Raw genomic sequence first — 545949 nt, forward strand, 5'->3', positions numbered from 1 at the left:
ATATGACCAAATATCAGCAAAATGTCGGAGATGACTAAATTTAGTCATTATTGGGGTATGTCTGTGCTGATATCTGGGTGGGTAATATTATATAGACAAACAATTCATGAATCATTTTTATTTTTCCGTAAATTTACTTTTCTTGCATTGTGTTTTAACAAAATCACTAAATATGTTGTTACATTCAAGATTATGTTTTTAATATCAAACCACCTTTCTTAAATCATTGTAGCTTTTAGAGTGTAGTTTATTAATTTCAATTTGGAGAAACGTTGCTCTGCAAAGCATTTACCGCTGACATTGTCTTTAAAGGTAGAGATATTCAGGTTTCGAGATAACCCATGAATTTTAAATGTCACGTCCACCATAGTAATAGGATCAATATGATAAGTTATCACAGAAAAATTACAAAATAATACAATTTCATCATATAAGTTGCTATCACTTGTTTTGTGGTTTGTGCCATCCCTTACACAAATATCTAAATCCATACAGTATCCCCAACATCCATATATACAAATTTAAGTAATGTGAATTGCTGTCACTCCTTAGCTGTCATGGGTAACTATTAAAATACCATTTAATTCTTGAGTACATCTGAAGTCACAAATTGGAACCCCAAAAGAAGAAAATGGATGGTTCTCACCCCTGAGAAACAATACTCTGTAATGCAGGAATCACTGCATTCATGTGTTCTGAGAAGGATCTGACAAGTTGACCAATTTTCCTATCCAAACACTCTTGGATTTAAAGCACTGTTAGTCTCAAGCGTCAGCAGTGCTACAGACCTTCATGGCATTCAGAAGCTGTAACTTGTTTTTAGGAGATTGAGCAAGAAATGAGTAGTATATCTTTGGGGTCTGCACAGTGTTAATCGTGAGAATGGATATGGAAGGTTATAAGTTCCACTGAGCCAGCATTAAGTGCCAGATCCCGAGTGACAGAGGTGCCCATGTGTTCTTTAGTGAATTTATGTGTGTGTATGTTTTGATGAGCAGAGCCCTCTAACGCAGGTCTTAGATTCTGTACTGGCCATGTGGCTCACGTGGGCTCTTGCCAGAGAGGGGCCCCTGTCCACATGTTACCAGTGACGAGAGCTGACAACATGCCCAGGGCTTACAAGCTGGGTGAACTTTGGGTCTGTGGAACCATCCACCCCCAAATCCCTGAAACAGTCTAGTCAACGAGGGAGCAAAACCAGAGAGCAATACCAAAGTTAGCGGAGAGCCGGTACTCCCACAACTGAAGAAGGCAAACAGGCACAGTTCTCTGTGTCCCTCTTACTGGGGAGAGGGAAAAATGTCAAGGAATTGATGGCACCCTGGGCATTGTTAACAAGTTGTTCCTGGGGCCCCGCAGCTGAGGATGGGGGCAGCAGGGAGCAAAATCAAACCAATCTTTGTGGGGCTAGTTCTGTCTCAAGAACTTAGCACAATTGGTTACGCAGACTTAGTGAAATTTAACTGTTGAATGATTGGGTCAAGGTCCAGTGCAATTGCCCACCACCCCATAATAGGCAGGGAAGGGGTGATATGGATAGAGGATAAGTCTGCCATGTAATATACACCAGCTAGGTGCCAAATTGGATTTAACCAGATACCAAAATAATTAGATTAGCAGCAGCATCATGAAGGGACATTTTCAAATATTTGCTCTGTGATAAGGGATACAAAGAGGATTCAAAATGGGCCCCACAATCGTGAAGAGAGACAACATATGGACCAGTAGTGATACTTGTGGCAGCTGTAGTTGGCACTGACACCTACCCAAGGTTCACCTAGCAGGTGGGGAATTAAGGCTGATTGTGTTTTCTTCACTAGATAATAATGTAGATAATGACATATTTAAGAGGTCATGGTGTATTGTACCTACAAAAGAAAGGAAAATCTAGATTGCTAACACGTTAGAGCACCATATACTTGAAGTTGTGAGATTCTCAGCACCCTCCTGCAGAACTCATGCAGTCTTCAGGGTGCTTGGCTTCAGCCTAATAGGATTTACCCAAGTGTTTCCTTTGGAAGGAGGGGGAAAAAAAAGAAAAGAAATCTCTCAAGTGGAAGAAAGAACTATTTCCTTTCTACACACCACCTCTTGTGGGTGTTGTCAGTATTTTGTGGTTCTTCATGAGATTTCATTATGAAGATGAAATTCCAAGTCCAAATGCTCAGTGAAACGGTTTAGATATGTGTATTACCTTTTATACAGTAGGTATTTTTGTAGATTAAGATGTCCAGTTGCAAGTAACAGAAAAACCTGACCCACATTGGCTCAGAAAAGCAAATTTATTGATTGGTGAAGAGGGTTTCCCATAATGAGGCTGTACTGAGGCTGCAACACTGTGACTGGGTCCCAGTTTCTCCACCTCTCCGTATGCCACTTTGGTGCTTGGTAGCTCTATTCTCAGACAAGCCTTCCTCTCTTGGTCCCCAAACAGCTGGAAGCTCGTGGGGTGAACTTCTTGCCCCTTCACATTCTGTAGGAAGGCATTGCTTCTCCAATGCTTAATCAAAAATCCCCTACTTGAATCTCATTGGCTTTGATTGGCCTGACTTTGGCCAGTGCTCATTCTTGAACGGATCAATGTGGTTAGGAGGGGTGGCTCATTGTGACTGGATTAAGCCAATCAGAGCCTGCTCCAGGATCGGGAGGTGGAGCCAATTCCACCCAAACTCCACGGCTGGGAAATCCCAAGTCTATTAGGAAAAGGGAGGTAGAGTACGGATGTCAGAGAGACAACTAACAAACATCCCCTACCCTTGTCTTCCCAAACATGTTTTGAGTTTTGGGAATTACATTTTAAACGCATTTAAAGAATATCCTGCCTTAAGAAAATCTTGTTGTGTGTGCTTAGGCTCTATTAAAATTTTTTAGTAATACTAATAACCACGCCATAATGTGCCTTTTTGTAAATCTACTCTACCAGTTGAAATAAATACAGGTTCCGAGAATGTCTGGAATTCTGAAAAGGAAGAGGGCAGGGAAATTAGCGTCACTCCATTTTCATGTTACACTAGCTTTGCTATCAAACTCAGCCCTTTTACTCTTCTGAAGGTGATGGAAGATTTCAGTTACTGCTTTTAATTAGAAGGCAAATCAGGTTAAGGGTTAATAGGTAAAACTGTACAGCTGGTTCCTTCATTTGTGCTCACAAGTGGGACACTAGCTGGCCTCCAAGGAGGGGAGCACATAGTAGACCTGCAGGGGGTCCACCTGGCTGTCTCTCCAGCAGGATGGATGTCTCCAATGGGACACTCATGCTGCCCTGGAGACCACAGTGGTGACCACGGAGCAGGACAATGCCCTTTTCAGATTGGATACCTCCTCCTGTGCTTTTCCCCAAACCGAACACCCAGTGGGCACACTGTAGGTTTGATCATTGTTCTGCTGCTGTATAGATTCAGGGAAAGACTGGGGATGAAGGCATTGTGTCCCTCTTCCCATTGTTTTCCTCCCCTGGGGAGCTCAAGCAGTGAGGCCTCCTGCTCAAGTCCTTGATGGGGTGTGTCTGTGAGGGGGAGTACAGCTCTCTCTTGGGCTTCAGAGGGTCTCTCACTCTCTGTCTCTCTCCCTCCCATCCCTTTTGCCTTTCTTCCTGCATCCCTGGCCTTTAACCTGTCTCCTTGCTTTTCATTGATACCTGCTGTTCCTCAGATCTACCACCTGTCGCTCCTCCTTACAGAAGTAATGGTGTCTCCCTCTCCCCTGGTCCCTTTTCACGATTTGCACGTTTTGCAGCCTCTGGCGAATGTCCATGACTTCTCTGTCCACTGACTCTGGCTCTGTAGAGGGAGAGGTTGTCTCTGGTTTCAAGGTCTGGGTCTGCTGAGCCCCTAGGGAGGGCAGCAGAGGAGCTCTGGTGCTGAGGATGAGGGAGGGGAGAGGTGTCAAGGGTACGGGAGCTTCCATGCAGTGGGTTTTCTCCTGGAGTGTCTAAAACCAAACGTATCTTACCACTATGATTAATTTCTATCTGGAATCCCCATTTTTATCTAAATAAGAAAATTATTTTCCTTCTTTTCATGTAACTTTACCTTATTTCTTACTAACAATCCTGGGCTTATTATGCTAAGATATTATTAAACCTTTCCTACTTTAACTGACAACGAATGGTGTGTCCCAGTTCGTCTAACCACTAGGCTCCTCCCCTGACTGTAGGAGGAAGGAGATGTGCCTCTCTGTTCACCTAACCACATGCGTGAATCTATTTTGGGTGGAAGCAGCAGCAGCGTTGGCATTGGCTTCTCAGAGTGGATGTGTTTCCAAATCTTTACAGGTAGTCAGACGGTCTAGAGCATGCAGTAGGTACTCAAACCTATTCATAAGCTGCATGGTGAGGGTGAGCGCCAAAGGAGTGATTTGGTAGTGCCGGGGGAGGGAGATGGGGCCAGGAGTCTAATCATAGATTCTGATTCTGGTTCTGCAATGCACTAACTAACTTTGTGACCTGGGCAATTTTACTTAACCTTTTTGAGCCTGAGCTTCCTCATTTTTAATATGAAGATAATCAGTACCTACAAGGCAAGTAAGTGAAATAGTGGGCATGTGAAAGTGCTTCGTAAGCTCTAGGAGCAAGATATTATCTGAATCCATGCAATTAGTTTTCTAATATTTATAATAGCCAGTGTGTCTTTCTATTCATATATTTACTTGTCAATAATATTATCTTGAAATATCCAGCCACAAGAAAATCTGTGTAAATAAACAGATGTATCACATGGAAATGATTAATTTAAACCATTTCTAACATAAGCAATACATGTTTGATATTATTAATATAGCCTGAGGAAGAAGTGCAGATTTTCTTCAGAATGTATAAAAAATATCTAGGTTTTAGAATTCTTCATTTGGATTTGAATTGTTTCTGCTTTAATAATCCATTAACATGTTTTGACACTGCCTGAAGGGTTGGACAAGGAAATCAATAGTATTTGGTATGAAGATTTTTAAAGTGCTTCTTCTATGTCCTGTGTGTGTAACACGTTTTGCACTCAGGTTTTCGATGATCTTTGCAAGGAGAGATACATTACTCATATAGAATAGTGCCTTAGTCATAAATCACGTGTGTTTTGCTCTGAGGTTAAGTTAGAAATTGAGGTGTCCCAACCCAGCCCTCAGCACCAGTGAATTCCCTGTAGTAACTTAAGGAATTAGTTGAAGAAAAAGTTTTCTCTCACTGCAGGTAATGCACACAGCTATCACTTATGCAAATGCGTGGACGTCCTGGAGCTGAGTGTGCCCACTCTCTGGTTTTTCATGGGGCACTCACGGAGTGTTCCCACTGTGTCAGAACAGGGGGTAAGAGCTGGCGATATTTAGACAGAGCCCTCTCATTACTGCGGATGAAAATTGTAGCCAGATATACCTTCATAGTACAATATAGGAAGTATCATAGTAGAGGTTGGTATGAAGTTTGTCAGAATCCATGTAATTCCTAGATTTATTCCTTAAATGATTGTAACAAATGTATACCTTATGAACTGATACTCACCTATTTTCTATTAATTTGTCTATTCTTTACACCTTCAGAGTTAGCATATGGGCCACACAAGAACCCCTGTCTCACTAATTTATAGTGAGTCCTTGATTTTGGAGCCCCCATTAGTCATCAAAGGGAGCTAATCACTATTTCTGATCACTTTGACATCTGTCTTCTAAAGAATATCCATCACAACTGAAGCTATTTAAAATAAAGTGAATACAATTTTGAAGACAATTCCAGAAGAGGAATTCAAAAGATGAAAAAAATATCATAAAACAGAAAGCATTTGTAGTCTCCCAAGATATGTAAAGGAGGAAATATCCGCTACAGTTTATAAAATCGTGTATTTGTTTTAAAAGATTCTATTGAACAGGTTTGCTTCCCTAAGGAAGGTACGGATACGCACACAGACATGTTAAAAATTCATCTTGAAAATGTTCTAAAATTAGATAGTGGTGATGGTTGCACAATGCTGTAAATATATTAAAAACTATTGGATTGTGCAATGTAAATGATGACTCTTTTAATATGTAAATCATACCTCTTTAAAACTTAATTTTTTAAAAAAATCATTCTAAACCACAGGGTTTAGAGTGTACATAACAGTGGGAGAAGGGAGTTCATCACTAGATTCTTTGATTTCATATATCTGGGGAAGAAAAAAAATAGTTTATTATGAAAAACATCTCATCTTAAAGAGTGCCCATCAATCAGGAATGGCTGTTGGCTGCCATCGCTACATGCCCGGTGCTGTGTTAAGACTTTACACAGGTTATTCCTTTTAATTCTCAAAGTAACCCTGTGAGGTGGGCTTTATCCCAAGTTTACAGATGTGAACATAAACAAAAAGAAGTTGGATAATTTTCCCAAGGGCTTGGAGCCAGTAGGGGTTAAAGTAGGTTTAAACATGGATCTTATTGCACACATTGAGTAAGTCCTGGTTGTTAGAGTAAAACCTAGGACTTTCTGGAGGCCTAACTGAGGAGGTACACACACACACACACTCACACACATGCACACCCTTATGAGTTTCATGTGATCTTCTTTTCCTAAAAGTACAAATATCACTTATGTTTAGAAGGTATTTTGAAGACAGGCAAAGATATGATCTCATATATGATCTGATTCACTTAAACTGGGGTGGAGCCCAAGCATCTGCATTTTACCGAGAACCCCAGGTGAGTCTGATGTCAGCAAACCCAAAAAAGTCCTAAAACAGTTGTCTAGACGGCAACTGCTGGAAATCAGAGTGGCTATTATTCATCTTTGTGTCCATTGGCCTGATTTCGTACTCTTAGTGTATGTTTCAGAAACATTGCATGAATAAATGAGTGAAAGCATAACTTAATATATGATTGTGATGGTAAATCATTTTTATATCCTCGGATATGAAAAGTTGTATTATAAACTTAGAGTAAAGGTGTGTATTTAGACCTTTAAAACAAAAGCATGTCATGTAATATCTTAGGAAATTGCATGCATTCCATTGGCTAGTGATTTATTTATAGCTGGAGTTAAAAGAAACTCTATACAGAGGGTAGCCAGCCAGAAGAAGACAGGCCCTCATTAAGGAGGGTAAAGGATGTGGACACTAAGAAATCACTTAAATCCTAACTCTTGACTTTTATTTTTAAATGTGGTTGTAAAGAAGACTCAGAACATTCAGCTGTGTCATGGCTAAAAATGTACACTTTTTCACTTCTTCTCACTCTCTTCACCCTGCCATCTCCTCTGAGACAAAAACAGTGAAAACAAGGGGATATTGTGAGATGACAGGGGAAAATGAGAATGCAATTTATATCCACGCATAGGGAACTGGATGCCCAGATACCACAGGGACTAGTTTCTTCATCCAAAACCAGGCCAAAGAACAACAGGTTTCTGGGCTCAGGAGCATCTTATTTCCTTACCCTCTGAAAGGAAACAGCTTCCAGTGGGCGGGCCCCTCACCTCTGCCTACAAGCAAGGTTAGTTTCCACACCCTCATCCCACCATACTTGCCTGGGGACCTAAAATGGCCTTGTATAAATAAAAAATGCTTTCATTCCTCTAGGCTTAAGATAGTGATTCTATTGTTTTCCTTCGTTCAATTAAGTAATTCAAACAATTTTTAACATTATTTGCCTGTAAGGACTCTTTTTCATACACATGCCATGCGAATGGTTATAGGTACACTAATGGTTCACACCAAGAATGATACATTATATAAATTGCAAGTTATCCTAGATGTTGTCCAAGATGACTCAATTACCAGATACATCAGAAAGATGAGCATATTTTGCCTATAACATGGGCTCATTCAGTTCAGCAGTACCTTTTTTAAGGACCTACTATGTGCCAGCTACTGTACTCTAGGTGCTGTTGGAAAACAAAGCTGAAGAAGATACAAGCCCTGAGACTCTTCTAGTCTAGTGGATGAGACAGACACACCCACAGACACTCTGGTATAAAATGGTTGTAAGATAGAAGTATATGCTGTGCACTAAGGGAGCACAGAGGAGGGGCATTAGTCCATCTGGGGGTTCGTAGAAGGCTTCCTGTGACAGATTGGATAATTGAGCCGAGTCTGGAAGAGAGAGATAGGAGACGTATCGCAGGCAGAGGGACCAGCATGAGCAATGGCATGGACATATGAAGCAGCAGAAATCTTCAAACAGTGCACTTGATCCAGAGTGTAGAGTATGAGGCAGTAAATGGCAAGGGATGAGGCTGGGGAGCGGGGTAGGAGTCAGGGCACAAGGACTCTCTGGGCCTTGCTAAGGAGCGTCCAGGCAATGAGGAGTCAGGAGGGAATTGAGACATGGGCATGACATGGTCAGATTGGTGGGTAGGTGGAAGGCTCACCTGATCTAATATGAAGGGCTAGTTTAATGCGAAGAAGACTAGAAACTTTCCAGAGACAATTGCAGAAAACCAGAGCACTTGCTGCTCCCTAGTGTGTGAAATTGTCAGTTCTCTTTCTGTTGCAAGTGACCAAACCCTCCTCAAAGGGGCTTAAATGGAAAAGGTGCAACCTGAGGGTGGATCTCAGACATCTGCAGGGCTGGATACATGTGTCCACTCAGTGACACCAGGACAGCTGGGCCTTTTTCTCTCCTGTGGTGGGAGAGCAGGTAACAGGAACACTCTTCATTCTGTAGGACAGTCCTGTACATTGCAAGAGTCTAGCAGTCCTGCCTCCAGGGCCAAAAGCATCTCCCAAGCGTTGTAACAACCCAGAAATCTTCATACATTAAAAAGAAAGAAAGAAAAAGTCCTGAGAGTGGTACTAATCCCAATCTTGAGCTGTCGCTGTACGGTGAGAGCAATTCAAGGCCCTTGTTTGCCAGATTTGAGTTTTCTCCACCACCGCCAGCCCTTATAACTCTAAACGGCTGCTGGTCAAGTGAATCTCCCTTCACTCCGTGAGCTAGTAACCAACATTAGAGATCTTCTCATGTTGTAGTCTCTAAATCTAGATCCCACTCCCCACTTTTAGATTTTTTTCTGTGAGCATTGGTCTCCATGCTTGCCCATTTGTAGAGGAAGACCGATCCTCTCTCCAGTTTCTTTTTTGTTTTTTTTTGTGAGGAAGATCAGCCCTGAGCTAACATCTGCTGCCAATCCTCCTCTTTTTCCTGAGGAAGACTGGCCCTGAGCTAACATCTGTGCCCATCTTCCTCTATATGTGGGACACCTGCCACAGCATGGCTTGATGAGTGGTGTCATGTCCGCACCTGGGATCCGAACCAGCGAACCCTGGGCCACCAAAGCCAAACATGCCAACTTAACTGCTGCACCGCTGGGCTGGCCCCTCCAGTTTCTATATACGCATTGTCAAGGATGATTCTGATTGGTACTGCCTGAATCACATGGCAATCCCTGATGCAATCACTGGAGGATAGATTACTCCGATTGGCCAGCCTAGGTCACGTGGGGAGGCAGGAAGGAGGGTAGAGCACCCAGACGAACAGCCCCACTAGACCCACACAGAATGGGGAAGAAGTTGTTTCCAAAGAGAGGAATGTAGGCCTACAACTTACGTCTATCTCAGAGGATGAATAAGAAACAACAAAATATAATTACTGCATGCCTCACTCGCCAATGTTCCATTCTGTGGTAAAGAAAAATTTAAACCCCAAAACTTCCTCCTACCTCTTCCAAAAATTTGGTGGATTTGGAAAATGATCTATTTGAGTAGAACCCAAGAGTAAATTAGCACAACTTTACTAAATGTTTCTTTAGGACATTGATGATGTAAGTGACTTGAAAATCTCCAGGGTGTATTGGTGATGCTGGCGCAGAGCTGTGAAGAACTGAGAGACTATTAGAAAACTGTGGTAGAACAAAGGCTCGGCGGAAATCAAAGCAGAAAAATCAAAAGAGAGTCAAGACACTGGGATAATTGTCCTGATGGAAAAGCATCCTTAAGGCAAGAATAGAAGAGAAGAGAGAGACAGGGAGAAAGGGTGAAACTCCATAATACATGAGTTAGAAGGGCTGGTTTATCCCAATAAAGCCAAGAGGATGAACATCCAGAACCAAGGAAGAGGCTAATCAATTGATTCCTGAAGGTATTTCTCAAGGTCCTTGACCAAGGACACAACTCCAGTGGCCTGAGGTCAGCCGGGTGGACCTAGGGCCCACGTAGGCAAGAACCTGCTTCTCTAGAGATACAGTGTCTAATAGAAAAACAGATAAAAGTAGACTAGAGAGGACCAAGAAAAAAGACACTATCTCTAATTCAGGCTGGTAGAGGAACTTCACTAGGAGGCCAGGGACATCAAGGGTCATCTAGAAGACACTGAACCTGGTTTTGTGTGTTAAACTTCAGTTAAGATCATTGAGTAAAGGCATAAATGTGTAAACATTTTACCTCCAAATTTTCTCACTTCTTAGACGACTTCTGGAGTTACAGAATCTCAAAACTGCATGGAACACAGAGGTCGTTGCATCAGAAACCTCAGTTCTTGATCCAACTCTGGGTAGCTCTGCTGACCTTGATCAAGTTGCTTAACCTCTTTCAGCTTCAGTGTCATCATCTAAAAGCACAAATAATGATAAAGTCTCTGTTTACCTCAAAGGTAAACACAGACTGTTGTGATAACCAGGTAGCAGGACCAGGTACATAATTTATGGGGCCCAGTGCAAAATGAAAATGTGGGAATCCTTGTTTAAAAAGTATTAAGAATTTCAAAATGGTAACCACAGAGCATTAAACCAAGTGCTGGGTGCTTCTGAGAGCAGAGCCCTGCCTGACTGTACAGGTCTCGTGTCACGGAGTCAGCCCTGCCAGGTGGGATGATGTATGTACATCAAAGTGTTCTTAGCAATCTACGAAGAGTTTAACCAACGAGGATTTTCTTTTTTCTTTCTTCTTAGCTCTCCACCATTGTATTAGTTTGCTAGGGTTGCCGTTAAACAGTACCATATACTGGGTAGCTTACAAAACAGAAATTTGCTGGCTCTCAGTTCTGGAAGCCAGAAGTCCAAAATCACAGTGTCGGCAGGGCTGGTTCCTTCTGAGAGCCGCGAGGGAAGGATGTGTTCCAGGCCTCTCTCCTTGGCATGTAGATGACCATCTTCTTATGTCTCTTCACATTGTCTTCCCTCTGTGCATGTCTCTGTGTTCAAATTTCCCCTTCTTATGAGGACACTAGTCATATTGGATTAGGGCCCATCCTAATGACCTCATTTCAACTTGATTATCTCTGCAAAGACCTTATCTCCAAAGAAGGTCACATTTTGAGGTACTAGGGGGATAGGACTTCAACATATGAATTTGGGAATGGGGTCACACAATTCAAGCCATAACAAATAACCCCCCTCTACTATTTTGGAGGCATGTCCTGTAGTGTATAGTCTCATGTGGAGGCAGTGACGTTGGGCTGTGGTAGAGAGAGCGTTCTGCCACCATGGCAGGGCTATGTGGGCCACTGTTTCTGCTGTCTAGTGCTATAGTTCTTATTGCTTGTTCTATAAAGAGACCCATTCTTCAGTCTCTGAAAGCTCTTAAATGTACGCCCAATACATTCCTTTCTGGCTTAAGAAAGCTAGAGTGTGTTCCTGTGGCTTGCAAGAACTCTGACTAATTCTCAAATATTACCTTAGAATTGGAAAGGGTATTGTATTGGACCCAAGTTCTGTGCCTCCCCAGATTTGCTTGGCCCCATCTGCCTGCTGGGCCCTGGGTACTTGCTCAGGAGGAGCCCCAGCTTCCCACTGTGGCCTTATCTCTGCTGCCATCCGCAGATGCAGCCTCCCCAGTGTGAGGGCTGAGGGCCAACTCTGGTGCAGCTGCTATATGCCCACTGCACGGGAGTCACAGCAGCTTTGCAGACCAGGCCCAGATCTCTGAGGAGACCCGAAGAGGTGCTGGCTTTCCCCACCACTTGCAGGCTCACATGAAGCGTCTTGCCATCTTGCACAGAAGATGGCTGCCCCACAGCTGCTTGGAGGGGCCAGATGAAACCCCAAATTGAGGGAGAGCTGAATCCCTGAGGAACCAGCTTTGACCAATGAGAGTCAAGAGATGGAGGGAACCATCTAAAGGGTAAACTCCTCTGCCTTCCTCACTTGCACCCCCGCCCCGAAACCAACAATTCCAAAATGTGATGGTTCCATTTGGCCTACCCAGAGAGTCCTGCTGGCTGAGCTTCAGGCATGGTTTTGGTGGCACGTGGCCAGCGTGGTCACGCATCAGCCTACATTTGCTCTCTCTTTCTCCTTGACTCACTTCTCTTTCCCCCTCACTCTTTTGCTCTGGGATGGAGACCCACACCTTAAGTTTTGCCTTAGGCTGTGTTCTCTATCAATTTCGATCCTGGAAGGCCAGGGCCCTTGGAGGAAGCCTTCAGCTTACAGCCTGGGAAGGGAAAGGAGGAAACCATTTCATCACACCCATGTGTCCACAGCTCTCAACTTACTTGAGGCTCAAAGACGTGAAATGGCAGGCAACCAGGAGTTAGGAACAATGAGACTGGGTATCTTATGAAAACATTAGTTATGTCAAAGCTGCTCAGAGAACTGAAGCAATCGTCCAAGATGATTCAGGACGTTAGCTGGAAAACAAAAGGGCTTTCACCTGAACAGGCTGTGTAAAGCTGGCTGTGTAAATGGAGGCCAGGGCCCAAGTGTGTATTTAAACGGTGTGGCTTATTTTCCCATAATTACAGGTTCCTGAGTAGCAGGATAGAAATAATTTTTAACACTATACAATAGTTTACCACTTCAGTGCTCCCAAGAGCTTCACTCTCTCTATTTAGAATCTGCTTGGTGTTTGCAGTTCACACTGCAGTACAACACAAGGGAAATAATCAGAAATACTACTTCAATGTAGCATTTATTCCTGTTGCACAAGTGGTGACTGGTTAGGTTATCCAGGGTCATGAAAATATATTTATATATTCTTATACCTGCTTTTTCTTTTTTGAGGAAGATGAGTCCTGAGCTAACTACTGCCAATCCTCCTCTTTTTTCTGAGGAAGACTGGCCCTGAGCTAACGTCCATGCCCATCTTCCTCTACTTTATATGTGGGGCGCCTACCACAGCATGGCTTACCAAACGGTGCCATGTCCACACCCAGGATCCGAACCTGCGAACCCCAGGCCTCCGAGAAGCGGAACATGCGAACTGAACTGCTGCGCCACCGGGCTGGCCCCTGCTTTTTTTTAATGAGATTCAAATAGATCTTCTAAAAAAAGCCCCCCCCCCAAAAAACCCCAAAACATATGGAGTTTGTGTCAACCAAGGACAAAAACAAGGGGGAATTCCAGAAGGAAAACAGTTCTGTCACCTACTAGCGTTATGCCTGGGGCAAATGACCAGACTTCTCTGAACTCCAGTTTCCTCTTCTACAAAATGGAGAATATAATAACCTCTCTGTAAGTCGTTAGAAGAATGAAGGGAGCTAGTATGTGAGAGAAACCTAGCACATAATTAGTGCCCCATAAATGTTAGTTATCATTATTATCTTTATTGATTGCTACACGATTGCTTCTCAACACAGAGGTGTGATTATATGTGAGAATTACTTCTGGAAGACCCAGTTTGGAAGTAGCCAAACACACTATCTTAGCTCTGTCTGTTCCCCACACCTCTGAAGGAGAGCACGAGTTTCTATGCCCCAAATTGGCTCAAGGAAATTCCTCTTGAAAGTAATTTCTTATAGAAGGGCATCCACCTGTGCCCTGAAGATAAAAAACTCCAGCAGTGGAATGTTGGGTCCCTAGTCTTCCTTGAGTGAGGCAGCTCTCAAATTTTTGAGAGCATAGGGACCACCTGGTCTATGAATGTAGCTTTCTGGGCCCTATCCTCAAAACTTCTGCTTCAGTAGGTCTGGGGTTTGAGACCTGGTAATTATCATTTTACTCTCATGTGGACATGTGCATGCATACACCTCCCCCCCCCCCCCCCCCACACACACACACATCATGATTCTGAAGCAGAAGGTATTTGGTCCACATTTCCAGAATCACCCTCTGGAGGTCTCAGACACTTTTCCAGCCCTGTGGGAGTATATGTAAACAATAGCCTGAGCTCCTGGAAAACACTTCCAGCTTTCCCTTGGACTGCAGGCATATCTAATTAGCCAGTCCTGCCCAAGCAGGCCTTACTTTGGTGTTAGCACTGGTGCCACAGCTTCAGTTAGAGTATGCCTGCATAGAGAGGTTAAACAGGGCAGTGCATCCCAAGCTTAGCTGCATATTAGAAACATCTGGGGGAACTTTTTAAATTCTACCCCCTCCCACCCCATGTCCAAATCCAATTAGAAAATGGGCGAAAGACATAAAGAAACATTTCACTGCAGAGGATACACAAACGTCAAGTAAGCACATAAAAGATGTTCAACATCACTAGCCAAGAAGGAAATGGAAATTAAACCACAATAAGATATCACTATACACCTATCAGAATGGCTACAGTAAAACAATGATAATACCAAATGCTGGCAAGAATGTAGCAAAGCTCAATCTCTTATATGTGACTGGTGGGAATGTAAAATGGTACAGTTACTCTGGAAAACAGTTTGGCAGTTTCTTAAAAAAAACTAAACATATACTTAACATATGACCTAGCAGTTATGCTCCTGGCATTTATCCCAGAGAAATGAAAACTTACGTCCACAGAAAAACCTTTATACAAACGTTCATGGCAGCTCTATTTGCGTTAGCCCCAAACCTTAAACAACCCAAATGTCCTTCAATAGGTAAATAATAAACAAACTGTGGTACATCCATGTCATGGAATACCACTTAGCAATAAAAAGGAGCAAACTATCAATACACACAACAACTTGGACGGATCTCAAGAACATTACACTGAGTGAAAAAGCCAATCGCAAAAGATTACCTCCTGTATAATTCCATTAATATAACATTCTTGAAAGGACCAAATTATAGAGATGGAGAACAGATTAGTGTTTGTCAGATTGGTTGGGAGAAGGAGGGTAGATGATACTAAGAAGGGGTAGTATAGGGTGGTCTTTGTGATGGTGGAATAGTTCTGTATTTAAATTGCAGTAGTGTTTCCACCAGTCTACACTTGTGATAAAATGGCATAGAATTATACACACACATTGCACCAATGCCAGTTGCCACCTTTTAATATTGTAACCATAGTTATGTAAGATGTAACCATGAGGGGAAACTTTGCAACCTCCTGTGAATCTGTAATTATTTAAAAAGAAAACAACAACAACAAAAAATCCTGATGCCCAGGCTACTCTCCAAACCAATGAAATCAGAATCTCGGGGTGTGGGGGCGGGGCCGTCCAGGCGTCAGCACATTGCAAAGCTCCAGGTGATGGCTAAGTGCAGCCAAGGTGGAGGTCTATACTCATTAGAAACAGTCACCCAACATACAGCAGGGCTATGGGTGCCAATATCGGTTGCATAGCGCTGAGGCTTTTTTAAAGCCTTGAAACAGGGCCGACTGATGATATTTCCCGAGGAATGTTAAGTACCATTAAATCAGTGTGTGGGGTTAGGCCCCAGCAATGGGGAGTGCTGTGGGGCAGCACATGGTGTTAAACCAGGCTGAGGAAGGCCCTTTGTTCCTCCAGATTCCTGGACAAGTACAAAATGCTTTCTTAGATTTTTGTTTGAAGTTCATAACAGATTCCCTAAGTGTAAAACATCTGCCGACCACACTGACGGGCTCTCGCATGAAGATTTTAGAGATACAGACTGGTTTCCTTTGGTGACTACAATTGGTTTCATCTCTATAGTTTTCTTCTCTGTCATCTCATTGTGAACAAATGAAAACCATGGCACAAAATAAAGTGATTGTTCTTTTTTTTCCTAGATTTTTTTATTTTTCCTTTTTCTCCCCAAAGCCCCTGGTACATAGTTGTGTATTTTTTAGTTGTGAGTCCTTCTAGTTGTGGCATGTGGGATGCCGCCTCAACATGACCTGATGAGCGGTGCCATGTCCGCGCCCAGGATTGGAACCAGTGAAACCCTGGGCCGCCAAAGTGGTGCGTGTGAATTTAACCACTCGGCCACGGGACCGGCCCCAAAGTGATAGTTCTTAAGGAGAACGTATTTATTTTTCTTTTTGTATCTTCAGCCAAAATATCTAAAGACTGATCATGGAAACAATAGAACTCCTTTTGCATTGACTGTTTCCCCGTTTTTAGCCTTCGTTTATTTCTTGCTGTTTTATTGCCATAGCATCATACTGTTGCAGAGCTTCATGTGCTTGATAGTTTTAAATGTTTTCCAAAATGAATTTCTCCAGCCGAATCTCAGATATGAAAGCTTTGTTCATTGTAACTGTTCATCGAAGAATAATATGAAGCTTTCCGGTTGATTGTTGGTGGTGTTGAATGAATTACCAAAACCTCTAATATCAAACTGTGTTCTTTCCCATTATATTTCCCAAGATAATTACACGGGTATATCATTTTAAAAAATGGATTTTTAGTTTATAACATGTAGTACATTTAAATAATTACTCAGAATAGTATTGCTAATTGTGACATTACTTAAATATTTATGAAAAGTGAGCTTTGATCTGCCATTTCACTCACAGTAGCTCAAAGACAGTGGAAGACGAGAGTCCAAACCTCACAGCTGGAGGACTACATTTTGCTCTTTATACAAGCTTTAACTGAAATTTACAGTGGCTTTTTTGGTCATTTTTATGTATTCTCAACCAAGTAAAAGTATAAGAACTATAAATGGGCGTCTACTAAATTATTTAACGCCAAAAAGGGGCCACACACTTCATAATAAAGTAATTACAAATGCAGTGGGCATTAATTGATAGATATCTTATACATCTAATATGTGTAGGCGTTATATTATAGTAGATATTTTCTGCTAACCTTATGTTAATATATGTCTTTTCACCCAACCCTCCTTGGGATACTGTAGAAATGCTTTAACATCTGGTATTTGTTCAAATATTAGTAGAGATTTTTAAGAATTGCACTGAGAAATTCTTGTCATATTTTATGAAATTCATTCTGGGAGCATGTCTTTCAATTATAATGATGCTCTGCTTAGTAATGTTTCAGTCAACAATGGACCGCATATAAGACAGTGGTCCCATAAGATTTGTACAGATAGTCAAGGTGTCTAGTAGGCTGTACCACCTAGGTTTGTGTAAGTGCACTCTGTGATCTTCGCACAATGATGAAATCACGTAACGACACATTTGTCAGAGCACGTCCCTGTCATTAATCAACATATGACTGTATACTTCCTGTCCATTTCATATTGAAAGGCCTTTTATCATGTCTTCAATTTGTGATGGTAATTTAACATCAAAGATGAACTCAACCAGGGCAATTAGAAGCGTGACAAAAACATAAAATGATATAACAGTTTGATTCTTCTTAACACTCATCCTGTCTCAAGCCACTTATCACAATAGAAACTTGGATTTCTTAGGAGCAAGAAAGGAAAATTCTTAGGACTCCGCCTTTCTGAATTAGTGGCAGGATCGTTCCTTCCAATGCCACAACAAATGCAGCTCCAGGGGGGACCAGGCGTTCAGAAGATACAAGAAAGGAACCTGAAAATAAAGTCAGAATTCTGCCACTATTGCAGCAAAGCTCTCCTTTCTCTTCCCCAGTTTTGCTCAGAATCTGCTTACGTAATCGGGGTTCACCTGTGTGTGTAAGTGGGATTAAAAAGACTGATGCAGCTCGGGCAGGCTTTCCTGTACTGCATACCCAGGAGCATGGCCTTTCTGCCTGAAGTGGTTGGCTGCAGCTCCATCTCTGTGTGTGGCAATCAGTCTTGCCTGCCTGCCAACTGCTCTGCAGTTACGCTGAGGGAGAAGTGGGCTGTGCTTGTTGAGCAGGTTGCTGCTCTCCAAGCGCAGAAATGTCAAGTGCACATAATTACTACTAATTTGAAAACACAGAAAAGCTGCTACAATTAGGGGGAGAGTGGAGCAATGCCTTTCTTGTTTCAGGAGAGAACTAAAATTATAGCTAGGCAATATATTGAGCTTTCTCTGCCACCTAGCATACACACATCTTTTCTATTTGTTGCAACGCGTAATCATATATTTGTTTTTGGATCTATCCTCTCACCATAGACTTCATGAGAGCAGAGACCATATGTCTGTTTTGTTGACCACTGCACACACCCAGGATAATGTAGGAACTCAGTAACTACTTGATGGCTAATGATGACCATAGTATTTCATTTGTGGGAAAGAACTTTCAAATACGTTTCCCCCATTCATTGTAACCTTATTCAACCAAGTTAACTGGACACTCAGCATAATCTCTTTATTGCTTATGTTGAATTACTGGACCAGACATGCAGGAAGTGACAGAGTGGCCTATTAATATTCTATGTAAGCCGTGATGGCCATGAAAGCTTGCATATAAAAAGCTATAGCCAAGGAAGTACCTTAGATGGTAATCCTTTCCATTTCTTTGTCTCTTGAAAGATTTGCACTTATTCCATATAGGCATAATCTGTATCCAAATGATAAAGACTTCTTGAAGGTTTCATTGCCTCCTGTAATTTATTCTAATACTGAACATTCTTAAAGATGACTACCACGCTGTTGACACATAACAGATGTTAAATAAATATTATTGTTGTTTTTGTGAATTGAACTCAGCAATAAAAATGAAAATTGCAGTTACTAAATATTTGGGGTGAGCAGTAGCATCTCCCTTTAATCTCTGTTTTTAGTTCCGTTGTGTTTGCATATGTTAAATTGCTTTCCTTCTAGTACCCAATTTACGCGCAGTTTTTCTACCAGAGAGGAGCATTTTCCCAGCCATTTGGATTTCGCTCTGTTCAGCCTTTCGAGGTAGGTGGCTCCCGGCGTAAGTCCGATTCAGTCACTGGCTGGATCACTGTTCTCAGGACGCCTTGCAGGGTAGGCCTTGCTGAGTTCTTCCTTGGTTTTCTTCAGGGTATTTAAAAGAAATACATGCTCCTGCCATGTGCACTGCTTCTAGGTTATCACCTCTTAAATAAAACCTATTGGAAAAATCACATTTTTACAGTTCTTGGGTTAGTGAATTTTAGACCCATATAACTACTAAGCATGAAATATTATTGTTACACACACGTTAAGCAGTTAAACACTTCCTATGAGCCAGGGGCTAGAACTATAGCTGTTATGATGATGAAAGCATTTGCTCACCACTTGGCTTACCACCAGAAGTGAAGAAAATGTCACCTCCTCTGCAAAGAATTACTTAGGAGAAGGCATCTTGGCCAAGGTCAAGGGGTAAAGGTTAGGAGTGTTATTTATGGATAATTTTTAGCTATAGCTTTTTTTTCAAGATTGATTGATATATAGTGGACATGCAACATACTGCACGTATTAAATATGTACTATGTGTTGTTTTGACATATATATAAACCAGTGAAACCATCACCACAAATCAAGACAGTGAACATATCCATTACGTCAAAAAGCTTCCTTCTGTCCCTTTGTCATCCCTGTCCCCCACCCCTCTATGCCCCAACCCATCCTCAGGCAACAACTTATCTGTTTTCTGTCATTATAAATTAGTTTGCATTTTCTAGAATTTCATATAAATGCAATCTCGTAGTATGTACTCTTTGGTTTCTTTCACTCAGCACAATCATGTTGAGAGTCCTCTAAGCTGGAGCATGTATTAATAGTTCATTCCCTTTTTTGTTGCAGAGTAGTATTCCATTGTCTATGGATGTAAATTTGGGTTCTTTCCAGTTTTTCTCTTACAAATATTTCTATACAAATATACAGTATTTCTCTTACAAATAAAGTTGCTATGAGCATTCATGCACATGTCTTTGTACGGACATATATTTACTTTCCTCTTGATTAATCACCTAAAAGCAGAGTGGCTGGATCATATGATAGGTGTATGTTTAGCTCTTAAAGAAACTGTCAATTGTTTTCCAAAGTGTCTGTATTATTCTTTCCCAACAGCAGTATATGAGAGTTCCAGTCCTTCCACATCCTCACCTACACTTGGCATGGTCAATATTTTAATTTTAATCATTCTAATAAGTATGTAGGATCTTATTGTAGTTTTAATTTGTATATCCCTAATGGATAATGATGTTGAGCATTTTTTCATGGACTTATTTGCCATCAGTCCATCTTCTTTGATGAAGTGTCTACAAATCTTTTGTCCAAGTTTCTACTGGGTTGTTTGTTTTCTTATAATATAGTTTTGAGAGTTCTTTATATATTCTGGATGCAATTCCTTCATCAGATATATGATTTGCAAATATTTTCTCCCAGTCAGTAGCTTATCTTTTCATTCTTTGGAAAGGCAGAAGTTTTTAATTTTGATGAAGTCCAACTTAATTTATTCTTTTTTGGATTGTACTTTTGGTGTTTTATCTATAAAATCTTTATCTAATGCAAGGTCAAAAGATTTTTTCTTACGTTTTCTTATGGAAGTTATGTAATTTTAGGTTCTACATTTAGGTCTATGACCCGTTTCAAATTAATTTTTGTACATAGTACAAGATATGAACCAAAGTCCTTTTTTTTTTTGCATGTAGATATCCAATTATTCCAGCACCACTTGTTGAAGAAACTGTCCTTTATTCACTGCATTACCCTTGAGTTTTTGTCAAACAAATCAGTTGCCCAGATATATGTAGGTCTACCTCTGGACTCCCTATTTTGTTCCATTGCTCTATTTGTCTATCTTTATGCCAATGGCACCTATCTTAATTAGTGTAGCTATATAATAAGTCTTGAAATCAGGTAGTGTTAGTCCTCCAACTTTGCTTTTGTTTTTCAAAGTTGTTTAGGTTATTCTAAGGCCCTTGCATTTTAGAATCAGCTTGTCAGTTTCTACGACCACAGGCTTCTTGTATTTTGATCAGTGGTGAGCTGAATCTGTAGACAGGCTTGAGGAGAATGAACATCCTAATAACATCGAGTCTTTTGACCCATGAACATGTTATATTTCTTTGTTTATTTAGGTCTTACATATTTCCTGTCAACAATGTTTTGTAATTTTTAGTGTAGAAAGACTTTCATATCTTTTGTCAGATTGATCTCTAAGTATTTCATATGTTTGATGCTATTGCAAATGGTATTTTTTAAAAATTTCAATTTCCAATTGTTCATTGCTAATATATAGACATACAGTTGATTTTTGTATATTTATCTTGTATCCCATGATGTTGTTAAACTCATTTATTAGTTCTAGTATTTTTTTGTAGATTCCATCACATTTTCTACAGAGATGATTACATTGTCTACAAATAAACAGAGAAGACTTTATGGGCAATGTTGGTCTGTAGTTTTCTTGTAATTTCTTTGTTAGGTTTTGGTATCAGAGTAATGCTTGCCTCATTAAGCACTCTTTCAGTACTTTTAGAAACATTGTTGCATTATCTTCTCATTTGCACTGTTTCCAACAAAAACAATCTGTGGTCATCCTTATCTTTGTTCCTCTCTTTGTAATGTGTGTTTTTCTCATCTGGCTGTTACTAAGATTTTTCTCTTTATCACTGTTTCTGAGCAATTTAATCATGATGTGCCTTGATGTTGCCTTATTTGTGTTTCTTGCATTTGGAGTTCACTGAGCTTATTGGATTTGTGTGTTTATAGTTTTCACTAAATTTGGAATTTTTTTCAGGCATTATTTCTTCAAACATTTTTTCTATACCCCATCTTTGTCCTCTTTTTCAGGGACTCCACTTACACATATATTAGCCCAGTTGAAATTGTCCCATAGCTCATAGATGCTCTGTTTATTAAAAGTAATTCTCCTTTCTCTCTTTGTTTCATTTGGGTAGCCTCTATTTCTATGTCTTCAAGGTCACTAATCTTTTCATCTACAGTGTCTAATCTGTCATTAATACCACTTAGTGTACTTTACATCTCACACATTATAGTTTTCATCTCTAAAAGTTTTGATTTGGAACTTTTTTATATCTTCCACATATCTACTAAATTTTTTGAACATATAGAAAAGAGTTATAACTATTTTAATATTCTTATCTGATAATCCTAACATTGGTGTCAATTCTGAGTCAGTTTCAATGGATTGATTTGCCTCTTCATCAAGAGTCACATATTCCTGCTCCTTTGCATGCATGATAATTTTTAATTGGATTCCAACATTGTAGATTTTATCTTTTTGGTGCTGGATATTTTTGTATTCTTATAAATATCATTGAGCTTGGTTCTGGAATGCAAAGAATTTGCTTAGAAAAAACTGATCCTTTTAGGTCTTGCTTTTAGGATTTGTTATGTGGATCTGGAGCAGTGCTCAGTCTAGGGCTAATAATTACTCCTCACTGCTCAGCTGAGTTCTCTTGTACTCTATCAACGGTCTGGGAATCAGGAAGTTTTCTGTCTGTTTTGTGGAAACAAAGGCTATTCCTGGACCTGTTGGAGCACTGGGCACTGTTACCTCTTGTCCTTTTGAGTGGTTCTTTCTCTGGCCTCAGCTAGTTGCCTCACATGCAAACACTGATCAGTTGAATGTGTGAGGAGGTCCTCTTCAGACTGTTGGGGTTTTTCTCGCTGGGTAGCTCTCTCATCTGCAGGACTCTGTCCTGTGAACTCTAGCTGCCTTTGTCTCGCCTTACTCTCAGCTTCATCTCTTCAAATCACAGAATCTGCTGGTGTCTCCTGGGCTTCCCCTCACTGGAAGCCTGGAAACTCTCTCAAAACAATCCTAGACTCACCCCATTTGTTTCTGGTCCTTAGGAGATCACAATTCTTTGTTACCTGATATCTGGTTGCTTTCAATTGTGTTTCATATGTTTTGTTTGTTTCAGATGTGACAGTAAATCCAGTCCCTGTAACTCCATTTTGGGCTGGAAGAAGTCTTAAAATTTTTTGTCTCTGAACTTTAAGCCTGAATGTTTGGTTTTGTCTCAGCCTTTCAAATGCTGTTTTCCTAAAATTAGCGTATGACATGGTATTGGGACTTTTTGTTCGGCTGTATGTTTTAGAAGAGTTCATATTACTGTTATGGTATTTTTTGTGGATGCTGTTCAAAACAGAGATGGGAAATAGTCACGTTAATTCGTAAAATATAGTTATTTAAGATAAAAGAAAAATGTTAACGTTATTATTAGTTATCCTTTTAGTAAATGTTTCTTTAGCCCCTACTATAAGCTAGGCATTCTGCTAGGCTACAGATACAATAATGAATAAACATCATCCTACAAGGAGCTGATGCCCTAATGAGGGAGCAGATGGGTAAACTGACAGAGTGATCAGCAAGTGCATGGCACCTTTAAAAAAGAGTGATGGTTCTTCATAGTTTACAATGTAGGAGAGAAAGATGATTACATAACACAACGTGCTCAAATAGTGTGAGCCCCATGCTTGTAGGATGTGATGATGATCATAACAGCTAATGTGGATTGAGCTGTCCTAACATGTCTGTCACTGCTTTACGTGTTTTCTCATTTAATCATCAGAACAACCATAAGAGGGCTAAATATTATCTCCTTTTTATAGATGAGGAAATTGATCCACAAAGCAGTTAAGTCATAAACCCAAGGCTGAACTCATTGCTCTGGTTAAAGGGCAAACTTATTTAAATTCATATTCTGACCACCCATTTAATAACCATATTTCTTTTTATGTTAGTTAGTAGCATATTCATCAGCGGCAGACCATTCCTTTTGAAAGAACTTTCCATATAATATATAGAGCACAAACCAAGTCGTTTGTACCTGAAAACTTAGTCCACAATCTTATTTCTTCCTAGAACATCTTCTGGCAAAAGATAAGTTCTCATAGATATTTCTATTTTTCTTCTAGTTTCCTTTTCTCTGTGTTGAAGCACAGGTTACGCTTTACCGTCACTGAGCGGTTGGTCCTCTAATCTCTTTCTCTAGCTGTCTTACTAGAATAACCACTGGCTTCTCTTTCCCCTCAGAATTTTCCCTTCAGTACCCTGGCTCTGCTCTGGAAAATCCTAGTCTAAGTTTTAAAGAATGGGGATGGGGTGTGGGGAGAGGAGAGTTGTACAAACCTCCAGAATTTTACTAAGTGCTTGAATTTCACTTGGAGGATGCAATTTGTTTCAAAAGACTTGTAATTTCTTTATTCATGGAACAATTTTTTGAGGGCTGTTATGTGCCAGGTGCTAATAACAGAGCAGTGCACAAACCAAAAAATAAATCATACCCATATGGACCTTACATTCTAGCATATGTAAGGGGGCCTGGGGGAATGGCATATGGACTATAAATAGTTAACATATAGTAGGCTAAATGAAAAGTACGGAAAACAAAGAACAAAGCACAATTCAGTGTATGTGTGTGTGTGTGTGTGTGTGTGTGTGTGTGTAGCATCTGCACGTATGGCTATAATTATCTCATTGCAACAAACAGGCATAAATTAATTGGGGCTTCTCCTGATTTCCCGTCTAGTTTACATGATCTGAACAGGAATAGTTCAGAAATTTGCTTTTGGTAATGTTTTACATTTTATTTCCCTTAATATTTACCTTTATATTCTTATTTACCTTGAAATGTTTTGTTGTAAACATTTTAGACTCTTTTATTTTTTTTAAGCGGGGAAGATTCGCCCTGAGCTAACATCTGTGCTGGTCTTCCTCTATTTTGTACGCAGGATGCCTCCACAGCATGGCTGATGAGTGGAGTAGCTCCACGCCTGGATCCCAACCCACGAACTGGGGCCTCAGAAGCAGAGTGCAGGGAACTTTAACCACTCAGCCACAAGGCCGGCCCCTAGATTCTTTTTACCAAGTTTTCACAATCAGTCTGAAACTGAGTATTTGCTTTACAAATATACAATTGAAGACTAATTGATCATAGATCACTTTATCTCCAGGATATTTTCGCCTATATCTGATGAGTTGCTTGAATAGTATTCATTTTCAAGCAGCACTTCAGTTAGGGTAGCCAGATGTTTACTTTGAGTATGTTCCCTTCTTGAAGATTAAGATCAAGACTAGACAAATAAAACAGGACAAATATCAACAGGAATGTGTTCAACCATCCACTTTGTCTACTCAACGTTTAAGTCTTCTTGGTTAAAGGGAATCAGCAACTTGAGGTTGTCATCTAAAGAAATTTGGTAAAAGTTCCACTGATACTTGTACTGTTTCAGGAACTGACATAAATAACCAAGTATTCACTACTGGGCAGAGGAGGGAACCCGGAAGTGAAGTTAGTGGTTGGCGGAGTTTGTCTCTGATACTCTCCTCCTTTGCATCTCTCTCTCCCTCCATGCCCAGGGCCCACTGTCTGCACCCATGAAATGAGTGGGCATCTGTGGTGTGATTGAGGGGAAAGGAGGACTTACAACTCTGTTCCTTGCCCATCTGTGACTGATGCTCAACATGACCATTCACTGAATCTCTGCTATGGAGGTACTAAGAATTCAAGTAATAACAAGAATACCAATAGCTAATACTCACATGGTAGGTACCAATTTAAGTACTTTACATAAATTAACCCTTTAATCATCACTATACCCTATGAGGTAGGTACTATTATTATCTCCATTTTACAGAGGAAGAAACTGAAGCACAGTTAGCTACTAAGTGGTGGAATTTGGATCCTTACCCAGGCAGTCTGGCTGCAGAGTCCTACTTTGCCTGCTCTCTATTGCCTTTCAAACTGAAAGATAAATAAGACACCACTTCTGCCCTTGGGGTGCCCTGGTCCAGGAGGGGAAACAGATTCAGCTGGTCATTCATTTGTTCCTTCCTTCGTTCAATGTTTACTAAGGACCTGCTCTACATCAAGAACTATGTATCTTGGAGCTTAGCATAACCCTTGTCCCTATGGAACGTACAGGTACATCATCTTTTATGGCATGTGGCACATGCAAGATGGACACAAGTATTATGGGGAGCCCCAGCTAGAAGCAATTAGCACGGTCACTGGGGGTTAGGTAGAACTTGCTAAAGAAGGTGATATTTGAACTTCATTTCACGGATTTTACACCTTCTGCTTAAAATACAGCTCCTGGGAGACTTAGTGTTCTAAGTTGCAACAGTCATTTTACAACTGTTTGGATGGATTCTCCTTTCCTGACGAGCAGAGGGTGAAGAGAGAGAAGACTGCGTGAGCTGGGGCCCAGGAAAGCGGAACCACTGGCTGGAGGCGGGTAGGCAGAAACTTGTGAAAGCAATTTCTCTTGCTTCTCAGTTTCTCATTTCTAACTCCTTCTCCAGTTTGTCCCCAGGGGTCCAATGCTGTACACAGGCTCACCTGCCCTGAGGATGACTGGAGTTCCATAGTGACTATGTTTCTTGCTCTTTATTCTTGGTCAAATTCTCAGTTCTTGGTGGAGAAACCCACTCTTTTAAATCTGTATATCTTTGTTTAAAAGTAACTTCTAATACTGTGTTCTGGGTATGTGATCATCAATTTGAAATCAGAGGTTTTTTTTCAGAGTTCTAACTATAAAAAGGCAGAACTTACTCAAGAACCATTTGTATGAAACTTCAAGCTGTCCATGGGTTGGGGACTTAGGCAGCCAGGAAAATGGCTACTTTCTGATGAAAGGGACACCAACAAGGGGAGTCTTCTGCTGGCATAATATGTATGATCTCTCTCTTCTGAGAGAGGATGGGAGATGGTTTCTCTCTTACACAAAGAGAGCATGGGGCTTATACGGAGCTTATATGCTTTATATTCTAAAGGGGATACAAACAGGCCTTTACAGCACATGAGTCTCATATGAAGTTAGGTAGTGATTAAGTAAAAGGAAGGAAAATAAAACATTAATAAATTTCACAAATAAAGAGTAAGGGAAAACAGCTGGAGGGGTGCAGTTTTAGGTGGTGCAGACAGGAAAGCACTTTCTGAGGAGAGACACTTAAGCAGAGCCCTGCATGAGGCAGGAGGGCAAAGCCATTGCCAAGATGTGAGGGGACAGGGGAGAGTCAGGACAGGCCGGAGGCGGAGCCGAGCTTGGAGAGGGCCTTTGGCTGCACAGACTGAGGGAGCCGTAGCAGCAGGGCACGTGTGGTACACGTGTGGCTTTACCTCAAGGGGGAAGCTGTCTTCTCTAAGAGATGTACCATCTTAGCTGGTTGCTACTACTTCTCGATCTGTCCATCACTACTCCGCTGTCAGCAGGCAGACATCAGGGCACAGAGAACAGACCATAGGATGCAGGACAGGCTGATTTGGATAAGGAGGAAAGGTTGGAAGTGGGACCCTGCCTGACTCAGATAAGATTTTCACGGTTATGGACCCTGGGAGGGTTCCAAAACACAGTACAGAGAGATGGGAAGGCAACAAAGACAAACTTTACATATTTCAAAATTTTATTCCAGAGCCTGGAGCAGACAGAGCCTCCCTCCCTTCCCTTGTCCCTCCCTCTTTCTGCTTCTTTCTCCCTATCTTTCCCTTAGGCACACAAAATTATACAAATCCTGATGTTCATTCACGGCACTCTCTCATCACTGATCTGTGCGGTGTCTTGGAGCAGAGCCTTTTAAAGACTTGGTGTTTCCCAGCTTCTCGCCTTGCTCTTGAATCCGCTGCCAGCTTTAGTCCTTGTTCCTTGAAGCTGACAGTAAGGCATGGAAGCTAGGCGCCTGTAGCCGGCCTGGTGACTGTGGATGGGCGTGTAGGGATGGGGACATTTATGTGCTTTCTGACTTGTCATCTAACTCCACACTGACCTAATTGTCCTTGGAACAACCTTTTGCTTTAGAGCCCACGCTTTCCAAAGATACACTGTGTTGAGACCTGAGAGGGTTGGGTTGCTGCAGGGAGGCAGCCTTGGCCACACCACGGGCTCTCCTGCGGCAGCTTTTTCCATCCCTAATGCTGAGCAGCTGTCAGCCAGAGTGAGCCCTGCAGACAGCTGCCCACCCACGGCAGGCCCAGGGAATCAGCTGCAGAAGTCTGGCATCACGGAAGCATTAGAGGCAGCCCAGCTAGCTACTGCCCAGCCTGCTATTTATAGAAATCTCTCTCTTAGGCAGATAGAGGTACACAAGAGGATTTCTGACCCAAAACTAGGTTTCCTGTCAATTACGGCTTCCAATAGCCCTATGTTATTAATCCTGAAGAAGATGACTTGCACTTTTCACACTTTAGCAGGGTGAACCGTAGTTATTGAAGAAGAAGCAGGAAGGGGCTAGGGGCTCAGTTATGCAGTGAAGGCTCTTGCATGGTCTCACCAGCAGATCTTCCACAATCTCTCGGAATTCATGCTGCCTTGTGAATTACTGCAGAATTCCCTCATACGGGTTAGGATGCCATTAAAGATACACTAACATATTCTTGAGTGTTTGAAAATAGAAGGAAGGTGAATAATTGAACAACTGTGCGTTGCATAGACATATACTTAGTGAGACCCACAAAGCTCCCCATGTGGAACACTTTTGGTGATGGTGTTCCTTCTAATACAGGTGATGATATAGGTAACATTATTTCCTTAGCAGTATCAGTTTAATAAAGGTAGCAATACTAACTGGAAGTAGTAATACTAATAAAGGTATAACAATAAGTAATAATAATACAGGTAATATTTTGTTAGAATCAATTCCATCATGAGGCAAAATAAACTAGTACATTTTCAGAAGATCTTAGCTTATTAAAATAGCCGGGCTCCATTTCATTTTAATAACGTTTCTTTAAGGCATTGAATTCCTTCCAAATAGCATAAATCATGGTGACAACATTTAGAAATAATCCATCGATAAAATTTGTAATTAAAAGTGATCACATAATTCTTAAACCAGCAGAAGCCAGGAGTATGTTAATTATTCATTTGAGAAAGATATAGGTTTATTACTACTTATAAATTTGACTGGGAGCTTGGAGTTTAAAGAGTCTTAGCTTCCCCCTCAATCAATTCCAGAATCGTTGGAGACTGGGTATAGGGGAGTGGTGGGAATATGAGAACTTCAAAGGCAATAAAAGGCATATCTATTATCTTAGTTTGGGTGCCCTAGAAACAGCACCTGAGACAAGGACTTAGGTTTATGTAGTTATCATCGTGGGAAGTAGGAGTTAGGGATTGGGGAGAGACAGGAAGAAGGAAAAGCCAATGTAAGTGCATATTATTGAGGAGGTGGAGGGTATTTGTTATCAATTGTAGTCCGTTGTTAGCTGTAAGTTACGACAAATGTAGTGGTCTAACACTGCACTGTAGAACTGTATTGTCTTACAATTCTTCTGCTCTACAGAAGGTCAGTAAAAAGGTCAGTAGAACTGAGAGACTCAGGTCTCACTGGGCTAAAATCAAGGTCTTAGCAAGCCTGTGATCCTTTCTGGAGGTTCTAGGGGACGACTGTTTTCCTTCCCTTTTCCTTTTTAGAAACTGCCTGCATTCCTTGGCTCATGGCCCTTTCCTCCGTCTTCAAAGCTGGCAACATCGCATCTTCCTGACCCTTTTTCTGTCATCACGGCTCTTTCTGACCACAGCTGGGAAAAATTCTCAGCTTTTAAGGACACGTGATTAGATTGGGTCCACAAGGATGATCGAGGATACTCTCCCCAACCCAAGGTCCTTCATTTAATCCCATCTTTTTGGCCATTTTGCCAAGAAAGGCAAGTTTCACAGGTTCTGGAGTTAGGATGTGGATATCTTTGGGGCCATTACTCTGTCTATAAGAGGGGGCAATGAGCGATAGGCAGTGTGGGGAGGGCTCTCTTCTACTGGTATGCTGAGGAACATCCAGAATGCCAGAACTGTCAACCTGAAGTACAGAGGCCAGAGGATTTATCTACCAGCTCCTATGCCCCATCGGTTGAGGGTTCCTCCTGGAGCTAACTAAACTGCACCTCCAGGCTGCACCTGGACAGGACAAGTGGACTCTGCTGTGTTGGGCATAGAGGGGACTGGACCCTGTCAGCACAAAGTGAGAAGAGCTCACAAGGAAAGTTCTCCCACAGCTGCCCTGAAAAAGAGGTGGCCCAGGAAATGTGAATCAGGCAGCAGGCAGCTGCCACACCCATGGAATGATGGCACCTGGTGACCTAAGAATCACTTAGGCCTGGAACTTGGATACTGGAGCTCAAACCAAGCTCCACCACTCATTGAGAAGGCTTCACAAGTGTTAAGCCTTTCCAAGCCTCAATTTTTTCCATTTGTTGAGTGGGGAGACTGCTATGGAGCACACGGAGCAGTTATAGGTGTTAAATGCACTAACATATGCAAAGCAGCTGATGTGTAGTGACTGGTCATAAAAATGGCAGCAGAAATTTTTACTTATCGATCCAAAGAAACATTGATTGATTGCCAGGTATTAGGGATACAGCTGTGAACGAGACCAACAGGGTCCTCATCCTCGTGGAGCTTCTTCTCCAGAGGGGGAGACAGACAATACACAAGTAAACATATAAATACACAAGGCCTTACAGATTATGCTTGCTGCAATAAAGGACATAAATAGGGTGATTTGATAGAAAGTAAAGGGGCAGTGATGTGGCAGAAACTGTCCAGTGGCCCTCCACTCCCGTCCTCCCTTCTGGCAGAACCTAGTGCATTCAGATGGCATATGGGGATTCCTTGATTGTGAGAGGGTAGCCCCTCCCCCCAACCCCAGGGGTGAATTCTGACTGGTCTAAATCATTTATCTCATTCCCCTGGTGAGTAACTGGCATAAAAGTAGACGCTAGATCCAGTGAGATTCAAGGGGCAGTCTGCCGCTGGTGGTGAGTGAGGCCTCTGTTCCTGCCCGATGCTGGAAAGCCTTTTGCCTTTCCCCTCATTTTTCCTGCCTCAAACAAAATGAATGAGCCATCTGGACTGACAACACCCTTTCTGAGATCATAAAACAGCAAGCACAAAGATAAAAGCCTGACAGAGCAGAAAGCTCTGAAGCACTGACTCCTTGATGATGTCATGCAGCAGCTGAACCAAAGCCAGTGACTACCTCTCAAGAGGGCTCACGTAGGAAAAATAAACCTCTATTTGTTTTCTCCCTGTTTTTTAAATGCTACAGCTGGTGTGGTTTCCCATTGCTTGCAGTTGAACACGTTCTTAGCTGATATAGGTAATCCAGAAGGGACATTTAATTTGAGGCCTGAAGGGTCAGCTATGAAAAGAGCCAGAGAAGAGCATCAGGCAGAAGGAAGAAGAAGTGAGTGTGTGAGGAGAGAGGAGGGTGGGTGGTGCAGGGTGGGCTGCGTTGGGGAGAGGGCCCTCCTCCAGGACCTTGACTTCAGGATGAGTTTCAGAAATAAAGTGAAACTACACAATGGTTTTAAGAGGGGAGTAACGTGGTCACAGGGAATTATAAGTCCCATATTCTTTAATGTGGAAACGGAAAACGCTAAGACCTATAATTTTGATAGGGCTATTAAAATAGAGTTATTAAAAATTATGCTGAAGCCAGAAACTGCAGGCCTCTAATAAGCAGTCGTTAAGAAATAACCTTGGGAAGGTAGGAGACTGATGACTCGGTTGTCTTGGGGAGACAAAGCCCTGAGCTATAAAGCCTTTCACAGCTGATTGTTAAGGAGAAAAGCTAGCAATATTTATAGGACATTTGACTTGGAGATCCTTAGACTATAAATCCTAACCCATCTTGAGGTGAAGGCCTTGTTGTATCAGATTAACTTATTTTGTATTTGGTATATGAAAATGTCCTGGCTAGTTTGTAAGAACTATCCTAGAGATATCAGGACTTTAGAAGTGTAATACTATTTCCCTTAGAATGAAACCATCAATCCTAAAGCAACATATTAATTTATTGGCATAGAAAATTGCACTCAGCCCACTATTTATAATTCCTAAGGGACTTGAATTCTTTTTATTACTATTTTTCCTAAGAAAGTATCAAGGCTTTAGTTTTCTCCCTTCAGTTCTGATTGAAATAAATGACTCTAACATGTTCATTATAATAAGTCTCTCTAACATTTATTTCTTAATAAAGAATTTTTTTGACAGATGTGATCTGTCTGATGCATTTAAAAAATCATTCTGGCTGCAATGTGAAGAATGATTTATAAGGGAGCTAAAGCTGATGTGGGGAGCCCAGTTAGGAGGCTATCACGGTAGCCCAGGAGAAAGATTGACAGCCTGATTTGGGGGGATAGTGAAGTCAACGTGTGGACAGATTTGAGATGTATGTAGGAGGCAGAACTGACAGGACTGGCTGAAGGAACCAAAGATGACTCATAGGGTCTTGGCTTGAGCAATGAGGTAGATAGTGATATGATTTACTGAAATTGGGACATTCGGAAGATGAATAGCTTTGGGTAAATAAACAGTTTAGATTCTGGCATATTGGGCACAAGGTGCCTAGTTGGTATCCAAGTGGAGCTACAAAGTAGGTAGCTGGATGTACATAAGTCTGCAATTCAGCACACGAGGAAGCGTGTGCACAGAAGGAAGCTCAGGTGGGGCCCTGGGGCACTCCATTATTTCCAGAAGTAATACCATTCCCATTACAGATAAGGAGTAGTTTGATGACAAAAAGAACAACGCCAACCAATTTTTCTGGCCTGCTACTCTATTCTCTTTTGGAAATCTTGCATACGCAAAATTTGGCTTAAGCATACCTTGTTGTAGAATCTACCACTTAAAAAAAAAAAAAAAAAAGACCCTCCATCAATCCCTTAGGTACAAATAATGGAAGCTCTTGCTGACAGTGACTACCCAGGGTCAACCACGGACAGTGAAGCCCTATTAACAGGGTGACTCACTATTGAAAGCTGGCTCTGTCTTGGGTGACTGAGACTCCTTTGAAAAGCCTGCCTTTCGAAGAGGATGTGGGGTTTGGGTGTTTTAGTCCTTGGATTTTAGAGCGTTAGGTGGTATTTTTCTGTTCGTGTACAGAAGTCACTTCAAGCAAGAGAAGATGGGTAGAATCAGCTATGCTGAAACCGTAAGCTCTCTCATGTGTTAGCTGCTTTTCATCAATGTGCTGTCCGGCTGAGAATGGTTCCAGGAAATGCACAATCCAGTGTGTGTCAGCCTAGAACAGTGTGGGGGGAAACAGGCTGAATAAAGTTATTTTGGTGATTAATTACTATTTTCAACTGAAGTCTTTGGCTTAATTATAGGTTATAAGTGTGCTAATTTGGCCAGCTGTCTCTAGGTAGCTAACTTTACCCCTAATTTAAAAGCTTCCATATAGAACAGAAGAGCACTTTCTGGAGGAGGTAAGAATGCCCACCCACGAGAGGGGAAGTAAGACCTTGTTATAGTCTGGTGCTCACAGCCTTTGCTAGCCCCCTTGTGATGACTGTAGACCAAGGTCCCCAGATATTCTGACACTCTCCTGCCCCATCACCATGGTGCCATTGAAACTAAGTAGGAAATGGATAGCTGCTATCTGGGTCTTAGTGGGTTAGACTAGCAGGCTTCTTCTTCATGTTCTTGGAATATACTTTTGAAGGCCGTAATTTGTCTTTAGCACACCAATACTACTAATAAATGAGATGTGATGTTTCCATCTTGTGGTTCTGCTTTCTTGACTCCGGTTAGTGCAGGGGCAACCTGGATGTGTGTATTAACATGTAGGGCTTATTATTATTCAGGTATGATGAGGCCAACAGATCAGGAGGCAACTGCCTTTGGAAACAGCTTGTTATACTTCTAGATCCCAATAGGAGGGGGCACATCATGCCACTGGGGAAGCATCAGTGTGGGTCAGGAGCCAGAGGGAGTGGAGAAAATTGGGCAAGGGCCTTCCTTGTGGTTTCTGCGGGAAGGAAGGAGTGAGGCAGGGTAAACAGGCTCAGAATTGGCTAGTTTGAATAATTTCAGTGGACTCAGGGGCATAGTGGCTGCCCCTAGTTGTCTAGAACCCGGCTCTGGGGTGATTAGGGCAGGGGACTAATGCCCCTGAGTGTGAGAGTCATAGAGTAGGTGAGCTCTGGGTTGGTTTGCATATGAAAGGCACATGCTCAAGGGTCAGTCTTCTACTATCTCTAGGAATTAGCTAACCCTAGGAGAGGCAGTCCCCGAAAAGGGCTTGCTCAAAGCATCAGGAACACGTGGTTAATACAATGTGAGGCCCGGTTCTCAAGGACTGTACATGTAACCTTGGGGCTTACTCTGAGTCAGTTTTCTCCTCTGCTAAATGGAGTAATAACATGTGACTCTCAAGATAATTGTTGAAACTGAATGAGATTGTGCGGGCAAGGGGTTGGCACAGTGTCTGGCACCTGCCAAGTGCTCAGTACATGATACACAGGTTTATTTATTAGTGACCAGGTCATGAACCTGGTTGGTTACAGAAGTTTGGAGGTTGTTCCACGGACTGAATGAGGAAGGGCAGACGGACGTGCTCCTTCAACACCTGACTCTCCTAGTTGGAAAGTAGTTCCCATCTGTACCCAGAGTTTTCTTTTTCTTTTTAATCATTTTAAATACTGCAAGAGGCGCTTTGCATATAGGTGATAGTGTCACTTTTATGAGTCCATAGGTTGAACTGAATCCATTTCCTGTGGGGAAACTTTGGACTCGGGAGAGTTAGTGGTTTCCTTAGTTTTCACCAAATAGATGAGTAGTCAAGCCTTTTCTGAAAGTCTTCCATTGATTGATAAATGGATCAGTTTCCCATTAACCTTTAGTGATAAAATAAATGATGCTAGTGAGAGTGAAGTTTGGAAATCTTTACATTTTAGTTCATCTCCCAGTTGTGCAATTTCTTCCTTTCCTTCTTTCCTTCAATGAATATTTATTACGCCTGCGGCACAGGGCAGAAGCAATTTACATAAAGGAATTTAATGGGAGGAAGCAGGACAAACGAAGCTCAGGGGGCCTCACATTTTCCTGCTACCTAACCAGTGTTTTGTTTTAGATTTCTCTCCACTTTTGTGAGCATGTAAATGAAAATACCAAAAGAAGAAAATGAAGTCTAAGGCTAAAGAATGCCTGCCCTGGACAGTAATTAGTTGTGTGTATTTTAAATTTTCCTTTCCTTTGACCTGAAGGCTTCATCCAGATTGTAATTACTTTGCAGTGTCTTCAGACCAAAGGGATGTTAGCTCTCGGATTTGTGTAACAATTGACAGCACAACAACAGTCTGGATAATTAGGACTTGAAATTCACCTATCAGCAATCTCTGCAGCCCCAGCTTCTCCTGGACCAATGTCAGAAGCAGGTCAGGTTCAGATGCAGGGAGACGTTCTTTAAAAAAGGCTGTGATCTTTCCAAACCTAGTCCCTACTGCCTCCCTCCATGTACCCTCCAGCTTGGTCTTTCCAGTCTTTGTCCCTCTTCCATATGGCAATGCCAGCATGGTGTAGGGGAAACACATGTGCTGGGAAGTCAGAGGACCTGGCTTTGGACTTTGACCAATTGCTTAAGCTTTCTGAGCCTGAGATTCTTGGTCTGTGAGATGAGGCTAATGGCACCCACAATCAAATGTGTTTCTGAAAGCGACGAGGTCAGAGAGTCAGGTCCCTGACTCTCCATAAGCCTCCTCTGGGGCTGTGGTGGCTTCCGTTGGTGTTTGGAGCACAAAGCACGTTCCAGGCAACTGTACACTCTTCTGTGTCAGGCAGAGCTTTGACTCAAATCCCTGGATGACTTCCACCCTGGTCAAGCAGGCTGGATTCTGTGTGAGTCTTGAGGAGTCTTTTGCCCTTTTTATCTTAGGGTCAGGCAATTTATCTTTGTTTTTCTTTTTCTTTCTTTTTTTTTTGTCGGTTAGAAAAACCAATCTGTGACAGGGCCAGGCCTCCAGCGTGTTTGCTGAGCCCCAAACCCTCACTCTCTCGTCTACATCTCCATTTTACAGCAGGGGCATGAAACCCAAAGGGACTCAGGTTAGTGGTTGAGAGATTGGTGAGAACTCCACAACAAAACAAACATATACACCACCACCAACATAACGAAAGTGCTCCAGCCGATGCAGGAGAACTTGCTCTAAGGGCGAAGGGCTCCTAGGTCCTTCCGTGTAGATCAGCATGGCGGATGGTCCACTCAGCCAATCTGCTCTCTGGACTTGTTGGATCCTCAGTTATTGAAGCACCCACTGCAGCTCTGCTCCGTGGTCCCTCACAAAAGCCTAACCTCTTGTGGCAAAAAATGAGTGACAGGTGGGATCAGATAGGGCAGCATCCACAGTGTACCTTGCTTGCTGTGTAACTTCTGGGTGAAATCAGAATGTACTCAGCAGAGGCATGGTTTAAAGACGCCGGCAGAGTGCCTCCTATTGTCACACGTGGGATGGCAGTTTTAGCGATGAGAAACTGGGCAAGTCAGCTTGCTCACCCTCCTTCCCTGCAAATGTCTCCATCCCACATCCAGCATCAATTCCTTCAGCTCTCTGGGTGATGCTATGGTGAGCTCTCTAGTTACAGGCTTTTACTGTCCCTGAGGTAAGAGCAGAGCCTTTAATGTGAACAGCTTCTAGCAACTGGGCAAATACCTTGCAAAAAATGCCCACAGCACGTAGCAAGGCATGGTCAAGATCAGAGGACGGCAAGGGGTCAGCTTCTGTTTCGTGAACTGAAGCAAGGGTCAGTTTATGGTAAAGGTCAAAGGTGGGAAGAGATGTGGAAGGGTAGTGTGAAAGGAAACACATCGGACAAACCCTAGGAGTTGTTATTATCCCAAAAGCTTCAACTACATCCTGTGCTAGGCAACCAGCAGTGGAGGTGATTGAAACAAGGTCAAAAGCAGCAGATTTTTTTCAGAGGGCTATGGAGCTCCTGGACTTCATTCATCTTCTGAAACAAGGAGACAATTTGATGGTCCTCTACTTCCCAGGATTGAAACGTAACTGCAAAGGGCACATTCAGTGCCCTCTACACTCTGCCTGTCACGCACCTCCTGTCTCCATTTCCTCACCAATTTTATCTGAAACACTCACTTCTTGTTGCCTATTGGGAATTCTGAGCTTGTGTGTGTGTCTAGACTTTAGGACCCACTACCAACTACATGGGAATCAGTAAAATCTGCCTTGTTGCTGGTGCCTTTTCCTACTCTCCTTCTGGAAGCAGCCCTGCTGGTGTAATGAGCAGCACCCACATTTCAATCAGGCTGAAGCACCCACCATCCCCAAGGGAGGCTCCCTTGCTAAGAGAGACTCGGAACTGTACTGGTCAGATGTGGTCGTCTGAGTCCAGGTATCGATGTATCTGGTATTGATGTATCTGCCTGACCTACGTGACCATCTACCGCTCTCCATCTACCTAAAACAACATTTAAAGGAGTTCTTCAACCTCAAGATTTTGTAGAAATTCAAAAGGTTTTGTTGAAAAGGACGCTTCAAAACGAAAGCTATATATGTTTACTGTGGTTAAGGAAATGTATAAAACAAATTTCAAAAGAGTTTCAGTGGTCATTTGTTATAAATTTCCAATTGTTCCTCACCAAGGAACTGGAAAGGTCTCTTCCCTGGGCTGGCTAACATCAGGGCTTCCCGATCCTGACTGCACGTTAGAATTATCTGGGCTGCTTTAAAAGTGACTAATGCCTGGCCTCACCCAAGATCAGATCTCTGGGATGTCTTGGGTGCAGACATCTGTATTGAAAAGAACTGCCCAGATGCTTCTGCTGTGCAATGTGGGTTAAGAACCACTGGATGAGATAAGCCAACCAGCTGTGAACTGAAGGCAGTGAATAACTCAAGTCTTGGCACCTGGAAAATGGAAAATGAAAATAGAAGGAAAAAAGAAAAAGAAAAATAATTTGCTATCTTTATTCTTTATTTCTTCACCCATCTAAGTGTTGATTATGTGAGCCAGTGCCACTAAAAACCTACCAAAAAATATCCCCCAGCATAAGCCCCGAGGTCTTCTCCGTCACCATTGTGCATGTAGCTGGAAGTTGCCCCTCCCACTGCCCATAATGCCCATTGACACGTTCTCACTCTCCTGAAGCCTCCTCCCCCAGACAACCTTATCTCCTAATTCACTGGAAAAATAGAGACTCCCTAAGTTCCCCACCCCACACAACGCCCTCTCTCTCCACCTACCCTCACCTCCTCTCTTCTATGTTCAGGGGAAGAGGGCTCCCTTCTCTTTTATCAAGGCCCCCCCCCCCACAAGAATCCTCCAAGTTCATCTCCTGCCCCGTCACCTCTTCAGTGGCATCATTATCCTCCCTCTGCCCATCATCTTTAACCTTTCCCTGTACACTAAGTCTTTCCCAGCATACCAAACACTCTATTCTGCCTTCCTAAATCAAAACAAAATTAAGCAATCCACCTCCATCATATGTCCTCCAAGTTCTTTCTCCTTTTCATTACAATCAAGCTTCTTGAAAGAGTAATTTCCACATGCTAGTGATACTTACTCACCTCCCATTCACCCCTCTTTGGTCTACTGTAGTCTGACTTCTGGCCCCATCCCTCCGCTGAAATTCCCCTCCCCAGAGACACCTATTGCCTCTTTCTTGCTAAATCCAATGCCTCACAGCAGCTAGCAGGGATCACCACGCCCCAGGACATGGCTCCTATCCAGCCCCCCAGCACCATCTCTTTACTTGCACCTGTCTCCTGTGGTCACGTCTCTGCCCACGCTACCCAGGATTTTCATTGACTCCCCTAAGTCACACTCACTCTCCTCTCTGTGCCTTTGCACATGCTCTTTCCTCTCCCTGTAATGCTTGTGCTCACATTTTTTATTCCTGAGTTCCATGCAACTTAGCTTAGGTGCCTCCCCACGATCTTTTGATGGGAAGAATTATTTCCCAGTTGAGATGCAAGCAAAATATGGCCTCCACTCCTGGGCTGCACCGTGGGCTCCCTGACACTTCCTGGACAACACTAATAGATGTCTCCCAGCTGTAGCAGCTCAGGAGGTTTATCCTGCTCAGCATTCTACTATGAAGCTACATCAGATCCTTACCTGAATGCAGATTCTCTATCAAAAAGATAACCGGTTTGGATGCTGTAATAGGATTATTTTCTAGGCCAACTTACCTAAAATGGAATTAAATGTGAAGTCCTGTTTAGTGCAAGTACTTTTTCTATAATTCTATGTTTCTTGATTTCTATATTTTCTTGATTATGAGAATCACCTGGTATGTTTGTTAAAAATACAGATTTCGGGGCCCCACTCCTACCTAGGGAATCAGAATCTCTAGGGCAGGGGCTCATCCTTACTCCAGAGTTTTCTAAGATCTCCTTATCTCCTGGGAGGTAGGTCTGTGACTTATGGCTAGCAAAGCCAATTACCTATTGAAAAAGCAACACTGTGCTGGCTGAACTGGCGAAACTGGAACATTGGAGCAACATCTGAGATCAAGGCAAAACTAAACGCTTGTTAAACTACTTCCTCACGAAAGAGCTCTTGGTTGGTACTCTTCTTTTCTCCCAGGATTGGATTTATTCAAATGCATTATTATTATTTTGCACAAGGATGTAGGGGAGGGGAGAGGTGAGCTTTTGTGGGTCCGGGTAACATTTTTCCATCTCAGTGCTGCCATGGAATTGCAACACCTGTGGTTCAAGTTTCAGAGCATCTGGTTGTGTGGGGTTGTTGGCTATTAAAGAGAGGTTGAGCACAGCCAGAAAACCATCTCTGGTTCACTGGAATTTTATGATGTGACCGTGGACATCCCTTCATTGCTTCATTATCAGGGGGAACCCTTCCTCTTGATGAAAAGGCAGAATTTTAAATAGATAGTTTCACTTGTCCCTACCCAGTGAAACCACGTAGGCCTCAGCCACCAGGGGTGGAATACATATTGGAGGTTGTTATGGACTGAATGTTTGTGTCTCCTCAAAAATCCAAATGTTGAAGTCTTAACCCCTAATGTGACCATATTTGCAGAAGGGCCTTTATGAAAGTAACTAAGGTTAAATGAGGTCATAAGAGTGGGGCCCTGATCCAATAAGATTAGTGTCCTTTTAAGAAGAGACACCAGAGAGCTCCACACCCTCTTTTCACGCACTAAGGAAAGGCCGTGTGAGCACACAGCAAGAAGGCAGCCATCTGCAAGCCAGCAAGAGAGCTTTCACCAGAATGCAAATCAGCCAGAACCTTGATCTTGGACTTCTAGCCTCCAGAATTGTGAGAACATAAATTTCTGTCATTTAAGCCCCGCAGTCTGTGGGGTTTTGTTATGGAAACTCTAGCTGACTAAGAGAGAGGTTAAAGCAGAAGACGCTCGTCCAAGCTGGGGGACAAGACATGAAACTGGAGTAAAAGCCTGTTGAGTAGATGGGAGATGCCAGCCTCTGTGTTTAGGGACATCTGGACACAACGAGGTACCATTAAAGCACCAACTTTATGGGAGTCAGCGCTTCTCTCAGAGGCGCCTGGGCCACCGGACTTCCTGTCTCTTATCCTGACCTGCAGCCAGGTTTCTGACTCTGGGGCCCATTTTATTTCCAACTTATAAGAACACTACCTGCATTCATGATATTTAAAGAACACGTGATACATAGAGCAAAGCAAGGCCATATGAACACCCTTGTGGTGAAATTGCGATCCACAGCTTTCTTAATGAATTAGGAGAAATGCCTTGGAGGAACGCATATTTTGAAATTTTGGTATCTGTTGCCAAATTGCCACTTTCTTCCCTCAAAAGGATACCAATATGCAATCCTATCACTTATTTTGTATTTATTTTATTATTTAAACAACCTTTGTCAATACTATTGCCAAAAATAATACATTTCATATTTTACATTTATTTTATTACTAATTAGATTGAGGATAGTTATCGCATCTTTGGGACAATTTGTATTTCTTCTTTTATAAATTATTCTCCCCTTTGGCCATTTTCTTATTGAGGTGTGTATGTATGTATGTATGTATGTGTATATATATATTTACTTTTATTTTTTTATTTTTTATTTTCTGTGAGGAAGATTAGCCCTGAATTAACATCTGTGCCAATCTTCCTCTATTTTGTCTGTGGAATGCTGCCACAGTATGTCTTGACAAGGGGTGCATAGGTCCGTGCCTGGGATTTGAAGCGATGAACTCCGGGCCAGCAAAGTAGAGTGTGCAAACCTAACCACTAATGGGCCTACATGTATGTTTTTATTAATCTGCAAGAGCTCTTAATTTGTAGGAATATTAAAGCTTTTTCTGTTATATGTTACAAATGTTTTCTCAGTGTTCTATTTTAATTAAATTCATTGCATTTCTTCCCATACAGAAATTTAAAGTATTATGTAATCACATCTATTGACAATTTCCTTGTAATTTCTTTGCTGGGTACCATGTTTAGAAAACTACTCCTCAAGCTAAGATTATGTAAATAATTCTCCTAACATGTTCTTTCACCACTTTCATGGTTTTATTTATTTCACTTGAATCTTTAATCCATCTGGAATTTATTTTGGCAAAAGATGTAAAGTAAGGATCTATCTTTATCTAATTTCGCCAGTGGGTGGCCAGTTACCCAACTTCAAGGGGACCTATTATTACCTCAGATCAAAAATGATAAAATGTGATCATTTCAGTCAGCACCCTCCCAGATCAAAAAGCAAAAGAGGAACTTGAGCTGGAAAAGCAAGGAAAACGGAGGCTAGTTCCAAAAAATGGAAGTCGAAGTTTCTGGAAGTGAGCCATTGCTTGTTCCCAGAGGTCTTCTGACTCTTCTTCCACTCAGTATGGCTTGAAAGAGACTGACTGCCTTCACTTGACTGGGTACCGGGTAGTGAAAATGCAGGAATTAAGAACCTTGATTTCCAGTACTTATGTTGACAGGAGCTGCAGGATGCTATCTTAGAATTTGGATAACAATTCCTCTTCTCTTTGCCTCTCATGGATTAAATGAGAAAATATGTTACCTTTATTTCTAAGCTGTAAAGTGCTATTCAAATAAAAGATGTCATTAATACTAAAGACCATTTTTATTCAGAAGATATTCTCCATAGGTAAGAAAGTGAAATTCAGTCACAAGCTGATTATTAATGAATCAGTCAAAACGCATCCTCACGGATCAGAGAATTTCTTGATATTGGTTGACAAAATGGGCATATAAATAGCGTTCATTGTTTTTGTGAAAAACGAGAACTAGTTATATCATAAATATAGTATTGTCAAAACCTAGGACAAGATCTCTCTCTAGTCTTTGGAGGGTGTCTAAGTTTGGTCCCTTGAAGCAGACCCTGAGCAAGAATTTGAGTACAGCTAGTTTACTTGGGAGCCGAAGGAAACACCTGTAATGTGGGAGGGGCGGGCGGGCGGGAGACACAGGAGAGAAGGCAGCTATGAACTGAGTGTTCCTGAGCCAGCTCCCGCTGTAGGCGGCTGGAGCGTGATCCTGCTGGAGAAACTCGGGGAACCAGCATAGAAGTCATGCTTCCAAGGGACATAGGAACTGGACACCAAGTCCTAAGAGTCATGGGTAAGGGATGCACCTGGGGTGTTAATGCCCTGCATAGTTGGCTGACCTGCTGCACAAGTGGACACAGCTAACTTCAGCAAAGAAAGGCCTCAAAGAAACGCCAATGCTGGCGTTGGAAAGTCAGGGCAGCATGCCCTGAAGTGGTGAGAGTGAAGGGATATGAGCTGGCAATTGGCATCATCGACCACAGAGGTTTCTTCTTCATTTGAAATGCATCTTACTTGTGTACACAGCAACACTATACAATATGGGGAAATGTACTTCCTCCATTGTTTCCTTAGAGTGGCAAACCAGGAAACGTGACAAATGCAGTCACAAGTAGAATAGGAATCTTCCTCACTAGGTCTCTGGCTTTCATGCTTTTGTACATTTGAATTCCTTTCCTAGAAATAATGAGAGCATGAGGAAGTATCCAACTTCTGATACTTCTGCTTCACGTTTTACAGTGTTGTTAGTAACAATGGTATTCTCATAACGTTTTTACACCTATCGTCTCAGTTAACTCTCCGAGAAGGCTTGTGAAGTAAGGGACATATTTTCCACCCCACAAATTTCTGGAATATTTTAAACCACATGACAGAAAGCTTGCTTGCTTGAAACTCATCTGAATTATAGGCCCAAGGGAGCAAGGAATGACTCAGATTCTAGTGACTTCCAAGAGAAAAGATTTTTTCTGAAGGTGGGGGATGGCTTTCCTGAGGGGCTTTCCTCTTATCGTGGGGAAGTGGGAAGAGAATGGATTATGGATAAGAGTGGAGCAGGAGACAAGCTCCACTGGGATCTGGGCTTGTCAGGAGCTGTCACAGCAGCAGCCAGACTTTTTGGCCCAGGAAGTGACCCGGAAGTCCCACGAGGCACTTTGGTCCCTGACAGAGGCCTCTCCTTCACCAAGGACATTGCAAAAACATAATATTAAGGATGGTATTCTCTGTTGACAACACTGCAGTTGAATGCTAGTTATGTTCAGTCATTTATTTTCCATAATATAGACTTTATTTCTGAGGAAGCATATTTTCTGTAGGAATAGTAAATACCGATGGAGATTTGCCTTTTGAATGGACAGCATGTCAAACTACATGACCAGATACCCAGCCTCATTATAACTGTTCAGGAATGCATGCTCCCCGAGTACAAGATAATCAAAGGTACTGATAAATTAGCAAAAGCCTTTTGAACAAGGGTCGGTTTAATCAGTAGGTGTGCTGTGCTGTCTGTGTGCATTCGTGAGACTGAGGTGCTGCCGGAAGTCCTGGGCCTTTACCCTCTGAAATTCCCAATTCTCCTTTTATCAAAGATTCAGTGTAGGGTAAAATAAACCACACATTCAAAATTTATGGGGCAATGGAAAAGTACACTTTACATTCTGGGGTCACAGAAGTCTTTATGAACAAGGGAGAAAAAACTCATTTCCAGTAAATAGTATTCATCATCTCAGGACCCTGCCCTCCCCCTTGTGAGAATAATTGTTCCTCCCCCTGGGGATGGTTAACAGGGATATTCCAATTTTGTCTCTGCTTTCTGTTCTCAGGCATGCAGACATTGTGCTGGAATTTCTAGGCTGAGGAATTAAGTTATATTGTTTGGCAAATTAAATAAACAAACAAACGAATAAATAAATTTGTTTTGAATTATATATAGAAAACCCTAGAGACTCTACCAAAAAACTTAGAACTAATAAACAAATTCAGTAAAGTTTCAGGATACAAAATCAATACAAAAATTAGTTGCATTTCTATACACTGATAACCAACTATCAGAAAGAGAAATTAAGAAAACAATCCCATTTATAATAACATCAAAAGAATGAAATAACTAGGAATAAATTTAACCAAGGGGGTGAGAGACCTGTACACTGAAAACTATAAGATACTAATGAAAGAAATTGAAGAAGATACAAATAAATGGAAAGATATTTCATGCTCATGGTTTGGAAGGATTAATATTTCTAAAATGTTCATATTACCCAAAGCAATCTACAGATTCAATGCAATCCTTATCAAAATTCCAATGACATTTTTCACAGAAATAGAACAAACAATCCTAAAATTTCTATGAAAGCACAACAGACTCCAAACAGCTAAAGCAACCTTGAGAAAGGAGAAAAAAGCTGGAGCCATCACACTCCCTGATTTCAAACTATATTACAAAGCTATAGTAATCAAAACAGTATGGTTTTGGCATAAAAATAGACACATAGATCAATGAAACAGAATAGACAGCCCAGAAATAAACCCACGGGCATATGGTCAATTAATTTACAAGAAAAGAATATAGAACATTGTATATTTTGTATAGTTACAAGAAAGGGGAAAGTGCAGTCTTCAATAAATGGTGTTGGAAAAACTGGACAGATACACACAAAAGAATGAAACTGGATCACTATCTTACACTGTTCACAAAAATTAACTCAAAATGGATTAAAGACTTGCATGTAAGACTGGAAACCTTAAAACTTCTAGAAGAAGACATAGGCAGTGAGCTCCTTGAAATTGGTCTTGATGATTATTTTTTGAATCTGACACCAAAGGCAAAAGTAACAAAAGCAAAAATAAACAAGTGGGACTACATCAAACTAAAAAACTTCTGCACAGCAAAGGAAACTATCAACAAAATGAAAAGGCAACCTATGGAATAGGAGAAAAATATTTGCAGATCTTGTATCTGATAAGGGGTCAATATCAAAATATGTAAAGAACTTATACAACTCAATGGCAAAAACCCCAAAAAGTCCGATTAAAAAATGGGCAGAAGATCTGAATAGACTTTTTCCAAAGATCTGAATAGACTTTTTCCAAAGTCATACAGATGGCCAATAGGTACATGGAAAATGCTCAACATCACTATTTACTTGGAAGATGCAAATCAAAACCATAATGAGCTTTCACCTCACACCTGTTACAATGGCTATTATCAAAAAGACAAGAAATAGTAAGTATTGACAAGAATGTGAAGAAAAGGGAACTCTTGTGCACTGTTGGTGGGAATGTAAATGGGTGCAGCCACTATGGAAAACAGTATGGAATTTTCTCAAAAAATTAAAAATAGAACTACCTTATGATCCAGGATTTCTACCTCTGGGTATTTATCCAAAGAAAACAAAAACACTAACTTGAAAAGATTTATGCATCTGCATGTTCACTGCAGCATGATTTACAATAGTCAAGATATGGAAACAACCTAAGTGTCCATCAACGGATGAATGGATAAAGAAGATGTGATATATGTGTATATGTATACATACACACAATGGAATATTATTCGGCCATAAAAAAGAAGGCAACCTTGCCATTTACAAGAACATGGATGAATCTTGGAGGCATTATGCTCAGTGAAATAGTCAGACAGAGAAAGACAAATACCATGTGTTCTCACTTATATGTGGAACCTAAAAAACAAACAAAACCAAGCTCATAGATAGAGAGAACAGACTGGTGGTTGCCAGAGGTGACAGGAGTTGGGAGGAATGAGGGTGAAGAGGGTCAAAAAGTACAAACTTCCAGTTATAAAATAAATATGTCACAGGGATGAAATTCACAGCATGGTGATTATAGTTAGTAATACTGTATCGCATATGTAAAAGTTGCTAAGGGTAAAAAAAGTTTTCATCACAAGAAAAAAATTTTTTGTAACTATGTGTGGTGACAGATGTTAACTAGACCTATGGTGGTGATCATTTCACAATGTATACACATATCAAATCATTATGTTGTACACCTGAAACTAATATAATATGTCAATTTTATCTAAAAAAAAATAAGAACTGGGAAACATGACACAGCTGTCACCTACCACTACCACTATTACCACTATCACTCATGGTAGCAAAAAAGAATTCTGCTTTGGACTTCTCTGTTTGAGGGCAGGGTGGTGGGAGGGATGAGGACTTGAGCTTTTACACATTTAAATCCTGGAAATTTTGCCTGAGAAAATCTTGATGAAAGTTTCAATTGTAAAGAAAGCAAACGTACAAGGTGGAGGACAAGGAGCCACTGGCTGGATGAATGGCTGAGGCTCGGTGGCTGCTCAGAGAGCACAGCACATGATTCAAACCCTTGGAGGAGTGGCTTCTCCTTTCTGGAAGCATGTCCTAGGCTTGGCATTGGTTGGGGGCTCTCTGAGAGTGACACGTTCTGCACACCTGGCTGTGTCTGTGGCTCAGCACCGGTTCTTAGCGATGAATAAAACTGCTTGCTCTCTTAAGGTGTTTTGCAGAGTTGCCCATCAGAGCCCACGCGCTGACCATGCGTTTCCAGGTGGTGTGACTTCGGCTCGGAGGAGCCGGGAGCACTGGCGGATCTCTATGAACTGGCTTGTTCCAACAACTGCTCCTTGTCTTGAAGACCATTGGCAGATCTTGGTGAGTTTACTTTTAGTAGCATCAGGGACTAAGGCCAGTTAAAAAAGACTCTGAATGTAAGTAGATACAACCTTTTGGGAAATAATTAGGCAATAGCTAACAACAACCATAAAAAACATTCATATCCTTTGTAGAAGTAGTTTTACTTCTAAGAATTTATCATAAGAAAATAAATGTTTACATTTCAGGACATATTCATTCTAGAGTTGCTTATAATTGCAAAAAATTGAAACAGCCCAGTTGTCTAATAATTGGAGGTTGGTTAAATATATTATGGTAAATTCATCTGATAGAATGTTCTAGTCAAAGACCTGGGAAACACTCACCATGTAGTTTTTAAAACCATATAAAAAACAATATATACAGCATAATTGTGACTTCACAAGGAAATATTATGTGCATCAAAAAAGACAACACATATATTACTAAATACAAACAGGCTTCTAAGTGATGGGATTATGGGTAATTTTTATGCTTTTCTGTATACCCCAATTTTTCTATAGTGAACATATATACCATTTGTAGTCAATAAAATAATGCTGTTTAAAAACGGCTCCACTCATATGCTGGCTTTAAGTCATCATTCCTAGGAAAGAATCTGGCCTTTCTGGGGCTAGCGCTGACATACCCAAAGTTGGAAGTGGTAAAAAGAGCACCGGGGAACTGGAAGAGAGAGGAGGGAACGTGGTTGGAAGGTAGAAGCCAGGGTCTGGGGGTTTTGCAGTGCAGCTCTGTGGGGAGAGTAGGAGCAAAAAGGAGCTGAATCAAAGTTCTCTGTGGGGAAGTGAGGCCACTTCTTGCCTGGGAGGAAGGGAATGTCAGCATGTTCTGCCAGGAGCTGCTCTGCTCCGACATGGGGTTATTGTGAGTGTGGCAAAAACTCAACAACCCTGTGTACTGAGGAATGACGTCAAGAGGTGCCCTGTGAGGTGCTATAGGAAGCAGCCCCTGAAGGCACAGGATTGCTTCAGTTTCTTCAGGTGCCCCTGCAGTGACTGTTGTCCAGGGAGATAGGCTTTTGGTCTTCTCACAATCTAGGCCCCACTCCCCTGGACCAAAATGGAACCACCTGTGGACCTGTTGCGACCTGGTTGGTCAACCACCAGTGATCCTGATGTCCCTACTTAGCCTGTTACCCCAAGGCCAGCCCAATTTGTGAGAGGTTACGTGCCAGGAAGAAGGTAACAGTGATAATATTTGTATGGCACTTTACAGTTTACAAATAATTTCTGTGATGGTTCGGTTGAGGAGCTGTCAACATTCCTTTCAGACAACACACATTTACAATCTGAGAATAGCCATGCTGGGGGCTTTCTGTTTCCTCAACTGTAATTCCACCTGTGACACTCTCCGCTGCTTTCTGGTGGCTGGGATTATCTTCAGAAAAGACAGATGGATGCCTGTCTTCCAGCTGCTACAAAATGGAGGGAAAATCACTGGGATTAGCGAAGAATTGACTGCCCCTTTATAACGAATCTAGGAAGTGCTAACAAATAATTAGTATTAATGAATAACCTCATAGATTCAGTTAGGTTAACACTAGGAACCCGGAAGAGAGAATCGCCAGTTTAGTGAAGACTTGCCAAAGACAGGTACAATGGATGCTTTTCAGACAGACTCAGTCCCTGGGTGGTAATCACCTGGTAGAGTTCTCATTTGAAAATCAGTGTTTTTGGAAACTACATGAGTTAGGGCTATGCAGTTCAACTTCTGAGCCAGCACAGCATCCCTAAAGCCTAGCAGCCAGCCTCTGTTGAATACCCCCTGTGATGGGGACCTTGCTGCCTCTCTAGGAGAACATTCCATGTTTGCGTAGATATGGTTTTTAGAAAGTATGTCCACAGGACTGCAGTGTGAGGGTCATAAAAGAGCTTTGAGTTGAAGGGAATATGGCTCAGTTTTAGAGGTGGAGGGCATATAGCTATAAGGATGCTGTATGGGATAACTAGATCCAATTTTAGAATGATTTATTATTTTTCTGATAAATGCTATGTGGAAGATACAGAGATGCTTGCATGGTCTTGTTAGGGAGAGTGGTGCTGGGTAATAATATTGGTCTGGTACGTCGTTCATTATTTCGTGGATAAAACTAGAAGCAAGTCCTCCTCCTCTTCATTGACTTCTGTTAGCCTGCCAAACAAAGCTTTAATTACAGGACGTATATGCACCTCAGCTGCCCTATTAGATGGGATTTGCCCTCAAGGAACTGACAATCATAATCTAGACTTGGTTGGTAGCAGACTCAGGAAGGCTACGTGGGAAGCCCAGTGGAATTACAGGTTCATTAATTTGGTTTGTTAGTTATTGACTATTTTATGAATATTATGTGTGTCTCCAATTGGACTGCATATTCCCTCAGGGCAGGAATTGTTTCTTATACTTGACTGTAGTTTCAACACTAAGCGCACACGGTACATCACCAGTATGTGCTCAATAATTATTTGTAGAAACCGTGTTGTAGGTAGCACACTGAAGAGGTGCTGAAGAATTAATACAATAACAATGACCATAAAACTATTGGTTTTATGCTAATAAAACAACATAATTTAAAGAGTGCACTGCATTTATTCAACCCCATAAATTATAGCCCCTTAACATATGTAAAATTTTTGTATTTTTAAAGTGCTTTAAAAGATATTTATTTTTTAGCAAGTGAAAAATAGTGTTCTTTAAAAGACATTTAATTTTTAGTGAAAAACAATATTACTAAAAGCATATTACAATTTGTTCATCGTCTTCAAGAAATGGGATTTTTGTATAAAATATGTGTGTAGCACTGAATGCCAAAAGGATGGGTATATGTGGTTGGAATTCAAAATTAGATTTGCCGTTAAACCCATCTGGATGGTGTCTTAAGTCAAGAGTGATCTTGAGTGGGGAGAGGGAGGTGTGTTGGGTAATCGGTGCTTTCAAAGGTCAATTTCCTCGCTGTGTAATAGGTTTGAGTTAGTGGTCAGGACAGCCATTCAGACTGACAGTCCCCTGGACTTCCACGGCTTCAGTGACAGGGACAGGAATGTGGTTGACTTGAACATTCTTTACACAGCCGAAAAATGATTTCCATACAGGGAGCTTCAGGGTCTGCAAATTGGCTGAAAGAGAAAAGGAGAGGCATTCACTGGAATGATTCGTACTGTCAAATGAGTGCACCCTGTGTTTTAACAGTCTTATCAGAGCTAAAGGGACCTAGGGTCTCAGCCCGCCCAGTCACCTCCTCCCTTCAAGCAGGCACCCAACACACCACCTGCTGTGATAAATCAGCAGCAAAGCTACTCTTCAAGTTCTTCAAAGAAGGAGATTCCAGGGCCCAAATCAATAGACAATAACTCTGAACTCTAGTGCTTTATATGGGTCGCAGAAGACCTATAACGTTAACAAGCAAGGGACATAAAGGGACATAAGGAGAGACATAAAACAAGGAAGAATGACAAGGCTCTTTCCAGGCACAATTCCAGTCTTGAACTTGACTCCATCTCAGCCTGCCTGTTCTGGCCTCACAAAGCTTAATATCTCCTCAGTAAAATTAAACGCTTGCAGGGGAGAGACCAGCTTCTCAGCCCTTTCCTGATTCTTTACTGGTATCAGGCTGTGAGGATAACGCAGACTCTTAAGGGAAACCTATCAATTATAGGCTTGGGACAAGAGGAAGCGGCAGTCACGTGGCCTGGGCTGCTCTGAAATGTGCCCTTTGCTGGCAAGTGAGTTTCCCCACGCGCTGGAGCAAAGGGCCTCCCTATCTGCACCATCCAGCCAATGGCTGCCCTGCTCATAACCCATGGGCTGGGGCGTCACATCTGTTGAGTTAAGATGGGAATGTTAACAGTTCACATGGGGCAACATGGGTGTAGAAGTCAGGGCAAGAGTTACCTGGGACACCTCCAATGTGCAGTGGCTCCCGAGCGCTAGCAGGTGGGAAGGGGAGCTGTCCAGCTGTGTAGCTATTTTCTGTGTCCAGTTCCAGGTGAAGGATGTGTTTTTTTATGGTGACTGGAAAGAAAGGAAGCTGGTCAGGCCTATTACCCGAGGAGAGCCCTGCCCACTGTATAATGTCTATACTAGTGTGTCACCACTGGCTTTGTTTAAACTCATTCTAATTGGACCCGCGGGAGCGCTGTTGGCAGGAATGTGGTCAACCTAGACATAAATTCGCCCAACTTCTGAACACCAAGTGGTGTTCAGGGGCTCCCACACACGTTACAGAACTTAATCCCTAAAATCAACTTGTGAGGAAGATATTATCTCTTCCATTTCCCACGTAAGAGACTGACTCTCTATCACTGAGAAGCTTGACAAGATGGCTTGGCGGTGAGGTTCAGTGAGTTGGGATTCGAGCTCTGGTCCCCTGCCTCCAGCAGCCATGCTTATTTCATGTGATCTCAGCTGCTTTCCAAGAAGACACTACTGAGAACTGACTCCAAAGACAGTTGCTTTTGACCCTTGAAACAAAATTTCTCTCATGTTAACAATCTTAGCTAATTGCAATGTAGTAAGCTCTCAAATCAGTCAAGAAAAGGCCACTTTTTACAAAAAGTATTTTAGCCAATACAGGTTAATATATCACCAAATTAATGTCCATATGTTACTCATACAATGGCAGATTCAATTTGAGAGACTATGCCTGTTTTTCACCAAGTGGTTTGTCTAAGTTATTTGCATTAATATTAATGGTTGTTGAAAAAAAACAACCCAACAATGAACCTTTACCTCACAATAGTAAGAGTAAACACTTACTGAACTCTTACTACATATCAGACACTGCTAACCAAGCACTTCATATGGATTATCCCATTTAATTTTCACAACACTGGGAGGTGTATACTACAGTCAGGTGCCACTTCATGACAGGGAATTGTTCTGAGAAATGCATTGTTAGTCGATGTCACTATTGTGCAAACATGATAGACTGTACTTATACAAACCTAGATGATGTAGCTTACTACACACCTAGGCTATATGGTACTAATCTTATGGGACCACCTTCATATATGCAGTTGACCAAAATGTTGTTATAGGGTGCATAATTGTATTTTTATCTCCATTATGCAGATGAGGAAACTGAAGATAAAGAACAACCAAGTAGCTTGCCCACGGTCACACAGGTAGGGGCTAGAACTGAGATTTCAAAAAGACCTCTGTTCTTTTTGACTTCAGAGCCAAAATCGAAATCACAATGTTTTACTACCTTGAAAATAAACACAGCTTATCAGTTGGCTGGCCTCCAAACAAAAACCGTCTCAGTATGTTATGGAGAACTGGAGGCAGCAGCCATGAATTACGTAAATACACTTGGGGCTGGGAATGGACACATTCTCACCATGTTAAGCTGGTGGGCTGACCCTGGTCAGACTCTAATAGATCGATGGACTGAGGCTGCATTTGGGATATTCAAGTCCAGATAAAAAGGGAGACCATTTCAGTGTGTGAAAAATAGGCTACTGGATGTCATACCTGCCACTCTGTGCCACTGTCCGTCACACAGAGAACGCTTTGGTGTGACCGATGTCAAGATCCCACCTGCCTCACTGTCCACGGAGGCCGTGACCTGGAAAACACATGCATTTTCCTATTTCCTTCAGAAAGGCAGGTGCAGCCAACTTCTCTGGCCAACCTCCCCTCCCAACACTTTCCACCCCGACAGCCCAGAAGCACTTTAGATATAGGTCACCGTTCCAGCACCAGGTGATCACAGGGGCCCAAGGATTTGCAAGAATCTCTCTGCTGCATCCCTTCCAGGCAAGCAGGCTACAAACCCAGGGCCCTGCCTGAGGTTGCTGCCAGTGGCAATGAGCCCTTCCCTCCCAATCTGAGCTCTGCCTCTGTCAGGCCCCACTGAAAGGTGACCATTAGCATCGAGGAGCCTTTTTAGCTGTTAATATGTGACAGTAGCTCTGTTCAGAGGGACATGTGAAATTTGGAGGGCAAAAATACTGGCTGAGGCATTCATGAATTCCATGAATGCATGACTTATAGAGGGATTCTTGTCCAAGGAACTCAACAAGCCAACTGATGGCGCTGGTCCTGGGCACATGTCAGGAGGTAGGCACTCAATGTGCTATAGCGTAGAATCTCGCATTCCCACTCTCTGGGCCAGGATTCCCCAAGGGCTGAATCAAGGTGAATAAACTAGAGGACTAAACTAAGTGTGTTTATAAACAATTTACATTTAATTTGCATATAGCAGGCAGTACAGCCTATTCTCAGGCAATTTTTGGACTAAACAATGTCACTGCTGCTGTGAAGGGCGTCAGGTCTTGATTCAGTGTTCTGCGATAATTTTCCATCCGGCAGCTCTCCCTGGAAACCCTCCCTAACCCCTCCCCAAGTCGGAGCCGCAGGCAAGCAGACAGTTGCTTTCTTCTCTGGCCTACCAGAGGTCCACTCAGACTTAACGGCTGCAACTCCACTAAAAAGTGTTCTGGGAGTTTGGACAGTTTTATTTTCTTCTGAAATTTTTTTCACCTCACATTTAATAAACTGTGGAAGGATGAAGGTGAAAGAAAACGGCACACTATCAATCTTTGCTTTGAGGCCTAAACTAAGAGAAGCTTCCTGGAAGAATTTGGTTTTAAAGAGATTTTTTGAGAAGGAAAGAGATATAACTGGGTGGTGAAAATAAGATATTGACCAGACCTGTGAGTAATGAGAAGGATGAAGCAGAAGAAACAGACACTGAAGGAGTCCAGGAAAAGCCAAAGCAAGCTGGTATGGAGACCTGGTGGCCAGCTTGGCTGCAGGGACCAGAAAGGCTGGTGAGCTGTGTAGGGAGGATAAGAGGATTCTGACACTGATTCAGTAGATACAGGGCCATGGGCATGGGTGCGACATGCTGTAGACAGCTGGTGAGAAAATACATTCCATGACATCTGGTAGTGCCCTTATGAATAAAAGTAGAGATGTGACAAAAGTAAAGGGGAGGAGAGAACAAGGAACATCTATTGAGTATATGGCAGTTTCTATAATCTTGACAAAAGCTCTAAGATATAAGAATTATTATCCACATTTTAAAGATAAGGAAACTGAGTCTGAAAGAGGTTAAGAAACTTCCCTAGGGCCATATAATTAAGTGGTGGGGCTGGAAGTCAGCCCAACTTGTTTGAGGTTTCTGATTTTAAAGATGAAGAACAGAAAACATGATGACAAAATTACTCGCTGAAGGAAAATGCTAAGTTAGTCCTGAAGTCAGGTCTCTTAAATAAATGATTGGGTTCCACTCTCCACCGTGACTTCACCTACTGTGGTCTCCGGAGATGGAAGCTGGTTCTAACGTAAAGCCATATGTCCTTCCCATGTCACCAGACTGCTACGCACCTTTCCTGCCTCCATATAAACACATAAGTGCTTCCCACGTTGACTTCCGATGTGTATTAGGATTCCAGTGAGACTTCTTGGGCGAATGCTGAAAACAAGTTTGAATTCTGGCCCCAACAACACGGAGTTAGCTTCCAAAAGGAAAAAAAAAAAGTTAAAACATCATAATTTAAGGAAAAGGATGGAGTTCTTCAGACTCAAAGTCATAAACTCTTCCAAACTGCACCTTACCTAGGATGATGTGACCTCCTTCTTGGGAGAAATAAATGCCTTTCTCCAAAGAGCCATGTGAGCAGGGAGACACCCCAAAGCTTACAGAAGGGGTAGCCAGGGGTTTCGAATCCAACCGAAGGTTCCTCAGGCAGCCCACAAAGCTGCTTTGGGGGAGGCTCTGCAACCAAGCAGAAGAGAAAGCAAACTTCATTATCCACAACTTCCAGAAGTACACAGGCAGCCAAGGTTAAGGGCAGGGCCAGTTGTCTGCAAAAGGGGGAAGGTGGGGGGGGTTTAACTTTCCTGCTTTAAAGAGTCAGGTGGGCCTGACTGTTCCATTTGGCTCCCTGCCCATAGTGCCAAGAAAAACCTGGATGCCAGGGTCTGGTGGGTGACTGAAGGTTGAAGGTGCCACGAAATGAAGTGGTGTGTGTGCAGAGGGCAGGGGCAGCGGAGGTCACTAGCTAGTGCTGGAACAAGAACAGGGAGGGTGACCTGACCCCGGGACACACAGACAGAGCTGCAAGAGGAGGAAATTTCCACCTGACAGTTCACAGATCTCACTGTCTCTTTGCAGGTACAAACCACTTCTTAGGGCTTCATGAGCCCATATGATTGCTTAATGCAGGGCAGCTGAGTGAAAAAAGAGGCCAAAACATTCCAAAAATAACAAAGTGTAAAAAAGTTCCCTACATTGTTGGGCTCCTGCACCACCAACAAATCACGAACGCCTTAGAGTTAAAATAAGATGCAACGCGCAGCATTGGTGAGCTTGCGTGGAGCCCCATGCCTGCCTGGAGCTGGCCTGGAACAGAGCTCCTCACGTGGGGACCTGGGATGTGCTTCTGGGGTTCTGTGACCCCTTAAACTACACACCAGATGTTCTCTGTACGTGCATTTTCCTGGGGAGAAGGACAGCAACCTTCATGAAATTTTCAAAAAAGTTAGAGAATCACTGAATAAAATTCCTAAACCCCCTTCTAGAATCAATGCTTTTAGGACCTGGAATCCTACACAACAGATGCAAGATAGGATAATTTTAAGAGAACACGGTGATACCAGAGATGCATGGGGTGTCACTGTCAACAATAAACTACCCACTGGGCTCCCTATGAAATTACTAGTTTCTGAAGATTTGTATCTTATACGATGAAGAGCCTGCATGTGAAGTCAAGCTCAGACTCTCCAGGATAGGCCATAACTTAACAGTGAATCCCTGAAGGCTGACTCAGGTTCTGGAATTCAGAGGCAGGCACTGTTTGATGGATGTCATCTGCCCTCTGAAAGGATATGAAGGAAGGTAATCCAATGGTTTGCACCCTCAGGTCGAAGAAAGGCTGCAAAAAGAACCTTGGCTTGTAAGAATGTCGTAGATGGGGTGCTGTGGATTATCCCAGATATCAGGATGCGGAGTGTGGTTTATCCAAAAGAACATCCAAATTGTGCCCTTGAATGGCTACCCCATCCTGTGGTTTCTCTGAGAGGGAAACAGGTGCAGAGCTTGCAGAAAAGTTAACATTAACATTGAAGATCCTCCTTAGCAATTAATGTTACACGCTATATATGTATTATATATTAAACATGCTATATTACGCCATGTGTTATTTATGGCATATATATGCCACATATGTGTATACGTATGTCTGTATGTCTATGCACATATGTAGGTGCATGTACATATATGTATATGTGTGTATATATGTACTGTACGCATATGTACATATATACGTATATATGTGTGTACAAAAGGTATTATATATAATAAAGCAAAACAATACTTTATGACTTGCTGGGGTTTTAGCCCAAACCCCAATGCAAAACTTGAGTGAGCCAGGCTGAGACCTGTGGAAACACCGTGGCCTGGGCCAGGTCAGCCTGACTGCCTCCAATCCATGCTGAGGAAATGACCTGCTTTAATTGTGTCCATTTCCAGGCCCAGCTTTGAGTCTTGGCCCTTCCTCCCCTGCGGCAAGCAAACATCATGCCAGAATGGGCCACCAGCTGCCAACAAATAGGCAAGAAGGCCGAGCATCTGGCAGAGCATTTAGGGGGAGGGCAGTTCCTAGGCCTGAGCTGCTGACAGGACCATCCACACTGTGGGAGCAAAAGGCAAATCTGGGAGAAGAAAGACAGGTGGGTGGGGCGGCCCCGAGGAACTCAGGCCTGATGAGCGCCCTGGCAGTGTGAGAGGAGAGACTGACCCGGGGAGGGCACTCACAGAGCTCACCCTGCAGCCGTGGCCGCATCAGAGCCTTTGAACTTGACGAATCCCGTTATGCACCCCTCCTTCTTGGAGACAGATGGACTTGTGACTTCCCCTTAGCCCAAAGTTTCCCCAAATTTGGTTCTTGAGATAATTTTATTTCAGACACTGAATAACATGAAAACGTATATTCAGTTATTAAGTTCGTCCTTTTCCATTTCTCTTTCTAGCCTTCTGATTAGGGCAAGGAACAAATTTTAGCTTTGTGCTAATACGTCTCAAACATCTCTTATAATTATATGAGATATAACTGATCACTTGTCAAGCTCCCTTTTCTCCAAATGAAGGGAGTACAGGCCACACTATCTAGCTAGACTTTATTAACACTTTTATTTTCACGCATTTATTTTTATGGTTACCTACTCTTTATGGCAAAGGATATTGGGATTCTGTTTATGACAGAGAAAAAGACCTTTTAAAAACGAATTTAAATTAAATAGTGAGTTGACTGGGGGCAAAGTATTAAGTAAATGTTTTACCTGGGTATGGCAAATGCGGTGAAGGCAGCACAAATCACCAAAGTTTGGAAAACTTTATCTTAATCAAAAATCTCTGTCTATAATCCAAAACCTATGTTTTGGCATTCTCTGGAGGAGAAACTAAGAGATTCACGTTTGTAAAGCCATGGAGAAGCCCCAGATTCACTCCTTCAGGGCCTGGGACTCAAAAGGAAGGGATGGAATGGGGAATAGGCACCTTCTCTGTGGGCTTATGAACATTAGGTAGTCAGAAAAAATCATTTGAAGTATTTGGAGATCTTTGAATATCCTGAATATTGAGATTCTTTAATAATCACTTAAAGTCTTTTGAGATGACATTATAGGTGAATTATTGCCATCTACAGCTCTGAGCCATAACTCTTTACCTTTGACTTCTCTGAGGGAGGTGACCCCAGGTACACTGGCACTCTGAGGCTGACGGTGAAACTTCTGGGCCAGCTCCCCTCCCGGGCCCTCAGACCATCCACAACCAAGCGCGCCTTTTCTCCATCTTGCCCAAAGGCCACCTTAAGAGTAGAGAAAATAAGTTAATCATATTTTTACACTTTTTTTTTTTTGAGGAAGATTAGGCCAGAGCTAACTACTGCCAATCCTCTTCTTTTTGCTGAGGAAGACTGGCCCTTAGCTAACATCCATGCCCATCTTCCTCTACTTTATACATGGGACGCCTACCACTGCACGGCTTTTGTCAATCGGTGCCATGTTTGCACCCAGGATCTGAACTGGCGAACACCAGGCCGCCGAGAAGCGGAACATGCGAACTTAACCGCTGCGCCACTGGGCTGGCCTTGTATTTTTACCTTTGACAACTGGTGCTGTATTTTATTAGTGGTCATGGGAAATTTTAAAAAAATGCTTTTCTGTGCCTTCAAGTACCTTTAAAAAATCAGAGTTTCGCCCTAGTACTGTCATCATCATCACTCGGTGAGATTAGGTTAGATATTGAACAGAGTGAACTGAATAAGTAAGCTAAACAAAGGTTACTTAAAAGTGAACTAATAAAAAAATATCATTGATCTGAAAACTTATACAAAAGACAAACAACGGAAGAGCCAAAGGATCACAAATAAACACACACCCATGCGGCAAAGGCAAAGGCATAGTCTGCGCAGAGCTAAGTGTGGGGGAGCCACGCGCTCCCCTGAGCAGGGCTCCTGGAGCAAGGGGCCAGCGGCTACTTCTCTTCTAATAAGAGGAGGAAGTGTGTTAAACTCTTTGCTACAAGTCAGGATCCCTGGACTCTAGGGTGGACTCTGCCATCTCACGGCTATGAGACTGTCACTAATGACTCCCCAGTCTGTACACCCAGCTGCGACCTGTAGCTTCTGCTGCTTCCTGACATGTGGCCAGAAGGTCTGAGGGACAACACAAGCCTCCGACGTTCACGGCAGGACTCCTGCTCTCCCCAGCTCTACACTGCTCCCTCGCCGGTCACACCCGCCTCCTCCCTGTCTTCTCCATCTTAGCACTGGTCCCACTATTGACCCAGCTGCTGGTCCAAAATCACGGGGCTCCATATTGACTCCTCTCTTTCCCACTCGACATGCAATCCATCAGCAAGCCGTCTTGATTCTGCCTTCAGAACACATCCGGACAGTCCACTTCTCTCCAGCCCTCACAGCCTCTCAAAGCAAAGGCCCCCCTATTCTACTTTGCCCCCCTTTTAGTCTCTTCTGCTAAAGAGAGTTTTAACAATATAAATCTGTTTATGTCAATCTCCTTTGAAGGTTCTCTAAAAGCATCGGAGATACTCAGAATAAAATCTAAAATCCCCACCTTGGCTTTCGAAGCTCAAATGATTTGGACCCTGCCTCACTCTTGAAGCCCATTTCTTATTCTTCCTGTTCTGTGTACTCAGCTAATTCCTACCTCGGGGTCTTTGTATCTGCTGTTCCCTCTGCCTGGAACACTCTCCCTATAACTTCATACGATTGTCACCTCCCAGAGGAGGGCTTCATTCACTACCCTATCTAGAATAGTCTCTCTTCTCCCTCCATTACTTCCTTACCTGGCTTTAGTGTTGTCTCAAAGCATTTATGAGTGTCCAACATTATCTTGGGGATTTTTTGTTTATATGCTCCAGGATGGCAGCTCATTAAATATCTGTTGAGTGACTACGTGAGTGCAACTTGTGAAGTCACAAGTTTTCTGCGTTCCAGTTCCCTCATCAGGAAAAAAAAAATAGGTCCCTTCTTGCCTTAAAGTCTATTTCTTTAAGTCTGGGATGCCTTCAGGCAAGAGCGGGGATGCTAGGGATATGAGTCTTTACGCTCATGATATGGAAAAGGCATTGCAGGCTCAGAAAGGGGCCTGGAGACCTGGAAACTGTCTTGAAGGAGAGAAATGGTCCAGGAAACAGGGGTGGGAGTAGGCAGGAGCAGCGAGGCAGGCCAAGGAGGTGTGGAGGGGACTGGAGAAGCAGTGAGTAAAGCCCATCTTGCATTTAGTGTGACATCCATGCATGGGGTGTGCAGCAGTCTCTGGTGCTGAGACGTTGTGGCACTCAGTGCCTCCGACCAGCCCAGCTCTCCCAGTGCTTGCGCCTTCACGCCTGGAGGAGTGCCAACACTCTCTCTGCAGCTACTCAACAGTGAATCCTGCACCAACGGGAGGTCGTGATGCAGCCCGTTCTTACCGTGTGCCATTTCCCGTCATTGAACTTCTCTTTGCTTTTGAGCTTTAGTTTTTTCCCTTCTGCCCCCAGTGCAAAGACCAGCCGTCCTTTTGAAAGATAAAGAGCCATAAAGGAGTTCCTAGTGCCCGTGTAAAACATGAGCCCTCTGGAAGATGTTGTCTGCACGTCCACAGCAAACCGTGACCTGTGGCGAAAAGAAAGCAGTAGGTAAAGAAGGAAAATAGAAGTTTTTAGTGTTTCTCCAAATCTCTGAAACTGAGAGAGGTGAGAAGGAAATCCCCAAACCCCCATTATTTAAATGAATATACTAAAGCATATACTGACTAAATGACCCATCTCTTTGGGAATTTTTAAAAGCCATTATAGGGGCCGGCCCAGAGGCACAGTAGTTAAATTCGCACGTTCTGCTTCTTGGCGGCCCGGGGTTCGCCGGTTTGGATCCCGGGTGTGAATATGGCATCGCTTGGCACGCCATGCTGTGATAGGCGTCCCACAAATAAAGTAGAGGAAGATGGGCACGGATGTTAGCTCAGGGCCAGTCTTCCTTAGCAAAAAGAGGAGGATTGGCAGTAGTTAACTCAGGGATAATCTTCCTCAAAAAAAAAAAAGCCATTATATTGCAGTGTTAAAAGTTTTGTTGTATATTTTCTTGCCGTGCTGGGGAATAAGAGGAAGTTCCATACCAAACTGAGCTAGTGATGTAAGTCCAAGCCCATGACAAAAAAGAAGCCTTACTTAAAAAAAAAATCTACATTTAAAAAATTATGGTAAAATACACGTGACATAAAATTTACCAACTTAACCATTTTTTTAAGATTAGCACCTGAGCTAACATCTGTTGCCAATCTTCTTTTTTTTTCTTCTTCTCCCCAAAGCCCCTCAGTACATAATTGTATATTCTAGTTCTAGATCCTTCTGGCTCTGGTATGTGGGACGCTGCCTCAGCACAGCTTGACAAGCGGTGCCATGTCCGCGCCCAGGATCTGAACCGGTGAAACCCTGGGTCGCCAAAGTGGAGCGCGTGAACTTAACCACTCCGCCACGGGCCGGCCCCTCTTCTTAATCATTTTTAAGTGTACAATTCAGTGGTGTTAAGCACATTCATATTGTTGTGTAACCAACCTCCAGAACTCTTTTCATCTTGCAAAAGTGAAACTCTGTACCCATTAAATAACGACTCCCATTCCCCTCCCCCCAGGCCCTGGCAACCACTATTCTACTTCCTGTCTATCTGAATTTGACTCCTCTAGGTACCTGCTATGAGAGGACTCATACAATGTTTGTCTTTTTGTGACTGGCTTGTTTCACTTAGCAGCCTATACTTTTTAAACCCAGTGAATATGCATTCTGGATGCATTTTGTATACAAGCAAGAAGGGAGTTGTGAGAAGTCGGGGACAACTAGAATAAGAAGGATTTGATTTTAGCATCAGGTGAGCATTTTCTTTCTCTAAGACATATTTAACACAGAGGCACAGAAGAACAGATCTGCCTTCTCCCACCCACTACTGTGTTTCTTGGACCTTAATACCCCACCTACGATGGAATACGAGCTAAGTGAGTATCATGCAGTAAAAGCAGAGAATGAAAGTTAACATTCAGTTGCACGGTGGTTACAGATCATATGCATATCTAGCTAAGCAAGCTTCACTCTCGATGAAAACTCACATTTATCATTCGTTCATCCATCCATCCATTCATTCATTCATTCAACAAATATTTAATGAGTGTCTAGTATGTATAAGGCACTGTGGTGGGCAGTGGGAATGCAGTGATGGAGGTTTCCTTCCTTGAGTTGTTCACGGTGTGTGGATGCACTGAGGGGGTGCCTAAAAGTGCAGTGGGAGGAGGTGGTGGGAGATACAGGTATCAGCAGGCTGTTGTGGACCCACTCCCTGCGGTTTATGTCTAAGCGCACACCAGACAGAGGGCAAGAATTGGGTCTTTCCTGCTTAACGCTGTATCCCCAGAGCCTGGTACACAGTACGCACTCAAAAAACAGTTACTGAATTGAATTAGATGGTAAATGGAAAATCTGGAGGTAGAATCAGGAAGTGGAAGAAAAAAAATTACACTGTTACTTCTCTTTGCTTTTTAATACTGTGAAGCTGAGAAAAAAACTGAGATGCTCTTTACTTCTTCAGATGAGCAAGTTTTCTTGAGGGTAACATTCTTCAAAATGAAAAAGAAATCTCTATTTGTTAAATTAAACCAAGCAGATGGTGACACCACTCAATATTTCTCTCGTGTATCTGTGTGTTGTGTGGAGGTCTGGAGAACGAGGGTTAGCCAATTGAAGGAGGATATTAGGACTTGCTACAGAATTAAAGCACTTTACATATGTGAGCGTGGTTATCAGACTTGACATCTGCTTTCCAGAACTATTTCTTAAAGCAGCTTTCTTTCAGAAAAGACTAACACCCAAAAAAGACGGCAGTAGGTTCCAATCCCAGCATATGAAACTGTAGCTACAACTCCTCACTGCTGGAAGACAGGACAGCAAGACAGAGAGCTAAGCAGCATTTTTATACATTCACCAAAAGGTTAAAATAGTGGTACAGTGTTTTAAAGAAGAGGAAAAATTGCTAGAATATAAATCAGAATGAGAATAATAGAATAGTCCAAATCTTGCAACATCCTGAAAATACACTCTGATTGCAACAATCCTTGGGAGTAAAATAATTAAAAAATTATTCACTGATGATTATTTTTTTCACTTTCCCTTTAAAAATGTTACTTTTTCCATTTATTACACTAATTTAGCATTGGATGGGAAGGTGCTGGGGTTGAATCATCAGAAGAAGCCAGACAACTCACCACACTGAATGTGCTCAGAGAAAGGGGCTGCAGAGGGAGGTTGAGGGCAGGACTGGTGGAGAAGCTGCAGGACCAGGAAAATGGGAGGGAGAGGAGGCTGGAAGAGGGCAGTCCAGGGAGCATCTACAGGGCGATTGCTGTCACTAACGTCAGCTTAACCAAGAGAGCAGTGACCAGCAGTGGGGTCTCCCTGCCAAGAGGTAGCCCCGGGATGGGCTGATAACTGAAGGGACACCACTTCTGCCACCTGCCTTAGTCTCCCACTAGCACAGTTTTGGCAAATCAGGGATCCCAAGACTTTCCATGCGGCCCCTGGAGACCTGGAGCTGCTGGCATCGGCATTCTTCTTCAGAACTGGGCCCCTCCCCTTTCCGCCTTCACATCAGCCTGTGAATCATGCACTTGGCTTACTGAGTGGGTGTCCAAAGGCCAGCTCATAAGCTATTACCTGTCTTCCATGCAAGGAAAGCATTGTCAACTCCATTTAAGTGATGAGAAAATTGAGGTTGGAAGAGAGGTAGTAATTTGTGAAAACAGGTGAGACAGCATAATTGTGTCAAGTTTATGGAGAAACAGCTTAGGCTCAAAAACGTTGAATAACAGCCCGTGATGGCCATGGAGCTGCGGCTCAGAGCTCCCTTCAGGACAGCTGCAGTGGCACACGGGTGACTCCCAGCTGAGGTCTGAGCTCAGCAGCAGAGCTAGAGCCAGGCCATTCATGCCCAACACTGGACTCTTTGAAGGGGAGATCTTTCCTTGCAGACACCCCACCCAGAGCTGCACTGCCATCTGACGCTCTTCCTACCCAGGCCTCCTTCCTTCCCCTCTCCTTTCACAGGCTTCAGGCCCACGTCTCAGCTGAAGGCTCTCCCTGCCAGCTCCCGCTCCCTCCCCCTTTATCTTCCTCAGGAAGAATAAATCTCTTGCATATCTAATTCCATCGTGACATCTGCATCCCCAAGGACCTGAACTGGCAAATGGCTTGAGGTCACACAGCCAGCAAATGGCTGAGTGGGATTGAAAGCGAGGTCTTAAAGCCAGGTCCTTTTGACCCCTGGGCAATTTTCCTTCTGTAGATAAATCATAAAGGAATTTTTGGCACCTTTCTATGTCTCCTTCAAATCACATAAAAATGACAAGTTTTATTTTTCTACTTTTTTCTGACATCCTATCTCTGCTCATTCCCTCCTCCTCTCAAAAAGATGCAACTTGTTAGCACAAAAAGTCCAAATGTATTCCCTAAAAATGATTTATCTGGCACTGAGTCTACCTAAAAGAATGATTTTCCTGTGACTACAGAATGCAGGAGAAGACAGGTGATTTATCATAGAAATAAGCAGCAGCTTGGAAAGAAATATCAGCTGTATTTTTAGAACACTGTCAATTCTAAACCAGAGGCTCGCTGGCTGTCCCAGCCTCTGAGTAGCACACGTAACATGTGCACTCCAGCTGTGGGGAGGGAGTGCACTCAGGCAATCACACCCCAAGTCCTGTGCTGGCCAGCACCTCTTCTCACAAGAGTGTCAGTACTACTTCCCTGAGGGACAGGTGCATTTTGTCATGCCGGCTAGCCTGCCCTGGGGTAGAATCGCAGAGTCAGGTTCTGAGTTGGTGTGGGTGCAGGAAAATTAAATAATACCTGGATTTCAGCAACTCCTGGGGAACTGTGAACAGCAAGTGGCTGGTGGGACTGTCACCAAACCTGAGCGCTCCATGACTTGCCTGGGCCTTGGGAGGTGATGGGCAAGACTGAGCATCTCGCCACCCCTCCTTGCTCCTCGGAGAGGCCACTGGTGTGTCCTGCAATGGCTGCATGGGAGAGAAGCCAAAAATTAGGACAGCTCATTACCAGGGGAAAGAGGGAAGAATATTATCTTGCAGAGCGCCTTGCTCAGTTTTTACTTTTGATCCTCAGAGATGAACTCAATAGAGATGAATTCCTCCCTGGGGGAGGATGCACAGTATTCCCATCCTGCACACCTCTGGTCTCCTTTCAGACCACTGCTGCTCCTGGGACCAGTGGACATCCGGAGCTCCTCACCATCACAGAGGAACCACAGTGTCCCTTGAGAGAGCCAGCGTTTGGCCAGCAGCACGGAGGCCTGCACAGCCAGCCAGTGGCACATGGAGCCTCCAGCCCTCCACTTCCCCTCTGGGCCATTCACTTGGGCTTTTACAGTAGGCCAGTGAAAAAACAGAGCAGGAAACAGAGGTGGGGGGACCACAGCCAGTTCCCACTTTCATCAGAGTTGACCTCCACACAGAAGTCTGTCTTGAGCTGGACGATGCTTTGAATTTTTCAACAGGACTGAGTTTTCATGCAGAAAAATGACCATAACAAATATCAAATGTGACTAGAATAACTGTTGGAAGAAACAGAGACTCTCAGCCCTTCCCCCTTTTTCCTCTGCTGCAGAGTCCAGATTTTTTTTATTTTTTAGGAAGATTAGCCCTGAGCTAACTACTTCCAATACTCCTCTTTTCGTTGAGGAAGACTGGCCCTGAGCTAACATCCATGCCATCTTCCTCTGCTTTATATGTGGGACGCCTACTACAGCATGGCTTTTGCCAAGCGGCGCCATGCCCGCACCCGGGATCCGAACAGGCAAACCCCAAGCTGCCTAGAAGCGGACGTGCGAAATTAACCGCTGCGCCACCCAGCTGGTCCCAGAGCCCAGATTTTGAAGATGTGTCTCCGCCCCTCCCTGGCGGCTCAGAGCTCAGCGGAGATCTCCATCCGTCAAAGGGAAGGGCAGGTATTGACCAAGCTAGAGATTGGGTCAGGAAATGAACACGTGAGGCCCTCTTGGCCAATGAATCTTGAGGGGAAGTAGCAGGGCGGGGCCTCTGAGAAACTTCCCTGCTAACAGAGAAAGGCAACAGATCGGCGCTTACGGTGCTCTGCATGTCCCGTGAGGAAATGAAGCCTGGAACCACACAGGCTGGAGCTGAGACGACTGTGAGGAAGCAGACGCAGTCCTGATGGGCTAGGGCCAGGCCTCAAGCCCCACCTATCCCCAAACTGTCCGTTCTATGACACTATAGATTTCCTTACTGTTTAAGCCATTTTTGCAGTTTTCTGGAGCTAGCAGCTAAAGGCTTCCCAACAAATTCATTCCTTCAAGAGCACGTTTTCCTCTCCAACCCAGTTCCCGGGTCGGATGCTCAGAATGCATGCTCGATACCAGTTATTTAACACATTCTGTGAATACTCATTGCTGAGTGGGGATGTTCAGTCATACCCACCAGAAAGTTAAATGAACTACTTAAAATCCAGCCAAACCTGGATCCTACTGGAGCTTCCCGCCTGGGCCTCACTCTCTCCCTGAAAGATTCTTCTTTGTGTGTCAGTAGCAGTAACATCAAGATGAACAGTTTCAGATACCCTTTGCCACCAACTTTTCCTTTCTTCTCTTAATGGCACCCAGGCCTCACATCTTGGTCATCCTGGATGCCCACCTTCCTTGCCTCTTCCATGCGTTCAGTTTCCATGTCCTCTGTTCATCTCTGTGACAGATTTTGTTTCCACTTCTTCCCTTTCACTCCCAGTCCCTCTGCCCTGAGTCAGGCCCCTGTTTCTCTTGCCTGGACCTTTGTCGTCATTTGCCAGTTTGACTCCTTGTTTCTAGAACTTTCCTAAACCAAACCATCCCACAGGCTGCTCCAAGCTTATTAATCTTTCAACATGGTACTCGTTTCAATGGCTTCATGTTGACTGTAGAAAAATGTCAAAATTACATCAGGCCATCTGAGGCTCACGTGATCTGGCTCAAGCGTGTGATTCTAAGCTTACCTCCCCGAGTATCCATTCTCCACCAAATTGGCCCTGTTCACCAAGCTTTCCAAGCCTATAGAGGCCACGTGATGTGGCTTGAAGAGCACGTTCCTGGGAGGCTACAGCCCTAATCTGAATTCTGATTCTACCATTTACTGCCGGGGTGCTCTTAGGCAAGTTTTTGGGTTTTTTTCTTTTAACCTCTCTGACACTCAATTTCCTGAACTGTAAATTTGGCCTTTTGTTTTGCTCTCAGAGGGGTGTGGTGAGAACTGAAAGAGGCAGTATGAAGACTTATGAAGATCAGAAAGAACGTATGCGACGTGTCTTGGACCTAGGAGTTCCACCCACATCCTGCCTCCCAGCTTAGGGCTTCTGCTCACACAGCAATAATTCTTACTTATCTAAATTCACCCCTCCTGTAGACCCAGTTCATCTGTTACCTCCTCTAGGAAAATTCCTGCCACACCACTCCTGTAGCATGTTTTGTCCCTTTCACGTAGGTTATTAGTGTGTAATAATAATAATAGCTAATATTTATTGTGTGCTTGCCACGTGCCAGGCACCTTCTACGTGTTTTGTGTTTATTACCTCATTTAACCCTCACAACAACACCATGAGATATTACTATTATATATCCTCATTTAAGTTGCAGGAAATAGACCCACAGGGAGGTGAAATAAAATCACTCACGGTCACCCTCCTAGTAAGTGCTACAGCCTGATGCAAACCCAGGAAGTCTGACTCCACAAAGCTTTGTTGCCTTCTCCCTGCTATTGGGCTTTTGGAGGCAGAAGTAATTTTGTATTCCATCTAACCTGGGGGTTTGCACAGAACAGGGGGAAAATTACATACAGTGTGTCCACTGGTGTCTCCCACATCAATAACCCCAGTCCCACCCTATCTGCTGAGGCCCACTCAGAGACACCTGATGGTCTCCTGTCAGCTTTCTCCACTTGGATGTCTTGCAGGCACCTGTTCACTCAATATGCCACAAACTCCACCCATTCACTTTCCCTCTAAGTACTTGTCCTTTTCCCATCTCCCTGAATGGCATCTCCATCCATCCAATAACTAGATTATATGCCTCAGAATTATATTAACTCCTGCCTCTCCCTTGCCACCCACATTCAATTATTATCTGAGTCCTGTACATTCTATCTTCTAAATAGCTTTGAAACCATTTTCTTCTATCTCCACCATCGCTGTGCTAATTCAGTCTCCCAGTAACTTTCAGCCTTACAATGAAAACATGAATATATGACTTCATTCCTGATAGGGCAGTTCTAAAGGTGTTCTTTTCATAACAGTAAAATGACAACCCTTTATGAAATATATTTCTTCTTAATAGCATAAAATATTTCTTATTATGTACTATCTATGCAACTCCACCAAATCGGTGTGCTGCAGGGAAATATTGGCAGACAGGCAGCATGTGGCTGCTGTTAAGTGGAGAGTGAACAGGAGTGCACTGCTCTGAAGAGGGCACAGGCTCTGGGGTCAGGGTGCCGAGGTTTGAACTGTGACTCCACCTCCATCTGTGGGAGCTTACCTTTCTAAACCCTGGCATCCTTTTCTGTAAGACGTGGCTAGCAAGAGTACTTCTCTCACAAGGTTACTTGCGGATTTAGTAAGAAAATCCACTTAAAGAGCTTAGTGCAACGCCTGGCACACCGGAGGTGCTCAATGTTATCCATTAATCATATTAATTGTAACCTCAGACGTGGGGAGGTCACACTGTTGACCTCAGGCAGAGTGAGGAATTCTTTCAGCCCTAACCCTGTTCACTTCATTAGGATGCTTCCACTCCTCCAAACAAGGAAGTTCATTTCCTTTCAACCTCTCTTACTGCAGCATGTTAGAATCACCCGGGAGCTTTACAAACGCCTGCCACCTGCACCCACCTCAAGAGCGTCTGACTTAACTGGGTGGGATGCAACCTGAGTGTTGGGATTTTAAAAGCTTCCCATTTGTTTCTAGTCTGCAGTCAAGGTGAAGCCACATTGGTCTCAGCAAGGCCTGTGTACATGTGTACATCTTGTCTTAAGAGGCAGGACAGAGGGATGTCTGTGGGGAGGAGAAGGGGCGTGGCCTCTGTATTGTAGGGATAATCATCATACCTGAGTCAAACGAGCAAGACATCAGCTACAGAGACTGAGAAACCTCTGTCAAGGTTCTATTTGTTCTATGACGGCAAAAATTGCCAAATTTTCATCAAGGTACAAAATAAAAGCTAAAAGGAAACCGCTTTGACATTTTGGTGTAATCCTACTGTTGCTGACCCATCAATCCTAGAGGCATTGACCACCACAGGACCAGGTGATCTACACCCCTCCCTCCGCCCCACCCACCCCTACATCTACCAGGAGGCAGGATTCTCTTCTGAGAATCCTCTGGAAAGAATCAAAACCCACTGTAAGGTTTCAACACTTGCCTCGTTGATAGAGAAAGTCTTGGCTGTGTTAAACCTTGTAGAACCTTTAAGCAACATTAGAAATGGTGGTTCGTTTAAACTGCAGCCTCCCAGGGACACCTCTCTCTTCGTGGATTTACTGGCCAAATCCAGGACTGCGGGACTCTGCGATGACCTGGAACAAGGGCAGAAGAGAAAGCTGATGCCAAACTCTGACGCATCCAGGAAGACGCATCGGCAGGAAGAACTTATTTCAAAAATACACATTCTTACTGTCATGGTTTCTGGGTAAACTTTCATCTCCTACCTGTACATTACATCTAGAGGAGGCACTCGGCTCATAGGGGACAAGGATGTGCTGTACCCACCCCTGCATTCCCTGAAAACTCCAGCAGAAGGGCTGGAGAAACTTTTCTCCCTCCCTGCCTTTTTTTTTTTTTTTTTTTTGCTGAGGAAGATTCACCCTCAGCTATTGCCAATCTGTCGCCAATCCTCCTCTAATTTGTACATGGGTCACTACCACGGCATGGCTGCACAGAGTGGTGTAGGTCTGTGCCTGGGAACCAAACCCAGGCCACTGAAGTGGAGTGTGCCAGACTAAACCACTAGGTAATGGGGCTGGCCCCTCTTTTTCTTTTTGAATAGCCAGGATTGTGGCAAAGCCAGAATACTATAGTTCTTTCTTTGGGATGGGTGTCATATAGAAATATGGAAATGAAATATACAGAGAGGAGAAACACAGGCACTTACGATCCAGATTGATGGTGAACATCAGGAGAGTGAGTTTCTGGAAGGATTTATCTTACTGCATTTGAGGAGGAAAGTCTCACAGGTACTCTGCTTTAATTTTATGATTGTTGTCCGAACCTTGATGGACAACAGGAGCCCACAAGCTCCTGACAGGCTGTCTGAGGTTCCTGACCAGTCCTGGGCCCTCCCTCTGCCCTGGGGAGAGTTTCATCTCTTATCTAAAAATGATCATTTTGTATAGAAAGAAAAGAACATTTAAACATTTGCACGCAAGCACCAGGCTCCACTCTCTCTGTGAAAGGTCACATTCGCCACTGTGGGCATTTGGTTTCCTGGCATTGCACCCGTTCGTGCAATTCCTTGGCCTCAAAATCCAGGAAGCACTGATTAAATCTAAGCGCATAATCTTGATTAAAATGAAATAAAATTTCAGGGTGAATATTTTCCAGGGCCATAATCCGAAAGTTAATTTTAATTAGACCTTTTCCAAGGTTATGTGCCAAAGCTGATCCTTTACAAAGGGAGGCTGGGCCCATGCGTTTCTGTTAGTTTGTTTTTAATGTCTGTATCTTGCCCAAGAGGGTGTTTGGCGAGGTGGTGGTACCAGAGCCGTGTGCAGCACAAGGTGAGGAATTCGACTCGGCTAACTGACCAATGATACGCCCTCCCTCGCAGCAGGCCGTTCTCACCGGCCACACACACAGAAAAGGGCACACACCTGTGGACGAAAACGTTGCTGATACAACCCTCAAAATGACTCCCGCCCAAACGCAGGGATTGCTGGGAACCTGAGAAGCCTTGTAGCCTTTGGTTATTTTTCAAAGGCTGGTCATCAATGAGAAGCCGGAGTCTGAAAGAGGAGGAAAGCAAAAAAAGAGTGAGACTGTTGGAATAAAGATTCTCGTCCTGTGGTCAACTTACTGTCTTTGACTCTGACTCGATTTCTTTTACCTAAAATAACTTGTTAAACTAGACTTATTTTTAAAGAGCATTTAACTTTTTTCACGTATTCCTTTTTGCACATAATATTTTTGTTAAAGTATTCTATATGTACAGAAAGTGCACATACCTTAAGTATGCAGCTGAATGAACTTTCGCAATGTGAACAGACCAACAACACCAGCACACAGATAAAGAAGCAGCGCGGACCAGCACCCCAGGAAGCCCGCCGGGTGCTCCCTGTCCATCTCTAGCCTTCCTCCCCCTCCAAGCATAACCACTACCTGAATTCTGATAGAATAGATTAATTTTGCCTGTTTTTGAATTTTGCATAAATGAAATCATAGAGATGAACTCTTTTACGTGTGACTTCTTGTGCTCAGCATTACGTTGTAAGGTTCATCCATGTTGTTGTACACAGTTGTGGCTGTTTCATTCTCATTGCTCCTGTTTCATTATCCCATTTTGAATGTACCAGATTATTTATCCATGCAACCGATGAATGACTGATTTGTGTAATGAGGAAATTGATACAGAATGAGGAAGAAGGCCAAGTCTTACTAGTAAAATAGTGTCAGCATCAAGGACAAATATTTCACATAAATGATACTAGAAAATTCCATTAAACTAAATAAAGTAAAAATATTTAGAGCTCTGGCAGAAGTGCCAGTCCACTCACCCAGAGGTGTCGCTTATTACAGATACATAATGCAGTAAACCATCCATGTACGTCTGTGGGGATTTAAAAATTGGGCTGCTGCTATCTGTGGTGCTCAGTTCAATGTGCCCATCTTCCAGGGTGACCTGCAGGCTACTTGTCTGAAATCATCACAGAGTATACCATTCAATGCAATTAATTTGCATTTAAGGATTATGAATGTATCAATACGGAATTTATAATCAAAACTATGTATAAAACAGCCAGAATGATTTGACTTAAATGTTTTGACTTTGCTATTTTGATCCAAAGATTATTTTTGAATATTTTGACTCCATGTTTATGAATATAAAAACTTATGCAAATTATTTCAACATTGGTGAATTTGTCAAAATTATTTTATGGACCTACATTCATAAACCAATTAAACTCTCCATCAATTATATAAAACAGTTAAACCATTTCTAAGTTTGTCTACTTTCACTTTTATCTTGCTGAAGTTATTTTCATCAGGATCAATTCTTTTCTGAATAAATTTTACAATGAAGCCTTGATTTGTGAATTTTTTCACATATGCTTATATCAGTGACATCTTCTCTTCAGCCATTATGAATTTTTAATTTTCTGGTCATAATTTCTAGGAACTTCAACTTTCCAGTGTCAAACTCTACGGATCTAAATTTTGGCAAGATGATTTGATTCTTTCTGTCAATTCTTAATAAAAAAAATAAGTGTAGTTTTAGCAGTTGTCATTTTAAGCTTATTGATTTTTTTCCACCAACCGCAATTTTTGCAGTTTTCAACAAGATGTGATTCTTCAGTGAGCTTTTTTAGTCTGAAACAATTTTTACAGTGTGTGCTTGCAACCATTGTTAGTTTCACTTGCTGCTGACTTTTTTCAGTTGGCAATATTTACTATGACCTGGGTAAAAGACTGCTAATTGATAAGTATTTCTTAGTTGCGGGAAATGTTCCTCAGGTAGTTTTAGGACTCCTGCATTGTCCAAGATTGAACTCATCTGTTGCTAAGCTAATTCTTCCACTTGCTTTTGACCATTTTGTATATTGTGTACTAAGTGTCCCTACGCTTGGCAGAGGAAACAAGTGTTGGGTGTCAAAAGAGCTAGGTCAAAACATCCTGTTTTGATGGAAAAATGATTCTCACAATCTAAATGTTAGCATGTACTTCTTCAGGGCTAGTTTTCAAAACAAGATGTCTAAAGGCTGATGAGCAAAGATGTCAAGAGAGGAGAGGCCTTTTAAAACAGCATATCTACAGAGTCAGTTACCATCCCTCCTTTCAACAAAGACTAGATGTCTGTTATGCTCGGCTATCCTTAAGAAAGAAATCCAAGAAGGACAGTGTTTTATTTCTTCTATTTTAAAATCCTTCTCGTTCCACAAGGAGATTTCAAAGTATTAGTTGACTTCTACGCCTACGTAACCACAGTAGCTAAATCTTAAGTTATAGACGGTACCTCCTTCTGAAGAGAATTTCCGTGGCTCTGTCACATATCAACAATGAGCAAAGGACCTTATTTTCTCCTATTCCCCAGATATAAATATTGCCCAACTAGCTGCTGCTGCTGCAAAAAGGAATCTGAGGAGCTTCTTTTGTGGAATCGAAAAGGAATAATGGAGACACATTCTGATTTTTTCTTAGATCTAAAACTTTAAGCTACATTATTACTTATAACAGTTCTAATTCACCTTAACTGATAAAATATATTTAAAAAGAATGAAAATGCATCCATGAATATACACAAATTCAATTCTGTAAACTATAACGTACCTTCTAAGCCTGATTTCTTTTAGGACCTACCCCAGGATGGGGAATAACTTCCATGGTTGAAGTATACAATAGCATTTACTGTGTGATGATAGATAAAATGCCCAACTAATTTACCTTCAAAATCTCTCTATTGTTTTTGACATCAACCTTTGAGTCAGGTTTAAATCTTTTTCAATATTCATGCAATATTTCATACCCGTGTCTGATGATGTAATAATATGCCACCAGGTTGAAAGGTCTGAAATCCAAAGGAGGCCTGGAAGAGGTTGGGCAATGGGAAGTCCAAATTGGTGAAACTCATTTGTCCTCCCCTGGAGAATGAGGCAGAGCGCACGAGCTGAAATGCAAATATGGAATAAGTTACTGGCATTGTAATCATTTTATGGCTGAAATACAGGATCTTAACCTATGTCACTTCACCTGAGCTGATTCATGTGATTTATGTAGCCTCGGGAAGAAACAGAGTTTGCTTTTGTGCGTAGTAATTTACCAATCATCTGTAAGTTTTTATACGTATAGTTAGTATTCCTACTTTCCTGCGCATTTAATATGCAAACCTGAAGAGGTTCCGTACCTTGCTAGTATGTGGGGAATGTGTATGAGCCAGTTCCCCATAACACTGTGTGCTACCAGAAAAAAGTCAAAAGTTGATGTGTTAATGAGCACCAAAGATGGGTTCGTTGGGGTGTACTCCCTTGCAAGGTTTTGAACTCTTCACTTACCTTCCAATCTTCTGAGCACTTTTTTGTTACTCCCACAGTATCATTCAACCTAACGACACCAGTAGTTTTCTTCAGATTTTTCATGCAGCCTCGGAAAGCCGGTGTAGAAATGTTAAACCTGATTTGGGAAACAAAAAAGGGAAGAGAGGTACCATACCAGGCTTGCCTGAGAATTGGAGCTGAAACACTGCACTCTCTACTACTTCTCACTCATAAACAAGTACATATTTTATGGTTATCTGTTCTCATGGGATTTCTACAATGCTACTTATTTTGTGATGCTGGGAAAATCTATTTCCTTTCTGCCTGATTCTGCATTCTCAGCTTTAATGTTACAACAATAATGTTGACAGATGAATGGACAGTGTCCCCAATAGGTATAGAGACAAGGAAGATGTACAATATCTAGAATTCCCCCTGCCTCCTCCTGGAGGTAGTGCATGCTGAATCAGAAGTATATTAACAAATCAATATCCTATAAATAGTATATAAATATATATTAATAACTTAATAGATAAACAATTTGTTAGAGCCAGGAATGCTCTAGGAAACTTTTTGCTTTTTTCTGGTTCCCTTTTAAATTAGCCACTGTAAACTCAGAAGAAACAAACTGTTACTTTTTGGTTCTAGTCAATTATGAACAATGTGGCTTGGTATTTAGTCAATGCCAAGATGGAACAATGGAAAGCATTTTCTGGCCTCATATGCTGTGTCCACCACCTCCGAACTGTGCAACCTGGGCAAGGGGTCAGTGTGAGGATTAACCAAGGTAATGCACAGGAAGTGCTTGGAACCGTATGTGACAAGTGGTCGTGAACACTCAGGAGGTATTTCTGAGAGGCAAGATAGTGCTGCCCTAGAACTGTGGGCTTTGGAGTCAGGCTGCCTAGGTTCAAGTCTTGTCCCTTTTGCCTGAGCAGGCGACTTAACTTCTCTGTGCCTCTGTTTTCTCATTTATTCAATGGGACTATGTTTTTGTTTTTGTGAGGAAGATTGGTCCTGATGTGTTGCCAGTCTTCCTGTTTGTGTGTGAGGAAGATTGTTGCTAACATCTGTGCCAATCTTCCTCTACTTTATGTGGGACGCTGCCACAGTGTGGCTTGACGAGCGGTGCAAGGTCCACACCCGGGATCCGAACCCCCAAACCCAGGCCACTGAAGCAGAGCACGCGGAACTCTAACCACCTGGCCACAGGGCCGGCCCCAAAGCATTCATTTTTATTCAATTCATTATAAACGGTTGAGCTACATGTAATATGCATAAAATTAAATTTCATTAAGAGGAAAAGGAAGAAAGGAACCACTGGCATTGCAGCATGAGCTTAATTATTTTACAAACATGGCTTTTCGCCTCAGAAGAGGAGGACAGTTCACATTAACTCCTGGAGCTTGTCTATTTCCACCTACATTTAGATCCATCCTCTCTTGGATTTCAACATGTTTTAGACTCATCAACATCGCCTGATGTCCTTCTTTCCATGAAGAACAGGTCGAAGGAAGAAGGAGATGGCAGGAAAGAAAGGCGGCTGACAGACAAGGAGCACCTATTTTGTGGAATGCTATTACTCCATCCTCACAGAAACCTTCCGAGGGAGATATTTTCTTACCTGACATTTACTGAGCACTCCCCCGGCCGGGCCTGTGCTGACTCCTCCCTCGGACTCCTCACAGCACTGAGAGGCGGGCAGGTACTATGCCCATGTGACAGAAGGAGCAAGGATGCCTGGGAGCTTGGGTAACTGCCCAAAGGTCACGCAGCAGGAAAGCAGCCACACTGGGATCTGAGTGGTGAGTGTGTCACACAGCTGGTGTGACTCCAAGCCCTTGCTCCTTATGTTCACAGTTTGTGGACCCACATTGCTGGGAATGGTCATCACTCCCTCCTACAGAACAGTTACCTACAGCAGAGACGTTAAAATGGAAGATTTATTTCCACTACTCCTCAGGGCGTTCTTGTTACTCTGGCTCATCTGAGGGCCTAGAGTTCCACGTTTACTCCAGGATGCGGGGGACGAACACACTTGCTAGAGGGAGGTGACTGTGTAGGGGTGTCAGCTGTGGTATTGAGTTAGTACCGTAAGGTATGTATGCATTCCGTGGGCAGTCCATTCACAAAGCTTAGCCGGGTCCAAGCCCACTATAGGCAGATTTCAGAAAGCTGCAAGAGCAAAATGTAATCCTAAACTCTGTTGGGTAACTTAGTCAATGTTCAATGGATCCTTGACTGATTTTCACTTTTCAAATTATTTTCATGTTAATGCTTTATTATTATACTCTGCGACACAATGGTGTAGGCCCTCAGGAAAATTTGTTGGTTTGAGACCCTCTGGCATTCTCAGGGATGACTTTCTCTTCTCGTGGGAAGCAGATGGGATTAACAGATTGTGACTTCTGACTAGAATCCTAAACAAGTCACTCCAAAATCTGGATCCCCTTTCCCAGAAGATACACTGCAGTGAGAAGGAAGAAAACAGAACACCCACTACATCTCTTGGTCAGAGCTACTTTACTTAGCGATGACACTAGTTTGTTTCACTCCACATCAGTTTAAGAACAAACTGTCTATAAGGGCCTTCCATTTATGCCGGGGATCAGAGCATCTTGCTTCTTTGAAAGAATTGCTAGTCCGCCCCCAGAAGCTCAGCTACGGGTTACCAGTAGAACTCTTCTGCCCACCTTACCCTCGCAGTGACCCACGTCAGAGGGGGTTTCATGACTCCCTGGACCATCAAAGATGTTACCAGAGGGATAAGACAGGGCCAGAAACAGTGGAATATTGCTTAGGATTTTCCTTGAGAGGGAATAAAAGGCCAGTGAAATCTTTTGACTGGCTTCAACCCCCTGGATTTTCCATATTCTTGTGATTTTAATCAAAAATCAAAGTGTAAACTTGCCCCTAAAAAGGAAGCAGTCCCTTGTTTGGAAGACCCTAAGACAGATTACTAGGAAAATTCCATATGTATATCTATATGTATATGCATGACTATACCCGTATATGTGTTTCTTTAATGGATAGAGATGAAGAGGTGAAAAAAGGGTGAGTGCTGACTTAACCCAAGGTCACATCACTCTTTGATGGCTGAGCCAGAACTAGACCATTTTTTCTGATTCTCACTCACTACCTTTTCTAGTAGACCTTGCTTGACTTGCACCCACATCGCTGTCTGGGGGCCTTCTGCTCACACCACACAGAAGCAAACCACTGATCAATGGTTTCTGTATTGCCTCTGAGAATTCCTCACTGCTCTGGGCGAGTCCACCTGCCCCATAACCTCAATGACCACCTATACCCAAGCTTTATTCACCCCTTCTTCAGCCTGGACTTCTCTCCAGAGGTCCAGGCCTTGTGTTCAACCCCTTCTGGGCATCTCCACTGGCTGTCTCTCAGGCTTCTGGAACTCAGCCTGTCTCAGATCGACCTCATCACCCTGCTCCTCCGCTAGTGCTCTCCATCTGCCCAAGTGCCAGATCAGAAACCAGGTGTTGTTCTGGAGCTCTTTTCTCCGTTACTCCCCAAACCCAAGCAACCATGCAGTACTGCCCATTTGCTGTCCTAAATATATTGGGAATCCACTCCCTCCTCTTTAGCTGCACTACCATTTCCCTGGTCAGGCCACCCTCAGCTCTTACCTCTGTTAATACGCTCATGTTCCAACCACTCTACCTGCCTTGGCCCTTCTCCCTCTTAATCCAATCTTTGCTTTGCACCAGAGTGAGCTACTGAAAACCCAAATTTGATCATGTCTTTTCTCTACTGAAGTCCCCCCTGTGGCTCATTACTGTGACTTTCAAGATCTCTGTGTTTTAGTCCCTGCTTCCCATACCAGCCCACGTGTTATCCCTGGCCTGCTTCACGATGTCCTTTAGTTCTTTGAAAGTTCACACTTTCTCTAGCTCTTTGCTCTTCACATATGTTGACTGCTAGTATCTTTCAGATCTAGCCAGAGACCACTTTCCTGATACCCTCAACTGGATCAGATTCCCTCTCTGGCCCCCAACACCCAAGCCTCTTCTCTCATGGCACGCCTCACATTCATGCTGTCTGCCATCCCCTAGACTTGAGGCTCTGCCCTGTTCATCACTGTCTTCCCAACACTCACCACATTGCCTGAGGTCCTAGACGCTCAACGAATACTTGTGCAATGAACAAATAAACGAGGACCCCAGATGTGCAGAGTAGTGCTGACTACCTTAAGTTACTCTATTTTATTACATTTAATTGAATAAAATCAAGATTATTGACCACTGATAACTAGCTATCCATGGTTCAATTGCTATTTAATATTGATTATATTAAATATTAACATCACCTCTTTGGCTCTCAATTTCTTCACCTGTAAAATTCAGAGGTTACATACTATGATCTACAAGGTCCTTTCCAGTTGAAAGAATTTAAGGAGTAAAGACATTCACTCTCAAACTCTATTAAAATGCTAAGCTTTCTCACTTGCATTTTTGCATTTTTCTCACTGACAACTTTAAAACAAAGATTAGTGCCTCCTTACTAAGGATGGACGGATGCTCAAATGTATAAGGATTCTAGAAGAAAGAATACTTGTGCACGACATCTTATAAAGCACATCTAGTACTCTTTCCAACGATTGACAAATTAGGAAAAAAGCTAAGTCAGATCTCATATAAAAGTAATCAAAAACAAACATTCTGGGAGCACTCTTAGCTTAGTCATGAGGCTGTACTAACCCTTCCAGGGTCTCTTCTTTCCCTATATCATCATCAGCTATCTAAAAGCCTTTGGGAGGCCTCAAATATTAACAAAATGTAAAAGTTTTTTTAAGTGCATTCTTGAAGTGTTTTTTTTCTCATTCAGATTAAGTTTTACTTCTTTTCAAATTAATTTAATTCATTCATGATTCATTAATCTGAGAAACAGTTATGCACCTGTTCCATGTTTGATAACATATAAGGGGGCAGGTAATACAGATGTGCCTTACATTCTAGGAGATGCTTCCTGGAGGCAGCAGCCCCAGCTTTCAGTGCCCTGTGCTGCTCCTCGGGCCATGGGACTGCCTGCGCTCTCCAATACTGCCTTTAAGGACCCCAGGGCCACAACCTCCATTCTAAATGGCACATTGTCAACATGAACTATATTCCTGGTGGTTATTCTCCTCCCAAGAATAACAAGGGGGGAGGCACACAGTTCCCCCATTTCACCCCCTCTTTCAAATGACCAGTCCCATTATCCAGTATTTATAGCCTGTTTTACCCTGTTGGCTAACACTGTTAATACTGAGAAGTTAACTTTTTGTGCTTGTTGTTGGAATTAAAAAAAGTAAACTCATCAGTAGCAATCATAAGCACTAAGAGAGTCCTCTGCTTCTGTTTTTTTTTTTAAAATCATGTCTTCTTACCTTTCCCTGATTGAAATTGGAATTCCTCCCAGATAATATGTGCTGAAATCAAATATTTCACCATTAATTTTAATGTCTTCACGAGCCACGCTTATCCTCATAAGTTTTTGGGCTTTTCCAATTCTGATCTGAATCTGAGATAAATGAGAGATGAATCAGCAAGCAAAGGGAAACAAAAAAATCCTATTCACAGCGGTTCAGAGCTATTACGATCTGACTTCCTTCAGATTCAGTTATATAAACGGTAGGAAGACTCTGAGCAGTAGCACTTTTGGATAAAATATAATATTAAAACATTTTAATAGAAATGTTTATATTCAAAATTAATCATGTTTTACATGTTATTTATATGTTGTATATTTCATGTCCAGATGTTCAAATTTTAAAAGGATGTGTCCCTCAGTTAATAACTGTAAGTTCATTTGATAAGAGAAAAGTGTTTTGGGCGCTGACTTAATTTTAAAGGACTAAGAACATTTAGCAATCCAAGTAAACAGACTCAAAGGATGTACCGAGTGATCTTTCCCGTCGTTTATGATGACTCTAATTCCTTTTTCTTCTGGTGATTCTGAATTCAGCTTGTATCGCACTAGGAGACTGCCATCTTCTATATCTAGAGATATGAAGTGATCCTGGAGCATGGAAACAATGTAGATTACTAGAAGACCCGACTGAAGAAGAGCTAGAGTCTGGAACTCAAGTCACTCTCAAGTCACAGACTGCTCTCAGCTTCAGCTGCCTCCTTTGTTAAAAGGACAAAGAACTGTAATACCCAACTCCTGGGATGGGTGTGATGGTTAAATACGCTAAGTCATGTTAAACATAATGCACAGTGGTTGGCACACAGGAAGGACACAATAAATGCTAGCTAGTATCATGATTTTATTTCATACCATCCATAACCAGCATGCAAAAATGGAAACCAAAAAGATACAGATCATTAATATCATTTGAAAATATGACTGCTACCTTTTGGACAGAGGTACAATCTTACTTAAACCCCAGACATTTCCCACCATCTGTTTTCTGACTTATTCCTGGGTCTCAGCCTCATCTGCCGGCTCATCCCCCTTGACCTTCCTTGAAGTGCGGAGGGCCCCTCGGAGGTCCCACAAAGGACCTCTTCTTCCTACCACTCTCTTTGCCTCGCAATCACAGTCACTCTGTGGCTTTGGTTCAGGTATGAGCCCAGGAAGCCCCAATGTGTTTCTATAGCCTAGATCTGTCTTTTCAGGGCCAGGTCTACCTTATTTTCATTGCTTGCAGGACTCACAGATACCTCAAATTCAGGATACCTCAAACAGAACCTATGATCGACATGCCTCCCACCTGCCCAGCCAGTCTCAGCCCTTCACACTGTTTTCTCCTCTTTCTCTCTCACCACTAATCACCGTGCTGAGGCAGCCACAAACCTAACTAGGAGTCATTCTTGATCCTTCCCTCTCTCTCCCAACCAACCAAATCTTGTCAATTCCACCATTTCTTAACTCCCTCTCCATTTCATGCCACCTAGTCTCAGCCACAACTTCTTCAGCAGGACTGCGTGGCAATAGTCGCTGTCTTCCCCATGTCCACTCTCGAATCCTGCAGTCTGAGCAGTCTTTTGAAAATGCTAGTGTGAGCATATTACTCTTCTTTGCTCTTAGGATAAAGCTCTAATTCCCTAGCAGATGCTGTGAGGTCCTGACCACACCTTCAGCTTTGTTTCTCTATGCTGCTCCCTCTGGCTCTCTGTGCCCCAGGCACATGGGCCACCATTGTGTCCCTAAGTGCTCCCTGCCTTCCCTCCTCCCTCCTCTGGGCCTTCTTCATGACTCCCTTGTGTCCCGCCACCCCCCGCCCTCGCCATGGATCATCCTCTGCCCTCTCTCCTTCAATGCTGTCTTCTACTTGTCCTCAAGGTCTCAGATTAGGCATCCTTTGCTCAAGAAACTCTCTTCTGTTATGCATCCTCATTCCACCGCAAATTTTTCCTCTCCATCACTCATTGCCATTGTGATGAATTAATGAACCAATTAATGAGCATAACTTTGTTTAATATGTCTTCTCTTCTAGAATACCAGGTCCTTGAGCGCAGGAGCCTTGTCTATCTTGGTTGTTACTGCATCCCCATCATGGTGTAAGGCACATTTCCCTAGTGGAAAGATAAGCTGAGGAATTTCTCATGTAGGGCCTGAAGCTTTGCTCTTATACCATCATTCTCTAGTGACAAGAAGCCCTCTCTTTGAAGACTACTGCCAGAGTCCTTTTCTAAAAGGAAAATCAGTCCTTATTTGCATCCTAAACCTTGCCCTTGGGAGCCAGTTAGGTTCTTTTTACTATAAACAACAGAAAAACTTCGACTCACTGAGGGCAGTGAGCCTTCCAAATTAACAACAGCACATTAGGTCATTTTCTCTTATCTGGTTATTGATGGCATTTTGTAAGTTTTCTTTTAATCTAAGTAGTATTTCTGGTCCTTAGACTCCAAGACCTTCAAAATGTATACAAAGAAGACCTTGTTTTGGAAAACAACTGCCTTGCCCTGAAGATGCAGTGTGACTCCTCAGCTCTATGCATTTTCAGGCAGGTTGGGACCTTCCCAAACATCAGAACTGATTCAGCCCTGGAATCACCTGGAGGGTCCAGACCAATGCCAGAGAGGTGAGCTGGACCAGGTCTGTGTCCCCACCCTGCAGGTAAAAGGGTCTGGTGAAATCCCAAGCTCCTCATCAATCCCATGTTCTCAGACAGAGATGTCATTTCTCCAGAAATGTTTCCTGTGGAGCCACTACAGAAGGGACTTTTCTCATGGGCAGTCAACTCCAGGCCCGTCTACTGGCAGATGGCACTGATGATCACTTGCAGACTGTCACTTTGGATTTTTCTAAACCAGTAGACTTAAGAATGGCCTCTAGGAACCTCAGCTGCTTGAAAACAGAGAAGCTTCCATTTGGGAAGTCAAGGGTCAGTTGATAAAGAGGCAGTCTGGCCCAGCCTGGCAAGAGTGGGACCAAGATGCAAACAGCAGGAATTCAAAGTCTAGCTCTCAGGGATCCCAGGAAATCTTCACATGTTTTTAGGCAGAATAAGATTATCAGGCAAAGAGTAGTTTTCAATGAATAACACTGACAGTGAGAATAGAATGGGAAAAGGGGAGATTTCTCCCACATTTTGGTGGCATGTTCTCAAAGTCCTGATTACACAGGAATTCCTGAGTCCACAGCCAAAGACAGCAGAACTGGGCCAAGAGAAAGGATGTAGGTAACATTCACACATTGTTTTTCAGATCTAGTTGGTTGCTTATACTAACCTAGTTACCTCAAAATTGCTCAATTGAATAGACATATTTGGTAGTATTTGGATGTTTGTTATACATTACCTGGTTTTCTGCAAAGAACAGCAAACCTCTATCCACAGTGGTCTGAATTGTCTGTACAAAGATTGGTAAAGGAGCATTTGGTTGAGTTGGAATTCGAGCATAGCCTGTACCTTCAAAATAATTTTTGTCTGACTCTTCCTTTCTCCTGTCAACATCAATTATTATAAGTTAGAACACAGCAGCAAAGGACCATCACGCGAGTGTGCTTATTAATATGAGACGCTGCTATCTGAAAAAGAGAGCAAAGTATATGCAGTCTAGCTGTCATGATTTTGTTAAAGAAGAGGAAACACCTTTAAAATGTTAAAACAGCCAGCTATTTCTCCTTGTACTCTGTGATAATCAAACCCTAGCTCAAAAAAGAGAAGAGTCAAGAGTTCTTTCTGGAAATATCTACTTAGGAAGATATGACCTATCAGCTGAAGGTTTTGAAACATAAGAAATTGTTAACTTGAAATATAATTTTATTCTGAGCAATAAATAGTCTGTCCAAATAAGAACATTCTACATCCTTTCAACTATAGGGAAGGTCAGGAGCTCAAGGCAGCAATTTTCAAATAGGTCCAGGTGTCAGAGTACCCAGAAAGTCTTGGTGTACTCTGCGGACCACTATTTCTTTTTTTTTTGAAACTTACAGTAAATTTTATATAATTTTGTGCCTAAATCAGGTACCATCTAATACTGAATATTTTGTGGTAGGAGGCACAAAAAATTTAAGAAAGACTTGTTTTTGTAAAAACTGAGAAAACTCTATTTATCAATCTGACATTTTATACAAATGAGGAAAAGATTGCCATTATCAGATTTTAGAGGTGGACTAGCAGTGTTGCATGCAAGCATAATCTAGGAACTACTGGCCCAAAGCTACCAGTGACATCAACAGCATCTCACTAGCCCATGCCTTTATTATATGTAATATAACTGCAAGTTACCAACATCACAGCTACAGAGACACTAGTTTCTGGTTTTATTTACCTTCTGCAAGGCTCCACCTCAGTTGTGTTGAGATTGAAGGTCTTTTTGAAGTTGTACAAGCTCAGAACATTTTCATTGAGGTCATCTAATTCAATACAACCTTTGTACGGAGGGAATCTCAGTCTACTAGGAAGCTGAAAAAACAAAAACCTTCCACTAAGTGAATGAAGGACAATAATCAGGTTGACCAAAAAATAGTACAGTTGTATCACCTTGAACTGTCAATAAAGCATGGGGGTTAAGAATGTGGACCCTGAAGCCAGATGCCCTTGCTTTGCTATTTCCTAGTTGTATGATCTCGGGTAAGTTATTCAACCTCTCTGTGTCAGTTTCCTCATCTGTGAAATGGGGATGATAATGATGCTTATTTAAATTAACGTACTTAAGCTGAGATCACTACACATAGGAAGTACTCAGTTAGACTTAGCTATTGTCACTGGATATGATTTAAAAATATATATTTAAAACCATTTTATATACAATTGATAATTAAAATAGAGATGTGAGGTCATTATACCAAATAAAAATTTAAATATTTTCACTCAGTGAAATAATATTTACACTTACTCTAAAATCAGGTGGGTAACCTCCAACATAAAATACAGCATTTTCAGGATCCAAATTGAGAAGTGTGTTGCTATTTCCACTATCCATGTCATGGGGTTGAGTTGCTTCTGGTTTACTGGATGTGGCTTTTTTGGTGTAATTAAGCCTTGCAAACTGATAAATTCTGTTTAAAAGTAAATTAGATAATAAAGTTATATGAAAAACGTATGCAAAAGTGGAAGAAATCAAAGTCAAGGTACTAAAAATGGGGTTTACCAACACATACAACGGAAGTTTGGTGAGTGTAGGTCAGATTAACACAAAGCAGTAGTCTATCAGACTTGTACCTCTGAAATTTCACCCGGTCCATAACTGATTCTTGAGTTTCACTCTCGGTCAAGATCTGGTCCACTTGGAGTTCAGCCTCACGCTCTCCCAGGTTGTAGACACATGTGAGCTGGCCATCTACAACTGCCATGCCGATGTAGTCCCTGGAGGCCTGGAGACACAAAGGCCACCTCAGAGCACTCTGCACACTATATTCTCTCAACTTCCCATCCCAAGCGAGTGCATTTCAAATACTAATGGGTCTTATTCAATAAGCCTTCTGCAGGCAGAATAAATGAGGTGCCTCCTTGCATAGCATAATACAGACAGAACACTTAATTAATAATGGCTGAGCTGTTTTTGCTCATGGTAAAGTACACTCATTTATTCACTTGCCCATTCACTTAATATTTGCCAAGCAGCTGCCATAAAGATGAACCAGATATGGACTCAGGTCTCCATTAGGTTTTAGTCTGGTAGGGGAGATAAGCATTTTTGTCCTCCTCATACCATATAACATTCTCTTAACATTTTGTGTCTGCCTCTGTTATAATACCCAGCACCCTATATCCTCACTGTCAGCTATGTATGTGTCTCTCTTCCATGTTAGAATGTGAGCAACTTGAGATCAAAACAAATGTTTTAGAAGTGTGGTAAAATACACAGAAAATTTACCATTTTAGTAATTTTTAAGTATACAACAAGTACATTCAAGAAATAAATTTTGTTTATCATAAATATAGGGTGTAGCACCTAGTAGGTATACGGTATAAGTTTGTTGAAGGAACAATGTAATGTGCATTTTTGTCATAGCACAAAGCAAAAAGTCATGTCATAAAAAAGCTACAAATAAAGTACCAACACCTTGAAGCATGAGTGATTAATGATAGTATTGATTTAGGAATGTCCACTAGTAACAACCAACCATTTCCTAATTGGCCAGAATTTTTGAGAACCGTATTTCAGACATTTCTTTTCCAACCATTGTATCCTAACCCACTCAGTGATTACCTTTTCCTCTGACATTTGTCAAAGAAATGTATTTTAAGAGAGGGATTAAAAGCTAAAACGAACCATTCAAAATGCCTGTAACAGTAGTGGTTTAAAGAATTTAGAATTATAAAGAGATGAGGCAACCAGATTTCTTATTTATTAGGCAGGAGAGGCTTCATTTCGCTCCAGTCCTCATCCACAATAGTCCCCACCCCACAGACTTGAGGAATGGTCTGTGGCTGGGTGTTCTGAGGAAGAGGACACAGTCACAATTCTGTGAGGAAAAACTACTGTTGACTTCCATGAAGCCTTGAGATTGCTGCCCTGGTTGTGTGGGGAGAGGTATTGATCTTTAACCCCAGGTGTGTTTGTGCTCACGTGTACACACACGTGTGCCCACATGCTGGGCTCATAGGGCAAGGCTTCCAGATCTGCCAGCACCCAACAATCTGTGATTGACAAGAGGCCCCCTGTGGTGCCATCAGAGGTGGTGGAGTTTGTTGATGTGTTGGTGGGCTTTCCTCCTGCTATGCCAATGACAGTGACACAGTTGTGTCACGTCTCAAAACCATATTCTGTTTTAAAAACAAGAAAAATCTCAAAAAAATACTTACATCTTTCTTCCCGAGGTACATTACAAACATATTATTAGTTCCCCCATTTTCTCTTGAGTCAGGTCGTTGAAGAAACAAAGAAAGAGATGTGTATCCTTTCAAATCTTCCAGGTCATTTGGCAGCCGGACTTCAACGCCAGATTTACCATTGAATCTCATGGGGACAGCAACCTGTGAGGGATAAGATTGACTGTGTTAACCATGCTACAATGAGGAAAGCAGGTGTCATCAAGTGGTAGCTTGTGACCTGTAGCTACTCCTTTCAACTCTCTATCAGCCTTTCCCAAGCTGTTACGATAAGGAATAAAGGACTGTGAGTGTCTTCTAGACCTGGATTATAAACTCATGAAACTGCTTTAGGAGCTGGGTAATAAAGCTTTCATGTTCTTTCTGTTTATCAGCCAGGGGTCTTTGAGAAGTGCACTTAATTCTCTGTGCCAGAAATAATAATCATTATTAGAATAATAATTCCAACCCTAGAAGGTTTTTGTGCAGATGAGTTAATATGGACGGAAGCAGTTAGCATGATGGCTGGCATACAGCAGATATATAATACAGCAGTCCCCCCTTGTCTGTGGGGGATACGTTCCAAGACCCCCAGTGGATGCCTGAAACCATAGATAGTACCTAACTCTGTATATACTATGTATTTTCCTATACGTACATACCTGTGGTAAAGTTCAATTTATAAATTAGGCACTGTAAGAGATTAACAACAATAACTAGTAATAAAATAGAGCAATTATAACAATATACCATAATAAAAGCTATGTGAATGTGGTCTCTCTCTCTCAAAATATCTTATTGTACCATGCTCACCCTTCTTGTGAAGATGTGAGATGATATGATGCTCACACGATGAGATGGAGTGAGGGGAATGACGTGGCATTGAGACGGAGTGTTAGGCTAATACAGACCTACCAATGACACATGAGAAGGAGGATCACCTGCTTCCGGACCGTGGGTGACCATGGGTAACTGAAACCACGGATAACGGGGGACAACTGTACATGAAAAATATTTTTTTAAAGGAACTTCCTAGGAACCACTAACATTCTACATGTTATGGTTGCATTTATTACAAGCATTCAGTACTAAAAATGAGTGCATCAAGGCTCTTGAAAATGATGCTTCTTAAAATCTGTGATGGACAATTTTTTTTCTCTAATCTGCCGTGGACCAAATCTTTTGTAAAATATATTAAAAATTAAATTACTAGGAGAATGAAATAAAGAAGGTATGCAAAGTACATGCCCACTGATCCCTTGCTTGGATGTTAAGGCAATTCAAACTATTAAAAGTTTTTAAACATTTACTCTCAATTTTATACGTATATATAATGGACCAGTAACAAAAGTTCTCTGACTAGAGCTGGACTGTGGACCAGCCTGGGTAGCTCTGCATTAAAACACAGACAATAAATATTGTCTAGCAATCTGAAGAATAACACTCCTGGAATGATACTTACAGCCACTCTACACATGATCCATCAAGTATTTTAATATTTCTGGAGGACCTTGTATATGGAAGGCATCACCTTTGGGGGCTGGGCGATGCCTGAGGTATAATCCCTCTAGGTGCTCATAACTGAGCTCCCTTGCCTGGACTTAACAAGCTCATTTTATGCCTCTCTCTCCTGGCTTCTGCCCTCCAGTCTACCCAACCACATCCTGAGTCTCTCCTGGCACGCTCTTCTGTCACCTGGGAAACTCCTACGCATTCTTTTTAATTTAGAAAATATTTCATAAATCCAAAAAACGGATGGAGAATATACCTGTATATGTATCAACTTCTTAATTAAGTAATTAAACATTACTGATATAACTGAAGCCCCTTGCCAATGCCAGCTTGTCTCGGTTCCCCTCTCTCCCTTCTCAGGGGTCACCACTATCCTGGATTTGGATTCCCAGACATAGTGCCATGCATGTTTTAATATTTTTACTAAACACGAATTTATCTATAACCAGTAACTAGTCTTACTTTTCACGTTTTAAATATTTTTATACAAATGGTATCTATTTGCACACATCCTTCTATGACTTGCTTTCTTCGCCTCACTCCGTTTTCAGATTTATCCATGTGGATAAACCTAGTCCCAGCTCACTCACGTTTACTGTCGTATGGTCTTTCATCGTGTAAATTTATCATAATTTTATCCATTGCCTGCTGATGGACATTTGGCTTTCTTCCAACTATTTTTTGTGACTATCAGCTGTGTTGCATTGAACGTTCTTACGCATGTCCTGTAGTGCTCTTCTGAGCCTCTCCAGGTAGAAATGGGTGTTTCCAAGACCTGCATAACGCATCTTTCTCCAGCTTCTCAGCCGCATGCAGCAGCTAGTGAGCAAGCCGAGCCCAGGTCTATGGCTTACTGATCTCTGTGTCCTCAGCACCCAGGAAAGTGCCACACAAGCCAGGTGCTCACAGGTGCTTGCTTACTGTTTTTTATTTTATTACTTTCCACTGACAAGGTACTGTTATCCAGGAACTGTTTTACATTAGCTCATTTAATCCTAACAATCTCATGAGGTCCATACTGTTATTTACCCTGTTCTACAGACAAAGAAACAGACACAGAGAGGTGAAGAGGCTGGTCCAAGGTCTCACAGCGCCTAGGTGACAGTGCTAGGATGGAAACCAAGGCAGTCTGGCTTGGTTAACCGGCTCTTAACCGCTGTGCCATCCTACACTTCAAATTCTGTTGGATAAATTAGTGAATAAACATAGAAGGGAAAAAGCTAGAAACTTTGCTTTTTATAAAGTGTGTATGGGTGTGAAAAGGGCAGTGTCATCCAAACTGTGCCTTATGTTCTTTGTTTTCCTGTTAAAGCTTTTATGCTGGGAGTATTTCTCTTTCCTAGAAGAAAGGGCAGACTTTGAGGCTCAAAAGAAGTAATATCAAGACTAGAAATCAACCCCAGTGCATCTAGGGCAGTGATATTTGGACTTAGCTTTCCAACCCTTTATTTCCAAATATCTCACAGAGGGGTGGCTGAAAAATGCAAGATATTTCATTAGTATTATTTTAGGGCAAAAAAATTGTGAGAGAGAAGTGTCAGGAATTCAAGTTAACAATCTCAGGATAAAATGGGAAAGGCTGGTGAATCAGTGTTCTGCCAATGGAAAATTGCTGTAATGCCATGTTCCGAATATTGCCCATGCTGGTAGGAACCATTCCTCCATCCTCAATAAAGGTGGATTCTACAACTTTCACATTACAATAAGAAAGTAGGTCCTGTGCCGTATCATATCAGCACATTCTGATTATGGAACCCTTAACTTGAACTTGCAAAAATGCTTTAGCAACTGGAGCCTGGAAGAGAACCCTTCTTCCTGCCTGAATAAACTCAGTGGAAAGGAAGCTGCTTCAGGTCTCTGACATACCAGAACATTCAGGGGATGAAGGTGATGCACACTTTTGAAGGATGACAAACTTTCATATTTCAAGCAACCAAAGAATTAGGGCAAGAAAGACAACCAATTCTTGAGTAAATAAAGAAGCCTTTCCCTTCTTGATGAATGTGGTAACATATCAAAGAATGAGCCTTGGTGCCTGGCAATGGGGGACACACCCACCTTGTTTGCAGCATCTCGGGCCTGCTGAATTAGCTCTCGTATGCGGTCCACGTTGTCAGAGATGTTGCCCAGTGGCAACAGCTGTTGGTTGATACTTTCAATCTTGCTCAAAAGATCAGGTAGTTTGTTGGTTAATTTCTTCACTGTTGGTGAGATGACAAAACAGAAATTTATAATTGTTAGTTGAGAAAAGGTTAAATATAGTTGTTCTAATTGATAGTACTTGTCAAGTGGTATGTTCGAGGCCCAAAGGTTGGACAGAATGAGTCAGAATCAGGTAATATGTTTTCTAAATGGGCCACAAATTTTATTCTGCAATCTAGATATCAAATCATCTTTCTTGTCCACTATAGAAAAAAATACATCTGTTTTTTGATCCTTAACATCAATCATATTTCAGTACCTCATGATTCGGGGACCTATACCCCTATTCTATAAAAGGGAAAATCAACAGCAATGTTAACACATTAAAAAAAAATCCTACCTGGTCCTTCTCTTTGAATATGTGATCCCTCATACTCTTTGAATATATTATTTGAAGCTGTTTTTTAATGTTTTAATTTCTAAGATCAGACTATCAGGGAACAAGTTAAATTGATCCAAGCATGTAACAATGGAGGAAACAGCTAATATGTCCTAGCCAAAGAACGCCCGATACCTGAGTTATCTGCATCCCCGAGAGCCTTGTTGAAGTCTTCACTCTGAGTGCTCCCATAGGTATCCTTAATTCTTTCCACATCTGTCTGAATGGGGGTGAGCCCATCTAGAACCTCATTAGTGATGTCATTGGCATTTCTGACTATGCTCTTTGCACTATTGATCATACCATCGATGTCACCTAATGCACACATAAATAGAGAGGTGTAAGTATCTTAAATGTATGACAAAAGAAGCCACATACAATAAGTTAGGGAGATGCTGACCTCTCTGTATCCCACGAAGATCATCGCGGATGGTAGTAATATTGGTGTCTATCAGCCCTTTCTGAACTGTCATAATTTTCAGAGTTTGCTGTAGGTTGTTGAGAGCTGGACTGATTTCTAAAATAAAAGAAAGCATCAAGAGGCAATTACCCTGTGGATTTTGATCCTCCATTGGTATTGGTGGCCCCTGAAGTAGCCAGGGTCTGGAAAGCACTGAGCAGGCCTACATCTTAGGGGTCATCCCAGAGATGTCCACTACATGTGTCTAGACCCACAGCTCCACGGTCCTCCGGTTACAGAGGCCAGGAGCATATTAGAATCTATGGTACAAGGCTCCTTAGAAATGCACATGAAAAAAAGGAGAGGCTTAAAACTTAGGGAGGGCTTAACTTCTACTCTGCTCACGGCAAAAGTCTCTGCTTAGTGAAGGAATGTATCTACCTGGTTCACTGCTGTGTCCTAGCGCATGGTGCCGGGACTGGTACTAGTCAGGGCTCAATATTAGTACATATTTATTGAATGAATGAATGAACAAATGAATAATGCAGAAAGGATGCCTCTTCAGTCAGAGTGTAAGAAAGGCGAGTTGTTGAGAGAGTGTCATCCAAGGAAACACCCACAGAGTAGGCATTGCTGGTTTCTGCTCATCGCCAAACTGATGGTTTAAGGAAATTCAGTGAAAGGAACGGAGGTTACAGACACTCCTAGCTGATAATATTGCCACTTTGGGGTCACGGAAAATGACCAACGAGTGCTTTAAGACCATACTGATGATATATGGCTTAAATTATTATTCTAAGACTGGTGTAAATAACAACATAGACAAATGCTGTGTGATCTTTCTTAGATGTGGAATCTAAAAAACTAAAGAAAACAACAAAAAAACCCCAAGCTCATAGATACAGAGAACAGATTGGTGGTTGTCAGAGGCAGAGGGTGGAGGCTGGGAAAAGCAGGTGAAGGGGGTCAAAAGGTAAAACAAACAAAAAAATAAAGCTGGTAGAAAACAAAAGATAAAAAGTAACAATGTAGTTAGCATCCTAATCCTATTTAAAACACTGATCCTCATCTCTTAGCTCAAATGTTGTAAAGAGAGCAGACGTCACACCAGGAAATTTTAATTCTTGAAATTTGCTAGGCAAATGATTGTACATTAATATAATATTTTGTATTTTATTTTTCACATATTTAATTTTTAAAAATGAAAATAGATAAGTAAATTTATTTTCTGGTAAAGGCATCTAATTGGTCTGAAAGGACTAAGAAACTGAGTGAGGGCTGAATGACCGTAAGAGACCAGAGAAAATCAAGAGACAGCATTTCTAGAACACTGGAATTTGGTGAGATTGAGATGGTTCAATTCTTTTCTAAAAAAAATTAAATAAAGTAAGTGGAAAATTTTCAAAGATAAAATTATGATTAAAAAATTCTCATGCTTCACAGTGGCAGTGATTTTGGTAATTTTAATTGCTAAGATTTTAGAACTTAAGAAATTTTGAAGCAATTGCTCTAATGACCTGAAACTAATTATCTTGGCCTTAAATAAGAAACCAGCAGTCCACATACCTCTGTGCTAACTGGGTTCCCAAGGCCATGGTCACACATGGGTTAAATTAAAGATCCCCCCAAAGGCCAGGCCAAAACAGGCAAAACACCCTCAAGATTTATTTATATTCATGAGGTTCTAGTTAATTTAATATATGTTAGAACGTTGGGTAGAAACATCAAATCCATAAAAGAAACCAAGGATTTACAAAGCATCGTCTGCATGGACATTGGGATTCGAGAAGAGCATTTGCTCCCAGGGCTGCTTTTCCAGGTCTCACAGGTCATTTTCAAGACCTTGACTATCCCAGCCACCCTTCCCCCCCATACCTTGCTGTAGCTTCTTCTGCGTTATCTTGGCTTCATTTAACAATTTTTCACTGTTGGAACTCAGGGTTTTAGCTTTTCTTGGAAGATTTTCCTTTATCACTGTCTGAAAGCAAAGTGTTTATCAGCCTTAAGCACATGGGATACCTTAGGAAATATGGAGTAAGATTCGTCATCCTACCTAAAGGCCTTATCTTCAGTCTTTAAAGGATAAGGTTCAAAGGTGAAGAGAGAAGGTTTAAAAAGACTGCTCCTTAAAAGATCCAGTTAGGGCCCTAGGTAGACATCTGCGGCTTGGGGAGGTGGACCATCTCTGGTGACATCCTGACACATTATGTTTTCTCCCTGTCACTTGTACAATATCTTCTGCAATAACTGAAGACAGAACTGAGTTGCCTTCAGGTTTTTACTCTTTGAGAGAGAAAAGTCTTCAACCTCCCAAGAAGGCCTGTCCCCTAATTCTTTGATATTTAATATTTCGTCCTTTATTTTTAGATAGAGGAATATTATACAGTACATGTGAGATCCTATAGAACTCCACAGACATGCCTGTGTGTAACACAGATGACAGGAACTAAGTGGTTATCAAATTGTGTACAAAAACCTCTCTCCTCTTTGGTAAATGTTGATACTTAAATCACAGCTTAAAAGCAGACCTGGTAAGAAGAAGGATAAAATATTTATCACGGTTCAAAACTGATAGTGTAATTTCTATCTGGTTTCACAAATAGTTTTAAAAACTACACTATATACATCAAACAGTCAAGTAAACACAGAAATGACCCATATCTAGAGCAAGTTCAAGTCTATTCTATCTAACAAGTTCTGATTTAAAATAACGCTTTTATATATTCCTCAGTGCACATGCAAAGAAAATAGGAAAACGAGTCCTCTCCAGAGTGCATCTAGAGAAGGTGCCAGTTCAGATGCCCACCTGGTGGGCAGACTCGGAGGCACTGGTGGCCTTGTCGGCTGCATCCTCAGCCGCTTTGATGGCGTTGAGGATGTTCTCGTAGGCGGTGGCAGCGTCCACAGCACAGCGCACCAGCTCATCCCCACTGGTGTTCCTCTTGATCCTGGAAGACAGTGCAGGTGAAGTGCTCCGCAGCCCTCCCCTGCCCGCAGCTAAGAACCCCCCAGCCTCCCCAGTTCATTTGGCAAATAGAGACCTGAGGTGGTGGGCTCCATAGCTCTGCCCCAAGGACTCAGCTGGGAACTCCCTGTTAGAGGTACGGTTTGGACCTGGCCCTGGGTCCCCCCTCCACCCTGTTCTGGAGATCCAGCTTGCCGGGGTTGGGGAGGGGGGGGGGTGGCTTTCACACTAGGCTCCAACAGCAGAAGTCTCCGGGACACTCACTCCTCCAGCTGCTTTGCCAGCTCTTGCAAAGACTGCGCGTGCTTTTCTGCAGCCACCACCAGGGAGGTTTTGCTGCCGGATTTGGAAAGTTCTTTCACTTTGTCCCTTAGTTCATGTTTTGCTTCATTTAAACTGGCAGCTAATTTTTCATATTCCTATTTTTTCCAAGTAAACAGAGACAATGTCAATTTAAACAAAGAATGTATAGGCCATTTACTTGAACTCTGTCATAATTGACATGTCTCTAGGAGGCAACAGGAAGAAATTGTTTTCTAAGCCCACTGACCACACTAATTAATACTTGGTTACTTCAAAGAGTGGCCGTGATAATATTCTCGCAAGTTTTATCACCATTTCAAACATTTTCCTTATGGCGGGTTCCCCTTTTGATAAATTTTATAAGTGTAGACTGTTATCATTAGTGTAAAGTTGTGCTAAACCAAAACACTTTTTTCTGATTTTAAAATAGTGATCCTAATAGACATTTTCAAAATGACCACTGGGCTGCTAAGAAACGTTGCCAATCTTTTATCAGTCCTAAATGTCTTCTGCTAATAAAGGTACGCTTGATGTTTTAAAAAGAGCATCACAATACTTTTATGGTTACCACAAAAGTAACATTTGCTCATTGCAGGCAAATTACATAATACAGATAGATATAGAGAAGACATCATTCACCCTCCCCCTACCAAGAGAGAACCACTGTTAACATTTTGGTGTATTTCCTTCCATCCAAAAGACATATATGGGAGAAAAAAATAGGTTAGCCTATCTCACAGTTTCTTTGCAATATAATGTAAAAGTTTTTCCATTGTTTAGAGAATAAGTTTCATCTCTACCTCCTGGCTTTTCCTCATCAGCTGCAGCACAGCACTGGTTTGCAGTAAGGAGGCATCTGCAGTGGCTAGATACTTGTTGAAGTCACTCTGTAGGGAATTCATTTCTTTAACTTGTCTCTGGATAGAGTAAAAGAACATCTGCCTAAGCTATATGATATTTCGTGAGAAGGCACAGACATGTTTATTGGACAACAGCATACAAGTAATTTCAGAGTCAGAATGCTTTCTTGAACTTAAAAGATCACCTAGGCAACTACAAAATCATGAGAAATCAGTTGTCTTTGTAGAGTGGGGGTGTTGTCATAGTTTCCGCAAACTACATGCCAATGAAACAATCGTTATCACTGTTGAAGAAGGTTTCTACACTGGGGTCAACTCGGCCAATGAGGTGGATGTATAATTAAGGTCCGCTACGTGGATCAAAACAACGGATCTGAGCTAAATAAACCAGCACTGACCACTGGTACACTCTACGTGCCCGTCCCAGTGAGGATGTGGGGGCATGTCAGCATGAAGCCATGTAGGATCTGCGAATGCCACGCTGGGAGGCTGCTGAAGTTCAGAAACTGAGAATACTGGACCTGGCCCCTTCCCTTGGCACAATCAGTGTCTTCCAACAGAGGTGCTTCTATCAAACAGGTTTTGGAAGTTAAGCATATTGCCGTCTACTAAGATATTGCTTATGGTCTTTTCTAAGTTCTTCTTTCTGGAGGTCAGTCCTATATTATTCCATTTTGATCTTCCTGCCATTAAATAACCCTCACACTTTTGTTGTTGTTTCAGCACACAGTGTTCACAGCTGAAATATACACGATAGAATCTTGAGCTCTAAATTCTGTTATTGCAGCTCCTGCATGAGGCCTGTACTTTAACTTTTTACCTGTAAAGCAGGTAATGGCCTAAAATGCCTTTGCTGGTGATTATGATAACGATGTTTACACATATGACACGAAGTCAGTTATTTTAAACAAATATTATGTACTTTGAATTAATTATAACAATATTAATTTGATTTCTCATCTACTTGGTAACATTATTCCTCCAGCACTCTATCAGCCAGGGGTGGGTGAAGCAATTTGCTCTGCTTTTTCTGTGGTTTAAGCCCAGACTCTTTTCTGGCTGCTGAGGAGTAAGAACGACTGATTTTGCATTTAATGTCTCATTCCTGTTTGATTAGGGTTTGATGTACAGACAGGTGCGTACAGACTAGATGTACAGACAGCCGGCTGGCCAGGCCACTTTATTAGACAAAGATCTCTGCTCCCTCATTCTTGTCGTTAATGAAACCATGCAGATTCTGACTGTAAACTCACCTTGATGGATTCCAAAGTCTTCTGGTTTTCTCGGTTGAGGCCAGCAGCCTGCTTTGCTTGGGTGGCTGCCTCTTGTAGCATGGCACGGAGGTCAGTGAGTTTGGCTTCGTATTCATTTAAAGAATCCCGTATACTCTTAACAAGTCCACTGTTCTCTACCTGGTGTTTTTCCAGCCAGCTCCTTATCCGATTCAGCACTGTAATACATCACTTTATGTTTTCCTCTTGAGAGATGAGTACAGTGAAGCTAACTTACAAAGACTACAGAAGGAGAATTAAGTTTCTACTCATTTCATGGTTTTCCTTGAACTTGCAAGGGAATGGGAAAGGAAGCTAACATTTATGCAACACCTGCTGTGTGCCTTACACACACTGCCTCACTTAACTTTCATGATAACCACAGGAAAACAGCAATATCATTCTCATGTTTCACATAAGGAAATGGATGGCGCAAGAAATTAGGTGACGGCCCAAAGTTGCATAACAAGCCAGTCTTGGGACTTGAACTGGATCTCCAGAGTAAAAAGGACCTGCTCCTTCGACTACTAATACTGTCTCCTTGCAGCTAAAAGCCAAGACTAATATTAAATTTAAACAACACAAATGCTAAAAAAAAAAACCCTGCTACTATCTGTATATTAGCTATTGATAATCATTTTACTAGAGAATAAAGATCAGTATTTGGAAACATATGCACCAAACCAATATTTCTCCCAGTTTTGAGCTAATGAGGCATTTTCCATAGTCAAAACCTTTAGATATTTCAGTTAATTTCTAGTACACCCATTTTTTTGTTTTTGTAATAGTAGTGCTAATGTCAATGTGTGATTCAAAATCCCAGAGGTGGTGAGGTGACTGTTAAAAAAGGATGTAATGAGAAAGTTGGGTGAAGTTGAATGAAAGAAGAAGGAAAATGCAATGAAAAAGGAAAAGAGGTATCAGTAACATCTTAGGAGAAGAACTTATTATTAGTAGTATTTTTTCGCATGATGGTAAGATGCTATGTTCTACAACCTCTTGGTAACTTGGAGGGGTACCCATTTTCACCACATGATGCTCTAACAGTAATATGTGCTGAGATGATGGGACCTTCCAACTGTAACGGGGGACTCAATATTGTACTTTGCACACTGTGTTTCAAACCAATTAGAAAGAAGTGGATGCAAGAATGTGAGCACGTCCTTACAGAGCTGAGCGTTTTTTTTTCCATCTTCTGCGTCTTTCAGCTGCTTTCCGAAGTTGCGGGACCGCAGTTCTCTCATCATGCGGTCAGCTTCAGCCAACTCTCTGGAAAAATCACCTAACAGGACATTGTTTCCTTCTCCATTTGTCCCAGAGAACTGCTGCTTCAAGAGAACTAGGAAACATCAAGCAGTTTATTAAACTGGGAATTCTGGACTCCAGTAGACTACTAAAAATAAGGCAGAGATTTTTATAGAGGGTTCATCTTGGTTTTTTAGTATCACTACAGGATCTTTTTCATACTGTTGAATTCTTAAAGGGAAATTCTTTCAGTGTACAACAAAGGCTGTGTAATATAAAGAACATTCAATTGGACTGATGACTCTCCTTACTGTGCACATTCCGGATGACATTTTTAATCTTTGTGTCCAGCTCTTTTGCTCTTTGGGTTGTCCGATCAACATTGTTATGTAATGCTTGTACTTTTCTGGAATTCATTTGAACCTATGTGAATAATAAATTGATTAGCCACAAATTAAGCTGATGGGGGAAAAAACTAACAATATTTTGAAAGTAAACAAACAAAAAAGTTAATTTAATTGACCTAACACGTTACCTTTTCTTGCAAAGTCTCAAATTCATGATTTAAGTTACTCAGTTCTTTTTCCAGGCCATCCATTTTTGATCCATGATTTGAAATGGCAGAACGGTAGTTGAGCAACTGATTCTGAAAGAAAATACAAAGTTAATCTCACTTGAAAGCAGAAATTTGGAGTAAGTCCCATCAACTTGGTAAACCTGGTGATGATATGAACAGATTCATTTAGCGAGACCAATGCTGGTCCACAAAAAAAAAATATGGTTCTTTGAAATACGCTGCATGAAGAATCTACTTTCTGATCTAAGTTGTGATATGGCTCTAAAAGAAGGTAGCAAAATTTAAAAACGTAACAAGAGATACTTTACTTGAATTAATGACCTGCCCTTATAGAAATGAAGGTGATACCACTTATCTGACGTTAATTTCCAGATTCTACAATAAATTCAGCTGTTGTTAACTTATATTTAACTTTATTCCTAAAAGCAGAGCCTATGGCTACTTTACTGAAGGAACCATTAGATTCAAAGAATTTTAGAGCAGAAAGGGAATTCAGAGATCTTTTAACTGAACACCCTCATGTTACCAATGAGACAATGGAAGGCCAAAGAAGGTGGGTGACTTGTCCTAGCCGTGACTGTATAGCTGATCAGTGATTGCTTCAGGACCAAAATCCAGGCCCCTTGATATTTTTGGGCACTAAACTGCCTCATTACTTTTAGAGGGTGACACCCTGTACATAATATCTAGAACAGTGATTATTTTCAAATTTTTGGAAAAGACTGGTTAATACCTTGAAAAAACTTACCAAAAAAAGCAATACTTCAATTTATGTGTGAGAGCTGTGTTGCGTAAGAGAACACAGGTTTACAGCTCAGGCTCAAACCCTAGGCCCACCACTTAGTGGACACACCTCATGGAGCCTTATCTCCTTCATCAGTAAATTAGGGGTTATAATATTAAGCTTCTGGGTTGTTTTTGATGATAAGTGGGCTAATGTATTATAAACTGTCATGTACACATGAGCATTCAAAAATGTTAGTTTCCTTTTCATACTATTCCTACTGAATTTTCACAGTGTTTGTGTGATATTGCAAGAAGATGGTTCTATTTTAATTTTACTGTGGGAAAACTGGGGCACATCATTCTGTAGAACGTTCGTTGAACATCTGGATAAGACGTGTAGTGGGTAAAGCATAGCCTTTAGAAATTGATCTTGGTTCTAGAGCCACCATGTACTAGCTGTGTGATTTTAGGCAAGTTACTTAGCTTTTGCATGCCTGTTAAATGAAAATAACACTAACTTCCTCATAGGATGTTGTGAGACTTAAGTAAAGCACTTAGCACACAGTGTGGCACATAGAACGGGTACCAAAATGTTGGTTCCCTTTCCTTTGCTGGAGAAGTACCGGCTTGTACTGATGACATCAAAGTAACTCAAGTGGCTTCTTTTTCTCTCAAAACATGAAGGCTTTTTCTCCTCTTCCCTCTATATTAAGCCTGTAAACCATGGACTAAAATTATCCTGATGAGATGGAAAGGAGCCATTTTTCTAGCCTTATTTTTTGCTATATGTACTCAGCAATAGCCACTAATGGGTTTAGAATCAGCCCTCATTCCAAAAGCACTTATTAAACTTTCTCCAAAGCCTCTTTCACTATGTCTATGTCTATGTTTAGGGCTTATCTTATCCACTGAATTCTTTCATCTCAATGAGTATATTTTTTTCATTCCCATGATGTTTAATTGGATCTTTTCATATCTGCCTCTTCTTGTTTGGTTTCTGGCGTTTTTCAAAATTTCCTAAATTCTTGTTTCTTCTATTGGATGTTATCCTTCAAAGTAATTTTCAGATTGTCCTATTCTCTTCCTTTTATCTGAAGGGAACTCATATCTTCACGGTTGCTTTCTTGGGTGTATTTCCCCTCGCTATTTGTCTATTATGATTTTTGCGGGCTCATTCTGAGCGCGAGCTCTCTCCCCTCTCTGCACTCTCGGTGCCCTGTCCAGGGACCTTATGGTTATCACCACTGCCACCCCAGACCCTCCAGTGCAGGACCAGTTCGTATATTGGCAACGTAGGACTTGCACACCATCTTGATCTTGAGGATGTCACATTCGAGCACAGATCTTGGTTTGCGAATCTTTTTCTGGCTGTAAGGTTGTAACTTTCCTAGGTTCTCATATAGCCATGGCGCAACAATTAGCATCGGGCAGTTTCAAGGGCACTTTTTCACCTTCATTCATGGGCAGAAGAGCTCCCAGTGTCCTCCAGGGAGCCTGACTCTGGCCCTGTGGGATCCTCTCAGCCACTTTCTTTCCAAGTGCACATAGAATATTCTCCAAGAAGGACCATATTCTGAGCTATGAAACAAACCTCAATACATTTAAAAGAATTGGTATCATGTAAAGTATGTTCTCTGACCACCACAACAGAATTCAATTAGAAATCATAACAGAAAATTATCTGGAAAATTTGCAATTTGGAAGTTAAACAACACACTTCTAAGTAATTCAGGGGTCAAAGACATATCACAAGGGAAATTAGAAAATCTTTTGACCTGAATGAAAATGAAAACACAACATTTCAAAACGTGTGGGGTACAGCTAAAGGGAGTGCTTAGGGGGAAATTTATAGCATTGAATCTTTATATTAGAAAGAAGAAAGGTTTTGAATCAGTAAAATAAGCTTTCATCTTAAGCTAGAAAATAAATAGCAAATTCAACTCAAAGCAAGCTGATGCAAGAAGATATATGGATAAGAATAGAAATCAACGAAACTGAAAACACAATAAAGATGGAGAAAATCAACAAAATAAAAAGATCAATAAAATTAATAAAACTCTGATCAGAATAATCAAGAAAAAAAGAGATTGGACACAAATGAGCAATATCAGAATGAAAGGGCATCGCTACAGGTTTTGCAGATATTAAACAGATAAGGGAAAATCATGAATGATTTTATGTCAATACATTTCATACCTTAGACGAAATGGAAAAATTATTTGAAAGGCACAAATGACCAAATATCACTCAAGAAGAAATAGATAAGCTGAATAGTCCTGTATCTATTTTTTAAAAATTGAATTTCCAAATGGGACTTCATCAGACTAAAGAGCTTCTTCAAGGCAAGGGAAAACAGGATTGAAACAAAAAAACAGCTCACTAATTGGGAAAAAATATTTACAAGCCACTTATCCGACAAAGGGTTAATCTCCATAATATACAAAGAACTCACACTGCTTAACAACAAAAAAACAAACAACCCAATCAAAAAATGGGCAGAGGACATGAACAGACATTTCTCAAAAGAAGATATGAATATGGCCAATAGACACATGAAAAGATGTTCATCATCGCTAATCATCAGGGAAATGCAAATCAAAACTACACTAAGATATCACCTTACACCCGTTAGATTGGCAAAAACATCCAAAACCAAGAGCGACAAATGTTGGAGAGGTTGTGGAGAAAAAGGAACCCTCATACACTGTTGGTGGGAATGCAAACTGGTACAGCCACTATGGAAAACAGTATGGAGATTTCTCAAAAAGTTAAAAATAGAAATACCCTATGACCCAGCCATCCCATTACTGGGTACCTATCCTAAGAACCTGAAATCAGAAATCTCAAGAGTCCGTTGCACCCCTATGTTCATCGCAGCATTATTTACAATAGCCTACATGGAACAACCTACATGCCCAGAAACTGATGATTGGATAAAGAAGATGTGGTATATATACACAATGGAATACTACTCAGCCATAAAAAAAGACAAAATTGGCCCATTCACAGCAACGTGGATGGACCTCGAGGGTATTATGTTAAGCAAAATAAGCCAGTCAGAGAAAGGCGAACTCTATATGACTCCACTCATAGGTGGAAGTTAGAATATTGATAAGGAGATCTGATCAGTGGTTACCAGGGGAAAGGGGGGGGTGGGGGGAGGGCACAAAGGGGGAAGTGGTATACCCACAACATGACTAACAAAAATGTACAACCGAAATCTCACAAGGCTGTAATCTATCATAACATTAATTAAAAAAAAAAAATGTCATATACACAGAATCATGTATGTGACTTTTTGAGACTGGCTTCTTTCACTCACCCGGTCATGTGTTGGGTGTATAAATAAATTGTTCTTTAAAAAAAAAATTAAATTTATGCTTTATTAAAAAAACAAACTTTCAAAACTTCCAATAAGAAAACGCCTGACCCACATGGCTTCACTGGAAAATTCTATCAAACATTTAAAGAACAATTAACACCAATTTTACATAAATCTATTTTTGAGTCTTCTGAAGGCAAGATACTGAGCTAAAGACTCTGTAAGAAAAATTAGCACAGAAACACTCAGTAGGTAAAGAATTTCGCTTAGAAATGTTAGTTTCTTGTGTTCACTAGTACTTTCCACCAGTAAAAAGGAAATCTTCACTTAGATCAGAGGACAGAGGAAAGCCCCTCTGAGCCTCAAACGGAGTCAGTCTCTCTCCTTTTCCTGCTTGAGGAGCACTCATTCAAGCAGCATCTATCCACCAAATCTCTACTCTGAGCCAGCCATTGTGCTGGACCCCCAGAGTATTTACCCTCAGGTCCTTGGTCTGGGTCTCCAAGTGCCTCATGTGCTCCAGAGTGCTTGCGCTGGCACTCAGGCCCTGCAGCTGAGACTTGACTAGGCGGAGCTCACCCTCCATGGTGGCCAGGTCATTCAAGAGTGTCATCACACAGCTGTCACAATCTGTAGGGGCCACAATCAAAGGCAAACGTGCTGTGGGCTGAAGCCACAGGAATGCAAACAGAGCACAGGGCTGCACAACCCAGTTACTATGCACATAGGTCATCACAGGCAATAATTACCATCCTGGACTTCTCTGGGAGGGATGCAGATGTTGAAAAAGGGAGATCTCTAGTCAAGGAGTATTTTAGAAAGAACTCGTGGAGTGGGGGAAATGGACGAAGGGGATCAAAAGGTATAAACTTTCAGTTATCAGAAAAATAAGTTCTCATGATGTAATGAACAGCATGGTGACTGTAGTTAACAACATTGTATTGTATACTTGAAAGTTGCTAAGAAAGTAGATCTTAAAAGTTCTCATCATAAGAAAAGAATTTGTAATTATGTAAGATGATGGATGTTAACAAAACATTGTGATAATCATTTTGCAAAATATATATATATATATCAAATCATTATGTTGTACATCTTAAACTGATACAATGTTGTATGTAAATTATATTTCAACAAAACTGCCAAAAAATGGTGATTCTATGCAACTTGTTGCTTATTTTGTATGTGGGAAAAATAGTAATAAATAGCTTTTATTTATTGAGTGCTTGCTATTCACCAGGCATTATAATAAGGGACTTACAGGAATTTTTCCAACTCTATGAGGTTGGTATATTTATTATGTCCATTTTACAAATGATAAAACTCAGGCTTAGAGAAGTAAGGTCACTTGCCCAAGGTCATACACCTATTAATTGACAGGCTGGATTTGACCCTAAGTAGTCCCCTTCCATCTCCTCCCACTACCGTTTTCTCAGCCTGGAAACTGCATGTCCCAGCATGGGGCTCACAGATTTTAAACTAAACCCCACAACTTGGGAAGGAGGGGGCACTTTCTTATCTCACCATCACATTCTTCTCCAGGGCCATCATCTTTGGGTTCTTGGTTTATGCAGTCTGAAACGAGGAATAACCAAAGAAGATATTGTTATTAAAACTCCTCTTCATCTGCTCTTTAACATGGCTTTTAGAAAAGCTGGTTTTTGGAATATTTTAGTCACTCAACTATCCAGCATTGTTGGCTCTTCCATTTTTCCTCCCTCACCTGAGCCATTGCTCAGGGAGCTTCCTCAACCCCCAGCAGTCTTGCTGCAGGAACTTCTCTTCTGGCCTCTTTGATTATAAAGTCACTTCCTTCTCTATAAAGGGTCATGGCATCCCAATGAAATTAAAACTCCTAATTGTTAGTATTAAGGCTTTTTTTGATAGCTTCCTATAAAACTGTTGATGTCTCTTGGAATGTCATTCAAGAACATTCAATAAACCTTCATCGAACACCTTCAAGCATCCATTGTGTGCCATGGCCCTGTGCTAGGTGCAGGAAGTACAAAGATATCAAGACAAAAATCACTGCAGTTCTGTGGTTTAATGGTCCCATGGGGCAAGGAGACAAATTATACAACAGTGTGACAGATACTGTGAGAGAGAGATACGCATACAATGTCAGTGGACCCCTATCTCCAACTACCACAGATATCAGCTGAATTTTGAAGTTCTCAGCTACAGTCAGGAAAGCCCACTGGTCATCCTTGGATATTCTTTACTCCTTCCACTTCTACTCTTTTTCCCCATACTATGTATCCTTACACTGAAATGCCCTCTCCCTTCCCTCTGAAAAATAGTCTAACTTCACCACATGAAATCTCTAGGCTTGAAGTTTCCCTGGACATGCTATAAAGAGGCTTTCATGATTGTTCTTCTCAGTGACAGGCAATATTCCACACTCTGTGTGCATATATATATATTTTAAACTTTTAATTGTAAAAAAAATAATCTAAGTTCATGATGGAAATTTTTGGACAATAAGAAAAATAAGGTGAACACATCACTCTTGATCTTACCACTCAATGTCTCCTTTCTATATATTTGTATATGTTTTAATTTATCATATATACTCATAGTTTGCTCTTACTCATCCTTTTTAAAAGATCTTTTACTCATTCTTATATGTATATATAGTTGTGTCACTTTTATTTCCTCAATTAGGCTGTAAATACCTGTGGCCAGGAAACATGGTTTTATTTCCCTCACAATCTCCCACAGCGCCTAGAACAGTCTATGGGGGTCTTGGCTTATGTAGATGATTGATTTATCAGTGCAATTTTCTCAACAAGTTTGAGTTTTGACCACCAAGGATTCTATACACTATTGATTGAAAGTAAAAGAAAGAATGAAAAAGAGGGAAAAAGGCTCATAGGAACAAACAAGTCTCATGTGTGAGGATTTTCTTCCATTTTTAAAATGAATAGTTATCATCCCCATTTCAGGTTGTTTATTTTTGTTATTAGAGTAAGGGAAGAGAGGGTTGAAAAGGCATTAATTTCATTAATACTCTGCGTGTGATGTTGAAGCTTCTCCTTGAATACCTCCACTGACAGTAGAACTCATCCAGATGGGCTAGAATTGGCCCATCATTTCCAGCTGTTGAGGACATTTTGAATTCTAAATGTGTCAGAGGAGGCATTTGCTATCTCTCCCAAGTTTGCCATCTGATAAGTGGGTGAGCATGCCTTCTATATTTCCGTTCAAGTCAACAGTGTTGAGCAGGATGGAGTCAAGATGAAGCTCCAAGGCAGGACAATAGATACCTTGTTCTAGACTGGTAATAACCCATTTACTCTGCATTCCTTTGGAAACAGTCACTTGACCAATCTAAGGCACACATCCAGGGTTTAGTTCTTCATCTTGTCCATAACAATAAGATGAGAGCTTTTATCTAAGGATTTGGCATTACACTATATTAATGGCATTTTCTTGATAAATCACATTGATATTCTCTGTCAGAGAAGGAAGAAGACAGTCTTCCTTTTTTGTCGAAGTTGTTCCTAAGGAACCCATCCTAACTCCCAGCAATAGTCTTTTCCTTGGTATGTAAAATCCATCTCAATTATAACACCCATATCCTAGAACATTATTGCTATTAGAGAAAGAGTACTCTGACTTCTTCAGATATACACATGAAGAGAGCTGACGTGAAAGCTTATAATGTCAAAGGGAGATTTTAGCAAAATCACCATAATAGAGCCTGAAGTTAATTTGGCCATTAGTTAAGTTTTAAAAACAATTTTACTTTTTAAAAAAAATCTACTTGAACTAAGTTATTCACCAAAGCTGTAATTACTACCTAAGCATTCCCAAGGTTGTCAAAACAAGAGGACAATTTGTTAGCTGGAACCCTGTCTTATGCTTCCTGAAAACATTTGCTTGGGTTTTTTGCCTGCTATTTGACACCAGTTTGATAAATGCAGGTTAAGAGATGCATGAGTGGATCTTACCTCCAGTCACGGGGTCACAACTGCCCAAGTGGCCATTGTTGTTACAGTTGCATGGTTGGCAGCTTCCTCCAAATTTCTGGGGGTTTCCGAAATATCCCGGTGCACACCTGCACAGAATACGGAAAGAGACGAGAAACATCCAAAGAACTCATGATTAATTCCACTCAATTTTCTCAACCTCTAGCCTTCTGTTTTGCATATTGTAACTCTATGGGAGGAAGGGCTGACATAGATTTGCAGAGTGACTGTGTCTCAGTCCAGGGATGTTCATGACTTGAACGAGAACGGTGAGAGCGGGAGGCAGGCAGAGATTGCTCTCTCTCTCCCTGACACCCAGGACGACAGGATTCTCAATTATCCCTATAGCCGAATTCAGACGAACGAATTGCACACTGGAGCCAGTGGTGTGACCAATATGGAAATCAAGGGTGGCTGAATTTTATGCAAGAGTTATGTTCTTGAAAATATCACACAATTAAATATTCCTTAACTTATGGCTAATTTCCTCAAAGAAAACAATTTAAAGTAAAATTCATATAATTTCAAATTTCCGCATAAAGGGGGATTTTATTAATATTTCCTATTGTACTATTTCAAGTCTGCATAATCATATTTACGTGTATGTGCACAGACTGCTGCAGTGATGTATATATATATAACGGGCTTAAACAACTGAGAGCAGCTACCGCAGCTAATGTTGGCCTAGAGACTTTATTATTCTAGATAATTGAGTGATGAGAACTCAGTTCTTTATTTACAAGTTAAAAGATCATATTTCCTTGATTCTGAGTTTCTGTTTTTTAAAAACTAAAACAAACACATGTTAATGTTTCTGGAATTGGGATGTAAACTAAAATATTTCCGCCCATTAGCAAAGTTCCACTCTCACTCTACCCTCCACAAGTTGTTATTAAATCGATGTGTGTCGTGTATAATCATCAACGGAATTGACAGAATCAAGGAAACAGAATATTTGACTCTCTTCCCCAGATTTAACCTTTGTATCAAAGAACTGCTTGGCAATTTTCATATGCTGGTGATACAGTGCAAAGATTACAGGTTTTGAATCCACAAGATCTGGCTGGGTCCCTGCTTCCACCACATACTATGTAATCTTGGGCTGTTATCCCCATCCCCTCAAGCTTCTGTTTCTTCGTCTTTTCCTCCCATGAACACGTAAGCTCCATGAGGGCATGAATTTTTTGGCTGTCTCCTTACTGATATATCCCTAGCAAGTGGGACAGTGCCTGGGCCCATATTAGGTGCCAGATAAATGTATGCCAAATGAATAAATGAATATATAATTGTGCTAACAATACCTATTTTGGTTGATGGATATGATATAAAAGATAAGGTAGTAAAGAATCTAATACAATGCCTGCACATAATAGAATAAAAGATAGCTACCATTTTAAGACATGATGACATATTCATATGTATATTGTATGTATGTATAATTTGTATCATTTGTAATTACGACATTTCAGAAAGTAGATGGGAAGCAGAAAACCCATGCATTGCCTAATTATCAAGATGGTAACTAAGCTGAGGTGGCTTATCTAAGTCTACCAAGCAGGTTGGTAATATACTAATAACATGGCTTTACTTTAGGTGACCAGCCCTGTATTCTACCTAATAAACCATGTTACATAAAAGATCTAGGTTTAAAATACTTTATTTTTTGATGTCTCATGCACATCTAAACTTTCCAAGCAAATGATACACAATGACAAAACATATTAAAATTACATAAATATTCAGGAAATTTGATTTGCTTCTTCCTTACTCCTGCACAGAAGTAGTTACCAATTACAGGAAATAACTGGTTCTCTCATTCTTATTTCATGGTAGTGGCTAAACACAATGGACTAAAGTCAAACTTTCTGATTTCATAGTAACCTCGCTGCAACAAACAGAGAGAACACGTTTGTCATCTGTGGCTCTGGGTGGAAAACGTGCCCCAGAGCACGCTGTGCGCTGAGAAGCCTGTCTTACTCACTCCCCAAGCTTGGCTGCTCCCTGCTCTGCCCAGCTACCTCTCGCATCTATTCTCACTTTTCCCTCTACATTGTCCTTGTATTTATCATTGCATAGTTAACAACCAGTGCCGGGAATGACGCCTGGCGGCCGGGCACAGAGTGGGTGCTCAATAACTGCTTAACAAATGAAAAATTTTGACATTAAAATGCCATTTACTTGTGAACAAGTTTTTTAAAAAAAAATTTAAGAAACAATAGCTTGCTTTCTTCTGACATCAAGTCTAACAAACATAAGCAGAGAGGACTGTTAATTAAGTATTTCTCTTTTCAAATCAGCAGCCTGCCAATGGATGTCTCATCTAGCCTGTTGCTGTCTTCCACTTCATTGTTTATGAAGGACTCTGAGGAGGATTAAATTAGGATGCCTCTCCCGGGTGGGAGGCCCACAGCTTTTAAATCATAGAGCTGGAAGACCTTTGCAATCTCTGCTCGCCACTCCACTCAGCCTTTCTGTCTCAGTAGAGCTGCCCTTTCCGTCCCTCACCCTTCAAGGCTGGTTGGATGTCCCTCCAACTATGGCCTGACTTAGCCCAGTGATGTTTTCTCTCACTAGTTTAACAGCTCCTTTGTATGTCTGTCCCCTACTAGACTGCAAAACCCTTGAGGGCGGTCTGTGCTCTGGTTGATGACGTGTTTCAAATGCTTAGCATGGTGCCAGGCATATATGAGGCTCTCCATACATCTGTCATTGAAAGAAAGAATGAACAATAGATGTGAGGCAAGTGTGGGCAATGTTCCTCTTGCTGAAATGGGAAACAGAACCTTGAATTGCTCCTTTTTACCACAGGTCAGTGCCCAGAGCCTTAGCTGAGGCTCGGAGTTCCCCATCATTACGCGGTCCTCCCTTCCATGCAGGGCAGGTATCCTCCAGGCCCTTGGGCTTTCTTGAATTACTTTCCTGACCTGAGCCACCTTCCACTTCCACCTTCCAGCTCCACTGGGTTCTAGGCATCCCTTCGACATACCTAAGTCCCACCTTGTCCATAAAATGTTTCAAATAATCCGAGTCTAGAGTGGCCCTGCTTTATTATGAAATCCAGTTGAATTAATTTTCTCTTTTTTTGAAATTGGGTTAAACTCTTCTAAAGTTTATCCATAAAAATAATATGCTGGAATGATCAAAGAAAAACTTTAAATAAGGGTTATGACGGGAGCCTTGCTCGACCAAATATTCGAGGATATTTTATACTTTCAGGAATGATACGGAATTGATAATGGCCACAACAACCAACTAAAAATATAGAAACAAATCCAAGATTATATAGAAATTTTGTATATACACATTTAGCTTCAGTGAATTCAACTAAACGTACCTGTCAAAGAAAGAGCAGGAGAGCAAGAGAGCATGAGATAAGAGAGGAAAACACATCTGGAGCGTCGTCCCCATTCACTCAATGAGCACACATCCTGCAGTGAGCACGACACGAGGGATGTGAATCTGCTATTCCCCCCGTTGGTCTAGTTTCCTTGTGCCTCTCCTGTGTGAACATCTTACCCTACTGAGTGTGGTTCTGGGGTATAACCAAATATTATGTGTATTTCATGCAACCTGGCCCCTGGATTATTGAGAGATGGGATACTGAGATAGTTAAGGTTATCTGAACTCTGGTCAATCTTTGCCGTACATGCTGACCCTAAATCCATCTTGCCATACGAGATGCAACACCTCCAGAAACATAGATTCCAAATTTCACCAACAGGAAGATTTGAATGTAATAAATAAAGCCATAAAAATCCTAAAAGAAAATATACATAGGCATTTACATAACCTCTAAGCATGACACTAATGGCTGAAACCCTAAAGGACAAAATAGATACAAATATAGTAAAACTTAACTGTTGCATATGTAGGATCGACTAAAACTAAACCAAAAAACATACAAAAAAAGAAAACCAAGAAGAATATTTGCAACATATAGTATGAAGGGTTAATTTCCTCTAAAAGAATTTGTACAAATCAATGAAAATATAAAAGAACATTCCACTAGAAAACAATGTGTAAAAGACTTGGAAAGCAATTCAAAAACTAAAATTTACAAATGGTCAATAAGCACAAGAAAAAAAAAATCCAATCTGATTATTAAACAAAGAAATGTAAATTAAAATGACATACAATGTTCCCCTATCAAATTGGCAAATATTTTAAAAATTGATCATTTTTAGTATCCACTGGTGGCAGGCAGTGGTTCTTTTGCTGCTAGTAGGAATGTAAATGATACAACTTTTCTGGAGGGCAATTTTGCAAAACATATCAAAACTCTCTAAAATTTACTTATGCTTTGACCCAAGGGATCCACTTCTATACTTACATCTTGAGGATTTATGTACAGAAATATTTAGCTAAAAGGATTTACTTTTAATGCCACTTTGAATGGAAAATGTAAACCTATCTCAAAGACCAATAGTAAGGGATTATGGAACTTCAGTGGAACTTCTGGGTCCTGACATGACGTTATCAAAGAATACTTATGGACACCGAAAGATACCACTAACATACTATTAGATGAGAAAACAAGTCAAAACAGAACGTAAAACAGCAATCTACTTTTGTTTTTAAGAAAAAGTCTGTGCACATAGAAATGATCTATAAGAATATACAACAACTTGGAGATATCAACATGGCAGCATGACAGGATCCCTTTGTCTCTCCCCTTCAATCTACAGCAAGTAAAACATCCATAACCCAACAAAGGTTACATTACAGTGTCTCACCAGGACACTGGAGAGAGCCACATATCAGTACGTATGAGGTGAGGAGTGGATTGGAGCACACAGAGGAGGCGAAACAAGGCAGAGCCCAGGACCCTGGACCCCCCACTGTGGTGTCTGAGCCAGCTGCCCTTAGCCCCAGAGAACTCGGTGGGCAGCAGTGGAGGTGTGTGTACAACTCTGGCCAGCCAGCTGTGGCAGCACCTGTGGCCACGGGGAGTGGAGCAGCAGTGGAGGTGAAGCTCTGTGATCTCAGGCCCCCAGCAGCTACTCAGAGCCTGGTAGCAGCAGCAGAGGTGCACACAGGACTCCAACATCCCAACTGGAGTGGTGCCTGCAGCCACAAGGTAACAGGCAACAGCAGAGGCAGTGCCCCACAAACCTCTGGTGTACTCTACCAAATATTTAAAAAAGATTTAATACCTATCTTTCTCAAACTCTTCCAAAAAATTAAGGAGGCCAACATTATGCTGATACTAAAACCAGACAAGGACAACACCAAACAAGAAAACTACAGGCCTATATTGCTGATGAACATAGATGCAAAAATCCTCAACAAAAATATTAGCAAATCAAATACAACAATACATAAAAGAATCACACACCACAATCAAGTGGGATTTACTTCAGGGATGCAAGGATGGTTCAACATTTGCAAATCAATCAATGTGATACACCACGCTAACAAAATGAAAAATAAAAAAATCACATGATCATCATCTTAGTAGATGTAGAAAAAGCATTTGACAAGAGTCAGCATTCATTTATGACAAAAACTCTCAATAAAATGGGTATAGAAGGAAAGTACCTCAACAAAATAAAGGCTGTATATGACAAACCCACAGCTAACATCATACTCAATGGAGAAAAACTGAAAGCAGAACAGGAACAAGACAAGGACACCCACTCTCATCACTCTTTTTTTTTTTTTTTGCTGAGGAAGATTCACTTTGAGCTAACATCTGTGCCAATCGTCCTCTTTTTGCTTGTAGAAGATTCACCCTGAGCTAACATCTGTGCCAATCCTACTCTTTTTGCTTGTGGAATATTCACCCTGAGCTAACATCTGTGCCAATCTTCCTCTATTTTATTTTGTATGTGGGTCACTGCCACAGCATGGCCACCACTGAGTGGTGTATGGAGGCTCCTGGGAACTGAACCTGGTCCACAGAAGCAGAGTGTGCCAAACTTAACCACTAGGCCATGGGGCCAACCCCTTGCCACTCTTATTCAATGTAGCATTGGAAGTTTTAGTCAGAGCAATTAGGCAAGAAAAACAAATAAAAGGGATCCAAATTGGACAGGAAGAAGAAAAACTGTCACTATTTGCAGATGACATGATTGTATATGTAGAAAACCCTAGAAAATCCACCAAAAAACTATTAAAAATAATAAATGAATACAGTAAAGTTTCAGGGTAGAAAATCAACATAGAAAATTCAATTGTGTGTCTATACACTAACAATGAACTAGCAGAAAGAGAAATCAAGAATACAATCCTATTTACAATTGCAACAAAAAAAATAAAATGCCTAGGAATCAATTTAACCAAGGAGGTGAAAGACCTGTACACTGAAAACTGTAAGACATTGTTGAAAGAAATCAAAGAAGACACAAAGAAATGGAAAGATATTCCATGTTTGTGATTTGGAAGAATTAACATAGTTAAAATGTCCATATTACCTAAAGCAATCTAGAGAGTCAATGCAATCCCTATCAAAATCCCAACATTTTTCATGGAAATACAACAAAGAATCATTTATATGGAACAACAAAAGACCCCAAACAGCCAAAGCAATCCTGAGAAAAAAGAACAAAGCTGGAGGTATCACACTCCCCGATTTCAAAGTATACTACAAAGCTATAATCATCAAAGTAGCATGGTACTGGCAGAAAAACACACCGAGATCAATTTAACAGAATTGAGAGCCCAGAAATAAATGCATACATTTATGGACAGCTAATTTTTGACAAAGGAGCCGAGAACATACAAAGGAGAAAGGAAAGTCTCTTCAATAAATGGTGCTGGGAAAACTGGACAGACACACGCAAAAGAATGAAAGTAGACCATTATCTTATACCATATACAAAAACAGACTCAAAATGCATTAAAGACTTGAACACAAGATCTGAAAGCATAAAAGTCCTTGAAGAAAACATAGGCAGTATGCTCTTTGACATTGGTCTTAGCAGTATCTTTTTGGATATGTCTCCTTAGGCAAGGGAAACAAACAAAATAAACAATTGGGACTATATCAAACTAAAAATCCTCTGCACAGTGAAGGAAACTATCAACAAAACGAAAAGACAACCTAACAACTGGGAGAACATATTTGCAAATCATATATCCGATAAGGGGTCAATATCCAAAATATACAAAGAACTCATACAACAAAAAACCAAACAACCCGATTAAAAAATGGGTAGGGGATCTGAACAGACATTTTTCCAAAGAAGATATACAGATGGCCAACAGGCACATGAAAAGATATTCAACATCAGTAGTTATTAGGAAAATGCAAATCAAAACTACAATGAAATATCACCTCATCCCTATCAGAATGCCAACTATTAAAAAGACAAAAAGGAACAAGTGTTGGAGAGGATGAGGAGAAAAGGGAACCCTCATACACTGCTGGTGGAAACGTAAACTGGGGCAGCCAGTATAGAAAATAGTATGGAAATTCCTCAAAAAATTAAAAATAGAATTACCATATAATCCAGCTATTACACTTCTGGGTATTTATCCAAAGAACATGAAAACAACAATTTGAAAAAGTAACACATACCCCTGTGATCATTGTAGCATTATTCACAACAGCTGAGACTTGGAAAGAACCTAAGTGCCCATTGATGGATGAATGGATAAAGAAGATGTGGTGTGTATATATATATATATATACAATAGAATACTATTCAGCCATAAAGAAAGATGAAATCTTGCCATTTGCAACAACGTGGATGGACCTTGAGGGTATTATGCTACCTAAAAAAGTCAGAGGGAGAAAGCCAAACACCATATATGATTTCACTCATATGTGGAAGATAAAAACAACAACAACAAACACATAGACACAGAGAACAGCTTGGTGGTTACCAGGGGGAAGCAGGGTGGAGGAGGGTGAAAGGGGCAAAGGGGGACATTTGTACGGTGATGGATGGAAACCAGACTTTAGATGGTGAACAGGATGTAGCACATACAGAAGTTGAAATATAATGATGTACACCTACAATTTATATAATGTTATAAACCAATGTGCCCTCAATAAAAAAGAAATTAAAAAAAGAATATACAAGTTTTTGACAGTGGTTTTCTGCAGGTAAAATGATTATGAATAGGCCTGTAGTGAGCGTATGTGAGCATATAGGGCTATTTAGGGGTGTGGTGGGCCTTGTTGGTTCTTTGCTCACCTGTGTTACATCATTTTTATAATAAATATGTATTGACTTTATGATAAAGTTATTTTAAATTTAAAAATATGGTGTCCATATGATTCATTTGTTATACGGTTACTTTCCCAAATAGACGTGTGTTATCTCCCTAGCTAGATTGTAAGTACCTTTTACAGTCTTCATAATACTGGGCAGTGCCCTATGCATAGTAGCTAATCACGAAAATTTGTTCATGAAAATACTAAAGCTTGGCTCTGTGGCCCTTTATAATTAAGTATATACTTTCCATTTTGCAACATTTATTCTTTTGTTTCATAAACATGACTGAATATGTATTATATGAACAGTACCATGCTGGGCACTAGGGAGTCAGAAATTAATAAGACACAGACTATCCTGCAAGTGTTCATAAGATCGTGTGGGGATAAAGAGAGAGGTGTGTGTGTGCGTGTCTATGAATATCTAGGGCTGCGGATGTTTGTGTGTATGTAGGCTTATGTAGAGTTGTACACACAGCAAGTAGGGACGTGTGTGGGCTGGGGGGAGGTAGAGCTGTGTATACATGTGGGTTGGAGTATGTAGGGATGAGTTCACACGAGGGGTAGGGGTGTGTTGGGAGAAGGGGTATATAGGGGTGTGTGTAGGGGAGTGTATACAGCTATGACATACCGGACCTCATTCTCAAATTTCTGAAACACGTTCAAAACAAGAAAGAGAAGGAAGTTAATGATTTATCAAGTGAGCCGTTTTGTGTTTTTCCCAGGAAACCTTTTTCTAGCCTCAGCGAAAACAAACGCCCAGCTCCTAGCACTGAGCTACAACCCTGCTGAGCGCCACCCACAACCCAGTGCCTGCAGCAACCTGCCCACAGAGCCCACCCCCACCTGCTGGATGAGGGGATGGGAAGGGGAGCCACGGGGGAGGGGCGGGGGGCCGGGGGGAGAGGGGCGGGGAGGGGGCGGGGCGGGGCGGGGCGGGGCGGGGCGGGGGGGGGGAGGATCAGGAAGGGGGAGGGGCCGCACCTACCTTTCGCACTGTGTTCCTGTGTATCCAGGTTTGCAGGAACACTTCACGTTTCCCCCAGTCACAACACAGCCGGTGGCAAAACTTGAAGGAAGACAGAAAAAAGCCCCAGTAAGAACATAAATCGATAGGCTTTATTTTCGTTATTTTTGGCCACAGAGAACTGACTTGCATTAAGTGAAAACAGAGACCAAGGGTCTGGCTACTTTTTGTGTGAAGAAAATTTTGCCTATTGAGATTTGTAGAGCTAATGATGAATTATTTCAGCTGACATTGGGCAAATTTTGGTGAAGACACACTGGAGACACTTATTCTGTTTTATTTTTGGCTTGGAGAAAACATTCCTTCCCTTACGTCAGAGCGAAGTAGCTCACTTTGGAAGAGATGATTACAACAGCATTTTTCCAGGAATAACAAGGAAGGAATAAAACAAGCCCAGGCAGAAAAAAGAACAGAGAGTTCTGATTCTTTAAAAAAATTTTCTCCTCGATTATTCTAGTTCTTTTCTATCGGGTGCATGGCTTTCTGGGAAGAAAAGGTGGTGGAGGGTCCAAGCAAGCAACTTCAGAAGGAACTGAGGCACAGAGCATGCTTGATGCCTAGGTATTTCTGTTGGCATAACCAATGATGATTTTTACACTTTTCAAATCAAGTTGTGGAATTTTGATTCCTTTTCTTTTAGTTCTAAACTGGTGTATATTTGAGAAGCTTTAAATTTTTTTTTTTAATAGACAAGATCATGAAAATTCCCTGTTGCCTTGTGAAATGTCTACGTCTGTGCATTGAACATTACACATGGAAATCTGAGGGAAAGTAACTCCATTTATCCTTTGCTGGTGTGGGGACCTGGAAATGGTCACCCCAAGATATGTCTCTTTGGCATGATGATTATTTGAGGCTAGTAACTTTGCAGACAGGATAGAAACTGAAAAGTAGAATTTACTTACCATTTGTAAGAGACATTTACATTGTAAAGGAACTCTCCATCTGTAAAGATATCTCCCTCTCTGTACCAAGAAGGGGAGATGACCTTGTCTCTAGAAACTCTCAATCAATACCAAAGGCAAGGACTTAAATCTGCATAATAATCTTATTCCTGTTTCTGGTAACCTCCTGTAACTGACTTCCCTCCCCCTCCCAACGTTGGCATTTCTTTAAGGATTAAGCATCTTTCCTTAGGCTAGGAACTGATTGCTGCGCTCACCTGTGATCACCCAGCTCACGACAATAGACTTGCCTCCTGCTCCGCCCACCGAGACAGCAGACCCACTATCTGCTATGTCCATCAAGCACTGTACTGACAAGGCAATCTTGTGACTATTGTGGGAGGGACATTTCAATCATATGTGAAGTATCCTGTTTGGGGGTATATAACTGCTCTGTGCACCCCACTTCTTCGGTGCCCTTTCTTCCTTCGGGAAGAAAGGTCCCGGGCCATGGTTCCTCATAAAGTTTTGTTTAATTTTCTCTTGCTATTCTGTCTCATGTGAATTTAATTCGTTCTCTGGCGAGATGAACCCACTTTGGATAGAGGAAATGTCTTCCTCCCCTACACTGATAAGAGAATTCTTATTTGGGAATCTTCTCGTGGCTTATTACATGGATACAAAGTTACACTCTAAAGGGATAGTTCCAAGTTTGTCAGCAGTATTAATATGGCTGGAAGGAGAATCAGATAAAAATAGGGTTTTATTGATAAATCTGAGGAACTGTGTTACTTCACCTGCATAGAAGCTGGAAGCTGACCTTGATAACAATACGCTTTGCAACCAAAGATGTAAAGCTTTTCCGAAGCACCCCGTGGAAATCTCACCGCTTTCTACTCTCCCCAGCTTCTGTTTGAACAAGTCTGGGCTGGTGTCAAGTGACAGATCCCTTTACAAATAAAGTCACAGGACTGGGCAGCTTTAAGGAGTATCAAATACACAGATGGCAAAGCTGGGTGAACATTTCAAATACGCATCTCCAGAAAAGCCACATTTGGGCTAGTGACTTTGGTAATTTTCAGACTTGGCCACTTTCTATGATACTCAGCTAATATCAATCAGCCTTGGGGTCCACACTTGTTCCAGAGCCTGTGCACTACTGATATTTTATCAGTATCTTCCTGATTTTCAAACCAACTCTTGCTTTACTTAGTAACTTGTTATATTTTGCTTGGACCTACAGTGAACATGTCCTGATGAGCCAGAATATGACAAGTTGCCAAGCCCCAACAGAGCATGGATTACCATGAAAAGAAAATGGTAGCTTTCTACCTACATAATCTGTTGGCCATACTAGAGTCTGAATGACAACTCAGATCACATGACTCTGTGGCTCAGAACTGTCCCATGGCTTCCATTACACTGAGGATAAAGTGCAAGCGCCTTAACACAGCATGCAGGGTCCTACAGGATCTGAACTCTGGCTGCCACACCAACCTCATCTCCTGGCCCTCCCTCCCACACCGAACTCCAGCCAATCTTGCCTTGTTACTGTGGGGACCTGGAAATGGCCACCCCAAAATATGTCTCTTTGGCATGAGGATTATTTGAGGCTGGTTTCTTTCCAGACAGGAAAGCAACTGAAAAGTAGAACTTACTTACCCTTTGTAAGAGACATTTACATTGTAAAGATATCTCCCTCTCTCTACCAGGAAGAAGGGGAGATGACCTTGTCTCTAGAAACTCTTAATCAATGCCAAAGGCAAGGACTTAAATCTGCATAATAATCTTATTCCTGTTTCTGGTAACCTCCTGTAACTGACTTCCCTCCCCCTCCCAACGTTGGCATTTCTTTAAGGATTAAGCATTTTTCCTTAGGCTAGGAACTGATTGCTGCGCTCACCTGTGACCACCCAGCTCGAGACAATAGACTTGACTCCTGCTATGCCCACCAAGATAGCAGACCCACTACCTGCTGTGTCCATCAAGCACTGTGCTGACAAGGCAATCTTGTGACTACTGTGGGAGGGACATTTCAATCATATGTGAAATATCCTGTTTGGGGGTATATAACTGCTCTGTGCACCCCACTTCTTTGGTGCCCTTTCTTCCTTTGGGAAGAAAGGCCCCGGGCCTTGGTCCTCATAAAGCTTTGTTTAATTTTCTCTTGCTATTCTGTCTCCTGTGAAATTTAATTCGTTCTCCGGCCAGATGAACCCAACTTAGGTGGAGGAAAAGTCTTCCTCCTCTATATTACTGTCCACGAACACATCACTACAGGGGCTTTCTCTCCTGTTTTTTCCTTGCCTTGGACTCCCATCACTAAGATATTGTCATGGCTTACTCCATCTCATCATTCCTTGGTCCCTGCCCGACAACTTCAGAAAGCCCTCCTGTCACCCTCTCTAAAGAATCTACTCACTATCAATTGCATAACCCTTTTATCAATCACATAGCCCATCTCTACGTGAAATTATATGTCTTATTTATCTGTTCATGTCTTTATTGAGTGTGACAACTCCCCCCACAGACATTCTCCAGGTCAAGCCTCATGACATCGGAATCTTTGCCAGTTTTCTTTACTGCAGTTTCCTCAGCATCTAGAGAAGACCAACTCCTAGCCCTGTAATGGATGCTCAATAACTAATTGTTTAGTCACTAAATGAATAGCAAAAGGAAAGAGGAAAAGGAAAAACTCAGAAGCATACAACTTGGAAAGACTGCTTTTTCCGTTTTATATTTTTTGTTATTCTTCTCTTTTAATATTACTGCTTTATTGAGATAAAGTTCAGATATTATACAATTCACCCATTTCAAGTGTACAATTCAATGGCTTTTACTATATTCACAGAGTTGTACAACCATTACCACAAACAATTTTAGAACATTTTCATCACCCCAAAAAGAAATCCCATACCCTTTAGCAGTTACTTCCCATTTTCCTCCCACTCCCCACCCTAGCCCTAGGCAATCACCAAACTACTTCCTATCTCAATAGATTATCTTCAAGCTTCCACAGTACCTGTTTGAATGAGGACACGGGCAGACCATACAGGATCCCTGGACGGAGTTCCTATAGTGACCCTCCTTGCAGCGCTCACAGTGGTTCCCAGCAGTGTTATGCTGGCAGTTCTTGAGACAGAGGAACAGTATAATTAACAGCAGCCAATTATACTTATTAAGATCATTATCATCTTAATTGATGATTAATTGTGATGAGTCACATACTTATAACTCAAGTCCTCTGACTCTGTATGGTGATATCAGTTCAACTTGCTGAATATTTTTCCTGCCTATCCAATCATTGTCGGTGTTAAAAATGAGGTGTAAGTGCCCTTCTATCAGCCACTGGTGCTCACCATTGAGAGGTGTGATGAGATGGAGAGAGACGAGCTGGGTTCAGAGCCTTTTGTAGCTGTGGAATCTTGGGCAAGTTCTTTCACCTCTCTGAGCCTCAGTGTTTTTTATAAATCAATTTTATTGATGTATGATTTACATACAATTCTAATTTTCTTAAAATGTACAGTTAGAATCATACCTACTTTCCAAGGTTGCTGGGAGGATTTTAAAAAGTATAATAGGGCCTCAGCAAATGCAGTCCCTTCCCCTCTTCCCCTTGGAATTGCTTCTATGAAAATTAACTTGATTTTACCTCACTCAACAAAGATAGAGCAAAGAGCAATAAAACTGAAATAAGTTTTTAAAACATGGCATTTGTTACAATAATAAAAAGTTGCATCATATCTGAAGAAAGTATTCAATTCCAATGTCTTGAAGAAGCAAGACATTAATTTCATCTAAGCTTTGTGTTGACAAATAAAAATGGCAAGCAATAGGATATACTGGAGAATATGAGGAAGCCATTTGGTATAAACCTAATTCGGCCTGACCTTGTCTTTCCAAAAGGGCCTGACCGAGGCCGTTGAGCATGCATTGTATATCTGCTTTAGAGATTCCCTATGGCAAGAGCAAAAGGCCCTTGAGGTAAAGGTCCAACTTCCCTCCCCCTCCCAACGTTGGCGTCTCCTTAAGGATTAAGCATCTTTCCTTAGGCTAGAAACTGATTGCTACGCTCACCTGTGACCACCCAGCTCGAGATAATAGACTTGCCTCCTGCTATGCCCACCAAGATAGCAGACCCACTACCTGCTGTGTCCATCAAGCTCTGTGCTGACAAGGCAATCTTGTGACTATTGTGGGAGGGACATTTCAATCATATGTAAAGCACCCTCTTTGGGGGTATATAACCACTCTGTATACCTCATTTCTTTGGTGCCCTTTCTTCCTTTGGGAAGAAAGGCCCCGGGCCATGGTCCTTAGATTTCAGCTCAGAATAAACTCACCCAAATTTTCATTTGCAGATTAGTTATGGATTATTTTCGTCGACAGAGTTTATGTAAAAACAACTATTTTCATGTCAAAGTCAGTGTCTAATGAAAGTCATTCTTCATAAAGTGTTGAGATCATACAACTTTGCAACTGAGCAGTCTGTTGAGACAAAGCTAAGTGAATTGTGTTGAATTGGTTTATTTTGTGGAATTTTTAGCCCAGTATAACCTTTCTTGGCTTTCCTCTAGAAGGAAGATCTAAATGCACAAAAAGAGCTGGGAAAACTCCCCTTACTGTGGGCATTCGATAATTCAGAGATACTTTGTGTTAATTACACAGCCTGGAATAAGTATAATTTTAAAAATTTGCCTATACATGTTACCTCTGTATGCAGAGGTAGTGCTGGAGTAGGAACCTTTAATGGATGTAAGTTTTTAAATAATACCTGAACCCAGATTGGGAAAAATAATACACATATATGTCCTAAGTGGGTGTGGCAGTGCTCCAACGGGAAAGACTGTCCCTCAGTCATGAATGTCATCAGTTTGTTCAGCTTAAACAGATCCATCCTTCACCAACCTTTGAGTAACTAAGAATTACACAAGCCACTAAGATGTTAAAATATCTTTTCATTTTTTTTCTGGATGTAAAATCGTGCTATACACACAAGTGTTTAGTAAATATTTCAAAAAACTAGGTGGGTCTTTCAAGTAGGATGCTGCTCACAGATTGACATTTGAGCATCACTAGGAAGCTCCGCCCAGCCCCGAATCCTTCCCTCCTTCCCCAAATGCCACTGCTGTGTGGGTTTCCCCTGTAGGTCTGGACACTGGGAACAAATCCACACTGTGGTCTGCAGGATCCACAGAGGGTCCCGGGGTGTCAGGGGAGGGTGCTGGTAGCACGCTTCACCTTCACTTTGCTCTGATGCCTGAGTCCCTCAGAAAACATCCATTCTTTTGAAGTAATTATTTACCTTTCCACTTTAGTTTCCTTTCTTTTTCAACTCCAAACGACAATGTTAAAAAAGAACATACCTGAAGAGAGATATTTTAGTTCTATATCTACTTAGTTCTGAGCTGTAAACATGGGAAAAACAAGAATTGCAGTGAGGCCATCTGTTTCCTAGTGAAAAGACTCTGAACACTGGTCCTCCACAGGAATGAGGAGAGAGGACTGTGAAGCGGTGGTCAAAACCTGTGTTGCTTGATAAAATCCCATAAGAATGTCTGAAATACCCATCACCCTCAGTTGAGAGCACCTACCCTAGAAGCTTCTTCATCAGTCCTGCAAATGGAGGCATCTGCCTATCAAATTTCCTTGTTTTACTGTGAATAAATGAATGAGTGAAGGAATGAATGAATGAATCCACATCCATTCCCACAGCACATGCTCTCCTAGCACCATCTGACACCAAACATCTGTTGGGCATTTACTGTAAGCTCAACTATGCTACGTATTAGGGATGCAAAGATGGATTGGCACCCTCACTCGGGGGTAGATAGAATATACCAAATATGTGAATAGACAACTTCGATATAATGTGGAAAATACAATGACAAAGGTGTGTCAGTATCCCGTAAGGGCAAGAGGAGCTTCAGGGAAGGAGCTTCAGTGCTGGTGCCTCCTGCATGGAGGATAGAAGGAGAGGAACGAGCTGGGTGGAGAAGTGAGGGAAGGGCATTCTGAGTACAGGGAACTGTCCTGTAGGAGCAGTGCAGTGTGTCTGGGCAGTGTGAAGCAATTGGTATTCTGGGGGGTGAACTGCCAAGGCAGGTGGAATGCAGCTGGAGAGGCAGCAGCCCGGATCAAGGGGGCCCTGAGGCCACACCAAAGAGTTGTGGACAACTGGCCATGAGCCTCAAGGGAGCCCTGAGTCAGCTGTGAGTTTCAGATAAATCATTCTGGGAGTAGGGGGGAAGGTGGACTCAAGTGGCAGGGAATGAAATGAAGGAAAACGGAAGAAAGGAGATCAGAAGAAGAGAAAGGGGAAGGGCCATGGGAACAGAGAGGAAGATGAGGGGTGACTGAGACAGTAGAAGGCAAGGGGATGGGGGAAAGGAGGGAAATGCAGAGAGAGTGGGCAAGAAGAGGGAGGGGCAGGGGCCTGAGCGGAGAGATGGGTCCGTCGCAGGTCCGTCTGCCCACAGCACCCACACAACACATCACCTGCTACTCCTGCCTCTCAACTGGACACACTCTGCTTTCCCAGCAAGGAGTCGCGCTGCTTTCTTGAAACGACATGGAGATTTGCACATGCGTGAAGGTCCAGATTTTAAAAATTGACTTTGGGTCTTGAGAGGTCGAGGCTGATTTGCAGAGGAATCAGCCTGTTTGATGGTGAAAGGTACTTGGTTTCCCCATTACTGTTCTCTGAGAATGAGGGCTGCCTCCTTAACTCCCATGAAATGGTCACATTTGAGAGCAGTGCTGGCTCTCAGTGCCTGCCATTGAGCGGTTAAGTGACTGCAAACACGGGCTCCGTGCCACTGTGTGTGCGCATGCGCATTCCCCACTAGACGGCAAGCCTTATAGGAGTAGCCATCACGCCCGATGGTTTTACCCCCTGCACTTGGCTGTCCCTCCCACGAGAGCAAATGCTCAGGAAGTGTTTCCTGAATGAATCCTTTCTAGAAGCCACACAGCCATTAGGGACAAGTGAAGACAGAGCTACAAAGAAAGGAAATGGAAAAGAAAATCTTCCCATTTGATGAAAACATGAATTATGACTCACTATTGATCATTTCACTGGGTGAATGGACTGCAGAGAAAACCCACTTTGTTCTTCACTCCTTTGATAAAGTGGACTCCACATCTAGCAATGGCTCAATGACAAGATAAATATTTATTTTTCATTAAAGCAACTACCTGTGTTACACACAGCAGACAGTATCAAACCTGGTCTATTGTATAAGAATACTTAGGAGCTGTAAAACAGTATTTCCCAATGTCTTTTATTCTTTTTGAACTTAGAAGGTTAAAATCTTACAGAATATTCTATCGAGTTCTTTACAGCAATTTCCTGTCCTGGCCTGTCCCATCTTGCAGAGGAAGCAGCTCCCTGGGACATGCTGAACCGGCTGAATACAGTGTAGGAACTCAAATAATTGAAACACACTCTGGTTGCATTACACAATGCAAAGGGAATCTGTGCCAGAAGAATGTATTTCCAAACAGCACCCCATGAGTTGGGTCTTTGTATTCTGGGGGTACCGACGCTCTCTCTTTTCCTTGGAACTGCCCATTCTCCTTCTCAGTGGGGACACCCTGGCTGCCAGGGAGAGGACCTCTGATGAAAGGGAGAAAGGCAGCAGAATAAAAACCATTCTGCTTCATTACGCAAAAGGAAAATTTCCTGAGAATCTAATTTTCTCTGGGAGAATTTTCTAAAATATTGCAAAAGAAGATTGTTTGCTGGTGGACGAGCCACGGACAGCAAGGACTCCCCTCAGCTGTCTTCCCACATAGATCAGCTTTGTCTTGGCAGCTGTGGAGGGTTTGTGTTTGACTGAGTGTGAGCCTTAAACCTTTCATAGCATCTCCTTCTACCCGATTACTTTCTTGAGCTCCTGCTCATCTGAGAGCAACAAGGCTCCCCTCCTGCAACCTCCTGCTACCCCAACAAAATTAGGGCCCAAAGCAGTGGCTCTGATTTGTAATATTCCAGCAAGAGTTAAGTCCCAGAATCCACCCATTAAAACCATTTAATGAAGCAGAGATTTAGAAGCTAATGTGTAATTCAGTTGTTCAGACAGGAGTTCTCTGAGGGCACATGTTAAAATGGAAGAAAAAGTGGAGTGTAAAATAATTCATCCTAATCACACTGGAGCCTTCTATATTTACATAGCAAGCTCTATTTAGGGTCTGGCAGGGGATGTGACATTTGGTGTCCCAGAGCCTAGCAGTGGGGAATGGGGAGACACAGATTGCCTGCTGGTAGCGTCAGAGCATCAGTTTACTCACAATACATATTCCTGAGCCATCCTGGCATCGATGTGAATGTCCATTGCAACTGCAGGGAACACACCGTCCAGTATATAAGCCTTTGTTATCTCGATAGTATCCGGGGCTACAACCCTATTTTTCAAACAAAAGGTTTAGTCAATACAAAGAAAGAAAATGATTACCCAAAGCACGTGACAATTCTATCAAGCATTTACTTTTTTATCTTCTTTCCTTTAGTCTGTGTGTGGATTTCTACTTTTAAACACTAGCCAGGTCCACTTGCTTTTTTTTGTCAGGTTCTATGTTTTTCCCATGGCAAGGAGAGAATGTGTGTTTGTGCCCGAGTGGGAGACGTGAGGTGGGGAATTCAGAGAAAGGGGAAGTGTGGAGGGTGGACGTGGGTTCCTCTCCCCCTTACCCCAACTGTTTAGAGGGTGAGTGGAGGGATGGAATGATGAAGGAACAAAGAGGATCAGGACCTCAGTCCTTAGTGGGGGAGGATCTCTAAGCAAATCCCCTCAAGTTCTGTTTGGATAGGTACTCCCTCTCCAAACCTCGGTTTGGGCTGGTGGAGGAAGCAGTGTGGGAACGGGGTATAGGAGTCCTCATTGGGATCTACACAATATGGCAGAACTGGTGGAATCATTTCACTGCCACTCACCAGTCTATGGGCAACAGGGAGCCCAGGGGAGGCATGGCTTTCATTTTCATACAGAACTTTGCAGGGATGTTGGTTCTGACTGAACACACAAAGACCCAGCTTCATGGAATCTTCTCCTCAGGTGTGGTCTTCTTCTCTTGTTCAATATTACTTTCATTATTTCTATCTCCAGTATATTGTCTCTTTCCAGTGTAACACGTTAGTATTTTTCATATGGATGAAAATAATGATGGGTTTCTTTGAATGAACTGATATTTTTTAAGAAAGGATTCTAGTTAAGAATGCCCCCCAATAAAAAAAAAAAGCAACTATTCTTTCGCTAGCCATTAAACATTATTTAGATTTCTGTCTTTAAAGAGAATTATGGATACTTTCCTTATTCTGGCAGAGCAAATCAGTGCACTGACTAAAATCAGATGCTGTCTTTAGTTTCTTTCACCTGTCTCCTCTATGCCTTATCTTTAAAGCATCAGGAAAAATTAACATTTCAAGATAAAAGACCATCTTTTATCTAATCCTCTTCAAACAACACATATGTCTGTAAGACTCTGAAACTACAGTGAAGGGAGACCTTGAACTGAACTGTTTATTCTCGTTCATCCATGGCCATAAATGCCTCTACCTGGTCAAGAGGGGAGAAAGAAGCCAACGTGATAAGGCTGGAGAAGGAAGCCTCATATGCTCCCCAGAGTGGACTATTCCAGTTGCTGCCAGAAGTTTCCTCCAGAATCACCAATGACTACAAATCATACACAATAGCACAACTCTAACTTCCAATATATTTTTCCCTTAAGCTATTAGAAACCATGTTTAGGCAAAAGAACACATTGCAAAAAATTAGATTACTTTATGTGTTATATGAATAGGCTTGTCTAAAAGAGAATCAAAGTATGAAAGGAATGTTCTTTAGCTGAAAGCACGACAAAGAGATGTTTGAGGGAAAGTCAGCCAATGATGGCGTAATCACATCTATGAACAAATAATTTCTACTAATAAGTGGCAAGTACCTTATAATTAGCACCATATATCACATTTCATGCTTATAAAATAATCATGTTTGCTAAGGAACAAATTACCCAAATAAATCAATATATCTGGTTCATTTATGACAACATGCCCGATGGAAGTCTTAATTAAACATGCTTTGGGGGAAGGACAGTCTATCCTGATTAAAGTTAAATCACCCATCTTAATTTCCTTTTGGTTAGAAACAGAGAAAGCAAGACTTAGGTGTCATGTGACTCTCAGAACATTTGTCAGTTACTGAACTACAGCCATTTCCTTACCTCTATAAAGCACTCAAACTCCACATTTTACAAAAAATTCAGTTCAAGCATTCAGATTGCATTGAAGATTTACTCCAAATGAAAATGAATGCATCCTAATATATTATTTCAGTAAAGGAGTTTTGCAACTAACCATTTTTTAAGTGATAATTTTTCAGGCTAACTTTTCCAATAAACTTTCATAGAACAAATGAGAAAATTAGTTCCTATCAGGTTTCCAAGGGTTATTTCAGCAGCCAGAGGATCTCTCTTTGAGTACACATATAACATCCAGGGAGTTTAAGGAAAGAGAGAGCAGAATTTATGAGTGTTTAATGCCTGGCAAATTAAAGCATGTCTGTTAGGTATTATACAAACTTGATCTCATCACTTTTTTATAACACGGATTTCACTGATTCTCATAATTTAATTTATGGGTAATTTTTCTTCCAAGCAGAATTTGGAAGCCTACAGGCATTAGACTCTTTTGTCCTGAGGCTTGGGATACTCTCAAAAGGGCACAAAGTTTCATAGCAGATTAACAGCGCACAAGCATTTAAATTCTTAGCTCTCTCAGCATTCCCAGGTGGGCTGATGTTTATGGGGTTTGTGGTGAACAGCTCAGAAGAGCAATCTGTCAGGCACCGTAATAAACCCTGCCAGTCAACGGGATGGGGAGGCCAGCCGCCCCTCCCCTAGACCACCCATTACTCTGTCATCACCCTAACTTAAAATGTCACAAAGCTGGGAACGCTTCCCCATCCCAAACCAAAATTCAAAAGGGACGTTACCTGGCTGGGTTTAAACTCCGAATAACTTGCTTGCAGATGGCTTTGACCGGGAGGCTGAAGAAACACTACCCTTTGCTGCTGTGAATCGTATCCCAGACACTGCCCCAGGGCTGCCCCAAAGATCCAAAGCCATCCCGTGGACCACCTCACTGCTGGGGGCATCCTGGTCCCTAGGTGTCCTGCTGGCTGCGCACAAACCTCTGCCTCTTCCTCTTATACCTGCCCTTCCTGCTCGGTGCCCAGGCCTGCCTGACTCAGGTACGGCAGGCTGTCTGCGGCAGGAGGCCCCACCTGTAAACTTCACCCATGAGTCAGCCGGTGAGAGAGCACACATAACAGTCCCACCGGGAAGCACACCGCTCTGTAATTCCTGCGAGGTGGGGCAGGCATTACCTTCCACCCACCTCGCCCCGCAGACAGCCCTAGCGATTAGAGCAGCTGTAAATCACAGGCTGAGTCACGCGCAAAGAACACGCCCTGGGCCGGAGGGTGCTAATCCAGAGGTTCCACTCTTTCCCTTGGGCTACGTATTTAATCGGGCTGGAAAAGAGATGGAGGGAAGGGAGAAGAAAAATGTCAGCCCCTGTGGACTAAATGCTATAAGACAGGGGTCCCTGGAAAACCATGGCAGGTAATATATTTGCAGGTTAAACAACTAGGAACTCTTAAGTGCAGATCACCTTGGGGGTTTCCTGCTATCAAGGGATCAGGAGATGAAACGAAGGGTGTCGTCTTAGATGTTGGATGTACGGAATACACAGAATGACAATGCTTGCTATTTCCTAATAATTGTACTAACCATTGTGCTTCCCTCCCTCTCTTCAGGAAGAGAACATATCTACAGCTTGAGATATTAAATAATTTCATTTCATGGCACTTTTAATCACCAGAGAACAAATTGAGTCAATGGGGCCTCAAATGAAGACCTGCTGTGAGCTAGAAAATTGGACTGCGATTTCCCCTCGAAGAATCAGGATATTCTTTGAACTGTAGCTCCATTGCGGGGTGGGTGGTTGGAGGGAGCCCTGGGTTAGAGAAAGGCATAAGAACCCTGGGTCAGCTACTGGGAAAGCAGTGGCTCAAATACTGGGATGCTCACTGGCGGTCTCCTTCCTACTTCTGGGAGAGTCCTGATTTCTACAACCCCCGGATCTATGGCGCTCTGGCGGCTTGCCTACGGACTTTGAGACATTTGTGATTTGTGATATTCAATACCTGGAAGTGGTCCAGGTAAGAAAGAAGCTATAGCCCAGCAGAAACTTGTGCAATGGGCAGAGTGCCCCAGAATGTCCAGTGGTGTTGAAGAGCAGCCAGGAAAGCCAGGCACAGGAGTCCCCCGGGGGAATCTTCTGTTACCGGAGAATTTCCTACCTGACATGAGTCACCAGTGTAGTCAGGGGGACAGGCGCACATCTCTACATTCTGTGCTCTACGTCCACTTCCCGTGTCAGAAGCTTCCTCCAGCCCCACCCCACTCAGAGTGAGCCGCTGCGTCTCGGTGAAATAGAGGCCGCGGAGGCGCACACCTTCCAGTCTAGACAGCACCATCATCAGCTCTTCCCGAGACACCTGGGCCCCGCTGCTGGCGTGTCTGAAGTTTCCCTACATGTGAAAACAGAGAGAGAAGGTCTGCCTTAGGCCAGCTCCCTTCCAGGGCTTTCAAAGAGGCAGATGCCCAGAGCAAATAAATAAAAAAGACAATTAACGACGCATAAGAGAAAATAAAATAAGATGGGTAAGTAGAAGATAGTGGATTTACATTCAGAAGTCAGATGTCCTGGATTATTCCCAAAAAGGGAGAGTGCCACGAGAAAGGGGAAGAAAATGAAGACAGGAAATAAGGAAGAATAAAATGAAATAAAATGTCCCAGTGTTATGCTTATTTTAAAATGCACTTTTGTTTGTACAAGCACAAAGTGAGTGAGAAGGGTATAGGAGAGAAGCATATGGAAATTGAGTCATGCAGCTCAGACCATTAATTCAAGGTGTATAATTGTGACAGAAGGTACACTCTTTTCTTGCATATACACATTCATATTATTTTATTTTTATCATGGTAAAAAGCATATAACATAAAATTTACCATCTTAACCTTATCATTATTATTTTTTTTTGGTGAGGAAGATTTGCCCTCAGCTAACATCTGTGTCAATCTTCCTCTATTTTGTATGTGGGACACTGCCAAAGTATGACTTGATGAGCGGGGTGTAGGTTTGCACCTGGGATCTCAACCTGTGAACCCTGGGCTGCTGCAGCAGAGCGTGAGAACTTAACCACTACGCCACTGGGCCAGTGCCTTAACCATTTTAAGTGCACAGTACAATGGTGATAGCCATATGCCCAGTGTTGTGCAACAGATCTCCAGAGCTTTATCATCTTGTAAAATTGATACTCTGAACCTATTAAGCAATAACTCCCATTTCCTCCTCCTCCAAGCCCTTGGCAACCACCATTCTACTTTCTTTTTCCATGAATTTGAGTACTTTAAATACCTCATATAAGTGGAATCATGTGGTATTTGTCTTCTAGTGACTTCCTTATTTCCCTTAGTATAACGTTCTCAAGTTTCATTCACATTCTAGCATGTGACAGGATTTCTTTTTTTTTTTTTTTTTACTTTTTATTAAGATTATGATAGTTTACAACCTTGTGAAATTTCAGTTGTGCATTATTGTTTGTCACTCGTGTTGTAGGTGCACCACTTCAGTCTTTGTGCCCACCCCCTACTCCCCTCCTCTTCCCCTGGTAGCCACTAATCTGTTCTCTTTGTCCATGTGTTTAACTTCTATATATGAGTGGAGTCATACAGAGATTGTCTTTCTCTATCTGGCTTATTTCACTTAACATAATACCCTCAAGGTCCATCCATGTTGTTGTGAATGGGACGATTGTACCCTTTTTTATGGCTGAGTAATATTCCATTGTATATATATACCACATCTTCTTTATCCAGTCATCAGTTGATGGGCACTTTGGTTGCTTCCACGTCTTGGCTATTGTAAATAATGCTGCAATGAACATAGGGGTGCATGGGACTTTTGGAATTGCTGATTTCAAGGTCTTTGGATAGATACTCAGTAGTGGGATGGCTGGGTAGGATATCTTTCTTTTTTAAGGCCGAATAATATTTCAATCTATGTATATGCCACATTTTCTTTATGCATTCATCTGTTGATAGACATCTCAGTTGCTTCCACCTCTTATCTATTGTGAATAATGCTGCAATGAACATGGGTGTGCAAATGTCTCTTCAAAATCCTGTTTTCAATTCTTTTGGATATACACCCAGAAGTGGGATGGCTGGATCATATGGCAATTCTATTTTTAATTTTTTGAGGAGCCTCAATACTGTTTTCCACAATGGCTGCACCATTTACAGTTTCACCAATAGTGCACAAGTGTTCCAATTTCTGCATACCCTCACTGACACTTGTTTTCTGTTTTTCTTTTTTTTTAAATAGTAGCATCCAAATGAGTGTGAGGTGATATTTCACTGTGGCTGTGATTTGCATTTCCCCAAAGACTAGTGATGTTGGGCATCTTTTCATGTAAAGGCCTGCACTTTTAACCTTTTATATTCTGTTGCCTCCTTTGAACTCAGTTTCCACGTCTCTTAAATGGGCATACTACTACTTAATGTCAGGACTATCATGAGGATTAAAGTATATGAAATGATATAATGTATATAAAGTGTTCGGCATAGTGCCTAGTATGTAGCAGACATTCAATAAATGGTAGCTATTATTAACATATAAACATAATACTTCTACAATTTTAACTTATATTTTTAACAGCTTGAGGTATGATTTACATACAATGGTATTCTCTCATTTTAAGTGTACAATTTTTAGTAAATCTATAAAAGTATACAACCATTACCACAATGTAATTTTAGAACATTTTCATTCCCCCAAAAAGAACCCTTGTGCCCATGGTAGTTACTCCCAATCCAACTGCCAGCCCCCAGCAAACACTACTCTACATTGTGTCTCTACGGATTTTTCCATGCTGGACAATTTGTATAAATACCAACTTGATTTCAGCAGTATACAAAAACTTTGCTTCTATTCACTTCCTTTCCTCCCTTGTTCCTTTGTGTCATACAAATTACATCTTTATACATTGTATGACCATCAACTCACATTTATAATTATGCTTTTATGCAGTTGTCTTTTAAGTCAGACAGAAAAAAAAAGAGTTACAAACAAAAGATACATTTATACTGCCTGTTATATTAACCTATGTAGTTACCAAACCAGTGTTCTTCGTATGTGATGTGGATTGAAGGTACTGTCTATAGTGTCCTTTCATTTCAGTCTGAAGGATTCCCTTTAGCATTTCTTGTAAGAAGGGTTGGCCAGTGATGAATTCTTTGTTTTGTTAAGAATGGAATGTCTTCATTTCTCCTTCATTTTTGAAAGACATTTTGCTCGACATATAATTCTTTGTTGATGGTGTGTTTCTTTCAGCATGTTGAAAACATAATTGCACTGCCTTCTGACTTCCATGGTTTCTGGTGAAAAATCAGCTGTTACTCTTATTGATGACTCCTTGTATGTGAAGTGCTTCTCTTGTGTTGCTTTCAAGACTCTCTTTGTCTTTGAGAATGTTTACTACGATGTCTTTGTGTGTGGGTCTCGTGTATTTATCCTACTTGGAATTTGTTGAGCTTGGATGTGTAGATTAATGATTTTCATCAAATTTTGGAAGGTTTTAGCCATTACTTCTTCAAATATTTTTTCTTCCCCTTTCTCTCTCTCTTGTCCTTCTGGCACTCCAATTATGCACGTTGTTACATTTGACTGTGACCCATATCTTTCAGAGTCTGTTTGTTTTTCCTCATTTTTTTTTTCTTTCTTTTTCTCAGACTGGATAATCTCAATTGACCTTCTTCAAGTTAGCTGATTCTTTCTTCTGCCTGCTCAAATGTGTTGTTGAGCCCTTATCTTAGTTAGCTTAGGCTGCCATAACAAAATACTATAAACTTAACAGAGGCTTAGACAACAGAAATTTCTTTTCTTGGTTCTGGAGGCTAGAAATCCCAGATCAAGATGCCAGGCAAGGGGCCAGCCTGGTGGTGCAGCAGTTAAGTTTGCATGTTCTACTTTGGCAGCCTGGGGTTCGCTGGTTCAGATCCTGGGTATGGACCTAACACCGCTTGTCAAGCCATGCTGTGGCAGGCATCCCACATGTAAAGTCGAGGAAGATGGGCATAGATGTTAGGTCAGGGCCAGTCTTCCTCAGCAAAAATGCAGAGGAGGATTGGTGGCACATGTTAGCTCAAGGCTAATCTTCCTCAAAAAAAAAAAAGATGCCAGTCAATTTGGTTCCTAGTCAGAACTCTCTTTCTGGCTTGCAGTTGGTTGCCTTCTCACTGTGTCCTTACAGGGAGCACAGAGACAGTGAGCTTTCTGGTGTCTCCTCTTATAAGGACACTAATCTTATCAGACCACAGCTTCACCCTTAAGATCTCATTTAACCTTAATTAGTTCTTAACTCCAAATACAGCCACATTGGGGGCCAGGGGTTCAACATATGAATTTGGAGGGGAAATAATTCAGTCCAAAGCAGCCCTTCTAGTGGATTCTTCATTTCAGTTATTGCACTTTTCAACTCTAGAATTTCTATTTGATTCTTTTATATATTTTATATTTCTTTATTGGTATTTCCTATTTGCTGAGACACTGTTCTCATATTTTCCTCTAGTTCTTTAGACATGGTGTTCTTTAGATCTCTGACATATTTAAAATGTTGATTTAAAGTCTTTTTCTAGTAAGTCCAAGTTCTGGGCTTCCTCAGGGACAGTTTCTATTTATTGCTTTGTTCCCCCTGTGCATGGACTATACTTTCTTGTTTCTCTGCATGTCTCATAACTTTTTGGTTGAAAATTGAATATTTAAAACAATATAATGTGGCAACTCAGGAAACCATAGTCTTCCCCTCCCCAGGATTTGTTGCCACTGCTGTTTATTATTGTTGCTTGTGTCTTTGTTGTGACTTTCCTGAGCTAATTCTGTAAAGTCTGTATTCTTTGTCATGTGTGGCCACTAAAGTCTCTGCTTGGTTAGCTTAGTGGCCAGCTAATGATTAGACAGAGATTTCGTTAAATGCCTGGAACCAAAAAGTCTCCTAGTCTTTGCAAAAGTGCTCTGTGTGCATGACGGGGGACCCCTCAACACTCAGCCGGGCAGCTGACAACTCTGCTTTGGCCTTCACTTTCTGCTTGCAGAGAGCCTCAAGGTCAGCCAGAGGTGAGGGCTTAAGGCCTTCTCAGGGCTTTCTGGAGCATGCAAACAGCCCTGAGTATGCATGGCCGTCTACATTCCCAGGATTGTGCTGGAGCTCTTCAAAGCTTCTATGGACATCTCATCCCCCCAGCTTTTTATTTTAAGTTTTATGATTAGCTTCTTGTTTGACCAACTGTTGTCCACTATTTCAGGCAGCCAAGAAGTTAAACAATTTCCTCTAAATGTTTTCAACAACACCCTCAGGAAAAAGGTTTTTCATACTGGGAGAGTTCCGACTCCAGTCAAACGAAGACCGCCTTGGAAGTGGCATCTTCCAGAAAACCTCCAGACAGGTCAAATCATGACAGTTCTCTGTGAATGAGTCTTTGAGAAGCTCTAATCCCACTCTTTCCCTTCAAGTGGCTGCCAACCTGCTGGCTTTCACTTTGACTGTAGGCTGTTGATTTTCAAGCCTACTATGGAGCTGGAAAAGATGACGGAAATAGAGCAAGTTGACTGTCACAAAGCTTGATGTTCTTACTAAGATTCAGCCATTTTTCTTGAATAAATGCTTTCCAGATTGCTGCAAGCCTTTGGTTAATTCCAAGAGTTATGAAATAGTTGTTTCTGACCATTTTCGCCAGTTTTCTATTGCTTTTATGGAAGAGAGAATTTTTGAAGGTTCTTACTCGGCCATTTTTGCTGGTGTCACCCCTCTCATATAAACAGAATCACACAGTATGTGATCTTTTGTGATGCTTCTTTTGTTCAGTGTAATGTTTTTGAGATTCATCCATGTTGTGGTAGGTATCAACACTTTGTTTCATTTATTGCCAAATAGGACTCCATTGTATGGATGGAATACACAGAATATATAGAAACCAGTATAGAAATCTTAAAATGTATTTGTGAGTTCAGGGTACTTGAAAAAGTATCACCTTGAGATATTGGACAGATTGAATAATAGAAATTGAATACTATTTTAAAGGAATTGTCATAACGAAGTAAATGCAATACAATGTTTTCTAACTTGATCAGCTTTCCTTTATTTATCTATGTTATTCTTATTTATTTTGGTGTTAGATGTTTTTGTGGCTTTTCTATCCATTCATCCCAAGCATTTGTCAGCCACTCAAGGAGGCTTGAGGACGAGAGGGAGCTACATCGTAGCATTTACAAGCTCAGAGGGTCATGAGACAAGGATAATTAACTGTTAAACAGGAGAGACACTGCTAAGTGCCATAAAGATAGTACAGACCAGGCCCTGTGAGGATGAACTCTGTATATTTTAAATTTATATATATAAACTATATTTGTATAAATATAATTAATATTTTAAATCATAAGTCAAAATCACAATTGCTTGAAAGCCCAGTCACAGAACAAAAGAATCATCAAGAACCATTTTCTGTATGCTATCCCTTTACCTCCACCACCTGCACTCGCCCGTGATACAGCCGGTCTGGCCGTGGGTTATTTGGCTCCTCATAGACGATGGACATGTGGTGACCCTGTTTAAAGGAAAACATGCATGTGTTAGTGCCTTGATTGGGATGTTGTGAGGTTTATAACTGATCTAAGAACAAATTTCTATGGATCTGCATTACATGAAATGTCTGATTCTAAAAACTAGTCATGAAATGAACTGACAAACGGATTAGTGATGTGGAAACAGAATCCCTTATACAGTGCATTTTCACAAATAGGATACACCAGGAAAATCCTCTTGACTGAAAGTGGCTAAAAAGATGGGAAAGTTAAAAACAAACAAACAAACAACATGCTTTGCAGTCAATGCATGAGGTGCTGTTTGCATCACTGCCTGTAGGACCAGACTGTGGTAGCAGGAAAGTGCTTTGGTGGGTGGGCTGGTGAGGAGGGTGGGCAGGGCGGAAGGGTTGGCAGGGTCGGCTGTTCAGCTTGCAGAGCCAGGGAGCCACAGAGATGGCACGTGGAGGAGGAATTGGCCACGCAGCCTACACCCTGCAGGATCCAGCCTCACTCACTCTCAGCCTCTGCACATCCTTCCCCACTACAGTGGCTCTTGAGGGACTCCTAACAGGGCATAAGGAGAAGGTCAGCACCCACCATCAGCATCCCCACCCCAAACCCCACATGAAAGCCCCAGCTTTTCTGTTGTAGCGCCAAACCCAAAAGGTTCCGTTTCATTAGGGTGGTGTTTCAGAAAGAAGAGCATTATCTGCGATCACAAATCACTGAAAAGCTTAATCCAAGAAACATGCCTCATAGGCTCTTAATTACAGTGGTGTGGAACAAAGCGGCAGAGTAAATGTTTCAAGAGCCGAAATTATTTTCCATCTTTGAAGGTAAGATTAAGAAAAAATTTTGGTTCTCGCTTCTCTGTGAATTCCAACAGTTGGTGTAATAAACTCTTTGGCAGTAAAATATAGGCATGCTAGTGGCCTGAGCTTGAGACGCCCTGCTAAAATAATGAAACTGAAATACAGCATTGCCACGACAAAATTTTTATCGTACAGCTAGTTTTCCTTAGACTGTAACTCTAAACTCTTTGGTGCTTCATTTTCAAGAAGTTTTGCAAACGTTCCTTTAAGGTTTTAAAACAACAGCTCGATAAATTTGGGTGCTAATAAAAACAAAAAGCCACACAGCAGTGGCTGAACACAAAAACCCACCAGAACGTGAGGCCCTCAGCTGTGACAAGATCTGTGTGTGAGACTTGCTAGTCCCTATTTTACAGTGAATGACACAAGAAAACTCTTCAGGAAGCTGTAATTGCATTGCATTAATCACAGCACACAAACCAGAAACAGAGTCAAACTCAGATGATGACACCCCAGTCTACGTTCAAGGCTCTATGCCCTATATTGTAGGGGACTCAGTGCAGGATGTGACATTGCCTGTGCTCCCAAGGAATTTTCTAGATTGTAGTTCTGGATTGTGTGGTTGGCACAGAGTGTGTGACGTCACTTTTCTTCTCAAAAACCCAAAGTGGCTCCTCACTGTCTACATCAGTCCAAATTCCTTATAATAGCAGTAAACCTCCTCCTTCCTACCCTTCCAGGTTTGTTTTCAGTGACCTGGCACACACTGATAATATAGCCAAGTTGGACTGGTCGCCCTTTGAGCCCTGCCCCTCTGCCTCTGTTCACCTTAGTCTCTGCCTCTGGAAGGGTGCTTCTTCTCTCATGCCCAGGCTTAAAAGCCTGGCTCAAAACTAACCTTTTCCATGAAACCTTCTGAGGGCCTCTCACCTGCGTAAGGCCCCACTTGGACCCCAGTTTCACAGTCTCGTTTGGACTTCGCCTCAGATGCTTACTGTTCAGTGGATTGTAGTTATTTGTATATTTCTCTCTTCTCCCCTCTTAGATTACTCTTTTTTTTGAGGACAGGGATCACTTGTCCTTTATGAGCCCGGCAATGTGGCCGTGCAAACAGGAAGGGCTCAAAAAACATTTGTGAGACTAAACTGAATGATAGAGACATAAAAGAAAGTTTAACATGAGGTAGTAACTTATGAGATGCAAGGGTGAGATACAGTTAAGTACTTTGGGAAGGGAGAAAAGAGAAACCATTTGGGGCTGGGACAGTCAGGGGCAGAGGATCCTGAGGAGGTGCGACACGCTGTCAACTTTCCTTTTAGTTTCTATGAAAAATTGGAAATGATTTAATGCAAACTCTGCGTAGGCCTCTTATCAAGATGTCCTAAAGTTGGATCAGCGCCAACAGCAACTGCCACTTCCTGCCACTTGGGTCGTGTTCTGATACCTACAGTAAGCTGCACATCTGGCTTCTTTTCCAGAAGAACCATGTCACCAGGTAGGCCAAAGGACTTGATTTGGTAAGTGAGGAAGCCACCATATGAGGAAACCTAAAATTGAAACAATAGGATCAACAGCACAAGCATTTACAGAGACTATGGCAGTATTAAACCACACAAAAAGTACATAGGCACATAAGATTTGGAAAGATACACAGTCAACCTGTTAACAGTGGTCATCTCTAGAGAATGGAATTGAAAATAGTATTTTGACTTTCTACTCTATAACATTTTATATCAATTAAAATGTTTAGCATGAACATGATTGAGTTTTACATGCAGGAAGAAACTTCTATTAAAAAGAAAAATAACAGTCACAGAGAAAAAGATATCTCTTCAATCTAGATGACTACTAAATTCAAATGTTCATTTAATCCCTAGCTATTCTAAGAAATCTAGGCCATTGGTTCCTTATTTATCTGAGACAATTGATTAATATCTCACAAAACGAACCTCTAAAAATAAATTTTCAAAAAAACTTCCCCTGAGAGCAGATGGTGACTATTATGCGTTCTCCTGGGTACATAAGCCATCTCTGATTACTCCATTAGGTAGACAGACCTTCTCTCAGTCTTCGTAAATAGCATGATGGAGGCGGAGATGTGGAGGTGAGTGATCAAGGTTTCCTGACAGCAACTTCACCTCTGGTCCTAATACCCACCACCCTTAAAGTAAAAACGAATCAAGAAGGAAGGAGTGACCGGGGGATGGAAGTCAGAGGTAACATCACCTCAGCGCAGGCATTGCAAAGTACCCCTACTGGAGAATGCAGATAACTCAGAGCAGGGGAGAAAGAACAGCACTGCCGGGCTCCCAACCCACTGAAGTTCCTCCCTAGAAGCTACAACCTGAAAAAGCTTCACATTATGACCTTAGAGTCTGGAAGAATTCCAAGTAACATCTTGAGTCATCTTACTGAGATTAAGTATTGCCTTTTTGACGGGCTGAGGTGGTTTTAAAAATATGTCCATAAATTCTTTGATACGCTGGCCTGCAAGAGATGGAGCTTAATTCCCCTCCCCATGGGTGGGCTGAGACTTTGCGACTGGCTTCTAATGAACAGAAAATGGCAGAAGTGGGGGTATATCATTTCTGAAATCAGGTTACAAAAAGATTGCAGCTTCTCTCTTGAGTTTTTCAGTCTCTCTTTATCTGTCTATCTATCAGTCATCTATCTACCTATCTATCTCTATCTCTGTCAGTTCTTTAGAGGAAGCCAGCTGCCATGTCATGAGGACCCTCAGGTAGCCATGGAGGGCCTCATGTAATGCAGAACTGAAGCCTCTGGCCAACAGCCAGCAAGGAACAGAGGCCTGCTGACAACCATGGGGGTGAGCCTGGAGGTGCATCCTCCAGTCCCAGATGGCCATAGCCCTGGCTGACTGCTTGACTGAAACCTCATGAGAGACCCTGAGCCACTCACTCCTAGATTCCTGATCCACGGAAACTGTGCAAGATAATAACTGTTGGCTGCTTTAAGCTGCAAAGTTTGGGGGTAATTTGTTACCCAGTAATAGAGAACCAGTACCTGGGCTCACCATGTGGAGGTGAGCAGAGTACCACGTGTGGGAGAAGTGGGGTTACATGAAAGAAGCAACGTTCCCCACACTGGAAGGTCAAAACCCATAGTGCTCTAAGCAGAAGACAGAATTAGAGACCTCAGGCAGACAAGGCCCTCTTATTCAGTCATTCTAAAGGTGAGAATATGGTATCACCTGAGCCCGACCCTGTGAAACCCACCCCTTCTCAAAAGCTCTGCCCTATGCCCCTAGGTGCATATGTCACCTGACGATGTTTCTGCAGGGGCCCACACTCCTGTCCTCGTAAATGAGTGTGGCCGGCCAGGCTCTGGAATAACAATTTATGCAGCAAAGGAAGAGCAACTAGTTTCTAAGCTCCCTGAGGAGGATCTAACTAACCACACATGATTCTGCTAATGAAATCGGAGCACTGCTGGATCCTGCACTTCTTTTAATAAGCTCATGAGTCACTTTTCAGCTTTTGTTTTCCTGACAAGGAGCCTTTCTTCTGCTTAACAACAAAGAATTCTCAGCATTGGCATTTAAAAGCAGACGTGTCCTATTTGAAAGAGATATTATTTAAATGGTTATTTCCCTAGAAGAAAATTCTTCGTCATTAAGTAAAAATCAAGAAAAACATGGTCCATGGCTTCGTTTGCTGGTGAGCTAACGTGTGGGGTACCTGAGGCTCGGACATTCTCAGCCCTCCAAGCAGGAGGCAGCATCTCTTCTGCATTTGTAGTTAACCTAATTTCTTCAGTTTTAGTAACCTGAACTTCCTGATGCTTCCTTCCAGACACCCAGTAAACAATGCTCACACAGGGATGGAGGAGGCACAGCGAGGGTTCGGAGGAACAAAGGGACATCGTTACCTTGTCCCCCAGGTAGGAAAGAGGTGCGACCCAGGACGCACTGTGAACTGTTGAGGGCAGCTCCTGGAGGTCAGCAACCACACTGCTGCTGCCGGGGTTGAAGGAGACAGGGATGTCCGCTCTGTCGGCCGTCTCCAGGCGCCAGCCCCTCATATCCACAAACTGCAACACAGAAGCAAGGGATGGAAACGTGTGCCTGTGGTTCCTCTGGCAATGGCTGAATTATGCAGAATAGAAAGACCCATGGGGTGGCCATTATCCTTCAAAGGCTCCCTTTATGTGTCTCCTCTTGCGCTTGCCCTCAGACTCCCATGACAGAGCCCTCACCTGCTGCTGCCCCCGTCTGACCCATTGCAACCAGGAATTCTCGGGGGGCAGAGACCAACGTATGTGGGATTTATCTTTGGATCCCAGTGCACATCCTGGTTCCTGACACTTAGCAGGCATTCGAATAAGTGTTCGAATAGTGCATAAATAAATGTATGAATAATAACTAGGACTGTAGGCACATTTTAATGGTGAGCTTCTTATAGAGCAAATATGATGTGGAATACAGTGGCCTGCTATCTTTTTCTCTAAATGGAGAATCATAATTAAATATTTCCCTGGTCGTAAAGGAAGTCAGGAGTTAAATTATGACAAGGCACAGGTCAGGAATAATGCTTCTGGGTTCCCTTGGGGTAAGCGGAGGAGACCTCAGAGTGGATTAACAAAGTATTTTTTTCCAATTACAAGCCTGAGCTCATTTCAGGAGGCAGGCAGTAAATACATAGAATAATCTTTCTTTGACTACTTCTTGGACATAAGACATTACTCACACAAAGAAAGCAAGTATGAGACACCTGGCTCATGGAATAATGAAGGCAACAGAAGTTTCAGTTTCATGGAATTAATTTAAAAGGCGACAAAAAAAGACGTGGTAAAATAGGTGAGAAGGAAAGTAAAACAGGAAGACGACAAGCAGCTAAGAAGAAACAAGTGGGAAGAACGAGAAACTCCGTTTATTACTGAGTGTTCGTGGAGCATCTCTATAATGTTCCAGATCCTGCTCTAGGCCCTGGGAATGTGTCGAGGAGCTTCCATGCTAGTGTGGAGGAAGGCAGATAATAAACAAATTTTAGCACTAAATGTATAACACGTCACGGAGTGATAAATGCTATTAAGCACACTGCACAAAGAAGGGGAGGGCACAGAGAGTGCAGGGAGTGGGGAAGTAGGGTCCCTCTGAGCACTGGACCTTGAGCAGAGACCTGACAACTGAGGGACTGAGCATGAGGACATCTGTGGAAGGAATGAGCAGGCTGAGGAACATACGAAAAATCCTCAACCCTCATGTTTCATGCCAATTCATTTCTTCTTCATTTGGAAATAGTAAATAAATCCAAAAAGACTCTAATTCCTTGCATACCTTTGCTCTTCTTTTATGTGTACTGTGACAATGATTGTTTACTCCAAAACAGAAGCAGCTGGTACAGCCCTTGGGATTTGCTGGGTCCAAGTAGAATGATCCTTCTCGACACACATTACATTCTGTACCTTCCACATTTTCCTATTGCAGGAAAACCCAAATCAAGAGATCATTTCTTCAAAGGTTCCCTGATTGCAGTTAGGCCACTTGTACAAATTAAATACCAGTAGAAGATGTGAGAACATGGATGCTAACAAAACATTAAGATACAAAATTGTTAAGCTTTTATACCACGTTAATTGTTTAAACTTTTATACCACACACCAATAGAAGAGAGAATTTCCCAAATTTCATACATTGCCTCTTGGCATCTTGAAGGCAGGAATTAACATCAGAAGGATTCACAATACAGGGGAACCGATTCATCCCACTTACTGCTACCTCAAAACATCTGTGATGACTTGGGAGCTCCCCTACAAGCTGGCAGAACCCCTTGGAGCAGAGGTCATTAACCTGGGGTCCATGGGCCAGGAATAGGCTTCAGAAGAAGCTATGAATGGGAGTTTTGTTTCTGAAATTGCAGACAAAAGTTTGTGTCGATTTTTCTGGAGAGGGTCTGTACCTATCCTCAGATTCTTAAGGAGGTCTGCAGCCCCTCCAAAGGATGAGAGGGTGGAAGGGGTCTTCTCTTCTAACTAGTTCTATCAAGTGAGAATGACTATAAAATGCTACACACATTGTGGAAATCTATTACGGGTCATCCCATTTCCCACATATTTCTATATGTTGACTCAATATGAAGAACTTCCATACTGCAGCAGCTGACATCCCTGGCATTGCACATTCTGTCTTACCTTGCAGAGGCAAGCCCCGGTCCCAGGGTCACAGACTGCTGGCTCAGTCCCATCTCTGTTGCAGTGGCAGGGAATGCACTCGGGGAAGTGGTAAAACCCGGAGGCACATCGGTCACATTGCCGCCCTGTGATCCTGGGCTTGCATCTGTACCCAGAGCAAAGGAAGCAAAAGTTATCATCTCTCTACGCACAGCTCTCAAGTCCAGCTACCCTGCACAGAGCAGTTGCTGTAACAGACCAGTTAAATAGACACAGTGCCTGCCCACAGGGTGCTTATAGTCCCAGGCAGGATGCAGAGAAGCAGATAAAAGGCACTTACACAAAGCAGGTCAAGATGACCATCATCTTGATGATGAAGGGCGTCAAAAGGAACCAAGTTCCAGATATAAAATAAGTAGGTCATGGGGATGTATTATACAGCCTGGTGACTATAGTTAATAATACTATCTTATATATTTGAAAGTTGCTAAGAAAGATTTATTAAAAATTCTCATCATGAGGAAAAATATTTTGTAACTATGTACAGTGATGATGTTAACTAGACCTATTGTATAATCATCTCACAACATATACAAATATCAAATTACTGTGTTGTACAACTGAGACTAATATGATGTTATCTGTCAATTATACCTCAATTCAAACAGAGAGATGACCATCATGGACAGTGCATCCTGAGGGGCAGGCTCAGTGCGAGGCTCTGGGGGGTGAGGGCAGACATGGCCCCTGAGAACGAAGAGCTCCCACAGATAAGTGTTGAGGTAGAAATGTGAACAATATACACACAGGGTCTAAGGGGGTGGTGGTGAGAGGAGCAGCAGCTGACCCAGCCTCTCTGGGGGAGGTGATGCTTAAGCTGGACCTAAAATGTCAAGTATTGTGGGCTAGGAGGTGGGATGGGTGTTCCAGACACAAGGCACAGAGGGGAAACCACCTGGTGAACGCAGGGAACACAAGTGTGCTGCTGCTGGGGCAGACGTACAAGCAGGGGCTGCTGAATCACGAGCCTAAAGAGGTAGGCAGGAGCCAGCTCATGTGAATGGAAGTGCTGGGCACTGTGACAATGTCTGTGGCAGTGGACACAGAGGCCCGCGCCCTGAAGGTGGACTGGCTGGAGTTCTAGGCCCAGCTCTCACACTCATTAGATCTATTATCTTAGCAAGTTATTGAACTTCTCAAGCCTTCTTTTTCTCATCTGTAGGGAGGGGAAATGATAGTTGCTGCCTCCAAGGACTGCTGTGGAGACAAATGAAGAAGTGCCAGGGACAGGGCACGCCCTCAAACAAGGTATTGTCATTTTTGAAAAGCTTTTAAAGAGGAAAGCATGTGGTTGGGTGTGTGTGAAGGTGAGCCGAGCAGGTCAATTCTGCAGCCAGCTGTTGAGTCAGGAGGGAGATGAGGGGGCTGAACTCGGGCAGAGGTATTTGGAATGAAGAGGAGGAATAGGGACCAAAACTATTTTGGGGTGAGGTTGCTGGGACTTGTAATGCTCTGGATGAAGGGGATAGAAGGAAGAGAAGGCAAGGAAGAATCCCAGTTGTCCAGCTCAAGTGACAGAGTGGATTCTGGGGCCTCATCTAAAGCTGGGAATGAAGGCACAGGGTAGGCAGGGAGGGAGACAATGGGCAGACCTGGTGGGAGTCCAGTGGGCAATCGCCTATATGGCCTAGGTGCTGAGGAAGATTCCAGGGGGGAGCTCTGAGCCATCAGCAGGTACATGAACCTGAAGCACAAGAGTGGATGAGAAAACACGAAAGGCTGATGGAGTGAGAAGAGCAGTGGGCTGCCAGCAGAACCGAGAAGCCCAACATCCAAGGGGAGGGAGGAGAGGAAGAGGAAGTGGATGCCAGCTTCCACAGCTCAGTCACGGAGCTCCACAGCTGAAGTCTGGTGGGTTCCACACACTGATCCTTTTTTGTGGCTCTAAAGAAAGCATTAGGAAGTGTGCTTTTTGTTGACATAGAGGGAGTACAATACTTCATTAACTTGCTGTCAAATGTAAGTTATCAACTATCTCTTCATACCTATTAAAATATCTTACCCCAGTGACCATGCAAGAAAGATAAACTTTATATCCCAGTAAGCTGGCCTTTGGTAAATATCTGCCCATAACCAGATAAAGGATTTTGTACTTGACTGAGAACACAAACTTGTGACCAGGTGGCCTAGGTTTAAATCCCATCTCTACCACTTACTGGATGTAGAAAACTGAGTAAGTTAATCTCTTTACAACTGAGTCTCTTCTTCCATAAAAATGGAGATCATAATACTACTTCACAGGACTGTTGTGAGAATGAAATAAAATAACAAATGTTTAAACTTTAGAACAGTGCCATGCACACGTTGGCTAAGGGGAGCAGATGGGTGTCCCTTTATCCCACTGCCCACACCTAAAAAGGTAAAATCAGTTTCACCTGCAAGGCCTGCTGACAAGTCAAATGTTATTTCAGCTCTTCCCAGCCCCACCCCCCTCATCTTCCTCCCTACCTGAGATCTGCAGAAATTATTTTTGTAAAGAAGAAAATATTCTCCAAAGAACACCTGCAGCACTGCAGATGGAGAGGGTAAATGCTCTGCTTGGAGCGATCACTCTAGTGCAGTGGCTTGTATACTCTGCGAGGGGGTCTGGGACCCTTCTGGGAAGCTGGATAAACTGTGGGCTATCTTCTGAGAAAAGTACTTCCCACCTACCCACAGATAACATTCTCTCTCTCTCCCTCTTTCGCTCTCTCTCTCTCACGCGCACGTGTGTACATACACACACACTCTTGTTTACACATGAAATTTTGCATTCACTATCAGAGGGTTCCTGGGCACAGATTAACAACACCTACTCTCTTCTTGTGAATCTCAGACTAGAAGCAATCAGACAGTCTGGCAAAAGAAATGACTGTTCCCAGAGGATTCCCTATTTCTGGAGGGAGCAGTGAGTGTGGAGCACAAGAATGCAGGCTGTCTAGAGATGGGAAAGAAGAGAGTACAGATAACCCTTCCAAATAACATCATGAGGAAGAGGAAGCTTAGATAAGAAGAGGAACTTTGGCGATGAGCTGACTTAGACTGGGGTGGACTCGACTCCTCTCACCTGGAAGGGAGGAAAGGGCGCTGTGCATGGACAGTGTTGTTGTTGTCACAAAGTGTCAGCTGGGAAGCTTGGCATCCCAAGGTCCAGGACAGTTCTTTTAGCAAACATCCCGGGCATTAATTGCATGCTGGAGTCAAACAAGCAACTCAGATATTGAACGTCATTGATGGACAAAGCTGAGAGTGGCCTGGACCTGGGCCTTGAAGGTGAGGACAGGCAGATGGGAGCCTATGTTTTATATTTTCACGTCACTGGAAAAGAAGGAACAGGAGTATTTTGCAGGGAGGGCAGTTGTGGAAGCTGCTCCTTGAGACAAGGAGAAATGGAAGCACAATCATTACTTGTCTGCCTCTTTATTTCAGAACACGTGAGATGATGTGGTGGAGAAGACAGGCGGGCTGAGAGGATATGACCACATCAGTAATATAAGATAAAGCTCTGGGCTGCGCTTAGCATGTAAGTAGCAACTGAGAGCATAGGAGTGGATGAGAAAAAGCAAAAAGCTGTGCAGAGTGATAACAGTACTGGCCTGTGAGCTAAAAACTCTGAGAAGCCCAGTTGGGACTGATAGACAAGGGTTAACCAAAACATGGAGAATATAATGTCTAGATTCCTGAGTAATGCAATGCTTAGAGCATTGAGCATATGAAACCTGTGCAAAAACAACCAACCAAAGGAGTTTTTGGTGGTGCTATGACAACAGAGAATAAAAAGGAAACTTCCTTTTCAAAGTCTGGCTGAACATCTTTTAAAAACAACCTGAAGTCACCCTGACCTTGGCACACTTCTCCAGGGAGATGCTCTGCTACTCAAAGAGCTGCCCTCGCTGCAAAAGCAAGAGGTTCCAGCAGATGCTGCCTGGAGGTGCAGAACGGCAGCACCGGGGATGCAGGTCATGTGAAGTCATCTCTGATGCAGTGGGCTCATGGCCAAATGTTATGCAATAACATCTGTGTGTGTTTGGGTGCTCACTGTGTCTCACAGACAACAAGAAAATCAGGCGTTAGGGTGAACTCTATCCTTTGCTCATTGAACACTGTGGGTCCCTTAATATTACTCTCACATCAAAGTCCTAATTTAGAATCCAAAGTCTACCTTATTCATTCATTTATTCATTCAATAATTATTGAGTGCCTTCTATATATACATCCCTGTGTTAAGGGACAGGAGAGAGAGGGGACAAAATAGAATAAGTCAGTGTTGACCTCGGTACGTTTTCACTGAGGACATAGGACATAGACAGGCACAAAGTTAGGTAATCACATGAGAGATGCATGGCTAAGCATTAAACTTGCTTTAGGCAATGAGATGATGAGGATATCTCCGTGGACTTGTAGAAGGCTTCATGCCTTCTTTGAGCTTGAACTTGAAGGATAAGTACAATTTGGGGGTAACAGAAGAGTGGGGAAGCAGGCCTTTCACAACCACAGACTGAACATATGCAAAACATGTTTAGAGGAAGTGAGAAAACCAAGCCAGAGAAAAAAAGGCTTAAGTTAGGATAGATGGGGGTCAGGTTACCACAGAAAGTTGGCCTTTATCCTATTAGACAACGGGGAGTTGAAGAAGGTTCTAGCACCAAGAGTGATGGGATGGAAGTGGTATCGGGCAGTGCCATGTGCCCCCACAGCAGCCTGCACACAATATGGTGCCACGACACTGCATTGTCGTTATTGATAGTTCCCTATCAGACTGTGACCTTGTATTAGGAGGCATGTGTGCCTTCTGCACAAAGCACAATTTCCAAACTGGAGTAGGTGCTAGACACAGTTTGAGTGATGAAACATATTGCTATTTAACAAGATAGAATGTAAGGCAAAAGAAAAATTCACAAGGAACTGAGGCAAGTGTTTCACCATGGTTTAAAAGAAACATACACCAAGAAGATAAAATCATAAACAACTATGCATTTATCAACATTGTCTCAAGTTTTGTAGAGTAATAGCTCTATGCATTCATGACAAAATTAAGGGGAAAATAAATGTTTAAATCCTAGTATGATTTTGTATTTAGCATATTCCTCTTTGATTAAGGAGAAAAGGCAGGCAGGCAGGCAGGAAAGAAGAAAGAAAGGAAGAAGGAGCGAGTAAACGAGGAAAGGGCAGGTCAATTAGGTGACCATCAATACCATTCAAACATGAAGTGGTAAAAGGACTTAACCAGGGTGGCAGCAAGCCATGGAAAGGAAGGGGGATGATATACACCTTTCCAGAAGTCAACACCTGATTGAATGTAGGGAAAAGGGCTTGATTCTAGGATGATACTGGGATTTCAGGCTTTGGGGACCGGGAGGAGGCTGTCACCATTCAGTAGAATATTTTTTGATTAGCCCTGAGCTAACTGCTGCCAATCCTCCTCTTTTTTCTGAGGAAGACTGGCCCTGAGCTAACATCCGTGCCCATCTTCCTCTACTTTGTATGTGGGATGCCTGCCACAGAGTGGCTTGCCAAGCAGTGCCATATCTGCACCTGGGATCTGAACCGGCGAACCCCGGGCTGCCGAAGCTGAACGTGTGCACTTAACCACTGCGCCGCCAGGCTGGCTCCAGAAATTTAAAAATACAAAGAAAGAAATGGCTTCATAGGCAAGACAATGACATGGGTTTCAGATATGGGGTTAGAGTTGCAGAATTCTGGAGTTGTAAGGGCCTTCAAAGATCATCTAATCTAACACTTCATTATATATATGAGGGGACAGGAGCTCAAAGAGTCCAGGGACTTGTCGGAGGCCACCTAAGTAAAGCCAGGAAGAGAGTTCAGGTCGAACTGATTTGCAACGAAGGTGCAATAAACCAACCATCAAGGAGAGGGCTGAGCTTTGGATCTCGGAATCACCCAGGAGCGGGGCTGGTTGAAGGCAGGAGAATAACTGGGGTTTCAAGGGGACAAATACAGAGGGAAGGAGGTGGATAGCTAAGTCCTTGTCAAATAATAATAACAGCTAACACTTATTGGGTGCTGGTGTGTCTCAGGTACTGTTCTGAGGGTTTCTGCATAGGATATGTAATCCTCTAAAGAACTTCCTGAGGCAGGTGCCTCTAGTATCCCTATTTTAAAGATGAAGAAATAAGGCACAGAGAGGAGACATAACATGTTGGGGTCACCCACATAGTGAGTGCACAACCTTGTGCAAACTCATATCACATGTCCTCTCAGTCTGCGGGCAGAAGGAGGAGGTTGAACCAGTGAAATAGCCAGGGAAGGATCATTCTGAGAGAGAGAGAAAGATGCTCATGTTACAGAAAATGAAGGAGGACAGAGGGAATGCAGGTGAGAACTTTGAGCTCCGTGTGTGTGGCAGGAGCCCAATCCGCCCTGCTCACCATGTGCAAGCACCCACAGCCTGCCTATGCATTCCTGTTATTCCATGAGGGGCATCAAAGGAGTTGCTTCTTCAAGTTGTTATGGCTCATGGATTTATGCCTAGCCAGAGACACTTCTGTTCCAAGAAGGCCAAGTCTATGACCTGGCTGGTATTTTGGTTTTCCATCTAACACAAACATTTGGTAAATCTGTGAGAAGTGGCTGAGATAGAGATCTCCTCAAAGCCTTTTCTTTTGCTACTGCTTTTCTGAAAAGGCATGCCTGTACACATGGCCTCAGTGGATGTCCAGGTAGACTGCCATCTCCTTCAACAGATCTTAAAATAGCCTGAATGTGGTTGACATCACGATAGTGTTTTAAAGCAGGGATTCTCAGCTTCCTTGTATTTGTCACTGATTGATAAAATTTTCCGAGGATATTCTAGCCCTTTTGCTGGTTCAAAGAATCTAACGGCATAATCTCTCATTATTAAAAACAGATGCAAATGTACTTTTTCATTGCTACCATATCTGATTAAATTACTGTGTTGCTATAAAAAATAAACATTTGATCAAGATAAGCATCTTTAAGACCTCAATCTAGATAGAGGTGGTCAAAATAATGGGCTTTTTGGCATTTATACAATATAATTTTGCGGTAGTTTTTATGATAGAGATTGAAGAAGAAATAGAATCAGAAGTTTAAATTTAGGAGGGAAGTTAGAGATGATTTACCAAACTTCATTATATAGATTAGGAAACTGAGACCCAGGAAGGCAAAGTGACTTGCCCAGAGTGTCCTAGCTGGTTCATGACAAAGGTGACTCAAGAACTCAGTTCTCACTCCAACATAAGATATGGCTCCAACTTAACTTATTCCTAATTGTCTCTAAAATTACAATACCAGTTTTAATTCAGTAAAGATTGAGTATTGTGGATTGCTACAATCATTTTTTGTAATTCATTTTAAAGTAGATTAATTTTATAATAGTTTGATTTTCTCTTAGTATGATATACTTGAACATCTATAAATAGTCAAATAAAATTTAAAAATTTTTAAACTTTGTGATTTGTGATAATTTGTCCAACCACAAGAGTCTGTTGTATAATTGAGAAAGGATGTGTTTTTTTAATTGAAAATTCTAAGTATCTTTGATTACTTCTTTTACATGAACTGTAGGTTCCTCTAAACACATTCTTCATTTTCATTAGGAAATTTTCTTGGAGGAATAAAGCGTTCTTTCCTTTCATATTTTCTAAAGAAATATTCTTAAGTAATCAAAAGGTTTTTCAGCATCCACACTGGAATTATCATGGGCAATCTGTGCAATTGACAGTCGTGTAACAAACTGAAAGTTTTTCTTACATTATCTGCCAAGGGCCTTTCACGACAAATCCACTTTGACCACAGACAGATGTGTCATTCCATTGGGTTATTACAGTCTCTTTGGTAACGCCAAGATAAGCAACTTCACATCTTTGTTTAGGTGTGATAGAGGCCAGTGGAATTCCATTCCTGTTGACGTTCTCTCAGGTTTGGGCAAAATTATAGAACATGAGTCCTGAGTTAGGAATCTTCCAGTCCTCTAAATTGTCATTGACTAGTGAAGGTTTGTTAAACACTCTTCAGAATTTGTACCGAAAATACTCTGGTAAATCTATCTCTCATAGATGGTAGCTTAACTGATTATTACAATTTTTAATGCATTCTCGGTTTCCTTTTTCTGTGGCAGCAGCATTGAGAAACAGTGTGTGAGAGTCTGTTTGTAACAGTTTGTTCTGTCGACCAGCTACGCCCTTTTAAAACCCCCCCCATTAGTTCTCAGAGAGTGAATTCTCTGCTTCTCCTGCCTGAAAATTGCTTCTCCATCTCCCTGGCTCCTTTGTGGCCTATGATCAAACAGAGGTACCCCTTCCAGGACCCACACCTGGTTTTCCCGCCTGTGTCCCCCTATCTTCTCCTTGGGGGCCTCACTCGCTCTAACCTATGCACACAGTTCCCAAACCTCCTTCTCCAGCCCCAAACTCTTCACTTGGATGTTCTGCCTTCAAAAGAAAAACCCTTTTGTAGTCATTACAGGAAAACAGAAATTTGCTGGACTTTCCTGCACTTATTTTGCGGCTTAGTAAGTTTTTATTTTTAATTGGATATGGCGGCACTGTAATGTTTTCAGTATTTAGGGCTCTGGGTATCTTAATGCAGCTATGATTGGTGCTGCGACAGAATCCTGGGCTCCAACCGCAGCCAGGATTTCCATTTCCTAATAACCATTCCATGTCCTCTGTTTATCTTCTTTTCCTGCTCTTCCACCTAGTTTCTTCTTTATTTTCCCAATGTTATGCATTGCTTATTCTGCCGTTCAAATGGAACCATGCTCTTTCAGGCCTTTTAATATCCAGATTCCTGCCATAATACCCCTGGAGTGAGCAAAGGATTTTAATGCTAAGACCTCCCCCTCTGCTCATCCTACTTATTTGTCAGACTTCTCTTTCCTCTGAAGGATCTGTGCAAACCCATCCCACATAAAGACGCTGGATTATTTCCTTTGATTTGTTCTTCAAATATATTAATATGAAAACAATTCTTCCTAATTCAACCTGTTTCCCTTTTTACAACTCCCTGGAGTCCCTTTTCTGAAGCCAGTTCAAATTCTACAGTTTCCTTTGGTCTGGTAGATGTCCTGGGGAGCTCTGAGGATTATTTTGTGTTTCAGACTGAAGAACTGCTGAAGTGTTTCAACAGCAACAGACTAGCTTGGTCGACTGTCTTTTGAGTGCTGTTCTAATCCTCCTGTGCCCACCTTTTCAAATCTGAGATGGCACATCTTGTCAGTATTGGTCTTCCAGCTTCACGGAGAGAAATGTTCCATTCTCATTATCCTTGCAGACGTTTCCATTGAGAGACACACGTTTTATTTACAAACGCTTTGGAGCTCTAGTGTCAAATGTTTATGACTATCAGTTTCCTGTCAATAAAAGAATTTTGTTTTTCAAGAAAGGGAGTCTGGCTCCTATGGGAACACAAAAAGGGAGAGGTCAGTGGTAAGGGATGGATGGGAAGTTGCAGTGAAATATTTGCTATTTGAGGGAAGAAGGCCTTGGCAGAGGTAGAAAATAACAAGATGAAAAGCATAGTGGGGCTGTTAGCTGGGAAAGGAAAAATGATACCCATCAATGAAAGAGTAGAAGAAAAACAGATGTAATGGGAGCAAAGATAGCTGGGTGAAATGAAGAGGATGGTGGAGGAGATGCTGAGAGGAATGCCAAACAATCCAGCTGAAATTAGGCAGCATGGCCATGTGACAGAGCAGATCTCCAAGGTTTCACTGTTTGACTAGCTACTTTTTGGCAAGGGTTGAAACAGAGGGATGGAGGCAATTTTCCCTGGAGAGGCAAACCTAGATCAAAAATGAAGTCACAGGACTACACGCAACTTCTCCTCCTCTCTCCTTTCTATAAAGTTGGTTGGGTCATGAGTGGCACTTATAGGTCCCTTTAGCTTCCCACTTATCCACCTTCTCCAGCTACAAGACCGCAAGCAACTCCTGGGCACTGAGCCTCTTTTTATTCTGTAGCATTCCCGCAGGTCCTGGTAGAAGTCTGTGCTTCCACACTAAGTGCCATTCTCTCATACATCAGTAACTTACTGGAAATAAGTTAGAGATTTTCACAGGCCCACAGGTGCATTCGGGCCACAATGCAGAGCCTTCAGTAATGAACTAAGAGCCTGACTTCCTTCCAGAGAATAGCTCAAGCACTGGAGGGAATAGAACCTAATAAATGTTAATTTATTGTGATGAAAACTCTCTAGATATCACCTCAAAATTAATGTGCAAATCACCTTCAGTTTAGGCTCTCTGTTTGAGAAGGATGAGTGACTGAGTTGACTCAGGGAGGACTCACGCCTGTGGTTTTAAAGACTTGGAATGTTTCATGACTCAAGTTCTGAGTCAGCTTCTTACAAGGTGCCGGTAGTAGCACAAAGGAATTGTTAGGCACTGGGCAATAATTAAGGTGTGGTTAAGGGTCTTTCCTTAGAAAAATGAACATCACTGCTATAGAGAGTTGAATTTTGTCTCCAAAAAGATACGTTCAAGTTCTAACCCCCAGTACCTGAGAATGTGATCTTATTTGGAAACAGGGTCTTTGCAGACACAACCAAGTTAAGATGAGGTCATACTGGAGTAAAGTGAGCCCTTATCCAAGGGTATCCTTATAAGAAGAGACACAGAGACAGAATGCCATGTGAAGACAGAGGCAGAGAGTGGATCGATGTGTCTACAAGTCAAGGGGCTCCAAAGACTGCCGGCTACACCTGAAGCTAAGAGAGAGTCATGGAACGGGTTCTCTCCTAGACTCTTTAGAAACAGCGTGGCACTCTCAACACCTTGATTTCAAACTTGCAGCCCTGAGAACTGTGAGAGAATAGGCTGTTGCTGTTTTAAGCCACGCTGTTCATGGTAATTTGTTACAGGAGCAACAGGAAATGAACACAGCTGCCCTCCAGCAGCATCAGCCCTCCCAGCTCTCACAGGGGCACAGCCCCCCTAACAACCATGTGTCTGAGGGCGTGTGTGCGGCGGGAGTGGGGTCGATGGTGAATCACATGCTTTCTCCTGCACGCTGCCAAGCCGGCCTGGACTCTAGAAGCTCTGGCTCAGTCTTCCTGCCATATATCCTCCCAGCTAATTCTTTCCAGCCTCTTCTTCTAGGACAATGGATTCTGTTTTTCATCCCCTGTAGCTACTCCCTAGTCCTGCTGAGATCAATGGCATCACGTGACACTAGCATCTAGTTTCCAATGTAGAGCCCGACCCACTGAACTGAACGTCTTGGCAACACAGCATCTGTCTGAGCGACGTTCGCCACTCATCTCTTAGCAGTTATGCACTGGACCTCTCGGTGGTTCCCTCAAGGGCAGCCCCACTCTCAGGCGGGCTCTCCAGCACGTAGCTGCCCACCCTGCCTCCATCCCCACTGGCAACCAAGCCCCACTGTGGAGGCCCTGGCACTCCTTCTATAACTGAGTTAGGCAAGCCTGAGGATTTCAGACTTTGTCATGCACTGTCCTTAACAAAACTGCCAGCTAACCCTAGAATGAAGTCCCAACCTAAATACACATGGACAGGGACTCACCACAAGCTGACACAGGAGAAGAAACTGATAACTCCATTATGATACATCATGGCACACACTGAGAAGGATGCTGGAGTAAATGGGCAAGGCTGCTTGTGGCCTGAGGCGATTGGCCATTTGCCCACGCAGGCTCTGCCTGGCTACCCCAAACACGAGGGGACCAGTTATCCCACACATGCAATCCATCCTGGGTGGAGCTCCCCCCACAGGTGGACACAGTGCAGTCCTTGGATCTGAGAGAAGTGGGAAGTAATGACGATCAGTGTGTGGGCAACGGCATCTTCCCTTCCTGTAACATAACATACCAGCTCACCTGCACTGCCCATGGTCCCTGTCGCACTCCGGGGTGGCAGCCTCAAGGGTGCCCCTCCTGGAACAGTTGCAGCCTTCGCAGCCGGCCAGGGGGTGGAAGCTGAAGGAGTGCATCTCACACACTTCACACTGGGGTCTGACGGTGCGGGGAGGGCAGAGGCATTTCCCTGTCATCTCCTCACAAAGGTGCTGGTCACAGCTGCATGCTGACCAGGGGACAAAGAAAAACAGTGTAGGGTTAGATGTTGCCTGACCTACAGCAGGACTGCACCAACTGCTAGGATTTCCAGAAGCCTCCAGGGGTCTGGGAGAAACATCTTGCTTCCTTTTTCTATGGCGTTATCGATTGTGGTTGATCTGATAGGCCCATTTCTTGGGGCCAAGACCAACCATACCAAATGCTCATGGCAGATACAGTGTGTGAATGCTGAAGGAGGCACAGCTGGACCTACTGGCACCAAGGTAAATACTCAAAGGAACCCAGTGAGCTCAGGTATGTGCCATTCCAACGTGCAGCCTCTTGTTCATCAGAGGTTGCTGTTCCTCACAGGCTCCATGAAGTGGCTCCACATCAGGGAGGGGACCCTGGGGCACTGAGCCCAGGGTCAAGGTACGGTGCTGCAGCAGCGTCCTCACTAGGCAAAGGCTGGTCTCCACGTGGGGACTATCTACATCACACCTGCACCCTTTCCTGCCCCCTCAGGGCTTGGGCTGACTCTGTCTCGGGCTGACTCTGTCTCAGGCCGCAGGACGGTTTCAGATAAAGATCCATGGGCTTTGTTCAGTGACTACTATGCCCCTGTGGCCCTGGCTCTCCTCCTGTCTCACCTCAGTTTTGGTTAAGCTGCAAGAACCGAAGGGGTTTCCACTAGGGAGGAGGTTGAGCTGTCCAATATTTTGCCTCTTAAGGCTACTTACATTCACCTGGTTTGCCAAATGCATGGGTCACATAGCATGGGAAACACAAATATTTATCTGCTAGAACCTTGTTACTCGAGTGTGGTCCATGGACCAGCGGCTTGGGCATCCTCTGAGTGGTTATAAGAAATGCAGACACTCAGGCCCCAGTCCAGGCCTCCTGAATCAGAATCTGCATTTTCACAAGATCCCCAGGCCAGTCTTTAGCACAGTGAAATTCGAGAAGCCCTGCCCTGGAAGAGCATCATCCACCAGGGACCAGAGATGACCTCAGATGACTCAAACGTGCACTTACGCTTGCAGTGTGGGAATCCGTAATAACCTGTTCGACAGCGGGTACACTGCCGCCCAATGATGTTGGGCCGGCACGGGCACTGCCCGCCCTCTGGGCTGCAGTGATGGCCAATGGACCCGGTGGGGTGGCACTCACAAGGCAGTGCACCGTTGTGGTAAAGGGCCACCAGGGACCTGGTGGAGTTCTTGCAGAATACGGAGGCTGTTTGGGGGCTGTGGAGACAAAAACAACTCATGGTGATATCTCGGCAGGTGCACCCAGAAACCATCCCAACCATCCCCTTCCCACGTGCTGCACCAAGGAGTGTTTTCGGGGAAGGTCTCTGGCTCTGAAGTTTGGGAAGAAATGGGAGAATACCCCACTCCTGGACTCACAGCCGGTGACAGCCACCCCTTCCCCCACCCATCCACTCCAGACCACGTCACAGGACCGATGGGTGAGATCTTTGGGTGGCTGGAATAAAAGGGTGAAAATTCACCTATAGGATGAGTTGTATGGTATGTAGATTATATCTCAATAAAGCTGTTACAGAAAAAATTACACCTATATGTGTAATGATACACCAGTAATAATAATAATGAGGAAGAGGAGGCAAATTACCAACATTTGTTGAATGCTATGTGTTAGAAGTTTCGCCTACATCTTACTTTACCTCACAACCACCCAATTTCACAGACAAGGCACCTGAGGCTCCTAGAAGTTAAGCAACATACACAAGGCCACAGAGCTATGAAGTGGCAGAGCAGGTATGCCAATCCATAGCTGTTTGACTTCAGAGAGTCTGCTCTTAATTTTCTATATAGGAGGCTTCTGCCTACCAGGGCCCCCAGGAGCTCCGGGGTTCCTTAGGAAACCTACTAAAGGGCAAGATGGGTCTGCAGAAGAGAATGGCAGGAGCCAATACTCAGGGCTGCCCAGGCTCTCGGCATTCAGGGACCCAAGGAGAGAGGGTGGGGAGGTCCAAGTCTCTGTGACACTCCCACTCAGTCAGATGGCAAAGGAGAGTGGGGATCAGGGCTGTCATCCTTCTGAGTGGAGGATGCCCTGTGTGGTATCTTTTAGAAATCTGAGTTGGCCAAGAGGAAGCAGCCAAGAGGAAAAGAAACTCCTAAGCAGCCCATGAGTCTCAGCTGGGAGGGGAACCTCTGTTGAGATCCAGGTTGAGAACAGTAATCCTGCCCAGATGTGCCTGGTGAGGTGTGCTGTAGGATGGTGTGTGCAGAGGAAGAGCATCTCCATCCCCAGACCCGGGACTCACTGCTACTCCCTTGGGCACCAAGAACAGGACAGACCCAGGGGACAGCCCCTCCCCAGGCCTTGCTGAAATGGGGGAAAGCCTCATGCATTCCAGGGCCTTTCCACAAAGTGATACTTACTCTGTATAAAAACTGTTTCCTCCACAATTGGCGATAAACTCGAATGACTTGTTCACTGATTTTTTATGAAGTATTTGGTAATCGTAATTCTCCGCAGGCACCACTAGAACACGGACCTAAAGGAAACCCATTAGTATGTCTTTGGATTTCCAATAACAGGGCACACCAACAGCTATGCATTACACTTTCTCTGTGCTAAGATTGACGTTATTTATCATTAAGTCCAAGACCAGATGAAACAGGATTTATGAAAAATAGTCACAAGAAACAACCCTAAGCCAGTGTTAAAGGCTCAACACACAGTTCCTATGTAGGAAATGATACTGAGTGCAGGGGCAGATCCCTTGGAGTGTGGCTCACAGAAGCAGCAGCCTCAAGCACTGGGCAGGGACAGAAGACCTCAGGGGTAAGGAGGGGCCTGTTAGGGTGGCCAGGGCCCCACGTGATCCATGCCTGGGATGCCTCTGGATCTCCAGGGCTTGCTATTTTGCATTTTTAAAGGTGAGCAAACTGCAACGGCAGCACCAAAGGGGAAACTCATACTGTGGCTTGCCCCTGAAGTTTATATCCTCTCTGAAACTCTATCATGGATAATTATAGCCCCGGTCTTTAAAAGTACTGTTTGGTTCTCTGTACCCGTATAAATCAGACTATGCCAGTAACAAATGCTGTAGGAAAGGTCAAAACATCTTTGTCAACTACTCACCAACTTGCAGCTTACAGAGTCTATTGCTGTCATGTTATTCAATTCAATAAACATTTGCCAGGCATCACACACCAGGCAGTATTCAGGCACAGGGGGTACAAAGAATAAAGTCAGGTTCTATCCCCAGGAAGATGACAGCCTTGGAGAAAGAAGGAGGCACGAGCAAGGAACTAGAGGGCCACAGAGCAGAGCCTGGGCAGTGCTTCTTGGCTCTCTGGAAGGCTGTACCAGCATTGGGTAGATAGATCACCATCCTATCAACCAAGGCAATGAACAGGGTAGGGGGCGTGAGGGCTGTGCAGGTAACAGGCTAAGTTTGAGGGACTTGTAAGACCTCTGGCTATCAAGATATGCAGCAGATGGTCCCACATTGGGCCTGAAGCTCAGGAAAGATCAGAGATGAATTCTCAGATGTGGGTGTCACTTCCACAGAGGAGAGAACAGAATCAACAGGCACGGATGACGGTTTCCAAAGGGAACTGAAAGAAAGGAGGCTCAGCATTGAACTGAGGGAACTCCAACATATGGGGATGACGGGAAAGGGAAAATCACTGGAGGAGCACCAGAGAAAGTGGGAAAAACCAAGAGAAAGTAGCTATGGAAACCAAAAAAGAAAGTTTTAAAAACAAAGGAGTGTTAAATGCTTCAGAGAGAAACCAGCCAGACGAGGAGTGAGGAGGGGCTGCTGCAGAATGAGACGCTCACCAGAGCTTATCGCAGGGCAGCTTTTTCTTCCTATTTGCTTCTCTGTTATTCTGATTTCCCTTGATTTTAACTGTCATACTCCCTTTTATTAAAAAAAAATGGAGGCTGCAATTTAAACCTTTTTCTAGAAATATGACTTTAATTCCTTGCAGGAATTATTGCCATGAGCCAAACGACAGACAGAACAGCTGACCAAGGCAACCCCATAAGGAGCAAGCTGAGGGACAAGGGGAACGCACCAATACTAAGGACCTCCCTTCTGGAACCTTCACAGTCACGGCCACCTCAGGCTCTGAGATGTCAAACTCAACCTGATCTTCAGCGATCACTTGGTCCCAGCAGCCAAGCACATGGGGGCAAAAAGAGGCACGAAAGACACCTGGGGACAGGGAGAGCGGAGTTTCTGTCAGACCACTGCAAGGACAGGCCATGCGGGTAGCCACGTGATGCTTGCTGTGGCTCACCTGCCCGCGGCCGCCCTCTGTCCACCGACACCTGCGCAGGAAACGTTGGGTGTGCCGGCTGATAAAAATGGATGACAAAGACGTATCGGCCCCCGTGCGGGACGAGTCCTCTCAGGGTCATTTGGTTCTAGGAGGAAGAAAGAGGAAAAAAATCTCCTCAAGCTGCAGAGCTACGTATAATTAGAATCACAGGATATTTAGAGGTTAAAAACCAAAACAACCTAGGTATTTACCCAAGTGATGTGAAAATCTATGTTCACACAAAACCTTCACTTAAATGTTTATAGCAGCTTAGCCTGTAATCACAAACACTGGAAACAAACCAAATGTTTCTCAGCTGCAGACTGTGGTACAACCACAAGTGATGTTAGAGGGAGCGTGATTTGGTCCAGTCGTTTTGGAAAACTGGCAGTGTCCACCAAAGTTGAACACATAACTGAGCAACTGCACTCCTAGGAGTGTACAGTAGGTTTGCCAAAAGGCTGTACCAGAATGCTCCCAGCACTCGAGGACTACTTGTAATAACCATATAATAGAGAGTCAGACTCCATTTTTGATGTTTGACCATGGACAGTTTTCCAGTCCATCACTCACCTTCCGTCTTTGGCCCTGCACCTAGACAAGCCAGCAAGAAAGCCCCGGTGCTCATTCCTTGGCACAGGTGGGAAGTTCCAACCACACAAATTCTAGACCCTGGGACAGGGAGCTGGCACTCTGGACTCCCCCCCAACCCCTCCCCCTGCCCAAGCCCAACTTTTGCTCAAGCTTCAGTGTGAGCCCTGCTCTCCCCAAAAAGCCTCACTATGTGAGTGATAAGTCTTTTCAACCCCTCAAAAAAAACTACAAGAATAACAACAACAATAAAAGATTATCTTCCAGAGAACAGTGACTTGGAGAAGGTAAGTAACTTGCTAAAGGTCATACGCAATTCTGACAGCAAAACGAGGACTAGAACTCTATTGCGATTTCAGTTCATTTCCCCCTACTATTCTAGGCTGCCTTTCCCGTATGGGATCTTATTAAATTGTCTCTCTCAGATCCTGTTAATTTCCTAACTCGATCCAATGTGAACTGACAGGAGACATCTCTAGGATTAAAAAGACATAATATTCAGAACAAACATTAAGTCCTGCAATTTTGTAGTTTACAGTGAATAAAATGCATTCCCTTACTATATTTCATCTTTGTGCTCTAGATGATTAATCAATTGATGAGAAATGAGAATGTCCTGCCTGCAAGGCACTGTGCTGGTACAGTTAGGGATGCAAAACAATTTGTTAGCCACAGCAGCTTTCTAAAAGTGCTTACGTTCCAACTCGGGAAGATAATCAATAAACTCAACAGTGTGAAATAGCAGTAGCCCATGAAAATACGAGGAATCACAAGATGGACCATGAAAAACTGCCAAATGACTGTAGACACAGACGCAGGAAAGAGAAAGAGCATCAGGGTGAGGCGGTCACAGACAGGATTAACTGGCTGCCTCACGTCTGGGATTCTCCTCAGTTGAGAGTAGAGGTGCTCAAACTTTAGAGGCATCTGAATCCCCTGGAGGGTTTGTTGAAACACAGATCCCTGGGTCCCACCCCCAGAGTTTCTGATTCAGTAGTTCTGGGGTGGGGCCTGCAAATCTGTATTTCTAACAAGTACCCAGGTGAGGCGGATGCTATGGTTAGAGCCACACTTTGAGAACCACTGATTTAGAAACAATACACTCAAGGGGAGTCCTACCTGTGGTGCCTTCAAGGTGACTCCAGTAACAACACTGGCAGAAGGTGAAGGATCCTGGGGCAGGAGAGGGTAAGACTCACCACTAGGGAGATCCAAAATTAGTGCTGTGGGAGGAGTTTCAGGGGCCAGGGAGACACAAGTGGCACTGAAAAATAGAATATTAAAACACGACCAAAATTGGAAGAACTGTCCATTGATGAAGATACAGACTCTGAGTTTAAGACCCTGTAAGCAGCAAAAGGATCCAGTCTCGAGAGAACCACAGGATTGTGGAGATCTTTATACATAGATACTGCGTGCAGTGAATTGGCCAAGTGTATTCCAGCCATCTGCTCAATACAATGAGCTAAAACGGAAAGCAAATCTTAATTCTGAAGGAAAGTAAGCTAGACAGAAACTTATTGGAACTTCCCTTTCTAGAACTGAAATTCACTAAGTGAGATCAATGCAATGAAACACTACTATTCACCTCTGAACATAAATGGTGACACAAAATTATACAAAAACAAAGACAACAAATATACATCATTTCTTTTAGGCATGGCCAGATTTCATTGTCTTGGTGGTTTCTATACTCTTAACCATATGCACAAAGTTTCATGACTGTGTCTATAAATTATTTCTGAATCTATATCAAAACAACCCTCCCCAAACCCCAATAATCCTTGCTAATTCTCATAGCATAGTTGTGAAATAGGTCATTATTTTCATGGTTTTTTAAAAATGAAGAGCCTCAGACACCAAGATTAAAGGATTGGAACAAAGTGAGTCTTTGTGAAGGCTCAGAATAGAACTCAGAATTTCTAACTGCCCTCGAGGGCGAAGCTTAACTATTTCCCCCAGGTGCTTCTGTGTCAGTTTCCTGTTATTATGGAATTCTGGAAAGACTGTCGGGGTAAATGATGTAGCTGTTTTTTGTTACTTCTGAAGTTAAGTATAAAGTTGTAGCCTTACAAGTGTTACAGTATCACTCAGAGCATAAACAAGGCAGAAGGGAAGGAAACACACTACCTTTGATTAATGAATCGCCCGTAACTGGCAATGCATCTGACTTGAGGTCTCAAATACTCAGTTGAGAATTCTTCAACGGGTATGATACAAATCTGATGCTGTTGAGCAAACACAATGCAAAAAGGTACATCGTGTTATCAGCAAAGCCAATGGTACAGTCAAACATCCTCTTTAAAAAAGGTGTTAAGTAAAGAATTCATCCAGAGAAATTATAATTGCTATTTTAAAGTAGTAAAAATTGCAGGATGGCACTCCCTATGGCATCATTATGTGCAACAAATCCTTTTTACTGCTATACAGGATCACGGACTAAATTGCTCTTGGAATAATTATATAAATAAACAAAATCAAATAAAAGTTTGCAAACAACTGTTAGTGACTTTTGGTGCCTGTTTTCTCTCCCGCCCTGGGCCGATGCTGGCTCTTCAGATCCCTTGGCAGGCAGAGGGGGGATATGGCGGGCAGCCAGGGAGCCTGCTGTTCAGAGAGATGGCTGCTCCTGCTAAACATGCTTCTCTATGATAAAGGACTCAGAGGGTGACTCGTATCTCAGGCACATTTGGACTTTGTTGAAGAAACTGTCTCTAGAGCTAGTTTTTGAATCACACAACAAATTCAGTCATAAACTTATCAATACGTTTCAATTTTTTTTCCATTTTTTTATTAAGGTTATGAAAGTTAACATCCTTGTGAAATTACAGTTGTACATCATTATTAGTCATGTTGTAGGTACACCACTTCACCCCTAGTGCCCTCCCCCCACCCCCCTTTCCCCTGGCAACCACCCATCAGTTCTCTTTGTCCATATGTTAACTACCACCTATGAGTGGTGTCATACAGATCAATACGTTTCATTTTAAGTCAAAACTGTATTACCAGCTTGATCACAAAGCTATTCAGTAACAACAAAAACTTTTATTGAACATCTGCTATATGCCAGGCACTCAGACTGGGGAATCCTGCAAGACCAGGATGGATAATACCCCCGCCCTCACGGAGCCTACTTTCTAGTCAGCCTTGACTACGAATGACATTCGGCTATTTCGAAAGGGCAAACTGATGTTTAAAAGATGAAGATTCAGCCCCATTATAATTTCCAAAGATGAAGAGGTTAAGATTCACCTGGATTGTTATGTTTAAAAAGAGAGACATAACTTTTTCAAATGTCTTAAATTAGCATATAATTTATATAATAATTTTTAAAAACTGAATTCCAGGTGCTTCTTAAGAGGGAGCTCAAATTTTAATGTCGTCAAGGACAAATATTTAAAATACACTAGAAAGGCTGCCTGGCATTTCCCAGAGTGTGATACATGTTTAACATTAGCAGTAACAGGAAGCTGCTTCATACCGAGAGAATCTCATGATCCCTGAGATATTTACCGTAAATCTGGCCATGCCTTCCCAGCCCAGATCCCACTGTCTCTGTTTACCAAAATTCTCAATATTTAAGCTGTGTTATTAAAAGCGTGGGCATGAAGGGTATTTAATCTGCCAAACTTGGCATTTTAAATCTTAATAGTATATATCTAATTAACTGAATAATACCCTTTTTGAAACAGAGTAACAATAGTGTGGAAAAAAATACTGGGTGACTACAACCTTGAAAATTTGGAGGGAATTTGCTAAGAAACTAATAGATGTAATAAAATAGTAAAATGGGAAAGAAAATAAACAGTAACTAACAGCATTTCTATACACCAGCAATAATAAACTAGGAAATACAATAACAAATGGTGTTTCATTCATAATACTAACAATGAATAAAGATTAAGGAAAATTAATTGTGAGATGTGTTCAAATATGATGACTAAACTTTATTGGGCGTTATAGAAAAGGCTCAAACAAATGAAGAGGTGAGACAGATTTCTAGCTGGGAAGAATAAACATCATAAAACTGGCAATTCTCCACAGGTTAATTTTATAGATGTAGTGCAAACCCAGCCAAAATTTTAATAAGCTTTTTAAAAACCCAGATATCAACCAAATGCTTCTAAAATTCAATGGGCAAAACAGAAGCATACCAGAAGGAATCGGGCCATACGTGCTTTGAGCCGAATGTCTGCATCTGCTAACAGCTCATACACGGGGATGCGGCTCCTGCCATCAGTCACAGCACTCCGGCAGAGGACACTGCAAGAGGGAACAGAGTTGGCTCAGCCTAACTCCCCTGGTCTCCCTCACTTTGCATCTCCCTATGGGGTAACATTGCTTTTCAGTTTCTCTTGTTTATAGCCGGGTGGCCAATAGTGAAGTTTTCTGCATGACGAGTTTAAGATGGATGCTGCCCCCAATCCCTAAGGGGAAAAGAACCTTCTCACTGTGGTCCAAGCTAAAACTCTCAGAGCTAAAGGCCTTGCTCACTTTTTCCATCAGGCTTTATGGAATACTTGGTTTAGTCATCGGAAGAAAGAGCCCCGGGGTCAGTCATGTCTGATCTCTAAGGCACAACCTTCTGGGAAATTTACCAATATCCTTGGAACTGTTGGCGATTAAAGTTGCCCAATGACCTCACAATGACATCCCAGGCCACTTCAGTAAGTGCAGCTGGCCTTACACCAGCTCTGAGAAACCCAGAGCTGCTTTTGGAAGCTCTGGCTGTTCCTCCTTCCTCATTTCTACCAGTGGTGTTCCTTCCTTCCATGCCATCAGATGAAACACAGAGCTCAGGAACCTTGAAAAGGTCACAGTTTTGAACCAAAGAATATACTCTAATGGTAAAACCCACAAACGAAGTATTTTTTGAGGAATTTTCTGACTTCATACGCTGTAGCAACTTTCCTGTCTGTAGATATAATTTAGAACTAGAGACATACTGAAAGAAAACGACCATCTCTGGGAAATATTTGAAACAATTTATGCAACGACTTTTTTGGTGTAGAAAGAGCCAAGCACACTTTGTAGCATATATTAGAAACTGAATAAATAGTCCTTTTCTTTTCCCTTTCGTGCATGTGTGTGGGGGTGTGAATGTGTGTGTCAATTAAAATGCATTCCTTTTGGCTTCAAGCATAATCTTGGGAGTTAACTATATTAAGCGATTGCCTTAGGCTTAGTTTTATCCTTATCCTCTACGACATTCTTATTAAGAATAGACCAACAGTAATAAGTGAATTGATTTAATCATTAATGAATCACATCCCTTATGGCGGGCAGACCAGATTGATCACAGCACTATGATGAAAAGTGGTATTCCCACTAGCACCGCTACTTTTCTGCTGGCATATTGCTTTTTGACAACACAGTTAGAACTCAGTTGAGAAATGCTGGGAAAGCTGCAACGGTAAAAGGGCTTGTCATTTGAAACAGGTTTTTACAGGTCAAATCTTTTCCAATTCCACCTATTTTTGGATTCCAGTACTTGTAGCCTGTTCATTTTCGCTCGTTCACATGACAGCCAAAGTGGAGAAAAAGCAAATATTTTAGACAAGTGAAAAAACACCATGGGACTTTCCTGGGATTGGTTAAATACAATAAAAATGATTCCTAGCCCAACACAATACTGTCTTGGTATTCTTAATGACAGACACTGGCAAAGGAGAACTTTGGTGTTGTCATGTCCGGAGCCAAAACGATCTGCAGAATATCATGCAGTTCTCCCCCAAAATGCCATTCAGACAAAGGCCATGAAACAATGCTTATGGCTTAAGGAATTCCAGGAGGGTGTCCTTTCTCTCTTTAGTTTTGAAATCACTCCTCCGCTTGGCATAGATATTCTCAGGTTCTGCTGAGATGATTCAAAGAGTCACCAGGGTCATTATAAATGTTTCCTCCTGTCCCTTTAGCCATCTCCACTTTGCATCCTGTGGGGCAGGGATGAAGCCACGTGATCTGGAAGGTGGAAGCAGTGAGAGAGTTGAACTGGAGGGAGGACTTGGATGGATGGGGTATGGAGATCTGCTCCAGGCCATGTAGCCAACAGGCTCCAGAACTCAGGTGGCGAGGTGACCCACCCATCTGGGAGTGTACATTCCAGCGGTTGCTGACCTCACATCTAGATGCAACTACTATTTTCAGATAATGACAGAACATTCTGCAAAACTTTTATGGCCCATCTGGTGCTCTTATTAAAAATCCAAATGCAATTATAGTCTTTGTTTTTTTTATCATCATGCCAGAGATAAGAGCAGATTAGATTTTTTAATAAGATTTTTAAAAGAAGCTTTCACAGTTTCTTTTTTAGAGTCGCTGAAGTGTGATGTTAATTCAATAACCATTTCATCAAGTCTCATAAAAGTTTCCATTCTAAGCTACTAAAAGTAACTCTTTCAAAGTCTTTCATTTGCAAAACAGGGAAAATGTCCCACTACTTCAGGTCATCTTGGGTTTGACAAAAAGCAACATGAAAGCAGAGGTAACAAAATTTTCAAGGCCTCAGCCAAGAAGTGGGTGGGTTCCTTGCAGTCCTCTACCTGCTGTCTCAAGAGACTCTGACTTCCAGTACCATTTGTCATACAGTTAATCTCACGTGGAAACACTCCTTGCACTAATTCTTTAATTAAAGCATGCTCTGAACATCTGCATACATCTCGAGACACTATGCAAAGAAAACAATTTTTAATAAATCCTTGTCAGAGCTCTTGGAAGGGATGAACTTCATCAGGGTGAATTTTAAAATTGTTTGTCAAATTATTTTTCACCTGACAATCATCAAACATTAATTATCCCCAGTTCTGAAGCATGTGTTGTGAAGACAGGTATGACAGAGAATGAGTCTTTTCCCCTATGTCACGCACCCATGTACTCTCCACAGCATTTGAGGTGAAAGCACTGTACTGAGTTCACTGTTCCACACAGGGGTGACAGAGAATAAAATAAAAATGGCGCTGCTTCATGTGAATCTGAGCCAAAATGGTAAGAAGAACATACAGCTTTTAAAGAAAATGCAACATCTTCAAGACACTGCCCACGGAGAAGCCTCCCAATACCCACACTGGGGGTGACCTTGGATCCCACAACTAGTCCCCTGCTTGTTTTTAAGATTGGCCTTGTGAAATTAAAAAAAGAAACTTCAGCTGAATTGGAGTCAGGAAGGCCTGTAGGGGGAGCTCTCAGGAAGAAACCTACACAGGCATCTCCAACAGGAAGTGCGACTGCTTTACTATCTCAGCAGGAGGAAGGAAGATGTCTCTCCCACTCGGCAACAGCCCAGCCAATGAGAGACTGAAGCAACCCAACCAATGAGAAGCCTCCACACTTCTGACGTCCAGTTTCCTCCACTGGACTCTGTTTATTACAGCCTCTGCCAATTCCCCCTTTTCTCTTATAAATGCAAACCCTTCCTTTGTTTCTCTGGATTTGCTTATGATCTGCCATAGCCAGCATATCTGAAATTGCAATTCTTTTGGTTGTTCCTGAATAAACTCGTTTTGCAGGTAAAACAACTGGCCAATTTACTTTTTAAGTTGACAACCTCAAAAAGGAAAAAGCTTTCCAATCCAGACAATAACCAAAGTTCCCAAAGCAGACTTCCTGATTGTTCAGTGACAGAGGGAGACACAGGGCAGGACTGATTACCTGTACTTGCAGCTGTAGATGTCCACCTGGCCTGCCAGGACAGACCCGGAACTCTCCATGTGCACATCAACCACAGACAGCTGGTCTACTTCTGTGGCATACTCAACCAGCAGCACGTATCGGCCAACCTGTGGGACCCGCAGCCGCAAGCGCAGTTCCACCTGTCAGAGAGCCCGAGGAGACAAGTGTGAAACGTATGGATGCATTTACATAGGCAACGGTGAAAATAGGGCTGAGTGAATCCTGGAAATAATTTTATATGTCATCATAGTAAGAAATGTGGTCCTATAGGTGGGGATGCTGGATAAAACACAGGATGCTCACATAATTATTGTTTGCTTCTCTGCAATTCAAATTTAATGGGGCATCCTGTATTTTTATTTTCTAAATCTGGCAACCCTACTTATAGGGGCTTCTACTCTTTCTACCCGTATATTTGCCTTGTTTCTCAAGGCACAAGACACACCAAAACTTGAAGTAAAAATGAATTTCCAATGGGAGATAAAAAGAATGGAAGTATGCCTTGAAGTTCTTTAACTATTCTTTAATTAAACAAGAAACTTTAAATTATAAAGATGGAAATATTATAAAGTGACACACACACCCTGCTCCTAGGATAATGACTAGTAATAACTAGGTTTTCATACTTCCAAACCATTGCTATGCATGAAGACGCACACACATATACTTTTTTTTTTTAGGGAAAACTGTGCTCATGGTAGGCAATCATGGATGCTTTTGCACCATCACGGCAGAGCTGAGTTGCTGCAACAGAGGCTGTATGGCCCACAGAGCCAAACATATTTACTACCTAGCCCTTTACAGAAAAAGTATGCCCACTCCTGACCTTGCCTATCACTTAGGAGCTTGGAGTCTGGAGTCATGCTGCCTCCAGCTGTGTGATCTTCAGCAAGTTATTTAACATCTGTATCCAAGTTACTTAACACAGTATCCTCTTCTGTAAAAATGAGGATAACAATAGTACCACATCTTATGATTATTATGACAATGAAGTGAATTAATATGTGAAGAGCTCTTAGAACTGTATTTGGCATGTCATAAGCATTATATAAACTTTGATGATTTTTGCTTTCTGCCATGACTTGCTTTTTTTATTCAACAGTATGTCATATGTCTATATCAGTATATGTGAATATACTACATTGTTCTAATGACTGCCTACCATTCCATAATATGAATATAAAATAATTTAGCCGATCCCCTAATGATGAGCACTAAGGTTGTCTCTAATTTTCCCTACAACACATAATGCTATATGATCAGCCTTGCATATACATATATCCTTATGCTAGCATTTCTGTAATATTCCTAGAAGCAGAATTGCCGGGTCAAAGTGTGTGTGCATATTTAATACCTGGGCCAATATTAGAACTACATTCCTTAGCAGTTTAACCCACTTCAGCCCATAAGCTTAGGCCCACACTTAATTAAAGATTTTAATTAAGCCACACTTAATTAAAATCTCCTGCCCCTTGCCTTTAGGAAATTCACATTTACTCTTCCTTCTGTGCAGCTCTGCACCACACAACTGCTATTTTCCACAGTGATTTTTCTATCACTTAAATAATAGAAAGACTTCCCTCAGTGAAAAAATGTGGATTATCCACACCACTTTTCTACTCTGGGTTATAGAGTGAAATAAGGCACTGCCATTGGTCCACGTGGGGAGGTTATTACCAGCATTTCTCCCCTGGGCATGTCCAAACAAGGGCTTGTCTGTTTTTACCCCACCACAAAACACATACAAGCCAAGGATGGATTGAGCTTTCTTCTAGAAGTTATTATTGCCTGCCAGTTCTATCATAGCACTCTATTATAAATTTCTATTACTCTTTCCACTCTGAGTCCTGTGAATTGACTTTTGCAAGAATGCTGGAAAGGTGTAAAATATATTTGATGCTAAAGTGGGTTTTGAGAAACTCAGATAAAACACAAAAGACGGCAAACAGGAACTTTACTGTTTGTTCTTTGTTATAAGTTATTTATCTTTAAAAAAGGGAACTTTAATGGAACCAGTGTTAACTTAGAGGAATCTTTCTGGTTTTATGGTACAGAATTGCCTTCACCTTATTATCAGTATTTCAAGATAAAGGCATAAAAGAAGAGTTTATCAAATCTGCTGCTTACACAAAGCTAAGAGGAATAACTAACATGTCTCATGTCAAAATGGGGATTCAAAATTAGTCAGTCAACATATACTTATTAAACACCTACTCTATGCCAGCCCACCAGCAAGGTGATGGGAATACAATGAGAAACAAGACAGACCTGGTCTCTGCCTTCAAACAGAGTTTATTCAAATAATTAGATAATTAGGCAAATACAACGTGAAATTACATGTATGACAAATGCTCTGAAAAAGTGCTATGGGAATATGTAAGGGGCTGCCTGAGCTAGTCAGGGAGATGAGCATGGAAGGGAAGATTTCCCTGAAGAAGCAACAGCTTAGCTGAGTATTGTAGGACAAGGAACAGATGACCAGGCTATGAGGGGAGGGAAGCGAATTCATGTAGAAGGAACAGCCTGCAGGAGGAATGACATACAGTGCTGTAGGGTAGTATATCATGTAGGTCCAAGAGACTGAATGCAGGCCACAGTGGCGAGGAACAGAGAGGAAGAGGATGCATGATAAAATTAGAAGGTAGGAAAGCCAGCCTTATACAGCATTAAAATTTTTTGTCTCTATCCTAAGAGCAATGAGATGTTATTGTAATATTCCAATTGTGTGTGTGTGAGGGTAGGGCAAGAAGTCAGTGATGATTAGATATTTCTATCAAAATGATTATGCTGACGATAGTATAGAGAAGGGATTGGGAGATGCAATGGGCAAGAGCTGATGTGGGTGAGCTAATGAGGAAGTTACTGCAGAGATCCTCATAAAGGATGATGGTGTATTGGACAAGAAAGATAGAAGAAGAGAAGTGGAGATACTCAAGAAAAATTTGGGAAGTAGACTCGGGGATAGGTTGGCTTTGGTGGGAGACATGGGAGAAGTCATAGATGATGCTAAGAATTCCGGTTTATGCAATTAGATGAATGGTGGCACCGTTTACTTAGGAAGGGTACACTAAAACAGAATTTGAGATCCCTTTGAGACATTCAAAAGGTGGTATCAAGAAGGAAGTTGGGTATGCGACTCTGCATATAAAAGGAGAGATATGACTGAACATACCAATTTGGGAGTTATCTGTGTAGAGTTGGTATCTAACACAATAGGCATGAATGAGACTGCTTAGGGAGGAATATAGAGTAACAAGACAGGAGCTAAGACTGAACCTTGACAATTTCCCACATTCAATGGATACACAGAAGAGGATGAGCTGCATGTGATATTTTGAGGAAGCAGCCAGAGAGGTAGGAAGAGAACCAGACTACTCTTAAATTATGGAAAACAAAGTAAGAGAGTGTTTTTAAATGGAAAGAGAAACAAGTATTGAAAGCTGCTGAGAAGTTAAACAAACGAGTAGATGAGGACTAAAAAATATCCACTGGATTTAGTGACAAGGATATCAGTGGAAACCTTGGTAAAAAAAAAAAAAAATAATGAAGTAGGGAGGCGAAAGCCAGACTGGTGTGGGTTGAGGTGTGAGTGGAGGGTAAAGAATTAGAAATAGTGAGTGTAAGCAGGTCTTTGGAGAAGTTTGGCTGTGAAGAGTAGAAGAGTTATGGAGCAGTGGCTGAAGGATTGTGGGGGGGGGGCAGTTTTAATAATAATAGGATAGAATTTAGCATAAAAAAATTTTTTTTAAACATTGGTGCCTGAGCTAACATCTGCTTCTATCTTCTTTTTTTTTCCTTCTCCCCAAAGCCCCCTAGCACATAGTTGTATATTCTAGCTGTGAGGGCCTCTGCTTGTGCTATGTGGGACGCTGCCTCAGCATGGCCTGATGAGCAGTGCCATGTCCTGGCCCAGGATCCAAACCAGTGAAACCTGGGTTGCCAAAGCAGAGCGTGTGAACTTAACCACTTGGCCACAGGGCTGGCCCCAGAATTTAGCATTTTTAAAATGTGTGGGTGACTTCCAGTTCAGATGGCACAGTAAATTCACATTTGCTATACCCCTCCTGCTCCAAAAGATAGCAACTATAAATAAAATGTTTTAAAAGGAAAACAAAAAAATATATTTGGAATTAAAGGTAAACAGACGATGGAATAGTAAAAAGTAAAAGAAAAATTAGAAATGGCACTGGGGCTGAAGTTATAGGCTTGCTGACCTCCAGGTCTGGAAGCAGGCTGTTTTGGTCAACAATTCAGCTCATGCAGAGTAAAGAGAACTGAAGATGCTCCATAAGACAGCAGCCAGATCCAGGCTCATTTTTTGAAGCCAAAGATATGGGTTCCCTCAAATCAAGAAAAGGTGGAAAAAAATTGCTGACAATCTACCACTTGGGTTTTGGCTTTATAAAAAGCTGACGAATTGGGAATCAAAGATCAAAGATGCAGCCTCACGACCAAGAAACTGAGTTAAGCCACTCACTGGCTCAGTGTCTAAATCTATGCTACCCCCAGGATCACAACAATAGAGGTGGCACATTGTAATGCCTGGCTCTAGGCTAAGGGTCCAGAGGACTAGGTAATACATTGCAAAAATAATAGGCTGAAATGGGTGTAGAGAAAAAGGGAAAGGTAAAAACTTCTCATTTAAAATAAGCCAATATGCCTACAAACAAAATTAGCCTTCGAAACATTAATAAATCTAATGTTAAGAAAGATAAGCAACAATATGATCAGTTAGAAGATGAGTTCACGCTAGATGAGACAAACTCTATGGAATAGTCTGACAAAGACTTTAAAATAAGTATAGTGGTCCCTAAGCTGAAATCCCCAAACTCTGAAAAGCGAATCTTTTTTGTAACTTGTTTGGTGGCAAAACCTAACCTAACCTAACCAGTCATCACTTGGTGGCAAAATCTGACTTGAACTGATACAAGTCCATGTACATAGTCTTTATGTATCTCCCTTGGAGTGCCTATTCATGTTTTTCATTGGAGAAATATTAACCTGTTTGATTATAGGGTGTTGCCTAGGACCCCAGTGGAGACGGTGTGTGTGTGTGTGTGCGTGTGCACATGTGCAGGTGTGCCCATGTACCATTTTATCTTTTTAAAATCTTAAGAATTCTGATTTCTGAAATATACCTGCTCCAGGAGCATTAACATACTCAAAAAGATAAATGAAACCTCCTTAAAAAGTTAACAAAGTTACAAAACAAAAATTGGCAGAAAACAAGAAAAATAAGTATGAGAAAAAGCCAATTAGAAACCTTTGAGATTAAAAGTATAAATTAAACTGAATCAATAGGCTGGATAAAACCCTAAACTGGTGATAGTGAAACAGAACATTCACATATTCTAAGAGAGTCTTGAGGAATTCACCCAGAAAGAGCCAAAGAGATATAAAATACGAAAGAGCAGTTTGGAGACAGATTGAGAGGCTCTACCATTCGTCCAGTCTGATTTCCAGAAAAGAAGAATATAAGGAATGGCAGGACAACAACATTTGAAGAGATAATACTTGAGAATTTCTCAGGATGAAAGACATAAATCTTCATACTGAAAGTGCATCCTGAGCACTAAATAGATAAATAAAATAAATCCACACCTAAACACATCATAATGTAACTTCAGAATATCACAAATAAAAGTCCATCCTAGGACATCTGGTTAAATATAATAGATTAAATACACATATTTATTGATACTTCCTTTTAGAAATCCCCCCAAATAAGAGTATTTTTTGAATTATAAACCTACAAAGAAAAAGAGAATAGGGAAGAAGAAAAGAACAGACCAAGAAATCAACACAATTTTGGAAGCTGGAAAGCAAACAGATGTTAACAAATGAGACCAGAGAAAGCTGAAACTTAAATTTTCTGTGTGTGTGTGCAGGGTTGGGGTGGGGGTTGGAAGAAAAGACCAAAGAAGTCTCCCAAAGCACAAAACAAGATAAAGAGACTGAAAATCTGGATTAAAGATAAAGGAATAAATTACCAAAGAAATAACTCAACAAAGTTTCTCAGAATGATGGATAGGACTTTCCAGGCTAAAAGGATCTGCTGAGAGCCCAGCACACTAGATGACACACTACCTATATGAAGGCACATCCTTGTGAAATTTCAGAACACGAGAAATAAAGAGATGATTCCAAAAGCTTTAAGAAAAAGGGAAAGCAAGTTGCAGCCAAAGGATTGAGAACAGAATGTAATTTCTCAACAGCAACACGTGAAGCTAGAAGTCAATGGGAAAATGTCATCAAATTCTGGAGAGAAATTATTTCCAACCTAGAATTCTATATCTAACCAAAGTAAGAATTAAGATTGAGAGTAGAATAAAGATATTTTCAGATATGCAAGGTCTCAAGAAAAAAGAAAATGTACCTCCTATGTAGTCCTTGTCAGGAAGCCATAGGAGGCTATAATCTACCAAAATGAGAAAGCAAAAAACAACAACAACAAAAAAGGAAATTCCAATAGTCAAGAATAAGAGGATCCAATACAGCGGATATGAAAAGTGAATATCTAGGACAGTGGCGTGATGACGAAAATTTTAAGGAGATGGCTGTGCCTCAGGTGCAGAGACTACATTCCGGAGTAAAGAGGAGAGATGAAGGATTCCAGGAGAGATGTCTCCAAGAAGAAATGGAGGAAAGAAAAAAGAAAGAAAGGGAGGGAGGGTATGTGATACATTTGAATTGAGATAAAACTTACTGTAAGTCTATGAGAAAATAAAAATAAAATTTCTAGACACAATAATAAGTTGGAGGTTGGTTTACAATGGGTAAATAAGCATGCGAAGGTCCAAGTCATGTACAAGAAAAGAACAGAATTACTGAATAACTTTACACTTTGTTGGAAAACTTTATACTTAAGAAAGATACTTGTTAAAATGTTCAGGGTAACCCCTAAAAAACTAGAAAACAAAATATACCTACCAAATAATCAGGGAGATAGAGAAAACTGTCACAAACAGAAGTCAGAAAACGATGAAAAATAAAAGGCAAATAAAAAGCTAGTAAACAAAGTAAAGAAGATGGTAAAAATAAGTTGAAATATGCCAGTAATCACAACAAATATAAATGGATTAAAGTCACATCATAAAACAGTGATGATCAGACTGAAATATGAAAAATCAAGCTATACATTTATTTACAAGACACAGAGGCTTGCAGCATATACAACAGGTGCGGCTGACATAAAAAGATGAACTTTCCAGATTCTCTTTCTCAGAGAGAATAAAGAAGGGAGACTCAAGTGGTTAGGAGGTAACAAAGAAGTGGGACCAGAGCAGCCTTCATGGCATGTGTGTGAGACAAAGAGCTACCAAGTAAGCAAAGGAGGCCACTCAGTAGAAGGATTTGTGAACAGACAAACACACCGAGAGAAGAGGAGGCCTCTGTTAGAACCAGGCAGCTCTGTCCCTCCAGGATTTCTGAGAGACCTGAATGCACTCAAAACCTGCCCTTGGAATCCTGCCAGACATCTCTGGGGAAAAAACACCCCCTCACATGAGCTAGATTTAGTAGATTGCTCTTCCTTTCAGCCCAGAGTTCTGACTCTAACACACACCAGCAATATGGCTACAATTACTGGGCCATCACTGTGTGCTGGGCACCCCAATGAGTCCCATGTGGATTATCTTATTTACTAGTACCCATGAGGTAGCTACTATTCTTATCTCCATTTTGTATACTAGTAAATTCAGGCCCAGGGAGATTTCACAGCTAGTTAGTGGTGACCCAAGACATGAACCCAGGCAGTTTCACTCAAGAACCATTCCCTTACCACCACATTACCCATGGTTTCCAAAATGGAGGAGGGATTACTCAGCATTGCTCCAGGTGGCCTATGATGACCAAAAGTTAGACATTATAATGAGCCAGATTTTGGCTTCATATAAAAAGGACTTTCTAATAATTATGGTTTATTTAAAAATGGAATAGGCTACCTCTAGAAGAACTGAGTCCCACATCAATTAAGTATTCAACAGAGGCTAAATGAATATCTAACAAGGATAATGTAGAAAGAATTCTTCCACAGGAAGGGAAATCAGATTATTTCTAAGACCTCTTCCAACTCCCTTAGTCTCTGAATTTTAGTACAATGATCTATTACAGTGCTGTCCAACAGAACTTTCTGTGACGGCAAAAATATTCTACAATCTGTGCTGTCCAAAAGGGTGGCCACTAGACATATGTGATTACTGAGCACTTGAAATGTGGCTAGTGCAACTGAGGAACTGAATTTTTAGCTTCACTTAAGTTTAATTAATTTAAATTTATATAGCCACATGGGGCTAGTGGCTACTGTATTAGACAACACAAGTCTGTAAGCATTCAGATAAAAAGTAAAAAAGGACTGTTAAATAAAACTGGACAGCCCAGGGCTTAGTTTTATGCATCATGCAGATATCATAGCTCAGTGATGTGGCTCTGGGCTAAGTCAGAGGCAAGGACACCTCCTGATGAATCCTTGGCATAACTTCCTGAAGATTAGTCTGTCTCAACTGTACCTCCCTGCTGTCTGCGGAACACACACACACACGTGCCTCTGTATACATGTATGTATATGCATACACACGTGTGTATGTGCATATGCGTGTGGGTATTCGCACAGGTAGGGAGGGATATGGCAGTCTGTTAGTATTAGAACAGAGTGGAAGGAAGATCATTTTGTTTTTATTTATGCATATCTATATATTTTACTTATAAGTATATATTTTTTGTAAAATAAAAATTCTTATAAAATAAAATGAAATAAAGACTAAACTTAAGAAATATCCTTAAAATCTTATAACTGCTACCTTGAAAATGTTAGAAATGTAGTTTACAAAAAGGTACACATCTAAATGTTCAGTGAGAATTAATACCATATGCCTTTTCATTCTACACATTTAATCCCCCCAAATGAACATTTTTCTCAAAGGTACAAATGGAATGGAAAAGAAATGGAAATATAGTGGAGGAAGCTTTTCTTCAGGGTCTTCATTTGGAGGTGTTGTGTTGCGCGTTCTTATTGTTATGATTGATATATAGTACTTCTAACTCAAACCTTAAATTAGTATAGTCCTACGTTGTTTTGAGGTTCAAAGAACTCTTGGAAAAAAGCAACGCCAAGACCTGTGGTAACCTGTCTTGTGAGCCATGAGGGAGGCGCCTTGGGGTGTAGCAGTTCCAGATTCTGAGCTCAAGGAATTCAGCTGTTAGAAATTGCTTAGCCTAAGGAGCTGAAGAGTCATTGAGTGTTGTATCCTTTTAGGGTAAGCTGTTTAGTTTCTGGAAGCCTTTTATAGAGATCTTACCCTGAATCGAGTAGAAGAGGATGCCCCCTTCTAAGTCCAGGGAATCTAAAGGAAAGGATTCTGTGATTGCCCATGTTCCCCAGCAAGTCTAGAAAGTGTTTGACGACCAGCCTTACCATGTCTCAGTGTGGTGCACCACCCAGCCCTAAGCTGAATCAGAGCACTCAGTCCCGCTTTAATTAATACCTCTGAGGAATTCTTGCAGGTTCCCCTGAATTTGAGAAGCTAATATTGCCAAGGGTTTTCAGCAGACACAGACAGGAGGTAGTAATAGCTTTGACAGTAAATAAAAGGCTGCCCCACCTCTCTCCCACTGAGGTCCGCCATGACTGGGTGTGCGGGGGTGGGCTGGCTCATTGCCAAGGGTCTTGGCTCCCCATCAAGCAGGAAGTGTCTGGCCTCACAAGCCAGGGTACAGGGGAATCGGGTCACTGGCAAATGCTGGTAAAGCAAGCAACTTCAAAAACAACAAAATACAACAGTTACAACTGAGAACATAACACAAAGCATCCCCAAGGACTCTTAGCCATTCCATTCATTCATCATTCTTCAAAAACTTTTACTAAGTGCCGACTTTGGCAAGTGGGTGGTAAATTTTCATCCGCATGAGGAATGGAAGAAATAAAGGTCCACAAACCCAAATTCTATCATAAGGTCTTCCCCTTACCAGGTGCATGACCTCGAGGACATTATTTGAGCATTCATCAGCATTTCCACATGCTAGAGGGTGGAAGTCACTCTTAAGGGCCAGCTACAGTGTGCAAAATGCTTTGTGATTCGTACGTGAAAGACAGTCGACTGCCACAGAGAAAAATCACAATTAAGGAATTATCCAGGGCATCCTGCTGCAGCTGTGACCCTGAGGCCTATTGTGAATCCTGGCACCAAAGGCTCCTGAGTTAGAGGACCTGGATGCTGCACCTGCTGCCCATACTAACTTCTCTTGGGGAGGTCCTGCGTCAGCACACGGCTCTGTGACTGGCAGCTGCAGCGAAGATGCCTCATAGTAGTCCCTGGGGAGCAGCACCAGGTAGTCCTAGAAAATAAAGACCAAAAGGACGATTACTCATCCTGGTGGTGGGCCTACTTTAGTAATAAAATAACCAAACATGCTAGCTAAGTTAATAATAGCCAGGTGAAGCTTGCCAGTTAAACTCTCCACATCAGCTGCCTTGTTCTGCCCCACGGCGCACCAGCACACTCATTGCGGGTGCTTTCAGCACTGAAGCTAAGTGCCTCAGGTGAACGTTTTTATTTTCAAATCTCAGGGAAATTTTACTGCCTCTCCTGGGTTGTTTATAAATTCAAAAATAAAAATAATAAACCCTAAATTGATAAAATATTCCTTTGAAATACTGATTGCCTTCATCACTATAGAACAATGAGTTGCAGGTCACATATTATGGCTTTTTGTTCCCACACCAGAGCGATGCTTGCCTGGCTTGGTATAAAAAGTGATGTTTTGTGATCTTGGTGAATCATAGACTGAAACTGGCTACTGCCTGTCCCAGGATACGAGAGGAAGAACATGTTCCACTGAGTGTGCCAAAGGAAGCCCACAACGTAAATTCAGCTAAGCAGCTCTTCAGGAAAGAGCAGAGCTCTGGGCTTCTGACACGTGGATGGTGTGACAGCTTCCCAGCAACCCTGGCATCACTGCCTATCTGCAGAGGGAGGGAGGGAGGGAACTTCTTCCACAAGGAGAGACTCATACACAGGCCATAAGGCTTTTTCTCTCTTCACAGACCTCAATTTGTCTCTAATGGAGAAGACGAGAAATGTATGGGAGGGGAAAAGTAGGGACTCAGTGGTCCACCTCAGTGGTCTTAATACCTGAGTGGGTTTTAATTTTAAAGTGGTTATTGTTCTATTAATAAGCTTCCTTAGGTTGGGACCATATCTCCTCACTACTTTATGGTCCCATACATCCCAAAACAGTAAAGGTTGATAATAGGTGCTCAATAAAATATTTTCAGAGACAATGAGGTCATAATATGGAATCATACCTATGAATTAGTACCCAACTGCAGTGACTAAATGTCATGAAGCAGCTTCCATGCCTATGTAATAACTTTTATAACGAACTTCTTTCCATTAGTCCAACTCTGTACCCATTATTGGACATCTGTATCTGGCCTCAAAGGAGTTTTCCTCTTCCTCATTTCTAACATCTGTGACACATTCTTAAACTTTTTTAAAACAACGAAGCTTTCTACCAAGAAGATGCAAGAAAAACAGGGACTCAATGAACAGCACAAACCTTCACATTTTCTCTGTAAGATCCTAGGTTGGGCAAGGACCTGTAAGGATAAGCATTGACTCTAAGGAAGAAGCAACTGAGGCAGGCTTGGACTTAAGGGACTTGCCTAAGGTTTGCTAATGTAGCCAATCACAGGGGTCGTGCCAGAAGGAAGAGCTTTATGTTTTCCACTCTGAGTGCATGAAACCAAGTATTGCCAAAGACTTTATTGTGAAAGCCCTTGCTACAAGCTAAAGCAGCCATCAAAGAGGGCTCTCTCAGACAGCAGTTTTCCATCCCTTGGACTCCCCACAGCCCCATGGCTTCTCTGGCTATTCTGTTAGTGTTCACAGACACAGCCTTTTCCTTAATGAAGAGTTCTCTGTCCAAGGCAATCTCTTTGGTGAGACTATTGCCTACATTGAAGGTAGAAGAAGGCAGGAAAAGCGCCATGGAGAAGCACTGGCTCCTCCAGTCTCTTCCTTCTCTTTCCACCACCCAGAACTTCACTGATTTTAGGATCTTCTCTTCCTCTAGCTTCATCTGATTCGTTCTACACAATTCCCAGGGAGGCTGATTTTTTTAGATGTCCTTCTGATTCCTGATGAAAAATCCCAAAGACAGTTTTGAAAGGTGGGACATACGGTCATTAAGGTTTTGCATTTATTTTGATATCTTTGAGTCATTATGAGTTATAATTTGTTTTTTGTTTTTTTTTTTTTGCTTGTGAAAAGCTTGCTGGAAGAATATAAAAGATAGTTTAAGTTGGTTCCTAGGTCATTATGTCACGAAAGGGCAACTGTCATCATAGGTTCCTGTGTCTAAAAGGGAACCAGCTATGATTTTGGTATCTTATAGTCACTGTGGCTCACCGTGGAGGGGACCATCTTAACGGGGGGAAGAATCTCCACTCAGAACTCTCTCTTACCAGCAGGACTCCTTCTGCCTTAATACAAGCAATCCATTTCCCTGGTCCAATTGAAAATGGGTCTGCAAAACCATTTCCGGGGACGGTGACAAAGGCTGGCTCCTTACTCGGCAGGAAGATGATTTCTTTGCTTTGAGCAGCACCTATCAGAAATAAAAGGAATTGCTTGGGGCATTTTTCTAGCAGTCATTATTATGATTTTAGATATTCAGGGTTTTTTTTTTGTTTTGGGTGAGGAAGATTGTCCCTGAGCTAACATCTGTTGCCAATCTTCCTCTTTTTGCTTGAGGAAGATTGGCCTTGAGCTAACATCTGTGCCAGTCTTCCTCTACTTTGTATGTGGGACACCACCAGAGTATGGCTTGACAAGGGGTATGTAGGTCCATGCCTGGGATCTGAACCTGTGAACCCTGGGCCACTGAAGTGGAGCATCTGAACTTAACCACTATGCCACCAGGCTGGCCCCTTAGATATTCAGTTTTTAATATTCAGTTTACATCTTGAAAAGTTTAAGATGGTTTGCTGATCATATGTCCCGATCAGATTTATTGATATAATTTTAAGAACTCATATGAATGCATATGTATAAAATAGACTAGAAGGACCTTGATGTTAGCAGAGCCTATGCTGGGATTGTGAGTGATTTTTTAATTTGTTAAATGATTGACTATATCAATGCATGTAAACTGCTTAGAAAAGTTCTTTGCACATACTAACTATTCAATATATTACATTAGATATTAAATTATTTTTTTCCTTTTTGTTTATACGTAATTTAAAATTTTTAGTTTCTAATAAAGAACATGCATTCATTTTGAAATAAAAAGTTTTGGCTTTCTGTTTGATTATTTTCAGGACGCAGTGTGTTTTCCTCTGCACTGAACAAATAGAGGACCTTCTGTAGAAGGTTCAGAACAAACAAAACTGTTGCGTCTGAGTCCAATTGAGACTTTTTATTTATTCAGAAGAAATGTTTACTCCAAATCCTTGCGTTCAGTCTCCCGGTCTACAAACATCTGTGGGGCCCACTATGGGTCAGGCCTGGGACTAGGTTCTGGGGAGGATGCAGTCAACACAGCCAGCACGGGCTTTGCTCCCCAATAGCAGGGACAGGGGAAGTGAGGGGTTACAGACCAGAAAACAGGAGAATACGGTACAGTGTGGACAGCGGTGTTGGGGAGGAGGCACAGGTTACTACAGGAATACACAACCGGGGCTCCTGACTCAGACAGGGGGGCTTAGGAACGGCGTCCCGGAGAATGAGAAAATGAACCAGAATGTATTCCAACTGTTTGAGTAAAGAGAAGGCAAACTGCTGATGGAAGTGTCACCTCGGAGGCAGTGGAAAGAGTCGGGGTCTGACGATTGGGACGTTTGGACAAAGACCAGCCACGTGCTTAGGCAATTGACTACCTCTCAGCTCTGCCTCCTCTTCAACCCTCTTCAGTTCACAAAGTTCTTATCATGTAAAGAAACAGATGCTAAAGTACTCTGTAATCGATAACATTAGACCAGTTTACTAGTCTTACTAGTTCTTCCTGTGGGTTATTAGTTCATCAACCTCCAGCCTCACAAGCTTGGCTGAGACAACTTGGGAGCTTCATTTCTTCCCCCAAGTCTGACTCTGCTGTAAATGCTAAACAAAGAAGCTTAAATTTCTATCCTAAATTAGATTTTCATTGGCGCCATTTTGTATCCTTTTGGAGTCTTAGTGCTTCCTGGAATCTGTTTCCAGAACTGTTGGAAGCCCTAGCTCCTCAAAGAACAGACTTCCAGGCCTCTGACTGTGATGAGATCTGCCCTCTGACTGAGCTTCTCCTCTGCCTTCAGGAATCCCTCGTCCCTGAACGAGGCTGGCATGCTCCTCTCTGGAGCTTTCTTGGGCTTCATGTTTAGAGCGTTTGTCTTAAAAATTCCTATCCTCACCCACTTCTCCTTCAACTATTTGGTTTGCCTGAAACAATGGGAGAATTTAGAGCAGTAGGCCATGGTTTCTCAAATACCACTGCAAAGGTGACACCCACTTTACCATGAATGAGTTATACATTAGCTTTGCCCTGTGGTGATATCATAACCCACAGGGTTCAGCCAAGGGATAGATTTTTTAAATGACAGTTAATGATCAATTTAATAGGAAAATTTAGATAAGCAGAACGTTAGAGATGGAAAAGGCAGCAAATGACACAGCCCCTGGAGAATGGTCCTATTAGACCACGTGGCAGCTGAATGTTTTCCACGGAGGTCAACTTTGGGAAAATTAGAGAAAAAGTTCCACTAATTCATCATTTCTCAATCCAAAAGAGGCTTAAAAATTTACCCACCTGCTTTAGCCCAGGATGGATAAATAGTTACTCGGCCAGATACTGCTTCAGTTCCAGGGTTAATATATCTCAGAATAACACGGAACAAGGTGAGACTTGATGTCCCCACATTCAACATGATCTTTACTTCATTCTGAAAAATATCAAAAAGCCATAAAGTATAGAAGAGACAACTTGTTAAAAGAAATGAGAGCCAAACAGTGACTTTATTCAAGTTTCACTACTGGGCTTCCCGTGTATACGCACACACAAACACACACATTCACACCCACTCAAGCACCAAGTAACTAACTGTGGAAGATGGAAAAGGCAGGCCTAACAATACATTAAAATCACTTACAATTAAAGCTACAATGAAAACATACTCCCTCAGCAACTGAGATCCTCTGTTGACCTTTTTGTAATTAGGTAGACAGAGCGGAATATTAGATGGACAAGGGTTTAGGGAGAGCCACAGCGCTGGGACAACCACCACTGGCTGAAATAGAAAGGTGAGAAATAAAAAGGTGGAAGAGAAGGAAAGGAAAGTGTATTATTTAACACTGTTCCCCTCCCTCCCTTAGAGAGACCATTTGTAAGATAATAGAAAATATATATAGGTCTCCGACCCCTGTTCCTGGCAAATAGCTCCAGGAACCCTTGAAATTTCCTATGTAATAGGAGCACTAGGAGGATCTTTTGTTCTAATATTTGACTTTGACCCTGTCCCTGACATGAGGCTTCTAAAACCCTTGTAAATTCCTAAGTGATAAGATGACTAGGAGCATCTTTGTTCTAATGAGGAGACTCTGGATGGCTCCTGGATAGGGGCCGGTCACCAGAAAGACCCAGCCATGATTAGAAGCTTGGAATTTTCAGTCCCATCGCCCATCCTCCGGAGAGTAGAGAGGAGGGCTGGAAACAGAGTTGATAATTGATCATGCCCATGTGAGGAAGCCTCCATAAAATCCCAAAAGTATGGAATTCAGAGAGCTTCCAGGTTGGTGAACACATCCACACTGAGAGGGTGACACACCCCAACTCCATGGGGACAGAAGCTCCTGTGCTTGTGACTCTCCCAGAACTAGCCCTATATATCTCTTCATCCAGCTGTTCATCTTTGTCATATCCTTTAATAAACTGGTAAACATAAAAAAGCATTTCCCTGAGTTCCATGAGCAGCTCTAGCAAAGTAATTGAACCCAGGGAGGAGTGACAACCTGGGCTTGTGACTGGCCTCTGGTGTGTGGGGTGGGCAGTCTTGTGGGACTGAGCCCTTAACCTTGTGGGATCTGATGCTCTCTCCAGGTAGGTAGTGCTAGAATTGAGGTAAATTGTAGGACACCAGCTGTTGTTGCAGAGAATGGATTGGTGTGGGGAAAAATCCCCACACACTTGGTGACCAGAAGTGAAATGTATTGTGTGAGTAGTAAAGGAGACTCACAGAGAAGAAACACACAGAGAAGCAGGAGGCTGTGTTTTTCCCTACACAGGGAGGAAAAAACTGAGGTTTTCCAACTCACCACTCCAGAGTTCACTTCACACAAGTAAAATTCTAAGTGGTCACAGAAACCGAGGTTGGCCAAGGAAAGGTTATAGACCCCAAGCACACTAGTGATAAAACGTGCATGTAACTAAAACATGCCTGCAGAGTCATACGAAGTTGATCTCAATCCCTATCCAAGAAGAACGTGGGCTTCTCCTTTCGTGGGAGGAGGCTGTTGGTCCCCGGCCCCGGGTGCTTACACGATACTCTGTGAGTGCTGTTGAGCCCATGGTCTTGAAGGAAAGAGTAGACTAGTTTAATTCTGAACTGCAGACTACATGTCCAGGTTCAGCTGTGGCCCCAGGAAGTTCATGAACCTTGGAAATTTCCAAATCGGTGGTTCTTTTAGTCTCTCCTCCAGCCCCTTTGGTTAAAATGAAGGGGACTTTCGTTGAATGAGACATCTGTGACAATAAGTACTGACTTTGGGTAGGATCCTTTATTCTGGGAACAGGAGCTGCCAGTTGACCCACACTGAGCCCTCTTTATTTGACTGAATTCATCTTTAAGTGTTAGTGCCAAGTTGGAAAATAAAAACGGAAAAATGTCTTAGAAGCAGAGTAAAGTAAGCAGTGATTCAAAGGACACCATCAAGGTCCTCTGACTAAAAATATGTACAGAAAATCCATCATTAGAAATTCATTCCTTCGTGTTAGCCGGCTATTCTTTCAAACTATAAACACTTGTGAGACGGTATATACCTTGACTGGGCTCTCAGTCATTCATATCCAATTATGACTCAATGGAAACCACTGCTTTTTTCCAAATAATGAAGTAAGATCAAGCAACTAAAGAAATAGAATTGCTGTATTTGAGGAGAAGGAGAAAATAGTGAGGTGTCTTAAGATCCTAGGTTCTGCCTGGGAAAGGCAGCCTAGATGGGGACTCTGGCCCGGCAAGAAGCAGTGGTGGACCGTGGAGGCTCCAGGAGAACTCGATTGACTGAGGGCTGACTGAGACAGAAGCAGCAAGTACTAGTCTTGGGTCTACTTAGGACAAATACTGGATCGCCCTGGCCACCAGTTTACCTCTTTTACTCTGAATTTCTCCACTGAGAAACCCAGCTTGAAGAGACCAACCTCAAAGAGAAATTCTGAGAACAAAACTACTCAACTCTCTGCAGACATTTTTAGTTATAAATAGCGTATAAGTTCTAAAGGTCAACAGTTAATGTGTAAATTCCTTAATTATTCCAATACAAAGCCAAGAGAGATGGATACAATAGAGAAGAATGAAGGAAAGGAGAAACAGGGGAAAGAAAAGTTAAATAGTTCTAACTAAAACTCCTCATTTATCTCAGTTTCTATTCATAGTAATTCAGAGTTTAAAAAGCAAAGAGAAAAAAAAAAAGCGTTGGTCAAAAATGAGCAACACAAGGGGCCGGCTCCATGTCCCAGTGGTTAAGTTCAGCATGCTCCGCTTCAGTGGCCCTGATTTGGTTCCTGGGGGGGACCTACACCACACATTGGTGGCCATGCTGCGGCAGTGACCCACATACAAAATAGAGGAAGGCTGGCACAGATGTAGCTCAGAGCAAATCTTCCTCAAGCAAAAAGGGGAAGATTGGTGACAAATGTTAGCTCAGGGTGAATCTTTCTCAGCCAAAAAACCCCCCAAAAAACCCCAGAGCAACATAAGCTTTACTGGAATTGTCACCTCATTTTTTTTTTTTGTGAGGAAGTTGGACGCTGAGCTAACATCTGTTGCCAATCTTCCTCTTCTTGCTTGAGGAAGATTGTCACTGGGCTAACATCTGTGCCAATCTTCCTCTATTTTATGTGGGATGGCACCTCAGCATGGCTTATTGAGGGGTGCTAGGTCCGTGCCCAGAATCTGGGCCAGTGAACAATGGGCCCTCCAAGCAGAGCATGCAAACTTAACCACTACACCACTGGGCCGGCCCCTGGTCACCTCATTTTTCTTTTCCACAAATGGCTTTAAAGAAAAATGTCTCTCATGTTAAAATGTAGCCTAATCTTGTTTGGGAAACTGCTTCTTATAAAAAGTCTCCAGAGACAAACATCCTTTTCTTTAATCCCTTCATTTTCTGATTTGGTGACCAAATTAAAGTAACGATAAACTGTGAAATCAATATCTCTGCTTATTAGTTAAAACCCAATGCTATGAGAGCCCCATGCATGTTCTGGAGAAGAAGAATCCTGGAATCAGCTCTGGGGACAGTTCTCCCTTCTCAGGGACTCACTGAGAGTGCTGTGGTGAAGTATATGGAGCTGTTTCCTACTGGCTCCGTACCTGGACTGGGCTCATCTGAGCGTATCCCTTCCAGCTAAACCCGGGAAACTCCAGGGGATCAAATCCGAACCGAAGTTCTCTTCCGTTAGGTGTAGTGCCGTCCTCAATCTCATACTTCATATGATGCAAATCCGGGAAATAGTAGTTGTCTTCAGGTCTTTCATAAATAAAAAGTAAACGTGGATGCAGCAAATTAGGTTTGTGGGTGATTCTGAGTATCTTTTAATCCAAACAGCTATTGCTGAAAGAACTCCACCAAATTGACAGAGGGCGTTAGATAACAACAACTGAGATAAGGACAACACCCTGCCTTTTCTCTAAATTATTGCTTTCACTTGTAAACATTCACATAAAACACACCCAACACCTACTCATTCCAAACAGCAAAATGAGAAAATCATTTAGTACAACCCATAGTGGTAGCATCCTTAATATGTTCTAAATGGTTGCCAACAACTTAGCAAAGTCAAATTAGGTTATTTACTACAAATTCATCCATCCATTCATTCATTCATTTATATACTCATACTCACTCATTACACAAATGTTAACATGTGTCAAGCACTGTTGCTAAGCATCATAGATACAATAGTGAACATGCCGTAAAATATTTCATATGCTAAGTTTCCAGTTAGATACATTTTCTCTATATCCATATATTTGGATCACTAGAATGACTCTTCTATGCCTTGTTTTCTCTTAAACTAAATGCTTATAAATGGATTCCTTTCAACAGTCCAATAATGGTAGTCACAGAGAAGGATAAAAAATATTCCAACGCTTGTGTGACATTTTCTATTCAAACTACTTGAAGTTCTTCAAATGGCACCTTTCGACAATCCAGTTAAACAAGTCTGATAGCTTGTTTAGTCAAACAAGCGGATACCAGTCAGGAGATTTAAAGCCAGAAACACTAACCAATCAAAGGAAATAAAAGGTCAAGCTTGTATATTGCAAGTAGAATTAGGAAGGCTTGTAATTTTTTTTTGGAGAGAATTTATAAAGATCCTTAAAAATGTTCATACCCATTGACCCACTAATTCTACTTCCAGGAATACATTTTAAGGAATGATTTTATATATAGTGTTAAAGAATTAACACAAAAGAATGTTTACAAGAGTGGAAACTTGGAAATGACATAAATATACAACAATTATGAAATAAAGAAATTATGAAATATTCTATTACCATTAATATTTTTGAAGACTAATGATAATGGAAAATGTTTATGATATCATGTGAAGTGAAGAAATTGACACAAATTATGTGAAAAATAAAATACCAATTTTTATTCACAGAAAAAGCCTAGAAGAAATATACAAAAAATATTAAAAGGAGTTACCTTTGGGTGGTGGAATGAAGATTTTTCTTTGCATTTTTACTTTTATGTACTTACTAATACTTTACAATGAATATATATTATATTTATCAAAAAATTACTTTGAAAACAAAGTGAACGTGAATGCTTTCTAAACTTGTAAGAAAAATTAAAATGCTCAGATAATATCATAAACAAATATTTGGGAAGAATTTAGCACAAAAGGACGGAAAGTTTACCAACCTGGAGAAAAGGCGCTATGGCATTTATGTTGCTGGTTTGCTACCCTTTTAGTTCAGTTATCATTTGTCACCAAATTAAGGGGCATGTTCTGAATTTCACACATATTTATTGGGTGTAATGTAAACAGTCAGGATTTTTGCCACAGGGTGGGTGATATAATTTCTATTCAGTTGCATTATTTCAACCTAAAAATGAGCCCATGACCTACATAGCTGGAAGGAGAAAGAACGTACGCTGGTTAAGGAGGGAAAAGCTCACTTTATCAACAGGAGGGTGGAAAATGTTTCTGAACCTATTTGCAAAGTTCCTCTGGTCCACTGTGAGCCTGGCTCATCTGCCGGAAAACAAATCTACAGACGCGTCCTTCTTCACACACGTTTTATTACGCAGCACAGCAGTGAGTGCCATTTAGAAACGACTCACGAAAGCACAGCTGGGTTGCTCTGACTTCTAGAATTCAAACGTTGGAAAAGCTGAGGGAAAGGAATGAAGTGCCAGACTAAATACAGCCAATTTAGCTTAACTACCATAAGAGATTTCTTTGTTAATCCGTTGATAATGCAGAAGCGGTGAAGATGCTTGAAATTTAGAAGAAGTTGCATTTCACAAAGTTTCCAGTGTATGATTAAAAGTTAGAATATTCAAAATTAGTTTTTCCTTGCCCCCCTGAGGGAAAATTATGGATGGATCATAGTTACAAAAAACTATAGGGGCTGCCCCGGTGGCGCAACGGTTAAGTTTGCATGTTCCGCATCTCGGCAGTCTGGGGTTCGCCAGTTTGGATCCCGGGTGAGGACATGGCACTGCTTAGCGAAAGCCATGCTGTGGTAGGTGTCCCACATAGAAAGTAGTGGAAGACGGGCATGGATGTTAGCTCAGGGCCAGTCTTCCTCAGCAAAAAGAAGAGGATTGGTAGTAGTTAGCTCACGGCTAATCTTCTTCTTAAAAAAAAAACTATATAAATTGATAATATAACAAGACAAAGAGAGAGTCTGCTGCCAGACTGGTGATAGCCCCTCTGGGATCTGTCTTTGCTTTGTTCCCTTGCTCATTTTAATTTGCTTCTGCATGAGATGAGGAACTTCTTCCCACTTCTAAAGTTTTCTTCCCTCCCCTTCACCCAGTGTGACAGTCGGGCCTCTCCACACCTTCAGTCATGAGTCCTAAGGGTGACGCGGGAACTGGAACTCCTCAGCCCGGGAACCTGCCCATCTCCTGGGCTCCTCATGCTGTGACTTCTACATGGAGGCCATGGAACCCATCTCATATCCAGCTCTAGGCTCTCTCACCTCGCTTTTTGTCCCTGTCCCTCAACTTTCCAGTGAGGCTGCTCTGTGACCTACAAAGTGGAACAGTTTTCGGGGCAACCTTACTTCCTGCTGTAATTGGACCCACAAGTGTCCAGATTTCAAATGACAGGACAGCTTCATCTGCCCTCTCTTGTTAGGTCTGCTTCTCTCTTCATCAGAGCCGTCAGCATAGACAGGATTCTCTGAGCGAGTCTTCCCATCCATATGGGAAGAAACCTCCTGAAGACTCACCGCTGGCACGCCTTCCCCACGATGTGCGCTCGGCACTGGCAGACTCCGCCGGGCCCACTACATATGGGGCTGATGGCTCCACCAATGTCACACTGACACCCTGCAAGTCAGGAAACAGCAGCGGTCACCCATCAAAGCATCTCCATGCTGGATGCTTTCCCTCCCGCTACGAGAAATGGAAATCAGGAAGCCCACGGCTCTTCTCCCTCCCACGTCTTATACCCAGCAAGTGTTTGAAATGTGTAGGAACCTCCCAAACTGAGATGGCATGTCCCTCCAAAAGTCCACTTGTAAGTTGGAGGTGGACTTGTAGGCCAGCTTGACACTGTTGTCCAATGTAAGGGGCCAGCAGCCCAGGAGCTAAACATGATTTAGCAACACAATGCCATTATAAACAATGTGTGCTAACAAGAGGCTGTGTGAGAGACACAAGGGTAGCATTGCGGGGCAATTGCTCCTGTAATTGTATTATTTAATACAATATTATCTCTAGAAATCTGGTGTGAGCTTTTTTGATAATAGAAGATATATCTTTAAAATTACTAAGTCTTGATGTTATTTACAAAATTAACAGATGACTCCCCCACCATTCCAATTACATTTTTTTATAATTAAACCAACAGTGTGCTGGTAAAAGAGAAGTAGAAGCAGCCCCATTTGCAAAACTAGCCCAAACTAGTTACAACTGATTATTTGGCCAAATTCCCTGGACAAAATTTTTCCATTAGAAAAATTGCATTCCATCAGAAAGTCTGCATGAAGACAAGGAACTCAGGAGAAAGGTTATCCTGGTAGTCTTTGTCCATCAATACTTTCGCTTTACCCAGGATCCACTGTAAGTATTCACCTTGACATCCAAAGTAACTGCTCTTTTCCAAAGCAAAATATCCATCTTCGCATGTGTCGCAGGAATCACCACTGACATGGGACTTGCAGTGACAGTCACCATCTCGCTGCAGAACAATGAGCCGGATGACAAAATCTGGTAAGATTACAGAATTCACTAATCTGCAAGATTTAAAACTGGCTCATTGTATAACATGAAGCAGCACAACAAGGGTCTGAAAATGTCTAAAAAGATTCCCATGCCCTGCACAATTACAGAGGTCCTAACATCCTCCCACAGAAACTCCACCATTCATTCTATAACATTCTACTGTTGTCCTATGAACCATCAGCCCACGTTACCTGCCCACACTCTCCAATTCCGCTCACTGTTCCCCCTGCATGGCACTGGCATTCTGTCAAGAGAAGAGAGCATCCTTGGACCAAGTTCACACAAAGGACAGTTCCCCGGCTCTGGGAACATGACACACCAGCAACACTACATAAGAAGTCACTTCCTAGCACACTTCAGCAGAATTCCAGTTTGCACTGTTGAGGCCTAAAATTGGACTGCTTTCTGGGGTCAGCAGAACAACCAGATCACTACCATCCACCTACACAGAGAAACGGTTAATTCATGACCACTTGAGACAAAAGCAGCAACATCATGGGAATCGTTTAAAAATGAACCTAAAGTCAAGGTCATTACTGATATGCTTACATGAAACTATATTCTGTGTAAGGGTATTCCTATTCACTCCACTTAGCTGCCTTTAGCTCTGTGTTTTTCATTTGCTATCCTGGCTTCGACACAAGCATAAAATGAAAATAAAGTTAAATCAGAAAGAGTGGATTATAAAAATAAGGCAATATAAGGCATTTTTCAAGTAGCTGTCTTCGGAAGCAACAAAATACATATGGAAACAGGATATAAATCCTTTGCTGAGATTTTGAAAATGACAGAAGTTCTGCCAAAAGTGGGGGGGGGGGGACCATCAAAACATTTACACAAAATTTCAGACAAATTGAACTGATTAAATAAAAAGCCCTTTTGTGGGTTTAGTCACTGAGGTAGAGGAAATTAAGAGGAAGTTACAATACGGTAAATTTTTGTATGTAAAAAGCCTTACCTGAACATCCATTGGGGTTTTCTGTGGCTAAATTCCAATATAATGGTTTGCAGATGCTACAAGTAGGACCTTCAACATGAGGCTTGCATTGGCAATATCCCTTCGAAAGAAAGTCAAACTAATACTTGACATCTCAGAATTAAGATACGTTTTCAAACATGTGTTCTGAACAAAGCTTGTGACAGAAATATATTTTGGCTATTAAAAGAAAATTGTGTATCCAGGGGGAATAAAAGAACCAGGCTGATTTCAATAGTCTGCTAACTGCTTTTGTTTTATTATTCATTTCTTTGTTAGACACATAATCCTTATTTGTGGTTAAAACAAAATTGGAAAATACAGAAAAAGAAAAATTGAGAGATCACTCATGTGTAATATTGTCGTTATCTGTTGATTCTGTTACAACATGGGCTATAAATTTAAATGGAAAAATATCTGAGTATTTAACATGTTGAGAATCAGTAGAGGATTCTGCCGATCTGAAAGAACTTTTGTAATATGCAGGCGTCATTGCCTTGCTTAAACATCATCAAGACTCATAGTAAGGATACAGAACCTCTCTGCCACTGTCCCGTCGGTGCCTGGAGGTCCAGCATCTCCAGGCTCCCAAACTAAGAAGACAGGTAATTTCTAAAGTGCTTAGGAAACAAATCAGAATGTCAGAGTATTATGCTTGGACTAATAAATAAATTGTAATTATTTTGTGCATAGGCAGCTTTCTTTAATGTGGACTTAGCCTTGGATTTACTTAATTTTAATTAGGTATGTCAGGCTTACATGCAGGGCTCCGAGGTGGCACTGCCCTCAGAGTAAGCTACAGTAGTAAGAGTTAAACTCTAGGACTCCAGAAATAAAAATTTAAGTAAACCTTATTCTTCTGTTTTTGAAAAAATCACAGTATCACATATGCACTCTGAAAAAGAAGAACGACCTTTTAAGCAGTTTAGCTGCAAGTATTATTTTAATTTACTTTTAATTTCAGGAAGCTCCCCAAAGTGTTAGTCTGTAATAAGTATCAGAATAGATCAGTTAGAATTGTAACCCTCTTATAATCCTCTACTTACCCGACTGGAGTCGAGGGTACCGGCTGGGTCACAGGCACTGCTGGAGCCTGTATATGATTTAGAAATGTTTTAAATGCCTGGGGTTTTAATGTTTGTTTGTCTCTTGGTTTGTTTTGATGTTTTGAGTTATAAAAGTTTTAGTGGTTTTTAAAAATAGTTCATCTACATTTACATTTTTTGATAGACGGGTGGCAAAGATTTTGCATGTAATTCAGAAAAAGGCGATGAATGACCTTTATGGCGTTAATCCCCAAATCACCCCCTTTGCCACTGAACAACTCAGTTGCCTGCTTCCTACTAAAAGTTCATTTCTAACTAACTGGGGAGACGGTGGAAAGGAGAGTCTAGAATTTTGAGCATCTTTAGTATTGTCCAGAAGAGGGCAGTATTGTACCAAGTGACTTTTTAATTGTTAATTAAAAAGATGCTAAAGAATTTTTAAGTATATTTTTTAGTTAACCAAGACTTAATTCTTTAATTATCACAACCCCCTTGTTCCCACCTGTACTAAACTTATTTCTAAAATTAATTAGTTTGCTTTCCTGCCTGCCTTAGTCAATATAGTTTTACAAACCCAATATAAGCTCTCTTCAATAAACTGGGGCCTTGCGATGTCTCATATTACTATTAAACAGCATTGGAAATGGAGAGAGTGTCAGTAATCCCTCTATGAGCCTGGTTTTTCCAGTAATTTAAATAAACCCATAATATGATCTTGTTTTCTTACAAGTTGTTCTTTAGACTTTTTGCCTTTATCGTCTCCTCTTTGTCTTTCTTTGCTTCAGCTACCCACTAGATGATCCTCATTCTCTCTCTCTTTCTCTTTCCTTGTTGATTTTCCCTTGCATGCTTCCAACTTTCCTGCTCTTTGTTGTTTTCCAACCTGGCCATACCCAGCTGTTGGCTCCTCCCCAAGTTCACCAATGTTGCCATCTAGCTCTGGAGAAATCATTCTGGCTGCCCGGCCCTCGGCCAGGCAGCCTCAGCCCTTCCCACAGCACTTCCTTCCACTCCTGGCCCCCTGGAGGCCAGCAGACCCAGCTGGGGCCAGCCTCACATGCAAAGGCAGGCTGCCCTCTCAGACTGCTGGCTGTAATATCCACCAGCAAGAAAACCTGTTGTCTTGAGGATCCTGGTGAGAAAGGTTCTGGGGGATCAAGTTGGAGCTGTGACCCTGTCTTCAGATGGCTCTGAATGAGAAGTTTGAAGTGGTATCAGGAGCAGGAAGGGGTCTGAGAAAACCACAGTCTCCTGATGGGAAGTCTGGTTCAGCCTTTCACAAACACCTCTTCTCAACAGAGAAAGGGTCCTTGGAAAGCAACAGGCAGGAGCTACTAGCCACTGGAGGCAGCGCGCACCAGAGAGTGCAGGGAGATCCCGCAGGCATTTTATGTCTGGGTCCTCCGCCTCAGAGTGCAGCAGATTCTCAATCTCTGGGATCAATGGGAGATGAGTACTGACAACGGCCCATGACAGTGCTTCCTCCTTGGCTCACTCCTTTCAAACCCAATAGACTAGTTCAGCCCACTCTGCTTCCCCTCACAGCTGTGCCGATGTGTGATGACACAATCCCGCAGGAGGCCCGTGGCAGGCCAGGAGAGAGGGGCAGAAACCCAGCAAACGTCCTGCTCTGCCCGTCAGCAAGAGGACCCGTTAGAACACCCCGAGGGGGATTACAGTGCAGCCCACAACTGTGCCACAAGCCCAGAAACAGAAAGAAGCCAAGGTGTCTTGGGAAGGGGGACAAGGAGCACTGAGTGTAGCTAAAAGGGTCCCCCTCTGCCACTCTGCTATACACAGAAAATTTGCATGTGAATCAACAGACACAAATTTATGACACATGGGAATTTGATTTTTTTTTTTTAGGAATCACTTCTGGATTCCTTTGAGGATGCATATCTGACATATGTGTTTTGAATGGACTCAAATTGGGGAGGAATCAGGCAGATTAAGGTCAAACTTGTAAGGGTGACCTGTCTGGGGTCTACGGAGGTTTTTGGCTTCTCTGGAGGCTGGCTGCACACACTTCAGAGAGGAACATCCCCCTCCCCCCGCCCGCAGGCATTCTGATGTCTTTCCTACCTTGGCAGTGGGGGAAATCATAGGCTCCTGAGAGACACCTGTCACACCGCTGTCCTGTAATCCCCGGCCGGCATTCGCACTGTCCAGTCTCTGGGTTGCAGGGCGTCTGGTAGGAGCCAAGGGCTGAACACTGGCAGGCTGGATGGAAAGACCTCAGTCAGACCCAGGGCGGCGGCGTATGGGAGGAGGCAGAACGGCTTCCTGGATACGAGCACAGGGTTGGGGCCAGAAAGATCCAAATGCAAGTTCTAGCTCCGCCTCTTATTACACCTGGAACCTGACACAAACCCTAAGTCTGTTTCCCCTTCCTTAATAGGAATAACACTAGCATCTACTTGACCAGATTGTTGCCAGGATTAAATAAGATAATACTTGAAAGAGCTGGGGACACTGCCTGTCTCATAGTGAGTGCTCAGTAAATGCTCATCTTTCATTGCTGTTGTTAATTTCACGTTCAGCAAGATTGGCTGGTCGCGATCGAGGGCTTTGGGGACGCTTCTTGCATACAGTAGTTGGTATTCACTGGAGGAGGACAGAGGGAACAGAAGATGGAGGATGTGGGTTTGGAGAGGCCATTTTAATTCCACATCCCACTGCGGGTCAGGTGCAAACCATTCCAGTCCAGATTAGGTTACAATTGTCCCCCTTTTTTTCCCTGTTACTTCTCTTCATACCTGGCTTCTCAAGGTCTGGTGTAGCTGAATAATCATGGAAAAAGTTATGCAGGCAGGGTTTGGAATGGATGGGAAAAGTATCCCTGGTTTCTTTCTCCCACCTCACGTAGGTGAATTAAACATGCACGGATGGGGAGAACAGATTCTGGCCATCACCCTGTCTGCTCCCTTCCCACTGGCTCGGGTTCCTACCAGTCTCTGTGTGGCTAACCTCCTACAGGGCGGCAGTTAAGCAGCATCGCTCCCGTTTGCCCTGAAAGAACCTGCTTCTGGGGAGAGGTGAGCAGTGGAAAGGGCCCACTGATTTCCTGAGCTGGAAAGTTTCACACCTTAAGAACTGGAAGGAACTGGAGAGATTATGTCATTGAATTCCACTGTTACATTGTGAAGTTCAGAAGTTAGGTGACATTCCCAAGGTCACTGAATTAGTCTGTAGCAAAGGGCTTCAGTCTCTGGGGCAGACACATCTGGATTCAAGTACCAGCTCCACCACTTAATAACTGTGAGATCCTGGGCAAGCTGCTTAGCCTCTCTAAGCCTCAGTTTCCTCTTCTGTAAACTGGAGCTGATAACCACACCTACCTCATGAGATCACTAGGGAATCACCAGCCACAATACACAGAAAGCACTGTGCACAGGGCCTGGCATAGAGCACGTGCTCAGTAAGTGTTCCCTCTTATTAACATTATTACTGGGGTCACCCAAGGCCCCCGATGCTCTGGAGGTGCTCTGGCACCATCCCACGCTGCGTTAGTGGGAATCAGTGGATTAGTATTCCTGACTTCCAAACTTACATTCACTATAATAAAAAAAAATACAACCTTGTTTGCAAGGTTTCAAAAATTCCATGCTTGTTGAGGCCTAGGGAAAGAAAAGATTCATGAGGTAAAGTGCCCATTCTGGTGATTTATTTGCAGGTGTCCTTAGGATCTGTAAAGCACCGTGCCACTAAGCCTTGGGGTGTGGAGCTCCCACTGGGACGAGACCATGCCATTTTCATTCTCTTTAACAGGACTCGGTCCGGACCTATGTGTGGTGAGTTACTCTGACAGTGCTTTTTCATGATAACGATAAAGGTGGCGTTTGCCCAGGTTGTCACGGGAATCATAAAATTCTCACTGACAGAGGGAATTTAGCTAGTCTCATTTACAGATTACCTGGGATTTCAATGGGCCATGTAACTTGTGCAGAGAGGCACAGTTAGGTAATGGCAGACCCTGAGAATTTCTCACCATTCCACTCACCTTTCTTTTGAGGAAGATTAGCCCTGAGCTAACATCTGCTGCCAATCCTTCTCTTTTTGCTGAGGAAGACTGGCCCTGAGCTCACATCTGTGCCCATCTTCTTCTACTTTATATGTGGGACGCCTGCCACAGCATGGCGTACCCAGCGGTACCATGTCTGCACCTGGGATCCGAACCGGCGAGCCCCAGGCCGCCGAAGCGGAATGTGTGCACTTACCCGCTGAACTACTGGGCCAGCCCCCGACCCTCCTTTTTTTAAAAAAATTATTTTATTGAGGTCATATTGGTTTGTAACATTGTGTAAATTTCAGGCGTGTATTATTATTTATCAGTTTCTGTACAGACTGCAGCGTGTTCACCACCAATAGTCTGGTTTTTATCCATCACCATACATATGTACCCCTTCCCCTCTGGTAACCACTAATCTGTTCTCCTTATCTATGTGTTTGCTTATCTTCCACATATGAGTGAAATCACATGGTGATGTCTTTCTCTGTCTGGCTTATTTCACTTACCAAAATATCCTCAAGGCTCATCCATGTTGTCGCAAATGGCTGATTTTGTCTTTTTTATGGCTGAGTAGGATTCCATTGTATATATATATCACATTTTCTTTATCCATTCGTCTGTGGATGGGCACTCAAGTTGCTTCCACATCTTGGCTATTGTGACTAATGCTGTGATGAACACAGGGGTGCATAAATCTCTTTGTATTGTTGATTTCATGTTCTTTGAATAAATACCCAGTAGTGGGATAGCTGGATCGTACGGTATTTCTATTTTCAAAGTTTTAGAAATCTCCATACTGTTTTTCATAGTGGCTGCACCATTAGCAGTGTATGAGGGTTCCCTTTGCTCCACATCCTCTCCAACACTTATTTCTTGTCTTGTTAATTATAGCCATTCTGATGGGTGTTAGGTGATATATCATGATAGTTTTGATTTGCATTTCCCTAATAATTAGTGATGTGGAAGATCTTTTCATGTGTCTGTTGGCCATCCGTATATCTTCTTTGGAAAAATGTCTGTTCATATCTTCTGCCCATTTTTAGATCAGTTTGTTTGGTTTTTTGTTGTTGAGTTGTATAAGTTCTTTATATATTTTGGAGATTAACCTCTTGTCGGATACATGATTTGCAAATATTCTCTCCCTGTTGGTGAGTTGTCTTTTTGTTTTGTTCATGGTTTCCTTTGCCTTGCAGAAGCTCTTAAGTCTGATGAAGTCCCATTTGTTTTTTTTACTTTTGTTTCCCTTGCCTGAATGGACAATTGCTAATTCTATCCTCCATAATATCAGCTTTGTTATTTAAGGACTCCAAATTTTTTTTTATCTCATTCATTGAGTTTTTAACCTCCAACATTTCTGATTGTTTTTCTTTATAGTTTCTAACTCTTTTGTGAAGAATTCCCTCTGTTCATTAATTTTGTTCCTGACTTCATTGAATTGTCTTTCTGAGTTCTCTTGTAATGCTTTGAGTTTTTTTATGAGAGGTAGTTTGAATTCTCTGTCATTTAGATTGCAGATTCCTGTGCCTTCAGGATAGATTTCTGGGTAGAGGGAGGTAACACTGTCTTTTTTCTCCTGGTCTGGAGTATTAATATACTTATTCATGCTATTTGATGGGGTGGATTTGTGCCTTTGCATAGTGATGGTATCTGGTTCACAGAGTCCACCTGTCTCCACTGAGGGTGAGGGGCAGGAGCTGTGTATTCTGAGCCCACAGTGATCCCTCTCAGCTGTGCCTGTCTGAGCCTTGGCCACTTCTTGGGAATGCGGCAGCCCTGTGGGTTCCCCCCCTGAATGGGAAAGTGATCACATGGGAGCTCAGGGCTGCTGCCAACTGCTCCCTCAGTCCTGCTGAGATGGGCTCCCTCATTCCAGGCCACAGTGGTACTATGGGCCTTTGTGGCAGCCAGGAGCTCATTTGCCTGGGCACGCAGATCTGCCACTGTCTCCTGTTAGGTCGCATCAGCCACTGTGCTTGCTGGCCAGGGTCTCCCCCTGGGTCTGAGCCTGAGTTGCTCCCTGGGGACCATGCCAGCACTGTGGGCTCTCCCACTAGATGGGAAAGCAATCATGTGAGGGCTCAGGGCTGTCATCACCTGTTCCCGCAGTCATACTAAGGCATGCTCCCACCCTTGGGGCCACAGCAGTGCTATGTGTACTCCAGCCAGAAGAGCAGTTGCATGCATGTACAGGGCTTCTGGGGGGCTGGAGAGTGCTCACATATCTCCACTACCTCTCTGGGGATAGTCCATCCCCCCTCAGATGTATAGTTGCGCAGGTCTCTCAGGTGTCCTGATGTGCTGTGTGGGTATCCTGCACTGATCAATGAATGCCCATTTAGTTGTAGTTTGGAGCAGGAGAGACAAAAGGAACAGCCCTCTCTTCCATGTTGCTGACATTGGCCTGTGATGGTTAATTTTTATGTGTCAACTTGGCTAGGCTACAGGGCTGAGATATGTGGTCAACACCAGTGGAGATGTTACTGTGAAGGTGTTTTTACTAGATGTGATTTGCATTTAAATCAGTTGACATTGAGTAAAGCAGATTATTCTCCACAGTGTGGATGGCCTTCATCCAATCAGCTGAAGGCCTTAAGAGAAAAGACTGATGTCCTCAAGGAAGAAGGAATTCTGTCTCCAGACTGCCTTTGGACTCAAGCTGCAACATCAGCTCTTCCCTGGGTCTCCAGCCTGCTGGCCTGCCCTTCAGATTTTGGACTTTCCAGCTCCCACAACTGTGTGAGTTGATTCCTTAAAATAAATCTCTCTAATATATATGTACACACACACTTTATTGGTTCCATTTCTCTGGAGTACCCTAACAAACAGAGGCTCTTTCCTGTCTTAAAGGGAAGTGAATGCAGAGAAACAAACACCCACGTAGACCATTGGGGTAGCTGTAGGAGCCTGGAGCACAATGATGGCAGCTCCAGCCAGCATAATGTGGGTAACGTTGACACTGGCCTCCAGGACCACAGAGGGTGTCCAGGGAGCCTCAGGAGACACAGTTACACTCTGGAGGTGAAAACAGAGACCCAGCCTTACATGCATGTACATTGTTTGAAAATTGTGTATTACTTAATCTGGCACCACACTTCCCATCTCAATCCAGCTCTCAGTGAAAGTTGCCAAACCCCAAACCCCAACCCCAACACTGGCGGCCCTTCTCTCACTCTTGGAAACACTATAAGGTTTTACAAACATTTCAGTTCTGCTCTTTGTGTTGGTCCAGCTTCCTTGGTTTTCTGGAATATTTTACTTTTTCTCGTCGACTCCTCAGTGTTTCTGTTTAACACATTTTTACTCCCAAAGAGTATAAAAAATAAGGATAATCAACATCCAAGGGGAAAGGGAGCTTGTCTGCTGTGCTCCCCAATGTCTTCCAGCATCAAGCACCATCCTCGCCCCTAGTACACGCCAAACAGATATTTATTAAATGAAAAAATAAGAACTATAGAAATCCTGCTATGGGTCCAGCCCATGTAGGTTCTTGACATGCGTTCTCTCACTGAATCTTGCAACACTGCTATGAGATGGGTGTTGCGATGAGTAATGCCAGCCTCTTCTCCATCAGTGAATAAGCTCGGAGAGTGAGGCAACACTCTACAGAGGACACATAAATTACAAGGTAAACAGAGCCCCTTATTGTCTCAGGGGTGCTCTTATTGTCAACCATTTTGGAGCTTTTCCTTCTGTTGGAAAAGCAGGCTAGTACCTTCTTCAGTCAAAGCCACAAAGCCAACAGTTAGTTCCACAATACTTACCACCATCCACCTCTGGTTAACTAGGCTTAGGGAAAATTAAATCTACAGAAAATCTTGAGCCTTCTCCCAACCAACCACCTCAATGTTTTAGACAAAAACTGAATTACAAAGTGAAGTGCCAGTTTGAGGCAAAATTGCAGAGAACTTGGCTTCAGGTGGCCCCCTGCCCAGCCCTGTGTGTTTTGTTTTCCCCTTGGAAAGGTTGAAAGGGCTCTCCAGGGAGCATCTGAGGCTAGAAACCCTCCCCTGCAGCCTCATTCACCATCGGCTGGTGCAGTAGGCCTCTTCTCTTGGTTAGTTTGTCTGATTCACGAGAACATGGTGACAGGCAGAAGGAGGTTAATCCTGCACTAGAAACACATGCGTAAGAGTTTTCTAAGGAAAGACCTGTCACCACAACCCAGACTCCAGCAAACACCAATAGGGCTGGTTCTGGGCCCCGGGTCAGGTCAATGTGGTTGAGGTTTGGGGCAGCTGTACTTTGCAGGCCTTCAGTTCCTAGTCACAGGAGGACCACTTGTTTCTACATTCCCACCCTCCTAGCCACCGTTCTAAGTGCTGACAGTTGCTGCCTAGCAAATTGCACCAGAAAAGGAGGGGGAGGAAGGGGAGAGGAGGAAGAGAGATGGACAGGCAAGGAAGAGAGAAATGAAGGAGATGAAGGCAGGAATGAGGGGTAGAGGAGGAGGAAAAGAAAGTGAGGCTCGGGGGAAGAGGAGAAAGGAAGAGAAAACCCCCCAAAAGACCAATTTCACTGGAGAGTCGCAGTGTATTCTGTGGTTGAAGATAAAGGACTGAACCAGACATCAACATAAATTACAAATACATACAGAAAATTCCCCAAAGTGGCCTCATATCTACGATTTGACTTACATCTATAAGGAAGAAAACGACAGGGCGCTTGAGTGAGTCGAAATTAAAATGAGAAGACACCGCATTGTACTTAGAGAAGTCTGGGGTCAATTAAGTTTATGCAAGACATAAATTCAGGACTGCAGTTGGCAAGAACAACTTAGAAGGGTTTTAAAATTCCTTTTCAAGATTTTCAAAATCTTTAAAGGAACACAGAGCATAGCCGTAAGAACTTTTTTTTGGCTAGAATATACCGGACCATCTGATGTAGCATTTGGGGCCACTCTGATTTGATTCTAAAATTCAATGGGCCATGCAATCAACTTCATCTAAAAAAGATCGCAAATTAAAATACTGGGTGGGACCTTGATGCTAGACCAAGTACAGATTTTACTGAGTCTGAGCTTTAGCCACTAGCCTCAGAGCTGTCGCCAAGGGAAAAATTTAAAAAGATCGCAAAAGCTGTTAGAAAAAGGTGAGAGCAAGAGAAGGGAGACCATCACAGACAGAATGTTGGAACATTCCCAATTCTCCCAGAACCTGACGGTTTACATCTGGAGCAAGGAACTCGCCACCACCCCAGGAATAAGGCAGACGGTGTGCTTCCTGCAGAACTCGGAAAGCAGCTTTTCAGCAGTGGTGGCTGCCCCTTGAGGCTTTGGTGAGGTCCACCGAGAGACAGGACTTGAGGTGCCCGCCTGCTTGAATTCTAAAGCCTGAACAATGCTTGCCCTCTCCTTCCTCCCCTTTTGGGAGGAGCTGAGGAACAGGTGGAAAGCAAAAGAGGGAGTGGAATCAGGGCCCACGATGAGCCGGCGACCCCCCTCCCCCCCCCCCCCACCGCCCGCCCGCCTCACTGTGTGAGCCACGACTGAACCGCAGACAGAAGCCAGCAGAGGCTGACCACACACAGTCACCAGGGAGCCAGCAGAGCGCCTGCTCGTCTTCCTCTAGCCCCTGTCTGTGGCGGCTGTCAATACATCTTCTCTCCTAAGCTTGCTGTTCTGCCTTCTGGCCACGGAGGTCAGGCGGCTTTTGTAGACCTTTGGAAGCAGAGGTCCAAACCAACTCTACTGAAAATATAAATGAGAAGATAAATTCTTATTTTTTTAAATCCCAACTCCAATCCTTTAACACAAGGGATATTGCATTATCTTCATACACGGTAGCTGATTAAACAGCTTTTCACATCAGGTGTCATCTTCTTAAGAAGATAAATGCTACAGTTAAACCTCAGAGGTTTTCCTAATCACTCACTGGACTGGTCACTCTGGGGAACTAAGTTTTCTCAGAGAGCTGAGGATTTTACTGACGCAGAGTTTTGCCACCCCCATTTGGTTACAGCACCCTGATTTTGCTGTGGGGCACTGCTCCTCCCCTTACTCCATCCAACTCCACTCCCACTTCCGTGGACGTGAGGAGACTCAGGCTCGGCCAGTGAGAGCACTGAATTCCATGGCCATGGGGGTTGGTTCAGGAATGGGCACGTGAGGCAGTCGGAACCAGACTTGCCTTGGAGGAAGGCGTACTCTTTCCCTGGACTTGAACCTGGAAGGATGAATGTCTGTGTCTGCTTGGGCTGCCATAACGAAATACCACAGACTGGGTGGCTTGAGCACAGACATTTATTTTCTCACTGTTCTAGAGGTTGGGAAGTCCAGGATCAAGAGGCTGGCTGATTCAGTTCCTGGGGAGGACTTTCTTCCTGGCTTGCAGACAGCTGCTGTCTCTCTGTGTCCTCACATGGCAGAGAGAGAGAGAGTGCAAGAAAGCTCTCTGGTGTCTCTTCTTGTAAGGACATTAATCCTATTGGATCACTACTACATCCTTTGACGTCATTTAACCTTAATTACTCCCTATTCCAAATGTTAATTACTTCAACGTATGAATTTGAGTGGGACACATTTTAGTCATTACCATTATATGTCTAAGAATGTTGGCTATCATCTTACCACCACCTGAGGCCCAAGAATGAAACCAATATACAAGATAGCAGAGTTGAAAGATGGAGAAAAAACAGACCCTACCAAGATGGTTGAGCCTCTGGATCAATCTGTTCCTGAAACCAAATATGCCTGAACTGTTCAATTACAGCCAATAAATCCTTTTTGCCTTAAGCTAATTTAGGTCAAGTTTCCTGTCACATGAAACCATAGAGTTGTAACCGACTTTTTAATCACCAGAATGTTCTCATTTTAAAAGTACTCTTACTGAATAGTGTTCTCCCTTTCTCCTTCTTTCCTCCTGAAACAGGTATTCAGACGTATTTTAACCCCTTCCTTATGATCTAGAGCCCTCATGACATTGCTCATTTACTTATTCCAGTGGGGATTCCCTCAGTACGTCCTGAGCTGGGTAGGAGTATTTGCCCTTCATTAAATGGCCTCGGACTGCTATTTCTTACATTTTATGTCTGTTTCTCTCTTTCCTCCCTTACTGTTACTGTACTGCCTTAGCAATTTTCCCTTCTTTCTAATTTTATGTTTCTACTTTGCCATGGGTTTGGCTTAGAAAACAAATAACCAAACTTACTACAATTATTCTTTTTTTTAAAAAAACTAGGAATAGGTGAGAGAGGGCCTATGGGAGTCTTCTCGTAGTGAAATGCATGGATTTCCGTGCACATCTTTGGGGGTGCACTGCTTTACTGTCCAGAAGCGATAGGGGTTTCTTGCTTCTCACTTTTTTTCTTGCTTGTTTCTCACTTTTGCTCCAGACCATAAGCCAGATAACCAAATTCCATCACGATGGAATAATTCGTCTGCAGTTCAAAGAATTATAGCATACATTTAAAAAGAGCATGTTTTTTTAATTGGAAAAAATGGCCAGAGTTTGAGGTTATTATAGAAATCCATGTTTAAATAGGAAGAGCAGTAAAAATGATCACAGTTCCTAGAAACAGATCAGAATCACGGAGTGCCTTTAGGGAAGCCATGGAAGATTAAGCCACATGGAGATGCAACTGAGTGTTATACAACTAGTGTATTGAACAAGCAAACTCTGGCTGCAAACTAAATCCCACAGCCCCTTTCAACTTTATTCAGTGTGGGCGACTGTCCCCCTGCACCTGGATGAAAACTCCAGTAAGGTCCAGGGCTTTTCAGCACACTCTTAGGTAAGACAGCAATCATTAAGTCAGAACCCAGTTTAAGGTCAAATCTCAGGACATTGACATTTATACCCTCCTTCCTGCTTGCTGGGTTTAACCAGAATAGTAAAGACGAGATTATGGAGTAAAGATAAAACAGGGAATGCATCCCAAATGAGTTCCTTGTGCTCTGTGGCCCTTGCTCCTCTTGTATAGACTGTGTGTAAAAGATCGGACAGAGGAATTATCCAGTGTGTACTGGCACAGGAATATCTTCAGGTGAAAACGGATTTATCAGATTACTGCTGCAATTTACTGAACAACAGTTTCCAGGTGAAAGAGAGACACCAAATTCACCCAAATACTCCACGACTTCAGGCTGTAACTACGTGAGAGTCTGAAGCCACAAGACCAAGGCATAGAATAAAAGAAAAGAGACAAACTACTCAGAATCACAGACAAAATCCTCCAGGATTATTTAACAGAGCAGCTTTTTTTTTAAGCCACATCCACACTAAGAAATAAATCAATAAACACACACACAGATTGATAATGATAGATACAGAAATGGACACAGATATTTATTAAAACATAGATAATTGTAAACAAGAATTTTACAAAATATTTCTTCCCACTACTACTTACGATCCATTCTAATCATTTCTAGCCCATTCTATTTAATTTTATTGCTGGTCTATACCCACTAAATTGATTTCTCCACCCACTAATGGAGAGCGACCTGCAGTTTGAAAACTGGGACCTCTAGGCACTGCAGATGTTAAGGAAGAGAATATAATTCCTGCAGTACCCCAGGCTGGGGGTCAAGACACGTGGGTGCTGCGGATCACCCTGCAACCATGCAGCTTTCATTTACTCTCCTGGGTCTCAGAACGGTTACTGTAAAATAAGTAATTTCAATTCCCTTTAACTCTAAAATTCTCATGCATATTGTTTTATCACTGTTGTAAAAGATACCAGGAGAGATGGGGGTCAAGTTTACAGAAAGATAAGGCTGATGTGTGCCTGGAGAGGAAATGCCCAGCTTCAATACACTGGGTTTTCTGTCACCTTCTGCATTATCTTTTTTTTTAAACAGGTTTACTGAGATATAATTCATATAACATACAATTCACCTATTTAAAATGTACAATTCTGAGCTGGACCCCTGGCCTAATGGTTAAGTTCAGTGTGCTCCGCTTCAGCGGCCCAGGTTCGGTTCTGGGACGCGGACCAAGAGCACACTTTGGTGGCCAGACTATGGCAGCGACTAACATACAAAATAGAGGAAGATTGGCACAGATGCTAGCTCAGGGAGAATTTTCCTCAGCAAAGAACACATAAATAAATAAAATGTACAATTCAATTTTTTAAAATAAATCCACAGGGTTGTGCAACCATCAGCACAAAGTAATTTTAAAAACATTTTTGTCCCCCCTAAAAGAAACCCCATACTCATTAGCAGTCAATCCCTATTGCCCCGACTCTGCCACCCCCACCCCCATCCCAGTGCTACGAAACCATTAATGTACTTCCTGTCTCTATGAATTTGCTGATTCTTGATATTTCATATAATTGGAGTCACACAATATGTGGTCTTTTGTGACTAGCTTCTTTCACTTAGCATAATGTTTTCAAGGTTCATCCATGTTGTAGCACATATCAGTACTTCACTCCTTTTTTCTGTCAAATAATATCCCATAGTACGAGTACATCAATTTTTTTGTCCATTGACCAGTTTTGAACATTTGGGTTGCTTTTCCTTTTGGGCTATTGTGACTAATGCTGCTGTGGACGTCTGTATACAAGTTATTGTGTGCGTGTATGAGTTCATTTCTCTTGGATGTATACCTAGGAGTGGATTTGCTGGGGTTTATGGTTATTCTATGTTTAACTTTCTGAGGAATACCAAAACTGTTTCAAAAATGGCTGCATCATTTTGCATTCCTGCTAGCAATGTATCAGGGTTCAAATTTCTCCCGATCCCTGCCAACACTCACTACTGTGTGTCTTTCTAGAGGACGTGAAATGGTATTTCATTGTAGTTTCAATTTGCCTTGACCTAATAACAATGATATAAAACATCTTTTCAGGTGCTTATTGATCATCTGTGTATCTTCTTTTGAGAAATCTCTCTTCAAATTCTTTGTCCATTTTAAAATTAGGTTATTTGTCTTTTAATTACTGTGTTGTAAGAGCTCCTTATATAGTCTTGATACTAGTGCCTTGTCAGATACGGGCTTTGCAAATATTTTCTTTCACCCTATGGGCTGTCTTTTCACTCTCTTGATAGTGTCCTTTGAAGCACAAAAGTTTTAAATTTTGATGAAGTCCAGTATTTATTTTTTCTTTTGTTGTTTCTATTTTTGGTGTTGAATCGAAGACACTACTGCATAATCTAAGGTCATGAATCTATGTTTCCTTCCAGGGGTTTTATAGTTTTAGCTCTCACATTTTGATTTTTGACCCATTTTGGCTTAATATTTGTACATGGTATGAGGTAGAATCCATTCCCATTTAACGTTACTAGTGATATGGTTGGATTTACTGCTGCCATTTTGCATTTTGTTTTCTATACATCTTATGTCTTTTCATTCCTCTAGTCCTCTTTTATTGCCTTCTTTTGTATTAAATGAAGATTTTCTAGGGCAGCATTTTACTTCCTTTAATGACTTTTAAGTTATTTTTTGAGTTATTGTCTTAGTGGTTGCCCTAGAGCCTATAAAGTACATGTCATCGGAATCTACTTCAGATTTATATTAACTTAGTTCCTGTGACATAGAAACCTTACACCTATGTAGCTCCATTCCCTCCCCCTTTGCTGTGCTACTATACATATTATGTCTCTATATGTCAAAACCCAACAATACATTGTTATAATTATTAATTTATACAATCCAGAAAATGCTCAGCTGTTCCAGTTTAAGTATTGGGTGGAGGGAACGAGATAAACTGCTTGGCTGCCCCCACCCTTCCCCTCCTGCTTTTGTTGAATAGAGCTCATCTTCACTACTCATAATCTTGCCTACTCCCCACATAAGCTCCTCTGGGCTTGGACCCTGGTGGACACCTGCAATGGAAGGCCTCCACCCCACCCTACTCGTGCTGGTTCTTCTTCATTTTGTCAATGGGAGGCTCAGTGTCTCCAGTGCAAAATAGAAATGTAAGCATCCCCAACTTGTGGTTTAAAATTTCATTATTTGGGATCTCTGTCCACAGAAACAATGTTACGTACAAGGATGAGGTTATCACACCAGACCCCAGAGCCAGTTTAACACACAATCCACCTCTAGTATGATTCACCCAATGCAAACATAAGCATCACCTGGACTGATGTTTCCATAGGAAATGCACTGGGCATTCCAACTGCTAATACTGAATTTCTCTGGTTGAAGTCAAGGCAGGAAAAGAAAAGATACTCCCTTCCTTTCCTTACCTTCCCACCTGCCAGGTGACCAGACATCTGGGCAGGGACTGCCGAGAGCTGCTGTGGCTCCAGAGAGGCAAAGGCTGAGAAACAGGTCAGAGGTCTGTGAACAGGGCCTGCCAGGGGGCCAGGAGGAAAGGAGGGGGTTTGGCATAGACACAACTATGCACACAGCGAGATCAATGGAGGTTGGGCTACAGGCTGTTAAAATGAGTGAGAAGGAAGTATGGGGCAAAAGAAGGAGCGTTAAAGAATAATAGCTACCAGACAAGTGAGTGCTTCCCAGGCTCTCGGTACACAGCAGTGCACATGGAATCGCTCCGCACATTACAGGGCGGGCACTATTATTAGGAAACTCAGGAATAAAGGGGTGAGTAACCAGCCCAAGTCGACAGCTAATGCGAGCCTTGTTTTTCACTTCAGTCTCCAGCTCCAGGGAGGGATTTTCCTGCTCCGCCCCACTCACAGCTCCTTAGTGTGGCTGATCTTGTGCATGTGATTGCTCAAGACTGATTCTAACCTCCTCCTGTGCTCAGGGGCTGGAAAGCTAGCAACAGCACTGCCCGGATTCTCTTGGAGCTGGGTTCTGGATGCCAATTGGGTTTTGCAAATAAGAAATAGTCGAACAAGATTAGAAAGGGGAGAAGTAAGGAGGAGGTTGCCTTGCTGTGGCTTCTTGAGCGTTTCTGCAGCTGTGTCCTATCTGGGTTCCAGGGTGCCAAGGGCTAGCCTGGAGGCGCAGGACTGCAGTTCTTGTATCCGTGGGCTGCACTGCAGCACAGGGCTTAAAACTCAGCCATTCACTGGGGGGCTCCTTGGAAGCCCAGCTTAAAGCCTGCTGCTCCAGCCCTAGCAACTCCTCACTTGGTTTGTCTCTTCATATCCCATCCTAGTAAGAGTCACTGAAGGGGATGGAGGGTGGAAGGAGGAGGTATCTGGCCCTGAGCCTAGAGCATAATAGGTCTGCAGTAAAAGTTGGATGAATGAGCAAATGAATGAATGAATTTGCCCATGTTAGCACCTAATCACCTGTAGCAAGTCCCTGCAGGGGCGTTTATTTCCTGCCCTGAGCCCTGACTGGTAATCTTCGTCTTTCCCCTGCTTTGCCTACATTGGCCACTGAGGGAAGAACAAGGGCAGGCAGTGGAAAGAGGCAGAGGGGAAGAACTTGGGCAAGTTCCTTCATTCATTTGCTCATTCACCAACATTTACTGCATTCGTATCATGCTCTAGGGACCAGGCCAGACACCTCCTCCCCACACCACCCTCCATCGCCTTCAGTGACTCTTACTAGGATGGGAACTAGCAGACAGAACAAGTGGGGAGGAGGAGAGTGTACTTTGTGTTTGCTGTTCCCTGTCTGGCATGCCCTGCCTCTTCCCCTCATCCACCTGGCAGGTTCCTCAACACTGTCCAGATACCACCTCCTCTCTGGAGCCAGAATGTGCATGCAGGCAGCTGACTCCAGAGACCATGCACTTAACCGCCATGGAGGAGGAAGGGAGGGTTAGAAAAACAAAAGAAGGGAGGTGACACAGCCCAGGCAGGACAGTCCCACGTAACAGACATACATAAGCCAGCGGCTCATTTGTAAACTGCAGGCCACACAGCTCTGCCAGGAGAGGGTCTGCATTTCCTCAGGAGGAACTTTATCTTGGGGACTGATGGTCATCACGCTTTGTGTCCCCACTTACCTTGGCAAATAGGGAATGAGTAGAAACCCGAGCGGCAGGCATCACACCGAGGGCCCTCGACCCCAGGGCGGCACAGGCACCTTCCTTGGGCATCACAGATTTCGGGGAGAACTCCCTCCAAGTTACAGTCACACCCTGCGAAGGAGAAGAGACTGTCAGAGGGGGTCTCCATCCTCAGTCCTCTGTCAGGTTCTCCCCTCTCCCAGGTTTCCATCATGGAAACACAGATTATGAGTTATCTATGGCTTACAGACATTCTTAACCCAAAAGACTACATCTTAAAGGGAAATAAAACAAATATTCAGAGAAGGTCGGAGATGCCGCTAAGAAACATCTAGGGTGGGCACTAGTTTGCAAAACAGCTACAATCTTTGAACATCTATCCCTGTGAGAAAACATTTTTTCCCACATTTGAGCCTTGTACAGTAACACTTCAATTTAATAGATTCCCATCTAATGACAATCTTGAATTAAACATATTTCTACCTTCCATTTTTTAGAAGAAAAGAAACGAATATAAATTCAGCCCTAATACATGCCAGATGTGGCCTTCACTTGGCTTGTCTGACTTCATCCTCCGGGCATGAGGACTTCCCAGCAGTTAGGCTGCTTCCGATCCTGCAAACAGGTGCTCCCCCACCTCAGGGCCTTTGCTCCAGCCATTCCCTCTGCTATACTGCCCTCCCCTGGTTCTTGCTCATCCTTCAGGTTTCAGTTCAAAGTGAACTCCTCAGGAAGGTCTTCCCCAGTCAATGTGTACAAGCAGCTCCCCTCCCTATTCTCTATCTTAGCAGTGTTGGTCTTTCACAACACTTTAATTACTGAAATCACGTATTGTCTTTGTGACTTGCTTTGGCCAACGGAATGAGGTGACAGTGCTGCTGTGGGATTTCTAAGCCCAGGTCACAACGGGCTTTGTGGATTCTACTCTCACTCTCTGCGAGCCCTGGGACCACCACGTGAGGTGCCCAGTCTGGCCTCCTTGAGAACAAAAGGCCAATGGAGAGAGATGCCCCCCGTCCCATCTGAGCCCCGTCCCAGTAGACCCTCCAGCAAGTCCCGCAGAAAGACCACCCAGCCAACCCACACAACTGTGACAATAACCCTCGTTGTTTGAAGCCGCTAAGTTTTGGGGTGATTTATTACACAGCAATAGATGACTGAAGCATCTAACAGACTGAAAGTGGGAATGTAGCCACAGGCCGACTAGGACCAGTGCGACTGACCCCATCTTACCAACAGAGTAACTGAGAGTTGTCTTTCAGGAACTCAGAGTCCCTCCTTACCTAGTTCAGGCCAGTGGAGACCGCAACCCATCAACTGGGCCTGCGCAAATGCCCCATAAGTGACCCTTTTGACATTAAAGGGCTGAAAACCCCACCCTTAGATCGTGCTAACACCACCATTTTGTGAACATGCGTCCACCCAACGAAGAGGCAGGAAGTTTGACTACACTTGTGCAGATCATGAATTACCTCACTTCTCCTTACCTCCAATCATCTGTCTCCACACTTCAGACCACCCTGCCTTTCCTCCCATAAATTGTGCCCCAGGCCCTAGACCAGCAAGACAGATCTGAGAGCACATGCCCCTGTCTCCTTGCAGATCGATCTCACAATAAAGCCGTATCCTTTTCTCAAAGGCTGATGCCATAATAATTGGCTCTTTTTGCACATCAGGCAAGAGAATTCCCACTTTGTTTGGTAACAAGAACTCCCCTCAGCACTCCCACTGCCGCTATACAGTATTTCTCAATAAATAAATATTTCTCAAAAAGATAGGGCTCCTGCTTGACTTCATTATGAATGGATAAATAATAAAGTCAAGCAAGAGCCCTGTAAGATAGGTAAGCATTTTGTAGTTGAGAAAAAAGATGCTCAGAAAGGTTAATTAACTTGCCCTAGGTCACACAGCCAGAAAAGCTGAGTCAGGATTTGAACTCACATCTGTTTGATTCTAAAGCCCATGTTCTTTCTATTATACTAAGAATATAAGCTGTTAACTGATTTTAAAAGACACGTTCAAGGTATGTCCTAGATTAGCATGCATATTCAAACCAATCTCATATTTAAAACATCTCCATTTCTATCAAGAACATTAGCACCCAAATCTGTAACATGGTCCCACAAGGAAGAGGAAGAGAAAGGTCCTGAAAGACTCACAGATTCGACTGGGTTCACCCTACTTACTAAGGAAGAGAAGTCTCACGCATTTGGGAAAGATTTTCTATAAGGACTAAAATAACAGTTGATCCAAAAAACTAGTCAAATCCCACTCCTTCCCATTTGCCCTAAACCTTTAATCTTTCATATAAAAGGTTGATAACACAGTTGTGGAATTTTTCTAATACAATAATTAAGAAAAAAGGTCGGGGTAAATCAGAACAACTTTACAGTCTTTGCATCATCTCTGACTCGTTCATACTTAAATGGAACAGTTGCCCTAATTTGAAAAAAAGGGCAACGGACACCTCCAAGGGCACACTCATCCCCAGCGAAGCCTTGGAACCCAGGCTGGCATGAGCATCGCTCTGACAGTGCATCACGGCTGCTACACGAAGGCCCAATGCCACCGCCCCGGAGGCTGAGAACACCACAGAGAAAGAGAAAGTTTGACTGTCAATTACAGCCTTGGCGTTAAACCAAGCATTGGAATTCAGTAAGAAACTTGAACTTGACATTGGCATCAAAGTCCAAAGAATCCTGATTTACAGCCATCTGTAAGCAGAAAGAAAGCATCGAGCACCCGTGCATTTTACAAATTCCCTTTCTGAAATTCCCTTTTCAATGTCTCCTCTTCCTTAGCTGGCAAATAGTCCCACATGGGGACACAGTCAGGAACCTCTGAGGCCCCTCCCTTCTCGCTCCCCTCCCCTCCCCGCACTCCATCCCCAGGTCACAGGATTATGTCTCAGGGAAGTCCCTGGAATCCTCCTCTCCTTCCAGTTCCAGAGCCTTGCTCATCCTTGTTTGCCTGGATTATTTCGAAAGTGTCCTAACAAGGCTGTCTGCTTCCCATCTTGCTCCTTCCAATCCACTCTCCACACTGGTGTCAAGAGGGATCTTTCTAAACCGCCAACCTTTTCATATCACTTTCCAGGTCAGATCCCTCAAAGGTGACCCAGTGCCTTCAGGACGCAACCCAAAGTCCTTGACATCTGTGACACAGTAGACCCTTCACAATCTTCCAGGCTGCCAGCAGCCTATGCGGCACCTTTGCACAAACTAGAAAAAGGTGTCCCTTCCTCACGATGCTTTCCTGGTACTTGCTGTAAAATCGTCCCCACAAATATACAAATCTGCTCTGTCCGCAGTGGCTATGGCGCCCTTAGATGAGGTGCAGTTGTGCACTGCAACCTGCACATCTGGGCCTGGCTGGCCACTCTGGTCTTTTCCTACTCCTCTCCTCTCCACTCCCTGAACTTTACCCCCTACCCCTGATTCAGCCCCAGGGACCCACCTGCCATCCCCTGTCCATTCCCGAGGCCTTCTCTTAGCTGCCCCTCTGCCTGGCTAAGTCCTTCATGCTCCGAGACTCAGCTCAGATGCCTCCTTCTCCTGCTCTGGGGAAGCCCTTCCAGAACCTCTCTACCTTCTTCCTTCTTGCCTGCCTGCCTTTCTGCTTTCCTGCCTTCCCTCCCTTCCTTCTGTAAGGGGCTGTAAGGATGCCCTCCTGCACGCTCCCGCAGCTTCATGTTCTTGCCTGCTGTTAGCATTAACTCCTGCCGTTATAACTGTTTACCTGTGTGTCTTTTGAAGCTTCCAGGCAGCAGGGACTGTGCAGCGGGCAGCTGCCCTGGCAGTGCCTAGTACAAAGTAGGCACTTAAGAAAAGTTTAATGAATGAAAAATATGCTAAATATTCAAGGCTACAATTCTCTTTGGTAAACACCATTCTTTGAATTCCATTTTATTGGCAGCTACCGGGAGCCTCCAAATCCAGATACCAGAATTTGTCTGTCCCTCTCTAAGCCTCCTCTGGCAGGTCTCGTGCCAACAGTGACTGCCCCACCTGGGGAGGGACAGAGCGGGGGAAGCACGCCCCCGCGGCTGTTGCCCCAGCCTCCCAGAGTTCTCATCATTAGTACGTGCCCCAGCCCCAACCACACTGACCGCTGAACTCTGGCCATGGACAGTGGCTCCTCACAAAGGGACTGGGGGAATCAAAACCTCTTCAGGACATTGGTCAAGAAACCTCCTATACAGCCGTGTCTTCAAGCCAAATGGCTGCTTCACAGAATCTGCCCCAGACTGCCTCAATCTCCTAGATAAAGTAAACTAGAGTCTTTCTGCAGCTGTTGATTGAACTTGGAGGAATAAAAGTGCACACGTGCCTGTAGGCTAGAGTGTATGTTTCCCATATGCTGTTGTTTTCAAAAGGCACCCTTGAAACTGTGCCTGTTGTACACCGATTTCCTAAAAAGAAATGTTAAGTGGTTATGAATGATCACTTGGACCCAGAAAATCCTAATAATATGCAGGGTCAGAAATATAATGAAAAACCTGAAAACATTCTGATCTGCGACACTCTTCTATGGTTCAGTTCTGCTTCAGCTCTTCAGTGTCTGGAATGGAGAATGTGGATTTTCTAGACAAATAGTTCTCAACTTGGGCTTCACATTGGAATCTCCTGGTAAAACACCATCACCTGGGTGTGGAATCCCGAACTCAGAGATCTGATATAATCCCACAATCTGTAAACTATGGCCCGAGGGCCAAATCCATCTCTGTTTTAGTAAATAAAGTTTATGGGAACGCAGCCAAGCTCACTCATTTACATATGGTTGCTTTCATGCTAGAGCAGCAAAGTTGACTATTTGCAACTTTGCCTACAAAGCTGAAAATATTTACTATCTGACACTTTACAGGAAAGTTTGCCAACCACTGAATAGGAATTTCTACTAACTAGGGCAGTAGTTCTAAGCAAGAGACATACATCAGAATCATCTGGAAAACTTCTTCAAATTCAAGCCTGGGCTTTACACCTGGAAATCTAGATAAAGATCTGGGGTGATAGACAGGAATTTCTATTTTACAAAAGTGAGGGATTCTAAAACACAGCCCTATTTAAGAACCACTGTATGAGAAGACATGAAAGCATCAATGGGCCTTGAAGAATTCAAATTCTCAGGGGTGGAAGGGCCCCCGGTGTTATCCAGCACTGCATGTCTTCTGGCAGTTGAGATGTTTGTGCTTCTAATGTTCAGGGCTGGGAGTTAAGCTGCACAGTGGGTGGTTTTGAAATGCATTAAGAGAAGGCCAGATTGAAGTGGGTATCTATGCATTCAAACTCCCAAGTAAAATCCAACTGCGCTAATTGAAACTCCTTTTCTCTGAGGCCGTGTTCTAAGCTTCCCGTATATTTTGAAACAGACGTTTGAACTTCCCTTCAAGTTCAGTTAAATTTCTTTTCCTGAAATCACCACCAGTCTACCTGGGGAGAAAAAGGAATTAAATAACAAAGGGATTACTGTAAACAGTCCAGGAATGGGGGATCTGAAACATTCTTGTGGAAGAAAACTAGAGATGTGTGTTGGAATCAAGGCTCAAAAGCCGAGTTCCATTCTAGTCAATTACGAAACATTCAGGAAACATTGGCAGATACCTCTTACAGGCAGGAATCCACGGCAGGTACTGTGGGGATTAGAAACCAAGTCAAGCATAGCTACTGTCCCTAAGTGACCGAGTGTCTGACAAAGGCTTAAGACAATACCCCACATAATGACCCACGGCACTGTGGTCTGATCAGAGGAGCTGGGCCTCGGTGGGACAGAGTTGGAACTAGCATAGGAAGGTAAACTGGATGATGTTAGACCTCAGGTGAGCCCTGTGCTGCCCTCAAATCCTACAACATTCCCCAAGCCCATTCACTCCCCCACGTTCCAGGATGAGTCATTCATACCTTCACTCTCCTCATCTCCAAAGCCTCCTCCCCATCCTCACTTTCTGCCCCTGACCTTGCTTCTTATTTCACAAAGGAGAAAAGGAACCACCAGAAGAGAATGTCCACACGTTCCCACCATTGCACCCACCTGACCCTCCTCTAGCCCATGCGCTCTGCCTTCTCCTCTGTTACACTCTTTCCCATCCCAACAAATGGCAGCATCTTCCTTGTTTGTTCCACCCAAAAGCCTTAGAGTCACTCTAGAGTCCTCTCTTTCTCTCAGTCCACATCCAGTCCAGCAAACCCTGGTTCTACTTCAGATTATATCTACAATCTGTCCACTTCTTGTCGCCTCCACTGATACCTCCTGGGTCTAAGCCACCATCATCTCTTCCTCATGGATTATCGCAATAGCTTTCTGTGAGGTCTCCCTGCTTCTTCTCTCCTGCTAAAATTAGTTTTCGACACAGTATCCACAAATATCCTTATGCAACACCATTTCTCTGTGCAAAACTCTCCTTGCCTCATTCAGAGTAGAATGTTAAGCCTTTCCAATGGCTGACAAGGACCTACCATCTGGTCCCCAGAACTTCCCTTCCTTCCCCTCTCCCCTTTCCCCGCTCTGCTTTCACACATCTGGTCTTCTTTTTGTTCAATGAACACCTTGTCATGCTCCTGCCCCGAGGACTTATCACTCGGTCTTTCCTGTGTCTTGATGCTTCTTCTCAGACACCTGCAGAGCTCACCCCTCACCCCCTTCAGGTCCCTGCTTCATTATCTCTTCAGTGAGGCCTTCTCTGACTATCCTATTTAAATTTGCAAACCTCACATTCCCTAACCTCTCTCTGCCTTATTTTTTCCACAGCACTCATGGCCAAGGCTGCCTCCAGTCCACACCCTGAGATACTATATTGTTGCAGAACCTGAACTCCTGTGCCATGGAGAGGTCACCAGAGGCCATCCTCTCTGCCCACCCACACCGTGGACATGGTGGAAGGGCACACGTGCTCACATACACCTCTCACTACCTCCACCCTAGTGAGATGAACATGTGGCCATCAAACCTCTCCAGCCACCCAGGGGAAGGAGAAGCAGACTCAGTGGGTGACCCAGTTGGGGCAGTCACGGGCTGGGTGCATGCAGTGTGTCTTTTGTTGGTGCCCTTCTGATTGTGTGCATCCCTGTGTATGCCATTATGGGTTTATGTAGAAACTGTCCACAGCTCCAGAATCGAACTTAGAGGCCTGGAATCTTCTCATATGAGTCAGTTTATGCATATGACGTGAATGGCTCCCCCTTAAAAATAGCACCCTTGTGCAGGACATAACCCTGCATATCATAATATTACATATTAGAGATCTTACTTACTTAGTAGTTTATATATTATATATGTTATTGTATGAGTCCCTCCACTGGAATATAAGCTTCAAGAGAGTTGAGAATTTTTAAAAATTCTATTCATGGTAAGTCTTTGGCAGCCAGAATGATGCTGCGCACATTACAGGAGATCATAAAACACTCTCAGAAGGAGTGGTGTGGTAGATGTAACACCCACACCCTCTCGATACTCACCTCTCCATCCCAAAGGCTGCTTCCTGCCCACCCCTGCCACTCTCTGCTCTGGGAACCTTCCTGGTTGCAGGAGAACCTCAGCCTTTCTGCAGGCCAAGCTTGACGTGCCTGAGAGTTCATGCCCCAGAGGCAGCCCTCCATTGATGGCAGGTAACTGAAGTCAGCTCATCAGCTGGGAGGACACTGAGCAAAATCTATGCTTAAAGGGATGCAGCTCCAGGTGCTACAGTAGGGACCTGCTTGCTAATGCATCTTCATAATGGCTCCCTTCACTCCCTGACTCACTCCCTTACTGAGGTTTCCTGGAATCACCTCCCAAATAAACTGCTTGCACCCAGTTCCTTTCTCACAGTCTCTTTTCGGAGAACTCAAGTAAGACAGTAGGCAACTGACTGCCACCGAAGGTTTTTGAGCAGGTTAGTGACATACAATCCAAGCTCTGTTTTGTTTCCTTAATGAGGTAGGGCCATTGCGATAGACAGACTGGAGTGGAGAAGGATGGGGGGTGAAAAGCTCAAGGAGGAGACACCTGCAAGACACCCCCCATGCTCCAGCAAGGACAATTTGAAATTGGGTATAGCAGTGTGCATAGGAAGTAGAAAAACAATATGGAGCATAACATTTTCATTGATATTAAACCAAAAGAAAGTTACTTGCCTTTTATTTCTCCAGCTACTGGATCTTCTGGACTTGGAGTAGAAATAGGGAAGATGGGAATTCCTATGTTTAAAAATACAGAGAAGGATTAATGAGACAGAAAAGTAAAACATTAACTTGCAATAACTAGGAAGAAGCCCTCTCTAATTTAAGGAAAAGTAGCATGTGGAGACTAATTTAAAGAAAGGCAATATTGCTATATTTGAAATGCATCTAGTAATTGAAACCAGACTGATCAGATGTTCTGATTTGTATATTAATGAACATAAATGGATATTTCATTCTCACAATAGCTAAGACTCAGTCTAAGCAGGGTTGAGCTTGGTTTCTTTAATGTCTTTACTGACTTTTTAATGTAAAATTGAGGCTAGTTTTAAAAAATGTTTTCTTTCAAGATTTTTTCCCTAAAGTTTTGTTTATGCCATAAAATTGCTTCAGGCTTATTTTTTTTTTAATAAGAAGGCAAATGCAATTTCTGCTGAGCCTCTACCCAATAATTACAGATTCTAAATTGATTAAGTCCCGATTCAGTGTTACTGTGTTTGGGCTTAAAAACTGGTTCCTTTCAATATAAGATGATCATATAATTTCTCCTCTAAACTAGGACACTTAATGGTGACAGTGGGTGCTAGTTTGATGATGACCCTGGGAGGTATGAGCCAGGACATGTAGTCACCCCATTCACGTGTGTCCTGTTCACCTGGCCCCACAACTCAATATGCTTTTCCTGTGATGGTAGAGCTGTGAGTGTGGGATGGGCAAGAACTAATGCGGCAATGGAGAGGCCTCTTCTTGAGACAGTGTTTCCTTGTCCTAACAACCAAGTGCACTTTACACTTTTTTACACTGCTGCAGCACAAACACAACATGGCTCTTGTCACAATTTGCAGAGCTCATTTCATAGAGTCTCCTGCTTCAAATTCTTTCGTGGTTCCATACATACACATTTCTTTTCTCTGAGACCCTGAGACGTTCACTCAGATCACTGCAGTCAGCTGAGGTGGGGCCCATGATAACCTGGCCTATTGTACAGTGGGAAAGAGGGAACACATTCCCCTGGCCACCTGAAGCACAAAACACACTACATGTATGCAAACAGACATCTGGAAGCTCATGACATTTCTTCTAGGTTTATGAAGAAAAATCACACGTGTGGATTACTAAGTTGAAATCGCCAATATTTGACCCTTTGGACCTACTGAGACGGTAATGTCTACAGTACACCTAATATTTTGGAGATAAATGGATATAAAATGTACTTACATAAATTTTATGTTCCAAACTTTTGGAAACATTTTCAAGTAAATACAGCCAACCCGGCTCCATTTCTGTCTCCCCTCACCATGCCTGCCATGCCCTCAGGTGTCATGCACAAAGCCCAGGTATGTGTCAAGAAGGGAGGCCTCTCCTCCTGCAGTGGGTACTTACTCAAGCAAAATGGGAAATTATGGTATCCAGCCGCACACTTCTCACAGTGGTCTCCCTGGAAATTCGGCTTGCAGGTGCAGCGGCCCGAACCCTGCTCACAGTCTTCCGCGTGCTCAGGGTTACAGCTGCAAGCTAAGAGAAATCCCAGTTTCAAAGCACCAGGCCTTCGCTGCACTTAATTAGGCAAATACATCCCCACACTCCTCAGACAACGTTTACTACTTTATCATTGGTCTACTGTTATTCTTGAAAGAATACAGCCTGTTTTCTACTTCACATCTGGTTGATGGTTTTCATTAACTGAACCTCATGGGCTCTCAGAGATAAGCTTTAAGAGCATCCACACTGAGAAGTTCTCAAGAATGTAGTTTAGTATACTGAATACTTCCCAGTTCCCTGTGTAAGAGGCAACGCCTGCAGCAAGTACCATCGGAGGGGCTGGGGGTGTGTGTGTGGTAGCTCCTGGCAGGGCCGTTGGGTGCAGCTTCACCTGGCCATTACCCAACTGTGAATGTCCATATAGTGGTCATCATTTCATAGCTGTGATGCAGACACAAGTGTGGGATGCCTAGATACTGATATAAAATTTGTGGACAGAAAGCAAGATTGCGCCCATAATCCAAATGTTAGATTTGAGTGGTAGAGCTTACTGAAGGAAAGTTTTGCAACCAACACAATGATCAGGTTTGCATTTCAGAGGGACATATTTGGGGCTTGGGGTGTAAAAGGTTTGGTAACCCTCCACTTGGGAGCTACCTTTGACCTGGCGGGTCATCACCTTGGACAGCGAAAATACTATCTTCGCTCAGCTGAGTAAGTCTCATGAAGAACTGGGGGACTGCAGAAGCCATGAGCATCAAGCATACTCCAGGCCTGGCTTCTCCTGGTGTCCTTTGATAAATTTGTTTAGGATTTATGTACAGTAGGTTCTTTATGCTAAGCCTTTCATATCTCCATGAGACCACTTCAGTGACAAAGAAAGAAACTGATGAGAGAAGTGATGGAGAATCGAGGTTCCTAACAAGGTACAACGTCCTGCTTTCCTTTGCCAATACCTATTCATCCTGGGCACCAGGAAAGTGGTGGACATATTTCGTGGGGTGATGTGGAAGAGGGAGGGAAAACAGGAACACACTTTTAACAACTAAGAATGTCCTAGGGAGAAGTAAATCAGAGTTTATATGTTCTTTGGACTCCGATGCCCTCAAATGTTAATGAAACGATGAATGAATTTGGGGGAACAGTGGGCACAGAGGCCAACTTCAGGACTGGAATTGCTTTCCAACTGTGACAACCAGAGAACATAAAAGAACCAAGTACTGAACAGACTATAGGTGACACATGTTGGGCAAAGTCCATAATCTGACCTATGACTGATAATCCGCAGGGAAAAGCCAGTGGCATTTTTCTGTATAATGGATGTGGTATGGCACAGTGGTGCCAGACAGATACGAACTCTATCCTGGATCGATCAGTTAGTGGTTTTGGCACCTGGGCCAAAATATTTAACTACTGAGACCCTTTGGTTTCCCCATATCAAAAAATGAAAATAATAATACAGTATCTAGAGTTTGTTGTGATATTTAAGATATTCGTGAAAGTATTTAGGCAATGTCTTGCATATGGCAAGTGCTCAATAAATCATAGCTATCTTAAGTATTATGACTATAATTATACCCTTGTGAAATCATTACAATGTTGTCTTGATGTGAATTCTGACAAAAATTTGAAATTATTGGAGACCGTAGCAACATGTTAAAACAACAGAAAATGGAGGAACTAATATTTGTTGCAAGTCTAGTGGCAGGCCCAATGCTTAGTATTTTCTTAGGTGCTTTTGATGGCATTTCATTTAATCTTAAGGAATATATTATCATTTCTATTTATATATAAGAAATCTGAGGTTCAGAGAGACTATGTAACTGCCTGAGATTACTTGGCTAGTAAAGAGTAGATCGATAATATGAAGAGAGAGACTAGGAAGGGAACTAGTAACCAATCAGAATTTAGTCCAATGACCTCCCTGAAGCAGACACACCAGGCTGGAATGACACTTACGGATGCAGCCATCTGGGGCATCAAGTGGAACGCCGTAAGGGCGGAAATAACCCTTAGCACACTTTTCACAGTTTACACCAGCTGTGTTATGCTAGAAAGAAACAAAGGAAACTTAGAAAGAAGAGTATTGGAGAAGTCCTTATTTTGTGCTATTCATCCAAAGAAATAATTCTGTCATATACAATTATAATTTCCTAGTCACTGAAAACAAATAAGCATCGATCTTGACCTTGAGACTCTAAGATTTACCACAGGACACTGGCTTAAACTTGGCTCTGGAATTTTTTCCCATTGAAAGAGGAAACGACGGTAAGTTCCATGAACTGGATAGCCCAGGTTTTCCCCTCTACCATAGAACTTGCAAATTTCAAGAGGACTACTCTTCACAGCTTCATTCAAAAGTGATCAATGGAAATAAGTCACCCCTAAGGGGTTAACCCAAGGGATAAAGGGTCATATGTGTATTTTTATCTTCTCTGATTTTGGAAGAAATCACACATACAGATCATCTTCTCTTGTCATTCCAATTTTTTCTGTACTTTAGTCAAGAAACCATTTTTCAAACATTTTTGTTACACGAATGGAAAACGTAGGCATGAGTCTCATACACAGAGCTCATTTTAAAGTACAATACTAGGAGGCTTTTTATATTTCATAGTTAATCCTTGTAATTGCCACAAAATCAAATTACCCAACATGCATCATCAGTTTCCAAGAACTATACACCATGGCTCTAGCTCAATTCTGCCCCCCTCTCTCTAATTTGGAAACAATTAAGAGGACAGTGTTCTTTCATTAATGAAAGGAAAGGCAATAGGAAGTTAAAAAGAACCAATTTAACACACTTTGACCCAAAAAGGGTCTGCATAGAAACACGGAGAGGAGAACAAAGGCCCTTTCTGTATTCTTTGCCCCATTTTTGATTACTTTATTAATTACAGATTTTAATTTATTACCACTTCTTGTCCTGTGGGCTAAAATCTGAATTCATTTTGAGGTCTAAAAACTGCACTGGCCACTTCTCTGACTTCACATTTACATGTGGGAACATTTTGGGCAAATAAGAAACAGCTGTATTCACCCTCTTGCCCATCAAATGCCAATTATCCTCTCAACTCTGTAGTTGCTACTATGACTTAAAATAGGCAAGACACAAGGTTAACTTTGGCTCCCCAATTTTTTACCGTTGGAATAAGAAATGAGGAAAGGTTCTCTGAAGTGGGTACCTCAGGCTTTCCCCGTTACCACAGAGTTTGGTTAATAAAGCAACCGTCACAGAGAAGTAATAATTTTAAGACACAAAGAACAGCGACAAATGACCTGCAGATGGAATAATGCCTGTAGTTTGCCTTCAAGTCTCCTGTGGTTCTCTGGGACCCACACCACACCCTAAAGGCACTTTATCCATGGACACCAAGGTCACAGTTGGACCAAGGCCATATTGGGACTCAAGGAAAGTGGTGGCTCTGTAATTTCCATATTGGAGATGCTGGGGGGAAGTAATCTCTCTAGGAGGTGTGGGTGCTTGAATTTCTATTTGCATGACACTTAACATAAGAGGAGAAAACCTCAGCTGTCCAAGCTAGAGTGGGGTGCATGCTGATGGAACCTATGCAGGAGGTAAGCCCACCCCCACTGACCGCTCCTTTGGCACACCACCTAGACAGTCTTTCGATGGAACATTCGCCTAGAAACCCCAGGGCCTGCTCTGATAATTCTTAGGTCCTAATTCCTCCAAGAAGAACTTTTCCAAGGTGCTTTGCAACCTTCAGGTAAACCTTCTCTCTCTCTCTCCTTTTCTCTCAGTTCCTTGGCCACATCCTCAACACTGTTGCTAGCTTCCATCTCTGTGAACATCAAGCATGCGGAAATTATTGGCTAGTCCACTCATTGGCCACACTCTCTCTGGAAGCCCCCTATCTGATTTTCCTTCCTTAGGCCAACACAATCTGGCCTCTGTTACTTCTATGACTTATCTACCCACTGGCTCACTCCCTTCCAGCCACATGGGGCCCCTTGCTCCATCTCAAAGCCCTTTGTCCTGCCATTTCCTCTGCCTGGAATGCTCTCCCTGAGACAGATGCCTCGCTCATTCTCTCGCTTCTTTCAGGTCTTTACTCAAATGCCACATCCCAAGGAACTGGCCACCCTATTTAAAATGTCACATCCCACAAGCCAATGCTTAAAATAGTAAACCCAAGAAATAAAAATGAAATCAATGCCACATGAGAATATAGCCATCTCTGATAACTGCTTGCCCTGCAGGATAACATCCGGCTGTCTTACATGCTGTTTGCTTGACTACTTTAAAGTGAGGTTTCCACTCCCTGTCACCAGCCCAGCTGATGGTAGATATTTCATCATTCTCCCATTACCAGCACTGTACAGAAAAGGCAGGAAACAGCCAGGTTAGCTCGTGCTGTGGACTAAATGTTCGTGCCTTCTCCCCAATTCATTTGTGGACCTAGTGTGATGGTATTTGGAGCTGAGGCCTTGAGAGGTAATCAGATCATGAGAGTGGATCCCTCATGATGGGATTAGTGCCCTTATAAGAAGAGACACAAGACAGCTTCCTTCTTCTCTCTCTGCTCTCTGCCATGTGAGGATACAATGAGAAGATGGCCATCTGCCAACCAGGATCTGCTGGCACCTTCATCTTAGACTTCTCAGCCTCCAGAAATGTGAGAAATAACTGTTTATTTTTTAAGCCACCAAGTCTATGGTATATTTGTCATAGCAGCCTGAACAAAGACAGCTGGGTTTCTGATGGGCAGACCTTGCTCTAGGGTATGCGTGTTCTATCAACAAATTCAAACTTCATCTTGAAGAATCACCTCATGGCTCACAAGCCCTCTGACCCTGATGTAGGAGCATTCCCTCCCTGCTCCTTCTTTCTTCCTTGTCAAGACTCCTCATGTTCCTCGGTATATGGCATAAGATAGGGTGATATATTTTTCCCCAAATGAAGAGCCAATTGTGCCAATATCATTTATGTAATGTCCATCTTTCCCTTCCATTAGAAATGCTAATTTTGTTGTAAACCAAATTTTAACATCTACAAGAACTTGTTTCTAGATTCTCTATTAAGTCCTTTTTTTTAAATTTTTTTTTAAAGATTTTATTTTTTTTTCCTTTTTCCTCCCCAAAGACCACTGGTACATAGTTGTATATTCTTCGTTGTGGGTCCTTCTACTTGTGGCATGTGGGATGCCGCCTCAGCGTGGTCTGATGAGCAGTGCCATGTCCGCGCCCAGGATTTGAACCAACGAAACACTGGGCCGCCTGCAGCGGAGCGTGAGAACTTAACCACTCAGCCATGGGGCCAGCCCCATCTATTAAGTTCTGTTGAACTATTTATCCCAGCATTGAGTCCATATGCAATTAATACAGATTCATAATATGTTTTGATATCTTGGAAGACAAATTTCTCCAATAATTGTTCAGTTTTTCTAAACTATTTTTCTATTCTCATTTTTTTTTATTGATAAGAACTTTAGAATCAGCCTGTCACTCTTCATAAAAAATTCTGTTGGAATTCTGATTGCAACTGTACTGAATTTATAGATTGGTTTGGGATTAACAGTATAATATTGAGTCTGGAAACACAGTATGCCTCTCCATATAGGTCTTCTTTTATAAACTTCAGTAAAGTTTTATAGGTTTGAATGCAGCTCCACAGTTAATTTCTTCTATCTGTTGCCTCTTGGAGTACCTCCAAATCATTCCAACAGTCACAGCTGTGTTCTCCCGTATGTTTGTGTTTCTGCTTTCTATCTTTTTGGAGAGTCTTGAAATTCCTGATCTGTTGATAACATGCTTTCTTATTTTTCATGCTGTTGAGGATTCCGGAAGGAGACAGTATTTTGCTTTCTTAATCTTTTCTGTCATTGTGTGGGATTTGTTGCAGGAGGGAATGTAGCCCTACGTGCTCCATCTGTTTCTTGATCTCATCTCTTCACTTTGTGTGGTGCGTGTGTGTTTGTGTATGTGTGTGTGTATAGGAGACAGACAGTTTGAAAATAGTGAGACCAACACATCAAGGACACAGGGCACCACAGTTGGGGAGCAGCTCAAGACTTGGACCAGAAGTCAAGTCTCCATGGAAGAAGCTAAAGATTCTGTTCTAGTTAATGGAGATAAGTATCTTCAAACATCATCTCAAACAACATGAGTAATCTTCAACCTTACTTAAGAACATCAATAGTTTATCAAAGAAAAAGAAATCAAGGAGTCAATCCAAAAATGCTGTATTCCTTGCCTTCTTTCATTGCTCTTTCCCCCAATATTTTACTACAAAAAATTTCAAACTTTACAGTGAACACCTTTACACCTCTATATAGAGTTTACCATGAACATTTTACTAGATTTGTCTTATCATATAATTATCCATCTACTCATTCCTCTCTTCATCCACTAATCCATCTTATTTTTGATGCATTTCAAAATAAACTGCAGTTATCACTTTCCCCTAAATATTTCAGATGCATATAATTAACTGGAGTTTAATACTCAATTAATTAGTTGAGTTTAATTAATTTAACAGTGTTTAGGTATTTTTCTTTTGGTATAACATTTGTGTACAAGGGCAAAACTTGCAATTGTTCATTCACTGAGTTATGAGAAATGCACATATTTGTGAAACCCAAATCTCCATCTAGACATAGTACAATACTATCACCCCAGAAATTGCCCCCAAGTCCCCTCCCAGTCAATCCCCATCAACTCCCCAGAGTCAACCACAGTTATGATTTTCTTCCCACTATTGATTAGTTTTACCTGTTCCAGAATTTCATAAATAGCCCTCATATTATATGTATTCTTTTTTACAAGTCTTCTTTCACTTACATTATATGTATCCTTTTTTGGAAGTCTTCTTTCACTTAGCATGATGTTGTTAAGATTCTTGCATGTTCCTGCATGCATCAGTAGTTTGTTGCTCTCTATTGCTCATCGTGTTTCATTGTATAAATATGGCAGAGTTTGTTCATCATTCTACTATTGATGGACACCTGGGCTGTTTCCAGTTTAAGGCTGTTGAGCATAAAGCTGCTGTAAATGTTTTGCAAATACACATTTCCATTTCTTATGGATAAATGCCTAGGAGTGGAATTTGTGAGTCATAGCGTAGGTGTATGTTTACTTTTATTAAAAAAACTGCCAGACATTTTCCCAAAACAGTTCTACCGTTTTTCACTCACAGCAGCAATGCAAGATAGTATGGTTGCTCCACATCCTCACCAAAATTGGTGGTAAGTCCTTGTAATTTCAGTTTGCATTTCTCTGATGACTAATGTTAAGCCCTTTGTTATATGCTTTCAAATGTCACTTTTGTGAAGCGGCTATTCAAATCTTTTGCATATTTTATTGGGTTATTTGTCTTTTTATTATTGAGCCGTGGGTGTTCTTTACATATCCTAGATATCAGCCACTTGTCAGATTTATGTTTTGTGAATGTTTTCTCTCTGTCTGTGGCTTGCCTATTCATTCTTTTAATAGGATCTTTTGGGAGCAGAAGTTTTTAATTTTGATGAAGTCTCATTTGCCAATTTTTCATGTTATTGTTTTCTGTGACCTAAGGAAACTTTGCTCATCTTCCGAATCACCAAGATATTCTCCTATATTTTTCTCTAAAGGTTTATAGTTTTAGCTCTACTTTAGTCTGATCCTTATTGATTTTTAGTTTTTGTGTATAATTTGAGGTAGGGATCAAAGTTTATTTTTTTCCCATATAAGTCTCCAGTTATTCCAGAACCATGTGTTGAAAAACTTTCTCCCCCACCTCCCATTGGACTGCTTTGGTATTTTTTATGAAAACTCAAATGTCCGTATAAGTGTGGGTGTGTTTCTGTGCTCCCCATGCTGTTACACAGATCTATTTGTCTATCCTTATGTCGACATCATACTGTTTTGATTATTGTAGCTTTATAGTTGGTCTTAAAGTAAGATAATCTAAGTTCTCTAACTTTATTCTGCTTCTTCAAGACAGCTTTGGATATTCTAGGTCATTCATATAACCATGTAAATCCACTTGTCAATTTCTACCCAAAAAACCTGCATTAACTCTTTAGATCAATTTGCAGAGAATTGGTATCTTAATAATATTATCTTCCAATACATAAATATGTTATTTCTTTCCATTATTTAGGTCTTTCTAAATTTCTCTCAACAATGTTTCTCACCTTTAGTATAGAGGTCTTGCATGCCTTTTGTTAAATTTATTCCTAGGCATTTTATGTTTTTTGTCACTATTTTACATTGAATTTTTATTTCATTTTACTATTGTTTGTTGCTGGTATATACGAATACAATTAATTTTTATGTACTATCCTTGTATCCTGCAATCTTACTAAATTCACCTATTAGGTCTGGTAGTTGTTCTGTATATTCCTTAGGATTTTCTACATAGACAATCACGTCATCTGCAAATAGAGCAGTTCTACTACTTTTCCAATATTACTGCATTTTGTTTCTTTTTCTTGCCTTATTGCAATGCTGCAGACCTCCAGGGCACTGTTTAACAGAAGTGGTGAAGGCAAGCATCCTTATCTCGTTCCCAGTCCTTAGAAGGAAAGAGTTCAATATTTAACTACTAATATGATGTTAGTTGTATATTTTCATACATGCCCTTTATCAGATTGCAGAAATTCACTTCAATTCCTAGTTTGCCAAGAGTGTTTATCATAAAATGGGTATCGATTTTGTCTAATGGTTTTCACATGATTATTCTTCTTTGTTCTGTTAATATGATTAATTACATAGATTGAATTTTGAATGTTCAATCAACCTTGCTTTCCTGGGATAAACCTTACCCATCATAATGTATTACCTTATAATATATTGCTTAACTCTATTTTCTAAGTTTTTGTTAAATACTTTTGAATCTATGATGTTCATGAGAGATAGGGGTCAGTAATTTTATTTTATGTAATGTCTATCACTTTTTGGTATCAACGTTATGCTGGTCTCATCAAACAAGTTGGGAAGTGTTCTGCCTATTTCCTGAAAGAATTTGTGCAAGGTTGGTGTTGTTTCTTCCTTAAATGTTTAGTAGATTTCACCAGTAAAACCATCTGAGCCTGGCACTTTCTTTGCCAGAACGTTTTAATAATAAATTCAAATTTTTTCATAGATATAGAGCTATTCAGATGTTCTGCTTCATCTTGTATTAGTTTTGCAGTGTTTAAAAAATTTGTCCATTTAACCTAGGTTGTCAATTTTGTTGGCATAAAGTTGTTCACAGGATTCTTCTATTTTCCTTTTAATGTCTGTAGTCACTCTAGTAATAAACCCACTATTGTATAGGATATTGGTACTGTTTTCTCTTTTTTCCTGACCAGTGCAGCTAGAAGTATATTAATTTTGTTGACCTGTTCAAAACGCTAGCTTTGGGCTTTGTTAATTTTCTCTATTGTTTGCCTGTACTCTCTTTTGTTGAATTCTGTGCTTATTTTCTCCCTTCTACTTACTTGAGGTTTATTTTGCTGTTCTTTTACTATATTCTTAGGGCAGAACTTCGGGTGATTGATTTTAGACTCTTATTCTAAATAAGCATTTAAAGCTGTGCATTTTTCTTTAAGCACTGTATTAGCTGCATCCCACAAATTTTGATGTGTGCTTTTATTATTACTTAGTTTAAAATCTCTAATTTCCCTTGTTATTTCTTCTTTGTCTATGGATTATTTATAAGTGTGCTATTTCATATACTGGAGTTTTCCTAGAGATCTTCTTGTTATTGATTTCTAACTTAATGCCATTTTGGTTAAAAAATATACTCTGTAACTATACGATTTCAATCATTTTAAGTGTAATGAGACTTGTATTATGACCCAGACTCAGTACAGTTTGTCTTGGTGTGTGTATCACGTGCGCTTGAAAAGAATAAGTAGTCTGCAATTATTGAGCGTAGTGTCCTATAAGGATGAACTAAGGCAAGGTGTTTGATGGTGTTCTTCAGATCATATAGCTTTGCTGACTTTTTAAAATTTAGTTCTATCAGTTGCTGCTAGGGTAATATTTAAGTCTACAACTGTTATCATGAAATTGTCTATTCTCCCCTTTAATTCTGTCCAAACTTGCTTCATGTATTTTAAGCCTCTGTTATTAGGATTATCTTGTCTCCCTGATGAATTGACCCTTTTATCACCATGAAATGTCCTTACTTAACTATTTTAATGCTCTTTGCACTGCAGTCTATTTTATCTAATATTAATACCACCACTCTATCTTTTTAATGCTTATTGTTTATATAATTTTTTCCATGCATTTACTTTCAGCCTGTCTACATCTTTAAATTTCAAGTTCACCTCCTACAGGCAGAATATAGTTGAGTCTTTCTTTTTCATCCATTCTAACACCTTCTGTCTTTGAATTGCAGTGTTTAGTCCATTAACATTTAATCTACTTATTAATATGGCTGGAAAACAGGTCTACCATTTTCATATTTATTTTCTGTTTTCCCCTTTATTTTGTTTCTGTTTTGTGTGTGTGTGTGTGTATGTGTGCATGCATATGTAAGTTTCAATCCTCTGTCCTTTTTATCTGAAAAAATTAAAATACATTTAAATTTATCTAATATTAGCCTTTTAGCTACACCTTTTTGCATTATTTTGTTAGTAATTGCTTTAGGGATTACAACGTACACCTTTAACTTCTCCCAGTCTGATAGGACTAATATTGTACCACTTCATGAAAATTGTAGAAACTTTACAGTCCTATATGTCCTCTCTGTTATTTATGCTATAGTTTCATAAGGATTATATATATATATATATACACATTATAAGTCCCCCAAGACAAGATTCTACATTTTGCTTTAAGCAACCCAATGTATTTTTAAAAATAGTCTTTTATAAGTCCTTTATATTTATCCAGAAATTTACCACTCTGATACTCTTCATTTCTTTCTGAAGATCTGCATTTCCATCTGGTATCATTTCTCTTTATCCTGCAGAACATCCTTTAGCATTTCTAGTAATGCAGATCTCTTCGGCAACAAATTCTCTTAGTTGTATTTTATTGTTGAAACACTTTTCTTTTTACTTTTCTTCTTAAATAATACTTTCCCTAAATATAGAATTCAGAGTTGACAGTTCTTTTTTTCCCTGTAGCACTTTAAAGATATTGTTCCACTATTTTGTGGCCTTCACAGTTTCTAACGAGAAGTCCATAGTCATTGTAATGTGTTTTTCACTATTCACTTTCAAGATTTTCACTTCGTCTTTGGTTTTCAGCAGTTTGACTCTGTTAGGCCCAGGAGTGGTTTTCTGTGTATCATCCAGCCTGGGGTTCAATAAACTTCTTGAATCTTAGTCTATTGTAAAATTTGAGGGATTTCCTGCCACTGTTGTTTGTTTTTCTTTCTTTCCTGTATTTTTTTTTTTTTTACTTCATTCTCTCTCCTCTCTTCTGGACTCCAATTATAAGTGTGTTAGACCTTTTGATATTGTCCAACAAATTCCAAAATCTCTGATCATTTTTATAAAAGTCTTTTTCTTTCTCTTCCTAACATTGGATAATTTCTATTGATCTATCTTCAAATTCACTGACTCTCTCTTCTATTATCTCCATTCTGCTTTTGGGCCCATCCAATGACTTTTTAATTTTATGTATTACGTAGTTCTAGAATTTTCATTTGGGTCCTTTTATCGTTTTTATTTCTCTGCTATTACTTCTTATCTTTTCATTCATTGTGAACATATTTTTATTTATATTCTTGAACATAGTTATGATAGTGTTCTAAAATCCTTAGCCACTAATTTCAACATCTGGGTCATCTCAAGATTGGCTTCTATTGATTATCTTTTCTCTTGAGAAATGGGTCACGCTTTTTTTGGTTCTTCAAATGCCAAAAAGTTTTGGATTGTATCCTAGACATTGTAAATATTATGTTGTAGAGACTCTGGATTCTGTTATCTCCCTCTAAAGAATATTGATTTTTTGTTTGTTTTATGAGACAATTAACTTGACTTTACTCAAACTGCAAACCGACCCTTGAGTAGTAACTCAAATCTCAAATAAATTATTTTAATCTTAGCTGGAATCTATGTGTGCATGGATGGTTCAAGGGTCAGTCAGAAACTTGGCAAGAATTTATACACAGAATTAGGGATTTCTTTTCTCTTGATTTCTTTTCCTGGACTCTCCACTCACTTTCTACGGTTGTCTCAAGCTCTGCCTCTTGTTCTTCAGGCCAGAAAATGACAGATTTTCTAGAGGAATTTTAGCCACACCACATGGCACCAACTTTGGCTTGCTGTCTGGCTAAAAGGCAGAAAAACATGTAATTCATCTTATGTTGATCTCTTTTGCCAAGTGGCAGCTCCTCTCCAGTATCTTCCTGCTTATGTTTACTCCCCAGTACCTTCATATAATTATGTGGGTGGTGTAGGATTTTTGTTTTTGTATTTTGTCTATAGTCTATAGCTGTTATCTGTGGGAGGGTTGGGTCCTGTAGGAGCTACTAAACCATAACAGAAGCAGAACTCTCTCCTTGTTCTTTGATTATGAATACAATACAAAAGTTAATTATGCTGAAATGTACACTTAAATGGTTAAAATGGTAGATTTTATGTTATGTATACTTCACCACAATAAACAAAAATGTAAGTTAATTATGTTAACTAAATATTTAACTTAAGCAAGGTATTTTAATGGGAAAAAAATGCAATGAGCCTAAACAAGATTTCGATGATTTCATATGCAAAAGAAAAATGCTTGGCAGAGCCACTGTGAAAAAAGAACTATACTGAATGTTTTCCAAAGTACAAAATATAGTATCACTGAGAGAAGGAAGAGGAGGAACAGTGTATTCTAAAGACACATTGAAGGGGCTGGATCCTTCATCTGGAGAAAGGACTCCAGCTACACAACCTAGTCCAGTGCTTCTGCAGCTTGAACGTGCATATGAACCACCTGAGGGTCTTGGAGTGCATAGCCTTAAGAAGATCCTGGTATCTTTCACTTATGCATGAAAACTTGTGATTTATAACAAGCCTATGACTTATATTTTACTTCTACTTTAGCAATGACAGATGATGTAAAATGTGTGGCGTGGGAGATAGATGGAGACTGGTAGGTCTCCCTAAAGGTGTGTAGCCCTGGTTCCATGTAAATGGGCATCTCATGTAAAGAGTGTCTCTTTAATGACAACATTAAACACATAAAGAACACCACTCTAAAAGTACACAAGACAGAGTGATAATATAGACCAAATTCATGAAAATTTTACATGATTATTTCAATGTAGATATACATATACCCTCCTCTCCCATATACTCCTCTTAGCTAAATTCCAGTGAACTTAATTGTCCTATAGAAGGGGTGAAGAATCAGTGTTTCCTATTTGGTGTTGACGGCAGACATCATTAATTGATCATGATGTACTTCCTCACTGATTCAGAATCCATTTGAAAATAGGATTTACAGGCAGCACTGAAGTTGATACCTATTTGCCCTCCTATCATAGAGCCTTTCTACCACAAGATGCATAACAGTCAAGAAGACAGCCAGGAATTCTCTCCATTTAGGTAAAGACCTAAATGAAGAATCTAATCAAAGGAATTTAGGCAAACCTGCATCAGTCCATATTCCTTACAAATTACAAATTCCCCCTAAATTATTTCTAGCTAACAAGGTCTTTTGCATACACAAGTGAAGGAATGGTCTCAGGAGATAGTTTTAATTGCAGAAGACTTTCTTGACATCTTTTTGGAGCAGAGCTTGCTGAATGCTCATTTCTTATGATGACACATCTACTTTGACTTAAATGGTGCCTCACCTGACAATTAATGCAGACCCCTCCACCTGCATAGATGCCTTGGATATTCAGGCTTGCCTGCTGCCTCTCAACATCTGGATCATAGTAACAGTCGATGGCATGGCCATGGCAGTTGCATGCTGAAAAAAGCATACTAAGTCAGTATTCCATCATTACTATGAGACAGTAAATTCCCTAGATAGGATTACTGCTCATTGAGCTGTAATAAAGTCTATTCTGGAACATCAGGGATGCTCTCAGTGGAAAATTTTAGGGATTTTTACGCAAAGACCAGCCTATAATAATATAGAACGTATAGCTTATTTCATTTGATATTAAGTGGGAGAAGTTTCTCTTTTTAAAAAAATAAGATATATAATTACAACAAATTAAGATAAACCAAAATGCCAATTAGGCTTCATGCACAAAGAGAATACTACTACTGCTATTACCACTACTAACAAGAATAATTGAGCTTTTGGTTCACTGTGAAAAGTGTTTTACATGCATTATCTCAATTAATCCACATGATAACTCTCTAAGATAGGTACTATCATCCCCATAGCCCAGATAGGGAGACTGAGGCTTAGAGAAATTAAGGGATGTGCCCATAGTGATACAACTTATAAATAAGAGAGACAGAATCCTGACTTGTCTTTTCCTCCAAAACCTATTCTCTCAGCCAATACTCTAAGCCTTTCATCTCAGCACTATTTATAACAGCGGTCAACTGGAAATAATCTTAATGCCTAATTATAGGGAAATGGCTAAACAAACCACCGAATATTTGGTTGACTGTCAGTTCTATGAAGGCAGGGACTGCTCATGCTTTGTTTGCAGTACAGCACCGTCCTCAGCACTGAGTGGGTGTTCAGCAAACACATGCTGGACACACTTGAATCCACAGAATGACAATACTACATGCCACCAAAAGATGTCACAGAGTTTTTAATAATATGGGGGAATATCTAAAAGTATCAAGTGAAAAAAATCAGGATATAAAATTGTATAGATAATATAATCTTGAATATTTAAAGTATCTGTGAAAAAAACCTTAGAATACCTAACAGAATATTAATAGTGGCTGTCTTTGGATAGTAAAATTATTGGTGATTTTACTTTATTTTCAAATAATTTCCAAGTTATCTACAAGTAATATATAATACTTCTAAAATTAGAAAATGTAATTTAAAGCCCATTTAGGATTTTCATCATTGCTAAGATGAAAAATATTTAACATGAGTAAAATTCTTACTCTTTCTTAGGCAGAATATATATTCTACCTAGATCAAATTTTCCAGGTCTTTCCAGCAATTTGAATGTTTCAATCAAGTTCTCACGTAAATATATTATGGAAGACTAAATGAGAAATTAGAGAAGCTATCCTGTTTTTAACAGGCTAATCATTTTCTTATTTTCATTTTCCCAGTGGTGCCTGAATTAAAAAAAATTCAAGGCATTTATATTTACTACATCCATTATTCCTTAAGAAGTCTGTTTATTTTGAATTGCACTAATTGAAATGGAATTTAGAAAGCACCTAATTAATGGATTTTATTAGGTCTGATTGCCATACACTTTTTTTTGTAAATTTTAACCATTTTAACAAGTTCAAAAAGGTTAAAAATTATGAAAGGAAATTTAAAAAATCTTTTCATATGTGCAGGGGTAGAGTATGTCATTTACTGAAGGGTTCCATTAATCTGGAAAACTAAGCAAATTGCTAATGTTGGAGCACATGTGATAACACGTATTCAATCAAAGTATCCTAAACCAGTGCCTGAAAGCACTGGAAGAAAGGACCCTGGAGGCTGGCCCAGTGATGGAGTGGTTAAGTTCGTGTGCTCTGCTTCAGCAGCCCAGAGTTCATGGGTTCGGATCCCGGGTGCAGACCTACACATAGCTCATCAAGCCATGCTGTGGTGGCATCCCATATACAAAATAGAGGAAGATGGGCATAGATGTTAGCTCAGTGACAATCTTCGTCAAGTAAAAAGAGAAAAATTGGCAACAGATGTTAGCTCAGGGCCAGTCTTCCTCACCAAAAAAAAAAAAAAACCCAAAAAAACAAAATAAAAAGAAACAACCCTGCTTACTACCTTTCCTTTTTTCTGGTTCCATTATCCGAGGGTGAGGAATGGGTAAGTCACTGAGAAGGAACCTGTTAACTATGACTATGAAGTGAGAATGGCCAGCCAGGTAACGTCCCTGGACCTAGAGATGCACCTGAGCATTCACCTTGGCAGCACCAACCCCCTCCAACAATGTTAGACTCTCTCAAAGCACTCTGGGAACTCCTCACTGGAAATACGTTTTGAGTAAGTTTTCTGTTCATAGGGATCATCAGTCTTATTTCTTAATAATTACAAAAAATATTTGGCCAAAGGAGTATAAAGCACAGATTCTTTCTTACCCGCCTAGTTCAACAAACTTGGATCCAAACACTTTTTGTTCATTTCAAAAAAGTAAACCCATCTTCAAATGCTAAGAATATTCAGAAAAAAATAGGGCACAGTCTCCAAAGCCAATAACTAAAGGTTACAAAAATATTTTCAGCAACTGGCATAAATATGTGGCTTCCTAAGGAGATTGGTTTAAAAGAGAATCTTCAGTTAGATGTCTTAGGACTTGTTTGTCAAAAATAATAATTTTCTTACTTTATATTGCACCCATAATTAAGGGCAGCCTCTCGTCTTTTTTCCTTTCTTAACTGGTGCCCTCTGTCCTGCACCTACCTCAACCCTACTACGTACTCCTCCCACTACCCCCCTGCGCCCTCAATGCTTCCAGCTGTTTGGACACCAATCTCACCACCTTCTCCAGACCTTGGTCCTCAAAACACTTAGGGTTCCAATCCAGTAGCAAATCCTAAGCAATAGTGAGGGTTTAAGATTTAATAGTGGCTGCATCATATTTAAGACTGCTTAAAAGGGAGGCCAACATGTCGAAGCCCGAAGCCCACTCGTTGCATATAGTGAGTGCTTAAGACATACTAACGATTACAGTTGTTATTTTTGTTTCATGTTTATATCTGAACTTACAGCGGGGCATTTTTACCTCCAGTCTGTGAGTTTTTCATTACAACAGACAGACCTGAGTCCCTAAGGCGGACACGATCCCACCCTCTTCATGAACATGGGGAAACCCCAGCGTCATGCTCAGGTAGAAATGAGGGGAAATCTTGGGGGTGTGGGTGGGGGACCCTTCCCAGCACCCCTCCCCCAGTGCTCACCTTCACACTCATTGCTCTGCCCCCACGTGCCAGGCCGCCAGCGCCTCTGATTGTACCCAGCACAACAGCGATCACATGTCTCCCCACAGGTGTGGTGCCGGCATTCACATCGAAACCTGGGTGTACGGCAAAGCGCATCTCAGTGACTGAGAAGTTTTGATTACAATCAGCTGTTCCAGTGTGAAAAGCTGACAGTCATCACGGTCACCCACAGCACCATTTACTGAGTCATTACGAGAACAGCACTTGCAGCACTTGGCGTTTATTATTTCAGGTCTCCCCATCCTGCTTATCATCTCCATTTTGTGGATGGTGAGATCAAATTCAGAGATATTGAAACACTTGCCAAAGGTCAAGTGGCGATAAATGGAGGGCCAGATTTCAAACCTGTTTGTCTGGCCCCAAAGTCCCAGCTCTTTCTTCTCTACCACCTTATATTATAATAAGTGAACACACGAGCGAGCAACGGCTGAGTGTGCTGAGATGTGTTGAGTACCACATCTTCACAAAGATCTGGAGTAGTCCTGGGAGAAAGATCTGCTCAGGTTTCTTGCTCTCAACCTGGGGTCATGCACAGAGTCACTGAATCCAAGAGACAGTCACTAATAAGATCTCAGGGGACCCTGCTCCGAGAGGCTGTGCCAGCTGCAACAGCTGCATCGCAGAGACAAAAGCTGAGATTACTCAGCAAGGAAAAGGGGTAAAAACCTAAAAATCTACAATGTTCAAAGGATTATACATCACCTTAAAAATTCTCCAAGTTATAATGTATCAATACTGATTCATCAATTGTAACAAATGTACCCTACTAATACAAGATGTTAATAATAGGGGAAACTGGGTGTGAGGTTTATAGGAACTCTCTGTACCATCATCACAACATTTCTATAATTCTAAATCTATTCTAAAATATGATGTTTATTTTTAAAATAAAAAAATTAAATTAAAAAAAAAACTTCTCCAAGTTAAAATGAAATTGTTGTAGCCATGGCATTAGATTAGAACCCCAACTCTGAGCTGCCATTCATCTGGGCTTGAAAGAGAATTCAAAACAGCTGTCTAAGAAGGCTCTTGGCTGTGCCTGCGAGGAGTCCCTTGACCCTTCTGAGGGGAGGTGGGATGGCATATCTTCAGTTATACTCCTAAGAGAAGGTGTCACCCCTCTCCCAGCTCAGCTGCCTGTTAAAGTAAAAGGATACAGATTTAAATGGAGGCACAGAACAGCTGGAGTCCAAATGGCCTGTTGTCAGAAAGGCAATTTCAGCTCATTGCCAATGAAGTATTTGCATAAACTGGACTGAAAGAATATTTAGGGAAAATTGCTGGAAGAACATACAGTCCAACTACTCTTATAGGGAGATTAAAATTTAGCGTAACAAAAGAAAAAGAGCTGGGTACTCACCTGAATCATATTGGTACCCCCAAATAATTGCTTTTTCAGACTCTCAGCCCAGGCTGATGGTTGATATAGAAAACTCATCCTTGCACCTGCTGTAAGGATGTTATTGAAGATGTTGTGGACTAGAGAGGCCTTCTCATGAGGACCACTCCATCTCAGCCCCAGGGCAATTTCTTATCTGCTCCTAGTGTCGGCAGTCATGCTTCTCCTAAGCAACTGATTACTTTTTAGATTATGATCATAATGAAATATGAAACTGAGCTGGTTTCCCTTCTTAAACTGACTGCTAGGAAGCTCAAAATTAAATTCATGATCCATCCATGTTTCCATGCATCAAGGTCAGCATGGTATGCATGCTTGATTAAAGTCCTCTTCTGCCTCTTCATGGTTTCTGCTTGATTAGCAACTAGCTTTTCCGATTGTCCAGCCTTGGCTCCCTCCATTAAGTCACTGAATCCTCTTAAACATAAGATTTTTTCCCACTCACGGAGGCTTCCATGAATCATTTGTACAGGTCAGCCTGTTGGGCAGAAGCAAACCAGCAGACAGGGGGATGCAAGGCAGTTGTGTCGGTGTAGACCAGTGGCAAACTGAGCCTTTCACCAAAGCATGGGGAGACGGCCTCTCCACTGACAAATGTTGGGAGCAATTCACTGCTCAGGACAGAACCCCTCCAGGTCTGCCAAGGTCAACAGGGCTTGGCATCCCTTCCAAAGAGCTCCACATTCTCCAATGACTTTAGCTCCTCTCCCACATGGCGCCATTTTACCTCAAGCTCAGGGACATTAGACTGACTTTTTCTCCCCCCTCTCTCCAACTCAGGACTTCCCTGACTTGATTCTAGTGTCTTAGGGCCCTACCCTCCAGGAGGCTACATGGCCGCAATGGATCAATCATTAAGTTGTCCTTGCCAATTAAGGGCTAGTCAGTTGATTGATTCACATTGCTATCTCAGATAGCACATCTGATCCCTGAAGAAGTGCCAGCCACCTTAGGGACTGTCACTGGTCAGGGAGAAGGGCTCCACAAAGCACATCACATAAGCCGGTAGCCGGCACCTCTGCCTAAACATGAAGCTAGGACTAACAATGTACAAACCTGAATGTGACTAAAAGTAAAATATATTTCTGGCAAATGCTCATGAGGAATTGTAGAATTTAAATAAAACATTGAGAGAAAACTATTACGATAGCTAGCATCCAGTAACTTCCAGCCCGTGAAAGCATCCCTCTTGTGGTGGTCACACGAGTGTACACAACTGCCAAACACAATATTTAAGATCCATGCACCTTATTTTATGCGAAAGCTACCTCAGTTATAAACAAAAAAGGTAAACTAATGTTCACAGAAGCATTATTCACAATAGCCAAAAGGTGGCAGTAACTTAAGTGTCCATCAACAGATGAATGGATAAGCAAAATGTGGTATACACATCATAAAATATTATTCAGCTTTAAAAAAGAAGGAAATTTTGATACATGCTACGACATGGATGGACCTTGAAGACATTATTCTAAGTGAAATAAACCAGTCACAAAAAGACAAATATTGTGCGATTCCACTTATATGAGGTCCCTAGAGTCATCAAAATCCTAGAGACAGAAAGTAGAATGAATGGTGGCTGCCAGGGGGGCTGCCAGCGAATGGGGAGTCATTGTTTCATGGGCATAGAGTTTTGGTTTTGCAAGATGAAAAGAGTTCTGGAGATTGACTGTACATCAAAGTGAATGTACTTAACACGACCAAATTTAAACCACTACCACCTAAAAATGGTTACTACAGTAAACTTCATATTATGTGTATTATACCACAACAAAAAAAAAGGAAAAAGGATTTGAAAATGTACACCCTTGATTTCATCAGAACAGGGATGACAAACAAGTCTTATTTCTCTTGCCAACTCTAATCAAGTATTTGTGGCTGCCTGGGGCACTGTCTGGGGTGGCGGGCGCGGGAAGGATGTGGTGGCTGCATCCCAGATCATCCATGTGGCTGTGACTGATTAGCTATGTCTGCTGGGGGCTGTTTGGGGGCGTGTGGAAGAAAATGGAGGGCCGGAGGAGGGAAGGCACACACACCACCTATTTGTTGATATTGAAACATTCCTGTTGTGGGCAGGAACTTAGAGATATGTGATGGGATACAAACATTCACTGAAACAATTAGACTTATTCAGAGCAAGGCTAAAAAACTCTGTACAAGATACTTACAGTTTTTCAGGATTGTTTGCATTGCACACGTCAGCATGGCCATTGCAAACACACCGCCCACCAATGCTGATATCCTTTATGCTGTAATAATACTATACAACAGAAAACAGAGCATGTCAGTTTTACTAAACAACAACGTAAGCTTTCCTTTACTAATCTTTAACTCACATCTGTACTGACCCTGCTTCTCTGTCATCCTGTTCTCTTGAGTGTACTTCAACACAGAAGGGAGCCACATTTGGATGGAACTTGTCTTAGAAAATAAATGCATTCCTCAATCAAATTGAACAGCACACAGCCGAATTTGTGCATTTTAAAAAATCAAATGTTTTAAATGCATGGAGGGAAATTGCCTTGGAAAAGAATCATACCCTATAGCCTTTGGGAAAAGAATTAAGTGCTTTCCAGTTTATTTTTTTATGTAAATCTGGGTTTCATAAACCGAATATATTTATTTATCAAAAGTTTTGCACCTACTATGCACAAGCTCCAGGAAAGGAGAGGATGTTTACAAAGATGGATCAGATGCAGCGCTGAGACTGGCAGGGGCCACCAGCACTTCTTGAAGCCTTGCTGGCTCAGGGTTAATGAAACCGAAAGGCAGAAGTGCAAGTTCCAAAAGGCCAGACACAATGAGCTTCAGACCCCGCCGAGGATCAGCTCCTATCAGGCCATAAATATGGCCGTCTCACTGAAAGGCACATCTCCAGTACGTCGGACGCCTCTGCGCTAGCGACAATAAGTGGCACTGGCTGTCAGCTCCCTTACTTCTCAGACTTGCTGGGAGATGCACAGGATTCGGTGAGGACTTTGGGGGTTGTCGAATAATCTTTCTCACTGAGGTCATGCTGCCAGTGAGAAGAAGACCTCTCAGGGAGGAAGTCTTTGAATTCACAAGGACAAGAGGGTTTTTGTATCTTTTAGTTGTTGTCCTTGCCATTTGTCATCTTAAAGCGCCCTATTTACACGACAGGGTTCTGTTCTGATTTCCTCCTCAGACACTGTTGAAGTGTCTAAGCTTCCTGGCAACGTCTTAGTCTGAAGGCATCAACAACCCCTCGTTTAATACGGATACATTCAGTATTAGAGGGCTTTCTGTGACAAGTTGCCACTCAGAGGCTTTTGTGCTGATCACCATAGAAGTTTCTCTCTACATGTGTGTTAAGGGCAGCAGCAGCAAGAGACAGAAGCACTCAAAAAGCCTTCACCTCAGCAGCACACATGATGCATGTGGTAGGACAGCTGGTATTCTATTCCTCCATGCAAGAGGCAACCTAGATTTGAGGGGATCAAGGTTATATAGGTGGTGCAGTCCATAAAAAATCACTTAATGGAGAAGACTACATCCACCTAAGTGAAAAGAAATCTACATACATATGAGTACAAATTGTGCAACTCCCCAGAAGACAAAAGAAAAAAAGTGGTGAGGTATATTTGTGGCGAGGCCCCAAAACACCTGGAAGGATGGAAACACAGTCTGGCTACAGTTTATCAGAAAACCCAGCTCTCCCTTGTAAATTCCATCCTCAGACACCATGTAGTTCCCACGTACAGCAGCTCAGAGAGAGCGAAGCGGGCAGAAAACGCAGAAGACAGGCCATGTACACCCAAGATGTAGCCTTTCTGAAAATCCTCAAAATTGTAGTAAAACTTAGCTTTCCTTTCCCTTCCTTTCTCAGCTCTCTACTACCTACATAAGAATCCAAATTCTATAAGGTTTGCTGGGCATCTCCCATTCATGATTCCGGGCCCACTCGCCACCTCTCTTCACCCTGCCTTTTGCCCTGGGGCTTAATTTTATGGGCTGCAACAATGGAATCTCTTGCCCTCTGGCTTCCTGTTGAGTTTGGCCAGTGGGAGGTGCTCGCAGGGAATCAGAGGGTGGAGAAGAGTAAGCTGAGGGTATTTATCCTGCTGGCTCCCTCTGTGTCCAGGAGTTAGGGGTACTGTCCTGACAAAGAGAGTGAGAGATGTTCAGGCTGCACCCCCAACACAGTAGGAGCACTAGTGCTCACCAGCGTCTATGTCTCTTCTGTTTGGGCTAAATTACCTTACCTAGCCTCCTGCATCGAGGTGGAGCTACACGACCAGTTCTTGCTAATGAAAGTGACCTGTGTGCTTAGGGGCAGGTGGGTCTTCTCTAGGCTCCCTCCCTTCCCTCATCTGCTGACCAGATGCACGGGATCCAGAGGAGGACTCTGAGGTCCCACAGGATGCCTGCACCTCTAGATAGAAAGAGCCTGGTTCTCTGATGACTGAGTGGAGCCGACCCCACCTGCTGACCCACATTAGACTGTGACTTAAGCAAAAAATTAACCTTTATTTTGTTAGGCCTCTGAGCCTCGGGGATTGTTGTTTATAATACCAGACTAATACCAGGCTAGCTATCATCTTTTACTTTTCATTTTTTTGAATAGAATGATTTTTCTTCAACAACCAAATTTCCAATTTATATCTAGTATTTCAGACAAGAACAACCCTCACCTACACCATTACTGGCTGTAAAGATTACATGAACGACTTCAAGGCAATTAATTTCTTAAGGGGAAAAAGTAACAAAAGCTGCCGTCGAGGAACTTAAAAACACAACTCACTCGCCGAGTGACGGTCGGATCTCGCTGTGCTTTGGAGATCAGGTGTCCGAGAAGAGTGTTGGTTCGGAGAAAACGCAAACGGATGTTTGTTGCCTTGGTGAACTCCCTCAGGGTGTGAGAGAAAGTGAAATTTTTTGCACCTGGACGACCATTTATCAAGGACACCACAACCTAAGTTAACCACACACACACACAGGGAAAAAAAAAATCCTTTCATCAAAATTTAGCTGCAAGTAACTAAAAACAACTCACGTGCCCCAAAGCGCTTAGTTTCTTTGAGCCATTAGAGGTTCGTAGGTGGTCCTGGATCTTGTTTATATCTAAAAATATCACTACTAGTTCCATCTTCATTACCAGTTCTGCCACCTGTCCTTAAAACCTGGGCTCTCAGGAGATGTTATCATTTCATTTTCAAACTCTTTGTTCTATCAGTTGTGGGGCTCTAATGCTATGGAATGTTGAAAATATAATGTTAAAATCTATAAATATAAGAAAACAACTTTTTGTCAAGCTGCATCAAAGAAACAAAGCTAAAGTAATCCAGAAACCTCCATGAGACATAACAGGAAGTCTCTAGGTATAAAGTTTACAGTGAAGGGGACAAAAAAAATCTATACAAAAACCCAGGTTTTGTTGTAAAGCTTGAGGAGATAAGTCCAAGGCCCTATCATCTGAGACAAGACCCACTCACTGATCATCGGAACTGAATAGTGCTCAGGAAAGAGAGGGAGGCTGACACCCTTTAAAGAAATTCATTTGAAAGTCATTTCACATTCATGACGGCCTTACAATTTCCATGGAATTCTTCCCTGATTTTCCCGTCTTCTGTTTTCCCATCTCCCGTAACAATAGCCTGGCAGACTTCACAAGGGCCAAATGCAACCCCAAAGGGACAGTAATTCTTTTCTCCCTTACAGACGATGCCCACAGTGCCAAAAGGGATCAGGGATTAGCACTGTCACCTACCCCTCATCTCTTCACTCTTATGGGGGATATTGTGTTTGTCAAGCCGTGGGAGGGATCTTCACCTCAACCACAAGCAACCTGCCTTCTAAATATTCCACCGGAAGAGACAGTTCAAGATATGTGGGCCTTGAATCCGGAATCCTGAATTCTTCAGGAGAGTTAGAAACCTCAACTAAAATTTCAAATGTCAGTTATACCTCAATTAAAAAGAAAAGAAAAGAATTTCCAACCAACTCCTGAGAGTCTTCCAGGTGATTCCTTTACCATTTAGCCCCAAGCACTGGTTTCCATCATGATCTATGTTAGCTCTCCTTGAAAGTGCAAGTTTCACAATTATGAAAAATTTGAATACTCATGTTCATTTCTGAGTCTTACCTCTCATGGCCGCCCAAATCTACTTACCTCACCATTTTCCAAAGGCACAATCCGGGAATATTCAGTAGTACAAAGGACGTCATCATCTCGGGTGACAGCCATATTTGCCTCCCGCCCAAATTGTTCCAAACAGTCTACTTTAGAATCTAGGAAGGAACCATTTTAATATTATAAAATAAAATATTATCATCTTATTGTAAATCTCTTAAGAAATCTTATGTTTCCTTAAGAAAATATATCAAAAGGAAAAGAGAGCATTTAAAATTTTTAGACAAAAGCTTAGAATGAAGTTTTTAATTCAGGGAAGAAAATACTAAGCCACTTCAAGCCACTTGAATTTCAACTTGGAAAAGTAGTTCTAAGTCCTTATTCCTCATTAGCCAAGTTTACCCTCTAAGGAGCATTCTTGGAAAACCCAATGCCTTTGTAAGTAAAATTCCTGTCCACTTCAATTCATCATAGGGTGCAGAGACACTGACATTCTTCATCAGTAAAGACGACAGGGTCAAGGTAAGTAAGACTAAACGCAGGATCCATAAAGGTGCAATTTAGTTCATAACTCTGTGTAAAAGGAAAAGGGCTGGGGCTACGGCCATGGGGCTATGCTTCTCCCTAAATAGTGGCAAGAACTGTTATCACAAACGGCGTTTCAACCTAAGTTCTGCATGTGTGTCCTTGGAATTAATGCACACATGCTTGAGAAATAGGAATGTTCTGAGGGCAACCTAGAGAGTTAACAGTGACCAGTCCCTAACTAGCCTCACTGAGAGACTAATTTTCTGGTTAAATCCATAGTCTTGATCTGATGCAAATAATTAAAGCCCCTCATAACATGGAAGGCAAGATTACTTACGAGCAAAATATTGCCAAGGTGAGTAGGTGCTTCCAAAGTCTACAGATCTTTCCAAGACCCAGAGATCAGGGCGAGGAGAATTTGCAAATTTGATTAAAACATAGGCCACATGGAAAAGCTGAGAAAGCAAAGGAGATACAGTTATTAAAGTCACCTCGTCTATTCACAACCTTGACCATCTCTATATGATGTGATTCCCAAGGCAACACAGAGTCACAACTCTCCTGAGATCCAGATCCTATAGCTAACTGCCCATTGGACATCTCTACCTGGGTGCAGCCTCTCAGGATTATCATGTTCAAAACCAAAATAACCATTCTTTTTCTCTCCACTAAATCTACCCGTTAATCTTTGTCACATCTTAATCGTTACACTGTTGAATTTCAATCAGCCTACACAGCATTTTAAAGTCTGAACATTCAGAGAAGTCTGATGTCAAGCAACAGTTATCGTGTGCTAAGCCCTTCCAGGACTAAGAGGCAATAGGGCAGTCCAGAGTGTCTCCCAGGACTGACAAGGCCCCTGGATCCAGGTCTTGGAGAGGTCACAGTTGCAGTACGGTAGAGTGGTAGCACTTCCTTCTCTGGCACCATCTCCACCTGTCTCCTCTTTTCCTGATTGCTCTCCCTCTTATTAGTTTTCTTGTTCATCCTCATCACTTTTTTCCCCATACCCAGGGCAATTCAAAATTACGGGAAGAGATGAAGTGGGGCTTTGGTCCTGTTTTCTTCACCCTCACACTCTTGAATCCTAGTGTGCCTTCCATGATGGACCCCCAAGAGTCCTTGCAACCTTCCCCTCCCCTCTTCCCTAAAAACTTATCTGGCTTGAATTTTGAACCCTGAGAGTCTATCCATTTCCCAAAGAGCCTGGTATGACAATGACGCAGGTGTTAGGTCTGTTAATGTGTTAATGAGGGAGGACTATCTTCACCTCCAACACCCTCTCCACCCGCCATACTCCCTAAGCGCAAGCGACAGATTCAACAGTGACTTTAAGAAGAGGACTCCCCCACCCGATTAGCTGAGCAGTAGACCCATCTGAATAACGAGCACACTTAGTTAGAGAGAGAGGCAGTACTCAGACTCTGTGGGATTCTTTCATTTCTTGGGGGAAAAAAAGTTTACCTTTATATTTTTCACACACAATAGTATGGTAAGGGTCATGTACATTTTTTAAAAAGTCTCAGAACTACTAGCTAATGTAACTGTTCCAAACATGCTACTAGAAGCCAAAATCTCTAAGACACTGGTTCCCAAATTTTAGTCTCAGGACCCTTTGCACTTTTATAAATTATTGAGGACCTCAAGAAGCTTTTGTTTATGTGGGTTACATCTATTGATATGTACCATATTAAAAATTAAGTCTGAGAAAGTTAAAATATATATATTACTAATTCATTTAAAACAATAATAAACCCATTACATGTTAACATAAATACCATATTTTTATGAAAAATTAATATATTTTCCAAAACACAAAAATTGTAGTGAGAATAATGGCTTTGCTTTACATTTTAAAAATCTCTCTAAATGCTTAAATGCTTCTTAATAGAAGACAGCTGGATTCTTACAGCCGCTTATGCATTATCTGTTGTGATATGTTGTTTTGGTTGAAGTAGTTGAAGAAAATCTGGCCTCACATAGATCTGTAATGGGAAAGGGAGGACCTCAAAGCTCGTGGACCTCCTGAAAGGTCTTAGGGACCCCCATGGGTTCTCAACCACACTTTGAGAACCACTGCTCTTGGCCACAGAGATTACCCTCTGCTCCAAGGCCCTCTGCTTATTTCTCTGTGGAAGAACTGTCACACCAACTCCTGAAAGCCTAAGTTCAGTCAGTTCTGCCCCAAACACCTGTTCTTTGATTTTGAAAAAACTGCTTCCCTGGGCTCAGATTAATGCTCCCAGATTACCTACCACCCTTGGAAAAAATGATCCAACCTCATGGAGAAAAACTAACTAGGAATTATAAGGTACTCTAAAAACCATTAAAAAATATCTGAAGGTAGGAGAAATAATTTCCAAAAGACACATACCATTATTACAGAGTGAAGGAATTCACAGGAATCTAAGAACTCCCAGTTTGGAAAATCAAAACACATATATTTCCCTTAAAATTGTTTGCACATCTCTTTCAGATCACATCAAAATAACTCTGCTATTAGATATGTAACATAAAATATAAATGAAGTATTTTTGGATAGAGGAATCATTCAAAGCATTAACCTCTTCCATGAAAATCCTACAATCATAGCAACCCCTCTCCCCCAAAAAACCCTATTTACTTAAAAGTTTATGATCTAACGGTTATTATGTTCTAGGTATTACGTTAAGTACCTCACAAACATTCTCACATTTAGGCCTCACAATAAAAGTGGGGTTTTATTAAGCCTACTTTACAGATGAGGAAAGTGTGGCTTCGAGAGGTTAAACGAGGTCTTGCAGGTGTAAAAGTCCTGAACCCATGTGTATTCTACTCACTGACCACTAGCTATGCCACTGAACCTAACAAGTACTTCATATTTGACCTGTTTCATCTTAGGAGAAATAAACTGTCAGGAAAGTTCCAAACATCGGTATTTCCAGATATGCTAAGATTCCATTAGAGGGAGCCTGGAGGTGGCGAGCTAAGCTATAATAAATCTCAAGGGTTATGTGAATGCACTGGCTTCCCAAAGTGTCACTTTCTGCTACTGAAAATCCAAATAAATGAATTAGCTGAAGTGGCTCTGAAGGCCACTCTCTTTGTTTCACTTCCTCCCATTCTAAGATAATGTGTGGTCCCTCTGAAGCAGCACAGCGGTTAAAAATCCCCAATCTAGCAGCAGGGAGAGACACGCGGCAGTGGACCCCTCCACCTGTTATATGAACCCATTACCCGGGGCTCATTTAATAAGGCCAGAGTCACCAACTCATCTTCCAGCACCTGTCCCACAGGGCATTCCGCTCTATAACGTTTCCCTCCCACTTTCGTCTTAGGAACTAGTTTCTGAGGTTCCTCAACACATGTTTATGTGCCCTACTGGTAGGGTGCATTTCACTTTTCTTGATGCCATTTGCACTGACAGACTCTATGTTTCCTCTGTCACCATCACTGCTGTGTAACTTGCAGCCGTATTCTTTCCAAGTGCTCCAGCTCTGCAGCAAATCTCGGAGACTCCCAGATTCAAAATGTCACTGCAAGGCAGAATGACGGGTCCAGCTCATGCTTGTTAAACCAACAGGTATGGATTTATTCTCTTCCGCTTCATTATTTAAAAATTATTTGCCTTTTAAATGGCCCCTTCTGTTAAACTCCTATTATCAGTAACTTATGTTTGCTTTTTGGTCACTCAAAATACTTCAAAGCACGCATGAACCACACGTGAGATTCACTGATATAAACGAGACCCTTTATGAAACTAGAAAGCGTCAGCCTATGGAGTTCCTAGAAGCAGAAAAGCAAAGGCAAAGCTGTGCATTTTCAGAGAAATAACAATTGGGAGACAAAGGAGGAAAAAAATGACCGAGAAGATGGAGTTCTAGTCTTCTCTCCATGTGCTTTTGGAACAAGCTAGAAACGGATTTTACTCTGTTCATGATGATTTAGGTAGAGATACAAAGTGGTCTTTTAAATAACACTTTAATGAAGCAGATAATAATCATAAAAGGTGGAATGTGAGACACTTTGACTTCACAGCCTCCCAGGTGAGTGGGTGAGATGAGAAGCACTGTCTGATCCTCGTCTCTCTCCCCAGGGGTCATCACTCTGAAGCCTGTGAAGTTGCAGCTCACTGCAGCCCATCATCTCTTGATTTCAGGGCCTTCCTAGGTTGCATGTAGTAGGTGTTCAATAAATGCCATGAAAGAATGAATGGATGGATGAATGACTGAATAATTAAGTTGTGTAGTTGCTCCAAGTTGCACCAATAAGCAAGCACATAGACAGAGGTGGACCCCAAAGTGGTCCCATCTGGTGACCGAACTTAGTGCTGGACTGCTAAGGATGCAGGAGAATCAACTCCTAGCCATGTGGCTCTAAGTACATCACTGAACCACTCTGAGGTTTTATTTCCTTGTCTACAAATAACATAAAATGATCACAAAAGATATTAAGTAGATGAGGGGCAATAATATCCACCTCATACAAATTTTATACTCTCCATCTAAAAAAGCACTTATCATGCTCTTTGGCACGTATTTGTTTTCATCTGTCATTCCCACTACACTGTGACATATTTTTGTCTTTATCACTCCTGTATCCTAGAGTAGGTGCTTAGTAAATATTGAAGCAAAATGAAACTAATAAACAAGACATATGAAATTGTAAAGTATTATGCAAATGTATTTAAAGTCGCATCCAAAATTACCTTCTCACTCAACTAAATAGTACAACCTCCTCCAAAAAAGTCTAAGTTTATAATGTGAAATTAGTTTGTTATAATAGTTTATAATTTGATAAGCATATTATTCCACAAAGCAGCATTTTCTGATTTACTTTTCCCAATTTTTTATTTTGCATAATTTTCAAAGCTACAGGAAAGCTCAAAGAACAGTAAATGAATATTCATACACTTTTCACTTAGATTCAGCAAAAGTTGACATTTTGCCACATTCGCATGCTCTCTGTGTCTACACACATGCGCGTGCGCACACACACACACAACACACACGCTTTTTTGGAATCTTTGAACATAAGTTGCAGACATCATTATGCTTTACCCCTAAATATTTCAGCATGTGTCTCCCAAGAACATGGACATTTCTCCTACACAAACTCAACATTTTGATGTCTAAGAAATGTTACTATTTATACAAAAATCTTATCTAATACATTGTCTGTATTCAAATTTCCCTGACTCTCCTAGCAATGCCCATGGTACTTTTCCATTCCAGAGTCCAATCAAGGATGATATACAGCATTTAGTCAGCAAGTCTCTTTGGTCTCCTTTCATCCAGAGCAGCCCTCCCAGTTATTGTTTTTCCTTATATTGACATTTTGAAGAGTCCAGGTCCTTCTATCACAGAATGTTGCACAATCTGAATTTGTCTGATTGCTTTCTCATGGTCTGCTTCAGGGTAAGGATTTTGGCAGGATAACTACCTGCAGGATTGTCCTTCTCAGGGCATCATGCCCGAGGGCATGTGATGCCAGCTTGTCCTATTAGTGATGCTATGTTTAATCACTTACTTAGGATGATATCCACCAGATTTCCCCATTACAAAGTTACATTTTTACCTTTGTCATTAATAAGTAACCCATGGAGAGATATTTTGAAACATTTATTTTTATTAACTAAATTATAAATGTTTCCACTATCCATGTAAAATAAATACAAGTTATGAAAAATATGTCCCCAAAATATGGAACCACACAAACTTCCTTTGTGGATGGTGCCCATTTGGAAAACTTATCTAATGAGCTAATTTTATAAAAATGTTTTAATTGAGAAGGAAAGATACAGATCAAGTGAAATTAAACTCCATTTTAGTAACCTTCCTTGAAAACTTTTTACAAAATGAAGTACAATCTTATAAAACAACCAAGGTGAGTAATGAAAACATAACTCAGCTGGCCTCAAAAAGGATTCTTTTAATCGTGGTCCTAAGACCACATCTGCCAATGGCCCGGCCAGGGCACTTCTTTCCTGTAGGTCTATCATCACCCTGTATAAAACCCAGACCCTGGGACCACCAAAACGAGTGTGCTTGGGAGGAAAGGCACTCAGTCCCCCAGCTCCTCTTACTGCTTCCCAGAAGCACCTGCTCACCTGTGAGGAGGGAAAGTAGATCATTCCAGAAACTTATAGGCAGGGACTCAAGAGTTCCCTGGGTCAATCTCTCACCCAGAATAAGAACATAGAATCTCTTTTTGACAGGAAACCCACTGCCTTGCTGACAAGTTCTGGCCATTACACGTTTTCTCTGTGTTTGGTCAAAACTTTTCTCTCTTGGATCCCCCCTCCCACACTTGGGAGCAGCCGAGATTTCTACTATTTATCACACATGACAGCCTGCCCAGAATTCAAATACCAACACCACATCTCCCTAGGTTCTTGTTAAGGAATTCAGATTTAAGTCAGCAGGAGACAAAGATTAGGGTAGAAACTGGAAAGGAGAGGAGAATTAAAGTCTCTCACTTCTTCATTAAAAATAACTATGATAGCCTGAGAAATAAAATCCCTAAACCGAAATTGAGTCTAAAGATTTGGATCACTCCAATAACTTGGAAAATGACAAGCCCACTATTTTTTTTAAAGGAAGAGTTCACGAACAAAATTTAAAAGACAGGGAGAAGGTGAAACATTTGCATCTATATTTTATTACTGATGAATTCTTAACTCTGGAGAAAAAAATGATTTCCATTAATCATGACTTTAATCATTGTTCCTTAAGTAGACTCAGAGGGTAGAACTTGAGACTAACGTATGTTACTCAAGAGCATTTTATCCACAACTAACGATTTACAAATAGATTTGGTAGTGATCTGAAATAAAGTGAAGCCCACTGGAATCCAAGAACTCTGAGCTCATAATTAAGTCTTATATTTTATCCTACTCTCTATATCTACTCTCAACTGTTGGGGAATTTTTTTGTCTAGGACCTGATTCCCCTTGTAAAACTCACTTTTTCTCATTCATGCTTTTTTGCTAATTTATAATAAAGTTGGGTATGACATTTGGTTCACTCACTGAACTGATAAGTAGCTTACAAATCTGTCTGACAAACTATACAGAACAAGGAAAATTATGTGGTCATGTTCTTCCAAGGCAAAGGATCTAACTAACTCAACTTTAATAACCAGTAACCAAGATATCTAAATTCTCCTTGAATCCATTTATGTTTTCTTTACACTCAACAACTTCCCAAAATATATTGATTTATGTAAGATAAGTAACTTACACCATGGTAGGCTTCAACAAAATACTTCTCAGTGATGATGATTTGTCCGAAATCAGATTCCACATGACATTACCATCATTTTTGACAAATACGTCCACATGCTCCATAATGTTCCAGATTCCTCCTCTTGGCCAATATCTTTCTACCTGAAAAGTATTAACATTTCTAGCCTGCACTCATAATGGTCCTTTCCTACTTTTCACAGTCAATTATTCACTCCTTTCTCCCTCTGTTACATCTTTCTCAATGTTCAGCATCCATGGCTAAATCATAGTTTTACCCAAGGCTAAAATTATCCTTTTGGCTGTGTTTCCAATGCCCTTATGAATGACAGGGCACTAGAGAGACCTTTTGGACAACAGCTGTGCATATCTTTGGGCACAACGATGGTCGCTTAAATTGACTCAGCATGTAATAGCTGGATTTTAAGTTAGCATGAGGGAAGCCATCTTAGGGGAAAGAAGCAATCCTGTAACTATATATGACCCTGACTCACTAGTCTCTATGAGTACATTCTAGCCTGTACATAGCCTAGATGATTAAGCATCTCTCACTTTTACAAAATATGTGATCTTCTAGTCCTATGACTCCTGCTTATGTATATCTCCCAACTGTGATAAGATGATAACTTTGTTCTCTGAGTTCCCCAGGAACACGACAACCTCCAGAAAGAACAATTCTGCATTGGTATCCATCATGAATGACTGAAGAAAGAGATCATGTGGCACTTTGAAGTTCGTCATGCTGGATGGTCGACATCCCTAAACCCCCTTCTTCCCTGCCCATTTCCCCTATATGACTGCCTCAAGATCCTGTATGATTTTATGACGGTTCTTTAGGACACGAGTCCACCATCTTCCAATTATGCCAGCTAATCGTATAAACTTTCCTTTCTCAACCATTGGCTTGTTTGCAATTAATTGGCACTGGATTGTGGTGAGCAGAATGAGCCCCTTTTTGCTTGGTTACAAGCATATTCATTTTTACTAGTCAGCATATTCATTTCTGGAATAAGCTGTAAGCTGAAGTGTCATTTCAAATCAGCTGGGCTACAGAGTAAATATTCTTCTTAGAACTCGCCCTTTGGCCAGAAGTTGTCTTTACTTTCTGATCACTAAATCCCCTAGCATGGTAGTTTTCAAAGGAGGTAGTACCACTGTCTGAGGGGTTGGTTGTCACAATAACAACCAAACAGGAAAGAGACCATGCATGTGCAGAGGCACCACCTGCACCTGAGAAAGATCACAGCCAGTTCTGGGTGAAGAGGCTCTCTTGGCGCTTGCATCTGACACCAGGGACTGCCACTGCCGTCCTAAGTATGGCTGGAGTGAAGGCCATGTTGGAGGGTGTCTGTCTTTTGTTTGTTGGACTTTCGAGGATCTGAATGCCCTTCCCACCGTATGAAACTTGCTGGGAACAAAATGTACCTTCCAACTTGGAAGCTGAAAATGCCAGCTTTTCTGGCTCCCCTGGCAGGTAAGGCAGCATGGGTGCATGACCTGGGCTCAGCAAGTTGGATATCTCCTTCTGAGATTTTGCATCTAGAGAAAGTGATACAAAAAGGCAGAGACACTGAAGAATTCTTTCTAGAAACAGCAAAGACGGCAGCACCATCTGGCTTCTGGGGATAGTGGCTGACCCCAGCAGGGGCATACAGAGTCCAGAGTCCAGGCTCAGTGCTGACACTGTCATCTGCCCTAGCTGCAGGGACCAGTGTTCAGCCGTAGCTGTGTCCTTGCAGATGGGACTATGGTTCCAACTGTGCAGAATCCTTTGCTTCTGATTATTTTCTGAGCCTGATTCTCCATGCTCCTCAAACCCCACCCAATACCCAACCTCTGCTCCTTCCACGCTCGAAGGTGACTTCTCTTTCACTGGTAAAACCAGAACTACCAAAAAGGAACTCTCAACCCTTCCCTTCCCAAATCTATGAGCACATTTGCATCTGCACATCCTCTCCTTCTTCCCTCTGGACCAATGGAGGGAGGAGTCTCTTCCCGTCAAAGCCAATCCCTCCATCTGTGCTCAGGATCCCCCTCCCCTCCTGCCTTCTGGTGGAGCCTGGCCATTAGCGTTTACCTTTCCTAAAGAGAAGATGTCACTCCTTCCATCCAAACCTCCTTCTAGTTCCACTCTGCCGCCTTCTCCCCAGCAGAGCCACACATCTTCAAAAGGTGGTGTGCTGCTTGTACCCCTGCCTCACCTTTAACTCACTCCCCTGTCTCCTCCTGTTCACCCAGAGTTCAGCTCTCAGCCTTTTCTTGCCTCATGCCATACTCTATTTCTATCTTACCTCCAAACTCCCAATTTATATCTCCAGCGCAGAATTCTCACATCAACCTCAGACCCATACTTCCACTTAATCTCCACTTGAGATACCTTGCATCCACCTCAGCTCAATATGACCCAACTGCAGCCTAATCCAAGCCCCTGGAGTCTGCTAACTCCTATTTAACCTGTAGGCCTCAACTTAGCCTTCACTCTCCCTGGTTAGTTGTCTGTATTTTATGCTTCCTGGAGCACTGTGCTTTGCCTTTAAAACACTCATTACAGGAGTAATTAAATAAATATTCATGTCTAGAGTGCACATGGCCTTGTGAACAGAGGATGTGTGCTTGATTATCCTGCCCACTCAAGAAGTGCAACAGGAACACTCCAGCTACACGTAGCTGTCGGCCAGGGCAGGGCCCACACTTTTCCTGGATGAGGGCGATGCTGGGAGTCAGCCAAAACACGAGGATTGCACTTACTTGGCATGAAATAGGACAGCTCAAAGTCACTGTCACTGTGATGGGAAGGCCTATCCCCAGCCGAACTCTTGGATCTAGACATGAGATAGCCTCTTGTGTCCCAAATGCTCCCACTTAGGCTCCAGCAAGGACGTCTAGCAGGCACCTTCACAGCAGGACAAACGTGTGGAAAACAGTGATGCCACAGGGTCGGGGAGGCCTGGGTGTGAAGGGTTAGAGCGCGATGGGGTGAGGGCAGGTGGCAAGGCAGTGGAAAGTGTGGAGTGGCTGCCCACCTGACAGGCATCAGGAGGGTTCTGTGCCAGCTCAGCATCAGCCAGGAGTCAGGTGACCTTGGGTGAGCGAGCTGAACTTCTCCAAGCCTCAGTTTCCTGAAACCCAGCTCTGAGCAAGACACTGTTGGAACTAGGGCAAAGTTCAAGCCTGCCCCAGAGGGGACATGAAGTGGAACAAGAGCCAGGGAAGTAAGCAGGATGGCCAGACAGGTCTACCACAGCAGGTGTGGGTTAAACTGGGAAACTGAAGCCAGCGGCTCCAAGCTAATCAGCTCCAGGCACACCTGGCAGGTGGAGCACAGCATACTCCCACTCTGCCTGCTGGCAGAGAAGGGGCCTGATGGGGGAAAACACCTTCCATGCCAGCAGGAAGCATCCCACTAAAAACAATCTCGCCACCCCACAGGGAACGAGGTCTGGGTCTTAAGACAGTGGATGGGGTAAGCAGCTAGGCATTCTGGAAAGGAAAGTCTGGGGCCGGAAGTGGGTGGAGCCCCAAAGTTCCACACCCCCAACCTACACAATGACCTGCCCCCTCTCACTTCCCATGGACCCATCTCTGCCCCCTTCCCCAATCTCTTACTCCCTGGTCTTCTTTCCTTAAGCCTTTCCCCAGTCCAGGGTGCCTTTTCTCCCCTTACCTCAAAAGCTACACGGAGAGGGGGGATTATACCATAATGTTTATACCATCCTATTTTGCAAATGTGAAATATTACAGCTATTATAGCTACACAAGGGACTATATGGATTTTTAAGGCATAGCTTAGGAGGTTCTTATTTATAACATTTTCCTGAGAAAAAATACAATATGAGTTCTAAATATCTGACGTAACTTTTGGTGCACACCTCATTTATACCTATATGTGACTCCCCCCCAGGCAATATTCCAGTAAGTCAGTCAATGAGAAAGATTATCTCACTAACGACCATACAAATACCAACCCTGTAGCAGTCAGAAGCAAGGAAATGGATACACATACAATATCGATGAAGCTTTGTAACATAAATTACATGAATACAGAAGACATCAAACTAGATGTTATATCACATTTATATAAATTACATATATATACACACTCATTCATACAGATACATAAGCACACACACACACATATATATTCACATAAAACATTTCATATTTTATGAGCAGTGTATCATGAGGGTGAGAGGATAGGACCTGGGGCCACAATGTCCAGTTTCTGAGTGGCACAATCTGGGAGATTCCCTTCACCTCTGTGTGCCTTGGTACCCTCATCTGTAAAAATAAATAGTAATAGTACTTAATGTTGGAGTCTTTGAAAGGGCCCAATAAAAAGCAGCCTTCTTCCGTATCTGGTTCAGAACCAACTGAGAAATAAGACAAAGGAGCAAGGGAGATGGGGACAAAATGTCACCTTTTTTTCTGGTGAAGCTGATACTGGAGAAGGCAGGTTGTGTCTGCTGCTGGTTAACCCTGGATGAGCTGTCCTGTGGTGGGCAGTCCCCACGGCTCTGGCGGGAGAAGCAGGGAAGAGTGCATGCCTCTGGACACCTGCTTTCAGGGGATGGGCAGAGCTACGCATGCCCAATTCTTGATTCCACGCTCACCAGCCAGAAGAAGAGGGGACAGAGAGAGGCCTGCAGTGCTACCCAGGTGGAGCCTCCTCCACATGGAAGGAAACATCAGTGACCATGCACCACGGAGGCTGGGTATAAAGAATGAAAGAGTCGATGCTTGGAGAGCACTTGGCACAGAGCCTGGAACAGGTAAGGGTCAGTAGGTGGAAGTGAGCACTCCTCAAGGACTCAGGGGTGTTTCAGCTTAAGTAGCAAAGATGTTACAACAGATGCTTATGAAGGGGGAGGGAACAGGAGTGGGGATTGAGAATGAAAGGGAAATAGAATAGTAAAACTAGAGCGGGGTGTAATGCATAACATGTGATGAGCTGAGAAGAAGGATTAGCTCATCTCCCTGAAGTGGGGACCACATCTCTAAAATTCTCTAACAACTGCTTCCTAAGGAGATATAACAGCATAAAATTAAATGGAGCATCAGCCTTTAGTAATCACAAAATAATATACTGCCACCTGTTTTGGTCAAGTGACTTGGTAAAAATCCAAGGGAGCCATTTGCAATGTGCATCAGCACCTTCTCCTGGTTCCAGGCCAGCAGCAGAAGCCACCTTGTGTACTTAGAGTGGGGGAGATGGCATGACCAGCAGGAGCCTCATAAATGCAAACACAAGGAGCGCATGCACCCTAGAAGCAATCACTTTCTTCTTGTGGTTCCAACAGCCAGTAATTGAAATTTTTTTAAACTTCTTCCTACTGACTAAAAGTCGTAGGTACATTAATGGCCTGACTTGCAAAGAGAGAGGACCACTTCCACTTGAACTGCAATTCAACTTATGGTGTCCAAGGAATAAATCCACCCCAAATTTGGGAGAACTTTCTGAGCTTGAAAATGTCCATTTGGATGGCTTGATCCTGCTCCTGCTGGCTACTCAGATCCCAGGTCCTGCTTCATACCTCCATGACCTTATAACTTCTGGCTACTTCCTTCTTTGATGTTCTTTGCAGGCTGGCAAGACCTTTCCACAAGCCAAGCCCAGGACTAGTCACCTCTTGAAATTTCTGGTTCAGGGGCACAAAGATCTGGGGATGGCCACGGGGGGCTATCTCATTACCATAGTTCAGTCAGAAGAACCCAAGTTTCTGTTTAGGAAGTTCTCAAAGGGAATCCTTGCTCTTTTCCCCTCCGTCAATGCAGGAAGTTCTATGCATCTGACTTTTGTTCTACAACTAAGGACCTGAGGATGGTTAGAGTCACTCTCATTAGAGTGGAGCCTGTGTCATCACGATAGGTTGGTTGCAACAATCAACATGAAAATCACAGTGACTTAAAAAAATAAGTTTATCTGTATCTCACCCATGTTACATGTCTACTGAGGGTGGGCTCTGCTCCAGATCCTCCTCACAAACCACTGGAGACACAGACAATGAAGCCCCTACTATCCGGAACATCACTGAGGTAGGAAGAGAATGTGGTGCATCATGCACCAAAGCAGGTCCCATGGCCAAGCTTTCCTTCAAAGAGACAGGTGAGTACAGCCCTACCTTGAGATGGAAGAAGAACTAGAAATCCTGGCAAGTTAAAAAAGCAGACGTGCTGAAGCTTAGAGGACCCCATTTCATAGCAATTTGGCCCCACTGTCCCTGCTAAGTGGGAAATCAATGGCGGTAGAAGTTGAGATTTCAGAGGTGTTGAGTTGTTTCTTCTTTCGTTCACTCTGGCCATGCTGACCTTAGAGGACAACTGTGGCTGAGAGATCATGTGCCCAGTTCTGGACATTCAGCCAAGTAAGAGAGCAAAATGATGCTCTCAAACTTAAATGTGCATCAGAAGCACCTGGGGAGTATGTTACAATACAGATTCTCAGGCTACAATTGAGACATTCTAATTCAGTATTCTAATTCAGGTCTAATTAGAATTAGAATGAGACATTCTAATTCAGGTCTGCAGTGAGGCCTAGAACCAGGGCCAGCTACATATTTGTAGAGCTCAGAGAAAAATGAAAACACAGGGGCCCTTGTTTAAAGGCAGGAAAAAAAATGTCTTTAAAGCTATTAAAATATACTTCTTCCTTTCTTCCACAGTTTCTCTCTTTGCTTATCATGGTATTTTTTTATTTGTTATCTAATATTGCCCTCCCTTGGGCAAGGGTGAATCCAGACCCTCACACGTGCCAGGGACCCCACTCTGCCACTGGCTGTGTACATGCCACGATCCCCCTCCTGACAGTTGCTGGGTTGACATAACACACCATGCCTTGGCCAAGGGCAAGAAGGTCAAGCTCCCCTTCCCAGGGACCTACCACCCCAACCCTACAGAGGGATGACCCCCAAGGGATTGGAACCTCTTCGCTGGAATGTGATTGGTACTTGGATGCAGCATGGACAAGAGATTCCTCTCTGTCAAGTTGCCCATCACTCTGCTAGCTTGGGACAGAAATGGGCTGCCATGCCCCTCCTCTGCACGGTGTGCATGCAGCCAGCCTTCCCTGTACCTGCTCCCAGACCCCAGCCAGGGGCAAAGGGTGGCAGGGTGGTGACAAGGAGGAGGAGGATTAGAGGGATAAAGGTTCCCCCCAAGGGGTTGGGTGAGCAGGTGGCCGAGAACCTGTCTGGGGAGGCACATCGTCCTTTGTCCCACTGGACTTCGCTTACAAAACACAAATTCAAACATAAAATTACTAAGAATTTCAACATGGCATTAAGCCCCAAGCTTGGGTCCCCCTTCTTAGTACAGGGACTGAAGGTCTGACTTTGAGAAACACTGACCTAAAGACAGGCTCACCCAGGGGAAACAGGTAATCAGACAGGTCTCAACATCAAGGAGTAGGACAAAAGAGTAGAGACTCTGAGAGCCAGCACTGCTCTGGCAGGAAGTGGCCACATGTTCTAGAATTTGATATCCAGGTCCCAGCCTCAGACCACCGGCTCTTGGATAACTGGTAAAAGAAAACACGACTCTAAGACCCAAACAGATCATCATGATGGAATTGCAGGGGTGACCAACCATTCTGGTTTCTCTGGTTTTATTAATGAAAATCCAGCATCCCAGAAAACCCCTTAGTGTTGGGCAAACTAGGACAGTTGGTCATGCTATGACCAAGGCCAAGTATTGGCCCAAGAAACTCTTATTTGTCTTTGAAAGACTAATGGAAAAGCTGCTTCCTTGCAAAACCTTCTCGAAACATCCCAAGCAGAGATAATACCTCCCTCCACGGTGGTTACACTTATCAGAGTGTATCCTAATTCTTTATTCACGCATTTTCTCTCCAAGAAGAATGTGAAATCCCAGAATTCTATATGAATATACAGAAAGAGATTCTGACAAATGCCAGGGAAGGAGAAGAGGGGTGGAGAGGACCCAGCTGCTGTGGTATGATGCAGGGACCTGATGGCAGCGGGACACCCCACGGCTCAAGGCCAGCCCTGAGCTGAGCTAGAAACCCAAGGCTCCTCTGCTTTGCTCCCTGGGCTGTGGCTCAGTTCCAGAACTTGAAATTCTACCTGCTGGGATTAGTGCCCCGAGCTCGAGGAAATGCAGGGTAAGGAAATAGGAAAACTGAGCAGGTGGTTGCAGTAGCAAGTAAAAGGTGGTACCTGCAGGAAGACTAGGCAAGTGGAATTCTTACAATAATGATGAGAAGGAGGAGGAGGAAGAAAACTAGCGTTTGTCGACAATTTAGGATGTGCCAGGAACTAAAGCTTATATGTTTCTGTACCCTTTACAATAACCCTATATACTGGTATTAACATTATCTCTACTTCGTTGATGCAGAAACCAAAGTTTGTAGAAGATGCGGAACATTATCATCACACAGTGAGTGGTAATAGAAAGGACTCAAGGCCGTATCTTTCTGATTCCAAAGCCGGGGCTTTTACTAGCTATGCTGCTGTTGCAGATGGCTTCAGGGCCAGACAGGGCCAAAGTGGGGGAGTCTGGTACATTCTTCAAAGAGTCTTTCCTCCCTGAGTGGTGCTGCCAGTGCCAGAAGTTGCTGCACAGCTTGATTTTCCGGCCTCTGTGTATACCATGCTCAAGAAAGCCAGAAACAGGAGATATAAAGAGTTATCTGGCTGTGAAGACATTTTGCTCCCACCTCTGGGTCTGTGTGTCCCTAGCATAGTGTCCACTGTCACTCTCAAGGCCGTTTGGGAGGCTGTGCTCACTCCTCTTGAACCTTATCTTCTTCACCAGGGTTCTCGCTTCTTCTCCACTGCCCACCCTGCTTCTGGCTCAGCCTTTGCCTTGCTCTCCACTTCCCAGTGAGGTCTGCTGATGAGCAGGGAATCCTTCTAGTCTCTTCTGCTCAGAGTGTGGTCCACAGGCCAGCAACTGTGGCATCAGTGGGGAGCATCTTAGAAATGCAGAATCTATGAGCACATCTGCAACCTTCTGAGTCAGAATCACCATTTGAATGGATGATTCAGACGGTCATTTAAGTTTGAGAAACACTAGTCCAGCCTATAATATCTATCCTTTTTTCCATCAGAAGTACATTTCTGGTGCTGCTATTTCTCCTATGGAAACCTGGTCTCAAGTGAATTTTAACGCAGTATTTTGCTTCTCCCAAACATGTCAGCCTTTTAAGAGCTTTATGCCCAGCTAAAGGAATTCCAGAGGTTGGTGAACAGCCTGCTCCACATCCTGAAAATACAGCATGCCCACAGCTGCCGAACCATCTCTATAGAAAGCTGGCCCTGTTTTTCCCGCAGTGTACTGTATGTTATCTCCATGTCACGAACACAGATCAGCTTGGGGGACAAAATAAATATCTTTCAGTAGCCAGATTACAATCTATTGGTGCAAGTCTATCTTCGATAGAACAGTAGTTGAGCAAGAAATTTCAGCAGAGACCATGCTTTACTAAACTCCGATTGTTCTCCAAAGTGAGCAATAACTTTTAACAGGAGGAGAAATAATGTCTAGGAAGAGGTACAATGTGGGTGGGAAGGGGTCTTTTGAAAGAATGCCTCGAGATATTATGAGTCATGATATGAATGCTTAGGATTCATAAGCATGAATGAATGAATCCCTATATATTTAAAAACAAATCCACTCTCAGCTATCAACACACATATTATTATCCTACTGCCACTGGAAACATTTAGGAGTAGAAAAAAAAATGAGAGAATGAAATAGTACAATAGGTAATGAGGTCTTATAATTAAAGGATATATTTGCTCTAGCAAAAAACATATTGAATCAGTTCTAAAAGGAAACAGCTGAGTAGAAATAGGTTCTTTGTCCATTATGTATCATAAAAAGAAAATTATAACCTAGCATCCACTTTAGACGGCCTTTGATGCTTAGTCATTCTGCTTTATGTTGAGCTTCTCTGTGACAAACCACTCAGAAGAAAGCAAAAGTAAAAACTGAGCCATAGCCAGCTACACAGCTTGAGTGTTTTCTAGAGAATTCTATTATACTTCTTGAAATGACTCAGAAATATCATTTAACACTTTACCATTTAACATTTTATACGAATATACAAATTTTTCAGGCTTAGGATAGTCATAAAGTAAGGTAAAATATATCTTGAGAGTTTATTCTAAGTGGCAACAATACATATGGCTGGAATGAAAATAGTAATTATATTTTACTGTTTCATCAAAATGTTGCTTGTATTCATTTACTTCCTATTTTGTGTAAGAAAAAAAGGGTAGGGAGGGATTTAGGGCCCTAAATCCTAAAGAATGTAAATACAACAGCAATATGAAATTACCAAGGCACAAAATGGAATAAAAGGAAAATTTGTAGGTAAGGATGAAATGTTGAGCCCCTAGTGAAGTTTGCACACAAAATGCAGGCCAGGAAGCTCCAGACACTTGCAAGATAGAGCCATAAGTTGCATCTAGTAGCCAACATAAAGAGGGAAACAGGATCCCAGTGTTCACATTTTTGTTTAGTTTAGTTTTTTAATGCCAAAAAGAAGCACAACTATTTGGGGGACTAAAGAGATTTCCCAAATGGACCTTCACAGGGGAATACTGTGGAAGATGATGGACAAGATACTGAGAGAGAGGTAGCAGTTATAAGCCAGATACCCACATGGGCCATAAGAGTTTCACAGAGCCGGAGTGCAAAAGGAAAAGGAGCATCGTGTGTACTATCATGGCACGGTATCGAAGGCAGGCTCTGCAGCCAGACAGCCTGGTTAGGAATCCTTTGTCCACCCCATGCTCACCTGTGACCATTAGTCATAGCTTATGTAATACTGGAAGGCTACAAAGCAACATCTCTGAGCTTGTTTCCTCTTTGAGAAAATGGGGACCTATCTTACAAGGTTGTAGTGAGGATTAAATGAGTCAATACTTGAAAGGTGCTTCGAATAGTTTCCAGCAAAGTATGTTAGCATTAAACTCATGTTATAGCTGCCATAAACTTAGGTTTTTAAATTCTAAGTTATTCATCTTGGGAAGCAGATGTTGAAGAACTTTTTAAGACTTATGAGCTTATCTACCATACGGAAAAGACCACCATACCTTCTTCCTATCACCTATTTTTCTAAATGTTTAGATTAATATTCTAAATATAAATGACCAAAAGTCCAACTTCTTCATTACGTCTTCAATATCTTCCAAGTTGCAGTGATATTTTACTATCTATTGCATATGTATGGTTTTTGGTGTGTGAGGGACGTATGTAAAGTGGGCATATATAAGCAAGGAACTCTTTGTATCCTCATTCATTCATGCATTAAACATACATTTACTAAATTATTTCTACGCACCAGCTATTTTCCTAGGTATTGGGGATATAGAAAGGAACAGAATACTGTTCCTTACTTCATAGTCATAATTCAATTGAGCTCTCTCTCTTCCTCTCCCTCTCTCCCACTCTTTCTCTCTCTCTCAACACACACACACACACACACACTCACATTATATGTACTTTTTAAGAACTTCTATTAGTCGCCTCCTTAATAATTTCCTTTCATTCTTTCAGAGCAGACAACTGGGGATTTTGGTAAATTTCAACCAGTTGAAAAGCATGAGTGCAGGTGTCATTCAGAGCCCCAGCGGAAGACAGATGACCAACTAAAATGAAGTAATTGAGGGGAGTTTAACAAAGCAGCTGTGTACAAAGGAGTGGGCAGGGTGAGGGAAGACTTCTCATGATGGTGATGCACCTCAGAGCCAAGACCATCTGAGAGCGTTTCCCACCCTGGACCTGAAGGGCGAGGAGAGGAAGCAGAAACTGGAGCCGGAACACACCTATAGCTGTAGGAGAAAGCTGCCTGCCAGGAGCTGAGACCCTTGTCAGAAGAACTGAGATACTGTAACTTACGGGGAGAAGAGATGCCCCAATCTTGCTCTCCTCCCACCCTCTGAGCTGAGCACCTGCATGCACCTCCCACTGGTCAAACCCTGCCAGAAGCCAGAGGGCAGGGGAGCCCGTAGATGCTGCCCCCGAAGGTCAGTTGCTTTGGGCACTGAGCAGGGCGGAGAGTGGATGGGGGAGGGAGGGAGACTATCTGGGTCACGAGGAGGCTTGGGGCTACAGTCTTAAATAATTAACAAATGTATCTTGAACTGCACAACCAAATCTGAGCCAGAGAAGAGACCTGAGGTCACAGAAAGGACAGGCAGACTTTTCGGAATGCAACACAATGGCCATCAATAACTCTGAAGAAAAGCTATGGTACGTGGTCTAGAGCAGTGCTACTCACAGACAGTTTGAGGAACACTGGTCTAAGCAGGGCTTCCGGAATCTTAACGTGAAGCCATCCTTGGGTTGGGTGGTGGTTTGTGTAGCCTTGGGGAGAGTAGGGGGGCCGGCAGCACGTGGACTGGAAGAAATGGGCGAAAGAATGAAGGAAGGAGAGCTGTGTCCAGGACGAGTGGATGGCTGGCTGGGAGAGTAATGAAATGAGTTTAACAGGGGTGTGTGTGAAAGTCATAGCAACCTATTAACGGGGGCAAGCCAGGGCAGCCCAGCAAGGTGGCAGACCCACCTGTCTTAAACACTAGGCACTTTCAGGTCCAGCCCTGCCCAGGCCTGAGCAGAGCAGGGGCGATGCCCTTGCCCTGAAACACAGGTATGTGTAAAACAGCTGCCCTTGCATCCAGTGTCGCTGCCCTCACCTCTCTCCCGCTAAGGAGGCTGGGTTCTGCTTTCGTGCACTCTACCTCACCTTGCCAGGCCCTGGGCCCTGCTCTCTCACCCTGACACTAACTGCCCCACTGCTCTGCCGGTCTGCACCTCTGATAGAGACACCAGGCTGAATTCATGCTGCTGTGTCCCCCTGGATCTGGCGATTGAGATCCTGAAGCAGAAAGAGTATGACATGTCCCAGTTCCCAGGCTCCCTGGCCTGGTGGGCCCCCTCCATCTTGCAGGGAGCTCCTGGGACAGTGCACGCTTGTAACAGGCAGGGAAGGGGATGGTCAGAGTCTGCTGAGCTAGGACAATTGTTAGAGGCAGGGGCAGGGACCAAATGTTCCATTCTGGCTATTCTGGGATGTTGAGAAACTATAAAGGTAAACATACAATCTTATTGCTCAGGGCGCTTGAAACAAATGGATCAGAGTGTGTCACGTATGATGTACTGAATCAGGAATTCCTAAGCTGTAGAATGTTTACACTACTGGTTTGAGAGTTAAAGAGCGGAGTGCAAATAGCACAGGAACTTGCTCTTGGATTAGAGAGAGACAAGGAGCACGAAGCAGCCTTCTCTGCAGGCTGCACAGCCCAAAGACACCATGTGTGGAAAAGAGACAGGAGCTGTCAGGTGGGGCATGGGGAAATGAGCCTGACCCCTCCAGTCTGGAGGGTGCAGCAGAGTCCTGGGGAGGCAGGATGCCCACACTGCCTGCATTGTGAGGCGTTTGGGGCAGGGCCTATGCGTATAGCTGTAGCCAGGCAGCAAGCAGGGTCCTGTGGAGCCCAGCCTCCTTGAGGAGCCCTGACCGGCCGAAATGGCTCAGTGGGCCACTGCTCTGGGGCTGGGAGGAGCGGCCAGGGACACGCACAGTGCCCCTCCTGAAGGCTGGCAGCGATCACAAGAAAAGGTGATGATTTGGTTTGGTTTTGGTTTTTCCCTAAAGAAAGGAAATGCAATGGAAGAATGGAAAATGAAAAGGCAAGAGAGAAGAGAGTCATAGAAATGGGACTAAGGAAAGAAGAGGCCTTGGGAAGAAAAGAGTAAAGGGAGATAGTCTGGCAGCGTACCAAGGCTCCAGGGTCACAGGCATAAGTAGGAGCAGAGGCTCTGTGGGGGCTGAGGGAGATGCCCTGGAGGACAGAGGGCAGAGCAGAGGAGGCGCCAGGGCCCGAGGACTCCCCTGAGACATTATATTTAACTCAAGCACTCATTGGGACATTGTGAAGAATTCATGAAATTCAGTTTTTCCTTATAAATGCTTGCCATTAATAGTAATAGGAAAAACTGCCATGATTTAAGGTCAAAATATGTCTGAAATCATGAAAGTTTCACAAGGGAAGAAATATAAAATAGTTTTCAAGATTAGCTAAGGAATAAAATAGGCTCTTTTAAAAAAAATCAATTTCCATTTACTGGTCATTTTTCTGATTCTGTTGGCATTTGAAGATCTCTAGCAGGCTCGTCTCATTCTGGGATGAAGCAGTCAGAAGCTTATCTTGGGGGGATGGAGAGCATCAGGAAAGCTCCAATTAAGCTTTTTCATCAAAACCTAAAATCCCACCAGGAATAATTGTTTCTTTTGTCCTCTATATTGAACTCTTCTTTTTTCCCAATAGGAAAAATTTTCCCAACTAGTTTTATTGTCTTTCTAGCGCTAAAAGTAATACATGCTCATTGAAAAAAATACAGATGCAATAGCTAACATGGATTGAGTTCTTAGTGTGTGAAGCATAATTCTAAGAGTTTTTTCTGTATTACCTTATTAATTCCTCACATAACTCTATGAAGGTGTACTAGATTCATCCCCAAATTTCAGATGAAGAAACTGACATTAACTCGAAGGTCCAGTGTCACACAGCTAGAAAGCTGTGCAGCCAGATTTGTACCTAGGTAATAACCCAAAGTCATTAATCTGAATTACACTGTAAATGGGGTTTACAGAAGAAAGCAAAAATCATCAGTAATCCCACCATCCAGAGAAAAGAACTCAGCATTTTAGATTCTCTCTTTCCTGACTTTTTTCTTTGCTTACACACAAAGAAAATGTAATCATACCATACTATACATGCAGCTTACACAAAATTTGATATGTTTCTTCACAATACAGCACGGACATATGTCACGTCAACAAAGACCCCTCTATGACATCATTCTAATGGCTGCCAATCAGTCCATTGAATGAATCAGTCCCCTTTTATTGGACACAAGATTATTTCCCACATTACATTATTAGGAACACTGCTCCTGAGAATAGCCTTGCTCAAACCTTTGAGCATTTATCTCATTAATTTCCTTAGAATAAATTCCTAGAAGTAGTAGTTCCATGACAAAGATAGTAATTTTTTAAATGCAAACATTCTGTGAAGATGTAACATCAGTACTGAGTTTCCAGAACTTTAGTGTAAATATGTTCATAGATACTTTACTCACTTAGAGGAGATACGGCAGCTTAAGCTCACTGGAAGTCTGGAAAGGGGGAGAAGGCAAGGGTGGGAGCATCAATGACAATTTCCCTAAGTAGTAATAATATTCCATGTTATAATGATAATACTACTAGTCTATGTTTAACAATATTCCAGGTCAGGTACATTCACAAACACTGTTCACAAGCATCTCTAGCCACAAGCGTGAGTCCCCCTCAACTGATAGGTGAGGGCCTGCCAGGCCCACCACAAGACCCCTTGGTGCCCTGACCCCAGGCTTCCCAGGTTCTATGCCCTGGTCTCTTTCCCACCCTGACCACCCCCATATTACCAAAGGTTGGCACAGCAGCCTGGGCCCCTCTCAAGGAGACAGTGACTTTCCTTCCTGGTCAATTCACAGTTCCACGTAACTTATTATCGGTATCATGGCATGCTGTCTTCTGTCTGAACTGCATGGCCAACTCTCAGAGAAATAGAATTAACATTTTCTAAAAGGCACCAAGGGCTTTCTTTCTATTTTTCTCTCATCAGCATGAGTCGTGACCCTGGCAGTTCTTAAGAAATGAACCCCATGTGTATGTTTGCCGTTTAGCTCTAAGAGAGATGAACACCACGTGGGCTCCTTCAACAGCCAGAGGGCTACCCCCTCTAGTGCCTCTCCCTGCACTGCAGGCTTTGCCTCCCAATGGGATGCCGAACCCTGGCTATCACCCTTCCTGACAAGAAAGATCCCTGACAGCTTTACAATGGCCTTAACCCTGGGCCGTAGTTGAATGCCAGTCATAATAGCGTGTAACCCAGGGTTACTTTGTAAGAGTCACGAAGGAGGTCACAGTGACCTCTGTTTACCACTTTATCATATTAACTTCCATCTGTAGAGAGTTTAGAAAATTACAGAAGAAAAGTGTTGCTGCTTCCTAGTACAATTTCTATTCCTGCTTCTGTTTCTTGGATTTATGTTGTCTGCCTTCAGCCTACTGCATATTTTCGAAGGATGCATATTTAACTCATTTCTTTTATACGTTACACTTGTGGTGCTGGTTATATATGGAAACTAGTAAATGTAAGTGTTAAGAGATCTTTAAAAAAACAAAGCAGGGCTATTCATGATTATAGCAAGACATACAATCCAATGGGATAATATGAAAAGAACAGTTTGGAATTTTTCTTTCCATTTAATTCAGTATGGGTTGAAGACATGGTACGTACCAGGACTTTTAAGCCCCGTGGATACACAGAAGAAGATTATCTCATTGCCCTTGACCTTAAGGAGCTCATGGCATACTGAGCCTTCACAACACAGTGTAGTAAGTGCCTCAGAGTAAACAGAAACAGCCCAGGGAGAAGCAGGCAGCCAGGAGGGTTTCCAGTAGGTGATACTTAAGTTATCTTGGGAAGGAGGTAGCCAGACCAGGCATGGTAGGAAGGTATCCCAAAAGCCATGAACAGCACCAGAAATGTCATGGAGTATTTAGGGGATTACAAATAGGTCCCTACTGATGTAGCATAGAGTCTCTGAGAGAAAGTAGCATCTAGAGAAGAGGTTGGTGAAAAGGCAGGGGCTAGTTTGTGAAGGGTTTATATGCCATGCTAAGAAACTTGGAATATATTCTTAAAGCAATGGAGAGCTATGAAAGGATGTTAACCAGGGAGAAAGACATGTTCAAGTTTTCGTTTCACTCTGGAATCAATGAGAAAGATTGACAGGTAGACCCTTGGAAGACCACCAACTTTAACTGTTTCTACTCTTTCTCATTTCACCTTTAGTGATTCTCTTCCTCCAAGGCTGACTGCAAAACCAGAGGAGCTGAGAGTAGAAGCTGGGAAATGATTTAGAAGATTGGTGGACTAACCACAGGAAGAGCTATCAAGGGCCAAACTAGGATAATGTGGTATCAACAGAGAGGAGAACCCAGACTCCAAGATATTAAGGAGCAAGAATAATCATCAATTAGATGATAAGGAGGGTGTGGAGGGGAAATGCAGGGATGTGGAAGAGACTCAATGCTTTCACCACCGTGGCCCAGGGTTCATTCCCCAGTCAGGGAACCTCTCCACCTGTCTGTCGGTTGTCATACTGTGGAGGCTGCGTGTTGCTGTGATGCTGAAAGCTATGCTATCCGTATTTCAAATACCAGCAAGGTCACTCACGGTGGACAGGTTTCAGTGGAACTTCCAGACTAAGACAGGCCAGGAAGAAAGACCTGGCCACCCACTGACAAAAAAATTGGCCATGAAAACCCTACGAATAGCAACAGAGCATTGTCTGATATAGTGCCCCAAAGTGAGAGGATGGCGCAAAATAATTGGGCAGGGTTTCTCTCTGCTTTACAGAGGGTTGTTAGGAGTGAGAATTCATGGCACTAACAACAAAAAAATTCTCCCACCATAGCTGATGTCATTGAGTAGAGAGCTGGGAAAAGATGCACAGATGAGCTCTCACAACTGGTAGGAGCCACATGTAGGACACCATTGAAGACTGCTTTGCTGGTTAGAAAGCTTGCTTCCTCTTCCTGAGCAACAGCTAGACTCTCTGGCCTGCTCTTAGGCAGTTAGGTGGGGCCATGTGATCGAGTTTTAGCCAATAGCATAAGAACTTGCAGAATAAGACCATGCCCAAATTTGTTTTGAATAAGATCTGTATCTTCTAATTGTGTTATAGCTATAAAATACTTAAATGACATTGCAGAGGGACCCAAGCGTCATAAGTGGAACCAACTACTAACTACAGAGCCAAGGCTGGTCCACTCCCACCCAGAGATTTGGTCTCACAGCAATATGCTTCCACTTGTACTATACCCTGGGGAAATTCAGACCAACCTTGAGTCATCCTTGGTTCTTTCTACACTCAGTCAGCAAATATTTATTGAGTATCTGCTATGTGCTGAATACTTTGCAAGATGTTGGGAGCAGAACATCATGTAGTGAACACAGAAGACTTAATGTTTGGCCTCCTGAAGCTTGTAGTCTAGAGAATTCCTAAGGAATCTAGAAGATTCAGTCAAATCCAAAAGTAATTCACTTTCTGGTTTGAACTGTATCCACCCAGGGACCCAGGTGAGTCAGACTCTCAGTGACCTTGCTTGCCAGGCATCCCTACAACCACATTAGTCTCCAAAGCCCAAGAGCCCAGGAAGAGTCAGAAACTAGCCCAGGCCTTGCCCCTGTCTGAGTCAGAGCTGACAAAGGCTGCAAAGAATGTTTTGGATTCATCCATCAAAGTCTTGAAGAGGACGAGAGAAAAAAAGATCCCAGAAGACATCTGCATACTAAATGCCCTCTCAGATGGTTGGATGCTATATTTGCATCTGGCCCCTGGAGAGTTCGTGATCTATGCTGAGTTCATGAAAAAATAGGTAGAGTAATGGGGAATTTCTCTGTGACTCATTTTTTTTCTTTAGGAATTATAAAGAACTCCCTTTATACTCTTAATCTGAGAGCTTTAGAAACATTTTCTGAATTGTCTACTTATTGCAATTTAAATAACTTTTTCATAGTATTTGCTTGTATGAACATCTAGGAGGGTTTCACGGTCTTAGTCAAGGCCCCCTTTCTCCTCTGTCTTGGTTTGGGTCCTCTCTAATACCAACTCTGAGACAAAGACCTGAGTATAGACAGTTTATCTTGGACTTGATCTCAAGAAGCACAAATTGGGAGAGAGAGGGGCACGGAGGTGGGAGAAAAGTCAATGACTGATGTGCTCATTTAGAGCAGATTCCTATCAGGGCCAACAGGGCTGGGTTCTGGCAGAGACATTAAGAGTTATGAAGAATGCACTTTAGAACTCTTCCAGAGAGGGGCAGGGAGACGGGGGATTCTCCCACCAATTTTTGCCCCCTCTGGGTTGAGGGTTTGCCCCTAGGGCATTAAATCCTGCACTTCCAGGCTGCTCTAGACGCAGGCTAAGAAAGCTCCTGGGGCTCTTGAAAGACCCCTCAGGCAGGAAGTAGAGAGTCAAGTGTAGGCCCTTGCGATGGGACAGGCGAATGAGCACAAAAACCATCCATCAGGGCTGCCCACTCAGTGGAGGACCAGCGGGCAGTGGGCAGGCCTTGGCATCCCAGACTTTGCCTCTAACGAGGCTCAAAGGACTGTCTCATCTGCTGTGCTCCTGCCCCAGCCAGGCCCATTCCTCCAGCAGTCCTGCAGAACAGGGTGCAATGTCACCTTTCCTCTTCATACCTCCGACCTCTGAGGCAGTCATCCCTTCTGAGGTTTGCTGGGAGGTTGTCTATTTGTCTTGTCTTTGTTTATTTTTACTACTCATAGGTTAAAAATGATACTCTTAGGGGCATGACAAGTTGCACAAAAGCCTTAAAAGTCTTCTGGAGACTATTTCCCTGCTGTTCCTTGGAACCAGTGAGCCAGGCTTGCTCTGCTTAAGCTCCTGTCTTGCCCTGAGCTGGTTCGCCTCTTCAGTCCCACCTGAGAGCAGCTCCTCCTGGCCACCTTGACTTCAGGGAACCATGAGAACACCCACGTCCACGTTTTTCCTTATATCTCACCCTGGAGGAGGAAAAGTGGGGGTGAACATAGGGAGTTCGCAGAGTAAGACTTGCTCAGATTCTGAAGGAAATCCTGGAGCACATCCAGAGCTCATTGCTACCCCTTCCTATCTCACAGCAGGAGCTCTTCGGAGGTCACGCCCCACCAGGAGTCCAAGAAGAAACAAACGTCCCTATATTCCAGAAATTCTCCTTTTAAAACCTGGACATCACATTTGCTTTAAATGTCAAAATGAACTCATTATACTTGACCTAAACGAGATGAAAGTTTTTGTAAGAGGTCATGTTCTAATTACTGGTGAATAAAGTATAATCAAATGAACTTGAACAGCCTCTGAAAATGCCACTGCTGCTAGTGAATCGAGAAACTTCCTAACTTGCTACCTTGTAAGGGAGAAAGCTGCCCTTCAAGATCGAGTCTTGAAGGTAAGGTTGTTGTCAAACTGTTTTGTCCAAGAAAAATAACAAAGAAAACCAATGACCAGTCCAAAAGAAGACAGAGAAAAGTGACCCCTTATGACAACATAAGCTGTCAAATCGACTACAGCATATGAAAACCAAATTTCAGTTCTCAGTAGCTGGAAAAAAGTGATTTGGTGATAACAAGTTTATGCCCTCTACAGTATTTCCCAACCATGCATCAACATTCACACTTCTCTAAATCTAAGGTCTTTAGGTCACTTTTCAGTTATGAAATCTAACCTCTGAGTGACACTTTCATGGTTAATTCCAGAAAAAAGAAGAAAACCTAGATGCCACCATTGGGAAATATGAATCTTACAAGACAAAACATGCTTGTTAAAGCACATGTTGCTCCAACACAAAGAAGAAAGAAACACCTTCAATCTGACATAATTTATATTGCTTTTCCTGTTTCTAGAATTTTCTAAAGTATTTTCTAAAGTATTGTATAGAGTGTTTTCTAGAGGAGCAGAAGTTATGAGTCTGTGTGTTTTAATAATGAGTGTTTGTTGAAGTTCACTTTACTCCATTGAATAAATATTTATTTAATAATCACTGGCCTAAAGAGGTTTACGAATGAAGCAGTTAACTTGTTCAACCCTCACAGCAATCCTACGAGGTAAGCACTACTATCATCTCAGTTTATAAATGAGGAAACTGCAACAGCGAGCAGTTAAGTCTGTTGCTCAGGGTCACACAGCAAGTGAGCTGTGCACCAGGGCACAAACTGAGGCGGGCTGACTCCAGGACCAAACTCTCAACCACCTCACAGAGCAGCCTCCCCAGTTTGTAAGGAGGTGGTTGGACACAGTCTTCACGCAGATGTTTGCCATGGCAAATGTCTGTCAGCAACCGGCAAATTACTAAATTGCTCCAATGCTGGTGTTTTTTTAATTCAGCTGTCTTAATTAGGGATTCTTCAGTACATCAAAAGGGTGTTTTTAAAAGGTAGGTTTTTAAAAAATAGCTTTAAGGGAATAAGTCCAGCAGGCACTGGTATGCGCAGGAGACATCATTTTGATAGGTTAAAATTCCCAACTAACCACAGAAATCCTCAGTTAAATAAATGGCACAATAGGTATATCCTGGTCATTACAGGCAAAATTTCTACTGAATTAATGCTAGAGGTGAGCTCTTAGAGGGATAAGACTAATTCATAGTTGAAACTGGGTTACAGAGTCTTTCAAACCATGAAGGATGCCCCTGAATTAAGTCAGATGCAAAGTGACAGTGGAAGTATTCTTAGGAGAGACTAATTTAACACAATCTATGGGCTGAAGAAGTGGAGAGCCCTTCTGTCACCAAACTATCCCCAGCCACGATGAAGAGCACACAATTGCGTGAAGAAGCCTCAGCATCATGCGATTTCCAGTCTGTGGGATGCAGTTCCCTTTTTTATTGCTTTCAGGCAGTATTCTTACATGAACTGTACTCTGTGCACAGCTGTAGCCAGCAGAAAGATTAGTGTGAACATTAGTATTAGTCCTATTATTATTAGTGTTAGTATTGACAGCACCCAGCATATTCACATAATAGCAGCAGCAGTCTTCTCCCTCCTGTTCATATTACCATCTGCTCACAAGCTTGTTGCTCTCTCTCCTATCATGAATGAATGAATGAATCAATCAATCTTCTCTATACCTGACTTTTCAACAACTCTTCCCCCATTTCTCTTCTCCCCGTTGCAGCAAAACCCTTCAAATTAGATCTCAAATTAGAAGTTTCAATTCCTCTCACATTCTCTCTCAATCTCCCTACAGTCAGCTTTTCAATCCTGTCTCAAAAAGTTACCAGTGACCTCCACACCTGCAATGATACATTATTGGTCGTTATCAGTCCTACGTTACTTGACACAGTTGTTTTCTCTCTCCTTTGTTTTTCTTGAGACATACTTTCCATGAGTTTTTTTTTTTTTAACAATTCGATTGAGATATAATTCACATACCATACAATTCACCCATCTAAAATGTACAATCCTAAAGTTTTTGCTATATTCGGAGTTGTCCAATAAATCATATTTTTCATCTCCTTCTCTGCAACAACCCATACCTGCAGGTAGTCACGTCCCAGTTCCCTCCGAAACATCCAGCCCTAGGGAAGCACTAAGCTACCATTCTTTCTCAATAGATTTGCCTATCTCGACATTTCATATACATGGAATCACATGATGCATGGTCTTTTGTGTCTGGCTTCTTTCATGTAGCATAATGCTTTCAATGTTCATCATTCATCAGAAATTCATTCCTTTTTATTGTTGAATAATATTCTATTGCATGGATATGCCGTATTTGTTTTTTTTATTCATCAGCTGATGGAAATTTGAATTATTTCCACTTTTTGGCTATTATGAATAATGCTACAGTGAACATTCACTAATAAGTTTTTCTGTGGACATATGTTTTCATTTTTCCTGGGTATATAACTAGGAGTGGAACTGCTGGGTCATATGGTAACTCTGTGTTTAACTTTTTGAGGAACTATCAAATTGTTTTCCAAAGCAGCTACACCATTATATATCCCCACTAGCAATGCATTAGGGTTCCAATTTCTCCACACCTCACCTGTACTTATAATTATCTATCTTTTTGATTATAGCCATCCAACTGGGTATGCAGTGGTACCTCACTGTGATTATAATTTACATTTCCCTGGGCTAGTGATAGTGAACATTTTTTCACGTGCTTATTGGCCATTTATGTATCTTCTTTGGAGAATTGTCTATTCAGGTCCTTTGTCCATTTTTGAAAATTGGGCTCCTTGTTTCTGTATTATAGAGTTGTAAGTCTCCTTCCTTTTTTTTTTTTTTAAGATTTTATTTTTTTCCTTTTTTCTCCCCAAAGCCCTCCGGTACATAGTTGTATATTCTTAGTTGTGGGTCCTTCTAGTTGTGGCATGTGGGACGCCGCCTCAGCGTGGTTTGATGAGCAGTGCCGTGTCTGCACCCAGGATTCGAACTGACGAAACACTGGGCCGCCTGCAGCGGAGCGCGCGAACTTAACCACTCGGCCACGGGGCCGGCCCCAAGTCTCCCTCCTTTTTGTATACTTTCTTCATCTGGCTTTTAGGACACACACTCTCCTGTTGTCCTCCTCCAATTTGTCACTCCATACCAGTCTTCTTTACTGGCTCCTTTTCTTTTTCCTCACTTTCTAAAGTTGGAGAGCCCCAGGCCTCAGTCCTTGATCCTCTTCTCTTCTCAATCTCATCCAGTCTCATATTCTAACACCATCTATATGCCATCAATTTCCAAATGTCTATTTCAGCAGGAGCTCCACTTGCACAACGCAGTTTTGGATAGTGGGCTGGGAAAGGATTCTCTGCCATGAAGGCCCAGTGTGTCTCAACCCCTACCAAGTATCATGGGTCAGGAGAAGTTCATTCTGCTCCCACAGGCAGCACTAATAGGGACCAAGCCACAGCCGCAGGCACTAGATGAACAAAGCAGACTAGAATAGCGTGTATCACCTCTGAAAACTAAATTGCCATTGGAACCACAGCCCACAAAAGCAGGCCAGGACCTACACATTAAACCTAAACAGGGTGACTGTCTGCTAAGATAGATTTAAATAGGATCCAGAGTCTCTAAATATAACATCTAAAATGTCCAGAATGCAACTGAAAATCATTCATCACACCAAAAACCAGGGAAAAATAACAAGTTGAATGGAAAAGAGAACAGACTCCAACACTAGATGATGAAACAGATGATAGAATTATCTAACAAAAACTTTAAAGCAGCAGTCATAAAAATACTTCAATGAGTAAGTTCAAATACTCTTGAAGTAAATAAAAATATACAAAACCTCAGCCAAGAAATAGAAGATACAAAAAGGAACCAAATGGAAATTACAGAACTGAAAAATAAAGTAACTAAAATAAAAATCTTACAAGAGAAAATAATCAGTGAATTTATTACTTTTGGGGGGAGGGTGAAGAAGATTGGCCCTGAGCCAACATCTGTGCCAATATTCCTCTATTTTGTATGTGGGATGATGCTGTCACAGCATGGCTTCACAAGCAGTGTATAGGTCTTCATCCAGGATCCAAACCCACGAGCCCTAGGCCGCTGAAGTGGAGTGTATGAACTTAACCACTACACTACTGAGCCAGCCCCCAAAATCAGTGAATTTGAAGATAGAACAATACAATTATCTAACATGAAAAACAGAGAGAAAATCAACTGAAAAAAGTAAATGAACAGAGTCTCAGAGACTCGTGGAATAATAATAAAAAATCTAACATTCATATCATCAGAATCCCAAAAGGAGAGAAGAGAGAGGGGCTTAAAAAGTATTCAAAGAAATAATGACTGAAATCCTGCCATTTAATACAACGTGGGTGAACCTTGAGGACATTATGCTAAGTGAAATAAGCTAGACAGAGAAAGAAAAATAATGTATGATCTCATTCACATGTGGAATCTAAAAACAAGTTGAACCTAGGGAAACAGAGAGTAGAATGGTGGTTAGCAAGGGCTGAGGAGTGGGAGAAATGGGGAGATGCTAGTCAAAGAGTACAAGTCCTCGGTTATAAAATGAATAAGTTCTGAGGATTTAAGGTACAGCATGGTGACTATAGCTAATAATAATGCATTATTTACTTCAAATTTACTAAGAGAGCAGACCTTAAACATTCTCACCACACACTCACACAAAAAAAGTAACTATGTGGAGGTGATGAATATGTTAATGAACCTCATCGTTGTAATCATTTCACAAAGTATGTGTGTGACAAGTAATGATGTTGGACATTTTAACTATATACAATTTTATTTGTCAATTATACCTCAACAAAACTGGAAAAGGAAGGAAGGAGGAAGAGGGAAGGAAGATAGGAAAGAGGGAAGGAAGGAAGAGGAAAAGTAAGGAGGAAGGAAGAAAGAAAGGTTAAAAACTTCCCAAAGTTGGTGAAAGCTATAAACCTACAGATTCAAGAAAGTGAGAGATCCTAAATAGGATAAATTCTGAAGAAACCCACAACAAACGTCTGTCTCCAGCCCAGACAGCTTTCCAGACTCATATTTCTAAGTGTCTAGTCCACATCTCCACTTGGATGTCCAGACAGTATTCAATCTTAAGCACATCCAAAATAATTCCTCCCACAATCTCCTCCAAGCCTGCTCTTCCCACAGTCTCCAACATCTCTGTTAACAATAGTTCTAGTTGTTCAGACTAAAAGTCTTGAGAATTTTCCATGAATCTTCTCTTTTCTCACACTCCACATTCAATCCATTAGGAAATCGTGGCAGCTCTATCTTCAAAATATATCTGGAATCTAACCACACACTTCCATTGCCACCACTGGCATCTTTCTTGTGGATTATTGTGAGAGTCTCCTAACTGGCTTCTATCCTTGCCCCCTGATAATCCTCAACAGAACAGGCAAGGAAATCCTTTTTAAACATAAATTAGATCATGTCATTCCTCTGCTTGAAACTCTGTAATGGCTCTCATTTCACTTAAATGCCAAAGTCCTTATCATGGCCAATGGGAGCCCACGTGATTTGGTCCTTGCTGTTCTCTCTCTGACCTCTTCTCTCACCACTTCCCCCTCCCTTACTCTGCTCCAGCCACTGTGGCCTCCATGCTGCCCCTTGTACTTTCCAGGGAATCTCCCACCTTAGGGGCTTTGCAGGGTTGTTTCCTTTGTCTGGGTGTCAGATATCTGCATGACTAACACCTTCACCTGCTTCAAATCTTTGCTCAATAGGCCCTCTCCTGACCATCCCAATTAAACTGCAAACTGACCTCGTCCCTGGCACTAGTGAGCCTTTTACCTTGATATACTTTTTAATTTTTTCATAGCTCTTGTCAATTCTAACATATTATATTTACTTATTTATTATGTATATTTTTGTTTGCTATCTCCTGTACTGGAATATAAGTGCCACAAGGGAAGGAATCCCCCTATCTTTTGTTCCCTTGTGTATCGCAAATGCCTAGAACAGGGCTTGGCACATAGACGGTACTCAATCAACATTTGTTGAAGGAATAGGGTAAAACAGATGGGAGGCACTCTCTGCTCTGAAAGAGTAAAGAAGAAGATGCATTACCTTTCTATTACTGCTTAACAAATTACTACAAATTTAGTGGTTTAAAACAACATTTATTATCTTGCAGTTCTGTATGTCAAGAGTCTGAGCATGGTGTGATTGGGTTCTCTGCTCAGGGTCAAGGCTGCAATCAAGGTGTCCACCAGATGCCTGGAAAGACCTGCTTCCAAGTTTGCAATCATTGTTGGCAAAATCTGCTTCCTTGTGGTTGTAGGACTGAGATTCCTGCTTTTTTGCTGGCTGTTGGCTAGGGCTGCTGTCAGCTTTTAGAACCTACTTTTATATCTTTGTCATGTGGCTGTCTCCACAGGCAATTTGCAACATGGCAGTTTTCCCCTTCAATGTCAGCAGGAAAATTTCTCATGCTTCCAATCTCTTCCTTCAAGGAGGGCCCAGTCCCATTTAAGAGCTCCCCTAATTCAGAGACGTTCCCAGGGATAACCTCCCTTTGATCAAAGGGACCTTTAAGGTCCCTGACTTGGAACCTTAAACACATCTGCAAAATCCCTTTATCTTTGTCATATAATGCCACCTTATTGTGGGAGTGACAACCATCATATTCATGGTATTACCCACACTCAAAGGAGAGAAGATTACACTGGGCATGTATACCAGGGGGAAGGCATCCTGGGGGCCATCTTAACCCACCACATAGAGATAGGCCTGAAGTCAGGGTACCTTGTGGGCCAGCTGGCCAAATAAGGCCAAAAACTATGGTAGTTAGTGTTCACAGAGTCAGGATTTCCAGGAAGAGAATGCTATAAAAATATCTTCACCACACCCATGTTTGTAGCTGCATTATTCACAATAGCCAAAAGGTAGAAACAACCCACGTGTCCATTGATGGATGAATAGATAAACAAAATGTGATATATACATACAATGGTATATTATTCAGCCTTAAAAAGGAAGAAAATTCTGACATATTCTACAACATGGATGAACTTTAAAGACATTATGCTAAGTGAAATAAGCCAATCACAAAAGGACAAATATTTCATGATTCTAATTATATGAGGTACCTAGAGATGACAAATTCATAGAGACAAAGATAGAATGGTGGTTGCCATGGACTAGAGAAAGAGCAGATGAGGAGTTAGTGTTTAATGAGTACAGAGTGCCAGTTTTGCAAATGAAAAAGAGTTCTGGAGATTGGCTACACAATACTGTGAATGACTTAACACTTTGAACTGCACACTTAAAAATGGCTAAGATGGTAAATTTTATGTTATATCTACTTTAACACAATCAAAAATAATAATAAAAAATGTTTTTCCTATGAAACTAGTTAGAACTTTGGGGGTTTTTTTTGGTGAAGAAGAATGTCCCTGAGCTAACATTTGTGCCAATCTTCCTCTACTTTGTATGTGGGATGCTGCCACAGCAAGGCTTGATGAGCGGTGTGTGCAGGTCCATGCCAGGGATCAAAATCCATGAGCCCTGAGCCGCTGAAGTGGAGCACGCGAACTCAACCATTACACCACTGGGCTGGCCCTACAATCATTTTTTAACTCCTTTAATAGACAGGTAGAGGTGTCTGCACTGTGACAGGCACAGTACTGGGTGTTGAGAGATGCAAATATTAATGTAACAGGCTTCACAATAATTAGTGAATTAAAATTGGACTTTGTTTTTTTAAATAATTATTATTATATCAGAAATAACCACAAAAACAATGATCCAAACTGACTTTCCTCATTCCAGTGGAAAGCATAACTTACCTGCCCTAGATCCAAGGTGACATTGACTTTGTTGTACCGTGTGCCTGAGGAGAGAGGGGGGCTTTGCCACCAACGTTCGGATCCATCAATTGCATTGGTGATTGGATGTGCTCTCCTGGGGTCCTCAGAATTGCAATAGTCACAGAACTGGCCCTGAAAAAAAAAGTTCTTTTTTTATTTTCAAGTAACTTTTTCTCATCAATTTAGTAAAGGAGGTAACCAAAACAAAGACTGCTTTATACGGCTTAGAGATGTCACCTGGTGAAACGCACCATAAAGTATTCCAAAGACAGCAGTAAGGCTTTCTCTTTTTCACTTAATCTTAAATCATTATCACTTGTTTATACCTCTATTTATGGCATTTCTTGAATATAGATTCTATTTATCTTCCATCTTTTACATCTATGTTTTTCTTGACCTGTTTGAGACTTTAAGAAGAGCCTGTTGTACTTGGGATGCAAAGATGTGTTCCTTCAGCAAATCCTTTTTACATTTTACATCCTACTTTGTGCAAGTTCTGTGTCAGGCACTGGGATAGAAAGAGGATCCCTGCCCACAGTCCTCTTGGAGGTGCTAGGTATACAAATAATCATAAGGGAAGTGGGCTATGGCAAGAGTATAGAGTGCTGGGTTTAAGGTGGTAAATATTCCATGGGCTCACACAAAAATGTGGAAATTAAACAAAATGCTACTGAACAGCGATTGGGTCAATGAATAAATCAAAGGAGAAATCAAAAAATTCCTGGAGACAAATGAAACTGAAAATACGACATGCCAAAATCTATGGGACACAGCAAAAGTGGTTCTAAGAGGGAAGTTTATAGCAATTCAGGCCTACCTCAATAAAGAAGAAAAATCCCAAATAAACAACCTAACAGCACATCTAAAGGTACTGGAAAAGGAAGAACAAAGCCCAAATCAGCAGAAGGAAGGAAATAATAAAAATCAGAGAAGAGGGGCCGGCCCAGCGGCTTAGCGGTTAAGTGTGCATGTGCTGCTTTGGTGGCCTGGGATTCACCGGTTTGGAGCCAGGGTGCGTACATGGCACCGCTTTGCAAGCCATGCTGTGGTAGGCATCCCACATATAAAGTAGAGGAAGATGGGCACGGATGTGAGCTCAGGGCCAGTCTTCCTCAACAAAAAGAGGAGGATTGGCAGCAGATGTTAGCTCAGGGCTAATCTTCCTCAAAAAAAATAAAAATAAAAAATCAGAGCAGAAATAAATGAAATAGAGACTAAAAAAAACCAGAAAAAATTAATGAAACCAAAAGCTGGTTCTTTGAAAAGATAAACAAAATCGATAAACCCTTAGCTAGACTCACCAAGAGAAAAAGAAAGAAGACTCAAATAAATAAAATCAGAAATGAAAGAGGAGAGATTACAATGGACACCTCAGAAATACAAAAGATAATAAGAGAATACTATGAAAAGCTATACACCAATAAATTGGATAATCTAGAAGAAATGGATAAATTCTCAGAAACATACAACCTTCCAAAACTGGACCAAGAAGAAGTAAAGAATTTGAATAGAACAATCACTAATAAGGAGATTGAAACAGCCATCAAAAACCTCCCAAAAAATAAAAGTCCAGGACCAAATGGCTTTCCTGGTGAATTCTACCAAATATTCAAAGAAGACTTAATATCCATCCTTCTCAAACTCTTCCAAAAAATTGAAGAGGAGGGGAAGCTTCCTAACTCATTCTATGAAGCAAACATTATCCTGATACCAAAACCAGACAAGGACAAAACAAAAAAAGAAAATTAAAGGCCAATATCACTGATGCACATCGATGCAAAAATTCACAACAAAATACTAGCAAATCGAATACAACAATACATTAAAAAGATCATACATCATGGTCAAGTGGGTTTCATTCCAGGGATGCAGGGATGGTTCAACATCTGCAAATCTATCAACGTGATACACCACATTAACAAAATGAAGAGTAAAAATCACATGATCATCTCAATAGATGCAGAGAAAGAATTTGACAAGATACAGCATCCATTTATGATAAAAACTCTAAATAAAATGGGTATAGAAGAAAAATACCTCAACGTAATAAGGGCTATATATGACAAACCTACAGCAAATATCATTCTCAATGGAGAAAAACTGAAAGCTACCCCTTTAAGAAGAGGAACCAGACAAGGATGCCCACTTTCATCACTCTTACTTAGTATTGGAAGTCCTAGCCAGACCAATCAGGCAAGAAAAAGAAATAAAATGGATCCATACCGGAAAAGAAGTGAAACTGTCACTCTTTGCAGATGACATGATTTTATATATAGAAAACCCTAAATAATCCACTAAAAAACTTTTAGAAATAATAAATGAATACAGTCAAGTCGCAGGATACAAAATCAACGTACAAAAATCGGTTGGGTTTCTATACACGAACAATGAAGTAGCAGAAAGAAAAATTAAGAATACAATCCCATTTACAACTGCAACAAAAGGAGTAAAATATCTAGGAATAAACTTAACCAAAGAGGTGAAAGACCTGTACACCAAAATGTATAAAACATTGTTGAAAGAAATCGGAGAAGACACAAAGAAATGGAAAGATATTCTGTGCTCTTGGATTGGAAGAATTAACATTGTTAAAATGTCCACACTTCCTAAAGAAATCTATAGATTCAATGCAATCCCTATCAAAGTTCCAACAAAATTTTTCACAGAAATAGAACCAAGAATCCTAAAATTTATATGGAACAGCAAAAGACCCCAAATAGCCAAAGGATTCCTGAGAAAAAAGAACAAAGCTGGAGGTGTCACACTCCCTGATTTCAAAATATAGTACAAAGCCAGAGTAACCAAAACAGCATGGTACTGGCACAGAAACAGACACACAGATCAATGGAACAGAATGGAGAGTCCAGAAATAAACCCACACATTTATGGACAGCTAGTATTCGACAAGGTAGCCAAGAGCATACAAGGGAGAAAGGAGAGTCTCTTCAATAAATGGAGTTGGGAAAACTAGAGAGCCACATGCAAAAGAATGAAAGTAGACATTATCTTACACCATGCACAAAAATCAACTCAAAATGGATTAAAGACTTGAATGTAAGACCTGAAACCATGAAACTTCTAGAAGAAAATGTAAGCAGTACACTCTTTGACATTGGTCTTAGCTGCATATTTTCAAGTACCATGTCTGACCGGGCAAGGGAAACAAAAGAAAAAATGAATAAATGGGACTATATCAACCTAAAAAGCTTCTGCACAGCAAAGGAAATCATCAACAAAATGAAAAAACAACCTAATAATTGGGAGAAGATATTTGCAAACCATATATCAGATAAGAGATTAATATCCAAAATATACAAAGAACTCATACATCTCAACAACCCAGTTAAAAAATGGGCAAAGGATCTGAACAGAGATTTCTCCAAAGAAGATATACGGATGGCCAACAGGCATATGAAAAGATGTTCAACATCATTAGCTATCGGGGAAATGCAAATCAAAACTACAATGAGATCTCACCTCACTCCCGTCAGAATTAACAAGACAGGAGACAACAAGTGTTGGAGAGTATGTGGAGAGAAGGGAATCCTTGTACACTGCTGGTGGGAGAGCAAACTGGTGCAGCCACTATGGAAAGTGGTATGGAGTATCCTCAGAAAATTAAGAATAGATCTACAATATGATCCAGCTAGTCCACTGCTGGGTATTTACCCAAAGAACTTGAAAACACAAGTGACAAAGATACATGCACCCCTATGTTCATTGCAGCCTTATTCACAATGGCCAAGACTTGGAAGCAACCTAGGTGCCCATCAAGGGACGAATGGATAAAGAAGATGTGGTATATGTACATAATGGAATACTACTCAGCCCTAAGAAATGATGAAATCCGGCCACTTGTGACAACATGGATGGACCTTGAAGGTATTATGCTAAGAGAAATAAGTCAGAGGGAGAAAGTCAAATACCATATGACCTTACTCATAAGTAGAAGATAAAAACAATGACAAACAAACACATAGCAACAGATATTGTATTGGTGGTTACAATAGGGGAAGGGGGAGGGGGAGGGCAAAAGGGGTGATTAGGCTCATATGTCTGGTGATGGACTGTAATTAGTTTTTGGGCGGTGAACATGATGTCATCTACACAGAATTCGAAATATATTACAATGTACATCTGAAAGCTATATAATGTTATACTGAAAGCTATATAATGTTATAATGCAATGTTACTGCAATAAAAAAAGTGGAAATAAAATGATACAGCTAAACAAAATCAAGGAGAATACAAATAAAAAGAAAGCTTAGTAATACTAACATCCCACAGTATAGAATATAATGCACAAATTGTTTTAGTAAAATAAGATGGTATATAATAAAGACAAAGAGCAAGTAAAAAAAATATATACTCTATGGGCTCAGGAGAGGCAGGGTGGAAGAGGCGGAATTTCCATTGCCTGTGTGGATGGATAGAACTTTAGTAAGTGGCAGTGAGAAGCCTACAGGGAAGGTGTTCCAGGTAGAGGAACCAGAATGAGCAAAGGCACAGAGGTCAGCTGGTGCAGTTTAACAACAGCACAAGTAATGAAAGACAAGACTTGAAAGGTAAATGGGGGAGATGTGGCTGGGCTGTGGACACCAGAGTAAGAAGTTAGTTATTAATTCAGTAGGTAAATGGGGGTCCACTTTTACCTGGGGTGATCATCATTTCTAACTTCTCATTGATTTACTCTTTTTTGGAAGGCAGATTCTGTTTTTTTGTTTTGTTTTGTTTTGTTTTCACAATTAAGAATTTTATAGCCATTACCATGTAAAAAGCTGAAGGCAGTCCTTTCTTATATATTGAATATATTTTAACTGAGTCAAAAGATCATGCTTACTCAGTGGTGGACTTGACATACTGAACTACACTGCTCTCAAATTTTCTTGGAGCACAACCATCCCATAGAGGGGGACAAAGAAGAAAACTTACACCCACAGTCTCCACTGAAATGTACAGTGACAAAAGGCGAGCTCTGCCCTAGGGAGCATCTTGGAAGTTAATTCTTAAATGTTCAAAGAAAAATTCGATCCTGATGTCTAACCAAATGTGTGACCAAATGTTTTCATCTAGTATGTAACTTTGGCTTCTTTCTTATGTGGTAATATGTCTATGTACAACTCTGTCTCTTGACGTTATATAAAGATATTTACATAACTCAGAAGCAGCACCTTGGGGTATGCAGCCCCATCAGTTCATGAGGTGAGAGACCACAGTGTCCTGCCCTTCACTACACCACTTCAGTCCAGCACTCTGCCTAGCACATCACAGAAGCCCAATAAAGGATGAGCCCATCGGCAATTTTTCAAAAACATTTTGGTTTCTTTCTATAAAATTTTGCTATTATAACAAGGAGCATAATTAATAACTATTTAGCAAGGACAACTAAACATTTATGGGTATTTTCCCTTCAATGATCTTTATTTTTCCCATTTTTTTTCCCTAGAAAGCATTTACCAGTTTAATTATTTGGTGAGGGAACTGAATCATTACTTCTCAAAATTTAGAAGAGTTACACCAGGTTGGAAGAAAATCTCTTCCAAGGATGTGGACACTTACAACATACATTTATCTCCATCTCTATAGTGTAGATTTGAGAAATGAAGATGATGTTTTTTGTATTGTTATAGTGATTCTCAACTGTAAAATAATAATAATAGTAACAAAAGTTAACATTTATAGAGCACCTACTATGCACTGGGCATCATGCACTTCATATTCGCACCCTAAGATTATTATCACCTCTATTTTACAGTTGAGGAAATGGAGCAGAGAGGTTAAGTAATTTTCCCAAGAATCACACAACTGGTAAAGAGTAGATCCACGACCTAAGCCCAGGGCCTCAGAGATAACATGTCAACCACTACCCCATAACTCTCTTCCTCCATCTACCAGCTACAACTCTGGTTTATTAGACATCGTGGAAACTCAGTAACATACATTATTTCCTGTAATTAGTCTTAAAGGATTGTCCAGTCCATCTGAGCCAGCAGCTGAATGCAGCTAAGTGAGTTACCCCAACTGACATCACGTGGAACAGAAGAACCACCCAGCTGAGCCCAGCCCACCCACAGAACTGTGAGAAAAAAAAATAATTTGTGCTGTCTTAAGCCACTAGGTCTTGAGGTAGTGTGTTACACAAGAATCAATAACTGAACAAAGAATTCTCATTAGAAATATATATCAAACTCCTACAAATCAACAAGGAAAATATAAATAGTTTAATAGAAAAATGGGCAAAAGTAGAAATAGGCATTTTATGAAGAGGAAACACATATGGCAATAAACATTTGAGGAAATGTTCACCAGCACCATCATTAGTGATCAGGGCAGACCACTGTGCTGTACCACTCAACAGGCCCAAATTTAAAGTTTGAGGATAACAAGTATGGAAAAGGATATGGTAGGAGTATGAATTGGTGAAAAAGCTTTGGAAATTGTTTTGGCATTACCTCCTAAAATCAGAAATTCACATTTCTATGACCCAGCAGTTCTACTCTCAAGCTCATAACCCAAAAAGAAACTCTTGCACGAATCTCATGGCATTGTGTTCAAGAATATTCATAGCAGCACTGTTCACAAGAACAAAATCTTGTAAATAAACTAACTGTCCAGCCAGAGGAGCGTGAATGAATCAACAGTGTATATTCACACAACGAATGAATATATGAACAATAATGAATAAATGAATATATACAACAATGTGAAACAACATGAATAAATCTTAGCAATATCACATTAAGTGAAAAAAAAGCATGATGTACTTTTTATAAAGGTAAGAGTAACCAAAATGAAAAGCACTTACTTTTTAGGGATATACAGATATAATAAAAACTATATAAAAAGGAAAAATTAATAAAGGATTCAGGATGATGGTTACCCCAGATTGTGGGAGACAGAGGGATGGGAGGTGGGAAACCACGTGGCTAAACCTAAGTTATCAAGGCCCTATTTTTGGCTTTCATAGCAAGTTTATGGATGCTGTCACACTATTTAAAATCCATCCATCCATATATACATTAAAGCAGAGCATGCAAGGACCGATGGTGAAAGTATATCGTAAACTGAGGGTTATGAATAATCCATAATCCAACTCTGCACCTGAGGTCCAATATTTTTAAAATAATCATAAATAAATAAAAGCAGGACAAAACCTGATAGAAGTCAGAGAAGAGGGGACAGAGAGAATAAGGAGGATTCTTACAGCCTTGTGTTTAATTATTCATTCATCCATGCAACAAACCTGTACTGATAATATACCCTGTACCAGAGACTGTTCCAGACAGAGATGAGGAGACTGAAAGATGAACAGGACAAGGGACTCACACTCTGAATTCTGCCAAGGCTAATATCAGCCTAGTCATACAGGAAATAGCAAATGTAACAGAAGGGGCTAGAGGGAAAGGGGACAGGACCGTTCAAACAAACAAGTAAACCGAGTTGAGTTCCAAGGTTGGAGGGCCCCGGAAGATAAGCCAATGTTTGCCCAGAGGCCCATGGAGTGACCTAGACTTTTTCAGAAGGGTGGAAAAAAACAGTCTCTCCTAGTTGCAAATATTTTTGACGATTCTCCTTAACTAAAAGCCTCTCATGTATACTTTGCAACTGAACTCACAATATGAACACTGTAGTGTTCTAAGAAACTAGAGGTTGATTGTAGCACTGTTTCCTAACATAACTTTGCTTTTATTGTTTGCACATTCATTCATTTATTCAACTTTTCCAAATTGCCTACAATACGTAGAGTACCACGTTGGATGCTGAGGTAAAAATAAACACTAAGAGTTGGGCCCTAAAGATACGCAGTGGGAGAGAAGTAACTCAAACATCATGTATTACCAAAAAGTGCTGGGACCAAGATAGCACGAGAATGTGGGAGCCCAGGAGAGGCACACCACGCTTCATTTTGCTTGATCTTCACAACACTCTGAGGTGTCTAACAAAGTATTCAAAGCTTAAAGATGAAGAAGCAAAGACTTAAAGAGGTGAAATGCCTCGCCTCAAACCTCACAGCCAGGACATGCAGAAACCAGGACCTGTGCGTGGGTCTGGTGACGTTACTCACAGCCCAGAACACTTTCCATCCTGGCCTAGCTGCTCTGCAAGCTACATCAAAGAGCCCTGTTTTAGACTTGGATGGAGTGTGAGGTTACACTGGAAGAGCAAGTACATGATTTTCCAAACAGCTGCCTAAGACCAGATGTGTGGAAAGAGACCCAGCTCAGGAGAGAACCCTGCCTGACAGAAGCTCAGATGCACGCCCTTATGGCAGGCACAGAAAACCCGGCAAGATGAGCATTTAACCATACTCATCCATCAACAGCCCCATTGCATATCACCACATTTGTGCTGCCATGAACCTACTCCTTGCCATCACTCACAAAGGTTCCTGAGGTTATGGGCCTTAAAGGCAATGTCTCAAGTGCCCAAACCCAAGCCAGCTGGAGCCCCGATGTGGAGAACATTCTGGAATGCACCCATTCCAAACTTGGGATTGCTCCTTTAAAAAGACCTTGTTCAGAGCATTCTCCCTTCTGAGAGGCACAAAAGCACATCAATGTGGTTACCACTGATTACGACAAGCATTCTGTAAATTTACTGAAGATCTGTAAGTCTGCACTTGGTGGGGTGAAGGGGGATCACGTATCATGGGAGAGCGCCCAGCTCTGTGGCCCTCACACAGATTTCACCCCACCAGGAGGTGGAGTGTTGCATCTGTGCTGTGCGAGGTTCCTGGAGGTAGGGATTTGAAGCATCTATAAAAAAATAAGCTCAAGTTTGGTTCCAAGTATGTTTTTTAAAAAGGCAGATAAGACAATGTCTGCAAAATTTATACCTATTACTCAAAAGTTGTGTCCCTTCAGGGGCCAGCCCGGTGGCACAGTGGTTAAGTTCTCATGTTTCACTTCCGTGGCCCAGGGTTCACCAGTTTGGAGCCTGGGTGCAGATCTACGCACTGCTTGGCAAGCCATGCTGTGGCAGGCATCCCACATATAAAGTAGAGGAAGATGGGCATGGATGTTAGCTCAGAGCCAGTCTTCCTCAGCAAAAAGAGGAGGATTGGCAGCAGATGTTAGCTCAGGGCTAATCTTCCTCAAAAAAAAAAAAAAATTGTGTCCCTTGAAGCCAAATACTGGAGGTTTTTTCTTTTAACTAGGTTCAAAGAGATGCACTGGGGAGCAGAACGATGGAGGTTCAAATCCTGCCTCTACCAGTTACAGCTTCGAAATTATTTGGCCTCCCTTGAGCTCTGTGTTCTCTTTGTTAAAATGGGCTAACAGTGCAAATCTTACGTGGCGGTTGTCAGGATTCAATGAGACACTGTCCATAAAGTGACCATGCCGCCATTGGAACTGCTGGGGTGTTCACTTAAAATGCACATCTTGGGTCCGGCCCTGGACCCACAGAATCAGCATCTCTGGTGGGAGCCAGGAATGAGAATTTTCTTTTCTTTTTTTTCTTTCTGCTTTTTCTCCCCAAATCCCCCTAGTATATAGTTGCATATTCCAGTTGTGGGTCCTTCTAGTTGTAGTACGTAGGATGCCGCCTGAGCATGGCCTAATGAGTGGTGCCATGTCCATGCCCAGGATCTGAACCAGAGAAACCCTGGGCCGCCAAATCGGAGCGTGTGAACTTAACCACTTGGCCACAGGGCCGGCCCCAGGAATCAGAACTTTTATAAAGCACCCGGGTGATTCTTCTGCCCACTGCAGTCTGGGGCCACGGAGGTCACAGTGACAGGCATGTGGGGGGTGTGCCACTAGCAATGGATCTTGCAGCAGCCATGACAGAAGCAGCTGCATTGATGGCAGGGATGACAAAAGGAAACATCCATGTGCCAGACATGGCACCTTGCACTTGGCATGTGCTGACTCTTCATTTTCATGGCAAATCTATAAGGTGAGCACAATCATCCCTTTTTCAGATAGGGAGACAGAGGCACAGAGACGTTGAGCAATCTGCCTAAGTGGTGGAGCCAAGACAGGAAGGCAGGGAAGGAGGACTCCAGGGGGCGGGGGAGCCATCCAGGAGCAGAGAAGACACCTCAGGGATGTGGGCTGGGCCAGAGAAATGAGTGTTCTCCCACTAGGCAACCTGCCCCACCAAGCAAAGGAAGATGCTTTTGGCTTCTTGATCCACAGACAACAGAATTGTGGGGTTTTTTTCTCTACTGGTAAAATGTTTCACTATATTCCCTCTCTTACTCTCCTAGAAATTATTTCACACACTCCCCAACCTCTTCTGCCTTCTTTTCTTCTCCTGATGAATCTACTGAATTTGCTCACCTTTCAAACCCACAAACCTCCCTGCATCTGAGCCCACACAGTCGCCTTGCCTCCCATTGCTATGAAGAAGCTGTTTGTGCTCCAAAGCGCCCCCTAAACACAAACACACGCTGAGTCCCATCCCTTTTGCCTGTTCAAGGACTTTGCATCTGCAATCACACCCCTAAACACACACATTCTCCTGCATCTCAATTTATCCCTCTGCTGGGTCATTCCCATCAGGAGATAAACAAACAAATGCGCTTAGAGCAAAAGCCTCCCACTTTCCCCTCACTGGCTCCACTCGACCCACACTGAGCCTTTTCCTGTTTCTCATTCACTCCAAGCATGTTCCTCCCTCAGGGCCTTTGCACCTGCTGCTCCCTCTCCCGGGAACATGCTTCATGTTTCTCCCAGACTTAAGTCCCTTTTCTGAGAGGTTTTCCCTAACAACTCCATCTAGAGCAGTGCTGCCCTCTACCATCTGTTTCTCTCCTCTTATGCTCTTTCTTTCTTCTGAGCAGGAATCACTTATCATTTGCTTTATTTACTGTCTATCATCTTTTCCAGATTGTTAAGAGCCCTGAGGGCAGGGAGTTCATCTATTGTTCACTACCTAGAATGGGATCTGGCACAGGGTAGGCACCGAATATTTGTTCGTTTTGTTAATGAATGGAAATGGCATAAACTGTTTTGTTACTCACTTAAGGAAATATACTAGAAAGTGATAAACAAGTTAACTAGTGATGGGGAGAAGGGGTAATCCCAGACACGGACCCTCTCTCTCTCCAGAGAAAGAAATGCGTGTGTGTGTGTAATTTTATCTTTAACGTCAGAAGCTGAACTCCAGATTTTAAAAAATAATATGAGGAGGCTGGCCCCCTGGCTGAGTGGTTAAGTTCGTGCGCTCCGCTGCAGGCAGCCCAGTGTTTCGTCAGTTCGAATCCTGGGTGCGGACATGGCACTGCTCACCAAACCACACTGAGGCGGCGTCCCACATACCACAACTAGAAGGACCCACAACGAAGAATATACAGCTATACCAGGGGGCTTTGGGGAGAAAAAGGAAAAAATAAATAAATAAAAAATAAAAAAAATAAATAAATAAATGTGAAATGGCAGACCGATACCTGTGTCACTAACTCAGCTATTAGAAAGCACAGGGTAACTAAACCTAGATTTGCTTTCTCCATTCTAATGCAAATCTACTTGTTCCATCCCTCAGGCCTCTCAGGAACCCATTCTTAGCTCCTAACTTCTGACCCCTTGCCTGCTGTGGCCAAGAAGTGCCACTCAGGCTCAACTCAGCCTTCCCATCTTTAGATGGAGCCCCACCAGTTTCAGAGACTTCTCAGCTACCCATCTTCCTTGCTTATCTTTCCATCATGGCCAAATTAGAGAAGAAACAAAGAAAGTGGTGGTCATTCTTCTGGCTACAACATGCTTCTTCATTGTGATTTCTTTCTATTCCAAAGAGGATTCTCAGGCACCTATGCCTCCCTCTCCTAATCGACTCCACCCATCACATCCGGCCCCTTTTCTCAATGCCTTGTTATTTTGACTTTTTTACTGAAATAGGTTTCCTAACAACCTTTAATTAGAGTTACCATTTATTACACACTAATTATGTTCCAGGTGCATATGGTTTACTTCATGTAATCCTCAGAATAACCTTATGAACTAAAAGATATTATAGCCCCATTTTACAGATGATGAAACCAAGGCTGAGAGAGGTTAAATAACTCACTCAAGGTCACATCCTTAGGAAAGGATGCTTTCAAAGTGACGTCTACTGATTCTAGAGCCCAGGCTTTTAATTATGGCACCAAACAATCTACTTTGGGGTTCTAGGACCCACTGGTTTCTTCTTGAAAGAGCCCAAGAAGTTCTTTCCGGAAGTTTTAAAAGCCATATTTTAATGGTTTCCATACATTCCTCTTCCTTCCACTTCTCCCTCTGTTCTCTTGTTCCCTATGTGTTGTGTTGGCATTTCACTGGCCATAAGGGGTCGCTTGGTACCTGTGGTTGCATGTAAGTGGCCTGCTTTACAACAAACTCGGGTTGACGAGGGAGACCAGGTCACATTTAGGCCTGCCCATTTAATGCCAGAAACCCAAAGTCCTTCCTCTTTAAAGCTTTATCCAAAAGGCTAGATTTATGAAAACAGGTCTGCCCTGAGAGTTTATGCATTCAAACATCAACTATTGAACTGCAATGAGTCAGCTACTGTCCCCAGGGAGACAGTCTGACCCTGACCTGATTCATTCCTCAAACCAAGCTTTCCCTCTCAATTCCCTCTGTTATTATTTTAATCTCCTTATAAAATAATTACACTCTTTACTGCTTTATCTTCCCATTCGTTCAATTCTCTCTTTTCTTCATCTTACTAAAATTTTATCAGTTGCCTAAATTCTTTTGAGGGCCAGAAAGAGTATAAATATATACAAAAACAGAATGAAGTATTTATAAAGTCTAGAAGGGACACAGAGATGTCACTCAGGGATAACATTCAAAACACATAACCACTAGGGCAGTGTGGCTCTCTGAGTTCCTAGAACACACCAAGAAGGTTCCCACCTCAGGGCCCTTGCACCTGCAGGTCCCTCTGTCTGGAACACATTTTCCAAGCTTCTTCATGAGTCTGGCTTCCTCTTAACCCTCAGGTTTCTGCACCATCAACACCTCCTTAGAAAAGCCTCTCCATCTACTTGATCTAGAGAAGCTTCCCTTCACTAACCTCTCTGAAAAAATCCTGTTTATTCTCTCTAAGACACAATAATAATCCATACTTGTTGACTTGTCTGCTCATTGGTAGCTGTATCCCCATAGAATGCTAGCTCCATGCGGGCAGTGACCTTTTCTGCCTTGTTCGGAATTATATTCCCAGCCCATTATATCCCCATCCTCTGTGCCTGGCACAAAGATGTCAGTAAATCTTTGTTAAGTATAGGAGCAGATGACTATCACACACGAGTGTGTATACACACGTCTGCAAGTAGCAGTTCCTTCCAGAGTTAATAAGAATCTACATTAGGGATCATCCATAAAAGACATTCCACCAGCTCCTGTCGAGTTTCCAGGGGTTGAGGTGGTCAACGAGGACAACAAGACAATCTGATAGTAACAATCAAGACTTCGTTCACTTACTGTGAGGGTGCAGGCAAGAGGTAAAAGAGAAAGGGGCTGACTCCCCAGTTTCCTTTTTTTCCCCATGGAACGGCACCAGGCAAGGGTCAGATGACAGAATAACTATCTCACTGCCAAGGAGTCCCAAACAAAAGACTCCTGTCTTTTTATGGGCCCAGGGTGTTGGGAGGAAGGAGAAAGGAAGGAGCAGGAGTAGAAACGTACTGAGTCAGAGTGGGGAAAAGTGCCTCAGCCGAAGCACCCCAATAAGGAATTGTCAGTAGGCACCTGGGGAGTGCCGCCATTGGAGCCTCTGAGGAGAGGCTCCTGGGCTGAGAAGGCAGACGTGCACACCAGCAAGGCTGATCCAGGGCGCCTGAATCCTTGACTACAGCTCCCTCCAGAAAACTGCAATGCACCCCCTGTGTCCAAGTCTGGTGTGGGGAGGGCAGCTTTCCCTCGTGAGGCCTGCCAGTCAAAGCCTTCTAATTGCCTGTGGTTGCGCCTCAAAGACCACACACAGGATTTTGACCCGAAGAGGGACTTCTCACCGCCCCCTCTTTAAAAATCATTTCAGTGGGCAGCACACTTTGCACGGGTAGCTCTTTTCCATAGCTGAGCTCAGTCCTTTGTGCTGCAACATTATACCCCCCTTTTTATTTTACCTTTAGTGAAGATGGAGAACTGTTGGTTACAAACATTATAATGATTCTGAAGGCCCTTGGCCTCATCTTCCTCATGATTAATCAAATGGTTCTACTGTGATTTGTTTCAGCGACAATCCTCCTAAGCTACAGTGACGGCTGCTATGTGTAATAGCCACAGGAAAACAATACTTCACAACCAAGGAAAGCAAGTGATCAAAGAAAAACGAGGCTGCACGTAACACCAAGTGTGTAGCGGGGAAAGAGTTACTTCAAAGGCAACATGGTGCTCAGAGAGAGGGAATGACGATTTTATCAGGTCTAACCTTTCTATTAGAAAGAGTGACTTTAACAGCTATACTTTTATTCAAATAAAAGTCTACTAGGGGCTGGCCCCATGGTGTAGCAGTTAAGCTCACATGTTCCACTTCAGCAGCCCAGGGTTTGCTGGTTCAAATCCCAGGTGTAGAACTATGCACCACTTATCAAGCCATGCTGTGGCAGGCGTCCCACATATAAAGTAGAGGAAGATGGGCATGGATGTTAGCTCAGGGCCAGTCTTCCTCAGCAAAAAGAGGAGGATTGGTGGCAGATGTTAGCTCAGGGCTGATCTTCCTCAAAAAAATTTACTAAGTTGACTTAAAAGATAAAAATAAAACAAAAGAAAGAAAACTGAACTAATTTATAACAATCTTACCAATAGATTTTCCTAATGAGGTCTCTCAACACTTCCTATTAATTTTTATGGCTTGTTAAAACTTTCAAAGTTCAATGTCACATTAAAGAAACAGTAAATGATCAGCTGTCACAATGAAATAAGAAAGCCACTTGGAAACAGATGAGACACACAAGAAAATTTGAAAGTCTGAATTTTTATGTTCTCATCATATCACTATGCAAACTACCTTGTATAGAATCTTCGCCACCAATGTCTTTTGTGTACACGAATCGTCAGCAATATTTAGTCTCCGCAGAGACAACCACAGGACATAGGGAATTGAGCTTTTCATTTCACAGTCCCACTCTTAGCTTCCCCTGCTGCAGGCCACAGAGCCCCCACTGGTGAAGGAATCATCTGATCACTGCGCTCTGTGCAAAAAAGGGATCCAAGGCTCACAGGCATCCATAGTCCCCAAACTTCCACTCACCCCATTCGCCTTAGGCAAGCCTTACCTGATGCCCCTTGGATATGCTCTTCATATTTAAAGATGACTCTTACTGTGGGTGATCCCTCAATATTTGCTCATCAGAGAGCTCTCCTCATTTTGTTTAGGGACTACATTTTGAGTTATCAGATTGCAAAGCCTCAAAAGCGGAGACCCAAGGGTCACTCAGAGAGCCTCAGGCAGTGCCCCCATGTTCCACCCTCCCATACACAGACAAGACTCACTCACTGAATGGTCAGTAAATACCGCTGACTGACTGAGAGACTGGTTATCTGATTTAAAGCTAAAGTTACTGCTATGGGCTAAATATTTGTGTCCCACCCCCCCAATTCATATATTGAGATCTAAGCCCCAAGATGTGGTATTAGGATGAGGGCTCCACCTACATGAAAGGGATTAGTGCCCTTATAAAAGAAGCCCCAGAGAGATCCCTCACTCCTTCCGCCATGTGAGGACACAGAGAAAAGACAGCCATCTGTGAACAGGAAGTGGGTCCTCGTCAGACGCTGTATCTGCCCACACCTTTACCTTGGATTTCCCAGCCTCCAGAACTGTGGGAAATAAATTTCCATTATTTATAAGCCATCCAGTCTATGGCACTTTATTACGGCAGACCAAACAGTCCAAGAAAGTTACTGTATTAGTCTCACAGGGCTGCCGTAACAAAGTACCACAAACTGGGTAACTGACAACAGAAATCTATTGTCTCACAGTTCTGGAAGCTAGAAGTCTGAAATCAAGGTGTCAGCAGGACCACGCTCCCTCTGAAATCTGTAGAGGGAGGATCCTTCCTGGCCTCTTCCAGCTTTTGGTGGCCCAGACCTCAGATTTATCTTAGCCAGTGCATCACACACTTCTATGTTGAAGTTCACATCAGGGCCACACCTGTCTTCCAAAGGCAGGTTGTTGAAATTCAGGTATTTTTTGGTCAGGTATTTCACTTGCATCAGGGTATTACTATTTTAGGAAAATTCTGTGATGGTGTTGCCCTTTGAACATTTCTTCAAAAAGTCTCTATGAAGTGTCTACGACGAGCTACCACAGGAGAGACAGACATAAGCAGTAAAATGTGGTCCCACCCTCAAGGAGCTCATGATCTAATAAGGTGTCTAATGCAGACATGAAAATAAATGACTCCAAGGTGATGAATGGAATTAGCAAGGTGATGCAAAGTTTGGCTGGAATTCTGAGGGAGGAGTAGTTGGCTCGGCAGTGGCAGCATAGCATAGTGGGTAAGTGCATGAACTCTGCAGCCAGAGTACCTGGCTTTACCACAGACTAGCTGTGTGATCTTGAACAAATTACTTAACCTCTCTGTGCTTCAGTTTCCTCGTCTGTAAAATAAGCATGCGAAGAGCACCTCCTTCATAAACTGTTGTGACAATTAAGATGTCAGTATGTGCTAGGTCCTTTAGAACAGAGCCAAATATCAGTAAGTGTTATATAAGTACATGTGAAATTAATACCCTGCACCAAACAGGAGCCTAGTAACCAGGGAGGCTGTTCTCCCTGCTCACCATTCTGTCCCCGTATTTGGTGTCACTCCTGTATACAGTACGTGCAGGATATGGTGCAACTTGAAAGTAAAGGAAAATTACTTCTTTTCCCCACTTCTCACAGTTAAGATGTCTACAGACAACAGACAATCTAATTAAAACCCATATTTCTTTCTAGCTAATATTCATTTATTTATTCCAGATGTATTTTCCGAGCATCTAGGATGGGAAAATCACGGAGGAAAGACAATACGCTTATGACATTGACAAACTGGCAAGACACATGGGACTCAGTGAGTTGCTTTTCCCCAGGGTAGGTTCCACCCTGTTGGCATGAGGGATCTAATCAAGGCCCTGCTAGCTCAAGCAAACAGCTCACTTTTGTGAAGCAGAAAAAGGCTCCCTGCCTCTGAGCAGATACAGCCTTGCCCGGGCTGGATTTCAGGCCCCACTTGTCTCTTGGCCAGAAGCCTGTGTATACAGCACAATCCTCAGCAGTTCCATTGACTAAGACCACTGAAGTACCATTTAATAATCTTTTCCTCACCAGGCAAATGGTTCTAGAATGTTGAGCAAGAGTTAACACAGGTTTCAGGAAAGCCTAAATCACAACTAGAAATAAATCTATGATCTGGAAGAATGTATTCTTGCCACCAAAATTAACTTCTAAAAACTAACTAATATTCCCCCTCAAAATGTTACTTTAGCTAATAAAAAATGTGTCCCCACATAAACAAATAATATATAAACTGGTTATTAACACAATACCAAAATATTTAACACTGCTATTATATAGAAGGCTATAGAACTCTTTAGGCCTGTGGATTATTTAGCATGTCAAATATGTTCAGTACATATTGCACTGTACATTTCACTATTAAAAGAAGTTTTTACTCAAAACTTTTAAATGATTATTGTGACAAATCATTTTTGTAGCTTACCACTTTAGAATTCCTAACTAAGAATTTTGTCACTCCATTAAAAACACATTTATTGAATTAAAAGGATCTTTTCGGACACCATGTCTTCCCAGACAAGGGAAACAATAGAAAGAATAAACAAATGGGACTTCATCAGACTAAAGAGCTTCTTCAAGGCAAGGGAAAACAGGATTGAAACAAAAAAACAACCCACTAACTGGTAAAAAATATTTGCAAGTAATACATCCAACAAAGACTTAATATCCATAATATATAAAGAACTCACACAACTCAACAACAAAAAATTAAACAACCTGATCAAAAAATGGGCAGGAGACATGAACAGACATTTCTCCAAAGAAGATACACAGATGGCCAATAGGCACATGAAAAGATGTTCATCACTGCTGATCATCAGGGAAATGCAAATCAAAGCTACACTAAGATATTACCTTACACCCATTAGAATGACAAAAATAACTAAAACAAATAGTAACAAATGTTGGAGAGGTTGTGGAGAAATCCCAGCTTAGATGCTCAGAAAATACATCTGGAATAAATAAATGAATATTAGCTAGAAAGAAATATGGGTTTTAATTAGATTGTCTGTAGACATCTTAACTGTGAGAAGAGGGGAAAAGAAGTAATTTTCCTTTACTTTCAAGTTGCACCATATCCTGCACGCACTGTATACAGGAGTGACACCAAATACGGGGACAGAATGGTGAGCGGAGAGAACAGCCTCCCTGGTTGCTAGGCTCCCCTGTTTGGTGCAGGGTATTAATTTCACATGTACTTATATAACACTTACTGATATTTGGCACTGCTCTAAAGCACTTTACACATATTGACATCTTAATTGTCACAACAGTTTATGAAGGAGGTGCTCTTAGCATTCTCATACACTGCTGGTGGGAATGAAAACTGGTGCAGCCACTATGGAGAATAGTATGGAGATTCCTCAAGAAATTAAAAATAGAACTACCATATGATCCAGCTATTCCACTACTGGGTATCTATCCACAGAGCTTGAAGTCAGCAATTCCAAAAATCCTATGCACCCCAATGTTTATTGCAGCATTATCTACAATAGCCAAGACATGGATGCAATCTAAGTGCCCATCAACAGATGATTGGATAAAGAAGATGTGGTGCATATATATATATATATACGATGGAATACTACTCAGCCATAAAAAAGAACAAAATCGTCCCATTTGCAACAACATGGATGGACCTTGAGGGAATTACGTTAAGTGAAATAAGCCAGATAGAGAAGGACAATCTCTGTATGACTCCACTCATATGAGGAATTTAAACCTGTGGACAAAGAGAACAGATTAGTGGCTACCAGGGGAACGAGGGGGTGGGCACAAAGGGTGAAGGGTTGCATCTACAACATGACTGACAGACAATAATATACAACTGAAATTTCACAAGATTGTAATTTATCATTAACTCAATAAAAAATTTTTAAAAACACATTTATTGAGCACTAACTGTGCATCAAGAAATATACTAAGTGCTTTTTATCCTCCCAATAAACCTGTGAGATAGACACTATTACTAATCTTGTTTTGTATATGGGGAAATTGAGATTATGCAATTTTCCAAAGTCAGAGAGCTGGTAGAGTTAGAATTTAAACTCAGGTCTACGTGATTGTAGAGCCAGACTTCTTCACCTCTAAGTGAGAGCAATTTGATAATATATACAATGAGGTGATATTATATTTTCCCTCATTGGAGTTTCCCTGCTCTTTCAAGAAATTAGGCCATAAAAAGGCTGGTCATCTACAGAAAGATTATGTTTGGATCATCTTTGCATCCTCAGCAACTAGCATGGTGCCTGGCATGTAAGAGCCACTTAATAAGTTTTTGTGAATGAATGAATGAGTTAAAATAAAAATAAATTAAAGACGTACAGATTGACAAGAAAGAAAGAACATAATCGTGTATGTAGAAAATCTTAAAGAGTCTATAAAAAAACTACAGCAAGGCCATAGGATACAAGATCAATATGCAAAAATCAGCTGCATTTCTAATGTAGATGTGTGTATATATAGGTTTTAGTAGATATACATATATTTCCTAGCTCTGTCCACTGAAAGGGTCTAGAAGCAATGATGCACCAGCACACCTCATACCCAGATCTTGATTTCTAAACACCACACTCAATTAAAAAAAAAACAGAGCTCCTTGGAAAAATAGTTCCAAGGCTGGACCAAAGAAAATAAAAAATGACTCTGGAACATCTTCTGGTATCAGAAAGTAAGGAAGCACTAAAAAAAAAACGATGTGGGGATAGCACCAAAAATGGCAGAGGAAGGAGCTTAAAGGATCTCTTGCTGCACTCAAGCAATCATTAATCTTGCAAAAACTGCCCGGATGAACTTTTTCAGAACTCTGGAATCTATTCAAAAACCTACAACAAACTACAATCAGCAAACTTGAAGATAAAAGTTGACTGAAATGATCCAGCCTGAGGATAAGAAAGAAAAGAGAATGAAGAAAAATAAGCAAAGCCCACGACCTGTGGAAAACTATACAATGGACTAACATACACCTTATGGGAGTTCCAGAAAGAGAGAAGAGAGACAGAGGCAGAAAAGATATTTGAAGAAATAATGGTCAAAACTTCCCAAATTTGATGAAATACATGAATCTACAAATCCAAGAAACTTAACAAACTCCAAGTAGGATAAAGTCAAAGAGATCCACACAAAGACAGATTATAATCAAACTGTCAAAAGATAAAGAGAAAATCTTGAAAGCAGCAAGAGAGAAGCAATTCATCACATACAAGGGATCCTCAATAAGATGAACAGCCTATTTTTCATTGTAAACTATGGACACCAGAAGGCTGTGAGATGAGATATTCAAAGTGCTGAAAGAAAAAAAGCTGTCAGTCAAGACTTCTATATCTGGTAAAATTATCCTTCAAAAATGAAAAAATTAGGATATTTCCAAATAAACAAAAATTGAGGGGGGCCGGGCCAGTGGCTCAGTGGTTAAGTTCGCACATTCCACTTCTCGGCAGCCCGGGGTTCGCTGGTTTGGATCCCAGGTGCAGATATGGCACTCCTTGGCAAAAGCCATGCCGTGGTAGGCATTCCACGTATAAAAAAAAGAGAGGAAGATGAGCATGGATGTTAGCTCAGGGCCAATCTTCCTCAGCAAAAAGAGGAGGATTAGCAGTAGTTAGCTCAGGGCTGATTGTCCTCAAAAAAGAAAAAAAATTGAAGGCGTTTGTTGCTAGTAGTCCTACCCTATAAGAAATGCTAAAGGGAGTCCTTTGACCTGAAATGAAAGGACACTAGACAGTCATATGAAGAAATAAAGAATATCAGTACAGATAAGTACATAAATAGAAAAGTCGGCATTACTATGTTTGTAACTCATTTTTTCTATATTATTTAAAAGACAAATGCATAGAACACTAATTACATATTTATGTTGATGGGCAACAGTGTGTAAAGATATAATTTGTGACAATAAATTCATAAAGAGGAGGGAAAGACCTGTATAGGAGCAGAGTTTTGGACGCTATTGAAGCTACGTTGATATCAACTCAAACTGGACTGTTATAAATTTAGGATGTTAATTGTAATTCCCAGAGTAATCACTAAGAAAATAACTAAAAAATATACAGAAAAGGAAATTAGGGGGAAATCAAAATGGTACATTACAAAAAGAAATTAAACATAAAGAAGGTAGTAATGGAGGAACTGAAGAACTAAAAAAATATAAGATATAGAAAACAAACAGCAAAAGGGCAGAAATAAGTCCTTCTGTATCACTAATCACTTTAAATGTAAATGGATTAGACTTATCAATTAAAAGGCAGAGATTGGCAGAAGAGATTTTCAAAAAGCAACCATGATTCAAATATATGATGTCCACAAGAGACTCACTTTATATTGAAAGACACAAATAAACTGAAAGTGTAAGGATAGAAAATGGTATTCCATGTAAATAGTAACCAAAAGAGAGGTGAGGTGGCTATACTAATATCAGAAAAAATAAACTTTAAGTCAAAATTTGTTACAAAAGATAAAGATGGACATCACACATTGATAGACAGGCCAATCCATCAAAAAGATTTAACAATTTAAATATATCTGCACCAAAGAGCCTCAAATATACATGAAGCAAAAATTGACAAAATTTAAGGGAGAAATAGTTCTATAATAATAATCAGAGATATCAACACCCCATTTCAGTAACAGGCTGTTTCTCAAAAATGTAAACATACACTTGCTATACCATGTAGCCATTCCACTCCTAGGAATCTACCCAAGAAAACCGAAAACTTATGCCCACACAAAGATTTGTTTGTGAATGCTCATACCGGTATTACTTATATTAGTGAAGACCTAGAAACAGCGAAAATGTCCATCAATTAGTGAACAGATAAAGAAAATGAGGTAAAGCCATACAACGGAATACTATTTTCTGCAATAAAAAGAAACAAACTACTAAATCATGCAACAATATGAATGAACGAACCCCAAAGTCATCATGCTAAGTGAAAGAACTCAGACACAAAAGACCACATGTTGTATGATTCCATTTATAAGAAATTTCCAGAAAAGGCATATCTTTAGAGACAGAAATCAAACTAGTGGAGACAGGTGCACAAATTGAGTACACAGGCACACGAGAACTTTTGGGGCTGATGGCAATGTTCTAAAACTGGATTCTAGTGAAAGTTGCTCAACTCTATAAATCTACTAAAAATTATTGAATTCACATTTACAATGGATGCATGTTATGGGATTTAAATTATGCCTCAAAAAGCTGTTAAAAATGACTCTCATGCTTCAATCTAGTTTTGGTAAAAGATATGAAGAAAACGTAATTTTCACATTCATAGGTGCACTAACGCCATCTTTTTGTAATGGTTTAGATACAGCTTTCTTGTAAGGGGCTGAAATCAATACCCTTTTGTCCTCTCCTTTCTCGAAGACTGTAGATTTCTTTTTCTTAGATTACACACTCTCAATGGCACAAGTAATTCAGAGCGTGAAGTAGAATCTTGCAATTCAAAGATTAAACATTCCCAGTTCCAGCTATTCACCAGGGACCAGGAAGGTCTGTGAGCTTTAGCAATCTGTGATTTGTTGAGCAACTCGTTTAAATTGCTGAGGTTCTGGAGTGTGGAACCACGCTTCTTTGCCGGTAAGAGAACTTGGCTCTCTAAAGGAAAACACACTTATCTTCTTCAAATGATTTATACATAAACTTTCATTGCTAAACTTTGGTTAGTGCCCACGAACACAGAACAACTATTAGCAAAATCCTTTTTTTAAAAAAAATTATTCATCCTTAAATTGCTGATGGTAGTCATTTGTCTGAAGTCTCAAAATAACTCATCATTAATAATTGTTACAAATATATCGGTGGACATAGTAAATTGTCTTAGATTTCTCAGCCCTTGCTCAAGATGTTTACACCAGTTTCACGCAGGAAAAGGCTCTTGTTGAAGTTAACAAACACAATGGTTCTATAAACCGAGGCTTAATGAAGTGGAGTTTCCTGTGGATGGCCATTAGTCAAAGTTACACAAACACACAACTGAGACTGCTTTGGGACAAACACTCTCACTCTTAGCGATAATTCATGTGTATGTGCTTCTCTATCAATATCATTCAGGTTAGATACACATTCCTGTGCATAAACCAAAGGGTAACAAAGAAACATACACAAGATGTGTTTAACTGTCAATGAACAAAATTAAGATCATATGTTTGGTAAATATGTGCATTTCATTCCTTGTGAGTATCCTGTTTATGCCAAGCTAAACCTAACACAAGGTTATATTTTCCACACAGCCTTCCACTTCTATTTTATCATCATCTCTATCAGATGTCAGTAAATAATAATCTCTTTAGATTTCATAAGTAAACTTTTAAAATTAAAGCGCAAAGTGTGACATATTTCGGTTGTAATTACTTTTCAGCAGAATAGAAGTAATTGGCATATTTTTCTTGTCTACTCTTTACCTTAACCTCTTTACAGTCTTCAGCTGTATCTTCACTCTACCATCCTTCCATTCAGCATTTTCTGAACACCTATACTGCTCCAGGCTTTGTGCTGAGCAGTGGGGAGACAGCTGTGAACTACAGTCAGGATCCCTGAATCTCAGAGCTCTCAAAACACCAAAAACTTAATGGCTGAACAGTAACAAATATCCAAAATCTTATTTAATGAATCTTAAGTCCAGAGAAACCACAATGAACATTTTTCACACAACACACAAAATTCAGACTTTTAAAATATCCTGCCTGTTGACACATGCTACCACTCAAGTATCAGCATTGTTATTACAGAATCAGGACCATAAACAGAATTCATTGTAAGACATGACTTTTATTCATTTTTTACATTTTTTGTAAAATTCTTTTGGCCTGAAATTCTAAACCCTGGCTGGCCCCATAGATCTATTTTTAGAAGGTTTACAGAAATAGAACTGTTTTAGTTAACTCTTCTCTATTTCCCATCTTAAGCTGTGCATGAGCAGATTCAAGACAATTATCACTTAGGTACAACCAACTGATTAATCATAATCTCTCTTCCCTTCTCCCATCTGCCATCACTCATCACCGTTCTGAAAGGCAGGTCTGTACCAGCTGCTGCCAAGACTGGGCTAGAGGGAGTATCTAGTAGCCTGGCCCCTTCTGGTCTCTGACACACTGCTCTCCTCCTTGGGTTAGAACCTCTCACATCAGCAATCCGTGCATCTTCTCAAGCCCTCAACTGAAAGCAAAAAACACTACTTAGCAGAGCTTTTGTTCACCCCTTATTTTTAGGGAAGAATATGGCATAACACCAGATAGTGTTCTTTTTCTGAGGCTACACCCCGGCCTAGAAATGCAGTCTGCTGAGTGACATCAGAAAGCTACTTCCTACTCTACACAGGATTGTGAACCCAGGTTTAACGATCAATTGTGGCAAATCAATCAGAACAGGAAAAGTGACTTTTCTGGACGTCCAAAACATTAGTGTCAACCTATGAGCAATCAACAACAAGACCACTGGAAGAGAAGGAGGGTTGGCCCGTTCCCAGGCAAATTTGGGGCAAAGTAGACAGTTGAAAATTTCCTTGACACCTTCTTTCTCCTTGCATTTACTCTCGCCATAATTGGAACAGTTCTCTCCAAAGTTTGGTGTGCCAGGAAATCCAGTGGGGTGCAAGAAGGGAATACTAACACTTGTTTATTTTACTTAAAAATGAAGAAATTCAGTTTTACCAATATTTAATATACAGATTGCTTAGGGGCCTTCAGCCAGTTCACAAGTCAGCTAGTCACAAGGCACCAATGGTCCTGAGCGTCTGTCCAAGGGAAGAGGACGCTATCATCTTATGAGGACACGTCGAAGCTTACATGTGCCTGGTTAAGTGGACATGTGGATTCTAGTCTCCTACACAGCAGAATAGTTACAACCTTGTACTGAAATGGGGAGTCACCAAGAAACTCTTTTGACCACAAAGGTTCACTGGTTATCTCATGGTAAAGTACTTAAAAGACCTTTCAAATTTAAAGATGAGTTACACTTTCTTTTCACAAAAATTTCAAATGTGCTGACTTTTTCTGGGATGACAAGTGGCTGCCAGTAACATACTACCTGATAGATATTTACCCAACAATAGAGGTACTTACTCTGTTCCATCAAAGCAAAGGTGGTGTTTTAACAATGTGTAAAAAAGTAAATACCATTCTAAAGAAATGTTATGTTTTATAAAGAGCGTTTTGAAAAACAGATATTTGGAAATGTTTCATCTTTTGTTGCTGAAAAGATAGAACTGTGTTACTCTAAAAGTTCTCATATTTGCACATTTTAAAAACATGGAAACAATTTTGTAACACATTTTAATATTTTCCAAAAGAAGACTTGCAGTATGTTTTGAATCTATTGTTTAAAACACAATGCCTTCCTACCAGGAAGTACTGAATGCCACTTGAAAAATGAACAGTTACTGGCCAACTTTCTACTTTAAAAAAATTTCAGAATAATTGAAGGATGGGGCAGAAATATGAGTACCATGATTTAGTAAACTCAGACTGCATGACATCTGTGCAGTCACACAGGGCCCCACGCTTGGAAAGGCCCCTCGCTCAGTTCAATGCTCTGTTATCAGCATTTTGAATACATAATTTTTGAACAAAGGGCTCCACATTTTCATTTTGCAATAGACTGTAAATTACACGGCCGGTTCTGGAACTCAGTAGTCATTGAAGTTCTTCCATTTGAATCTATGTATTTTTTGAGGTATGTTTTCAGCTATAACAACCACTAAATTCAAGTACTAATGTAAAGTCAACTTTGAATTGCCATAAGGGTTAAACTAAACTTGTGAAAATAATTATACACATAATTACATTTGTGTATTTGTATATTTACAAATAGTTATGCACAGTCAAAAATAAAATATTTAGAGAAAGCAAAATTACTTGGGGCAGTTAATAAAGGCAATTAAAAGTATTTTTATCATTATTTTATATTTTGCATGTTTTATAGTACACACAATATATTAACATAATACATGCATATAATTTAAATAAATAAGCATATATTGGCATTGCATGTTCAACAACTTGTCATTTATGGAAGTGCAGAGTCAAAAGAGCTTCTGAAACACTGACCTAGATTCTTAATGATAATCTGTGGCTTTTGGAGCCCAAGCTCCAAAATTACTCTCTTCCCGCAATTCTTTTCTGTTCCTCAGCAATACTTCCCAAGAGAGGGAGGGAGGCAATCACGACTTAGTGTAAAGAGGATTTGGAGTCAGGGCTGGGTTCAAATCCAGCTGCCCTACTTTACGACCCAGGCATGTTTCTTCACCTGCTAGCCTGATCCAGTTCCCAGCTCGGTTGTGAGAATCGCGTGTTAAGATCTGCCACACCTACAGATGCTGATTAAGCACCAGCGACACCGTCATTTACGCTAGGTGTTCGCCATAAGAACTTCTGATGGACTCTGAGCGCCAACTCTACCTCTGTCCACTTCAAGTCTCATTCGCCTCAAGTGACTGAATGATGGCACTTCAGGCAGTGGGGTGAAGTGCATATTTTCGGTGACATCAGAGTGACACTACTGCTATAACCTAGAAGTTCTCTCTTAAAATACACCACGGAAGCCAACTGCTGCCAACTTCTCCGAATAAGGTCTGGAAGAAGAATGGCCTCGAAAGGAAGGGTCTGGAAGGAGGCGGACCACCTGGGTGACGGAGGCCTGACGGGACCACAGTTCCAGGCATCCCCCTAGAGCGCTGCTTCGGACTTTCTCCTCTGCTCGTCCAAACTCAACCTCAGCCTTTCCTCACCTCGCGTGCTTTAGCCATCCCTGCCTCTGGCGGCGCGTGGCAAGGGCGGTGCTTCCACAGGATCTGTCACTCCTGGGGCACCGCGCCCACCTCGCCGGCCCGCGCGGGGGTTGGGGGAGCCCTTCCTTCGCCTGGGTCCCCAGTGCGCGTGGGAAAAGGGCCCAATCCCTTCGCCCCGGGTCGCTGGCACGCGCGGGGAGGGAGCCCGCCCCTCGCCCCTCGCCGCCTCTCTCTCTCTCCGGGGAACATTACCTGGATGGTGTGACCGCTGCCCGGGGCGGTGGGCCCCCCCACCAACTTGCAGTAGAGCTCGGGCCGGGGCCGCGCGCCGCCGGGCTCCCGCTCTCCGCAGGTGGCAGTGGCCCAAATCTTCGCTGCCTCGGCCAGGTTGAAGTAGGGCGGGTGCAGGCTGAGCCGGGCCGCGGCCGGGGATTCCCGGGCAGCCGCGCACACGGCGGGCAGCAGCAGCAGCAGCAGCAGCAGGACCCGCCGTGGTGCCCAGCCCCGAGCCCGCGCTGCCGCCGCCATCCAGCCGTGCACGGTCCTCCTGCCTGCGGGGCACCGCTGTCCTGGCGGCAGGCTCGTCACGCGACCAGCGGGCGCAGCCTCGGGTGTGGGCGGCGGCGGATCTGCGGCCTGGAGGCGGCTTTTCTGTTCTGGAACCTGCAGCGGCTGGAGCGGGCACCCGCCGGACCAGGAACTGACAGCGCCCAGCCTCGGGCCAGCAGATGTCGTCTCTGCCAGAGCGCAGCAAACTTCGTGGGCGGGGAAGGCGAAAAGGCGTTCCCCGGCTCCCACTCTAGCGACTTCGGGGGGCGGGACCGCCCCACCTTCCCACGGCCAGGGCAGAAATCAGATCCTTCACCTCTCCAGATACTTACGGTCTCAGACCAGTCACAAAAGCCAGCTCTGGACCTCGGATAAGGGGGAAGGAGGCTTGCAGTGAATTTGAGTGCGACAGCAGAGGAAACTGCCACTGCCTTCAGAACTTACGTCAAAGACATTGTGATCGCCCAGACAAGTCCCAAACGTTAAAAAACAAGTCGCGCCAATTCTCAAACACTGTGCGCCAACGATATCTATGGCACTGCAGCCACATGCTGAGTCTGCGATCAAAGGAGCTCACGGGGCATTGGCAGTGGCGGAACGCACGCATGTAAAAGACAGCCAAAAGCGCATGTTGCAGTTTGCCAAGCTGGAAAGGTAGCCTGGAGGAAATCCTTTAGATGCCCAATCTGCTAAATTTTAAATTTATTTTTTGTCTGTGGATTGTATTAGGTTTCTTAGCCCTGAGTGCCCAGCTTCTCAAAATTGTTTTATAAAAGCAATTTATATATTATTCATTAATGTCATGTCTTTTATGGTATAAATTTTATCCTCCATTTGTTTTCCATTTTTGTTTAGTTATGGTGCTTTTTGCTGTACAAACTTTTAGTTTTTGTGTAGTCAACTTATCAGTCTTTACGGCTTCTCCTTTTGGTGTTATGCTCACAAATTCCTTTCCTCTTTTTATTTTTGAAGAACAAACAGAAGATTAAATAGACACACTTCCTTCCCTCTGCAATGCATCCCAGCGTTTAATAGATGTACTGGTCAGTTCTCTCTTCCTTAAAGCGTACGGGTTTTATCCCCATCTCAATCTTTGCTCAAGCAGCCCTCTCACACCCTCCTTCTTTTTTCCTTCTCCATCCTTCAAAGCTCCAGTCCGGCTTCCTCTGGGCACTTCTGTCCTGTCCTTCCTGGCTGGCAGCAATGACAGCCTCCTCTAATTGTTCAGAGGGCATATGAGGGCTCTGTTTTGGTGACGTGTCCTGCATAGAAGACCAAATCTCAGCCAGGCCAAGGGTGGCTAGCGTGACTGCTGGAGTAATTTATTCAATATCACTCCGTTTATCTGAGAAAACAATATGAGGGAGGATAAGTAGAAAACAAATGAGGGAGGATAAAATTCATACCCCAAATGACATGATATTATGACCAATATAAACTGCTTTTACAAAACAATTTGGAAAAGTTGAGCACTCAAGGCAAAGAAACCTAATTCAATTCACGGAAAAAAAAATTTAAGCTAAGAAGCATATGAAAAAAATGTTTGACCTTCCTGGGAATTGAAATGCAAGCAAACACCAACGAGACTCATCTTTCACCTGTCAAACTGGAAAAGATTTTTTTAAATGATAAAGCTGAAAGTTGAAGAGAATTAAGGGAAGCAAGGCTCACACCCTGGGTTGAAGTGAAAACCTTATAACTTTTCAGGAGTGCTTAGCAAATGACTCCAATGTGCATGTATTTTACCCAACAATTCTCCTTGTGGAGATTTATATCTAGCAAATAATCAGGGAAGTTTGCAAAGACTTAATGGCAAGTACTTATCAGAGTTATTTATAAATTTGTTTTTAAGTTTAAAAGAACCTAAATATCTGGTTAAATAATAAGAAGCTGGTTAAATAAATTGTGGTATATCCACATAGTGAATAATAAGAAGCTGGTTAAATAAATTGTGGTATAGCCACATAGTGAAATATTACAAGGTCATTAAAATGATGTTATAGAAGTATATTTTCTGAAATTGAAAGATGTTCACAATATTTTAATGGAAAAAAGATATAAAATAATATATGTATGTAAAACCCAATTGTATTTCTAAACACTAGCAATGAACAATCCAAGAATGAAATTAACATTAGAACCATTTACATTAGAACCAAGAAGAATAAAAGTATTAGGGATAAATTTATTTATTTAATAAATTATTATTTAAAAGAAGAGCAAGACTCGTACAATGAAAACTACAAAACATCTTTCAAAGAAATTAAAGAAGATCTAAATAAATGGAAAAGTATCCCATGTTCATGGATTGGGAGACAATATTGCTAAAATGACAATATTCCCCAAAACAATCTACAGATTCAATGCAGTCACTATCAAAATCTCAGATGATGTTTTTTGCAGAAATTGACAAGTTGATCCTAAAATTCATGGGACCCAGAATAGCCAAAACAATCCTAAAAAAGAACAAAGTTGGAAAACTCACCCTTTCCAATTTCAAAACTTAATATAAAGCTATGGTAATCAAGACAGTGTGGTATTGGCATAAGGATAAACATATAGATCAATGAAACAGAATTGGGAGTCCAGAAATAAACCCTTATGTTTATGGTCACTTGATTTTCACCATTTTGAATGGTGCCAAGACCATTCGATGGGGAAACAGTAATCTTTTCAATAAATAGTGCAAGGACAACTGAATACTCACAAGCAAACAAATCAATTTGGATGCCTACCTCACACTATATACAAAAATTAACTCAAAATGAATCAAAGATCTAAATATAGGAGCTAACATTATAAAACTCTTAGACAAAAACATAGGAGTAAATATTTGTGGCATTGGATTAGGCAATGGTTTCTTAGATATGAAATCAAAAGCACACACAACAAAAGAAAAAATAAATTGATCCTCATCAAATTTAAAAGCTTTTACTCTTCAAAGGGTACCATCAAAACAGTGAAAAGACACCCCCCAAAATGGGAAAAAATATTTGCAAATCAAATATCTAATAAGAGAGTCTTATCCAGAATAAAGGACTCTACAACTCTACCATTAAAAAAAAAAAGACAATTAAATGATGAAAAAGGATTTGAATAGACATTTCTTCAAAGAAAACATAAAAATGGCCGATAAGCACATGGAAAGATGCTCAACATCATTAGTCATCAAAGAAATGCTAATCGAAACCACAATGACATACCACTTCACACCCACTAGGATGGCTATAATCAAAAAGACAATAACAAGTGTTGGTATGAATATGGAGAAATTAGAACCCCTACACATTGCTGGTGGGAATGCAGCATGAAGCAGATACTTTGGAAAATACTTTGGTAATTCCTCAAAAGTTGTAAACATAATGTTACCATGTGACCCAGCAGTTGCAATCCTAAGTATATACTCAAAAGAATTGAACACATATGTCCACATAAAAACTTATACAATAATGTTCATAGCAGTGTTCATAATGGTCAAAAAGTGAAAACAACCCAATGTTCACCAACTGAAGAGTAGATGCCCAAAATGTGTTATTTCCATACAATGGGATATCACTCAGCCATATACAGAAGTGAATTTCTGATACATACTACAACACAGATGAACCTTGGAGATGTTACACTAGGAGAAAGAAGCTAGACACAAAAGGCTAAATATTGTATGGGGAGTAACTGCTAATGGATATGGAGTTTCTTTTGGGAATGATGAAAATTCTCTGGAATTAGATACTCGTGATGGTTTACAACTCTGTGAATATAATAAAAACCACTGAATTATACACTTTAAAAGTGAATTTATGGTATGTGAATTATACCTTAATACAGCTACTATTAAAAAAGAATTTTTGCAGAATTGAAATATAGATTAAATATAAAAATTATTTATATATATATATATATGAAGATGTGCATGCTCGTGTGTGAAGGCAGACTCAAAAAGATCTTGGAATCTATACAATAGAATGTTGAAGAGTGGATAGGTGGGATGAAGAGAAAAGGGATCATTTCTGTATTGTTCTTTTTGCTTGTCTATATTTTTACATTTTTCCAGTAATGAACTATATCGTTTTGCCAAAATAAGAACTTTCTATATTTTAAGAAATCAACTGAACGAATGCCCAGCCCTACCTGGAATAGTCCTGCCCAAAGTGGAATGGGCCTAAGTCAATGAAAGAAGATTGAGAGAAAGTGAGAAAGATATATTTTACGTACTTTTTATAAAGTCCTTCCAACCACAAGATTATTTAAAGGACAACATTCAACAAATGGCTAAGCTTCCAAAATTATTTTATTAATATGCAAATATGACCGCAAAGGCTAAATTAACGAAGCTGATCTCTACCTAGCCAGTAACTCTTCCACAATGCCAGGCCATTTCACTGAGATGTTCTGAACAGCAGAACTGACCATCTGTGGATTCAGATCAAGGCTTCTTCCTCACAGAACTTCATATTTTGCTAAAAAAGGCAACAATTAAGAGCATGACGTACAAATTTACTATATTACACAATCACTTTATTTCTCTTTGATATATCTTATTATATTCTTTAGTCAGAAGACACGTCATACCACTGACTTTTTTTTTTCTTTTGGTGAGGAAGATTGGACCTAAGCTAACATTTGTGGCCAATCTTCCTCTTTTTTTTTTCTCCCCAAAGCCCCAGCACATAGTTGTATATACTCCTTGTAAGTTCTTCTAGCTCTTCTGTGTGGGATGCTGCCACAGTGTGGCTGATGAGCAGTGTGTAGGTCTGCGCCCAGGATCCGAATTGGCAAACCCCGGGCCCCAAAGTAGAGCACACGAACTTAACCACTCAGCCACTGGGCCAGCCCCTATACCATTGACTTCTCATTGTCATTGCAGTTTTAAAATAACTTTGTGGTGTCAGAGTACAATAAGTGTGTTTGCCCACTGAAAATAACTTTAAACATGAACAAAAGCTACATATCTAAAGTTAATCTCTGTTAGTGTAGTCATCTCTCTAAAGATTATGTATCCAAAACAAACATCCCAGGAACACCTACCCTCCACAGTCCCAGATATGGGAGACATAAGGACAATAACGACACTTTGGTTGGGGGAGGGGAGAAAGGCTGCTCCGAAGTTTAAATGAAGAAATGTGTGAGCAAGTGCTTTGAAAGCCTAAAGCAGCAAATATAAGGCACATATGCTTTTAAGGTAAGATGGGGCTGTTGTGTTTTAATGGGGAAAGATTATGCTTGAAGAAATTAAATGACTTGCTCATGTTTTAAGAAAAATAGGAATAATAAAGAAGACCCAGGGCTTCTGATTCCCAGTTCATGCTCCTAGAAGGACCCTGGGAGGATTGAGGAAAAAGCCACCCATTTGAGGCCTATCTGAAGTATGAAGACTGCAGAAGTGTCCCCAGCACAAAAGAAGCAATTAGTTTACTTAACCCTAGAGGAGTGGGTGAGACAGACGTGGATAGTTGGGTATAAACAAACCCAATCTAACACAGGTGAATTTGGGGTTTGGCTGGCCTCCTAATACTTCAGAAGTGATTCATGCATAGCTATGTCCTTCAGATCTTAAGATGAAAATTCAGCTTGTCATTGTTGAAAAGAATTTCCTCAAGTCACGAACCTAGACATGCAAAGGTGATAAACTGAGTGTGTTGCAAGGGTATAATCAAACTCAACGACGTCCCTTTCATATAGATACGTATATTTTTTTTGTTATTATATATATGTTTTGTTGCTCTTCTCCCATGACTTGGAAAGGGAGAAGAAATTGGACAGAATTTCACTAACTATATTTCTTAACAAATATTTTCTATGTTATCAAAGATCTACATAAATAAGCTATATAGCTTATAACTTATAAGCTATATAGCTTATAACTGTAAGCTAATATAGTTTTTTGATTAGCATGAAATAATTAGTATGACCACGCTGAGCTTAAACCATTCCAGTCCAAAGTGCAGAGAGTGTGCTCCCATTAGCTTGTGTTGTTATATTCTAAATAAAGGTAGGGTTTCTACTGGTCATTTTGAAAAGTTCACATTGCCCCTAGACCCCTGGGCTTCAGAAAACACAAATCTAATGCCAACTACTTTTATTTATATTTAAGAAGTCAAGGTTAAGGGACTGGCCCAAGTCCTCAGTACAACACAATGGTGTCCAGAACCCAGCTGAGTGCCTGCCTGGACTTACAGCTCTCATTTGGTGTGGGGTTCCCTGCTCCAGGCCCCTAGATCTAAGGGTTCTTTGTAAAGTAGTGTTGCTCCCTTGGCTCATGGCCTGTGTCTGGTTCATCTTCTGAGCTCAGAATCCCCAGTGTTAACCAAACTGGAGAGGAATTCTCTGTATTCAGTGTTTCTGCTCACTGCAGGCACATTCTATCTTGGTTGGAACCTTGACACTGGTACCTCCCATTAGGGCACTCCCTCATGGTTAGTTCTGCCAAAGACCCTATGAAGAATTCACATTCCAACTGCATGAATTTCCTCTCCAGCTCTTGCTTCACACACTCCAGTTTGGCCTTTATGTGAAATATGCACTTGGGCAGAGCAAGTAATTTTATACATTTGTCATTAAGGAGGATTCCTTTTCTCCACCCCAGGTGTGTGTTACTACAAGCAGTAGTGCTAGGATAAAAGAAAGCCCACACCTATGTAATTGTACCTTTTCTTGACAATGAAATTTTTTCCTATCAGCCCAGAGCTAATCCTGAAAGGTAAGGGAGTGGAAGGCATTATTCTCATTTTGTGAATGAGTTAAAATCAGGTAGCGAGTAATTAAATCATCTTGCCCAGGATTAGTGGAGATTTAAGAAATGAGGACTTCATTCTCTTGACATGAAGGTTAACAATTTATCTGGCAGAGATTTTGAGTGAAAATTAAAAAGCAGCCTCTAAAAATATCTTCTTGCATCATTTCCACATTTTCTCCATTTTGGTCACCCTAAGTTTAAGGCCTTGAATCCTGTTGAATAGTCTCTGTGACCACAAGAGGTATCACTATTGGCAGGGTTAAAATATGCCACCAGCTAGCTCAGCAACACTGCACTTTGTTTCCATGTCCAAAATGCATCACCTCAGAAACATGCATTTTGGTGAGAATTTGCCCAACTGACCCAATAAAGGGCTATTTAACAATAAAGGATGAAAACTCTTGAGGACAGAGGCTGGCCCAAGAATTTTTTTTCTTTGTATGCATCTCAGTAGAAGTGCTTACACAGAGCAGTGGGTTGGCAAATATTTGGCAAAATTCAAATTGAATTAGTTCCACTTGAGCCCTAGAACATAGGGCTAATAGACAATTTTGTAAACCATATGACCACTGAAATCTCTCATCACTTAATGCTCTTTAATGACTCTCTTAAATAGAGGTGCTGACTTCAGTTTACTTCTTAAGAAGGCAACGTAGATCCAACTTGCTCATTTATGAACATTTTTATTCTATATTTAGATTTATAAAGTACCTAGTTATGTTTATGGTACTTACAAGTTATTTTCTTATGTTATACAGCGTGTTTTTCATAAAAGTAAATTCCAAAGAGGATTTTGAGGGTGACTGGTTTAACAACCAGGCCTATAAGACAACTGGAAAATATTAATAAACTACACGTGTAGCCCTGAGGTGGTGGAAGGAGATGAGAGAAGGACAGAGTAAATGATTTGTAAATAATAAGAAGAGATGAGGAAAAGAAATACCAAAGTCATGAAGACTATCAACATAAAATAGTCTTGTAGGCCACTGAACGGACTTGTGCTTTTTCTTTGAATGAGATGAAACCATAGAGGGTTCTAGGAAGACAAGCGACACGCTATGACTTAGGTTTTAATAGGATCACTCTGGCTGCTGTGCTGAGAATACACAGAAACATCTTTAAAACGTGGAGGAAGAATGCAGTGGTGGGGGGGAAGTGGGTGGAGGGAGGGTTATGAATGAAACCACAAGACAAAGACACAAGAATCCAAGTAGCTCTGCTGATGGAGCTGGAACAGATGGGGACCCCAATGAGCTGAGTGCACAAAGCTACATGGGCCTAATAGAAAGAGTTTAATAAATGCTTTACTATTACTCACTATCAGTTTTTTCTGGAACTTAACTATTTATCTACAAAAATCTTCACTGTACTCTGCATGGTTGAATCAATTTGGATCATTACTGCTTAACACTGGGGAATGATATAGTCTCATTAATAGACCTCAAAACTGAGTTAACTTTTAACAAAGATATTAAAGAATTATCTCATATTTACTCCAGAGCCTGCCTCCCTCTCCATGACCACATCTTTGTTTTTAGTTCATTTTGACACCAGGAAAAGAGTTGAGAGAATACTCAGTCACATTAAGTGACAACTGGGCAGCATATATGTGAATAAGAATACATTTCCAAAGATAATTACTGTCTGTAAAACCATATATCTGGATGAACACATTTTCATTTTGACATAGCATCTCCTCTTGTAATCGTACTCCTAGCTGCGTGATTTAAACACCTTCATGCTCCCAGGAAGGTGAAGCCGCGTCTGGAAGAGCTTAAAGCTTTGCCACTCCGTGTGCTGCCCTCAGACCAGCAGCATCGACTCTCGCTCCTGTGGGAGCTGGGCCAGTCACCTCACTGTGCCGAGTTGGTTTCTTCACTATAAAATGGGTAGGACAGTATGTATTGTCTGCCTTTCTACTTCCCTGGCCTGCAGTGGAGAGCAAACTAAATAATTTGCCAGACTATGAAGATGAAGTGTCATTCAAGTGTCTGCCATTAACGCTTTACAAGAAATGTTACAGTATTCCTTTAATAACCAATAAAGCTTTATTTTACCTAAAGATTTAGGTTATTCTCCTGTGAACTTTTCCTAAACTTATAAGGAAAATTACTTTAGGAAGGTTATATTACCACAGTTTTATGTTTTTTTTAAATGCATGAATCAAAAATGTAGGCTTCTAATTACACTCCCAGGTATTTACTAAGAGAAATGAGCATGCAACGTCCACACGAAGGACTTATGTTGTAGACTTATGTTCGTGACAGCTTTACTCGTGATAGCTAAAAACCCAGAAACGAACCAAGTGTCCAGTAACAGGAGAATGAAAGAACAATTGTGGAATAGGAATAGCCATACGATGGAGCACCACTCAGCCAGAAAGAGGAGCGAACTGATGACACAGCCTCCACCACGGAGCTCTCACAGGTGCCGGCTAAACACATGGAGCCCAGCACTGAAAGGTACACACTGTCTGAATCCACTTACACCAAGTTCAAGGACAGGCAAAAGTAATCCCTGGAGAGAGAAATCAGAACAGTGGATGCCTTGGCATGGGGACGGACTGAGAAGGGGCACAAGGGAAGTTCTAGGGGCGGTGGAAATGTTCTATTCTTGATTATGGTGGCAGATGCCATGGTGTATGTATTTGTCAAAACTCATTGAACTGTACACTTAGTATCTGTGCATGTTAATGAATGTGAGTCGAACCGAAATGAAACAAAGGGCTTTCACTGGGAAAAAACGTATGCTTCCAGCAGCCCCCACGGCTGTAGCATTAATAACATTTACACCCAGTGCATCACCATACGCTGCTAACAACGCGTGTCTGTACATTCCAGGGCTTCCTACTCCTGTCACCTAAGAGACTGAATTTTCTCAATCTCTGCGTCATTCATCCAGGAAAGGCAGATGTGTTCTCTGTGAATCAGATAATATTAATGAGGACTCAAGGAACGAGCCGAGGAGCACAGTGTGGTTTTACCTTGACTCATCCTCTGGAGGTTGGGGAAGGAACAGTTGGGAAGGGCTTTCCACAGGTACAGCACTTCGATGGACGCCAGCACACACAGCCCTGTGCTGGGGGTTTGTTTCCGAAACCGCTCCGCCTGCGAGGAGTCAGAACGATTAGGCTACATTTTTTGAAAATGAATTCAAATTAAGAAAATATACTTCAGAGACATTTAAAAGGGCACAGTTCATTTAAAAGTAAAAGTTCACAGGGGCTGGCCCCGTGGCCGAGTGGTTAAGCCTGTGCGCTCCGCTGCAGGCGGCCCAGTGTTTCGTTGGTTTGAATCCTGGGCACGGACATGGCACTGCTCATCAAACCACGCTGAGGCAGTGTCCCACATGCTACAACTAGAAGGACCCACAACGAAGAATATACAACTATGTACTGGGGGGCTTTGGGGAGAAAAAGGAAAAAATAAAATCTTTAAAAAAAAAAGTAAAAGTTCACACACCCCCTCCTACAAACCTAAAAATGCAAATTTCTCTCTTTATGAAAAATTTTTGCCTTCTAATTTTGAATATATTGGTAACTATGCCTTCCATTCATTATTTAACTCATCTACTATCAAGATCCAGGGTATATTTTGAAAACTTGGGGATGAAACTAGATTCATTTCAGTTCGAATCAATGGAATTTATAAAAGTTGGGTGACAACAACACAGTGGGTTTGTATGGAGGACGTAATTCTAGATATCTTAGTTATGGTTTTATTGACTTTTTAATTTTTTATTTAATCCCGGTGTTCTCGGTGGCATTCCACATTACAATCTAGATTATACTCTAACTGTCATTAAATGTTCATTCAATAAAAACTTATAAAACTAAAATCGTGGAAAATTTGGGATATGACAAGTTGTCATACAACCCACAATTCAGCTAAATTTTACTCTTAAAAGTGTTGAATAAATATGCCCAGGACTGTAGGGAAATTCTGCTGGTGAATTTTGTGCACATTTTTGTTTTTCATTAGGTCAAAATGTGACATGTGCACAATATCAAGAACCAGCGGTCTGTATCTCTTGCCCAGGTTCTGCCAATCTGTATCCTCCTGAAACTCTTTAGAAAAACGCTTTCCCTCTCCAGATATGCTCATTAGCTCTACAGGGCATGTAATGTCTCTACTTGTTGGAAAAAAATCCCACAGCTTTAATTCTTTGCAGCAAAACAAGCACTTTCCATTCAGAGCAGAAGTATAACCATAGGAGTAAATTCTCCCCACAGTGTTGAACTGCATTTTGCATGATAAGTAAGTCACCAGCTTTGAATACGACTTCCTAAAACCTTTCTAAGGTAGTGTTTGTTACAATTGCCCATCATAAATAATCCACCAGGTCAATAGGCTCCAATATACCTTTTTCTCTGAGAACTATTCAATCTAATTGTTTTTTCTCTTGACAAGTTTTTGAACTTCTTTAAAGACAATCTGTGCCTCATCCACATCACCGGTGGCTCCCTGACAAACTGTGAGAAACTGTCATTGTATTTCTTAAGTATTAGGGGGAAAATGCCACTAAGGACTACCTAGATTGATGGTACTTGGAAAATGTTACCCAAGAAAAAATGGGAGAAAATATTTTTAAAGACTGTTACACAAAGGACCATACCATCCTGTTGATCATTGTTCCATTTATTCAACAACTGTTTCCTAGGTGCTGGGCTCTCAGAGCTTTGCTGGGACAGATGGGAAAGCCATGGCCCTAGTCTTTTTGTTGGGGAGATGGTCTTGTACACAACAAAATCCCCAGCTGCTGTCACAGTGTATAATCTAGTGGGAGCCCACATACTCAGAAAGTGGAACAAAGAGAAATCTAGGAAAGAACAATGAGGAGCCAAGAGGATCATGACAGCTTCACTACAGAAGGGGGACATTTCTGTGCCTGGAAAGAAAGTCATGAATTAGTCTTACACAGGTTCATTGGACACCTACCACTGACAAGCCACCAGCAAGAATGTGAAGAAACACACAAGCTTGCACCCCGAAGGAATGTTAATTTCAGCTGGAGAGAGAAGACACACACACGGTCCCATAGCTACAGCGTACAGAGTGATAAGAGCCTTTAGAGTTGGAGAACCAAAGTGCTTTTGGAAAAGCTCAGAAAGAGAAGGGATCATTTTTCTTTGGAGAGATGAGGGAAGCTTTGAGGCGCTAGGAGTTCAGCTGAGCCTTGGAGAATGGTAATATTTGATGGTCTGCACACCATCTTCATCCCACCCAAGCCCCAGGCAAAGACTTAATCACACTCCCTTGTTTCACCTGCTCTCTCCCTTCTCCAAACTTCGTACCAGCTTCAGTTCCACCTCCTTAAGGAAACTTTGCCAACCACTCTTTGTCATCGTCTTCTCAACTCCAATGGCACAGGATACATTTACATTAATTTTTTGTTAGATGCTGTCTTTGTGAGATGTTTGTCTTTGTTAGATGTTTTGCAATCCCCAGTTGGAATGTCTGTTGACTTGCTGGTTCCTCCTTCTTCATTCAAGCACCCCTAAAACTAGGTGGGCCTGTATGCACATTTCTGGGCTTCGTCAAGCAGAGCACAGGGCCATGGCACGTCAGAGGATGGGCTGCTATCAGCAGGGCCAAAGAAACAGAAGCAGTAAAGCTTGGAGAAAGCTGAGGACATGGAGGTGATGGGAAAGGCAGAAGATTTCTACTGGGAGTCAGAGGGGTTAAGCTGAATATTCAAAGGGAGGGACAACCCCATTCCCAGTTACAGGAGCAGCCCTGGTCCAGATGTGGGGATCTGAAGCCATCCAAAATGACCTCATCAGTTCCAGCTATAACATTTCAAAATCAGGAGGAAGCTCAGTGGTTGTTTTGTAAAGCAACCCCATCATTATAGATCAGAGGATACAGAGGTCCAGAAAAGAAGAGTTGCCTAAGGTCACACAGTAAACCAATGAAAAAGAAAATTTCTGCTGCCCCTTGAGGTCTTCCTCAGATAATTGATAACATTCTTATAGAGTCACATAATTTTAAAAAAGAGTGAGTGTGCAAGCAAGAATGAGTGTGTGCACAAGCCCTTGCACATGAGTCATCAACAGCAACAGAATCAGATCTGACCCACCTTTGAAGCTCTACAGCATAACGCTTCAGATCCTCAAGAATACACACCACCGATCCCTCTTGCAGTACAGTTACAGACAGCTGCTTTAAAAGATGCAGATGTTTGAAAGCATGAGTGTCTCTGATTTATCCTAAATCTGAGACCTAAACAGAACTTAGAATGCTTGGCTCTTCCATTAAGACTAAGTTTAGGGGCCGGCCCTGTGCCCGAGTGGTTAAGTTCGCACACTCCACTGCAGTGGCCCAGGGTTTGGATCCTGGGTGTGACCATGACACTGCTCGTCAGGCCATGTTGAGGTGGTGTCCCATATGCCACAACTAGAAGGACCTGCAACTAAGATATACAACTATGTACCAGGGGGATTTGGGGAGATAAAGTAGAAAAAAAAAAAAAAAAGATTGACCACAGTTGTTAGCTCAGGTGACAATCTTTAGGGGGAAAAAAAAAGACTAAGTTTATATCACCCCATAAGTGATATTCTAATCTTTTTTGGTAACTTTTAATTTTTATATAATTTCAAACTTACTGAAAATTTGCAAGAATAGTACAAGAGTATGATCCAGCAATTCCACTTCTGGGTACACACCCCAAGGAACTGAAAGCAGGGTCTCCAAGAAACCCAGGTTCATTGCAGCATTATTCACAGTAGCCAAAAGGTGGAAGCAACCCAAATGTCCACTGACAGATAAATGGATAAACAAAATGTGGTATATACATACAATGGAATATTATTCAACCTTAAAAATGAATGAAATTCTGATACATGCTACAACATGGGTGAACTTTGAAGACATTATGCTAAGTAAAATAAGGCAGACAGGAAGACAAATATTGTATGTTTTTACTTATCTAAGGGACCTAAAATAGTCAAATTCATAGAGACAGAGTAGTATGGTGGTTGCTGGGGGCTGTGGAGGGGGGGAACGGAGAGTTATTGTTTCATGGGTTCAGAGTTTCAGTTCTGGATGATAAAGTTCTGGAGATGGATGGTGGCGATGGCTGCCTGACAATGTGAACATACTTAATGCCACTGACCTATAAGCTTAAAAATGGCTACCATGGTCAATTTTAAGTTACGTATATTTTACCCCAGTTAAAAAAATACTGCAAGGAACTAGGCCGCTGGTGGCAGTGTTTCTGGTCCCTGAAGGCCCATCCTCTCCAGCTCTGCCTGTCCACGTGCACCTGTCCTTCAGGGCCAAGTCCGATGGCAGCTCCTGCAAGACGCCTCCTCTGACAGCTTGACAGAAGTGTCTTTCCCTCTCCCGTGAACTCTCTGTGGTGGCACTATTCACACCTGTCTTATCATCTGCACAAAATGCCCTTGGAGAGCAGAGACTAGAGTCTTTCATGCTTTATCATCTCCTACAACTGGCATTTCATAAGATTTCCAAGATTGCAGAATAAATGCTCCTCTGTATAGTCACATTGTGCATTTACTTCTTCATGTTCTATGCTCAACAAAGATTAGAAGGGAAATACCTGCCCATAATTGACCATGTGACTCAATTACACCTTAACGATCCCCGAGCTGTCATGCAGGCCTCTCTTTTTTGGTTCATCCACCCCTCAATGTGTTGGGCACACTGAGGTGGCTCAATGAATAGCTGCTACTTTCATCTGAGGTGCCTGTGAATTCTATAAAGCAGCTCAAAGTGTGAGTTACAGCGGACTAACCAGGATATTGAAAATAATCCTATTCAAACATCAGCTACAGAACCATATGAAATGGATGCCCTGCAGGGATTTCAGTAAGGTGTGTGAGTATAAGAGGGTTTCATACTGATCGCTAAGGGACTGCAGTTTTAGAACATCCAGGATCTACATACTGGCCCCTGTTAATTCTTTTTTTTTTCTTCTTGAGGAAGATTGTTGCTGAGCTAACAACTGTGGCAATCTTCCTCTGATTTGTATGTGTGACACCCCCACAGCATGGCTTGATGAGCGGTGCATAGGTCTGCGCGCTGGGATCTGAAGCAGTGAAACTTGTGCTGCTGAAGCAGAGTGCACGAACTTAACCACTATCCCACCAGGCCAGCCCCAATTCTATCTTATTTTAAATAGATCAGTTAAGGGGATGGAATGACAGGAGATGTTTCATTAAGTCCAAATATTCAGAGAAATAAGGAGATATTTAAAATAATGTTTGGATTAGGCTTAATTTAAAGTAAAGAATCACTCATGTGACTGTAAGGACAGCTCATCGTTAGAGGCAGAAAATGTACACCACCACTTGGGTCTTTTCAATTCCCACCTCTACAATTAAACCTCACGACCTACTTGCTGCAGCTCAGGCGCAGGCAGGCCTTTTGTCCACCAGGTGGCAGCACGTATTTAACGATCCCATACAAGGGCTGAAAGGTAAGGAAGCCTCGTAGTCACTGTCTTTATGCTTTTCAGTATAACGGAACAACAGTTACATAAAAGAATTATGGAATTCCTAATGTAACGTGACAGGAGAATTTTAGTGCAGTCAGCAAAAAACTCAAAGCAACAACTCTGGGGAAAATCTTAGGTAAATAAATGCTGCCGAGTCTTGTCCTCACTTCATCTCCAAGAGGGAGAAGCAGGAGGGAGCAGCGAGCACATGGGGAGGGCCTTCTGCGTGCGCCCTGCCTGATGCTCATCCTGTGATTCCATCTGAACCTCACAACCGCCACGAGGAAGGTGCTGTAACTCCAATGGCAACTACGAGGGCGGCCACAACTTGTCCCAGGTCCCTGAGCCAGTCGGCCAAGAGCTGGGACTGGAATCCATGGGCCCAGCTCTCTCCTAGGCAGTGTTTTTCTCCTCAGGTTAACACTGCTGAAGGGAGGAGAAAACAGTTCTGAATTCTAATGTGCAGTCCAATGAGGTGTTTACAAATGGTTTTCAGTCAACTCACTTAACATTACCTACTGTCCTAAAATCAAAATGTTACAATGAATTATACAGAAGAAATGAGAAGGGCTGGCCCATGGTTCAGCAGTTAAGTTCACACGTTCTGCCTTGGCGGCCCAGGGTTCCCTGGTTCGGATCCCAGGTGTGGACATGGCACCGCTTGGCAAAAGCCATGCTGTGGTGGGCATCCCACATATAAAGTAGAGGAAGATGGGCATGGATGTTAGCTCAGGGCCAGTCTTCCTCAGCAAAAAGAGGAGGATTGGCAGAAGTTAGCTCAGGGCTAATCTTCCTCAAAAAAAAAAAGAAATGAGAATCATTGAGATAACTATCATCAGTTGTACTTTGGTAACAAAGTCCTGTTATTACAAAAGGCAGCAAACATTTTATAGAGATACAAACTCAGCAGCATTAATAATGAAGAAGTGCACAAGAATGCACTAATACTTGCATGACAAGAGCTGGACATTCAGCTGGACGTCAGCTGAATGCATTCAGACTGTTTCATGACAAGAAGCTGAACAGACACCCATATTTACCAATTTCATAGAGACAGACATGCTGGATTTCTCTCTAATCGACTGCAAGTTCCAAAGCAGTGTGGAAGGAAGTCAAGGCACTGTTGCTTTGACACTAAGGACAAAATGAAAACAGAGTCACTGGCTGACACCTGTCATTAACATCACAGTCATCATAATTCCAAAGGAGCTTTTTCCTTAATAGCTATCTTAGATTAAGCAGTACAGAAGAGAGTGACTTAAAGATTTCCAGAACACTCGACTTTGCCCACGCAGTTGTGAGATGAACCTAAGCACAGGGCACTTCTTCTGCTCAGGCAGGAGATTCCTCCAGCGAGGGCTCAGCTCACCCCCACCTTCCCCCACAGCACCCTCTTCAGACTTGGACAACAGAACTTGTATTAGACGAGTTTGCTAGTCCAGCTCCGTGGGACCAGGTAAGTTTTACAGGGGTAGCGACTATATTCCACCCTCCTGGGTACACCCACCCCGGCCCGGAAGATGGCAGTCAGGACTGAGGGACTGCATGAGCCCTGCTCTGCCTCCCCCACACTCCGCCTCCTCAGGGTCCCTGTGTGCCTCCCTCTCTGCCCCCACCACGCCCTTTCCAAGGCCCCTAAGGCCTCTTCTCCCCACAGGCAGCCAGGAGGGGGCAGGAAGGGTCCTGGAAGAGGGGCTGTGGGCTTCTCTGAGGACCAGCCCCCACCACATTCCTGGGCTCCTTGTGATGCACGGTTCCTGCAGGAGGCCTCCAGCACACAACACACTGCACTGATGAGTCAGAAGGAGATGTGCAGGACAGTCTGTGACTCAGGAACATTGTAGGCCAAGTGACTGCTCACCCAAGGCCACTGCTGGATCACTAACTGCTCATACTCCGTACAACACTTCACTCTGTTGTCAGGAAGGTTCGAACGCAGCGTTCAACCCCTCATCACCAGCCCCGAATGCTGACTGGGTAGCCACGGAAGATATACTTCACTGAGTCACAGGAAGCTTGACATCTAGTTGGAGGGAACCTCACAGAAATGTAAAACAGGTCCACAACTCTGAGGGCAGACATCCACACAGATTGTAAGCACACAGCCAAATACCAGAGACCTAAAAATCAATCAGTGTTTTACGAAGAGTATGTGTGTGCAGAGAGAGCTCTGGACACCCGTTACATCCGTCTCTAACTTCTCCCTTGCTGGATCAGCAGTTCTTTTCCTGCATCATGCAGGCACTTGATTTAGCACATTTACACAGAAACCACAGTGTTGAGAACTCTGCTCTTCACGCATCTCCCCAGTTTTCTAAGTGAATGACATTCAACTGTCACACACGGGATATTACTGCATGGGCATCACTTCCAAGCTGTGCCCAGCTGGGGTTCAGTGCATCCCAGCCATGCCACACTGCCCTTCAGAGGACAGAAAACTACTCGGTGAACATTTGTTGGGGAACTACTATGTGCCCGGGATGGTATTAGGCTAGGAAGGTACAAAAAGACAAGTCAAAACAAGGCTTTGAATGCAAGAAAAGAAAAATAAGCCAAGTAACAATTGTATCAACATTGTTTCTCTTAACTCTTTCAAAACCTCTCTGAGATAGGCACATATTAGGTCCATTTTCAGATGAAGAAACTGAAGTTCAAAGAGGTTAAGTAGTTTGGTCAAGGCCAACAAGCTAGCAATTGACTGGTATCCAAACTCTGCACCAGCTGAGTCCAGATGTGCTCTCCTCAGGGAGAGTGCATGAGCTGTGATACAGGAGCCTGAGACGAGGGAGCGGATCCCGGATTATCCAGGTGGGCCCTTAAACGCAATCACACGTCCTTATAAGAGGGAGAAACAGAGAAAACAGACACACATGGAAGAGGAGGCAGTGTGACCACGGAGGCACAGACTGGAGTGATGTGGCCACAAGCCCAGGAATGCGGGCAGCCGCCAGAGGCTGTAACAGGCGAGGAACACGTTCTCCCTGGAGCCTCCAGGGGGAGTACTGCCCTGCTCACACCTTGATTTCACCCCAGGGAAACTGACTGGGCTTCTGGCCTCCAGAACTTCGAGAGAATAAATGTCTATTGTTTTAAGCCGTCAGGTTTGTAGTAATGTTACACAGCCTTAGAAAACTGACACAGTATATTCTTTAAAAATTAAACTGGGAGGAAAGTACCATCCTCTTTCTGTTACAAGCAGAATTAATAGAACTGGAAAGTACTGAGACCATTTATGGAGCTTAATGACATTAACTCCAAAATTAATTCCAGTTCTAGCCCGACACTCATTGAGGAATTACAATGAACAACCACTAAAGAGTGAAAATATATTTCCCCTTATTTTTCACCTCTCCAAGTCTTGAAGAAGTGGCCTGTGTAGGAGCATTCCCTGTGTAGACTGCGTGTGCTGGATGGCTTTGGCAGGCCAGCCAGGGCAGGCATGGGTCAGGGGAGTTCTGAGGCTTACTGCATCCAAGCCACCTTGGCAGGACTGCTGGAGCAGATGCAGGCTAGGGGGACATCCCAGAGTGTACTGCAGCAGGGCTGCCATGGTGAAATGGCTGGAACTGGGGCGGTGTGTGCAAACAGGCCTGGGTTGTGCTGCACAGGGCCACCTTGGAGGGATAGTTGGAGCTGATGTGGGCCAAGGGCCCAGGGCATGCTGGGGTGGCTTTAGCAGGCTGGCTAGAGCATCTGGACCATGCTCCCACCTGTGCTATTAAGGTGGAGGGGAGATGCAAAAAATGGCACTTGCTGGTGCCTCCAACCCCAGAGAGAGTTCCAGCAGTTCCCCACCTGTTTGGTAGATGATCTTGGGTTAGTAAATGGATTTCCTTCCCATATAGTCTAGATGCCCTTTAAACCACTGTTTTTTCACTGTACCTCAGGGTGGGCAAGATAGCTCATGGACCTCTCAGTGATATCCCTCTCTGCTGTAGGTCACCACATAAGGAATTCGGCTTCCCAATGTGTCTGTGTCTCATACCCATATCTATGTGATCCCTCTATCATTTGTTGCGCAGAAGCTGTTCAATTAACCCTCAGTTCTTCTCCAGGAGGAATTGCTCTATATGCGGGTGTAGATTCAGTGCGGTCTTGGGAGGAGGTGAATTCAGGCTCTTCCTACATGACCATCTTGGACCCTCCCTGTCTCAAGGTATTTTTTGATTTCTTGTCCGATTTCTTCTTTGACCCATTGGTTATTCAGTAGCATGATGTTTCATCTTGACCTATTTGTGAGTTTTTTAGTTTTCTTCTTGTAATTACTTTTTAGTTTCATACCATTATGCTTGGAAAAGATACTCGATATGATTCCAATCTTCTTAAATTTAAGATTCGTTTTGTGGCCTACCATAAGATATATCCTGAAAAATGTCCCATGTGCACTTGAGAAGAATGTATTCTGTTGCTTTTGAATGGAATGTTCTGTATATATCAGTTAAGTCCATCTGGTGTAATGTGCTTTTAAAGCCAATGTTTCTTTATTGATTTTCTGTCAAGATAATCTATCTATTGATGAAAATGTGGTATTATAGTCCCCTAATATTGCTGTCTATTTCTCCTTTTAGGTTCGTTAATATTTGCATTATATATTTAGGTGCTCCTATGTTGGGTGTATAAATATTTATGAATGTTATATCCTCTTACTGGATTAACTCCTTTATCATTATGTAATGACTTTGTCTCATTACATTCTTTGTTTTAAAGTCTATTCTATCTGATACAAATATAGCTACCCCAGCTTTCTTTTTTTTCCCATTTGCATGGAATATTTTTTTCCATCTCTTCCCTTTCAGTCTGTTATGTCCTTTCTCTGAAGCGAGTCTCTTGTAGGCAGTGTATAGATAGGTCTTGCATTTTTATCCATTCAGCCAGTCTATGTCTTTTGATTGGAGAGTTTAGTTCATTTACATTTAAAGTAATTATTGATAGGTATCTACTTATTGCCATTTTGGTCATTGTTTTCTGGCTGTTTTGTAGTTTCTCTGATCCTTTCTTCTTCTCTTGCTCTCCTTCTTTGTGATATGATGATCTTCTGGAGTGGTATGCTTAGATTCCTTTCTCTTTATCTTTTGTGTATCTACTATAGGTTTTTGCTTTGTGGTTGCTATGAAGCTTACATATAACAACTTATACTTGTAACAGTCTATTTTACGTTGATAACTTAAATTTGCACACATTCTAAAGCTTTATATTTTTTACTCTCCCCCCACGTTTATGTTTTTGATGTCACAATTTACATCTTTTTATCCTGTGTATCCCTGAACAAACTATTGTAGTTATAGACATTTTTACTACCTTTGTCTTTTAATCTTCATACTAGCTTTATAAATGATTAATCCACCACCTTTGCAACTTTAGATTATTCCAAATTTTACTATATATTTACCTTTATTGTGAAACTTTACTTTCATATGTTTCCATGATATTAGCATCCTTTCTCTTCAGCTTAAGGAAGTCCCTTAACATTTCTTGTAAGGCTAGTCTACTGATGATGAATCCCCTTAGCTTTTGCTTGGCTATAAAACTCTCTCCTTCAACTCTGAAGGAAAACTTTGCTGGTAGAGTATTCTTGGTTGGAAGTTTTCTTCTTTCAGCTCTTTGAATGTATCATGTCACTCCCTTATGATCGGCCAAGTTTCTGCTAAAAAATCTGCTGATAGTCTTCTGAGGGTTCCTTTGTATGTTACAAGTTGTTTTCCTCTTGCTGCTTTTAAGATTCTCTCTCCCTTAACTTTTGACATTTTAATTATAATGTCTCTTGGTGTGTGTCTCTTTGGGTTCTTCATATTTGGAGCTCTCTGGGGTTTTCTGAATTTGGATGTCTGTTTCCTTCCCAAGTTAGGGAAGTTCTCAGCCATTGTTACTTCAATAAGTTTCTGCCCCTTTCTCTCTCTTCTCCTTATGGGACCCCATATAATGTGAATGTTTGTCCACTTGCTGTCTCATAAGTCCCTTAAATTATCTTCACCTTTTTTCATTCTTTTTTCTTTTGCCTCCTGGATTGAGTGAGTTCCACTGCCCTGTCTTGGAGTTCACTGATCCTTTCTTCTGCTTCATCTAGTCTGCTGTTGAACCCCACTAGTATATTTTTCAGTTCGGTTATTGTATTCTTCAGCTCTGTGACTTCTATTCAGTACTTTCTTATATTTTCTATCACTCTTTTGAAGTTTTCACTGTGTTCATCCATTCTTCTCCCAAACTTGGTGAGTATCTTTATGACTGTTATTTTCAACCCTTTATCAGGTAAATCACTTATCTCTGCTTCATTAAGTTCTTTTTCAGAGGTTTTATTTTGTTCTTTCATTTGGAATATATTTTTCTTTCTTCATTTTCCTTGATTCTCTGTGTTGGTTTCTATGCATTAGATAAAACAGCCACCTCTCCCAGTCTTGAGGGAGTGGTCTTGTGTAGGAATGAACCTTATCATTCAACCCTGTCCTAGCTCAATTGTCTCTCAAACTTTTGTGATTGTCCAAGCAGTCTATTTTATTTTTAGTGGCTCCCATTAGTTGAGGGTATGCCAAGAACTGTCAGTGTCCCCAAGTGGAGGATCCCAGTCAGCACCTAGATTGAGGCTGACTGGCAGCCAGACCCTCATGCAGTGAGCTTTCAAGGATGCAAATATATACAGAGTGTTATATTACAGTGAGACTGCAAGTACATGTCCTGCTGGCTACCAGAGCCAGGTGACTGAGGACCTAGAGGTGTCTCCTGCACAGTTGTTGCAAAAATTGGGGCATCAGATGAGTGTACAAGCTCCTCTCTTGGAGATACAGGGGACCTGGAGCGAGGCAGAGGGTGAGCACAAAGATGGCATCCACTGGCCTCTGTCCCCAGAGAGCACCTAAGTAGGCCCCTAGATGTGTGCCAAACTAGAAGCCTGCCTCTTTTGCCAAAGCTCCAGGACCAGCAAATAGGCCTCTTTCACAGAAAGACTAGGGGAGTGTTTCAGTCTGTGGCTTATGCTGTGCCCAAGTGGTGGTAGCTAGCCAAGAACCATCTCTACATTTGTTACAGTCCCAGGAGACTAAAGAATGCAAGCCCTACTGGCCATTAGGGCTGGGTGATCAAGAGGTGTCCCCTGGGCAGCAGCCGTAAAAAACTAGGGCACCAGAGGCATGTAAAAGCTCCCCTCTGGGGGCTACTGGTGCTCTGGAGCACAGCAGAGGGAGAGTGTGGAGACAGTGCCTGCCCTTCAAGGTTTCCTACCAATTTTTTCAATAAAGTCTTTATGAGATATAATTCACATCTCATATAATTCACCCCTTGAAAGTATATAATTCAGTGGTTTTATAATATTCACAAAGTTGTACAATTTAAAACTATCTAATCATATTTTAGAATATTTTCATCACCCCCAAAAGAAATCCCATATCTATTAGCACTCACTCCCTATTTCCTCCTTCCCCCACCACAAACTTTCAAATCTAGTTCTGATTAAAAAAAAAAAAAAAAGAACTAAGATGCCACATTCTGAAGAGGGATAAGTATCTTATGAAATGAAAAAAATCTCCAAAAGCCTCTTTGGTTTTTGAGCTTATAAAGGCTTATAAAGACTATATCTCTCCATTGTCTAGCACAGCATCTGGCTCATAGTAAATATGCAGTAAATACATGTGGAATTGAATGCTCAGCCACCTGGATTGTTTGTGTGTGGAACTCTACGAAAAAGACATAGCATTGGTGCCATATGTTAAAGAACAATTGACTGACAATAATATAAGGTAATGACCTAGGCCACTTAGTCTAACATTTATTGAGTACTTCCTACACATTAGGCACATTTATTAACTTATTTAAGCCCTCACAACAACCCCATTAAGAAGTTACGATTATTATTCCCCTGGGGTTAATATCCTGCCCAGCCAGTAAGGGCAGAACCAGGACTGGAACCCAATTGCAGAGCCTGGACTCAGAGCCCTTATACTCCTCAGCTCTCACTCTTTAATAGGATGTGAGCTCTGCAGCTCCCTCTTGAAGCCCCTCTACTGCTCACCTGTCTCTCTGTCTTTTTCAAAAATGAAGTTATTGATGTCTTCACGCTGGAAATTGTTCCACTGCCCAGCATAAATCAGCCCAGTGCGGTCTTCTCCTGGCCCATGGCCATGGCCCCAGTTAACTGGCTGTCCGTCTTTCCAATTTCTTTTAATGAAACAGAAATTGAGTGCTATTTGAGCACACAGAAGTTGTCTTTACCCAAGAGCAGCAGGGAAATGTAAAAAATGAAACTGAAGCATGTCGTTTGTCCTGGAATGAAAATGCACTGTTTAAAAAGCCACGCATGCTCTTACTCAGAATAAGAAGCAGCTGTTTTGCAGAGTAGCGTATAATGCGGGACCTCCCTGCAGGCTTGTTATCTTTGCCACAGGGAAATCAACTCATTGAGCTGCTTCATCACAGTGCCAAGGGAGTAAATCCTTCTTCAACACAGTTAGATGAATGACAACTTCCTAATGTGCACTGGAACGCTGACTTCTGGGCATGCGTGTATTTATTTGCGCATGAACATATACGCCCTCTGAGGACAGGATGCACACACTTTTGTGAGAACCCAGAGGGATCCTTGTACATTAAGAGACCTTGCCTCTAAGACATCAAAGCATCAGACAGAGAAAGTGAGGGACCTTTGACATACATTTACAAGAACCTACAATTACAAACACTTAGTTACGGTTGTCTGGCTAAGTTGTAGATGGTTGATTGCTTTAGAAAGAAATAGTAATTGAATCTTACTGAAAATGACTCATACATTGCACTGCCTGTTTTGGGAAAGAGATTCTTAAAAATCAGTTTTCTTTAGGTTGAGTTCACTTGGACCTTGTTCCTCAGATGCCGCTGCTCAAAACACTGCTCTGCCAGGGTTTGCTGTTATTGATTCTATTTGCACGCAATAAATTAGATGTGCTTCCAAGACTGAAAACTTGAAGGCTAAATTTTGTCTAAGAAATAAGTTCTTGTACAGAAGCTTGTGGTTACTGCCTGAAAAGACAAGCTTGTCTCATGTGAAGGGTCTGAAAAAAATCTGCTATGGGAGGTGCTTCCCATAAACGATGACTCCTTACCCTATCAGTCATAGGGTGTCCCAGAGTCACCGGAGGATAGAGCCCATATTGCCTGACATATTTTGACAATAAAACCAGTAAAACCAGAGGGCAGTGGGAAAGGACAGTTGAAATTTACAGTTAAAGGTTAGGGAAACAAGGTAGAATTGACTCCCCCACACCAAATGAATATTTGGGGTTTTTCAAAAATAAAAAGTGACCTCACTTAAATAAATCTAGAGATGAAAAGATAATTTAGATGAAACTATCAACTGATAAGAGTAAAAATGGGATTATACTTAGGATGGAGAGTGAGAAATAGTCATTCATTCACATATTCACTCAACAGATATCCACAGAGCACCTGCTATGTGCCAGGGATAACACTAGGTGATGACAGCACAGCCGTGTGGAGAACAGACAGGGTCCCTGTCCACCTTACAGACCCCTTCAGAAATGTCAACAACGCCTGAGCTGTTTGATCTTGTTGGTGTACCATTTTGTTAATTTCTGCCAGCAATATGAGTGGGTTCAATTCCAATTTTGTTCACAGAATTTGAAATCTGCGATTTCTGGATGTATAATGATGGGACAGTTGATGTTCTTTATCTCAGTAAATTGGGACATGGTATAAGTATGACTTCTGATAGAAGAGCTGCTTAACATTTTTCCCTTGCATTTTCTTGTCATTTTAAATAAGTAGATAAAAGGTACATACAGACTAGGCAAAAATATAACTTATCGATAAGAAAGGAGATAATCTTTATCATCATTCTCCATTTGTTTTTCCAGGTCATTGGAATTCTTCACATCCAGCGCTCAAGGTTTTCCTTTGGGAAAGTAGAGTGCAGGTCTCTGGCTGTGAGTGGAGTGACTAAGGTGAGACCAGTGTGGATGGGTGGTGAAGGAGCCTGAAGCCAGGCTGCAGGGGCAATTTGTCTTGTAGACCAAGTAGCCAGAATCTCAAAGCATCTCTTTGGAAAATCTAAAATCACGTGGAGTGATTTATGGCAAACCCCCTCAGTGTGCGTGCCTGTAATAGAACAGAAGACGTAAGACAAAGAGGATGTACGTATTTTGGAGAAGAGTTTAAGCTTAAATAGTGCCTTAACCTCATTTACAAATAGATTCTGGAAAGAATGGTTGAAGCCTGGCCGACTCCCATGTGATAATACACACGTCACAGAAGTGGCTGGGTAGCAACATACATATCTACTTGGATAGCAGACTCTGAGTAGACCAGGGACCTTGGAAACACTGGATTCACTGTTCCAGTGCGCTGGAAACACACAAACACATCAGCTAGGAGGTGTGAACTTCCCCCAGGATTTGAGGCTTATCCTAATGGAGGCAGAGCACAAACTCTCAATCTTGGGGATAGCCCCTTTCAATCTCACAACTTAGTACTTTGTCATCAACCACAAGATTGACTGAGACTTCATGGCCAAGAGGCTTCTGCTGGTAAAAGCCTGGCTTCAAAGCAGGACAATCGTGGTAGTGAGAAGTGTTTCTTTGCTGTAGAATTTTTCTCCTGCTGCAAGGGTCTGTATAGTGGAAGATTTCTCTCTAATGGTCTAAGCCAGAGCCACTCTGATAGAAACAAGAAGCATGGGTCACAGTGAGTTATTACTGACTTAGATGATGCTGAAGATTCCTTTCTCATCCTCAGGATTCTATGGCTCTATATCCTACGAAACACAATATGTAGTATTATAAGGAGGAGTCTACGTGGACAGAAAGGCAAACCAGATTTTATCTTTGCCTTGTAGAGATGAAAGCTGCTACTCATAACTTAACAGCATACTCCCATCAAATGATGTCCTGTGCAGGGGACCAAGAAGTGGACAAGAGGAATAGAAGAGATTCAAGTGTGCTTTGGGAAACCCTCAGGAGGAATATCACATCTCTGGTGATCTAAGGTGGACAAATGCAAGCAGGGTGGGCAGGAAAGGCCTTAAAAGGCTACCTTACAGTTCTGCTCTGAGCGAGTGGGCAGATTCCCGCATGCCTACCAGGCAGCCTCCATTAACAGTGATGACCTCTGCCAGACGACAGGCTTGCATTTGCTCCATCAGAAGTGGAAAGATCAGCTTTGACATGCTCCTGGTTTCACTGATCTTCTCTATGAAGCCATTTTCTATTTCATTGCTTTCCAGTCACTATTATTTTCTTTCTTCTACTTATTTTGGGATTAATTTGCTCTTCCTCTACTCTCATAAAGTAGAAGCTTAGATCATTGATTTTTCAACTTAAAATTTTTTTAAATATAACCATTTTAAAGTTATAAATGCCCCTATAAATTCTGTTTCAGCTGCATCCCACAAATTTTGATATGTTTTGTTTTCATTTTCTTTGCAACACTTTCAAATTTCCTTTGTGATTTCTTCTTTGACCCATAGGTTATTTATAAGTGTGTCATTTAATTTCCAAATATTTGTCCATTTTGTAGGTATTTTTCTGTTATTGGTTTCTAATTTAATTTTGTTTTGGTCAGAGAACATACTCTGTATAATTCCGGTGCCTTTAAATTTATCGAGACTTGTCTGATGGCTCGGCATAGAGTTTATCTTGGTGAACATACTACATGCATTTGAAAAGAATGGGCATTTGTCGTTGCTGGGTAAAATGTTCCATAATATCAATATCAATTAAGTCAAATTAGTTGATAGTGTCTACTATTTCCGTATTAATTTTTCTACCTACTTGTTCTATCGATTCCTGAGAGGAGAATGTTGAAAATTCTGAAGGCCTGCTCTTGGCCATATCCACAGTTAGGGCTGGTATGTCTGTCTTCTTGATTGTGACATGGTCCTGGAAATCAGACATTTTTACATGAGTAGAAGAACAACATCTTTCACTCATATTGCTGCCTCCACATTCTAGAAAAGACCCTCCAGGCCGGAGCAAAGGCTGGTTCACAGTGGATGCTCTAGGATAATTCACTGAATGTTATCACAGGACTTTGGGCCAGTGGATCCCAATCTCTAGTCAGGGGGATGGCACCAGCCAGGAATGCAGTTTTCACAGATCTGCCATGAAATGAGAAAAAGAAATACAAGGTGTGCATGCATATGCGTGTGTGTGTGTCTGTATGTATGATGGACACCTGTCTTTTCTTGGAAAAGATGGTAGATTCTGTTTTGTTTTTTAATGCTGAGATTTGTTGATAGGTTATTTATTTTTTTAAAAGATTTTATTTTTCCTTTTTCTCCCCAAAGCCCCCCAGTACATAGTTGTATATTCTTCGTTGTAGGTCCTTCTAGCTGTGGCATGTGGGACGCTGCCTCAGCACGGTTTGATGAGCAGTGCCATGTCCGCACCCAGGATTCGAATCAATGAAACACTGGGCCGCCTGCAGCGGAGTGCGCAAACAACCACTCGGCCACGGGGCCAGACTCTGTTGATAGGTTATTTTTAAAAAGCATGTCCTTAATGGGCAAATAAAATCTTGGCAATGTATTTCAGCCCTCCAGTCTTTCTTTGGGAGTTGTATTGGTGTGTGGATCCAAAGCATTTGGAAATCTGTCCTGGGTACCATCCTGAGCTATCACAGATTACTTCTCCTCTGTCCTTTTCCCCGACTGCTCCTGCCCTCCTTCAGGGCAAAAAGAGCCATAGATTCAGCCAGGTCCTACGTTTAAATGGAAATAAACTATAGTTCAGGTCTGTGTGTGCCCTAAGCCTTTGGCATCCCATCCATGTCACCAGTGCTTTTTGTCTGTTTATTCCAGCACTGTCTTTCTCAACCAGGAAAATGGAGTAGAGACAAAAGACAGAGGAAGGAGCCTTTATCCCTCGTCCATTTTCTCCTTAACAGTAACCACAAAAGTCTGAAACAATTTCAAAAGAGCTGTGAGTTGTGTGTGTGTGTGTATGTGTGTTGGGAAGAAAGGGTGAGAGGAGAACAGACAGCCTTGGTTCTCCTGTGGCCCGGGCATGGCCTGGGGAGGGGCCAGGGCAAGACACCATTGCTGGAGCAGGTGCGTGGAGGCCACAGAAGCAAAGAGGAGGAGGGTAAAGGTGAGTCTGAATAGATGGAGAGTATTGGGGGAGACTTATACTGGTGGGGGACCCCTGAGAGCCTGACCCCCAGTCTCCATCCCAGGCCATGGCACAAGAGAACATGGAACAAGAGAATGTTCTTCTTGTTTTCTTCACAAACCTGTGTGAGATCTGAGTGAGGTACTGTGTGTGGCATCTCAATTGGGACACTATAAAATACACAAATGCGAGGTAGTATTATCTTGCAATTACTGACTAGTATGAAAATAATGATGACTATGACAATAATAGTAATAATGCCAATACCAGCAGATGACATTTCTTGAGCACTTCCCAGGGGCCAATGCTTTATATCTATCTCATTTAACTTTCACAATGCTGACGTAGGTCCTTCTGCAATGTTCATTTCCAAATGAGGACACGAGAATTCGCAGGGCTGAGTAACTTGCACAAGGTCAGGCAGCTGTTGAGTGCTGGGTCGAGGCCTGGAACGTGACCTCATTCACTCCAGGGCATGTGCTCTCTCCCCTTGCGGCACTGGCTCTTTTTCTAGTTTGTGCAGTGCTTATCATTATATATCCAGTTAAATTAGCCTTCAGTATTGAGGCCTCATAATATGTCTGCCTAATTTATTTCTGCTTTTAAAGTTTGATCCTGGGGATTTTGACAGGTATTTGTATTCCTTTGGGTGGAAAATGAGAAGCATGGGTCTGTGCTGTGGCCAGGATGCAGAAACCAAACTCTCAGGAGGCCCCAGGGTGGCTGTGACTGGGGATGGAGTTCTGGGAAGGTGTCTGGTGATGTAATCCTCCTCAGGCCCCGAGTACCAATGCTGGTGCTCTCCTCCCAGATTGCATGATTCTCGCTGGAGCCCGGAAAGAGGAGAAAAGTTCCACCTCGGGAGAGCTGGTATAGACAGTGATGTTCCAGCTCAACACACTCCACATGGGCCAATCCAGTTTCTCCTGAAGGAAAGCTTAAGACTGAACTTCTGAGTGAGTCTAACCAAGACCTTTTTTTGCATTTATGGCTGTGAGAAAAGTGGAGGAGACTGATTTTTTTTTTAGCTCCCCACTGACTTCCTTAAAAAAATGATCCTGGTACTCCTGACTGTCAAAGTCACAGATTTATCTTTTCCTTTAATAATCTCTGCCTTCCATCCCTACCTCCAACCCTGCACTGCCCTGATTTTACATGACAACTCTCACAAGGCTTTGCAGTCTCCTGAAGTGCATTTCTGCATGCTGGGCGCTCTCCTCGGCTGTCAGCCCAATTCCCGAGTGCCAGGGCGCGTGCGGGGCGGCTTCTCCTCCCGGAGGACAGGTGCAGAGGGAGCAGACAGGGACCCATCAGGCCAGCAGGCAGACAGCCGTTTGCTCCGGGGACATCTGAGGCTCACCTTTGGAGCAGACTAAAAAGCTTCAAATGTTCTATGTGACATTTAGTCACTCTTTTTTAAAGAAATGGCCTTATTTAGCTTCCACCTATATCCTCTCATCGTGCTCTTTACAGGAAGGATTTAAAAGTACAAAGCTGCTTGTTTGTCTATCCACGTGCACAGTCACATGCATGCAAACATTTTTAAAATTCCATCTGGCCCCTCCATCACCTCTGACCCCTACTCCTCCTTGACCACTGCATGTCCAGCCCCAAATCCCGACACACTGACTTAGACCTGAAACATCCGGCTTTCTCCTTTCCTGGTGCCATGGATGCTGTGGTCTTCTCCAGGATCGGGACACACTCCTGAAGCCGAGATGCCCTCGCACCTGTTTGAGCCTCTGCAGGGCTGGCCTTCTCTGTCTCCAGCAAAGGAAAGTTATTCAGAGGTGGGTTTGTATAGATTCTACTCCATTTGGTACAGGTTGTTCCATCTTTTCCCATCCATTAGAGGCAAAGCAGGAGTATGAAGAAGCAGCTCTATGTTCAGGGTTACTTAGCTACTCAGGACAGATATACTCGGGGAACAAGGGACGGGCACTCACAATCTAGTCGTGGAGCTGGGACTGGAATCCAGGTCCTCTCCTGTTGATGTGAATGGATCTCGGAGGACACTGTTCTCAAACTTTCTATTCCCTGGAATCTCCGAGTTTCTGAGATCTCATGATTCTACATGAATGAGTAAAAGAGGCCCACACTTGCTTTTTCTTTGGAAGCAGAAAGCCTTTCCGGCTGGAAGGGTGAAAGTGCTGGGGGGATGAATGGTGGGTAGGCCTCCCACCCTCAGTTTTCTCTATCCCCCTGCACCACCACTATCCACGAGCTGGTTGGGACAGAATGGTGCAGCAGACTTCCCACCTCCGTATGGGGATCTCTCTGCCCTGCTCCCCTCCTAGGCCCTGATGGACCTCACTGACCTTCATACGTGGCCCCAAGTTCAGCCCACCCATCTCTCCTCTCCTTTAGCAAGAACCCAGGCCCTGGACTTGCTTTCCTTATTTAGGGCTACCCATGATGTTGCCCACGGATTTACTGGCAGCACCCCCTACTGAGCTGTAAGAGAGTTTACACTATACTAGGACTAGCCTCATTGAGACCCTTCTAGGATTGTCTGCTCCATAAGTGCAAGACGTTAGGATGAAGCATCCACTCCGTGAACCCAACTCGACTTCTGCCCACCGACTTCTATTGGCTCTTCCCTATCATCAGGTCTCTTGGGCTCTGGGTCCTTATTTCCATCTCATCATTGGATGGTCCATTTTCTCTGGGATGTCCTGCTGGCACCCCCAACCTGGCAGCTAGGTAGCCCTAGTGTGGGTGTTCTCTCTCTCTCTCTCCCCTCACCCTACTCTGTATTTTTGGTAGATCTTTATGGTAACCTCTTAACTGCTCTTCCTACCTCTGAGTCCTCTCCATTCACCCCATTTTGCATCTTTCTCACATTTGCCTTCCTTACACGCAACTGTGATCTCCACTTGCTCCAGAATGTTCAGTCCCTACTTGATCATCTGGTCTCAAGGCTTTTGTGACCAGGTGTCACAAGTGTTGATTCCATCCTGTTCTGAACTTCTGCACATCTCTTCTCTTAGAATTTCCTCTGCCTGTATCCATCTGGAAAATTCTTGTTCACTCACCATGTAATCCACTCAGGTCACTCCAGATGGAAGTTTTTCCTCTTTCTCTATTCTTTTAGTCTTTGTTTGTTCTTTGGGGACACTTCTCCATCTAGCAGCCAGCAGTGTCTGGTGCATAGTCATTATTCAATGACTATGTTCAATGAGTGTTTACCAGATCAATGTGCACACAGGTCAAAAGGCCCAGAGTGCTAATGCTAACATTTTGGACCCAGGAGAGACTAGAAGGGAGAGACTTTTGGGGGATGGTGACCTGCCTGATGTCCAACAGTTTATTCTAAGAAGTATAGCTTCACTCAATCTATGTGTCAGCTGACCCTGGCTGCCAGTGTGGAATGATCATGGGGAGATGTCTTTCCTCACTATACTCTCACTTAAGAATTGATCCAGTGGTCTCCTCATGCACAATCTGAGTTTTTTTTCTGTTTAACCTGAGGAGGCTCACTGAATAGCCTAGCACACTTAGTAAAGATAGGGAAGGTGGATGTTCATTGCCAGGTCCAGCTCCTTTAAAAAAAGTATCTTAATTCCTTTGTGTAGTTGAGAAACAATGTCCAAGAGATTAATAGTGCAGAAGGTTTCATGTGCATTCCCCCATAATGGATGTAGCACTGTAGAGGGTTCTAGTGGAACAACACTGACAATAAGCCAAAACACACAAAAAAATTATAATTTATTTGGAATAACAGCAAAAATAAAAGCAGCTTTGGGCCAGCCCTGGTGGCCTAGTGGTTAAGTTTGATGTGCTGTGCTTTGATGGCCCAGGTTCGGTTCCTGGGTGTGGACCTACACTACTCATCTGCCAGTGGCCATGCTGTGGCAGTTGCTCACACACACAAAAAGTAAGATTGGCAGCAGATGTTAGCTCAGGGAGAATCTTCGCCAGCAAATAAATAAATTAATTAAATTAAAATAAATAAATAAAGGTAGCTTTTCTTCTCAACTATTTCTCAACTATTGCCTTAAGAAATGCAAAAAATGAAGAAGGTCTGTTGGGAAATTCAAGCGCTTTAGAAATTCTTTATCCTTACTCTCTTTACAGATTTTACCTATAATCAGTGTTTCTCACTCACTCACATCTGGGGCTGGTACTACACTTGCAAGTGTATGAGTTTACCTGTGCCCATGAAATAGGGACTGTTCAGGGGCTTGTCTCCCTGTTCTGAGAAACCAATGTGGCAGGAGTTGTATTTCTTCCAGAACACCTTCCCCTGGTTTCTGACAACTCCAAAGACACACAATTCTTCCTCCCTTGACATGAATCCAAGACGCCCCCACCCAGGGTGACAGCTTTTCATTAATCTTATTTCTTTCGGGTTGGATAGTTTACGGTGTTCAGCTGTTGCCCTCTGCACTGAGGTGGTTCTTGAATGTCCTCACTCACTCCACATAGAAGTTGTGGCTTATTTTAAGAACAGCATCAAGCCTGGATCTCGCAGTCAGCACAAAATACCAGCAGATGCTAATTTGCAGATCTTGTGAAGGAAGGGAATAGATATTGGGAGAATATACAAGTTTTTGCCTTTGACAAAGGTCTAACATCCTACTTATGATGGATTTGCCTGCTGGATTGGCAAAAAAACTGAATTTTTCATATGAAGTACTATATCTGTCATAAATAGGTTATCCATCTCTCTCTCAGTAAGATGAGGTTGAGTACTGGTGGCTTTGGACACACTCCTGGCAAGCACACTGTTAATGCTGTCTTCATCCACAGCTGCCCTGGCCTTGGGGAAACCAGCACAGAGCTGGAGCAGGAAACCGGCGCTCTGCCTTCAGATGCTGGGCTCTGTGAAAATGTACTCTGTGTGTCCCATACATAAGGAGAATCAGATAATGTACTTTGCTCATTAAGACCTAGAAACTTGCTGTTTATTTGTTTTTAAAAATCACTGAGGAAAAGAGCCAAAGCCATTTTAAAAGTCATCACTGGACCCCCATAAAAAGTTGATTATTAATGCCGGGGGTATATCTTTCTCTAGGACCGGGTTCACTAGTATCACTTATTAGCATCTGGATGATCCCAGGCTTTTAGGTCTTACTTGAATCTTATATTGAGCAGTTATTGAAGTGAAAATAAAGTGAAATAAAATATAAGCCACCTTTTGTGCCTTAAAACCAAAAACACTGAGATATATGATATGGGAGTATTTGTGAGCTTGTGCAGTTACAACTTGAATTCAGGGTCAAGAAAATGGTTACACTGCACGTGGAGGCACATGTGATGTCCCAAACAGAAGCAAATTTGAGATTTGCTTTCAGTGCCAAGTGGGTGGCTGCCTGGCTCAGCATTCTGAAATGCCCGGGATACCCATGTTGCTGGTAAAGCCATCCCAAGCTCCAGAAATGCCCAAATACGACTGAGATCTGAGCTCTGAGCAGTCTCTGTTTGCACTGCCAGCTAAGCCCCCTCCCTGTGTTCCCCAGACTCCAGGGCTGGGAGCCGTGAACACCCGAATCCTCTAAACAAGCAGTTCAAAGAGGACAGAAGATTTGAAATCTCTGTGCCGTTTCTGCTTTGGCAACTACACTGCAGGCCTTCAGAAGGGCCCAGTCCCGTGCCCCACCCCTGAGATAAGTTTCCAATTTGTTTTCCAACAAAACAGGAAGTAGAGAAACCACTTTAATTCTTACTGACGTCTAAAATCTTGAAGGCTTGATTTTAGAACCACTAGTGGTAAGGCTGGAAGATAGAGAAAAACAGTAATATAATCTGGTGCATTTTCCTTCTCATTTAAAAATCTACTTGGAATGCAACTGAATTAATCAAACATTTGAAATGTGTTTGATTAATGAAACGTATGAAGTGTGTTTCATTTCTACATATGAAAAAAAGTTATTCTGCTTCACTGAAGTGAAAAGGAATGTATCAATTAAGAGGAAATTTAATAGATATTATTAGGTAATCATTCTGAAGAATAATTTGATTCTTGACCTCATGTTTAAGACAGTCAGGCTTCTGGAAAGCTACAAAAGCTCTCTGTCCACAGACAAGTGTCTAACGTCAACCTCATCATATCTTGTTGCATCCTGAGAGAAACAGAATCCAAGCGGATGTTGGCCAGCGTATTATTCAAGGAGGTCAGATCGTCTGTGTGTTTGGTCAGCATATCCGTGCAAGTGGTCCTGACTTCATTCAGATTGCTGGTCAGTGTCCGAAGGTGGTGAGCTGTGTAACTGATGTTGCTGATGATGTTCACAATATCCGTCTCAAAGAGCTGGAAGCGTTCTTCCAGCTGGCTGAACTTGATGGCCATTCTGTTCTCCGCATCCCTGTGTACATCCTGCAGGTCTTTCAGGTTCTGCTCGTTGGCTTGTGAGGCCGTGGTGATGTTGTCCATCTGACCTGTGAATGAGCTGAGCTGGCTGTTCATATCTCCAGGGTGTCGTTGTTGGCTTTGGCCAAGGCAGAGTTATTGGCAGCCAGCGTCTGCAGGCTCTGCACTTTCTCCTTCAGCCAATCAGTGTCCTTCTTGGCTTGAAGGAAAACCTGCTGTAGATTTTGGAAGTCGTTCTTGATTCGCTGGATGGCCTGGCTCGTGTCATCCACAGACCGCTGCAGGTTAGTGATGAGGTTCCTCTGCTGCACCTGGGTCAGGTTCAGGTTGTTGAGGTTCATAATGACCACGTTGTGAGAATACATTTGGCTCTGCAGATTGCCCTGCAGCACGCTGGTATCTTGTTGCAGATTTGTGACGTAGCCATTGTACGCCTGCAGGGTTTTGTTCACAGTGGTGATGAGGAAAGTGTTATTCTCCAGAGTTTCTATCAGTTGACTCTGCCTGTCCACCAGTACATCCCCACTCGCCTGTAACTTCTCCAGCGTATCTTTGTTCCTGCTGGTCTTCTCTGTGATCTCACGAAGTTGTTGTTGAAGATCCAGAATGTGTGATCTGAAGGTGGAGAGCTCTGAGTTGGCGCTTATAGCTTTCTTCCCAGTTTGGTCCCCTGGAATAAGGCACGTTTGTTACTTAGATTGGTGGTATGGACAAGTGTTCAGGTGAGGTCAAAGGTCCCAACGAGACTTAACTGTTATGCACGGTATTTCAGATATAAAATTTGTGGGATACACAGACCGCTCTGCATTAGTAAAATCCACATATCTATTAAAACTGAGTCCTGAGGAATTGGAAGGGGTGCTGAGAACTAGGACAGACTAACTTGGGTCAACACTTCTCTCAAAGAAGGAGGGGAAGATACCCGATTCTAGAGCACTGGGCAGGGTGTCAAGGAAATAACCTACTGTTGGTTAAATTCACCAAAATTCCTTTCTAAAAAATGAAAACAAAAATCAAAGAATAGAATAGGCTGGAATCTTTCATTTTTAAAATTAATCTCTACAATTCTTCTATGCAATTTAAAATAATTCAAATGGGAATTTACTGACCATTTTATAAAACAGTTTTTAATAAATGGTATTTGTTGTTCCTTTTAATCAGGGCTGGTCTTCAGATTTTATTTGGCACATAATAGGGTTTTGGGGGGAGGAAGTTGAACTCCAAAATTGGTCCTTAACTTTAAAAGTCTTTGAATTAAATCATAAGGGAAGATTCATACAACACAAAAATGTAATGTCCTTCTGGGTGAATGTGAGGTTACAGCAACATCATTCCAAAAAGCTGTCGTCATTTATACAAAGCAGTCAGGGGATTCAACTTTACAGTGACTCTCATTGCAGATTACCTAATTTTCTCAAGTCATTTTCCACTGCTGTGAGCTTGTCGCCACAGGTTTGGCGAGATGTCTCCATGCCACCTGTGACACTGTCCATTTTCTCTACAACTAAGATTTGGAAATCAATGCATTAATAAACATAACTTCTCAAATTTTATTTTTATTTTTCAGTTTCAACAAGAGATTCTTCCATTACAGAATAAAAGAAACATTGAAACAAAGAGTATAAATGAAATCAAATATGGGGGAAAAGCCATTCTTTTAGAAAAATAACTTGTCACAAAACCTAGTGGTAGTTACTTGTAAATCGGAGAATTGTATGTTTTTAACTGCTCTCATGATGCGGTATTGCCTTGGATGTTTTAGAAATTGTTGGAACTGATTTGTAAATTTTTGTGTATATAGAAGTCCTCAATCTGTACCATTTCCTATGTTAATTTCCACAGATGGAAGCATAACACTGTGACCATTTACAAAATTTCATCACTTCTCAGACTCCCCACCATTCCTGGCAGGTAGGACTCACTCACCTAGAGAGAGATTCCACGATGAAGAATGCCTAGCTCGAGTCAATACGCAGTCCTCGTAGAAGGGGTGCAAAGTCAAGAGTGTCTGCCCCTCTCTGTCATGAGTTCCACCACTGAGGCCTGGAAATCTGCTTCTCCTTAGGGACAAGGGAACCTGTAGTTTATCAGTTCCCAGGAAGATGCCTCAGTGGGTTTCCAAACAATGATTTACCAAGAAGGCTTTTTTTTTTTTTTTTTTTTTTAGCATTTTCTCGATTATACATGAGAGGGAAAGTTAGTGATGTGGTGGTGTTAAACAAAAGCTTCTTTTCTTATTCACTCTCAGAAGGCAGTAATTCTCTATGGTTATGAGTTCAAGTTGATCTTTCTAAAATGTCTAATAAGAGTGTATTTCTCCTGTGGGATCCAACCTCTAGCAGCTTGGGAGTATGTCTGACTATTCTTCTTAGTATGAGCAGATTTTTTTTTTCTGCTTTATCTCCCCAAATTCCCCCGGCACACGGTTGTATATTTTAGTTGTGGGTCCTTCTAGTTGTGGCACATGGGATGCCACCTCAGCGTGGCCCGATGAGTGGTGCCATGTCTGCACCCAGGATCCGAACCGGCGAAACCCTGGGCTGCCGTAGCGGAGCGCGCGCGCGCGCGAATTTAACCACTCTGCCACGGGCCGGCCCCCAGATTTTTTTAAATAATGGGTTTTTTAAAGCATATTCATGCTTTGTGTATTAACTGTGAGCCAGTGGATCCAACTTATTGGATTCACCCAGTGTTCCTCCCACGCATGACTGTGTGAGGAGATTTTCCGTGCTCCCACCAATAAGAAGAAGTACACCCCCACGGGTCTGCAGGAGCGGAGTAACAGCTCCTCCGCTCCCGCACCGTGCCTGGAGACTGTCTCGGCTCTCCCTCGGCTTCTACACTCTGGCCTTTATGAGATGTGATCGATGCACCAAGTGCTCTTTCTCACCTGAGCATTTTCACATGTTCTCCTTCCCACCTAGAATGTTCCTCCCTGGCCTCTTCACCAAGCTAAGCCCTACTTGCTCTTCAAGACCCAGCTCGTCACTTCCTGTGGGACACCTGTGCCTAAATGCGTCTTGCCGACCTCTCTCGGCAAGGAGTCCCCTCCCTATTGTGGGACTTCTTCACTGTGTTGTCGTGGCTTGGTGACTAGAAGATCTCTTAAGGCAGGGAAATTTGCCTTCAGTTTTATCTCCAGCTCTTGACTCAGTGTGTGGCATTTAGTAGTTGTTCAACACATACTTACTTATTATGCCATTTATTTAAATAAATGAGAACCTGCCTGCTGGCTGCCGAGGCCTGTGAAAAATTGGCGGAGCCAGAGGTCATGCAAACACACACACAAACCCACCAGCCCAGGGAAGGCTCGGCACCGGCGGCAAGTGTGACATTGAGCTGAATAATTATTGTTTTTAAAAAAATGACTCTGTAGCCACAGAGGTATAGTTACAGTAATCCGCACCTCAGGGTTGTTTGATAGGTACTTCTAAGTCCTTGGGAACTCTGAAGAACAAGATGTTTCAGCTGCATTTCAGCAAAGCTACACTTTTAAAAAATAAAACACAGAATGTTTCCAAGTTTAGGTTCAGTTCTGATGCTTAAATCAAGTCTGTCCTCAAACCACACGCAGGCTCTTAAGTCCTCCCTTTTTTCCTGGAAGCCAAAGAAACCTCTCACTATGCTGACTACCCTCTCTGATTTTAATTCCATGTAAGTTTTAAAAAACACAGAATAGTCATGGACAGACAATTCAGGTTAGCATAGAGTAAAGAAATAAACACATTCACTGAAAAAAACCAAACCTGTTAGGTTTCTCTCCTGGGCAGCAAGGAAACTATTTGTGCCACCCACAAGTGCTAATAAACTAGTTACATGCTCTGGGGCGTTGTGTGTCTGTGTTTAAAAACAGGATTTTGGTATAAAGCTGCAAACTTTAGGGTCGAAAAGCTGGCAGCTACCCACTGCAAGTCGATCTCCATTTGTAGATGGTTCTCACATGAGGAAAATGGACGTGAAACACAGAGGGTTACTAGCTGTCTGCTTCTTCACGGGCTCCCCTTTATTGGAAACTGTTTCTTGACAGAGTTTTTCTTCAGAATATCAGTGCTTCAGGTTACACCTGAAGAGCTGTTCCTCTTCAAATTCCCAAAGCCAACTCTCTGGGATAATCTGACAAGAACACCTCTTCTGTAAAAGCACTTTGTATCGTCCCTTAGCCTGGGCCACTAACCTCCTCCTTCCTGTCTTGATTCCACTCATCCTCTAAGGTCCACTCCAGCCCTCCCGCCACATTGTGCTAAGCCTTCCCTGATGGCTTGATTTCCTACCATACCGACTGAACCTTTATCTGAATGGCAGTAGGAACAGCCTCTATTTATTGAGTGCTTACTCTTTGCAAGGTGCACTGCACCACACTGCAGTTAAACCTTATAACTCCTCTTTAACAGACGAAGAAGCTGAAGCTCAGAGATGTTCAGAAACTTGCTCACAGTCACACAGCTCGGAAGTAACTAAGTGGGATACTAGGCCAGGAGCCCTAACCCCAAAATCTATACTTTCTCTATAACTCCGCATTGCCTCTCATTTAGTATTTCTTTTCCCTAAATCTGGTTTTTTGGCCACAAGGTAGACATTTGATGACTAGGAATCTTAAGTCACAAGAGATTCTTATTGAGAATGATCCAGATTTCTGCCTTTCTTCTTTGTTCTAATTACCCCAAGAAGGATGCCTGCTGGGCAGGACAACTGGGGGGAATTTTCCTGTTCAGGGAATGTTCTGGAGGAAACTTGACCCATTGAACTTAGAAGATGGCTTTTGACATGGAAGCTCCGTTGACTGAGATAAAAGGCCCAGTGCAGAGGATGCATCATGCTGTAACTGTCCAGGAATGTGCTTTCTGTAAAGTGGCTGACGTGCCTCCTGGTCACAGCCACTGTACAGACCTGTCTGCGTGACTCAGCAGTTCTCTGACTTGTTCAGCAAATTCTCTTGAAGGAACTGAAGTTTTATCCTAACTTGTAGCTGTGTAAGTGACATAAAAGGAGAAGCAAAGGACAGTTTTGAAGAAAACGGTATGGAGTTGCCTTTGCTAACTGATAAATAAAGGAGTTTCTATTTCATTTCCTTTCAACTTCTCCTTCAGAGAAACATCTTGTTTCACTAAATATTTTTTTTGTTTTTGTTTTTCTTTTTTTTTTTTTAGGAAGATTAGCCCTGAGCTACCATCCGTGCCCATCTTCCTCTACTTTGTATGTAGGACACCTCCCACAGCATGGCTTGACAAGCAGGGTGTAGGTCCATGCCTGGGATCCAAACCAGTGAACTGCCAGCCACTGAAGCAGAACGGGTGAACTTAACCACTGCACTAGGGACTGGCCTTCTTTTTTTTTTAATTTCTCTTTTTTTTTTTTTTTTTTTTAAATGGAGAGCTTCTCTAGACTGCAAAGGGAGACGTGTGAAGGGAGACTGGGTCTTGTCTTTCTGCCTCTTACAATGTTGGGTCATGAGAATCTCATCAGCAAGAAAGAGGAATCATGTACAAGCAAGGAGAAAACACATCTGGAAAACAGCAACATTTCAGTTCACTGGGGCTGTGTTTGGAAACCAAAACTGCATGTTGTATTATCTTATTTTTGTCAGCAGAGGCCTGAGGGACGGGGGCCTTGAAGGAGGGAAAGAGGGGCCAGGACAGCATTCGCCTGCACTTGTCTTGCTCCCTCAATCTCTTCTCCCCTCCTCCTGCTCAGTTACACCCACAGGGCCGGCCCAGCGGATCCTCAGGATGTTAGGTGTCCAGGTAGAGCTTTGAGGTGCGGCGATTGTGACGGGTCCCTGGGCCTAGATTTGATTGCCTTTCCAGAGGTCCGTCCTAATCTACAACTCATGCATCCATCCATCCTCTCATCAAATTATTCAGTAAACTTTATTGGGCACCTATTAAGTACCATGAGGCTAAGGGCTAGTGGGACACAGAACAGATAAAAGATAGTCTTTTGCCTTCATAGAAGTTATAGTTTGGGTCGTGAGACAGAGAAGCCCACTGGCCATAATGATACAGTGTGAAGGGGCTAAGAGTAAGTAAAGGTGCTAGGAAACTAATGGGGGGCCCAACTCAGCCTTCAGGGGCTTGTTGCAGGACACATGTCTGAGACATGAGGGAAAGGAATGATTCAGGTGGACAGCAGAGAAGAAGTGTTCCAGGCAAAAGGACCAGAACATGCAAAACATGTCAGAGCCGAGAAGGGCTTTCCAATGTTGTAAAAATGGGGGAATATCTGTACTTTCCAAAAGAGAAAAAGAAAAAGAAAAAAAAACCCAAACCCTCTCTTTTGGATTTTTCCCTTCCTCTGTCTTCAACGTTAGCAAAGTAAGGCCAAGTCCTCATGCTGCCATGTCTATTGATTCTTTTCTGCCTTCTTCCACTTTTATGAACACTTATGACTACATTGGAGCCACCTGGATAATCCAGAATACTCTCCCTATTTTTAGGTCAGCTGGTTGGCAACCCCAATTCCATCTACAACCTTACTTTCCCCTTGCCATTAGCAGAGCATATTCCCAGGTTCTGGGGATGAGGGCTTGGTAGACATCTCTGGGCAGCTATTATTCTGCTGACCACGAGGGGCAGAGCTCAAAATGTCTTCTCACTGGGTGGATTTTCCAGGCGTGATAGGTTTATTCCTCCCCTACCACCTGTCCAGAAAAGTGATGGAAACACATGCAAATGCCCTACAGCCCCTGCCTGACTATTCTTGATAAACAGGCCACCTGTGCTCTTCCGAGAAGACACTGTCTCCTCTGTTGGGCTGGCTGTGGACCGTCTGGTTAGGGTAGGGATACTGGAGATAGAAGAGTGTAAGGGTGTAACACAGGCTTCTTTGATTGCTATTTTGTTTTTAATTTTTGCATTTACAGGGCACCCTGGACATCCAGGTGATCACCGAGGTGCAGGTGGTATGGAGGGGCAGGGCGAGGGGGCCCATGAGCCATGTGCGAGCAGCTGCTGGTCCTGGGGTGTGTGAATGGGGAGGAACCTGAGGCTGAACTGGTGGAAACCCACATTCTTAGCAGATGGAGGGGGAGGGAGTCGCAGTGGTTGGGAAATTATCTAGATTTCAGCTTGTCTGAGTCACTACTACTCCCGTGCACATTTGAACGTAGCAACCCATGTGTAAAGTTGCCATACAATGTGAAAGATGGAGGGGGGCATGATTTTGTTCTAATGAACACGTTCTGAATATTATTTCTAAACAATTGATATCTATTTAAAACGTCAGGCAAAAATTATTCAATATCATCCCAGCATTGACATATTTAGTCTACTGCCCTGATGCTTTTCCTGAATATTTGGTGAATTTGGAGCCTCAGAATGGAACACCACACAAAACACCTGACTTATAAAAAAAGTCCACGGGACCCCAAAACAGACAATCCTGGTAACAATGGCTGTTCTCTGATCCTGGAATAACCAGGTGGGAAGGACGTAATGCATTGTTTCCTGGCTTCAGTTTCTGATAGTGTGAGGTAAGCCCCTCCTATACAGAGGCCAGTTATGCAATGTTGTGGCAACTTTGAGAATTTGATTCAGGTGTTGCCAGCTGCAGCTGATATAATTGGAAAAGAGTCAGCGAGAAGGAACCTATTTTTTACATACAAAAAGCCGTGGGGGCTGGACTGGTGGTGCAGCGGTTAAGTGCGCATGTTCCGCTTTGGAGGCCTGGAGTTCACCGGTTCAGATCCCGGGTGGGGGCATGGCACCTCTTGGCAAGCCATGCTGTGGTAGGCGTCCCACATGTAAAGTGGAGGAAGATGGGCACGGATGTTAGCTCAGGGCCAGTCTTCTTCAGCAAAAAGAGGAGGATTGGCAGCAGATGTTAGCTCAGGGCTAATCTTCCTCAAAAAAAAAAGCGCCATGTATAATTAATAGATACAACTTGATGAGTTGTATATATTATATATATTGTATATATATAATATATACAATGTATATATTGGAGTTAAGTATACACCCATGAAACTATCACCACAACCTATGCCATACAACTATCCATCACCTCCAAAAGTTTCCTCCTGCTCTCTTATTTATTATTATTATTTGTGACAAGAATGCTTAATATAAGATCTAGCCTCTTAGGAAACTTTACATTATACAATATGGTATTGTTAACTATGGGCACTATGCTGTACAGCTGATCTCTAGGACTTATTCATCTTGTATAACTGAAACTTTGTACCCTCGACCACTACCTCCTCGTTCCTTCCTCCCCTCTGCACCTGGCAACCACCATTCCACTGTCTGCCTCTATGGGTTTGACCATTTTAGATTCTTCATATAAGTGGGATCATGTAGTATTTGTCCTGTGTCTGGCTTATTTCACCTAGCATAATGTCCTCCAGGTTTGTCCACATTGTCACAAACGGCAGGATCTTAGAAGGAGCCCATTTTATTTTTCATGTCAGAGGGGAGCAGCCTTTTACTTGGCCTAGTGGTCAATGAGAGATAAGTCCAAGGAAACGCCAGTCCTACAGTTACCAACACGGCAATTCTCACTTCTGAGACGCTGTGTCCCAGTCACTCCACAGAAGCCTGAAGACGGTATCTCCTTCTGCCTTAAAACATAAAGCAGCATTGTTTTTCCAACATGGAATATCAGGGGGCCTGAGTGGTACTGGTAGAATACCAATTCTTATCCTTTACAGAAATTCCTATTTGTATAGTTTTGGGTTTGTCTATGAGCATCTTCTATGGTTTTGTGCATAAATGTTATGATAAGGAATTACAGCAGTGATGTCAAGAAGGTCATGGAAGGCACAACATGTGACCTGTTATATGTGACACTAGGCTTCTTCCCAAATTGGGAGTTGAGGAGCCTAGACTGATTTTAAAGAAACCCCATGATGCTCAAGCAGAATAAAGCTGAGCATCCACACGAGTTTTAATAAAGGAGGTAACTGGTTTTTTTTCAAGTTCTCAGTCTACTAACAGTTTCTTTTCAGCTTTGAAAATGTGCTTTATAAAGAGAAAACAGCCTCACAGAGCTCTTGACCATGATGGAAGAGAGATGGTATTTGGCAGACTTCAAAGCTTCTTCTACGACGCTCTGAAACTTTGATTATCCATAAATTGTTACTCTCAGAAACACTGCACAATGACTTAGAAATGTCTATCATTTCCAAAGTTAAACAAAAATTAACTTTAGTATAGGTATCTAAGTAAAAATAATCTTTCTGTACTTGCCTTTGTCTTGTTTTGGTAAATCCTCTATTGCATTCAGCATTTCAGTAATCGTTGCACTGACACTTTGATAAATGGAGACACTGAAATTACAAAACAGCTGGAAGAAGCTGGGAACGTCCCAACTTTGCACAAGATCCACTTTTTTCATGGGCTCTTTGGATAAGGCTGGAGAAAAGTAAGGCTCAATTAAGTCTGTATCTGACATGAAATATGATTGAAAAGCCTGGTCAAATCCTTGCTGCTTCTATTTGAAGATTGTTAAAACTCCTGTTTTAGAAAAATCTCACGTCCGCAGTTAATCGGCTGAATACATTCTCTATTTGGGTCAGTTGTGCATCTTCTTCAACAACCTTCTCACCAATAGGGAGATCTTGTTCATTATCTTCATGGAAAGGAAACACTGATATATTTTGATTGATATATTTTGATATATTGATATATTTTTGATATATTTTCCTGAAAAACTGTTCAACCTGTGGGGTGGGATGGGGGATAGAAATGGAATAAGAAATTAATTTTCTTTCTGGACCATTTCTTACTGTAAAATTTAAAGTCAACTTACAGTAGTCATTTTGAATCAAAAACAATTCTGGGCAAGCAATTCTGCCCGAAAAGGTGACTCACTTTAAGATAATTTATTAACGCTCTTGTATCTGGCTTTGACTTTGACTCTGGAAATAGGATCTGAAATTCCTCCTGGCTTGTGTTCGTGTACCAAAGCCCTAAAAAGGCCAAGTTTGCAATATTGTTGACAAGCCACAACCTGATGTACTGGCGGTGGTTGGCATGCCATGGTCTAAAGGACACCGTGTAGATTGCCCAAAAACTGTGAAGAAGGCTCTTGTCTTTCACCCCTGTCTTAGGGTTTTAGGGTTTTTTTTCCTTTAGTGGAATGACATTAGTGTCCTTATCCTCTCCTCTTTCTTGTCTCATAAATTAGTTCATGGAAAGGAAAAGATCAACACATTCACACTGAACTATAGATAGTTGATACAGTTAAAGAGGTTACTTAGGCATGGTTACACATTAGCAGTGATCAAAGCCCTCCTTGGCTGTAGTGAAAGGAATAAAGATCTAACTGTAGAATTTCCCTCAGTGGGAAAAGATTTTTCAGCAGTCACACCATGCTCTGCTTCATCTATATGACACCTAAGTTCATGCCAGAACATAGTTGCCCTTATATGATAGTGATATGGCTGCACTGAGTGTTATGGAACGTTATTAACTATCAAATATCACCTCTGTGGCATCCCAGTGCTGTTCAAAGAATTCTCTAGAATTCTTAGAGGACTCATGCCTTTCTCAAAAAGTAATCTGGGTGGATCATCTGCCTCTCCCCTCTGCCAGCTTCTGTTTACCTGAATCCATCCACTAAAACAAAACTTTAAAGTCCCAAGAAATTTTCATAAAGTCACACAACTGGCACAGATAGGAATGGTCCCCAAATCTCCTGACTTCCAGCCAGTGCTCGTTCCACCATAGTCTGCTGTATTAGAGAGTAACAGCGGCTATAAAAATAGAGCAGATGCAATGAACAGTGGAGGCAAATTAACTTGGCATATGAGTTATCCTAGGCATTGCTCCCTCTATAACTGGGTACAGCACTGCCATGCCAGCAGCACACACTAATTAGTGCACGCTCTAATATGCAGAGGGAAGCTTCACTCCATATTCAGCTCACTTCTTGAAGGGGAAGGGAAATTCAGGCCAAGAGAATAGGAGCTTTTTATGGGGCAGAGCTCATCCTACTCAGGTCACCACCCTCTGAGATTCCCTCTGCAATTCCCTCTGCCAAGATGATAGCCAAAGGGGACAAAAAAGAAAACCTGCCTATCCTATAGGACACACATGGATCTGGGTAAAGGGGACATGAATGTGTGCACGTGTGTGTGCTGCCACAAGAGGGCGGGTCTAGCGAAGGAAAGACTCAGGAGGCAGAGAACGTCTTCAAATGTTTGGCCTCCGGGGGAAAAATGAAAGCAGGTGGAATTCAGAGACTATAATGCTATTATTCAGAACGCAATTCAGCAAACTCTTAGTAGATAACTACAATGCTTAAAAGAAGACAAATAAGATAGGGTCCCTGCCCTTAAAGAGCTTACAATCTAGTGGGAACATCTTCACAAATAACAAACACAAGGCAGATGGGTCAGGATATTTCTGAGAGAGATACACACGGCGTCACTAAAGGGAGGGACAAACGCTGCATGGCTGTTCTAACTTGTAACTGAATATACACAGGGATTCACACCTGAGCACGAAGGTTAGATTCCAGACTGCAAAAGGCCAGAATCAGATCAGGCATCTCTCATCTAAATAGTAATATAAATTAAACGTTTTTTTAAAAAGCAAGCTGAAGTAGTTACCTTAAGAACTCTGAAATGTTGAGTTCTATTTCCCCTTACTGTATTTTTCATAGAGGTCCAACGAGGTTGGCAGGCTGTATAAAATATCAGGCAGTTACTTTCCAGGCAGGACTTGCATTTGCCCCAGGAATCTGCCAAAGATGCCTGGCACAGCCTTTCTTCCTCTTCCAGATGTTCCTGAACTTCATTCATAAGCTCCAGGGCCTCCTAATTACAAAGTAGAAACAAACATCCTATTTCCATTTCATAAATCTATGTGTATCTTTGTTGATTTCACCCTTTAAAAAAATGTGTGGATTCTAAAGTAATTCTTCATTCTTTCTTCAGGCCCCTGTCAGCTGACAGATTTACTCCAAAGCTTCCTGTTGGGTTAAGAAAAGAGCACTGATTGATCCCTACTGAAGATTGTGCAAATCTTATCCATCTGTTCATTCATTCAGGCAACAGCTGTTTATTGAGTGCTTGCCATGGGACAGACATATGCTGTATGTGGGTGAACCAACAGTGAAGACAACAACAAAGTAGGAACCAACAATGGTCCTTACTCTGGGGACGACTCTAATCTACCTGCTCACTTATCTGTCTTCACATCTAGTCCTTCCAGGATATGGAAAGTGGGTGTTAAGGCTTATAAGCTGACACATTTATTCCCTTCATTGATGCTGCGTTTAATTACTGTATGTTCTTAAACATTGCCAGAAAGCACAGTTCTCGTGTGTACATCAAATCAAATCTGCCCCTTGAGTTACGTTCTAATTGCAGAGATGCTGTAATCTGTCTTCATTCCTCTCGTCCACGTTCTGAGCACGCCCCCTGGTGGTGCCTTGCTGTACGTGGCCAGGTCCCGCTCTGGGTGTAAGGAGCCCAGGAGAAGCGACCCCTGCCCCTGAGGACCTCTGTCCTGCCCCCAGGAGCTCCCCCCAGGCCGGCAGCCCTGCCTAGACGCCCGGCCTCCCTGCAAGTGTGGACTTCTGCAGACGGGCTCCCGCCAGCCCTGAGATGTAGTTCAGAGGAATTACCAGGGATTAACAGACTGCCCATAAGACAGTCTCAGAGCTAAAGGCAACTGCTTAAGTGAAAACCACGTGAGGGAGCAAAGTTTCTGTACTTAAAACCAATTCAGTGTGCACTTTTCCCTAAGGGGATAGGAAAAGAACTCACTCTTTTCTGGTATGGTAAGCCCAAAGAACCACCTGGGCACTGATCTTGTACCTGCCCCCGCCAGGCTCGGATTTTCCAGTTGCCCTTCTGGCAAATCCTGGTGCTAAACCAGATGGCGCTGGCTGTGGCCACATAAGAAAACTGGCAGGGCCCCAGCCTGCCAAACACACCTTGTGACCCAGACAGAATTTTCTTGTCTCCTTGGACTTTGCAGAACAATTCTGGAATCCTACATCTTCTCAAGAAAGGTTTGCCTTATCACGGCAGGCAAGAAGACCACCCAGATTTTCTCAATCAGTCCCAGTTTTAAATATTCTGCTCACTGTCACCATAAACCAAATCAGAATATTTTCAATTTCAAACTACACTCACTGTGTACCTTTGGGCAAATTATTTAACATCTCTGAGCCTCAGTATCCTCCTTAGCAAATAGGAATACCAACAGGATTTACCTCCGAAGGTTTTGTATTAAGTGAGATAAGCAAGCCGGGCACCCAGCGCGTTATTAGCAGTATCGCCTCCAGGGGCATAACAAAAACCAGTTACCAAATTACCAGTGCCAGTTTTGGTAGTACAGTGTTGCCTGGAGGAAGCAGACCTCTGGGTTAGGAACGCCCTGTCCATTCCTTCTGTTTCTCCCTAAATGTCTCACCCACTGGCAGGGTCCATATCTATTCCTGTAGTTTATAGCTTATCAAAGTCCAATCTAAACCTGGAGTGGGACAATTCACTTGAAAGCACTTTAAGGTTTCCCACTTTAGTAAGTTTCAGATGCTCTCACTAAACATGACCAGAGTGGGGCTGAGGAGGGGGAGCGTGATGACGCTGGGTCACCTGAGGATGGGCAGTGCTCTGTAATGGGAGTCTGGGGGCGCCAACCCCCTATTGGCCAATTCATAATTTGTCTGAAGTATCCTTTATTCTAGGTTTACAGAATTTTAGGAGGGAGATTTAGGATTAAACAGTTTTTTCCTTTTTAAAATTAACTTTTTAATTGCGTGTCCAAACCTTAAGAGTATAATTCAATGAATTTTTATAAAATAAACAGGTTTTTAAGAAAAAAAATTCTACTAGTTCCTAGGATTCTTTAGGGCCAGAACTGAAACCAACGCTTGCTGACTTGACCCGCCACTAACTGGAGCATTCTTTTCATAGAACTACACCCTTGGCTTGCCTGGAGGCTGGGGAAAGGGAGAAAAACAGAAAGTCACTGGGTCCCACAGGCACACTGCCCACTGACTTTCTTCCTGGTCATTCCTTACAGTGTTGGGTTAACATGTTAATTAACATCTCGAGCCTCAGTTTCCTCAGACGTAAAATGAAAGTAATAGTTTACCTGATGTTGGAAGGATTATATGTGATAACGTGTTTTATAAAGGGCATGTAAATGACATCTAGTGTCATTATTCCCAGTGGCCAGACTCACAAGCCCACCATGGAAGAATCCAGCTCAAGGGGCTTTCACATTTTCCTCATGAGGAGATATTTTTAATTTCCTCAAAATCTTTTGTGGGGGGCCAGCCCTGTGGCCTGATGGTTAAGTTCGGTGCACTCCACTCTGGTGGCCCAGGTTCAGTTCCTGGGCATGGAACTGCACCACTTGTCAGCAGCCATGCTGAGGTGGTGACCCACATACAAAACAGAGGAAGATTGGCACGGATGTTAGCTCAGGGCAAATCCTCCTCAAGCAAAGAGAGGAAGATTGGCAACAGATTGAGGAAGATTGGCTCAGGGCAAATCTGCCTCAGCACAAAAAAAATCTTTTGATTGCCACCAAAAGGGAGGAGGGCTTGCAGCTGCCAGCCAGGCAATCTCACTTCCTTGCTAGGAACCCTGCGTGACACAGGGGGCAGGTGTAGCTGCAGCATCAACCAGCCTGGTAACAGGCTGACTACAGCTTCAGGGTGAGCCTGTCACACAGCCCTGCTCCAATTGCATAATGGATGTCTGCACATTGCTTGCAAGTGAAGAGAATTCCAGCCACTATCTGGAATTCAGTGGCCTCAATATCGTAGGTCTATAGGTATCGGTATAGGAAGGAAATATAATTTCTATTTGTATTTTTTAATTAAAAATTGACTATGAGAGGAGAAATGGGGACTTGTTTAAAGAGTACAGTTTCAGTTTTGCAAGATGGAAAGAATTCAGGAGACTGGTTGCCCAACAATGTGAATGTACTTAACACTATTGAACTGTACACATAAAAACGGTTAAGATGGAGAGCCTGAATAGCCAAAGCAATCCTGAGGAAAAAGAACAAAGCTGGAGGTACCACAACCCCTGCCTTCAAAATATGCTACAAAGCTGTAGTAGTCAAAACAGCATGATACTGGCAGAAAAACAGACACATAGATCAATGGGCAGAATTGGGAGCCCAGAAATAAACCCATGCATCTATGGACAGCTAATATTTGACAAAGGAGCCAAGAACATACAATGGAGAAAAGAAAGTCTCTTCAATAAATGATGCTGGGAAAACTGGACAGCCACATGCAAAAGAATGAAAGCAGAGCATTAGCTTACACCAGACACAAAAATTAACTCAAAATGGATTAAAGACTCAAATGTAAAATCTGAAACCATAAAACTCCCAGAAGAAAACACAGGCAGTATGCTCTTTCACATTGGTCTTAGCAGTATCTTTTTGAATATCATGTCTCCTCAGGCAAGGGAAACAAAAGAAAAAATAAACAAATGGGACTACATCAAACTAAAAAGTTTCTGCACAGCAAAGGAAACCATCAACTAAATGAACAGACAATCCACCAACTTGGAGAAAATATTTGGAAATCATATATCTGATAAGGGGTTAATATCCAAAATATATAAAGAACCTATACAACTCAACAACAACAAAAACAACCCAATCAAAAAATGAGCAGAGGATATGAATAGACATTTTTCCAAAGAAGATATACAGGTGGCCAACAGGCACATCAAAAGATGTTCAACGTTACTATTAGGGAAATGCAAATCACAACTACAATGAGATATCACCTTACACCTGTCAGAATGGCTATTATTAAAAAGACAAGAAGTAACAAGTGTTGGAGAGGATGTGGAGAAAAGGGAACCCTCATACACTGCTGGTGGGAATGTAAATTGGTGCAGCCACTATGGCAGACAGTATGGAGATTTCTCAAAAAAATTAAGAATAGATCTACCATATGATCCAGCTATTCCACTTCTGGATATTTATCCAAAGAACATAAAAACATTAATTCAAAAAGATGCATGCACACCTATGTTCATTGCAGTAATATTCACAATAGCCAAGACTTGGAAGCAACTTAAGCACCCAACAACAGATGCATGGTAATATATAAAAAATATATATATACAATGGAGATTCACTTTTTGCCACAGGAAAATAATAGATGATCATGGGCCTTTGGAATCACTTGGAACCAATTAAAACCTTGAATGTGAAATCAAGAAATGCTAAAGATCCATTATGATAATCAAAATATTTAGAATTTTGAGAAGCTTTTTATGTTGGTAACAATTTTTTAAAAATATCATGTATTGCGGCTGGCCCCATGGCTGAGTGGTTAAGTTCACGCGCTCCACTTAAGTGACCCAGGGTTTCGCCAGTTCAGATCCTGGGCGCAGACATGGCACTGCTCATCAGGTCATGTTGAGGCGGCATCCCACATGCCACAACTAGAAGGACCCACAACTAAAAAAATATACCACTATGTACTGGGGGGATTTGGGGAGAAAAAGAAAGAAAGACTGGCAGCAGTTGTTAGCTCAGGTGCCAATCTTAAAAAAAAAATCATGTGTCTAGATATCAATAGTTCATGTGATGTTATAAATGAAATAATTGCCTTCAACATTCCATAGAAACACGTTTTAAGCTTCCTGAAGGCCTGTAGCATGTCTTCTTCATCTTTTTATCTCTTATGGTATCAAAGTTAGTGCCTTTCACAGAGTAAATGCTCAGTCAATATTTGAGTTTAATTATGTATGCAATTTGTTGACTTTTCTCCCTTAGTACAGTTGAATTTATGGTAGAAGCAATCAAATTAAGCAGATTCAATCTTACTAAACTCTTTAAAGTTAAATAAACTGTGGCCTTAAAATTCAATGACATGGTGTCTTCCATGGTAGGACTATAGCATTTGGTCTTTTCTAGTGGATATTAAGGAAGTATAGGATTTGGAGCCTTCACTAACATTGTTGTATTGAATGTTTTTTGGTTATTTCTCTAAGCAGTAAAACCTGATACCTGTAATTCCTTTTATTTTTTTATTTCTATGTATCCCTACAATAACAAGTTTAAAAAATTGTCAGGTTTTAAAAATCTTTTCTTGACATACATTAAAATAACTAACATTTTTATTATAGTATTTTTCAAAATACTGATGTATTTCACTTTTTCTTTTTCTCTTTTGATTGCTATAGGATCTTGGTCTCACTACTTTTTGGGAAGACCAGCTTTCCTCTCTCTTATCACCAGCTTTGGCTTCTTATGAATTTGAGAGTGCAACAAGTATATCTGCAGGCAATGAAGAATTTCAAGATGCGGTGAGGAAGGCTGTACCTGATGGTCACACGTTTAAAGGGTTCCCAATACATTTTTCGTGTAGAAATGCAAAGCTTGCATTTGCCACGTGTCTTTGGTAAGATGGAACTTATGAATTCACTAATGTTTCTGGCTTAGGAATCTTAGCAGTCTTGTAGTTATTTAGGAATGACTTCAGAATCACATGGGGAGCTATTATAATGACTTCTCCTCGCACAGATTCTGCTTCATTAGGTCTGAAATGTAGCTCTAGATAGTTGGGGTAATTTTGTCAGCGATTTTGGTGCAATCTCAGTTGATGATCTCTGGTCTCGTCTAACGTAATTTTTTAAATTTATAGACTATGAGGAAATAGTCTATACTTTGAACAGTGCGACCAAAATTACAGAGCCGTTGGTAACACATGATCTTAAAAAATTATTTTAAATACTGACTGACCTGGGAATAAGAAAGTAAAACCTATGTTCACTCGTTAATTGAATAATTTCTTCTGTAGGTCTCGTTTCCGTGAAGAAATAATCCGTTGCCGTGGAGACCAGGTGCGACTGGCAGCTCTAGTCCTAGCGTTTACTTATCCTGAACATGAGTACGCTGTTTGGGTTTCGTTTGCTGGTAAACCTCCCGGCTGGGGCGGGGCGGGGCCGGCAGCGCCATTACGTCACTTCGGGCGGGCACGGGGCGGGGCTGGCGGCGCCATTACGTCACCCCGGGCGGGCGCGGGGCGGAGCCGGTAGCGCCCTTACGTTATCGGGGGCGGGCGCGAGCGAGGCCGGTAGATGCCGTTGGGTTGCTAAGTGGGCGGCGGCAGCGTCCTGGCTGGGACGGTTGCGGCTTTTCCGCCCCTCTGCGCCCTGCCACGGTTACCTGGGTCCTCGCCTCGTTCCCTCTTTGTTCCCCGCAGGGCTGCGCGGCCGGAGTGGACGCAGCTGTTCGGGATGAGGAGGCGGCGGCGCAGAGACGACGCTCCGGAGCTGAAGAGACGCAGCGCCGATCCCCGGGATGGCTCAGCCGGAGGGCGAGATGGGGGGTCGCGGGTGCGGCTTGGGTCCCGCAGCACGCGCTGAGCCTGGGGGAGATCCCGCGGGTCTGGGACCCGCCCATCAACGAGGAGCAGGCGTGGACCGTGGGCTACCAGCGCTGCGGCTGCCGGCCGCCCCCAGCCCCGCCGCCGTGAGCGCCGGGCCGCGCAGATCCTCGTCCTGAGGGACGGCGCGGTCACCCCGGCGCCGGAGAGCCGCCCCGCCGCTCCTTTTTCCTCAGTAGTTCCGAGTCCGGCTCTTCCGCCCCGCGACCCTCTATCTCCCATTGGAGGACCCCGCAGCGGCCCCCTTTTCCTCGCAGTCCCGGGCCCCGTCCTTTTCACCGCGAGCCCCCACCTTCCACGAGAGGACCCCAGCCGCGGCTACCCGCCCGCTCAGCTCCAGGCTCGTGAGCCTAAGGGACCCCCCCCACCCCCACGGGAGACCCGGGAGGAACCGGGCCTGGGGCCCGCGGGGGAGGGCAGTGCGGGCGCTGTAGCCGAGCGGGGTCTCACGGAGGTCAGAGCACGGCGTGGGGGGCGGCCAGCGGCACAGAAAGGGGCTGTGAGGAGGGCGCCCGAGTGGGCCTGGGCCTGCGCCCTCTGCAGGGCCGCCGACTCTCCCGGAGCGCTGGTAACTGCACGGAAGGTCGTGGGTCAGCTGCCCGCGGCTGGTTTGGAAAATGGGGAGGCGGGGTGCTGGGTCCTTGTCCTAAGCGCTGTGTGCTTGCTTACCTGCCATGGCTGTTTACCGGGGGTTGTATTTGTGATGTGATGGTGCTATAAATGGTTCGCGTGAGATCTTGTTAGGGATAGTTAATTCTGACGTTAGAATAATTAGATCTTTCCGAATAAGTAGTCAACTAATAGTATTTTTAAAAATTTGGCAATAATGTTCCTTTCGTTTGGAAATACAAAGAGATCTGAGCCCTGAGGAGACTTCTTCTGTTTTAGGAGAAATGCAAGACAAGTCTAAATGATTTTTAGCTCCTAAAAACTAAAAATAATTCCTGTTTTTATGTTAAAATTTGTTGTGATGGAAAAACAGCTTGTAAGGTAAAAGGTTGACAGGATGTCAGATGTATAGAATGGATTTTAGTTAGGTCATTGTCTAATGTAAATTCTTCAAGATTATCACCTACACGTGAACATAAGCTGGGGCTTACATCAAATATTTATTGCTGCTGAAGGGGGTTAATAATAGGTTTCTCCTAACAGTTTTTATCTAATTCAGTCTTTTGAGAGGAGAAGAGGCAGAATTCCCCCCCTCCCTTTTCCTTCTGGTTCTTATAAGCAGGTCAAAGAATTAAAATGACGTGAGGCAGGTCGGCAGGAGAAAAACAAGTTTAATAACATGCATACATGGGAGAAACCCAGGAAAACTGAGCAACTCGCCAAAATGGCCAAAGCTGCCACCTTAAATACTGTGTCCAGCTAAAGAGGAAGCGTGATGTTGGGGGTAGTGGTTTGGGACTTCAGAGGCAAGGAAGACAGTTTACATGGAGGTGGAAATGCAAATGTTTGCTAAACAAGTTTTTGCTAGGTCCTCTATAGACAGTGTGACCATTATAGAACTGTGACCATTAAGTTTGATGTTAGATGTAGGTTTTTTGTAGATGGTCTTTATCAAGTTGAGGAAGTTCCCCCTCTCTTCCTAGTTTGCCGAGAGCTTTTTCTCATGATGGGTGTTGGATTTTGTTTCATGCTTTTTCTGCATCTATTGATAGGATCATGTGATTCTTCTTCTTTAGCCTGTTGATGTGATGGATTACATTAATTGACCTTTGAATGTTGAACCTGTTTGAATGTTGAACCAGCCTTGCATACCTGGAATAAATCCCGCCTGGTCATCATGTATAATTCTTTTTATACATTGTTGGATTCAATTTGCTGATATTTTGTTGAGGATTTTTGTATCTGTGTTCATGAGAGATCTATTGGCTATAGTTTTCTTATAATCTCTCTGTCTGATTTTTTGTATTAGGGTCATGCTTACCTCATAAAATAAGTTAGGAAGTATCTTCATTGTTTCTATCTTCTGAAAGAGATTGTGGAGAACTGGTATAATATCTTCTTAAATGTTTGTAGAATTCACCACTTAACCCATCTAGGCCTAGTGCTTTTTGTTTTTGGAAGGTTAAGTGTTGATTCAAGGTCTTTAATAGAAATAGACCTATTCATATTGTCTATTTCTATTTGTATGACTTTTGATAGATTATGTATTTTAAGGAATTGGTCCCTTTCATCTAAGTTATCACATTGTGGTCACAGAATACTTTATATCCTTCCTTTATTACCGTTTTAATGCCCGTGGAATCTATAGTGATGTTCTCGCTTTCATTTTCTGATTTTAGTAATGTCTTTTTTTTTTTTCTCAGCTAGCCTAGCTAAGGGCATATCATTTTTATTGATCTTTTCAAAGAACCAGCTTTTGGTTTCCTTGATTTTCTCTATTGATTTCCTGTTTTCAATTTCATTGATTTCACTTTTATTTCTTCTTTTCTGTTTACTTTGGATTTAATTTGCTCTTGTTTTTCCTTAGATGAAAGATTAGATTTTTGACTTTTAGATCTTTATTTCTTTCTAATTTATGCATTCAGTGCCATAAATTTCCCTCTAAGTACTGCTGTTGCTATATCCCAAAATTTTGATAAGTTGTATTTCTATTTTCCTGTAGTTTTAAATATTTTTAAAATTTCTCCTGAGATTTCTTCTTTGACCCAGTGTGTTTTGTTTTCTTTTGAGGAAGATTAGCCCTGATGCTAACATCTGCCACCAATCCTCCTCCTCCTTCTGAGGAAGAGTGGCCCTGAGCTAACATCTCTGACCATCCTCCTCTACTTTATGTGGGGGGATGCCTGCAACAGCATGGGGCGACCAATGGTGCATAGGTCCATGCCCAGGATCTGAACCAGCAAACCCTGGGCTGCCGAATTGGAGCGCATGAATCTAACCACTGCACCACCGGGGCAGCCCCAAGAAGTGTGTGTTTTAATCTTCACATATTCTGGGATTTTTCCAGCTGTCTTTCTCTTACTGATCTTTAGTTTAATTCCATTGTGGTCTGAGAGCATACATTGCATGATTTCTGTTCTTTTGAATTTTTTAAGGTGTGTTTTATGGCCTAGAATGTTATCTGTCTTTTTGAATGTTCTCTGTGAACTTGAGAAGAATGTGTATTTTAGATATTGTCAGATGAAGTATTGTATAAGATGTAGCAAGTTGATCGATGTTACTGTTGAATTCAACTATGTACTTTCTGATTTTCTGCCTTATGCATCTGTCCATTACTGATGAAGGGGTGGTGAAGTCTCCAACCATAATAGTGGATTCATCTGTTTCTCCTTGCAGTTCTATCAGTTTTTCCCTGACATAGTTTGATGCTCTGTTGTTAGGCACATACACATGAAGGATTGTTAAGTCGTCTTGAAGAATTGACCGCTTTATCATTATGTAATACCTTTCTTTACCTTCAGTAACTTCCCTTGCTCTGTCTGAAATTAATATAGCTACTCCCACTTTCCTTTTTTTTGAGGAAGATTAGCCATGAGCTAACATCTGCCACCAATCCTCCTCTTTTTGCCAAGGAAGACTGGCCCTAAGCTAACGTCATGCCCATCTTCCTCTACTTTGTATGTGGGATGCCTGCGGCAGCATGACTTAACAAACGATGCGTAGGTCCGCACCCAGGATCAGAACTGGTGAACCCCAGGCTGCCAAAGTGGGATGTGTGAACTGAACCGCTGCACCACCGGGACAGCCCCCTCCCACTTTCTTTTGATTAATATTAGCATGGTATATCTTTCTCCATCCCTTTACTTTTAATTTATATGTATCTTTATTTCTAAAGTGGGTTTCTTGTAGACTACCTATTAGTCAGGTCTTGTTTTGTGATCCACTCTGACAGTCTGTCTGGTAATTGATGTATTTAGACCATTGACATTTGAAGTGATTATTTATCATTTTGGATTGATAGTTGGATTACTTTCCACTGTATTTTTTACTGTTTTCTATTTGTTGCCCATCTTCTTTGTTCCTATTTTTGTCGTCCACTCTTTTTCTGTCTTTGTGATTTTAATTGAGCATTTTATATTATTCTGTTTTCTCTCCTTTCTTAGTTTCTTTTTTACTTTTTTTAGTGGTGCCCTACAATTAGCAATATACATTTACAGCTAATCCAAATCCACTTTCAGATAACGCTGTGCTGCATCACAGATAGAGTAAGTATAATAACAAAGTATGTCTAGTTCCTCCCTCCTCTCCCTTATATCATTGCTGTCATTCATTTCACTTACACATAAACCATGATCATTGAGTATATTGTTGCTGTTATTATTTTGTACAAACTGTTATCTGCTAGATCAATTAAGAATAAGAAAAATAAAAGTTTTTATTTTACTCTCATTTATTCCTTCTCTAATGCTCTTCCTTTCTTTGTGTAGATTCCAATTCTGGTCTATATTTTCCTTCTTTCTGAAGAATGTCTGTTAACATTTCTTGCAAGGGAGGTCTACTGGCAACAAATTTCCTCAATTTTTGTCTGAGAAAGTCTTTATTTTTCCTTCATTTTTGAAGAATAATTTCACAGAGTAAGAAATTCTAGGTTGGTGGTTTTTATCTCAACATTTAAAATATTTCACTCCACTCTCTTCTTGCTCACGTGGTTTCTGAGAAGTCAGATATAATTCTTATCTTTGCTCCTCTATAGATAAAATGTTTTTTTCCTCTAGCTTCCTTCAGGATTTTTTCTTTACTTTGACGTTCTGAAATTTGAATGGTATGCCTAGGTGTAGATTTTTTGGCATTTTCTCCTTCTTGGTGTTCTCTGAGCATCTCAGGATCTGAGTTTTGGTATCTAACATTAATTTGAGGGAAATTCTTGGTCACTAATGCTTCAAATATCACTTCCGTTCATCCCTCTCTTCTCCTTCTAGTTTCTCACTACACACATATTATACCTTTTGTAGTTGTCCCACAGTTTGGGAATATTCTGTTCTCTTGTCTTTCAGTCTTTTTTCCTTTGCTTTTCAGTTTTAGAAGTCTCTATGGTCATATCCTCCAGCTCAGAGATTCTCTCCTCAACCATATCCACTCTACTAATGAATGAGCCCACCAAAGGCATTCTTTTATTTTTGTTACAGTATTTTTTATTTCTAGTATTCCTTTCTGATTCTTTCTTAGAATTTCTTTCTCTGCTTACGTTATCCATCTCTTACATGTTGGCACTTTTTTCATTAGAGCCTGTAGCGTATTAATCATAGTTGTTTTAAATTTCCAGTATGATAATTCCAACATCCCTCTTATATCTGAGTCTGATTTTAATCTTTACTCTGTCTTTTCAAACTGTGTTTTTTGCCATTTAGTATGCCTTGTAATTTTGTATTGACATCCAGACTTGATGTACCAGATAGAAGGAACAGCTGTAAATAGATCTTTAGTAAGATGATAGTAAAGTGTCAGGGGAGGGGAAGGCATTCTATTAAGTGCTATGATTATGTCTCATCCTTTTAGTGAACTTCTGCCCCTTGGCTGTGACCTTCATAGTGCTTCTCAGTAGTTCCCCTTGGGTAGGAGAGGATGGCTGGGGGCAGCTAGAGTTGGGTATTTTCCTTCTCCTACATTGGTTAGGCACTGATAAAACCCAAGCAGGTTAGGCTCTAGTAAAATAGTCTTTCTTGAGAGCAAGCCCTTTTAAGAAGCACAGAATGTTCTGGGTGTATTTCAAAGGGCTGCTTCCCCCCTCTTCTTGTTAGAAGCCTGAGGAGACTTTTTTCTCTAATCTTTACTCTGAGGACCTGGTAGGGCTCCTGGAGATAAAACTCACAAAAGTGTGGGGGTCCCTCTAGGACTAGACTCCCCTGGAGTTTTTAAGTCCCAGACTTGTCCACATTGAACCTCCAGTAATTCGCCAATTACAGTTTAGATTTTCCTTCTCTGGTGCTGCTTCTCACAGAGATTTCTGCTTGTAGGTTTCTGCTCTGGTGAGTTGTCACTCTCTAAACCCATGTGTTTGTCTCTGTAGTTTTGGGGGCAGCAGTTTGCCCTGTGACCTCAGTTAGGTAGCAAAGCTGAAATGAGTTGTTGTTTTTTAGTTTGTTCAGCTTCTTTCTTATTATTTCATTTATGACATCAATTATTTAATTTATAGCATCACATGAACTATTGATATCCAGACACATGACAATTTAAAAAAATTATCAACATAAAAAACTTCTCAAAACTCGAAATATTTTGATTATCATAATGGATCAAATGGATTTAGCATTTCTTTATTTCACAGTCAAGGTTTTAACTGGTTCCAAGTGATTCCAAAGTCCCATGATCGTCTGTTTTTTCCCTGTGGCAAAAAGTGATAACTTTTAAGCTCTTTACCTGCTGGACCATAAGCTGGAAGTCGTCTCTCTAATTTTTTATCATCCATTTTTAGTTGTTGGTAGGATATTATTATTATTATTATTATTAAGGGCTTTTGAGATTCATGCAGTCTGAGTTTGGAGATTAGAGATTAAAATATTTCAAGTAAACCGTTTGTTAAAAATCAAACTGGAAAATAAATTTACCTGTGTCTTTAGATAAGATTGCAAAGAAAATTGTTTCTACTTTAGGAATTTCCCTACTTAAGTAAGTTCGCAAAGTTTTTCTGACAATTTTCAGAGTTTCACTTGAAAACAAAAAGTACAGGTCTGAAACACAAAGCCCAAAAGAGAAAGAAAGAAAGAAACTCTAATTTATCTACAGTCATTCCCAAGCCTCAATTCTAAATCTAAGCTTCTTCAGCCTTCTGTAAGTATGGGCTACGGCATTTAGCTGTGAGTAAGAACAAATGAAGATCTCAAGCAATGACTCAAAACCTCCATGATCAGGCAAAGTACTTTTGATCATTGTATAAAAACTCTCCTTACTAATGCTTTGGTATAATGATGATTAACTCAGTTAACAAGTGTATTGAATTTGTCTAAAGACTGGTGGTCTAGTGGTTAAGATTCTGTGCTCTTACCACCCCGTCCCGGGTTCCCTTCCCTGTCAGGGAACCACACCACCTGTCTGTCAATTGTCATACTGTGGTAGCTGTGAGATGCTGTGATGGTGAAAGCTATGCCACTGGTATTTCAAATACCAGCAGGGTCACCCATGGTGGACAGGTTTCAGTAGAGCTTCCAGACTAAGACAGACTAGGAAGAAGGACCTGGCCAGCCACTGTGGAAAAAATTTTCCATGAAAACCCTATGAATAGCAGCAGAGCATTGTCTGTGCTGGAAGATGAGAGGAGGGCACAAAAAGACCAGGCAGGACTTCGCTCTGCTGTGCACAGGGTCACTAAGAGTCAGGATCTACTCGATGGCACTAACAGCAAAGCATTGACTGGTGCTCGTGATTTTATCCTCCTTTTTCAAAGCATAATAGTTAGTTATGGGGTGATAGAGTATTCATACTCTAAGCTACAGAAAGCAATGTGGTGAGGATTATAATTTAACTTGTGAAGAAATGTAAGTTAAGAAAATACTTACTAGAGATAGCACATTATTCTAAAATGAGTATGTTTGGAGTCAGAGAGATCTGGGGTGCAATCCTAGCTCTATCATTTGGACAAGTTACTTTACTCCTCTGAGACTAAGTCCCTCATCTGTAAAATAGGAAGTAAGAATCACTCTTGCAAGGTTACTGGAATCACATTGATGAGGATTATCTTAGGCTGGTTAATTTTAAAACTGCAGATGAGAAGCAGGCTCCGAGGAATGGAATTTGCTTGCCCTTTGATGAGAGATGTTTGCATTTGTGAAGGAAGTCTCCATGCCTCCCTCTCTGTGCCAGGAGGAAGTGGGGATGACCTTATCTCTGGAAACTCTTAATGGGGAAGGCAAGGTTTAAGTTGTTTACTGTCTGGCAACCTCATGTAACTGACCCTCCCGCCCCCCAACATCCGCCTTTGTCTTTAGCTGAAGATAGTATTTAGGGTGGTGCCTTCTGGCCTTTACTTAATCCGATTTGATTCTTATCTAAAAGTTATAGGACCACCCAATAGCCAGACCCCACCTGCACTGATACCATTTTAACTTTTTTACATATTCTTTCCTTTGTCTTGTAAAGAGGTAACTCACATACCTATGCCTTAAATTTAGCTTTACTCTCCACCCATGTTTGCAGCAGCAGCTCCCCATGCCAGCAGCATCTCTGACTGCCCGTTGGTCCTGTCCCCATGCAGCAGCAGCTCTGACTGCCCATGGGTCCTGTCCCCATGCTATTCCACACTATTCTCTAAATAAAAGAGCAATACTGCCAGATCTTGAGAGTCCAAGAAATCTTTCTTTCGACTCCTCGGCTCACCGACCCCGCATCAACATGAGACAACACTTGTAGGGTACTGTCATACATAGTTGTGCACTATATGTTAGTCTCTGTTCCTTTCTGTTCCAATGCAATTAAGTGTATGAGTGCTGTTATTAATAGAGAACACAAGTGCCCACACAATGTGTGGGCCACATAGTGTTTTGGGTTATTTTAGTTTGAATTATTTGACAACACTTAAAATTTTTTCACATGAAATCTGGATTTCTGGCTTCTCCTGAAATTTACAATGTCTGGGACCTCCACGGGGCATCAGTCTGTTGGAGCTGAGTGGCCATTTTCCCCTTCCATTTCTCCAGTCTCCACCACTCCTTATTGTCGTACCCCTACTTTACTCACTTGCATGACCTGCCTGGCCCCGGTGAGACATTTGTGTTTGAGACATCTGATGAGAGTAAAAATGTGGTTAAAGCGTAATGTTAACTCAGAAAGGCTTGCTGAGGACACATGAGCCAGTTTTTGAAGAAGATTCATGGGCAAAGAGTATGTGCTTAATAGTTATGAGCTTAAAGCTGTGGATCTCTACCTGGACCTTTATTTGCTTTGAGCAGGCTCTCAGGAATCTTTACTGGGCTGCTTTTGTGCATAAAGAAGATCAGCAGTAAAGTGTGTAGCTTGACATCACTGAAATTAGTTCACAGTGGAGGATTAGAAAGAGGAATATCTTTTCTAGTACAAGCTTAGCTTTTATTGATGCTCGTATCTCTCCCATTCACCACCAACAAAGCCAGAAGCATATTCACTGTCATTTCCTAACTGTGAGGATTAGAGGAATACAAGTAAGAACAGACAGAGAGGGAAGTCTGGTGAACCTGAATTTTTCATAGGTGGAACAAAAGAGAACACAGGCAGTTATCTGTGTAAATTGGTCTAAAGCAAATCAAAGAAATTCAGCAAAAAGGGGATGTTTTGCTTGAATTGTGGAGCTAAGTACCCTCATTATCTCCGTCCTTTACTTCAGTATTGCTGGGAGGACCTGACCTGAGAATGCTTTTCCATGAAGTGACAGATTCAGAAGTGGATAGAAAAAGTATTATTGTCATTGCAGCCGTGGAGCTTGAGCCTGAGGTTGCCTGTGTCCAGAACACCTGTTGAGAACGTCTGGGCCCAAACTCTGGTGCTCAGACTAACATGGTTGGCTGGAAGAAGGGGCTCTGAGAAGATGATCATGGTCTGCATGCTGGTGAGGGAGGAATGCCGGCTCCCAGAGGAGCCACAGTGGCTTACTTTTCAAAATCTTTACAACTTTAACACAGTCATGGAAGTTATAGATGATTTTCAGTTTTCTGTTTAAAAATGAATCTTTTCTCAACAACTTTTAGCAATAAAAAGGGCAACTTATTGATGAAACCCATCTGTTTTCATAGTCTGCAATTATAAGATTATTATAACTACAGGCAAGAAAGCATTTGGATTATGTGGCATTTGGAAATGATAATAAAGATTATCCATATGGTCTAATGTCAGTGCCTTACATTGCATTAGCAATCACCTAATATGGGGGTGATTTTGATTATGTGGCTCATTTTAAATTCTGTGTGGTATGTCAATCAGAGTCAAGATGGTTTACTAGAAATAATTGCCATTTTCTTTCGTAAATGTGGCTGGGTGCATAGGCAGAAAAAGAATAATTTAGGGCGTGATATTTTTGGTATTATGGTGCTATGGTCTTAAACCATCTCACTTTATACTTTCTTCTTAAGCTTCTCTCATTCTATTCTTGTCTGTCTCGGGTGCATAAAACAACCTCCAGTAGTAAAAGCTGTAAAAATTAGTTTCATCTGTTTATTTATATGTCAGTTTCTTTTAGGTTTTTGTGGCTTTTGTTCAGGTATCTGTAACTTTAAATTATAAGCTTTTGGTGGTCAATGAGCAGGGTGCACAAGCCAGGATTAAACTGTCTCCAAAGAATTGGAAATCTCTGCCTTCCTTGACCTTTCTGCATTCTCTTCCACTGAGGGAGGGAATATGAGGGCTTACTCCTCTGCTGAACTTCCTAAGGAAGCCAACCAACAAGATGACATTTTTTTACCCTCTGCTCTGTTAACTAGCCTAGATGGGGAACTTATTTGGGTTCATTTGGGATTTGGTCCAGTGTCATCACCATCTGAGAGTTCAGGATATGCCCTCAGTGATCCTGAGGTGTGAGTTTCTTGTGCTGTGTAGGCTGTGTCACAGCCTGCTCCCTGTATGCACGCCCTCCACTTAGACTGTCTTCACACCTCGCCTAGTTTTGCTCTTTAGTTCCACCATATGCCCCTTAGATTCATCCTTGGATTATTTCAGTTTTGTTTGGAAAATATTTACTAGGGAGATCTTTTCTTTGACATTGAATATGACAATGTAGATAATAATTTAGTAAAAAGTTAATAACTCTGGAAACATCAGTAAATTATGATTGCATTGTACTAGGGTCATTGGTCGTTTTAATTTAGCTTATAGTAGGAGAAGCAGAAAGTAATGTTTTATTCTGTACACTCCTAATATCACTGTGGGTGTGTTTTGAGGATAGGCAGTGGATGTTTTTCATCTCTGTGTCTCTGCAGTTGGCAGAGTGCTTGACATCTGGAAGGCACCATAAATCAACGTTTTGGATGAATATAATTAATTTGACAAAAGTTATTCCTCATCATTGGTCAGTACACATGTTAATGCCCCATTTTCCATTCACATGCAGGTCTATATAATGAACTCTTTGTCCTCAGGAAGGAGCCAAGGAGTGGAAGACGACAATGAGCAGCATCCGACAGGAGATGACCGTGATGGTGGACTCGACAGACAAGAGCTATGTCGAGCAAGGTGCAAACTGCGGCTAGATGTTCTCGTTCATGGACACGCACAATCTGAACGGGAGAGGTAAGTGCTGCACACCTTTCTTAGCTTCTGGTACATCTCTCTGGTTTTCCAGGATTCCAGATAGCACTGGGGGATCACAAAAACAAGTCCCTAAGGAATTCTTATGCCCTATTGGTTTCCCTGTCCCTTTGAACGATCCTGAAAGCTTCTCTAATGTGCCACAGGTTCCTTAGGAGAGATGATGTTGTGAAGATGATAGGGACAGATCAGAGAGCACTGGAAGCCACAATTAAGTTTCTGTAAAGACGAGAGCAGTGACACGAAGGCTTCTCTCTCTCAACGAGGAAAGCGGCTGCACTCATCATCCTTTTTGTTGTTTAGAGCCTTTTTGTAAGCTAGCCAGGTGTGGGATTACACAAGGGAAGCCTGTTACAAAACAGTTCACTAAATAGCAATAACAAGTTAATTGTTAGTTTGTTTAGCTGACTGGTTCTGCCTTTATTATAGGCCTGTTAGTGTCAATTAATAAGTTAAACTGTATTTCCACTTCACAAGTCTTACATTTCCTACAGGTGGGTCAGCCGAGCTCAGCTAATACCTTCCCACACCGGCATCTGTGATCCAGGTACAAGGCATTATTTTAGGACGCTGAGAATTAGGTTGATTATATGAAGTACAAAAGGAGTGGGGAGTATGTGCCTGGTGATCTCAGGGACCCAAAGTAAATGCTGTGATGTGTGCCTGACTGTGGTTCACAGCTCTTCTGGCTTCAAGGTCAGAGGTTTCTTTACCATGTGAAATCCATGTCCGCAATCTTCCACTTACCCTGGCCGCATAATCAAGATCTTGGTCAGCGTGGGGATGGAATAAAAGTGTAATTACTAATACAAGTGCACAAGGGCTAGGGGCCTCATGACTGCAAGGAGCACAGAATTCTGGCCCCTGGGGGAAGAGGGCTGATAGCAGACAGGCTGATAGCTGGACAGCGTGTCCTCATGTGCTGACCACCCATTTGGCTTGTTCTGGTTCTGCAGCTCTGCCCCTCCACTCCTCATCTTTCCAGTCACCGCATGGTCGGTGCCCGTGCCTTCTGCTGTGCCTTGCCTTTCCCCTACATTCAGCTAGACTTCCTAGAAAGGCTTATTCTTTCTGCTTGGAGTGGCTACCGTTGTCCGCCTTATCCCGCTTAGAGGCTCTACGTTTATTTCTTCTACACGCACTCCTGTCCAAAATATGAGGAAGCTGGGGATTTAATTTAGCAAACTACAAAAACATTAACATTCAGAATATTCTTCAAAAGCCATGTGTGAAGAGTGTGAGCCCTTCTCATACTCTTAGTTGTAAAAGATCAGCTCAGTGTGATACTAGACTTTGATAAGCAAAGGCTAGAAGTCTAATGAATTTCTTCATTAAAAATGGTGGCTGTAGTTATGGGTTTTTTTTCCTTCCTTCATGAGGTAAGAATATCTTTTTTAAGTGATAAAAGGGTGCTTGTCCTCTAAAGTACAAGAATTCCCTGCAGACAGCAGGGAATGGTAATATTTACCACATAGACTTCGATACCTCTCTGCTGTTTCTTCAGTCAGGTCTACACCAGCATGGTGTCCGTGTGAGTGATCTCAGAGTGCTGTATTTTCAGGAATTACCTCTCCACAGTCGCTGACTAGCTTTTCCCTTGTTTACAGCTGTGTCTTCACCATCGTCCTTTACATTGCAGACAAATACACTGAGCACATCGGTGCCTAATTCCTATTACCAGATAACAGATTTTTCCATTGTTTTATCTCTTCATAACCCCTGAGCAGTCAGAATCAATCTGTGCTCACTTTGCTGCCCTTGAGCGTAACGTGTTGGATGTATTGTAACCTGATGCTTTCTGTGGCTTTCTAAGGGGAAATCTGGAGGCCTTTTGTCAGTCATTTACTGTTCTTTCTCTCTTTACTTTCTCTGCATTGACCGGCTTGTGATGTATGACAGACCCATTTGTGCCAACTGCAGTTTTAGGTGAGAACATTTCCCTTGATCACAGTTTATTACAGGAGCAATTTAGAAAGTCAGGGGCTACTCTGTAGGAGACTAGAGTTTTATTCTGTATGGTACAGTGATTGTAAGCAGGACATGGGGGTGGTGGGGGGCATAAATAATAAAAAGACTTTTCTCCAAACAGTCTCCATTGATAAGAAGAGTTTGTCACATGTGTGTTGGAAATGATACCAAAAGATTCAAATGAACAGTCCCAGTTCTAGTATTCTCCTTTTCTATGCACAGAATTTAAAGTCAGATCTGATGTCAGGGAAAAGCACAGTATGTCATCCCTCAGCTGTGTACTGCCAGGAGCTGAATTCTGTCCATGTGACAGCCGTAAATGTGAAAATATCTTATTATTTTCATTTATTGCTAAGCACTAAAAACTTCAATTTCAAAAATAGCAGATTTCTGATTATGCCACATGTTATGCAACAAAGTTATCACAATAGAGTTTTGGCCTCCTACCCCTCCTCGGAGCCACTCAGGGCACCTGCAGCATTCCAAAGTGTCTGTCACACAGTCGAATTTCGAAGGAGCTGATGTTCTCAACAGCGAAATGAGAAGATGCACTTTATAATCACATGGTTTATTATGTGTCAGATGTCACTAGAAATGAAATAAAAGGTTAGCCCATTGCGGCAGAATGCATTGAAAATATGAAACGTTCCCAGTGGGGAGTTAAAGAAAACAATCTTATTTGTCCACTGTAGAAAGGGTGAAGAGAAATGGTGTTACCTGGCTTTGATAACCAAAGAAGCGTGACTTCTTGTAGCATGTGAGATGCATAAACAACCTGACTGTGTTCTCTTTCTGCTGCTAACTTTGCTGAAAAGGAGCACAACATAAACAGCTTCAAGGTATATAACAATTCATCGTAGCGAGAATTCCATCCTCAGCTCTTCTGCTTCCTAATTCTCTCTACAAGAGTTTACAGGCGCACCTCTTTTTATTGCACTTCACAGATATTGTGTTTTTTCGAGTCCCTCCACCAGCAAAAGGGTTTTGACTCACTGAAGGCTCAGATGATGGTTAGCATTTTTTAACAATAAAGTATTTTTAAATTAAGATATCTACGTTATTTCTTTAGACATAATGTTATTGCACATTTACTAGGCTACAGGATAGTGTAAACATAACTTTATATACACTGGGAAGCCAAAAAGTTTGTGTGACTGGCTTTATTGCGATTGCAGTGCTCTGAAAATGGACCTGCACTATCTCCTAGATATGTCTGTAAATCTTTGCAACATTGTTTTCCCCCTTGTGCTTCTCTTTTTTCTACGTTGTTATCATTTTTTGCATAGAGGGTGGTTTTTTGTCCTTAGGATGTTTTCTGGGCTTATGCAAGTTTGTTGCCTGAGGAAAAAATAAACTCAGGAGTTTAAGAAAGGACATAAACCATAATTTTTGAATTTGCATCATTTTGAGGGCTAACAAACAAAGCTCACTAAAGCTCCCCTGCCTTTAATACCAACTATAAGGAATAGAAGCCTACATTTTTATTCTTTTTATAAGTGAGAGGTCCCCGGACAATGCAGTCTCCATGCAGATGACATTTGCGGAAGCTTTTGATAGGCAAAGATTTGCAATTTCTTTGTGTGCTGTGGCATTTGTTCTGCAGTTCATCTAGTAGATGTTCTGACCTTGTGGGGGCTGTGAGTTGGGAGGGCTAAGATGTCTGTTGTCAGAGGGAAGAAAATGTTCATATTTCACAGCAGGATTAAGATAAGCTTATTAAACAAATATCACTTGTTAAAGTCGCTGCTTTGTTATTATGAACACTAATGACATCTTTTAAAGTTGCTCAGGCTTCTTTACCAAGAGAGAATCACTTGAACGACAATTCAAGTAGCAAAAATTACGCACATTTTGAAAAATAAGTCAGATTGACAAATAACGGTTATCATGTCTAGCTTATATATGTACCAAGGTAACAAATGGCGGTGCTCGAGGACTGTTCCTTCTACACTGTTAGGTGCAAATATGAATCTATATATTGCATTTTGAGGATTATCACTTGAAACCATGGAAAAAAGATAAGCTGTGCCTCCACTCTGGGCCTTTTTGAGAAGAGTACTATTATAATTTATCTTAAGACAAGACGAAACTTTCTGTTGTTACTCAGAGCTCGGCACTTAAATCCTCTAGCACCGCGACCTTTTAGTCTCACGTGCTTCGGTGCCCAGCCCTAATGTATAGAACTTTAGGATGCCTTTCCATCATTTTCTGGCAAAAAAAAAAAAAAAAATTGTAGAGAGAGAGATCGGTAGAACCACCCTTACCTCAAAAACATAGCACTCATTTCAATTCTAGATTTTCTAGCTGGTTTGTTGAAAATTCAAGATACTTTATTAAGAATATGGGTAGAATTAATTCTTTTCTTAGAAAACCATAAGAACTGTTAGAGGCTTTCCTTCTGGTTTCCTGAATAATTTTTAACAAATAGAGGAAATTAATGACAAATGATATATTTTATCAGTAATAATTCTTTCTTAAGAAGTCAGAAGAAACTGATTAATCACTAATTTTGGTGGAATCCGGAATTTCTGATAGTGTAGGTGACCCAATTTCATAACACACATCACACGAAAAACCTTCTATTGCCTCTTCTATATCCAGGTACTAAGTAGTTGTCTTCTTTTCTTAGATGGCCTTGGTAGTTTTTAAACGCTTTAAGATGTGTCTGTGCCAATAATGAGGCTGAGATGTCATACCGCCGTGGGGGAAGTTACAGGATGATACCTCAGTGGTTCCAAACCACTGCAATAAAGCGAATATCGCAATAAAGCCAGTCACACAAACTTTTTGGTTTCCCACTGTATATAAAGTTATGTTTACACTATACTGTAGTCTGTTAAATGTGCAATAGCATTATGTCTTAAAAAAACAAGGTACACACCTTAATTAAAACATGTTTTATTACTTAAAAGTACTAATCATCATCTGAGCCTTCAGTGAGTTGTAATCTTTTTGCTGGTGAAGGGTATTGTAAAAAACGCGGTATATGCAAAGTGCAATAAAGTGAAGCACAATAAAACGAGGAATGCCTGTACATACACTGGTGACGGTGGTTGCAGCTCTGTGGAGTTAAATCTTCCAAGAACGCCTAGTCCTAGGATCAGAGCGCTGCTAGGTTGTGGTATATCCATTTGAAAGGCCCAAATGATTCATTTAGGGAAAGTTTAGAAGATGAGTCCACAATGGAGGGCATTTAATTATGTGTATCCCAAAAGGTACAAAACTGAGAGAATGAGTGAGGCACGGGGGAAACCAGTTGATGTTGCATTTATTTTCGTGTAAAGAACAGAACTTCCTGCTGGAGTAGCTGAAAGGTCAACAGACTGAGTACTTCAGCAGGGATCCCATATCTCACTTTATGAACTTAGCATTTGCCAGTAAGCAAATCTGATGTGAAAATTTCCCAGTTTATTTGTGACTATTCTAATAAAGTGAGAATATATGAATTGCTAAATTGGATTCATAGGAAATCCAAAAGAAAAAAGAATCATAAAATCCAGTTACAACCCTTTTTTATTTTGTCTTTGTGTCTTTAGCCATCTTGTAGTGATCCAGATGCCATTTCAGCAACATAAAGTCATACTTGTGTACCACCTTCCATACCGTGCATCCCCAGGTGCTCTGTGATGCAGATAGAAGGGAGGTTTCAGAACTAGGCCCAGCTTACCAAATGCATTTGAACTAAATTTCTTTTGGAGCTGAACTTCTCAGTTTATAAACAAAAACAAACCTATAGCTGAATTCCCTATTGATAAACAATCTGGTAATTAAAAACAAAATTGAATGTATTCTTTCTTATATATTTTAGTTCTTTATACCTGAAATCAGTTTTGATTTAATATTCTCATTTTAGGTGACTTAAGCATTTTATTTTGATGAGACACATCCTCAATCACAAAATGGCTAAAAGGATTCAGAATTTTAATGAGTTAACCTGTAGAATGTGGAACTCTTAATCTGATAGCACTTCCCTGCATAAGACATTTTTTAATAGCTACAATTTACTAGTAGTCTTCTGTTAAAATACAGCCTCTTTAGGCTTATTTGACCAAATTTTGACATTAATTTTGTACTATAATTTGGCTGATTTTTCAGGGAATGTAAATGAGAAAAAGTTGTCAAAGACAGGTAAGACTTATTTAGTCATTACATGATTCACTGGGGTTGAAAAGCAATTATGGTACTATTTTAACCTCCTTTTTGTTATTGAGTGCTTAAACACCTCCATCCTGACATGAGAGAATTGAGGCTTTGCCCTCTGACCACCTATGAATAGAAAACTAAAATTAAAGCAGAAAATAAAAACAACCTGGAATTGTTCACTCAGTTCTCTTGCTTATGCCGTTTCCTTTTTCTCCTCCTCTTTTCTTCTGATATGTATCTTCCTAAAAGTGCCAATAAATGGTAAGTTCCCCCATTTGCCCCATGGAAAAGGTGTGAAGGGAATCGGGGTGTGTGTCTTATCTGTAGATTCTGACAAAGCCAGCTGGTTCTGCCCTGTATTGGCCTGCATGTTAGCTCTTGTAGAACATTCCATGCATGAAGTGTGGATCAGCTCTGCAATATTTTGTAAACATTCTGATCCTGGAGCGTGCACAGTGACTCATCAATCTAAGTTCCCTTTTCTTTTTCCGCTTTTCTTGGTTTCGTGTATCAAGTCCACATTTTCATTCCTGGCTATAAGCCAAACCGCTTTGTCTACTTTTATTTTGCTCACACAACATTTGTACAGAGTTTATTTACTTCATCATACAAACCAGTTAACGAATTTGGAAGAATACGCGACTGGTTTTTTTATCAGGCCTTGATGAAGTTTCAGACTGAAACTTCTATAAATGTTAGCACCCGAAAGCTAGAGGATTCTTACTACATAGTTTTGTGAAAGCAATATATTGTTTAGACTGCTTTGTAAAAACAAAGCTTTCTGCCTCATTCCTATCGGTATTGCCAGTTTCATTTAAATTTGTAAACATTTTACTTTTCCTCTTTGCTGAGCCATCGTAAGGATTATTACAGCCATAGGTTGAGGGGATGTCAGCAGCAGCTTCTTAGCGTTCTCAGTGACCCTGATGTATCCCGTTAGTTCTCCCTCACTTTCTCTCTACCTTCTTTTCCTAGATGAAACCCACAAGATGGCCACTGAGACCAGCAGTTTGGTGCATTCCCACACTTAGAAGAAGCACGAGCCGGCTGACGTGCGCTGACAGACCGGAAAGCTTCACCCCACTATCTAGGTGGCAGACCGGCGTCAACATCACACAGATGAACTGCGTAGGGGGCTGCAGCTTGAAGGAGGGATATGAAGTGAGCATGAGCTTCAGGCCAGGGCTCCTTCTCAGCCCTCTGGGGCCTGATGCCAGGGACTGTGCTCCCAGCTTATTCAGCCAGCAGTGGGACCGCATGAGGGCTGCCAGGAAAGGACCAGATATTTCATCCATGGATCCATTTCCTTGGGGCTGTGAGGCTTATTACCTGGAAGCTAAAGTATATTAAATGGAACAAGGATGACCACTTCACCTTTTCTGTTATTTGGTATAAATAGCGAAAACAGAGGCTTACTACGAGGCTCTCTTTCCCATTCTTGATCACCTGTCTTGGCTTTCCTATAATTATGATTTTAAATTCTAATAATTTTGTGGTAATTACCTCAGGAAGAAACTGTCCACTTAAAACAATTTTAGAGCAACCAGTGATGTCATGTGGTAGAGATGAGACAGCAGTAAAGGGACTGGCTAGTGTCATGGCTATGGCAGTTATTGTCCTGCCAGCCCAGAGAGCGTGTTGCTGTGCTGGGATCTAGCACGGACCGCTTTCAGGGGCATTTCCAGGAGCAGTGATGTTCTCTCACCATATTTAAAATGGAGGGCCCACCCCTTTCACAGCCTCTATCATTTGCTAATTCTGTTGGAAAGTCATTCAAGAAATGAAGAGAATTAATTGATTTAAAGAAGTCTGATTCAAAGAAGCACACCAGTACCTGAGTATGTGTGTCTGGTGTGTGTGTGTGAGAGAGTGAGGCGGGGGGGGGGGGGGAGGGCGGAGGAGAGAGGGTTGGATTTCTTTTCTTTTTACCTTATTAAAATTAGTTCACAGTCATTGGTGAAGATAAAGTAGCATGCTTACAGTAAAAATAGGGTTATACAGATATGTGGTTTTTTAAGTCTTAGAAGGTGTTTCTGGTCCTGTATCTACCTAGTAACTAGCTCACAGCTGGGAAACATCTTGTCTGGAATTAGAGGTGTTTTGAAATCGTTCCTACCACCTTCATATCCTGCGAATTTCAAACTCTACTTCCTTCTCCTCTTGGGTGCACACCCGTGATACTTCATCTTGTGTCCCAGATGCTGCATTATCTTGGATTTAGCTCCTTCTCTGAGCTTATTTGCCAAAGATTTGTTATGGCAGGCAGAGCCATGCCTCTTCTTTTCAGACGAGGTCTTTGATTCAACATAGACAAATAGACACACTTCGTACAGCTGATATGTGCGTCCTTGTATGTTGCCAATGAGCTTAGTTCAGAAGACGGCAAAGCCAAGGAAGCTCAAACCAGGCCCCAAGGGTTTGATTTAAGTCCAGAAAATACTTTCAGATGAAGTTCTTCATTTTAGCAATACTGAGAATCTTAAATTTACCTTTAGCAGTTTAATGTATGCATCAGTGAAATTGACTGCCTCTGTGTATTTCCTCATCCACTTTTAAAGGTGAGTTTAGGAATTAATAGGAATAAGAGTAAGACTTCCAAAAGCATTAATATCTTATGAAAAACAAAATCAGTTTATTGAGAAAATATAAGCCTAATGAATAGAGGTGATATTATAGTTCTAGCCAATATTCTGAATCTGGATATTGCTCAAATGTTTATTAAAAATGTTAATGTCAAAGAGATTAGTTATAGGCTCAACTAACAATTCATTAAATAACCTGAGTCCAATTTTTATGGACTATTTAAAAATACCTACCTTGAGACTTCCTGTAACTCACAATAGATGATGTGTATTTGGAAGTATGCAAAAAAATTGATAGGGTGGCGTGCTGGAGCTGGCTCTTCTGGCTCATGAGAGCCTATTGTGCACACCTCTTTCCAGCTCCCCATTCAGTGACGTCATATTGGGAGTTTGCAGTTGGCTGTGATGGAAGTATTTATATCATAGAAATTAACAGATGCTAGAATGCAGAACTTTTTCTGTTCTCTGAAGATCCTGGTTTACCAGTACACAACTGGGAACAAACCTGTGATTGACTGAAGAATTCATTCGATCTGGGGGAAATGAGGTCTCTAAATAGCAATTTGTTAGATTTTAATAGGAAAGTAGTTGTTATTCTTTGCATGCATCCTTTGCATTCTTTGTATGTTGCATCTGCCCAATTACAGTGAGGGTTGCAAGGCTTCACCCTATGCCTTCCCTGTGTTGTTTAGGAGTTCAGTGGCTGAGCATGGTAGTTGAGGAGGAGGGTGGCTAGAAAGAACACTTTTGGAAAGCCCTTTTGAAGGTTAGTTTTTGGTTAAAATAAATACTTTCTGTATTTATTTTTGCATGCATGATGTTGGCGATTGTAATTTATTTTTTGTTTTTTCATGCTGGGAATTGTCTTAGGTGGGATTCCCGAGAAGCAGACCCCAAGACAGAGATTTGTATGCAAGTCATTTTTTAAGAAAGTTTTCCCAGGAGAAGCTGGTTAGAGAGTAGGAGAAGCAAGTAGGAAGGAGCCAAGCCAGGTGGGATTTCAGGTGACTTCTTAGCTTCACCCTAATCCATTGGGGAGCCCTGGGGCCTAAGTTATATGGCGGTCTTGGTCCTGCCTCACTGCATGGCAGGCTTTCCCGCACTTCAGTGATCAGCCAGTGGCTATGGGCTGCTCAGGGGGCCATAAACTCCCAGGTCCCTCCAGCTCTCTGCACATCTAGTTGAAGCAGCTCCAGTAGCTCAGAGATAGTCTTCTGAAGAAGACTGCACACAGAGATGGGCCAAAGGACCTTGGCCAACAGAAGTCCATGTGAGCCTGGCAGGGGAAAGTGTGGACATCCAGGACAGAGCTTGGCTACATAGCAGCCCCCAGTTCTGACTGTGCAAAATTTGAAATGACAGATTTCTGGACATTGAGTTCAGATGTCACAGCCTTGGTGTTGAAGCAGAAGGGGATGGCAGACCCAGGACTAGACTTCAGAGAAATCTTATGGATGGTCACCCTAGCTGGAACAATGCTCCATAGCACTATATTCTTTTTAAGAATCAGGTTTTGTGTGATGCTGAGCTTTTGACACAATGTTTAAGTGTGTCATCCAAAGTCTTGAGAATCTGTGACTGCCACAAGCATCAGCGTTTGGCATCGTTGAGAAACTCTCAGAAAGCAGGCTGGTTCTGGAGTGGAGCAGAAAGGAGGCTGAGAAGCAAAGCACAGACAATGGTGGAGCTGAGGGCTGATCCAGTGTGGAGGGCAGGGACCCAGAGGTAGTTCTGAGTTAGTGGCAGTTGACTGGAAGCAGTTGATGGGCAGGGCGGCAGGTAGAACCCAAGACAGTTAGAACAAGCCATTTCCACAGCAGCTGGCTCTTTATTAGCTGGAAAGTGCAGCAGGCCACAGCCAAGGCTTATGTGGAGGGAAGGTCACACAAATATTAGACTGTTGACTCTTCCAGAAGCTTTGTGCTTTAAAATTTCCCATCCACAACTTTGGTGTTGCAAAGTCCTGAGAATGTGGAGGGCTGGAGGGGCCAGAGCACTCCTGCCTTGGTGGCAGGTGTGGGAGGAAGTTTGCTCTGGAGGGGCAGCAAGCAGGACAGGGATGGGGTGATGTGGGGAGGACAAGTGTGCTCTCTTCTCTCTTCTCTTTTCTTCCATGGTCAGTCTGGCCATCTGCGATTACACCACCACTGAGCCGATAGAGCAGAGGCGCAGATAAGTCATTTCTAGGGAGGCTTGGCCTGGGCAGCAGCATCTGTCAGGTGTGTTTGACTTGACAATAACGTTGGCCCCTATTCCCTCTGAGCCTGGCTGAAACGAGGAAAGAGCAGAGGGGGGGAGTTCAAACGCTCTGTTTCCCAATTCTCACAGCCGTTACTGGGCTCTCAGTATTTCTCAGTTGGGTTGTAGCTACTGCCTTTCTTGGTGGTTTTTCTGACTCCAATCTGTTCTCCACAAAGCAGCTAGAATTAAAACAACAAAAAGCAGTCTGTCCTGGCATTCCTTATTAAAGCTCTGTAATGTCCTCTTAGTTCTGACCTGATCCGCCTCTCCACAACCCTTGTCTCCAGCATGGTGCGCTGCCCTGGGGCCTGGGATCACCTCTTGTCCCTGCCTCAGACCTCACAGTCTGCTTTCTCGTTCTGGACGCTTTTCCTTCCTCTCTCTGAGACTTGGGCTGTCTCACCCTTCCTCTGGGTCCAGCAAGACCACCGCCTCCTTAGAGGTTTTCCTGTCTGACAGGGCCTCCCTGTGAAGCTCTGTCTGTGCGTCCTGTTAATTCACTCATGGTTCTCATCACCAAGCGTGATGTTTGTTTGCCCCAAGTCTGTTTCCATAGCGGAGGTGGCCATCACATTGGTTCCTCACAAGCACTTAGCACACTGTGTGCAGCACCTGTCGATGAGTGAACACGTGGACTCTAGTTTGTTTTCTACAACCTACCCTGTGTTCTGCCGGAAGACTCCACTTGTGTGTTAGTCTCTTGCTTGAAAGTCTTGGTAGCTTTGATTTTTATAGGCTTGAATCTACAGCGTCTCAGTCAGGCTTTCGAGGAATGCAGGCAATTCTTACCACTGTGGCCCAGGTGGGTAGCATCTGCACTGTCCCCCAAACAAGCCAGCTCTTTCTGGATCATGTTCTCTGGCCATGCCTTTTCCCCACTGGACTCCCCTCTCTTCCCTCGACAAGCCTTTTGCTTCCAAACCTTGCCCTCTGATTTCTCTTCCTCTGAATTATTTTCAGGATTTATTTTGAGACTTAACTTTTGTGACTCGATCATATACCTTTTATTCATAATTATTTTTATGAGTGTCTGTACGTCTGTTTTCCTGCAAATACTTTATGTTCTTAAAGGGCAGAGACTATGGATTTTGTACTTTTCACAGTGCCTTGCAGGCATTTCTTAACTTGAATTAATTTAGGAAAACAAAAAAATAATAAAATATGTGATTCCTGCTAGAATGTAAGCACAAGTGATTGCATGAGGGCAGTGATTTTTTTTAAACTGCTTTGATCACTCTTGTGTTTCTGGAGCCTTGAGTAGTGCCTGGCATGTTAATAAATATTAGTTGAATGAGTTAATCTTTTAAAATATGATGGGGAAAATATCCTTATTCCATGAAGCTTTCATATTTTCTAATAATAAAAAAATCAACATGGAAGTAATGCTCCTGACTTGTCCTAGTGAGTAGTTTTGCGTTATTTGGATGTTAGCCATAATTTATCTGCTGATTTCTACCATATTGAATTCAGCAAGTTATCTGCTAACAGGATTGATTTGCCATTTCGTCAAAGAAGTCAATGAAAAGGTCGTATTTGAATTATAGAAATTTACAAGGAAGCATTTCAGGGACACAGTCCTTGGGGAAAGTGGCATATAGTTAACACAATTTGGAGCAAGGGGCAGTGGGTTATGTGAGGTGGAGCTCTGGTCTGAGTCAGGAGACATGTCCCAGGCTGAGTTTTGGGGTTTTCTGTGGCTTTGGACCAGGAACTTAACTTCTTTGGCACTTGCTTGTGTCATAAACATGAGGGAGTTATATTAGGTTTCCTGTAGTTTTAACCTTGGGGGGCTACCTCGTATATCTTCTAACTAGTTCCCTCAGATGCTGATTTTGTTCTGTCAGCTCCCAAACTGTATTTGCTGTGATGCAACACACTGCTTACCAAGGAATTCCTTGCAACTGGGGTTGATGCATTTTTTTGTAAATGTTTAAGAACAGGTTTGGTGCCACATCTTGTGCCCCCAAACTGCCCAGTGAAGTGGGAAAAGCCCTGGTTCTCAAGTAAGAGACCCAAGTCAAGTTTAAGTCTCCATTTTCGTAAGTTTGATAACTGAGGGTTGGCCATTTCACTTTACTTTCCCGAGTGGTAAATCGGGGTGATCTCATCAGTTTCTTCTGCCTTAGAGGCTTTTGTGGGGATCAAATGAGATTATGTATGGGAGAGTGCTTTTATAAAATGCAAATAGTTACATGGATAAAGGTCCTATGTTTAATAATTTAATATATAAATGGTATGCTCTCAAATCATCTTCTCGAATGTTTTCTCTGAAGTATTTTCAAACCCACTCAGTTTTCTTTCCTGTCTCACTTCTCAAAATCTCCTCAGCTTGCTGTCTTGTCAGGGAAAAAAAGAATGGAAAATTTTCTAAATCCTGATTACCTGCTGTCTTTAGCAGACCCCTTGGGTTTGAAGCTGGAAGGGCTCAATTCCTCCTAGTTAGAAGAGGTCATGGTCAATGAATACTTGCTAAGTGATGATTTGACTGCTAACTTTCAGGTGCCCTCCCTGAAACACAGACCCCAGAGAAGAGGCTTGCTTTTTGAACAGAAATAAAACCAAATCCTGTATTTCTGTGTATAACCAGAAGTAAAATAAAATAAAAATAAAGTTAAAAAGCCCTATTTGTAATGTATAAACACAACTGCCGTCTGTGGAGGGGAACTTGGTGCGTCTCGTGCGGAGGACTCGAAGGTTTTCACGTGTGGCTCCAGTCAAGGGAATGGAAGGCTGGGTGGCTCCACATTAGGAGTGGAAAGGGAAGACTTGAGAACACCAGGCTGGATGCTGTATGAGGGGAGATGCTGTTCCCTCCCCCTCCAAGAGCCAAGGGGATGAGACAGGACTTACAACAAAGGTAAAGTCCAGTGTGGACTTTGAGGTTTCTCGTCAGGATCGTGGCCAACACTGGCATTCCATGTTCCCAGTGGAATAATTTGTAAAGTCCACATTGCTCACCAATGCTTTTGTGCACGTTGGTTCTTTTGGGGAAGCTTGGAGAAAATGTTAAATTTCATGACTTGAGTTGATGGGGTATGAGGGGAGTGGGGCTGACCCTGGTGGGGTGAGGAGCACAAGGGACTGAGAGCAAACTCATCCACAAAGAAGGAAGGGTCTGGGAGTCTGCAGAAGTATTAGGAGGCTTCAGTTTTCAGTTCGTGGGGATGGCGGCGGTTGGGGAGGATGTGAAGTTCAAGGTTCTTCTGTAGGGTTCAGGCTTCAGAGGCCAGGGAGGACTCTGCACATGTAAAAAGCTACCTTTTATTAAGGCCTCTCACAGTCGCTCTTGTTCTTCAGAGTTTGAAAGAATAACAAAGTCAGGGAGGTTATCAGTGAGGAAGCTGGACAAGAGAGGAGTTGAAGGGCTCCCAGTGTCTACATCACTGATGTCCTGATATCTGAAACCCTGTGGGAACCACCAGCAATTTTAAGGCTTCTGTCCCCACCAGTTTCAAAGGGCAATTTCAATCTCACTGGTTGAGATTTTGCCTGTTTTTTGTTTTGTTGAGGATGGTCTAAATGTGCCCTGTGCTCTTAGCCCAGACCTGAAGGTACCCAGCTGAACAAATGAAAAGATAGTGGATGGTTAGGTGAAATTTGTTCCTATGCAGTTGTTTGCCCCTTTCCCATCCCTGTGGTCATCACTGAAGACTTTTGCCCTGCTTGCTGCTGGCACCACTGTACCCCTGTCTTCATTTTCAGTGACTTCTACATCCACGACAACAATCCATTCTATACCTGTACTTTTGGTCCTTGACCTCCTTGCCTCCTGTTACAAATATTGTTGACGTTTTCTCCAGCGGTCATTTCTTCTACACTGAGTAACACTAATACCAATAAGTAAAATGCAAATTGTTCAGGTCTCCTGATGCACATGGGTTCAGAGAAAGTAGGCCCATTCCCAGGGAATGAATCATGACTGGAGGAAATCAACCATGGTCCTCCCCTTCTTCTTTGCTAGGATTAGTTGAGTGCGAGGAGGGCATTTGACCCACTTATGAACACTAGGGCCTGAGCAGGTGTCTGCTGTAGGAGGCGGGTGGTGTTTGGGAAAGTTTTGTCTCTTTAAAGAAAGGTGGATGGTAGGAATCAGTCATCATTCTCTGCCTTTGACCTGGTAGGCTGAGTATGTGATGCTAGCAGCTGTAGCAGCCAAAGTGAGCCCATGAGGAAAGAGGTAAAGAGAATCCCAGAGGAGCTGATGCCAAGGCTGCCCCTGCTGACAGGGTGCATTCATCAACCCTGGAGCCTCCTTGTTGGTGAGATCATAACCACCCGCGCTGAAGCCACTTTGGGCCAGAAATTCTGTGACATGAATCTGAAGGCGTCATAGCTGATCCATATCATCTCCAGAATAATCTAAATATCTAAATATTTCTTGTGCCGATTCTACTTTCTAACTGCCAAAATTTGTGTTTATCCTGATGAGACATAAGCCATTGTAGGTCAAAGTCATATCTCCTTCCCTTTGTATCCTCCAGTGTCCTAGCATCTTGCTTACCTCATAGTCAGTGCTAAACATGTGTCATGAATAAAAGTGTGTGATGAATGGTTTACAATTTGCGCCATCAACAGAACACAGCCCTTCACCCCGACCAATGTATTTATTAATGTAAAACAAAACAAGCAAAAACAACAGGGAGATCAAGAACTAAATGATTCAGTGTACTCTGTGTGGTCACTGCTGTGAAAGCAAGCCAGAGGACAAGTCTAGGCCTGGCCCAGAGGAGGGTGGATCCTGAAGATGAAGGCCTGTGGTCCCCGCATCCCTGTAGATGAGCTTCTCATGGGATAAGGCAGTAAGGTGCTGGCAGTTGTTCAGGCAGCTTCTATAATCTTAATGCACACACCCTCTCCTTCCTCTTCCTTAGAGAGCTGTGCACCCATCCTAAGAAGACTAGTCTCTTGTCTTCCTTGAGCCCTGGTGTGGTCATGTGACTAGGTTTTGAGTTGAAGGGCTGTGTGGGATTTCTGAGGAGGATCTGGAAGTGAGGCAGCAGCCCCTTTGCTGCCATCTCTCCTTCCTCCTGCAGGTGTGGAGTGCATGCGTGATGGCTGGACCCCCTCAGGTGATGCCTTGGGGATGGAAGCCACAGAAGGTGATGGAGCAAAAAGATGGAGACAGGGCCCTAATAGAGAATCTAGACTTCTTTCCATGAGAGAAAAATTTCACTTTCTTTTTTCCCAGTCACTGTTATGTCTGCATTTTTTCATATAAAGATGCACTGATCCCCAACTGATCCAGGGCCCCTTCTCAACTCCACGGCTCCCCAGGGAGGAAGGCTGCTAGGCCTGCACCTCCTGAGCAACTGCTGTGGTCCTAGGAATGGGGCTCCTCACCTCCCACACTCACAACTCCTAAAGGCCTCTTCTCTTCGGCAGTTCCCAGAACTGGCCCATCTCCTTCACGCCACTGGGCCTCTGCAAGTGCTCCTCCTTGCCCTGGAGTGTCAGCCTCCCGGCTAGCCCTGCCCAGCATTCCACTCTCAGTCATCTCCTCCAGGGTGCCCTCCTCGCCCCCCACTAGTTCTACCCTCCTGCCTTCTTCACTGTCCTATCACACTTGTGATCACGTATGTGTTTGTGGATCCATCTGATTATTGTCTCCCTTCCCCATGCCATTGAGCAACCTGAAAGGCAGCTCTGTTTTGTTGCCCTCTGTATCCCCAGTCCTGAGCATGGTCCCTGCACACGGAAGGTGCTCACACATGCCGAGTCATGATCTCAGGAGCCTGCAGGTTTCTGCTTCTGTGAGGGTCAAGATGCTCCTTGTCAGCACAGGCAGTGCCAAGCAAGGGTGTGGGCCTCAGTCAGAAGGCCCTAGCATGAATTTTCTACCCCTTTCTTATTGTATAATCTCAGGTAGGTGACCTCTGTGGCCCTGAAAATGGTCATGATGAGAGACCCAGCTCCTGGGGCTGTGGGGAGAATTCTGTGAAGAGCACGTGAAAATGCTCGGCTCCCTGCCTGCTGCAGGTCACATCCTTGCCCATCATAGCCCCAAGGTGGACCATACATGTAACTCTGGATTCCCTTTGCCCAGGTCCTTGCTAGCATGAGAACATTCTTCCACTTTCCATTCTTCGAGGTGGCTGATGAAATTTCGAGGTTGAGGGGCAGTCTACTGGCCTGTCCAGTGCCCAGCAGAGGCTCGGGATGCACAGTGACCGCACCCCAACTTCCTGTCTGCTGCCTGGAGATGCCCTTCCTCTCTTCCAGAAGACGCAGGCTGGAAATCCTGTGGGGCTGGACCCCAGATGGGTGAGGTTATTAGGGGCGGTGGTATGTAGGGCAGTTCGGTTGCTCGCTGAGAACTTGAGGTGGGCAGAGATGACTGAGGGACAGCGGGGAGGATGACATAGCATGGAAGAGGTTCCTGACTGGGACTGACCGTGTGCAGAGTCTGAGCAGATGCAAACCCAGGGGCACTATGTGGGATCTGAGCTCTGTCCCAATTGGCTCGACTACAGCTAAGCAGTGGGTGGGGGAGACATCAAGGGTTGGTAGGTGGTCTCTAGATGCTGCTAGTGTGGATGGGCCATAGGAGAGAGACTGGGGTCAATGGGCGGCACTGGAGGAGTTGAGGTGAGGGCCCTGGGGTTCAGCTGGGACTAGCCAAAAGGCACAAGAGGCGCAGCTGTGAGAGCCAGTCATGCCAGGGCATAGGCAGGCTCTCCTTGGCGTTACAGGCCTTTCTATGTCTGGCCCATAAAAACTCCTGCTCATCTTTAAAGGCTCGGCACACACAGCCCTCCTCCCTGTTCTCCCAATCATGTACATTCCAAGCAGGTCAATACAATCCTATTTAGACTTCACTCAGGGCATTGCAGGTGTCAAGTTGCCACGTTGTCTCCACTACTGCCACACCCTAGCTGTGTGCAGAGAGCTTTGGTCATAATCTCCATTTTCCTTCAATCCCCTTCACCTTCGCACCCAATCAACAGGAAAGCATCATGATCTCCATTGTCCACCAAACCTTCATGGGTGGCATTGTCATAACCTACATTTTTCATCAACCATGTCACCTTCCCAACACTCCATGGGGAAGAATTTTGTCAGATTCTCCATTTTTCATCAACCCACTTTACCCTTCCAACCAATCACAAAGAATATGTCAAATATGAATAAATATCTGCCTTGGATTGCTATAGAGGTGGCCTTGTGTTTTAATGGGCATTTATTCATTAAGTAAAATTGAATTATTCCATTTTTTTTAAAAAGTACATCTCTGTGGCAGGCCATTGGTGCATGTAAAATTGTATTCTCAGAAATGACATTTCTTTTTAACAGATAGTTTATTTCAGAGATGTTTAGCTGAGGAAGGGTGACAGAAGGAGCTCATGCTCCCCTTTGAGTGTGGTTACTACCATGTGCACAGTACACACACACACAAACACACACATACACAATAGCCTCTCATATTTCTTTGAGATAAATGTAATCTTTTTAAGAGACTGCTCAGGTTCTTGTATTGAAAGCTTAAATTGGCCAAAATAATATGTGGATTTTAGAGCACCCCATCAATGTGGAAGATCTAGAAAATTTTTTGGCTGAATTTCAGGCTTGCTCATCCTCCATGAATAATACTGAAATCTGAATGATCTCTGAAGACAAGAAGTGACAGAGAAATGCACATTTTAATACAGTCTGATTTTCCAACAATCATTTGGCCAAAACATCATTTTAATGCCAAACTTTTGTGAGGATCCAAAGCAGAAGCCACTCGAACACACTTCTGGTGGGAGAGTATGTTGGTAATTTGTAAGTGGGTAATTAGGATTAATAAAGACATCTTCTTAAATTTTTACAAAGTTTCTGACCCAGCGAATCCGTTTCTGGTAATTGTTCCTAAATGAGACACAGCAGTGTACAGGAATTAGTAATCAAAGATATTTAGCTCAATGTTGCTCACAAAAACCAAAAAGTTGAAACAGTAAATATTCAGCAAAGTGGGAAATTTATGAATTGTGACATTTACATAAGATAGAATACTATGCAACCGCCAAAAATTTTAGAATAACGACCTGCTGAAAGGAAATAATCCTAATTTCACTTACCTAATATGTTAAGTGAAAAAGTGGATAAAACATACGTTGTGATGCTAAGTGGTAAAAATGCTTGTCTATGCACAGAAAATTCCTGGGAAAATGTATACCACCACGGTGGGGAGGATATATACCAACATGGTGGCAGTGATTTTTTCTCTGTTAGGGAAGAGCATATGATGATATTTTTCTTTGTTCTGTTCTATTTTTCCAGTTTATTCTAATGTCTATCACCATTATTAATTTTAAAAAAAATACAGTTTAGGAAATAATACCAATAATTTTATCTAGGACTAAGAATAATGGAGAGTGAGATATGTCAATGAGAAGAAATTTGGAAAACTGACATTTTCCTGGAATTTCAAAGCCATTATTACAATCACCAAATATTACAAACACGTTTGTTAAATACTGACTTCCTTAGATATGTTCTGATTAGAATGGTGACAGATGAGTTTCTATTACAGATAATGAAGTTATTTATAGTTATGGTTGATACTAGATCTTTGCAGATGAATAAGCTTCACCATGGATGCACATTAGCAGCTTAAGCTGTGCATTTCCTTTGTAAGGGTGGTATTTAGTATACCGTAGAAGTAATTTTAAGTGATACCACAGTATAATTGAAAGATAATGCTTCTCTGGGTTTGCTTAACTCTTACTTGCCTCTGCATAAAGTTGTTTATCACTGGCCCTCTTTCTTAAAGCAAGCATGGCCTAAAAACCAAAAGACAAACACCATAGACTCTGGACTTAGCATCCTGTGCCCTGCCACTTGCTAGTTTTGTCACCTTAAGCCAGTGACTGAGACACTTTGAGGCTCAGTATACTTATAATTAAAAAGGGAAATATGGCCAAGTACAAAGGTTGTTATGATGAAAACCTTTGTGTTCTATAAGAAAAGTATATGAGGAAATAGGAATGTATGAGAAAGTTATTTGTAAAATGTACAATGGCAATTTGGTGTAATAACTTAATTTTTCCCCTCTTCTTTCCCCTCAACACTGTGCATCACTTATTCTGTATATGAGAACTCAAACTGGTTTATCTCAGGAATAGCTAATTGACTCTGGTTGAGAAGAAAATATCCCTCCGCTTGAGGAAAGAGTTCAGAAAGTGCAGATCTTTTTCTCGTTAGGATTCAAGATGTGAGTGACCACAAGCCAGGATCATTCCCTATACCAGGGTCAATGTTCACTTTGTTCAGTGGGGCAAAAAAGAAATGGCCCATGTATGGCTACTCTTAGGTAGGGAGTTTGAACTTGTCTATGGTGAGAATTTAACAAATATTGGCAGGGAATCAGTGACTGTAAAGCAGGTGGCACCATGCCTAGTGATAGTAAGCATGCAGTAAGTGTGCATTGAATCCAAAACCTAAGCATGTAAATTCCTATGATTATTGCATTGCTTGCTGGGTTAGATGTGTATCCACATAGGCATGCACATATTTGTGAATTAGATACAATGATTTTCTGTGGAAAGGTTTTATATTTGCATGGGTACTTTTGTATGAATATACAGAGAATTGAAAAGTGATAGCATTCCAAAATTCCTTAGAACATTTGTGTGCTGACTAAGTTCATGTCAGATACCTTTTATGGGGATGCTTCTTGAGGACTAAGAAGGAGTTCACTGGCACCATAGGCTCTGCATCATCCAGAGCAGTGGGTCTTAAGACTAGCTGCACATTAGAAACACTGGGGGATTTTTAAAAAGATACTGCAGCCTGAGCCTCCAGAGATTCTGATCTAATTGGTCTGGGGCTGGGGCCCAGGCATTACTAATTTTTAAAAGCTTCACAGATGAGTCTAATGTACAGCCAGTGTGGAGAATCACTGGCCTCGACATGGCCCTCAACCCTGAACATGCATCAGAATACATGGAGGGCTTGTTGAAACCCTAGGCCCCACTCCCAGGGTTTCTGATTCAGAGATCTGGGCAAGGGTCAAGAGTTAGCATTTCTAGCAAGTTCTCAGGTGCTACTGAGGCCATTGGTCTGGAGACAGCACTTTGAGAACTACTAGCCTGGTGGAAAGAGCCCTGATTTAGGACTGAGATCTGGGTAGCAAGTTTCTTGACCTACTGTGATTCATCATCTGTAAAAGGAAATTAACTCATCCATGTATGCATTGTTGTAGAGGTTTTTTGAGACAATATTCTGAAAACCACATAAGGAACATTTCTTGTGTTGTACAAGCCCAAGACAGTGCTGTTATCTCCTCATATATTGGGAGCCTCTGAGATAAAGTAGGGTGACTCCTGGGAGCACTAACAGAATAAGGATGGTAAAATGATGAAGGCGACAACAGGGGTAATACCAATAGTCAGAACGGAAACAATAACCCCAGTAAAAGAATTTGTATCTTAAAGGAACAGCAGAAATTGCTTTGTAAACGTGGATAAAAATAACCAAAGTGATAGAAAGTAGAACGTTTCCAAGGAAGCACAAATAATAATAAGAAAATATTGCAATGATGCCTCAAAATGCTTTAGCATCCGTTTGTTGTAATCACCCAAGACAGGCCTTACACATAGGCTCTTCAGCAAGCTCAAAATTACCTACACTGGAGAAGACCCAATCATGGCCACTCAAAAACACGTTCATAAGGAGGTATGCAGACAGACAAAAAAAATCAATATACAATAGAATGTGATGCGAACTGTAATGGTGGGTGAAAATTTGGAGCCCTGAGGAAAAAGAGCTTTTCCTGGGTGAGCTAGAAGAAGTGACATTGGAATCAGTCCTTAAAGGATGTGTGGTGTTCACCAGACACCACACAAAGGAGGTGGTGAAGGATGAGGAGCAGGGCTCTCAGAAAACAGAAGCTTCTCCTCTGGAATTGTTTGTAGGTCTGGCACCTTATGATTCCAAACACCCATTTACTGCCAGTTCTGTCCCCTACTCTAGTAACTGTAGGCACATTAATGTAAATGAGCATTTAATGGAGACATCAGAAGTGTAAGGGAAATGTTCAAAGAGTAAGAATGCCAGTCCAAGTATCTGAGGGTCACCAATGGGCGCTGCCCACAGCTTCTGACTGCAGCTCCCACTAAGGGGCAGGGTCTCAAGTCATGACTGTAAAGAGAGGAGTGTGGGCAAAGGAAGAATTTTATGACTTGGAGCAAGTGATGAGGCAGTGGGGAATCTCCTCTCTAGAGATGGTAAAGGGAAAAACCGGAGAACAAATGTCAGCTCACTTTGGGACTGGCTTAGGATATCCTGCAAGAAGGTTTGGGGATGGACTAGCTTTCTTATCAAGTAGTTCTCTCAGTTTTATAATTCTAGATTTATATCACGTAAGTGGCAATTTTTTTGTGTAAGGAAAGTTTAAAAATAGAAGAACAGTTTAAGTACAAGGAGAATAATCTGAACTATTTGAAAAGATAGAACTAAGAATTAAATGGAATTTTTTCTAATAAAACCTCTCAATTACCAGAAATACTTGGGACAGAGTAGTCTGATTTGTGTATACTGTATATTTCATACATGACTTAATGTTTAAAGGCTGACAATACCTTGTAATGTTACTTAATGCCAATAATACTATGAATAATTTCTTCTTTGATGATTCAGAATACCCTTTTAGGATTTTTCCATGTATGAGAGTCTTCATATAATATTTCCTCTCACTGTACAGTGTTGTGGATACAGGAGGTGAAGGAAATGGACAGGAATGTGTACTGACCTCAGGATAGAGTCTAAAAGTTGCTTTTTGGAATAAACTTGTAACAGCGCGTTATGTTACTTTCTCATAAAATGCACTTTATGTGCAAACATTAGGTGTTTTGAACTTTTAAAAAAGGTGAAGGGGAGTTTCCTACAAAAAGAAAGAGGAAGGATCTATTTGAAGCATGAAGCATGACATTGCATCTCACGTTTAAAGTTTGGAAAGTGCTAGATTATTGGGAGGAAAAATACGTGGGGAAATCTGGCCAGCCATGGATGTCATCAGTGTTGATGGAGGTGCCCTCATCTAATTTTAAAATAGGTAAAATTATCCTTAGGATTGCAGACATCCTTGGACATTCAGGGTCGGGCAGCCTGGCTTCCTTCTGTAGGAGTCATTTCTCAGGTTTATTCTAGTCTTTTCTGGGAAAGGTATAATTTTCCAGCTGTCAGTGTCAGGAGGTGGGAGTCAGTGGAGGAAGGTGGGCACACTGGGATCCAGAGGCAACTGGGAACAGGCGAGACCAGCCAGCACAGCCAAGGTCTGTGCCTGGAGTTACCTGGCAGAAACCACAAAGGCTGCAGTGAGCCCAGGACCAGGTGACAGCCGCAGGTCTGAGCCCATGAATACTGCAGGTCAGAACAGCACAAAGGGTCAGCAACAGACAGGTGTAAACAAGGAGGATTCAGAAGTTTGACTTGACTGACAGAATCTAGGAACTTACCCAGGACTTGCTGCTCTGCATATAGACAGCTTTTTAAAACTGATACTAGCTTGTTTGTCATTCCTCCTTTCTCCTAAACATGAGCTGGCAGGGAGCGGGAGATGGAGGGGAGGCAGAAGTCTAATTGAGTGTGCCAGTCAGCTGGGTACCCATTAATTAAGGATTGATGGTAAATGGATGTTATTTAAGAACTCATAACTAATAGTTAGCTGTCATTCCATTGCAGTGGTCCATGAATTGCCCCGCTGTGCCCAGCAGGACTCCTACAGAATTTTTTGACAGGCACTATTTGTTAAAAAGAATAAACACCTGACTTCAGCCCTTTTGGATATGAAAAAGAAAAATGCTAATGCCATTTGTAAGGCCATGCATGAGTAGTGGTGACTTTTAGCCCTCCTCACTACGTGTGCACACCCCCACACACGCCCCTTTGATATTTTGCTCAATTCACCCCTTTGGTTACAGCTCCAGCCATCTCCCGATGCCCGCTACCACTATCTAGGATTAGACTTTCCAGGGAGCTTCTCCATCCTTGTTGGTTTTCCTTAACCCCATTGGTTAACAGTCTTTCACTAAATGTCTTCAATTATCCCCTTATGAGTGTCTACTTGTTCTTGCAAGAACATTTGATAAGTGCCACTTATTAGCCTTGTGATGTTGGGCCAGTTATTAACATCTTTCTTTCAAATCTGTAAGGTGAGAGAATCTGTAAAGTGGTGGTTTGAACTCTGTCAAAGTGACAATATTTGATCAGTTCTGACCTACAGAAATGGCAATGTCATATGCTGTGAGAACTAGTTAAATGTAAAGCAATTTGACTAGTCCCTACACATTGTAAGCAATTATTCCTCTTAAGTTATGGTACTCAGACTCTATAAATTCTATGTTTGCCCAAGGGTAGCACATCTGTGCTGCCTCCTCCTCCCCCCATCCCAAGGAGACACTGCTCATCTATGTAGGACTCTTCCTCACCGATCCCTGAGGCAAATTCAAACCCTTTGAAGGTAAAAGGCACCGCGTCCTAACCCTGTGGCCCCACTCTTCTGGTCTTGCCCCATTATGGATTTCCACTCCCACTGCCAGCTGGTCTAGTGCAAAGGGCTCTCCACTCACAGTGTGCTCCTGGTATCTCTCAACAGAATTTTTTCATAGAAAAGGTGTAATTTTGATTTTTTTGGAACATATTCTGGATTTCAAACTTTCTATAAATAAATGTAACCTGCATTGCGTACTCGGGGGTTGAGGGGTGGGGGGAGGTGGTGAGCTACCTGATTAGCTGAAAATGTCCCCAAAAGGGCTCAAGCATGGGCTTAAATTGTCCGTAGGTGTGTCAGGGGGTAATTTTCCATGGGTAAGAATACTCCAAATAGATTAAAACATACCTATGTGCCTGTTTGCACCCCGACCGTCCTCATTCTAGTGGTAACCTTGACTTTGCAGCTCAATTATTTCACCTCTGCACTTACTGTGTAAGCTGTCACTTCTAAATATAATCAAAACTTCTCAAAGGCCATTCTTTACTGTCTAGACTCAGTCATCAACTTTCTGAATCCTGCTCTTCAATACTAGGTCCTAGCCAGGTCCTAGGTCTCAGCATCTTTGAATTAAATTTAGAATATGATTATGAAAATGAAATATTAAGGAACTGCAGCATACCTGTAACTTCTAAAGAATTAAGATAATAAAGGTAAAACTCCCCTTCTGAAATAATATGCTAAAGTACAAAGTACATTCAGCCTTATTTTTAAAAAATAAGTGGTACTAATGAGGCCAACCTTTCCTTACTTTTGTTAGGTCTGTGGCCAAAAAAACAGTTTTCAGCCCCGCACACTATGCGGGCTTTGCTGTGCATGCAGCACACATCTCTTAGAGGTCCTGCTACTGTGGTAGAATGAATGGTTTCCCTGCCGCATCAGCAGATGCATTAGGAGTGAACTCATAGCGAGAGAAGTGCTGGATTGGTGTAGCATGTTAATTAAAGTGGAAACACTTTTTCTCCCCTGTTACTAAGGGCTATAAAGCATACCCACCCCACCTATGCTACTGGGTGAGGTGAAAGACGGAGGCTAGCAGCAAACAATTCAGACTGCTGGAGAATGAATGAGGTCGGGGCTGATAACGCTCCCAGTTATCTTTTTTCCTTTTTTGTCCATTAAAATTAATTGAGTTGTCCCCCTATCAACAACTTGATTTTGCCTATAGTTAGGTAAGTATATATAATTTTGACTCCTTTTTACACAGGGAAAGTTTGTGTGCATTTCCAAACCATAGCCAAAATGCAAACTTGAAATACGGTTGTATTTTAAGGATATATAATTTTGCATATGTAAGGTAATCCAAATAATGGTGTAATTTCTTTTCCTATCTCAGAGAAGAGACAATGTCAGTACTAGATTTTAGAGCTTCCTTAGGCATCTTCGGTCTAATCCAGATTTAGCCCACACAAATACTACATGCATTCTAAATTTAAATTTGTATAACGTTTCACTTTCTGGTATATTTACAGTAGTATTTTAAGGCATTTCTATATTTGGGGGACCATTTTACTCTGATTTAAACAGTTTTGTCAGGAGGCTTGAGTTTATTTTTGAGTGTGCTACTACCTAGTTTGATTTCAGAAGAGTTGTCCTCAAGTATTGAACAGCCAAACAATACGAGGCATTTTTGGACCAGAGGAACACTGACCTAGCTGCCTCCGGACTAAATGTGAGGGTGGTGCTTCACTTTCCAACCCAAGAGTGGCCTTTCATAAAGCTCAGATTTTCAGAGTGTGCCTAATGAGTTTAAGGTAAGTTTTTTCATTAGTCTCAGCTATTGGGCTATTTTTAAAACAGTAGCTCTAGACTACTACTCAAGAAGGAGTATGGCTCAATTCTGATAACATCTTGAAGAGCACAAATGGAAAGAAGCTAGTCATCAGCAAGTCTCAAGTTTCTAATCACCAGGGTTCAACTTTAGACTATGGCCCTTCCCCCAGTTCTTTCATGTGATCCAGCACCTGAACCTTGTGGTCCAATTTCAAGATCATTGCATGCTCTATCAAGTCTAGATCGAGGTCTTGGTGGAATTGGGTCTTGACTTAGATTTCATATATGCTTTGAGACCACCCTAGATGTTCTAGAGTTACTGTTGGCCAGCTTTTAATCAGTCAGCTTGACCAGATTGACAGCTCAGCTCCAATACAGGGTGCACTGTCTTTCATCAGGAGTGCACAGCCTAGACAGAACCAGCTCCTAGTTTTTCCCAGAAACATTTATAGTCTTTTGGAGGAGACAACACTTCTAGGATCCTCCAGAATACTGAAATATAATGTTTTCCTCTAATTTCTGACAGTGCAATGCTTGCAGACTCCCTGCATCCAGGGGTGATAACTCCAAGTCGCCTACACATGTTGGGAATTTCAGAATGTCTTCTGTGCTGCTGAGATTTTTACCTCCATTCTTTCCGCCTCTTTTCTTTCACCGTGACTGGAACAACTACTAATGTCCTGACTGTGAAGGATGTAGTCCACTTGAAATGGCCTCTTCTCCCTTTTAAGAAACAAAATCCCAGAATCTTTGATAATCACTGCAGAATTTATATGAGCATCTTACTCCCCAAGTAGAATCTTGTTACACTTTTTTTCTTTTTTAAAGATTGGCACCTAAGCTAACAACTGTTGCCAATCTTTTTTTTTCTGCTTTATCTCCCAAAATCCCCCCGGTACATAGTTGTATATTTTAGTTATGGGTCCTTCTAATTGTGGTATGTGGGACGCTACCTCAACATGGATTAACGAGCGGTGCCATGTCTGAACCGGCAAAACCCTGGGCCGCCAAAGCAGAGCACGTGAACTTAACCACTCGGCCATGGGGCCGGCCCCATGTTACACTTTCATCAAAAAGAAAATTAGCTTCGGCTTTCTGTATACTAGACCTCCAAATTAAAACAGGCTGTGGTCAAGGCCTAGGTGACACATTTAGAAGACAACTGTCTGTGTCAAGTTGGTTTTTGTGTGGGAGGTGCAGTATGGAATGGGGGTGGGGAGTGGCTTTGGGCTTGAATCTGAAAGGGCGAGACCAATGAATAGAAATCATATTATATGCAAATAATGGCCACTGTAAATATGTTGGTGTATCATTTGACCTTTGAAATGCCAAAGATGTGATCTAATATTTTATGAACAGAGTTTGCCACAACTTGCTCTATCCCCATAAAATAAAGTCCAGACTCTTCCTGGCGGCATTCAAGGCCACTCAACAGTCAGAACCTACCCACTTTTTCAGCCTCAACACTAGAGACTTCCGAACACATAGTGCAGAGTGTAGACAATTGAGTCCCCATCTCTTAAGCCCATATTCACACTTTGGGACATTTGTTGATGGTGCCTCTATACTAGTGCTTTCCAAGCTTATTTACTTCATAGCATCCATAGTATGTCATAATGTCGCATGGCATATCAGGTAAAATGGAAGGATTTGGGGATGTCTGTGGGGTTTTATGAAAAAAATATTTTTATATAATTATGATAAAATATAAAGACAGTATATTAGAGGAAATAATTATAATTTTTAAGTAGTATTTTTAAATAAAACATTTTCAACATTAATGATAAATTTTATATGATTCTTTCTATGAAGGTATTTTTAAATAACTGTTTTTAATGCTTGAAATGTTTCTATGTTATTCCCAAACAAGAAATTTTAATGATAATTTCTTCAAATTCTGATAGTCATTGATGAGAGCCTTTTTTTTGAAACTAGGTAATAAAAATTTATAAACCATTAATTTTACAATCTTTCAAAATTTATAAGGCAGTTGATACATTTAAATACCACAACAGCTCTCATATTGACAAATGTATTTTTAAAATTCTTGGGATAATGTTAACAGATTTGTAAGTTCAATTGGTTGAACTTTTTATATCAATTATGTCAAAATTTATTTACTTCTTCAGTTATACAAAAACATCGTTGATCTTTTATTCTTTAATACACTAAGTTCTAGTGATTCAGCAGTGAACAACAGCAATGAAAAATCCCTGCCCTCATGGGGTTTACATCCTAGTTAGGGGAGACAAACAATAAAATCAATATTTAGTATGTTTATATGGTGATAAGTGATATGGAGAAAAATGAAGTGAAAAGGGGGATATTTAGCAATGGCAGTTTGGCCAGTTTTGAATAGGGTGGTCAGAGAAGACCTCACCAAGAAAGTGATATTTGAACAAAGATCTGGAAAAGGTGGAATGAGCCAAGTGGCTGTGTGGCGGAAGAGCACTCAAAGCGGAAGTAAGAAGCATATGCAAAGCCGGAGTTAACAGTGTGTTCATCTTGTTCAAGAAACACGATGGTGGCCATCGTAGATTAAGCAGAATAACCATGGCAGGCAATAGTATGATATGAAACCAGAGAAATAACAGGTCAGATGGTGAAGAGCTCTGTAAGCCACTGTGAAGACTTTGTCTAAGCGAGATGGGAAGCTGATGCAGGGTTGATAGTAGAGAAGGATAAAACATTTTAAAGGATGACTTTTTCTGCTGTGTTGAGGACAGACTATGTATTAGGGTTCTCTGGAGAAATAGAACCAATAGAATATGTAGAGATATATGTAAGCGGAAATTTATTTTAGGAATTGGCTCACACAGTATGGAGACCAAAAAGTCCCCCAATCTGCTGTCTGCAAGCTGGAGAACGAGGAAAGCCGGTGGTGTAATTCTCCAAGTCCCAAGGCCTGAGAACCAGAGGAGCTGATGGTGTAACTCCCAGTCTGAGGTCAAAGGCCTGAGAACCAGGAGCTCCGATCTCCGAGGAGGGGAGAAGAAGGATGTTCCAGCTCCAGAAGAGAGAATTCACCCTTCCTTCACTTTTTTGTTCCATTTGGGCCCCCATGGATTGGGTGATGCCCACCACATTGTTGAGGGAAGATCTCTTTTCTCAGTTTACCGAATAAAATGCTAATCTCTTTCCTCACAGACACACTCAGAAATATTATTTTACCAGCTATCTGAGCATCTCTTAGGCCAGTCATGCTGACACATAAAATTAGCGGCAAAGATTGCAGCAGAGCCCACAGTTAGGAGGCCTTTGCGATAATTCAAGGCAGACAATAGCCTAGGAGAATTAACATTTCACAACACACCTTTTGGGCCATTTGTGGCACACCAGTTGGGAAGTTCTGCAGCATCCGAGACAGCTAAAGGTAGGTATACAGGGATCTTAAGTGTTTCAGTTCCAGATTTTAATTTACGTGTATCCCAGGGACCCTGAATCAAAGCACTCACGTTTGAACATTCAAACCAGAATTCTTGAGCCTCAACATTATTGAAATTGCATTATTTTCTTGTCACAGCCTTAGGTCAATTTGCTCATTCTCAAGTACAAGTGACAGCGTTAGGCTCTGACACCTGCATGATTGTGTCCTCGTCCCTGGCGGAGCATAGTCTCAGGGAGTTCTCTCTGCACTCCCTGCGTTCGCACTTACCCCACGTGGAGAAATTGCTCCTGGGTCCTCTGTGTGGTCCTCTCTATTCATACCAGCAAGACCTTAGTCTAGGTTTTCTTCAACCCAGAGCCTGAGATAAATAGAATATTATATAGATGTGAGTGCAGTGTGTGACTAGGTCAAGGAGAGGTTAGGATACCATGAGTCTCCTGTCATCCTCCAAAGCCTTGGTCCCCCAACCCTGACCCAGATCTGGTTTGAACCCAGTTCCTCATTGACCTACTGCCCCTAACCACCACTCTTCACAGTAAGATTTAGACCTGGTCCTACCCTTTGCCTGCATTTGTTCCATAGTAAATAATGTATTGTTCTCTACATACTGATTGCTGTCTCACACCTCTGTGCCTTTATTCATGCTGCTCCCTCTGCCTGGAGCCTCTGTCCCGTTTTCTTTAACAAGTTAACTTTTACTCATTCTTCAGAGCTCAACCGGGGCATCGTAGCCAACTGTCCGTGGCAAACACTTCAAGCAAAGTGCCCCTTTGCATTCCTCTACTGTTAGATATACAACGTTATATTGAAGGCATTGCTTTGTGTCTTTCTTTCCTGCCGGACTCTAAGTTTTTAGTGGTCAGAGATGATATCCTATCTACCTCTAATTCTCCTGTCCTGCCACACTTAATTAAATGTTTGCAGAACCCAGGCTCCTCTGTCTGGAAATCTTATTTGACAATTTTAAATAGTCCAAATTGATTTCTTCCTTGTCTGAATTTTAACCAGGACCAAATGACCTAGAATGTAAGTTGTCTCTGTTCTTTAATTCTGCTTTTCATCTACTGCCCAACTAGACTTAGGTTTCATGCAGAATGGAATCATGTATTCAGTATATCCTCTACTACCCACCACAACAGTAAGCATATACCATAAACACAAAACACTTTCAGATCGTTTTATGAGCTCTAGTTTTCGCTCTACTACATGAGGAGAGTTGACTGGCTTCTCTGCTTCAGGAAGTGGTTATGAACATTGTTTAGTCAACATTCAAGATTAGATTTGATTCTTAGAGTGAAATGCGGTTAAAAAATACAAAATCTCATTGTGAAAACCTTTGTTCTATATTATATTCATGTTCTGTCCAATGACTAAAGAGAAACCCACAAAGATAGCATACAGTAAATCCAAAACGGAAATGACATCAGTATTTTAGGTCATTCTTTTCCAAGGCTGTGTATCTTTGAAGCTTCATTATTAGAATTGTTGTAAAAGCCAATATTTAGGTATTTACATATTCCATATCAATATCATTCTATTTGCTCATATGTAAATATAATTTGATGGCTATTACAATCCCCAAAAGTTAAAGATTTCAACATATGAAAACATCATATACGATAAAATTGCTTAACATCCATTTTTATTTTGCTTGTTTGGGACAAAAAAGATCCACTTAATTAGTAATTCGAAGAAGAGAAATAGATGAATTTTTTGGATGCTATTGTCTAACATTTGGAAATTTTCCATATACATCTTACTTAATAGTGTGGGGAAAACGCTTAAAAATATATAGTAAGTTTATTGAAATTGAATATTGTTGCCTTTTTCAAAAAGAGAATGATCACAGGCCATTGTTTAATCTAGAGGTAACTACAAACTCCTAGCAGCCTAAAGAGTTTGGAACAAAGCTCGCTTCTATGTAGTTATTTTTAGATGCTTTTATTATTGTTCCTGACTCTATTTAACAACCATCTGTCAAATCACTGTGCGTGTTGTTTCATTTCACCCACTTAGAAAGTGACAGGTACTTTAAATTTTGAAAAGAAGCACCTACTGCAAGCAGTAGAACAGATGAGTTTATTTAACAAGAAAACTTCCCTGGAAACACTTTGGTAGCAGGTAAAGAGCAATTACTGCATCTATTCAGATAATTCTAGTACATTTTTTTGTATAACTTTTTCAAATGACTGCCTTTTTAACAAGATGTTCTTATGTTTTATTCATATTTATGAACAACAATATAGCATGTTAGCACATAATTTGTGTCATTGTGACAGTTTATTTTAGGATATTCTAATGAGATATTTTAAATAACAAATTTTTAATGCACGTTTAAGGAACAAATCAATAGCAATAAATATTCCCTAAGATCAATTCTGAAATATTTTTCAAAACTCTCCAAAAACAGTTTTTCATGGCCACTGATTGAGATCTGTAAAGTGAATACACAGAATTCTATAATTCTACATTCTTTCTTTCTTTCTATTTTTTTTTTTTTTTTTTTTGCTGAGGAAGATTTGCCCTGAACTAACATCTGTAGCCAATCTTCCTTTTTTTTTCTTTCCTGAGGAAGATTAGCTCTGAGCTCACATCTGCCACAAATCCTCTTCTTTTTGGTGAGGAAGACTGGCCCTGAGCTAACATCTGGACCCATCTTCCTCTACTTTATATGTGGGATGCCTGCCACAGCATGGCTTGACAAGCAGTGTGTAGGTCCGCACCTGGGATCTCAACTGGCGAACCCTTGGCTGCTAAAGCGGAATGTGCAAACTTTAACCTCTGTGCCACTGAGCTGGCCCCCAATCTTCCTCTTTTTGTATGTGAACCACCGCCACAGCATGGCTACTGACAGACAAGTTGTGTAAGTCCACACCTGGGAACTGAACCTGGGTCACTGAAGCAGAGAGTGCCAAACTTAACCACTAGGCCACCAGGGCTGGCTCAATATAATTCTGTATTCTATACTAGATCTTAGGTATTTATAGAGCTGTTGAAGCTGCCTGTGGTGTTCTGTTTTATAAGGTTCAGAGTCAGTGGTTCGCAAATATTTTGGTTTCAGGACCTCTTCACACTCTTAAAATAGTTGAGGATCCAAAGGGAGGAGTTTTATGTAAGTTATATGTACTAATATTTATGTTGTTAGAAATTTAAATGAAATGTTAAAAACATTTATTCATTTAAAAATAATAAATCCATTATGTTAGCATAAATAGCCTATTTTTATTAAAAATAGCCATATTTTCCAAAACCAAAAGGTTTAGTGAGACCAGTGACTTTGTTTTATGTTTTTAAAAATCTCTTTAATGTCTGAATTAATAGAAAAATAGCTTAATTTTCATATCTGCTTTTGCATTCAATCTGTTGCACTATGTTATTTTGGTTGAAGTATATCGAGGAAATCAAATCTGACACAGATATGTAGTTGGAAAAGGGAGGACTATTTTAAAAGCCTTTTCACACAATTTTGGAGATTCTTCTTTGGTTAAACACCAAAACTCCGCAAGTGATAATATGTGGAATCTCAAACCATATCAACATACTTCTCATGCTCTGTTATATTATATAATACATTGCTTGTATCTTGCACTTAATGATTTGGTAGCATTATGCATTGGTCCTTTGGAAAATATTGGTTCACTGGTCTTCTAAGTGTTGACATATTTCAATATACAATACAAAAAAAATTTCACTCATTAGTATAACCACTAATATCACAATACTTAAAATCTTTAAGGGCTAGAAAGCTGAAAAGTTTACAGTGGCAAAGACAAATTTTCCATTCAAATTTTCACTTACAAGCTTGAATTTCATCATTGGCAAAAGTAATTTTAATGCTAAGCAAAATAAGTCAGACAGAGAAAGACAATTACTGTATGACTTCACTCATATGTGGAAGATAAACAAACACATGGATAAGGAGAACAAATTAGTGATTACCAGAGGAGAAGGGGATAGGAGGAGGGCAAAATGGGTAAAAGGGCACGTATGTATGGTGACAGATGGAAACTAGGCTTTTGGTAGTGAATGCAATGCAGTCTATACAGAAGTCAAAATATAATGACGTACGCCTGAAGTTTATATAGTTTTATAAACTAATGTGACCTCAATAAAATAAATAAATAATTTTTGTTTAAGTATTTTTCCTTAAAGTGATGAGCTCTTTTTATTTTTGAGAAAATATCTACCAGATACGTAAGTCTGAACAACTACGGTTTGTCTCTCTATCATACCCCTTGAAGTATACCAACTAGTCCGGTTTGCAACTCAGAATGGCCACACAGGTGCTTTTACTCAAGGCAACCATTGTGCACTAGTATGCAGCAGAAGTACTTTTTACATTCTTCCAATTCACCATCAAAATGTTAAAAGACATGTCGAGGGTTGAGATCAAATAAAATTCGTAATTTTCACTGCTTCATCAAGGGCGGTTCTAGGTGAAACTGACTTTTTTTTTCACTGCAAATACATTATGTTGAAGAACACATTGACTGGTAGAACAGTTTGTCCCACTCCCCGGATTTGTTCTAAAGGGCCAGCAGTTTCACCCGCTCTTACTTTTGCACCTTCAGTGCAAAGGTCAACACTGTGAGAGGGTAAATAACATCTCAGTGTTATTAGTAAAATAGTTTGACCTGAAAATTCTTGGGGACCTCCTGGAGTCTGTGGGCCACGCTTTGAAAATCACTGTCCTAAGCAATGACAGAATCATAGGTCACTGGATGTGCAACGAACCCCCAAAGAGAATCACAACTTTAGAAGAGGCATTAAGAGATCATTCAGTAAGACTTTATACCACATTGTCCCACATTTTCAAATAGTACAGTATTCTCCATCCTATAAAAATATAATACGCTTCTATTTTACAATATTATGGATGAGTATTTGCAATTCACTATTTTTCATTCTTAATGCATCACAAATGAAATCCCTCATCCAAAAATTTAATCCCATCCCTTTTCATTGTTTTCATAGAAATAGAGGTTGGTTAGTCCTCTTACACTGCATGAGATCTTATTTGTAAGAGCATGTACGATCAGTCCTCCCTGCCTTCTCAACTTATTTAATCATCATAAAATCCTCACAGATTTGCTTTTACAACCATTTTTATCCCTTTTTTGACCCACAAGTCTTCCACATGACCCTTTTTAATGTATGTCCATTCTTTTCTAATTTGTCCCTTTATCGTTAGCTTTGCTAACCTGAAATGTATCATACACCTTCCTGCAGCCCCATACCCACGTTCTCTGCCTTATGAATATCTAGCTTGCAAACGCTCTTCCTTGTGGGGAGCTTCTGAGCAATTGCCAGCACCATTGTCAGAGCATTTCTGTTAACACAGATGCTGTTTATGTGGGTATAACACTGGAATTATGACATACAAGGGAAAGGAGACCAACTGTGCATTAGACCAGCCTTGTCCAATAGAACTTTCTGCAGTAATGGAAATCTTTCACATCTGAGCTGTCCCATAGAGTAGCTACAAGCCACATGTGTCTATTGTGTACTTGAAATGTGGCTTCTGTGACTGAGGAACTACATTTAAAATTTTATTTAGTTTTAAATTTAAAAGCCATATGCGTGCAGTGGCTACCATATTGGACAGCAAAGTAATAGACCTTGCTTGTAGTATCTCATTTAATTAGAGAATTAAATTTAATTAGAGAATTAAATGAGCTCATTCTTAACAATGTTTATGTGTCAACACTACTACTGCTCACCAGTACAGGGTTCTTCTCTACTTCTTGTGCACACAGAGCAGTGCATTTCCCAGCCCTCTTGCAAGGAGGTGGAGTCATGTGACTAGTCCTGGCCAAAGGGCTATGAGCAGGTGATGCAGGTCATTCCAGGGCATTTAATTGCTAGTGCATCACACTCCTCTTTTGCCCTGCTGTGGTGATGGGAATGTTCCAGACAGCAGAGCCTCTGTGAATCTGAGCTCTAAATGAGTGGAGCAGAGTCCACCATCTCCATTACAACCCATCATGGACGTGTAACATGAGTAAGAAGTAATCTTTTGTGTGTTAAGCCACAGGAAATTCAAGATTCCCTTATTACTGCAGCATAACCTAGACTCTCCTGAGTCCACGTCACAATCACCTGAGCAGATTTTCAAATCTCTGTACCCAGGCCATTCCCAGCTTGGGACCCGGGTACTTGTATTTTTGGTTAGAAACAAAAGGCCTCTTCAGGTCCTGTTGGATGAATGCTTGCCTGGGGAAGAATGGGTGCTGAAAGACAACACCATTGTTATGACAGGTACTACAGAAAGGAGGCTTAGAAACATAAAGGTAAATTTTGCAAGGTCATTTGCCCACAAAGTGAGGGAGATATAATTTGATACACAAAAGACTTAACTGTAATTAATAAAATAATAAAAATATTACTAGCAATTCTATGAAACTCTAAACAATTCAGCAATGAGGAAGACCTTATTATCCAAGGCTTGGAACCCAAAAACTATTTTAAAAAAAAGACTGTGGAATATTTAAAACCTTTGTTGAGAAAAGATACTAAAATAAAGGCGCTGGATCAATGATAGACCAGGAAAATCCTTTTTAACACAGAGAAGTGGCTTCATGGTACATTCATAAAGTAAAGAGGTTGATTTCTATAAGCCAGGAAGGAAAGTCAGTTACATGTTTTATTTTGTAGCCAAATAATATACCTACTGTTTACACTTTCCATGAGAGTTCAATGAAGACATACATTGGTAGGGACAAATTCTATGACCTGAAACTCTTACATGCTGCATGAGGAAAGCCATATTGACTTTCTCCAGTTTTCCATGCTGTTGAACAAATGAAAGTTGTGAGAAAATCTGGCCCTCCTTGTAGGGAAAGGCACGCCCCACCACAGGCACACCTGGCTGTGTGACTCTTTTATGTAGAGGTGGGATTTTTGCACTGTATCCTGGTAGAATAGGATGAATGCCTCCTAGGAAAATCCCTTTGCCCTGTAGGGAAATCTTAATTCATCTCAGAAGGAGTGGTCATTTCTTAGATCATGGACGCATGGAAGAGGTTGGTCTTCAGCAACCCAAATCTAGAAAGGTAGACCTCAAAGAGGGTCAGAAAAAGATTTTTCTCTTTTTGAGGTTTAGCTATAGGCTTGGCTATAGATTCCAATAATGTCAATGTCTTTGAAGTGACCAAACATGGCCTCAGTTAATAGACCTGAGGATGTCTAGTACTAAGGCACCAACTGAAGATGCATAAGGTAGATTTACTGAGAAGCTCCTTCCTGTTTGTTTCCCCAAACCTTTGGTAAACATCTCAGCCCTGTCTCTGCTGTGTAGAGCTGCTGATGGACCACTGTGTGAAAAGTCCCAGAATGTGGTGACAGCATTCTAATTTCAGTTTCTACTACCTTTACATCCTGGGACAATGCATCCATAAATTTACTATTTCTCTGCAAGGCAGAATTACTTTTATTTGTCCTCACTTTCCTTCTTCAAGCTTGAAGTGATACCCTGGTACACTAGAATGACAATATTTGGTGAATAATTCAGAGTTCTTTTCAATTTATGTAAAGTGTACATATATATAAACTCTAAGACCATCAATATGCATTTGAAATAAATTTGTTTGGAAATATTCATGGGAATAAATTATCTTAGTATCAGAACTACTCTGCTCACCAATGTGTAAGAATAATTTCATTGGATCTTTCTTCCTCTAGAATTGGGAAGAGAAACAAATCTTATTCATATCTGTGATGATTGCAATAACAATAGAAATGGTAATTTAATTTCCATGTTTATATGAATACATGAATATTCTTGTATCATTCACATGATTTATGAATAGTACATTCAGTTGAGGCTAAAAGAATGTGAGGCCTAAAGGCACAATTACATTTTTAATTCTAATTTCTTTCCAGGAGTTTTAATATTCATTACAGGGAACTGTCTGGTTTTAATGTTTTATAAATTGTTGTCAGGCGTTGTGGGAGAGTGAAAAGAAAACTAGATCTGGAATTTGTGAAACCTGTGGAATGTTACATAATGCAGGGGCCTAGAGCTTTGAAGCCAGCTCTGATCTGAGCTCTGCCACTTAATAGACAATTCACTCTCCTTGGGCAAATCACTTGGCCTCTGGTCTGTAAGACTCCTTGTTTGTGAAAGGAGGTCTGAGGTGAGGGTTAAGGAAGACAGCGCAGGTGAAGCCCTTGCACTGTGCATAGCGCACAGCTGGTTCTCTTCTCGGGAATGCTCATCCTGGGTCCACTACCAGCTGTGTGATGCTGGGCTAGTCACAACCTGTAAGGGCATCAGTTTATTTACAGCTAAAAGGTTAAATAGAGTAAATTCTATCTAAACTCCCTTTCAACACTGCAATTTATATTATTGTCTGAAACGCAATTTTTTTTTCACCATAGCCATTTACTTACTCTTTAAGTTTCTTTTCTGTTAAATCTTCCATGACCAACACGCACTCCTATCTCCACATGCCAAGAAGAGTAAGTCCCTCCTCTCTGAATCCCAAAATATCTTGTGTCCTGACATTAAAAGCTCTTAGGACCAGAGATTTGTTTCTCATCTTTGCTTCCTGAGAACTACTGTATACAGTGCCTAGTACACAACAAGTGCTAAATGAATGTTGCTTGAATGAATGAATGAATGGGCGCAGAGATGCATAGTTGGATGGTATGTTAGTTTCCTAAGGCTGCCTTAAGTACAACAAACTGGATTGCCTGGAAGTCTGAAATTAAGGTGTTGGCAGGACCATGCTCCCTCTGAAACCTGTAGTGGAGAATATTTCATTGTCTCTTTTAGCTTCTGGTGGTTTGCTGGCAATTCTTGGCATTTCTTCGCTAGCAGCTGTAGCGCTTCAATCTCTGCCTCATACAGCATTCTCCCCGCGTGAGTCTGTATGTCTGTGCCTCTTTTCTTGTGAGGACACCAGCCATGTTGGATGAGGGACCCACCCTACTCCCGTATGATCTCATCTTATCTTAACTAATATTACATCTGTAAGGGCCCTATTTCCAAATAAGGTCACATTTACAGCTACTAGGGGTTAGGACTTCTATATATCTTCTTTGGGGACAAAATTCAATCTATAATAGATGTTTATAGAGTGAAGAGCTTAATCCACTTCAGAAAAAACATTAAAAACATTTCTCTGCAGCCCAAGTAGAACTTAATGTTCAAATATATTTAAAGTGTTTTTTAAAAGTAAAGATTAAAAACTAAGTGATAAAAAATAAAGTGGAATGAGGTAGAAGCCGGAATCCTAAATCTTAAAGACAGAGCATAACTAGGGAGAAAGAAAGTAAAAGATCCAGTTGCAGACTAACCCAGTGGTGTGGATCTCTAGTAGAGTCTCCTATGGAATGAGCTTCTAGCCATAGTTGGAGGACTCCGTGTGCTCTTTTCCTCCAGCCCACATTTGTAATCCTCCAGCCGCAGATCTTGGTTATATTGTTTCTTTGAAAGTTCACCCCACTCCATCAGATGTCACTGAAGTTAAAGGCAATGGAAATAAAGTGGAATGGATGGCCTCTAGCATTTCCTACTTCCTATGTAAATACTATGTATACATATGACTATTATCAAATATAAATTTGCCCTTGTTTTTAACTTGCTACATCATTTTATACTTAATAGGAACTAGGCCATCACATTTCTTTCTTCTTGAAAGTCATACCCTTAAATTATACAAATATACAAATGTAATTTTACTCACTTTATTCAGTTTGCCCTTGATCTTTATATCCATTCATAATCTAGGTCAAAATACAATAGGAGAGTGCGTGATGCAAAAGAAAGGAGCAAAGGCACACACAGCTGGTAATGGAGGTCAAACTCCAAAGGCACCTACTTTATGCTACCTCCACTTTTGATAATAATAGTGCAAAGGACCTCTAGATTGGAATTTTATGTTATTTCTTCTGCATTAGCACTTTAGAAAGTGTCAGAAAAGGTGGGTTGATAATTCACAGTTAGCATAATGAGAATTTGATGCGTGGATCGTACAGACGGTACTCCAACTTGGCCCTGACCACAGCAGCGTGGCGGCACAAGCGACAGATTTGAGAGTGTAAATGTGCTCCCCTAAATTCTCAGTGCCCCCTGAAGACAAGTCCTTCTAAGAAACAGCACACCTTTATCATTCTATGCCAATCTGACCCTAGGAACTCTTTCTGGCATTAACAAGTCTATTATTTAAAAGTAATTAAGTGTAAAATATTCTCAGAAATATGGGAACCTTATTAACTCTTTTTTTCTGTATCTATTTTTTTTTGTATTGCAGTAACATTGGATTATAACCTTATGTAGCTTTCAGATGTACATCGTAATATATTTTGAATTCTGTGTAGATTACATCATGTTCACCACCCAAAACCTCATTATAGTCCATCACCACACATCTAATCACCCCTTTTGCCCTTCCCCCTTCCCCCTTCTCCTATGGTAACCACCAATCCAATCTCTGTTGCTATATGTTTGTTTGTTGTTGTTTCTATATTCTACTTATGAGTGAGGTCATACAGTATTTGACTTTCTCCGTCTGACTTATTTCACTTAGCATAATAGACTCAAGGTCCATCCATGATGGACCGGTTCACAAATGGCTGGATTTCATCATTTCTTATGGCTGAGTAGTAGTCCACCGTGTATAAATACCACATCTTTAGTCATTCGTCCCTTGATGGGCACCTAGGTTGCTTCCAAGTCTTGGCTATTGTGAATAATGCTACAATGAACATAGGGGTGCATGTTTCTTTATGCGTTTGTGTTTTCAAGTTCTTTGGATAAATACCCAGCAGTGGAATAGCTGGATCATATGGTACATCTATTCTTAATTTTCTGAGGATACTCCATTCTACTTTCCATAGTGCCTGCACCAGTTTGCACTCTCACCAGCAGTGTATGAGTGTTCCCTTCCCTCCACATCCTCTCCAACACTTGTTGTCTCCTGTCTTGTTAATTATAGCCATTCTGACTGGAGTGAGGTGATATCTCATTGTAGTTTTGACTTACATTTCCCTGATAGCTAATGACGTTGAACATCTTTTCATGTGGCTGTTGGCCATCTGTATATCTTCTTTGGAGAAATGTCTGTTCAGATCTTTTGCCCATTTTTCAACTGGGTTGTTGGTTTGTTTGTTGTTGAGACTTATGAGTTCTTTGTGTATTTTGGATATTAACCCCTTATCTGATATATGGTTTGAAAATCTCTTTTCCCAATTTTTGTTGTCTTTTTGTTTTGTTGATGGCTTGCTTTGCCGTGCAGAAGCTTTTTAGTTTGATGTGGTCCAATTTCTTCATTTTTTCCTTTGTTTCCCTTTCCTGGTCAGACATGGTACTTGAAAATATGCTGCTAAGACAGATGTCAAAGAGCATACTGCCTATGTTTTCCTCTAAAAGTTTCATGGTTTCGGGTCTTACATTCAAGTCTTTAATCCATTTTGAGTTGATTTTTGTGCATGGTGTAAGATAATGGTCTGCTTTCATTCTTTTGCATGTGGCTGTCCAGTTTTCCCAACTCCATTTATTGAAGAGACTCTCCTTTCTCCCTTGTATGCTCTTGGCTACCTTGTCGAATATTAGCTGTCCATAAATGTGTGGGTTTATTTCTGGGCTCTCCATTCTGTTCCATCGATCTGTGTGTCTGTTTTTGTGCCACTACCACGCTGTTTTTGTCACTATATCTTTGTAGTATATTTTGAAATCAGGGAATGTGATACCTCCAGGTTTGTTCTTTTATCTCAGGAAAGCTTTGGCTATTCGGGGTCTTTTGTTTTTCCATGTAAATTTTAGGATTCTTTGTTCTATTTCTGTGAAAAATGTTGTTGGAACTTTGGTAGGGATTGCATTGAATCTATAGATTGCTTTAGAAAGTATAGACTTTTAAACTATGTTAATTCTTCCAATCCAAGAGCACAGAATATCTTTCTATTTCTTTGTGTTGTCTTCAATTTCTTTCAACAATATTTTATAGGTTTCAGTGTACAGATCTTTCACCTCTTTGTTTAAGTTTATTCCTAGGGATTTTATTCTTTTTGTTGTAATTGTAAATGAGATTGTATTCTTAATTTCTCTTTCTGCTACTTCGATGTCAGTGTATAGAAACACGACTGATTTTTTTTTTTTTAAGATTTTATTTTTTCCTTTTTCTCCCCAAAGCCCCCCGGTACATAGTTGTATATTCTTCGTTGTGGGTCCTTCCAGTTGTAGCATGTGCGATGCTGCCTCAGCGTGGTTTGATGAGCAGTGTCATGTCCGCGCCCAGGATTCGAACCAACGAAACACTGGGCTGTCTGCAGCGGAGCGCGCGAACTTTACCGCTCGGCCACGGGGCCAGCCCCAGAAACACGACTGATTTTTGTATGTTGATTTTGTATCCTGCAACTTGACTGTATTTCTTTATTGTTTCTAAAAGTTTTTAGTGGATTCTTTAGGGTTTTCCATATATAAAATCATGTCATCTGCAAAGAGTGACAGTTTCACTTCTTCTTTTCCAATTTGGATCCCTTTTATTTATTTTTCTTGCCTTATGCTCTGGTTAGGACTTCCAATACTATGTTAAATAAGAGTGGTGACAGTGGGCATCCTTGTCTGGTTCCTCTTCTTAGAACGATAGCTTTCAGTTTTTCTCTGTTGAGAATGATATTTGCTGTGGGTTTGTCATATATGGCCTTTATTAAGTTGAGATATTTTCCTTCAATACCCATTTTACTTAGTTTTTATCATAAATGGATGCTGTATTTGTCAAATGCTTTCTCTGCAAATATTGAGATGATCGTGTGATTTTTATTCTTCATTTTGTTAATGTAGTGTGTCACGTTGATAGATTTGCAGATTGAACCATCCCTGGAAGGAAACCCACTTGATCATGATGTGTGATCTTATTAATGTATTGTATTCGATTGCTAATATTTTGTTGAAGACTTTTACATCGAAGTTCATCAGTGATATTGGCCTGTAATTTTCTTTTTTTGTGTTGTCCTTGTCTGGTTTTGTTATCAGAATAATGTTGGCTGAGTAGAATGAGTTAGGAAGCTTCTCATCCTCTTCGATTTTTTGGAAGAGTTTGACAAGGATAGGTATTAAGTCTCCTTTGAATGTTTGGTAGAATTCACCAGGGAAGCCATCTGGTCCTGGACTTTTATATTTGGGGAGGTTATTGATTGCTGTTTCGATCTCCTTACTGCTGATCGGTCTATTCAAATTCTCTACTTCTTCTTGGTCCAGTTTTGGAAGGTTGTATGTTTCTAAGAATTTATCCATTTCTTTTAGATTATCCAATTTGTTGGCGTATAGCTTTTCAAAGCATTCTCTTATTATCTTTTGTATTTCTGAGGCGTCCATTGTAATTTCTCCTCTTTCATTTCTGATTTTACTTATTTGAGCCTTCTCTCTTTTTTTCTTGGTGAGTCTAGCTAAAGGTTTATCAATTTTATCTTTTCAAAGAACCAGCTCTTGGTTTCATTAATTTTTTCCATTTTTTTTAGTCTCTATTTCATTTATTTCTGCTCTGATTTTTATTATTTCCTTCCTTCTGCTGATTTTGGGCTTTGTTTGTTCTTCTTTTTACAGTTCCTTTAGATGTGCTGTTAGGTTATTTGGGATTCTTCTCCTTTGTTGAGGTAGGCCTGAATTGCTATAAATTTCCCTCTTAGAACCGCTTTTGCTGTATCTCATAGATTTTGGCATGTCATATTTTCATTTTCATTTGTCTCCAGGAATTTTTTGATTTCTCCTTTGATTTCTTCATTGACCCAATCGTTGTTCAGTAGCAGTTTGTTTAATCTCCACATTATTGTGGCTCTTCTGATTTTCTTCCTGTAGTTGATTTCTAGTTTCATACCTTTGTGGTCAGAAAAGATGCGTGGTATTATTTTGATCTTCTTAAATTTATTGAGACTTGTTTTGTGGCCTAATATGTGATCAGTCCTGGAGAATGTTCCATGGGCATTTGAAAAGAATGTGTATTCTGTGGTTTTTGGGTGGAATGTTCTATATATATATGCTAAGTCCATCTGGTCAAACATGTTGTTTAAGACCAGTGTTTCCTTATTGATCTTTTGTTTGGATGATCTATCCATTGGTGTAAGTCGTGTGTTAAAAGCCCCTGCTATTATTGTATTACTGTCTATTTCTCCTTTTATATCTGTTAATAACTGATTTATATATTTAAGTTCTCCTATATTGGGTACATAGATATTTACAAATGCTATATCTTCTTGTTGGATGTTCTCTTTATCATTATGTAGTGTCCTCCGTTGTCTCTTCTTATAGTTTTTGTTTTAAAGTCTATTTTTTCTGATATAAGTATTGCTACCCCTGCTTTCTTTTCTTTCTCATTTGCATGGAATATCTTTTTCCATCCTTTACCTTTCAGTTTGTGTGTCTTTAGATCTGAAGTGTGTGTCTTTTATGCAGCATATATATGGTTCTTGTTTTTTATCTAATTCGTCACCCTATGTCTTTTGATTGGAGCATTTAGTCCATTGACATTTAAAATAGCTATTGATAAATATGTATTTATTGCCATTTTGTTACTTTTTTCTTCTGGGTGTTTTAGTAGTTCTTCTCTGTTCCTTTCTTCCTCTCTTTCTCCTTTCCCTTGTGGTTTGATCTCTTTCTTTAGTGATATGTTTGATTTTTTTTGTCTTGCTTATTTGCTTACTTATTATAGGTTTCTGGTTTGTGATTACCATGAGGTTCCTATATAATAGTCTATGTATATAGCAGTATATATTGAATTGATAGGCTCTTTAGCTTGACCTCTTTCTAAAAGCTCTGATTTTTCACTCCCCTCCTCCCACATTTTATGTTTTTGAAATCATATCTAGTCTCATTTTGTGTCTGTCTATCCATTACCCTCTTATCATTGAAATAGGTAATTTTAGTGCCTTTGTCTTTTAACCTTCATATCATCTTCACAGGTGGTTGATCTGCTACCTTTACTATATTTTTACCTTTACCAGTGATTTTATTGCCTGGATTTTTTGGGATAATTTTTTTTATCCCTATTTGTGGTCATCGCTTTCCCACTTAAATAAGTCCCATCACCATTTCTTGTGGAACTGGTTTCTTGGTGATAAACTCCTTCAATTTTTCCTTGTCTGGGAAGCTCTTTATGTCTCCTTCCATTCTGAATGAGAACCTCTCTGGATAGACTATTCTTGGCTGTAGGTTTTTTCCTTTTAGCACTTTAAATATGTCATGCCATTCTCTTTTCGCTTGTAGGGTTTCAGCTGAGAAGTCCACTGATGGCCGTATGGGATTTCCTCTGTATGCCACTTGTTGCCTTTCTCTTGCTGCTTTTAGGATTCTCTTTTTACCTTTAATTTTGGACATTTTAATTATAATGTGTCTTGGTGTGGGCCTCTTTGGGCTTATCTTGTTTGGAGCTCTCTATGCTTCCTGCACTTGGATGTCTGTTTCCTTCCTTAAGTTAGGAAAATTTTCATCTATTATTTCTTCAAATAGACTTTCTGCCCCTTTGTCTCTCTCTTCTCCTTCTGGGACACCTATAATATGAATGTTAGTGTGCTTGATCTTGTCCCAGAGTTCCCTTAGACTGTTCTCATTCTTTTTTCTTTTATCTGTTCAGCTTGGGTGATTTCCTTTAGTCTTTTGTCTAGCTCACTGATCCATTCTTCTGTCACCCACTCTGCTATTGAGTCCCTCTAGTGAATTTTTCATTTCCAATATTGTATTCTTCATTTCTGATTGGTTCTTTTTTATATTTCCCAGTTGTAGCATGTGTTAAAATTTGCTTCCCTTTTAAGACTAAATAATGTTCTGTTGTTCCACATTTTGTTTATCCATTCATCTGTCAATGTACACTTGGGTTACTTCCACCTTTTTGCTACTGTGCATATGCTGTTATGAACGTGGTTATACAAATATCTCTTTGAGTGCCTACTTTCAATTCTCTTTGGTATATATCCAGAAGTGGAAGTGCTAGATCATATGATAAATTTTATTTATAATTTTTTGAGGAACCACCATACTGTTTTGCATAGTGGCTGCACCATTTTACATTCCCACCAACAGTGCACAAGAGTTCCAGTTTCTCCACATCTTTACCCACACTCATTATTTTGTTTGTTTTTATAGTAGTCATCCTAATGGGTGTGAAGTGGTATCTCATTGTAGTTTTGATTTGCATTTCTCTAAAGATTAGTGATGTTGAACATCTTTTCATGTGCTCATGGGCGTTTGTATGCCTTTGGAGAAATGTCTTTTCAAGTCCTCGCCCCACTTTTTCTTTGTTGTTTGAGGAAGATCAGCCCTGAGCTAACATCTGCCACCAATCCCCTTCCCCCTGCTGAGGAAGACCAGCCCTGAGCCAACATCTGCACCCATCCTCCTTCACCTTACATGTGGGATGCCCACCACAGCATGGCCCGCCAAGCAGTGCCACGTCTGCACCTGGGATCCGAACCAGCAAACCCCGGGCCACTGAAGCAGAACACATGCACCCAACTGCTGCACCACCGGGCCGGCCCCCTTTCCCCATTTTTTAATCAAGTTGTTTGTTTTTTTGTTGTTGAGCTGTTGGAGTTCTTTCTATATCCTGGATATTAACCACTTATCAGATATGTGATTTGCAAATATTTTCTCCCATTCTGTGGGTTTCATTTTCTCTCTGTTGATAGTATCTTTTGATGCATAAAAGTTTTTAATTTTGATGAAGTCTCATTTATCTATTTTTCCTTTTGTTGCCAGTGCTTTTGATGTCATATGCAAGAATTCATTGCCAAATCCAGTGTCATGTGTTTTCTCCTATGATTTTTTTTCTATGAGTTTTATAGTTTAGCTCTTAGAGTTAGATTTTTAATCCAGTTAGTTAAGTTTAAGGTAAGAGTTCATTTCTTTACATATGGATATCCAGTTTTCCCAACATTATTTGTTGAAAAGACTGTCTTTTCCCCATGGAATGGTCTTGGCATCCAGGTTGAAAATCTTCTGGCTAGATATGTAAGGATTTATTTCTGGGTGCTCTAGTCTATTCCATTGGTCTATATGTCTATCTTTATGCCACACTCTTTTGTTTTGTTTTGGTGAGGAAGATTGACCCTGAGCTAACATCTGTTGTCAACTTTCCTATTTTTTTTTTTTTGCTGGAGGAAGATTGTCCTTGAGCTAACATCTATGCCAATGTTCCTCTATTTTGTATGTGGGATGCTGCCACAGCATGGCTCAATGAGCCATGTGTAGGTCCATGCCCAGGATCCAAACCTGTGAACCCTAGGGCACCAAAGCAGAGCAGATAAACTTAACCACTATGCCACCAGCCAGCCCCTATGCCACACTGTTTCAATTACTGGAGCTTTGTAGTAAGTTTTGAAATTAGGAAGTGTGAGACCTCCAACTTTGTTCTTTTTCAAGATTATTTGGCCTATTCAGAGTTCCTTGAGATTCCATATAAATTTTAGGATGGATTTTTCTATTTCTGCAAAAAACGTCGTTGGAATTTTGATAAGAATTGTGCTGAATCTGTAGATCACTTTGGGTAATATTAACATCTTAACAACATTAAGTTTCTCATCCATGGACACAGGATGTCTTTCCAGTTTTTGTGTCTTCTTTAATTTCTTTCAGCAACATTTTGTATTTTTCAGTGGATGAGTCTTCTGCCTCCTTATTTAAGTTTATTCCTCAGTATTTTATTATTTTTGAAGCTATTGTAAATGGAATTATTTTCTTGCCTTCTTTTTGGATTGTTCATTGTCACATATAGAAATGCAATCAATTTGCCTGCAATTTTTTAAGGAAATCTATTCAATAGGTTTCTCTCTCCTCCTCCCCTCCCTGCCTCCTGTTCTGCTATGCCATAGAGACAGCATATAGTTGAAAAAAACCTTAACATGGCCATGGCTTCTAATGTAATCATGTCATATTTTATAGACTATTTCCTTTCACTAACCCCCACTTCATGTCATGTTTTACTTTACTGCTTTTGGAAGGAATGAGGACAAAAACATAAAAATGCACCTCTGGGCCTTTCTGACCTCATCCTTGAACTACATAGAAATGACTATTTAACAGTATTCTTATATGGATTTGGGCTCCCCTAAATTATTTTCACCCTTTGTGCCAGATTCTTTATCTGTCAATATTGTTTGTATTCCCTTGGTGGAAGGCAGGGGTCAAGATGAGTATAGTTTTCACTTAACAGGAAACTGTAACGTGACATGACATTTTCCTTTACACCTGTCATGGAAATTATAAATTGTTCTTCCAACTCAAGACTAGGTAAGTACTTGAATGGAGTGGTCGTGGCATCACCTTTGACCTCAAGCCAAAAAGACATCATCTGGCAATGCTAACTTGCGTATGAGAAGCAGTTTGCCATCTTTAAGTTTCCAGAAAGACACTCAAACACCTTTGTTTTTGCTTTAATATGGATTCCTTTTGAGCTTGACATGTGTACTACAGATAAAATCTTGCATAATTTGATATTTTCCTTTGGACTATAACCTCTAGGTGACAGTCAGTATTATTTCATAAATGATTCAATACAGGAATATTGTACAACTGGTCTTGTGACATTTTGAGCATGAGTTGTCATTTTTCTGAGGTGATTTGCTATTGAACAAATTAGATTTCCCAAGAACATGGCCATTCCTTTTTCTGAAGTAATAAGTAATAAAACACTTGCTTAACTTGCTTTAGGTAGCTTTGCAAATCTCCACTACATTATCTTCATTTTCCTTAAATCTCACAAGTCATTAGGTCTGAGAGCTTGAATGAGATTTCTCCAAGGTAAACTTGAAAGCCCCAAGGTCCTAGCTTAAAATTTCTCCAAAAGATGATTTGGCCACATCTGCAGATGGTCTGGGTCTTTGCTGGGTGTCACAATCCTTAAGACCTCCTGTGTCCTGTGGCCATGGTGAAGGGACTCTTAGGGGGCTCCTGAGCACCACATGGCTTTAGGAAGTCACATCTTTTATGTCAAATTCATTGCTACCACTCAGGAGGGAGTATGACTAACAAAACCATTTAAGGGCTAGTGAGTAATTCAGTAAATGACAGCTTTGACTTTGAAACACGACTTTGCCAGAATCAGCCTGGAATGTAGGAGATGAGAGAATGACAAGGCAGACTTATAGACAGGTAAATGGCAATTCACTCTGAGTCTTGCACCACACAAGGGGTGAAGTTGGCTAGGTACACAAGCAGATTGCTGCCTTCTTTGCATCATCAGAGTCTGCCTCAACCTCAAGTCTCTAATCCTTACACATAGCAGGAGGGAGAACTCTAGTTGCTAGATACAGTGGTCAGTAAAGTGTATGCCATTTTGGCTGTTAGGGGAGAAAGTATCTGGCCTTAGATGATTGGCCTCTGAGCCTCATTGGTGGTTGTTTGTGGTTTCCTACCCTCTTCTTACAGGGCCTTATCTGTCTTCGAGGAGGAGAGATACAAGAATATGGACTCAAGAATATGTGACTCATGTACATAAAGATATTTCTGGTTCATTCAAAAAGTGTAAATTTGAGGGCTGGCCCGGTGGCACAGTGGTTAAGTTCACATGTTCCGCTTCTCGGCCGCCCGGGGTTCGCTGGTTTGGATCCCGGGTGTGGACAATGGCACCGCTTGGCACACCATGCTGTGGTAGGCATCCCACATATAAAGAAGAGGAAGATGGGCACGGATGTTAGCTCAGGGCCAGGATTCCTCAGCAAAAAGAGGAGGACTGGCAGTAGTTAGCTCAGGGCTAATCTTCCTCAAAAAAAAAAAAAGTGCAAATTTGAGAAACCCACATAGAGGTGAAGATAACTTCAGTCATTTTATAAGGCAAGTTATTGTCTTCAAAATAATTCGTCTATAGAAATGATCAAATTAGACCCTGTCAGATTATTCCTTAAAACACATTAAAAAATTAAGTACTTCTCTGTGTGTCTGGATGATCTATCCATTGTCCAAAGTGAGGTACTGAAGTCCCCTACTATTGTATTGTTGTCTATTTCTCCCTTCAGATCTGTTAGTATTTGCTTAATGTATTCAGATGCTCTGATGTTGGATGATATATATTTGCAATTGTTATATCCTCTTGATGAATTTTCCCCTTTATCATTATATAATGACCTTTTTTGTCTCTTGTTACAGCTTTTGAGTTAAAGTCTATTTGCCTGATATAACTATAGCAACTCCTAATCTCTTTGGTTTCCACTTGCATGGAATATCTTTTTCCAAACCCTCACTTTTAGGCTATGTGTATCATTCAAGAAGACATGTCTCTTTTAGGCAGCATATAATTCAGTCTTGTTTTTTATCTATTCAGTCACTCTGTGTCTTTTGATTGGAGAGTTTAATATATTTACCTTTAGAGTAATTAGTGATAGGTAAGGACTTACTAATGCCATCTTATTAATTGTTTTCTGGTTGTTTTGTAGGTCTCTTATTCCCTTTTTCCTCTCTTGCTTTCTTTCTTTGTGAAACTGATGATTTGTCACAGTGGTATGCTTTGATTCTCTTCCCTTTATCTTTTGTCACTCTACTGTAGGTTTTTGCTTTGTCATTGTTATGAAGCTTACATAAAACATCTTATAGATTTAACAGTCTATTTTATACTGATAACCATTTAACTGATCATATACAGAAACTGTGCCCTTTTACTCCATGCCCCATATTTAACCTTATGGTTTTGATGTGAAAATTTACCTCTTTTCATATTTTATATTAGTTAACAAATTATTGTAGCTGTAGTTATTTTTAATACTTTTGTCCTTGAAAGTTTTTACCAGAGTTAAGTGGTTAACACAGCACTATATTACAGTATTATTCTGAATTTGACTGTGTACTTAATTTTACCAGTGTGTGGTTTATTTTCATATGTTTTCATGTTATTAATTAGCATCCTTTCATTTCTGCTTGAAGAATTTCTTTCAGCATTTCTTGTAAGGTAGGTCTGGTGGTGATGAACTCCCTCAGCTTTTGTTTGTCTGGGAATGTCTTTCCTCCCCTTCATTTGTGAAAGACAAATTTGTTGGATAAAGTGCTCTTGGTCGGCAGGGTGTTTTTCTTTCAGCACTTGAATATATCATCTCACTCTCTCCTGGCATGTAGGGTTTCTCTGAGATATCAGCTCATAAACTTATGTGGGGCTCCCTTGTAAATGAAAAGCTTCGTTTCTCTTGATGCTTTTAAGATTCTCTCTTTGTTTTGATTTTTGGAAGTATTATTATAATGTATTTTGGAGAAGATCTTTTTGAGTTAAATTATTTGGGGGCCTATGAGCTTTATGTACTGGGATGCCAAATCTCTCCCCAGATTTGGGAAGTTCTTAGCCATTATTTTTTAAAATAAGCTTTCTGTCTCCTTCTCCCTCTCTTTTCCTTCTGGGACTCATATAATGCACAGATTGCTTCTCTTGATAGTGTCCCATAGTTCACATAGGCTTTCTTCTCTCTTTTTTATTTCTTTTTCTTTATTTTCCTCTGACTGGATAATTTCAGAGGTCCTGTCTTCAACTTCACAGATTCTTTCTTCTGCCTGAGCCATTTTGATATTGATGTTCTCTATTGCATTTTTCACTTTATTCATTGTATTCTTCAGCTTCAAAATTTCTGGCTGGTTGTTTATGATTTCTATCTCTGTTAAACTTTTTATTTTGTTTGTGTATTGTCTTCTTAATTTCATTGAGTTGTCTGTGTTTTCCTGTAGTTCATTGAGCTTCCTTAAAATAGCTATTTTGAATTCTTTATTGGCTAAATCACAGATCTCCATTTCTTTGGGGTTCATTACTGGAAAGTTATTGGTGTCCTTTGGTGATGTCACATTACCTAGAATTTTTATGTTCCTTGAAGTCTTGTGTTGTTGCCCTTGCATTTGAAGTAGGAGTCACCCCATCCAGTCTTTAATGACTGACCTCATTTCCCACAATATTTCTGCCTAGAATATTTCTGATGGAAATAGGGAACACTTTATTCATCATCAAAGTATCCCACATAACATTGCTTCTGATCAGGAAAAGCAATTCACAGTAAAAGAAGAGCAATAATGGAATTCACTGGTCATACCATGTAGCCTATTATTGAGAAGCATCTAGCATGAGAGCTGTTGGATAGCTTCCTGAAGATTCAGTATGGTGCAGTGAAGAGACAACGTTCTATGAGATTGGACATTATGATACAGAATGTGCTTTGAGGAAACATGCGATATATGATGCTGTTTCTCTACTTGCCATAATATATGGGTCTGAAAATGAAGAGCTGGATATGGGAGTGGCTCCTCTTACTATTAAACCTAATACCCCACTCCGAGAATTTTTGCTTCTAATTCCTATACATTTCGTTTCTGCTGCCTTAAAGGAACTTCCCAAGGGAGGAATGCTTCTACTGGGAGATACAATAAAAGATATATTAGAATGGAAGTAGAGACTTCCATCTGGCCGTTTCAGGGTCCTCACGTCCCCGAACTAACAGAAACTAGTTGGGGAAATTGATTCTGATGATCAAGTGAGTGGTAATTTGGTTTCTATTATGAAATGGCATTAGAAAATAATATCACGAAGTGAGAAGACTTTTTCCTGGAGTACCTCTTACTACTTCTCCATCCATTAATTTAAAAGTTAACAGAAAAGTACTGCAACCCAGCAAAGACAGAACCATTAAGAATTCAGAACCTTCATAAGTGAAACTTCAAATTATTCCATCAAGTAAAATTTCCAACTAGTTAAGGTGCTGGCTAAGGGCCCAAGAATCATGGGAGTGGAAGTAGAAAAATGAAGTTATAAGTATCAACTCTAGCCTTGTAAGCAGTAATATAAGTGATTATAGCAGCTAGGCATAGTTTTTTACTTGCTTGTTATGTATGAATTTGCATATTTTAAATATTTTTTCCACTATCCTTCTTTTCTGTATTACTTGTTATGAAGAATTTTCATAGTTGTTAACTTTACAATTTAGTCTTTGTGTTGTAGAATATTTAGGTGGGGTTGTAAATGAGCTAGGGAGGCAATTAACAACACCCAGAGATGGCTATGTAACTAGTGGGATTTTATGTCTCTGCTTTGGGGATGTAGGTGATATTTTAGTCTGTTCAGGTTGCTATAACAAAATACCACAGACTGGGTGGCTTAAACGAAAAAAATAATTATTTTCTCACAGTTCTGAAGGCTACAAGTCCCTTACTAAGGTTTCAGAAAGTTCAGTTTCTGGTGAGAGCTATCTTCCTTGTTTGTAGAGGGCCACCTTTCACTTTGTCCTCATATGGCCTTTCCTCAATGCATGCTTGTTGAGAGAGAGAGAAAGAGAGAGGGAGAACTCTTCCTCTTCTTATAAAGTCACCAGTCCTATCAGATGAGGGCCCCACTCTTATGACTTCATGTAACCTTAATTATCTCCTAAAGACCCTGTCTCCAAATACAGTCGCATGAATTTTGAGGGGGACACAGTTCATAGCAAGTGAGAACATTTTCATCTATACAAAGAGCATCTTGTTGGCAAGAAGCACGAAATTATTGTCACTGTTATGAGGAAATATATATAAAATAGAAAAATGTGTACTGTCAATACTTCTTATAAACATAGGTGGAAAATCCTAAACAAAAAATTAGTAAATCAGGGGCCGGCCCAGTGGCATAGTGGTTAAGTTGATGTGCTCCACTTCAGTGGCCTGGGGTTCACAGGTTCAGATCTCAGGCATGGACCTAGTGCCACTTGTCAAGCCATGCTGTGGTGGCATGCCACGTAAAATAGAGGAAGATTGGCACAGATGTTAGCTCAGTGACAGTCTTCCTCAAGCAAAAAAAAAAAAAGCACCAAAATTCTGTAGTAAACACATATTTCATGGTAAAGGAAAGAAGTCCCTCTGAGACTGGGAACCTTATCTGGTTCCACCCTTACTACTTAAACTTAACACTGTAATGTGTCCTAGCCAGTACATAAGACAATAAACAAGCAAACAAACAAACAAATGAAATAAAACATATAATGACTAGAATGAAAAAAATAAAAGTGGAATTTGTAGATGATATAATTATGCAAGTAGAAAATCCAAAATAAAACACAAACTAATCAAATTTAGTAAAATCATAAGGTACCCAAATGTATTCCTTCATACCTGCAATTAATAATTAGAAAATATAATTTTAAATGATTAAATTCAAAGTAACATCAAGTATATTAAATTTTTAGGAATAAGTCAAATGAAAATGTGCAAAACCATTTCATCAAAAACTAAAGAAAAGTTATTAAGACCTAAATACATAGAAGGATGTAGCATATTAACGGATTAAAGACTTGCATTAATGGATTTAACACTCGGAATTCATATTAATTGATTAAGATTAAGGAAATCAGTTCTCCCCAAATTTACCTATAGATTCAATACAATCCCAGTAAAAAAGACTAGCATTCTTTTAGTAAAAATTTACAAACTAAGTCTAAATGCAAAGGCCAAGAATATTGAAGAAAATGTTGAAGAAAAAAAAACAGGAGAACTTACTCTAGTGAATAACAAGATTTATTATAAAGCTACAGTAATTAAGGAGTGTTGTTTTCCTGCAAGCATAGCCAAATATACCAGAGGAACAGAGAAGAGAACCTACAGGCAGCCTTACATACAGAAAAAGGTCACACAAGCTAAGAAGTGTGGGAAGAATGACCTGTTCAATAGGATGTATTGGGACAATTGGATATCCAAATACATAATGAGTCTTGACCTCTATACCACACCATACACAAAAATCAATTCTAGGTGAATTGTAGGTCTAAATAAAAGAAAAACATAATACAGATTTATAATATGCCATAGGGAAAGGCTTTTTCAACAAGACAACAAAATTTATAAAGGAAAAGTGGGATAAATGGGACTGCATTTAAATTAAGAAATTTTACTCACCAAAATACACCATCGTGAGTTTCAAAACAAGCCAGAAAGTACAAATATATATGTGTATAAAATGGGACTGAATTTAGAATAAATATTTTTTAAACTCCTACAAATCAGTTTAAAAAAGACAGCCTAAAAGAAAAATGGAGAAGGGCACTTGAATGGTCACTCCACAAGAGAGGGTATGCAAATGGCCAATAGACATGTGAAAATGCGGAAGACCATTAGTAAACAGGAAAACACAAATTAAAACTACAATATGCTATACATTATAGACACACACCTCAGAAGGGCTGATTTTTTTAAATTGGGGGAAAAAAACAAGAGAAAGTGTTAGCAGGAATGTGGAGTAATTGGAACTCTCATTAACTACTAGAAGTAGTGTAAAATGGTATAACTTTGGAAATCTGTTTAGCAGTTTTTATTAAATTTGGAAATTCACATTCACTATGCCGTGGTAGTTTACTACTAGGTATATACTGCACAGAAATGTATACATAGAGAAATACAGAAATATATACAGTATATAAAAAAGAATATACATAGCAATATTATTTATAACAGTCTCAAATTGAAAACCTTATTGACCATTAACGGAATGGATACATAAATTTTGGTATATTCATATAATGATAAAGTAAAACAGCAATGAAAATGAGAGAACTATTGTATTCAGCAACATGATTAAATCTCAGAAACATACATTGAGTGGAAAAAGCCATACACAAAAGAATACATATTGTATATATATATATATTTCAAAAATATGCAAAAGTGATCTATGATGCTAGAAGTCAGGACAAAGATGATCTTTGGATACATACATGAGTTTACTTTCTATCTCTGTGTCTCTCTGTCTCTCTCTCCTTCTCTCTATATACATAAATTCCCGTGGTTTCTAGGTATATGTCTGAAAGAAATGAAATCATCATATATATTCTATTGGACCTGTGTCTGAACAGTTTTCAGAATTTCTTCTAGGATTTTCTGAAATGTGCTCTCTAATCTTATTAGATTTCAAGTTACTAATGATTCTATTTCCAGTAGTAAAGAGAGCACTGATCGTCCACAGCATGATGTGGCAATAGACATGCACCAAATATCACCATTAGGTACTCCTGATCAAATGATTATAAGAGGCAAGGTTCTAGATGACCATGTATTTGATACCTTAGAACATTTTTCTCAAAACTAACGATTGTAATGAGATTGGCTAGTTGCTCCAGTCGGGCTGGACAAGTGGGGAAGGGAAAGGATGAGATCTAGGGTTTGAATTTCCAGCACAAGGGCTGCATAAATGACCTGAAAGTCTCTGCCCTGAAAGAAACCCGTCTCCTGGAGCTGCAGAGCTGCAATTGCTGAAAACTAAATCCAGTGTCTTATCCTGTGAGTGACTAAGTTACAACACAAATTGAATTCCCAAACTTGAAGAATGTCTGCTGTTAGAGTGAGGGCATTGATTAGGAAGGAATGGAATCCTGAAAATTGGCATGGGGACATATGGGACAATACTGATGAAGCTTGGGACGTTAAATCCACTAAATTCGGATGAGTCTTCTTCACCAGTAGAAGCAACTATTTCATACTCATCTGAATAGGTTTACCTTGGTTTGCCTGAGGAAACTGACAGCTTCCTCTGAGGTGGCTGCCTTGAAAGACACAGCTAATCCTCCTCCAGTCCCACCCTCACCATTCCTCTTCTCTTCTAGATCTATAACCAGACTCAAGTCCCAGCAGACTCCAAAAGATGAGGTGCAAAGTCTGACGCATGAAGAGGTATGCTACGCTCCAAAGGAATGACATGATTTTTCTAATTTATATAGACAGAAAACCAGGGAATATGTGTGGGAATGATACTGACCCTGATATCAGTTTCCCTACATTAAACCCAGCATGTATGGGGTTAAAACCAAAACACTCATTCCCTGCTTACTCCCTGGCTTCCTGGCTCCAGAATCCGATATGCTCCATGGAGACAGACACTACCAAAGACAAGCACCTGGATTCATTATCTCCTCCCTGCAAAGAGATACGGGCTAGTGGGAAGGCTGCTGACCAGCAAGATCATGGGCTCCCTCCCCTCTGTAAGTAGTCTCAAGGCCAAAGACAGGCTGGTGGGAAAGCTCCGACCAGCAAGGCCATATGCTCCCCCTCCCCTACCTAAAACCTCAAATAAAAAATCTTCCTTTTAGCTTTTTGGGGAGTTTGGGATTTCAGCATTAGCTGCCCTCTCTCCTTGCCCAGCACTGTGCAATAATAAAATTCCTACTTTCTTCCACTACCCCTGGTGTCAGAGATTGGCTTGCTGAGCAACAGGTGAGCGAACTCACTTCAGGTTCGCTATCCGGAATGGATATTAAGGGTATGAGATAATGGTGGAATGAACATAAAGTTGGATCAGGCTGAATTTATTGATATGGTCCCACAAACAAAGATTCTATATTTAATGTTGCAGTTGGAGGGGGTGAGGGTGGTTAGAAAGGAATCAACAGTTTGCTTGATTGGTTTACTGAAACACGAACTGAAAGGTGGTCTCCTCTAAATGAAGTTGAAATGCCAGAACTGCCTTGGTATACAATAGTGGAAGAAATCCAAAGACTTAGAAAGATTGGAATGTTAAAGTGGATTTGTCATTTAAAACCTACTCACCCACCCTGGAAGTGTCCAGAAGACACACCTTTCACCTCAACTGGGAGAAAAAATTTGTGAGGGGACCCCTAGCATCCTTGATAAGCTCTGTGATCACACTTCTTTGTAGGTTAGAAATTACAGTGGCTTCTGGGTATATATCTGAAGGAAATGAAATCACTATCTTGAAGAGATATCTTCACATCTATGTTCATTGCAGCATTATTCACAATAACCAACTTAAATGTCCACCAACAGATGAATGGATAAAGAAAATGTGGTATATATATAATGGAATATTGTTTAGCCATAAAAAAGAAGGAAATCCTGCCATATGCAACAACGTAGTTGGACCTTGAAGGCATTATGCTAAGTGAAATAAGTAGACAGAGAAAGACAAATACTGCATGATTTCATTTATATGTGGAATCTAAAAAACTGAACTCATAGAAACAGAAAACAGATTCGTTGCCAGGGACTGGGGGAGGAGGGGGAGGGAAATGGTGGATGAAATGGGTGAAAACGGTCAAAGGGTACAAACTTCTAGTTATAAGATGAATAAGTTCTGGAGATGTAATGTACAGCATAGTGATTATAGTTAATACTGTATTGTGTTTTTTGAAAGTTGCTAAGGAAGTAAATCTTAAGTGTTCTCACTATAAAATAATTATTATAACTATGTGACATGATGGATGTGTTAACTAACTTTATTGTGGTAATCATTTCACAAAATATACATATATCAAATCATTACATTGTACATCTTAACTTACATAATGTTATACGTCAATTATATCTCAATAAAGCTGAAGTAGGGGGGAAGAAATTACAATGAGGGGAACTGTTGCCATTGAATTATGAAACCTAAATGCAACGGGGATAATTGGATCCCAGGATGGCAGGGGCCAAGTGTTGCACTTAGTTGCCAAAGGCAAAGTGGGCATGATTACAATAATGGACAAAAGAGGCAAAGCAGAATCAGAATAGTCTGATTCACAGAGACTTCTGGTATTGGCTAGTTGATCAAGATATTCCTAGAAGTGAAATACGTGGGAAGTCTACTAAATTCTTACTTAATCTGTATAAACAGAAGAGTTCTAGGTCAAGCAAACAAAAATCTAATCTGAATCACAAAAACAGAGTCATGACCCCCAATAATTTCCCAGACTTGAGCCAGTTTACAGATCAAGAATCCCTTGAATGAAGAAGAGGCTGAGTTTCTTTGAGGAAGACCCCACTACTTTGCCAATATTTACTGTTAATCTTTCCTCCAGCCTTCACCTAAAGAGACCTGTAGCTTTTTACCAGGGTGACTGTGTGTTGGGAAAAAGGAAATAATTAGAATTTTCAGGAATTACTGGACATGGGCTCTGATCTGACACTAGTTTCAGGAGACCCAAAACATCGCTGTGGTCCACCAGTCAAGAGTATGGGCTTGTGGAGGTCAGGTGATAAACAGATTTTTAGCTCAAGTCTGTCTCGCAGTGAGTTCGAGGACCCACTGGGAGTCACTAGTGTTGCACCAAGTGCACCATTTTGTGATTATTTCCCTCATTCCAGAAAGCTAATTGCAATAGACATTCACAGCAACTGGCAGAATCCCCACATTGGTTCCCTGAGCTATGAAGTGAGGTCTATTATTGTCGGACAGGCCAGGTGGAAGCCACAAGAACTGCCTCTACCTAGGAAAATAGTTAACCAAAAGCAACATTCCTGGAGGGATTGCACAGATTAGTGCCACCATCAAGGACTTGAAGGATGTAGGGAGGTGATTCTCACCATATCCCCATTCAACTTACCTGTTTGGCTTGTGTAAGAAATAGACAGATCTTGGAGAATAACAGTGGATTATCACAAGCTTAACCAGGTGGTGACTCCAATTGCAGCTGCTGTGCCAGTTGTGGTTTCATTGCTTGAGCAAATTAACACATCCCCTGGTACCTGATAGCCAGCTATTTATCTGGCAAATGTTTTTTCCATACTTGTTAAGGAAGACTATCAGAAGAAATTTGCTTTCAGCTGGCAAGATCAGCAATATACCTTAATTGTCCTTCCTCAGATGTATATCAACTCTCTGGCCGTATGTCATAATTTAATTTGCAGGGCTCTTGATCGCCCTCTCCTTCTAAAAGAACTTACACTGCTCTATTACATTGATGACATTATGCTGTTGGATCTAGTGAGCAAGAAGTAGCAACTATTCTAGACTTATTGATAAGACGTTTGTTTGTCAGAGGTTGGGAAATAAATCTGACAAAAATTCAGGGACCTTCTACTTCGTTGAAATTTCTAAGTGTCCAGGGATGTGGGGCATGTCAAGATACCCCTTCTAAGGTAAGTATAAGCTTTTGCATCTGGTCTCTCCTACAACGAAAAAGAGGCACAATGCCAAGTGGGTCTCTTTGGATTTGGAGGCAACATATTTCTCATTTGTGTGTGCTACTCTGGCCCATTTACCAAGTGACCTGAAAAGACGCCAGTTTTGCATGGTACCCAGAACAAGAAAAGGCTCTGCAACAGGCACAGGCTGCTGTGCAAGCTACTCTGCCACTTGGTCCATATGATCCAGCAGATTCAGTGTTGTTGGGAGTGTCAGCGGCAGATAGGGATGCTGTTAGAGCCTTTTGCAGGCCGCTATAGGCGAGTCACAGTGCAGACCATTAGGATTTTGTAGCAAAGCCCTGGTGGCCTCTGCAAATAATTACTCTCCTTCTGAGAAACAGCTTTTGGCTTGCTACTGGGCTTTAGTAAAGGCTGAACAGTTAACTGTGGGCCATAAAGTGAACAGTTAGCTGTGGGCCATAAAGTTATTGTGTGACCTATGCTACCCACCATGAACTGGGTGTTGTTTGACCCACCAAGCCATAAAGTTGGGTTTGCAAAGCAGCACCCCATCATCGGGTGAAAGTGGTATATACAAGATTGGTCTCAAGCAGGTCCTGAAGGCACAAGTCAATAACATGAAGCAGTGGCCCAAATGCCCATGGTCTCCACTCCTGCTACACTACCTTTTCTCTCTCACCATGCGCCTATGGCCTCATGAGAAGTTCCCTACAATCATTTGACTGAGGAAGAGAAAACTTGGGCCTGGTTTATAGATGGTTCTGCACAATATGCAGGAACCACCCCAAAATGGTTTCTTTTCCAGGACATGCCTAAAGGACAATTGTGAAGGGGAATCTTCCCAGTGGGCAGAACTTTGAGCAGTGCACCCAGTTGTTCATTTTGCTTGGGAAGAGAAATGGCCAGATGTGCAATTGTATGTTCTGTACTGAATATTATGTATTCATGGGTTGTAGCCAGTGGTTTGGCCAGATGGTCAGGGACTTGGAAGGAATATGATTGGAAAATTGGTGACAAGGAGGCTTAGGGAATAGGTATGTGGATAGATCTCTCTGAATGGGTGAAAAACATAAAGATATTTGTGTTCCATGTGAATATTTACCAAAGGGTGACCTCAGTAGAGGATGATTTTAACAATCAAGTGGACAGAATGACTCATTCCGTGGATACCAGTCAGTTTCTTTCCCCAGCCACTCCTGCCACCCACCAATTGGCTCATGAACAAAGTGGCCATGGTGGCAGGGATAGAGGTTATATATGGAGCCAGAAAAATGGACCTCCACTCACCAAGGCCAACTTGGCTACAGCCACTACTACTGTCAGCAGCAGAGACTAAGACTGAGCCCCCACTATGGCACTATTTCCAGGGGTAATCAGCCAGCTACCTGGTGGCAGGTTGATTACATTGGGCCACTTTCTTTATGGAAAGGGCAGTGTTTTGTTCTTACTGGAATAGACGCTTACTCTGTATCCAGATTTCCCTTCCCTGCACATAACGCTTCTGCCAAAACTACCAAATATGGACTTACAGAATGCCTTATTCACCATCATTGCTTGTGATCAAGGAACTCACTTCACAACAAATGAAGAGCAGCAGTGTGCCCATGCTCATGGAACTCATTGGTCTGACCATGTTCCTCACCATCTTGAAGCAGCTGGCTTGGTAGAATGGTGGAATGGCCTTTTGAAGGCCCAGTTACTGTATCAGTTAGGTAGCAATACCTTGCAGGGTTGGGGCAAGCTTCTCAGGAGGCTGAATGTGTTCTGAATCAGCATCCAAGATATGGTGCTCTTTCTGCCATAGCCAGGATTCACAGGTACAGGAATCAAGGGGTGGAAATTGGAGTGGTACCTCTTACTATTACTCTTAGTGATCTAGTAGCAAAATTTTTGCTTCCTGTTCCCTTGACTTTATGCTCTGCTGGCCTAGAGGTCTTACTTCTAAAGTAAGGAATGCTTTCACCAAAATATGTAACAATGATTTCATTGAATTGGAAGCTAAGACTGTCACATAGCCACTTTGGGCTCTTATGCTTCTAAATTAATAGGCAAAGAAAGGAGTTACTGTGCTAGCTGGGGTGATGGATCCCGACTACCAAGGGGAAATTGGTACCAATATCCCCAGTAATGGCTATGGTGCCTGTAACCTGAGGTTCCAGGAATTGTGCCAGCACCTGAGACCAGAGGCTGCAGGAACCACAATCACTCATAACTCAGCCCCCTTCCCTACCCCTAGAAGTGGTGGGTGGTGTCCATGACTTCAGGTTTTGGGAACTGCAGTGGTGTCCACAATCTAACCCCTGGTGGCAGCACCCCCAACACTGGCCCTGCTGGCAGCAACGGCTGCATAAAAGACCCTGGGCCCCCAGCAGTGGTGGTGGTGCCCATGACCTGAGGTTCCAGGAGTGTCACAGGCAGTGGAGACCAAAGGCTTCTGGAACCCTGGTGGCATATGCAACCCAAGTACTCCTCTGTCCATGACAGTGATAGTGTTGCCTATGACCCTGGAACACCCAGCAGTGGCAGTGACACCCACCCTCAGCAGAGAATTCAGCACTCCAGGCAGCAGCATTGCCAGCACCCTTGGATAATGCAGGAGCAGCAGCACAGGTAGCAAACACAGCAGAAACACCCAAGCTCATGGAGAGCCATGTAATAGAACAGTGGGTCCCACAACCCTGCTCCCCCCAACCTGCATCAGTGGTGCCTGCAGCTTTGGCCCTCCCCAACCCATAGCAGTGGTGCCTGCACGCCCAACAAACCCAGAGGTGCCCATGACTCTGGCTCTTGCCCTCTCTTCCCCTCCCTACCACTGCAGTGGGGGAACATATGAGCCAGGTGACCCCAGAAAAAGCAGAGGTGCTTGCAGCCCGGTGAGCCCAGTGGCGACACCTGTGACAGCAGTGACATCATAAGCAGCAAGACACCAGCAACCTCAGAGACATAAGCAGCACAGTGAGGGCACTCATGGTACTTCTGGCAGAGGCACTGGAGGGAGGGAATGCACAGGCTCTCAAATACAACCAGTAGAAGCTCAGAATCAAAGTAAACAAAGCCTTACCCAAATAAGAAAAGTGTTTGCTACCACAAATGTGCCAACAGAGGAACAACTCATTAAGCACCCTGAAGAACTACAGTAGCATGGTAGCACAGAAAGAAAATAACATCTCTCTAGGAACCAAACTTGAAGTTATGGAAGATTGTGATCTAACTGACAGAGAACTCAAAGTAGTTTCATGAAGAAACTCAGTGAGCTACATGAAAACTCAGAAAGACACTTCAATGAGCTTGGCAATAAAATTAATGAACACAAGGAGTACTTCACCAAAGAGACTGAAATTCTAAAAAAGAACCAAACAGAAATTCTGGAGCTGAAGAACACAATAAATGAGAGAAAGAATAAAGTGGAAAGCACTGGAAATAGAGCAGACCATATGGAAGAGAGAATTAGTGAGTTTGAAAATAGAAATGTAAAAATGATTCTGATAGAAGAGTAGAGAGAAATAAAATTTTTTTTAAATGAAGAAATTCTATGAGAAATATCTGACTCACTTAGGAAAAGCAACATAAGGATAAAGGGTATCCCAGAAGGAGAAGAAAGGGAGAAAGGAGCAGGGAACTTATTTAAATAAATAATAGCTGAGAATTTCCCAAACCTAGGGGAAAACCTGGATATACAAGTACATGAGCTAAAAGAACACCTAATTTCTCAATGTAAAAAGACCTCCAAGGCCCATTATGTTAAAACTCTCAGAAGTCAATGAGAAAGAAAGAATATTAAGGGTGGCCCATGAAAAGAAAATAATAACTTACAAAGGAATCCACATTATGCTATCTGGATTTCTCATCAGAAACTCTACAGGCTGGGAGAGAGTGGAATGATATATTCAAAATGTTGAAAGATAAAACTATCAGCCAAGAATATGCTATCCATCAAAGTTAAACTTCAGATATGAAGGAGAAATAGAGGCTTTCCCAGACAAACAAGCTGAAGGAGTTCATCACCACTAGACCTACCTTACAAGAAATGATGAAAGAAGACCTCTTACCTGAAACAAAAAAGCAAATGTATACAAAGCTACAAGCAAGGTGATAAGTAGACAGACAGAATCAGAAAATTGCAACTGTACATCAGAATAAGTTGCTACACACTTAATCATGACAAAATGGCTAAGGGAAAAAAAGCATTGAAAGTAACAATAACCACTTCAATTTGGTAACAAACACAATAAAAACAGATAATTTGTGACAACAAAAACTTAGAAGGGGAAGAAGAAAAGGACAGAACCTGCATAGGCAAATGGAGATAAAATACTATCAGCAGAAAAAGGACTATATCATCTATGAAATCTTACATAGAAACTTCATGGTAACCACAAAACAAAAATTCGGAGCTGAGTCAAAAAATATAAACAAAGAGGAAACTGAGAAACACATCACAGAAAACCACCAGATTGAAATGGCAGACAGAAACACAAGGAAAAAGAAACAATGGAAATATAGAACAATCATAAAACAAAAGTTAAAATGTCAGTATTAAGTCCTCATATGTCAATAATCACTCTAAATGTAAATGGATTGAATTCACCAATCAAAAGACACAGAGTGACTAGATGGATTAATAAACAAGACCCAACAATATGCTGCTTCCAGGAGACCCATCTCAGCTTTAAAGAAAAACATAGGCTCAGAGTGATTGGTTGGAAGATGATACTCTGAGTAAATGGCAACCAAAAGAAGGTGTACCCATGTTTTTACCAGATAAAATAGACTTCAATCCAAAAAAGATGACAAGAGACAAATATGGACATTATATAACGATAAAGGGGACAACACACCAAGAAGATGTAACATTTCTTACTGCATATGCACCTAACGTAGGAGCACCAAAGTATATAAAGCAACTATTAACATACCTGAAGAGAGAAATTAATGGCAACAAACAATAGGAGGGGGCTCTAATAGCCCACTAACATCAATGGCTAGATAATCCAGACAAAGTCAATAAGGAAACATTGGCCTTAAATGAAATACTAGACCAGATGAGTTTATTAGATATATAGAGAGAGAACATTTCATCCAAAAGCAGCAGAATATACATTCTTCTCAAGTGCACATGGAACATTGTCAAAGATAGACCATAGGTTGTGAAACAATGCAAGCGTCAATAACTTTAAGAAGATTGAAATAATATCAAGCATCTTTTCTGACCACAATGTTATGAAACTGGAAATCAACTACAAGAAGAAAGCTGAAAAATCATGAATATGTGACTTCATTGTTTATGGAGAATAAACAACATGCTACTGAACAACTCTTGGATCAATGAAGAAATCAAAAAGTACCTGGAGACTAATGAAACTAAAAACACAACATACCAAAACTTTTGGGATGCAGCAAAAGCAGTACTAAGAGAGAATTGTTATAGCAATACAGGCCTACCTCAAGAACAAGAAAAATATCAAATAAGCAATACAACACTACACCCAAAAGAATTAGGAAAAGAACAAACGAAGCCAAAAGTCAGAAGAAGGAAGGAAATAATAAAAATCAGAGCAGAAATAAATGAAATGGAGACTAAAAAGACAATAGAAAAGATCAATGAAACTGAGTTGGTTCTTTGAAAAGACAAACAAAACTGACAAACCCTTAGCTAAACTAAGGAAAAAGACAACAGGCTCAAATAAATAACATCAAAAATGAAAGAGGAAAAATTACAGGATACCACAGAAACACAAAAGATTATAAAAGAATACTATGAAATGCTATATGCCAATAAATTGGATAACCTAGAAGAGATGAATAAATTCCGAGAATCATACAACCTCCCAAAACTGAATCAAAAAGAAAGAGAGAATCTGAGTAGACCAATCACAAGTAAAGAGATTGAAACAGTAACCAAAACAAAATTTCAGGACCAGATGGCTTCTCTGGTGAATTCTACCAAACATTCAAAGAAGATTTAATGTCTATCCTTCTCAAATTCTTCCAGAAAATTGAAGAGGATGAGACACTTCCTAAATTATTTTATGAGGCCAACATTACCCCAATGCAAAAACCAGACAAGGACAACAAAACAAGAAAATTACAGGCCAATGTCACTGATAAACATAAATGGAAAAATCCTCAACAAAATGTTAGCAAATCAAATACAATATATTAAATAGATCATACACCAAGATCAAGTGGGACTTATGCCAGGGATGCAGGGATGGTTCAATATCTGCAGATCAAGTAATGTAATACACCACATTAGCAAAATGAAGAATAAAAATCACATGATCATCTCAATAGATGCAGAGAAAGCATCTGACAAGATTCAGCATCCATTTATGACGAAAACTCTCAATAAAACGGGTATAGAAGGAAAGTACCTCAACATGATAAAGGCCGTATTCCACAAACCCACAGCCAACATCATTCTTAATGGGGAAAACTGAAAGCTGTTCCTCTAAAAATAGGGACAGGATAAGGCTGCCCACCCTTGCCACTCTTACTCAATATATTATTGGAAGTCCTGGTCAAAGCAGTTAGGCAAGAAAAAGAAATAAAAGGTATCCAAATATGAAAGAAAGAAATAAAACTGTCACTATTTGCAAAACACAGTTCTATATACAGAAAACCCTAAAGAATCCACCAAAAAACTAATAGAAATAATTAATGAGTATAGTAAAGTTGCAGGGCACAAAATAAACATACAAAGATTGGTTGCATTTCTATACATTAACAATGAACTAGCAGAGGGAGAAATCAAGAATACAATCCTACTTACAATCACAACAAAATAAACAAAATATCTAGGAATAAATCTAACCAAGGAGGTTAAAGACCTGCACGTTGAAAACTATAAGACATTGTTGAAAGAAATTGAAGAACACACAAAGAAATGGAAAGACATTCCATGCTTATGGATCAGAAAAATTAAAGTAGTTAAAATGTCCATATTACCTAAACCAATCTACAAATTCAATGTAATCCCAATCAAAATCCCAATGACATTTTATTATAGAAATGGAACAAAGAATCCTAAAATTTATATGGAAGAACAAAAGACCCCAAATAGCCAAAATAATCTTGAGAAAGAAAACAAAGCTGGAGGCATCACACTCCCTGATTTCAAAATATACTACAAAGCAATAATAATCAAAACAACATGGTACTGGCAGAAAAACAGACACACAGATCAGTGGAACAGAATAGGGAACCCAGAAATAAACCCACACATCTATGGATAGCTAGTTTTCTACAAAGGAACCAAGAACATACAACAAAGAAAGGAAAGTCTCTTCAATAAATAGTGCTGGGAAACTGGATGGCCATATGCAAAAGAATGAAAGTAGACCATTATCTTTCACCACACACAAAAATTAGCTCAAAATTGATTAAAGACTTGAATATAAGACCTGAATCCATAAAACTCCTAGAAGAAAACATAGGTAGTATGCTCTTTGTCATTGGTCTTAGCAGTATCTTTTTGAATATCATGTCTCCTCCGGCAAGGGAAAAAAAAGAAAAAATAAACAAACGGCAGTATAACTAAAAATATTCTGCACGGCAAAGAAAATCATGAACAAAATGAAAAGACAACCTACCAACTGGGAGAAAATATTTGGAAATCGTATATCTGCTAAGAGGTTAATATCCAAAATATCTAAAGAACTCATCCAACTCAACAACAAAAAAACAAACAACCCAATCCCAAAACAGGCAGAGGATATTAACAGACATTTTCCCAAAGAAGATATACATATGGCCAACAGGCACATGAAAAGATAAAAAAATAACAAGTGTTGGAGAGGATGTGGATAAAAAGGAACCCTCATATACTGTTGATAGAAATGTAAATTGGTGCAGCCACTATGGAAAGACTTATGGAAATTTCTCAAAAAATTAAAACTAGAAATACCATATGATCCAGCTATTTAATTTCTGAGTATTTATACAAAGAACACAAAAACACTAACTTGAAAAGATATGCTCCCCTATGTTCAGTGCAGTTATTCACAATAGCCAAGATGTGCAACAACCTAAGTGCCCATCAAGGGATGAATGGATAAAGAGGATGTGGTATATATATACAATGGAATACTACGCACCTATAAAAGTTGATGAAATCTTGCCATTTGCAACAACATAGATGGACCTTGAGGGTACTATGCTAAGTTAAATAAATCAGACAAAGAAAAACAATTACCATATGGCTTCACTCATATATGCAAAATAAACAAACAAACACATAGATACAGAGAACAGATTGGTGGTTACCAAAGGGGAAGGGGGTGAGGGAGGGGTGAAAGGGGTAAAGGGACACATGTATAGTGACGATGGCAACTAGACTTTTGGTGGTGAACACAATATAGTCTATACAGAAGGCAAAATATAGTGATGTATACTTGAAATTTAAATAATATTATAAACCAAAGTAACCTCAACCACAACAAAAAAGCAGCAACAGACAAAAAATAAATGAATAAGTGTGGTTGTTACCAATAAAATTTTATTGATAGACTCTAAAACAAAGGACTATGTCAATATAAAAAGAAAGAAAAGAATCTCACTATTATTAAAGATGAAATTGTGGCAAATTTCAATATTAGCAAGTGATTTAAAACATCATCCAAGAAGATCTGAATAACATTTAACTTAAACGTATTCCTTGTTTTTTTCTAAAAAGACTATCTCTTAATTTATATTTTATACATGATACATTTTTTTCAAATAGTAAAGAAAGGTAGAAAATAAAAAGTAAGTTTTTGCAGTTCCCTATCCCACCAATATCCACTTCCATGATAAATTTTTTGTTGTTGTTGAGGAAAATTCATCCTGAGCTAACACCTGTTTCCAATCTTCCTGTTTTTGCTTGAGGAAGATTTGCCCTGAGCTAAAATCTGTGCCAACCCTCCTCTACTTTGTATGTGGGTGACTGCCACAGCATGGCTGTCGATGAGTGGTATAGGTTCGTACACAAGGACTGAACCCAGGCTGCCGCAGTGGAGTGCGCCGAAGTAGAGTGCGCTGAACTTGACCACTAAGCCATGGGCTGGCCCCCACGGTAAATATTTTTAACTATTGCTCTTTTTAGTTCTTCTGATGGTTTAACACTTTTATATCTAATATATATTTATATTTCTTGATGTATTGACTTTTAAACAGTGTCTGTTGGGTCCCCACATTGAAAGGTGAAGTAATGGCTTATTTTTCACTAGCTCTAAGTGTCTCCTCCCTCTACCAAATTTTTTAGTGATTTTGTTTGTTGTTTTTCTTCTTGTGGTTATTTTTGTAACAATAAATAATAAATATAGAATTGATTTTTGATCCTCAGGGTTAAACAGCAATCCTGAACTTAATTGGGTTCATACCAGTGTTATCCACCCACTTGAAAATGACTTAACTCTAATTTGAGGAATCCAAAGCCAATATTTCTGGAAGTAATTCTCTAAAAAAAAATTCTTACAAAATGCATACCAGTTTGACATTGAAGTCTTAATTGTATTTGCATAACTGTTTTATGCTTTGCTTAACATAAAATTCATAGTCAAGAAGGAATGCAAAAATGAGTAATTCAAGTATTAAGCAAATGATGCAACAATTTAACTTTTTTACTGTTATTTGTTTCATACCTCAAAAAAAGTTAAGGCAACCTCAACACATGAGCAAAAGTCTTGAAGGTGAAGTTGACACTGTAGTGTCAATGTTAATTAGCATTTACTAGATGAAGTGGTAATGACACCCAAATAGCTAACGAAAAAGCTCTGTGAGAATGCTCTTGATCCTCAGATCTGTGAACCAGATTGCTGAAAAATTGATTTTGTTCCGAATGGTGAACATGGGAGGTTTTCTCCTCCCAGGAAACAAATGCCTCTGGCAGGTGGGAGTTCCAAGACAAAACTGACTTTTTCTCACTTTCCCCTTCTCCAAAGATTTTAATACCTAAGACACAGAAAGAAATTGAGTCCTCCTGAGAATTCTGCTTCCTGAGAGGCTCTATGCTAACAGTTTTCAAACTTTACTCAAGAAATAGTTCTGACGAACAAAAGCACTTAGACAGAGCCATACTGTCTGTTTCTGCAGCTTGTTAAAGGGGGCAATCAGGAAAGCAGTGCTTTTCTTGATGAGATACCAAGAGCAAGAGAGAAAATGTCGCCACCTGGCCCTCACATCTACTCTAGTCTCATCCTCACTTTGCTTTATGAAATTCACCCATTTCTAGTACCTCAGTTTCTAATTTACTAGGTTATTGACCTTTTAAATTTTAATCTTCCTATTAAATTCTGCTTCAAAAAATACAAGTACACATGCTTCCTATAGTCAGTGAAACAATGCAAAAACAGGAAAACCCTGATAAGCTCTGCCCCCTTTTTCCCACCAACCTGCCCTTGCCGACCCAGTATAAATAGCCTGGTGTGTCTTTTTCCCCACCTTTCTCCACAAATGGGAAAGGTATTTTTAATAGAATGAGAATATTACTTAGCATCTTACCTTTCTTATTTCAAAATTCATGGTGGATATTCATCCAGATCAATGAATATGGAGCTAAGTCATTTTAAAAATAACTGCATGTATCAGTCACTATTTGCTGCCTACCTCACAGCCATTCTCTCCTGCTTCCCTGCAAACAGAACCTTGATTTCATTCAGATATTAAGTGAGCAGCAATGTGCTCAGGTAAGGTCAGCCTCTCCCCAGTCCTAAGGAATGAATCATGATTGGTCTGTTATGTAGGCTCCACATCAGTCATAGCAACCCATTCCCTTGTTTGCTTGTTTGTTTCTGTACTATTTTTATTGAAGTATAATATTAATACAGAAAAGTACCTACACATTAATAATGAGTTTTTGCCAAGCAATATGCCCATATAAACATTACCGAGATCAAGTGTAGGACATTACCTGCATCTCAGAAACCTACCTCGTGTCCCATCTCATGCATTACCCTACCTGAAGGCAATCAGCATTTGATGTCTATCACCACAGATCAAATTTGCCACTATTAGAACATTATATAAGCTGAACAATACAGTATGTATTCTTTTGTATCTTGATTCTATTGCTCAACATTTGATCTGTTAGATTCACTCATGTACTTGTACACCATTATGTTCTCTCTTCTTCATCATCCTCCGTCTTGAGATATTGAGCCTCTTTAGATATCTGTTTACTATTGATTTCCCATATCTATTCTCCAATATTTGGGAGCAAAGCAATATCCAAACTTCCTAGGACCCAGATACAGAAGCAGAAAGCTAATTATGCATATAGTCCTCCCTTTCTCTATTGTACACTGCCTCAAGCATAAGGGCACCTTCTCCCTTGGCCAATTCCTTTTTGCTCTGAGCCATTGTTTCTCTCTTCCTCCTTGTTTTACATTCTCAATACAGATGTCGAAATATCTTGGTTTGTTTATTTTTCATTAGATTTCTGAGTGTCCTTCTACTCTATTTTTCTCCATCACCTCTCCCAGGGAATGCCTTTCAATTCCCTTCTACTCAAGAGTCAATTCAAATATCTCTTTTTAGAAACATATCTATGACAGAGACTAGTTAGTACCCATTACCCTAGAATCCATTCTCTCTCCTTTCTTTTCAATATGGCATATGGCTTCCCTTCCACATAATACATTTCTGTGTATTCTATGCAGCTTGGGGGTGCCATGTGACTAAGTTCTCACCAGTGGAATGTGAGTGAACTGATGTGTGCAAGTCCCACATCACCTTCTTAAAGGGAAATTATTTCCCCTCTACTATTTTTCTTTCCAGCTTTTTTCTGACCGTGTTTGTAGTACTGATAGTGAACTTGTATCATATAAATGAAGATAATGTACTACATTCTAGAACAGTACTGTCCAATAGAAATATGATGTGAACCATAAGTGTAATTTAAAATTTTCTAAACAAAAAAAATAAAAAGAATGGATGAAATTAAATGTAATAACATCTTACTTAACCCAATATATCTGAAATATTATTTCAACATGCCATCAATATAAAGTTATTAATGAGATATTTTTAATTCTTTTTTTCATACAAAGTCTCTGAAAACTGGTGAGTGTTTTATACTTGCAGCATGTGCTATTTTTGACTAACCAAATTTCAAAAGCTCATTAGGAACACGTGAGTAATGGCTGCCATATTGGACACAGGAGTTCTAGAGCATGGCAGAGCAACAGAACAGAAAGAATTTGGGTCTCTGGTGTGGACCCACCCAGCCTCCCTGGATTATCTTTCTACATCTGTTATGTAAGAAAGAAACTTCTGCCTTATTGGAGCCAGTGTTTTTTTGTTTCTTTATTCCAGTGACTTAGCCTGTATATTTAGTGATATTCACATGTAAACACACACTCATAGTAATACTAATACAGTAACTCTTTGGAAACTCCCATGTTCAAGGCAGCTAGAAGCTTTATAAAACATTTAAAATTTAAGAAATCATGACTGAAGAAGCTCTGGTAATATCACACTAGGGAAGTATCTGGAGGGCCAGATATTCCATAATAAACTACGCCCTACTCCCATCTAGCCTTCATTTTTCAGCTGTCTAATGACCCCTTGCCTCCATCTGCTTCTCTCCAACATTTTTCTTTGGAAAAGGTTTTTTAAGAACTGTTTAATACAGAATTAACAGTGATACATCAAACGTGGGATAAATACCCAAAGAACAGGGTCTGGCCCCATGGCCAAGTGGTAAAGTTCACATGCTCCACCTCAGCAGCCAAGGGTTTTGCTGGTTTGGATCCTGGGCATGGACCTAGCACTGCTCATCAAGCCATGCTGAAGCTGCATCCCACAAAGCAGAGCCAGAAGGACCTACAACTAGAATATACAACTATGTAATGGGGGGCTTTGGGGAAAAGAAGACGAAGAAAAAAAACAAGATTGGCCACTGATGTTAGCTCAGATGCCAATCTTTAAAAAAGAGAAAGACCCAAAGAACAGAAAGTGAAGTACAAATAAAGTTGAGGTACAGAAGAAGTAAGAAGTATCAAATTAGGGTAAATTTAATTGTTAAAAAATAAAATCATGAAATCAGATCACCGAACTTTCAAAAACATTTTAAATTTTAGCTATATTCTGGATGCTGGACTAGACCAACCTATACTGGGGCACCAAGAAAGACTTTTGGTGGGGAGGATACTCCAAGTGATTCTTGAGGTATGTGTAGAAGTAAGTCAGCTGACATGAGGAGCAGAGGAGTAGTGAGAGAATTCCAGCCAAAGGATAAGGATGTGAAAAGGCTCTGGAAGAGTACCAGTATGACACATTTTGGAGACCACAGGCATTTGTGTTGCCAAAAATATAGAGTGCAACAGAGAAGAGTGGCTGGAGATGAGATCAGTGAGGTATGTAAGGGATGGCTTTAAGAAGGCTTTGAGGGTGACATCTGCAACATGGTGGAGTGATCTGTTCCCTTTATCTCTCCCTCTTTGAACTACAACTAAATGGACAATCACTGACAAATGGAGGAAGCACACGCAGCACAACAGGATGCCTGAAAGACCCACACAACTGTATATCTGAAGGCAGTTGGACTGGCCCTCCAGGAAGTGGTGAAGATAGATGATCCTCTCCTGCCCTTCCCCAGAAGCCCTGTGCATGCATGCAAATGATTTACTGGCTGTCACAAGCAGCCATAGAACTGTTAATGCCCATAAAATCGGAACATACCTTGGGGAAACTCTAGGAACAGGTGACAGCAGCCCTTAGCCCCCTCATGACTGCTTTTCCAGTGGTGGGAGAGCTCACCATGCCCCTGTGGCTCCAAGGAATGGCCCAGGCTAGGACCCTGTGAGGAAGCCCTGCCCACCTAGCACAGCAGCTGTCATAACCCAAAGAACAGGCGGCGGCAGATCTACCTGTGTGCCAGATGATCTCCCAGCTGGTGCAAGTGCCCATAGTACCCCCAAAACATCCAACAGACAGGACAGGATTAGAAACACAGTTCTTGCTTCCTCCTAGTGGTAGCAGGTGAAATCTGCAATCTAATACTGCCACAAATGTGCCAACAAAAGATTAGTTCATGAAACACCATGAGAAACTACAGCAGCAATTCAGACGAGAAGGAAAATGACAATTCTCCAGAAACCAACCCTGAAGACACAGAAATTTACAATCTAAATGACAGACAATTCAAAATAGGTGTCATAAAGAAACTCAACGAGTTACAAGAAAACTCAGAAAGACAGTTCAATGAGCTGAGGAACAAAATGAATGGGAAGAAGGAATACTTCACCATAGAGGTTGAAACTATAAAAAAAAAAAAGCAGTAATTCTGGATATGAAGAGCACATTTATTAAATAAAAAATAATCTAGAATCCTTAAAAATTGAGCTGATGTTATGGAGGAAAGAATTAGTGATTTAGAGGATAAAAATATAGAAATGCTACAGGTGGAGGAGGAGAGAGAACTAAGATTTCTAAAAAATGAAGGAATTCTTCAAGAAATATCTGATCCAATTACAAAAAGCAACATAAGGATTATAGGCATTCCAGAGGGAGAAGAGAGGGAGAATGGAGCACAGAGCTTATTCAAAGAAATGATAGCTGAGAACTTCCCAAACCTCAAGAAGAAACCAGATTTACAAATACATGAAACTAGTAGAATGCCTAGTTACATCAATGCTAAAAGACCTTCTCCAAGGCATATAATAGTAAAAGTGGCAAAACTCAATGACAAAGAAAATGTATTAAGGGAAGCAAGGCAGAAGAAAATAACCTACCAAGGAACAAACCCCTATCATGCTTCCAGTGGATTTTTCGGCAGAAACCTAACAGGCTAGGAGAGAGTGGAATGATATATTCAAACTACTGAAAGACAAGAACTTTCAGCCAAGAATACTCTATCCAGTGAAATTATCTTTCAGATTCGACAGAGAAATAAAATCTTTCCCAGATAAGCAAAAGCTGAGGGAGTAGTTCATCATGACTATATCTCCCCAACAAGAAATGATTAAAGATGCCCTTACACCAGAAACATAAAGGCAAATGCCTACAGAGCTTTGAGCAAGGAGATAAATAGACAGACAAAATCAGAAAACTGCAGCTCTCTTTCAGAACAGGGAGGCAAATACTCAATTATAACTTAAAAGACAAAGGGAAGGAAAGCATCAAAAGTAACTATAAACACTTCAACTTAGTCACAAACTCACAACACAAAACAGAATGTTTTGTGACAACAATAACAGAAGGGGAAGAAGGAGGGGATGGAACCTACTTAGACTAATGGAGAGAAGAGGCTATCAGAAAATAGACTATCTCATTTTCAAGATCTTTTATACAAACTTCATGATAACTACTAAACAAAAAATCAGAGCAGAGCCACAATTCATAACAAAAGAGAAAACTGAGAAAACCTCCACAGAAAACTACCAAAATGAAATGGCAGTCAGAAATACAAAAGAAGAGAAACAATGGCAATATAGAACAACCAGAAAACAAGAGATACTATTGCAGTATTAAGCTGTCACATAGCAATAATCACTCTGAGTGTAAATGGATTGAATTCTCCAATTGAAAGATGCAGAGTAGCTGGATGGATTTAAAAACAAGACCCAACAATATAATGCCTCCAGGAGACACATCTCAGCTCTAAAGACAAAACATAGGCTCAGAGTGAAGGGATGGATGACGAAACTTTAAGCAAATGGCAAACAAAAGAAAGCAAGTCTTGCCATACTTAGACAAAGCAGAATTCAAGATAAAAAAGACAATGAGAGACAAAGAGGGGCAGTATATAATGACAAAAGGGACATTCCACAAGAGGGCATAACACTTATGAATATAGATGCACCTAACACAGGAGCACCAAAGTATATAAAGCAACTATTGACAGACCTAAAGGGAGAAATTAACAGCAACACAATAATAATAGGGGATCTCAACACCTGACTTACATCAATGGACAGATCATCCAGACAGGATGTCAAAAAGGAAACAGTGGATTTAAACTAAACACTTGAGCAAATGGACTTAATAGATATATAGAGAGAACATTCCATCCAAAAACAGCAGAATGCACATTGTTCTCAAGTGCACATGGACCATTCTCAAAGATAGACCATATGTTGGGAAACAAGGCAAGCCTCAATAGATTTAAGAAGATTGAAATAATCTCAAACACCTTTTCCAACCACAATGCTATGAAACTAGAAATAAACTACAAGAAAAAATCTGGGAAAGTCACAAATATGTCAAGACTAAACAACATGCTACTGAACAACAATTGGATCAATGAAGAAATCAAAGGAGAAGTAAATAAAAAAATACCTGGAGACAAGTGAAAATGAAAATACAACACACCAATTCTTACAGGATGCAGTAAAAGCAGTTACAAGAGGGAAATTCATAGCAGTGCAGGCCCACCTCAACAAACAAGAAAAATCTCACATAAGTAATCTTAAACTACACCTAACAGAACTAAAGACAGAACAAACAAAGCCCAAAGTCAGCAGAAAGAGGGAAGTAATAAAAATAAGAGCACAAATAAATGAAACTGAAATAGACAAAAAAAAAAAAACAGTAGAAAGGATAAATGAAACTAAGAGGTGGTTGTTTGAGAAGATAAACAAAATTTACATACCCTTAGCCATACTTACCAAGGAAAAAAGAGAGAAGGCTCAAATAAATAAAATTAGAATTGAAAGAGGAGAAATTACAACAGATACTGCAGAAATACAATAGATTATAAGAGAATACTATGAAAAATTATATGCCCAGAAATTGGATAACCTAAAATAAATGGATAAATTCTTAGACTCACACAACCTCCCAAAACTGAATCAAGAAGAAATTGAGAATCTGAATAGAACAATCACAAGTAAAGAGATTGAAACAGTAATCAAAAACTTCTCAAAAAACAAAAGTCCAAGACCAGACGGCTTCTCTGGAGAATTCTCCCAAACATTCAAAGGAGATTTAATATGTATCCTTCTCAAACTAGTCCAAAAAATTGAAGAAGACAGAATACTTCCTAACTCATTCTATGAGGCCAACTTTACCCTGATACCAAAACCAGACAAGAACAACACAAAGAAGCAAAATTACAGGCCAATATTGCTGATGAACATAGATGCAAAAATCCTCAACAAAATACTGGCAAACTGAATAGAGCAATACATTAAAAGGATCATACATCATAATCAAGTGGGATTTATTCTAGGGATGCAGGGATTGTTCAACATCTGCAAATCATCAATGTGATGCACCACATTAACAAAATGAGGGATAAAAATCACATGATCATCTCAATAGATGCAGAGAAAGCATTTGACATGATCCAACACACATTTATGATAAAAACTCTCAGTAAAATAGGTAGAGAAGGAAAATACCTCAACATAATAAAGGCCATATATGAAAAACCCACAGCCAACATCATACTCAATGGGGAAAAAACTGAAAGCCATACCTATGAGAACAGGAACAAGACAAAAATGCCCACTCTCACCACTCCTATTCAACATAGTACTGGAGGTTTTGGCCCAAGCAATTAGGCAAGAAAAAGAAAATAAAAGGAATCCAAATTGGAAAGGAAGAAATTAAACACTTGCTCTTTGCAGATGACATGATTCTATATATAGAAAATCCTAAAGAATACATCAGAAAGCTATCATAAACAATCAACTACAGTAAAGTTGCAGCGTAAAAAATCAACTTACAAAAATCACTTGTTCTTCTATACTCTAATAATGAACTAGCAGAAAGAGAAGTCAAGAATACAATTCCATTTACAATAGCAACAAAAAGTATAAAACATCTAGGAAGAAATATAACCAAAGAGGTGAAAGACCTATACACTGAAAACTATAAAGACATTATTGAAAGAAATTAAAGAAGACGTGAGGAAATGGAAAGATATTCTATGCTCATGAGTTAGAAGAATAAACATAGTTAAAATGTCCATACTACCTAAAACAATCTACAGATTCAATCCAATCCCAATCAGAATCCCAATGACATTCTTCATGGAAATAGGACAAAGAAACCTAAAATTTATATGGAACAACAAAAGACCCCCCGAATAGCCAAAGCAATCCTGAGAAATAAGAACAAAGCTGGAGGTACCACAATACTGACTTCAAAATATATTACAAAGCTATAACAATCAAAACAGCATGGTACTGGCACAAAAACAGACACACAGATCAATGGAACAGAATGGAAAGCCCAGAAATAAAACCACACATCTATGGACACTTAATCTTTGACAAAGGAGCCAAAAGCATACAATGGAGAAAGGAAATCTCTCCAATAAATGGTGTTGGGGAAACTGGACAGCCACATGCATAAGAATGAAAGTAGACAATAATTTTGCACCAAACACAAAAATTAACTCAAAATGGATTAAAGACTTGAATGTAAGACCTGAAACCACAAAACTCCTGGAAGAAAATATAGGCACTATCTTTTGACATTGGTCTTAGCAGCATCTTTTTCAATACCATGTCTACTACGGAAAGGGAAACAAAAGAAAAAATTAACAAATGGGACTACATCAGACTAAAAACCTTCTGAAAGGAAAAGGAAACTGTAAACAAAATGAAAAGACAACCCACCAACTGGGAGAAAATATTTGCAAATCATGTATCCGACAAGGGGTTAATATCCAAAATAGATAAAGAATTCATACAATTCAGCAACAAAAACCAAACAACCCAATCAAAAACTGGGCAGAGGATATGAACAGATGTTTTTCCAAAGAAGATATGCAGATGGCCAACAGACACATGGAAAGATGTTCAACATCACTAATTATTAGGGAAGTGCAAATCAAAACTACAATGAGATACTACCTTACACCAGTCAGAATGGCTTTAATTACCAAGACAGAAAATAACAAATGTTGAAGAGGATGTGGAGAAAAGGGAACCCTCATACACTGCAGGTAGGAAGGCAAACTGGTGCAGCCACTATGGAAAATGGTATGGAGATTTCTCAAAAAATTAAAAATAGAAATACCATACAATCCAGCTATTCCACTACTGGGTATTTATCCAAAGAACTTGAAATCAACAATCCAAAGAGATTTATGCACCTCTATGTTCATTGCAGCATTATTCATAATAGTCAAGATGTGGAAGCAACCCAAGTGCCCTTCTACAGATGAATGGATAGAGAAGATGTGGTATGGAATACTACTGAGTCATAAAAAAGACAAAATCGTGCCATTTGCAACAACATCGGTGGACCTTGAGGGTATGATTTTACACAAAATAAGCCAGATGAAGACAAATACTGCATTATTTGCCTCATATGTGGAAGATAAACAAATACATGGAAAAAGAACAGATTAATGTTTACCAGAGGGGAAGGGAGCTGGGGATGCACAAAAGGGGCAAAGGGGCACATGTGTATGGTGACAGATAAAAATTAGACTCCTGTTGGTGAGCATGATGCAGTCTATCTCGAAGTGGATAAATAATAATGTATACTGGAATTGCACAATGTTAAAAACCACTAAGATCTCAATAAAATAATTGGGAAAAACGGGCTTTGAGGTCCATGGCGAAGAGCTGTGCTGTATTCTGTTGGTACTCTGGAATCTCTGAGGATTTTCACTGTGGTGTCACAGGGGTGGTTGGTGGTGATGACAAAATCAGATCTGCCTGATAATATGACATTACAGAGGTGGAATTGGTATGATTCAGTGACTAATTATAAGTGAGGTGAGAGAAATGGTGATTTTTAAGGACAGTGCTGAGATGTCTGAAATTGGTAAAAAAGTTGAGGAGGACATAGAAGTTTTAGAGAATAGGATGACTAGCTCAGTTTTGCAAAAATTAAACATATTAGAAAGTTGGTAAGTGAATCCAACCAGGGAAGAAGAGCCTGAAATTCTACCCCAGCAGATATCAACATTTAAGGGATAGACTGAGAAGGAGGAGCAGAGAGAGAAATCATAAAAGCCAAGGAAAAGGACATTTCAGTGCAAATGCTATTAGGCCTCAGGGCTGGAAAGTGTCCTCTGGCTTTAGCAATAAGGTGGGTACAGTAGTCCTCCCTTATCTGTGGTTTTGCTTTCAGTAGTTTCAGTTACCTGTGATCAACCACTGTCTGAAAATATTGAATGGAAAATTCCAGAAATAAACAATTCATTAAGTTCTAAATTGTGTGCCATTCTGAGTATCATGATGAAATCTTGTGCCATCCTGGGTTGCGAATCATCCCCTTGTCCAGCAGGTCCATGCTGTACACACTACTCGCCCATTAGTCACTTAGGAGCCTTCTGGGTTATCAGATCAACTGTCACAGTATTGCAGTGCTTGTGTTCAGGTAACCTTATTTTACTTAATAATAACTCCAAAGTTGAAGAGTACTGGTGCTGGCAATTCGGATATGCCAAAGAGAAGCCATAAAGTGCTTCCTTTAAAAAGTGAAAGGTGAAAGTTCTCAATAAGGAAAGAAAAAAATTGTATGCTGAGGTTGCTAAGATCCATGGTAAGAATGAATCTTCTATCTATGACATAGTGAAGAAGGAAAAAGAAATTCTTGCTAGTTTTGCTGTTGCACCTCAAACTGCAACATCTACGGTCGCAGTGTGTGATAAGTGCTTACTTAGGCTCGGTACTGTCCACAGTTTCAGGCATCCACTGGGAGTCTTGGCACGTATCTCCCGCGGATAAGCAGGAACTACTATAATGACTTTAGGGGTGTTCCCTGGGGTGGTGTGGGCAGAAGCCAGGTAGAGAGTGAAAGAGGGATTTGGAATAAGAAAGTGGACTTGATAATTACAGACCATCCTTTTGAAGAGCTTAACTCTTAAGAAAGGAAACAGCAATCAGGACAGATAAGGGTTATATAAACATCGTATGCTGAGAGAATCCTCCAGGAAAAAGGAAAAAAGTTATGTCCTGGAGAAATGATAATCAGTGGAGTGTCATCTAGAGCAAGATCCTTCTACTGAGAAGAGGAGAGGAAGGCAGTTGGTACGATGGCAGAGTCTATGCAGAGGCAGAAAGCAGGGACTTGAGGGAGTTTTCTGTTTTCTCTAACGTGAGGAGAGGACCTTTGCTGAGTGAGGGTGGAGGCTGCTGGCTCTGGATCTGGGGTGGCACGAACCTGCTCAGTTGTGCCACTTTCTCCTGTGCTTCTCAGTTGCCTGGGTGGCGATGCAGAGATTATAATAGTTGGGTTGATTGATGGTTAGGGCTTTGCTAGGTAGGTATGGGGGGGAAATGGGCAAAGAAAGTGAAGGTTTGGGAGAAAAACTGAATTAAGGTTCTTTAGAGTTTCACTGGACAGGGAGCTTACAAGCTTAGTCTTGTTTAACTTCTCCATTCTATAAATGGAGAGACTGAAAAACTCATCTAAAGCCACAGAGTGGTGTCCAAAATTCAGAACTTATGATCCCACTTCTTTTCCATTGCACTAGCTGAGGTATTTCTCTTCTTTTTTTTTTTTTTTTTTTTTTTTGCCCTTGGGCTCTAACTTCCTTGGTGGATTACTGGAACCCAGATAAGGAAAGTTTGCTTTGTCTCTGACCTTGCTTTTGAGCATTATTGAGTAACTGGTTGCTCTATCCATACACGGGCTGCTTGAATTTACCTGCTACTATTTAGAGAGCTTTTCTCTTTCTGCTGGTTTCCAGCAGACATCAGGGAAGCACAGGGTTAGTACAATAGGAAAGGAAACTTTGGAAGAGACAAGGCCTGTGTTTGTAGTTTGGCCATGATGGAAAACTTGTAAAATCTTTTTCTATTTTGTCCAGTCACCATGCAGTCTTTTCTAATGCCAGTTGCTTTCATCCCACTTTGAATATTTCCCCTTTGACTTTACTGTCTTCTTTGTTACAAGAAGAAAGAGTCATCGCTGGGATTATGGCGTTTGTGAAATAGCAAGGGACTGACTCCTTGCTGATACTCTCAGATATTTCAATCCCCATCTTCTTGATAGACACATTGAAAATGTATCATCGCCCCCTGATCCAATCACTTTCTGAAGTGAATGGAGTCTCCATCTCTCTTTGTCAATGGTTATCAGGCTAATTCTGAAAAAGAAAAGGAACTGCTATCAATTAGAACTATTCTTAAATATGGAGCATATATATTTCAAGTACTTTACTGAAGCTTAAGTACAATTTATAAATTCTGTAAAGGATTGCAAATCATTATTAAAATCATTTCCATTCCAATGAATGAAGGACATCATTGAAGTTACAGATCCTCAAATGATATAAATTAGGAATACTATAAAATACAGACCTTTAAAATAAGAAAATGACTATAAGAACTGGACTGACAACAGTATTTAAATGCTTAATGAATAAACATTTTATTTTCTTGGACCTCGTCACCTTACTCAGGATTAGAGTTATCAAATTTAGCAAATAAAAGCACATGATACTCAGTTAAATTTGAATTTCAATGACGAGTAATTTTTAGTATAAGTATGTATACTTACATACAAATTTATTCATTGTTATCTGAAACTCAAATTTCCAGAGCCATCTTGTCTTTTGTCTGGCAGCCCTACTCAGGATCTGCTTCTCTAGCATGGGATAAAAACTACCTTCATCACCAGTGTGTGTCCTCAGTGTACACCTCTCAGGCATCTCCCCTTCGCTGTCCCTATGATCTTGGCCTTATGTGAAATTTTCATTGGGCCAGAGTCTGTAACACAGGCTGAAGAGAGCGGGAGTATAGCGTTTCCACAGAATAAGTAGACATGGAGTACGGCTGGGAAGCAGGAGGGCAGGAGGCAGAGACCCACTTCGGAAGGAAAAAGACCTAAGACCCTCCCAATGCCAGTCTAGCGACTCTTAAGATTTCATCAGTGTGCATCCTTTTAATATTCCCCTGATGGAACTCTCTCCTTTTGAGTCAGAAAATTGGGCTTTAATGTAAACATATTTCTGACTAACATCAGTGCATGTGTATTAAGGAAAGCTCTCCCATCCCCCTTCATACGTTTATTTTATAAGCCTAGAGTGGAAGCCAGCAACTTAAACTTTGAGCGTTGTCCTTTTCTTTGTTCTGATGAGTGGTGGTCTCGGGAGAGGGGTTGGTCAGGATATTGGAAATCAAGTTATCCAGTGGCAGAATAGAAGACGGTGGGGTTTTCCTCAAACTTTAATGCTTGTGGGTAGAACTTTTTGCAATGAAAGTGGGGAGTGGGGTGGTGGCTTTCTATTCGAGCCTTGCTTTTTTCCCACCCATCTTAGTAACAGCCCAAGGGTCATTGATTATTCAAGTCTGCCTATGACTGCTGTGGAGCAGTCTATCTAGAACTGCAGATCCTATACGTCTAGGAAAATAATTTAATGAACCTCTCACCCTCTCCTCCAATCCTCCACCCCTTTAGTGGTTATACTCTGCCTGTGGTATGGTTATGACACTAGCATCGAGTCACTACCGAGAAGATAAGGGCTCTTAAAATACTCGTGTATATGTATATTCTTACACACACACTTATTTACACATTATCATACCTTTTAAAGAAAAATAATAATGTATAGTCATTGCAGAAAAGTTAGCAAATGCCAAAAAAGTATTAAAGGGAAACAAAACATCTACAATCCAGAGATAATGACTATTAATATTTTTGAATATTTCCTTTCAGTGTTTTCCACACACAATTTTTTTTTTACATATTTGAGATCAAATTTCTCATGGTCTTCCTGATCCAGGGCTTGGGGCACAGTTTATGGGATGAAGGGCAGCACAGTCTAAAGTGTGGAGATAGATGATAGGATGTAAGGAGAACTGAGGTAGTTGAGGATCTGCATGAGCATAGTCAAACTTCATGGCTCTTAGGACACATATTCACAAAATGGTGGTGTTAGCATGATCTGAGGGTGGAGTTTTCAGCCCTTTGACATAAAAAAAAACACTTAACAGGATTTTGCCCAGGCCCAGTTGATGGGTTGGTGGTCTCAGATGGCCTGAACTGGACAAGGGGCCTCAGTTCCTGAAAAAACATTCATAATTACCCTGTTGACAAGATGAGGTCAATTGAACTTGTCCTAGAGGGCCCGTGGTTACAAAACCAGAATTTAAATCAAGAGGAATCTTCTATGTCATTTTCCCAAGAGTGTCCAGGAGTCTGGAGCCAGATGCCAAGAAGGCAACACTTCATGGATAAGTAATCCCCGAAGTCTGGTAGAAATAACACCAGCGACACTGAACTGAAGGGGCCATTTCCCTTTTCCTAATACTTGCCATCATGAAACAGCTCAACATCACAGAGATTCCTTAGTGTCAGGTCTATTTTGAAAGAATATGGATTCCAAGTTTACTTGAAGCTTGTCTTTCTCCACATCAACTGGAGAGACACTCGAATTCAAGAAGGCCCATAGTAATTTTTGGTTACTTCTCTACCTGGAAACTAATCAGGCTCCAGGAAGCCGGACTAATAGGAACTCAACAAATGTTTATTTCTAATGAAGTATACTTAGGTTCATGCATCCTTTCAGAGTGAGCCTGTTACCAGATTGAAAGAATCTGTATTTTTCACAATTTTCTAACTGTAAGGTTTAAACTATTTGTATGTATGAAAAGATTTTTACTCCAGCAGAAGATTCTGTAAGCTTTAATCTAAATTCATCTTGCTGATACAGATGCTGGACCAGATACACATTATAATTAGAGGATATGTATTGAGTTCATCTTAGCCTCATTTCTCCTTTATTATTCTCTTGACCATCATTGCTGCGCACTGTAAATATGAAATAAGTACATATCTTAAATGCACACAGAAGATAGAATATGATCATACCAAAGGAAAGGAATTTACGTTTGTGGATTACCTTCACTGTGTCCGGCACTGTGCATATACTGACTTAATTATCATGAAAAACCTCACAGCAATTCCATGAGGAGGTGAATTTTGATTTATTACTGTTCTGCTTGAGAGAGTTTTTTTCATGCCTTAGGTCATTCAAATAGTAACAGAATTGAGCTTCAAACTTAAGTTGATAAAATTTCCAGGCTCATACTATTTTCATTGTCTGAAAGAAAAAAAGCAATGTTAGACAAAAGGGCATCTTTACCAAATGGAATTTGTTGAAGGAGGGGAAGAAACCCAAGGGACTGCACACAGATAAATAAAAGATTATGATTTTTTAACAAAACCAAACAAAGACCACATTTGTTTTCCACCTTGGCAATGAGATCCTTTTGTGAACTGTCAAACACATCACCTCTATTTTCTTAACTTGTTTGTTTTATTTGGTTTGTTGAGGAGAGTACAGAGTAGGTAGCAGCAGTCAGGGAGTCAGAAGATTCCAGCATCAGCAGGGCCACTTTGTTACCTGTATCATTCTGGACAAATCATTTAGCTTCTGAGCCTTGGTTTCTCAATTTCTAAAATATTGATTCTCCCAACCTGATATTGATATGTACATGTAGCGGACCCAAGTGAAATATATATGTGAACGTTCATTTCACAGCACTGTACAAAATGTCATAATCACTGCCTCAGCTAAAAGCCCCTGAAACTAATATTTGCTTTTCTAAGGCTGGCAAGTGTGAGAGAAGGAAGGACTTAGGGTGCATAAAGGGTTCTAGAGAAAATTTGGATTCTAGTTCAGTCTGGCTGCTGTGATGACGATAACGATTTAGGATATACTTGATTATTGTCCTTCCTACTTGGTGGGGCAATAAATAATTTTATGAGTCTAGTTTGCATTTAACATCTCAACAATAAAAATGAGGAGTTTCACATGAAGCATTGATTTACTTGTGACTAGAGCTATAGCAATTCTGACCAAGTTACCAAGTTTGACAGCAGAAGAAATATAAGCAAACAACAGTGGGGTAGTTCCAAGTGAAAAAAAACATGCTGCTTCCAGGAACATTTGGCAAACAATTTGTGTGGGGAGAGAATAATAACAAAGTCACAAATGAACAAATGACAACACAGCCATCGGTGGATGCCCTGTGGAGTCACCAAAGCTACAAGAGAGATTTCCTGCTGTGATTTCAGAGTCATAATTCCTTCTTGTGACTGCATGCAAATTAAAGAAGAGTTGGCTTGATGTGACCATATCAAGGAATTTATGAGTCAACCTAAATAAATAAAAATGCTGACTAGGAGAATAAATAGTTGCTTCTATTTACTGTCTAACTGACTACTCTTAAAGTTACATTAGAATCATAAATAATGATATTTGAAGAATATGAATGCATGTCTATTAGCTGGATTTGAAGTTCAAAATAAAATCAGCATGCCAAATGAAGTTTTGTTTTGTTTTGTTTGCTGAGGAAGATTCGCCCTGAACTAACCTCTGTTGCCAATCTTCTTCTTTTTATGTTTCCTTCCCCAAAGCCCCCCAGTACATAGTTGTGTATTCTAGTTGTAGGACCTTCTGGCTGTGCTATGTGGGACGCTGCCTCAGCATGGCCTGATGAGCAGTGCTAGGTCCATGCCTGGCATCCGAACCAGCAAAACACTGGGCCGCTGAAGTGGAGCGTGCGAACTTAACCAGTGGGCTACAGGGCTGGCCCCCAATCTTCTTCTTTTTGCTGGAGGAAGATTCACTCTGAACTAACATCTGTGCCAATCTTCCTCAAATTTGTATGTGGGTCACTACCACAGCATGACCACTGACAACTGGTGTAGGTCTGCTCTCATGAACCAAACCCAGGCCGCCGAAGCAGAGCTTGTGGAACTTAACCACTAGGCAACTGGGCTGGCCCCCACATGAAGATTTTTTAAAGACAAGTTATCAGGTATATCTCATTCCATGGACCTTATGCTGTTAAAGGAGATAGCATAATCTCCCTCCTGTAAGCAGATAAAAATAGAAGAATTATTTCTAGCTTAAATCTCAGGTGCTAAAATATTTTCAGTTTCCAGAGATCCCCAGGTCATTGTAAGGTACATTTGGAAATTCTTGTCTTTGGGGGATGGAGGATTGTTTGGGGCCAGAAAAGAATGTATCTCCTCACTAATTTCAAATATTTTGCAATTTGCTTCCCCTCAAATACAGATAGGACAAAGTCCTTGTCCTTTGAAAAATACGAGACAAATTTTGAACAGATTTTTTTAAAGGAATACTAAAAATTGTCTTGTCCTTGGACATCAAGTAAATCTTACAAATCATCATGTCTTATATTAGCCATTATTACTGTGCTCATTATTGTCAAAGTCATGGTGACTGTGTCTCTTCTAAAACATTACTAGGATCCTATCTAATATTTACTTGTGTACTTGTTCATCTATTGGGGATAGGCTTTATTTGCTGCTACAATTTTCTACCTCTACCATCCCCAATTCCCCACCTCCCACCATGACTGAATTATAATCTCCTTGATATTATAATACCATGTCTGTCTTGCTCATGGCTATATCTCCAACCCCTCATGTGTAGCAGGTGCTCAATATGTATTTGTGGAGTGAATGGCTAGATTGAAGCAGGAGCTTCCTTTCAGTGCGCCATGAAGGCAGAAGCAGAAGGGACCAGTGTAAAGAGAAATTCAACAGCTGTACCAACTGTCCCAAGAGAGCAAAATTATGTCAGCTCAGCTGGAGAGAATCTCCTCTACATTGGTCACACCTGGCAATGTGAGACTCCTGTGAATGCTTGAGATGATAACAGTGTAAAGTTTTCTGTCCATGAGAGAGACAATGAAACTAAGAGGCATGGAAATCAGCATTTGAGTTAGGGCAGTTAGTTTACTTGTGACTAGAGTTACAGCAATTCTGTATAGTGGTTAAGAGACGCTGGAACAAGGCAGTCTGGTTCAAATCCTGAGCCTGCTGTTTTCTAGGTGTATGATGTTGGGCAAATGGTTTAATTTCGATATGCTCTGGTTTCATCACTTGTAAATGAGGACACTTACCTCACAGGGTGTTGTGAGGATAAATAAGTTAATAAACACGAAATACTCAGAAGAGTTCCTGACCCATGACAAGTACTGTGTAGGCATTCACTGTGCGCTTTATTATTTACTCTAAAGAAGCCAGCAAGCAGGTCTGGAGGAATAGATGACCAGAGATTGTTTTAGATGACCAGAGATTGTTTCTAGGCTCCACCACTAACTAGCTATGAGTGCTAGTTTTAACATCTCTAGGTTTCTGGCTTCTCATCTGTAAAATGAGGGTGTAGGTTACAATGGAAGGGTTCCCAGATTTCATATCTTCTAACAGTGTATCTGGCCCTCCATTTCTTCCCTCAAAAATGCAAATGTACAGGGGGCAATGATCCAATTGAATAATGAATGTGTAAGCATCATACAAATGCAAAGCAAATGTAATGTCAGTTTTTAGTGTCAATATAGGGTGATTCACTACTATAGTCATTGTGAAAACATTTCAATATTAATTTCCAAATCTGATAAGTCTCAATTGCTCTGCAAGTATAAAATTGAGTGGTCACAAAAGAAAACAAGGCAACTACAAAATCATTTTAATAAAATCGCTTGCCTGCTGACCAGTGGTTTCCTCTTCCGTCTTCTTTCTTCTCTTTGCCCAGGCCTTTCCTCTCAAATTTTTCTTCCTGTTCTTACTCAAGAAATGGTGGATTCCTAAAACCAGAAGCATCTTTCTCATTCTTGATGTCTCCATAATTAAATACATTCCTATCCCTTTTTAAAATTGGGTTTTTCATTTGTTTCCTTTTATTCTAAAATATGCTTGGTCTACTGATATATTTGCCTCCAATGGATAAGTGTAGCCAAGGATGGGGATATTTAGTAGCCTTGTAAAATCTGTCTTAAATCTGTAAATGCTAGCAATCCATACAGAGCACACAGCTTATGGGAAAATATAAAGTTAACTTGCTGCTGTCAATGTATTGTGGGCTTCCCAGCCTGCTTATTGCTTGAGTGAAATTACAGGCCAAAATGAACAAAACTGGAATATACAAATTTGCTTTAAAAAAATAGAGGGATCGATAAAATATATGATCATACCATTTTAGAACTGAAAAGGATCTTAGAGCTTATCTAGTCCATATTTAGAGGTTTTAAAATAGTTAGATGATATGATGAGAAGGGCACTTTACCTCTGCGGTATTCTTTCCCAAATCCCATAATCCCAGTGTAATCTTGAGAAAAACATCAGACAAACCCATGTTAGGGGGACGTTCTACAGGCTACCTGGCCAGTACGCCTCAAGATTGCCAAATTAATGAAAAGCAAGGAAAGATGGAGAAGCTGTCACAGACCCGAGAGACTCGGGAGACACGACAACTAAATGCAATGTGCGGCCACAGATTGGATCCTAGAGCAGAAAGAGGACTTTAACGGAAAAACTGATGAAATCCAAAAAAGTCTGGAGTTTAGTTAACAGTAATGCCCCAATGTCAGTTTTTCAATTTGGACAAATGTAGCACAGTAATGTTACATTTACAAAATGTAATGTGAGATGTTAACAAGGAGGAAACTAGGTGGAGGGTGTACTGGAGCACTGTGTATTTTCCCAGCTTTTCCATAAATCTAAAATTATTCCAAAATAAAAACTTTATTAAAAAATAGAAACTGCTAATATAAATAGTCACCCTTTTTTGTGGAACATTGTTCTAGTGCTGGCTTACAGTATACGGACTCTTCAGAGGTCAAACAAATATATTAGTACATATACAACTCGATTGGATGGGAAATTTGAAATGTATAGTTCCCTTGGATGGGAAATATGAGCATACCTAACTGCTCTTTTTTTAAGAGTTTATTTTTTACTCACACATTTCCCCATGAGTATTCACTTAAATTATTCAAAATACTATTTTGCAAATAGTAGAATGGAACTTTATAAATAACTCTTCAAATTAAATATAGTATAGACTTTTCCAAAAAGATCTCTTCAGAAAGATAAACAGTTTCACTCTGAAATTGAAGACATAGAATGAGAAGCCGATGACATAATTTGATCATTTCCTTTTCCGGTTATTTAAATGGCTTAAACATTAGCTCTAAAAAGATATAGATATATATGTCCTTATGAATTTCTTAGGACTCTTGTTGAATTGTTTCTTTTTAAATTGGAGATTGATTGAGTCCCTGACTTTTATTAATATCAGATAAGAGAAGTATGGGAAAATGTATTAGCTTGCTCACTAATCATAGAGACAGTCATGTAATATTTAGGGTCATCTGTTCCTTTCATTATTTTACAGTTTGAATATAATAGCAGCTGATAGATTAACTGGCTTAAATTCATGCTCAACCTATTCATCTCAAAGAAAAACTGGAATTTAGATCCAATGTAATGGCTAGTTATACAGACAAATCTGCTTGATTCCCAAAGTAATTACGAGGAGAAAAGGAACCTTCTACTTATCCAATTTGACCTTGTCTGTGGTCTCATTTGTAAAGCATGGAAGGTAAGGAATGGCTAATTTCTGGACAGAACTGTGGGCTAACCCTGTGAAGATGGAGGAGTGTTATGAAGATATTATCTTGGATGGAATAAAGGATTCTGTTGAGACGGTCTTAATCCTTTTCAATCCATCCCATCCTGCAGAACAAATGTCACCTTCCTAGGCCAAAATGTAAGTATTCAACACTGAAGAAGAAAGTCAACAGATGACTATGCACCAGGAATTGTGTTAATATCCTATAAGCATTAACTTATGTAAATCTCTCAACACCTGAATGTCCCTGAATGGTCCCCTCACCTTTTTGCTGTAAGGAAGCGGTTTTCCACTGCGGCTAAACCTTATAATCACCTGGGGAGCTGTTGTAACTCCTGATAACTCAGGCCAAACCCCAAAGCAATTAATCAGAACCTCTGTGGGTGGGACCCCAGGGCCAGTATCTTTAAAGTGCCCAGGTGATTACTGTGTGCAGCCAAGGTTGACAGGGACTGCTGTCAGGGGTCTACAGGAGCCTGGCCCTCACCAGAGGACATTGCTCCCTGTACCCCTCTTCAGCATGACCATTTGTACTCCTGCCTGGAGTGGAGCCGGTGGTCTCCTTTCCTTTCCAAACATTCTCCATCTCTTCTCTATAAAAGCCCCTAGCTGTCTCTGTCCAGTCACCCAACTATCCAACCTACCTCCTTGTGGCCATCACCTTCCACCTACTGTCACCTCCCCACCACTGTTGCAACCCCTTGTTCTTTGAAGATTTTAGTTCCAGTCATCTGTTAATCTGTGCTAGAATTTGTCCAGAAATAAAGTCATTGTTAAATTAGAATGTGTTGGGCATTTCACGTTCAAGAAACATAAATGCAGCATCTCAGTAGAAAACTGAAACAAAAATTGTCACACTGTCATCTGTCCCTCCTGGATTGACACAGAGTGGGTGGTGGGCACATGTCTTCTCGGTACTCCTCTCCTCTACTTCTGTCTTGGCTGCTCTTCAACAGGAAAGTCATGCTTCCACCTCAGGGCCTTTGTGCTTGCTGGTCTTTTCTCCCTAGAAGGCTGCTCACTATAATCTTCACCCACTTGGCCCCCTCACCTCCTTCAGGTCTTTACCTAAATGCTACCTTCTCAGTGGGGCTTTATTTTACACTGCTTATCCATATTTCCAGCCTTCCTATGTCCCTCCCCTGCTGTATTTTTCTCCAGGGAATTTATCATATTTATTTAGGTGATCTAAAATATATTTCGACTGTTTATTTGTTACTCGTCTACCTCCCAGAGGAGATCAATTTCAGCTTCAGTAACATGCTAGCTTAAAGAGGATAAAATATTTTGAATATTAATCTAACAATATGTGTTTCACTCTAGAAGATGAAATATTCTTTGCTCAAGCACAAAAGTCAAATTTTAAGGTTTGTCCTTCAGAAATGAAGAAAGCTCCCAAGTGTAAATCAATGCTCTAGTCTGATGTAAATCTAGTAACTGAGCTTTGAAACTGACACAAGGTAGAGAGAAGAAGAAAGAAGGACAACTAAAATTATTCTGAGGCTTTGGAAATGCAGGACTATAAGAAGATAATGATATTCTTTGGTAATGCAGAAGAATACAGCAAGAAAAAGGACTCTTGTCCTTGATGTGCTAAACTTAAAAAGATGTAAAACATTCTCACAGAGATGTTCTAGCATAACACAAACACAGAATTTAAAAGAGGACCAGTACTGATGTTGAGGCATATAAAAAATTTAGGAAATAAATGACAGAAGAACAGTTTCATGATAGCTAAATGCAATGGGTAATGCTGTATCAAATCCTTAACCGGGAAAAAAAAAAATCTAGACACTATCATACTATTCAGGCAAGAGAAACAAAAGAAAAACTAAACAAATGGGACTACATCAGACTGAAAAGCTTCTGCAAGGCAAAGGAAACCATGAACAAAATGAAAAGACAACCCCAACTTGGAGAAAATATTTGCAAACCATTTTTTTCCTTCTGGTCCTACCACTTGACTTTCCATGCAGGTGCAGTCACGGAAGTGCTCCAGCTTTCTGGCTGAAGGATAGGAAAAGGGGACTCCAGGAAGGCAGAAAGTCTGAGGGAGATCACAGAGAGGAAGGAGCCCAGGAAATCAACCCCATAAAGTTGTTTACAAATCCTAGGATCACCTTTGAGCTGTGAATGTGTGGATCTGATCCCAATCAGTATATAAAAGACTTTGAGAACTGAACTAACAGATCACTGCCCAGGACCTAGACTCAACAATGGATGGAAAACACTTAAGACAGATCCAAACAGCACTCCACATATACCAAACCACAGCCAAAGAAAGTGTGTTAAAACTTGTGATCAGAACCTAACATGGTTGATTGCTAAATTTTTTTTTAAATCCACATTTTCCATAGGATTTAACATGGTGCAAAGTCTTATAATATTTAGAGTGTCTAAGAAACAATCCAAAATTACTCAGAATGCAAAGACTTAGGAAATCACAACTCCTATGTGAAAAGACAATCAACAGAAAGCAACATTGAGGTCACAAAGATGTTGGAATTAAATAATAAAGACTTAGAGGCAGTTTTTATTAAAATTTTCCAACAAGTAATTATGAAACCCTTAAAACAAATAAAAAAATAGAAAGTCTTAGCAAATAAATAGAAGATTAAAGGAAAATGGAAATTTTAGAACTGAAATATACAACTGAAATGAAGAAATTCATTGGATGAGCTAAATAGAATAGAGGTGATAAAAAACAAGTTAGTTAACTTGAATATAGATCAACAGAAATTTTCAATCTGAACAATAGAGGAAAAAAGATTTTAAAAAATGAAAAGCTTTACAATCCTTAGAAAGAATATTTTTTTAATCCAACATTTATGTTGTTGGAGTCTCAGAAGAAGAGGAGAAAGAATAAGAGGCTGAAAAAAATGTGAAGAAATAATGGCTGAAAACTTTTCAAATTTAGAGAAAGAGATAAACCTACTGATTCAAGAAGCTTGGTAAATTCCAAATAGGATAAACTCAATGAAATCCATACCCAGAAATATCATAGTTAAAATGCTGAAGACTAACCTGAGAAGGGAAATTACTTATACAGAAAAACTTTTTGTTTTCAAATAATATTACATTTACAGAAGAGTTGCCAAGAATGTACAGAGCGTTCCCATAGGCCCTTCACCCTGCTCCCTCTAATGTTAACCCATGAGAGAATCCTCTGGATGATCAGTTTCCCGAGGAAGGAAGAGCAACAAGCTATCTTGGCATGGGGATCCAGGGTGTGATGCCTAGGCTAGACCAGATGCGGCACCAAGTTCAAGCACATAGGAGAAGGATCTCTTCATTCGGCCAACTTCATCCTTATACAGCAATTCTTCCACAAGTGTAAGACAAAGCCTGTCTTGGTGCTCCTTGCCATGGTGGATGTTTAGGACTTTCTTTTGATCTAAACCTCCCACCTGAAAGGGGAGCTGCTGGTCCTGGCTCTCTCTTCAGAGGTCAGATGTGACAGACAAGTCCCAGGGGACAGTTCCTGAGAAGAGGATACTCTATTCTTCCCTTCTTCTGGAAAGTGAGAACAAACTTCCCCAGAAATTCACTCTACCAAGGGACTTCCTTGGCCCAGCACATCCATAATTGGCAACAAGAAATACTAGATTCAATCTTCTGTCCGCAAAACCAGAAAACAGAAGTGAATCATGTTGTAAGCAGACCCCACCATCCAATGAGCATACTTCTGAAGATGTGGAACTACAACAAGGTGCTTTTTCCCTTTCTACTAAAGTAACTGATATTTCTGTCTCTTCGTTGTATTGATATGAATTAAGAGATTATGCAATGGCTCAAATGGAAGTTTAATATAATTATAATTCTTAGAATAATGCTTTATAACCATAGATTATTTAAACGTGAATCTTATCAATTGTTTCCATTTTATTCTGTTTGTAGTTAGTGTAATCACAGTATTTTTCTTCTTAACAAGACCACTATAATAATACAGAAACACAGCCATGATTTTTTTTATCTTTCTTCTGAGATAAATTTGAGCTGTTTCTCTTTTGCTTTTATTGCTATTATTTAAATGATTATACAATAACTACAATGAAAACTTCATGGGATTATAATTTTGAGGATAATATTCTATAAATATGTATTCTATAAATGTGAATCTTAGTAATTTGTTTTCTATTTGATTTCTAGATAGTGCATAGTATTTTTATTGCTGTTATTTAATACGTTTCTTTTGTTGATCCACAAACCCCAATTTTTTGTGTCTCTGCCAAAGTAATTTAGCATGTCTCTCATTTCATTTCACTGCTGTAGTTCAGTCGTCATACAATGGAAGTTTGACCAGAATTACACTTCTTAGGATAATGTCTGATAAATCCATTTTATTTAAAAGTGAATTTCATGAGTAAATTGTTACCTTTTCTTCTATTCCTACATAGTGAAGAATAGTATTTCAGTTTATGGCATTTAAAACATTCCCCATAACCTGAACTATGGGAAGATTTTCACATGAGCAGTGTCACCATTGGAGGTATTTGAAATTCGAAGTCCATACCTGCATTCCAGGGGCTGAATTTACTCTAGTTATGAGACTAATATGTTTACCTAAGTAAATGTTAGTTTAAAAGAAAAACCCTCTGATGGCTTTCATTGTGCTTAGCATAAAATCAAAACCTCTCACTATGGACCACAAGGTTCTGAATGTGCTGGGCCCTGCTGGTCCATTGACCCGTCTCACGCTCACTGTGCTCCGGTCACTCAGTCCTCCTACAGAGCCTCAAGCACACCAGGCTCCTTCGGCCCTTCATTCATGCCATTCCCTCCTCGGCCTGAAATGCTCTCTTTTCCTCATGCTTCAGGTCTCAGATGTATGTCTTTGGAAAAGATTTCTGCGGTTTCTCAATCAGAATTAATTCCTGTTGTTCCTCCTTTCCTTTATACCCTGTGCTTTTTAACTTTTTATTAATAGTACTTATCACAATGTGCAATCGTATAATTACTTATGTGATTGTTTGCTGAATGTGCATATCCATGCCTTCACATTCTCAGGAACTGGGTCTATTTCTTGTTCATTTACTGTATACAGTGTTTTCAGAGCAGCAAGGGGAGGGTGCTTACGGAATTTGGTGGGACATTTTTCCTTGTTTTGCTGCAATAACAAAGCATAAAAGACAACCTTCCAGTGACTTACAAAACAAGTGCTTATTTCTCACTCATGGTGTGTGGATGATCTGTCACTTGCCTGGGCTTGGCTAGCCTTTGGTTTCAGGTCAGCTTCATTCTGTTAGGTCTGCTTGTCAGTCAAGGGCCCAGGCTGAAGAGGCAGTGGCAGCCTGGGTACGGTCCTCTTATGGCGGACTGCACAAGCACAGGAGGAAAAGTGGAACCCGGGCTGCTTCTCAAAGCCTCTACTATTTGGAACTCACACAGCCTCTTGTCTGCTCATATTCCACTGGTCAAAACTAGTCAGAGAGCCCAAGATCAGTGCGATGGGGAAATCAGCTCCACCCATCTGTGAGAACACCACATGACCTAACACTTCCACATGTCCCTTGGGGGCTGCTCTGTAACCACCCAGGCCCTGGCACCACAGATTCTATGCCACAGGCCTCATATTCCAGGCTTCACAATCCTTAGAAGCAGGTTTCATCAGGAGGAGGCTGTGGGCATTCCAGAAAAGGAACAAGCTGCTCCCAGCAGACCTGTCAGACTGAGAGCCCATGTGAAGTGACGGCATTCCTGGTGGGAGGAGAAGGCTTCTTCAAGGGCCTCAGGTCTGTGCATTTCAGGAAGGCCCTGACCTTCTATCAACCCTACAATGTGCCCTTATAACTCCCCATGGTATCTGGTGCTAGATTGTCACTTATCTGTCGGCCAATATTTATTGAGGGCCTAATGGGTGGGGTAGTGCTGGATTAAGGCTGGTGATGGGGAGAGGCGCCAGGGCTGGGTCAGGCCCTTCCTTTGTGGTTTCCCACTCTTTCCTCCTCCTTCCCTTGTAGTTGTTCCTTTAATTTAGACTCATCCCCATGATTTCTATGAAGCAAGGGGCAGCCAGGCAGAGCCCAGGTGACATAAGCATAAAACAAATGAGAGAAGAGGGTTAATTGATGCAAAAACCAAGATGCCAGGAATCTGTCACTTGAGAAATGCATTCTAAGTGCTTGCGAATTCTCTGAATTATCTTAATTTCATCAGATTAGTCAAATCCTGGGAGGATATGCCAAGAGGCCATCTTTACCTAGTGGGCAGGTAATAAACATTTGCAGAATGAGGGTACAAACCTATACAATTATGTGCTATGGGAGAAGGAGGTGCAGCAGCAATGAACCATAACTAAGTGCTAGTCATGTCCATACACTGCTAAATGCAGTGACAGCTTTATTGCCTGAAAAGGTAACCTATGATATAGTGCTATTATTATCCTGTAAACGCAAAACATAGACAGGATTAAAGTGTAATGTTAGAAGCTATGTGAACAAGAGCAAACAGGCCCAGCCACCGCGTCAGAGGGAACACTGTCATATAGATATCAAGTATGAGCATGAACTTCGGTGGTTCGGGTCCTGCCCGTGACACTTAAACCCACTATCTAGGGAGAGTGGGCAGGCCATGTAACACCATTGAGCTAATATTTGAGTTGAGTACTTGGAGCATTATTTCATTTAATCCCCATAATTGCCCTATTAGGTGCTTTCCTTTCCTCCATTTCGGAGAATGAGAAGCTGAGGTTTGGAGAAGTTAAACAATGTACCAATAATTGAATTGGTCTATTCTATCCTGCTTCATTCAATAGATCTACTAACCTCCGTGCTTTTGTGAACATCAAAAAAGATATGTGTAAAATCTCCTTGCGAAACGTTGAAACCGATGTCAATATTACGAAATCAATTGAGACTATACAGATTTTAAAATTTAATACAGTCATAATATCATTTCTTAAATATTTACTATGTACCTGTTACCTCACACAAGCCAGAGAGAAAGGTCACGCTTTAATTTTTAGATGTGAATTATGCGTGTGTTTTGCGAAAAGCTGTTAAAGGGTGTGTATTAAAGCAGCATAAGCGACTCTAAAGAGGTGTGGTACTGCTGTCCAGCTTCCTGTATTTAGGTGAGCAGAAAACGCGGGAGCCCGAGGGACTTCCAGGTCCGACGCCCGGCACCCGCCCAGCCACCGCGTCAGAGGGAACGCGACATGGTTTCAACAGCAACGGAGCCATTACTTTTGCTGAACAGGGATATGAGAACAGTGCTGATTATCAGAGCTCCTGGAGCGAGCCGCAAATGCAATCGAGTCCAGGCTCACGACTGCCAGACATGGGCTCTGGACTCCAGCCGCCGTGACTTTTCCCTGAAAGTGTCTGGGTAAATGCGGGAGCGTGGGCGCGGGCTTGGCTGGATCCGGAGCTTTGAGGGTGATCCCTGTCTCCTGTGTACCTGGGATCGTCTCCTACAATCCAAATGAAAGATGTCACTTTTTTCATTTGTCCTGCAAACGTTTATTGAGCACCTACGAATCCCCGATAGACATAATGCGGCAACGACACCAGTCACCCAACGCCAACGAGTGCGCGTCTCGGTGTCGGCTGGCCTGCACGGAGGTGAGGGTGCCTGGGGTGCCAGCCCGGGCGTCCCGGATGAGCCCCACAGCCGCAACGAAGGGCCTGCGCGCGCCCGAAGGCGTCACTGCCTCCACGCACATGCACACGCACGGGAGCGCCGGGCTCCCGCGTCCCCGGCGCTGTCTCGGCGCCGGGCGCGGGCGGGAGCTCAGGAGTCCGAGCGGGAGGCGGGAGCTCCAGGCGGGGCGGGTGCCCGCCAGCAGCGCTCGTGCATAAGCATCTCTGCTACCGACGCCCCGCCCCTGCCCCGCCTCCCCTTCTCCCGCGCGCGGGCTCCGCGCGCCCCAAGCCGCGCGCGTGCGCGCGCGTGCGCAGGCCAGGGCCCTCCGGGGGCGGCCCCGTAGACTCCAACGAAAGCGTAGCAAGGTCCCGGATTAACCCTTTCTTTGCTCGCCCATTTAGAGGCTCGGCCGGGTTCCGTGCCTGCGCAAGCCGGCGGCGCGCCTTCCCCCCAGCCCGCACCGCGCATGCACGGGAAGGGGGGGGTGCCGGTGGGGGTGTTCACGGCCGGCTAGACATTCTGTGCTCGTGCAGGAGGAGGGCTGCTACCATCAGGGACGTGCACGATTTCCCCCACCCCGCCCCCTCCCCAAACTCCCAAAAAAAAAATTCAAAACACACTGCCACCCACCGTGCCCCCGCGCCCCGCGTCCATCCCGTCCCCGGCCTGCGTGCAGTGAGCGTGGGGAGCCCACGGCGAGTGTCTGTGGCTGTGCCGGGCTGCAGGTAAGCGCGGACCGGGGGTGCGGAAGGGGCCCCGGGCGTCCGCGAGGCGGGCGCGGGGGCGCGGGGGCGGCCGGCGCGGCGAGGCTGCCCGGAAGAAGCGCGTTCTCGCCGAGCTCTGGGGCGCCAGCCAGCTCCAGGATGTGCGGGCAGCCGCCAGCGGCCGGGCGCGGTGCGAGCGGGGCCGGGCGTGGGTCAGGGCTGGGCCGGGCGTGGGGACGGGGCGCTCCGGGGGCCGCGCAGGCCGGCGAGCGGGCTCGGGCAGCGGCCAGGCGGCGGCGGCGGCGGCGGCGGCCCCGCGCGCGCGCTCGCCGAGCCTCAGCGGCGGAGTTCATGGCCGCCCCCGCTCGCAGCGCCGCAGTGCACCGCGGTGGGGGTGGGGACGGCCCGGAGCCGGCGCCGAGCGCGGCCCGCCGGGCGCCGCCCCTCCGAGCTGCGGGCCCCGCCGTGCCGCCCCCGCTGCCTGCGGCGGAGGGCGCCGGGACCCCAGCGCTCGCTCGCCCGGGTGCGCCCGCGGAGCTCGGGAAGCCGGCCGCGCGCCGTCCCCGCCCCCGGCCGCGGGAGGGCGGGGGAGGGCCCGGCGCGAGCCGGCCGGGGAGTGCGCGGGGCGCGAGCTCCGGGCTCGCGGGGCGCGGCGCGGGGCTGCGGAGCCCGGCCGCACGCCCGCTCCCGCTCCCGCCGCCGCGGCTGCCCGGGTGCTCCCTCCCGCGCTGGTGCAGCGGACCCCGGCCTGCGCCGAGAGCCTGATTATGAAAGGGAAAGCGGCCCTTGCACCGCCGGCCTCCGAGCCGGGGGCTTTTGTTTGGGGAGGAATGCAAACGGCTTTATCCTCTCCTCCACCTCCCGGGCCGAAAGCAATGGGAGCGAGGCCTGGAGAGGCTCCGAAGGCTTCCTCCCCGTCCCGAAGTTTCGAGCTTTCAACAGGGAAGTCGTGCCGCCGCCATTGTCGCGGCTGCTCGGGTAGGGGAGGCGGCTGCCGCTGCTTATGTAAGTTTGGCTTTGCAGGAGCCCCCGCTCCCTCCTTTGTAACGGCCGCGTTTGGAGAACCTTAGTAAAGGGGCAGCTTTGTTACGGAGGTGTGGTTGGGGCTACATCCTTCCTTGCACCCACACAGATCCTGGCAGCGGGTATCTTGCAGTTTGACTCACCAGAAGTTAGCAATTGGAACACCTCAATAGAAGAAAAATGCTCCTCAGAGATCTTGAGAGAGAATGGGAGCCGACTAACACTCCGGCCAAAAAAGAAAATTCAGCACACTGCTGTGTTGCCATGGGTACTGTACGGCCACGCCAGTCCTGTCTCCCGTAGTCCCTGCACTTTTATCCCACAAGTCCTGGGGAAAGTTACTGACAACAGTAGAAAGTGACCTGGTAGGATGGTTTTGCCTGGCCGCCTTCCCTTGGGGGTGACTACAGGCCGGGGTGCCTCTCGGGAACAGTCAGTCAGAAACAGCTTTAGAAATAATTTTGTCCAGCTCTCACTTTGCAGATAAGGAAACTGCCTGCTACTTTAGGCAGCTTATTGGTGTGTTCACTTTTCTGGAGAGGGAACTTTTGATGGTTTTCAGGACTCTGGTCTCTAGGTTTGAGTCCTGCTTGCACCACAGTTTTTGTGTAAGACTGTTGCAGCCCAGTCCTTTGGTCCTGTCACACTAGAGTTTTCTTTGTGTGGTCATTGTTTAGTCGAGGAAACTTTGTATGTTTTTCAGGATATTAGTCTGCAGGATGGAGACCCTCTGGTAAGAATTAAAACTCACAATAACCAGAATTCTTTGAGCCTCCCTTTAGGCATAGAGGTGCAAACCCCTGAATTTCTCAAATGCAGGCTTAAGACGAGTGTAGTTTAAGTGATGTGTGGTACATCACAGAGAAGTGTGCAAAGAAGAAAACAGCTACTGTTCCCTGTCCTCCACCGTTAACTGTTGGGTATGTGTACTTCTATAGCTTTCTATATCTTTCTTAAAAATATATACTATGTTTAGATGAGCCTGGAGAAAAATGTGGAGGGCTACATACCCAGCAGGAAATGGTGGGGGTAGGGAGCACTTACTGGCCTCCCTGTGTTTGTGTAGCTATCAACATCTGTACAAATAGGGACGTGGACTTTGTTTGTGAGGAGAATATCCTTAGTGGTTCTCCAACCCACCCTTCCCACTCCTGGTGCACAGCCCCTCTGCGCCCTAAGTGCTCCAGCCCTTACCTGTCCTCGCTCATGTCAGCTCAGAGCTGGACCTGATGCTGCCAGCCACCCCCCGTCTCTTCCCAGCCCGAAACGGGTACATGTGCAAATGGCAGGACAGGAAAGGAAAGTTTATTTTTTAAAATCAATTCTTGAAAACGTTCAGAATTTGGCATAGAGGAAGATCCCACCTTACTCTTTTGTGTCCTTTTCTCTTGTAGGACTGGCGTGCTCCTGATCAGAGTTACTCTGATCTGAAGAATTTGGTGTTTAAAGCATTAAGATAATAGCCTGAGTTGTTCATGGTAACTATGACTTTGGATATTAAATCTTGGAAATATGGTTTGGTGTTTGCTTTAAAATATTATATCTCAATTATGCATTAGCACTTAGGTTTCTTTGAGAGAAGTGTGTATTTTCCTCATATTTTTACTATGCTGAATAAAAAAACACAATGTTTTTGAAAAGAAAATATATAGAACACATTATTCTAAAAAGATCAGTTCTTTTACATGATGATGGATGTCTTTTGTGCCAGTTCTAAATTTCTTGCTTGTAAAATACTTGCAGCACTTGTCAGGTGCATCCCATCTTGATGACACTTCTATCTGGTGGCAGATAGATTGGCATCGAGAGGGAATGAAGCCGCACATCACTGTCTTCCCAAACGTCATCTGATTCTCTGAGGGTCATAGTAAACCTTAACCCTCATTCAGAAGTGGCCCAAAGCTGGTGTGGAAAAACTGGAAGACAACACCAAATGCAATATTTTGGCAATGATACCCCTTGCCAGGTCTGCAACAGTGATTTGTTTCTTTGGTGAAAGAAATAGAACACAGACCGTTGTTAGGTTTTTTACTGAATCTTCTTCCACATGAAATTAGGGTAGATGGAGCAGACGGGACTAGTGGATCTGTGCTTTGAACCTGTTTCTTAAACTTTGAAGCTGAATTATTTGTCATTATTACCTCTGGTTGTCAGGAAGCACAAGTTTTGGAGCCAGATTGCCTAGATTTGAGTACCAACTCTCCACTAAATAACTAGAATATTTGGCAGGTTCCTAACCTCATCTATAAAGTGGGGATAGTAATATCTGTCTCGTAAGGTTATTTGATCATTATCTTTGTGAAGGCGTGTAAAGTACGTAAAACAGAGCTTGGCGTGTATTATGTGCTCACTAAAAGTTGCTGCTCTTAATACGAGGCAAATACCTAGTAAACTGAAGAGGTAGAAGTAACAGTATGGAAATCCCTCAGTTAGGATCAGTCTTTTCTGCTCATATTCTGAACCACTCCTAACACTGACTTTCTGAAATGGTTAGGTACCAAAAATTGATCAGAAAATGAAACTCTTACCTGTGTTTTCTGCGTGGAAGAGTATTGTTCGTAATTACCAAACTTTTCTTTTTAAAAATTTTTTGTAGGAGTTTTTCATCAGTATGTCTGAAACCATTAAATATAATGACGATGATCATAAAACTCTGTTTCTGAAAACACTAAATGAACAACGCCTAGAAGGAGAATTTTGTGATATTGCTATTGTCGTTGAAGATGTGAAATTCAGAGCACACAGATGTGTTCTTGCCGCCTGTAGCACCTACTTTAAAAAGCTTTTCAAGAAGCTTGAAGTGGATAGCTCTTCAGTGATAGAAATAGATTTTCTCCGTTCTGATATATTTGAAGAGGTCCTGAACTACATGTACACGGCAAAGATTTCTGTGAAAAAAGAAGATGTTAACTTAATGATGTCATCGGGTCAGATTCTTGGTATCCGATTTTTGGATAAACTCTGTTCGCAGAAGCGTGATGTATCCAGTCCTGATGAAAATAATGGCCAATCAAAAAGTAAGTATTGCCTCAAAATAAATCGCCCCATTGGAGATGCTGCTGACACTCAGGATGATGATGTGGAAGAGATTGGAGATCAGGATGACAGTCCTTCTGATGACACGGTAGAAGGCACCCCCCCGAGTCAGGAGGACGGCAAGTCCCCTACGACTACTCTCAGGGTTCAGGAAGCCATCTTGAAAGAGCTAGGGAGTGAGGAAGTTCGAAAAGTGAATTGCTACGGCCAGGAAGTAGAATCCATGGAGACCCCAGAATCGAAAGATTTGGGGTCCCAGACCCCTCAAGCCTTAACATTTAATGATGGAATGAGTGAAGTGAAGGATGAACAGACGCCGGGTTGGACCACAGCTCCCAGTGACATGAAGTTTGAGTACTTACTTTATGGCCACCATCGGGAGCAAATTGCCTGTCAGGCATGTGGGAAGACATTTTCTGACGAAGGCAGGTTGAGGAAACACGAAAAACTCCACACGGCGGACAGGCCATTTGTTTGTGAAATGTGTACGAAAGGTTTCACCACCCAGGCCCACCTGAAAGAACACCTAAAAATCCACACAGGATATAAGCCCTACAGTTGTGAGGTGTGTGGGAAATCCTTTATTCGCGCCCCAGACTTAAAGAAGCACGAGAGAGTTCACAGCAATGAAAGACCATTCGCGTGCCACATGTGTGACAAAGCCTTCAAACACAAGTCACACCTCAAAGATCACGAACGAAGACACAGAGGGGAGAAGCCTTTTGTGTGTGGTTCCTGTACCAAGGCCTTTGCCAAGGCCTCCGATCTGAAAAGGCATGAGAACAATATGCACAGTGAAAGGAAGCAGGTTACCCCCAGTGCCATCCAGAGCGAAACAGAACAGTTGCAGGCAGCAGCCATGGCCGCTGAGGCGGAGCAGCAGTTGGAAACAATAGCCTGTAGCTAGAGGTGATGCGACAGGAACACTTTGCCTGAGCCGTGGAGACTGAGATTGCATTGTTCGTAATAAATGAACACCAGTCACTGTATTTTTGTGGAATCTTACGGAGCATTATACGCACTGGACTTAAGGCAGTGCTTGGTTAGGTGTTTTTAAAGCTTTTCAAGGAAGATAACATTCCTTGTTTCTGACCACACCGTTTCACTGTCCTGTCTGGTGTCTAGTATTGATGTTGCCAGGAAGCCCTCCCACCCCTCTTTTTTATGATTTTAATTTGAGAACTCCTGTGTCCAGTACAGAAGTGAGAGACTTCTAGTCCATTTTTAATTCCTCATGACACTTGCCGCACTGGTGGTGCACTGCACAGAGTGATAATTGAGTAAATTGATTTGCTAATCATCACAATTATAAGTAACTTATGGTCAAAACAGCATTTTTAATAACTCAATAAAAGTTCTTCGTGTAGATGCAGAAAATACTGGTGGGTGGTTGGCCGAGAACGCTGCGCAGATAGGAAAACAAGTTCTGGAAGTGCAGAATGGTCTTAGATTTCTAATTGGTTTGTTAGTTTTATATCACTGTTTTTCACAGTTTTTGTGGACAAATAATGGTTGCTTTGCTGAAGTGTTTCTTCATCCATCTTTGATTGCCCGTACCTACCCCCAAAGACGTAGTCACAATTCCCGAAGGCTGAGCAAGCCCACAGGGGTGTTGGTGGTCTGGGGGCTGAGTTCTTTTGTTCCTGTTACTTGAGGCAGTGCCACTCTGCAACAGATGGGGTTTGTGGAATGGACCAGTGGTGAGAAGATTAGAAAAGGGTGCATAAGAACCTGGCTCTCAGACACGAGGTTTTCACATTTGCAATGCTTCCAAGATTTTCTAGATCAAGATAATTCTTAATTGATTTTGAAATTGAATTTTTCTTTAGGATCAAAATTAGGACAAGAACAGGTATGCCTTTTCAGATACATTTGTGTAACAACATGATGTCATCAAGCTTTTGGCCCCTGTGCAGCACACGATTTATCCATAAAGGAGATGGGATATCCCTACTTAATACATTTAAATCCTTTTAAGTGTGTAAATAGTATAAAAGTGTTGGTCTTATGTATTTCAAGTAAAAGTAGACAGCTGCACTTTTTTTGCACATTGGATTAAAATAACTTCCGTCAGCAACAAACATCAGTCTGTTTTTAACCAATATTAAAGATTGTCAGACCAAATGTTTATGTTTCTGAAGTATATTTCATCACTGGTTACAGTTTTAAGTAGAAGTTGATTGCCTTTTCATAGCTGTAAACAGAATTATAAACACTGTTCCAATTTTGGTGTACAAAATTTTTTTTTTATCATTTCTTTAGGGATATGTTGAAATACCAACAATAATTTGAATTATGTTCTGTAATAAAGTGTTAGTCAGTTATTTTAGAATGTACAATCTTAGAAGAATGTCAATTTTTAAAATTTATTTTTGGTTGCTAGGGTTTTTTTAAAGATGCATTAAAGTAATTTCATTTCATAGCTTGTTGCATTAACACCTGTAATTACTATTGTGGGAGAAATTTTATTTTTTAAAGTGATGTATATGTTATGCCCAAGATTGTAGGATGAAGTTGCTACCTTTTTAAGAGACTTATTTATTGGTAAAATGTTTAATTTAGTTTAAAATTAATTTAATTTCTTTTCTTAAAAGTTGTTTATTCTTTCCTAAGAGTAGTCCTGTCACTGTGTTTACATGCTGTTAGTCGAAGGGAAACTGATTGCCGTTCCTGGGCTGTTTTAACCAAAGCAAAGGAAAAATAATTTAACATCTTGTTGATAGCTACGTCAACAAACCATTTTTTGGGCGTTCATTTTTGTATATAAAAGAAAGTATACTTCTGTCATTCCTGTTTCCATTTTTTCATAGTAGCCTTCCACACATCCGGGTTGTACCAACATGCTTTCTCTATACTGTCTTCGTCATGGTTTTACAGAGTTGCAAGTTAAATAGGTGGTATTAACCCTCATTGAAACCACATAACACAGTGGTACCCCAAAAAAGGAAGCTTAATTTTCAGCACTGTGTTTATATTGTGTAAATGTTTACCATTTGTCCTATTTTGCATGAGAAATGTATTTGTGTTGTAATTTCTGCCACTGCTACTGGGTTCCTGTGTGTGTGGAGGCTGCATGTTTTCTTTGTTTTCTGGTGGCAGCAGTCATGACATGACAGCTCTCCTGTGTCTTGATCATTAAGACTGCCTCTCTCCCCACCCAGCTGGCTTTAGTATCCCCTGGATGATGAAAACATCATGGTAGACAGTTCAAGGGTACCTCCAGTCACAGGGAGTTAATTTTGATATGTGCTTACACTGAATCTGCGTTGTGAGAGGGAAGGAAATTCTAATGTCAACATTTCTAGTTCTTCTTTATCTAAAAGTCACCTCCTTTTCTCAATTTTACAAACTTGAGTTTTTATGCCAACTTGCATAGTATTGGCAGTGATTGAGGAAGGGTATTTTAGGAAGTCTAAAGTTTAGGTAATTTGCCTGCTGATTAACTTGATCACAAATTTAGAATTGTTAGAAATTAAACAGGTCACCATCAAGTGAACCTGATAATAACAAATTTCTCCTATTTTGTTGCAAAAAAAAAAAAATTTGAGATGAATGAGAATGATGCAAGTTTATGTAGTTTCCAATTTAATGGATTATGTTGTGTAAGGTTATCTGTAACTCAGTCATTGGGAAGCTGAAATGTATTTTCCTGAGTAATGCTGTTAATGGCAGTTAGTTCCCAGAGCAGCTGTAAAAGCCTTCTGTGCGGGTGTCGTAGAACTAGTGTAAGGTTTCTAGTCTTGACTTCTGAGTTGGTAGGAGTTAAGGAGTTGAGGCTTCCTAGAAAGAGAATGGAGAACTCTCAGCTTCCTCGCTGCCATTTACTGTTAACATCCACCTCTCCTTTCTCCATTACCCACCCACTCCCACCTCCCTACACCTGCACCAAATGTATGGGAGACAAATAAGACGTTAGGCTGGAGGCAAGGTAACCATGGAAAACCATCACAGTGAGATGAGGGCCTAAGTTTATTCTCATGCTTCCTTCTGATTCATACTTCACTGAAATCAGTGAGTGCTTTCAATGATGGGGAACTCCTACCTCCCTGATGATTGCCCACTCCCATCTTGAGACAGCTCTAACTGCTCTTTGTTCCTTGAATTCTGTCTCCATTTTTGCATATCCCCTTGAAACTGGGAACTTTGTCCCACTTAGAACTGTTAAGTTTAATCCTGCATCTACTTGACAAAGCTTCAGATATGTAAAGGTAGCGTGTCGTTTGTTCAACTATCTTGAGCATTGTGTGTGAGGCCCTGTGCTGAATCCTGGAGATACAAAGGCAGAAGAGATTTGACCCCTGGCTAGCAGAGTGTGCTTCCTTTCCTAGTTTTGTCTTAAGCATTCTTTTTAAAGATGAGGGTGGCATTTGCATGTCACCTGTTATCCATAATTCCTTAAAGGTCACCATACTGATCTCAAGGGCCCTGGATGTAGTTAAACTGGATGGTGACAGATTTCAGCAGTTGTATGATTTCATGATCTCCTCCAGAGAGATTCCCAATTACCAATATTCATGTAAACCTTTTCAGTATAACAAGGAGGAAGTGTGGTTTAGTGGAAAAACTTCTGGAGTCAAACTTGAATTGGATCTTGGTTGTGCTTATCAGTTAACGTATAAATTTAGGCAAGTTCTAAGCTGCCTTGAGCCTTAGTTTCATCATTTCTAAAAGAGTGATGGGGACTTCTACCTCATGGTCTGCTGTGCAGATTAAATGTGATAACCAATAAAAATATTTAGCCCAGCACCCACCACTTTTTAGGTGCACCATAAATGTTCCCTTCTTCCTGGAGAGCATTCTCAGTAGAGAAGCAGAAGCAAAATTGAAGTTCTCTTTTGACTTTGGCATCCGTCAATTCTATAATCGTTGGCCCCAAGCTGTAGACCTAGGCCTCATTTAGTCTTCTTAACTGAAAATATCTGCAGAAGCTGTGTTTATTTTAGTATTTCCATAACCTTCAACCCATTCACGGCTTTGTTCTCGCAAACTCATGTATTCATCTTAGAGTTATCTGGTTTTGTAGCCTCCCATCATTTGAGCAGGTCATTAGAGTGCAGTCAAGTGTAAACACTGGCCTCTGGATGGCTCTGAAATGACAGCTGGGAGTTAGGAGGTATTACCTTAGAGCCCACTGGCCAGTTACAGATGACAGCAGAGGGTAGGAGAGCAAGGAGGCTAATGGAAACTTTGAAAGAAAAAATATTTTTTCTTTTGGTTTTAGGTCTCCATGAGGCAGTCTGTTATTTTGATGGACTTTTGTGAAAACGTTCCATGGTAGTAAACTTACTTGGAATGTCACCATTTTCCGTTTTCAGTTGGAGGGCAGAAGGTGTCTGTAGATGATTCCTGTGAGTGATTCTTACAGATCATTGCTGGGTGTCTATCTGTTTGTTTTCACCTCTCACTTTGAACCTCGGTCACTGGATAGTCAAGAGGATCAGGAACTGAATAATAAAACCTAGTATATGTTGAATATTTACCAGGTGTCAGACACTATATACAGTCTCTCTGTTGCTTTGTGACAACTCTGAGGTACACATTATTGATAAAGATGCCAAGATGTAAAGAAGTTAAAAATTGTGCCAATGTCAAGTTGGTATCAGAGCCAGGACAGAAGAACAGGTCATTGCCTCCAGAGCCTGTGCCCTTATTCACGGTGTCATAGCCCTCAAACACGGAAAGTAGCTCCTGTGGCCAGGCACATGTCCCTACCGACTCCAGTCCACTGTTAGGAGGGGAGAGAGCCTCTGGGGGAGAGAGACATTTATGCAAACAGCTGCACCTACGTTTGTATAATAAGTCCTAATATTTGTATTTCCCCCAAGACATTCCCATGCAAGGGACCAAATACTGAACCATTGTTTACCTAGCTTCAGGTCTAGAGGCGGCCCCCAGATAATAGGAAAGCTGCTGATAGAATGTCGTGAATGGTTGCAAAATAACACAAAGCTACCTGTTGGCTTTCTTCATGTGTTCCATTATGCAGTGAGCCAGGAAACCCCACCAGACCAAAGGCCACCAGATGTGGTGGTGCCAAAATTAACTCTATAAAAATGGTTATGTTGGAAGGACCCCCCCCCCCCCCGCCCACTTCTCTCTTGGAAAGGTGCTAGAAAACTTGAATTTAGGTTCTACTACTACTTTTAAGCTGTCCCCACCTTGGGCTGGTTGTATAATCTTTCTTAATTTCTTTTTTTCTTTTAAAGATTGGCACCTGAGCTAACAACTGTTGCCAATCTTTTTTTTCCTCCTCCTTCTCCCCAAAGCCCCCCAGTACATAGTTGTATATTCTAGTTGTGAGTGTCTCTGGTTGTGGCATGTGGGACGCCGCCTCAAACATGGCCTGATGAGTGGTGCCATGTCCACGCCGAGGATCCGAACCCGTGAAACCCTGGGCCGCCGAAGTGGACTGCATGAACTTAACTGCTTGGCCACAGGGCTGGCCCCTAATCTTTCGTAATTTCTTCAGCCAAAATGCAAATAGTGATTCCCTGCCAAGTTTACACTACTCTTTCTTATTATTTCAAAAGATAAACTCCTTTTTTGCATAAGTAATAGGTAAGAAATTTAGCTTTAAAATGGATTTTAAGCTCAGATATATTTGATTTAAAGTATCACCAACCTCAAACAGGGTGACAGAGATGGTTAGAAGGTCAACAGTTGGGGAACTTAATTATACTTCGTTCTTACGCTTTAACATTTAATTAAATGAAGGGTATGTGTATGAGTGCTCTTTCTCCTAAAGCTTGGAATGCTATAGTTAATCTTGTTTTCTGAACTCTTCCAGCAGTCTTTCAGCCAATATGAAACAGGAAATAATAACCAGGTTGGAAGGCTACTGGCTCAGTTGACCCATTAGTGTAAACAAGATTATATTTAATAGTCTGTAATAAAATGTGGAGTTGTGTAAAGAGGAATGAAAAATGGTAGGAGTGAATAAATTTTAGGTGCTATATAATTAATCATTATTTTCCCAAACTCACTTCTGTGAATTATGAGGTAATAAGAGTTTTCTTATTTTTTTTAAAGTGCTAAGTTAATAATATACAGAGACTTAACTTTGGTTATACGGTAGAACGAGACTGTATGCTAATTAATATCTGACATCTGCAGAGCTCTTCACAGTTTACATTAATCAGTTTACAGTATCTTAGGGTAGATATTATTATTTTACAGACAAAAATGAAAAAGTGGGGTCAAACCTAGGTTCTTTGACACTGGTAATTGGAGATATGTTAATCTCTGAATTAAAAGCTGCCTGAAATAGACTAAGTATGTATAGAGTCTGTTTAGTTTATATTAAGCTTTTTGTTCTTCCTAAAACTTTCGAATGTAAAAATTAAGATTTGCTTTAACACTCCTGAGTTCCCAAAGTTTCTTTTAGTTTTTGTAATGTATGACTATCTACTAGTTAACTTCCCGTATCCATTCTGCTCTTGTTTTACAGCAACTCAATTGTTAGCTGCGCACTGCACCTCTGACTCTAAAATCTCTAAAACTAGATTTCTGGGGGGTTTTCCTACTGAAAATGTTTGTATGAATGACACAACCCAGTATAGTTAAGTTGAGCGTGAGCTCTGTGTTTAGACCGACTGGGTATCGATTCTGGTTCCACCACTAACTGGTGGCTTTGGACAAGTTATTGAGCCTTACTAGGTTTCAGTTTTCTCATCTGTGAAGAGGAATAATAATAATAGTGTGAGAATTACTTGAGACAATCTATGGAAAATTCTTACACATGACAAACACTATATTTTATTTTTATTTTCTCTCAATCAATGAGAAAGTACGACTCCTGGATTTCAGTCTCTTCTCAGCCTTAAATTAGCCGTATGTACTTTGAGCAAATGATTTGATCTCCCTGAATCATCTCCTTGGTTTAAAGGAGGGGCTTGTATTAAATGGTCTTTAAGGTTATTTCATGATTCAAGTCTATTGTTTTGTAATTGTTTAATTCATTAGATTAATGTCCTCCAGGCATTTTAAATATAATTACTTGAAAAGTGCCTGCCTTCTAACTCCAGATGGGCACCAGAGGTGATCACAAGATACAGGCTCCTCAATACCTATAAGAGGTAGTAGGGGTGTTTGGAAGCTAGTGACCAACTTTCAAATTTATGCCACTGTTCAAAATGAAGGGAAGGTGGGTGATTTTACCCAAACTGTCACAAATAGCAAAATAATCAAACCATGCTTCAAGTAATGCAACTAAACCTGGGAGTTCCTGCTCCTATTTTAAGGATTTATTTGGAGATGCATCTAAAAGAAATGCAAATCTTACTCTAAAAAGTATTCCTGGATCCCATGCTGTCTTCTTTTCTTGATGTACTCTCGTTTTGGTGGAGGAGCGTGTCCTCAGTCTGAGGACTGAATAGGAGGTCAACTTTTTGAGGTCCATTTTACCTTCACATTTATTGATGATTGGGCTGAGGGTTGAATTCTAGATCAGAAAGTAATATGTCAGGAGGTGAATAAATTCATGTTTCTGCATAGTTAGAGATTTCTGAGCAAACCTTTAATGTGATTTGAGTTGAAAAACTAGGCTTGGAAGCTGAACAGAAATTGAATAGCCAGAGACCTCCAGAGTCTTAGAGCCTTAGCTCCCAATGTGTTTACCTTTCAAAGGGAGGTGAACCTGCAGAGCCTGGGTGGGTCATTTACCTTCCAAAGGATGATTAACAACTGTGGAGCAAAGTTTCTCTACTGCTCTCAGGATGGGAAGCGGCAGTTTTTGGGCCTCTATAAATTTCCAGATTCGTAACTTCAGGCAGCTCTCCTATGTGTCAAGCTCTCATCATGTCACATGTAGGGTAGTGGTGTGGGGAACTGCCGCAGTTACTGCTGTACGTAATAACAACTTTGATTTCTGCTCCAGAAATCTCACGTCAGCTTTTAGGGTAACAACCACAATGAGATCTCACCTCACACCTGTTAGAGTGATTATCAACAAGACAAGAAATACTAAGTGTCAACAAGGATGTGGAGAAAATAGGGCCATCATACACTGCCGGTGGGAATGTGAACTGGTGCAAGCCACTACAGAAAACAGTATGGAGGTTCCTCAAAAAATTAAAAATGGAACTACCATGTGATCCAGCAATCACTTCTGGGTATTTATCTGAAGAAAATGAAAGCGCTAACTCGAAAAGATATATATGCACCCCTGTGTTCATTGCAGCATTATTTACAATAGCTAAGATAGTGGAAGCAACCTAAGTGTCCATTGATGGATGAATAGATAAAGAAATTGTGGTGTATATAATACACTGTGTGTGTGTGTATATACATATATAATACACAATGGAATATTATTCAGCCATAAAAAAAAACGAAATCTTGCCATTTGTGACAACATGGATGGACCTCAAGGGTATTATGCTAAGTGAAATAAGTCAAAGGAAGACAAATACTCTATTATCTCTTATATGTGAAATCTAAAAGAAAAGCTGATAGATGCAGAGAACAGATTGGTGGTTGTGACAGGTAGGGGGTGGGAGACAGAATTTTTTTTAAGAAAGCAATCTAGCCATATTTTTTGATCTTGCACATAGGTAGCTGGGTAGATCTAGATTTAGATAAATCCTGGATTCCTTCTTTTATAAAACAAAAAAAAATACAGAAGTTTGAAAATATCTTGAGAAGTCTGAAGCCATTCTGATTTCTCATCTTTCATGTGTGGCCTATACATTTTTCTGTCTTTAAAGCTTGAAGAATCTTCTCTTCCTCTCTGTGATCTGAAATATGATGACGGTTCCTGGTGTGCATCTTTGTACTGGAAACTGGTGGGTCCTTTCAATCTGGAAACCAGTCCTTCAGTTCTAGGCACTTTTCTTGAATTTTTTCACTTATGATTTCCTTATCTTTGTTTGGTTTTCCTAGATAAATCCTCTTAATTTCCTGCTACTCCTTATTTTCTATGTCTTTGTCCTTCTGATATAATTTCTGAGAGATTTCTTTATATTTCCAACATTTATATTAAGGTCTTTTTTAAAAAAGCTTTTTATTTGAAGTAATTTTAGATTTACAGAAACGTTGCAAAATGAGTACAGAGTTTCCATATACCCCAGTAAACTTCCACTAGTGTTAACATCTTACATAACTACAGTATAATTGTCAAAACTAAGAAATTAACATTGGAACAATTCTATTGACTAAACTACAGACTTAATTTTGGATTTCACCAGTTTTGTTTTTTTCCCCCACTAATGTCCTTTTTCTCTTAAGATACAATCCAGGATATCATATTGCAATTATTCGTTTTATCTCCTTAATTTCCTCCAAACTGTGATGGTTTCTCATTCTTTCCATGTCTTTCATGACCTTGTCATTTTTGGACAGTATGGGTGTGTTATTTTTGTAGAATGTATCTCAATTTAAGTTTGTCTGATAATTTCTTATGATTACATTCGTTGTGCATTTTTGGCAAGAATACCACAGAAGTGATGTGCTTTTCTCTCTGAATCGTATCAGGGGGTTCCGGATATTGCTATATCTTATTTTGGTAATATTTACCTTGATCACTTGTATAATCTAATTTTTGCAAGATTTCTCAACTGTAAAGTTACTATTTTTCCCTTTTTGATTAATATCTTGGAGGTGGTGCTTCGAGAATATTCTGTTTCTCCTCAAACTTTTGGTCACTAATTTTAGCACCCAACTTTGGTAGAAATTGCCCACAATAGTTATTACTGTGGTGTTTGAATAGTGATTTTCTGTCCCTCATTTTTTTCTAGATGTATTAATTGATATTCTTTTATATGGAAGAGATGTTCCTTCTCCCCCAATTATTCAATTATTTATGACAGAACTCCTGAATATTTATTTTGTTCTATGAATATAAGCCAACACTATTATTTACTTTGTTACTCAAATTGTTTCAGCTTTGGCCATTGGGCTACCATAATTTTAATTTCCATGTGCTTACTTTTTTGAATGTCTCTCACCTACTCCCTTCTCATAGCATCCTGTCCTTGTTTTACGGTTGCAAAATCTACTTTTTCTGAAGATACTAATGATAGTCTCTTGTTTAATGTTCTTCTCCCTGCATCAATCATCTGTTTCCTCCAACTTTCTTTTTTCTATTTGTTTGTTTGCCTTCGTCTCTCTCTTCATATTAGAGATTTTCCTCAGATGACTGGTGATACTTCTTTGCCATCTCATTTCTAAAAGAGCTGATGGGAATCCCTGAGCCCATGGGAGGAGCTTGTTAGTTTGGGCTTTGCTCCCCGGTGATCTGACTGGGATGCTTGTTGGTTATCACCTGATGTTAGCATCTTTAGGTCCTTCTTGACATAGTCAGATATGGCGAAGAATATTTTCAAATCTCCTGTTTGGGGGGAAAGTTCTGGCTGATAGTATTGTGGAAATCTAATGGAGAAGAAGACCATCATTCAGTATTTATGTGCTCCTTTTAGTCTCCTTGTTTTCTAAATCCTCACCTTCAGCTGGGCCTGGGGTCCACAATCCAGAGACTTCTTATTTTACCCCCTCTGGAGAATATTTTTTTAAAATCCTTTCACTGTCATTTAGTAGCAGTTTGGGGTGATAAAGCAAGTAACTATCTGTGTTCGTCTATCATGCATAGCCAGAAGTCCCAGTAACTATTTCAATGTGACATTTCTTAAGGAAGTTGGGAGAAGATCGTAGCTAGGATTTGGCAGAAAGGTGTTGAGGCCTGTCTACCAGTGGTCGCCTCTGGAGCCAGTCAGTAAATCTGAAGTTCTAATGTCTTTCTTTTAACCTAGAGTAACATGAGAACATTCAAATTTTGCACTTTGATTGTAAATCTTTAATTTATGAAGTTTGGAAAGAAATCAGCACACAACTGTATTACTGAATTTGCTGTCATGAGACTCAAATAGTTATAAAAGTGTTAATGACATTTTTAATTCCGAAATAAGAATATTTTAGCAGGATCTTTCTAAGTGAAATATAGAAAGATATTCATCTTATTGGTAATAATAACTATGTACCTATGGGGATGTTTACTGACTTCAGTTCTCTCTCTGCTGTTTTCACCCCCATTCTACAGACACTTCATGTGCTTTATTACAAGCCAGGTCCTGTAGGAGGTGCCAGGGATGCAGTAAGAATCTTCATAATCTCGTGGGGGAAGAGAGATTCATAAACATTGCAATCTTGTGCAAGGGGAGTGGGGAGGGGGTTAGGGGAAGGGGTGGTGGTGCTGCACAGGAGAAGAGCACTAATTCAAAGTAAGAGTGTGGAAGGGGTAAGGAAAGGGTCTTGGAGAGAAGTGCTTCCACAGACTGTGTCATGTGATCTCCACATTGATTCTAGTAGGCATCTGAAATATTATGTATCCAAAACTCTGCTCCTGACCTGACTCTCTGATATGCTCCCCACACAGTCTCTCCTATCCCCCTAAGTGGCAACTCCATCTTCCCTGTTGTTGAAGCTATAAAACCTGTTCTCTTCCTTTTGCATCCCATATTCATTCCACATACAGTTCATTCCACCAGCATCCCTTGTTGGCCCAGACTTCAAAATCTGACTACCTGGTTCTAAGCTACTGTTATCTCTTGCCAAGATATTGATTGTAGTGGCCTCCTACTGGGCTCCCTGTTGCTGTCCTTGCCCCAGTCCATTATGATCTATGCTAAACATAACAGACAGAGGGATCCTTTTAAAATAGAAACTGTAGTGTTCCTCCTTTCACATTCATGGAGTCCTTTAGGTCACTACTCACACATTAATTATCAGTGAGGCCTTCCTGGACCGCTTTATACAGAGAGCAACCCCGCTGCTTCCTTGGGGAATTCAGCACCTGTTGTACTTATCACCATATGACACACTATAACTTACTTTTGTAAATTTCCTGCTTTATTTTCTGTCCCCTTAGAATATAAACTCCATGATAGCAAGAATTCAGGCTATTTTGTCCATTGCAATATTCCCTACATAATCCTATAACTGTGTACATTTCTCTTAACATTTTTGTGTATGCCTTCCAGACTTTTTCTATAATATATTTAAATGTACATAGGATTATGTTATACAGCCTGTTTTTATCATGCTTCTTTCACTAAATAGCATATAACAAACATTTTTCAATAACAATACTATTCTTGGACAATATAATTATTTCTGCATAGTATTCCGTTATTTGGATGTTACCATAGTTTATTTATTCAAGTCTTTACTTTTACTCTTTTTGTATGTTTAATTTTTTGCATAAAGCACACCATTCTGACCAAATGTTTTTATACATCTCTGAGCGTAGTATAAATCCTTGGGATAGATCTTAAGAAGGAGACTTGTCAGATCAAAATATATGGAAGATTATAAAGTTTTGTTACTAAATGCCAAATTGCCTCTCAGGAAGGTGATGTCATTTATACTTCTACCAGTGTGTCATACAATTTTTTTTTTTAACACATTATCAGTGTTGGAGGTAGAATAACATCAGTTTTTCAAGATAAAATTGAAGAAACAAGTCAGAATTTGATCCTTGACTTTAAAGATAAAAATCTTCCCTTTTCAGTCTTTTGCTTTATCTGTCCCTGACTCACTCTAAAACTTTGTGGAAGTCACTTAGATGTGGTGGAATAACCTTTTCAGTGGTGTCCTGGAGACTAGTTTTATCTTCTAAAAGACTTTCTCATAGTTATACATTAACTGGGTTCTGCATGTTTTCTACAAGAAATTTTAGATTTGTTTTTATTTTTACAGTAATAACAGAGTAGTACCAGGGGTTGGCCCAGTGGCGTAGTGGTTGAGTTTATGTGCTCCACTTTGGCGGCCCAGGGTTCACAATTTCAGATCCTGGGCATGGATCTGGCACCACTCATCAAGCCATGCTGTCGCGGCATCCCACATACAAAGTGCAGGAACAGTGGCACAGATGTTAGCTCAACAGCAATCTGGAAGATTGGCAACAGGTGTTGGCAGAGGGCCAATATTCCTCACTGCCCCTCTCCCCCAAAGAGTAGTAACCAATTTCTTTTTGGAAAGCCACCTAATAAACAAGAAATAACCACCAGGAGTGATGTCAGCATCATGGTGAAGTGAACTTGCCCAGGACTCTCTCCCCTCCAACAGACAACAAAAGGGGGCATCCATACTCTAACAGAGGACATCCTAACAACACAAAAACGTCAGAGAGACATGCACCCACGTGACAGAGAGTAAGAGAGAACTTCGCTCCCTCCCCTAAAGACTGCAGTCACAACTGCAGGAGGTTCTATGAGGGAAGGAACGGGGGAGGGGTCATATGTTTGCCAAATCACCAAGGACTCCCTAAGGCTCTTGCAGCCTAGAGGGAAGCCCTCTAATGGGACAAAAACTTTCATGGATGGTGACCTCATCAAGCCAACACCCCAGGAGACCAGAAAGCAAGAGCTGATTGAGAAAGCTTGGAGTGCACACACAAGAAAGTGCCCCTCCCCCAACACGCCCAGCACTGCTCCACTGCTGGTTATCTCAGCTGAAGGTGGAGGGTTCAGAATATGCAGCTTTCAACCCCCACCCAGTGGCAATAGGCTGTAACTGCAACCGAAGAATATCAGAATGTGTAAGACCTGACCTTCCAACATCAGACACTACAACAAATCTCCAGACCAGAGAAAAGTCAACAAGCACCCAGAACTCAGTCCTGAGGACACAGAAATGTGTAATCTAAGTGACAATGAATTCAAAAATAGCTATCATCAAAAAACTCAACAAAGTAAACAAAAATGTAGAGAAACAATTCAATGAGTTCAGGAGCTACCTCACAAAAGAGATTGAAACTATAAAGAATGAATCAGAAATATTAGAGATGAAAGACACAATGGAAGAGACAAAACAAAATACGAATTCCCTGAATGCTTGAGTGGACATCATAGAGGAGCATATCAGCATAATGGAAGATAGACATGTTGAAATACTCCAGTCAGAGGAGGAGAAAGAACTAAGACTAAAAAGAAATGAAGGAAGTCTCCAAGAAATATCCAACTCAAGGAGGAAATGCAACATAAGAATTATAGGTATTCAAGAAGGTGAAGAGAAGGAGAATGGAGCAGAAAGCATGTTCAAAGAAATAATAGCAGAGAACTTCCCAAAGCTAGGAAAAGAGAGGGAAATCTGCGTGGAAGAGGCTTCCAGATCTCCTAGATTTGTCCATGTAAAAAGACCTACTGCAAGGTATATAGTAGTAAAACTGGAAATAATGAATGTCAAAGAAAGAATACTAAGGGCAGCAAGGCAGAAGAAAATAACCTACAAAGGAACCCCTATCAGGCTTTCAGTGGATTTCTCTGCAGAAGTCTTACAAGCTAGGAGAGAATGGAATGACATATTCAATGACATATTCAAATCTTTAAAAGGCAAAAATCTTCAGCCAGGAATACTCTACCCAGAAAAAATATCCTTCAGATATGAGGAGAAATTAAAACTTTCCCAGACAAACAAAAGGTAAGTGACTTCGTAGCCACAAGACACTCCCTCCAAGAAATTCTCAAGAAGGCCCTCATACCTGAAAAAAAAGCGAGGGGTGGGGGGGGGGGGAGAAAGGGATCACAAAACACAGAGTAAGGAGTAAATAGGTAGACAGAATCAGAATCCCATAGCAAATATTCAACTATAGCATTAAGCTAGAGGAAAGAAAAATACCAAAAACAAAGATAATCCTGCCATTTTAACCACAAACTCACAAGACAAGATAGAATAAGATATGAGAAAACTTAGGAGGGGAGGAGGAAAGGAACTGAATTGGTTTAGACTAAGGAAATAAGAGGCCATCAGAAAATGGACTATCTTATACACAAGATTCTGACCACAAACCTCAGGGTAACCACTGAACAAAAAAGCAGAATAGGGACACAAAGAATGAATGAGAAAACAAACATGTCATAAAAAACTACATAATTTAGTGGGTAGACCAAAACACACAGGATGAGAAACAAAGGAAATGCAGGAAAACTGGAAAACAAGTGATAAAATGACAGCATTAAGCCCTCATACATCAATAGCCACCCTAAACATAAATGAATTGAATTCTCCAATAAAAAGAGTGGCAAAATGGATTAAAGAACAAGACCCAACAATATGCTGCCTCCAGGAAACACATCTCAGCTCCAATGACAAACACAGGGTCAGAGTGAAGGAGTGGAAGATGATACTCCAAGCTAATGGCAAACAAAAGAAAGCAGGTGTCGCAATACTTATATCAGACAAAGTAGACTTCAAGATAAGACAGGTAAAGAGAGACAAAGAGGGGCAATATATAATGATCAAAGGGACACTCCATCATGAAGAAATAACACTTATGAATATCTATGCACCCAACACAGGAGCAGCAAAGTTCATAAAGCAGCTATTAACAAACCTAAAAGAATATATTAATAGTAACACAATAATCATGGGGAACCTCAACACTCTGCTCACATCAATGGATAGATCATCCAGACAGAAAATCAACAAGGAAACAGTGGAATTAAATGAAAAGCTAAACCAGTTGGACTTAATAGACATATATAAAACACTCCATCCCAAAACTGAAGAATACGCATTCTTCTCAAGTGCTTACAGAACATTCTCAAGGATAGACCGTATGTTGGGAAACAAAGCAAGACTCAATAAATTTAAGAAAATTGAAATAATAACAAGTATCTTTTCCAATCATAATGCTATAAGGCTAGAAATTAATTACAAGAAAACAGCTGAGAAAGGGACAAAGATGTGGAGACTAAACAACATGCTATTGAACAAGCAATGGATCATTGAAGAAATTAAAGGAGAAGTCAAAATATATCTGGAGACAAATGATAGCATACCATACCGACTCATATGGGATGCACAAAAGCCATATTAAGAGGGAAATTCATCGCAATACAGGCACAACTTAACAAAGAGGGAAAATCCCAAATAAGCAATCTCAAATTACACCTAACTGAATTAGAAAAAGAACAAACAAAGCCCAAAGTCAGCAGAAGGAGAGAAATAATAAAAATCAGAGCAGAAATAAATGCTGTTGAAACCAAAAAGGCAGTAGAAAGGATCAGTGAAGCAAAGAGCTGGTTCTTTGAGAAGATAAATAAAATTGCCAAATCCCTAGTCAGACTTACAAAGAAAAAAAGGAGAGAAAGGTCAGATAAACAAAATCAGAAATGAAAGAGGAGAAATAAGAGACATCACAGAAATACAACAGGTTATAAGAGAATACTACAAAAAACTGTATGCCAACGAAATGGATAATGTAGAGGAAATGGATAAATTCTTAGACTTTTACAAGCTCCCAAAGCTGAATCAAGAAGAAACAGACAATCTGAATAGACCAATCACAAGGAAAGAGATTGAACCAGTAATCAAAAGCATCCCAAAGAATAAAACCCCAGGACCAGATGGCTTCCCTGGGGAATCCTACCAAACTTTCAGAGAGTATTTAACACCTATCCTTCTCAAGCTATTCCAAAAAATTTGGGAGGATGGAACACTTCCTAACACATTCTATGAGGCCAACATCACTCTGATACCAAAGCCTGACAAGGACAACACAAAAAAAAGGAAAACTACAGGCCAATATCTTTGATGAACACAGATGCAAAAATCCTCAACAAAATTTTGGCAACTTGAATTCAGCAATACATCAAAAGAATCATACATCGTGATCAACTTGGATTTATACCAGGGACACAGGAATGGTTCAACAACTGCAAATCAATCAATGTGATACACCACATCAACAAACTGAGGAATAAAAACCACATGATCATTTCAATAGATGCAGAGAAAGCATTTGACAAGATCCCACAGCCCTTGATGATAAAAACTCTTAACAAAATGGGGATAGAAGGAAATTACCTCAACATAATAAAGGCCATATATGACAAACCCACAGCCAACATCATACTCAATGGGCAAAAACTGAATGCCATCCCCCTGTGAACAGGAACAAGACAAGGATGCCCTCTATCACCACTCTTATTCAACATAGTACTGGAGGTTTTGGCCAGGGCAATTAGGCAAGAGAAAGGAATAAAAGGAATCCAAATAGGGAGTGAAGAAGTGAAACTCTTGCTGTTTACAGATGACATGATCTTATATATAGAAAACCCCAAAGAATCCATTGGAAAACGAATAGAAATAAATTAACAACTACAGTAAAGTTGCAGGGTACAGAATCAACTTACAAAAATCAATTGCTTTTCTGTACTCCAATAATGAACTTACAGGAAGAGAACTCAAGAAAACAATTCCATTTGCAATCGCAACTAAAAGAATAAAGTACCTAGGAATAAATTTAACCAAGGAGGTGAAGGACTTATACAATGAAAACTATAAGACATTACTGAAAGAAATTGATAATGACATAAAGAGATGGAAAGAGATTCTATGCACGTGGATTGGAAGAATAAACATAAAAATGTCCATACTACCCAAAGCAATCTACAGATTCAATGCAATCCCAGTTAGAATCCCAATGACATTCTTCATGGAAACAGAGCAAAGAATCCTAAAATTCATATGGGGCAAACAAAGACCCTGAATTGGTAAGGCAATCCTGAGAAAAAACAACAAAGCTCGAGATGTCACAATACCTGACTTCAAAATGCACTACCAAGCCATAGTGATCAAAACAGCATGGTTCTGGTACCAAAACAGGAACACAGATCAATGGAACAGAACTGAAAGCTAAGAGTTAAATCCTCACATCTATGGACAGATAGTCTTCGCCAAAGGTGCCAAGAACATACAGTGGAGAAAAGATAGTCTCTTCAATAAATGATGTTGGGAAAACTGGACAGCCACATGCAAAAGAATGAAGATAGACCGTTATCTCATGCAGTACACAAAAATAAACTCAGAATGGATCAAAGACTTGAAGATAAGTCCTGAAACTATAAAACTCCTGGAAGATAATATAGGTAGTACACTCTTTGACACTGAACTAAAAAGGATCTTTTTTAATACTGTGTCTTCTCAGACAAGAGAAACAAAAGAAAAACTAAACAAGTGGGAGTTCATCAGACTAAAGAGCTTCTGCAAGGCAAAAGAAACCAGAATCAAAAGAAAGCGACAACCCACCAATTGGGAGAAAATATTTGCAAATCATATAGCTGACAAGGGCTTAATCACCTTAATATATAAGAAACTCACACAACTGAACAATAAAAAAAAACCCCTGTCAAAAAATGGGTAGAGGATATGAACATTTTTCCAAAGAAGGTATACAGATGGCCAATAAACACATGAAAAGATGTTTAACATCACTAATCATCAGGGAAATGCAAATCAAAACTACACTAGGATACCACCTTACGCCTGTTAAAACAGCTATAATCACTAAGACTAAAAATAACAAATGTTGGAGAGGGTGTGGAGAGAAGGGAACCCTCACACACTACTGGTGGGAATGCAAACTTGTGCAGTCACTATGGAAAACAGTATGGAGATTTCTCAAAAAACTGAAAATAGAACTACCCTATGACCCAACTATCCCAGTACTGGGTATCTATCCAAAGAGCTTGAAATCAACAATCCAAAGTAACATATTCATCCCTATGTTCATCGCAGCACTATTCACAATAGCCAAGACATGGAAACAATCCAAGTGCCCATCCATTCATGATTGGATAAAGAAGATATGGTGTATATACAATGGAATACTACTCAGCCATAAAATAGGCAAATTCATTCCATTTGCAATAACATGGAAGGACCTGGAGGGAATTATGCTAAACGAAATAAGCCAGACTGAGAAAGACAAACACCAGATGATTTCACTCATATATGGAATATAAACAAGCACATGGACAAAGAAAACAGTTCAGTGGTTACCAGGGGAAGGGGGGTGGGGGAGTGGGCACAGGGGGTAAAGGGGAGGACTTACATGGTGACAGACGAGAAATAATGTACAACTGAAATCTCTCATTGATGTAAACTATTATGAACTCAAAAAAAAAAAAAAGACAGAAAGAAAAGAAAAGAAAAGAAAAGAAATAACTGCCAGTCGCTTGCAGATCTCACAATTTTTATTTGAGTTTTGGATGGCTCAGGTACCAGGAAGTGCTACTACTTGTCATGGAATAATAAGAAAAGGATGGTGGATTTAATATGTAAGAGTTGTTTTCTTGCAAATGGCATTGAACAAAGCAAGGATTGGCCACTTAATAAAAAACAGTGATAAAATAATGTATCTTAAATATTTAAATGTAAACCATTTAAATGTACATTTATTTACCTGCAGTTTGATACAGGCTCAAAGCCTTTTCTTGTGGGTCTAAAGACTAAATTGTCATAATCTAGTTCTTAAATAATTCATACCCGTAATACTACTGTTTCTTTAAAATGGATAACTTAAAATCATTGAGAAAAAGTGATTACTGCTTAGATTTTTGAAATTTTTTGGCCAATATTTTATATTTGTCTCCTCTATATATAACAGTTTAGCCATTTAACTTTTTTGAGGCATCTAGCACATTTCTTTTATAGAAGCAGCCCTTTTCTTTCTTTTCACAATTATTTATCAGTTTGTGAAATTTTTAGTTAAATTGCATATTTAAATTAAAAGGTACAACTGGTATAAATATCTGGGTAGGGATGGAGGAGCACAACTCTTGGCAGGCATACAATTCAACTGATAGAGGCAAAAATGTGTGAATGTTTTAGAAAGTAGCCCAGTAGCCATAAGTCTGCAGAGGGCTATGGGTATCATTTATTGAGTACAATACTCAAATATGAGAAACACTACCATATAAGCTAGGAAGGAATTGGTAAGAATTAATACAAAAATGGCATGTATCCATCCCCAAGATACACAGATATTTACATTTATTTTTCCACTCTTATTCTGCACCCCTACTCTCTCTTACTGAAATAAACTCTCAGTCATTAAAGAAACAAGCAAGGCTCTAGGCTATAAACAGCAGGGGAGAAGTGGATACAAAGTTAAATAAAACTGGTCCCTGCTCTCAAGAAGTAAGTATGGAAGGGGAGAAAATACACATAATGTAATTACTCCTTCAGCCAAAAGTTATTATTTAGCAAGGCAGGAAGATAAGTGCCATGAAAAAGGTAGAGATGGTCACTTTAGGGTGGCCAGAGCATAGTCTGATCCTGCTGCTAGTTTTTGCACAATGAGTTTTAGCATTAAAAACTGACTTGTACCTTTAAGAATACGTACTTTATTCTGAACTTGCCTCTGTGAACTAAAACCATTATAATGGCGACAAAATTTTCAATTCTCAGTTGCTATCACTATTAATATTTGCCTTTATTATCCCACAGCATTTGCAATTACACTCTCTCCTAGGCCCACGTAAGTCTGTTAAAAGGAAGTGTGTGTACCAGAGTCTGTGTTTACTCCCTTATGTATGAAAGTTATAGATCTGAGGGGCTGACGCTATCATAATTTCAAAATGAAATTGGTAATTTATTAAAAATGAAGACTATGATTCTCAAATTTAGACTTTTACATATCTAGATGTTCATGTAATAGATTTTCTTAGAGGACTACCTATTTGTTCTATCCAAGGAAATTATGCACATAAAAGTAGTTCTGACCAAAGTGAACAATGCTACGCCCTCCTCTTCATCATCAGGGAGGAATCTGGCAAGTATCCACTAACCACACCTGGTTGTTTCAGAGCAGGACCGGACCTAGGCTGGGAGATTGCTTTGCGACTTAGGCTGGATAGTCAGATAAACTGAAGGATGGGGGTCTGCTATATGGACCAAATCAGAGACGGAATCGGAGATGGCTGCTGGGCTATTCAGGGGCTCCTTACGTAAGATCTCCTCCAGCCATGGGTCAGAGTGCGGCTGATCAGCCTCCGGGAAGAGCCCTTCAAGGGATTCAGTTTTAGGAATTTGGGGAGATAGAAGTTGAGACTGAGTTCTGTCTGAAAAGGCCTTAAATGGAAGTAGAAAATGTGTCAGAATCTGACAATTAGTCCTTCATGATAGTGAGAGTAGTTTGATGACTTTGCAAAGGGAGGTGACAGATCCACAACTTTTTCCCTACTGGGAAATTCTTCACCACCTAAGAGATGGAGAGGAGTGATTATCTTTTCTTCTCTTCACTTTTCTATATTTTGTAAAGTTTCCATAGTAAAAATCTGCCATTTTATAGTAGAAAATTAATAATTCTATGGGAAATATTCAAGTACTGTGCATTAAAATTAAACCCAAACACAAAATAAGCATAATGTCATGTATTAGAAACACCACAACTAAATAATGTTACTTATTTTTGGAAAGAACTTTAGAAATAAGCCAATCCTTTATTCAAAAAAGGGGAAATCCCAACCTAGGGAAGTTCATATTCCCTGTATAGTCACCGACAGATGTAGAACAAAGCTTTTCTCTTTCTTACTGTTCTGTTCTTTCCCACACATTGCCAACATTGTATTTCTCTGATGTAGAATTTTATATAAACAACTTCATTGGGAATCATTAAAGTATGGTTGAAACAAATCTGAAACCAATTCCTCCTAAAATGAAGTCCTGCAAAGCTAAATGCATATATATTCTTTAAAGATAATTATAGTAACTTGCCATTCCAATATTAGAAAGGAGTCTGTTACTACTTTAGTCCTAAACATTTTGGGGGAAAATGCCTAAAAATAAAATAAACCTGTCTAAATATTTTTGTCAGTTTGGAAATTAAAAAGAGTCAATGTATCAGCTACCATATATCTTGGAAATGGACTTCAGCACTTGTCTTAGTTCTTAAAAATCCTTTTGACTGCAAGATGTTATTTAGATTGAATGTCCAAGTTCACATGGGAGCAAAACCAATAAGGAGGTGCTGAAAATAAGTTTTATGCATAATAATTTTGGAAGTATTATTATTTATAGCTTATATACCTTGTTTTGTTTGGCATTCAAAAATAGTTTTGTTTAAAACAAAAAGTAACTATCATCTACAATGTACCTTATTTACTTTTGCTGAAAGCACAATATTTTCATTCCAAAATTTCCTCTCAAACATCGCAATTCTTTGCCCTGGCTTGTCTTTCATCTTCTTTCCTTTGGACTATTAAAAGTTGTTGTTTTTTTTCATGATTTATATAACATTTATTTATTTATTTATTTTTTGATGAAGATTATGGTAGTTAACAACCTTGTGAAATTACAGTTGTACATTATTGTTAGCCATGTTGCAGGTACACCACTTCACCCTTAGTGCCCTCCCCCCATTCCCCCTTTCCCCTGGTAACCACCGATCAGTTTTTTTTTTTAATTATCTCTCTGTTTTTAACCTCCCTCTATCCTGTACAATCCTTTCTCTACTCTGTTTTCCAGATTTTCTTTCTTTTAAAATTTTTGCTACCATTATCTTCCCCAAACATAAATGTAATTCCGTCCTGCCCTTCCTCACCCTGTTAATTTCTCACTGCCTGTATTTCATGGCACCATCTTGAGATGACCTGTGTTATCATCATGCTGCTTCCCTGAGCCCACTAGCAGAGATTCTGATTCTGAAGGTCTGAGGTGGGGTCCAGATTCTGTATTTTTAGCAAACACAACGTATTATTTTATACACTTAAGTTGTTAAACTAATAGCCCGTAAAATAATTTCTGATGACATGAAATAAAGATCTTGGTGGCCAGATAATATAGCCTTATAAGTTAGAGGGACTGCCAGGGACTAACTCTGGGGAGTGAGTCTGGGGTGAAGCTGGGCCCAGGACTTAGCCTTCCCTATTAGTTGTTAGGAAAGTGAGCACAAAAATGGTGTGAGCCAAGGCTTTATTTTCATTTCTTTTATTAGTTTTAACAACCATGATGTCAACATACTACCTAAGAAATGACCTGAGAAATTGTTGAAGAGGTTCCCATTTGGAATGTGCTCAGAGGGGCTGTCCCTCTACTCTCAACACCCTCCCACCCCCAAATCCCAAACTACCTCCCTTTGAAGGCCATGTTGAAAGATCTTTGTCTATGTCCTAACAGCAATGGACACCCAGTAAAGGATTTGAAGAAAGGAAGTGACAAGAAGAGAACACACACATCTGTCTCTGATTGGAATCACATTCTCTCATTGTCTAGAGGTAATCTGCCATCCTACTTTCCCCCAAAACCCAAAATCTTCACATTTTGCTGTTCTGCTGACTTGTTGCCAGCTAATCAACATCAGTGTGGCATTTTCTGCTACTTTTAACCACTCATAATCTGTTTCCTTTGATGGACCTTTTCTTACTTATCTCAGAACAGGGCTTCCCTTGCCCTTTGACAGTTGAATGTTGTTAAATGTTTTTCTACAAATACTAAGATTATATGTTTTTTCCTTTTTAAATTTTTTTGATGTGGCAAGACACACTAATAGATTTTCTAATGTTGAACTATCCTTGCATTTCTTGGAATAAATCCAACTACATCATGATGTGGAATTTTAACTTTTTTAGTACATTGCTCAATTCTATTTGCCAATATTTTACTTATGATTTTTGCATTTGTTTTCAGTGAGAATGGTCGCTATCTTGCTTTGTTGTGTTATTTGTGCACTGTTTTGTTATCACAGTTATCTAACCCCAGTAAATGTCAGGTGGCTTCATCTCTTTTTCTCATATCTTTTAAGTTATGTGTCAGATTGAGTATATCTGCTTTTTAAAGATTTGGTAAAACCTATAAAACCATCTGGGCCTATTTTGTGGTTATTTATTTATATATTTGCCCTTTTTTTGGTAGGTTTTACTGCCAATTCATTTTTTTTAATGGTTATAGGTCTATTTAAGTTTCCTATTTCTTCTTGGGTCAATTAAATTATATTTTTCTTGAAAATTACAGATTCATATGTCATCAAATTCTTTGTCATTGGGTAATTTATACCCTTCTCATAGATTTTTTTTTACAACTCTACTTGATCTGAGGCTATGATTTTTATTTTTATATTGTATATGTGTGTTTTCTTCTCTCTTTTTTCTGATAGTCTTGCTAGTACTTTGTCTATTTTTTTTAAAGAATCTCTTTACTTTTGTTGTTATATTCTGTTTTTCTTGGTTTTCTATTTTTTAATCTCTGTTCTTAATTTTTTTTAACTTCATTCTACTTCCTGTGTATTTATTATTCCTCTTTTTTCTAGAATTCTCAGTAGTATACATTTATTATTATCTTTATAATAGTTTTTATAAATTAAAAATAAAATAAATTTTGATATTTATGCTTTTATTATTACTTAATTTTAAATATCCTTTATATAAATATAATCATTAAAATATTAAAATGTCTTTAAAATGTAAATTGTGATTCCTTCCATGAGTTATTCAAAGTTCTGAATTTTTAAATCTTTTTGTAATCAATTTTAAATTTTATTACATTGTGGTTTAAAAAGATGTGGCCTATACAAAATTGCAATATGCAATTTACTTTGCAATTTACTGAGATTTGCTTATGATCTAGTAAATTTGTTACATAGTCTCTATTTCTTACTTGAAGATTTCTATATGCATCTTTTAATGACTTTATACTTTGTTCTTCGCATTTTTTATGTGAATTCTAAAGTTTTTGTAACCCTATCAGTTTCGAATAATTGTGTGTGTAAAACCACCACTAACTTTTTAGTTCAGTATCTCTTTGTAGTTTGTCCATTTTGCTGTGTATTTTTATACCATACTGCTAACTTATGATTATTCAAGCTTAAGATTATATCTTGGTGGATTTTTCATTAATTGTTATATAATGTGTCTTCATTTTTGTAATGTATTTTTTTATTTTTATGAAACTAGTATTTCCTAATTAACTTTCTTTTAGTTGATATTTACCTGAAATACTTTCTTTATTTCTTTCTTTTTTTTGAGGAAGATTAGCCCTGAGCTAACATCTGCTGCCAATCCTCCTCTTTTTGCTGAGGAAGATTGGCCCTGGGCTAATATCTGTGCCTATCTTCCTTTATTTTATATGTGAGATGCCTGCCACAGCATTGCTTGTAAGCAGTGCATAGGTCCACACCTGGGATCTGAACTGGCGGATTCCAGGACACTGAAGCAGAGTGTGTGAACTTAACTGCTATGCCATGGGGCTGGCCCCCTGAAATAACTTTCTTCATCCCTTTATTTTCAACCTTCTGAGTAATGTGTTTAGGTCTGACTCTTATAATATGACATAACTGAATTTAAAAAAGAAATCCAATCTGATAATATTTATCTTTTAATTGGCAGATTTAATTAGCATTTATTTTTATTCCTAATATAGTTATACTTATTTTTGCTGTCTGATTTTGTGTCTTCCCTTATTAAGCTTTTTCATTTCATCTTTTTTCTCAATCCGTATTCCTGTCGGATTGGTATATGTTCTTTATTCCTCACCACTGACCCCTCTTCATTTTTTCCATACTGTTTAAGAAACTAGTGTTTCTATTCCTATTTTTTAGTGATTACCATTAACCATTTAACATACATGTGCTTAGATCTGAAAGTTTCCAATAAAGTCTAAAGTTATTTGAAATCTCTGTTGTCTTCTTCAATGTAGTAAGAACTTTTGTCCATTCTAACTACGTTTTGAATACTTTCTCTAATCTAGTTAATTTTTCTAAAATTTTGGATTTGCCTTTTAAAGTTTTGGACTTTGCCATAAAAATGATCTGTCTCTCTTTTTTTACAATCAATAGTTACTTAAATTTACCAAAATAATTTATCAGTTTTTGTTCTTACTCTTGTTTATTGATCCCATTACCTTTTCTCTCAATTCACTTTGTTTTTGATAGGCATTCTTAGTACTTCTTGTAGTGAAGGTCTGTGAATAGCAATCCTCCTTTATCTTTGTATCTTTGGAAATGTCTTTAGTTTGTTTTCACTTTGGAATAACAGTTTAGCAGGGTATAAAATTCTAACGTATTTCCTTCAAAACTTTGCAGACAATTATAGCGTCTCCTGGCACCTGTTATGTCTGACGGGAAGTTTATTGTCAGTCTAATTGTCATTTCTTTGTAGGTATTTCTTTTTTATTTATGTTAGATTTTGAGTTCCTTTTTCTTCTTGATATTCTAGTGTGGGCTTGCCCTTTCTTACGCATCTCTAGAGTGTACCTTTGGTAGGAGGACTTGTATCTTTATTTACATCCTAAATCTAAATATTGCTTCTTCATCAATCTTTATATTCCATTTTTATAGAACTTGTATCAGATATATAGATATACTAGCTATTCAATCTATCCTCTGTATTTCACAAAGGCTTTTTCAAGTTTTGTTCTTATTTTGTTCAACTCTTATTTTGTTCAACTCTTTATCTCTCTGAGCAACATTCTGTGTGAATTACTAAGTACTGTCTTCCAGTTCAGTAATTTTGTCTTTATTCATGTCTCTTCTGGCATTTATGTCATCATTTGTATCACTTCAATTTTCACGTGTATGAGTTTACTATTCCTGTGTGACAAATTTCACGTGTATGAGTTTACTATTCCTGTGTGACAAATTTCACACCCTTAGTCGCTTAAGTCAACATACATTTATTATGTCAGTTTCAGAGGATTAGGAGTCTGGGCACAGCCTAGCTGGGTTCTCTGCTCTCACACAAGGCTGCAATGAAGGTGTCAGCCGGGGCTGTGATCTCTTATAAAGCTCCAGACTCTCTTTGAAGTTCAGTAGTTGTTGGAAGAATTCAGTTCTTACGGTTGTAAGACTGAGGCCTTCAGCAACTAGGGTCAGCCTGCTATTTCCTGCCTTGTGGCCCTTCCCACAACATGATAGCTTGCTCTTTCAACATGAACAAGAGAGCCTCTCTGCTGCTTCTTGTCTCTTACCTATAGACCCTCTTTTAAATGGATTGCCTGATTAGATCAGGCCCACCAAGGATAATATCCCTTTTGATTAACTCAAAGTTAACTGATTTGAAACTTTAATTACATGTGTAAAAATCCCTTCACTGTTGCCATAGAATGTAACCTAATTACAAGAGTGGTATCCCATTATATTCACAGATCCTCCCCACACTCCAAGGGTGGGGATAATACAGGGCTTTTGACTACCATGTTTTTTTCCCCTAGAAATTGTAAATGAACTGTTTTTCTTTTCTATATGCTTTAAAATTTTCTGCTTATTTCCTAATACTTGTTTATTTTCTATTAGTTTATTGAAATATAATTGATGTACAATAAGCTGCATGTAATTAAAATGTACAATTTGATGTTTTGACACATATATGTACGTATGACACCATCATACATGACACCATCACTACATAAAAGATAATGAACATTTCAATAACTTGCAAAAGTTTTATTGCAAATAAAGTTCCTATGAATGTTTGTGTACAAGCCTCTGTGTGAACATATGCTTTTACTTCTCTTACATAAACACCTAGGAGTGTATTGACTGTGATGCATAGTGGATGTATGTTTAACTTTTAAGAAACTGCCAAATTGTTCTCTAAAGTGGTTGCACTATTTAAAATTCCTACCAGCATTCTATGAGAGTTCTAATTGCTCCACATCCTTGCCAACACCTGGTATGGTGAATCTTTTAAATTTTATCCATTCTTGGAGGTGTATAGTGGTATCCCATTGTGGTTTTAATTTGCAGTTCCCTAATGACTAATGATTTTGAGCATCTTTTCATTAGCTTTTTGGCTATCTGTGTATCTTCCTTTCTTGGTAAAGAGTCTATTCAAATCTGTTGCTCAGTTTTTTAATTGAGTTGTTTGTCTTATTAGTATTTAGTTTTAAGAGTTCTTTGTATATGCCAGATACAAGTTCCTTGTTCCATTTCTCTTCTCTCATTCTAGGAATCCAATCACACATATTTTAATCTGCTTGATGTTTCACAGATTCGTTTATTTTTTTCAGTTTTTTTTCCTCTGATTTCATTTTGTGTAGTTTCTATTACTCTATCCTCAAGTTCACTGATCTTTTTTCTGTAGTATCTAATTTGCTAGTAACCACATCCAGTGCTCATTTCATCTCAGATGTCATTTTCATCTCTAGGAGTTTTATTTAGGTCTTTTTTATTTCTCCCTTTTGTTTCCTTATATGCTCATGCTTTCCTCCACCCTCTGGAACACATGGTGTATATTTATAACAGTTGTTTTAAACACTTTTGTCTACTAATTCTATCATCTGTGTCATTTCTAGTCTGTGTGTGTTTTTTTTTAAAATTTCTCTTTGTTTTGTCATATTTTCCTGCTTCTTTGTATGCCTCGTAACATTTTTTTCTTTTCTCAGATTCAAGACACTGTGAATTTTACCTTGTTGGATGCTAGACTATTGTACTTCTTATGCTGTTTTGGGCTTTATAGTAGGATGCAGTTAATTCACTGAAAATAGTTTGATGTTTTTAAGGCTTGATTTAAAGCTTTGTTAGGAGGGTCCAGGATAGCTTTTATTTCAGGGCTAATGTGGCCTGTCTACGAGGCAATCTCCTCTGTGGATTCTACTGGATGGATGCAGGTAGGAGTGGTAGGAGGTCTTTGCACCCTGGCTGGTGGGAATACACACTATCCCTAGCCCCCTGTGGGAGCTGAGGGTTGTCCTATTTCTGGTGCTTTCTTCCCTAACCTCCATAGTTTCCTCACTGACGTGGGGATCAATACTCAGTTAAAGATCTGATGGGTTCCCTCTGCAGATGTCCAGAGCTTGCTGTCTGTGCAGCTGTCTCCTTTGTTACTCTGCCCTAGGAACTCCAGCTGCCTTGGCCTCCAGCAATTCTGAACTCAGGGGGACAGCCAGGCTTTGGTTGGGTTCTCCCTCACTGCTCTGCCACTGGAAACTCTCTCCAGGTGGTAAGCAGGGGCAGTCATGGGGCCCATGGATATTTTATACCGTGGGTTATAATCCAATTCTACACTGTTTGTTTTTTTGCTCAAATTGTTCCATCTTTCACCACTGCAACTTTTTCAGGATGGCTCCCATGTCCTTTTGACAGGCCTTACCTTTTAGCTTTTTTGAGCACTTTACTTTCTGCACTACAAAATGCTCCAAGGTCATCTGGTTTATTCTCTGCTCCATCCCTAGAATCAGCCATTTCTCCCTGGTTCCTTTTATTGGAGAATGGTGTAAGATACCAAGATCTGGGCACTGGGGTCCATTAGCTTTTTAAAAGTAAATTTATTGAGTTACTAGAGCTGAGATAAAGACATAATAATTTCCTGTTGATCTACATACTTTAATCTGAAATGGTGATATATTTTAGAATATTTTAAATGGCATTATGAAAATATGAACATGTGAAAGTGACAGGATTTTGCAATTGAGGATAGGTGTACTTAATTGTAATTTAATTCAACAATAAGGCAACTTCCCAAACATCTGGTTACCAATGTTAATCAGTTATTAGGATATGAACAGTGTTGATTTTGAAATACAAAAATAGACTTTTAAAGTAAATGCAATTAGACATTAACTATTTGTATTTTAAAATAAAATTTCCAAGTTTTAGTTATGTTAAATGAGAATAATTACAGAATAGTGTGTTATGAAGAATGATTAATTTGAAGCAAAAAATTTTAACTCCTATACTTATAAATAACATGCTTCAAAATTGTTCTGTACTTTTCACTTTTCATATCTTTTACTGATCTATGTCCTTTGGTGCTATTAATGGTCACAAGCCCCTTCATACTACTGACAATTAATAGTAATTGATTCTAGAATCATGATGAATTCTAACCCTGCAATAGTTGACTACCCTGAGTGCCACAATTCCACAAGGAAGACACAAATAGAGAGAGTATCAGGAAAACCAGAGCAGAGAATGAACATCTGCTCCTGTTGTCCAGAGGCTGTTACAATGGATCTCTATAAGGGAGCTATGTTTAAATGTTGACCTCCACCCAGCTTCTTTTAACTCAGCCTCACCACATCTCAAATATTTCTGAAGGCCCACTAAGTTCCTTGATTTCTGGGAAGTATACACAATGGATTCAGCTGGTCCTCTTTTTGATGCTTCATGTCCATTATAATTTCTATCTTCCCTTTTGGACCTTAACTACAGCCTAATGTAGTACTTTGAAATATATCTTCTTTTATTACACTTAGTCCCTTGGTTATTTATTGTTTTTCTAACAAGTGAAATTACTTGAGGCCTATTGTTTACAAAATTCTCTATTTTATCAACCCCAACTCTTAGCACCCCTAGGCTTCTAAAGGATAACTGAATATTTGTTAAATAGAATTGATATTCAAATATAGGACTGCTTATAACTTAAAAGATATGTGGCTCACAGATTTTGGCAAATAGAAACATTGAATTCAATATTTGAGTTAGGAATCATGGTCCAGTCACTATGATCTTTCCGTGTTCTTTTCTTTAAGTAATTATTTACTTTCTGATATTAAATACTAATTGAAATTCTTTTCTTTTTTGACCCTATATTAATTTACTAGAGTTTCCATAACAAAGTACCAGAAATGGGGTGGCTTGAGAAAACAGAAACATATTCTCTCATGGTTCTGGAGGTCTAAAGTCTGAAATCAAGGTGTCAGCAGGGCCATGATCCTTCTGAGGTTCCAGGGAAGAAGCTGTCCCATCCTCTCTTCTAGCTTCTGGTGGTGGCCCGCAATCCTTGGCATTCCTTGGCTTGCAGCTGCATCATTCAGTCTCCGTCTGTCACCTGCCTTCCTCCCCTGGGTGTCTCTGTCTCTCTACATCCTCTCCTTATCAGGACACTACTCATATTGGATTTAGGGCCCACCCTAATTCAGCATGACCTCATCTTTATCTACTTATCATCTTTATCATTAAATCTGCAGAAATCCTATTTCTATATAAGGTCACATTCTGAACTTCTGAGTGGACATGAATTTTGGGGAGATATTATTCAACCAAGTACCCATCCCTTTCTGTTACCCACTCCTTCTTTTCTTTTTTTTTTTACCTTTCTACTTTCTAGATAGAACTTTAATCAGTTACACGATAAGCAATAAGCTGGGTGTGTTCTTACTTGCTTTTGATGACTTTTTACAAATCGTTCGTTATGTTTTTCTCAGCACTTATGAATTATAAGATCATCAATAACTCATGAAGATACATTATTTATTTTAAACATGCTCATTAGTAAAGCTTCATATATTTTTTTAAACTTTTTGCTTGTCTTCTTTAATTATCCTGCTCTTTTTGAGCTTGTTTGAACTTCAAAGGTCAGTCAATGCATTTTTCATAACTTGTAATGAACTTTTTTTATTTCATTTTTAATAACCCTTTCAAAAATGGAAAATATCTCTACCAACCTATTCTTTTCTTATTTTTAAAACAACTGGAGATTCTGTGTGGCTCTATTTTTTTTGATGCAGTTTTTTACAGTCACCTGACAAAGGAGTGGCTTCCAACAATGAAGTCCAGTGAGAGACATACAGTATTATATCATAAAAATGGCAATGCCATTCCTGCACCAAAGCAAAGAACAAACTTGACTGGAAATGCTTCTTAGTAATATCCCCATTGTTGTAGGCCAAAAATAGATTTCCAAATCTCTCCAGGTAAATTAAGTGAACTATTTGGGGAAATTAAACAAAAGAAGTAACCATGACCAGTGTGAACGATGGACTGGAAGGGAGTAAGAAGGGATGTAGTTAGGAGGCTATTGGCATACTATCACCCTGCAGTGCAACAATAAGCACCAGAGGACCAGCTCTGCCTGAGCACAGGAAGTGTATCTCCATGTCTCATTCACAAGGAAAAGGATGTCCAAAGACTAGTGAGCTCTGACTAATTACTTTATCCCCTCCTCCTCCCTTGGGGAGGAATAAGAGGATGTAGAAAGATAGAAATGGAAAGTCCAATATTCCTGACTGGGGAGAGAGGAAGAAACACTTCGCACATCGTATTTATCTATAAGGCTTGTCATTTCTATCTCCAAAACATACCTCAAATCTATGTCCTTCTCTCCACTTCTTTCACCTCCACCTTACACTAAAACTCTTTCCTTTCTCAGTTGGATTATTGCAATTCAGGCCTCAGCTGTCTAAAATCCAGAGGAGATGCGGTATGAAGTCCCGTGTAGTCTCCACATCCAGAAGGCCCACGTTGTAGGATGTCTGCCTAGGAATTAAGCAATGATGCTGCCTTGTTTGCATCTGGCAATCTGTCCTTTTGTGTTTGTCACAACAGTCAGAACCCTGGAAGGAAGGGAGTTGAGTCACACCTTGAACCCTATTCAAGCAGATATTTGAATCTGCTCACAGTGCTTAACTCTAAACAGCGCTCCCTCTTCCCCTGTCATATACAGTAACTTAGCATTAACTCAGAGCCCAGAGGTCACATTCTGGGACTGACAAACACCTTCTCATCTTACTCCATCAATGCAACTTTTCTCCTTCCATAATGTATCATAATGTATGTGTAGTTATCTATTGCTGCATAACAATTACCCCAAAACTTTGTGGCTTAAAACAAAACTAAACATGTATGATTCTACAGTTTCTGTGGGTCAGAAATTCAGGAGCAGCTTAAGTAGCTGCTTTTGGCTTAGAGTCTTTTGTGAGGTTTTAGTCAAGATGTTGGCTGGGCTACAGTCATCTGAAGGCTTGACTGGGGCTCAAGGATCTGGTTCCAAGATGGCTTCCTCACATGGCAAGTTTATGTTGGCTGTTGGAGGCCTCAGTTCTTCATCACACGGACCTCTTCTTAGGGCTGCTTGAGTGTCCTCTCAATATTATATCTGACTTTGCCCAGAGCTAAGAATCCAAGAGATATCAATGTGGAAGCCACAATACCTTTTATAATAAGACTTACAATGCATGCACTGTCACTTCAGACACATTTGTTCATTAGAAGCAAATCGCTAAGTCTGGCCCACAAATAGGGGAAGCATTAAACTTCACCTTTTGAAGAGAGGAGAATGAAAGAACTTGCGGGCATAGTTAAAAACTCTCTTTCTGGATTCTGCCCTTCCTCCCCAATTCAACCCCCTTCTCATTCCAAATGTCACCTCCCTCCCTGCCAAATACACACACATTTTCTGATCTATTTCTGCTATCATTTAGGATTGGTTTGGGCTGTAGTAACAGGAAACTACAAAAGCTTAAATGACAGTAGATGTTTATTTCTACAAGGCATAAAAGACATCTGGAAGCAGGCAGTCCAAGGCTGGTAAGGTGGTGCCTTCATCCTCACAGACGTGGGTGCTACCATCCCAATCTGTTGCCAATCTTTTTTTTTTTCTTTTTCTCCCCAAAGCCACCCAGTACACAGTTGTATATTCTAGTTGTAGGTCCTTCTGGTTCTGCTATGTGCGACCCCTCCTCAGCACAGCTTAGATGAGTGGTACTAGGTCCGTGCCCAAGATCTGAACCCGTGAAGCCCTGGGCCTCCAAACTGGAGTGCATGAACTTAAGCACTAGGCCATGGGGCTGGCCCCTAGCCAGCTGATTCTTACAGAAAGCTTTCTTTGACTTTTACTTAACTGTCTTATCTGTAGCCAACCTATGGTTGTAACTGATGAACAAGTTTAATTCCAACATGAGTATTGTTTGATATTTTGGTTATTAAATAGTAAGAGGAAAGTGAAACAATGAAGAGGTTAAGTTGGCACTTCAATTGTTTGTCAGTGAGGTGACATCTTTCCAGACCTGGATAATAGTTTTCAAATACTAGAATAATGTTTCCTCAATTTCTTTTGCTACTCACAATGTAATGGCTACAGACCCAACACTTTAAAATTTAATCTACATTACTGTTTTCTCTACCATTTTCTTAAGCTAGGCAATCAACAAAACAATAACTCAACCTCTGATTTGAGGTGTTTGTCAATTTCCATGGTATAAACACTCCTACAATAGTTAATGTCAAGCTACTGGTGTGACACAACTGAAACATGATATATTTTCACCAGAAACAATAGATGCAAATAACCTTAGGAGCAGCAACAGTAGTAAAATGTAGTAATGAGGAAGTCATGAGTTTTGAGTATTTATCATCTTTTTAAATATAATTTAATTATAAGGATTTAATTTTAAATAATGGCTGTGTTTAACAACTAGATTGCCAAATTCCTGAAAATTTAACAATAGACTTTTCTGAGCTGAGCTGGTAAGAGCTGGCTTCAGCACACCACTGATTCTACCCCACACCTTACTTAACCTTAGGCCCTAAGATTTCCTTTGCCCAGCGGGCATTAATAAACATGACACAAATGGAGGCTGAGAAAGTGGTTGCACATTACTTTTGCTATTTTGATCCTCTGCCTTAAACATAGGAACATTTCTGGTCTAGCCTGCTGGAGGATGAGACAGTGGAGGGGACTGAGTAGTCCATTTGTCTCAGCCAAGGTCATCATAGACTAGCAGAGCAGCTGACCCCAGACATGTGAGAGCCCAGCCAAGATCCAGGAGCTAGACTTGCAGCTGACTGTGGATACAAGCAAGCCCAGCCAAGACCAAAGGAAGCACTCACTTTACCTACAGGTTCATGAGCTAAATAGATGCCTAATGTTTTAAGCCACTGAATTGTAGGGTATTTTAAAATGTACATCCACAGCAGCATTATTTTGGCCAATAGATAACTAATACTAGGCCATAGTTCATCTCATCAGACTATCTCCTTGCAATCACTACTGATAACTGCTCCTGTGTGGGGTACAGCAGCGCTTGTATTTTTAACTCTTTCAAGCCTCCAAATTCAGGACTTTTAGACTCCAAGCCAAAGCAGAGAATACTTCCTTAGCACAGCACAGCTGTATTTCCTTCCAACTCTACTTGCTGACTTTAGCCTCAGTTTGTCTCTTTCAAGGTTGGCAAGACGGAGCCAGAAAATTAGAACACTCTGGATTTTTCCTACCATTTTCCCTAATCCTACATTCTCATCATTTGCTTTCCAAGACACAGTGTATGGAAATGTGATCTTTTGCTATTGGATCTGGCCAGTGGAATTCACTGACCAGCGACTTTCTCTCCCTCCTCCTGTGTCTCCATGTAACATAAGCAAGCCTTGTGTACATTCTCTTGTTTTTTTCTTTTGGTGGAGAGCTAAGTTATGCAAAAAAAGAGAGACAGCTATAGAAAATCAAGTATGAGATATTCTGACTTCTGAGTGACATTTTTTTCATGCTCTACTTATTAAACGTTGATGTTAATCTTTCATTAGAAAGGTTTTGTATCTTATCAAATCTGTGCTCCTGTGAGGTTTACTGAAAAAAGTTTTTGGCGCTTTATCTTGTAGACTTTTTTTTTTTTTTTTTAGGAAGATTAGCCCTGGGCTAACATTTGCTGCCAATCCTCCTCTTTTTGCTGAGGAAGACTGGTCCTGAGCTAACATCCATGCCCATCTTCCTCCACTTTATACGTGGGACACCTATCACAGCATGGCTTGCCAAGTGGTGCCATGTGCCCACGGGGGATCTGAACTGGCAAACCCAGGGCCGCCGAAGCAGAACGTGTGAACTTAACTGCTGCACCATCAGCTGGCCCCACCTGTAGACTTTTATTTACTGCGGGTAAAACACTGCTTTGAAATTATTAGCCAATAGGACCAAGGTTCAATTTATTTTGTTAGTAGTATCTGCTGCCAAAGTATGGTATATGAGGGGCCCAGTTTCCTTACACACTCTTGTAATGCTAACTAGCAATGATAAAATAACCTGTCTTTAATCACATCCCGCAAAAATATAATTCGATGTTTTTACTATGGTCCTCAGGTATATAAACTGTCGGCAGGTGGCAAAGGCGTGACTCTGGGTGGTCCACTCAATCTCCAAGAGGTCCCCGGCCAGGGGCTGGGCAAAGGCGAGGGGCTGGCAAGAACAGGCGGCGCCAAGCTTCCTAGCCAGGCTCAGGGCGCAGCCGCTGGGAACTGGACAGCTCTTTGTGAACCAAAGCCAAGCAGGACGGGGCTTGTGGGGAGCGCAGGGGCTGGAGGCCGTCCCTCCCAACACAAGGGGTCCCGGCCCCGTTGTTTTCTACAAAAGGCCCGCTTCAGCGCGTCCACGAAGCCCTCGTATTGAGCTAGGATGGGGCTCTCCCTCTGATGTAGGGGACTACCCACTCCTCTGCAGGCCCAGCGAGGCGACTGATTAGAAATGCCACCTTCAGGGTGTCGCTGGAGAATCTGGCTTCGAAGAGCCTCATATAAGAAGCCGCCTGCATCAAGAAAACGGGCAGCCGGGCGGAGTCGCGTTTAAATGTTTCGGGAAGGGCCCCCGGGCAGGCCGGCGGCTGCACCTGGGCCAGCAGGTTGGCTTTCTCGCACAGCAGGCGACGCACCTGGCGCATGAGCTGGTGTTCTCCCTGCGCAGGACATCGTTCTGGGTCAGGAAGCCTGCAACAGGACCGCCAGCGCGTCCATCACTGCCGCCGCGCCGCGCCCCGCCCGCCTCAGTCCCCGCCTGGCGTCGCCGGAAGTGCGTGGTGGGCTCGGGGCCAGGTTCCGCCGGCGGCGTGCGGCGGCCTCCGCGGACCAGGCCAGGCCTAGGCCCGAGCGCCGGCGGGCAGGTCGCCGGCAGTATCGGCCGGAGAAGCGGCAGCCGGAAGACCTGTTGCCGGCGGGCGGCGGGGAGAGGAGCAAGTCTGGTGCAGACAAGGGCGACGCCGGGGGACCCGGCGCCGCGCTCGGCGGAGGAATCTGATCTCGTGGCGGTGCGCAGCGACTTCCGGAGGGCTCCGTCCGCGGGGCGGCCCGCCCTACTTAAAGGGAAAGCTGCCGACTTTGCTGCTGCGTGTCGTTGTTAGGCTGAGGCTTTGCTCCTCATTCTCGAGGTGCCATGTAGTCGTAATGTTTTTTGTGTTTCGTATTCCTGGCTCTTCACATGCCCACGGCCTCACAGCTACGAAGAAGCAATTCTTATGAAGCTCTCCGTTCCTCTAGAATAGACTATCCAGGGGGCTTCCAGCCTGACAGGACAAGGGGCAGCTCTCTTTTATGGAGTGCCTCCTATGTGCTAGGCACCTGATAGAATCTCATCGAATCCTCCCGACTGTGTGAAGCCCGTGCTATTTTTTTGTTTCCTGAGGACAAAAGACGGCTCAGACAGTGTACAAACTTACGCGGTAGAACAGTGGGAAAATGCTTCCTAAAAGTCAGGTCTTGAAGATGGTGGGCAGGGTCCGTAGATGGGAAAGGACCATGTCTAGATTAATGCCCTGTATTTTTATATTAATGGAAGGGACACATACCATCTGGTGCAATTCACCCGCCGTTTACAGGCTCTGGCTGTGAGCACTGCTGCCCTCCTAGAATAAGACTGTTCTGACCTTCCTACCTAACCAGGCTCGTATTTTCTCTGTCAGTGTGATGTGCTAGCAAAAGAAGACTTCAGCTGTGTGCGCGTGGACTGCAGCGAGCAATTTAAGCAATCACCCGGTCCATGTTGCCTTCCTAGGTGCACAGGCTACCAAGAACCACTTTCAGGCCCTGTGACTCCAGGTCTTTGTCCCACTGTGTCCAAATTTGAGGCGCTCAAATGCTGGCCCCGAGGACCCTCCCGTACCAGAACCACCTGAGGTGAAACCACGGGTCGAAAATTTCAGGAGAGGATATTGCTGTGTAGTTCAGGAACTAAGACACTCAAGTGATGTATCTTGATGAGTAGTAACATTTACTTCAAACAGTATAATTTTTGACTTTTTAGAGATCAAATTAATACTTTATGCCAGAAGCTTCCATTTGTGTTTTGCTTGGATATGGTAGGTTTTGATTTTGGCTTTTAATTTATTTACTTTTATTTGGCATTTTGCTGTTGAAGACTACTTCGTATTAATAAAATAATGTATTTCCTAATGAAACTGCAGGTCCTAAATTGTATTAAAACACTTTCAAAAACAAAATACAAAACTATTTGATATTAATTATTTAAAATACATGTACCTCAAAAGAGAAAAAAAGCCATACAACAAAAAAGTGGTTATCTTTGTGTGGTAGAATTTTTACTTTGTGTTGTTTATTATGAAAAGTTTTTACTTTATATGTCTCTGGAGTTTTAAAGTGAATATTGATTTTATAATTAAGGAAACCATTAAAATTTATGAAAATGAAAGAAATTAAGGAAATATGAAAGAAATGCTTTCAATTTTTAACATTAGTTATCTAAAGGGAATTTTGGAAACTGCAAAGGATGAATGCAGAGCTTAACTGAGACTGCATTTGAGATCTCAGGCTTAATCTGAAGAGTATGTAGTGTTCTTCTATTCCTTTTTAGCTAGAAATTAATTTTTTGCTGAGGAAAAAGATAACGTCATCATATTCAATTCACCTGAAAAAGGAAATCCATTTTCTGAGTCAGTATAATTTATGGAATTTCTCTGGAGCTACAGATAGTATCAAAATGTCATTTAAAATTTCAGAGCCAAAATGAACTCTTACTTTGTGCTCCATATGAAATATAAAATATATGAACCCGAATATAAGACTGGGCAATCATACTCAAAACACTCAGGATGAACCTGCCAGTAACTAATAATAGTTACATGTATTCTTTTGCACATATCATATATTACAAAATATGTACTTTTTAAAAGCCATATTTTCAGACATATGATAGATGCTCAATAGATATGTAATGTATATATTCAAGTTATGAAGCTTAATAATAAGACACATGGTCCTGAATCCACGACCCAGATTAAGACCTAGAATGTTGAATCTACTGTGTGGTACTCCCCTATCCCATGTTCCCTGAGTTAATCAGTATTCTGAAATTTGTGTCAATCATTCTCTGACTTTACAAAAAATACAGTTTTATATCTATCTATATACTTAGCATTGCTTATTTCCAAGTTTTATAAAAATAGACTGCTTTTGATTTCTGCAACTTGCTTCACTAATTCAAGGTTATGTTTCTAAAGTTCCTTCAAGTTGTGTCATTCATACAGCATTAGTTCATTTCTTTTTATTGATATATAATATAACATTCTGTGAATATGTCATGGTTTATGTGCCTGTTTTCCTAATAATGGACGTTTGAGCTGTCTCCAGCTGTTTGCTGTTGCAAACGATGATATGATTATTCTTGTACATGTCTCCTGGTTCACATGTTAAGAATTTCTTGAGGGCTTATATTTAGGAGTGGAATTGCTAGATTAGAGGGCATGTGTATATTAAACTTTATGAGTAATGCATTGTTTTCTAAAATGATTGTACCAATTTATGCTTTCACCAACACTTGGTATTTTCAGATCTTTTAAGTGTGCCAATCTAGTGGGAATAAAATTATATCTAATTGGTTCTTTTAATTTACATTTTCTTGATTACGACTGTGAGCATCTTTTTATAGGTTTTCTGACCATTTATGTTTCTTATGGTCCTATTCAGTCTTATTTGTCTCCTTCAGGAGCATCTTAGCTATTCTTGTGTCATTGCTCCTCTATATACATTTTAGATTCAGCTTTTTGTGCTCCTGTCAGTCTGTCTTGTCTCTCTGGCTTCTTTTAAGATTTTCTCTTTGACTTTGGGGCTGAGGTTTCACTACAAAGTGTCCAGGGGAGGATTTCTTTCTGCTTAGCTTGTTTAATACATTTTGTGCTTCCTATGTCTGTGGATTCATGACTTTGGTGCTGGAAAATTTCCAGCCATTATATCTTCAAATATTGCTTCTCTTTAATTCTTTTAATTTTCTGCAGCTGGAATGCATATTAGTTGTATGTTAGACCTTCTTATTACAGCTTCTCTTTTTCTTATCTCATACTTACCAGAGGTCTCTCTCTCTCTCTCTGCTACTTTTGGATAAATTCTTTGAGCTATCTTCCATTTTACTAATTTTTTTCTTCAGTTTCTTTAAATCTGCTGTTTAGCCTATACATTGAATTCTTAATTTTGATAATTATATTTTTTATTTCTAGAAATTTAGTTATAGTTAAAATAGGTCTGGCTATTTTGATAATCTGATGTCTCTGGATATGCAAGTTATAACAGTCAACAATACTTAGTTTCCTGGTCTATATCACAATTATTAAATGATAGAGCCCAGAATTAAATTCAGGTCTGTCTGATTCAAAAGTTACTTCTTTCAATTATACCAGTGTTTTCCACACTTCCGTCATAGGAATAGCGCCTTCATAATTTTTGACATGCAAGTACTGTATTAGTAATTGATTAAATAATTGTGTATATGTGTTAACATGTTTAAGCCCTTAGAACTGTCTAGCAAATAGTAAATGCTCAATCAATGTCAGCTATTATTATTTTTAATATTTTTCTTAAATCAACTTTATTTTTTAAACTTGTTTACTTTAGCCTTATCCTAAGTAATACTATCTGTGACATTATAGTTTTGATGTCTAACTTATATTTATTTTAGTACAGTTTAAGGCACATACCTATTAAAGATGTTTATCCATATATGACTCAAAAAAATCTTTTGTACCAATGTTACCTGTACCACATTGAAAAACACAAAATTTAACAGGCACTTGGTAAACTCTGTTTGAATAAATGTTTCTCTAATTCTGTTGCTAAACTAAAGCATAGTTAATAGCTAAATGCTCATCTGAGGTCCATTTGCCTCCTGTCTGTGAGACTTTGAGCAATTTAACCTCTCCATATCTCAGTTTTTCTTTTTTAAATTGATGGTAGTGATGGCTATAATTAAGTTTAAAGGAGATAATGTATATAAAACTTTTAACATAATGCTTGATACACAGTAAAGTCTCAAAAATGTTAAATAGCATTGTTATCTTCAAATCCTCCTGAGGAGAAATTCTAAAACTTCAGGAACTGAACATTTGGATAATCCTCCTGGAAGCCAATAATGTACATAAGGGTTATTATTTCAAGGATCTCTCCTGTTTTGTGCATAATTTCTTAAAATTGAGCAGAAATTCACATAAAATAGATTAACCGTTTTGTTTTTGTTTTACTGTATGTTGTTGTATGCCCTCCCAAAATACAGAAATAATACTTTGGATAATGTTCTTATTCATGAAAAGTGATTATTTTGTCTCCAGAAAATCTGAGTAGGCTAAATACATTGGTTTCACATCTCATAGACTTTATAAATGTGATTCAATTTTTTAACTGATTTATTTTTCGTGAACATTTAGTTTTTCAGTCTTTGCTGAAGATAAAAATAAACTAGTTATATACTGTAATTTGCCTATGAGGCTGTGTCAAAGGACAATCCTATTTTATATAGCTAAGTGGATCATTAATAAACACATAAATAGCAAGCATTTTTCAGTGTCAGTGGTCCTATTGTAAATGCAATTGTTCTTATTGCATTCTTTGTTTCATTGAGGTAACATTGGTTTATAATATTATACAAGTTTCAGGTGACATCATTATATTTCTATTTCTGTGTAGATTACATCATGTTCACCATCCACAGACAAATTACAATCCATCACCACACAATGTGCCTAATTGCACCTTTTGCCTTTCTCCCTCCCCCCTTCTCCTCTGGTAACTACCAATCCAATCTCGGTCTTTATGTGATTGTTTGTTGTTTTCACTTTCTATTTGTGAGTGAGATCATATGGTATTTGACTTTCTCCGTCTGACTTATTTTGCTTAGCACAATACCCTCAAGGTCCATCCATGTGGTCACAAATGGCCAGATTTCATCATTTTTTATGACTGAGTAGTATTCCATTGTGTATATATACCATATCTTCTTTATTAATTTGTCCCTTGATGGGCATCTATGTTGCTTCTAAGTCTTAGCTATTGTGAATTATGCTGCAATGAACATAGGGGTGCATGTATCTTTATGCATTTGTGTTTTCATGTTCTTTGGATAAATACCCAGCAGTGAAATAACTGGATCATATAGTAGTTCTATTCTTAACTTTTTGAGGAATCTCAATAGTGACTGCACCAGTTTGCACTCCCACCAGCAGTGTGTGAGAGTTTCCTTTTCTCCACATCCTCTGTAACACTTATTATTTCCTGTCTTGTTACTTATAGCCATTCTGACAGGCATGAGGTGATATCTCATTGTAATTTTGATTTGCATTTCCCTGGTAGGTAGTGATGTTGAACATCTTCTCGTGTGTTTGTTGGCCATCTGTATATCTTTGGAGAAACGTCTGTTCAGATCTTTTGCCCATTTTTTAATTGGGTTGTTAGTTTCTTGGTTGTTGAGATGTATATGTTCTTTACGTATTTTGGATATTAACCCCTTATATGGTTTGCAAATATCTTCTCCCAATTGTTAGATTGTCTTTTCAGTTTGTTGATGGTTTCCTTCATTTTGCAGAAGCTTTTTAGTTGGATATAGTCCCATCTATTTATTTTTTCTATTGTTTCCCTTGCCTGGTTAGACAAGGTACTTGAAAATATTCTGCTAAGACCGATATCAAAGAGCGTACTGTCTATGCTTTCTTCGAGAATTTTTATGGTTTCGGGTCTTACATTCAAGTCTTTAATCCATTTTGAGTTAATTTTTATGTATAGTGTAAGATAATGGTCTACTTTCATTCTTTTGTGTGTGTGTTTGCATGGAGTATCTTTTTCCATCCCTTCACTTTCGGTTTGTGATTGTCTTCAGGTCTAAAGTGTGCCTCTTGTATGCAGCATGTATATAAGTCTTGTTTCTTTATCCAGTTGGCCACTCTGTGCCTTTTGAATGGAGCATTTAGTCCATTGACATTTAAAGTAGCTATTGATAAATATATACTTATTGCCATTTCATTTCTTTTTTTCTGGGTGTTTTAGTAGTTCTTACCTGCTTTTCTTCTTTTGCTCTCTTCCCTTGTGGTTTGATGGCTTTCTTTAGTATTATGGTTGGGTTCCTTTCTCTTAATTTTTTGTGTATTTATTATAGGTTTCTGGTTTGTGATTACCACGAGGTTCATATATAATAACCTATGTATATAACAATCTATATTAAGTTGATGGTCTCTTTAGTTTGAGCGCTTGCTAAAAGCTCTACTCTTTTGCTCCCCTCCTCCCACATTTTATGTTTTTGATATTGTATCCAACCTCTTTGTGTGTGTGTGTGTGTATCCATTACCCTCTTATCCTGGAATACGTAATTTTAGAACTTTATTTTGACCTTCATATTATTTTCATAGGTGGTTGATATGCTGTAATTACTGTGTATTTGCCTTTACCAGTGATTTTATTGCTTTTTCTTTGATAATTTTCTTATTCCTCTCTGTGGCTTTTCTTTCCCAATTAAATAAGTCCCTTTAGCATTTATTGTAGGGTAATAAACACCTTTAGTTTTTGCTTGTCTGGGAGACTCTTTATCTCTCCTTCCATTATGAATGATAAGCTTCTCCGGTAGAGTATTCTTGGCTGTAGTTTTTTTCCTTTCAGCACTTTAAATATATCATGCCACTCCCTTCTAGCCTCTAAGGTTTCTGCTGAAAAGTCAGCTAATAGCCTTATGGGGTTCCTTTGTATGTAACTTGTTGCCTTTCTCTTGTGGCTTTTAGGATTCTCTCTTTAATTCTTGACATTTTAATTATTATAATGTGTCTTGGTGCGGGCCTCTTTGGGTTTATTTTGTTTGGTGCTCTGTGTGCTTCCTGTACCTGAATGTCTGTTTCCTTCCTTATGTTAGGAAAGTTTTCAGCTATTATTTCTTCAAGTAGATTCTCTGCCCCTTTGTCGCTCTCTTCTTCTGGGACGCCTGTAATATGGATGTTAATGTGCTTGATCTTGTCCCAGGAGATGAACCATTTTAAAGTGAACAATTCAGTGGTATTTAGTACATTCACAGTGTTGTGCATTTTCATCACCCCAGAAGGAAACCTTGTGCCTATTAAGTAGTTGCTTTCCATTCCTCCTTCTTCCCTGCTTTGGTAACCATCAATTTGTATTCTGTCTGTATGGATTTTCCTATTCTGGATATTTCCTATAAATGGAAACATACAATATGTGTCTTTTTGTAGGTGACTTCTTTCACTTAAGCATATTTTAAAGTTTCACACATTGTAGCATGCATCAGTACCTCATTCCTATTATTTATGGCTGAATAATATTCCATTGTAAATATACAATTTGTTTATCCCTTCTTATGTTGATGGACATTTGAGCTGCTTTTACCTTTTTGCTTTTGTGAATGGTGCTGCTGTGAACATGTGTGTATGTGTACTTGTTTAAGTACCTGTTTTCAATTCTTTTGGGTATATACCTAGGAGTGAAATTGTTGGGTCTATGGTAAATCTATGTTTAAGTTTTTGAGGAACTGCCAAACTATTTTCCACATTGGCTGAACAATTTTACATTCCCACCAGCAATGTACAAGTGTTCCAGTTTCTCTACATCCTCACCAACATTTGTTATTTTCCACTAAAAAAAAAGTCTAACTCTCCTAGTGAGTGTCAAATCATTATGGTTTTGATTTGCATTTCCCTAATGACTAATGATGTTGAGCATCTTTTCTTGAATGTGCTTGTTGGCAATTCATAGATCTTCTTTGGAGAGAGGTCTAGTCAGATCTTTTGCCCATTTTTTAAATTGTCTTGTCTTTTTTTGTTGAGTTTTAAGAGTTCTTTATATATTCTAGATACTAGGCCCTTGTCAGATATATGATATTTTCTTCTATTCTATAGGTTTTCACCTATAGTGAAAGTCTTTTCACTTTCTCGACAATGTCCTTTGATGCACAAAAGTTTTTTAATTTTGATAAGATCTGATTTATCTATTTTTTCTTTTGTCACTCATGCTTTTGGTGTTATATCAAAGAATTCATTGCCAAATACAACATTATGAAGACTGACTTACCTTTATGTTTTCTTTTAAAAGTTTTATGGTTTTAGCTCTTATGCTTAGGTTGTTCATGCATTTTGAGTTAGTTTTTGCCTATGATGTGATGTAGGGGTTCAACTTCATTCTTTTGCATATGGATATCCAGTTGTCTTCGTAACATTTGTTGAAGAGACTGTTCTTTCCTTATTGAATGGTCTTGGTATGCTTGTAGAAAATCAATTGGAATAGATGTATAGGTTTATTTCTGGACTCTCAATTTTATTCCATTGATCCATGTGTCTATCTGTATGCCAGTATCACACTTTTTTTTTTTTAAAGATTTTATTTTTTTCCTTTTTCTCCCCAAAGCCCCCCGGTACATAGTTGTATATTCTTTGTTGTGGGTCCTTCTAGTTGTGGTATGTGGGACACTGCCTCAGCGTGGTTTGATGAGCAGTGCCATGTCTGCACCCAGGATTCGAACCAATGAAACACTGGGCCGCCTGCAGTGGAGCGCGCGAACTTAACCACTCGGCCACGGGGCCATCCCCCAGTATCACACTTTTTATCATTGTAGCTTTGTAGTAACTTTGAAATCAGAAAATGTGAGTCGTCCAAATTTGTTTTTTTTTCTAATATCATTTTGGCTATTTGAAGCCCCTTATAATTCCATATCAATTTGATGACTGGCCTTTCCATTTCTGCATACAAGGCCATTGGAATTTTGATAGGGAATTTTGCATTGAATCTGTAGGTTGCTTTGGGTAGTCATCTTAATGATATTAAGTCTTCCAATCCAGAACAAGGGGTAGCTTTCCATTTATTTGGTCTTCTTTAATTTCTTTCTGCAATGTTTTATAGTTTTCATTGTACTGTGTGCTTGATTAAACTTGTTCCTAGATATTTTATGGTTTTGGATGTTATTGTAAATGGAATTTTTTTCTTAATTTCCTTTTCAGATTGTTTATTCCTGATGTATAAGAATAGAACTGATTTTTGTGTGTTGATCCTGCATGCTGCAACATTGCTAAATTGATTAGCCATAGTAGTTTTCTTGTGGATTCTTTGGAATTTTTCATATATAGGATCATGTCATCTGCAAATACAGATATTTTTACTTCATTTCAATTTCTATGTCTTTTATTTCTTTTTCTTGCCTAATTTTTCTGGCTGGAATTTCCAGTCCAATACTGAAGAAGTGGTGAAAGCAGGCATCCTTGCTTTGTTCCTAATTTGGGGTGAAAACTTTAGTCTTTCACTATTAAATATGGTGATAGCTATGGGTTTTTCATTTATGCCCTTAATCAGCTTGAGGACGTTTTCTTCTATTCCTACTTTATCAAGTGGTTCTTTTTAATCATGAAAATGTGTTGGATTTTGTCAAATGCTTTTTCTGCATCAATTGAGATGATTGTGTGTGTGTGTTTTCCCCTTCATTCTGTTAATATGGTGTATAACGTTGATTTTCTTTTTTTCTTTTAAGATTGGCCCTGAGTTAACATCTATTGCCAATCTTCCTCTCTCTCTCTTTTTTCCCTTCTCCCCAAAGCCCCACTACATAGGTGTATGTCCTAGTTGTGGTCATTCTAGTTCTTCTAAGTGGGATGTCACCTCAGCATGGCTTGATGAGCAGTGCTAGGTCCTCGCCCAGGATCTGAATGGGTGAACCCTGGCTGCCGAAGTGGAGCATGCAAACTTAACCACTCAGCCATGGGGCTGACCCCCTAACATTGATTTTCATGCATTGAACCACTCATGTGTTCCTGGGATAAATCCCACTTGGTCACAATGTATAATCCTTTTTATATGCTGCTGGATTCAGTTTGATAATATTTTGCTGAGGATTTTTACATCTATGTTCATAAGGGACATTGGTCTGTAATTTTCTTTTCTTGAAGTGTCTTTGATATTAGGGAAAACCTAGCCTCATAGAATGAGTTAGGAAGTGTTCCCTTCTGTTCTGTCCTGGACTTTTCTGTGTTAGGAGCCTTTTTTTTTGGTTTATTTGTTTTGCTTTTTTTGGTCATTGATGTAATTTCTTGACTTGTTATGGGTCTGTTCAGATTTTCTCTTCTTTCTTGAGTCAGTTTTGGTAATTTTTGTTTCCAGGAATTTGTCCATTTCATCTAGGTTATCTAATTTATTGGTGGACAATTATTCATAGTATTATTTTATTTTTTATCCTTTTTATTTTTGTAAAGTTGGTTGTAATGTTCCCATTTTCATTTCTGATTTTAGTTATTTGCATCTTCTCTCTTTTTTTTCCTTCTCAGTCTACTAAATTTTTCCAATTTTGTTTATTTCTTTCTAAGAACACACATTTGGTTTCATTAATTCTCCCTATTGTTTTTTCTTCTCTATTTCACTTATCTCTGCTCTAATCACATCATTTCCTCCCTTCTGCTAGCTTTGGGTTTAATTTGCTCTTCTTTTTCTAGTCCCTTAAAGTGTGTTATCAACCGAATTTTGCCCCGCACCCCATTTATATGTTGAAGTGCTAACCCTCAATGTGACTCTATTTGAAGATAAGCCATTTAGGAAGGCAATTAAGACTAAATGAGATCATAAGAATAGTTCTGTTTCTCTGGAGAGCCCTGACTAATACATTCTTTTTTTATTCATTTCTAAATCTTCTTCAATCAAGTGTTTATTCATGGATGTATTCCTACAGGAAATTATCTTTCAAGTGTGTCCTACCAAAAAAAATCCTTATAGAAAATAAGAACCAGGATGATAACTTTTTTTCTTTTGGTGGTTCTACCACCTTCTCGAGATGTTTTAAAAGGCTTAAGAGAAAATACATTGAATGACAGTACACGACTGCTTTGGACAGGGACAAGGTTTTAATAGAGGATGTTAAATTTATTAAGTTTATTAAAAGAGGGTGGTGATTTTTGCCATTGTAGGGACTGGTAAGTCCGAAACATGAGGGAAAGGTGGCAGGCTAGACATTCAGGTGAGAGTTCAAGTTGCAGCATTGAGTCCAAAGGCTGAAAGCTCAGGCAGGATCTCTGTGTTGTGCTCTGGAGGCAGTAATCTCTCTTTGGGAAACTTTGGTCTCTGCTCTTAAGGCCTTCAGCTGGTTGAATGAGGCCCATCCACATCATGGAGGATAATCTGCTTACCTTAAAGTCAACTGATTGTAATGTTAATCACATCCAAAAAATACCTTCACAGCAACATGTGAACCAGTGTTTGACCAAACAACTAGTCACCATAGCCATGCCAAGTTGACACATAAAATCAGCTATACAGAAATTTGATCATTTTACAATAATATTTGAAGATATTAGAAGAAATGGCCTAAGCAAAAATGGGCATTTACGATAACTCAATGTTGGTTTTTATTTGGCTCACAATCCTTGTAGAAAGCAAGTTAAATCAGGAATATTTCAAAATAGCTACTTCCTTTAGGCATGAAAATACATAACCATGTCTGTGAGGAGTTAGTTAATCAGAGAATGTTTAAAACTACAAAAAGTAACTGTGATAAAGGATGATGCAACTATAAAATAAATGGTTGTTTCTGTTGTCCAGGATGCACCCTTTATGATTTGCTTCCCTCTTTGGGGGATCATTTACAGCGATTCACTGTGTGTCAGGAAGCAAGATGTCCCCTGACATCCCATTAAAAAGACTTGTGAGGGGCCAGCCTGGTGGCATAGTGATTTATTTCACCTGCTTTGCTTCGGCAGCATGGGGTTCACAGGTGTGCATCCCAGGCACTGACCTACACACTGCTTGTCAAGCCATGCTGTGGTGGCATCCTACATACAAAATAGAGGAAGGTTGGCATAGATATTGGCTCAGTGACAATCTTCCTCAAGCAAAAGAGGAAGATTGGTGGCAGAAGTTAGCTCAGGGCCAATATTCCTCACCAAAAAAAAAAAAAAAAAGACTTGTGAGACTTACAAATTACAGGCACTTGATCATTGGATAACCTGTGATAGTAAAATAGGATTTTTAAATTGGTAAACTTTTCTTGCAGATTATCATTGGGAGACAGTTCTCCTGCCTTCTGGAATGGGCTTTGTTTTGACGTGGGCCCTATACTAAGGTCATGGTACCTTTTGACTACTTGTCAGCAGGTCCAGAGCCCCAACTATATTCTCTAACCTTACAGATTTCGTAGGGGCATCCAATGAGTAACACATGTGAAAGCATTTTGGAAGAGATCAAACATTAGAAAGTTGATGATACTGGTAGGACAATATCTTTACCAAAGAGATTGTATCAGAGAATTCCATCAGGGGCTACTTGTTGGTTTCAAAGCTTTGTACAACATTTAAAATAATTTTTGAATTTTAGGAGCAAGAGACGGTTTTATTGAATTTTAGGACTTTCAGTGTAGGATGCAAAGTGTTAGGGAATTCACTGAATCCAAGGTTTTAATAGCAGAGGCAGTAATATGGCTTATATGACTATCAGTTTAACAAGGGTAAGTTGTCCTTAGAAAGAGAATTCTGAGAGCAACTATTTTGGTTTATTGTATAAAATGACAATCATGAAAAATTTTGAGAAAGTGTTCTTTACCTTCTGACCCCTCTTTTTTCTGCATTCCTTTAAATGCTGATGTCCCCCATCCCAGGCCTTCATCTTTTCTTCTCTATACCCTCTCCCTTGGTTCTTTCAATCAGGAAGGCTTCAGGTACTTGTATTCCAAAAACTTCCAAATCTTTGCCTCTAGTGCTCTTCTGATCTCTGGACCACTATTTCCAGCTGCTTGGATATGTCAAAAGAATCTCAAACTAAATATGGCCTAAATGGAAGTTTTTATCTTTACTTCTGCATCAATTTCTGCTGCTGAATGTCTATCTTGGCTAATGGCCTAACGATTGTATTAGTTAACTCTAGCAGCTGGGAAAATCCAAAAATCTTAGTGGCATAACACAATAGATGTTTATTTCTTACTAATGTAAAGTCCAATCAATGGGAAGGGGATGTGAGCTTTCCTTTCAGGGGCCCAGGCTAACAGAAACTCTTCTTTCATCATCCTGTGCACTGAATTCCAGCTGATAGGGGAAGAGAATGGAAGACAGACTGGAAGAGATTTTTATTGATCAAGACCGGATGTGGTGCTCATTATTTCCACTCACATTCCTTTGACCCAGATTCAGAAATATTGCCACTCCTAACTGCAAGGGAGACTGGGATATGTAATCTGGCCATGTGCTCAGAAGAAAGAAGTCATTTTGATGGGAATATAACAGTATCTTCCACAGCTCATCTTCCCATTCAAATTAAAAACTCTCTCATTTTTGAATTTTCTTTCTTTATTGGGCATTAAATTAAATAAGTAAATTGACTCCTCAAATCTATGCTGTCCTTTCTATTCTTTCTGCCACTATCCTGTTCTGGACCTTGATCATTTCTTCCTCAGACTTTGGAATAGTTTTCAAAACAACACTCTTGATTGTGATCGCTATAATCCATCCTTCATGTTGCCAATGTTGTCTTTCTATAATACCTAACTAGTGATGTCACTATAATGCTTAGATATGCTTCAATAGCTTCACATAAAATCAAATCTCTAGTAAAGTATCATCCTGGTTCCATGTCTCATCCTCTGCCTGGTGAGCATCTGCTCATTGCTGCTTCTGTGATTCCTTTCTCTGTGGTCTCTATTTCCTAGAAAAAGAATTAGTTGCTTCTTTCTCAGTGGTGCTACATACCTCCAGAATAACGCATCACACATTTCACCAGATTATAAACTCCACAACGGTTTGTTCACCACTATATTTCTAGAGCCCAGAAATCTTGGAACTTAATAAGCACTCAATAAGCATTGGATGAATTGATTGTAGTTTGTTGTGTACATATCTGTTTGCCATATTGGATTATATACAAATTAAAGATGAAGATTATGCCTATTAATTTCTGAATCCCCTATGTCTGGCACATGGTACATACTAAATAAATTGTTACTGAATCTAGTAAAACATGTTAAAACACAGGAGATAAAATTAATGAGGACGATTGGCTTAAGATGTAGCAAGATAGTTCTGAGGACAGAGAGCATTAGACACACACATGCAAATAACACCACTATTTTTTTGTGAATAATTATTTCTGATTGCCAATTATGTGTCGGGATTGTCCTAGGCACTAGGTACACAACAATGAATAAAAATAGATACAGTTGTTGCTATTCTGGAGCTCATGATCCATGACTAAAAAAAACTGTGGCAGCATACTGAAAGAAAATTAGTATTGGGAGAGCATCTGACAAGTGACCCCAACTTAGACTATGGAATCAGAGAAGCGGTCCTTGAAAAGGACACAAGTTAAGATCTCAAGGACATGAAGACATTAACCAACTGTAAGGGAGGAGATAGGTGATTTTCATAAAGGCAATGGGCAAAGTCTCTGTTGTCAGAGGAAGTATGGTATATTTGAAGATTCTAAAAATCCCAGTACTGGGGCTGGCTGGGTGGCACAGTGGTTAAGTGCGCACGTTCCACCTCGGCGGCACAGGGTCCGCTGGTTCAGATCCCGTGTGCAGACATGGCACCGCTTGGCAAGCCATGCTGTGGTAGGTGTCCCACATATAAAGTAGAGGAAGATGAGCACGGCTGTTAGCTCAGGGCCAGTCTTCTTCAGCAAAAAGAGGAGGATTGGCAGCAGTTAGCTCAGTGCTAATCTTCCTCAAAAAAAAAAAAAAAAAGAAAAGAAAATCCCAGCATGAATAGAGCATAGAGAGTGAGAGTGAAAGCAGTGCAAAACAGGGCTGGAGAAAAGGCAGGGACTAGAAAGTGTAGGTACCATGTGAGCCGTGTTACAAATTTTGCACTCCATCCCAAGAGCAATAGAAAGTCACTGAAGTTTTAATCAATGGGGGACATGATTAATTTTTTTTAAAAGATCATTCTGGCCATAGTTGGGGTCAGAGCAGATGTGGGGAGACCAGTTAAAATGCTATTGCAATTGTCCAAGCAAGGGCTGATGTTAGCTTGGATTAGTAGAGTAGCAGGCAAGAAGAGAGAAGCAGACAGCTTTGGGAGTTCTATAAAGGCTCAAATGGACAAGATGTAGTGATGTATTGCATGTGGTGAAAGAAAAGCTTGGTGGTTTCATTTATTAAGATAGGGAACACTGGAAGAGGATCATAGTTTCATCTTGGACATGTTGAACCTGCCATTACCAATAACTATAACCCTCTTTAATCTCAATTCCAGCCACCCTCTTACTGCCAGTTCTTTTGTTTCCAGCTCATTCTCTCTAATATCCCTATTTCAATGATGCTTTTCCCACCCTCACCTATAATCCATTGATCACTCACCGTTTTACAGCTTCTCACTCCTTCTGTGATCTCATTGGCCAATTTATTCAATTTACATTTCTTCCATAACATCATCATAATCACTCCTTCACTTACTGGCTTGACTCCCTTGATCTTCTTTTGCTTCATTCTGTCTTCTTAGAAAAACCACAGTCCTACTTAAAATCAATTCTCCACTTGCTCCTTACCAGCCCTCATACTAGAGACAAACACTAAACCATGCTGAGTGGGCTCAATATATATGATCATTAACATCAAACGTGCTCATAATGCTTCCTGGAAATCATACTGGCTTTTACTAGTACTCACTCTTCAACTCTCCTTGATGATTGTTTCAGATTGACCACACCTCATATCTTTCCCCCCTAGTCCTCACTCCAAGCTGATGAGTTGCATCCTATTGTACTGAAAAATAGAAGCAATCAGAAGAGAACTTCCAAAACTCTCACCACCACAACCACCCACCTACTGTATCCATTTATTTTGCCTTTTCTTCTCTTATTATAGAGGAACTAAACTTAGTCTTAGCAAAGGCTAACCTCTTCACTTCTGATCCCATTTCCTCTTAGGATGGGACCACTCAAGGGCAAGGGCAATACTCAGCAAATTCTCTCCTCTCTCCTCTGCATCATCCACTCCTTTCCTCCACCAAAATCTCTTGACCTCACTTTTCCCTCTGGCTAATGTCCGTTTACTTTCCTCCCCTTAACAGTGAAACTTCTCAAAAAAGTTGTTTGTATTCACTGTCTCTATTTTATCTCTTCCAGTTCTCTCTGGAACCACTTCAATCAGACTTTCCTACTTACTACTTTACTTATCCTGAATGTATCAAGGTCACTATATCATTTTTCAATCTCCATCTTACTTGACCACTTGGTAGCATTTGATACAGGTGATCACTCTTTCCACCTTGAAACTCTTTCTTCTCTTGGTTTTCGAGTATCACACTTTCTTGGTTTTACTTCCATCTCTCTGGATGCTCCTCTCAATCCCCTTTGCTGGTTCCTCCTCACATTCCTGAGTTCTAAATACTGAGTGCCAAGATTGCATTTCTTGGACCTCTTCTCTATCTTCTCTTGTTCAGTGATCTTATGCAGTCTCATGGATTTAAATACCATAAGTAGTATATAGAACTGAAGGCTTTCCAATTTCTATCTCCAGCCTAGACCTCTCCCTGAACTCTAGGCTTGTATATCCAACTGGCAACTTGAGAGCTCCTCTTGGATTTTTGATATGAGTCTCAAATTTAACATGTCCCCAAATGAGTTTCTGCTCCTCATTTCTGAACCTGCTCCTTCTGAAGTCTTCTCCATCTAAGTAAATGGAAGCTTCATTTTTCCAGTTGCCTGGCCCAAAACCTGGAAGTTATCATTGGCTTCACTCTTTCTTTTCAAAGCCTATATGCAATCTATCAGCAAATTCTGTTGGGTTCATCTTTGAAATATGTATAGTATCTGATCACTTTTCACCAGTTTAACTGCTAATACTTTTGTCTGAGGCACCATAACTGCTCAGCTGGATTATTGCAGTAGCCTCCTAACTGGGCTCCCTACTTCTCCCTTTCCTTTGCATTTGCTTTACTCTCAACCCTGTACAGAGACTGGCATATTTAAAACATAAGTTAGACCATGTCATTCCTCTTCTCAAAGCTCTCTAATGGCTTTCCATTTTATTCAAAGTAAGAGCCAAAATCTTTACAATGGCCTATAAGGCCCTACATGATATAGACCTCCTGTTAACTCTCTCTTTTTTTATCTGATTTGATCTGATTTTATTTGATTTATCTCTCTGCTTTCACTTTCCCCTTCTTTCTCTCAGCATCACCTCCAGTGGTCTTACTGCTGTTCCTTGAAGATGCCCCCTGTACATTGCCACTTACAGGCATCTGAGCATCTGCTCAGATGTCCACTTTCATTACTTACTCACCCTTTTCAGGTCTTTTCTCAAATGTCACCTTTTCAGTGAAGGCTTACCTGATCACACTATTTAAAATTTCCAACTTCTTCCCAACACTCCCTATTCCCTTCTCCCACTTAATTTTTCTCCATAGCATTCATCATAGTGAAAAATATGTGCTTTTAAATATCTGTGCTTTGTTGATCTTTCCCCAAGAAGAATATAAGCTTTATGAGGGCAAGAGGTTTGTTCCATTCACTGTTGTAGCATCAGCTCCTAGAAACAGGGCTTGACCTATAACAGATACTCAGTATTTGTTAAATGAATGAGTTAATGAATCCAAGTGCATATAGTGGTAGGCAATTCAGTTTATGAGTCTGGAGCTCAGAGAAGAGGTCTTCACTGGGAAATTAAATTTGGGACACATTGGCATATAGGTAGGGACCATATATCCAAGTTGACCCCGAATTAGCATAATTTCTAGTAGTACCTCTCTATTTTTAAAAATTCTTTGGTTTGAATGATAAATTGTATAGTTCTCCTAGAAATACATGGTAATTGAAACCATAGGACAGGATGGGATTGCCTAGAGAAAACCTATAGCATGAAAACAGAAGAGGATTTAGGAAGAGCCCTTAGTTCTCCAACTTTTAAAGGCTTATGGAGGGGGAGGAATCTGAAAGTGAGATTGAGAAGGACCTGTCAGAGAAGGAGAAAAACCAGAAGAAAGCACAAAACCTAAGAGAAAAGAGTAGCTCAAAAAAGAAAGAGGATGGTCAATAAAATCAAAGTCTTCTGAGAGATCAAATAAGATAAAGACTGTAAAATATCTGTTAGTATCTTGGAAGTCAATGATAACCTCAGTAATAGACCTTTTGGTGGAGTGATTAGGGCAGAAGCCAGAATGATGAAACAGTGGGAGGAGAAATGAGAAAACAAAGATAGCAAGTTATAGAAAATTCAAGTATTTTCGTTGTGAATGTAAGAGAAAATAGGCAAATTCTGGATTAACCATTTAGCAGATTGAGTATATGCTTAAGGCAAAGCTCCTAGAAAAGCAGAAGCACCCAAACAAAACAAATTTGGAAAGAATTTACTACTTGGCAATTTTAAAGAAAAGAACTAAAGCAGTCAGCATTGAAAACTGATAAATTTTTTGGGCTATCTGTTACTTTAATGTTTCATTATGTATGGGAAAGAGTACCTCAATAATTAGGTCCTCTGAATGATCTAATCTGGCCCTGAATGTGGTTATATGTGGAAGTGAGTGTGGCATTTAGAGATACTATTTTCTGTCTTTGTTTGGAAGAGATTCAAGCTTGTTTAAATGTTGGTGGAAAGGATCAAGATGAGAGGGACCAGCAGAATACACAAGAGAGAGAGGAGATAATTGATGGTGGCATTTTATTGAGAAGGTGAGAGGGGATTGGATCTGAGGAGAGATGGAAGGATCAGCCTTAGGTGGGTTGAGGGATACCTCTCCACTGTAACTGAAAGGGTGGAGGAGAGGCTGAGTGCATATATAGCTGGGTTTGTAGAGTTGGATATAGGGAGGAAAGAGCCTTGCTATCTGAGGTCTCCAATTTCTCTGAGAAGGAGGAAAGACCATCTGAGAGTGAGGACGGTATCTGAGGCTTAAAGCACGTAGAAGGGTGAGAAAGTCTCTGACTAAGGAAACAGGTTAAGGCTTCTTTTGAGGTTGGTGATCATGGACATTTCTTCAGTTACCTCAGTGATTATAGGAAATAATAGGCTTTTCTTTGATCATGCAAATATCACCAAGGGAAAAGTATTTGAGTGGCATTATCTTAAGCGGCCAAATATTCACTTTTTTTAAATGTTATATAATGAGTCAACGTATGCACGTAGGGAGATAGTAGGATTAGTTTGGAGAAAAACACTCTGGAAATACTCAGTCTGTTTTATGTTGTCTCTCCTTCAGAAATGAGTGAGACTGAGTAAGACTGAGGTTTTCCTCAGAGATATAGTTCTCACTGGACTGGGTGGGAGTCAAGAGACCTGAGTCATAGTACTACTTCTGCCACTAGTTCGGTTCTCTCAATGGGTTTTAGTATTCTCATCAAAGCTGTGAACAGATGATCTTGTTTTCCTTCCACTTCTAAAACCTCCGAGTCTGTGACGTTCTGTCTTCATCTTGGCTGCTTCCAACTGACAGGCAGGGGTGTAAATCATGGACTTCTTTTTGGAGTTGGAAGTGTTCTTGCAGATCATCTGAGTCTGAATTTGTGCTCCAAGATATTAGCTTTTGAGGACAGCTGATGAACTTGACCCTTCCTGATGGCTGGAATTCTGAACCATTCAGGAGATAAGGCAAAGGAGTCAGGCAGACATAGATTAAAACGTGTTTATTACTGGTAAATTTGATATTGGAGCATGTGGCTTAGAGCTGCAGACAAATGGGCTTTATAATACTGAATTCCAAAATGAGGTAGACTTACCCACCAGAGTCATAGGCAGTTCAGAAAATTGCAGGCCCTCTCACTTGTCCCTGAGGATGTTATTACATAGGGAAGCAGAGGAGAACACAGGCTTTCTGTGGGCAGCCAGCTCCATAAAGGCGAGGAGAGAGGAAGTGGAGTCATCAATTATCAGGTTCTCTTCTAAGCTTAAGAATAAAGTAAGTTACTCCTCCTCAGGGGAGACATAAGGATGAGAGAGAGAGGCAGGCAAGCCAGGGGTATGAAGCTACTTCGTTGACTTCGTCTTCTCAGTCTTGTTTGGTGATTTCTCATCATCTTTCTGATTTCTAAACATTGGAATGTTTCAGGGTTCAGTTCTTAGAACACTGATCTATCTAGCCTATCCTCTTCCCAATTTCTCCCCTCCAGTATCATGGCTCAATATATTGATGATTCCTAAATTTATTTCTTCAGAACAAAATACTTATTTGTACTTCAGAACCTCATCCTCTTTCGGTCTGTGCTCAAATGTCCTTTTCTCAGTGTAGCTTTCCCTAACTACCCTATATAAAATACCTAGAACTCTCTACCCAGAATTCTCTATCCCTTTACTCTACTTTATTTTTCTCTGTAGTATTTGTCACTCTCTGCTCTCATAGATACTTTTATTTGTCTGTTCTCCGTAGACAATGTCTGTATAATGAAAGTTTCATGAGGGCAGTGTCTACAATATGCCTTCCATATAGTACTCAATACATTTTGTTGGTTGAATGAATGTTATGGTGCTTCTCCTACTGGGAAGGAAACATCAAGAGTGGGGAAGAAACATCCCTTCTCCCAACACCATACTAATAGGAACCCGGGGTGCAGGACAGGGTCCAGTTGGAACTGGGCACTGAGGTGGGGAGAGACTAGTCCTAGGTGGGAAGACATCTGAGAGTCAGGTATCCAGGAGTGAGACCAAAACTGAAGATCAGGTCATGTAATGGGCCTGAATCCAGGAGCAAGGCGACAAAGCACCTGGGGTTGTGCCTCGTCATCATGTTCAAAGAACACTAGTTAAGACATTCTGGGGAGTTTCCCTTCCTCCTCCTTTTCCACTTGAAGGCAAAAGGAGAGAAAGAGAGGCGCTACCCATGTTCAGGTCCTCACCTAAATTTACAAATCAAATAAGTCATCCCTTCCCACTGCGACGCCCCTGCCTTTGGATACAGTGGATTATCACACCACTTTGTCTTGTTATTCTGGTATCATTATTTCTTCAAAGTTGGTCTCCTCCACCACAGAGTGAATTTCTTGGATGCAGAGACTGCCTTATTCATATTAGTATTTCCAGGGCTTAGTACAGAGATACTCAACAAATGCAATTGAAATGAAGGAATTTTCTGGGATGTATAAAATAGGGAGGAAAGGAAGTTAGAGGGCAGGAATAGCTCACTCTTGGGCTCAGAGTCTCTTCATGGAAATTCCCAAGATCACAGTGGATGCACTTTCATTAACAACTCATGGTTTAAAATTTAGTTAAATTGAAGTGTAAGGCTGAATAGGTGGACTCAGGCCTGGAGAAGAGGTAAGAAGTAAACTCCTATTTAAAAGGTGGCATCTCATCTCTCTTGCAAAAGAATTATTATTATTGCTTATAATTTTACCTCAGTAGTGGTTTTGGTAAACACAGAATCTCCTTGATTGGGGGCCAGGACATTTTGTAGCTATAGTAAGTCGCTGTTTGTGATGGGAATTTGTTTTCTCAAGAATTATGGGGAAAAAGAAAGAATTGATGGTGTATACAATCTGACTCCAGGGATCCAGAGAAATAGAGGGTATTCAGAGGTTCTGACTAATGAGACACAGTATCATCAGAGTGGGATCATATCCAAGGTTAATTGAAGGTGAAGGTTGTGGTGATGCAAATATGAACTCCAGGCGATTGCTGTTCTCTAACGGGCATGCAGGGCAGTCTTGATAATATACTAAATACATCGTACATGTATATGCATATGTATGGGGTACATACAGACTCAGTGGGCAAAAGTTACGTTGTTCAAAAATAAATACATGAAAATATTGGTGATGTTTAGATTTTGCCCCTGTGTTGGGGCTGCTGTTCATTTAAAATCTCAAATCTCAGGACGAGTGCCAAATGAGTGCTTTTCTATGGACAGAGGGCCATATTTCTATGGTATTTGTCCATTAAAGTTAACCTCTCCACATTTTTTCCCTTTGATTCTCTAATTTTAACTTATATAAAACTCATTTCTATAAAGCTGAAAGTAATCTGTCCATTGTTTGAATTCTATGGGCTTTCTTTACACTGTTCCACGGCATTTAATCATATTCTGCCTTGCAAATGCAGTGGTTGACGTGTAAGTCTCTCTCCTTTATTAGAATGCAACCTTCTTGATGGTAGGGATCCTGTCTTATTTTTTTACCTCACACAGCAATTAACCCTTTACCTTGCATAGAATAGGTATCCAGCAAAGATGTGCCAATGAATATTTAATGAATAATATTAGGCATTATTTTTACATGCCATTTTAAAGAGATTTCACATTCATCTATTTTCAACTCGCGTCTGAAAGAAACAGCTTTGTGCAGAGGAAAATACTACATAGACTTTTGGACTTAAGCTTGGTCATGAAACTTGATGTTTAATAACAAAAACTGCTACTACCTCTGTTGTGGCTACTACTACTACTGCCTCTGATTACTGTTCATTGAGCAAGCACGTCTTTTATTATTTGTTATCTCACTTAATTTTCTTCCAAATCTTATGTGTTGGGTATTAACTTTTCCATCTTAGTATTTAGGAAATAGAGGTCCAGGAAGATGCCTAGATTCTCACAGCTAGTTATTCAAAACCAGATCTGTCTTACTCCTAACTTCTCTTTCTTCTATCTATGAATTCAAATTGTATTTTCAATATGCATCCTTATAATGTGATAAAATGATCATCAAATGTTCACCCAAAATGGAAATAAAGAAAGCAATATCCATGGGGATAAACCATGGATATTGCTTTCTTAAACACAAGACTCACGCAGAAAGTGGATGAAATATAAGTTCATTTAGAAAAAAATATTTTAGAAGGTAATACTAATTTCTGCTTTGGTTTGGCATTTAAATGCTTAGGTTAAAACCTGATCTTTGGAATAAATTATATTAGTTTAAAAGTGAGCAAGTATTTCCACAATGCCTTGAATGGGCCCAGAACCACAACCTCTGAGGGACATGAAAGAAGCCTATACAAACTTCCCATGAACTTATGATTCTGCTGTGGACATGGGATTCCGACCCCAGGAGTGTGAGACACAGAGTGAGGGAGTACTTGAGTATGGGCCCGACTCAGCCAGTGTTCCCAGAGCAGGCATACCCTAGTCCCTGGCAGGTGGGAGAAGTGTGGTCTTGGGTGTCTGCAAAGGGAATCTAAGAACAAATGGGATTATTTTCTACTAGTTACTATGACTACTATTCTAATTCCTTTTATAAAGAACTCATTATGTTTGTTTTATATGCTATATGTTTACGTGTTATAATACCTCATCATTTAAAGAGTCAGAGATGAGAGGATAGATATTCTAGAGAGTTAATTCTGACATTTACCCTTCAAATCTCACATCAAACGTCAATTCTTCAGGGAGTCTTCATTGCCACATCTCTCTCTGCCCCAGAACTAGGCCAGGTGTCTTCTCATAAGCTCTTGGAGGATCCAGGATTTTTCCTTACTATCACTTAATCATGATTTGCATTGATATATCAGGATGTGAGCTTCCTTGCTGGAATGTCAGTTCCATGCGGGCAGAGATCTTTATTTTATTCACCGATGAATGCTAGATCAGTGCTTCGCATACAATAGACTCTCAAAAAATATTTGTGGAATAGAAAATAAAAGCACTGCTTATCCTCTGGGTATCCCTTGCTTTTGTATTATTTTTGTCTCAAATGCTTTGTTTTTATTAATAACTCCTCATTTTGGGGTCCTCAGATTAAGAAGAAAAAGAGACAAAGACTTCTTTTGCACATGAGTCTTATGCTAAGAAGAAGGCACTCTTGGATGTGTAAAAAGCCCTAGTAATGAGGGTGCTTGGTCCTGAGGCCTTCCTGGTGAAGGCCTGTTTCCTTCGTCCCCTTCTGCACATGAGCCTAAGTTCCGTAGGCAACATCTAGGGGGAAAGTGGATGAGACTAATGACTGATAACCAAGACGAAGCTGAGGATAAATGGGGGGTTCTATTTGAAGGAAGAGGATGCTGTTGTCCAGGAGAGGAGTAACCACATAAATTGAGGATGAAAGCTTTCAAAAGCAGGTGATAAAAAGGTAATGGGGTGGAGAAGTTATTCTTTTCACACCATTCAAGGTAGATGCTGTATGGTTGGCAATGGGCAACTTGAACTTGAAGAACTAGTCTGCACATCGTTCTGAATCTCATGTGGTAGAGATCAGCTCATAGAAAAGCTTTGTGCTCAGTAATGGATTATGCCAACCCAACTTCTGAAATTAAAGGCAAGTTACAGATGAAATCATACAATACCTTAGCTTTAAGATTAAACTCTAATCTACTTGCTTACTTATGTCTTAGTTTGTCCTGTGTCAGAGCAGTGCACTAAGCATTGAAAGGTATTGAACAATCATAACAAAGGTGCCAGGTGCCTTGTGTCAGGGAAATATGCATAGTAAGGATTTTTTTTTACAAATTTGAAGAACAAAGACATTCCAGAGCTAAAAGTGTCAGAAAGTTTAGGAACTGACCTATCTTGGGCCATCCTGAACCTCTGCACATTACATGTGTGAAGAGCTGATCAATCTGAAATTTTCAAGTATTTATGAGATCAAGAAGAAAGCATTAGAAGGTGGAGCTGTTGCAAATTCTGGCTCCTCAGTAGTCCCAGAGACTGCTTCTGAGCCTGGACCTTGCTCTTCAAAGTGCTAGCCTCCTATGCCTGGTCTGCCAACTCATTCCACGGTGCACATTGTTCCCTGCATCAAGGGCCCAGACAAACTGCAGAGCTCTGCTGCAGAGAGAACTCTATCCCTGGGACCCAGGGCTCTGGGGGAAAGTGAAGAGTGTGCACAATTTCCTCTTTTGACCACTGTGTCTCTGGACATAGGCTTCTGTTTTAAAAGCCTGGGTGTTCAAAGTGCTTGATTTAACCAGTTTCATCTAAATTAGGTAAGATTCCAGAGATTGTTGAGAGAGCTCAGATTTTACCTGGACCTTACCTTTAGTCTGAGCCCACTCTGAATGGAGAGCAGACTCTCTCGTACCTCTGTTGCTCAAGGTGATGTAGAAAGGAAACACATTCTGTTGATATTATTGACAGGGTTCTTTCTCTAGTCTAATCCAACCCTGTCTCAAACTAAAAGAAGTAGTCAATATACTGAGAAAAAATAACAACTCAATCTAGAGACCTATCCAGTAAACTATGCTTCAAGAACAGGGGTGAAATAAAGATATCTTTAGATAAACACCATCTAAAAGTTTATTATGAAAAGATCTTGACTACAGGAATTTTTTTAAAGATTTTATTTTTTTCCTTTTTTTCCCCAAAGCCCCCCGGTACGTAGTTGTATATTCTTTGTTGTGGGTCCTTCTAGTTGTGGCTTGTGGGACACTGCCTCAGCGCAGTTTGATGAGCAGTGCCATGTGCGCACCCAGGATTCGAAGCAACGAAACACTGGGCCGCCTGCAGCGGAGTGTGTGAACTTAACCACTCGGCCACGGGGCCAGCCCCTTGACTACAGGAATTTTCAAAGTGAGCTAGATATTTGTAGTATATATATTGATAAGCCAATATTGAGTCTATAAAACAATAGTAATATCTAATTTTAGGGAAGAATAGCTAGAACTAAAATATTAGACACTAATAATGTATGCAATGAGAGGACTGGGATCAGAGTTAAAGCAGTTTAAGGACGTGTTACTGTTGGTGAGAGGATGAAAATACTAATTTTGATTACCTTTAGATATGGCTAAGAGTTATTTTTTAAAGATATGGTAATATTGTGATTATGTTTAAATCCTTAATTTTTAGAGATACATACTGGAATAATTTCAAATGAAATGATATGTCTGAGATAGGCTTCAAAATATCTGGAGGTAGGAGGATTGGGGGTATGGGTGCGGGTGTAGATGAAATGAAATTTGTCGTAAGTTAATATATATTGACACTAGGTGAGGGGTACATGGAGGGGGTGGAATTTGTTATATTATCCTTTCTACTTCTGAATATATTTGACATTTTCCATAATAAAATTGTTCTAAATATGTATATACATATGCATATATAATTTCTAATAGTATATATACACACATGCATGCACACACACAAATATATATAAATATAACCAAAGATGTGTGTGGCAGAGACAATGCTAGTATTCAACAAGCCCTGTTTTATTTATATAAGCTCTTTTTAAAATCAAACTAGTTCATTGCATTTATTCAAACATTTATTTAATAAACATTAAAAAATATGTATAGTTTCTACTATGTGCTAAGAAAATGCTGGGCATTGGATTGAAGGGTGAGTAAGACAGAGGAAACCTTCTGTTGAAGAACTCATAGTTAGTAAGGGAAACAAGCAGATCATTATAATCCAGTGCAGTACAAACAATGACAGAGGTAAACATAGGGATTCTTGGGAGATGGGGGAGGGCACCTAATTCTGTGGGGATCATGGAAAACTTCCAGGAGAGGGGCTGGGTCTTCCTGAAATTGGTCAAGTGAAGAGAGATGTGAGTAGGTCATTCTGGGAAGGAGGAAGAACATGGTTCGAGATATCAGGCTAGGAACATGAGGGAACAACATTTTGTGCAGGGAACTAGATACAGTTCAGTGTTGCAGAATCATGATATGCAAGGCAGGTAGTGGTGAGATGCAAAGGTAGACAGTAGGCAGAGGCCAGATCAAACTCGTAGGCCATATTTATAACATTGGAACTTTTATCTTATAGGCAATGTAGCATTATCAAAAGTTTTATTTTTTTCTTTGGACAGGAGTGACATAGTTACATGGTTAGTGTTGCATTCTCTACAGATAACTCTGGTAACTATGTGGGAAATCAGTGATTAATCTGGCCCACTACTTGTTTTTGTAAATAAAGTTTTATTGGAACACAGCCATGCCCGCTCATTTACTCACTGTCTATGACTACTTTCACATTCTGAAGGCAGAGCTGAGAAAGAGATGAATATAAATAAGCAAATGAAAATGAAAACATGAGACCAGGAGACCAGTTACAATGCTATTGCAATAGTCCAGGTGAGAGATAATGAAGGTTTGATTAGGGCAGGGATGATAGGAATGGAAGCTAGCTGGTAAATTTAAGAAATATTTAGAAAGGAAAAGTCAGCAAGTTAAGGGTCGCTTGTGGACTTCTCATGTAGATGAAAGATGCTGTCACCAATTGAGAGAGAGTGAGAATATAGGAGAATGTTGACATGGGAGGAAAGATGACGAATAAAGCTTTGAATAAAGTGAATCTAAGATCCCCTACCTCAGCCCACCTGTTACCTCATTCATGAGCCTCAGGATCAGGAAGGTCTGAGGTTAGGGATTGGGATAAGGGTGGCTGTTGCAGTGTGGTAATTAAAAAAAAAATCCAATGGTTTGTTTTTTAAGCTATGCCAAAATTTCCCTGATTCAAATATAGCCTCCTCTCATCCTCATCCCATGTAAGTCTCTCCCCGTTAAGACCCCAGGTGACATCTGAAACCTCTAGTCTGTCATTAACAAACTGCTCTACATCTTTGGACTGAATAGTTAGTTCCCCCATCCAAGAAGTAGAAACTGTTTTTGGCCCACGTTCTAGTGTCCTGGCCTTTGGGTGAGTTCCTTGGTCATTGTCCTCCTAGTACCACAGGGATGGTGAGACCCAGGCCATTGCCTTCTGTGTTTGTAAAAAGAGCAAGTGGTATGCAGGAGATCAGGGGGCAAGCTCTGCAGCCAGTCATACTTGGTTTAACCTTTTCACCTTCTTACTTGAGTTTAAATTCTGGCTTTACCATTTACTGGCTGTGTGACCTTTGCAAAACTAGCTAATCTCTCTTTGCCTCATTTTTCTTGTCTTTAGGATGAGAACAATAACTGCATCTACTCAGCGTTAAATAAGATAAATTCAGGCAAAGAATTAGCATAGAGCTTGGCATACTCATTCAATGTGCGTTTATTAAATGGCTGCGGTATAGCTAAGACCATGCTGGGCACTGTGAATACTGTGGTAATAAAAGAGGCACAGTTTCTGCCCTTGTGGAGCCAACAGGGTAGCACTAAATAGATAATTAAACAGATATTCAACAGGTAATCACACAAATAACTATGACATAACAAAGTGAGGAAAGTGATTTAGAGGAAATGAATCTAGGACCCTGATGGAGAATCACTGGTGTGTGTGTGTTGTGGGGTATGTGGCAGTTTGGACTGACTTAGGTAAGATAGACAGGAAAAACCTCTCCAGGGAGTAATATGTAAACTTAGGCTTGGATGAGAGAGAGGCAGCTGTGTGGAAAGGAAGGAATAGCATCTCAGGGGCCAGAACTGCTAGTGAATACTCAAAAGTGTAGTGAGGGTGGTAGAAATTCACAGCCCACACTCTCAGATGGGAAAAGAAGGATTTTTTAAATAACTAATACTAATTTTTTTTGTTGTCTTGTTGGATAGCAGAAAACTTAATCTAGTAATTTCTGGGCAAATTCAATCAAAATGATTGATAACTTAGTCATTTCAGTAAACTCTGAGTAAAATTCACGATTTTAAATAGCTAATATAGGATTTCTACTTTGTACCTTTCCCATAAGGTTGTGTGTAAACTGAAGGCGGTAGGGTTTCCAATTTGCGAATACCAGTTGTTCTCTGGCAGTTGTCTGTTCTTTGCTTGTGGGACTTGATCCTTGATCCATCATCTTAGATGACCATGTCTCGCCATGGCCTCTGGTCCCCCTGGAGCCTTCCTCATTCTAACCTCAAGACCCCTACTGGCTATGTCTGTCGATGAATAAGAGGTATAAACTGCAAGAGAGGCAAAAAGTTTATTTTGGGTCTCAAGAATTGCAATTTGGGGAGCAAAGATTCAAGTAGAAACCCAAATAGTGTCCTGCTAGGGAGTAAAAGTCAGGGGCTTTCAGAGGCAAAGAAGGGAGGTTGTATTACAAAGAATTTTAATTGGAGTTGGAGGCAGAGAGCTAGTCTTGGCTTAACATTGATTGACTATTGATTCTATCTTCAAAAAATCCACAGTCCTCGGTCTTTGTGATCAGGATGTCCATTCCCCTGCTGACTTCAACAACTGATTGTAAAACAATTGCTGTTTTGGCTGTTGGGGTGGGGGAAAATCCACTTTCTTCCCTTCTTGTGTTCTTATGGCTTGGATTAATAATAGAATGACACAAGACCAGATTAACAGGGGAAAACCCCTGTTTAATATGTACAGATTAGAGATCATAAAGAAATGATGCTCCGAGAATGAACAAAGCAGGCAGTATATATATCTTTTACACAAAGAAACATAAATTTGGGAGGAATGACAGGACAAAGAAACTTAGGTTTGAGGTACATAGTGAGGAATTCAAGCAGAGTTTAGGCTTGAGGTAGTAAATTAGCAAGGTTGGTTTATGCAGGTTTCATGGCCCTGAATTGCCTACCTCGGGTGATAAGGATGCAGGGAGAGCACCTTCCACATGGGAGATATTTTTCCTGCTTTCAGGCAGAACAGAGACAGGTAGGTCAGAATTCCCTTTTTGCCTCTCAAGTAAATTTAATTCAAAACAACCAATATGCTACCGTGGGATATTTTGGGGTGGCCTGCCCTAGGCCTCAACATGGCCTAGTCCAAAAGTTTGGCCCAGTCCAAGGTTCAAGACAGCAAGGCAGTTTCCCTGGAAAGGCAGCTCCAACTCCATTTTAAAATTGCTCCACTAAAGTCAATTTTGACATGTTGAAGCTCTCCCAGTGTTAAAAGATAAACTGAGGCATATTAAAAATTTTAAGAGTTTGTTAGAGCAAAAATTGATTTGAATCAGGCAGCAGCCAATCTAGCAGACAGAAAGGAGCTCTGAGGAGCTGTACAAAATGAAAGACTTTTATAGGCAGAAGGGAGCAGGAACAAGGAAGTTATACTAGGCAAAAAATCAGATTGGTTATTACAAGGTTACTTTCCTTTAGAGGACCGCAGGGGTCCATCAGGCAGATTACCTAAATAATGCTGATCAGGCGATTCCTGATTGACTGGTTTAAGATTCCATTTCTGGGAAAGCCTGAAACTGTAATTAAGTCTTGGTTTGGTGATGGGGAACTTATCACAAGCAACTCCATTTTGGGCCTGTTGCCTTGTTCTTAACGCATGTATATGAGAATTCTCTGGGGTTAGGAAGGACCTGGGAGGTGGCCCTCAAGTTCATCTGCCCAGACAACTCACTCCACTATTGGTATTTTATCCCTCCAGCATGAGCCTGGAATTCTTCAAGGGGCTAGAGGCTTTCTGAGATATATATACCCTTGGAAGTCAGGAGAAGCGATACTGGCTAAACACAAGATTGACCTAATGAAAGCCATATTGTAGAAAAAAGACCATATTGTAACTTTGAATGAACTCTGATTAACTAACCCAGCTGGATATGCACCCTCCAGGAGATATACATGCCCTGTAGGTTTCATGGCCCCTCCTAGCAGCAATAAGACAATAACTTTGTTCTTTTGAGTTCCCTAGGAATGTGATGGCCCCTGGACAGAGATTCTATGCTGATATCCATGACAACTGAAAGATCTGGTGTGGCAACTCCCCGGTTGTAACGCTAGAGGGTCAACATTCCTAACCCCTCCCCTATAACCCACTGGCCTATGTAACTTCTTCAAGATTCTGTGCCCCCCTTGACATGTTTCCTTAGAACACTAGTCCACCATCTTCCAATTTGCTAGCTTATCACTTAATAAATGCCCTTTCTCTGCCACCATCTTGCCTCTTGATGATTGACTTTTGTCTTGCAGCAAACAGATTGTGCCCTTTTCATGGTAACAGAAGGTCTTAGGATTTCTCCAAAGTCATCTGGGCTCTCAGTCATTTCCCCTTTGAAACCCCACCTCTCCATGGACTGACAGGGTTGGGAGGCAGTCAAGGTGCACAGTCTCCTTTTTTTGGAGGTCCTGCTAAATCTATAGTTTCTTACCTATTTTTGTAAAAAGGAAATCTTGCTCCTGAGCCCAGAGTGAGTTTTCAAACAAAATAAAACAAAGGCAAAATATTTCCTCTGGGGTAGAAAAACTGGCTATGCTTATTCCAGCTTTTCTCACCCCAAATCTGTTTGTCTTCTAAACTTTATGATTTGAGTGCTTGAGGCTGGGACTCAAAAAAACATTTTCCCCTCTGCTCTAGCAATGAATTGAAAGCCTTGGCTTTCAAAACTTTAGTCTCTGCTTTGATTTAATTTTCTTTTTTTTTGAGGGAGATTAGCCACAAGCTAACATCTGCTGCCAATCCTCCTCTTTTTGCTGAGGAAGACTGGCCCTGAGCTAACATCTGTGCCCATCTTCCTCTACTTTACATGTGGGATGCCTACCACAGCATGGCTTGCCAAGCAGTGCCATGTCTGTACCCGGGATCTGAACTGGTGAACCCTGGGCCACCGAAGGGAAAGCGTTTATTTTAAAAGTCAAATGCCAAGAATTTGATTCTTTATTTTCTGAACTGGGTTCAGTATCTTTCTATAGCAATAAGATTCAGCCTAAATGTCTACCATTGTTATGTAAAGTGGTGTAAAAAGGAATTTCTGATTAAGAAAACCATTAATTTTAATTTCCAAATGTTATCATGCTACTTAAGCATTATTAACTTATTCAAAGACCTTTTAACTTGTTTTCTCCTTACATTTATCAGGCAATATCTCAGTATTTTTAACTGTCTCCCCCCTCCCCTGCCCGCCCAGACTCTCCCTTCACTTATAGAAGCCAAGCTGTGTGATTCACAATCTTCTGGCCTCTGTGTCCACCTACCACTCAGGATGACTTCACCAGGGTTCTTTCACTTCCTCCCTGCTGATCGTTCAGCAGTCACTCCAGGGCCACCCTCAAGACCTTGTTGTCATCCATAACGGCTTCACAGCTGAAATCTTAAACTCAGAAATCCTGCCTCCAGTCCTGCCAGCTTTCTTACTTCTTTGCTCTAGTCCTTGCTATTCTTTCAACCTCACGACTCCTAGTCTAGAATGACCTCATATTTTCCTCTTCCCTTAAAGAGTTCCTCATGGCTTAATTTCTTTCCTTCCCCAGCTTGGATCCAATTGGTTTAGTGGCATTTCTTATCTGTTAAAGGAAAAATCCAACAATCATAAATTTTGAAGAGATCTGATTGGCTCTATTCAGCAATTCATAAATTGGTAGCCTTCAATGTACCAGACTGAAAGGAGCTCTGAAGAGCTACAGAAGGCAAGAGATTTTTATAGAACAAAGTGATAGAAACAAGGAAATTATATTGGGTGACTGCTTAAAGCAGGGTTACTTTGCTTTCCATATGGAGCAAAGGGAAGTCTTGAAGCCAGGTCAGGTAACTTGGCTGATTGGTTGACCTAGGCCTTTCTTTTCTGGGAGAGCTGAGCACAGAAATGTAGTTAAGTTTTGGTCTGCTGATGTGGGGCTTAGCATGACTGACTCCATCTTGGGCCTAGTTTAGATACTTTAACACATCTGTACCCTGATTTCGTGTGACCTCGCCACCAGACACCTCTACAGATAAATATTTACAGGCCTCAGCTGAGTCTCAGTGTTCTTCTCTCCCTCTTCCTCTTCTCTACACCTCTTCCCTGTGTTTTTTTTCCCAACTGGACTCTAAAGTACTTGAGAGCATACCTATAGCTTATGCATCTGAATCTCAGTCTCTAACATTGTTCTTAGTTATAATAGGGAATCAATACATGCTTGTTGAATAAACAAATGAAGAGTAAAGCTTATTTTTAAAATAAGCTACAACATTTTATATCTTTTTACTCATTCTTCAATCATTCATATTGGCCAAATACGGTCATTCAAAAGTGTTGAATACAAAATGGGAAGTTATTTTAGACAAAAAATTTTTAAAAATTATGTAAAATTGAGTTAGCATACTTTATAGTTAATTTTAGTTTTCAAAATATTCCATTTTTAGGATATCCTCATCCATATTTCTATTTACTAGAAATATTAGATTATTACAAACTGATTTTTAGGTCAACTTTATAGCAGTGTGACTTACATAAAGGGAAGTGCACCCATCATAAGTTTTCGAGGAGTTTCGATACATGTATACAGTCATTTAACCAGCATTTCAATAAAGATAAAGACATTTACATCATCCCAAAAAGTTCCTTTACGTTCCTCTTTAGTCAACGTCAATCCACCTCCCCAGATCCCCAAGCCCTAGGCAACCACTGATCTGCTTTCTGTCACTATAGGTTCTTTAGCCTTTTCTAGAATTTCATATCAATTGAATCATACAGTATGTACTTTATTGTGTCTGTCTTATTTTGCTCAGCACGTTTTTGAGATTTATTCATGTGTTGCATCTAAATGAAAGAATTTTTGTAGCCATATAGCATTGACTGACTTTAAGATCCTTTTCTCTTTCTGGCTATGATGAATAAAGCTGCTGTCAGTTTCATGCATAAGTTTTTGTGTGGACACAGTTTTCCTTTCTCTTGGGTAACCACCTAGGAGTGGCTTGGATGGTCTTAGAGTAAGTGTATATTTAATGTTATAAGAAACTATCAAACTGTTTTCCAAACTGGTTGTAATATTTTACATTCCCACCAGCAATAAGTGAGAGTTCTAGTTGCTCCATATCTCAACACTTGGCATTGTCAGTCCTTTTAATTTTCCCCATTTTACTGGGTATGTAATGATACCTCACTGTAGCTTAAATTTGTATTTCTCTGAAGACTAATTGTATTGAGAAGGCTTCCTGTGCTTACAGGTCATGAGTATTACATTCCTCTTGGGAAGGTTTTGTTTAAACATTTTGGCAAGTTTTAGTTGGGTTGTTGTCTTTTTCAGATACAAGAGTTATGAATATGTTTGTCATATATACATATTGTGAATATTTTCTCTAAGTTCATAGGTTATATTTTCATTTTCTTAGTGTTTTTCAGATAGTATAAAAATTTAATTTTGGGGCCTGCCCAGTGACACAGTGGTTAAGTACGCATGTTCTGCTTGGGTGGCCTGGGGTTCACCAGTTCGGATCCTGGCTGCGGACATGGCACTGCATGGCAAGCCATGTTGTGGCAGGCGTCCCACATATAAAGTAGAGGAAGTTGGGCATGGATGTTAGCTCAGGGCCAATCTTCCTCAGAAAAAAGAGGAGGATTGGCAGACTAATCTTCCTCGGGGAAAAACAAATTTAATTTTGATGAAGTCCAATTTATCCATTACTTTCTTTTATGATTCATGCTTTTTGTTTCTTATCTAGGAAATTTTTACCTATTCTAAGATTGAAGAGAATTTCTCTTATGTTAGAAACTGATTTTTAAAATAGGTTAAAAAGTAACCAATGAGTCAGTATTGCTATGATCTTAGGTACCATTTTCTAAAGAATATTTCTTCTCTGATAAGGAAATCCCTGTGTTGTGTGCCATGAGTCCCAATTCTAAACTGAGCCCTTGAATAGAGATGAAGAGCTTTGAACAACTATTTGAAAAATTAACAAGTATTTCCAAAGGTAGTGATTAAATTTATTCTCAAACATACAGCCCAAATGAGCAGGATATGAGAAGAGCACTCAATTTCTCGATTTGAACTCTATTAAGGCTCTCTTCTTTGTCATTACATTTAAAAAAAAAAAAAAAGGTTGTCATTCTTTTTTTCTTTCTCCTTTTGTTTTAAAAAAATCTTTTTTCTTTTTTGGTCTCTCAATTTGCCACTCTTTATGTCTTTTGTGTCTCTCTCCCTTTATATATACTCTTCTTAGAGAGCTCTCTTTCTATTTCCTGCCTCTTTTCTTTCCCTTCCCATATTCCTTTCCTATCTCCTTTTGCTTCACTCTTCACCTCTTCTCTTTTCTGTCTTTTTTTCCTCATTGATTTTTCTCTTCTGAGGTTGATTTAATGTGGCACCCATATATAAACAGATAGATAGATTTATGCATCGGAATTTACCAAGTAAAGTCTTATAGTGTCTATTTACATTTTTGAAGATGTGTTGAATGTTAAGTGAGTTGAATGCTTAATGCTTCTCATTAAAAACTAACCAAGTTGGTTTTAATTTGAATGTTGTCCTCAACTGATGCTCTCTCTTCTGTCATCTAGTAGAATCAACAATTTCTTGGTGTGATTTAGGAGAACATTTTGTACAAAAATGAACATGGATACCTAGCTCTTTGGTAGGAAAAAAAGGTCCTCAAACAAAGTTAGATTTTGTTCAGGAAAATATTCCTTTTGCATAAACATACTACAAAATGTTAACTGTTCTAGTGTTCTTTTTCTAATAAGGAAGTTTTGCTGATGTTTCCTTTCAGAAAAGATGGCTATTTCTTATTTCCTTTTAAAGCATCTCGTAGAACTCATAAACTGCTTCATAAAATGCAAAGCTACAGAGACATTGTCCAGTACTCTTTAAGCCTGCAAAATTGTTTAATATTTCTCATTTCTTTTCTTAATGTAGTACAGTCATTATTTTATTTTCCTTCCCTTTATTTCATCTTCTATCTTCATTTTTTTTTCAATTTATGCCATTTCCTTGTCTATATGTATTTTTACTTCACTCTCTTTAAGTCTTTACTGATTGGATAGCACAAAGATTAGTTTTTCAGTGTCTTCTTCTTCATGCAGTTTTTCTATTTTCATGTCCCTTTATACTACATTTTCTTATTCTTTTTCTTATTTCCACTTTGTTTCACTTCTGTGCCCTTCCTTAGGCCCAATTCAACAACTCCTAGCAACTCTTAGGGGAAGAAGAGTTCTTATCCAATATTTCATTTCTGTAATCATTTGAAACCTATAAGCTAAGACATTTTGGAAACAATTATGGTTTAATGCATCATAATGAAAACCCTTCTTTTCAATCTATTTCAACTGTTCTCAGAGATGCTAAAATTCTTTTAAATTTTAGTCGGTTTAATAATGCATTTAAAATGAATATGGAGTGGGATGAATCAGGATGTGGCTGGAGCCAAGGTGAGCTGCAAATTATGGAAATGGTGGGAAGATTTTAGAAAGGGTTTTCAAACTTTTCTATTTGTTAAAGCTCTAAAGACAGAGTAGAATAAATAACTGTTAGAGGGAATGGGTAGGGACTTGGGGAAGTCTGAGAGTTATAGCTCTAATCTGCCTATGGTAATTTCTTTGGAGTCTCCAATTTATTATTTACATGTCACATGAATCACTACTTCATAGTGTATTCATGCTCATTTTTGTATAAAATATTCTCCAAGTCTCCAAGGAAAATAGTTGGCTCTATTAAGTGACCATTTTTTTTTTCTTTTCTGTGCCTGCCAGCTCATCCAGCATCTTGTTCAAGTATCTGAAGGGGTAGGAGTGCCTAGTTTGATAAGTTGGCTAATTTGATAACCAGAGAAAGAGAGTTGGGGCATCTAGTTCAATTTGTTTACTCTCTTTCTTCCTATCACTGTTCCCATCATTAACTGGAAATGAGGGTGATAGAATGAGGTAGATGGTGGCTATAGATGGCTATCTCAAAGTGCAATTGATTGTTTGAGTAGAGAGTGAGTGGCCCTGAGTGGGGGTGTTTAAACAGAGACAGAGTGAGACTATATTGGGAACTTAAGCCTTGGTTGTAGGGTAAGATTGGACAAATCATCTATCAAAGAGTCTGGCTCTTACAATAGAATAAAAGGGAATGTTTATTTTCCTATGAGGCATTATATTATTAAATTGATGACTTAAATTAAAATATAAAAAATCTAGTAGCATTATAAAAGTTTTTAAATTTAACCAACAGAATAATAACTCCAGTAGTAGTAAAAATTGAAGATAATATTGTTTAATATAAAATTTACTGAGGAAATAAAAAAGTTTATTAAACTGCCTTGGTTTTATTGGGAATAAAATTAATTGCTCTTACTAAAACATAAATAAGCAAAAACTGTAGTAGGAGTATATTGTCCTCTGGCTAGGTAGCAGTGACGTGCTGGGTAGAGAAAGTGAAGAGATGACGGGAGGAAGAAAGACAGAGAAGAGCTGAGGATGGGGCCAAGAAGAGAGTTTTTATTCTGTCCTTGACCTGTTGCTTTGGTTTTTACTGGACCACATTGCCTCTTATTGCCAAAGCAGGCTAATGAAAGGAGCGCTGGGGCCACTTTTAGGCATTCTTTCTCTCTACTATCATCTTGGTCTCTGTCTAGCTTGGAATCGAAGCTTTCCTCCTTATTTAACATTTACAAAGTTGATCTCTGAGGTTGGAGGAGATACAAGTAATTTCCCTTTTTTTTAATGTTGATACATCTAATACCTTGCTACTCAAAATACAATCTACAGACTAGCAGCACCCGTAGCATGGACATCACATGGGAGCTTATTAGAAATTCAAGTCTCAGGCCCCACCCTGATCTACTGAATCATAATCTGCATTTTAACAAGATCTCAATGGGATTCATATGCACATTAATGTTTGAGAAGTACTTATCTAACATATTTAGTTTGCATTCCTATGGGGTGTCATCTACTCCCAGAGTGTCAGTAATTTCTTGGAATGGGTTTAATTGGGGCTGTGCTCTCTCTTAATTAATCCATTAATCCATCATCACATGTAATCCTCACAAGAAACCTTTGAGATACCTTAATCCTTATATTGCAGGTAAGACAGTTAAGTAACTTATCAAAAGTTACACAGCTAGTAAATGGTGAAGGTGTTCTACTTGGGTCACAAGTCCTTTTTCTTTTTCTACACTATATTGCTTTTTCTTGAACTTAATCATGAGTAACTGTTTATGCATTAAGAGAATAAAACCCATTTTATAAAAAAGGTTGTAGAAGAGAGCACTTTTGAGTGTGCTAAAGGAAAGAGATCTTTCAATCATTCAAAGATTATTTTAAATAGTATTTCACGTTTCTCCTGGTGATAGAGCAAAGAAGAAGGAGTGAAGCATCATTGGTCCCTGGCTTTTGGTGTAACTTGGGGATGTGAGAGGACTGCATCCTGTCATACACACCCTTCATCCTGCTCACCAGCTGACTTGCCTCTTGTTGCTCATGAGGCAGGCCCCATCTGTTTAGGCCTGTGTTGAGCCAGGTGCTGAGAGCAGTACTGATTGTGTTATGTCGAGCCTGCCCAATGCTTCCAAGCAAACTGTAGTTCAAGAGCTGTAAAACTATTTGCATTTTCAATCTATCAGAGGGCTTTGAAGAAAACCAGTGCCAATAAGGTTCTTTGAATGTTTTATATTTGCCAAAAGAGTGTAGAACTTATGGCTACCAACCAAATTATTAGGAAATACTGTATTTTCAGAATAGCTGTATTTTCTAGGGAGAGGTGCAAGTGAAGAAACCCCAGAAAACACTGAAGATGACCCTCATCACCCTTTGTTCTTGGAAAACTCCATTTAGCTGCAAAAATAGAGGATAAAACCCAAAGCAACTGACATCTGCTTTGAGGCTGGAGGTTGATTTAGCTCTGGGGTTGAAACCCAGATGGACTTCTTTCAAGCTGGGTAACATCTAGCGTGGGCTGTCCATGTTGCACAAACATATCTTGGGGGAACTAGATAATGCTTTAAAATGAGCAATGGCTTA

General features: G+C 41.1%; 4 protein-coding genes and 1 long non-coding RNA gene across 14 annotated transcripts; 2 read left to right on the plus strand and 3 right to left on the minus strand.

Moving 5' to 3' along the window:
• Positions 1-49098: 49098 nt before the first annotated feature.
• LAMA3 (laminin subunit alpha 3) lies at positions 49099-304440 on the minus strand. 4 transcript variants are annotated; one of them, XM_044774483.2, is made up of 75 exons: positions 303897-304440; positions 276682-276834; positions 241956-242073; positions 241130-241248; positions 239762-239932; positions 237168-237259; positions 233559-233674; positions 230348-230466; positions 218572-218662; positions 216514-216645; positions 215086-215148; positions 206975-207109; positions 192229-192366; positions 190147-190193; positions 189083-189182; positions 188316-188368; positions 187975-188080; positions 187128-187227; positions 184026-184182; positions 180248-180380; positions 177927-178069; positions 175698-175795; positions 175063-175216; positions 165443-165603; positions 161950-162058; positions 159926-160023; positions 158915-159059; positions 157184-157310; positions 156959-157098; positions 155309-155424; positions 153933-154144; positions 152721-152925; positions 140886-141030; positions 140032-140172; positions 138624-138785; positions 136184-136282; positions 133860-133943; positions 127577-127807; positions 123507-123620; positions 118237-118346; positions 114292-114372; positions 105125-105231; positions 102696-102746; positions 101650-101801; positions 97082-97192; positions 96858-96969; positions 96470-96640; positions 95284-95480; positions 93971-94087; positions 93132-93286; positions 92709-92850; positions 91778-91880; positions 89903-90019; positions 89638-89817; positions 88980-89122; positions 85404-85574; positions 83817-83968; positions 83491-83653; positions 82924-83057; positions 81949-82093; positions 79100-79219; positions 78588-78721; positions 73220-73337; positions 72694-72834; positions 70727-70866; positions 69827-69958; positions 68380-68533; positions 63810-63979; positions 59355-59538; positions 57085-57225; positions 53975-54134; positions 53744-53874; positions 51884-51977; positions 50303-50422; positions 49099-49527 (listed from the first exon to the last, which is right to left on the minus strand). In XM_044774483.2, the coding sequence occupies exons 1-75, from the start codon at positions 304170-304172 to the stop codon at positions 49382-49384; spliced, it is 10002 nt and encodes a 3333-aa protein (XP_044630418.2). In that variant the 5' UTR covers positions 304173-304440; the 3' UTR covers positions 49099-49381. The 4 variants fall into 4 exon arrangements, with proteins under 4 accessions (XP_044630418.2, XP_070369405.1, XP_044630419.2 ...); XM_070513304.1 differs by lacking the exons at positions 190147-190193; positions 218572-218662; positions 230348-230466; ... (5 more) ...; positions 276682-276834; positions 303897-304440 and having other exon boundaries at positions 216514-216588; XM_044774485.2 differs by lacking the exons at positions 49099-49527; positions 50303-50422; positions 51884-51977; ... (32 more) ...; positions 118237-118346; positions 123507-123620 and adding an exon at positions 126819-127230 and having other exon boundaries at positions 303897-304397.
• Positions 223749-249623, plus strand: LOC106822924 (uncharacterized). The gene is made up of 3 exons (XR_011504502.1): positions 223749-223820; positions 245085-245180; positions 249489-249623. It is a non-coding gene; the product is annotated as an uncharacterized lncRNA (long non-coding RNA).
• On the minus strand, positions 304229-340274 carry LOC106822861 (collectin-12-like). The gene is given in 4 exon segments (XM_014828220.3): positions 304229-304559; positions 338507-338882; positions 338885-339451; positions 340187-340274. Coding segments are annotated over 4 exon segments (1362 nt in total).
• A 123957-nt stretch (positions 340275-464231) lies between these two features.
• Positions 464232-466516, minus strand: LOC139045797 (uncharacterized). The gene is made up of 3 exons (XM_070514526.1): positions 466435-466516; positions 466090-466382; positions 464232-465286 (listed from the first exon to the last, which is right to left on the minus strand). The coding sequence occupies exons 1-3, from the start codon at positions 466514-466516 to the stop codon at positions 465056-465058; spliced, it is 606 nt and encodes a 201-aa protein (XP_070370627.1). The 3' UTR covers positions 464232-465055.
• ZBTB14 (zinc finger and BTB domain containing 14) lies at positions 465784-473009 on the plus strand. Of its 7 annotated transcripts, XM_044774480.2 has the most exons (6): positions 465812-466184; positions 467296-467454; positions 467890-467919; positions 468006-468106; positions 468581-468664; positions 469783-473009. In XM_044774480.2, the coding sequence occupies exons 5-6, from the start codon at positions 468662-468664 to the stop codon at positions 471127-471129; spliced, it is 1350 nt and encodes a 449-aa protein (XP_044630415.1). In that variant the 5' UTR covers positions 465812-466184; positions 467296-467454; positions 467890-467919; positions 468006-468106; positions 468581-468661; the 3' UTR covers positions 471130-473009. The 7 variants fall into 7 exon arrangements, with proteins under 7 accessions (XP_044630414.1, XP_070369408.1, XP_044630415.1 ...); XM_070513306.1 differs by lacking the exons at positions 465812-466184; positions 467296-467454 and adding an exon at positions 467067-467168; XM_070513307.1 differs by lacking the exons at positions 467890-467919; positions 468006-468106 and having other exon boundaries at positions 465811-466184.
• Positions 473010-545949: the final 72940 nt, after the last annotated feature.

This window comes from Equus asinus, chromosome 7 (genome assembly GCF_041296235.1).
Source record: "Equus asinus isolate D_3611 breed Donkey chromosome 7, EquAss-T2T_v2, whole genome shotgun sequence".
NCBI classification, from domain to species: domain Eukaryota; kingdom Metazoa; phylum Chordata; class Mammalia; order Perissodactyla; family Equidae; genus Equus; species Equus asinus.

Coding starts and splice junctions, on each gene's coding strand:
- LOC139045797 (XM_070514526.1), bottom strand. CDS start 466,516: ATGAACTCCGCCGCTGAGGCTCGGCGAGCGCGCGCGCGGGGCCGCCGC. Junction 466,383..466,434: donor CCTGGCCGCTGCCCGAGCCC/GCTCGCCGGCCT, acceptor CGCCCGGCCCAG/CCCTGACCCACGCCCGGCCC. Junction 465,287..466,089: donor ACGCGGGGCGCGGGGGCACG/GTGGGTGGCAGT, acceptor TTTGGATTGTAG/GAGACGATCCCAGGTACACA.
- LAMA3 (XM_044774483.2), bottom strand. CDS start 304,172: ATGGCGGCGGCAGCGCGGGCTCGGGGCTGGGCACCACGGCGGGTCCTG. Junction 239,933..241,129: donor TGCCTTTGGAAAATGGTGAG/GTAAGTAGATTT, acceptor TGGTTAACTTAG/GTTGTGGTGTCCTTGATAAA. Junction 157,099..157,183: donor CAGAGGGCGGCCGCGGGCAG/GTGAGCCACAGC, acceptor CCCTGTCCCCAG/GTGTCTTTCGTGCCTCTTTT.